Genomic DNA, 576,716 nt, shown 5'->3' on the forward strand with positions numbered 1-576,716 from the left:
TAACCAACTACTTGCGTGGTTAATTACTCGGGCACCTTGAAACATGGTGGGAAATTCCATCCTGCCTCCTGAAAGCAGGAAACCCCCGAAACACCATGCCCAGCGTGACACGGCAGACGATGTCGATGATGTCGTCACGAAGCCCCGCCCAACACCTCCCGTCCAGCAGCACACGTGGGAACACAGGTAAAAATGTCAAACGATCAGCTGAATTATAAAAAAAACAATAATCGGTGGAGTAATCGATGACTTTAATAATCGGTTAGCCCAGCTAAACTTGAAGGGAATATTTGACCATGTTGAAATAAGCGTGCCACAAACAGAAAATAGCTTGCAGCCAATATTTAAACAACTTCAACCTTAAACCATTTGGAAATATCAGATGAGGTATAGTAAACGGCGTCGACCTGAAATTAATGATAAACTTCATCAGCCATACTAAAATCAATTCTCCCCAAGCCATCGTCATCAGCATCTTGTGATTCAACAATTCAACTCACCACCACTGCCCATGAGCAAGAACCAAAAATACTCAAATTCACCGTACAAGCTCCCTTTCATGCGCGACCTCTACTCTCTGTAACCCTGAAGCTGTTGGTGAAATGTCCTCCTCCGTAATACACTGCCGTTCTCTCTGTCGCCCACACGCTCGGTCACTTGTTCCGCTGTGCGCGGATGAGTCTGCCGATGGAATGGCAGCCCAAAAGGGGTGAACACCATTGAGAAGAGGGTGACCATCGTGAAGATGGAGAGATGAGATCAGTTCGTGTGTGCGGAGTCTGCAGGATGGTGAAAAATGACCATGCCACAGAGAGGCCTTCATCCAGCAGTGGATATATCGTGGCTAATGAGGGTGATTATTGTAATTGCTGATGGTGAGGATGCTGCTGCAGCTGCAGGTTACGCTACACTTGCCACACGTATGTATGTTCAACTTCTTTCGCGCCGTACGTAGCCAACCATGCTAAATCACACGACACTACTCCGCACCTTCCTTGTATCCACGTTTGTGTGCGGATAAGAGGAGTCGCATGACAAACTCATCCTGTCATTCTGAATTAATTTCGCAGATTAAGATCAGTTCTTTTCTCAGTTAATAGGAGGCGATCTTCACTCAACGGCAATAGCTTTACTGTGATTATGAGCGAGGTCATGGTGACTCGTGAAAGTGATGCCACCACATATCATCATCATCACTCCCCTCTTTCTGATGAATCAGGCATGTGATTAATCATTAACTGAGTTCGCAATTGAGGCTGTTGGGAATCTGAATACCCATGCCAACAAACCTATACATGTGTAGTGAGCGACTTCCGAAACACGTCGTCTTATTTATTCTCACACTTTAAGCACAACAGTGGCGATACATCGATGTAACGTTCTACGTAGCTACACAAAGCCGACCCTTCTCCACAACCCCATCGGTCGGCGTCCAACTACACAGCGGTCTGATGAGCGCAGCGACGGCGACGATGAGAGCCTTGCAGAAGATCGGCCACGTGGCCGGCACGACGAAGAGAGAAACTGATGAAGACCACAATATAGTTCTTAATTTATTATTTTATCTTTATACGTGACTTTACCGAAAGAACCAAAGAATAATTCCTGCAGTCACGAAAGCTCCAAAATTAAGATTGAACCACAATATAGGCCGGTGGTTGCCCCAACTTTATATTCGTGATATTATTCTCTACTTAATAAAGTTCCTTTCATATTGAAGCGTATCAAATCGCTGTACATAAAAATAAAACTACACTCACGAGTATAGATACAATCCTAAGCAAAATAGAAACCTGATAATATCAACGACGACTCTCGAAATTCCAATAAAATGAAGAACTATGATAAAAGCAAATAATCATTGCAGAGTAATCCAATCATACAACAAAATATATTCATACTCTTTGGGTTTTTCGGTAAAGTCACGTAGGTAAAAAATAAAATAAATTAAAACTAAATTAAATCACGACGTTTCAAAGGCAACACAAGCTTCCGTCTTCAGGTGGAACCGTTACAGCCAGAGTGACTGATGAAAAGCTTCAAATCTAGAACAAAATATATTGTTTTTTAATCTTAGGTTACAGGGTAAGCCTGTACAAATAGGTGAGTTTTAAGACGTGATTTTAAAAGTGAAAGACTCTGAATCCCCAATCGACCGAGGAAGTGGATTCCACAATCCAGGATCCCTGGCTACAGAAGACTCCGTCTCCCATCGAACATCACAGCAATCTCGTATTTGGAATGATGAGTAGATCAGAGTCAGCTGATGTAAGTTTTCGTCGTGGTATATTAAACTTGAGCAGATCGGCGAGATATTTAGGGAGCCAGCCCATTCAAGGCCTTTAACGTGAGAATTGGAATTTTGAGGTCAACTCTGTATTTTACAGGAAGCCAAGTGCAGGGACGAAATAATAGGAGTGATATGGCCATACGATGTAGATCTGGTTAAAATCCGAGCAGCTGAGTTTTTTAAATATTGTAATCTATTTAAAACAATCTTGATTTGAAGCTTTCGTGACTGCAGGAATCCATACTCTTTGGTTCTTTCGGTAAAGTCACGTAGGTATAAAATAAAATAAATCACGACGTTTCGGGCACATGTGGGGGTCGCTAGCCCCCGAGATCCCTCCCTCGATAATGCTAACGGCCGGGCTAACATCATCAATCGCCCCCCCGCTGCTAAGCGAACCGCTGCTAGGTTCCTCACCCATGGTGTGGGAGCCGTCGCCCGAGGATTCCCCTCCACCGCGGGTCCGCGTAGCAGGCATGGTTAATTACGTACGCGCACACCCACACACAGCTCCACACGCGATACCCACTCTTGCGCCGCTATGCGCCGCGCTGGCCGCTCACGTTACGATCGCGCACCTGGGGTACGCCGATTACGCACGCCGAGAGCTTACGCAAGTAACGAGCACACGTAAGCGGGGCACACGCCGACACAACGACTCAGGTTGCCGCCGCCGTGCGCGCGAGACAAACTGTACAACAATGCGCAGCCGATTACGCGCTCGAGCCGCGGGGTTGGGGGTCAGGGGACCACCACCGCGCCGCACTTTACGCAAGTAACGAGCACACGCAAGCGGGGCACACGCCGACACAACGACTCAAGCCGCCGCCGCCATGCGCGGGAGACAAACCGTACAACAATGCGCAGCCGATTACGCGCTCGAGCCGCGGGGTTGGGGGTCAGGGGCCCACCACCGCGCCGCACTTTACGCAAGTAACGAGCACACGCAAGCGGGGCACACGCCGACACAACGACTCAAGCCGCCGCCGCCGTGCGCGCGAGACAAACCGTACAACAATGCGCAGCCGATTACGCGCTCGAGCCGCGGGGTTGGGGGTCAGGGGCCCACCACCGCGCCGCACTTTACGCAAGTAACGAGCACACGCAAGCTCGCACAAAGCTAACAGCTTCACTGCGCACCGCGGTTTCGCACACGCGAGCGGGGCGCACGCCGACACGACGACTCGTCCCCTCCCGCACTCGCGCGTGCACGTCAACACAAGTATCGTACAAGGACGATTCTCCTCTCACACGGCTGCGTAGGCACGCCAACACACAAAAGTGCTCTCCCCGGGCGTTAACACACACACCTCCGTACCCACACAATCGTACAGAGACCACGGCCTTTACGCATACAACGACCACACACCCGCGAATGCAGTGCACGCTAATACCACGTTCAAAAACACCCAACAACACGGTTTTGTTACTACGCTCGAGATTTTATTAGCCCTTGTTAACCCACCGAGCCACCCGTGTGTGTGTGCGGGCCAGCAAGGCGCTTCTAACCCACTCTCTGGTGGCGTGCAGCCCTATTCTATGCTGCGCTCTCTGTTAAACCGCTTTCCTACTCGTCCTTACCCCAAACTAACCCTCTGCTACGGATCCTACTCTCCGCTCTGAGGTGTTGTAAGGCGCGTAATACGATACCGTCTGTAGTTCTTGGTGACCTTGTGGCGCTCAGATCGCCCTGCAGACAATCTAGCGGCTCGCCCGATGACTCCCTCGTCGCTGACTCCGTGTCAAAACTCCAGAAGAAGAGACTTCCCTACTGCCCCTGCGTTTTCTTTTAAACTATTCACATCAAAGGCTAGGCGCCCCCGTCCCGACCGCCTTGGTCACTCGACCAATCCTGAGCCTAGGATTTCCCGCTCTTTTGCGATCCCGCCGGCCTTTGACCTTTCGACCAATCAGTCGCCCCGGGTCCTGATCCCAGCTATCTGCCCTGCTGACCCGTGTTTGTGTTTGTATGCGTTTCTAACTGCGGGGCTCTCTGAGCTCGCAGTGGTCGTGCGATCTCAAATCCGCCCACGGCGCCGCAGTGTTACTTGGCCTGGGAAGGGTCCTGTCCAATTCCCTGGCCCTGAGAAACCGTGGGGTAACCCCCCGAGGGGGCCCTCGGGTGAAAACTCAGGGTAGGTGACCCGACCACGAGGCCCTACGTGGGTGCGGGTGCGTGCTTATGTGGGGGGGGGGTGATGGGGGGCAGTGCGGTGGTGGAAGCCGGGCGGCTCCCTGGCTCGGCAGAGCGGCCCCGTCGCTGTGGCACCACACACAACACAAGCGTCCGTCATCAGGTGGGAAAGCTTTTAAAAATGCCAGCAGGCAAGGCATTAAGAGGAATCTAACATAGATTAAATAAAGGCATGCACCATCCTCTCTCGGCATCAGGAAGCGACAGCAAAAGTCTTAGTCGAGTTATGTTGCGTACATGAATAAACTCGATTTTGGTAATATTATGTACATGAGAGTAAGCTCAAATCCAACATTTTTTAAAAAGAAAATGTATTAAAACCCCCATAACAATGTTAATATATATGTTGAACTTATTCCGCACCGTACGTAGCCAACTGTGCTAGGGTGGGGGGGGTCGACAACGAAACACAAAAAGCAGTGCTAAAGAAATTCGGTTTCAATCTAAATTTAAAAGTGCATAGCTCCAGTGGTTTCCTAATATCGAAAGGAAGAGCGTTCCAGACGGCCGCAGAAGCGCATCTGAAGGCGCGCGACGCAGTGACCGCCTTTGTTTGATCCCGAGCCAAAAACCGCTGCTGGGAGGATGACCGGAGTCCACGTGATGGTTGATGCACAATAACAACAACACACAAATAGGTGCTGCTCACAAACAGCAGAAGTCACACCCCTCCCCTCTCCCTCCACCATCTACAATTGTGTCTTTGTATCACTGCTGCCTGAAGCGGACGGCTACACTTTCAACTCTTTTACTGGTAGGATCGAAGTGAACCAGCCTACAATAGATTATATCGTCCGTCCGTCCATCCGATGTCCGATTAGGTGTAGCAACATCGCCCCCTACTGCAAACACTTGGCAGGACCCTACAAAAACCTTTAGACTCAGTGAGGCTTTCCTGGTTAAACAAGTGTAACATTCCCTTATAATTCCCAGAGATAGTTTTTAATTAAAACATTTAAATTAATGAGGCTTTCCTGGCTAAACAAGTGTAACATTCCCTTATAATTCCCTGAGATAGTTTTTAATTAAAACATTTAAATTAAAAATTAACTCACAGCGGCCTAAAGCCTACAGCTAGGCCTAAAGCCTAGAACTAGGCCTCAAACTCTCCCTTCGTATCGTACCCCCGCCATTTCATTTTATTATAGCCATTCATTTGTTCGTTCCTACCAGCCCACCCCACAGGGACCTGTTTTAAGTTGGTGGTCTCAACAATAACACGACCAGGTGTTCAGCCCTCTTCTGAGTAAGGTGGTCTAGAAGAAGGCCGAGTGCATATTGTGCTGCATGTGGTGGACACGTGACACGCACGCAAATGTCTGAATGTGGGTCTCTTCTCTCTGCCGCGTGTGAGAGCAGCACCCCTCCTCCTCGCGTGGCGCTTGGCAGCTTCTCTTTCATTCTAGATTTGAAGCTTTCGTGACTGCAAGGATTCATACTCTTAGGTTTTTTCGGTAAAGTCCCGTAGGTAAAAATTAATAATAAAAATAATAGAAATAATAATAGAAATAAAATAATAAATCACGACGTTTCGGAGGTAACACAAGTCTCCGTCATCAGGTGGGACCGTCACAGCTAGATGTACTCTATCAAGTGAGGCAAAAATCCAAGAGACAAGCTCTTAAATACAATTTCGATTTAATGCTTTCGTGACTGCAGGGATTACTCTTATTGGTTCTTTCGGGGGGAGGGGGGGAGGAGCTTATCTGAATGTGGTAGCCAATCAATGGAACGTGTTGGGGGGGGTGGGCGGGGCTAAAAGAGAACAATCGGTGCACTCGACTTGGGGTTGTAACCGGTGTTGGCTGACAATCCAAATACACAAAAGCAGTACTGTTAAACGCTGGGGATGTCAACACTCGGTAAAGTATAATAGTACCTGTCAAATAAGATGGTACAAATATGTGTTAGTTAAATCTTTTTTACATGGTAAATAACATCTTTCCAATGATTACTCAGTTTGTACCCATGATCACGGTTGAGGTTATGTCTGTGTTGGTATATCTTCTCTTTGAGCGAAGTGTGTGGCGTCAACTCAAGGCGTTTAAATGGAAATCTCCTGCAACAGTGACACCAGCTGGCAGCGTTCTACGCTTCACCCAATTCGTCCTGGGGCTCTTATCTCTCGCGACGCCTGCTTTGCAGTCGTCATTCGCACGAGCAGTTAGTCTCAAGGACTCTCACCAGTGCCGGATTATCCTAGTAGCACAAGTAGCTACTACACGTGTAGTAGCTACATATGTAGTAGCTACGGGCCCCGCACTTTCAAGGGCTCCGCGCTAAATGCTTTTAAGCTATCATTTCCGGTTCAGTGATTCTGCACTTGCTCTATTACTATAGTACTATACTGCCTTCAACTTTATGAACGACTGGGTGTTTAAGGTTAGCGATTTGTCGTATTATCTGGCTGTATAGCAAATGAAAAAATACAATTACTTTACTATGCAAGTAAAAAATGTATGTGTTTTCATATTTACCTGGGGTTTTTTTTTATTTAGGGCCCCTTTATAACGTATGCTACAGGCCCCGCACGAGCTTAATCCGGCACTGACTCTCACATCCCAGGATCATGAGAGGTGGTTGACGGCCTTCATCCGCCAGTGGATTGACCACTGCTGGTCACAGTGATGGTGAGCCGGCCTTCACGCACTCAGCGAATATTTCGCGGGCAAGGCCGTGAATCTGGTTGGCTGCATGTGGATCTCTTTAAAAGCGTGCACTGCACACGACATATTACTTTCCAGCATTTGACCTTGGGAACTTATTTTTGGAATGTAATGCATTTCGCAGCTTCCAACTGACACGACATAAATTACTGTTGATATTGGAGACTGTCCATTGTAAACCGAGGAATTAAACTTGCCATCTGGTAAACCAGAAAATCCAACCACAGCTGCGCCGCAGTGGCAGTACAACCCTACTTTCAATACACTGCTGGATGAAGGTCTCCACATCATACCTGTCAACCCATAAGGTTTAACCGTATACAGGGAAATTGAGTTTTCAGGTACATACGGAGTACAGCCGTTTCAATACGGGCATTTTTTTTATTATACATTTTTATGTTTCCCCTTGTGATGTAATTAAGTAGAACGTGTTTTTTATTCTTTATTATTTTTTATTATTGTATTATTTCCCTTCTACGCGACTTTACCGAAAGAGCAAAGAATATGAATCCCTGCAGTCACGAAAGCTTTAAATCTAAATTTAGAACGTGTTGTTTATATTTATTTAAAGTTGCGCATTTTGATGTGACGTCACATTTCTCAAATCCCCCCCACCTCGTCACACATCGTCACAAATGTCTGACCCCCCCCCCTCCCCAGGTGCGTGACGTCATTTATGGACGGCCCCTAAGGGGTTGACAGGTATGCCACATTGCTCCGTGGGGGGTCATGGTGGCTGTTTGACCATACTTCATCACGCTGGTCGATGCGGCTTGGTGAAGGTGTGAAGCATAACGGTGGTACAGTACAACAGTAGGTTCTACTCCCCTGCCCATAATGTAGTCCCACAGGCTATCACACCTGTTGTGCATGGTGGCCACCCATTCAAGCACAATTCAGGCTAGAACTTTGCTTAGCTTCCAAGATCTGAAGAAATCGGACGTATTCAAAGTGATTTGTATGATTAAATATTTACGAAAAGGGGGAAACGCCTTCATAATGACAGTAGTTGTTTGATCGTCATTTAAACGCAGCCAATTAAACTTAAAGGTATTTTAACGCTGTGGCAACTTCTGATAAAGTGGAAAATTCCCATGGTGAATGCAGACCATGAAGTAACAACATGATAACACGAGGTATGAATGGGTTATACCATGCTATGTATTGAATCGTCTATTACTGGAAATTACCGCAATGATTACACGAAGCATCGACAATACTTTGTATATTTTAATGATTTCATGTCATACGATTAACACTTAGATGGTACAATCCTGAGTATGAGGCTGAAAGTTACAATAAAATATGTAATGATATTTAATTCTGGACACTTCTAAGCGCAAGTCATTTGTATAAATGTTGTAGTAAAAATAATACGTGGATCGTGGATGGGGCTATTTTGCTGACCGCAGAGGGCAGAGTAGCAAATCATGATGGTTGTCGTGTACTATCTCCCTTCATATATGATCTGCTTCGTCACCAACTCACACCCTCCAGAATGGTTACCTATGATCAAAACAACGCCCACGACCCACACGACGTAGGTAGTAGGCCCTCATCCAGCAATGGATTCACAAACGAGCTTTGCATGGACCTTTTATATCAATTTGTCGTGTAGCTAACTTGCTTTTACATGGCGAGACAAATTTCAACTTACTTGATTCGCATCAGCGAGATTCAACTATAGTTTGGTAGCAGGCACCGATAAACACCATGGGTCTCATTCCCATCTTCACGAATATTTGATGTACTCCCCAGGTTAAACCCACACAGATGGAAAAGCAATGTAAAACAAATCCGAACGTGCATATGTATTCATTCAGAATTGCAATTTGTTCTAAAGGACAAACTAATGGAAATAAGTAGTGCAGAACCCAGCGAGTTTGGTTGCCGTTCGGCTGAAAGCATCGATGGAGAGATTTCTGAATCACCTCTCTCCCTCACCATCACCAAGCTCCATTTGTGAAGTTTTGTTACACCATCCCCCACAATTAACATGGCCTTTAATCAGCAGCGGATTGACATAGGTGCTCGCATTTCAATTTTTTGCGAAGTGGTGGAGACAGCATCAATAAAAGTTAAAACAGTCACACATTGAGCGGGTGGTGGCGTGACTAACCTTGGAACATTTGCTCCAGCACAACCCTCTCTTGATTTGACCGTGGGACAGCGTATAACTTATAAACAAGTTTGATTTATTTTTTTCCACACGAGTTGGCACGTGACAATTGGAGAAATCTATTTACACACATCAGTTTAACCGAGGGAATGTCCTATAAAGGTTCAACATTAAATTCGCCCAAGCTGATCTGCTGCCAAAATGTGTTTCAGCGACTTTAAAATTATTAAGTATAAAAAAACGAAGCCATAGATGGTCCTTGGGCTCGCAAGGCCATATGTAGCAATAAAACCTTTTTCTCAGGGGGATAAGGGGGTGCAAACAGATTAAGTGAAGGATTCGATTTAAATCCCCTAAATTCACATCTCCATTAATCACCATACAGTGAAGGCTCCTCTTTATCCATGACTCTGTTTGTTGCCTGCGACTATTATCCGCAGCCCCAATACGATCGGGGAAATCTCCCGCTGTTCGTAAGTTTATTTATCCTGTTCACCATGAAATGTTTTATGCGCATTACATTCTTCATATGATCTGCATGGTTCACGAATAAGCGTTTGATGCATTTTGGGGAATGCCAATACGGTACGGTGACACAAAAAAGAAAAAAATCGTGGATACTTTCAAATTAAAGTTATTTACAAGCAAGATACAAAAACACCGATATTAAAGTCAGTATATATAATCTTGAGTTTAAGTATTCGTGAATGCAGCCAATATATACAGTATTTTTCAATCATAATATACTAAGTACCAGTCTAACACATCGGCTTTCGCGACCAATATCATCCATAATATAGTTTTGTTTTTGTTTTATCGCGGTCGAACCCCAACCCCCCCTCGACGACATTATGGACAGTAAGTGCCATTTATTTGTTTTTGAATACATCTAATTTCAATAAAGGTTTAACGTTTTTGTGTTGAGTCCATTTACTTGGTATGAGTACGTTGTGTTGTTGATGTTTGTATTTTAAACTTATTCGCTTTCAACTGTTTACTTAGTAATATAAAAATGTATTTTGGCCCATATTCTGCTTGTTTTCAATCCCAAATCCCTGTTTGATTCGTGTTTCAGTTTCTCTGGTCATGTCTCCTGCTTTTAAATAATTCTGGCATGTTTTGACTCCTGTTTCTATGGTTTCTCATCCCCCACAATCTCCTTTCCTTGGGTTTTAAAATTACGTGTATGTGTTTTTTATTGTCTCTATCCCATTCATTTTATTACCCGCGAGCAGAGGTGGGACAAAGTCATTGTTATGCAAGTCCAAGTCGAGTCGCAAGTCATCAAATTCATGACTCGAGTCTGACTCGAGTCCAAGTCACATGACTCGAGTCCACATCTCATAGGTGGGACAAAGTCATTGTTATGCAAGTCCAAGTCGAGTCGCAAGTCATCAAATTCATGACTCGAGTCTGACTCGAGTCCAAGTCACATGACTCGAGTCCACACCTCTGCCCGCGAGCATGGATAACTTTTAGTGCTCACCACAACCACCTCTGGATAACTCATCTTCATCTCTAAATCGGCTCAAACCTTCTTTAAACCAATCCCCCTAATCCCTCTCCTCTCCCCACCCACTGTTAAACACACACACTGCTTCGTGCAGCCTAGAGGCACTTACATTTTCTATCTTCCTGACCATTTGCTCCCCTTTCTCTGTTCCTTTGCCACAATTTTCCTCTTCTTGGTTCTTTCGGTAAAGTCACGTAGAAGGGAAATAATAAAAATATAACATAATAAAATACAATTCTCACGACGTTTCGGCCACAACGCAAGCAGCCGTCCTCAGGTGAAGAACAGGTCTGTCAGAAAGACAGCGTCTGAATGAGACAGCGTCTCATTGTCGCTTCCTGATGCTGAGAGACTGGTGCATGCCTTTATTAGATGTATGTTAGATTCCTCTTAATGCCTTGCCTGCTGGCATTTCTAAAAGCTTTCCCACCTGATGACGGACGCTTGTTGTCCCCGAAACGTCGTGATTTATTTTATTTTATACCCACGTGACTTTACCGAAAGAACCAAGAAGATGAATCCCTGCAGTCACGAAAGCTTTAAATCGAAACATAATTTTCCTCTTAATTCCCATTTTTTTTCTCTTCTCTTCCATTTTTATATTGCCATACATCATATCCTTCACTCTACTCCCCTTGCCGTGGTGTGTCACAGGTAAAACGTTGCTTGTGATGAACCAAATAAACACGAATAAGAAGTGGTGGTACGGAGATGCAGAAGTTAGTGCACTGCCTATAAGCTTTATTCCTGACCACGGCTAGCATCAGCGGCGAGCGATATCCATACGGTTCTGGGCCCACCTTTCGCCACCCACACTGAGTAGCATTGGTGAAGTATGGTCAATAAACCCCCATGCCTAACTTGGATTAACAAGCAATGGATTACCAGAGGGAAGATTATTATGAATTATGATCAACCTCCTGGATTAATAACCCTTATACCTATCGTGTTTGAGGCTGCATGTAACATGATCCACAGATAACAGAGTCGCGGATAAGAGTTTCACAGAATGTGAAATGAAATGCACCATGCAGGATTATCCTAGTAGCAAAAGTAGCTGCATATGCTACGGGCCTCGCACTTTCAAGGGCCCCGCGCTAAATGCTTACAAGCTATGAATTCCGGTTCAGTGATTCTGTACTTGCTCTATTACTATATTACTATACCGCCTTCAACTTTTATGAACGACCGGGTGTTTAAGGTTAGCGATTTGTCATGGTCCTCGACTTACGACTCAAGTTCGTAAGTCGGGGACCATCCAACCCCAGCACCGCCGCGGCTCAACCAGGAAGCAAACCGCAGGCCGACACCCACCGAACGACGCTGAATTTGGCGTATTCGCCGAATACGAGATTCTGATTCCAGACGGCTTCACATATTTTCATTAAAAAAAAAGTTATATCCTTGGAACGGGACACCACACCCCCCCCCCTTCTGCCCCCTAACCTCATCATCATCCCCCACCACTGCACGATTAATTATAACGACGCGAACTTCGGCCTGCGATGAGCGAATCAGCGCGCCGGGCGAATGAGCCGCCACGTTTCGCGTCGACGCCAGCGGCGCGTTCCACGGAGCGCCGATCGTCAATTTTCCGTCGTTTTCGGTCGTTTTTGGTCGTTTTCGGCCGTTTTTGGGCCGTTTTTGGTCGTTTTCTGTCGTTTTTGGTCGTTTTCGGTCGTTTTTGGTCGTTTTCGGTCGTTTTTGGTCGTTTTCGGTCGTTTCGGCCGTTTTCGGTCGTTTTGGGCCGTTTTTGGTAGTTTTTGGTCGTTTTTGGTCGTTTTCGGTCGTTTTCGGGCCGTTTTTGGTCGTTTTCGGTCGTTTTTGGGCCGTTTTTGGTCGTTTTCGGTCGTTTTTGGTCGTTTTCGGTCGTTTTTGGGCCGTTTTTGGTCGTTTTGGTCGTTTCGGCTGTTTTCGGTCGTTTTGGGCCGTTTTTGGTCGTTTTTGGTCGTTTTCGGTCGTTTTTGGGCCGTTTTTGGTCGTTTTCGGTCGTTTTTGGGCCGTTTTCGGTCGTTTTTGGTCGTTTTCGGTCGTTTTTGGTCGTTTTTGGGCCGTTTTTGGTCGTTTTGGTCGTTTTGGTCGTTTCGGCTGTTTTCGGTCGTTGTGGGCCGTTTTTGGTCGTTTTTGGTCGTTTTCGGTCGTTTTTGGGCCGTTTTTGGTCGTTTTCGGTCGTTTTTGGGCCGTTTTCGGTCGTTTTTGGTCGTTTTCGGTCGTTTTTGGTCGTTTTTGGGCCGTTTTTGGTCGTTTTGGTCGTTTTGGTCGTTTCGGCTGTTTTCGGTCGTTTTGGGCCGTTTTTGGTCGTTTTTGGTCGTTTTCGGTCGTTTTTGGGCCGTTTTCGGTCGTTTTCGGTCGTTTTTGGTCGTTTTCGGTCGTTTTTGGGCCGTTTTTGGTCGTTTTGGTCGTTTCGGCTGTTTTCGGTCGTTTTGGGCCGTTTTTGGTCGTTTTTGGTCGTTTTCGGTCGTTTTTGGGCCGTTTTTGGTCGTTTTCGGTCGTTTTTGGGCCGTTTTTGGTCGTTTTTGGTCGTTTTCGGTCGTTTTTGGTCGTTTTTGGGCCGTTTTTGGTCGTTTTGGTCGTTTTGGTCGTTTCGGCTGTTTTCGGTCGTTGTGGGTCGTTTTTGGTCGTTTTCGGTCGTTTTTGGGCCGTTTTTGGTCGTTTTCGGTCGTTTTTGGGCCGTTTTCGGTCGTTTTTGGTCGTTTTCGGTCGTTTTTGGGCCGTTTTTGGTCGTTTTGGTCGTTTTGGTCGTTTCGGCTGTTGTCGGTCGTTGTGGGCCGTTTTTGGTCGTTTTCGGTCGTTTTTGGGCCGTTTTTGGTCGTTTTCGGTCGTTTTTGGTCGTTTTCGGTCGTTTTTGGTCGTTTTTGGGCCGTTTTTGGTCGTTTTCGGGTCGTTTTTGGGCCGTCGTCGTCTTCGTTGTTTTTAGCCATCTGAACACTCCAAAAGGCGCTCGTTTGGCTGCACTCAATCGCCTTTTCAGGTACACTGCTGTGCTGGCAACGTACAGAGATCCCCTACGTGTAACAAGCCGTCGTGGCAAGCGCTGTGAGCGAGGAAACAATCTACAATGGTGGCCCACACACAACGCCACGAGGGAGACAAAGGCGGGTGTGTGTGTTGGTCACCCACCCGCTCGTGTGCCGTGCAGTGCCGACCTTCATAGGCTCCCACCACGCGCTAATAGCACTTGTCCCAGCATAATCTTATGTTTTTTCGGTTAAGTCACGTAGGTAAAAATAAATAATGGAAATGATAGAAATAAAATAATAAAACACGTTCCTTTCTAAGTGGGCAGGTACTACCTTACTCTTAGGTTTTTTCGGTAAAGTCACGTAGGTAAAAAATTCAAAACGTCGTGATTTTTATTTCATTTTTATTTTACATTTATTAATTTAAAATTTTTACCTACGTGAATTTAACGAAAAAACCTAAGAATATGGATCCTTGCAGTCACGAAAGCTTCAAATCTAGAATTAGGTACCACCCCCCCGCCGCCCCCCCCCGCCGCTTCCCCCCGCCGTCCCCCACCGCCGCCCCCCCCCGCCGCCCCCCACCGCCGCCCCCCACCGCCGCCCCCCCCCCCGCAGCCCCCGCAGCCCCCCCCCACCCCCCGCCGCCCCCCCCACCCCCCGCCGCCCCCCCCACCCCCCGCCGCCCCCCCCACCCCCCGCCGCCCCCCCCACCCCCCGCCGCCCCCCCCACCCCCCGCCGCCCAACCCCACCCCCCGCCGCCCCCCCCACCCCCCGCCGCCCCCCCCACCCCCCGCCGCCCCCCCCACCCCCCGCCGCCCCCCCCACCCCCCGCCACCCCCCCACCCCCCGCCGCCCCCCTGCCCCCGCCGCCCCCGCAGCCCCCCCCGCCGCCCTCGCCGCCTCCCACCGCCCCCGCCGCCGCCCCTGCCACCGCCCCACCCCCCGCCGCCGCCCCCCACCCCCGCCGCCCCCGCCCCACCCCCGCCGCCCCCGCCGCCCCCCCCGCAGCCCCTTCCGCCCCCCCCGCAGCCCCTTCCACTCCCCCCGCCGCCCCCACCCCCGCCACTCCCCTCCCCACCTTACCTTGCCAAAGCCTAAATACAAGCTCGGAGGTTGAATTGAAACAATTACGGGATCTAGCAGCAGGAGGAAGCAATCTGTCGTGGCGTTAACAACGATTGCCATGATGACCTCTTTATTTTACTTGAGGTATGTTCATTAATGAACTATAGCTACACTACGTACGAGCCCATATGTAATAGAACATTATAATCAGCATCTTCCTTTCCCTAAATTCTTGGCCAGTAAATCACGATCTTCATTTCCCATTGCAAGTCACTTTCATTCAGGTGCCCTCGGAATGTTTTCTTCACGAACTCTCCTATTTATCTCCCACACCGAACCCCAAGAACTCGGAGCCGCTACATGCATCGGAGAGCAGCCCGGGCTGGAGGAGGAGTTGGTGGGCACATGGACACAGAGCCACGGCCATGGCATCAGACACCACGAAAGCCCTGCAGGGAGCCTCAATCCTTGCCACCTACAATGTCCTCTTACAGGTGCGGGTGGCACGCTGGCGTTGCGGTTATTAATAGATGTGTTTGCGTTTGTTGTTGGCTGAGCGTCCCAAATGTGCTGTACGTCTCGAGGCACAGAACGTGGATTTTTGTTCCTCCATCTTAGATGCATCCACAGACGGTGCTGCAGTTCTTGCTTTGACGCCATACAGAAGTGATGTAGAGCAGTGGAGGAATATATATGGCCAGCGCACAGGATACGGCCCTGCGTGAACATATCGAATGGCCATACGAGGCTTATCACTTAGAAACGGCCCAACAATCATAGTCGATACTTCTAGCATATCGGCTGGACTAATCAGTTGCTAGAGATGAGTATTTCACACATCGGAGTTTCACATTTTTTTATCATGTCAATGCAAGGGCCTCTTGAATATCAGTCGACACATGCGTTATATTTGTCATTATTAGATAAAATGTGGCCTGTAAATATTTTCGGCCATCAGTATGGACCAGGTTCCCGACCACTGTTCTAGAGAATGTTGGTAGACAAGGCCTCTGCCTCACATTGTTCACGGTTCTAGGCTAGATTCCCATCTTGACGAAGCAGCTGAAATGCCGCTTTGTTGATAGGCATGCAACGATGCATTGATTAATCGATCAAAACCTATTTTATGCTCGCGATACATGCATAAAATCTTGCATGTAGATTTGTTCTATTTGTGCGCAATTTTATCATTTCACACGAACATGTGGCGAATGGTTGAACAAAGTAATGCAGCGTTGTCCCCTTGAGCTTCCATGCCCCCTGGTGTTGATCTGCAGCAATTTCAGCTACGACGCGATCAGGTCTCATCAGTACTTGGGTGGGTGACTATTACCGCAAGAAACACCAGTTCATTGTAACAGAGTGATACCATCCACTTGCAAGAAAGTATTTTTTTTATCTCAGAGCTTAATGATTTCACTATACAGTACGCCAGCTCAATGTGTTAGATTATTAAACGGTGTGGCTGGTTGTCTTGAAACCCCTGGTTTTCTGGGTTTATGTGTGACACTGCATATGTGCTGTGCTCTGTACAATTCTGCTTCTTATTTCTGTTGGCCCTTCAGGGTTCACTGTTATACTTGTGCAGAGGTGTGATGTCCGGTAATAAATAGTGAAGATAATAATTGTGGATGCTTTCGCTTGCTAGGTTCAGCAGTACTTTCTGTCTTTTCCGAATGCAGCTGGAGAAATGAATTCCCTGTGAACATTAAATACCTCGTGATACTCTTCAAAGATGACAGTTGCATCAAAAACCAGCATTATCATTTTTCTAAAAATGTATTTTGTTTCCCTAACGGGTCAGAGTAAAGTTTATTTTCTTAACCAGGTGAGAACTCAAGAGACCATGATAGTCTCATTTGCATGAGTGAGCTTGGTCGCCAAAGTAGCAAAACCAAACAAATTAAAAAAAGTACAGGCATTAAGCAAATGGAGTATTTGGCTGCTATACGTTTCCATGTGATAAGCCACTTCGTTGAGCTATAATTTGTGGCCAGGTCACTTTCTAAAAAGAGCTATCTAACTCAGTGGGCCTTACCTGGTAAAATAAAAATAGTTAATCGTTTATTATTTTGGAAAATTGTAATATTATTGCACAGACATAAATAATGATTAAATAGTACAGATGCTTTTTAGACTAATCGTCATACAATTTAAATTAAGTTACAAAAACATTAAGATATAGAGGGTGAATTTTGTACCTATATATAAACAGACAAGGATATATATATGGAGAATTCAAGTGAAATTATAGCAAATCCACAGTTTAAGCATGACATTGTCATTTAGATGGAAGAATAATTTGAAAGATTAAACATTGGTTGTTACTCGTGTCTCAGTGGTATTCATCTTAGTCGACCCAACTTGGATCCTATGTGACTGGAAATACAATAACAAACATTACACTTGTTTCCATTGTGCTGTGCACACGGTGTCAGTGTATTAGTGGTCATTGCATAGTTATTGTCAGCCATGTTTTAGAGGTAGTAATTTGAAAGGTGGCTAATTTAATATTTTCTAATACATGAGTATCTAGGTCAGTGAGACTACACAAGTCTCATTCTGATTCTGTGATTGAGGAAATAGACAAAATGCTAAATGTATGTGTGCACAGTGCGGCGCTTTATACGAACACCCTGTTCGCAGCAGACACCGTGAGTGAAATGACGCAACATAAATGGAGCAAAACCTGCCAGTGATTCAGTTTGGAGTTATAATTTGTCCTCGATGTCACTTCTAGTCAATTGCAAGCTCATTGTTGGCCAATCAGGAAGCGAGTAAGCAGGCCTGGTGCTGTCTGAGATCGTGGCTGCTGTTCTTTTGGCAGAAGTTTGAGCAAGCTCAGACTTTGCTTTATCTGTAGATTCATCAGTGTGTCAAATTCTGTTATGGGAGGTGAATTGGCAGATACTGGAGCCACGTGCTCTTGCCTAAAGGGCAAACAAGTCGAGGCATGATGCTGTGCTCCACGTTAGCGGTGGCTGCTCGCATTGACAAAAGCGTTCAAACAGGAAACGTCAGGCACCGTGACGGGAACAGTTGTTGTGCCCCTTTCCCAGTTGGCTATTTCACAATACCTAAATCATGATGCACAGTGCTAATTTATCACCGCCAATCTCAAATAATTAGGAAATATCTGCAGGGTACGAGCTGTGTCGCCTTTATGAATGCGCAACATGTACGTAGGACCCCCATTTCATGAAGAGGAACCCCAACATTCTCTGTCTATATTGGTCTCTATCTCTCTCTCCTCTTCATCTCGTGTCTCTGTTTCACTTTGTCACTCTCTGTGTCTGTGCTTCTTTCTTTGTCTCTGTTCGTGTTTATGTCGGCGTGTTTCTCTCTCTGTCTGTCTCTGTCACTTTCTGTCTCTCTGCTTCTTTCTTTGTCTCTTTTCGTGTTTATGTCGGCATGTCTCTCTGTCTGTCTGTCTTTTGGACGATCTGCACAGTTCTGAGTAATGACTGCTTCTCGTTATACGTTGAGGGACTGTTATTCCATTGTTCATACTGGCACGTTTATGGGTAAGATAACTGTGATTTTATTAGGGAATGATTGCACACATGGAAATTAGAAACCATATTTGTCGGTACGATTCTATGAAAGCCCCTGTCAGTATAATTCCATTGTGTGCTGTTAAAAGTAAAACAATATCCTGTGGTTTAACTATTAAAGAATACATCTAATGACTTATATTACTCACGGTGGGGTGGTGTTGTACTCGTATGAGTGTTAAAACTATTGGCATAGGTATTTGGAGAGTGCCTACACGATGAGTATTTTATTCAGATCACTGAGTAACCTTTGCTGTCATTCAGAGTTCTAATCTGGATTTAAACCGCCTGTGGTTAAACCAGGCTCTGAAGTATAGCGAGTTTGATAGTTTCAGCCTCGTCGCCAATGCTAGCATTGGTTACTAGGTTGAGACTAAATTGGGATAACTTCCAGCTTTGAGAAATAATAATAATACCATACCTGTTTGACTATTATTCAACAAACACCAATCTCATAGCAGTAGTGTGTATAGATCAAACTGCAGGTTGGATAGTTTTTGAGAATAAGTTCTGGGAAAATCTCTTGCATCACCATTCTCTGACTCTCGGGGCTGCACTGCTCAGTGGTAATTCTGAACGGATTCTTTATTCTTCTGACAATGCCGAGCATCGCATTCGGAACAATAATCAAAGCAATATCAAAATAACAAAAAAACCATGGCGTATTGCGATGGCTAAATGGTTTAGGTGCCCGATGCGCTTGCTGCTGTACTGAGTGACCACTGCGGGTAAAAAGATTCCGATTAAAATAACGTTTGATGGTACCTGGCTCTTATTGTGGTCATCGGCAGTTGCTCAAAAACTGCAGAGTAAAACCCCATCAGGAAAGTATTTTGTTGGCAATCTGATCCAAAATCTATTTAATTCAGGGAACATGGTAAGCTGTGGTGTATGTTTCAGGTCAATTAGTTTAGGGGTTTTGTAGAAATTATAACACCTGTGAAGTATCCTCAGATGAATGAATAACATTTCCCAGGCATGGCATTAAGTATCATCTTGGTTCCTTAATGTTTTTTTACAGATGGTTGGGTGGTAGCAGACATTACTGTTTGTTGCAAAGAAAGTGGGAATGTTCTGCCCTCTACTTTGTGGAGCGGAGTTTCACTTGAAGGGATTTCAGAGGTAGTTCTGTGGTGTCTGCTTTCGTGAGCAGTTCCCTAACACAAAGGGTCGCTCTCCTCTGCAACGGATATACAAATGACTTCTTCTCATCACGTGACACATGTAGAGCATTTATGATAAAATTGGGAAAAAGGACAAAAACTAATAAAGTAGTATGTCGAAAGTCTCAACGAGGCTTGTGCGTCTGTGTCTTTGTCTATACAGAGGCGCTCACTCACGGCACTTGCCCCAGCAGTCTGTTAAAGGCTATATGGGGGACCTTTGTCTTTTGCAGGTGTCCTTCCGTGTCATCACATTCGTGCTTAACGCTTTCATCCTGCGACACCTCTCCAAGGAGGTGCTGGGGGTCGTCAATGTCAGGTGACCTTGCTCACTTGCTCACTTGCTCATCCTGGCTTTGCAGCGATCTACCACGATGCTTTATTGGGTTTCGCACACACGATGCTGCTTGGTCAGAGTGCGAATATGTGTGCGCCGAAGAGGTGGCTACCTACTACCAAAGTGGGCTGCTTGGCAGGTAATCGGCTGACAATTCAGAGGTCGGTTTGAATTGGTCATGGTGGCTGCTCAGAATAACTTAGCGCAGCAGTTATTGTGTTTGGCTGATATGTGTCTGAGCCCTGGCTGAAACTGGAGTACCATTGGTTTCAACACTTGCTTTTACACCCCTTTTAACAGAGTCAACAAGCGGGGGCTTTTTAACGGCACGTGCTCTCTTTTCTGAGAAGCCACGCACTGAGAATAATCAAAAGATTTATGGCACAGATGGTTTTGTTCAATCCATTCACGTAAACATATTTTGAGCCACGTCAACATGTGTGCTGTGTCAGCGTGCCTTGCTGCATATTTAACTTCAGTCCTTAAACTTGCACAGTGGCAGTCTGCTGAAATCATACTATATTAGAAAAACAAGTTGGCTGGCTGTATTTCTGCCTGGATTCCTGGCTGGCCCGTAGCCAAGTGCTCGCTGTGAACTGAGGGAGAGATGTAGAGGAGGGAGGTGAGGGAGGGAGATAGAGGAGGCACATATAGGAACGAGTATGAGACGGAGAGGAATGTTGAGGAGAGACGGGGGGTGGGGGAGAGAATGAAAGGGCGTGAAATGGAGAGGATAGGGAGAGCAAAACAGAAAGAGGCGAGCGAGGGAAAGCGACAAGCAGTCGGAGGAAGGGTTATGGAGAGGCAAGAAAGATTGAGATTGGAAATGTAGAGGTGGGAATAAGGAGATCAAGGGTGAGAGAGAGAAACAGGTTGAGAGATGGGGGGGGGGGGAAGTGTGTGAGATACGGTGGAGGGAGGAGAGGAATATTAGAGGATAGGAGAGGTAGAAGAGGAGACAGAGAAATAGAGACAAATAGAAACAGATGAGAGGGAAATCGAGATACATTGGATACTGTAGAAAGAAGGCAAGAGAAAGGTAGAGAGATACAGGGCTCTATATAAGATAACAACGTCTTCTTAGTTCTTTCGGTAAAGTCACGTAGAAGGGAAATAATAAAATAATAAAAATAAAACATTATAAAATAATTATCACGACGTTTAGGCCACAACGCAAGCAGCCGTCCTCAGGTGAAGAACAGGTCTGTCGGGAAGACAGTTGTGGCCGAAACGTCGTGAGAATCATTTTATTATGTTTTATTTTTACTATTTTATTATTTCCCTTCTACGTGACTTTACCGAAAGAACCAAGAAGATGAATCCCTGCAGTCACGAAAGCTTTAAATCGAAGGATAAAAACTTTTGCTAGCTGGCTTTCTTGCTGTGAGGGACAGACAGATGCAGGCTGCTGGGATATTTAACTAAAATGTTTCGCGATGGTGAAATGGTGCCTGGACGTATGGCCTGCCTCATGCGATGGTCGCCACCCTGCGAACACAGAACCCATGGATAATTTAACTGCTTTTGATTGGCTCGTGGGGTATTGGTCTATTCTGCTGGATGATAAGATCCAACCGTTCATGAAAAATTTCCCAAAAAACTTCAAACTTGAAAATATTTTCAGGAGGTTTCTCCATTTGGGATATTCTTGATAAATAATTAAAATCATAATAAACCTATGCTGTTAAATAAAATTCACAGTTCTTTGTCAATCTACCACTGGATGAGGGCCTCCCATATATGTCGCAGGGATTGTTCGATCATACTTCACTATACTAGTCACAGCAGCTCGGTGTAGAGGGGGCCCAAGACTTATTCAGCTATCTCCACCAATGTTAGCTGTGATCGGGAATCTAAATCAAGTTGCCAGGTTCACAGCGTCCTAATAATTGTGCCATTGCTCCATCCATGCTGTAAATTATTCACTTAAACATATTCGCCAATATAAAATATTTCATCCACTGTTGCCTAAATATGTACGGTATGTATGTTGAACTTCGCACCGTACGTAGCCAAACGTGCTAATCGCAGGTGCGGTTATGATCTTGAGTCATCGATGCAAGAAGTATCTCATTGCCGTTCAAGACAAGCGGATGTGTTGATCGCTAGGCAAAGCAGCAGGTCGTCAATCTCAAATCGACTTTCGCCCTTCTTTAGCGAGAACCATAGCGATAGACTTGCGCCCGCGTGTGTTGCTCCTGCGGTTGCCTACACAGGCTCACATTGCTCTACTCCACCACCGTGTTCCTGGCGAGGGAGGCGTTCCGGCGTGCCTGCCTGAGCCGGGCATCTACCGCCGACTGGCGTTGCGTCATCAACCTCCTGTGGATGACGTGAGTTCCCTTTTCCACGACACCGTGGCTCCCATTCCGCACACACTCCTCTTCCACTGGCACATTAAAGCCAGTGTGGTGCTTTCACTGTACGGGTTGATTTAAAGTCGCCATTTGTCGTGCTATGCCAGAAGCAAAGCATGATACGCCGGCCTTACAAGAAATTTGAATCCAAGCAGGGCCAGGAATGTGGTTAGGCAGCGTCACTGCATCATCTGCGCACGTCTCGACTCGTTAATTGAGTGTGATGTCACCGGCATGGCTTGGCTTCTGTAATGAAAAAGAAACCTGTGGCCTATTGAGCCACACTGGGCTGGCTGGGCACGGCTCTCGATTAGAAGAATCTTGGTTTTCTTTGCCGTGCCACAGCCTTCTTTAATTCCAAATAATTGTTGCTACTAATATACAAAGCACATGTTGGAATCAGTTTAACACGTAGGCTTTCGCGCCCAATATTATTCATAATCAACGTTTTTGGGTTAGATCGCGTTATTTATAAATGTGTCGTAACCCTCAAACCACCCGACAAGGCCAATCAGTAAAAAAGTGTCACGTTGACAAACGCAAATAGTTCACTACTTTAGCCCACCGGTATGTTAAAGAGTGAATCCACATTTACAATTTTCAACTCAAAAATGGTAAATGTTGTGGTTTCACGCTTCAACACACCGGTGGGCTAAAGCAGTGAACTATTTGTCTTTTGTCAACGTGACACTTTTTTGCTGATTGGCCATGTCGGGTGGTGGAGGGTTACGACACATTTATAAATAACGCGATCTAACCCAAAAACGTTTATTATGCACATGTTGGATTACTGATGCCATGTCTGCGGTGAAGCACTCAGTTCTTACCTACCTCGCTGTATTTAATATGATTCAATATAAAGCAGTCTGGCTGATTGATGATCCAGCACTCACTGATTCACTACAGCCACTGTCTGACCGGTGGTTAGTCACATCCTTATCAATAAAAAAAATTAACCCGTAAAAACAAAGTTTTTCACTATAAATCCTTTATATGCGTGTTCAATGGGCCACAACCCAGCCCACATTGGTCTTTGAAACGGGCGACTAGAGTCCTCTCGTCCTCTGGCTTGAGATGGCTGCCACCTATGGGTCAGATGATTGCCTGCCACCATTAAGCAATTGGTAATTAAATATAAAAAAAAATTCCTAAAAAGTGTAAAATTTTGGAAAAAAAATTTCACGAACAGAAATTGTCACGCACAACGAGTCTGTGTGCAAAATGTCAGCTCGATTGGATCACGGGAAGTGGGTTAAAAAACGACCGAAAGATTTGCACGGTCGTAAGCGCGCAAGCAAGCAAGTGAACTTAATATAAAGGATTTAATAACTACCATGGTTACTTCCTGTGAATGTCACTCATTGATTCTTTCACCCTGTGGGTCATATCAACATATTTACCAACACACCCACCCACCTACCTGGTCACTCACCCAAGCGCTAAAACTGACTGTTTAATCTCATCCATACTGTGTTCACTCAGCACACTGCAGGTCACAACACTTTTCTGCTTCTTCTCTCACACTTGGGACATTTCCTCCCATGGTCTCTTTCACCCAAGTTCTTCTAATAACTTTGCTCAATTCAAAGAACATGCTCTGCTCTTATCCATTACATCGCCGATGGATGCACCACACGTGTGTGTGTGTGTGTGATCGTCGTCGCTTGCGTGCTGACTAACCGCATGGAGGGTTCCCCGTCCGGTGTGGTCAGGGTGCCGCTGGGGGCGGTATGCGCCGGAGCGCTGGGCTACGTGTGGACCAGATGGCTTGAGGCCCCGGACGTGGAGCACGTACCCGCCTACCCGGCCGCCGTGTGGGTGTTTGCGGTCTCGGCCGTTGTGGAGCTGCTGTCAGAGCCGCTCTGGGTGCTCGCCCAGGCGCACATGTTCGTGCGACTACGGGTAAGTGCCTAGCCACTCCGACCCAGGCACACACGCTCGTGCTACTACGGGTCAGTGCCTAGCCACTCTGACCCAGGCACACATGCTCGTACGACTGCGGGTTGGTGACTAGCCACTCCGACCCAGGCACACACACTCGTGCAACTGCGGGTCAGTGCCTAGCCACTCTGACCCAGGCACACATGCTCGTGCTACTACGGGTCAGTGCCTAGCCACTCTGACCCAGGCACACATGCTCGTGCGACTGCGGGTTGGTGCCTAGCCACTCCAACCCAGGCACACACACTCGTGCGACTGCGGGTCGGTGCCTAGCCACTCCGACCCAGACACACACACTCGTGCGACTGCGGGTTGGTGCCTAGCCACTCTGACCCAGACACACACACTCGTGCAACTGGGGCTCAGTGCCTAGCCACTCCGACCCAGGCACACACACTCGTGCAACTGCGGGTTGGTGCCCAGCCGCTCTGACTCAGGGTCGGGAGCGGATTTGTTCCTTGATGCCTGCACTTCGAGGAGAGGTTATCAGTGAAAGTAGCACGTTGGCGGAACAGTTCTCATTTTAGTAGTTTGTTACAGCTCTCTCAAGATTCCCTGAAACACCATTGCCACGATACAATTGAGATGTGTATGTAAAAACCTGCCAACCTTCTTAATTGACAAACCTGCAAAGTCCCCTGTTTTAAGAAATATCAAAAGCCCAGCATGTAAAATGCCCTAATACATTTTTACATACAAAGCAATCCAAGCCCTTTATGTATGTATGTTGAACTGCTTTCGCACCGTACGTAGCCAACCATGCTAATCGGATGTGCGGGGGACGGACGAAAAACCTAACAAGAGAAACCCTTTTTTTTTTTAACAGAGTCAACAAAGCTCCTTATTTGCAGCAGCCCCCAGACCTCTTACTTTAAAGAATCCCTCCTAATTCGCAAATGGGCCTTGACCTGAAACGCCTTCCCCTCTCCCCATACCTTGTGAGTCACAGGTGTCTGCGGAGAGCCTGGCGTTGGGCAGCAGGAGCATCCTCACCGTGGCGTTGGTGTTCCTCAGGCCGGACTGGGGCCTCTGGGTTTTCGCTTTTTCACAGGTGCCCACATCAGACACAATACAGGACACCTTGACAACGCTGGGAAATTCAGCATGATACGATAAGGCCACTTTAAAGGTATTAGAGATGCACCATAAGGAGCGTGGCTGTACTGAATCCTGATGCTAATGTTAAACAGCCCTTATGAGAGTCACGGGGCCAGCACCACTGACATTCTGAATTTGATTGAAGATTGTCGAGTTTATTCTTGTAGATTAGTTCCTTAATTGCTATTAATAATGATTATGCTTGTTTACCTTAGAAAGCCTCACCGAGTCTCGTGACTCTTTCACAGGAGGCTCCTTCCAGGTTTTTGGAGCCGGGGGCGATGATTGCCATGTATGATCCCAATTAATTTATTTGTGGGAAAGTTTTCAAATTTGTCAAATTTTGACCCTGACGCCGGCACACGTTTGCCTACGTCAAGGGATCTTTAACATCCGCAGTGCAGCAACGACGAGCATTCTTACGGTTAATACACCTGACTTAAAAACCAGCGCACCTGCTGGTTTCCAACCATGAACCTTTGTAACAAGCGGCGAACACGCCATCGCTAGGCCATGTCACTGCACCAAGTTAATCATCATCAGCCACGATCAAGCCACTGCCAGATGCAGGCCACCCCAAGCTGCTGTCACCTACCAAGATCATGCAACAATCCATTCGGCACCTGCATGCCATTATTGTCATCGCTCCACCACCCAGGGATGAAACATAGACATTAGTTTCCTCGCTGAAAATTCCTGTGGAAAAGAGGGAAGAGACGATGAGATACTTGGGTGCAGAAGTGCATCTCATGAATATTGATCTCCTCTCGACAGTGCTCCCATTTGTAGCTCTCATCTTTGTTTCTCCTTCATCTCAGTTATCCGCATCTCTTTGTCTCGGCGAACCACATCTCTCGGAGGGCCATAACTCTGCAAGACCCTCCACGAGTCTTCGTTTGTCACTTCTAGCCCACCAGCTAGCAGCTGAGCAACCCTGTGCCAGACCATCTGTGTAGCCCTGCAGCATTGCATATTAACTGTGGAACCCCGTGCTGTGTGCAGCTGATGTATGCAGTTGTCCTGTCCTTCTGCTACTACCGCTACTTCACCCGCTACATCGGCTCTACAGCCGCCAAGGATAGCCACTTTCCCATCACCTCTGTCCGCCAGATGTTCTTCACTTGGGGCACTCAGGTGAGGCCACACTCTGCACTGCTTGCACCCACATGTATGGCACGTTAAGCAGCCAACGACGACAGCGTTTCACTATGTACTTACGTATGTTGAACTTCTTTCGCACAGTACGTAGCCAACCTCGCTAATCGGAGGTCCACATCAAAATCACTGAGCCGTTCGCTCAGCGTTATGGCCTGTCTATGTTAAACAATCGGTTGCGCAACTGATTGCAACTGGTTGCAGAGGATGTCCACATGTAAACGATTTAGGTGCACGCAACCAAGTTGCACAACTGATTCCCCGGGTGTGGATCCTTTTGAAAATTGCAATTTAATCTCAAGACGCTAGAAAATTTCAACAAATATACTACATCAGGATGGAATAGGACAGGGAAATGAATGAGAGAGGGGAGAGAGTATCACAGCAGCACAGCCTCGGACCAAGCATTTGAGGCCCAGCAGCAATAATTATAAGTTATTGGGGTTTTGTGCCTGTGAATGGGGATGCTTGTTTTGCCTTTAGCTATCGGCAGATTTTTTGCTGGATCACCACAAGTGGAGCTTCGCACACAAACCATGGTTGATTTGCCTTCTGACTCTGTTCAGTCTGTTAAGAACATGGCCCATTGCCCCAAGCGTTAGTTTATGAGCACTGTATTTACATATAAGCCAGTGTCGTTAATCACCAATCGTGGCGAATTTATGTTAGCCTGTGCATTTTATTAAGTCTCCAGAAGTTACTGGGAGACGTGATAATTACACTGGTCAACAAAAAAAACCCTTTTTTTTCTGGCCTGGACTATTGCAGCTGTTTTAGACTAATTTCAGGGTGCTGATTCCAAATCTGATCTCAGATTTGCTCTATCACATCTCATTTTTATGCTATCGGCATACCCCATTTTCATTGATTTTATCCGAAATTAACTCTGTCACTTATGATTGCAAGTTGTTGCGAATCAGTGACTGCTTTAGTGTTAAAATATGGTGCTGTATTTTTAGGTTAGTGTGTTTATAATATAATTTTATGTAGATATCCACATTTATTTAATATTTTTCTTCTGCAGTTTATGGAAAATGTAATATTTGATATCTTAAAAACCTGATGTGATAGACACAAAACTGATGCCAGATTTGGAATCAGCACCCCAAAATTACCCTAAAACCGTTGGAATACCTTATGCCATAAAATGTGTGTTGACCAGTGTAATCGATGTTTTGAATCTGTGCAAGCTAGCCAAATGGAAAACATGATGACCATTCTATTTGACTGGCAGATCACCTTGACATATGCTCTATCTCAGGGTTCAGCAACCAACATAAAATTAATAGCCATTTTTGTTTGTTTATTTTGTAAAAAAACAACAACCTCAATGCTCCAAGAGCCAGCAATGCATGTGTAATGACGACTTGACACACTTCTCTTGAGATGGCACTTTATTGAAGACACGTTCACTTGACATCAGGCGGAGACCCCCACTGCAACAGCCCCGAGTCTCCCGCGCATCTCCCTTTTATATACCAACTGAGGCCACGCCCCCCTTCTTGATCCTTCTCGCTGACTGGACGCTCGCTCTACCGTCCTCTTCCATCACCTGATCACGCTCCCTTCTCGAACATTCCCGTAGCCACCAGTCCCTTCTTACTCACAACTGACTCCCCTGTCATTACATCCCGTGGCCACTAGTCTCTTCACACTCACAGCTGATACCCCTGTCATTACCTCCCATGGCCACGAGTTCCTTCACACTGCAGACTGACTCCCCCGTCATTACCTCCCGTAGCCACCAGTCCCTTCTCACTCACAACTGATACCCCTGTCATTACCTCCCATGGCCACGAGTTCCTTCACACTGCAGACTGACTCCCCCGTCATTACCTCCCGTAGCCACCAGTCCCTTCTCACTCACAACTGATACCCCTGTCATTATCTCCCATGGCCACGAGTTCCTTCATACTGCAGACTGACTCCCCCGTCATTACCTCCCGTAGCCACCAGTCCCTTCTCACTCACAACTGATACCCCTGTCATTACCTCCCGTAGCCACCAGTCCCTTCACACTCACAACTGATATCCCTGTCATTACCTCCCATGGCCACGAGTGTATTCGAACTGTAGGCTGATTTCCCTGTCATTACCTCCCGTGGCCACTAGTCCCCTCGCACCGCATGCAGGCTCTATTGTCATTACACACGTAAATAATGCCACAAAGCAGTCCTTAAAGAGCCGCATGCAACTCCGGAGCCTCGGGTTGCCGACCCCAGCTCTATCTTCATCATCATTGTCTTCATTATTACAAATGGAGAACCTTTTCCTGGAAGCACTGGACCACGGGTGTCTGTCTCACCCGCGTAGCCTGTGCGACTGGCCTGTGAATGGCCCGTGTGATGTGCCCACTATAACCGCGTGTTTGTGCTGTGCAGCCATTTGATTGGGCGCTCGTCTCTTTGACTCGGAGCTTCATGATGCAGTCCTTCCTGAAGCAACTTCTCACTGAAGGTTCCCTTGCCCGTGTTTATCCTCTCGCACAAAACACATGTATTAAATAGTACGTTTTACATGTTTTAAAGTGTGGGGCCTTTTTGTGTAGATTTTATTTCATATAAAGCAAGCTGAGAAACCTTTATTGATGTGAGGTGTGAAAAAAATGTGAAATGTATTGATTATTACACATACAGCCCTTGTGTCAATGAGGGCCTCCACAAACCTTATAGGTCATGGGAGTTATTTGACCATATTTCGATTTAAAGCTTTCGTGACTGCAGGGATTCATCTTCTTGGTTCTTTCGGTAAAGTCACGTAGAATGGAAATAATAAAATAATAAAAATAAAACATAATAAAATAATTCTCACGACGTTTCGGCCACAACGCAAGTAGCCGTCCTCAGGTGGAGAACAGGTCTGTCGTTGTGGCCGAAACGTCGTAAGAATTATTTTATAATGTTTTATTTTTATTATTTTATTATTTCCATTCTACGTGACTTTACCGAAAGAACCAAGAAGTTATTTGACCATACTTCACCACAGCAGTGAGTGGTCCACGAACCCTTGCCTCAAACACGAAGGCTTACAGGCGTGTGTCACCACACCGAGTGAAGATACAGTCAATGTCAATTGTCTGATGATAGAGCCCAATAGAGGCAACTACAGACACAGTTCTGTAATATCATCTTCTGGAAGTGCGTTGATGCACTGCTCGCTGTGAATGCTTGTGATGCCTGTTCATTTATCCCTGGGAATTGAAATGCCATATGCATACAATGTTGTGTTTTGTTCAATTATGTATGGCCAGACTAAGACACCTAGCTTCACTCCTCAAAAGAACCTGGTTTAATCGCAGGTGGCTGTTTGGATTCAGCATGAGGGTCTCGTCATTGCTGGCTCATTGGAAGGGTCCATAAGCCTTTGCCTCCTTAACCATCGAGTCACATGACCAAGTGTGTGTGTGTTTGCCTTGTTTCTCTGCTAGGGGAGAAATACATCATGACTTTCTTCAATGTCCTCAACTTTGGAGATCAAGGTTGAATGCTGATTTTTTTTTTACTTATATGTAACGTACTGCGAGTGGTTGGGGCATGTTGTGATGTCGCGGTGTGCTGCGGTCCACTGCGGGTTGTTTTGGGAAGTTGTGACATGTTGAAAGACGCTGCACGTTGTTGTGAGGTCTCGAGGCGCGACGAGAGACGTTATTAAGCATCGTAGTAGCAGTGCTAGTGAACGATTATTTCACCAACAATCTGTTAAGATGACATGAAACAAACTCCGATCTGCTGTGGTGCCCAGGGTTAAATGATCATTTTTACGTCAAAATTATTCAGGTTAAACAAAGCATAAGTAACACATCTGAACAGCAAAACTAGCAACTAATGTGAAATTGTACATTAACTTACGAATTGTTATAAATCTAACCATGAATTAAACCAGATGTTATATTTGTCATCAAATATAAAAAAACAATACGGATGATGCTGTGGTGTAATCATGAGCAAACTGGATTTACCATCCAGAGGCCACAGGTCCAGTTAAATCACCTGGCGTGGTCGTTCAAACAACACATTCCTGCGGAGGGAGCTGGTAGGAACGTTGGGTTGCTCGGTCAATGGCCAGGGTCAACGGCGGCGTGGTGTATTCCGCAAATATGGCCGACTGTGAGGGCGGGCACAAGCCGGCGTGAGTAGGTTAAACGTTGAGTTTTATAAGGGCACCACGGGGTGACCATCCCCTCCCCACCCAGCCCCACCCCTCCCACCCCCCACCCAGCCCCACCCTCCCTCCCCACCCAGCCCCTCCCCACCCTCCCCACCCAGCCCCTCTCCACCCTCCCCTCCCCACCCAGCCCCTCCCTCCCCACCCAGCCCCTCCCTGCATGACGGACGGACAGACACAATAATCCCCTGTGGGCTGGTGTAACCAGGAGGTTCCTACCAGTAATAGTTGACATTTATTAAATCCCCTACCTCTGTCCGTCCCTGCAGAAATATAAATGGGCACGCCACAGTTAGACGATCGGCATGGTGGGGTAAAGTGTAGGTACTCCCACTGTGTCTGGCCAGCAATGAAGAGTAGGCCAAGCGCCCTCTAGCGGGGCTCTGTAGAGCTCTCTCTCTTGGACGCGCTTCTGCGAGAGGAACTGGTGCCAGGGAGCAATTGCGGAGCTGTGCCTTTGTCATCTTTGAGTCGAGTCACGTTAATTTTTGTCTCCTGGTGCTCCAGTTTTTCCCTCCACATTTAAAAACATGCATTTAGAGTATTTGGCTGCTATAAATTTCCACATGAGAAGCCACTTTGTTGAGCGATCATCTGTGGCCAGCTCGCTTCTGAAAAAAAGCAAAGTAGCTCAGTGGGCCTAACCTGGAAAAAAAAAATAGTTTATTTTATTTTCATTTACATATGTGTTGCACCTTTCTGGCACAAACCTAACCACTCAAAGCGCCACCATCACGTTTACAACAATACGCGATGCGCTGTGGAGTGCTCCAAAGCGCCGCGAGGCTGTGAGAGTTGCCGGCTCGTGCTGAGATGAAGCGGCGGTCTGCGCAGGCATCTACGACGTGGTGAACAACCTGGGCTCCATGGTGCCGCGCTTTGTCTTCATGCCCATTGAGGACAGCTTCTACGTCTTCTTCGCTCGCTCGCTCAGCCGTGGAAAGATTGCCATGGAGCAGAACGAGGTGTGGATCGGACTGCGCATTTCGCCTCCCGAGTTCATGTACACACGATTCTGCGCGTGATGTCGGTGTGGGGAGCGGTAGTGTAGTGGGTTAGCACACTACGCGATGAAGCCGACAACCCCGCTCACCGGTGATGATTATCTGCATTGGTCCTGGGCCTCCCCAAGGTCGGCTCAGCCTCAAATGAGTACCTGGTGCGGTGTATAAAAACATCGCCACTGGGGAGACTGGCCGTTAGACGTGGTGCTGGCCACCCACTCCCTCGTGTAGTGTGCCGGACTTCATAGGTGCTCGCTAACAGCACTTGCCCCAACAGTCTGTTAAGGCTATACTGGGGATCTTTGTCTTTGTAGGCTTGTAATGATTTTCCGATTCAATTGTTTATGATGTCACGCGTAGATTTGCACGAGGAAGAATAAGTCATTGGCAATGAATGCAATTTTTTTTGTAAATGGTGCCTGTAGGCTATGGCGGAGCAGAGGAAGTGGAGACAAACATGATACCAAAACAGATCTCAAAATCGAGAAGATACCGATAAGACACGTTTACTTTGAATCGAGTTGTGATCCTCAATTGTCACAAATCAATAGGTTTGGGGAGGTTTGGGGGGGGTGGGGTTGGTGTATTGTTCCTTGGCTGCTAGGGTAGTGACTAAATTATGGCCCCAGTGAAACAGATTTTAATTTAGGACATGCGCAGCACCAGTGGTCATTTATATTTTTATGTAGCCTACGTACAATTGGCCTAAGTTGAGTATCCGGTGCAGTGGTCTGGTCAACATCAGTACTAGGGGGTAACAAAGGCAATCGTACGTGTGTGTTGCTGAACTATTGACCCCTTCGCGTGCTATGTAAGCCTTGATAAGCTCTTACAGCACTTGCACCAACAGTCAAATATAGATACGTGGGAAACTGTTTTGTTTTTGTGGTGATTGACTTGCTGTGCTGTCCACCCTTTTTTCTGTATTCCTCATCATACACAACACCAGGGACAATTGTAATCTGGAACCTGGCCTAGACCTCTAAGTCAGCTCAGCAGAACAAAACAAAGTAACTGCTGTAGTGTGTGAACAGCAGCACTGGGGAGACATAACGCTGGCGGTGATGCTGGCCCCTCAGCCGGCGCGCGTGCCTCCTCTGCCCTCAATAGGCACTCGCTAACAGCACCCTTCCCCGTGCGGCTTTGCTGGCAGGATGACATCGCCATCGTGGCCAAGGTGCTGCAGTCGCTGCTCAAGCTGGTGCTGCTCATCGGAGTCACCGTCCTCACGTTCGGCTTCTCGTACTCGTACCTGGCGCTCGACTTGTACGGGGGATCGCTGCTCAGCTCCAGCGGCGGTAACCAGCAACGTCTTTGCCGTGTTTCCGATCCGTCATTCGGCTTTACTTAATTAAAGGGTGCTGTGGTGGCAGACTAATGCCCCTAGTAACTCTTGCAAATGAAACTCTCCTGGTCTCTTTGAGTACATACGTGGTGAAAAAGAAAACTTGGAATTATCTGAACAGGGTCACGTGGCCATCATGGCAACATCGCAGCATTTTTGTGGCGTTAACAAGCCCACGCTAGCGCATTTGCCGCATGTTGTAGCATTTGGAGGCGCACCGCTTTGCACCTCTGATTAGTGCCTCCGATTAGCACGGTTGGCTACGTACGGTGCGACAGACGTTCAACATACATTGTTGCAGAGGTTCATAGTTTGAATCTGCTTATGGGTGTATGAAACGTAAATAAGTATAACCCGTAAAAACAAAGTTTTTCACTATAAATCCTTTATATGCGTGGCGGCTAGAGTCCTCTCGTCCTCTGGTTTGAGATGGCTGCCACCTATGGTCAGATGATTGCATTGCACCATTAAGCAATTGGTAATTAAATATAATATTTTTGTCCTAAAAAGTGTAACATTTTGGAAAAAAAATTTCATGAACATTAATTGTCACGCACAACGAGTCTGTGTGGAAAATGTCAGCTCGATTGGATCACGGGAAGTGGGTTAAAAAACGACCGAAAGATTTGCACGGTTCTAAGCAAGCAAGCGAACTTAATATAAAGGATTTAAAAATACACGCCTTCACATTGGACGTTAATGATCCCATCACGTCAGTCGCATTGTGTGCTGGCATCATGGTCCAAATAAAAAAAAAATGGCCACAAATTACAAAATTGAAATTTCTACACAGCAATCGTCACCCCCTACTGCGAAAACTTGGCAGAACCCTCCTGCAAAAAGTTGTGAGACTCGGCGAGATATTCCTGCGTAAACAATCAAAATAATTATACAAACGCACGGGATGGTTTAAAAAGTGAAGAGGCCACCGACTGAGATATTCAAAAAATATTATCATGTACAGTAGTCCCTTGAAGAAAGACATCATCGGCGCAGTCCACAGCATGGGAGATGGGGCTGCGTTTCTTTCATGTAAAAACTCATCAGCCGGCCATTAGCGGCAATGACCACGCGGCTGAGCCATGTGTAGTAGCTGTATGGTGTCGTGTCATTTTGTACATTCTGACCTGAGTGGTGAATTCTCTTGAGCAGGGCCGGTGTTACTGCGCTGGTACTCCGCTTACGTGCTGTTCTTGGCGCTGAATGGCATCACAGAGTGCTTCGTGTTTGCTGCCATGAAGCAGAGCGAAGTGGACAGGTGAGAGACCTGCTGGACTTGGTTGTTCTTGGCCAAGGTCAAGCACTCGTGGCGAGCGCTCTTGGCGGCAAGCAACACACCTCGCCATTGCTTCTCTTCCTTCTGCTCCGACCCATAGCTGTAACTACATAGGCACCTAACCAGTCTTTTTGGTTCTTTCGGTAAAGTCACGTAGAAGGGAAATAATAAAATAATAAAAATACAACATTATAAAATACAATTCTCACAGTAGTGAGAATTCTCATAGTGAGAATTGTATTTTATTATTTCCCTTCTACGTGACTTTACCGAAAGAACCAAGAAGATGAATCCCTGCAGTCACGAAAGCTTTAAATCGAAATTTAACTAACCAGTTGTAAAGTTAATTATAATTACGATACAGAAGCGTTTTTATAGTTGAAATTCCAGTTATATTATAACTGAGATTTATTGTGATTACAGTACCTTACACGTAATATTCCGCCTTTGACATGTGAAATCAATGATTGAATTGATCAAAATACTGTGCGGGTTGCCAAATCATTTAATCTTGCTAGCCATATAAATAAATCTGCTCTCAAGATTTGCTACCTTAGGTGGTACCAATTACTGCTCTGACTCAAGGATTATAGATGGAGCCTCGGTGCTGTGATAAGATAATAGCCCCCTCTAAGCTACGTGCCCACTTCAATGTGTAATATGATTTAAATTTTTATGACGAGGCATGTGTGTCATAACTTATATATTTACTGAAATGTTTTTCTCTTGAGAAATTCCAAACAAAATCGCTCTCAATTCAACCTTTAGGAGTGACCAGAAGTCTGTCCAGCCACTACAGTTCTTAAAAACATCTTAGAATATCTATTTATGCTGGAGGAATCCGATGAGCTATGTAGCTCTTCTTCACCACACATGCCCAGTTGTGTTGTTCTAACCTTGTGTTGCTAGTGGCTTTGTTCCGCTTGGCCCTGAAATGTTAATACTGATGCGGGCAACTACGCAGCAAGGTTACTCCGCAGCAAATAACATCGTGATACCGTTTCCACGCGTGTTCATGTTCGCGCACACGTACACGCAGGTACAACATGAAGCTCCTGGTCCTCTCGGTGGTGTTCCTGGTGCTGTCGTACGCGCTGACGCGAGCATTCGGCTCCGTGGGCTTCGTGCTCGCTAACTGTCTCAACATGGCCCTGCGCCTGTACTCCAGCCTGAACTTCATCGTCGACTACTTCCGCGACACGCCGCACGAGCCGCTCGCCGCGCTGCGCCCCAACCTCGTCCTCGCGTTCACATTCTTCTGCAGTTGGGTCATCACCGCCACCTCCGAGGTAGCACGGCTTCACCATCGCCGTCATCGTCAATGCCATCAAAGGGCCGTGACCTGGTCCAGCTATAGCACATTCGCCGCTTGTCGTAGCGGTTCACGGTTCGATTCCCGCGGCCACCCTGATCTTATTCTGCGGGCGTAATACCCGTAATTATACACTTCATACTGGACATTAAATGTCCTGTGACATTCATTCGAGTAGACTGTTGCTTACCGGCATCACGGTCAAAAGTTGAAAGACTAGAAATTTGGCGGCATGTGGCCGCTCTATTCTTATTCTAGCTCCTGCGGAGAGCTTCTCAGCGTTTTGCACCTCGCCCCTCTCCCCCTCTGATCACTGATGTCCTCTTCTCCCCACCCCCCCAATGTGTGCAAATACTACTGACTATTGTATGATGGGTGGGTAGACATATATGCCTACAAAAGACATTATTTTTGTGGGGTGGGGTGGGAGAGTGCATTTTTATTTTGGTGGTGGGGGGGGTCGACAATTGTTGGAAACCTGTTGGATAAACTTTTACCCACACATCTAGTGGGGGGGAGATCCACTTTCGATAACTTTTAGATTCAGGCCTTCTGAAAGGCTCTCATAATTTAGTTGATGGACAAACGTAACGCGGGCTTTTCTAATAGATTACCCGCAGATTACTCAATTGGGATTACACGCAGCAACCATTGCCCCCTCATTTGTAAAAAAAACTCGCTGAGGCTTTCTTGGGTAAACAAGCGTAAACAAATATATTGTTACTAGCTGAAAAGCATCTCCTGGTTTCCCTCTTGTAGATGCATTCCAAAGAAAAAAGGGCGCACAAAGCGAAACCGCACGAGACGGCTGCCTGCCGAGTAGCGCACACAGCACACGTCCGAAAGCATAGCCGCATGTGAATGAATTCAAACAGCGTATAACAGAATTGCGTTGTATCTACACAAATAATGTACTCCTCAGAGTAAATTTCGGGAGTGTGTTTGCCTCTTCGGAGCGTATTATAGTCCAGACAACACGGTAACAAAAATACGTTTTAGGCCATCAGCCTTTTTGGCTTTTCAGACCAACATTATCCAGCAGCATTTGTCTAAGCAAGTAAACTCTCCACTGGTTTCGACCTCCTAGGTCTCATCAGCAGAGTCGGGCTTGTTTAACAAATACTGTTGGATTATCAGATGTTATTTACAAGTGCATGACATATAATCTGTAGGACCCTGTTCAACTCAAAAGCAATACCGTACTCACAAACGCATTATGAGTTTCCGTGGAGCATTGTGGGTAAAACCATGCTTTCCCCAGTTGTGCTGCATAGAGTCTGATGTAGATTCTGATTTTACTGCGTGTTCTTTGCATGATGTCCGATGTTTCGCTCCACGTGCAAGGATCTTCTCCAGGAACTGAAAATTACGAGGTGCAACCCGAGAACGCATCAGAGATCTTCATTACTCTTTGGTTCTTTCGGTAAAGTCCCGTAGGTATAAAATAAAATAGATCACGACGTTTCGGGCGCAACACAAGCGTCCGTCATCAGGTGGGAAAGCATGGTCTGCTGCTGAGGCAGACTGTTTTTAAAAGGGTTGAAATGGGTGTAGTTCAAGGGTCATAAAGAAGCGGGCAGGGCTAGTGATGTTAATGTGAGAAATTAGCATGTTAATGTAAAAACGAAGAGTATTGCAATCCAAAGGCATGATGGCACAATCCAAAGGACATGAGAGTGCAATCCAAAGGCATGAGAGTGCAATGCAAAGGACATGTGAGCATGAGAGATCTAAGAGAGAGGCATAGAGAGAGAGACACACACACAGAGAGTCGGAAATATCAGCTGACATCGGCAGGTAGGATGGAAACATAACAGTCAGTTAAGACTTTACCTGGTTAATAACGTCCTTCCAATGATAGCTCAGTTTGTACCCATCTTCTCGATTGAAGTTGTGTCTGTGTTTATATATCTGGATGGCTTCATGAACAAATCTCTGAAGGTAGCTAGTTGGTTTTCAGATCTTCATTGTTGTTATATCCATTGCAATTACAGTTCCTTTGTCATAATGATCACCACTATCATCGTCACTGAGTTTGGTAATCGTCACAGATCCACTTTAATATTGCTCTGTTGAGCGAAGCCGCACAACGCACTGGGTACAGGATTGGTTAACGTTTTGTAAATTTACAGAATTATTTTCAAGTTTGTTTGATCGTACCTTTCCAGGGCTGAAGAATGCCTTTTGTAAATCTTCCAAAAGTCTGCCAACTGACATTTACCACTTGACATCCTTAAATTTCACGACCGTTAAATGATCATCCTATGCAGAGACTGACCCTGCCATATCAATTTGACGTTTATACCATTGGCTCAGGGTCACCATTGGAGATGAGTTTGTGTGAGCAGGAATGTTGCGGGGACGCTCGTGCTCATCATCTTGGTCTCGTCGCGTCTCTTCTCTCTGCAGTGGGTGCTGTGCTGTGACCACGGCAAGGCCCCACGCCTGCTTCATGTCACCCTGGGAGCCGCGTGCCTGTCGGCCGTCGGCATCGTGACTCACCGCACCGAACGTGAGCTCGTCTCGTTTGTATGGCATCAGTTCCTACCCGAGTTTTTCAAAAAGAAGCAGAGCTGACTCTCAACCACCATCTCTCTCGCATATATATGGAGTTTTTTATTTTGAGTTTGCTTGGCTTTCTCACAATGGTCGTGTGGCTTTTTCTCCGGATCCTCCAGTTTTTCCCTCCAGATTTGGAATCAACATGCATTTAGAGTATTTGGCTGCTATACATTTCCATGTGCTAAGCCACTTCATTGAGCTATCATTTGTGGCCAGGACGCTTCCAAAAAAGAGCTGCATAGCTAATTGGGCCTTACCTGGTAAAATAAACACAGTTAATAGTTAGTCTCCCACTTCGATCCTCAGGGCCCGGTTACAAGAAATTAAATGGGTTTCCCTTTTCAATTCCCATCTATTTTGCAACTTGATGCCCTGTGGACCTCTTTGTGCCTATGGGCCCCAGTTCTAGTTGCACTGGCTGCACACGCAGTAGCTAAAATGCTAGCTCCAGTTTAGCAATTGGGGGGAAATACAGTTGAACCCGAGCAAGCAACAAAGCGTTCACAATGTCAAAGGTGAGACGTGATTGAGATTCGTCATTGCTTTTGCAAGTGAGACCATTGCGGCACTGGTTAAATATGATGGGGTTTTTGGTGTTTTTCTTTTTATTCAAATTCACCCTTGGCCACTGGCACACCGTGGCCTATTGCAGCATGTTCTTGTGACCTCTTTAAAGACCCAGTTACTGTGCAAGCCATCCACCGCTGCTGACATTGTGAACCCGGTTTGCAGTTGCCGTGTTACTTTACTGCCACGTATTTTTTCCGAACGTTGACATTTTTAAAACTGGTCGCCAGAACAGGCTGCCTTTTGTTAATGTAAGCTTTCTGTTAGAATACTTTCAGGCTGTGGTGGCATTGTTGCTTTGTGCATTATTTTGCGATGCTCTGCACACATTTTACCAGCTCATGGCAGGTGAGGGTGTGGGCCTGCATTGAAACGCATTTAGGCAGTGCCAATTCCTCTGCCTATCGAGTGGGGTTGTTAAATTCCATTTTATTTGTTGCATGACCGGTAACCGTATGAACAAAAATACGGTTACCTGTTTGCGCTGCACAAATAAAAATGCCTCGCAAATAAACTGAACGTGTCCACCTTTTTAACTGAGAAATGTAAGGAGCTGCCAGAGTAGTTGTAACAATTGAGTAACCCGTCCCCCCCCTCCCCCCTCCCCCCGCTGCCTCTGTCCATCCAACAGTATAAATGGATTTTGATTTAAAGCTTTCGTGACTGCAGGGATTCATCTTGGTTCTTTCGGTAAAGTCACGTAGAAGGGAAGTAATAAAATAATAAAAATAAAACATAATTATTTTATTATCAACTGTGGTGAATCCATTTATACTTCTTCTTGGTTCTTTCGGTAAAGTCACGTAGAAGGGAATAATGAAAATAAAACATAATAATTATTTTATTATGTTTTATTTTTATTATTTTATTACTTCCCTTCTACGTGACTTTAAAACATAATAATTATTTTATTATGTTTTATTTTTATTATTTTATTACTTCCCTTCTACGTGACTTTACCAAAAGAACCAAGAAGAAGTATAAATGGATTCACCACAGTTGATTGGCCGGTCACTTGTGGTGTGGGTAATGTGTAGGTACACTTCCAAGACGTCTGGTTAGCATGCAAGATGAGACCACATACACCTCGCGTGCACAAGCGAGAGCAATCGCAATTGTCGCTTAGGCCACGATGCCATTTGTACATTCACTTGTGTGCCAGTCAGTGCATTCGCTCCTCACATTATTTTGGAAGCGGTTACCATTTGCCAACTTTCAGAACCGCTAATCGATTCAGTTCTTACTGGCTTTCGTTTAACAACCCAACCTAAAGAGGCATCAAAACGGATGTTTATAAAAACAGCTCTGGGTGCAATTGTGGCATTAGAGTAGCAAGGCTATACTGTACTGAAGATCCCTAAAAAGGGTGAAACCGTTTTGCAGATGCCGTGTTACTTAGCTACCACCAGAATTTTAAAGACCAAAATTTTCCACCACTGATGTCCACTGGCTCGGTTGGACTGCTGTGCACTCGTAGCAGTGTTCTCTAGTGAGCTCACAAGGCATTGTTGGGGGCTTTCCCATAATGCAGTACAGCCTAACTATGGCCACAGTTCTAACTTTTGTGTCAATTGGTGGTTTAAAACAATGCTGTGTGCTTTACACACACAACTCTTGTTTAATGCCACCTGGAATGCAACACACGATTCATGCTATGGCCCAGTTGTGCTATTTACTGACTAAATTACTTTTTGCATGAATACTCTTGTATTTTCTCGCCTCCAAACACTTTTCTGTCTAATAAGTTTCTTGTCATCGACAGAAAGCGCTAGAATTTGTTTAATTATTTTGCTGTGTTTGTGCGTGTTACGCAATGATCTAATCTTTGCAGTACTACTTGTGATTAATTCACGGATTTAAACAAGTAAAATTCATTCCACAGTGATTACTTCACAGCTTTCAATCGGCATTTTGTTTTGTTTATTGTGATGTTTTATTTGTTTGCGGTGAGAGCAGCAGTTACAGCGTCCCAGTTTAAACACACACGCAGGGAAGCCAAGGTGGTGGGCGTGTAAAGTGATGAACGTACAATAATAACACCAAACACTTTCATCCGTTGTCACGGACGTCTTCAAAATGCAAATCAAGAGAGAAGATTTTGCGCCAGCGCATAAAAATGCACCTTGCATCACGTGCACACAAAATAAACGCCATACAGTTTTCACCCCCTCGATTAAAGTGCCCGTTTGCAATCATGGTTGAGGAAGCAAACGTTGATTTCTTTAAAACGTACTAAGGTTTTATTAATTTTTCATATTTTTACACCTTGTTCTCGTTTCGTTGTACAACACACCCTCCATTGTTCCAAAGTCTCCCTTGCAAGAATAATGTTGTCTCATTGGGCTCTCACCTGCGCGGAATAAAGAAAATATATGTACAGTTGTGTGAAAATAGTTTGGTAAGTAGCGATTGATTATGGGAGTGTGTAGAGTTGCTTGATGGCGCATTGGGGGCTTGCGGGTCTTGATAGCCACCCGTTTGATATCGAATAATTAAATGTATACACCTTACATTTATTTGCAACTTGATATTGAAGGACAAATCTATTTGTATTAAATATTTCTCATGAAATGAAAATAGCATAGAAAGAAAATTGTGGCCAAGTGGCTTTGTGGTCAGAGTTCCAATCGGCGCAGCCACCCATGATTATAAACCCACTTCTCGGCTGAAGTGAGTACATGGCCTTGGCATATCCAGAAACGACTGCTTGATTTGGCAAAATTCAACTCTCCAATGCGATGGACATCTCTCTCTATAGCAGGGGGCGAGGGGGAGTACAGCGCCCCTCGTGTGAAGTCCCTTGCAGGAATCTCAGAAGTAGTTCTATGATATAAACTTCTCCCCGTGCTATCCTATATTCTTAGGTTTTTTTCGGTAAAGTCACGTAGGTCAAAAATTAAAATTAATAAAAATAAAATAAAAATCACGACGTTTCGGAGGCAACACAAGCTTCCGTCTTCAGGTGGAACCGTCACAGCCACGACAGCTGTATCAAGTATATATAATATACGGAGTGGTAGCTCTTGTAATCTCTCATTTACTTGATACAGCTGTCGTGGCTGTGACGGTTCCACATGAAGACGGAAGCTTGTGTTGCCTCCAAAACGTCGTGATTTTTTATTTTATTTTACTTTTATTAATTTTAATTTTTTTTACCTACGTGACTTTACCGAAAAAACCTAAGAATATGAATCCTTGCAGTCACGAAAGCTTCAAATCTAGGGCTATCCTATCTAAAAAAGGGTGATACACTGCTGTGTGAAATTTTCGAATGGACATTCCTTTATGTCACGATGTAGATAACGCAGTTTGAATACAATTCCTTAAAATAAATATTTAATCGCTAGAAAAGCTTTTTTTCAGTTGGGGTGGAATTGTTTTCCGCAAAATGATTGGCAGGCTGTAGTGTGAGCTTTGTTGACTGATGGTTTCTTAAAACAAATCCATAATATTTATATGTTTATATCGAATGTTGTTATAAGCTTTCATGCGGTTTGTGTAGGTGATGTACGCCACTAGGCCTTGCCGCACAAGCTGTACTGTTACACACCTAGGCTTTGTGTCGCCGTTGTATCTTGTATACCAGGAGAACGACGCGATTGTGGTTAGAGCACTCAACTATGGTTACTGTGCGCAAGATTTATTCCTGGCTGCACCATCGGCACTCTGAACCTGTCGTGTGTGCCTTTAGGTCCGCATAACATAAAATATGCGTTTCAAACATCGTGTCGATATCAGCATTGGAGAGACAAAGGTGGCGGGGCAAATGCCTTTTGCTGTGGCAGCCGTAAAACAGCTGTTCGCCAACATCACTTTTCCCATCAGACTATGTATAAATTATACACGTAAAAATATATATTTCTTAAATGCTTAAGCCAAGCTATTTACAGCTCATTTACAGGAACCCACCAAACCAGATCACAAGATTACAATGGTGTGGTATGGTTGGAGTGGGGTAGAAAACCGATCGGCAGCCCAGGTAAGATGGGGTTGGTGTCATGTTATATTATAGTTTGTCAAAAATTAATTGAAACAGAATAGGCCGTGACTAAAAACAATGTAACAATCTGCTGGCTCTGACAAAATGCAAACGACTTTGTAAGCTTGTAAACTGAAGCAAAAGCAGTCTTCGGTTAAACGCTGTAAAGGTGAAAAGCTGCTCAATAAAATGCTTAATATTGACTTAAACGGGCATCATTGAGTAATTTGTGTAGATATTAGGCTGTACATGCAAATAACCATTGTAGTTTAAATGCAGGTTTTTAATCCTACATCACTGTATACTAGATGCTTTGACTTTGATGGTAAAAACTATCCCAATGTATAAAAATACATTTATTTTGTTATTAATGTTCCCCACGATGGCACTAACGATTACTTTGAGTTACGTAATACCAATGTAGACTACTAATCGGGATGGCCAGCTCTGTATACCCGGTAAGCTTTTATTATTCATAACCTTTATCTAAAACTCGAGTACCCAGCTGACGCAGCCCCCATCATCATCAGCTGCATCGTTGCTGCAGGGGTGATAAAAAGAGTACCGCCTGGTGGTGGTTGCACCATTTCATGCAAAGTAAGCAGTGGTTGTATTGAGAAACTGGTGCCCACCACAGTAATGTGGCCAACGTGGCATTTTTTTTACCGCTGCTTCAATTACTGAAGGTGGAAAAATACGTTGGAGTCATTAACATTGATTCTGAAGAACCCAATACACGCATTAAATCACGTGCGTAAAGGTTGACGTATTTTTATTCGTTATACGTTGTGTGCAATGGGTTCGTCACTTCTGCAGCCGTTATAAGCGCTGCTATTCAATGACTATCGAAACAAATCTCAACTCTGAATCTCCAGGTGGTGGTTATGAATCTCACCACCCCGACTCAATACCAGCACAGGCATGCGCTGCTTGCAGGTCGGTGGATGAATGTGAACCGGACTTCAGTAAAATGATGCAAAACAATACAACATACTGCTGGATTATAAAACTCAGGGGTAGAGCCCTGGCACAGTCGTTATAAAACTGCATACTATGCACCCGGTTTTCTTTGTACAATTCCTGACCGTGGCAAACATCAGTGGCGAGTGATATCTGAACCTGTCCTGGGCACCTCTACCCACCAACCCACACCGACCAACATGGTGAAATGTGGTCAAACATCTCCCAACGACGGACAAGGCGTCAGGAAGGCCTTCATCCAGCAGTGCATTGACAAAGGGCTGTAAATTAATGTCGCGATTATTAAAACCGGACAAGGATGGTGGCTGGAACTTAATTACAGAGAGGCCTCTGGTCAATCATCACCAGGCTCAGGTGATATGTAAAGTAGGGCTATATATATATAGCCTTGCAGGTTCCATTTGGTCAGCAGCTTTTCGAGGTGGCGGTGTTGTGTTATGCTGATCCAGAGATTTGTATTACAGATGCGTCACTGGCAAAACGTGGGCTAATACGTGGAAAACTGTACGGGCTCAAATTTGATCTGCACTGGGTTTACGTTTCACAGACCATGTCACAGGATCTGCCATTGTTCTGTGCAAACACAATCCACGTACTATAAATATATAGTATAAAAAAAGCCCGTGTATTATTCTGCATGTGTCTTAATGGATGCCTCAAAACAAATTTTAATTCGTTACATAATTATAATCGCAGCATGAGCCTGACTTGGTGCCTTCAATTATTCGCACAACAGTGACGAGCGCTGTCTAAACATCTGACCCAGTCCTGCGCCCCCCCACCTCCAATTTCATCGACCCGCGCCCGCCAACGCGGTAAGGAATGGTCACACGACCCCCATGACTGACATAGCATGGGAAAGCCTTCATCCAGCAGTGGATTGAAAAAAGGATGTACATTATACTTTACAGGGAATACATACTCTGGTTCTTTCGGTAAAGTCACGTAGGTATAAAATAAAATGTTCTTTTAGGTATGAAATAAAAATTTCTTTTATATAAAATATATTATTTTATACCTAAAATACAAATTTATTTTAGAGTATGGATTCCTGCAGTCACGAAAGCTTAAAATCAAGATTTTACAGGGAATACTTTCTGATAGGAAGACCTCAAACTTACACACACGTACACATGAAAAACACAGTTCTGGCATGGGAACCACAAGAGCAGGTGTCCCACATTTAGTAAATATATATCAAAGGCTTATGTTGAGCCCTTAATTAAAAAAAAACACTGTTATATGCTTCCTACTATAGTAAGCACCAGAGGTGTGGACTCGAGTCATGTGACTTGGACTCGAGTCAGACTCGAGTCATGAATTTGATGACTTGCGACTCGACTTGGACTTGCATAACAATGACTTTGTCCCACCTATGAGATGTGGACTCGAGTCATGTGACTTGGACTCGAGTCAGACTCGAGTCATGAATTTGATGACTTGCGACTCGACTTGGACTTGCATAACAATGCCTTTGTCCCACCTCTGGTAAGCACCGTCACAGCAACAAGTAGGGCTTTGAAGAAAGTGATGCAATGCACAAGGACAATTGAAATTAGTTATTTTTCATATGACAACTATTGCTTTGTGGAAGTTTGGTTTATGTCCATCATCAATGCCATAAATCAGCATTAGAAACATAACAGTTTAACGATTATATTCTTGGTTCTTTCGATAAAGTCACGTAGAAGGGAAATAATACAATAATAAAAATATAACACAATAAAAATTCTCATGACGTTTCGACTGCAACACAAGCAATCATCATCATCATCAGGTGTGAAATCCACCGCCGTCGGCGCCCAACTTTTTTCAAATTTTCTTTCTGTGGATTTCACACCTGATGACGATTGCTTGTGTTGCAGTCGAAACGTCGTGAGAATTTTTATTGTGTTATATTTTTATTATTGTATTATTTCCCTTCTACGTGACTTTACCGAAATAACCCAAGAATATGAATCCCTGCAGTCACGAAAGCTTTAAATCAAAGTTTAACGATTGTTTACAATGATAATTTATTTTTTAAGATGGCCATGTGCAGGAGTCGCATGGATTGTGGCATCCCAAAACTGAGGGACGGCGGCGACACGGGGACACCTTCACCCAGCGGTAGATCGCGATAACCGACGATGATGACCCCGCAATTATTTTATGACCAGAGCTTCCAGTGCTTAATCCACGCCAGCCTCTGCAACCCACGTGCTTTTGACGCGGCACTAGGTCTTGGAAGAGGATACAACGCGCGCGAGCGATAAGACCGGACGGTGTGGAACATCGCTCTTGCTGGTGCGGGTCGTTCACACGCGGCTGTCTGGCTTGAGTTTGGCACCGTTTCCAGGACAAGACATGAGCGGTTCTTTCCCACCGGCCGCGCCAACGTCACCCCCATCGCTGCTGTCAGCCGTTCCTTCGGTGGCCGCTAGTGGAATGGTGCCGTCGGCCTCCGTCCCACCATCGCCGCCCAACCGGCGGCTCTCGACGGCGCGGTGCGCTGCCATGGCTGCGTACACACAGCCGTAGCCCGCCGCCGCAGCCATCATGACGCAGAGGAGCCCGCACACCACTCCCGCCACCACCACAGTGGTTAGGGCGTAGCGCACGCTGGGCTGGCGTGCGCGTACGCGGTGGTGGAACATGCACGCGTCGTTGATGCCGCGCTGCACCGAGCGCGGGGACAGCGTGCCGGGCTGTTCCATGGCGAGTGCCATGGGACCCCCCGCAGACAGATGAGCCGGAGCCCGGCGCTGCGCCGGAGGCAGCAACTCCTGCACCGATAATGCCAAGGGTTCTTTGGCGGACAAAGACTGGGGCATCTGCGCCGGCATGAACAGAGGTGGTGGCTCCTTTGCCGAGAAGGGCGAATGTTGCTCCTCTGAAGGTGGCGGCGGTGAGCGTTGTGCCGAGGACGGTACGGTCTCTTCTGCTGAAGGTGGTGGGGGTTTGTGTTCAGAGGACATGAAAGGGTGTCCTTCACGCTGATCGTCCTGCCTCCCCTCTGCCTCGAAAAGCAAGGACTCGGAGAGCCTCTGTGCCCCGTCGGATGTGTTGCTGTGGGTTTCGCGCACAGATGATTGGCACCAGGAGAACATATCGGAGGACAGTTGCTGGAGTGGCCTGTTCCTGAGCTCCCTCGGTGCAGAGCACGACAACCTGTCCACCTCCCCGCCTGCACAACCACACACACAAGGCAAGCGTATAAGCCTTGCTGAACAGTTACTCGTGTCGTACCAAGGTAGATTGATTTGTCAAAAATAAAGACAAACGTCATTTTCACTCTGGTCTTGATTTTGTTGAATGTCTAAAATATCTGGATTGTGTTTAGAGATGTAAAAAGCTTCCCCGAATAAAGGTAATTAAAAATACGGGAGTATTATCAACTAACGCTCGGTGATGGTATATTAGGAGTCGGTGTATTATTTGACTTGTGTGCTTAGATCATGCAGTGTTAATTAATATTATTGGGTCTTTCGGTAAAGTAACGTAGATAGGTTTGTGTTGCGATCGAAACGTCGTAGTTTTTATTTTCAATTTTCTTTGAACCTATCTACGTGACTTTACCGAAAGACCCAAGAATATGAATTCCTGCAGTCACGAAAGCGTTACGTCAAGATTTAGTGTTAAGTAATGTTAGCTTTAACACGTAGGCTTTCACAACCAATATTCATGATAACGTTTTTTGGGTTAGATCGCGTATATGTAAATGTGTCTTATACCCACCTCCACCCGACAGTTAATTAGGTTTGTCACGTGAACAAAACGAGCCAATTTGTTACTGCATTAGCACACCCCGGTGTGTTAGAGAGAAAATCCACAACATTTACAATTAAGTAGGACGTTTCGCTGGCGATTACAACCAGCATCAACCGGAACCCAAAAAACCTGATAAATAAAGTTTTACTTATTTGACAATTTCATGATAAGTCAAACGAAGGCACCCTAACGAGAGACGTCCTGTACTGTGTTGCATGGAACAGTGGCTTGTGACGGAGGTTTATATAATATCAATCTTCCCAGTGTTCACCACCAATAAAATGCAACTATTTAAGTCCATCAGCATATGGCAGCATTTGTTAAATCGGACAAACTGTAGACTGGCTTCTACTTAATATGCCTCATCAACAAGTTTGTGGCCAGTTTAACTATGCTTGCTGGGTTACCTGATGTTGTCGGCAGGAGCTTTCCATGAACAATTTGGAACCCGTTCAGTGCAGTGCAGCTAAATTGTACAAAATTATGCACGTTGTGGGTAATGATAAATAAAACAGTTGATTTATTTCACCATTGATTAAATTATGTTTTGTTGGTGATAGAAACCATTTCGTTCTATTAGCCAGCAACATGCATTTAATAAGTGAAACTCTGGACTGGCTCCGACTTTCTGGGTATCAGCACCAGTGTGCCGCCCTCTTCTGCAAATGTGAGACGGTGGTCTGTTGAAAAAACCCATCTCGCACGCCCTGGGTGGTCATGCGATGCAAACCTCGAAACGTGAGCCATTCCAGCCACAGCCTCAGCCCCCACAGGGAACAGTCGCACTCCCAGGGGTTGTACTCGAGCTGCAGCCACGCCAGACGGCCCAGCGGTCCCAGCAATCCGCTGGGGATGCTCGCCAGACGATTAGCGCGCAGGTCCAGCTTCTCGAGGGCGGTGGTGCCTCCGAACAAACCCTCGGGCAGCCGGGAGAGCTGATTCCAGGCGAGGTCGAGAAAGCGCAACTCCCGCGAGCGTTGGAACAGCTCTTCGCTCAGCTCCTCCAGGCGGTTGTGCGATGCCCGCAGCGTCACCAGGCCCGGAAACGCCGAGAGCGTGACAGGTGACATCTCCACGATGCGATTGTAGGACACGTCCAGGTGACGCAGGTGCGGAAGCGGCCGTGGGGGGTTCGCCCGCCCGGCACGGAACCCGTCCAGCTGGCGGAGGGCGTTGTGACTCACGTTGAGCGTCGAGAGGGAGCTCAGGCGCTGCAGAAGATCGAAGAGGCCGGACCCACGGATTCTGTTGTGGGACAGGTCGAGGAGGCGGAGGGAGGGCAGGCGGTGTAACGCGTGCTCCCGCACGCCGCGCAGCGCGTTGTGGCTCAGGTTGAGCGAGAGCAGCGCCGGGCAGCCGGAGAAAGCGTCCGGTGGGAGGATGGAGATGCCGGTATGGGACACGTCCAGGGCTTGCAGCGAGCGCAGGCGGAGGGCGTCGAGCACCAGCGGGGCAGGGAGGTGGCCCAGCAAGAGCAGGGCTTGGGTACCCGGCGGCAGTGCGCTCGAGTTGACGTGCCCGCTGCAGGCGAGGGTGCCCGGGGATGGGCACGTGCAGCCCTTGGGGCACGGCGAGGCCGGCGACGCGTTGGAGCACAGGGCTACGAGAGCCACGATCGTCGTGGAAACATCTGGCGGTGGGAGAAAACGACGAAGAACAGCGGCCGCTCACCTTGAGCGGTTTCGCGTACAAGCCGGCAACGAGCTCGTGAGAGTGTCACTTTTTTGCACTCAAATGAGACAAGATTTCGGTGGGAATTTGGTAATATAAGATCACTGTCACCATTTACAAACGCTACTTAAGACAAAATAAAGTTTGCAAATCAAATAGAGCGAATGCATTACAATGACAGCTGGGAGCAAAGTGCAGCCTTGCCAATGTAATTTGTTCATTTTCACTACTTTCTATTGGAGCCGAAACGCAAATTCCACATGTGCATGCATTCGTGCAAACATGACACACAGTAGCACACAACACATGCATTCCTATGTACATCACGCATATAATGGATATTCACGGGTATGTTATACATTCGCTAACGCATACAACGACGAAAACGTGCGTGCGAGGGTTTATCTCACCGATTCGCAACATAATTCGGTGTCGAGTAGACACTTGGAGCTGTGTCCCGGTGCGCGTCTTCCTCTGCTCCCTCGTGTGTGGCGCTTGCGACGCGTGCTCCTGACAGTGGTCGGTGTCAGTGCGCGCACAAAGACAACGCACACGCACGAGCGCGCACACACAGACAACGTAGTTAATCCCACAAGCCAACGCGAGCAACTCTCAGCCCGCCCCCCCCCCCCCAAAAAACACCCTCCCGTCAACTTTAATGCGAGTAGCCCCCCTTTCAATGCTCTCTGTGAAACGCTGGGCCAGTCTGGCGTCAAGCCAACACCACGGGTTCTCTCCTCTGAGCTGTTTAGGCCCAATTGTGGTGATGTAACTTCCCACGTCTCTCCAGTCTTCTCAGTTCTCACGCGGTTGGTTTTGCCAACAGAATGTTGTGTGCATAGACGTCTATTTGGGAATTTAGGCCAGATGTTTTTCAAGCTTCATCGGTTTTTTTTTGTCCAGGTGCTGGCACATGCCAAACTCTCACAGATGGAATTTAGCCACATTTCCAAATGCAATCCACTGCTCTTAGTGAATCTACGCCTTTCATTCATGGGGTTGTTTTACCATACTTCATGCTGGTCAGAGTGGTTTGATGAAGGAAGGTCAAGGACTGGTTCAAATATCACTCATCACTAATGTTCGCGATGGCCAGGCTTTTGTACTTTTGTCCCCGGGTTTACAGTGGAGTATGATAACATTGGCTCTTAAAGCTACACCCATGGATTACTGCAGGGTATTATTAATATGGGTATTAAAAACAAACAGGTCACATTTAGTAGCTCTGCACTCGATTATCTATGATTGGACTCTACCCAAGAGCAATACTGGTATTCTGAATGTAAACACCAATTGAAATTTAAATTGATTCAATGCCAGAGTACATCTTCTGGTCGTCACAAGTAGCTCCAGAACTTTCATATATTTACGTTTGTAGTAATTTGAAAAGCGTCTCAATGATGGCTGCAAAGGATGCACTCAGTGTCATGCATTTTCGTTTGCAGAGATATCCTGATGTTAAAATTGGGCTTTAAATATCGACTGCTGTATACACAGTGCTATTTCGGGACACCTTGACCAGATCACAAGTCTTATTGCTCTGCGAACTGGAATTTCTCGTCAAAATCAAAGTGTATCCCCATATTCTTTGGGTCTTTCGGTAAAGTCACGTAGATAGGTTAAAAGAAAATAACAAAAAATGTTATAAATTGTTACTTTTGCTATTTTATTTGAAACTATCTACGTGACTTTACCGAAAGACCCAAAGAATATAAATTACTCCAGTCACGAAAGCTTTACGTCAAGAATTGTATCCCCATACTCAAATAGTAACAACAATAGGACCGTGATCACGACTATTGGCAGTATTGATCCAACGGAGGAAATACCATGCAACATTATCTCCACAGGAAAGCCAAAAGACATCAGAAAATCGTGAATTCTAAGCTGGATATAAGCACACCTTATAAATACATTTCTCATAGGCATCACATCCTTACAATGCACTGGTGCGGAGAAGGCAATTGGCAGCTTCTGATACAAGCACACGTGGCCTTTCTCCCAAGGGGTTTGCTTATGTCCACATTCTGCTGTTTTAATTTTTGATATTTTGAATTCCTCCCTGCCCTGATGGAAGAGCTCTTTGATGTGTTTTTGGGGTTGTACCACAAGCTGTTCAGCAAGACGTGTGACGTTGGACCCCACGTGTTGGGAACCAACCCGCACGCGTGCACGCGCTTAAGCGGCAGTCATGCCATCGAATGCCTACAGAGTAGACTGGACATGAGCATGAAATTTTAATCTATGGAGTGGAACTCAATAACAGAATGTTTCTGGATCAAATACGGGACCTCTGCATATCTGATCGCTCTCGTCAAAAGCCTCCTGTTGATTAATCCCTGTATGCAACAAGCGCCGTGCGCCGTGTATAATCCAACCCAAATCCCGCCACGTGGTGCACTCAATTCGATTAATACGTCAACCCTCTCAGCTGATCCCCCTGCAGCTATATGTGAGGATTTGTTTGTATTCGACATTAAAATATATATTGTTGACCAGGTGTTGTCACAAATATGCGCCTATTGCACTCAAGTTAATGTAAAGAGTCGATTTAAAGCTTTCGTGACTGCAGGGATTCATCTTCTTGGTTCTTTCGGTGGCCGAAACGTCGTGAGAATTTTTTTATTATGTTTTATTTTTATTATTTTATTACTTCCCTTCTACGTGACTTTACCGAAAGAACCAAGAAGATTAATGTAAAGAGGTCAAGTTTCAGCCCTGCAATTACTTGCCCATCCCACTGCTGGAGGATAGATCACCACGGCTTAGAGGGAGCTCTGGAGAGCCGATCTAGTCGTGGATATTTAATCTCTTTACTCGTGCTGGACAAAACCTCTTTGAATAGGTGGCAGTACCCCCACTGTACTCCACCACACCCGACCGACTAATCAACTGTGTTGTAATTCTAGATTTGTGTTGCACGCATTTAGGGCCGTCCATAGATGACGTCACGCGATTTTGGACGATTTTTGCCCCCCCCTAGTCACACGGCGTTACAAAAAGTCAGACCCCCCCCCCCCTTAAATATGACGTCAAAAGCTCTGCCCCCCCTCCCCCAAAATAAAACATGCTTCAAATCGCTTTAAACTATTGTCATTGTAGTGCGTATTTAATGTGGCGCTGCACTCTGATGTTGTAGGAGAAAACATTTATTAAAAAGTCTAATTAATTAATTAGAACGTGTTGTCTATATTTATTTAAAGTTGCGCATTTTGATGTGACGTCACATTTCTCACCCCCCCCCCTCCCCTCGTCACACATCGTCACAAATGTCTGACCCCCCCTAGGTGCGTGACGTCATTTATGGACGGCCCCTTTATACTGCTGGGTGGACGGAAGAAAGGGGATTTAATAAACTTGCCCCACTGTGTGCCATGCTGGAAGAACAAATTGAACTAGTGCCCTCTGGGTTGCAAGTCCAGTGCGCTAACCACGACACCAAAGTAGCATCCCTTAAAACTAACGTATTAAGGATAAATATCACGCCAACCGGAAATTAATTCTAGGGATACATTTCAGAGTTCAACGCTATCGAATGTTATTAATACAACTAAAGTAATGTATACTGAACACCTCAACAATGTGATTCTCCTGTGTGTATTTTGTTGATGGAAATGTTCTAAATCAGCCCGAATACGGAAAACACACGTAATACGTTATTAACCATATGTGTGATGTCCATATCAAGTAATCAGTTAAACAGCATTTTATATAATACATGTTTTGAATGTATTTGTAGATTTTAAATCCACATGCTGCATGCACAGTTAAAAGTGCAAACACAAAATTAGGCTGTACCATGATGTTTCATAAACGCCCTTACACTTAGAAATACCACACATCTATATTTTACTTGACTGTGTACTTCATAATCTATTTTTTGGGTCAGATCGTGTGAGTTAAATCTGTGTTGTACATCCTCTTCCACCCGACAGTCAGTTAATAAAGTTTCCACGTGAACAAAGGTGCCAATTTATGACAGCTTCAGTACACCCTTATGTTGGAGAGCAATGCATCACCTACTTGCTGATGTTTGCATCTCATAAAGTATGATTATTATTTGCTTTGAATGCATTTATATGTATCCATATATTGTATGTCCACGTTGCTGTTATTTTCCACATATGCAAGGATGACCTTTGCTGGATAACAATCTGGCATTATATTTCATCACCCGTCTTATTTCTCTATGACGGTCTTGCCAATTTTTTTTAAAGAGTTTTCAACATTTATAAACAAAATGATCCCGTTGTACGTACCTTGATGCCGTTTGCAATTTACCTCAGTACAATAGATTAGATAGTGAATAAAAAAAAAATTATCACACTAAATAATCCATCGTATTTGAACTCGCATTCTCTTAATACAGAACACAGGCTGTAAAGTAATAAGTACCTAATGTTTGGATTGTATGAGGCTTGGAAGCGCTAAATTGTAAAACATTGACGACATAGTTGCTGGAATAAACCCAGCTGATACAAGGCACGCTGCTTCGGAAACAATAATTTACAGCAGCAATGCTGGACAACCACACTTCACGAGGCAGACTGGCACAACAATACTGGACGTCTGTGAAAAAGAGCTTCATCCCTCATCGGATTCCTCCAGTCGAAATGAAGATTCTTTAAATGTATTTGGTTGGGTAAATGTGAGTACTTCGTGCTCGTTTAAAGCATCTCGTTTTAAACAGGAGGCTCTTCCTGCAGCTCAATACATGAAGCAACACACTGTTAAAAATATTTTCACGAAGCATTTCATTTGATAGACAGACTCGCACATTTCCAGGGCAGTACCGCATTGGAAGAAGCACCACTGATGGTGCATTGTCTTTGAGTTGTGCGCCTTTTGGCGTCATCTGGTCCAACACCATGTGAGACTAGGCTCTAAGGAAAGCTGTCTCGGGTGTGGACCAATCAACTTCAAGGACAGTGCATACATTATCAGAGTTATGTTTTTTGTTTGCATTATGACTGCAGGTATTGTGGTCTATGCAAACATGACTCCTCGTAAAAAGGTGTCAGTTTTTTGCCAGATAAAAGGGTAAAAAACATCATCTTGGATCTTTCGAAAGAACCAAGAAGATGAATCCCTGCAGTCACGAAAGCTTTAAATGGTAAAAAAACAGTTATCACAAGCACCACTTACTTGCGTCACCGTCGCTGTCTTGTCCTTTGCACTGCTTTGTTGTTCTGGCTGGTGCGGTCTTCACACCTGTCCGGGGGTGATTGCCTCACATCTTTGTGCGTGCCCACTTCCTACAACGATCCCACCCTGACAAACACTCAGGGGCAGCTTTCTTCCTCTACACCAACCCACCGACTCGCACACGCAAACCCACACAGACCTCGGGGCTTGCCCATGAGCATACGCCTACCTGAAACTAACCCATGTTGCTGTACCCCTTAATATTTCATGATGGAGCCAGGGCAATCTTGTGGCTGACACTATACACCAGCGTCCAGTTATAATTCGTGGTGTGGCAGGGAGGTTGTGGGAAGGGGGGGAGGGGGATTGATGTGCTATGCCCCTTCGGGAAAACGCTTTTACTGCACATTCACCTGTGTGTGTGTGTGTTACCTGCTCTTTGCTGGCGCCTGGCAGATGGGGATGGGGTGATGTGAGTGGGCACATGCGGGGCGAGATTATAGCGGCCCTCATCTTTAAATATTTAGCGACTATATGAAACCGGCAGCAGCAGCAGCAAACACAGTTTTGCTTTCCACCATATGTGAAAAATTTGATATACGGGGCGGTATATTTATGTATCTCGCACACCGTGGTACGGTGATTAGTGGCTCATAGAACAAACTGAGTGATAGCCGCTGCTCTCGATGTGTTTGTGGCTGCTATTTAACCTACCGGAGGCTCATCTCCGTTTATAAATGCGAGTATTATTACCCAGGGTCTGTTATGGCTGCCATTGGCCTCTAAGTGATTCCTTTACATTTAATATTGTACAACGCCACGTGTGTCGACAAGAGGGCCTTTCGCGGCCACTTTGAGATGACTTGTACGTACTCATTAATTTTCCTATATTTCGCGATGAAGCTATGACATTGGATTTAGGGAATCGGAATATGAATAAGTGTCACAACGTATTATTATCGACAATTATTGGCATTAAACAAACACATTCCTGCGGAGGGAGCTGGTAGGAACGTTGGGTTGCTCGGTCAATGGCCAGGGTCAACGGCGGCGTGGTGTATTCCGCAAATATGCCCGACTATGAGGGCGGGCACAAGCCGGCGTGTGTAGGTTAAACATTGAGTTTTATAAGGGCACCACGGGGTGACCAACCCCTCCCCACCCAGCCCCACCCCTCCCATCCCCCACCCAGCCCCACCCTCCCCACCCAGCCCCTCCACACCCTCCCCACCCAGCCCCTCCCCACCCTCCCCAACCAGGCCCACCCTCCCCTCCCAGCCCCTCCCCACCCAGCCCCACCCCTCCCACCCCCCCACTTCCCCACCCAGCTCCTCCCCACCCTCCCCACCCAGCCACTTTCCACCCTCCCCTCCCAGCCCCACACTCCCCACCCAGCCCCTCCCCACCCTCTTCTACCCACCCAGCCCCTCCCTCCCCACCCAGCCCATCCCTGCACGACGGACACAATAATCCCCTGTGGGCTGGTGTAACCAGGAGGTTCCTACCAGTAATAGTAGTAGTGATAGGTGGGGCGATAATAACGAAGTAGTTGCAGTGATAGGTGGGGCAATGATAACGTAATAGTTGTAGTTATAAGTTAGGGCAGTATTTACATAGTAGTAGTAGTGATAGGTGGGACAATATTAACATAGTAGTTTTAGTGATAGGTGGGGCAATAGTAACGTAGTAGTTGTAGTGATAGGTGGGGCAATGATAATGTAGTAATAGTGTGATAGGTGGGGCAATGATAATGTAGTAATAGTAGTGATAGGTGGGGCAATGATAATGTAGTAATAGTAGTGATAGGTGGGACAATGATAATGTAGTAATAGTAGTGATAGGTGGGGCAATGATAATGAAGTAATAGTAGTGATAGGTGGGGCAATGATAATGAAGTAATAGTAGTGATAGGTGGGGCAATGATAATGTAGTAATAGTAGTGATAGGTGGGGCAATGATAATGTAGTAATAGTAGTGATAGGTGGGGCAATGATAATGTAGTAATAGTAGTGATAGGTGGGGCAATGATAATGAAGTAATAGTAGTGATAGGTGGGGCAATGATAATGTAGTAATAGTAGTGATAGGTGGGGCAATGATAATGTAGTAATAGTAGTGATAGGTGGGGCAATGATAATGAAGTAATAGTAGTGATAGGTGGGGCAATGATAATGTAGTAATAGTAGTGATAGGTGGGGCAATGATAATGTAGTAATAGTAGTGATAGGTGGGGCAATGATAATGTAGTAATAGTAGTGATAGGTGGGGCAATGATAATGAAGTAATAGTAGTGATAGGTGGGGCAATGATAATGTAGTAATAGTAGTGATAGGTGGGGCAATGATAATGTAGTAATAGTAGTGATAGGTGGGGCAATGATAATGTAGTAATAGTAGTGATAGGTGGGGCAATGATAATGTAGTAATAGTAGTGATAGGTGGGGCAATGATAATGTAGTAATAGTAGTGATAGGTGGGGCAATGATAATGTAGTAATAGTAGTGATAGGTGGGGCAATAATAATGTAGTAATAGTAGTGATAGGTGGGGCAATGATAATGTAGTAATAGTAGTGATAGGTGGGGCATGTCGATGGAGGAAATCTTATCCAAGCAGAGCAGTGACATCTGAAAGTCGCTTTGTTAATAATAATAATTGGAGGGGGTGGTGGAGGGGGTGGTGGGGGGGTGGTGGTGGAGGGGGTGGTGGGGGGGGGGGTGGTAGTGGACGGGGTGGTGGTGGTGGAGGGGGTGGTGGGAGGGTTGGTGGTGGAGGGGGTTGTGGGGGGGTGGTGGTGGAGGGGGTGGTGGGGGGGTTGGTGGTGGAGGGGGGTGGCGGGGGGGTGGTGGTGGAGGGGGTGGCGGGGGGGTGGTGGTGGAGGGGGTGGTGGGGGGGTGGTGGTGGAGGGGGTGGTGGGGGGGTGGTGGTGGAGGGGGTGGTGGAGGGGGTGGTGGAGGGGGTGGTGGGGGGGGGGGTGGTGGAGGGGGTGGTGGGGGGGGTGGTGGTGGAGGGGGTGGTGGGGGGGGTGGTGGTGGAGGGGGTGGTGGGGGGGTGGTGGTGGAGGGGGGTGGTGGGGGGGTGGTGGTGGATGGGGTGGTGGGGGGGTGGTGGTGGATGGGGTGGTGGGGGGGTGGTGGTGGATGGGTGGGTGGTGGGGGGGTTGGTGGTGGAGGGGGTGGTGGGGAGTGGTGGTGGGGGGGGTGGTAGTGGTGGAGGGGGGTGGTGGTGGGGGGGTAGTGGGGAGTGGTGGTGGGGGGTGGTGGGTGGGTGGTGGAGGTAGTGCTGGTAGGGGGTGTGGTCCTCTTTTTGGCGCGAAACTCCTCCGGATGCCATTCTCCGACTGCGCGCCCGAGCCTCTCCTCGCTCCCCATTGGCCGCGGTGCGCGCGCGCTGCCTTCGCCTCGTGCGCCCATTGGTTGGAAGGGAGAGGGCGCCAGCCAATGGCGAGGCTCTGAGCGGTGGCGCCGCGCTTGTGCGGACTGGTAAATGTAGCAGGGCCCCTCGTCAAAGGTTGGTTGGCGGTGGCTTTAACGATTCGCGCTTTAATTTTTGTGTTTTTTTAAATCTTAAAAAGTATTAAGTTTCAAACGTACGATTAGTTAACGTGCCAGTGTAAAGATGGTAATTCCAAGTATTTGATTAATACGTGTGTGTGCGTTGTTTTAAATTGTGGGTTGTGTACAGTGGTTCGCGCGGTACATTGCATTGTGGTCAAAGTTGTTTGTAAATAATTTTGTTTAAATCTTTTGTTGATATTTTTTAAAACTCTTGTTTGAGAATTGTTACTGGGTGGGATAAGAGCTACACTTCGTGGTGGTCGTGATGCTGTGTTGGATTATAAAGAACTTTAAATGTGTTATAACGTCTTACAGTCGTAAGCAATTAATTACAATGAAGTTTAATTAAGTAGCGAATCGCTACTTCGTACATTACATAATGTTGCATATTCCTGGTATATGTTGCTTCAGGAGTAGAAGTTCATTCTTGTGACCTGGGTCACTCGCAAATGAGGACTCATCTTGGTCTCTCTGAGTTCTAATCTGGTTAAAATACTCCTAAAATAACAGAACTGCATACTATGTATACAGTGTAATTTAGAGTAATGCAGTCATTGGAAGTACTACTCATTTTATAATCTATACAAAATACCCGTATGGTTTGGCCATGGACATAATATAAGTTATAATTCGTCTAAAGGTGTGGTGTCGTGGACTACTGTGTACAGTACACTGCTACAAGTATACATACAATTCACACATTAAAGGTATATTATAATATATGCTGGATATTTATGCACCTTTTAATTTATAAGCAGCCTCAAACTTGCAGGTCAGTCAAGTATGAATTGTGCACTTCAAAGGTGTCGTGTTGAAGTAATCATAAATTCATATAGTTAATTTGCATGTTTGTTTTAAAGCTTCGCAAATGAATAATGCAATGTTTAATTTCCTTACACTTCATTTCTTTCCAACACGCAGTGTTTAAGTGCAGTTGCTGCATTGTGGAGTGAACTGGACAAGCGGCGTTGACTGCCATAAACATGGAAGGTATGTTTAATTCCTATGTAGTTCTCTCGTATTATAATTGTTTTTTTTTACCCTTCTATCTGGCAACAAAACTGACACCTTTTTTACAAGGAGTCATGTTTACATAGACCACAATACCTGCAGTCATAATGCAAACAAAAAACATAACTCTAATAATGTGCACTGTCCTTGAAGTTGATTGGTCTACACCCGAGACAGCTTTCCTTAGAGCCTAGTCTCACATGGGTTGGACCAGATGACGCCAAAAGGCGCACATCTCAAAGACAATGCACCATCAGAGTATGAGAGCTCGGGGTAAGCATTTTACACCATTGGAACTCTATTAAAATGTCCCATCTTTCTCAGGGCCACACTGTAAAGTGTGACCACCAACTAAAATCAATTTACTTTGCCTCTTTTCTGAAGAAGGGCCATTGCACAAAATGTCAGCCCTCTATATTTGATATTGAAATTCAGTATTAACGATAAATGTGATATATTTGTTTACGTCTTGCTCTTAAATGCAGAAGGTTTCTTGTATACCATGCACTGCACAGACGTTTAGCATGAGGACTGTATTCTTTCAGGTACAAGTTAATACATAATTTTCTACTTGGTAATCAAAGTCCAGATGGTCAGAAGGTTAAGGGAAATGCAGCAGTGTGTAGCGAAAGACCAGATTTAATTAAATACCCCTCTCAATAAAGTAATTTCTTTATAAATAAGGTGCATGCATGTCAATCATTTCACCAATGTAACCTTAAAACATATACATAAGAGCAAAGCTGCTATCGTGTAACAATGGGCAGGTGTCTTAAATCACTTCACCTCTGTCCACCCGTAGAAGTAGACCATATACTTTCTAGAGGGACTCTAATGGAAACCCTTTTGCTAGGAGTGCCGTAAGCAAGCAATTGCAGAGCTGCACCTTCACCATTTACCGTTCTGTATACATAAGCACAATATTTAAACGTCATGTGAATCCACGGCCAAGCCACCTCTGACAGCGGGTGTCCTCGCAGACAACGAAGGGGATCTGGATGTCCTGACTTCGCTGCTGGAAGAGGGGTCTCCGCTTTCCAATGACGTGGACGGAGGTGACACCCGGGTCAACGGAGACGATCTCCACGATGATGGAGATGACGCTCAGCACAGCGGAGGGCCCCATCCACCATGCAGTGACAACAATGGCACTGAGGCTGAACTGAGCGCCCTGTTTGATGCCGAAGACAATGATGCGGAGGACAGCGATGCTTTGGTCATTGACATTGGTGAACCCGAGGAGTGTGGAGATGACATCCGTAAAGCTGATGGTGATGTTCCTGCTCCATGCCGGTCTGCGGTTTCAACTCCGCGCTGTGATGACGGCAAAGAGAACGTGCGGCTAGAGGAGAAGAGCAAGGAAGAGTTGGCTGGTACGTGCATTGTTCTAATTATCATTATTAACATCAAAATAATCTACAGCAGTCACGAACTACAAAATGTGAGCATATTAAATATTTTCCAAGAAATGTTGGGAGAAATTCTTTGCTATTTTTTTTATTGATGTGTGTGAGTGCAGATTTTTACACGAAGGAGCGATGATGCTGTGTCAACTGCACCTTTATTCCCATGTGTTTGTTTCGGTAGAGGAGCTGCGTGTGATGCAGGAGAAAGTGCTGAGACTTCAGCAGCAACTGCAGGAGACATCCCCACCAGGTGCTTCCAAACGGCTCTTATTTATGACCAATGCACATTCATGTAAAAATTAATCTTGGTTTTTTAAACATGTTTGCATTCATATCTGTAATCCAGTTGTGGTATTTAAGGTTAAGCAAAGATATGTGGCAGCAATTATGGAAACTTTACAAACATAAGCCATTATTAATTTTGGACCTGTAATTTAGTTATAAGTAACTTTGTGTTATTTAACACATGCAACATTGCCTACTATAGCCAATAATTTCAGTCTTTAACATCCATGTTAACATTAGATGGTGCACTTTGGCAATTCTGTGGCTAGCGGAATATAATCGGCTCATCATTGTGAACGAGTTAAATTGCTGATGTTGCCTACTACATGTTTTTTTGTGATGAAATATACTCGTCTTTTTATCGTAGTGGCATCAAGTGGAGTTTCATCCCAGCGGAAAGTCGGTGTCAAAAAAACAGAAGCTGCCAAGACTGCGCATGTCAAAACTAAGTCCCGGCTCGCACATCAGCCTAAGAGCGGAGGTCAGCATGGGATATGGCACTGGTCACTCACAAGAGACAGGTCAACCTGACCACACCAGTATTAAAAGTTAAATACTATCATCATAATTGTAATGTTGGTCACCTGTTGCAAAGCTTTTTCTTTCGCAAGGAAGACCTTGTTAAAAAAAATTCAATAAGAGCAGGTTTCATTTCTTGAAAATATAGTTGTGAGAACTTTGCAATGTTGTTAATTGTGCTGTGACACCAGCATAAAAAAGTCTATTCGCAAGTGTTTGCATGGTATGGCGATACTACGAGCTGTTGTACAATATAAGGTTCACGATAATATGATTGTCCGATATTGCAAAGTATTATATTGTAATTATGCTTAGTCGTTTGTTTTGGAAATATATCCTGACAAAATAGTAATTAAATAAATGAATAATTTGCACTTAATAAGCACCTTTCATTTTTTTCCAAGGTGCCAATTATACTTCTCAATGCATAGAAATTACCTGTTCAAAATTATTGCTTTTTAAAAGAAAAATTCTACCTGACATTCATGGCAAGTGTTATTCAGACAGGTTTTGGCCCTTCCAACTTCAGCATAATGAAATAGTGAAACAACCCCCATGACCAACACAGCCTTCACTTAGCAGTCGATTGGTAAAGGGCTGTATATGTTTTTGTTATAAATAAGCAGTGTGGGCAGTCATAGTGTACCATCATGCCGTATTTATTCTGACATGATGGATTTAACGCGGGGTTCTGCATTCAAACGAGGTCGCTGTTGCCTAATACCTACGATGTGATGGCCAGGGAGCTCTACTGCCTCCAAGGACCATACAAAGACACCAACTGCAAGTCAAGCAGGCACTTGTCCGCAGAGCCCGATGTCAGTGACCGCCAGCACCAGCGCTGCAGGTGGTGCGACTGCAGGGAAACGGAAGGCCCCGACCACCCTGAGTCCACCTACCACTGCCAGCAGCAGCAGCAGCAGCGGGATGCAGGAAAACACGGAGGTGGAGAAATACTCCGGGTACCGGATTAGGTGAGTGTTCACTGTGGATGCCAACGCTGGGTAACAAACGTATAGATTTCTGTCAGACATTTGACAATAACCAGGTGCTGCTGAGAGAATGCTGATATGACGCTTTCTGGCTACCAAGTTTTGAGATTTAGCGGAAGAATCTTGAGTGCTGGTACAGTGGCCAGAAAGTCAAATGGTAGCACGGTGTGAGCAGGATCTGTTGGTCGATTGACTGATTCATACAGCTCTCAATTCAGTTCCAGTGGTTTACTCATCTACTTTCCCTCTATTTTACTCAGAAGAGACACAATATGAAGTCATATTTTGTAATACGTGGTGGCAGAGGCATAATGATTCTCCACCCTCCCATTTTAGTTGTGATTCAATTCTAAAAGTGTTTTTTTTTACACATTGCTGCACCATAAGCCTCTCGTGGCTTTAGAGGTCGTGTCAACCATTACATATAATATTTAAGAATATATCGTTTATTGTGTGATTTGATGCACGTCTTGTGAACTGTCTGCCCTTGTAGTTTGGAGCTCCCTTACCCTGGCCATTCTTTTTTAACAACCCTAGTTTGGCATGGCACAGTGTACCAACCGTAATACTGAAACTTAATGATGCAACATACTTATCACATTACCTTACAATTCACATCTCAGTATTTGAGAACCTCGTTTCATATCTCCAGGCCGGCTCGATTCATTTCCTGAAACTTTGTGGTGCCATTGCTGTGATGATTATTATGATGATTTGAAAGTTAAAGTAGTTTCACTGTTGTTTTTTTTAGGAGGCCTCTTATCTCGTCTGTGGACATGGATAGGAGGATGGCCGGCCGGCGTATGATTCGCCTCTCTCAGCTGCCAGACAAAATCACACGCGATAGCTTGGATAACATTGACTGGGTGACCATCGGCGTGATCGTACACAAGCACACTCCGCAGAGCGTGAGCAGCGTGAGTCCACGCCACCACATGCACCGCTTGAGAGAACATACGAATGGGGTGGCTTCCGTGGGGCTAATGCTGATGCCCATGTCAGAGCACTGATGATGCATTTACATGAACACTGCAAACTGGGCTCTGTCAGCCCAGAAGTAGCCTCCATGCTCTGATCCACAAGGCTCCCTAAGCTTGGCCCCGACACTAACAAGGCGGAAGAATTTAAACACATTTTCCTATTGTTTCCTCTTGCCAGGAGATCAAATCGAACCAGCAATTGCTGTATTGCAAGTTATTTGTGCTAACCACATCGCACCACAGCAGCAGTCTTACTTGTAAAAAACATGCCATATGTTGTTGCACCCAGTTTACAGATGAAAAGGGCTACCTGCATTTCAGCCTACACACACGTTAATGGCTATATAGCACTTGGTGAACTCTAACTTGGTTTAAAATAACACACTCGAGCTGTTTTTTGCCTGGCCTTGAAGGGAGTGAACTTGACTCCTCGTTGATGATGCGCAGGGCAAGACATTCAGCGTGTGGCGTCTGATGGACCTGAAGAACATGGAGGTGTCTGTGTCACTGCTGCTTTTTGGAGAAGTCCACAAGCAGCACTGGAAGACGGACCAGGGTTCTGTTGTGGGCCTCCTGAACCCCACCCTCATGAAGCCCAAGGAAGGATACAATGAGGTGTGTGGCTAACGCATATTTTATTTTTGTACAATGGAAAGCTAAGATTCACGTGATGTTTATGTGTCTGTTGGCTTCTATTCCTGCAGATGTGATTGTATTGGACGCAGAATGACTTGCATACTTGCCTACATGACTGTTATAACCACGTGGGTCATTGAATCAAACTTTTTTTTTACAGGGGAAATCTGGAAGGTTAAAAAACAAATTCTACGAAATTCATGCAGATAAAAAGAACACATTATAGTTAATGTTATTTATTTCAGCAGGTAGGGCCCGATATTCTGTTAGGCTCTATTTCATAGGTGTCATGTGAGGGTATAGATGTTTTACATTACAGTTCTTCGGTACAATCACGGTTACATAGGCCGTGTTATAAACGGCAAGTATCGGTACGTACTTTACATGTTACAGGAAAAGGGAATTGGTGGAAAATGTAAACAAATAATGTTGGAATGGTTTGTCAAAGGTGATGACCAGTCCATGGATGTTACTGGACCCACCACACCGAGACCTTAATTTATGCTCCTGTTAATGGAGCTTATGCCAACATTTAATCTAGACTCAGAGCATTTTTAGCATTACATACATGCAGTAGGGAGGAGTGATGTAGGAATGCACTGATATGATCTTAGTGACCGATAAAAATGTCAAACTTCTAAGCAATATAACGATCTCATTTGTGGTATTTTGATAGTTTACTTAATAAGTATTGGTTATAAATAACTCTCCTTTTGTTTATGGGAGTGTAGATGGTCATGTAAGCATGTTACCAACCCAACATATAGATGAATTGTCACAGTTTTATTGAATAATTGATTCTCTTCACCATTTTTGTGAATGTATTACCTCTAGTTGGCTCTCGGTCACAAAAAACAGTTACTTTCAACATACAGTATATGAATCTAAAATAACGATACAATACAAATGATTGGATGAATGTATCATGAGCAAATCAATGCATCACTACGCGCCTAGTTCCAATGTTGTGTTTATGCTGGCAACATTTAGTTTGGGTTTTTCCTGTCACTGCTACAAGCATATTCTGCCGTTTTGAGCTCTGAATATTCTGCTGGAGCTTTCTTTCCTTCTTGTGCTAATGTTGTCAATTTTCCCTTTGCAAATTAATGTTTGAAATGAGCATGTCTTGTGTGTGTGTGTAGCTGTCCATCTCTGTGGACCATCCCCAGAAGGTGATGCTAATGGGGGAGGCGAAGGACTTGGGCACATGTCGCGCAGCCAAACGCAACGGGGACCCCTGCACTCAGCTCATTAACCTGGTGCGGACCCTCGCACTCGTCACCTTCCATTAAATTAACATTGGGACTTTGAGCCGCATTGATTTGCAGGTTAACCATTTGAAATCTTAAAAAAATGTAAATCTTACCTTAATTTGTCATCGTTTACTATTTATACTGTTACCCCTACCCCTGCAGTACATCTTGATTTCTGGATGTGCATCACAAGCAGAAATCGAACTTGGGTCACTACATTTTAGAGCGGCTCGCTATAACAAAGTGCTGTTAACCTCCACTGCCTATTCATACGCAACTTCACATGTGTGCGCGTGCTTGTACGGGCATTAACCGCCGTATCCCCTGCCTGCAGATGGAGGGCGAGTTCTGCCAGTTCCACGTGCAGTCGCAGTACCGCAAAATGAGCTCGCGTCGCTCCGAGCTGCAGGCAGGCTTCACGGGCCGGGAGCCCACGATGCTACGGGGCCGAGGGCGCGGGGCCCTGGGGCTCAAGGAGAGGATCTGCCAGCAGGGGTTCCACTACGGGGGAGTCTCGTCCCCCGCTTACGCTGCCAGCGTGTGAGTAACAGCGTGCGGGGACACGTCTCGTCCCACCCTACCCTCAGTATGTCCACACGTGCGCATAAAACGTGTACCTGTACAGCCGTTTTGTCACTCCACTTACGGAATGAGGGAGTTCCCAGCATGCTTTGTGAGTCGTGGAGATTATTTGACAATACTTTTCCACCCTGGTCATTGCGAGTTGGTGAAGGTCGGATGTCTACAATGCCAGCAATATTTTTTTCTGAACCGCCCTCGGACAACGTTGCCCCGCAGCAGTCTTTGACCCCTGCTTTGTGCATTGGTGGCCAACGATTCAAGCAATATCCAGGCTCGGTTCTGCTTAGCTGCTGAGTCATAATGAAATTGGGTACTTTGCAGGTGAATTGGTCAAAGGCAATCTGTATATACACAGACACGAATCAGTATCCTTTCTTTATTATTATAGGATGTTATTAAACATCTATAATGGAAACTAGGAGATGGTATGGCCAGCACCACACGATACCTCCTGTGTCTCCCCAGTGCTGATGTTTGCACATGGCAATAGATACTCATCTGAGGTTGCTTAAATCTGGGTGAGTTTCAGAATAGGATCTTATCCATTGATGGGGATTGAACCCAGGTTCTTGAGATCCACAGTACAATGCTCGGACTATAACACTCATAAGAACGGAACACGTAGGGTGTTGCTTATCTGTGTTGGTCGCCCGATGTCTGTGGTACGCATTCTACATTCCCATGATTAGAGAATTTTTGCGAATGAATGACCAATTTCATTTTCACAGTCATTTATTTTATCGAGCATAGATGGTTGATCTGTTGAATTGTCCCTTGAAGAGGATTTGAACTTGAATCCTTCAGATTGTGAGTTGCACTCTAACCATAGTGCGGAATTCAAAGTGATTTCCTGAACAAATAAGTATTGAAGCAGCGCTCATTTTGTTTACATTGGCTTACATATCTATTGTGGGGCAGTTTTCTCCATTGGACAACCAATACTGAATCTTGACTTAAAGCTTTCGTGACTGCAGGAATTCATATTCTTTGGGTCTTTCGGTAAAGTCACGTAGATAGGTGGAACGTTCAACCTATCTAGGTATTTAGGAAAACCAATACTGACTTTCCCACAATTGGTACTCATGATATCAACTCCAGAGATATTATGGCCTAAATCGCCCCTCAGCCATATGAGCGTGCAAGCTTCCGATTACCACTGAGCTACCAGGCCAGTTTCACGTAAAACCAAATAAAAACTGTTTCTGTACTCAATTTGACAAGGCATGTGGGTGTTTTCTAAAAATCATTCTGGCGCAAAGATAGATTTGAAGGTGTAAGGACACACACTTTTGTTAATTAAATTAAAATCTTCCCTAAAATCTAATACTCACTAAATAGTCGTGAAAGTTTAGGTTAAGTAAAGTTTATCAATTTTAAGTCGCCCTTGTAAACGCTACATTAATGTAATTACCTTCCGGTGTGATGTTGTCTTCCTCGTCTGGTATGCAGGAGGTCGGGGGTTCGATCCCGACCTTGCACATTGAGAAACATGCGTTTAGAAGACTTGGCTGCTATATATTTCCATGTGATAGTCACTTCGTTGAGCTTTCATTTGTGGCTGGGTCACTTCTGAAAAGAAGCTAATAGCTCAATGGGCTTTCCCTGGTAACATAAAAATATTTTAGTTTGTTTATTTTTTAGCGATTTGTATGTATTTATGTTGAACTTTCGTACTGTATGGAGCCAACTGCACGGTGCCTTTACTTTCCTATATGTTGTACTCCTATATTCTTTTTGTATTATTTGTTTTTGTAATGTTCTGACCCACGCCGAGTGGACATCTTTGAAGAAGAAGAGCTTTATAGCTCATCGGTTTTCTCCAGTATAAATAAATATTCTGATTCTGTATTTACCTCCTGCAGTGCATCTTCCACACCTTCCAAAGGCAGCAAAAGCACACAGATGTCACTGTCTGGGTTCGTGGTGCGAGGCGCAGATGCTGTGCTGCTGCAGGCAAAGCAGAACTTGGGTTAGTATCTGTCAAGCATGGATAATAACTGCTCGCTCTGTAGGTTATTTAACTTCCATAACGCATACTAAAACAGACACTTCTCAGTGCTATTCATGGATTATGCTGCAATTGGGGGAAAAACTCAGTTGAAAAAATACATTTGGGCACTTGAAAGTTTAAAATAGTGAATGGCAAAGCTTTTTAACTTTTTATTCTGTGTGGTTAGAAATGCTGATGTTGTAGACTTACAGCTAATTTAGCAGTTTCCTTTCTGCTTACATATTAAAAAACTATCCTAGCAATATTTTCTGTTCTACACCATTCTATTAATTTTGAACATATATTTAACACCTCCTTAAATTTAACGAGGCTTGTGTTCATGCTTCCAGACCATTTATTGTCCTTATTTGTATTACTGTAAATTGTTTCCTAAGTATTAATCTAATTACACTTCATTATCTTAGTTTAAACAAGTGAGACACCATTGCTATTCATGACCTGTTACAATAAAGAACTTGGAAAATGTATTTACATAGAACAAGATGGTAAGTTATTGAAATGTATTTGCTGACATTTCAAATATAGTTTTTTTTATATGGCAGTGGTTTTGTTTTGCAGATCATATCATTTTAATGTCCACTTTAAAAGACAAACTTTAGGAAAAAATATCAATTGACAGGTTAAAGAGAAGCCATTTTCTTCAAATAACATTGTTCATTACTTAGCTACTCAGCTGCCTGTAATATAATTGAGAGTCGTATGACTATTTACTTTGTGTCTCACTTGAGTGATTTTATGATATGTGATTGTATGTATGTATCTTAAACTTCTTTCAAATTGTACGTAGGCAACCGTGTTAGTTGGAGGTGCGGGGGAAGGACAACAAACTAAACGCAAAAAGCAATTCTAAGGAAATTAGTTTTCAATTTAGATTTACAAGTTGCATAGCTGCAGTGGCTTCCTAATATCAGAAGGAAGCTTGTTCCAGATGGTCGCAGAAGCGGATCTAAAAGCATGCGATGCAGTGATGGTCTTTGGTAGATGGTTAGCAGAAATCCGCTGCGATGATGACCGGGGTTCGCGTGATGGTTTATGCTCTTTGACGAGATGAGCGAGGTATTGTGGCTCATTTGTGGCACGCATTGCGTGTGTTTTTGACTGGGCATCTAGGTATGGTTCCTTCCAGTGGCAGCGTGACTGGTTGTTCAGAAGATTTTCAGGGCCTATTAAAGGCTCCCACACCTGGGGCACTCAATCTGAAGAAGCATCTGGTACAGACCTCCACCACAGGTGAATAAAACACAGCCCATACTGTAATATTTAAACAAACAAAGAAACACACACGTCTCACAGTACTTGCCCTCTAAATTTAACGATGCTTGCTTGCTTACAAAGGTCTCTGCAGGCATATATTTGTATTAAAATGTATATTGCATACACACTGAAACACAAAGGATGATGAAAACAATGTTGATAGTGAGATGCAGGAAAGTGTACTACCAACCTAAGATTGTGCTAATGTTGGAACCGCAACCTTAGTGGGTTAGAGGTCAGACAGCTGAGCTGGCACTGCTGAGTTCCTGGGTGTGAATCCAGACAGCTGCCTGCTATTAATCTGGGTTCTCGAAATGTTGTGAGTTGATGGTCTCCGTCCAGTCATCAGTGACTGCACAAACAAATTATCACATTACATTTGAGTGTACATAATTTGACTAAATGTCAACTATGAGATTTAAACGAATCAGTTTAACTGTCACGCATCAAACATTACTGTCGGTGGCAGGACAAGTGGGAAAATGCTGCCCCCTATTGGTGGAACCAAAGGCTGCCTGAAAATATCTCAGCTCTGATATTTACTTTAGTGGGCAATTCTCTCACAAAGGTTTGCTCTGCTCAAGATGTCGGAATTGATACTGCGACACATAACATGAAGCCAATCACACAATCGGGATACATTTCGGGAAAAAGACAAATATTAGAATTCAGTCGCTAGCAAGGGTTACTAGAAACATAAAATACAGTGTATGAGCTATTTTTTATATTATATTCTTGTTATATCTGTACATTTTCTCTTGCATAATACATGCACATTTTATACACACGTGCCATACAGTATCATTTTACGCACACACACAACACGGCAGTTGTATATTTTGAGTGCGTAATGTTCGGCCGTTTGCAGCTGTGTTCACACACGTGTGCTGTTCGTATGTGCGGAGCAAGGTGCTGACGGGAAGCCGAGAGCCAACGTGCAGTCAATATCTGCAGCCGAGCTGATTAGGCAGCAGAAGAGGGGACTGCAGGATGCCCGTCGCAAGCGCAGCGAGGACCGAGAAGCCAAGTGCGTCCAAAGCCACACAGCCATGTCTTCTCTTCCTAACAATGCATTAATTCCTCGTGCTTAGTCAGCGTATGACCTCTTGCGACAGAAATCGCATGAACTGCTCTTGCTGCCATACTATGTGGTTTTGAGTGATTTGTTTGATCCACGTATCACCTAGGGCGACCACAGGAACGGTGCCATTCCTTTGAGGGTCACAGTACACTTCGAACATGAACCACCAAACCGAAGTGCGCAATTATTTTAAATAAAATGGCTTTTTTAAAAAGTAATTGGTTTAAAACTAACAGGACCCTGCGGGGTGGGCTGGTAGGAATAATACTAATACCGGTACAGGGATATCGACCGCACACACACGCGCGCACACACACACGCACATACGCGCACACACGCGCACACACGCACATACACGTACACACGCACACACACGCACACACACCGCACGCACACACACACACGTACACACACATGCACGCACGCACACGTAATGAAGTTGTGTTGCTACGCTTCCAGTTCGCCGTGAATAACGATCTGAAGCCCAATAGCGCCCATTCATCACGCCGCTCGAGTGGGCCGGACACGCACACACGCACGCACACACACGCACACAGTCACACATATACACACACGCACGCACACACGCACACACAGACACGCACACACACACGCATACACACGCACACACACGCACGCAAACACACACGCACACGCGCATACACACGCACACGCACACACATACACACACGCGCACACACGCGCACACACACGCACCTCTCACCTGCAAGGCAGCGGTCGCCGCTTCTCCTCCCACATCTCTCGTCGCGGCAGCTGTAACGATGGTGCAAGTTTGTTTTTATCATCAATTTCTCCTCCACCCCTCCCCGCCACTGTTCACCCACCAGAATAAATGAGTTCGCCCATAGTCAGTCGATCAAAAAGTTTCGCCGTGAGGCGCCGGAAGCGACGGCCATCTTGTTTAATTCACAGATCGCAGGGGGAGCGGGCGGCCATCTTGTCGGACAGGGTCATGCCAAGTGTTTGCAGTAGGGGGCGATGTTGATACACGGACAGACGGACGGACGGACGGACGATATAATCTATTGGTGGTCTGGTCCACTTCGTTCCTACCAGTAAAATTTTCCTTGAGGTTAACCGCACATTTATCAATGGGATTTAGCTAGGCAGCAGGGACATAAGCTTTTTTATTTGTCCAGGAAAGCCTCAGTGAGCATCAAGACTTAAAAAGGAGGATGCTGTATTAGGATGTTGGGCCTTTTCCCTTTATTCATGTTTTTGGATAAAATATCAGTATAGGTTTGCAAAAAAAACCGACAGCTATAGAAAAGTTTATTCTTTTATTATTATTTAAGCCTACCTATATAGACTATTTTAAGTAGACATTTATGAAATAGATTTTTAAATATGTATAAGGAATTGTATGGTAAAGACCTATCCAGAACTCTCACATAAAGCAGATTATTGCTGCATGAACATTGAGCCCAGTGAAAATGACGGAGACACATACCCAGCATCGGGGCTTCAACCTCCAATGTCTCTGTAGCTGACATGAGTATTATGAGTCCCTTGAGAGAGAGAGAGACTCGAGGTTTGAATGCAGGATCGCAATGGTACCAGTTTGGCACTTTGGCACGGTCATTATAAAGCTTATTAAACTGGCTAACAATCACTATATTTATTAATTATTCACAAAATATATATTTTTTTCTTACGTGTACAGGCTTCTTCAGATCGCAGATGCCCCTTCTGCTTCGCGCCCCGAAGCAAACCCAGCGACTCCGACGGGCACGACGGAGAGGCCAGTCAGACCCGAGCCAGGTGGCAGCATATCCTCTTCACCGATCCCCTCGCCATCCACCTCGGTCAGGACTCCGCGCATCGGCAGCGGACTCCGAGATGGGGACGAGGTTTTCTTGTTTGACTCGCCTCCACAACCGAACAAGCGAGCGTCAAACGCCGATAGGAAAAAGGTGAGGACCCCCCCCCCCCCCCCGCCAAACTCTTGACGGCACTGGTCATGCATTTTAAAAAAAAACGTACTCGCCGTCAGTTCCAGTGGAAAACGCCGGGTGGTGACACACCAGTATTGCGGCGCATTGCGGGCGTGGTTTGTGCATCGGGGAATGTCATTTTTGGCTGTGATATTTCCAACTTGCAAGGCTATGGGGTGGTCAGTAGATAACATATCTCCCTGGACATTTGGGTGTTGGTCGACTTTATTACAACATTACAACAATGTTTAGTTCTCTACTTCAGGCAAACACTGTTTTTGAAGGAATTTGCCAAATGTCCTCATGCAAAACCTTTTTAAAAACAGTGTCCTGAGATTATTTGAGGCTTTGCTGAATATATAAAGGGAATTCAATTGGCAAGTAAGTGGTGATTTTTCTTACCAATAAATGGGAGAAACTACACAATTCTTCCAACAATTGCATCGGGTATCAGTTCAACCTCAAATGGCCCAAATCTCTTATTAGAAATGGTGGAGATGTGGTCTTATGTTCACAGCTGCTGCTGGATTGTTTTTATCAGTTAAGATGAATAATGAGCACACGTGCTGGTCGCAGCTGGCTGCTGTGCATAAGCTGCGGGCCAATGGCAAGCAACTGGAAAAGCAGAACCCCAACGCTGTGAAGCGGAAGGTGGCCGGGGAGACTGTGCGAGCCGTCCTGCAGCGCACGGAGGAGGACACCGCCTCCTCCCCAGGTACTGAAGAGTAACCGTGCGAAAGATTCTCCAAATAATAATAATATGCATTTTCCCCCCCTATATGTTAAGGCTAAAGTTGGGGCAGGTTGGGGAGTGGAATATGTTGCCTTCCGGAAGAAGGGTTTTAATCTAGTTATCCAGCATAATTTTCCAGAAGACGTGTTTCTCCCCATTTTAAAGCCGTGCATGCGTAATCTTCCAGGCATCAGCTCTCCCATAGCACCCATAATCTCTCGATTAATACAATTTTCCTTTTTTAAAAAAAATGTCCCGAAAGTTTTAGGCGCGACTTACTTTCCAGAACTTGCTTATAATCTGAAGCATATATGGTATAACCCCACCTGGACTTTGAGACCCACATGAATGGGGTGTTTTGGTCAGCTGATGGAAAATTAACTCGTTGCGCACGTCAAATCCACTTAGCTTCAACCATTTGTGGCACCGCTTGGCTCAACTCAAGTCTCTCTTTTCCCCCCGTGGCTGTTGTTTCTCAGAAGAGCAAAGCGGTCAGGAACCGGCTTCCAAGCGAGCACGGCGGAACTCGGAGCTCTTTAACTCACCCGAGTTCCAGCAGTTGCTGGCGGCGCGGTCCAAGCACTCGGATAAAGTGCGGCAGGTGCGTGGGTGGCTGCGACGCCGTCGCTGCGTGATCGGTGTGCACGCGGTGCCGCTACGGACCCAGTTGTCTTTTGAGTTTTTCATGATGACCCCATGGGTGTGTGGGCGGCTGTTGGTGTCTCATTTGTTGTGGTCGCCTTAAATAGGATGCTATAAAAAGTTAATATGTATGTATGTCAAACTTCTTTCGCACCGTACATAGCCAACCGTGCTAATTGGAGGTGCATCTTAATTAGTAGTAATTAAGTTATTTAACAAGGCGGCAGCCTGCCAGTTCATGGCACAGGCCACCATATTGCTGTAAACGTTATTGCAAATTAATAGAGAATATAATTTGTTTATCCCGTAGATCATCTGTGTAGTCACTTGCCAATGATATCCAAGCAAAATAAATTCACGTGCCCTTTTGCCTCAATATCACTCCTGTACTTGTGTACGTGTCTATATGCCTGTTAATTAGTATAGCCGTGTAGTTTTGTGGAAGTCCCTTGATACCTTTTCACCTGAATATAAGTCCAGGGTGCTTCAAAAAAATTGTTAACACTTATATAGGACTATCGTTTTTAATGGAAAAAGAACGGATAATACACTGTAACATGTTAACAAATGTATATTAATCGCTTCAAAAAGTCAAAAGAGTCGCCACTTGTTCACCATCATTGTCGACACATGCCTGGAATCTTCTTCAGGTGGCCTCCAGAGCCCGGAGGCACATTTCTTGTTGTTACAAATTCTCAGAAGTGTTAACATTTTCTTTGAAGCACCCTTGCATCTCCTTTCCCTGTATTGCTGTAGCCCCATTTGTCATTGTCACCGTATCTGCTTGCCTGTCATAATAATTGCCATCGTCCTCGTTTGAATAAGCGTCTTCCACGGTGTTTTGCCTATTTGGCGGTATGTTTATCCACACCCATAGGCAGAGGATGACCTACAAGAGCAGTACTTCAACGTTCGGGAGAAGAAGGAGCAGATGGAAGAGAAGATGAAGAACTTGAAGGAACAAAAGTGCCGTGTTGTGAGCTGCAAGCAGGTGTAGAATCATCAAAAAAAATTTTTACAAAAGTTTTTTAATTACAATTGCATTTCTATTCTTAGGTTTTTTCGGTAAAGTCACGTACCTACGTGACTTTACCGAAAAAACCTAAGAATATGAATCCTTGCAGTCACGAAAGCTTCAAATCTAGAATACAATTGCATTTTAATTGAGCATTGTGTTACAGCTTAGGCCACCAACTCACTACACTTGAAAATGTATATTAATTACTGGCAACTGTATTTGAACCCAGGATCTCCTTGCTGCCAACTCAGTTATTTGCTACTGTGTTAGCCACTTCATTGAATGACATATTTACGAGCTCCGCAAACTGTATTTAAACCTAATCTTCCTTGTGTCCCCTGTCGTCCCTGTCCCCTCTCGCCACAGTGCAAGTACACGCACTACAAGGCGCTGGAGACGTGCGTGCAGCAGATGCACACGCTGTCATGGCACGACGGCGTCAAGCGATTCTTCCGCTGTGGCCAGTGCAGCCACCGCACCGTGTCGCTCGACAGGCTGCCCCAGAAACACTGCAAGTACGTGCCTGGTGGCCCGTGTGCTGGCTGTGACTTCCCCCAGTGCTCTGTGAACACTATGCCACTGCTGGTGTGTGTGTGTGTGCTCACCCTTCCAGGGCTGTGTGTGTGCACTTTACTGTTCCAGTGCTGTTTGTTTTCTTGAGCTGTTTTTCCTGGTGCTGTGTGTACTATGGCTTGTCCCAGTTCTGCATATGCTGTAACTTGATATAGTATGTGGTTGTGTCGATTGTGGTTTATTCCAGTGTTCCGTGTGCACTTCAGTGTGTTCCATTCCCTGTGTGTTTATGTACCATGTGTGCTGCACTCTCTGCAGTGTTTGTGCTGTGGTTTTTTTCCAGTGCTACGAGTGTTTAATGTGGGTACTTTAATCACTGTGTATGCTGTGGCTTTTATGCCAGATTTATTGTTTCATTTTGTACTTGTACGAACATTTTAATTCAAATATTAATCAAGTGAAAATGTGCTGTCATCTTGCAGAAACTGTGGGCAGTTCAAATGGGAAAGGGACTCAATGTTGAAGGTTTGTGAATGAGAATGCATGAGACACCCACACAATTAAGACTTCTCTTTGATTTGACAGGTTGATTGCCCTACTTTATATAAAAAAATAAACAACTCGTTTTTAGTGTTTCGATAGTATTGCTGTCTTGATGGTTTATTAAGTAAACTCTTACCTCCATTTGATAAAAATCGTAGGTGAGTGAACATTTTCAGATTATCATTAATTTTGTTGATATAGCCTCCCAGTAATTTTTGAACCTCAAGTGTCTACTGTTTTTTCTCAACTGCCAATTTGCGGTAATAGGATTTCGAACGAAAGGTTAGCAACAACATTTGGAGGATTGACAACAGTTGTTGCATTACTAGTTTGAGATGTTTTCCTTCAAACACATTTGAAACGTTCTTGGTGGCTGAATACCTGCCGCAAATCAGTACTTTGATGGTGGTGGTTCATCCTACTTGAATGTTTGTTTCTCATGTAATCCATCAATTAGAATTATTCTCCCCCGGCACTTCTTGCTTGCTATATTGGTCTCCGTGGGCATGTACCAGACAGTGACTGTGATTTCGTGTGTCTGCCGCACAGGAGAGGAAGGGGCCGAAGATCGGAGCCGAGACCTTGTTGCCACGTGGCGAAGAGCAGGCAAAGTTTCTCAACAGCTTGGCCTGAGTGTTTGCAGGGATAATTTCCAAGATGGGATGATACACTTTGACATCAATGATGTTCTCCCGGCAAGTGTTCAATACCGTTGAACTTTTAGTTCGGTGTGTGGCTATCGAGTGTGGAGACAGTGCTTCTGTACTGAGCCTCAAGGGTTGGAGGGGGCTCAAGTGCTGGGCTACAAAGATGGTAACGATTGAACAGGGGCGGCCCCCATTTCATTCCTTTTATCAGGGCCACTGTCAACCACTGGTGGTTGCATGCATTTCCACACTGCACTGTATTGACATCAGCCATCGGGAGTGAAAAGCAGCTGAGTGTGCGGGTGCTGGTCCCACCGTCCCATCTGGTGTGTTGTGCCTGCCCAAATAGGTGCACAATCATGATGCTTGTCATAGGAATTCCACCGTGCTATGAAGCTAACAATGTGTATCTGTTACTCTTTTTTATGATGTAAGCCATCATTTTACCAAAAGTGTAGCGTGTGAAGCTTCCGCTGTATGAAAGGCCCGGTAAAAAACTTATAAATACTTGGCGGGAGCATTGTAATTGTAAATAATAGCTTTACTATCCTTGGAAGTAACATGTTTGTGTTTATGTAGTGTCTTAAGTACTGTAATTTTAAAACAATTAGGATTTTTTATGTGGGAAAACCCATAACATTTATTTGGATTTGAAAATGTGAAAAATTATCAAACTCCCCAAATAATTTTCCCATTGACTTTTATATTAGTATTTTTGTATGTATACATTCTAAAAATGTTTGCATGGCTACCGATTAATTAAATCATTGCTCTCTTAAAACCATGTATTGGTCACCATCTTATTATACATCATGCTGGTTGTACCTCTATTTGATTAATAATTGCAATGTGTTTTATTGGTACATTCCAGTGTGTGCTGTAATGCAATTTCTGTGGATAAAGCCGCTTGATATTTTGGTTGGAACGTAGCAAATATTGGAGCTTGGTTTTTTATCGTTGAAGTAAGCATTTAATTGCCAATGCATTGAAAGTTACTTTTAAGATGTCTTTGACCCTGATTTCCAGATTTTAGGCATGCGGTGTAAGTCAACATTTTTATTGGGTGCAGGTCACTGGTGGTGTTTGTACTTTAATGAATAAATGTTCTAAAGTTAACCAATACGTATTTCATAGGTTTTGTTTTATCATACTTTAGCTGTTAAATGCAGGTGTTTCTTTCAGGGCTAACATTTCCAGAAATTAATTTTGGTAAGTTAACGTAATTATATTGTCTGTTATCTAACTACAGACCATTGGCTATATGAACTAGTTTAGGTTTAAAATTTACTCAGCCTTAAGTGACCTTGCGCAGTGAGATACACACATCCAGACAGTAGCAGCACCACTGCCTCAACTGGCTGTGCCAGTTGTAATAGCTGCTCGCCACTAGCATTGCCCCATCAGTTTAAGCAGCCTTGACAAGGGGCTCTTTATCACCTTCACATGTTGAGCACACGGTGTTTCGTGTGCCACTGTGGTGTAGAATTTGCCAATGTAGTGTGGAATTTTAAGGATCAAATTTGCTAAACTCGCATGTGTATGGGCACAGTAAAAACTGGTGAAATGTTAAAAAAATGCGAGTATTTTAACGTTCCAAAAAAAGATTTATTCACGTTTTGTAACTAAAGTATCACACTAAAGCAGGAAGCAATTCAAATATGAAAATTGACGATGCAACATTTTATGCTGAGACAAGCTTTTAAGAAAAACTGAATTTAACATACAAGCAAAAACAGGCTTGCTGATATTTGTTGCAAAAATGTATACCATTTAGACAAAAAACTTGTGTTGGTAGTTCTGGATGGATAATTGTGGTCGTATTTAGTTATGAACATTACAACAGAAACATGTTTTGTGCAAAGCTATCAATATCAATTTGTGTAAAAGGTGCACTTAAAGGGACCTATTTCTGCAAGCTCTTGGGTCTGTAGGTGTGGCTATTTTAGACCAACAAAATATTTCGCATCCAGTTCGTGAGTCATTTGCACCATCACTCATCTGTGAGTTTAAATAGGATAACGGTTGCGTATTATGTTTGATCACTTTTGGATTTGACCCAATATATAAAATCCAATATAGTGGGTACACGCTAGGCCACGATTTAATAATCACAAATTTAAACTTCGTAACTGGACTGATTTTGATGGGAAGTAGATTATTTAAAAGCTATCATCCAACCAGAAATGGCCATGTGTATCCTACCACAAGTATGCAGGTTTTGTTGAATGTGTTAAACTGCAAATAATGCGTCCATTGAACATTAATATTGCATGCTCATGCGTTGATTACTTTGTGCACGGTTTATTGATATTAATCATCTGTTTAGACTCAGCAGTTGGCAGCATATCTTGGGCTCCGCTGGTGATGTGCATAGCACATTGTTGTCGAGTGCCTCAGCGGATTTCTGCTGGCTCTTGCGTCCTCTTGGTGTGGCTCAGTAGGGAATGTGGCGGTTTAAGCGGTAGGAAGGGTAGAGTCCGTCGTAGTGGTATTCTCTCCACGACTCGGTCGCCTCCCGGGTCTGCTCGTACGTCTCTGCGGAGGACAAACAGCGCAACTGAGTGACGGACTATAAACCTAACTGCCACGGCATTAAGCTAAAAGTTTGTTTAACAACACGTGGCTTACAGCAGTAATACTTTTGCCATATTGATGCTTCATGCGAAATGCGATATTTCAAGTTGACAAACAACTCTGTAGTGGCCACCGTTGACGTCAGTTTTATTTTGCACTTTCTTGGCACAGCAACGAGTTAACGTGTAAATGGTTGCAATGATACCAACTTTGCTCCACAGCAAAAAAACACCAGCGTATGACTACCACAAGGATGGAGCAATGAGGTCAGCTCGTGCACAGGAGTGAGATGGATTATGACATCACGACGAGGAATGGCATTGCCACGTCTATCAGTGAATAGATCAGCATGACGATTGTCTCAACTCTAGAAGCACAAAATAACTGCATTTCAAATATATAAATAAAACAAATCAGGCTATGATACTTTGATAACTTGAAAACACCACCACTAATAATCCTGTCCATTAAGCTACCATATTTCTGCAGTTTTGAAATGTGAGAGCAATGTGATCCAGATGAAGATATGTCTGTGGGTTGTGACTGGCCACTCCTTACCAGATCGTTCTTCCTCAGCAAAGTTCTCCCGTGCTTTGATCTGCTCCTCACGGTATTCCGTGCGGCGCTTGTCCGCCAAGAGGCTCTGCGTCTGTTCCGCTGTCCCACACGCGTGCGCATCATCAATGTGACCTCGAACCGAACGGTCACGAAGCCCTGGACCTCCGCCGATGCACATTTAAAAACGAAACTGCAGCGCTTTGTTTGCAGGCTGCTGCTGGAGCGAGGGTTATGATGGGCCACAGGGCTCACTCGCTCGCTCACTCACTCACCGATTATCTCACGCTGCAGCTTGACCGAGCGGCGTGGACGGAGGAAGCTGGCTGCTGTCTCCTCTTGCACAAACACCGCACTCGGATCTGCAAGCAGGTGGATAAAAACCATAGTGCAGGCAGTCCCCGAGATACGAACACACCGACTTTCGAACAAAATGCCGTGAGATATTATTTTGACCATCCAATTTGTGAGCGTTTGGTTGTGCTTTTGAGTCCCAGAATCCCATGTGATGCACAAGTGAAAATAACATTTATATTTTATTTTCGTGTTTATTTTATGTTTTACTGGATTTACTATACAGTAGTATAGTATTACATGCAAATGTATATTTATTAATGTAACAATGCTTCCATTTTTTTGTTGAACCGTATCACATTTCATAACACTAACTGTACAAATAAATATTGAGTTCCGAGATAGGAAAAAATAGACTTACGATTGGGCCTAAGGAACGTAACCCGTTCTTAAGTCGAGGACAGCTTGAATAGTCATAACGCAATTTATTTATACAGGACAATCTCGTTGAGTAAATACATTTTTCTGAAGAGTACTGAATTGGGATGTTTGACTAGTTACATTAAGGAGCTTGGCTTTTAATGACATTGTATTATACATTAAGCATGTGCCCATACTCAGGTGAAAGCCTAATAAAGTATGCATTTTCTCTTGCATAAAGAATACCTATATATTGATAGTAGTGTTAGTTGCTGATAACCTTCATGTCCGACGTTTGAGTCTGGCACCCAGTAACTTTTAGCATTGATGTAATGGTTTGTCATCTAGCCATTTGTCAGCAAATCGTAGATATTGGGACCATTGACTACAACCAAATCAGTGCATCCTTTGTGTCCATACCCAGGGCATGTGCTCAGTCTAAACAGGTTCTCTTTCTGTGCACTTCTTGAAACTGGCCCCTCTAATAGTGACATCTTTTACCCGTTTTTGTATTGTGTTCACGAGTTTAACTCGCGTGTTGTTAAAGAGTGAAGCATTCCTGTTGGATTCCCCGAATTGATAATTCTAGGACACCATGAGATGCGTGTTCTTGTGTCTCACGCTTAAGTTGTGGAGACACGCGCGTGTGTGTGTGTCTGGGTAATGTAATCCATTTCTGACCCCAAGACATTTGGAGGCCCGTCTTTCCGGAGCATCCCTTAATACGGAGAACAGGGAAATTCACTGAGTTGCTACCTCGGCTGTGAGGGTTTTTGTAAGTGTCTGGTGTTCAGGTCACGGTGGTGGTGGTGCTACAAGTTGCGTTACCTTGAATTGCCTTCATGAGTGTAGCTGCTCTGCCCTCCTGGATGCCTGTTAAGTAAAACCGTGGCATATTTTAAGCAGTGTCGGGTGAATGCAACAATAACCTGAGTGGATTCACTCAAAAACAAGGAATGATGAACACACACATACACCGAAGCAAACCCTTTCACCTATAGCATATGACATTTATTTGAATTACAACCTTTGCCCATCCACTGCTGGATGAAGGGCTCCATACACAGTGTCACTCTTGAGTGTTTGATTAATGATACTTTGCCGCGGTGGTCATTGCAAGTTGGTGAAAGGGAGGAGTGCCTATGACCGGGTCAGGAATCACATTTTCAGGTTGCCGAGTTCGTAGTGCAGTGAACGAAGCAGTTGGATAATCGTCATCAACTATGATTCATTCACCGCTGGATTAAAGTCTTCCCCAAGGTGCTGCCATCATCCCACGTGGGGTTCTGCGATGTGACAATCCACCCGGGACTTGTGCCCACACGAGCCGATGTCATCCCTCACTTGAATACAATTAAAAAGAAACATGACCCATGTTATTGCAACACTATATTGCAAGTATGTATATTATTATAAACAACTACATTTTAATTAAATGTGTAAAAAACGTATTAAAACATTTAATGCATTTACAATATTGCAAGGCGAGATCTGAAAAATATGCTTAACAAAAATGCATGTTTATTTGTAATTACATCATTTATAACCATAAGAAAATGCTCATGATATACGGAAATGTACTGACTATTGAACTGTACTCATTGTAACACCAAACCCATGGGCTTTCCTTAGAAGATTTTTTTTCATCACGATGAGCGTCCTCTGAGACGTATTCTCCTCTTGTCTGCCACCCCATTGTTAATCTCAACCATCGAGCATCCTCCAGTCTTGCGATGATAACCTGCTCTAGCCCACTTTTCTCAAGAGTCAATATGAAGTCTCTAGCTTCCAGTATACGGCTTCCAATGTATGGGTTCCTCTCCCAATACAATTCTAAGAATGCTTCTCTTCTTGATTTGTGCACCGTTCCATTTTCTTTGTCCATGTCCACGTTTATGAAGCACGTGTCAGAGCGGATAATATTGACTGATGATATATTATAATTGTATTCCTTAGGCACATTGCTTTTCATCATCAAGCTTTCCAAAGCACTCCAGCCCACAGTTGTCCACCTGATTATGAAATCAGTTTCATCTCTGTCCACTTTGAATAACTGACCTACGTTTAGCAGCCGTCTCCGTCTGAGAGTTGTTGATCAACAGTTGATGAACGCAACTCATTTACCTTGAGCTCAACTTTTCAGCCTTCTTTTAAGCTCCTTAACAATTTCTGCAGTTAATTCCCATTGGATATTGTACCGACTCATAGGCGTATATAAATGCACGCCTTCGCTTCTCAGATACAATTTACGAAAACATCTTGTGTTGCTGTAAATACTCAGAATACACAAAGTACCAACATAAGTATTAAACGACAAGGTGTGACGTGCTTTCCCACAGGAAGAAAGGATATTAGTTATCCATTATTTCGCCCAATTTTGCATTTAGACAGTAATATTGCAGTAATGACATTTGAGTTAAGTTTAAGACTTTTTTCTTTAAAATCGCATGCCAATTTGCCCAGATGACAGTTTACAGTGAAATTGTCATCACACCATTGGCTCTGTTGTAGGTGGCTGCTGTGCCCCATCCGATACAGAACCCACGTTAGGGAGCCTTAAAATAGGCATGACTGAGTGCCATCTGGTCCATTGAGTTCAATCATGAATTACACATTCTAAATAAAGCAAATGTACCTCCTAGACATCTGTGAAAAAGCTTTATAGCTCATCGGATTCCTCCAGTCTAAATATTCTGATATCTCAACACAAATAATATGTAAAGAATATTGTCAGTGAGAAAAAAAATCACGATATGACAGCTGGTCAACTAATTGTATAATTGAGCTTTATACAAATATCGGGTTTAGGGTAGTTCAGCTTTTTTACGTAACATTTTTTACTCATTGAATTTAAATGAATTGTCAATGTATGAATACTGTGTGATAACGCTATCACTCGTAAAATAATACAAACTACTCACTATACACAGCACTATTTTATTTATTTGAATACAATTAAAAATAAACATGACCCATGTTATTGCAACACTATATTGTAAATATGTATCTTATTATAAACAACATTTTAATTAAATGTGTAAAAAACATATTAAAACATTTCATGCATTTACAATAGTGCAAGCCGAGATCTGAAAAATATGCATAAACAAAAATGCATGTTTATTTGTAATTACATCATTTATAACCACAAGCAAATGCTCATGATATACGGAAATGTACTGACGATTGAACTGGACTCACCAAGCCCATAGGCTTTCCTTAGAAGCTTTTCCTTCATCTACAGCTCAACTCAGACCTGTCGGCATGCGTAGCTCACATTCATATTAAGTTCACCAATAAACGGACAATGTAAAACTAAACTACTGTATTTTTAGTTTACCAGATAAGGCCCACTGAGCTATGAAGCTCATTTTCACAAGCGACCTGGCCACAAGTGATAGCTCAATGAAGTGGCTTATCACGTGGGAATTTATAGCAGCCAAATACTCTAAAAACGCACGTTTCTAAATGTGGATGAAAAAGCCGGAGGATCCGGATAAAAATCCACGCGACAACGGGGAGAGAGAGAGAAACATGCAAACTCCAAATATACAGGCATCAGGGTCTGGATCGAGCCCTTCCAACTCCTGTATACCAGGCAAGGTAGTTAACGTCTCGCCACCGTGGCACCAACGTGGCGCCCCAATGTGGCACTTGAGCTGCAGGGGTGAGTGGTGCTGGGCCTCCGTGAGAGGACGACTTACAGAAGAGCGCAAGGACGAGCAGAGAGAGCGCTGTGCGAGTCATGGCTCCTGCTGGTCCCTCCAAACCAGCCGAATGTGTGCTCATCTAGGCTACACGCCTCTCAAGGTGCGTGTGTGTGTGTCTGTGTGCGTGTGTCTGGCATGCAGATTATATGGCGACTTGGCCAAGCAGTGAGAAGCACAGATTGGCCATGATCCCAGTAGTTGCCGATGAAAGTTTTGCTCAAGTTTTAGAGAATGAATTTTTTTCATACAAGTAGCTCACATCTTCACCTTTTATGAAAAAATTCTAAGATTTATACATGTGCCGAAGAGCCCAATGGTCAGATTATTCACAATTTGATCACTTTGCTGTGTGATCTAGCACACTTCAATGAGGAATTACGACAGCACACTACCATCAGTAATATTACTTAAATATCCTGGGTCAACATCTTTCAATGTGATAACTCAAATCTCGCGTTGTGTTAATGATTTGCAACTCAATTTTAACAATGTTACGTATCCATTTGATGACATGGTATACTCGGTCAATAAAACAAAACGAAATACAGTTATGAATTTAAACACTTTATTAAAAATAATTTCCAACTCCTTTATAGTTAGGTATTGCATCTTTTAGAACTCAAATCTACATTTACGTTTTACAATTAACAGCATTTGCTTTATATGCAGAAAACATATCATTGCAAAATCAAAACCAAGAAAGTGTCAAGTTTTAACCCCTTATTGTCCAGAGGAAACCTTGCTCAAAAGTGCTGGAACAGTCCCCATCATCGTTCAACAAGATAAACATTCGAGATGAAACTCATTTATGGTTTTACCTCAGAAATTACGCACCTCAAATGTCAAATAAAATAATAATGCTCTTCCATAAGTTTGAATGGTTATTTTTTTTTTACTTTTTGCTTGCTAAAACATCTAATGTGAAATGCGCTAGTCACAACAGCCAACAGAATCAGAAACTCATGGAAGCATTAACGAATTACTTAAAACATGTGAAAACATTTCAGAACACAAAGGCATTGCAGACCAGAATATCAGCTTATGTAGTGGCTTTACGAAAGAGTTCTTCACCTGTCGACCCATATGGCCTGCAGAGAGATATGGCTCGCCAAGACGGAGAAACACGGATCTGAGAGATGCACGAGAGATAATATAGCTGCAGACAAAAGATAAAGATTAGTGATATTATAGCATGAGAAGCAAGGTAGAAGTGAGACCTGGAGAAAAGAGGTCCAGATTAGTTGTTACATGTACAGACGTTTTGAGGACGCCACGTGACGTCAGATGAGGAGACCTGGTTCGCCAGCATTTGCATAAAATTTTTACCACTCCTCATGTGAGGTTTGCATTACTTCCAAGTACTTCTGTTCTGCTTGAAGATGGGATATCCAGTGTGCATGTCATCAGTGATTGACCCCAAATATTGACTAGGATGGTGCAGCCAATGGCTTTAATAACTGCTGCTTTATGACTATTGGGTCTGAAATAGAAGATCCATTTAAGGCATATTAAAGGGGACACAAATTATTGGGTGGCAGGGATTCTAAGTGGTGTGAAGGCACATGGCGGAGCCCCCTCACAGCTGCAGCCTCTCTCCATTCACGAGCCGTCCCTTGATGCGCCACACGTCCTGTGTGCAGTCAACGCGGGCACCGTCAATCTCACAACTCCTCAACCAAATGTATAAAATAGTGCAGAGGTAGTGGTTATGCACTGAACAACTGTGAAATACATTCATGTTTTCGCGTATCATTATTATTTTGGTATATTGCGGTGATGATGGGCAATCCTGAACTAGTTAGTGAGCCACATGAGCAGCCCTTCACCTCAACGGGCCGCACAAGTTTGACATAGTGCTTGCGCACTCATCATGACCCAGCATAAAAGCCTAAAAACACTTGAATCTGAAGCTGGTCTCCCCTAGATCAACTCAGTCTAAAGAGAGTCTTTGGTGCAGGATGCCAGCATCAGCAATCGGGGAGACAAATGCAGCCATGTGCATGTAGCCTGACCAAATGATCCATACTAACTGCAGGTCTCAGCAAAACGCAGCGACATGGAGAATCTTTGTCCTTATTCCGAGTGCTAATGTTGACACATTGCACCAAGGTTCTATTTTAAACTGCATTAACCTCAGGGCGACTACGTCCAGGTTCAAAAAGCAATCAGCAATGGTGTTACCTACCACACCCAGGAATAAAACATGGGCTATTAGGGTCGTAGTGCAGTCTGTTGACCACTTTGAAAACAAATATTCCCCATGTAGCTTTACAAACTGTGTGGGCAAGTGCTGTTAGTTAGCGAGCGCCTATAAAGGTTGGCACAGCACACGAGGGGGTGTCGTGGCAAGAACCACACCCGGCCGCCTTTGTCTCCCCCGGTGCTGATATTTACACATTTACACATCAGCACCAGATACAGATTGAAGGCTGGGTCAACCTAGCGGAGGCTCGGTAGAGGTTCAGATATCACTCCCCACTGACATTAGGTGGCCGGGTTTGTAGTGCAGCGCCTTAACTACGACACCAATGCTCAGAAAAGCGTTCAAAACAGAGTTGCGTACCGAGAAGTCGAGCTCCGTGATGCCGTGGCGTTTCCGAACAATGTCCTTCACCTCATTCTCAATGTTCTCCTGGCTCGTGCCCTTCACCTCGATGTAGTTGCACTCACTGCTCGCGTAGTGGCAGGAGATGGACTGCGCAGATTGAGGAAACAAAAAGGATGTTATTTATTTATCCAAGAAAGTTGTATCCGAGTCTCACGAGACTAACTTATAGATGATCCTGCATTGTGATGCTTGACCGATTTCTGAATGGGTAGTGTAAATATTAACTAGAGAATACACGAAATGAGGGGATAACGTGACATTAAAAAATCCCTACTGATAGGTCAGCCACCTATTTTCTGTATTTACATTTAATATTCACCTTCCAGCTCTACCAAAGTCTCAAAAACGATTATTTACGTGATTAACCCATCCATTAAATACCTGCTTGCATATGTTTTTAGTACCCCAACACACCACCATCCTACTACCTGCCCACACCAACTGTAGTCAGTTTTATTCAAGCATGAAATAGAAATAAAAATGTCACCCATTGGCAATTAACTCAGCCGTTTACAGTGGTTTTCCTTTGGAAACCCTGGCCCTTTTATGCAGGATGCCCAATTTCCTCCACTGGACCATGGCCACCAATGGCGATGAGCAACGGCCAACTTGACTTGAGACATGAATAGAGTGCAGCGCTTTCGTGACTGCAGCAATTCATATTCTTTGGGTCTTTCGGTAAAGTCACGTCGATAGGCTCATCTGATCCTCCTGATGACGAGTTTTTTGTTATTTTCTTTCAACCTATCTACGTGACTTTACCGAAAGACCCAAAGAATATAAAAAAAAAACTTGTTTCAGTGCAGATGACGGTAGTGGTGGAAGTGGCCCCACCTTGCGGAAACCATCAGTGTTGTTCATGCCGGATCCGTGGATGAGCAGGGGATGGAAGAACACGGTGTCACCCTCCTCCATGTCCAGGTGAACGCGCGGCATCGTCGGGTCATAGTCCCGCACGCCGTGATACATCTTGTTCACGCCGCCCTGCGTGCATGCACACAAAGATCCTTTAACTCACTGCTGGGGCAAGCGCTGTCAGTAAGCACCTATGAAGGCCGGCACGGCAAACGAGGGGGTGGGTGCTGATGTTTACACACCACACCAAATACGAATTTAAGGCTGAGTTGACCTAGGGGAGGACCAGGACCGGTTCAGATATTTGTCGCCACTGTTGGCCATAAGCAGGAACTGAATTCATGCTGCTGAGTTCATAGTTCAGTGCACTAACCACGACAAAGATCCCCTGTATCGCCTCAACAGACTTTTGGGGCAAGTCCTGTTAGCGAGCATCTATGCAGGCCGGCACCACACCTGGCTGGCTTTCTGCCTCATGGCGATATTCACACATTGCACCAGATACTACTCATTTGAGGCGGATTTGACCTCGGGGAGGCCTCGGACCAGTTCAGATAATAATCGTCAGTGATGTTGGCCATGAGCGGGAATCTTACTCGGGTCACTAGGTTCGTAGCGCAGCACGCTGCACTCCCACACACACGCATGAGGATGCCCATTTGCTGAGTGCACAAGTCATCTGACTGGCTGCATGAGTCCACCAAACCAGCGATATGAGAATAAACAATTTACGAACATTACAATTTGCTGATGAGGGGTAATGAAGTGAAAATGTGTAAATTTACAAGAGGCTTTTATTTTATTTAAATGTGACCCTGAACCACCATAATTTTTAAAATTGTTGCTGTGGATAAATCGTTACATGCCTCATGCGGGAGATAGACTCATTGGTTAAGCTCGCCAATGAAATCTGCTCCATTATTGTCAAACACACACTTTGATGCGTGTATTACAAGTGAAACAATCGATTTGAATCCATGAATGGATACACAGTTACGTAGCGGTGACACACGAGCGAATGCACAAGGGAACGGGAGGTGGTGCTTTGTGCGACTATCGCGAGTGTTGCCGCTTATTGGCGAGGAGGCTGCTTGCCCTTGCCGCACTCACCTCCCACTCGGGGTAGTCGTGCTGCTTGAGCTCCCCCTTGTGAGTGCCGGGCAGCACCACCAGGCAGCCGTTCTGCCGGTTGATGGTCTGCATGGCGGTCCACGAGCACACAATGCGGTCGGCCGGACGGAAAGGGAAGTAGTGCAGGTCTTGGTGCATCGGGTGGCGTGACGTCTTGGAGCCTGGGAGGGTTGTGTGGATGGGTGGATTTGGAGGTCAAAATTCTCAGAAAAAGTTTATAACCTGAGTAAATAACCCTTTGGGGTCTACACAGTTATTTTCAAGGGTCATGTCGCATTCTTCCTATCTGTATCACTTGTATGAATGCGTAGCAACTTTAATATTAAAACTGTCTCTTTGAACGCAACATAGTAAGTAGTAACCAATGAAAGGTTCTGCTTTCTATCGGCTTAAGTGTCACACTTCACATGAGCCAAATTACATGGTTCAGTAATGATCGGGATCATATATTCTATCGAAAGTATAATTGCCGATTTGGATTTAGTACCAGTAAAAACCTGCATCAACAAACTTTTGTAGAGTTTGGGTTCAAACTTTTTTGTCCAAAAATGTTGAGTTAATAAAATATTGGTGATTGGAATAGTTTTTAGTTTTAAGCATTGACTCCACTGTATTAATGCCAAATTACAGATTTCTATCCCATCTAGAACATTCTATTAAATATAAAGAGGCCGGTAGCATCAGTGGTCATGTGCTCTGATAAAATCTCAGTGATCTAGTTTGGATTCCAGGCCACGGGCACTAATAGTAATTATTGTTGTTGATGCAGCTGGCTCAGGCCTCCTGTAGTCGATTAAACATTAAAAAAATGTTGATAGTAATTAATATTTATAAGTCCACAGACATTTGTATATCAGAGGTGAGTTTATCTGGCGATTATTGTAATTTAACACTTCATCAAAGTATTACATTTATACCCTTGCAATGCAGCAGTTATATTTAATGACATTAATAGTGCAATATTTAAATCTACCTATTGCACAAGTTTGTTATTTTTGTGAAGTGCAGTTTCAGAACTGGAACAAGTTTCTCTTTAAATCAGGAACTGACATCTTTAAAATGTCCAAAGGGTCTTAACATATGATCCAACAATTTAAACACATGCAAATTAAAAGCAGTCCTAAAATGTGAGCAAATGAAGGGAGGATGAATTATTACCAGGGTCAGGAGGTTTGTTGATGAGCATCGTGTGCATGGCCATAATGTTGGATCCTGTGAAAGCTTCCACATACTGGACGACCTGCCAGTTAATAAACATTCAACTTTAGTCACGAAATAAACACTTTGCACATGTTTTAAGGTAAAAATCTATTTCATTAGCTGTCCTGAAAATGAAGAGTAAAGTGGTTTCACTTGGAACAGAACTCTTGCCGACTTTTCACAAGTGTCTCAATGATTAATTCATGTCAGGCTACGTTTTCAAGTCAAGGCAATGCACAATGAGTGGTAACAAATGTGAGCGGTTTAAAAAAGTCTTATGGTATTCTCTGGTAAGCACAGCTTGACCTGGTAGCAGAAAACCCCCACTCAATAAATGAGATGTAAAAGCTGGATAATATGAGCTCCATTGACCCAGCATTGTGTTTGCGGTGGTGTTTTTTGTATCTGTGCTGTGTCAACAAGAGGCAGGCACATGCCTTTGGATGCTCGCAGTACTCGAACAGAACAGGATCATTCTGGAAATCTTGGACCTTGGTGATAGCTTTTTGGTCCGGGACAAACTCGGATTTGGCTATGGCAATGTCTCGCATGACCACCATGCCCGGTACGGTCACCTCCAGACGGCAAATCTTTTCAAACTGGTTCCTGTGTGTGTAGAGGGCACTGCTTTAGTAGGGCAAGTGAACAATAAGCCTTTTAAAAAGTGCAGCTTAAAATTGGATGCACAACACTGGCAGAGCACTTCTTAGGACACTTTTACAAAACAAAGCAAGCTGAGATTCAGTAATGTTCAGAGACTGCTTGTGCTGCTTGGATGGTAATAAAATGTGTCTGGAGTGTTGTGGGTAATGCAGGAGTGATAAAGACCAGGCTGCATGTGGTGAAAGTTTCATGTATGCAAGCCAAAATGTATAAAAGCACATCATTTGTTTAAATTAATAACCTGTATTTATCCAGATCCGTCTTCGGAACCAGCCCTTTGATGACGATAAAGCCATTCTCTTCGTAGAATTCTCTCTGTTTCGGTGTCAGAATTCCATTGTCCAAAGAGTATCTGGGAAGGAGGGTAAAGGTGATTATTATTACATCAACAAGCTCCGATTTAATTTGTCTTGCCTTAACAATTGCATGCAGTGTTATTACTTGAAATCAAACAAGTGTCATGAGTTGTACTTTTAATACGTACCTGAATTTGAGTGGGATGTTGGGTTGGTGCATTGCCTGAGTAGCTCCAACATGATTGGGGCTCTCATAACCAACTTAAGGAAAATCCACATTAATAAATATTAAACTACAACTTAATGGACTATCACTATATATTCACATCTTGTATTAAGCATGCTGTTCATACAAAGTATATGGTATAACTCTACTCTTAGGTCATTAAGTGTATCAAGATTCTGTCTCAACACCCTATGTTGTCTCTCAGAATAAGGTATCCATGCCAACCGAGATTCCTGATAACAGCCCAGTCACTGATAAATGCGCAAAAAAAACACTTTAAATTTGTACTGCCACAAAACATAGCTACATACATTTTTGAAGGTCCAATGACATCAGAGAAAAACTTAAATTATTGCCACTGCAGATCGGATAATTTCAGGCAAATGACACTGATGCAAGTTTTGTTGCCCGTGGTGTTGTGAAGCAGGGCTGTGCACTGCTGTATGTGACCGACCCTACAAGAAGTACTGATAACAAAATGGCAAGAATAGTCAAAGATAAAGATACAGCCCTGTAACTGCATGGTCACGCCAATACTGGCGAAAGGGGTCACCGTTAGAGGGAGCTCTAGAGAGTTCCCTTGATGGCATCTGGCATACCCTTCCATGATGAGCTCTTGTCTTGGAAGAAGTGATAGTACCTACGTTTTACCCCACCACACATGATCTGCCGGTCGACGGTGGTGTATCCATTTATACTGCTGGGTGGGAACAGAGGCGGTGGGATTTAAGAATCTTGCATTGTTTAAACTTCTGCGCCGGGAAAATGAACCAGCGATCTCTGGATCACAAGTCCAATGTACTAACGAATATTTCATGACATGCCAAAAAATAACTTATATTTAGGACGTTTTTCAAGGGTCTACATGACCTATGATGAGCTTATGAAAGAATGGCCAAAGTTCTGTAGGTGGATAGGCACTGAGAGCGGCACTAGTTTATAATCTGTCAGCCTTTGGACCCATGATGTCGTGCAATGCACTGTGCTCTGCATGCGGTTTTTGAAAAGTTGTATTACTTTTATTGAAAACAATGGAAGTTAAATTATGCAATTATATACATATCTGGATAAAACACAAAGTAATGTGGTCAAATTAAGCACACATTTAAAATGAGAGGTTTGGCATTTACTATTGATAATACGTTTTACCCATACCATGTGTCAAATATGATGTAACCATAATACTAATGCTAATTAATTACCCATAAAAAAGTGTCACTGACCCTCAAAGCTCTTGTTCATGAGGGTCCTGCACAGGGATATTTGACCAATTCCATAAATAAGTATTTGGCATATGATGGGGAAACCAGAGAACCCATGGAAAATCCACAAACGCAAAGGTAGCATTCAACACTGCCAAATCCTGGCCACCTCGCAGTCTAATGCCTACAACACCTGGCAAGCCCCGGTAGCCACCCATCCAAGTACAAACCAGGTTCAACCCTGCATAGCGTCCGAGACCAGATGACATTAGTCGAAATTAGAGTAGAGTACTTTGGTTAATAACTAAACACTATATACATACAACTAATGTTGTTGCATGGTCTTAATAAAATAACCACATTCTTTCCAAAGGTTGTATTTTAACCAGTACCGGGCCTCCTGATATTTAATGCATGCAAAGCACTTTGTTAATCAACTCCTGGATGAAGGCCTCCGCACAAAATGCAGGTCGTGGGGTTTATTAGACCATACTTCACCACGCTCGTCAGTGCGGGTTGAAGGCAGGACGCATAGAAGCTCAGTACAACAATGGCTTGTCCTCATCTCTGCTGCCAACCATGCAGAAGACCCTTTAACAATCTGTGTGTGCATAGTGGTCGCTCATTTGAACACTATCCAGGCTCAAAGCCTGCTTAGCTTTAGAGGTGTGCTCATGACATCTGTAGCATTACGGCTAATTTGGTGTTAACTGGTTATAAAAATGTTAAAATTGAGACAGCATCCACACACAGCCGTTGTGGCCGAAAAGTCGTGAGAATTATTTTATTATGTTTTATTTTCATTATTTTATTATTTCCCTTCTACGTGACTTTACCGAAAGAACCATGCGTTGTGGCCGAAACGTCGTGAGAATTATTTTATTATGTTCTATTTTCATTATTTTATTATTTCTCTTCTACGTGACTTTACCGAAAGAACCAAGAAGATGAATCCCTGCAGTCACGAAAGCTTTAAATCGAAAAATTGTAAAAGTAGGTTTAAACATCTTGATTTGAAGCTTTCGTGACTGCAGGAATCCATACTCAACATCACTAAGTGCAGTTACAGTGACAAGCATCAACCAACTTGCGCTTATTTACAAGGTGTCAAATAATGTGGAGTTTAAAAGTACTCCTGAATTAAAACACTTGTTTGTGCAGTGTCTCTTCTCCCGCAGCTGTTCCCCCAACAAATGCAATCCCGATAATAATAACATCAATCGCATTCCACACGACTCCATATGACCCACGTGTAACAACAACAAGACGCGAACTTTATCCCGAGCCGCTGAGCGTGACCGCCCCAGTTCAAGTTCATGTATTAGGTGTAGCCCTGTGAGCCATTCGGCTCTTAAATCGGGTGCAACCGCAACAAACAAAAAAATGAACAAAAAACATCTTAAAGTGAATATGTGACTAAGTGCAAACAGAAAATCCAAGAAAAGACAGCAAAATATTGCAGAAAAAAACACCGTACACCAACGCTGTGTGCAAAAATCCCAGTGGGATGCAAGTCAAACAACAACAAGCACAAGACAACTTAGATTAAGGCCATCAGTCTAACTCTGTACTACAACAAACAAACATCACCAAAATAAAGCCATGAAAGCAATGAAAAAACAATCATAGGAACTGTGACGGAATTTTCACAATAAATGGCATAAACAACATGTACTACCAAAACCTTGCAGCCATAGCTGGCTGCATGAGCCATTCCAGTAGTTGCACACACACACACACAGCGGTAACCACGAGGCGACGTCGCGAGCAATGGGTGAAGGATACGAGGGACAGCGTGGACTGTGGACGTCCCTTCAGGTGTCCGAGGTGAATCAGCAGCCGGGAACTCGCAGCGGCCATCATCGCTCGTTCACAAGCTCGTCTCTACACCCCTACTACCGCCCCAATGTTACGCTCCCCGCTGATTGGTCGCGGCGCGTTCACCACGTGCCGCGCGTCGACCAATCGCGTGACAGAGCTGACGTGACTCACAAAGGGGGCGGGGGGGGGGAGAAGAGGAAATAAATGGCGGCCGAGCAAAATAGCCGGCGCCATCTTGGTAAGGGAATGGAGTTTTAATGTTTATATGGAAGATAAAGTATATGTATAGCAAACACACTCACATGAACCTTTTCTTATGATAGTTGAGCGAAAATTTCGTTTGCTCGAAAGATTAGTCACTAACGCGGCTCTTGCGCGAATTTTTATTTATTTTTTCATGTGCAGGTACCTTGTGCTTGAAGATTCTCAACAGACAGAGATGATGGTCGACGTATGAAGGCAACGTTATCACAGTTAGCATGGAAAGTTGGGGGCAACCTTGGTCCAACGGTTCAATGACATGTCAACGTTGTCATAACCTTGAGCCAACGTTGGAATGACGTTGAACCATCGTTGGTAATTGTGCCAACATTGAGCGAGCCAACATTGGCAAAATTACGCATTGTTAGGTAATAAAGTTCGAAAGAAGTTCAACATTCAACATACACAGAATAACAGTGCTCTGTTTTACCGACGCAGGAAGGGACGGCCACACTTTTAACTATTTTGAATTGGTGGTCTCAACAATATGGCCAAGTGTTCACCTCGTTGTGTGCTCTATGCAAGGCTGAGAGCATTCGTTGTACATGCAATGTGTTGGCCATGACCTGCACGCAAGGCATGATGGGAGTCGTGCCTTCCTGCTGTTTGTAAGCAGCACATCTTTAGGTGTTATTTATATCTCGGAAACTCAGCAGGATTGAGCCTGAATAGTATTTGGATGAGTGGCCACCTTGCGCAATAAGTTATTTTAGTGTGTCGGGCTACATGGTGGGCAGCAGAGGGCAGTGCAGCAGAATCCAGTTTTGTATTGTACTTCTATGCTCCCATGTTTCAGCTCCCTGCATTTCCCACCCGCATTGACCAATGTATTGACAAACATGGCTGTAGATGTTCATATACGAGGTGCAGGGTTGTTGATCGAATGCCATTGTACATAGTTTTCATGATATCACATTATTGCTTGTTTGAAATGATTGGTTTATGAGTGATTTGTCTGCCCAGTACGGCAGATTGTGATCTTCGTGAGCTGTCGTGGGACAGCAGCAGTGAAGATAATCGAGGTTTTGTTGTGAGACGTTGGTTCTTAAAGTCGAGGGATAAATCCATGTGGGAGGATTAATTGAGAGGAGAGTAGCGAGAGGGATGGAGTGTGCGTCTGTAGAAAATGCTACTTAGGGAGATTACTACACACCGAGATATTGAAAAGTGCACAGCTGCGTGTGGGGAGGCTTGGACACGTGTGTGTGTCATGCAGGGTAGGCTTGAATCTTACAGGGTAGGCTCGTACACCCCTAGCTGCCACTGCTATTCAGTGGCCTAAAATACAATGTTTCGCTCCGGATGATCGCTGCAAAGTATGATCTGTGTTTTGATATAGTGTGCTGATCTTAAAGGTCCATTGAAAAATGTTGATACTCCGACTGATGGCTCCTGCTGTTGTGGAGTGACTCATGCAGCCAGCTATGGCTGCAGAGTTTGGTAGTACATGTTGTTGACGTCGTTTATTGTGAAAATTCGGCCACAGTTCCTATGGTCACTGTTTCATTGCTTTTAAGGCTTTATTTTGGTGATTTTCGAAAAGTTTTTTGGTTTGGCCATGTTTGTTTGTTGTAGTACAGAGTTAGACTGATGTCCTTAATCTAAGTTGTCTTGTGGTTGTTGTTGTTTGACTTGCATCCCACTGGGATTTTTGCACACAGCGTTGGTGTACAGTGCTTTTTCTGAAAAATTTGGCTGTCTTTTCTTGGATTTTCTGTTTGCACATAGTCACTTTAAGATGTTTTCTTGTTCATGTTTTTGTTTGTTGCGGTTGCACCCGATTCAAGAGCCGAATGGCTCACAGGGCTATACCAAATAAATTAAACTTGAAAACTTGAGTAGTACAGGGTAGGCTTGAATCATACAGGGTAGGCTTGAGTCATATAGGGTAGGCTTAAATCATATAGGTTAGACTTGAATCATATAGGGTAGGCTTGACTCATATAGGGTTGGCTTGAATCATATAGGGTAGACTTGAGTCATACAGGGTAGGCTTGACTCATGCAGGGTAGGTTTGAGTCATACAGGGTAGGCTTGAATTATATAGGGTAGGCTTGACTCATGCAGGGTAGGCTTGAATCATATAGGGTAGGCTTGAATCATACAGGGTAGGCTTGAATCATACAGGGTAGGCTTGAGTCATATAGAGTAGGCTTGAGTCATATAGGGTAGGCTTGAGTCATATAGGGTAGGCTTGAATCATACAGGGTAGGCTTGACTCATACACGGTAGGCTTGACTCATACAGGGTAGATTTGACTCATGCAGGGTAGGCTTGACTCATGCAGGGTAGGCTTGAATCATACAGGGTCGGCTTGAGTCATGCAGGTCAGGGCGCCATAGTGGCGAGATGTTAAATACCTCTCCTGGTATATAGGAGGTCGTGGGTTCGATCCCGATCCTGATGCCTGCTGTATATTTGTAGTTTGCATGTTCTCACCGTAGTCGTGTGGATTTTCTCCGGTTCCTCCGGGGTTTCCCTCCACGTTTAGAAACATACATTTAGAGTATTTGGCTGCTATACATTTCCACACGATAGGTCACTTCGTTGAGCTATCAATTGTGGCCATGTCGTTTCTAAAAAAGAGCGATGTAGCTCAGTGAGCCTTACCTGGTAAAATAGAAATAGTTTAGTTTAGGGCCTCGATTAAAAACTAATTTGTTAAGAACTGCTTTTTCTGTTTAGTTTGTAATCCTCCCCCGTGTCTCCGATGAGCACGGTTGACTACGTACGGTGCTAAAGAAGTTCAACATACGAGTCTGTCAATGTCACCCTACACAAGACCTCCCTCCCCGACTCACATCCACACAGCATGTAAAGACCTCTGATCAAATATGGGACCTTTCTAAAGTCACAGACGATTACACGCGTTATTTTCAAAGTGGTATCCGTGGTATCGATATCGTTAAAAATGTATTTGTACGGTTGGCTCTGAATCACTGGGGCTTTAGAAAGCTTCGGTCCACAACACTTAGCCTTTATTTAGTAGTGTCCAGCAGAGGGCGCCTATAAGGCATGATTGAAAAAATCGGTCATGAGACCCAGCTGACGTGTCTGTTAAACTTGTTTTAAAATCATCATCATCATCATCGATATATAAAAGGGATATGTGTGTCTGTTCGAAATGTTTAGCATACTTCCCGACATGCAACAAACTTGAAATTTGGCATGTGGGTAGCTTCCAGACTGTACACAATGCTAAAAGTATAAAAATAGACTTTTATAATTTGGGAGGGGGGACGGGGGGCGCAATAATGCATATATTTTACACGGCAAGTGAGCGGTGACATCACATCTGTCACATCTGTGACGTCACATCTGTGATGTAACCCGCATGCGGAGCGTCACGCAGTGTGCCTGATGACGTCACGCATTCCCCCCCCCCCCCACCCTCCGTACGCATATGAAATCCAGACCTTTGAAGACAGGAAACTCAACACACTCGTCAATAACACTGCGGCCTTGAATTGCTAAATATGTATAATAGGCAATTACCATTTTTCATAGCAAAACAACTCTTGTTATAAAAAAACAACTATTGTTATAAACATTTATAATAGGCTATTACTATTTTTCATAGCAAAACAACTCTTGTTATTGACGAATGTTTTGTTGTTGTGTGGTTGTGCACTCCTGTCGAGGCAGCATCCCCAAATACAGGCAGACCTCGCTTAGCGCTCAAGATGCGTTCCTGGAGAAGTGAGCGCTAATCAGCACTAATTGGTGTCATTATGCCATTATACACTGTTACTTGTTGAACGTTGAAGTCAAAGAGTTGGTTGATCACGCAGATTTGGGATGGGGGAACATTTACCACAAGATGGCAGCACAGCAATGTTTCCTGGAGAATTGAGTGAGGCTTTCTTCCCGGTTAAGTAACATTCAGCCTTCAGTTTTTTTTTACAAGAATTACCCGCAAATGACGTTGGTGAAAGAAGGGAAGTTACAGCAGCGAATAAATCATCACGTTGCAGACACTGAGTAGCAAACACACTGGAGAAAAACAACCTTCAAGTAGTGCATGCACCATTCAAGTAACACCAGCAGGTAACACACACGTGCAAGAAAAAAAGGGAGATCTTAAATCAAGGGTGACGTTTAAAAAGGTCAGGGATTAAAGCCAAAGCCACGACATCTGCTAGCCACGAGTGGGCTTCAGGAGAGAGTTCATGTGATTTGCTCGTCCTCCGTTGTGGCACATGTGAGTGGTGTACTACGTGGTGCATCGTCTGGGTTTCGTGGCTACAATCGTACTTGTGTGTGGTTTGTCTACAATGTATACTCAAGGGTATCCTATGCATCTCTATGTGTTATGAAGAAGGGTCACTGCCCAAAACGTCACATATATTTTTTCAGGTCAGTGTTAATCTATCCTATTATTAGTGTGTGAGCCTCTATATTGGGTGTACTTTTCGGTCAATAATTTGATGTGCATGGCCACATTCAACATTGTGGGCTTGTCTTTAATCTTACATTAATACGGTGGTGTTTTTGGAAAACCGTTGGGCTTGGCTGACTGAACAACATTTTTTCCCCCACACCCGATGTCAGGACGCAGGATGGAGCTGCATCTTATAATTTACAGGCGTCACAAGTAGGCAGTCAACGCGTGCTCCCTTCCTGCCTTAAGCAACCGTGGGGTTGACTTCTGACCACCGCATGAGTCACCCCGCTGACGTCACGCCCAGTGACGTCACGCCTCGCCGGGTGTCACCAAATTTGGCCCGATTGCATTCCCCACCGCGGATAAGGCGCGCCGCGTCCCGGCGAACCAATCACAGCCGCGCTCGCTTCCCCCGCCGCCGCCGCCAACCCCCCCACCCACCCCCACTGCCTGTCACGCGCTCTCCAGCCAATGGGCTTGCGAGTGCCCGGTGAGTTATCGGCGCATCCGTGTTATGAAATCTAAAAGGCGCGCCCCATATAAGAAAAAAAACTTTAAATTGGCTGTTAGGAGCGGTGGGTGGTGGGTTGGGTTGGTGCGCTGTGGCTGAGCTGCAGGAGGACGGAGCTCACGCAGCCTATCGATTGATCGATATAAAAAAAAGAAGCAGTTGCCGCGTACCGTAAATAAAGAAGGCGGGAAATTAGCCAGGGCTAATTTGTTGTTTGCCAAGTGCGGTGGTTTAAGTTTTTATTGCTGCGGGTTTCGAGTGGCCGTGTGGGAGGGTTACGGTTCTAACCCAGCCACGCCGCAGCACCACCACCGCCTTGTGGCGAACATTAATTAGCAACGCGTTGTCTGCTGCTGTGTGTTGGGGGGTAGGGGGTTGCCATCCTTATTAGTTTTTTTTCATTTTCCCGTTTTTTTTCAAAAAAAATCAAGAAGTCCGTCCTCACACCCACGACAATGTCTTCGGACGTGAAGGAAGGCTTCTGTCGGCAGGAGTTGAACAAGACCGTGTGGGAGGTGCCGCGCAGATACGTGAACCTCATTTCGGTGGGCTCCGGAGCTTACGGATCGGTGTGGTAAGTGTTGTTATTATTAATAATCAACGTTGTTATCATCTTCGTCGTCGTCGTCGTCAGATTCCATTCCGATGGACGTGTTAGCGGCCCTAATGCACGGCTCGTTGACGCGTCCCTGTTGTGGTCACCACCGTTATGATGCGGACGCGTTGCAAGTTGCACTGTACGTGGTGGTGGTGGCGTCTTGGTGGTGGTGGTGGCATCTTGGTGGTGGTGGTGGCATCTTGGTGGTGGTGGTGGCATCTTGGTGGTGGTGGTGGCATCTTGGTGGTGGTGGTGGCATCTTGGTGGTGGTGGTGGCATCTTGGTGGTGGTGGTGGCATCTTGGTGGTGGTGGCATCTTGGTGGTGGTGGCATCTTGGTGGTGGTGGTGGCATCTTGTTGCTGGGCCGCTGTGCACCACGTGGAGGAGGAGACTTGAAGCCATGCAAGTTTGCAAAAATTGGCACTCACTCGGTGCATTTTCTGCTGTTTTCGTAAAATCGAAGTGCAGTGTGTTAATGTGCCGTTGTGTTTGTGCGAGTAATTTGGGGTTTTTGGACTAGGCCCTGCCATGAGAATGTGGACAAGTGCCACTTGTTTTGCTGTGTGAAGATGAGCAATCGCTCCCACACCCCGTTTGGGCTTTGAGTCATGTTTAATTTGACTGGAGCGTATGCAACGTTTAGCTTGCAAAGGGGACACTTAATCGTAGAAGTATTCATTGAAAAAACAGTTGTGAGTCAGTGTCATTACCTGTCATTAATGCATTTCAGTATTGCAATACAGTACTGGTATTACTATCATATTGTTCAGATGTACAGTCGTCCCAAATGCTTGTCGATCGCATCATCCACGGGCCAAACTTATTATCATCAACTTTCATTATTTTAATTAGTATCATTGCACTACGATTGCAATATGGTTATCAAACTGTTTTGGCGCGTTCCCTATGGTATGGTGCCACGATTCTTTGGCCAAACTGCTGCGAGCAAATGTTTCGAATTTGTGTAATTGAGTTTCCACGAATATTCGTACGTAGATAATTAATCTTGTTTTATGTTTTTTTTTCCTCTGTGCTAATTGAAAATCTGCAAAGTTATGTTGCCAAATAAGTCTTTGCATCAAACTAGAGGAAGCCAATGTTCGGCATTTGCCCATGTTATGCCTTTGTTGTTGATCGAATTGTCGAGTTTATTTAACCAGGCGAGAACGCATGTGGCCAGGAGGGTAGTCTCATTTACAAAGGTTATCTGGGAATACATTATATGGCTTGCCATATTACATTAATTACTGTTGCATTACTATGTCATTGGTTGGCGTCCGGTTCCATCAACTTGCAGTGTTTGGGAGTCGCACCAAAGCTTGTGCCTAATGCGGTGCTTTGTTTTGATAACTTCCTGGTGTCCTCACGCCTCTATAAACTACTCTCGCGAGCCATACTCTTTGGTTCTTTCGGTAAAGTAACGTAGGTATAAAATATAAATCACGACGTTTCGGGCCCAACACAAGCGTCCATCATCAGGTGGAAAAGCATGGTCTGTTGCTGATGCAGACTGTTTTTAAAAAAGTTTAAATGAGTGTAGCTCAAGGGTCATAAAGAATTGGCCGGAGCGAGTGATGTTAATGTGAGAAATTATCATGTTTCTGACTTTTCATAAACCTTATCAAGCATCCTACCCCTCCTCACCCAACCCACACTGACCAGCCGTGACGAAGTTGGGGTCAATCGGTCGTCGCCCAGCAGTGGGATGACACGGGATTGGATTTCATTCTTTTATAATGGGTCATAGATTTGCGTTACGTAACTCATTTCTGCGGCGATTGTCTCTTGCCTACATTCAGTAGACCGTCTCATTGCTAGGCAGCCACAGACGTATCGCATCAAACTGCATGAATGCCATTGTTTGGGATTTTCACGACTCTTTGTTCATATACAGTGGCATTGTTGCCACTTTTTTGTGTCCTTGCACGCGTAAAGTTGCCCATTGTCGTTTCCATTTTTAAACGGCAGGGATAGGCAAATCATGGGCAGGGGGTTCTGACTCTGGCCATCTTTGCACATCAGTCAGCAGATGCACGTGCAAGACACGGGGACAGATTTAAACAAGTGAATGGACCTGCAATATAATCTCACCTGCGTGCACTCGGGACATTTTAATAGGAGCTCTGCTTTGGGCAAATTTATATTTGATTAAGCTTGGCAGTCAACGCTCGTGCCCATGAACTTGGTGGAGGCTGAAATACCCCCGAAAACGAGATGCGTGCATCGCTGGTTACGTTAACACAACGAAGCACATTGTAACAGAACGCCTTTTGTTCCTAGGGAGGTCCACGAAAATGAAAGGCACATGCAGCACACTACAATAGTGACGATCGTAAAATGAAAGAACGCGCATGTCACCGTGTGTCCAAAATTATTCGGGTACATGCACGGAGTGATTGGTGCATATACAACATCGGTGATGATGCAAGGGAAGTATGACTTGCATCGAGCATAATTGAGTGCTCTAGGTAATCTAATCGCTTGAAGATAAAAGGGAGAAATGTTATTGTGCCAAAGCAAGGCTTGATACTGCGACTTTGATTTCAGCATTGTTGTGAATGAACGTAGTCAATACTATAATTGAGATAGTTACAGTAGCACTTCATTTGAGATTGCCAGCTGTAAAAAATCACGTCTCTGACTGCTGAGCCAATGTGCTTTAGTAAAGTGCATTGTTAACATTTAGTCCGCACATGTCCATTGTCTTGAGTGCATTTTAGCTTCCATTGTATGATACTTGCATATTTGGTAAGGTGAGTACTGTATTGGGTGTTTGTTTGTCAACACATTTCAGTTTAATTCTGCAACTTGTTTCCATTCCGCGATGAGTGTGCATCACGTGCGTGTTCGTGGCTTTTTGAGCAAGATGGGAGCATTTCATTTCTATTTAGGCCACATAGGGTTTAGGAGCTTTGGGGGGGAGTGAGTAATTTATTCACTTCGTGGCCACCGCTTTGCAATGATTCATTAAGCATGTGGGCGACGAGGAATGATGCACTTTTGTCGCGAGAGAGCGCACATGCGCGCGTCTCGTCAACAGCAAACGGGAGAGAGATCTTAAAAGGACAAACGACGTAGTTGTCGTAGCATATGCCCCCACGTTGCAGGGCTTGCGCCCTCCTGTGTTATGTAAATGTGCCGAGCTCGTGGAGTGAACGCTAGCAACAGGAACACACTGTCCTGTCTGCGGCCCCCTCCTCCCCTGTGCGCCAGTCCTCCTCCTCCTCCCCCCCAGCTCGTTTAGACTGAAATAACCTTGATGGGGCTGCACAAGTGGCCCTCCGGAAAATGCATTCGTTGGTTATTGCACCGATGCTTTGTGTGGTTTTTTTTTTAAAGTGGTCCCATTTTTGTGACGTTTCGGAGTTGCCAGCCTTGCTCTGTTGCGTTAGAAGTCTTGGGGAGGCGTGGGGGCCCCATTGCAAACGACGATGTCAACTCTTAAGCGTTCTTTTTTGGTGTTTTTTTTTAGTTCTGTTCCGTGAAATCGTTTGCACAACGTGTCCTGTCATAATTTAGAAACTGCAGAGAACTGCAATCCCTCTCCACCATTTCCTAAAGAGCTTGGGTTTTTTTTCTTCATGTTTATTTAAAACAGCGCTTTACTGTTGTGCGCGCTTGAGGGTTGCACAAGGCTCCAACTTTGTTGTACAGTACAGTGGCACTTGGTTGTTGCTGTTACTAATTAAGAGTATATGTTGCATTCTGTGCTGTGTGCAAAGGAGGCATGGAATATTTATGTCGCAGCCATTCTCAATGTCCTTTTGTGCTTGCCGGGAACACTTCAAGTGCACATTGATTTTACGCATTTGTGGATAAAGATGCATGAACCTGCATCAGAACTTTATTGACTGAATACACAGCTCCCTCTTGACTTGCCATCAAAGTAACTATCTTATCAAATTTGCCCTAAGTTATGCTTAAAGCGGTGCGTTTCTTAAACCTCTCTTTAGCATTGTTTGCATAATGAGTAGCACAGCGAGCTCGTGACGTAATACAGTACAATTATTGACCTTGCTCGGCTTGTATTTGTAAAGTGTTCACGACATTTATCGAGTCAAAACTCTTAGAGTGCACCAACTTCACGCAAATTCAACATTCTAACATCCTTTTTTTTGTAAATTTTCATCTGCTGGAGTAATTCTTCCTTTGTTGGAAACCACCTGCTCTTCTAGCCTTTTGTAGCTGCAGTTTTCACTTCCACGTGCACTCCGATTTCATCAGTGCTTCTCGCCCACATTCCACATCCCTTTTGCGCACGGTTACCTCTCAAGGTTGCTGGTGTGTCCACTGGTTTTGTTCCTAAGTTGCCATGCTCTCCAGAATCTTACACTGCCAAAGGCTATTAATTTTATTTTATGAAAGGCTTGTCATCCAATCCATGTTCTGACTATTAGCTCGTTGCCATAACCATTGAATCCAAACATCCCTTGTCATTTGTAGCGAGTCAACTTCGTTGAAATCTTTCTAAATTGCTTCGACACTTTACCACCAGTGCACCGATATTAATAGTCTTACAAGTATACTGCCATTTTGAGTACGATTCATCATACGCTTATTTCTTCCTTAATATTGGCTTCTGTTAAGCTGTCTGAAGATATTTTTGCTTGGCGATTGATTTTCTCATTACTCGTGGTTTTTATTTTAATTCCAAAATCAATTAAATGGTTGGAGATGCTTTTAGACTAATGACTTGAAAGTTTCCCTTGAATTAGTAAATTCCCCAGCTCACGTTGATTGTTTTCTACCACTCTCATTCAATTAGCAGTTGCAGCACCTCTTGTGTATATATATACAGCAAGGTGTATACAGCATTAAGAGCATGATATATTAAACACTGTTAATTTGTCATTGACATCACAACGCAGACAACTTAGCCATGCAGCTGACAGAGCTTGCCGAGATGAGATTAGTGCTGGGGTGGTGCAAATGTTCAAGATAACTTGCTCCAGAGCTTAAGCCACTTAACTAGAGTGTGTTTGTGCCCTTGTTCAATACAAATATCACAACTTGGTTACTCAATCGTGGCAACATGTTTTCATTGGATTGAACAAGCTGGAGGACAGGAAGGATGCAATTGAAAAAAGTGCTTTCTCCGGTGCCATTGGAGGCGCGCGTGACGACCGAGACTGCTGTGGTTCCTTTGCCGTGGCAGCTCATCGCTCGACACCAAGACGAGCATGAAGGTGGCCGTGAAGAAGCTCTCGCGACCTTTCCAGTCCGTCATCCACGCCAAGCGGACGTACCGCGAGCTGCGACTGCTCAAGCACATGAAGCATGAGAACGTGAGCCTTGCTTGCCCGAGAGACGATGGCGTTAACGTCGAGTGGTGGACGTATGAGGACGCCAAGTAGTCGCGCGGACCTCAATGAAAGTTTAATTTATTAATATTACTATTTCCAAATGACTCAATGCTATGGATTTGCCGGTTCGTTGTTTCCGAGGCCCCTTGGGTGCGGCGTGCCCAGTCAGGTATTATCTGTCCAGAGTGACCCAACCCTTCCATTGGATTCCATTATCCTGTGCCTTAAATTGTATTCATTTGAAAGGGTTTAGGAAATATATTTATTTATTTACATAATACATTTGCTGGTGAATGCTTTGTATATTGCACGTCTTATTTATTTGCAGATGATGGGATGCAGGGGGTCGGTAAAAAGCTTGCTTTTTACATGAGATTCTCTGCAAACATTTAAAGAATGTAATGGTTACAAAATATACACATTTTCACTCATTGCTTTTTGACGAAATAATATTGCGTTCGTTATATTTTTGGAAAAATAATATTGCGTTCATCATATTATGCAACTGCTAGAGTCCATCAATATCGGTCTGCTATGCTTTGCTTTTATGTTTACGCAAAGTGCAGTTTAGAATATTTTTCCACAAGACCGCTTTTTATTTTTATTAAAAAAGCAAACGGTCTTCCTTGCAAGCAAACCACAAGTAATGCTGCCTTGCTATCAGATGTCCTCAGGGCACCTTGATTTGATATTTAGCGCTCAGGCGTGTCAATTATCCAAGCGTCAACCTAGAGACGGCTTATCTACCCTGTCCGTTGTTGTTATTCTACAGCCAGACGCTGTCGAGCATTGCGTTGCACAAGGGACGTGCAGTGTGGGATATGCATGTGTGCCCTTTTCAAAACAAAACGCCTTCGCTCTGAGTTTCGCTGTAGGATGCGTCGCGTAACAACACTTCCGTGCTGGTTTGCATGGATATGCAATGCACAATTTAAACACATTCCTGCAGAGGGAGCTGGTAGGAATGTTGGGTTGCTCGGCCAACGGCCAGGGTCAAAGGCGGCGTGGTGTATTCTGCAAATATGGCCGACTGTGAGGGCGGGCACAAGCCGGCGTGAGTAGGTTAAACGTTGAGTTTTATAAGGGCACCACGGGATGACCAGCCCCTCCCCACCCAGCCCCACCCCTCCCACCCCACACCCATCCCCACCCTCCCCACCCAGCCCCTCCCCACCCTCCCCTCTCCACCCAGCCCCACCCCTCCCATTTTTGGATGCAGACGGACACAATAATCCCCTGTGGGTTGGTGTAACCAGGAGGTTCCTACCAATAATATATATCCTTGGACGCTCTGGTGGTTGATGAAGGTTCTCTGGTGCTCATGTGCGAACGTTGCCAAAGGGCAAGGGTGCGGCGGCAGTGGTAGAAACGTGTTTATGTTGCGGATGAAAGAACTGTGCCTTGCCTGTCTGCCATTTGGAGTTCTGCTCGTGTGGCAGTAGTGATGCTGCTTTTTATTTTCCTGCAGGTCATTGGTCTAATGGATGTGTTCACCCCAAACTCGTCGCTGGAGGAGTTTGACGACCTGTAAGTGGATGCGAGAGCGAGGGCCGTGACGATTTTAACAAGGCGTTGCGTGAATGTCGCCCCTGCTGACATGCAATAAACTCATATCTGATCAATTGTCCCACCTTGACGTCACACCGTTGTAGCCTGAAAACATTAGAAAACATTGTTTACCTGTGGACGTTTGCTTTTTTTCTGCTACAGACAGCTGTGTTTTGGCTTCTGAGCTACAGTTCATGATGATTTCCCTGTATATCTGCTCTGGGGATGCTTGAAACTCAAAATATATATTGCTTATTTTCCATGCTGCTTTGCAACATAAATAATATTGTCCATAGTATATGTTTACACGTGTTGCTCTATATTTCTTCCCAAAAGATTGTTATTCTAAGAATCTGTAGGTTTGTAAGCTACTTTTAACGTGCGGTCGTGTAGAAGAAATTATCAGCGGCTCATTCTTGCATAGCTAGATTGCAGCTATGCTTGAGCAGGCTGCTCCAAGACCACAACTGTTTAAATGAGTGGATATGAGTACGGTAATGAACTCTGGTGCTTACTGTAAGCAGCCCGCCAACTTCCATGCCGAGATTCAGACCTTTGCACAAATTTATGTTCTGAGGATGTTCGACTTGGTAATTTTCACCTGCATTTTATTTGTTATATATAGGCATTTTCAGAATGAGATTTGAGTAAATTGCATGAATGAGCTTCTATCACGTTGAATCAACACTGCCATTCACATTTCACTGCAACATAATGATCTTCAGTCTTTCGGCGGTCCAGGTCATTTTAACATTCACTCGATAAATCTAATTTGTATCACATTCAATCCAGCACTGCCATCATCATCATCCGTAGATAAATGTAATATCTCCCGAGTTCTTTACACTAACTGGGTAATTTTATCTTCGTTTTACTTAGTATTTTGTTTCCCAGGCCACCTATTCTTAATCGGTAATTCTCAAATGTTTTGTCTAGCTTAGTACTTCAAACCTTGTTTTTGTCTGCCCCACATAAGCAGTTGCTTATTCACGCATGCAGCGCCTGTCCCAGCTTTTCGCTGCAAGTGGGTGTGTGCCATCCCTGGCCAGCATGCGTGTTGGCACGTCCCATTTAATGATAGGGGGGGACGCACTGTGTGCCAGACTCCGTAACGTGGCTTCATGGCACGTTCCGTCCTGTGAGGGCTCTACTTTGCCCGTCTCGGTTAACAGCGTGCGTCCATAAGTTTGTTGCAGTCAACAAAATTACCGCAGTCTTTCCAAGCCCCTGTTCAAATGGCCCGCTGGTCATTACCTACTTGCGCATCCCTGTCAGTCAGCCTTCAGCCACTTTCTGCATGTTATATACGTTAGGTCTCAATCCATGACCCTTTTGTCCGCATCACAGATGCTCAGTTGGGTCCCATTATAAGACATTCAGCACAGCAAAACTGTAGCAAATTCATCACAAACATATGGTATTTGTTGTTGTGCTGTCATACTAAACAAACCCAAAAACCAGGACTGGTGCCGCTGTCCATGAATTTCACAATCTCTAAGAATGTGCAAGTTGGTCAGAACACTCGGTAGAGATAAACATGATGTGAATGGCAGCACATGTGTCAATATGATATCAGCGTCAAAACTGCTGCAAAAATAATCGTCTAGATTAGAAACTGGATACTGACAGTGCATTCAAATGGCAAGATGAAAGTTCCAACTTTACATCAATTTAAATTATGAAAACGGTAAAATTGAATAACATGAAACTTTTAAGCCTCGTGCTTTTAAAGAAAAGAAAATGTGGTGTGTATACACTGGTACTGGTGGGAATAAAGTGGTCTGGCGTGGTCAGCACCACGCCACTCTTATCTTGTAACATTCCAGCCTCAACAGGTGCTGGCTTTTACAGTATTTACGGTTGGCAGTCGTCGATTAAAGAGCTTGGGGGATATTTGTCTCTTTTATGCGTGCATTATGTAGGTATCTTGTGACAGATCTGATGGGCGCTGACCTCAACAACATCGTGAAATGTCAGAAACTTACAGATGACCACGTGCAGTTCCTGGTTTATCAGATCCTTCGGGGGCTCAAGGTGCGTTTACAATTACTCACAGGTTTCTCAGTTTAAAATGTCATTACGCTGTTACTTAACAGCTTGTCCTGATGATCTAGCCCCACTTAGGAAGGTTTACTATTAATGCTGTCAATGTTATGATGTCCCTTTCATGACAGTTTCAGCTTTCTCCTGATTGTATTGCACTTCGCAGACCACATTTTTATCTTTGAAATTTATCTTTTGATCGGCTCATTTCAAGGTTATGTGTCTGATTTAAATGTTGATACCCCTGGATGTGCCAAAACTTCATGTATCTACCAGAAACCCCCCCACGATGTATAAACACTCCTTTGTTAAACACACGAGCACATTATAGGCTGCACACATTAAGTGGATGCAAAGATCATGTTTTGGAAAATGTGTTTGAGATAAGCTGCACTCTTGGAGTTTGTGAATGTTCATGCTCGTTCCAATACAAAGCTGGTCTCTACGTGCCACTGTTAAAATGCATGCTTTGAGAGTGCAGTCGGCTGTGAAGCTGCTCATTACACGTTATCTCATGTGCATCGGTTGAGATTCACATTTTTGGGCGCAGTGCAAAAGAGTCGCTCTAAAGTTACAACACTGAAATAGCACTCTCGACAGAAGGGGGTTCCATAGGCTAACTGCCTCGGTGAGATCGTAACAATGCATGATAAGGATCTTGAAAACATGAAGGAACTTAACATTGTAATTTATTTCCCATTATTGTTGTGGCTATTGTTTTAATGGCATTTGTATTGTTCTCTTGTAATCCCCTGTGCAGTACATTCACTCAGCTGGGATCATTCACAGGGTAAATCTTTTATTTATTGCCTCTTTGTTTGTAATTTTTCTATATGATTGTATTTTAACATGATTGTATTACATTTCTTGTGTGTTAGTCTTGCTGATGTGCAGTATTCTCATTTTTTTATTTTTCAGGACCTGAAACCCAGCAATTTGGCAGTGAATGAAGACTGCGAGCTAAAAGTATGATTGCTTCTGATGCAAAAAGTCCTGCACGCACATTCCTAGAGATTTACATACATTTATTGCAGAGTAGGCGGAAGGCTTGTGTTTTTGAAGGCCTCCACCTTACAACAGCAACCTTATGCATATTTAGACAAATGTGTTTTTTCCCCTAACATATAATATAGATTACCACAACCAATTAGTAGATTTCCTTATCACAATGAGGGCTGCCGTGTATATCTCTGGGCTTTTTTTTTATTAACATGCATGTCTTCAAAACTAGAATAATTGTGCTGAGACATGGAAAAATGCTCGTGGCTGTATAAACAGCCTGTGCATTAATGTATGTAGCTGTTAATGAGCAATTAGTGTGAAGTAGACTAAAATGTCATACAAAAGCTCACTGCAAACAACCTAATCATACTCGGCCAGCCAAATTGTAACTGCACTTAATTATATATCCATTCAAAAGTGTCAGATCTGCAGAAAATACACGCACATGTCTCATTGTAAAAGCCCCAAACCCTATCATGAAAATTATATACGTGTAAAAAAAAAACCAGTCTATACTTTACTGCTGTTCTCAAGGTTGAACTCATGACAAATATAAAATTATTTTTACAGTTTTGCATTGCTAAAGCGCATGCGCCACGTTTCCGTTTGAGTAATTCTGCATTTTTGCGGAATTTACTGGTCAATAACCCCTTAAACCGTTGCAAGGGCTCAATGTCTGCACACCATTTTCACCCTCCACTCCCGTACCCTTAACAGATCCTTGACTTTGGGCTGGCGCGGCACGCGGACGATGAAATGACGGGCTACGTCGCCACCCGCTGGTACCGTGCGCCCGAGATCATGCTCAACTGGATGCACTACAACCAGACAGGTGCTCGATAAGATGGCTCGGACACCCACGTTCTTGGGAACATGCAGCTCACTTGCCTCGAAATACCAGTAGTTTCACAATGTTTTTCTTCCTATTTGAAGATTGTTTTCTAATTTGCATTTAAAATGACACTGTAATCTGTTCAGTGTATTGTTTCGCAATGCAGTTTTGGGGGCATATGGTTAATTTGTAACTGCATTCTTGACTAACAAATTCAGCATGCTTTCATTTGTAAGTATATTTGACGATCTTGATGTTACTAATGTGGTACATTTCTGATGGCATAATAATTAACGTCCGTGTGACCCAATGGCAAACTTAGAGTTGTGCTTTAAAAAAGATGAAGTTTACTCATGCTAGGTGTGGTTGGAAGCTCAAAAAGTTAAATTTTCTTCCTGATCGAATACTAAACCAGGCACCGCTGGGGATCCTCTAATTGAATCTCACGCTCCAAACTATTATTAAACAGGTCTCTTTTGTTACTGCCTGTTTTGTGTTTGGGACATACAGGACTATCAGAATATTGTTAATTAAGTTTATGAACATTCTATCCTCATCCAACATGCCAACGGTTGTTAAATGCTTCTATTTGCTCTGTTCCAGTCGACATTTGGTCTGTGGGCTGCATCATGGCTGAATTATTGACGGGAAGGACGCTCTTCCCTGGCACAGATCGTATCCTTTCTGGTGATTGGTGACAAAGCTTAAATTTTAAACGCATTCATCTACGCTGGTAAGGTATGGGTGTTTTATGTCGGTAGAGCTTTTCAATTGGAAATTTCTATTGAAGGTAACTGAATTGGAAATTTATTACATAAAATAAGGATTTCAGTTATTACTGAAATTCTAACAGGATTAAAACGTAGTTTTTTTTACGTTCTTTGTTATGTTGTGAACTTGATTTTTACATGTACAACCTTGAGAGCATTGCTAACATAGGAACTGTTTTACATGTTTTATGCTTGTGTAATTTTCATTATTGTATTTTGGGCTGTGATACGCACGCTAGCATATTCTTGTGAATGGTGATGACATCACGTGCAATTTATGCAGCAGGTTAAAGCAGATGGTATCGTTATGGTGATTTCCAAGAACATATCTGGCTAGTTGTAAGCATTGAACCACAGAATATGCAGCTATCTAGCACTGCTCGTATCGTTTGTTTTTGAGCCATAGGCATTGTCATTGTTCATACTTTCCACACAACTTCCTGTGGCTCACTCTTTTTTGGATTCTAATTCAAACGGGTGTAACCATTGTGCCAAGGGAGAATTACCCTTAAACTCTTTGCAATTGGCACCATGACTCATCCCTATGTCTTGGAGGGGAATATCTGAACATGACTCACATGTTGACATCCTACTGAGCCACTGTGGAGACGGGGGTCATTTGACTGTCTTGAAAAAGGTAATATGAAACTTTGGGAATTCTTTGGGTCGCCTTACTTTGTGTACATTAATCCATTAGTCTTGTGAGACACGTGCTTCATAAAAGGTTTTGTAACAGTCATAACTTTCCAGCAGTATGCCTTGCCCAGTTGAGGTTAGAAATGTGTAACCAATCAAACTTCCTTCGGCATTTATTTCATATTTGTGGTTGTGATGGAAAAAAAAGGCAAGCGAGGGTGGTGAGGCTTGGGCGTCGGTCATGTTGCAAAATGTGACCGGGAGGCATTCATTGAACAGAAAATGAACAGCGAACACTATTCGAGAAAGATGATGCCGTCTTGTTTTTTTTCTTTCTATACTGAATGATTAACAGTTTTTCATTTAACTTTCCCCACTGGAAAGAGCCACGATTTTATTACCAACCTAAACAGTAGTGGTTTTTACTTGTGCGTGTATTTCTCTGCGTGAATGTTTACGATTGTATTTCACTGGGAACCTTCATAATTTACAGTACGTGAATGCTGGCGATGGAAATTTAAACAGTCTTGTAAATTTAAGGGATTTATCAACAACACATTGTAGAAGATGGCAACAGTTATATTCGTGAATTAATTCTTGTAGATTTATTATTGAAATTTATAGACCTGTCTGAATATTTTGAGCGTTATCTCTTTGCACGTGTGGAATATGTGCTGCTGTTGACTTCCACAAGCAACAAAATCCCCAACAGGGAGTTTACCACACCTTTTAAAAATAATCTTGAAACGCCCTGAGCAGTTCGTGTTTGAACAAAGTAAAACATTTTTTAACAATAATAACGGCATGTGTAATAGCAGAAGTCATTGCAAGTGTGAGTTGGTGGTGGAAAGAATGCGGCTGAATTCTATGTAGGTCACCGGTCATTTTCAATTTCATCTCTTTATGAAGAGCTAGCACGGAACGAGGGATGATGATGCTTGACATGCCGCATAGTGCCGGGATGCTGTTTTGATGTGTTTTATTGCATGAATGGGTTTGAATTTGTGAGGTTGGTTTCTCCAATGTGCAATGTCATTGTGACCCAATTTTTTACGGCGTTCCATGCCCTGCTGTGTTGTGTTTGCCAGAGGGAGAGCATTAAGCAGCTACAGGAATCGTTATTAAAAGATAATTATCTCTTTGATATGCGATTACATCATCTATGATTTATCCACTGCTGGATGAAGGCCTCCCTAGGTTATTGCCCTTCATGGTCCTGCGATGCCACAATCTATTTAGCTTCCATGCATGACCTGATCTCATCGATTCATCTCCACGGTGGTCATCCTCTTGAGCATTCCTGCCATTCATTCACCAGTTTTGTCCATCTGCTGTCATCCCACTTGGCAATATATTTTTAACAAACTCCCTTTTCATAACAGTCAATATGATGTCTAATTTGCGTTTTTTATCTACGAGCTATGTGTTTCTTGTTATGTCTCTCGGTGTAATTTCCAGCATGCATCTCTCCATGCTACTTTATGCACTTTTCAGATTTTGTCCTATGTTCAGAGTCCACATTTTTTTTCGCAGATAATATTCATTGATGGAAAACTTTTTTCTTTAACCACATTGGCATATTGCTTTTCATTATAACATTTTTTTTCAAAAGCACCCAATCCTGATCTCGCTGACCTCTTTATTTAATTATTTCGATATCAGTCTGCCTTCAATATATTGTAAATCTCTACTTTAATGCTTACTTTAGAAAAGACCATGTGCTTTGGTAAACGTTCATAAAAATGACCAGGAATCAACCTGTGATGTAAAAAAAATGTGCGGCTATGAAAATGCTGACCTCTGGGGCACGTGAATTGCTTCATCTGTGTTCAAAACGTAGCCTGTGGAGTGATGTTCCTTGTAAGTGTGTTAAAAAGAGCAACTTTGACGACAAGTAAAATCCTTGTCGTGTCTTTGTTGGGAGTTGCATCATCATCAGGTAAACCGGGTACAGTGGCACACGTCTTTAATCTAGAACTTTGGAGGAAAACAAGTTGGGGGGGGGAAACTAAAATCGTGCATACTTGTGGATTATGTCACTTTCCAATGTGCGTTTTGTTATCATATTTAAATAGCAGTACAGAAGCCGATGATGGGTTGATATTCGGGGGAGGAAAATATTTTGGTGTCTCCAAGTTTTAGGCAACTCTTGGATCAATTTGCCCATTTAAGTTCTTGATAACGACACTACATTATACTTACATTTTGTTTATTTTGGATTATCTTTATGAGTTATAGTGCCCCCCCCCCCCGGACCCCCTTTGCAGATGGACAGACGGGGCTAACTCATAAAGCGTTTAACCTTAGTTTGAAATAATTTAAAAAGGGTTTGCAGATCACATAAATGATGGTGTGTTATCCCCTCTTATTTGTATGTTTCTCCAAGCACTCCAGTTTCCTCCAACATGGAAAACACAATCTTAAAAAAAAAGACTTCACCAAACATCCCAATGCACGACCCACTTGACAAGAGTCTTGATATTTAGTCTGGAGTTCCTGGATTAAAACATTTTTAAGGTAAAGAGGTAAAAGTGCCCTGCTGTCAGCTTGGGTGACCTCTGGTGGTGGGAGCGCATATTGTTCTGCAATGGGAATCACTCGTGCGATTTGACACGTGTAAGTGGCAAAAGAACAAAGCAACTGGAGGATTCGTAGCAGCTGGAGGAAGACCCCAGGCAGGGCTCTCTCCGAGTCTTCCTTCATGCTGCTCAACCCACACTAGACATCGATCAGCTCAAGCTCATTATGCAGCTGGTCGGCACTCCATCCCCGGGGCTGATGCAGAAAATCTCGTCCGAGTCTGTGAGTGGGCCTTTTCTGGCAGCATCGGGCATCCGTTTGAATAGTTTCTTGCTGCGGATGTATTGATGTTGAGAACAAAAAATCAATCCCAGGGTGTCACGTTGCATGGTCTATTAGCATTTGCTAGCTGCTTTTTGGGTAAGCTTGTTATGTTAAGCAAGCAGCCCTGAGGACATGTTAGAATAACACTGCTTGTCTCCTTATAATACAAGCAGTCTTATTCTTGCAGATACACTAAGTATAGGTGTCCACAGGTATATAACACGACTTGTGCTCAAATGCACATACCTTTGACCTGCTTGTATCTAGACAATACAAGTGGATAGGCAAACATACCAACAGAGGCCCACCGTGGCTGGGCAATGAATGGCACCGGGTCTGTGGTTTCCATTTGTCGCGGTGTGAAAACACTAACAAATATTTTTTTCCTTAGTAAGTGTTATTTCCCATTTGCTTATGCCTCAAAAGTACAGAAAATGGCTATTATTCCCCACAAACTTTGCTTTTGTGACCAGGACAGTGATATTTTGAAATTTACTATTTTACAGAACATTCCAGATATATTCAGTGCTGAGTAAACTTGGAGTAACTTCTAGAACATTCTATAACTTTCCAGTAATATAAATAGTAGTGTAATTACGGGAGCCTTAAGTCCACAACTTTATTTTCAGCTGCCTAAGTGGATACATATCTGCATTTTTCTGAGATGGCATCAAGAGGCTGCAAGCATCCGGCAGACGCATTTTGCGATGTCTGCAGCCAATTTATCAAGACGAGCTAAAAAGTACTCTGTGGAAGCATCTGCTAAGATGTGTGAGGCCTACAAGGCGTATTTCGGCATGCCTGTCGGGGATCAAAACAAACCCTGGGCACCTCATTTCATCTGCGAGCATTGCAAAATAACTTTGGAAAGTAAGATGGACAATTGTTGCTCGGAATTTAATGTTAAAAAATGTGTTAATTTTTAAAATTGTTAAAGTTTTTAATAACAAAAAATGGTTTACAATTTTCAATCTTATTGACAAAATATATCGTATGAAAAATGTTGCGAGAATCACTTACACATTAGGATGGTACAGAGGGGAAAAGAGAGCTATGAAGTTCGCTATCCCAAGAATTTGGCAGGAAACCCCCACTGACCACTCAAGCAACTGCTACTTCTGCATGGTGGACCCTTCCAAACGTCGTACTGGCAAGAATGCATATAATAGCCATTTTCTATACTTTTTAGGCATAAGCAATTATGAAATAACACTACCCAAGAACAAAAATTGTGTTTACATAGTGAAATCTGTGCACGTTACAAATTCTACACCGTTTTGAGATGCAATATTCACGAAGAAAGCTGGATAAAAATACAAAAATTTCTTGCAAACACCTGCATGCATGCAGATGTTTGCAAATATAAGATCGCTTGTAGTTAAGTCATAATCATTATTGATATAATACAAGCACTCGTACTTGCTGACACCTACATGGGTAGTGTATCATTTGATATAGATATGTTTTTGAGCTATATCCTGTACATATATATGTATATATGGCATTCAATCAAAACACTTAAGGTATGATTTCTGGTTCTTGTCCGTTCGATGTTGATTCCGAGAAGATGCTGATTTGCATGTGAAAAATCTTTGTGTGCAAGCTTAACAGAATGGCTTTGTTGGACCTACGCATTCTTGCCGTGTTGAGAGTGTGCACATTTTGCATAGCCAATTTTGACTCTGTGAAAATGATCAATGATGTTTACTGGATGTTGCTATTTGTTTCTTCAACCAATCCAATTTTATGATCTCTTGCACAATGATCAATCCATTTTGACTGCCACTCATTTCATATTACAGTGCTACATTTAGAAACATAATGAGCCCAGCATCCAGTTTTTTCAAACGTTCGCTGCTATAATGATTTCCAGTCAAAGATACTTTTAAAGGTATTTGAAATCGACTGGTTTTCATAGAACACCCTTACTGGCACCTTTTGTTCCTTATTTCTGCATTTAAACTGAAGATCCATATCTTCTGCCAAGTTGGAGAGTGCACTGAATAGGCCAGACACCTGTGCATCCTCGGTATTGTGACTGTGACTTGCGCATATAAGAGCAGTACCTGTGCGTCTTGAAATGGCAGCAGATGCGCATTTGATTTCACATTTCAATGAGAATGGCTTTTTTTTTGTAACACGTGGCTTCATTAATCTGTAATTTAAACCACTACGCATCGAATCGTTCATAATCTCCACCGATGCCGCCGTGTGTGTCACTTGGTTTTATGGCTCCTTAACACTTCCCCCCCCTTCCCCTCCACGCGTGGCCTAGACATTAACCAGCTGGTAAAAATCCTGCAGCTCACGGGCACCCCACCCCAGTATCTGATTGACCGCATGCAGAGCAAAGAGGTGAGGATGTCCCCCTACTGTCCAACATGAGCACCGGCGTCTTCGGGAAGAAGAATAATACGGCCAGTGACTCATCTTCTTGGTTTTTTCGGTAAAGTCACGTAGAATGGAAATAATCAAATAATAAAAATAAAACATAATAAAATAATTCTCACGACGTCCTCAGGTGGAGAACAGATCTGTCGAGGAGACAGTCTGAATGAAATAAGACTCTGTCTCCTCGACAGACCGAAACGTAAGAATTATTTTATTATGTTTTATTATTTTATTATTTCCATTCTACGTGACTTTACCGAAAGAACCACGAAGATGAATCCCTGCAGTCACGAAAGCTTTAAATCGAAATTTAACGGCCAGTGACTGTTTTGATGCTCTCATCTGCGTCTAGAGAAGCAGGTGAAGTGATATGCTGTCCATGTCATTTAAACCTTTTCATTTGATGAATTATTGTTATGCTGGCTACCACCTATGGCCATATCTCCCAGAGAGCTAATCTCTTATCAGATTTCAGAAGCTAAGAAGGGTCGAGGGCCAGATTGGCCTTTGGATTGGTGACCCCAGTGCACACAACAGTCCGCAGGGCTACGTTGTGGGCAGCATAGGGCAGTTCGGCAAAACCCATTATCCTGTACTAAACTACCACGTTTATGCTGCCCGCCTTCGCTAACCCGTACTGACAGCGGGATGAAGTACTGATCAATTAACCCCATCGACCGACGTTGCGTGAGGAGGCCCTCATCCAGCAGTGGACTGAGAACATATCTATGGATGTATATACCTGCTACATGCTTCAGTTGTGAGCTGAGCTAGCTTTTAGCATTGGTGGCAAGTGGTGTTTTACTTAGGATTAAATATTTCTCTCATGCTCTTTGCCAATTATATTAAAACAGATGTGGATGTAGCCATAAGTCTTAATTTACAGCTTGCTCTCATGGAAGCAAAATATTGTGGTTGATGACAAATCAAAGCACTAAAATCATTACTTAAGATTAACATGCCTTGCACTTGCATGACAACTAACATGTTCATATTCCCATTCCTTGCTCTTTCGTTTGCCCCCCCCCCCCCCCCTCTTGATGTGAATTTCTGCTTGGAGGGAGCCATTTGTCTTTTTCTTGTTTCAGGCCAGAAACTACATCCAGTCTTTGCCTTATACGCAAAAAAGGGACTTCAAGGATGTGTTCCTGGGAGCCAACCCACTCGGTGGGTGTTCACCACTAATCCTGGGGAAGCACACTTAACTCACGAGACCACATGTTCTTCAGTGATTGGCTTATTCAGCTCCTAGAGCAAGGGTTCATCAACTGCATTGTCTGGCAGGTCACGTTATAAAATTGCAATTATGTGCTGTGAGACCATGTGAGGTTCTGCCGTCAGAGTATTTGGTTGCTATACATTTCCACATGACCAGCCACTTTAACGAACTATCATTTGTGGCCAGGTCACTTCTCAAAAAGAGCTAGAAAGCTCGGTGTGCCTTGGTAAAATAATAAAATAAATAGTTTATAGTTGTATACCATCTGTGTGAGATAACTAATCTATAACTAGTCTCCAGGTCTCATATCTCTTGTAGGTCTCTCCTTCATCTCACAAATATTGATAGTGTTAATGGTGGTAATGTTATTGCTACTAACTGCTGATGAAGTTCAAGACTTTGCGAATGTAATTACGATTCTTGAGGTAGTTATATCACAGCGCCGAGTTGGGACTGCTGAGGTCCTGAGTTAGAATTGAGATAGCCGCCCGCGATTTAAATGGATTCTAAAGTGTTGCAAATTTATGGTCTCGGCCCAGTCACCCATGATAACATGAAAAACTATATCGGTTTATAATAATAGGGTTTTTCCACTTTTTTCTGGCAACAAAACTGAAACCTTTTTACAAGGATTCATGTCTGCATTAACCACAATACTTGCAGTCAAATGCAAACAAAAAACACACTGATAATATATGCATTGTCTCGATTTAAAGCTTTCGTGACTGCAGGGATTCATCTTCTTGGTTCTTTCGGTAAAGTCACGTAGAAGGGAAGTAATAAAATAATAAAAATTAAACATAATAAAATAATATAATATTATTATTATTTTTATTACTTCCCTTCTACGTGACTTTACCGAAAGAACCAAGAAGATATGCATTGTCCTTGAAACTGATTGGTCCACACCAAGGGACGGCTTTCTTTTGAGCCTCGAACCAATTGGTGCTCGACCAGATGACGCCAAAAGGCGTACAGCTCAAAGACAATACACTATCAAGGTAATGAGGGCTCGGGGTGAGCATCTACATCATTGGACCTCTTTTGCCAGTACCAAAATATAATAATAGGGGAAAAACCCTATTATATTTTGGTACTGGCAAAGGAGGTCCAATGATATAACGGTTTATCTTGCAATTAACATCGAAGTCATATGGCAGAGCGCGTGGTGAGATGCTGCCCTCTACTGTTGAACAGGTCACCTTTGAAAGCTGCTTCTGTGGACCTTCCTAATGCAAACGTTTGCACTCCATTGCAAGAGATCCGAATGGATACTTAGTCTCATGACAATGACATTAGGACTAATAGGGCTAAAATTGGAGTAACATGACACTTTTCTCAATTGATGCATGCGTCAAAGTTAGTGTGTAAATATGAATGCTTTCCGATTCATATTTGGTTATACAAATGATACCACGATACATTGCGTAGATTGATGACAGCATTACGACAATTTTATTTATGAAGCATCTAAATACAACCATTCATTAAGATGCTGATTTGAGATAAACGTTGAAATACGGTGCAGCGGAGCCAGGGTAGAGGGAGCGTGGCCTGCACCAGTTGAGTCCAAAGCAGGCGCCAGGAGTTGGGGATCACCGAGGAGGAATTCGTTGAGTGCTGGTGCTGACGGAGTCCGGAAGGGACAATTAAACAGTTGATCCCAAACAGTAAATTGAAGACATTGGGCATGTAAATGTGCATCGCTTAATGGATTAAAATGGATTCTTGGACTCGATACTTGCCCAAGCATATGGGAATCAATTCATGATTCGATTAATCTAAACCCTGCAGCCACTAGAGGCATTAAATTCCCCACAATGGCAAAAAAAATATTAATCATATCGTGTCCCTAAACTGTGACTATTGGGGGAGTTAATCTCTGCATATATTCCGAGATTCACCCGCTTTGATTCAATAAGCGTTCAGTTTGTCTCCATTTCATGATCAATACTTTAGTCTTTATTTTACAATATTTGAATTATCTTCTCCATTGTACAGTTTTGTTCACTTAATTAGCCTAAATGTAACATTACAATTTGCATAAATACTAAACGATCAATTCTTCACACAATCAGATGCATGTATCATGAGCATTACACTTTACTTCAACAATAAATCGATACAGCATTGACTTGTTTATTAAACCCAGTCCTAAGTGGATGCTGGCGAAATGATCCATCCACTGAAGGTGCATCGCTTAGTGCGGAGAAAAAACAACTAGTTCATCTACGAATCGAAGCATCAACCTTAAACTTCGGAACGGATGCATTCTTTTATGGCCCATGATGTAAGTGAAATTTGTCGAATTGACCATGTACGTAAGTTGAACTTCTTTCGTACCGTACGTAGCCAACCGCGCTCCTCGCAGGTGATGTCAATGATCATGCAGCACAAAGCACGCTGCTATTGGGGCTTCTCTTACCTCGTGTCTCTCACGTGGCCCCTGCAGTGGTGGACCTGCTGGAGCGCATGCTGGTGCTGGACACGGACCAGCGCATCACGGCGGCGGAGGCCCTCGTGCACCAGTACTTTGCTCAGTACCACGACCCCGACGACGAGCCCGAGGCCGAGCCCTACGACCAGTCGTTCGAGAACCAGGAGTTTCCCGTAGAGGAGTGGCGGAGTAAGTGATCGCCCCCCCCCCCTACACCCCTGCTGTACCTCCCTACCAGCGTATTCTTTTGTTTACAGATTTAGTTTTTCAGTTTTTCCCTTCAATTATATTACAGCTGTACTATTGGTGTCCTGATGTGCGACAAAGACATTAATTCTATATAACTCGACACTGACAGCTATCGGTGTATCAGCCACTGTCAAATAACAGCCTCCAGAATTTTGTCAAAGAACAATTTCAGAAGTCCCTTTTTAATCGACTTCTTCAGCAACACTTGGGGTACACATCTAATATGCCCTGCAGGTGAATTAAACATCGTTTACTTTTTAATTCTCAGAATTAGGAATAAGCCAAATCAATATATATTATGTAGGCATTGGTGCCGGAGCTGACACCATCAACTTGCTACACTTGAGAAGTCAGTTTCATCACATGCTTGCCCGAATTTGAATCTTAGTGGTGCTGGGGACATTAAGTTTTTAGCTGGGAAGTGTCAATGAGGAGGCTCGGTGGGACTTTGTAGAAGACTGGTAGAGGAGTTTGATACATTTCGCAAATAATTACGAAACCTAACAGAGGGCCTTAATGAAAATCCTAATTAAAGGCAGCCTCGTACAATGTTTATATCGGGACATTTCTTAATGAAGCTGCATTATGAAGTTTTATTGAAAAGGTGCATTGAGAACAAGACATGTAAAGAGTTTCATCAAGAATTTTCATAAACGAAACCCCAGCGATAAATCTTTGCGCGGTATATATGTTTGTGTGTTGAACTTCTTTCGCACCGTACGTAGCCAACCGTGCTAATCGGAGGTGCCATTGAGCATGCACTCCTAACGAGTCTGGGAGTGCACACTTAGGTTTTGTTGAGCATGTGTGCCTGGACGTGCGTGACTAGAAGCTAACACAGCCCACAAGAGGGCAGTACATACCAGCTTGTGCGTAAAACACCAAACAGTGCTGTTAATCAAGAATCCTTGCCATGTAAGCAGTAGTTTAATGGTGCAGTCAGTCTGCTTACTTGCCTATTTTTGCGTGCTCTTGTACTGCCTTGCAGCTTTCTTCACTATGCAGAACTGCATGTGCAGAGAAACGTATTACTCCTAAATTGGCATTTAGAAATGAGAGGAACATCTTGACCTAATAATTTTAAAAATTATGGTGAAAACTCATTTTGTCGATGACGGTTTGTAAAGGCTATTAGCCCTTTTGTGTTTGTCCACGGCGTTTAAAGCAACATCTCGGGTAAAATCGATGTAGTTCTTTTATACTTTTTACCAGATGTGCAAAAAATAGTCTGCACAGAAATGGGACTTTTTTTTTTACTTTGCCACTGAATTGATAGGACACGGTTCTATAAGCAAAATGTTCCTTTTTGCGCCCCCTCTGGGATTTGCCCCGGATTGACCATGACTTTGAATGGGGGGCCAAAAATGGGGAATAAGATGTTAAAGTGAGTCACCATGTTTAAGGGCACAACATCAAAAATAGAAATGTGGGTGCATATCCGACTGGCCACAAATGAGTAATAACTACAAAACACCACGTGTCAGCACAGACAGCTGTGTAGCCTGTGGCAGTAAAATCCAGTTAAGATTTGAAAGTTTTCATCCATTGAAGGGAGGTTATGGCTTGAGTGCTATTACAGGTTTCTCTCGCGTCAAGCCGTAAATGTGTTACGAAAAAGGGCGCACAAAGCGGCTACTATTTTAACTATTTTAATTTTACCAGGTAAGGCGACCTGGCCACAAATGGTAGCTCAATGAAGTGGCTTATCTTGTGGAAATTTCTAGCAGGCAAATACTATGAACTAAATGTGGAGGAAAAAACTGGAGGACCCGGAGAAAAATCCACACGACTACAGGGAGAACATGCAAACTTTCTATACAGGCATCAGGGTTGGGATCAAACACAACTTCCTGTATACCAGGCGAGATAGTTACCATCTTCGCCACCGCGGTCCCTTCGCATCTCCGCCACGAAGCGAAACCGCACGAGACGGCTGCCTGCCAAGTAGCACATGCAGTACAAACTATTTCATGCGTCCAACCGCATATGAGTGAATTTAAACCGCATGTAGCATATGTTGAGGAGAAATTGGTTCGCCGAATAAATGCAAAATCACACAAACTGAAACCGCATAAAGCAAGGGAAACCTGCATTTTGAGACTATTGTGAAGACATTTAAATTTTGTGTTACACTTGCTGGATTCAATTCACTTGAATGTTGTCCTTGATTTAACCCTTCGATGCAAGGGAGCAGAGATGAGAAAATGATTGTCAAACTTTTTTTGGAGAGAGGAATGAAAAACATCTACGGTAATCGTTTCAAGCCAACAGGGACATGAATATAATGAACACATTTTTCAAAAAGGAGTTTTAGATTCAGATGCAAGAGACCAAATTAAGAAATTAGATTGCCTTGATTCACATGGGGAAAGCCACATAATGCCAAAGATGTATCTGTCTTCAGAATATTCAACACATGAAGTCACAGCCTTGTGCAATGCAAGTTAGATTTCAACATAGCCAGTGAGAGCATAAAGTTTATCAGCCAAAGTAAGATGCATTCTGACCACAAGTATTGTGGTTAATGCAGACATGATTCCTTCTAAAAGGTGTTTTTTTGTTGCTAGAAAAAAGGGGAAATAACCTATTCTCATATTTTGGTACTGGCAAAGGAGGTCCCATTATGTAGATGCTCATCCAGAGCTCTCATTACTCTGATAGTGCATTGTTTTGTGCTGTACGCCTTTTGGCGTCCTCTGGTCTAACACCGTTTGAGACAAGGCTCAAAAGAAAGCTGTCTCTGGTGTGGACCCATAGGTTTCAAAGACAATACATATATTATCAGAGTGTTTTTTTGCAGTTTGACTACAAGTATTGTGGTTAATGCAGACATGATTCCTTGTAAAAGGTGTTTTTTTGTTGCCAGAAAAAAGGGAAAAAAACCTATTCCCAAAAGTAAGATTGTTAATGTAAAAAAATCCAGTTCATGAGGTAAGATAATTATAGACTGATTATTCTATGGTTCTTTCGGTAAAGTCACGTAAATAGAAAAAATAATAACAATAAAATAAAAAATTTAAATAAAGTTAATAAAAAATAATAAAACATCACGACATTTCGATCGCAACACAAGCGGCCGTCATCAGGAACAGGGAGGTGAGCCTGAGGGCAAGCTGTTTATAAAGGTTTAGAGATGGGCGGGTCATCTAAAGGGGCAGCTAATGCTAATGTGGGAGAAGGCTCATCACCGGCAATACCCACATTGACATTAGCTGACCCGCCCATCTCTAAACCTTTATAAACAGCTTGCCCTCAGGCTCACCTCCCTGTTCCTGATGACGACCGCTTGTGTTGCGATCGAAACGTCGTGATATTTTTATTGTTTTTTTATTAGCTTTATTTTTATTATTTTATTGTTATTATTTTTTCTATCTATGTGACTTTATCGAAAGAGCCATAGCATATGAATTCCTGCAGTCACGAAAGTTTTAAGTCAAAAATTTTCGACTGATTATAACCAACAGATTAAAATCCGCTATGGAAGAAAATGAATATCACTACAATAATAATGTAATGGACAGTGGCAAAGAAAGAAAAAACCTATTTAAAATGTACGATTTGCGCAGAATGTTGCAGCAAAATTGCAGCGCATTGCAGATTACGGGATCCACACAAACCCGTCAACATGTTACCGTGGAATTTGAGCACTACTGTAAGTGATTAAAAAGTATAAATCAGAAGAAAAATCAAGCAAGAAGACAGATTATTTGTAACAACAGAGAATGTATGTTTCAAAGACTATAGGATAACTAAAAGCATGATCAAAAACAAATAGTTGTATCCATCTCATGTATGTCACCCGCCGTGACGTGGATCAGAAGCACAGCGATTGACACAATGCAACAAAGTCTGAACGGAATGCAAATAAGCGTGGAGAGGTGAATACTGGAAATCACACAGATGTAAAGAGGAACATGGTTTAGAGAGTATATGCAAATTTGAGACCTCATAGTGACTGTTAAAGAAGGATTGGCCAGGACAAATCACTAGAAGCAATTTAGCATTCGAGATTGGTAACGGAATGGCAGAAAAAAAATTGCGTGCCTGAGAGGTTCACCGCATAGATGGAGCAATAAAATCGGCTCCTGCAGCAATAAAATGGAATGTAACATTGCATATCAGTCATCGCTCACGGCCTTGACAGAGGTCTTCATCCAGCAGAGAATTGACAACGGCTGATGATTTTCCTGGAACGGTTAATCGAATGTACCGCTTTTAAATATCTGTAATGTACTAATTGTTAATGTAACTTAATAGCAGGCAATTTAGAATAATATTTGGGGTATTACAACTGTACTGAATAGACAACTTTCCATTGATCACGTGCATTTCACAGCAGCCTCAGTGAGTCTGGTCGGTTACAAGTACTTTCCTCTTTCTACCGTCTTGCCTTTTTTTTGGAGAGGAGATGGACTTGGGGAGGAAAGTATTATAGAATGGCTCTCCTTTAGATGAGCTGTTTTACTTTCTACTTTCGCCACGAGAAAACGGTTTGGTTTGGAATACTGCACACTCAGGTCAGGAGAGATTGTATCTGAGAGGGTGCAAAGTATGCAGTCTGACCAGTTTTAACGGAATTCATTTAGCCTATGGCCCTGCAAGTGTTTTATTATTATTATGTCTATTTAGCCAGCAAGAGAAGGATCACATATAAGCACAATGCACCCTTAATCCTCTTGCAAGTGGCCCACTAAGGATTACTAAATAAGGGATTTGAATTTAGCTTTGTGCCCTTTTTCCGGGCGATTCTAAGAGCATTACAAATATTTTACTAAACTTCTGGGGATAAACTACTCACCTTAGTGAAAAAGGAAAAGCCGACTCCTGGACCACCAGGACAAGATTGAACAAGCAGGGCACCACAGAAAACTTTGTCGTTAAAATAAACACAACCTTAAGAGCCCCTGTAATAGAGTAGCTAAAAAAGATAACACAACTTTTATCATGTACTTGGAGGATTTTGAAGTAATAAGTAGGATTGTGTGAAGTGGGGCAGGTTCTTGAGGAGTTTGTATTGTCTCTAGTCCTGCGGGTTTTGTCCAATAATTTCGTTTAAACCACGAATATCATCTAAATGAAATCGTCTCATTCTTTTATTGTCACTCAGCAATAATATTTCACTTTTGGGGACTACACACAGTTTCAGCTTCTTATTTGGAAAGTTTATATTTTCCCAAAAAGTAATAACTTGTTAAAGTTGGGTCATTGTAAGTAAACTGATTTTTTTTGCCAACAATGGTGTTGTATGATGTACAGTTTGTGCCCCTTTATGATTTGTAGGTTTTTTTACGTTGCAGTGAAGTTAGCTGGTGTAAAGAGAAAATAAGGCACCTGAATGCAACATTGCCAGATTAGCTGCTGTGTAGCCACATGTATAGTGTGGGTTAATAGTTCAGATACCATTTATATGCTAAACTTTATTCTTAACTACAAAAGAATTGACGTATTAACGAATGCGACTCCAGTTGTACTGTGTGTGTGCGTGTTGTAAATAGTATAAATGACCACAGGTTACCTTTGATCATCTGCCGCCCACAAGCCAGTACACAATAGAGGTGCTACTTGACCACTGGCTCGGCATACTCGAAGCTTTGAGACCCACTTGTATATTAGGGTTGCGTTTTGTGTGTTTTTAGGTTGTGCACAGCATATTTGATAAGAGCGTGAGGAAGGTGGTAACCCCATTGGAAAGGGAGAGACTTTACCAAAGGGCATCTTGGCCATAATCTCAGTGGTTACTCATTAGCCGTGTTTTATGCTTGCCTGCCATGTCTTGATTCTCGCTCTTGTCTGCTTCACGCAGGACTTACCTACGAGGAGGTCATCAGCTTCGTGCCACCAGACCTTGAAGACCTCGACATGATGGATGCGTGACAGCAAATCCGCAAACATGCACACACAGGCTCACGCACACTCTCACGTGCGCTCGTAAGCATGCACAGCATTCTATCAAAACGGTCCTTCATCCCGATGCAGCAGTTGGGTGGCATCATAACGACGGTGTCTCTTTAAGAATAGGCTCCCTCAAAGCCCGGATGCACATACGCAGCGAGAAGGGTTACAGGGTATGGTGGTGTGTGGTAGTTTTAAATATGCACTGACAGTTAAAACTTAACCATGGAGCAGACTTCCGTTTGGGAAAGTAAAGAGACTACGTGGTACGCTAATGTCTCACGTTCGGGATTTAAAGGGACATGTCCTGTGCAGTCCATTTGTCGGCCAGAGCAGTGGTAATTCGTGCTGCCTTCACCCTTTGCTGCTGGCAATTGCATTCAGAATAAAGGACATTTTTTTGAACGGGCAAGTTTCAGTATCCTTAATAGAAGCGCCCAGTTCGGCTTTACGGGGGAGCATTAAAAACTAAGAGTTTGCCCTTAATTTACAGCCGTGATGAGTGTTGCCTCACCGGCAGGGATTGACTCGCTGCGGGTAACCACCTTGGCCAAACCACGCCACCCCCTTGCTACAAGACATGCACAGAGAGTACTGAATACAGTGCATCATCCATATGTTTGCCATTGAGCGCGGCGCTACCTGTACCAAAATGGACATGCACTTTCACGCAACAAGCCGTGGCTGCAGCAGAAAGTATGCTCAAACTCAAGTACACACTCACACGCACGGTGTTCTCACTGGTATTACTCGTGTCAACGTTACAGACAATCACAAAACCGTTTCCGCAGGCTGCAACTAACCTTGAGTCATCCTGAATTTCACATATATGTAAAAACCGAGATGTTGTAAGAACATGCCACTGAACATGTGTACACTGGCTTACATGTTTCGCAATATATGAATGGTATCCTCGAACACCAGTGCATATTTTTATGACATTAGTATTTGGAGATGGGCTTGAAAAGTAAGCCTAGCAATAGGATTGTGTGACTTCTGTCTTTTTGAAAGTTTTGACAATTGCTCATGTGTGTGAAACTTCAGGTAATTGCGAAAAATGTTAAAACGAAAACACAACTTTAACTGGTCGAATTTCCAGTCGACTGGTAAAAGCGGTTTGGGTTTGTTCAAGCTCTGCGTGTTCCTTGACACCAGGGTATATATGTTGAACTCCTTTTGCACCGTACTTAGCCAATCGTGCTAATCGGAGGTGCGGTTGTACAAACACCGTTCCTCAATTGTATCTAACATTCAAGTTGTCTTGTAGTTCTCCTGTTAATGACTCCCATCCCCCTTTTTCCTCTTTGGCCACCTGATCCTCGGAGAAAACAAAGTCGTAATAAGGAATGCAGATCACCATGCGGCTGGCTTGCAGGTTGCCAGACAAGAACGTGTTCAATTTGCTGGAAATGGGGTGTCAGAATTCTACTGCACCCTCAATTTACAAACACTCTTGTGTCCTTTTGTCGTGGGAGTAATGAGCATGCTTGTTCCATGCCTTTTGACGAGCTTACAGGGACGGCTGTCAAAAACACCCACCTATAATCCCAGGATGCTTTGCTTTATATACCACATCACAAGTGCCTCTCTTTCCTGTAGACGGTGTCACGGCCAGTGTGTTGCCACTTTGATGAGCCATGTTTCGTCCTATTTTATCACAAAGCAGTGTTGCTTCAGTTTACATAATATTGCTAGTTTCCAGCCCAATGCGCCACAGCAATATGCCATCACTCAGCGTTTGTCACCCGTCTTAGGCTTTTTTTGTGTATTTATTTGACTTCCAAGCAGTGGGTAACACTGCTATGTCTTACCAATAGGCCATATATCACAGCATGTATTGGGCCATCTCCAGTTTGCTGCAGCCTGCTATCTATTCACTCCTGGCCTTCCATTCAGTGGAAAGGCAGGCAACAAGTAAAAGCTGTCGCATGCAGAATTATTTATGTTTAAAAATGGTCTCCACCCTTAAAGTGTATAACACTTTGCTACTTTGGGGTAGACGTTAATGCATACTCGTGCAAATGGGTTTATTGTTTTATCAGTAGTAGTTCATGGATATGTGTGGGTTTTCGATTTTTGCATGTGAAGTTAATTCCTTTTCGTGCAGCATGCTACAATCAAGTTGTGTGTGTACTTCATAGCTTGCAGTGAAGGAGCCTCGTCTCGCCGCTCTCGCATCTCACTGCAGCGGCCTTCATTTGTGTTGCGCCCGAGAAAGAAAGTGTGCGCTCTGTGATACAACGGGCAGCAATTACATTTCTGGAAATGTACTGATCATTTATTATTCGGGCTATATAAGCGCGCGTGTGTGTGTGTGTAGTTGCAGAAGCTGTGCAAGTGTACATATACACAAGTATGAAAAAGAAACCACAGAATTGTCAGGATAAAATTCTTAATGCAAATGATGAATGTATGGCCTTTTATTCTGACCGCTCTCTGTTGGTTTTATTTTTTCCGCTTTTGCGTCAAAGACCTGTCAAGTGTAATACTAGATGCATACACTGCACTGTATACACACCGGGTCTGAGCTATGTTGACAGAATCCTTTCAGTGGTTTTATTGGGGGGGGAGGGTTTACATCGCCAATGTCCCCTTCAACTAACAATAGGGGAAAATACCATGGCAGTGTTTGGGCCGTTCAATCAATACGTTAATCAGACTCGTAACGTTGTGCAGTTTACAATATCGCGTGTGTCACAGGTTTCGGAAAGTCCACAAACAGTATTAATTTGATTTTCAAATGAAACGCACTGCATTTGTGTGGAGTTGTGAACATCAAGAACATGAAAAGTCAAAACTTGTATGTGTTGAAAGTCTGTTGCCCCTGTTAGAACGAAGTTGTCACGTCTCGTGCGCTCAGATGTCTTGCGTATGTATAAACTGCGCCAAGCATCAGTCTCGCTATACAGTATGCAAAATGCGTTTGTATATGTATATACACGTACGTTTAACGTTGATTTTAGTGATCTATTTGACTTCTTTAGTTTCGGTTTAAATGCGTCATTTATTTGCTCAGAATCGTTGGCCGTTCGCCACTTGTATCCGCCACTGCTTACACGAGTATCGCTACGAGCAGACTTGTTTTTGGGGGTACATGTCACTGAGGCCCCAAAACCCGAAAGAAGAAGTAAGCAAAGCTCGCATCCTCTCTGATCTCCAGGGAAAGGGGAACCCCCCCCCTATCAACTGAAACAATGACTTCGGAGTACAGCATTTGCATTTTGTTCTGCTCCCATTGGTTTGGTCCGAAGGTGGTGCCCTTTAGTGCTGCCTCCAGTAAGCCACTTCCGACCATATTTTGTTGAGTTTACCACGTGGCAGGCTTTCGCGACCAATATCCATAAGAGTTTTTTTTGGGTTAGATCGTGTAAAAATATAAATGTGTCGTTGAACCCGCCACCACCCGACGCAGGCAACGAGTAAGGGTTGTCACGTAAACAGAACGTCGCCAATTCGTCACTAGTACAGCACCACCGGTGTGTTGGAGAGCCAAGTCACAACATTTACAATCTGAGTACGACGTTTCGCCAATAATTTCAACTAGCTTCATCGAGCTAGTTTTAATTACTGGCGAAACGTACTCCGATTGTAAATGTTGTGGCTTTGCTCTCCAACACACCGGTGTGTTGTACTAGTGACGAATTGGCACGTTCTGTTTCACGTGACATCCCTTACTATTTGGCTGTGTCGCGTGGTGGCGGGTTTAACGACACATTTATATATTTACACGATATAACCCTAAAAAAAACTATTTTGTGGAGTTCTTGCCCATTCAAAACGTGCACATGTATTTTCCACTATTGCAAGCTATCGCCTCTACGCGTTACCTACCACAAGGCATATTCACTCCCCCCGTTGAATCCATTTAACAAATGAGCTCTTCGGCAGCGTACACGTCGTCGCAGAGCCCATGCGAAGTACATGTACTCGTATATCTTGTTCTAGTGTGTTTGTTCAGGCGTTAGCGCCACCAGCAACAACACGCGCACATCTAATTGCATGCGTTCTGCTTATGTTGATTGAAAATCCCCTCCGTTCATTGCTTGCCAATACCGAGTGTTGCACTGCGTTATTGAGTGTCTGCCAGTATACGACGAGAGAAAGGACTGTATTTATATGCAATAATATCGCCGTCTCCTGCCTTCCGTTTATATATAATCTGTGTGAATTTTATTTAAATATTTGTTCTCCCCCCCTCCTCCTCCCCATGTCATATCCACGCTTCTATATTGTTTAGTTGATCAGCCATTACTTAAAAAAAAAGTTTCACTCTGTGATGTATATTTTTTATTTCATAGCAGAGGTTAATCTTTGCGTGTGATTAACGAATAAAGTGGCTGGTGCTTTTATGTTGCGCAGTCTTATTGTTGTACGCTTGTGTTTTTGACTCGTTTTCTGTAAGGGTGCCTACATTCTAAATTGTGTTTTTTTTCTGTCGCATCGATACATGAGGGTGACGTTACGAACAATAATGTATCGATACGTAACAGCTGAATGGTTAAATCAGATACTTCTTTTTTAATCATCAAGGTTTGAAGTCCAGATCGTGCTTGGATCGTTGGCCACCACGCACAGATTATTACGGAAACGATTTGACGATGCTGCGTTGGCTGCCAGTGATGCCCTAACCACAATGAACACAAACTCCCCAACACATTTGGTCAATAACACTGGCCCAATGGTCATAAGCTCATAGATGTGATGTGAAGGGGTCATTGCTCAAAACGTTACCTATTTTATATGCTTCCTTGTAAGGCCACAGTGTTATTGACTGATGATTATTCTAGGATTTTCGGAGCTATGTTAGGACTAGCAGAGGGCATCGCATCAATAATCCGTTGTACTGTAGTTCTAGACTGCCACATCTATGCCTCTCGCCTTCCCCAACCCCACACTGACCAGCGTGGTGATGTTTGGTCAATCTGCACGGCGTTAGGTGACCTTCGTATCCAGCGGTGGATTGACAAAATACATTTTATAGAGGTAACGGAGTTTAAAGAGAACGAGGAAACTGGACCACGGAGTGTTAAGGTCGTTTCAGACAATTTGCGGTAATTATTTTATTTTTTAAAAAGCTATACATTCGCACGATACAAGCCACACATAACTCGCTCCTCCTTGCTGCAACGAACCGCGGTCGCGGACAAATGCAGAAGTATATTTAAACAGTGTCGGGAAATCCAGCGTCCGCCCCCCACTGTGGTCTAAGTTTGGAGTAAAAGCGAAAGAGGAATTTCGTTATTTGGCAAATTATTCCACTCGTCCGAACAGCCGCGGCTAACGGCACGGGGTAAGCGAACACGTATTTACGGTAAGAGCGGAACGGTTTCGGGGCAGTGTTTGTAAATAAGAGGTTTGTTTTTGGGTTAGATTGTGTATTTATAATATAACACGCGTCGTTAAAGCCGACGCAGCCAATTTGTAGGGGTTTTCGCGTTAACAAAACGTGGCAAATTCGTTGCAAGTCCAGCACACCGGTGTGTTGGAGAGTAAAGCCACAGCATTGTGACCATTCGAGTTACTGTGACGTTTCGCCGGTAATTGCAACCAGCCTCATCAGGCGATGGCCAGAGTTGTGGATACATAATCCTGTTTGTACACAATACGGTATTGATGCCGCACGTTCGTTCATTCACTGCGAGAGATGCGTCCGTACACCTCCACCAACGCATATTGCATACAAACACTCACATAACCATGACATTCACGCGGGAATTATTTATTTTCGAATTAATGCATTCGGAACGTAGTGAACAAATAGACATGTTTTTAGTGATTGAATACTCGTGTTGTCTCTATTTTAATTGGAAATACGGTGATGTACACAGTCGTTGGCATAAAAGACAATACAATACGGCGTACAAACCTCAAAGTAAACATATAACCACATTAGTCACAGACGTGTAAGTACAGCACACAACAAATATAGCTCACACGACCACACCTATACACAAAGACAAAATATCTCAGCCTCAACAGACCTTTGGGGGCAAGTGCTCTTCGGGGTACCGATGGAGGCAGGGCACCACGCCCGCCTGCCTCGTGGTGACATTTACACATCCGCACCACGTACTCGACCACCACCACCACATCTACTCTCATTTGAGGCCGAGTCGACCTGTGGGGAGACCCAGGACCGGTTCAGATCGTCGTCAGGGAGTTGAACTCGCCGGTCGCCAGATTCGTAGCTCAGCGCACTAACCACTGCGCCACCACTCCCCCCCCACCGATATCCACACAGGTACAGAGCCACACACCGTCACCACCACCACCCACCTGCGTCTCTCTTCCATTGGCTGTTCCATGACGTCTTCACCTGTTGAATAATTTAAGTGTCGGCACATGCGGTAGGGCGCGGGCGGGGCGTGAAGTGTTCCTCCAACCATTGCACCTCAAGACACACGACCACCTTGTACACTCACGCACTCGTCCACTTTATTCACTCATCCAACTCACCCCACTCGTCCACCCCACCCACTCATCCACTCACCCCACACGTCCACCCCACCCACTCACCCACACGTCCACCCCACCCACTCACCCACACGTCCACCCCACCCACTCACCCACACGTCCACCCCACACCACTCATCCACTCACCCACACGTCCACCCCACCCACTCACCCACACTCCACCCCACCCACTCATCCACTCACCCACACGTCCACCCCACCCACTCATCCAACTCACCCCACACGTCCACCCTGCTCGTGTTTACCCAGCGCGATAACCACTGCGCCACCGCCGCTCCTGTAAACACCGTCGACGCAGGAGGGTGTCTTTCGTCTTCTCACCATCATCATCACCACCACCACCATCATCCTACCTGCGCCTGCAGGTACAGGGTGACCCATCTGGGCCGTGAGAGATGGCGCAAGCGTCGTCCCGCAGAGGCTTCTACCGCATCGAGATCAACAAGATGGTGTGGGAGGTGCCCAAGAGATACAGCCAACTCTTCACTGTCGGATCGGGAGCCTACGGGACTGTGTGGTGAGCGAGCGCCGACTAGCAGCAGCACACACTGACTAGGCAGCAGCACACACTGACTAGGCAGCAGCACACACTGACTAGCAGCAGCACACACTGACTGGCAGCAGCACACACTGACTAGGCAGCAGCACACACTGACTGGCAGCAGCACACACTGACTAGGCAGCAGCACACACTGACTAGCAGCAGCACACACTGACTAGGCAGCAGCACACACTGACTGGCAGCAGCACACACTGACTAGGCAGCAGCACACGCTGACTGGCAGCAGCACACACTGACTAGGCAGCAGCACACACTGACTGGCAGCAGCACACGCTGACTAAGCAGCAGCACACACTGACTAGGCAGCAGCACACACTGACTAGGCAGCAGCACACACTGACTAGCAGTAGCACACACTGACTAGGCAGCAGCACACACTGACTAGGCAGCAGCACACGCTGACTAGCAGTAGCACACACTGACTAGGCAGCAGCACACACTGACTAGGCAGCAGCACACACTGACTAAGCAGCAGCACACACTGACTAGGCAGCAGCACACACTGACTAGGCAGCAGCACACGCTGACTAGGCAGCAGCACACGCTGACTAGGCAGCAGCACACGCTGACTAGGCAGCAGCACACACTGACTAGGCAGCAGCACACGCTGACTAGGCAGCAGCACACACTGACTAGGCAGCAGCACACGCTGACTAGGCAGCAGCACACGCTGACTAGGCAGCAGCACACACTGACTAGCAGTAGCACACACTGACTAGCAGCAGCACACGCTGACTAGGCAGCAGCACACGCTGACTAGCAGTAGCACACACTGACTAGGCAGCAGCACACACTGACTAGGCAGCAGCACACACTGACTAGCAGTAGCACACGCTGACTAGGCAGCAGCACACACTGACTAGCAGTAGCACACGCTGACTAGGCAGCAGCACACGCTGACTAGGCAGCAGCACACACTGACTAGCAGTAGCACACACTGACTAGGCAGCAGCACACGCTGACTAGCAGTAGCACACACTGACTAGGCAGCAGCACACACTGACTAGGCAGCAGCACACACTGACTAGCAGTAGCACACACTGACTAGGCAGCAGCACACACTGACTAGGCAGCAGCACACGCTGACTAGGCAGCAGCACACACTGACTAGCAGTAGCACACACTGACTAGGCAGCAGCACACACTGACTAGGCAGCAGCACACGCTGACTAGGCAGCAGCACACACTGACTAGGCAGCAGCACACGCTGACTAGGCAGCAGCACACACTGACTAGGCAGCAGCACACGCTGACTAGGCAGCAGCACACACTGACTAGGCAGCAGCACACGCTGACTAGGCAGCAGCACACACTGACTAGCAGCAGCACACGCTGACTAGGCAGCAGCACACACTGACTAGGCAGCAGCACACACTGACTAGGCAGCAGCACACACTGACTAGGCAGCAGCACACGCTGACTAGGCAGCAGCACACGCTGACTAGGCAGCAGCACACACTGACTAGGCAGCAGCACACACTGACTAGGCAGCAGCACACACTGACTAGGCAGCAGCACACGCTGACTAGGCAGCAGCACACGCTGACTAGCAGCAGCACACACTGACTAGCAGAAGCACACACTGACTAGGCAGCAGCACACACTGACTAGGCAGCAGCACACACTGACTAGGCAGCAGCACACACTGACTGGCAGCAGCACACACTGACTGGCAGCAGCACACACTGACTAGGCAGCAGCACACACTGACTAGGCAGCAGCACACACTGACTAGGCAGCAGCACACACTGACTAGGCAGCAGCACACACTGACGAGCCAGCAGGTGAGTGCTTCAATACGCGGCAGTACAAGCAAGCTGTGTGCGGACCTGTTTTGACATTGTTTCATCAGCAGCAGTCGGGCTTGCGATAACCAATGCAGGTGACCTGCCATATGTTAATAGGCAAGGACTCCTATACATCAAAAAATGGATTCTAGGTGTGAATGAGCAATGAACATTGGTGCATCGGTAGCAACGATTGCTTTTGTTCCGATACATCGATGTTTTAATGTTCACCTGTGTTTTGCTTTCCATGTTGAGTTTTTACTGCCACAACTTTTTTTTAAAGCACTGATACAGATACAAACTGGACTGTTATATTCTTATTCTTAGGTTTTTTCGGTAAAGTCACGTAGGTAAAAGATCAAATTAATGAAAACAACTAAATTTATTTTTTTTACCTACGTGACTTTACCGAAAAAAACCTAAGAGTATGAATCCTTGCAGTCACGAAAGCTTCAAATCTAGAACATGCCTTAATTTTTCATTCAACATTTTCCGGAATGCTTCTAGGCCGGCCCAGAATAGGGAATATTGGCACAAGGCACTACTACCACTAGCGTACAAGGTGTGCATATCCCCGGTAATCTTATAAGAATGTCCCCCCGTGTTCCTATTGTCCTTTGAGATCGAAATAAATATAATTCGGGCAAAATGAGGCAAGATGGATGTGGCGTGCCAAAATAATGAAAACCGTGTTTCAAACATCAGCAATGGTCATTCCACCGCTGCATGAATGCCTCCCCCACTGGGGTTACACGGATAGTATTGTGGATTAAACGGCCGTTTATAAATTTCTGTAATTAAAACTCACGAGGCAGAGGATATCCACCGAGAAGATGGAGCGATGAAATCGGATGGCCAGGGTTTTGGTGTGGATGGCAGGATCATGAGAGATGGCGGCAGCTTGCGAAGGCCTTCTGTGATGTGTCATCATCTGCCTAGCCACCTGCACATGAGGCTGATCTCCTAGCGGCCTAGCCCCATCATGCTTGGTGGACGTAATCTCAAGCACGTTCCATCCCTCGGTTGCCAACCGTGGTAATCGGAGGTGCGGGGGAAGGGCAACAAACTGAACACACAAAGAAGTTCGAAAGAAGTGAGTTTTCAATCTATTTTAAAAGTGCATAGACCCCAGTGGCTTCCTAGTATCGGCAGTAAGAACGTTCCAGACGGCCGCAGAGGCGCATCTGAAAGCGCGCGATGCAGTGACCGTCATTGTTCGATGGCGAGTGAAAAGCCGCTACTACGAGGATACCAAAAAAGCGACCGTCATCTCGATGTGTCCGCTTGCTTAAGTTTGAATGATGTCATGAATGCGTGTTTGTTATCTTTTTCACGTCTTCCGCTTTCTGTCTCGCAGTTTAATTCCAAGCGTGAATTACCCCCTCCTTCTTTGCACATGTCGTAGGTAGAATAGGTTTGTGAGTGATTGATGATTGGAAACTTTCTCACTGTGGATGCGTGCATGCATAGAGCCTGTAATTTTATATCACTGTGTTATCACAGCAGGACGTATAGTATTTGAACGGGGAAATGAATTAGTAAGCATGAAAAATGTATCCTCCACGTGGGTCATGAGGACTGGAGTTTGGAAAAGCCTTGTAGAGCCAATGGAACGTTTTCCATTGAAAGCATCTACACATTCCAATATGTGCAGCCGATGTGTAGGGCATTGTGTGAACAAAGCTATTATTGTACATAAGTAGACCGTGTTATGAGTGGTTTAGTCTGTAGCACCAGGCCTTTGCACGTATACAGCACAGTGCAAGTGGCCTCTGCTATTTTCTAGCCATCTATGTTGACCTTTGTAGCACGTGACTTGCACTAGAGTACAGTTGTTAAACATCTATTGTATGTATTACATTGTGCGGTTTGTGTCGTAATCTTTATTTATTCAAAATATTTACTGTGGAGCAGTTTGACCAATGAAGAGCCCATACACTTAACTCACAAAATCAGTAATGGACAGACAGCATTATTATTTTGCTGCAAATGTAGTACCATATTGCTGGCTAATTTGCTTTTAATCGCAAACTCAGAGCCATCAAGGGCACATATTGACCTGCAGTCATACGTGTCAGTCTCTAAGGTCCACTTTTACATGCACATTTTGTAAAAGCAAACGGATGGCAATGGTATGACTTTTAAGATACACTATATTGTTTAACTTTTAAGTTCCATTACAAGTTGTGATTGTCTTTTTCATGTATCTGACTTTCTAACCCAGGTTGTCAAGACTTGAAGAAAGTACTTTTACTCTCGATGGGTTTTCACGTGTCTATAATGCAGCAGTGGGTTAACACAATCCTGACACGTTATTTGTACTCTACAATGCAGCCTGTAAATCGATTTGTAAGTTGACAGGAGGAGTGGCATAATGGTTAATATGCTGTGCTATCAATCTGGCTACCTGTGTTCGATTCCTGACTACGGCTAACATCAAGTGACAAGTCGCATCAGACCATTGTCATGGGTCTCCCTTTCATTGACTTGGTCTTTAATGAATACCTATTGCAGCGTGTGAACACTAGCATTGGGGAGACAAATGTGGCCGACCACTGTGCTGCTTACACCACCCCTGGGTGTGCTCTATATATTTCCTCGCTCAGTGGCATGGCTATCGAGTGTGCACAGGTGGTGCAACTGCACAGGGCCTAAGGGCCAGAGTAGCCCGAAGAAGAGGAACATCGGGCATCGTTTACCGTGTCGGACACCGTGCACCAAGGCCCACGCCAACGAGGCGACGCCACGGCGCTTACGAACAGCACTCGCTTGCCCCAGTGCTCCGTCCGCTTACAGACCGCACTTTCGTTTTGCGCGCGCGCAGTTCGTCCATGGACTTGGTGACCGGCAGCAAGGTGGCCGTGAAGAAGCTGTACCGACCCTTCCAGTCGCGTGTGTTCGCCAAGCGGGCCTACCGCGAGCTGCGGCTGCTCAAGCACATGAAGCACGAGAACGTGAGTGGCAGCTGCGTGGGGTCATGCGTTTGAGCTGGAGAGTGTTAGCGTGGGTAAAGGTATCGTTCGTGGGTAAAGTTCAAAGTTCATTTATTAGGTATAGCCCTGTGAGCCATTCGGCTCTTGAATCGGGTGCAACCGCAATAAACAAAAAACATGAACAAGAAAACAGCTTAAAGTGACTAAGTGCAAACAGAAAATCCAAGAAAAGACAGCAAAATATTGCAGAAAAAATCACCGTACACCAACCCTGCGCAAATATCTTGATTTGGCATTCTTGATTTGAAGCTTTCGTGACTGCAGGAATCCATACTTTTTGGTTCTTTCGGTAAAGTCACGGAGGTAGAAAATAAAATAAATCACGACGTTTCGGGCGCAACACAAGCGTCCATCATCAGGTGGGAAAGCATGGTCTGCTGCTGAGGCAGACTGTTTTAAATACATTTTAAAATACCTTTTTAAAACAGTCTGCCTCAGCAGCAGATCATGCTTTCCCACCTGATGATGGATGCTTGTGTTGCGCCTGAAACGTCGTGATTTATTTTATTTTATACCTACGTGACTTTACCGAAAGAACCAAAGAGTCTGTAAAGGCATTGTTCACAGAATCGGCCGAGCAAAGACGCCGCCTCGGGCGTTATTATATTGGGCAATATCTAAATTACTCTATTCATTACGCTTTGTAAGGAGGAATTACGTTTTTATTTTAAACAATCAATGATAGCGATTGGTCCATGTGGAGAAAAGTTACTACTGAGATTTGCCGTTCCCTAGCCAGGAGTTTGATTACAGTGTTGTAATAATAGTGTGATGATAGCAATTTACAGCCCTTTGACAATAAACTGCTCAATGAAGGACTCCAAAAGTGTTTCGGTCTTGGGGGCATGTTGGATCGTACTTCACCACGCTGGTCAGTGCGATTTGGTACGGAGGGGACCCAGAACCGGTTCACAAATCACTCCCCACTGAAGTTATCCGTGGCCAGCCATTATTATTGTCATGATTAGGCTACAAATATAAAAATGATCACCACCCAACTTCTCAGACACGTTTAACTTGACGGTTCTATTGAGCATCTTCTGAAGGATGTTTTAATGTTGTTGTCCCATTATGAGTAATGTGTTGCTCACGCGGTGCCGACTCAACACCACTTGCCCTTGAACAGTGGAGCTGAAAGGGGGCTTCTGTCTTCGTGTTTATGTTTTATTGCAGGTGATTGGCCTGGTGGATGTGTTTACTCCGAATGAAACACTGGACCAATTTCAAGATTTGTGAGTTGTGACCACACACTAATTGTGCAATGCAACCTCTCATCAATGTATATTTAAAATTACATGTTCATAAGTCCTATACACACACACACACATATGTATTTAAGACTAATAAAGTGCATGTGCGGTGTCGAATACACCATGTAATCATTTCAGGACATGTTAACCTAAGGGAGGAACATACCAGTTTCAGACACCGAATTGCCAGAAATTTCCCCGTAATGTACGGTGACGTTACTCTGTGAGTTCACGTGAACGATAACGTACGGAGCAGCAACAGATGAGTCGTGATAAGGGGGCGACTGTGAACACCAGTGAGCGTGTGGCTGGAGTGAATGGGTGACCGCGTGTTGCTTAAACGTTCAATTCTCTCTCTCGGACTGTGTGCAGCGAGTTGGGGGAAGGAGTAGCCCCACCCCAGATATGACAACAGTGTGTCGCCCTCGGCTTCAATTGTGCCTTGTGCAGTCACAGTAATAATTGTTCTGAGTTGTACACCTTCATTAGTGCTGTAAGTTGCTGGGCACTTGGCGTTTTGGGCCTTGGGGTCTGTGCTCAGAAACTATAAAAAAAATATTAATGGAAATAATCGCAACCCCTCTCGTAGATGGTGATGTGATGTTGGGGGCGCTATTGCAGGTTAACCGGTGCGAGGTTACTCCTGTTATCTGCAGGGCTATCAACAGATGAAGCGGTGTAATAGGATGAATTTGCCTTCCAACTCGGGCGACTCGTTTTATTCACAAATAATGGCAGATAAGAGGGGGAACTTAGCGCTTCCGGGAGACCACTTTTGGGTGACTCATCCATGGATAAGTATGGATAATGGGAAGAGTTATCCACCAACTCTGGGCTACTCCTCTTAACCACGGATAAGTGTGGGTAACAGTAAGAATCAATCCGTGGGTTATAGGATTTTCCATCGATAAAAGGGGCACGGATACGATTCACTGCTCCGTATATCTCTACCCACGCAAAGCATGCAATCCTACTTCTAAACAGTCTGTGCGTTAATCCCACGTGAAGCACAGGTCAGTAGAGCCGGGGCACTTGCGTTTGCCTGTCAATGGCACATGCTGTACTTGAGCATAGCGGTAGGACAGTGGGGTAGTGTGTGCGGAGTGCGCAAGAGTGGGGGAGGGCTGGGGTCAGACTACAAAGGAGGGGAGGTCAACTCTGCCCCAAGCAAGTCTCTAGGCACTGGCAAAAACCAAGCGTCTTATCGCCGGCAGAGCGGACGCGATGTGAGCTGTCCTCCAGCCCTACCGGCATCACGTCTCTCACCTCCCCCGACATTCCATCGCCCCCCCCCAAGTCCCTGCCCTTTTACTCTAAACAAGTACTGTACGTGTAAAGTTATTTTGTCAGTCCACTGGTCGATGAGCGAACCCCAATGCTGTGCAGGCCATGGGGTTTCTTCTTTACCGTGCCACACTGATCGGTGCGGGCTGGTGAAGGCGAGAAGCATAGACTTTGGAGCGTAGCACAGGTACAATGGGATTTTCTGCGCTGTCCCCCGCTGACAATGCAGTGTCGCAGCCCTACAATGCCTGTCTTCATGCATGGTGGTCACCCATCCAGACTTGATTCAGGCTCATCCCCGCTTAGCTTCTGACTAGATTGGGCGCCATTCCAGGTAACGTGGACAAAGGCACCAGGCTAACACTGTGCTGTCATTCAGAATCGGAATCTTGTATTTATCCTGGAAGAATCCGATGAGCTGTGAAGCTCTTTTTCACAGATGGTCCAGTAGTGGCGGGTCTGCAAGTTACAACAACAATACAAACAACGGTCGGAGTGCAAAGTAGAGAAAAGGCAAGCAAGTCTCTGTAAATAAATACTCTATATATAGTGGACTAGCTTTCCTACCCGGCTTCACCCGCCCGGCCGCCTTTGTCTCCCCAGTGGCGATGTTCACACACTACAGCAGTGACTCGTTTGAGGCTGATTCGACCTAGGGGAGGCCCAGGAGTGGTTCAAATAATCGTCAACGGTGGTGGCCGTGAGCGGGAATCGAACTTGGGTCGCCGGGTTCGAAGCACAGCGCGCTATCCGCTACACTACAATGCGTTACGCTTCCACATGCGTGGGTCACGTGACAGATTTGATGTCACAGCTCACTTGCCGTGCAAAAAATATATGCATTATTGAGCTCCCCCCCCCCAAAAAAACTAAAGTTTATTTTGATAATGTTTGCATGGTGTACAGTCTGGAAAGTACCCACATGGCAAATTTCAAGTTTGTTGCATGTCGGGAAGTACGCTCAACATTTTGAACAGACACACATAATCACAATTTGCCTTTTATATATATGGAGAAAGTATAAATTGCAGAAGTACATACACTCCTACCGATTTTTCAAAAGGTGATGGGCAGTTGTAGTGCTCAGGCTCTGCACTTCACACATCTGGGAGAGAACACCTTTCAATGTAGACCAACATGTGTTGCATTACAATGTTATTAATTATCCAGTTTCTCGACTGGCGAACCTGGGAGACTTGTTGATGTCGAAGGTTAGATTGTGTCTGGCCCATGTTTTTTTAATTAATAACAATGGTTATAATAATAATTTACACTTCTGAAGCGCATTTGGCCTGAAGGTCACAGGGCTCTGTAATACAGGAATTTTTCACTCTTGATTTTTTTTACACACATTTTTTTCCCCACAATTTTATTCCAATTGTGCCGTCTGCATCACGTGATGGAAAAAAATCCATTCAGACCTCTCTCAGAGCAGTGCAAACCTTTCGTGTCAGAAAACGGCCCACAGAAGTGGTTACAACAGAGCTACCTCTGAAATCCCTTTGAGTGACCTGGTCCACCCAGTAGAGGAAAGCACTTTCCCACCCACTCGTCCACATGAGTGATGTTTGTGATCGTTGAGCATGACAGTCAAACCTAAATAATTCTCAGAGATGTGCAGAGTACAAAACATTGATCACTACACTTTAGAAGCCAGTTTAATCACAGCCTGCTGCTCCAATATCAACACAGGATCACAGTGATGCCAGCTGTGATACTAACATCTGAGCCACCCAGCCATAGCTTCCCAACCCAGTATTAAGCTGTAACTTATTCTTTGGTTCTTTTGGTAAAGTCACGTTGGTATAAAATAAAATCACGACCTGATGACGGACGCTTGTGTTGCGCCCGAAACGTCGTGATTTATTTTATTTTATACCTACGTGAACCAAAGAGTATGGATTCCTGCAGTCACGAAAGCTTCAAATCGAGCTGTAACTTTATACGTGTGAGCCAGTAGAGTGTATAACTTGTTTTATTGAGAAGATGTATCACCACTGATAAAGCAATCCTGGAGGTAAATTAACTTCTTCACTGTTATCTTAATTGTACACAGCACGTGGCACGTTACTCATTGACATAAAGAGTGCGTACGAACATTTTTTGAGTGCAGAAGTCATAAAAGAATACTTTAATAGACGAGCCTTGTGCTCACTGTTATTGCCAGAAGATTCCCTCCGGCAGAATTTGTGGAATGTGACCTCAAATTCCGCGCAGGGCCCCTTGTGGACTAGAAGACCGAATATTTAGCAAATGAGAGCGTTCATGCAGCAACGCAAAGAAAATCAAAGTGCAGCATGAATAAACACACTCCCTACATCATCATCGCCCTTTTGTGCACACTGCAAAATGATTATAAGGTTGTCTTCATAAGCTCCGGTTGAAGTAATTTATGCATGAGGTCTCTCTCCGTCTGTTTGTAATGGCGGCGGGGGGTGGGCACTATAGCTTGTGAACATGATCCAATATGAATGAGACTTTAGTGTGATGTTGCGTTGTTATTAGGGACTCGCCCTATTGAAAACTGGCAAAATTGATCAAAGGGTTGCTCAGAAACAGAGAAATACAAACCAATTTTTGACAGCTACCCATCAGCTTCCATACTGCGAATTAAATATTTACGAGAACAAACGCTTGTTGCAGAATCCATGGTTTTTCCCCCTAATTTTTTCTTTTCTACAGCAGCCTTGCCAGCCACTGTCGTGGAAACAATGGCACCGTAAACAAACAAGCGATATAATATAAAACATAGCGATGATTGGTTGTATAGACTGTTACTAATTTTTGTACCAAAGCCGGAGGACCCAGATAAAAATCTACGCGACCACGGGAGAACATGCAAACTTCAAATATACATGTGTCACGGTCGAGATCGAACCCACAGCCACCAGGCGAGGTAGTTAACATCTTGCCACCGTGGTGCCCAAGGACAAGTGACGGTTCAAAGATGTTATGTAATCAGTTTACCGTGGCGGAGATCCAGGCCACGGCTTAATATCGCTTGTCACTGATGAGCATAGGCACGAATATTACCTGGGTCGCTAATGCTAACCATTCTGTCAGTGCTCCACACAAATTAAGACCTTAAGACCGCAGCAATACATTCAATTGTACCGTGTTTTTTTTACGACTCAAGCAAATGCAATGACCTTGAAATAATAACATCAGAATGGTCGCTAACGTGAGGGGTCCATTCATTTAACTCATTTACCTGTCTGTTTAAGGTTATGCCTTTTGGATAGTTTTTGTCCTTTTCAGTGTTATTTGTACAAGGGCTGGGTTATTTTATGTAAAGGTCTGTAAATGGCACTGTATAAAATCTAGTTTTTTTTGTTTGGGCAGGACACTAAATAAGAGGGATGACAGCCAGAAACCGGTGCCGACAATTGGCCAAGCTCAGTGATCTTCCAGTAGGGGGGGGACACACAATTGAGTAATTTGCGGGGAATTTTTTAATGTTGGCACATTTGGAACCATACGCGAGCGTGCAATGACCTACTCTTGCAAAATATGCCACAGGGTCTTTAACGCCCGCTGTGAAACAGACACCGCGTATTTTTTAATCCTTTATATTAAGTTCACTTGCTTGCTTGTTTAGGACCGTGCAAATCTTTCGGTCGTTTTTTAACCCACTTCCCGTGATCCAATCGAGCTGACATTTTCCACACAGACTCGTTGTGCGTGACAATTAATGTTCGTGTAAATTTTCCCCCAAAATTTTACACTTTTTAGAACAAAAATATTATATTTAATTACCAATTGCTTAATGCTGCCATGCAATCATCTGACCTATAGGTGGCAGCCATCTCAAGCCAGAGGACGAGCGGACTCTAGCCACCACGCATATAAAGGATTTATAGTGAAAAACTTTGTTTTTACGGGTTATACTTGTTACATATACATCCGCAGTATTAATTATAGCGGCCGCTGGAGTCGATCCGTGAAACCTCTGCAACCAGCGGCAAATGCTCTACCGTTAGGCCACGTCACCGGCTGAGGCGTTGCAGTATCAAGGCCAATATGCCACCCATGTGGAAATGTATTAGTCTGGAATTCAAGGCCTGGACCCATGAGGTTGAGGCCTGAGCCACAAGGCCAAGCTAAGGCCAATGCCTTTCAGGTCGAGGCCCATGTTGAGGCCAGTCAAGGGCAGATCCTCTAGGCGAGTGTTCTTTACTAATTTTTAGAGGGGAGCACTTTCGGTGTGAGGGCCGCCACACATTTGAAGCCACCAGGTTTGACAGCACAGTGGGGGTGTTTTCACATTTGTGTATTGTCGGGGGCCACACGCATGGCCACCAGGGGCCGCCGGTGGCTTGCAGGCCGTGCATTGAAGAACGCTGCTCTAGGTTGACGACAGCATCAAGTTCGGGGCTTCTAAGGCAAGCCCTGGACTGTGGCAACAGTCCCGATGCCAAGGTGAAGGACTAACGCCGGCCTCCTGGCCAAGGACTGGTGTCTCAAGAGCCAAGACTGCAATGCATTAACGACAACTCATTGTAAACGAATGCTTCCCACAGCTACCTGGTCATGCCCTTCATGGGAACGGACCTGAGCAAGATCATGAAGCATGGGAAGCAGTCGGACGACAAGGTTCAGTACCTGATCTATCAGATTCTCAAGGGACTTAAGGTGAGACAATGCACACCACAAATCCCCCCTGACCTGACAGCCACATTGTGAATGAATGGTTGATTCACCGCAGCCAACCAGATTAAGTGGCGTGCTATTAAAGCCAACGAGATGGCTCCATGAGCACAGCAGCTGGCAATGGGGCCATAGTCCCGGAATTGTGGGTTCGGTTCAAATGTTACAGCAGCTCTTTTGCCCACTTCAGCATTCGTTTCTTGCTGTGGTTGTCCCACCTGATGACGGTTGCTTGTGTTGCACCCGAAACGTCGTGATTTATTATTTTATTATTATTATTATCGATATCATTTTATTATTTATTTGTATTATTTATTTTTACCTACGTGACTTTACCGAAAAAAAAACCTAAGAGTATCAGTTCAAATGGTTGTAATTCCCCTGGGTGTCGGGAATTCTGCCGTGGTGCAGTGGTTTGTGCTCTGGACTTCGATCTCCTGTCGGGGAAGTTGAAACAAAGGTTGCAAGTTTCTTAAAATCCCCTCACCTCTGTCGACCCAGCAGTGTAAATGGGTTCAGGGTGCTTGTGTTGGGGTCAACCTTCTCCAGACGTCTGGCCATTGTGGAAGAGTAGGCCAAATACAATCTAGAGGTGTGCTCTAGAGAGCTCCCTCCAGCGGAGGACCCTTTGGCCAGTAGTGACGTAAGCAAGTAATTCCAGTTGCTGCACCTTTATCTTTACCCTGGGTGTCAGTAGTACAGTTACAAGAAACGCCACCTTATGAGGCTGGGTCACTTTGGTGGGAAGTTGACGATGGTTAAAATAATAAAAATAAAACATAATAAAATAATTTATTTTTATTATTTTATTATTTCCCTTCTATGTGACTTTACCGAAAGAACCAAGAAGATGAATCCCTGCAGTCACGAAAGCTTTAAATCTTTGACGATGGTTGTCATACGAGAAGCTTGTCCCGTAACACACAAATTAGGATATTACGTCCCTGGCGTAGGACTGCCGAAAGAGATGGCTACCATCCAGCACTCGAAAGGTCATGAAAACACTCGTGAACTTTTTCAAAGAGCCAAAGTTATCGCACCAGTGTGAACTTGGCAGCAACATTCCGGCCGCGCTGCCACCTGCCCCTGCAAACATTAGAGTGCTTCTCTGCCCGGTAGGAGCGGCAGGGTTGCCAAGTCGACATTCGTGCAATGTCGAACTGCCACATCGAGAACAAAAGCCGAGAGACGGAACCGCATAGCGGGCAATCGCCTGGCACTGCAAGGGGTTTGAAGTGTTTTACCCTAGCAGGCACGTTCGGATTGAAACTGAAATGTCAATAGAACACCTTCACCGGCAGGCTCCCTTGCTAGGCAACGGGGCAGCCTTTGTGAGTGTTTGACAACGTCTCATGCCCACACACAATCACCCGCCAGGGGATATCAATCGTCTGGCTTTGGTTATTTGCTTTCGTCTGGAAACTGTTTGCGCTACATTAGGTTCCCTCCAGCCTTATTAATTGGGATAGCAGCTCTTTGAAACCTGTGAATTTCACAGATCGGTGATCGTTCATTAGATATTAATTAAACTTGTGTAACTAGGGTTCAATTGGTGATAATTAGCAAATGCTACTTTTAGCACAGATAGCATTGCTGGTGTTACAAGGGTCCTCGAGTGATTTGCTTTTGTTATAATTGACTGGTAGGGTATTCCTGAGAGTCGAAGCCGCGAGGTTTATCGCTTTCACTTTTTCTTTACTGATACAATACCAAAAAAAAACTGTGCATGTTTCAACACTTCCCAGGTCATCTGAGTTGAAACCCCATGGAGACGAGCATAAATAAATGTTGATCAGCTACATACATTCAAACAGTGCATTTACAAAAGGGCCAGCCTTTGAATATTAAGGAATTTGCTGTCAAGGGATTGTCTGTATCACACGCACCTTAGTTATTTGCCAGAAAGGCCAATTACACAGCTATCCAAAATGACCTGGCTTCATAATTTATGACTGCGTTTGCAATACATAGTTATGCTGCATAATAGATGTGAGCTGCTTGCATCTCATTTATAGACAGTGCTAACCCCTCTACAAAGCAGCGGCCGTCTATTGCATGAATTAGTCATATCACATAAAATGGGCCAGGTCAGAGATCCCATGATTAATTTATGATCGGCTTTTAGGAGGAACGCTGTGACGGTATAACTGTTTCTATTAACACCGGCCGCCACGGGACCTTTAATGTGTCCAAGGTAGATGGGAACCTTTAGATTTCTAATCCGGAATTCTTTTAATCGCTTTCCAAACGAAGGTTGAAAGCGTCGGCGCATTAGCGCCATCCGTCCGACCTTCCGTCCGTCTGTCCGCGCCTCTGTCTGTAATTGAATAGGGGGGGGAGTACAATAACTCTCATGAGGATGATTGAATATGAACCCAACTGTGGTGAAGGGCTGTGTTCCTATTATGGACTGACACTGAACACAACTGGACACATTGAGCAAAGCGTGGCCCGTGCCCTCCCTGGCAGAGCCGTTACCGGAGCCCCCCGTTGTATGTACGTTGAACTTCTTTTGCACCGTACGTAGCCAAACGTGCTAATCGGAGTTGCCGGGGATGGACAACAAATCACGGCCTACAGATTCCGTGCCGCTTCCTGAGCACCTGACACGAACTCTGCCATTATTATCATTATTGATCACTATTATTGATAATCATTGTTATTGCTAATTACATCATTTGGATAAATGCCTGTCAGGTAAAGTGTATGAAAGATTTTTTTCCCCCTTGTTTAAAAAATCGAGTCAACTCTCAATTATCCAGGATAATGCGTGGTGAGGGGGGGGGAGTGCCCGTATAAAACGGAAACGTAGATATCACCAAATCATATCCACATTAGGCAATACCAACGTACTCATTGTTTACCTACCTGGCATGATGGGGGGGGGGGGGGTGAACGCAGGATGTGTAATATACGTTTACTGTTCGTGAAAGTAAACGCTCCCTTGCTAACGCGTTCACAGTCCCGTCGACGCAGAGTCACCGGCTCTCGGACAACGATTGGGGGACAACTCGTAATTAAACCGGCGTGCGCTTAGATGTGTGTTTTTTTTTAGCACGTACTCGGTTTTCGCAGCCAGTCTTGTGATTCACGATAGATGTTTGGGTAAGGCCACGGAGCGATCTAACCAAATTTGTGTGGTTTAGACCCCTCCAGCACCCGACGTGGCCAAATAAATAAAAGTCGCGTGCAGCAAGCGTTTAACAACACGGCATTCTTACGTCCAAAGTTAGCAATGATATACTTTTGGAACTCGTCATTGGGTTAGTGAGTTGGAACGATAATAATTTGGCGTGTTGTCAAATGCTTGCACACCACGTGACAATTGAATTCGTTTGGCTGTACTGGGTGGTGGGTGGTGGATGGGTTCTTTATTGTAGATGTTTGGCCAGATCATGATGTGGCCTAACCCAAACATCAATTATGAATCAAAGATGTTTTTTGTTCACAAGCACAGTTAATCTGTAGCAAAGAATCATCTGCTCACAGGTAATAGGGAGTTCACTGTAAATATGAGTGACCGTGGCTTGCTTTTTTGATGTCCCGTGTACATTAATAACTAACAAATCAGACGTAACTTTGTGAATGCTTTTGGTATTCAATAATAAACATCCATAGGTGACTTACAAATGTATCATTTGATATTTTTTTAGTGCATCATTCTTGAAAAGATTAATGAAACAAGCATACACAATGTGCACATTTTTTACCCTATTAATAGTATAAATATACAGTACTGTAAACTTGCTGCAGAGTGTATCTAAATGTATGGTTTTTTTTTATTTATTGATACATCACGTATTTTCTGTTTTGTTTTTAACATACAGTACATTCATTCTTCTGGCATCATCCATCGGGTAAGTAGCGCATACAAACTGCCGCTTGTATGTGGAAATGCGTTCACGTAAAAAACAACTTGGTGCTGAAACCATGGGAATCTGATGATTGCCGTTATATAAAAAACGACGATGCCTTCCGGGCGAGTCCAAATTGATCGTCAAAGTTAAAGTGATTTAGTGATAGGTTTTTACCCTTTCAACTGGTACAAAAACTGACACCTTTATACAAGGCATCATGTTTGCAATAACCACAACAACACAAGCAGTCAAAATGCAAACAAAAAGAAACAACTCTGATAATGATAATGATATGCACTGTCCTTGAAGTTGATTGGTCCACACCCGAGACAGCTTTTCTTAGAGCCTAGTCTCCATTGGTGTTGGACCAGATGACGACAAAAGTTGAAAGGGTAAAAACCTATCTCTATATTTTGCCACTGGTAAAGGAGGTCTCATAGTGTTAAAGTGATTTGTTTAACACGTAGGTTTTCGCGACCAATATTATCCATAATAACGTTTTTTTTGGGGGGTTAGATCGTGTAAATATAAATGTGTCGTTAAACCCGCCATCACCCGACACGGCCAACGAATGAGGTTTGTCACGTAAACACAACGTGCCAATTAGTTACTACATCAGCACACCGGCGTGTTGGAGAGCAAAGCCACAACATTTAAAATTTGAGTTTGAAGTTTCTATGGTGATTACAACCAGCTTCATCAGGCGATTAGCCATAATTGTGAAGAAGTCTTCTCGTTTCTTCAGTCTTAAATATGAATGAAACAAGTGATTTTCCGCCGACATGGGCAGGGATGTCCTGCCGAAGCGGTGCGTGGCTTCTCTCACCTCCCCCACCGCCACAATGCTATGGGCTGCTGTGATTTCACTTACAGGAGTTGGCCATTGTGTTCTGGCGTCAGGGTCCAAAATTCGGCCCACTTTGAAACTTGACCTATGAAGTAGTGAACGAATGCAGCATTTATGAATTGCCGAACGGACGCTGAGGTTGCTGTTGGCGTGGTTTAGCTACGTCATCAAAATGTGTCGGTGGGAAATAATTACAAATTTCCCTTCCTGCACCGTGTCTCGCTGTGTGTAACCCTAGGATCTCAAACCGGGGAATCTCGCTGTAAATGAAGACTGTGAGCTCAAGGTACCGTGACACTTTATGGCCAAGACTTAACGTTTTAAGCAGTAAACTTGGTCATTTACATGCTTTTAACATCATCACAGTTTTGGTAATGCAAGTTGGCAAACATACTCCTTTCTTCTTGCCGTTGATCATTGACTAATTTTAGAGTTCGCTTTGTTATTTCATATTTGGCAATTGCTTGAAAGACATTTTTCCCATACGGCCTGCATAGGCTGTTGGGGCAAGTGCTATTGGAGAATATCTGTTAAGGCTGGAATGGTGCAAGAGGGGGTGATGTGGCTTGCATCATCCCCGGACACCTTTGTCTCCCCAGTGCTCATTAATGGTTGAATCGACCTAGGGGAGGTCCAAGACCGTTTCGGATATCACTCGATACTGCTGTTAATCAGGACTAGGAACCACACTCGGCCTACCGGGTTCGTAGTTCAGCGTGCTACAAACACACACGAATACCAGATATCTGAGTACCAATCCAGAACCCTGAATGTTATTTGGTTTTTAGTCTCCAATTGGTCCACTGACCCTAAAGATAAGTGTGCCTGGGGAAGTGCGTCACCATCATCACTGGGCATGGGGGGGGGGGGCGTGTGGTGTCAGTGTCACACCGCCGTTACATGTGGCAGAGTTTCACTGTTTTAGGAAAAACCCACGATGCACTGCAGGTTCCACTCATCCATGTGTCTTTCCGGCAGAAATAATGCGGTTTTGTTGGTTCTTGCGAGTTCATTGTAGAGACTGCTGGCTACATCAAGCCCTGTACAGTAATTAATGTGTGTGTGTGTGGAGTGGCAGGGTAGCGTTTAGCGCGCTGTTCTACGAATCCAGCTACCCGAGTTGGATTCCCACTCACGGCCAACACCAGTGACAATTATCTAATCGGTTTCTGGGCCTCCCCTAGGTCTACTCAGCCTCAAATGAGTTCCTGATGCGGTGTGTAAATATTGCCACTAGGGAGAAGAAGGTGGCCTGGCGTGGTGCTGGCCACCCACCCCCTCGTGTGCCGTGCCGGCCTTCAGAGGTGCTCGCTAACAGCACTTGCCCCAACAGTCTGTTGAGGCTATACGGGGGATATTTTTCTCACTACATGTGCATGCTCCTCAAAGTGCACCTAGCCTCGCTCGGGCTTCGTGGCGACATCACCGACACTTGGTGGTAAACGACAGCTGCTGTTTGTTGTCATCGTTGTTGCACCCGTCTTAGATTCTGGACTTTGGGCTGGCTCGCCACGCCGACCAGGAGATGACGGGCTACGTGGTGACACGCTGGTACCGCGCGCCCGAGGTCATCCTCAACTGGATGCACTACACGCAAACCGGTAGGGTTAGCGGGGGACACTCTGCAACCACTCGCAACCACTCGCAACCACTCGCAACCACTCGCAACCACTCGCAACCACTCGCAACCACTCGCAACCACTCGCAACCACTCGCAACCACTCGCAACCACTCAACATCTGGGACCGGGCACATCCATCATGTTGGCGGCATTTATAGCATTTGTGTAAGGCGTAATGGTGGTCCAGTGTTAGCACTTGTGCCTCACTGCAAGAAGTGTCAGGGTTCAATTCCCTGATCGTGTGCCGTGCTGTGTGGAGTTTCTATGCCTTCCCCTCTTCTGCATGTTTTTTTTTATCTGGGTTCTCCAATTTCCCCCAAAGTTGAAAAAAACATACCATGTGATTGGCATTGACCAAACAGTTCAATGCCGAACCACTCCTCCACTGCCCTGCAAATGACTCCATTGGGATTACACGTAGCAACTTCGCCCCCTACTGAGACTCAGTGAGGCTTTCCTTGGCAAACAAGTAAAAGAATAATAGCATAGATATGGGAAAATACACAGGGAATGTCTCTTGTGTTGCTGCGACCCTCACCACACAGCATGCGACCCTCACCACTCACCACGTGACCCTCACCACCCACCACGTGACCCTCACCACCCACCACGTGACCCTCACCACCCACCAGTTTGTGTGTTAGCCTGATGTGATTGGATGTCTCTCCCCGGCCTCACAAACAGCTCTTTCCAATATCGCACTTCTGTCTATTTGTGGTATGATTTTGAAACGCGGTTGTGAGGCTTGCATGATTTGCCAGGCTATTGTAAATCGTAGATAAGATCAACAGCGCCAAGGGTCAATACGATGAAATTACCGGGCCATAGGTAAAACAATTTTCTCAATTTCAGTCTCGTTTGCATGAACGAAATGTCATCGGCTTTCAAATCAGTATACCTGATTGGCTGAAATTGGTGCAACAGTTTAGGAAGAGTTATCTGGGCAAGTATACATACATATTAAAATACATGTAGCAAATCAACCACTTATATATTGATAACACAGACAACAAGGCCACATGCTTTATTCGTAAAACAGCCAAATCTGTGGGCATGTATTTCAGTGAATTCGTAGCTAGGTAAGGAAATACTGAAATGCAAAAATCCGCACATTTTCCTCCACTAACCGAATTAATGTTTTTATTTTAATAGGATGACACTATTAATTTTTAATCATTATGGTTACCGAACTGTATCATGGATGCAACTCCCCCTCTGCCAATTCCCATGGCTCTCACTGCACCTCTCACGCACACGCGCATTGTCCACGCTCATTAAATGCGTCGCTGCACCACCACACCTTTTGAGATTGTTTCACGCCCAAGCTCGGCTAAACCGTCAAATGAATTGTGCGCCGCTCTCCCCGCATCCCACCGATGCCACTTGTGTCCCCGCTTCAAACTCTGTTGAGTGCCTTGCGATGCCTGCCTCTTGAGGCCTGGATCGCAAAAGCCAGATTAATTGCAGTGTCGTGTAAATGAACAGCCCTTTGTCGATCCCGAGCCTTGCTTCCACTCCGCGCTGACGTGGGAGTTATTTGGCCTTACTTCACCCACACTGGCTCACCGTGGGTTGGCGAAGGTGTGTAGCACATAGAAGTACAGTGCAGAAATTGATTTTGTCTTCTTCTGCTGCCCACCACGTATGACCACAACCTATAAACTACGATTAAACTATTTTTTATTTTACCAGGTAAGGCCCACTGGACCATATAGCTATTGGTTCTTTCGGTAAAGTCACGTAGAAGGGAAATAATAAAATATTAAAAATAAAACTATAAAATTCTCACGACGTTTCGATTGCAACACATCACTTTACCGAAAGAACCAATAATATGAATCCCTGCAGTCACGAAAGCTTTACATCGAAATATATAGCTCTTTTTCAGAAGCAACCTGCCACAAATGATAGGTCAACGAAGTGGCTTATCAAGTGGAAATTTATAGCAGCCAAATACTCTAAAGTATGCTAATTCTAAATGTGGAGGGAAAACTGGAGGAGCCGGAGAAAAATCCACGCGACCACGGTAAGAACACGCAAACTCCAAATATACGGGCGTCAGAGCTGGGATCGAACCCACGACTTCCTATAAACCAGGCAAGGCAGTTAACACCTCGCCACCGCCTGCGACTTGCTGTGCATGGTGCTCGCCCATCCGAGCTTCATGCGGGGCTCTCTCTGCTGAGCGCTGGAGATGGAACGTCGCTGTGCACCACGTGCCGGGTGAATTGGTCGAAGCGTCTTGCGGCGTGTGCTGTGTTGAGCCTGTCCCCTGTGCTCTGCAGTGGACATCTGGTCGGTGGGATGCATCATGGCGGAGATGATCACCGGAAAGCCTCTGTTTCCTGGGAATGACCGTATCCTTTGGAGACCTTTACCGAGCGGTGGAGAGTGGTGGGACAGCGGTTGGGAGGAGAGAGTTTTGTCCAACCTGTACATGTACAGCACATGTGTTTTTTTGTTAATCCACTACTGGATGAGGGTGTCCCAATGTCATGCGGGTTTTTTTTTGTTTGACCACACTGGTCCAATACCACTTGGTGATGATGGGGGAGGGCAAACCTACAATGGATTTTCTGCACTGCCCTCTGCTGCCCGCAAGGCCCATTGCACCTCTGCTTTGCGTAAGGTGGCAGTCACTCATCCAAGCAATATCCAGGCTCAAGCCTGCTTAGCTTCCGAGATCTGATTTAGATCAGGAACATTCCGGGACATTTTTCTACAGGTGTTGACTAACAAGCGTTGTTTTTCATATTAGTTCAATTTTTACCCTAAAATTTGTTGCAAGAACCCTTCATGTCTGCTGTAGTTTCTGTTCATATTCAAATTGTACTGATTGACCCCCTCTGCTTTTAATCAGTGTCAGTTTTGTAACGGTCACAGTTTTTATCGAATCAATGCAGACGTTTCACAATTATTGGGGTCATTTAACCACACGTTCACCTGCAACATGGCATCACTCATCATCGTAGTATCATCATCAGCCGTGATCTATCCACTGCTGGATGAACGCTTCGCCAAAAATGGAAAATTGTCATCAAAGAAATGGGACCGGTCGCTTGAAAATGTTTTATCTGACCAAATGGCTGTGCCTCTGCCTCGTGTGTGTTTTGTTGCGTCATTGCCGCCCGTACAACTCAAAAGCACTTCGGACATTTACGCAGCACAACCGCGAAAGCCTACGCAATGGTGAATACAATGTTTACACGCACATGAAATACCTCATTCGTGGAATGATGTCTCAATTACAGTGCTGTATAATCTCATTATTTTCGGAAATCTCTCATAGCTCCTGCTGCCCTCTCTATTCTCAAGCCCACACTATTTCTGTCTCTCTCACTTCCCCAAACCTCCCCCCTCTCTCAGCTGCCTGCCAATCAGACAGTGATTATAGTTTTCTCCTTCTCCCTCCTGCTGTTCCTGCTGTCTAAATTGGTAATCCGCTTTGCTGTCTGCACGTACGACAGCCCCCCTCGCTTGACGTCTCAAAACATTAGTCTCGGATTTTTACATTATTTTTACATAAATGGACATATACCATGTGTTACATTCTTTACTTACAACGTACAACACCGTCGACGTGTGTTTGTATAATTTTTTTTATAATGTCTTAATCACATACTATGTGATGTCTAATCAAGTCTCCCCTCTAAACGGTTCTTAGGAGTACTGTATTTTTATTTTTACCCCGTGTATAATCCGACTCTTTTGTACAACGTCTCTTCTGTCTCAAGAATATGCCGACGTCGAGCCCTTGGTTGGTCCACGGCTGGGTGGGGTCTCCTCTTGCTGTGCGGGCTGTGCGGGTTTATTTGACCACACTTCACCATGCTGGTCAGTGCGGATAGTGAAGCTATGGAGCACAGATGCGGGAGCATAGAACAGTACAACAATTAATGTTATTGCACTGCCCTCTGCTGCCCACTACGTAGCCCTGCAGTAGCCTCTAGAAACCTGTTGGGGATGTTGGTCACCCATCCAGACTCAATCCAGGCTTAAGTCTGCTTAGCTTTTAAGATCTGACAGGTGATTTGGTCACAGGCCTCACGATCCTCATTATTCCCAAAGTATTTATCAGTAAGGTCCATTCTACTGCATTTGGCTTGGGACATTTGGAAAATTTCTTATTGAATATTTTGTATTGATCTCCTGTGAATATGGTTACCAACTCTGACTGAAGCTATTCCCAGAGATTTTTAAACTAAATTTATTTTCTTTATAAAAATACCCTATTATTGTTAACATCTCCTGCATTGCGTTCAATAGTCACCAAGAGATCGATGCCTTTTTCCAGTAGAAACTCCCGGACAATCCGGGACGGTTAGCAACCCTGCCTGTCAACAAAAGTGTATACCGAGTTGTAGTGTTTTTGTCAATGACAACGGCCTTGACGAGGGCAACCAGACATGGACCAGCTGATGCTGATCCTGAAGCTGACGGGAACGCCTCCAAAGTACCTCGTCGACAGAATGGACGAGAATGTGAGCTGCCTCTTGCACTTCATTACCCGGGGTCCTCGCACTTGCCACTGGCTCCAGATCACGTTCTACGGTGCTGCGGGTGTCTTGAGCAAAGCCTCCAGGTCCAATAATTATTAATGCGGTACTGGAGCTGGGCTAATCAATCATTCATTGTCGATTAGTGCACAGGTTATCGGTTCGATTTCTCGACACAGTTGGATTACAAAGATGGTCACTGCATCGCACACTTTCAGTTGCGCTTCTGTGGACGTCTAAAATGCTCTTGCTTCCGATATTAGGAAGCCACTGCACTTTTAAATCTGAATAGAAAATTAATTTATTTCAAACTGCTTTTTGTGTTTAGTTTGTCGTCCTTCCCCCGCACTTCTGATTCGCACGATTGACTACGTACTTTGCGAACATACATACGTACAACACAGATATAATTGGAGAAACAAAGTCTCACTTCTGTTTACATATGTGCCGCTGGAAGGGAGGTGATGGGCGGAGTTTTGTGATGTCATCACCATTGTTAGCTGCGTCATCGCACTGAGCATGACTTGTAGGGGGTTTTCTGCCTTTGTGAGGCAGGATGTTGGGGTAACGTTCGTTTTTAAATGGGCTCGAGTAATTAACCAAAAAAAAGTAGTTGAAAACAATGATGAGTCAATTCAAGGACCTAATTGACTCTGTCCCAGCTCTAATAAATACCCTAGAGGGTGCATCACTCAGGGTTGAAAACAGGAAATGACAATTATACACACACTCGCATCAATTTTCAATGCTATAGCCGTCAGCACGAGTATGCTAATGTTTTGCGTGATTTATAGGCAGGCATGGGCATCCCAAATGAAACTTACATCTTGGTACCTTGAAAACATTTCTACAAATGCAGAACAAATTATTTGTTGGTGACACTGCTGCTGCGTTGGCAGTGGTGCACAGGGAGAATTAAGAAGAAGAAAATCTCAACGCATTTGTCAATAACACGGTGGCCTTAAAAGAGAAAAGATGTAGAGTCGGCGAAGATTTGGGCAATGCCACATTATTCGTAGCACAAAGCCATTGATTTCACGTGTTTGTATTCAGGTTTTTTCGGTAAAGTCACGTAGGTAAAAGTACATAAAAATAAAGAAGTAATAAAAAATTTATAATAAAAATAATAGAAAAAAATTCTAGAAATAAAATAATAAATCACGACGCTTCGGAGGCAACACAAGTCTCCGTCATCAGGTGGGACCGTCACAGTTTAATTTACTGTATTATCTATTTATTTATTATTATTTATTTTTACCTACGTGACTTTACCGAAATAACCTAAGAGTATGAATCATTGCAGTCACGAAAGCTTCAAATCTAGAATTCACGTGTTAGATTTGTATGTAAAACCATTGAAGTGTCGAGTTTTATTTGTACACAAATGCCGAAGTGTGCTAACATCTCTGTGCGTCGAGAGCGAGCAGTTGGCTCTAAACGCCGATTCGAAGTGGGCGATTGGTGCTGCACGGATTTGATGGAACTGTCACTCGTGTTTGTGGTAGAAGTGGCTCGTGACGTGACGGTGGAAGTGTTTGTCTGTTTTACACGAATGCCTCTTCGTCATTGTAACCCCGAGTGCTTAATGCTGTTGTCACTTTCTTGTTGGGTTTGTTGTTGTTGTTGTTGCAGGCAGCCAAGTACATAAAGACGCTGCCCAAGATGGAGAAGAGACGGATTTCCACCCTGCTCCCAAACGCCAACCCAATAGGTCGGTCGCTGTTTACTTGACAACTTGTACAACAGCCACGCGGTTGGCGAGTTGAGCTGAGTTGCGTTGTTGTGGTGTAATTCCCAGGAGCTGCGTGCAATATTTCAGGATGTGACCAAAATTATTTTTTTTTAAACATTGTTAACCCTAGGATGCAGCAGCAAATATGATGTCTTTGATATACTTGTTAGCAGAGGTGTGGACTCGAGTCATGCGACTTGGACTCGAGTCAGACTCGAGTCATGATTTTGATGACTTCAGACTCGACTTGGACTTGCCTCATCTTTGACTCGACTTGACTCGGGACTCGAGAGCAAAGACTTGAGACTTACTTGTGACTTGCACAACAATGACTTTGTCCCACCTCAGAGGTGTGGACTCGAGTCATGCGACTTGGACTCGAGTCAGACTCGAGTCATGATTTTGATGACTTCAGACTCGACTTGGACTTGCCTCATCTTTGACTCGACTTGACTCGGGACTCGAGAGCAAAGACTTGAGACTTACTTGTGACTTGCACAACAATGACTTTGTCCCACCTCAGAGGTGTGGACTCGAGTCATGCGACTTGGACTCGAGTCAGACTCGAGTCATGATTTTGATGACTTCAGACTCGACTTGGACTTGCCTCATCTTTGACTCGACTTGACTCGGGACTCAAGAGCAAAGACTTGAGACTTACTTGTGACTTGCACAACAATGACTTTGTCCCACCTCAGAGGTGTGGACTCGAGTCATGCGACTTGGACTCGAGTCAGACTCGAGTCATGATTTTGATGACTTCAGACTCGACTTGGACTTGCCTCATCTTTGACTCGACTTGACTCGGGACTCGAGAGCAAAGACTTGAGACTTACTTGTGACTTGCACAACAATGACTTTGTCCCACCTCAGAGGTGTGGACTCGAGTCATGCGACTTGGACTCGAGTCAGACTCGAGTCATGATTTTGATGACTTCAGACTCGACTTGGACTTGCCTCATCTTTGACTCGACTTGACTCGGGACTCGAGAGCAAAGACTTGAGACTTACTTGTGACTTGCACAACAATGACTTTGTCCCACCTCAGAGGTGTGGACTCGAGTCATGCGACTTGGACTCGAGTCAGACTCGAGTCATGATTTTGATGACTTCAGACTCGACTTGGACTTGCCTCATCTTTGACTCGACTTGACTCGGGACTCGAGAGCAAAGACTTGAGACTTACTTGTGACTTGCACAACAATGACTTTGTCCCACCTCAGAGGTGTGGACTCGAGTCATGCGACTTGGACTCGAGTCAGACTCGAGTCATGATTTTGATGACTTCTGACTCGACTTGGACTTGCCTCATCTTTGACTCGACTTGACTCGGGACTCGAGAGCAAAGACTTGAGACTTACTTGTGACTTGCATAACAATGACTTTGTCCCACCTCAGAGGTGTGGACTCGAGTCATGCGACTTGGACTCGAGTCAGACTCGAGTCATGATTTTGATGACTTCTGACTCGACTTGGACTTGCCTCATCTTTGACTCGACTTGACTCGGGACTCGAGAGCAAAGACTTGAGACTTACTTGTGACTTGCACAACAATGACTTTGTCCCACCTCAGAGGTGTGGACTCGAGTCATGCGACTTGGACTCGAGTCAGACTCGAGTCATGATTTTGATGACTTCAGACTCGACTTGGACTTGCCTCATCTTTGACTCGACTTGACTCGGGACTCGAGAGCAAAGACTTGAGACTTACTTGTGACTTGCACAACAATGACTTTGTCCCACCTCAGAGGTGTGGACTCGAGTCATGCGACTTGGACTCGAGTCAGACTCGAGTCATGATTTTGATGACTTCAGACTCGACTTGGACTTGCCTCATCTTTGACTCGACTTGACTCGGGACTCGAGAGCAAAGACTTGAGACTTACTTGTGACTTGCACAACAATGACTTTGTCCCACCTCAGAGGTGTGGACTCGAGTCATGCGACTTGGACTCGAGTCAGACTCGAGTCATGATTTTGATGACTTCTGACTCGACTTGGACTTGCCTCATCTTTGACTCGACTTGACTCGGGACTCGAGAGCAAAGACTTGAGACTTACTTGTGACTTGCACAACAATGACTTTGTCCCACCTCAGAGGTGTGGACTCGAGTCATGCGACTTGGACTCGAGTCAGACTCGAGTCATGATTTTGATGACTTCTGACTCGACTTGGACTTGCCTCATCTTTGACTCGACTTGACTCGGGACTCGAGAGCAAAGACTTGAGACTTACTTGTGACTTGCATAACAATGACTTTGTCCCACCTCTGCTTGTTACAGGCTCTTTCACAACACATTGTTACATGTGCGGGAACACCCGTAGATGCTTTCTCACGTCACTGTTGGTGGAAGGGCCTTTACTCGAGGGAGCTTTTGAGAGCTCCCCTTGAGGGTACTTGGTCTACTCTTCCCCAACTGGCCAGATGTCTTGTTAGAGTGTTCTGCATTTCAGGGCTGCCTGCTCGGGCGAGGAGGCTTGTAGCTGCAAGCATGTTTCTGTGTTGCATAATGTTGTCTTTCTGATTACCTTGTGTAGCTGTTGTTTAAGCACGTGCTGAAAAAATCGACGTATTTTTTTGGTTAAATCTTAAGTTTCATTTATGGGTAGTAACCACCTGGGCTTGCTTGGCAGGGCATGTGGTCGGATTGCTTTCGTTTCTGAGGGGGTCACTGTTTTGTCAACTGATTTTTCGATCGGATTCAAATTACAGGACTAGGTTACCGCTGTAATGGTCCGCTTCCTGCTGTGCTTCGCTAGACTCAATACCAATGAACTTCATACAGATGGATGAATGTATGAACACATTTTTCCTTGCGTTCTTCCTTCTAGGGTTGCCACAATTAGGGCCAGATTAACGCAGGGCCTTTATGGGCTGCAGCTCAGGGCCTCTGATTATCAGAAGCCATCCACAAATATATATACACACACAGCTTCATAATATTTGGAATGCACTACTACAGCACTCTGATACATCCTGTGGTGTAAGTTGTTATTTTTCAGCCTGTAGCGTCACTGTGTACATTGCTACCAGTTATAGGCCAACATTTAAATTGTCTAGTTCGTTTTAACTTTGACCTGGCTGTCCGATTCGTACATCATATTTAAAAACTTTTACAATCTGAGTAAGACATTTCACTCGTAATTGCAACTAGCATCATCAGGCGACAGCCACAACATTTACTCAGATTGTAAATCTTGTGGCTTTGCTCTCCAACACACAGGTGTGCTGTACTAGTAACGAATTGGCGTGTTTTGTTTACGTGACAAACCTTACTAATTGGCTGTGTCGGGTGGTGGTGGGTTTAATGGCACATTTATATATTTAAGCGATCTGACCCAAACAACCTCTTATGGATGATATTGCGCGTGAAAGCCTACGTGTTAAACCAGAGTAAGGATAATAATAACAAATTAACGGTGCAATTGACACCACCAGTTGCCTCTCCACCTTCCCGTCTCCCGTGCAGCCATCGACCTTCTGGAAAAGATGCTGGCGCTGGACCCCGAGCAGCGGCCCACGGCCTCGGAGGCGCTGCAGCACCCCTTCTTCTCGGAGACGCGCGAGCCGCTCGAAGAGACCGAGGCCGAGCCGTACGACCAGACGTTCGAGGGCGTCGAGCTGGAGACGAGCGAATGGAAAAGTAACGGCTGAGAGAGAGAGAGAGCGAAGGGTTCGCTCTCTCTCTGTCCGCTCCTCCCGTCTGCGTCTCCTCCGCTGCCTGCTCCTCTCTGCTCCAGCTCCGGCTCCTCCTTGACCCCCCCCCCCCCCCTCCGAGTTCGTCTCTGCTCCCCCCAAAAAACCACCGCTTCTCCTGACCTTGCGTCGCGGCGCAACGCTTGGGCTTAGAACGGTTGAGCTCCGTGTGTGGGCACAGCCACGTGCAGGCGGTAGTTCAAGCTCCTGTTGTTTAGCCAGGCGAGAATGCAGGAGACCAGGATGAGTCTCATTTACAAGAGTCACTCGGGGTATTAGTCTGCCAGTAGGGAGCGATGATTGCTAATGTAGGATTCTACATTGAGTCGTTTGCGGGTCATTTTCTAGTTTGACATATTCGAACCCTGACACTGGCACCCAACGGCCCACTCTTGTGAATTATGTCAGGGGATCTTTAACGTCCACTGTGAAGCGCATAGCTTGTGTAATTATTATGATCGCTACTACAATATTTACACCCGCAGTATTAACCAGGGCGGCCGCTGGATTCGAACCGTGAACCTCTGCAACAAGCGGCAAACGCGCTTCTGCTGGGCCGTGGGATCCATTCTGATAACAAAAATGTGATTTTTTTACGCTGTTAAAAGACCAAATCACCCTGAATGTACCCGACCTCAACAGATTTCACAAGCTTGGTAGTTCTGCGCCTGGTTAGCCCTCGAATGAGGGCCACGAGGTGGCCAAGGTATGGCAGTACAAGAAGAGACTTTTAAATCTATCTGTGCATTTTTTTGGTTCTTTCGGTAAAGTCACGTAGAAGGGAAATAATAAAATAATAAAAATAAAACATAATAAAATAATTCTCACGACGTTTCGGCCACAACGCAAGCAGCCGTCCTCAGGTGAAGAACAGGTCTGTCGGAAAGACAGCGTCTGAATGAATAGGTTCATTCAGACGCTGTCCTCAGGTGAAGAACAGGTCTGTCTGTCGGAAAGACAGCGTCTGAATGAACCTATTCTTTGAGACGCTGTCTTTCCGACAGACCTGTTCTTCACCTGAGGACGGCTGCTTGCGTTGTGGCCGAAACGTCGTGAGAATTATTTAATGTTTTATTTGTATTATTTTATTATTTTATTATTTCCCTTCTACGTGACTTTACCGAAAGAACCAAGAAGACGAATCCCTGCAGTCACGAAAGCTTTAAATCGAAATCTATCCGTGCATTGTTTTGAGCGTAACGCCCCCTCGTATGCGTGGGGTTTCTTCGAGTATTGTGGCTTCCTCCCACGTGAACCCGAGCGAGCGCTCGTTCACGGAGCTTCTGACCAAATATCCCAAAGTCGTGAGACTCGCTGACACTTCCGTGGGTAGATAAAGGGAATTATTTTTTATTACTAAATTGCAATATTTTACATTTGGTGTGATAATAGGTGCTCTTCCTTTCATTCGTTTGGCGCCGATCAAAGAATTTCACCTTGAACGGCACAAAACGAACGCCCCCAAGCCTCCATTATGAAAACCAACAAAACAGAACAGAGGGGAGCGGGAGTGCAGTGGTTAGCACACTGCACTACGAGCCCAGCGACTCGAGTTCGATTCCCACTCACAACCAATAACAGTGACGAATATCTCAGCCAGTTCTGGGCCTCCTCTAGGTCGACTCGGCCTCGAATGAGCACCTGGTGTGGTGTGTAATCATCACCAATGGGGATTCAAAGGTGGCCGGGTATAGTGCTGGCCACCCACCCCCTTTGTGTGCCGTGCCAGCCTTCATAGGTGCTCGCTGACAGCACTTGCCCCAACAATCTGTGAAAGACTATATGGGGGTTCATTGTGTGTGTGTGTGCGTGTGTGCAGGTCTGATCCATGTCGAGATAACGACCTTTGATCCAAAAAACCCGCACCAGCTGGCAACATAGAGCCTGGCTTGGCCCGGCACGAGCGTTCACCCTCCGACGTCCACTCGCGGCCACCAGCGAACACCCGGGGTTCATCGACACAGCAGACGCTTCGTGATTGTCAGTTTCGCACACACAAACATTTTGTTGATTAAACGAGTATACTTCAGGTGCGGCGAATAATGTAACAGCTTTGAGCTCTCGCAAAAACGGATTTCCTTTGCCTCATCGGCATGCCAGGTTTTTAATGAACTGCATCGCTGACATAACACATTCTCTCCAATTCAATTACAGTTCAAATGTGTGGTGTACAACACAGAATACCATGTCAACAGTTGCAGGCAAATATGCATCATACATATATCTACACACACACTTATATGCAACTTAATTTGTCAGTCTGTTAGCATGTCTGTCTGTCGCAGCATTTTCTCGTGTAATTATCTTCTTACATGAGTCGGTAAGGATACATTCTGACTGGAAGAAACCAGGAACCTATGTGTACTGAACGTCACCTATGTTTGAGCCGTGACCTTTGACCCGGGTGAAAAAAATGCATGCTAATTGAAATGAGTGGTGTGCTTTCTACTGGACAAAGCGTGCTATTGCAATAGTCGTGTCATCGATACGGTACTATATGACACTTTACTTGTCATAGTCGACTGGTGAGTTTCTGATGAGTGCAATTGGTGAGTGACTGGTTAGTGGTGAGTGTGTCAGGTGAGCGGTGAGTAAGGGTTGCCACCTTTGCTAGTTTTTCCAGGATCGTCCTCTCTTCGAGGTATCTACTGCCCTGGGAAATCTGTACGTCTTCCCGGGTAAAATAAAAGTCCCGTTTCTTAAAAATCAGTTGCATAGAGATGGATCGTTCGAGACTATGCATTTACATGTAGTCCTCCACACTCGTGATTGTGAGATATACATCTTTCCATGATATGTCCCCGTTTCTTGTACCTCAGAGGTGGCTGTCCTTCCGCTGAGAGGTGAGCTATCCACCCTGCCTGTAGGGTGGCCTGCCCTCTCGTTATATACATTTACACGACACAGTATCATTGGAAATCCATGCCTTGCATACCCTCTCTCTCTGTTGACTGTGAATCGGAAATTAGGCTTTGTCTCGTGAAGCCGGCGGCAATTTAGTTTTTTTTATATTCTTTGGGTCTTTCGGTAAAGTCACGTAGATGGGTTCAAAAACAATAAAAAAAATGAACAAAAAGCTACGACGTTTTGATCGCAACACAAGTGACCGTAATCAGGTGGACGGTTGCTTGTGTTGCGATCGAAACGTCGTAGTTTTTTTATATTTTATTTTTGAACCTATCTACGTGACTTTACCAAAAGACCCGAAGAATATTAATTCCTGCAAGCTTCAAGTCAAGATTGAGCAATTCAGTTGTTTGTCATTGCATTCCGGTCAATTATTGCCTCTGCAGATGTCTCCAACACTCCCATTGAACGTTCCAATTGAACAAAAAAGCACATAGTCTGCCGTTTTGCTAATCTGCAGGGTGAGGGGTTTTATACGTACGGCATAACCCCGTATAAATAATAAAGTAGGCGATTGCATCGTGACCTGGCCCAGCATTCCTGTGGTGTTCTGCAGAACACCTTAGCTCTCGGTATATTGTCTTAATTTCACAGGGGTATTTTCAGTGAACAAACGAAGTAGTGATTATTTACAAAGAGGAGCTGTGCACTGTTTCTCCTGTACAGGTTTAATATCTCTATGAGCGTCGGTCATTGTTTGTTACTCGAGTAGGGTGGTGGAAAGGGTGTAAACACCATCACATCGAACAGGGTCATCAACGCTTAAAACTCACGAAAGACCTTGTTGGAATTTAATCGTAACCCGCGTTAAAGAAAATTCCGAAGCGGTCTCCAATGAATCATCATCTTTTTTAAAACGTAACAGGACCTCTGTTTTGTTCTACATCAAACCAGTTCGAATCTCGCCTTGCCATCTTCGCCCTCCATCACCCGCGTGCCCCCAGCATACACACCGTGGCTCGCACGGTGACAATTTAACGCGTGAGCTCGGAGGGTGATGCATCTAATATTGATGAGGCCAATGCCGAACACAAGAGATTGCATTGCCGTTATCTCGCAAGCGCCGTTTCCCATTTGTACGTCTCCATGTCGTGTACACTGACGTTTCATTACTTTTTAATGATACGCGAAGCCATTTTGTTAAAAATAAATAAAACGTGAAACTCTTTAATTAAATGTTCTCTATGAATTTTTTTTGTTTTGTTACGGGTGTTGAGCGGATGTATCGAATCGTGTACGTTGCATTGAAGTTAAAGCCACTTTGTTATTTTGTCTGAGCAACTGAAAAAGTCTTGATATTATTGTACCCAAAACACGGAGTGTTGATGTAGCGACGAAAACCAGCTTGTGTGCAGGTACAAGGTGTATCGTGAGAGATGGTGGCAGCTTGCGGGGGCCTTCATCCAGCAGTGGATCGATCAAGGTTGACGATGATGAATGCATTTTTTCCCCCTTCACAAAATATCGTTTTGTCCTTTCTGGGTGCCATATTTATCGGATGAGAAGCTACCTGTGCTGACATAGGCAGGAATGAGAATGAGCAAAAGTTCACGGAGGAAATATTTCCAAGCAGAGTTCTGGCTATAAAAATGCATTCATATATTAAAGGTGTCACATGCCGTGCATTAATAAAACCATAACTTACTGGCTACCACTCCAAGGTCATTGAGCCATTGCGATACAAGGGCCGCTGTGTTTTTACGGAGTCTCGCGTGTGCTATTTGCGGCTGAGTTATGCCCATAACATCGATAGCAGACACGACTACGTGAGACGGGCATATTTCTTTGCTAGGTGGGTCTGGTGGTGCCCTTGAGGGGGCTCTCTCTCTCCACGCTGCCGTGCTCGTGCCAGATTTATCAAGATGATTTGGAATGGCCATCCAGTGCAAGGGGATTACTTAACGAGAAAGAGAGAGAAACGACAGAGCCCATAAACAGTATTCGGGCATAATAGTCTCCCAACCTCTTGGGAGCCACTGCTTATTTTAAAAGTAACAAAAGACCGGGTTGAGTGCTATTTACACAACACTGTGTGTGTGGGGGGTGGGAAAGTTAAACGAAAATAGAGAAACTGACGGGGGAATTCGAAGGACAAAGGAAAGTGTGCTACTGGTTTGAAGCTTTGCTTCTCTGAATCGCACACGGGGTGAGCCGTGAGTTGTGTCGCACACCCGCAACGCGCCAGATATTTCACTTGCGGTGCCACTTGCGGTGGCATGGATTTGATGGATCCAATTTCCTTTTGTGGCCAATAACAGTGAAGTGCGTGATCACCGTTTGCAATGAATGGGTCATGAAATACAGTAAATCCCTCTTTTGCGATATAAATACATTAGCACATCGGTACTACAGTTTTGCTGCCATAGGCAATAACAATGTATGCCCTGGCCCATAAACAAGAATTCAAAACTGTGAAGGCAAGGCTTGGTGGATCACACTGATCTGCGAAGCTCCAAAACCCACTGAGCTGTAAGATGATCATGACGTGAAACGATACGGCCCTGAAATGACTTGCTTACTCCACTGCTGAACTAAATAAATTCATAATTTGCTGTCCCAGGTAAATCCCATTGAGCGATTCGCTTTTTTTTTCAGAGGTGACCTGGCCACACACAAAAGCTCATCGAAGTGGCTTATATCATATGTGGGATTTTCTAATCGCCAAATACTCTAAACGCATGTTTCTAAATAAGGAGGGCAAAACTGGGGTGCCCGGACAAAACATAACACGGCACTATGGGGAGAGCCAACACATGGACTCCAAATGTACAGGCGTCAGGGTCAAGAACGAACTGACGACTTCCTGCATACCAAGTCAGGGAAATAATATCTCCACCATCTCGTCACTGCTGGTGGAAGGGCCTCCACTAGAAAGTCCTCTAGAGGGTATTTCGTCGACTGTGATTACCCACACTTTGCCCAACCGCATTGCGCTGTGGTGTACCCATTTAGATTTTTTGGGTGGGATTTGAAACTCTCGCATTGTTTTAACTGCCGCGCAGTTCGAATTGGACCGGCAGCCTCTGGATTGCAAGTCCAGCGTTATATATGTGAGAGCACGGGGCAGCGCTCATGACATGGTGGCAGTGCTTCATAATCAGCCTGAAACAGTCTGGAAGACTGTTCCAGGACTAATTTTGGCACACCACTGTGAAGGCAGCAAGGGTTGGTGGCTTGCCGCACAACATGTTGTGAAACTATTTACACCATTGGAACCTCATTTGCCAGTAAAAAATATGATAGTTGGTTTTTTACCCTTCTATCTGGCAAGAAAACTGACACCTTTTTTACAAGGAGTCATGTTTGCATAGACCACAACACCTGCAGCCATAATGCAAACAAAAAACATAACTCTGATAATATATGCACTGTCCTTGAAGTTGATTGGTCCACACCCGAGACAGCTTTCCTTAGAGCCTTGTCTCACATGGGTTGGACCAGATGACGCCAAAAGGCGCACAACTCAAAGACAATGCACCATCAGAGTATGAGAGCTCGGGGCAAGCATCTACACTATGGGAACCTCATTTGCCAGTAAAAATATGATAATTGGTTTTTTACCCTTCTATCTGGCAACAAAACTGACACCTTTTTTACAAGGAGTCATGTTTGCATAGACCGCAATACCTGCAGTCATAATACAAACAAAAGAACATAACTCTGATAATGTGCACTGTCCTTGAAGTTGATTGGTCCACACCCGAGACAGCTTTCCTTAGAGCCTAGTCTCACATGGGTTGGACCAGATGACGCCAAAAGGCGCACAACTCAAAGACAATGCACCATCAGAGTATGAGATAGAAGGGTAAAAAAACAATTATCATGTTGTGAAACTCCCTTCCCGTGGGTGTCGAGGCGGTGCCATCCGCTGGCTCACCAGGAGAAAGAAGTACAACAAGTGGACTAATCGCCATCTGATTCCATCTTTACAGAGGATTTGTGTTTCTCCCTCATGCGCATGGGTTTTGCTTCAGTTTTCTTCCACTTGTAGGATAAATAAGTACATTACTAATTATAAACTCCTGATGGTAGTACAGAAAATGGGTTCTTGGTTGCATCAGCACAGATGTTTAAGTGTTAACCCCTGCTAAGTGAGGGTTTGCTCTGGGTACTTAGTTTTTTCCACTTGCAAAACACTTCCCAAAATGTTTCTCATTGTGCTGTACGGCTCCTCTGAAAACAATATATTGAGACTTGGTGGTATTTGACTCGATAGAAAATAGAAGGAAAAGGTGCAGCCCTGCAATTCCTTGCTCACGCCACTGCGGGTGGAAGGGCCTCTAGAGAAGCCTACCTAGAGGCTATTTTGCCTACTCTTACACGCTGGCCAGACGTTTGAAGAGGTGGGAGTAGACTAACTTCCTTCACTCTACCGCTGATTGACTCTCTGTCGCGTATCAATTTATTCTTCTGGATGGACAAAAATGTGGATATTTAGGATGCTTGCCCATTGTTTAAACAGCAGCTACCGGACCTCCGGTAGATCAAATCGAACCAGCAAGCTCTGCATTGCAATTTCAACGTGCTAACCTACAGAAACTCCATTCTTGGATAAATGGTATTATTATTAAATAAAATGAGTGGTGTGGCTGAGTGCATTGCCACATGGTAGAACTGAAATATAAGTATGCAATTTCTGTACGTAATGTATTTATTTATTTTCATATACCATTATCTGTCCACCGTTAGGTCGCGGCTCCCCACGTTAGGAGCACAGCCTTGAATGCTACCTACATGGTTACACTAAACTGCTGGCATGAATACAGCACACGTTGGTGTGGCGTTTTCATTCCATCGCTGCTTGGGTTGTGTCCTATGAAAGATTAAAATGTAAATTTCTAAACCAGGTCAGAAGCTTTCGAAATCACGTTCTAATTTACAAGTTGAGACTTGTGAAATTGATTGGATGGGGTTGACAATGCATGCTTGAAGTCCTACGTATTTTAGTTGAGATTGCTGGATCGCTGACAGATGGAGGTAATGAGTTGCGATACAGTCCTGCAAGCCAACGGAGTTGCTTCAGATGGCAGTACAGCAAATTCGTTTTCTGACCTGCGAGACGTTCCACGAAAAAAAAACTATACAAATGTATTTCCAGGCATTCTAAAACAGGAATTAACAAAATGGCCTGTGTATTCAAGGAGGATTTAATGAGTAAACGTACTGGGCTGATACATTACTTATATTTTATAATGGTTTACACAAATGTGACATTGCAAAAAGAAATCTGTTTTTGACCACATCAACAAGAATTTGCATGACCTCAACTAATCTGGGAAGCCAACCAGGTTTGAGCCTCGATAGGTGCTTGGATTGGGTGACCCACCATACCCACACAGGTTACGATATTCCGTCGTGGGCAGCAGAGGGCAGTGCAGTAAACTATATTGTAGTGCTGTTATTCTCACAGGTCTGTGTTCCCCCGTCTGCGTTCCCCCAACCCAGCGTGGTGAAGTATGGTCGAATATGGGAGGCCTTCATCCAGCTATGTGTGGGTTAAACGGTACATGCACAAAAGAAAACGCACGTTGCGAAGAAGACTTACACCAAACATCTCCTTTTTTTGTTCAGCACTGTCCACCAACCTGCTACCAGATAGGGGTAAAAATAGCACCTTTATGTGCTGTGAAGAAGGGCCATTGACCGAAACGTCGCCCATTACATATTTTGTTATTTTAAGGGAGTGTTGTTGACGAGTGTGTTGAGTCTTGTCCGTGCATCGCTGCCCACGCAGGCTCAGCAAGCAGCAGCAAGCAGCAGCATCATCACCACCAAATCACGCGTTACCACGTGGGGGCAGGCAAGGTCTGCCCGTGGTGATCTGATGCATTGTGGGTAAAATGATCATCCGTATGAAAGGGATGAATAGGGAGGGGAGGAGGAGGAGGTTCAGTGGAGAGACAGAGAGGGGCAGAGCAGGCGGGAGCAAGCAGAGCAAAAAATCGCATCACCACCGACACCACCACCTCCACCAACAATATCACCACCACCACCACCATCAACCACCGCGGAGGCGGGCAGATACATCATCAGTTGGGAGATCTTCTGCTCACTTTCTCTGAGATGTACACATGAAGAGGGAATTCGACAGCTCCACTTAAACTGCGCTCGCATGGAGAGGTATTGGACCCGTGGATCGTATGCGTGCGTGTGCCTTCCGTCCCGTGGACTTGCGCGTGTGTCTGTGACCCATGGATGTGTTTTTCGGGCTTGGCTATTCGGCACGCAAAGTGGTTCAAACATTCTCGACACTGCGATGCATTCCATCCGGCCGGGACGTTGAGGATGATGCGATGATGTTACCCCCCCCCCATCCCTCGGTTCTAAAACAATTGTGTCGGCTTTAAGGAGCGGCGTGAGTGAGTGAGTGTGCGCGGGGCACCTCTCTGTGTGTGTGTGCTCCCGATGATGCCGCTCGAACAGTGCCTATTGTTGCACTTGGAGACTGCCAGATGGCCAGGCTCGGTGCACAACAACCGAGGCAGCGGAGGACAATCGTAGCAGCGCATTCTCCTGCTGGTGATGTTCATCGTTCCACGTGAACTTTTAGCGGACGCCCGCAATGTTTTCGACGGCAGCATTCGGCAACACTTAACGCGAATTGGCGGAGTTCGATGCGGTCGATGGATATTTACAGCGGGTATAGGTTTCTTTTGTGTTTTTTTTTGTTTGTGTAGTTTTGGGTTGGCCGTACGTACGGTGCGAAAGAAGTTAAACATCCGTCACGCTCGTCGTCATTTTCATCAGCCCATGCTTCATCCACTGCTTGATCAAGGGGGCATTATTTCCATCCCTTTCCACCAAGTAGCCGTCTCTCGCAATCCCACGATGTTAATCATTATCCACCCGAGCACCTGCACAACGACTTTAGCTGGTTTCGTTGCTCCATCTCTTCGGATAGAACTCCTCGATGCTTCTTCCATTGTGTTAGACAACGGGGAACAATGGCACGTGCAATACGGTATACGAGCACACGATATCGTAGTTTCACATCGCTGTATGGATATACCCTTGATGTTTTCTTCTTTTGCTTAGAGTGCATTCAGTGTACAAGGAATTCGTGTGATCCCCATTGTTTAATAGAGATAATGTTTATCACGTGTGGACTACAATACTATGTTGTGTGTGGACTGTGTTATGTATAGACCGTATTTGTTCCGGTTGTACCTGTACAAGAAATACCGTGATGCCCTTCATACTGACTTGTTTGTTCTTAATGAACATCATAGTGTTGTATCAATTGTTAATTTTCATTCACATGAGCAGGACCCTAAAGAAATTCTGTGTTGGTAGCAAGCGGGGAAAGCCACTTTAACGAACGTTAATGATTCTCCTCTGACGTTATTGAGACGTACAGACCTACCTGGGTAACTGTGTACACACACGCACGTTATTTTCGGCTGTTAAAACAATTACCTATGTCGGAAAGTCATTGAGACGAAGCAAATTTCACGTTTACAGACAATAAAACGGTGGTGGGAAATTCCACATTCCCAAGACGGGGACCAGTATGTCCGTGTAACAACCACATGCAAGAGTCGTTACACATGATATTGGAGACGCGGGGTGGCTCTGCTGTTAGCGCACTGAACCCGGCCACACCTGAGTTTGATTCGCGGTCACGGCTACCGGCAGTGGCGAATGTTGTCCGTTGCCCCCCCCCTCCCAAACCAGCACTGAGCAGCGTGGTGAAGTATGGTCAAACATCTTCTTGGTTCTTTCGGTAAAGTCACGTAGAATGGAAATAATAAAATAATAAAAATAAAACATTAAATAATTCTCACGACGTTTCGGGCACAACGCAAGAGGACGGCTGCTTGCGTTGTGGCCGAAGCGTCGTGAGAATTATTTTATTATGTTTTATTTTTATTATTTTATTATTTCCATTCTACGTGACTTTACCGAAAGAACCAAGAAGATGAATCCCTGCAGTCACGAAAGCTTTAAATCGAAATATGGTCAACCCCCCCCCCTCCCGCGACCCAACACTGCGTGGGGGAATCTACATCCAGCAGTGGATTGACGAAGGGCTTGTGACACGTGCGTTGTGAGGACGAGGTAATCTTGCAAGACATCGGTATTAGTCGAGACAATTTTTTTTTTGGCTTTACACGCGTGGCGCCCGTCCGGCACAAATAAGCCATTCGAAGCGTCATCGATACACCCGTGATCGAGTGTGTGTGCATGTGTCTGATTTTTTTCTAGAGAAAAAAAAAGCTGGACATTTAATTGTCAATGATTTGCGAAGACGCGGCGTGTTTTGTTGGCCAGCTGCCCCTGTTCAAAAATTAATGTTTTCCGCTGGATTGATGGACTGTGGACAACAACACGCACGGAACCGTGTGTGTGTAATTCTGCACCGTACATATGTTGCGGCAGTAAAAAAAAACACATACTTTGGCTATACTAGATGTATGCAATTTCCTGAAAGGCTTTCCCATTAGTAGGTGGCAGACAAAGACAAAGATCCCCCGTATAGCCTTAACAGACTGTTGTGGCAAGTGCTGTTAGCGAGCACTAAATAAAGACAAAGATCCCCCGTATGGATTTAACAGACTGTTGGGGCAAGTGCTGTTAGCGAGCACCTATGAAGGCCGGAATGGCACACGAGAGGGTGGGTGGCAAGCACCACGCCCGGCCGCCTTTGTCTCCCTAGTGGCAATGTTCTTGTGCACCTCACCAGGTACTCATTTGAGGCTGAGTCGACCTAGGGGAGGTCCAGGACCGATTCGGATAATCGTCACCGGTCTTGGCCGTGAGCGGGAATCAAACTCGGGTGGCCAGGTTGGTAGCGCAGCGCGCGAACCGCTACACTACCGCTCCCCACAGACAATACACCTACACACAGCAGTACCTGCCGCGAGTGTGTGAAAGACGTCTTCTAAAATAAAATTCAGGTGCTTCCGAAAGTGGGAAGTGTGAGAAGCTGGGAACGCAATCCACCAACAGCAAGGTCAGCGTTGACGATCATTCGTTATGGGTAACGGTGCAGCCCTGCAAGTTGCTTGCCTCAAGCTCCTGCTACAGGAAGGGCTTCCACTACAGGCGGAGCTCTCGAGAGCCCTCCTACAGAGGATGGCTTCTGCCTTACTCTTCCACGCTGGTTAGACGTCTTAGGATAGATGGGAGTACCCACACTTTACCCCACCACATTACGAGCTGCCGATAAACTTTGCAGTGGTGTACCCATTTATTATTCTCGGTGGACATAGGGGCGATGGGAGTGGGGGTGGTGGTTGAGCATTTAAGAAGCTTGCTCAATTGTTTTAGCTGCCGTGCCGGGAGATCGAATCAAACCGGGGTGACCTCTGCTAACCACACAGCCTTGGGTTACTGCCGTCCTAAATTTAGGCAACGCACGCGAAACACTTTTGGCATCCGCTCATTTTCGCCCAAGCTTTGGTGTCAGACGACAATGACGGAGAGTGAGAAAATGACACCTTTTGTGTGTTTTTTTTTGCAGACGCTCGTATTTATGGCTGCGTGATGACTGAATGGCTTAAGCTGTTTGCAAAGTGGTCTTTGGCTGACCTGCTTCTGCCACCCCCTGTCACTGTTGACGTTGTTGTGCCACGTATTTATCACCGAGTGATGCATTGCTGAGATAATGCTGGCTTTCCGCACCTATTTATTTGAGCAATGAGCAACGAGCTGGACTTTGAAGACCACTCTGTTCCGTTCAATAAGGTTTCGTATCATCCAAATGCGGCGTGTGTGTGTGTGTGCAACAATGCGGGGTGGGGGGGCTGCTGTGGCGTGGGTAATTTGAGCGATCTTGTACGGGCGTCTGTGTCGCATCACTTTTTCGATTCGCGTTCGATTAAAACGAAAATGGAGCAAAACTGCGAGGTGCGAATTAAGCACCCAAGGGAGGTGCTTGCTTGGAATTAGATTGACGGGGAAGAGAAACGCACGGATCGTAGAAAAAATGCAAGTCGGAGACGTCGCGTTAACTGTTCAAGAAAGTAAAGTGGGCTTGGAGGATGACGCATCTGCTAGAACGGGGGGGTCTGCAACCAAAATAACAAGAAGAGCCCTTTTTCGAATTCGGTACAGAACTCAACATTTCTCGAGCTTGCAAAGCATGTGAATGTATACACAGACGTGCATTACGTCTCGGAAGCGCTCCGTGAAGAGCCGCCGTGCGGCTACGGAGCTGCAGGTTTCCCCGACCAACCTGCACCAGAAGGAACGATGGCGGATAGACGAGACTGGTGATGGAATGGTGGTCCAAGGAGGGGGACGCTCCTGAGAGGGGAGGATGCCCATTGCAAATGGAGCGACGAGATTTGTTCGTATGAAAGAGGGGCGAGTGAGATGGGTTTTGGCATCGCAGGGTCCGGGAGGATTGGTGACGGCGTGGGGAAATGTCTTCATCCGGCAGTGGTTTGAACATGCCTGATGATATTGCACCTATCTGTTTAATGCTGCGGGTGTAATGAACCTAAATTGCGCGCCGTCTGCTTCACCGTGGAGGTTAAACATTCCCTGGCGTCATTCGAAACGAGTGGGCCTTTGTGTGCAAGCGTCGGGGGTCCAAATTTCCCAAATTCAGAAAACGATCGGCAAATTTCTAATGGGACCCTTTTTTTCCCCAATACTGTATCAAGATGCTCACCTTTTGGTTGGCCTTTGGTTTCGAGCACTGATGAGACAACGCTATAAAAGGCCATTCAGTTTCAAGGACAATGCATGCATTATCAAATCATATTTTGTGTGCATGTTTTACCGCCAAGCATGTGTCGTGGTTAATGCGGATTTGGTGCCTTGCAATAGGTTTTTGGCATCTTAACACCACCTGTGTTTATGCCAGAAAGGGTAAAGCCTTTTTTATGATCTGCAAATAACTCGATTGGGTTTATACACAGCAGCAATCATCGCCCCCCTACGAACATGGAAATGCCCGTTTTCAGGCCTGCTGCTGAGTGACCTTGTGCCCACAGGGACAGCTGCCACCTCGGGGGGCCCTTTAACATGTTTGAGATGTGATGTGGAGCACTCTTGAGATGCCATGGTGTAAAGGGCGAAAAAAAACAATTGGTGTTATTATTTGTGTTATCTGTAATGGTATAGTCACTTATAAATGTTATTAACACTTTTTTTATTGTATATACCGTACAGGACTATGCATGTAGGTCTTTTACAGCATTTACTTTCTTCATAGAACATCAGAGTTGCCAAGTAGAGCACAAGTGCTATGAACGGTTCCACTAGGGTGGTCAACGCTGCCTACTCTTCAAAGTTTTTTTCAAAAAATATTGTTCTGAATTAACAAAACTTGCTGTTTCAAAAATAAAAACATCAGTCGGTCCCCTTGGTGAACAATTGTGAATAATTTGCCTACGCAATATGGGCATGACAAAAGAGCTCATTTTTATACGTGCGAGTCACTTCTAATTATGGTGATCACGGAGACGCTGCAGCATGCGAATGGAATTTGATAAATAAACCGTCAGGACATGGCACAGTGGGGTGACTGGGCGCTATGCTGGTGTTGTGGCTATCGCGGATGTGGTTAAGTGGTGTGGTGGTTTAAAGTGGTGGGTGGCGTGGGTTGCCTTTGTGTGTGTGTGTGATTAATCGGGCAGCCCTTTCTGCCCTTGACGAGTTCGTCCTTAAGTATATGCATATTGCAGGGCTTAATTTCTCATGGAAATATATTCCACACCTCAGCTCCGGACAGTTGAAGTCTACACACATGCAGCCCTTTTGTTCATCAACTGCTGGGTCGTCGGAGGTTTTTGGACCGTGTCACTGCGAGTTGATGAAGCCATTCATTGCATCTTAAATCCATAGGTTTCGTTAACCGTTTTGCTATAGACTGAATAACGATAAGAATAGGGTTTATACCCTTCCTGGCAGTAAAACGGGTGATATAGATGTTCGAACACCAAATGGATAAACCTTTTGCAAGGCATCAAGGCTGCATGAGCCATGCACACTTGTGGCAAAACATGCAAACAAACATTGCTCTGATATAATTCGATACGGCATTTTCTTTTAAACCGATTGGCCTACACCAGAGACGGCCTTGTCTCTATGGCTTTGTCTCATCAGTGTTAGACCAGAGAACGCCGAAGGGCGAACGGTACAAAGACAATTAAAGTATCGGAGCACTTACAGCCCGGGTCAAACAAAAAGTGTCCCATAGACATGTGTATAACGAATGAATACAATTGTTATGTCTATGCTGACAAGACGGGTCTGTTTGAACTTCTGGTTGATATCGTTTTGGAGTTAAAATGCCAAAATATATTTATGACTATATATTATCCGCTTTGTAGAAACATTTTAAAAATACCTCTGTTTTGACAGTATATATACACACGCGGTAACAACGACACTTGGCACAGTAATTTGCATGTCCTCGGCAAGATAAGAATGAGTAAGATTCCGTCTGTTTTTCAACAAAAATGTTTTCCCCGCTTTCATTTTAATTTTGGGTTTTTCTTCTAGTACCCGCTGGGCCTGATGATTTACGTCGTTGAGCGCGATGCTGTGAACTAAAGTGAACGGTAATTGAATGATTAAATGCTGAATCGCATACGCTCCTACTTGTACCTTGGGGCAGATCTGTGCTCATTGTGCGTGCTCCATTCACGAGCCCACTAAATGTCACAAAAACAATTTGTGCCAACAGGACACACTGTTTACAATGTCGGCACGTTATGAACAGCTTCCTGCCCAAGCAATAAGCCCTTAAGCACAAGTGTTTAGTCTATTACAGCATCTGTGAATTAATTTATATGCGAGTTTGTGTGTGCGTGGGGAGCGGTAGTCTAGTGGTTAGCACGCTACGCTTTGAACCCGATGAACAGAACTCTATTCCTGCTCACTGCCAACATCGGTGACAAATATATGAACTGGTCCAGCGGCTCCTCTAGGTCGACTCGGCCTCAAATGAGTACCTGTTGTGGTGTGTAAACATCGCCACTTGGGAGACGAAGGCGGTCAGGCGTTGTGCTGGCCACCCATCCCCTCGTGTGCCATGTTGGCCTTCATAGGTGCTCGCTAACATAACTTGCGCCAAAAGTCTGTTAAGGCTACACGGGGGATCTTTGTCTTTTGTTGTATGGATCGAGTGGAGTGGTTATGACACTGGTGAACCCTGCAGACACCTGAGATTTGATTTCTGCTCGTGGCCAACATCGGTGGCGAATGTCTGAAGCGGTCCAAGGTTTCCCAGAGATGCTTCCAATGAAGAAGGTGCCACAGTGGTGAGATGTTAACTACCTCGCCTGCTATACAGGAAAGCGTGGGTTCGATCCCAACCCTTGACGCCTGTATATTTGGAGTTTGTGTGTCTCTCCCCATGGTCGTGTGGATTTTTCTCTGGGTCCTCTGATTTTTCCGGTTTTTCCCTCCACATTTAGAAACGTGCGTTTATTGTGTTTGGCTGTTATACATTTCCACTTGACAAGCCACTTCGTTGAGCTATCATTTGTGGCCAGGTCGCTTCTGAAAAACAGCTATCTAGCTCGGCGAGCCTTACCTGGTAAAATAAAAATAGTTGGTATAGTTGACTTGGTGCGGTGCTTGAATATCCCCACTGGGGAGACGACGGTGGCAGGGGGAGTGGTGCTAGTGACAGCACCCTCCACGATGTGCCGTGCAGACTCGCGCAGGTGCTCGCTAACATCCCTTGTCCCAACAGCCTCTGTCGCCCGGGGGGTGGGGGGGGGGATCTGTGTCCTTTTTGTCTTTCCTTGTTGGTAGGTAAATAACACGTTGCTGTGTACGACTGCTCTGACACCTTAGCCAGCACAGTTGGTTTGTTGATCCAAAATTAATAATGCAAATTATTATTTTTTCAATGAAACCGTACATGGAAATACAGAACGTATTTTTACTTGTAAAAATTACCGTATGAATGGCTTTCGCCAACATATTAATTCGCTCATAATAGCAAGTCCCAAGCATTGATGCTCTCAAGCCATTGATTAAATTTCACATTCCTGTGGCTGGAGCCAAAATATCCATCCAAACATCAATGTTGACTTATGTGCTGTTAACAATTCTATGAAGATGTAATTTATTGCTTGAATACAGAAAAGGTTACTAGCCTATCCCAGTGACTTATTTCCACATGACAGCCTCCGTTTTAACTTTGGCCGAGACTCAAGTTTACGTGGTAAGGTTTGCTTAATTGTGACAGTTATTAAAGCTATGTTACGTCTCAGGCTCTCTATATTCTTTATCTACATATGTCTGAAATCTGATAATTTTTTACCCTCTTTTTGATCTGTTTATTATTTATCCTGTTTGCAGTAAGTTCCGACGTCTGTTTACTGTCAATACGTTTTGTTTTTACCTCTTGTTAGTTTGCACGCTCCCACCCTGCTGCCACTGCCAGGAGTCTTGGGTTGAGGTCCTCCTTGTAACAGAGCCGATGAGCTCAATTGGGCTTACCAGCTGAAATAAAGTCTGCGCTTAGGAGTCTCTATTTAACTCTGTAACTCTACGGCATTGCCACGTCCTGCAGCTGCCACCGCTGCTGACGGTTTTGGGCAGTGGTCGTACTTGTAGCGGAGCTGCTGATCTCCGTGGGCCTAATCACCAGCTGTAATAATAAGAGTCCGAGCGAGTCTGAATTGGTTGAGTGAATGTGTAATACGTAAATTTTAAGACGGCATGCGGAGTTCTATTTAATGCAAGCCAGGAAACGATTTTCAGAGCGTGCGTGGGTTTTTTCATGCCGTGCGGAGGAGGTGTCTTGCGCTATCGGTATTCGGCCATAAGCGCTCATTACTGAACACTCTCCCAAGAGCGGGTCTCGCGAGTTTACGTATTTACTTTACGGTGCGATCACGTAAAAATGTGCGTGACATTAAATGAACGGCAGTTCGTTGTTGGCCGATACTGCATAAACGCACGCACATCGCGAGTGTTTTATTTGTTGTTCTGAAGCGTCGCAATCGGCGCGTCCTGCGCTGGTCAGGCTGCGTGCCGTTCGTTTTGTTCCGTTGTGGTCGACACAAGACACCTACACTGCGTGGTTGTCTCCCCGCCGTCTGTATTTTAAAGGAGTCTGTTTTTCACAAATCAGAATGGGAGGCTCCAGTTGTGACCACCTTTGCTTTTGTCAAAATCTATTTGTTGATCCGTCCTCCAGCAAGCCCGAGGCTGGCCAGGGTGGCCCTCGGTCACCCTTCGCTCAGTTTGTAGTTGCTTATTTTCCTGCAATGCCCTCATTGTCTGGAACTCCCACCAGCCATCTGTGCTGTCGGCTGCTTACCCCCTGTTTCAAGTCAAGGCCCAGGACCTTCCTTTGTTTCTCTGCCTATGACTTTTCATTAATTTTATTTTACCAGGCAAAGCCCACTGAGCTATTGGGACTTTTTCAGAAGCGACCTGGTCACGAAGGATAGCTCAACGAGGTGGCTTATTGCGTGGAAATGTATAGCAGCCAAATACTCTAAACGCATGTTGATTCCAAATGTGGAGGGGGAAATAGTGTTGGACCTGGAGAAAAATCCACAAGGCCACGGAGAGAACATGCAAACTACAAATAAACAGGCATTCCCGGTCTAGATCGAACCCATGACCTCCTGCATACCAGGCGAGGGAGTTAACATCTCACCACCACGACGGCCTAACTGACTGCAACTAACTGCTTTTCTCTAAAATAAGTCTGCCCGCTTTTACTGTTCCGTGTCTTGAGACACGGCTACATGTAGGCCAGCGCCTTTCAACCGTCTGGAACCACTCGCGTCACTGTCAACCCTCCAAAAAAACGTTGCACGCCACCAAACACGAATAACATAATTTTCTAAATTAAAGCTACCTCTATAAGTGCTGTGAAATTATCATTAAAAAGGCACAAATCATTTTACTGGCATTTTATTAACTCTTCTAAATAGTTGTGCAGATGTTTTGTGAAAAAAGAAAATCCGCGGTTGGGAACTGCTGATTTAGTTGCTGTATATATCCCAATTGTAATTGGTATGCCACAGGACTATATTGTAATCCGTTAAGTTATAACGTTTATTGGGTGTTGATGTCTATAATCTGCATTCCTCTGAGATGTCCAGCCTTAGTGGCTCAGCGGTCGCGCGAGCTGCTCCCGATCGGAAGGTCACGAGTTCAAATCCTGGTTTGGGGGGGGGGGGTGACTATTATCCCTACAGGGTCATTAAAATAGGTACCATTTTATAGAGAAGGCAACAAAAGTTATCCTCTAAATATACATACAGTACTAACCCCTGCCATGGGAATGTGGAATATCCACCACTGGTTTAGGGATGTAAACATTCTCGATGCTCATTTGAGCAGGAAATATGTTTTGATCAGGCGATTATACACGGCACCATGCAATACGGTCCACATCAATATTGGGGAGATGAAGGCAGCTGGCATGACTGATACTGGCCCCACCACCCTCAAGAGGAAGAGGCATTCGCTGATGTCACTCAGCCCAACAGCCTATTTAGAATATCTGAACTGAGCAACCTGTCTCTTTGTATGTCTCCGTGTGGTGGAGCAGTGAGGAATCAATTGCGCTACAAACACAGCGACCCGAGTTTGGGTCTCACTCATGGCCAACAGCAACGATGAATATCGGAACCGGTCCTGGGTTTCCTCTCTTTCGACTCGGCCTTAAATTATTACCTGGTGCGGTGTGTAAACATAGCCACTTGGGAGCCAAAGGTGACCCAGTGTGGTTCCATATATGCTCTCACCTATACACAGACTAACAGTCGAACAGAGGCTGTTAGTCTGTGCATTTAGGGTTTGCGTGGGATCTCTGTTTTGGTTTGTGTGTGTGTATATACACACTGTATGTATTCAGTGTGTGATGTGAAAATGTGCTTGTTAATCCATATGTATACATATACACACTTTGTTCATTTGCATAACCATAGTGGTCATACTCCAATTACATTTCAAACACACTTTGTACAGAGGATGGTTGAAATATACACGTTTGTTTTTATGTAAGAGCAGGGATGTGTGTGTTGGGGGTGGTGTTTGATGGTGCAGTGGTTAGCACATTCTGTTGCGAAACCCTGTGACCTGAGTGGAATTCCTGGCCACAGCTATCGGTGATGACGTTGCATCTGAAACTTTCCAGGTCTTCTCCAACATTGACTATTAAACCTTAAGCAAGTATTGTAATAATAATGTTCTGTGTGCAAACATCAGCACCGGGTAGACAAAGACGGCGGCATGCGGTGCTGGCCATAATACCTGTGCTGCTCCTTGTGCACTGTCGTCCTTAATAGGTGCTCGCTGAGGGCTACATGCGGTTATCCCTTTTGTGGTTATGTATGCATTGTGCCATCGCACCACGTCTTCAGGAGGGTCTGTTCGCACCCGCCAAAGGTAGCGAATTTCCGGGAGGCTCTACAACCTGGACACGCGACGAGCGGTCAGCCCCCTCGCGCCATCCAGCCTCGCCCAACTAGACATAGCCACGCCCAACTAGACATAGCCACGCCCATTCACTCGCTAGTACGTTCACTCAACCAGTGCCCTTGGTTCTAGATTTGAAGCTTTCGTGACTGCAAGGATTCATATTCTTAGGTTTTTTCGGTAAAGTCACGTAGGTAAAAAATTTAAATTAATAAAAGTTAAATAAACAAAATAAAAAATCAGGACTTGATACAGCAATCGTGCTGTGACGGTTCCACCTGAAAACGGAAGCTTGTGTTGCCTCCGAAACGTCGTGATTTTTATTTTATTTTTTATTTTACTTTTATTAATTAGAATTTTTTTACCTACGTGACTTCACCGAAAAAACCTAAGAATACAGTGCCCTTGGGTCTATCTGACTTTGACCCCGCCTACAACTTATTACTCTGCAAGCCGTGCCCACGACTGCGGTAGCCCTGCGCTTTGCACATATCGTGAGCACGGGACAAAATCCTTAATTTCTCTCGTGCTTTGGGACGACGGCGCAGCTTTTGTGAACCGCTGGGGCACGTGGGGGACGCGTGGGTATCTTTACGGCAGCTAGGTGACAGCTGTTTTTATTTACGTTTGAACGTCCGCCCTTGGGGGCAGGGAGTGGAGGCGCTGTGGATTCCGCGAGTTCTGAACACATGGGATGGGCTGCGGGGGGAAAGGGGTTGTGGCTCCGTCTCATCCATGAGCTCACCTGTGCAAAGTGCACCTGCATTCGCTGGTGATTTGCTGTGCCCGCACATTTCTGTCGATCTCGTCACCCGCTTGTTTAATTCCAGCGGGCACTTTGCCGAGGTATCGCTCCGAATTCATATCGTGACCGTGTGGTGACCGGCTCGGTGAAGTGTCATGCCCGACCGCCAGCCTGTTCGTGCCTTTGTGAAGCCACCACGTACGTAACCTCCTTCCTGGCTCAGGGCGTGTACCGTAGTCTTATGCGAGTTGTGAGTCGCATCAGTACCCCCCCTCCTTGGCGTTTAACATCCGTTACGTCTCATTCGCCTGTGACCAAACCACGAGGAATGCGCCTGCTGATTTAATCGGATCCATGGAGGCCAAGCAGGGTGTGGAGCCTGCTTGAATGTACGACCACCTTTGCACAAAACCGTTGTTTTATATCTGTAGCTGTTTTTACACCACAGCGCTGTACATGAATGTGTATATAAATAATGTGCAGACCTTTCTAGATCCACTGCCGGATGAAGGCCTTCCCATGTCGTCTCGATCATGGTTGGAGGGTAGTGGGGGGGTTTGACTATAATTGATCACTTTGTTGAATGTGGTTTGGGTGCAGGAGCAGTTGTTATCCCAAGGGTTGGTTTAGACGTCACTCATCGCTGTTGTTGGCGATGGCTGGGAACCGGACCCAAGAGGCTGGTTTCAAAGCTCCACCCATAATCACGCGACATTATTGTGCTTTTAATTCTTCTGTCAATTAATCACAAAGGTAAATGGCACTAATGTGTGTAACCACTGGCGTTTTGGACCCTAACGAATGATGATGGGCTGTATTGTTTGACATAAAAGAGGATGGGTAATCTCTGTGCACACATTGCTCGGGTTCACAAGTGACTGGGTCGGTTTTTTTTTTGTTGCGGTGGTTGTTGTCGCCACGCGAAGCTCTCCGACGTGCCCGTCGGGTCGTCCTCCACGTGGTTCGGCAATCGCGTCCGACTTTTCGCTTCCAGGTGCTGGAGAAGCTCCCAGCGCCCGGGAGTGAAACGTCTGACGTCGCGTCGAAACGACGCGTGGCACAAAGCCGACCACGCGCTGTGTTCATTCGAAATCGGTCTTGACGCTTCTCTTCTTGCAAATGCCTCGGTTTCTGCTGGCGTTTATCAAAGTGTGTTGGCTCGAACGTTGGCATGGAACGCTCTGATGTATTGGGATGAGCGTGGGTGAAACCTTGTGCAGTATTTGAAAATTGCCCACAAGTAAATTGTGTCATTATCGACTCTATAATTGCGGGCATTAGCCAAACTAATTGGTTCCCTTAGTGTGGATGAGGGCACCCCATACACACGGTTCCCAGAGGCAGACTTTAGGGCAGTGAGCATCGGTGATGGCCACTGTGCTGATGATTATTATTGATTATTATTGATTATTATTGAGGACAAGACCGATCCACAGTTGTCTATCACTGCATCGCTGCTGCTCATCACTTGGTTTCATTTTCACAAATTAATTTTGATGATGACCTATGACAGAAAAAAATCCACAATGCACTTTTTCGGAAAGTTCTGATGTTTTTTTTCAAAATGCACGCAAAGGCTGTGCGATTTTGACACATTCTCACGTGTTGTTTGAAAGTGTACAATCGTAGCAGGATATACAGATAATATTTGGCAACTCTTTGCCAATCCACCACTGAATAGAAGAAGGCCTCCCCACACTGTGTCGATCATGGGGGTTGTTTGATGATACTTCACAGAATCAGAATATGTACTTATACTGGAGGAATCCACTGAGCTGTAAAGCTCTTTTTTTCACTGTGCAGGTTGGCGTGAGGGAGGGGGCCCAGAACTGGCTCGGATATCTCTCCGCCACTGGTGTTAACCGTTGACGGAAACCAAACCACCAGGCCAAACGGCTCGTAGTTCAGTGCACTAGCCACTGCACCGCCGCTCCCCTGCAACAATAGCGCTGGGTAGCTATACGATGTCTCCCCACAAAGGCGACGGCAAATCTCGGAGTGCACTCACCTGGTTGATAATAACGCGAATGGGTGCGTGTGTGGGAGAACTGTGTGAATGCGTGTTCATTTAACAGTTTCTCCCCACATGGTGGCTTTTTATGCATTGAACCCTGACCTCAATTCGAGAGAGTGCTTCTCGTCTCTCTGCGTGTAGCCCATGTGGTGAGCGCAAACAGCTACAGCTTTTGGACTCCTTGCGAGGGCTGATGAGAGCACATTCCTGCTGGAGCGAGCCATGTGGTGCTTGTTGTAAAGGGCCCCGGCTCACGACCCCTAAACCCCGTGGCTGTGACACTTAAATTGGTGTCGGGGTGACTCGAGAGACGAAAACTGAAGAGGAGGGGAACAAAAACGAGGAAACATCGTCGAGGAGAACTGCTCCTATCCTCAAATTTTACCCACAATGCCTCCCACCAGCAGTTGATGTAAGGTTCGTGCAAACAACACCTATTATTTGCGGCCTTATTCCTGTCAACTGCGTTTTTTTCTCACCCATCCTGCATTGTGGAGCTTCATAATTATCCACAACATCTTTCTGGATAAAGAGGCGCGGATAAGTGGAGTGACCTTTGCAGCTAACCCCGTGGATAATAGGATCTGCGGTATTGATATCCCACATGGTTATGGACAAGTGGAGTGCTTCCATAACCAAAATTTTAGGAATTTGAATATCCGTTCGTTTGGTGTTCGACAGATTTGGTGTTGGGCCATTTTCCTTCTGTGATAAAACGGTTCGCACAACAACAAAAAAACCCGCCCTCGAAAGATTGATATGAGATGATAACACAACAAAGGCAAACAAATGTTTTCGAGAGACACAAGACATTTTTTTTCAGCGTTTGCTTCGGCGAAAAAAAGAAAGAAATCGACATGAGTTATCGGAGCTTTGCGTGCACGGCGCATGCAGCTGTTTGCTGTCATGCTTGTTTATGTTGCGTCTGCACTGCGCGGAGTCCGCGCATGAGAATGTGTGCTATGGGCATGCTGTGCTGTTTTGCGCGTCTGCTGAGAGGGAAAATAACGTCCTGGCTCCGGCTGAACATCACGATGGCAGGAAATGGCGTGGGGGGAGGGAGAGCATAAGGAAGGCGAGTGGGGGATGGAAAAGAGTGGAGAAAGCAGGAGTAGGGCGGCGAAAGACGCGGAGAGGCGGCGAGAAGCCAAGGGATTGAGAGAGAGCGGAAATGGAATGGAGCAATGGAATTGGTGTCAGTTCCGGTACGCGGAGGGGGATATCGAGTCGGAGTAGCGCTGCAGCAAATACCATTTCCTTAGGGGACCCGGGCAATGTAGAGAAGCCAAAAAAGATACCGGTTTTGGCACTCGAAAAGTTTTTCTGCCGAAAATTACGACTTTTTTTGGTTTCCAGTTGTTTACCAGCGTTTTTTTTGCTGTCGCAAAATTGATGAACGTGGTTTTCTTTCTGCATTTGACCCCCCGTAGTCAAACTTATGGTTTACACTCCTGGGACTTGTGTCCGCTGATCGCATCGACACAAACTCTTCAAGAGGCAGCCGGAACATTTTGTTAGCTCGAGTCGGGGGCCCTACAAATGTTTGAAGGCAGTCTTGGGATGATACGAGACCCAGAGACCAAAGTTAGAGAGAGCGGGCGAGAGGTGGGGGGGGGGATGTTTATAGTTTAGGAGTGTGTGGGGGGAGGTCAAACTGCAACAGAGGTAGCTGCTTATTGGATCAGTTGCTTAAGAGATGAAGGCAAGAGGAGGTGGAACAAGCCACATGGTAGGCAAATCATGGATCCAGAGAGGAAAACACAATTCAAGGGGGACTGCAGTTGAGGAGAGATGGCGAAAGAATGAGGAATGGGGGTGAGCAGTGCTTTGCCGCCTCTGGCAGACAAGTGGGGATTTTCGATTTTGTTCTCACAGTGCAGATGTTCGTATTTTTTTAATGTTTTTTTTAATACAGACGTGCCTTGGCTTGTCAGTCCCCGGGGCTCCATTGTGGGGGCTGGAAAGAGACTGCTGTGGGCTGCGGTGAAGGATAGTCGATGGACTGGTTCATGAAGCCGCCCCCCCACCCTCCACACATGCTTGAAGGGATGGCAAAAGCCTCGTCGTTCTAATGACACGGCAGCGTTGCCAATCACCGCGAGCCTGCTCATCAAAGTAATCCAGGCGCACGAAGTGTGACCGCCCTGCCACTGATGTGAAGCAAGGCTTTTCGCGTTCTCTCCTTTGAACCTCGTTTTCGCAGGGCTTCTCTCACGAGACGGATCGTGGTGTTGAAACGAGGGCGAAGCGCCAATTTTTTATCTTGTCTTATTTGGCTCCAGCAAGCGCTACTTAATTAGAGTCGTGATTTCCACCCAGGGTTAAATGGGGGCCCTTGGATCAGCGGTGTCTGTGGGAGTGTGTTACTTACCGTGTTATTTTCTTTACTTGGCATTTCTAAAGAACATAATCTCCTTTTGTGCATTCGCTTGGGAGCAAGCCACAATTTTGTTCCGCAGATATCCTGTTATAAATCGTATTATTGTTTGTGAACATACAAAGACGAAGCGTGTCCACCGTATACCCCCCCGTAGCCATATACAGGCTGTGTCGGCACCTAACGAGCGGCACTGCATGGCGCACACAAGGGGTGGGGTCGTCAAAACCACACCCGGCCACCTTTCTATCCCCATTGGCAGAGTTGACTGCACCAGGTGCTGCACCTATAAGACAGGAGTCGGACCAAGGGAGGCCCACGAAAATGTCTCCCTCCATTGTCACCGACGCTGGCTTTGGACGGGTTTCCTGGTCTGTAGTACAGGGTGCAAACCACTACTCCCCCTGAATGAATGTATGGTACACACAAATACAGCGTTATGTACACGGTACAATATATATAATCTATTACCCACTTGTTGGATATGAAGCGAGTGTAAATGCTGCTGCCTTTCGTGCACGAGTTATCTTTGGACACCCAGATTTCCTCCCACATTTGCAAGGGCTAAGATGCCGTGTTATATACAAAAATAAAGTTTTTTATGGCATTGAGAAGAAGATATTGTACAACAACTCAACACATTAGTCAATAACGCTCTGGCCTTAATTTTTTATTATATATAAAATAGGCGACATTTCAGGCAAGGGCCATTCTCCATAGCACATGAATCACAGTCCTGTATTTTTGTACTCGACGGGTTGTTTCCCAGTAAACTAATATTATATTTGCAGACGTTGTTGTGAAATCAATGGCATAATATCAAACTCCATTTAGGTTTGCAGTGACTTGGCAATTTTTGATTATTGTTTTTTTACCCTTCTGTCTGGCAACAAAACTGACACCTTTTTTTACAAGGAGTCATGTTTGCATAGACCACAATACCTGCAGCCATGGTTGGCAATTTTTGTTAAATCAAAATTTTCCCATTTGTGTCATTTGTGTGACCAGATGAATAAACGTCCATTTGCAACTATCGCAATGAGCAGTGCACTACCTTGTGACGATTCCGATGGTTCACAGAGTGCGACGTTACGAGGTGCGAAATGCGAGCGGGATCTTCCTGTCTTTTAACGAAAAAAACTTCACCGCTCGTGATCTTGGAGCGTTTATTTTTTTATGAGAGAGGCGCCTGAATACTATGATTAGTTAAACGCACATGCAGTAGAATCGAGACTCCATTTGGTCTCGGCAAAAGCACAAATCTCTTCGTCCATAATCCTGATTGGCTTTCCAGACTCCAAGATTATCAAGCAGCATTTGTTTAAGCAAGCAAACTCTGGACCGGTTTTCACCCTCTGGGTTTCGTCGGCAAAATCGGGCTTGTTAAACAAATGCCGCTGGGATTACAAGATGTTATTGGCAAGAGCACTCCATTGAAATATTTAGTTTTGATTCTTGATATTAACTGAGCAGAGGAGGCGCCCCGGCTGACGGAGAACAACATTCTGACGTGGAGATAGAGCCACCCACGTGTTTCGCGCAGGATTTCCTGGAAGGTCATCCCGAGTGCTGCTTGCCACTTTCCATGACTTAATCGTGAAATGCTCCTTGGCATGGCTACGCTTTCCGTCCGCGAGTCTTCTGCAGGCTATCGGTCTCTGTCGAATGTGCACCGCCTGCTCTAACTTGGCGCTGTGTGTGTGCGTGCGTGCGTCGAGCGAATGCATCGACTTATGCTGGGAGCGGTCTCAGTACTGTACAGTACAGCGTCGCATATCCGCCCGTCTTGTATCCGCCCTGACCAATTAACCGCCCACACCGAGTGCAGTATTCGTGCTTGGCATAACGGTCGTTTTCTACAGACATTCACGAGCCTCAACTTTTCCACGTATGCTATTTTTGCTCAAATCCACTTCAAAAGCGAGGCGAAGCATCTTAATTCAGCAGTGAATTGACAAAAAGTCCGTAAATAAAATAAGATCAGCGGCGCTATTATGTGACTTCCGCTCATTGTGTTAAAACATAACGCATTCGTCAATAACGCCGTCATGAAAGGGAAACATTTAAATAGTAAGCATTAACGTGTCGGGCAGTGGCCCTGTTTTATAGTGCATAGATGGATCTGTGGTGGAGACATTTCCACCCAGATGGATCGGCGTGATTGCGTTGAGAGACGGCCGGTGTTGCATCTTTGTTCTTTGTGCGGCGTATGCACCACTGCCAGCGTGTGGCATCGCAAACATTTCTTACGTTTGTGCCTCTCGGGCCCCAACTCCCGATTGTGTCGATCGCTCGGTTCCGCTGTCGTGTTTATCTGCAGAGTGGGTCTCCATTCACGGACGCTGGGGAGCCATGAAGGCTTTTAGAGCTATTGGGGCCAGAGCGCAAGTCTCAATACCACGATCCCAAGTGACCCATCCCAAACTGGCCGATCCATTAACGATAGAATCTTTCCATTGAAGTTAATTGCTCCTTTTCCACTCTGAATCCATGCTTGCATTGATCACTGCGCCAGCACACAACTTGATCTGCCTTTGTAGTCCTGTAGTAGAAATATTAGACCATCGATTATATCACTGGATAAGAGCTTTGTGAAGGTTTCATCCAACAGTAGATTGACAAGGGGATGTAAATGATCGTTGTTATATTAAAGCCCATTGTAGGAGGTGGAGTGCTGGTGAAATGGATACTCACTGCACTATGAACCAAGCGACCTGAGTTTGATTCTGGCCTATGGCTTAATATCCATGGTAAGTGATAACCGAAATGCTTCTTGGTCTCTCCGACATGCTGTGACTAGCTTGGTGAAGTGCGGTTAAACCCCCCTATAACTCACATGATCGGGGGAGGCCTCCATCCAGCAGTGGATTGGCAAAGTGACCTTACATTATTGCTGTATTGAGCCAATTGGGACCAGGAAATAATTTGTTTTTAAGGGTGACCAAGGTGAAAGCAAGTACCAGAATATTAAAATAGCAAATTCGAAATCTATATATGCATACACACACAAACACCATCTGGAAATTCCAATGAAATTCAGATCTAATAGCATGCAGAAAGTAAAAAAGAATTAAAGGGCAAAATGTGCATTTAATTTTAACTTCATCATTTGCATCCATGCTTGGCTGAAGGAAATATAAAATTATATATGTAAACATTCTTTTCACCCTATTGGCAATCCGCTGCTGGATGATGCCGTGTCGGTCACGGGGGTTGTTTGACCACACTTCCCCACACTGGTCGGTACGGGCTGGTGAAGGGTGGGTTTGGGGGTGGTAGGGGTGAGGACAGGACTCGTTGACGACCGATCTTGGAATCAAACTCAGGTTCGCCATGCTTATAGCAGAGTGTGCTAACCACTGTGCCACCCCCACCCATCTCAAATGAGGTGTAATAGTTGCTAAATATCGCAGAGATGTAATGTAACGGACGACTCGTTGACGACGATACTTACCAAGGTTATACAAGGTGGCCTCTGAAATAATTTTTTTTTTTACAGACGAAGAGGCTGGTGTTGGTCAGCATGCGAATCACTGAGCCAGTTTCCACAGAGCCGACAGGTCAATTAATTCCACAGAGCCAACAGCCACCCCACTTATTCCTGCTGGGAATTGCCAAGGAGCTTCATCCGTTATAACTCGGACGTTAATGTCTCTGTGATATCACCCTTCGATGATGTAGGCCATCCATACTCGAGCGTCGTAACCCAAACCCCAGAGTGGAACATTTCTCAGAAATACATTGCAATTAAAAGAAATTGCCTCCTTGTAACTGCGATTGCCCCGGTAACTGTTTTTTTTTCCTGTGAAGGGGATAATGAATCTCGGTGGGATCTCACCTCGTTAAATAAGCTAGCTGACTTATTTAATTAAAGTACAGTCTGTGATTAAAAAAAGAATAATACAAAACTGTCGGCTTCTAAATACACACGAGACGTTGCTGAAACACGCCAAGAGAAGACAGACGGATTGGAGAAGGCCTCTAACTACAACCTGTAGTAGAGCGATCCCTGTAACAAAACAATTATTGTTCCTGGGTAAAAAGTGTTACGTCCTAATTGCTTATGCCTCAAAAGTACAGAAAATGGCTTATTCCCCACAAACTTTGCTTTTGTGACCAGGACAGTGATATTTTGAAATGTACCTATTTTCAATGAGAAAACGTGGTGTGCATCTGTGTCTTTGGTTCACATAAAGTCCTGGTCACAAAAGCAAAGTTTGTGGGGAATAATAGCCATTTTCTATACTTTATAGGCATGAGCATTTAAAACAATAACACTTAGTACCCAGGAACAAAAATTGTGTTACAGAGTGTTACGAGTTCAAATTCTGGTTGAGGTTTGAATCGGCCCATTGGCCCTTGGCGGTCGACAAAATTGGCGCCCCGCTTCGTGACGAGGTCAACAGTGGTCACTCTATTTAACAGACTCGCCCCTGCCAAAGGAATGTGGACATTACACCACTGGCTCGGGGTTGGTAAACCGGAGCTGACCGTAGCTAGCCTCTGTGCTCATTTGCGCAGAAACATCGCTTTGACTTCACCTTATTTGTAACCAGGTAAATAGTCCTGCGTGACCACGAGTCTCTCGTACGAGAGGTGTCTATCACCGCCACGCAAGCACTCGCAATGTGCGGCACGGCCTGCGATTCAACGCCGCCTCCAGCGAGTTGTGCGCGCAAAGCGGCGTGAGTAAAATGCGCGGTATTGTTTCGGGCGAACATCGGTGCGCGATTGTGCCGAGAACAGTGGCTGACGGACGTGTGTGTCCCCATTGATCGGCCACGGCTCTCCCATCATGCGCTCTGGGTCGGAGGCAAAGGAGCTCGACGCCGCTGCGTTTTAAAATCGTTGTTTTTCCACGCCCGCGCGCCGTGCCAGCAGCTCGTGTTATCGGGCGACGCACGCACCCCGCGCCGGCGCTCGCGATGGGGCCCTGCCCTTGGGAAGAAACTGTTTTACAGGGTTTGTTTTGAAACGTTCGAGTGTTTTCTGTCTCGTTCGAGCCCGCAGTGGATGTTCTCGGTGTTCGAAACGCGCACGCGTGCGTGTGTACGTGCTTTAATCATAAGACAAAGATCACCAGTATAGCCTTGACGGACTGTTGGGGCTAGCGGGTTGGCACGCTGAGCTACGAACCCAGCAACCCGGGTTGGATACCCGCTCACGGCCAACACCAGTGACTATTATCTTAACTGGTTCTGGGCTTCCCCTAGGTCGACTCGGCCTCAAATTAGTACCTGGTGCGGTGTGTAAACATCGCCATTCGGGAGACAAATACGGGCGGGCGTGGTGTTGGCCAGCCACCTCCCCGTGCACCGTGCCGGCCTTCAGAGGTGCTCACAAACAGCACCTTGCCCCAACATAGGCTTAAGCTTCTACGGGGGATCTTGATTTTAGTTTTACTGTAATCATAGGGAGCGGTTGGGGGGGGGGTTAGCTGTGACTACGTTCTGAACCCGGCACCCCGAGTTCCATTCTCGGCCACGGCTAACATCACTCACGGCAAGTCAAATTGATTTTGCTGCTCGAATGGCGCATCGAGGCGGTGCTCAATTTCCATTTACAGCCCTGAACAAATGATGGATATTTTAACATTCCTCTATCCGTAGGACAACCAACTGTGACTGTCTCACAGAGTGGCGCTCGTTTTCCGTAGAGATGATGGGCTGAGTCGACACCCCCAACCCAGGATTTGAACTTGCAATTTGCGAGCCGCTCGCTCTGCCGCTGAGCCACGTTGGTGGTGATTTTCTACGCCAGGCTTTGGCTTTTCCAAAGCCGACAGGCCTTGATTGAGTTACCCCGGTGTGGTCTGTCAACATCGGCTCTGGGGAGTCGAAGGGCGGCCGAGCGTGGTGCTGGCCACGTCGCCTCGTGCACCACGCTGGCTTTTGTAGGCGCCTGCTAATCGAACTTTCCCCAGTAGCCTTAAAAGGTTTATACGGGGGATATTCTCCTTTTGGTTTTGTTGTTTCTTTGTTTACCGTGCGGAGATGCAATGAGTCTCACGGCCAAAGTCGAAGGTCGTACTTGGGATGCTTGCCATGTTTCTTATTTGTAAAAAATGTTTATGTGGATCAAAGCCAAAGTGCCTCGAGAGAATGTGCACATACAATGGGCTGTAATTCTGTTAATTAACAATTTAACATTTGCGGTTATATTCATAATATTTTTGTAGGTTGCCTTGGGATAACTTTTCTGTGAAAGGCACAGCAATTATCTTCATTGTTTTACATGTACAAGGTGGTAACATCGGTAAAGGTACAGTCCTGCAATTGCTTTTTAATGCCGTTACTGACAGAGAAGGGCCTTCAATGGAGGCAGCTGTAGAGAGCATGGACGAGTAGGCCAATATACCCTGCAGAGAGGTTCTCTCTCTCTCTAGCAGAGTGTTTCAGCTTGCCCTTCCATGCTAGCCCTTTCATCCTGGAAGAGTGAGATGGATTGAGGCTGGCGACACATTTGAGATGTAGACACACCATCAGTACGTGCCATGGCAAGTGAGAGTGCGCGTGTGAGGTCGCTTTGAGTGTGAATATGGACATGGGAATAGAAAAGCCCAAGTGGCCGTGCTTGTGGAGAACGCAGGATCCACTCGGCGTTTAGTCCAAGGCGGCCTCTGAAAATTTCCGTTACCTGCGGCAGATTGCAATGTAAACTCACTGCTCTACACCAGTTCAACAAGTGCCTGCAGAACAACTTTTTGCACGCAACAATTTTTTCCGTGTCATGAAATGTTATTGATAGTTTAATGTTTTCCGAGTTTGGTGCATTAAGAAATTAAAACTGTTTTTTAAAAAGCTCTTGACTTTTTTTAGTTTCGGTCAATAGATCATTTAAGTTGAGTTTTTTTTATCACTTAAACTGTAAGCAATAACTGTATTCTGTAATCCGTTTACAGTATCTGTAAACGTCTCACTGGCTCTCAACTCTTCTTTCGGAGGGTCCTGCTTGAGACCCAATTTCTGGCCTTGCGCCGAGCTAATGGCATTTACGAGTTCAATCTGACGCGAGATCCTCACACAGCCTCGCGCTAACCCAGTGCACTGTCACCGTCGACACTCGAGAGACCGAGGCATCTCCACTTCTACGGCGAAGTCCCAACCCAAGCACCCTCGTGTGGCCGTGCCAACTTGAATTGATTCGTGCTTATACTTGAATGTGCATGCGCAGCCCGTGTGCCGAGCCACTGCTGGTTGCGGGTGTCGTTTGACCCGCACTGAACCACGCGGGCCCGTGCGAGCTGGTGAAGGTGTATAACACAGGCTTGAGAGTGTGGAAGTACCGTGAAGCATCACAGTGGATGATGCTACCCCACCACCACCATTCTGGCTGTCCACCAAGAAGCTCCACGGCCTATAAAACAACCTGTTGCTTGTGATGGCTGCACATCCAAGCACTACCCAGGCTCCGCTTGGCTTCCCAGCGTTGATGGATTCTGGCTCGTTCCGGGCGATTTGGTCATCGGCCGATCTTCGTAGTGTCCTCTCTTGATAGCCCTCAACCCCGACAGTCTGTTGAAGGACAGTTGTTGCTCGTTCCACGCATATGTTGTGTGTGTTCTCAAAATGTGAAATTTGCGTTCGAAAAGGAGAGGGTGCTGTAGGTGCTGGTATTTTGGATGAAATTGGGCAATTATGTGCCGTCGACTAAATTGCCAGGTTGCCGCTTCCTGAATGCTTGCCGAGCCAAACAGCCGCTGTAATACTAAGCTAGCAAAGCGATTCGCAATCTATACTTGGCGTACGCACAACGTTAATAGTAATAATAACACGGCAATTACTACCCCCAACACTGCTGTCATGATAACGGTCTCAGTGGGAGGGGCTCTGCCCACGAGTCATTGTGATGGTTACGACCCCAGTCTCAGTGGGAGCAGCTGCCGAGTGAATGCAATGCATTGTTGGCAGATCTTGGAGATAAAAAAAACCTTTTGAGACCATTATATAGAAATGTCTGCATTTCGCGAACAAGCATTGACCGGCATGGTGAAGTATGGTCAAGCAACCCCCATGACTGACGCGGCGTGTCGAAGCCTTAATCCAGCAGTGGATTGACAAAGACACGTGAAGCATTGGGATGGACAATGAAAAGACCAATGAGCCTACATTCAGCCATGCAAAACAAGGCATTGTTGCTACCCTTGTTTGCTCAGAGAGACTCACTAAAGTTCACCTCTTAAAAATTTTTTGCCCTAAGGGCAAATGGAGTGGCTCAGAGGTCAGATCGCTGAGTACCGCGGTTCGAAGGCAGGCAGCGGGGAGATGAACGACTCACAATTGACCCCATCACATGGGACCTATACCCATCTATATTGGTAGGTGGAACAGAGGCGAGGGGGTGGGGGTTATTTAAGAAAACCTGCCTGTTGTTTTAATCCGCGTGTTTGGCGGGATATCAAAATTGTGAACCGGCCATCGCTGGGTCGCATCTCCAGTGCGGCTAAAACCGCTGGTTCGTGCTGCGCCACAATTGCAGTGGAGAATGCGTTCCCGTGAACACACGTGTGGCATTTCTAGATTTGAAGCTTTCGTGACTGCAAGGATTCATACTCTTAGTTCTTTCGGTAAAGTCACGTAGGTAAAAAATGAAATTAAAATTAATAATATTATTGTTTTATTTTTATTAATTTTAATTTCATTTTTTACCTACGTGACTTTACCGAAAGAACTAAGAGTACACGTGTGGCAGCCGTTCAAGAGAGAGCGGGGCCACGTGATGGCTTTCTGGGAAGCTGTGTGCAGTCCTTAGAGATGCCTCGTTCCGGGTAGTTTTCAGAGAAAAAAAAGTATTTAAAAAAATCCCCCCAGCATATTGCAGCTGAGCAGCTGGGCTTCAGACTACGCAGTGGTAACCGGAGCTGTGTGTGTGTGTGCACACTCGCTCGCTTATAAAACCATTGTTTTCAAACGGAACTGCAGACCATGCTTTTGTCACTCAGTCTGTCCATGCCACAGTCCCGGAGATGATGTTAACCATGGTGGCTATGCCTTGTTATTAAGGCTGGCCTGTCCGATTTACGGTCTTCAAGTAATCGATTACTCTACCGATTATAATTGGTTTGATTGCTTTATTTAATCGGCGTGCGTGGATATAGTGGCAAAACAAAGTCTCGTCTGTCTTCCACCATGTGCTGCTGGACGGGAGGTCATGGGCGTTGTTTGTCGGGGGTTTCCTGCTTTCGGGAGGCGGTAGGGTGTTGGGGACGGCGGCCGCCACCTTTCATGGGTTGCCGAGTGGACGTACTACAAGAAAGTCGTTGATTTTAATGTTTTGTATTTGATCGACTTAATTGACCAATAGACCAGCCCGGGCTGTAATGACATTGATGGTGGTGGTAATTCCTGTGACTCAGGTTGTTACTCAAGTACACTATGGTACACGATTGTAAACTGTATCAGTATTGCTCACCCCCCCGCCCCCACTCATGGACTTGGGATCATATTTCGATTTAAGAGTTGATTATCTCATCAAATGTATTGGGGTGACTTAAACACGCCCTGTGTCTGCATGGGTGACATCAGCATGGGTTACATCAGCCCGTTACCATACAGTACTTCCGCCGTGTATGTAGTATTAATATCATCACAATGCATGTATTGTGAGCGTAAGAATTGCTATTGATGGATGCATGTATTGTTGAACTTCTTTCGCACTGCACATAGCCAACCGTGCTAATCGGAGGTGCGGGATGGATGCATCGGTGCATGCTCGGTGAGTTCTGCTTTTATTATTACGATACAGTCGTACCCTTTAGATGAACCATCCAAATTTAGTGAGATTTGAGTGGGGGTATAGAGGGGGGGGGAAGGACCATTGAAGCGTTAGTATGCAGCTATTTTTATACTTCCCAAAGGCACAATCTGTCTTTAGGATAATGAATGAACCAGTGTTCTAATAACCGCTATAATTAATGATGCAAACAAACTTGCCATTCCGGATCCATACGTTCCATGCCAGGATTTGTGACGAGCCTTGCTTGCTTGGGTGTGGCCACGTTTTGTGAGAATCCACGTAAATTCCAATGCATTTGACATTGAGCCTGACAGCCACTCCTGACATTGTGTTGGGGATTTGGAAAAAACCGGTGCAGCTCATTGGACCGGAAATATTGCAATGAACGTAATTCGTTGCCGTGGCTTTCGGTGTTTAAACGGGCAAACAGCTGTACGTGTAATTTTGTATACTGAGAGACGAAATGCGTGGAGCGACGGACAGAGGAACAACATGGATGAGAGAGCATCCGCAAGCCGACGGCATCATCCAAACTACTTGGAGAAGTAAAATGGGACTTGGGCAAGACACGTGACGAAGCGGGATGCGGGGACGATGGTCACGCCGATACTACCGGAGTGCCACCCAGCAGGACGTCCACCAAGGAGACGGAGCAACGAGATCAGCTCGTGTGCAGGTGCGCTGTGGATTATACAGCGTAGATGTGGTGGTGGCTTGGTGGGGGGGGGGGGGGCCTGCATCCAGCAGTGGATTGACCCATGGCTGATGATGATGATGAGCAGGTAATCGTGTACACGCCTGGACTCTTATTTTCTCCCTCTGGACTGCATATTTATTTATACATTTTAGGAGCCGGAAAGCATTAATGGAGGCTCACGTTGTGCTCATTTAACATTGGCGATTGGACGCAAGCAACTCTCTTTTTGCCGTTCTCCGGTGGGTTTAGTTTTTTTGTTGCTGTTCAGGCAGAGCCTTACAAATGCGGCGTTGTGCTCGGAGCCAGTCGCATAAATGTTCTCCTTCATCGCAGTCGCATTCATTGCTTCAGATCTGTTTACGTAGCCGCCAGTGGAGCGCCTAAATGTGTAAAATATTGTTGATTGTAAAAAAAAATTTGGAAGCAATGGTAAAAATGGAACTGCGGTTGGGAGACATTCTAAGTTCATGTAAAACAGCACGCGGACACGAAAATGACAACCAGAACCGAAGAGTTTTGTTTCAGCGTCCGTGAAGCTGGAAGCAAGGGTCATCGTTGGCTCTCAAAGTGATAAATCATTGAAGGGGGGGGGGGGGCTGGTGTCTTGGAGGTCGAAAGCGCTGAGCTGTGGCACCAACTGGATTCGAATCCAGACAGCCGCTTGTGATTGAATCGGGTTTTTAAAGTGTCACGAGTTTATAGTTTTCAGCCCAGTTACCGACGACAAGCGCAATATTATGCTGCGATTTTTCGCTTGAATTGGAAAAAATATTTTTCTGAAGAGTACGCGTCTCGATTTTAATGCCACGCAATAAGAATGTACATGGCAGGGCATGTGCGAAAACGCTTTGGCGCCAGTGTCATTTAAGGAGGTCACTTTTGAAGGAATCTCAAAAGTAGCTTCGTAATGTGTCCCCTTCGACTGGCTGCTCTGAAAGATGTTCAAACACCAAATAAACACGCCTATTGCAAGCCGTCATCAAGTCTGCATTGACCGCACGTACTTGTGGGGGAACGTGCAAACACACGTGCTCTGATAGAATATCAGCAGTGTCTTTGAAGCCGATTGGCCGACACCAGAGGCAGCCTTATTTATGGCCTTGTCTCACTACCGGTGTTAGACCAGAAAATGCTAAAAGCGAACGGTACAAAGGCAATGCCACTATCAAGGCATTCGGAACTCTGAACATCTTCTTGGTTCTTTCGGTAAAGTCACGTAGAAGGGAAGTAATAAAATAATAAAAATAAAACGTAATAAAATTATTCTCACGACGTTTCAGCCACAACGCAAGCAGCCGTCCTCAGGTGAAGACCAGGTCTGTCGGGCAGACAGCGTCTGAATGAAACACCCCAGGCTTGGAACCAAGAAGATGAATCCCTGCAGTCACGAAAGCTTTAAATCAGACTCTGCCTCTCTCAACTTACGTGTCCACCTGCTGCTCATCTGAAAACGTATTTCTTAAAGACATTTCTCATGGTTACTGGGCGTGGTGGTAGCGTGTCCACATAGTCAAGTGAGTTTGAGGTAGGGTTGGTGGATTATGTAGAGATGTAACCCCTGAGACACCCTATCTGCAGGGCCAGTGTGAGGCAGGAGACAGTAAGTGGGTTTTGAACAGGCTGTCTGTGTTCAGTTTCAGTCCTCTCAAAGCGTGAGTGGGTTTTCTCTAACATGTACGTTTTCTCTCACAATAATAAAAATATGTTATCAGAACATTCCGAAGCAGAACTCTCCTGGAAATGAGTCGAGACTCCCTGTGATTTTATTTATTTGATGAACACAAAAGTTAATTGATTCCCAATGAAACCGGACTTTGCTATCATTTTTTCACAACTCGTGTACATGCATGGGCACTTTATTCTACTGCTGGATGAGTTTCTCCCGTTACCTCGCGAGTGGTAGGGATTATTTGACCGAAAAATGGCTGGCGCAACACGACTTCATAATTGCGAGTGAAATATTTGGTATGCCGTGCAGTCCAGTGGCTCTGTCGAACTCAAACGCGACTGTAAACTGCCGGTTCTCCTCTCTCTCCCTCTCCACCGATGCCTCAACTATGGCGGAGGGGTCATCATCCCGTGCTTATCTCCCCACGTGCCTTTCCCTAATTACACAATAACGGCTCATTGTGCGAGGCACTGCTGGCATGTACTGGTTGCCCTTAATAATGATGTCACTCTGGAAGGAAATGTCTGCTTGTGATGCAGAGAAGACGGTGGCCTTGGGGGGAACACGCGCAAGTAGTTGCTCGCAAGAGTTTGAAAGAAACAACGGCGGATGAGTCTGCGCGTCTCTCCTCTCTCTTAGGTCCTTGCTGTGTGTTGGTGAAGTTACCCACAGTGGTTTTTTTGGGGGGCTTTGACAACAAACAGCGGGAGTTAATTTGAGCCGGGATAGTCTGAAAAACGATCTTCCGGGAATTACGGTGGCACGCCACGTCCATCTCGTCTTATTTCGTCCTCGTGTTATTGCGGTGGTCTGTGCGGTGGTATGCAAAACGTGCACGTGGATAGTGCTCAGGAATACCAGATGTCTTCACGGGCACCACGAGGATTATTGTGAATGCTAGGACCCCATATTATGAAATAGTGGGTCATGGCCTGTAAGATCACCAGTTCACCAGCATTGATTCAAGCAAGCCTCACTCTTATGGTGAGAAGATACCAGCGCGCACCGTTTGCTTGTCTTGAAACACTGCTGCTGACATGCACTCCCAGAAGTCCGTGCAGCTGATGGATTGTGCAAGTGATTTTATTCGTTTGTGGACAGACGGATATGTGCAGGTGGTGCATTCTCTGCTGATATACAGTATTTAGGATTATTATGGATCGGCATACAGTACTTTGTACTCTAGTGATAGTGCCTTATGCCACTAATTCCACTCCCAAGCCAGCCCATGCCTCATTTAGGAATCTCTCGAGTGAGAAATGCTCATAACGATGCACGCGGTCGGGCTGCATTGTCAATGGCCACTCGCTTCAACAGTTTTTTGCATGCGGCGCCGCATGGGCATCGAACATCAAATCTGGTCACGACTCTGCTGCCTTTTGTCTTCGTGCCCAACGGGCGCTGCACAGAGGCCAAGTGGCGCGGGGCAATTGATCTCGACGGGCAAGGGTTTGGCTTCTCGCTGCCCCCTGTTGTGTGGAGCACGGAGGCTCGTGCTGGAATGCGGAGTTGACGTTAACTCAAACAAGGGACGACGTAGAGGCGGCTGACGTAATTTTTCCGTACGCAGGATAAAATGTCTCCAAGTGACGCAAAGCACGCGTTATTAATGTAACCGTGTAAAAGTATTTTTGGGGGGTTTTTTTTGACGTCCGGTATGAAGCAAATTGCGCTCGTCTGTCGCTGTGAGAATATTAAAACGTCCTGTGTAAAAAAAAAAATTACACGTTGTGCGGAATTTGAGGAATCGAGGAGAAAAACATTTCAGACGCATGCTTGTTTTGTCAAAATTCGAGCACATAAAGTTGCCTTTTACAAAATTTGAAGTGGATTTTTTTTCTTCTTTATTCTATAATCGGGCAAAAAAAAGGCCTTTCACCACGAACAAGCCAAGGCTCCCCGTGTGTTCTTCATTGGAAACACGATATTCGTAATACGTTCGCACGTGTGGCTGCCCATAACTTTACAAAACAATTGCCACCCGTTCCGTCAACCCCACACACACGCGCACACGCGCGTGCGCCCACTGACTGCGGTGCCGTTTTTTTTTCGTTCGCCCCGTTTGGAAACATCTTCAGATATGGGCACGCACGCTCTTGAGGTGGCCACTTGCCCGCGCGTTGGGAGGGCGGAGAGGGGGGGAGAGGACGTTGCGCAGACTAAGACGAAGCATGCGTGGAACGCCGTGCCGATTTCTCACGGTTAAACGCCGGCTCGGCTTGGCCCAGGCCGGCCGGTTTCTGGGGGGAAAAAAAAATCAACGCTGCGGTGGCACCACCGGTGGCCCACACCACCTTTCTCCTACTGCTCCATTCCTCTCGCAAACTCCTCCGCAAGTCTTTGCCACAGCAAGTCTTGTCGGCAGCAAGTCCTGTCCGCACAACCAGCGCAGCCGCGACTGCCCGCACACCAACTGCTGCTGCACGAACATCCATTTAGGATCAACATCACGTGTTTTGGAGTATTTGGCTGCTATGCATTTTCACGCGATGATAAGCCACTTCGTTGAGCTATCATTTGTGGCCAGGTCGCTTCTGAAAAATAGCTACATAGCTCGGTGAGTCTTGCCTGGTAAAATGAAAAATAGTTTATAGTTTGTATAGTTTGCTGCTCATGCGTATACGGCGTAGGAAGTGTGAGTGTAGCGGTTAACACGGTACGCTATGAACCCGGCGACCCGAGTTCGTATCCCGCTCACGGCCAATACCACTTATGATTATCTGAACCGGTTCTGGGCCTTCGCTTAGGTAGAGCACCTGGTGTGGTGTGTAAACATCACCACTGGGGAGACGCAGGCTTCTGGGCATGGTGCTGGCCACCTATCCCCTCGTGTGCTCTACCGGCATGCGTGGGTGCTCCCTAATAGCACTTGCCCCAACAGTCTGTTAAGGCTATACAGGGGATCTTTGTGTGTGTATGCGGGGCGGGGTGCGTTGGCTCATCAGCAGTGCATTGGGCTCGGCTTTTGAAAGCTGTCACCGGCTACCCTCATTACAGCTTTTGTTATGCACGATGCAGCATAATGCTGTGATTAATACGGTTCATTTAAAATTCCACTTGGGGGTATTTATAGTTAAGCGCATGTGAGAAATGCTTTTTTCCTTTGCTGGATGGCCCAGTTCGTACACCATAGGATTTGTGATAATAAAGTTGTGAGTTCAAGGCCGGTCTTGGATGTCATCATCCTCTGCCGGGTCAGTAAAATTAGCACTACCTTGGAAGGATGCAGCATGGGAAGGAGGAGTGGACGGTAGTTGTTTTGGTACGGATAGGAATGTGGAATTTACTTCACTGGTTTAGGACACTGAATGTTCGTAACTTTAATTGTTTGTCTGTATCTTGGACGTGCATAAAAGTTAATGCAGTACGTTGGGTGTAGTTTATGTTCCGTATAAAATACGTATGATTGAGTTGGCGTCTGATTTATGCATGGTGTACAGTGGATGCGTAATGAATATTTTTACATGTATCGTTAAGTAGCTGCAGTGTGTGCTGAGGATATAAGCATTCAGTGTTGCATGCTTGAAATTAAATTTGACAGAGGGAACACATGGATCAGAAAACATGCGCAAGTTGGAGACATTGTATAGACCGCCAAGTAAAACAAGTTGACTTGGGCCAGACATGTTGCTGTGAAGGGATGGTGGCTGGTGGTCAAGACTAATGATGCAGTGGCAGCCAAAGGTGGGATCACGCCTGGGGAGATGGAGCGATGAAATACGCTCGTGTGCAAGTCTGTGGTGGAATGTTGCATCGTGACACCATGAGAGAGTTGGTGGTGACTTAGGCGGGGGGGGGGGGCTTTATCAGTGGATTCATCACAGCCGGTGATGATGACAAACTCATTTTTGTCGGGCTCGTAGAAGGGAGCATATTTGAAGCCGTCCGGTATTTAGAGCTGCGGTTTATTTTCATGGTTGATGAAAATGACGCCGTTTGCATACCATGGATGTGTGCGCAATAGACAAACACATACAAGGTATTTGCACCGAATTCCTGTCCTGTTCGGACTGCGCTTAGCTACGCTAATGCAATCTGTAGGCCAAACTGCCTCCAAGGCAAGACTTGGCAACGTGGATGGCGGTAATGACAATGATTACTTTAATGTGCGCACGCACGCACGCACGCTTTACGCAGCATTGAGCCATTGCCAGCGGCAGCGCAGTGACTGATCCAGAGGGACACGGGCAGGCCTGGTCACTCGGCACTGGGGCACCGATGTAAACATGGGCCACGCGGCGTACGCGGCGAGGTGTATGGGGCAGGATGTACGCATGCACGCAAGGCCGTATCGGGTGCGTTTGAGATGCTCCGTTATGATTTGCTGGCGTCCAGCGCGCACGAGGTACCGCAGGTGCACGTGCACTGACGGATCGTTGCCTCGGAGTGGAGAGCCGTAGGTGCTGTCACTGCGTGGGTTTTCGTGGTTGAGCTGTCGAGCTCTGCGATGTGTTTTTGGGATGTTCCGCGCGCCGGATAGATGACAAAATGGGAGAGGGACGGACGGGACATATGCTATGAACGAGGCTTGCATGGTTTTCATAATTATGCATTTTAAAACATGATCACTCGGGGTGTCAGGGGGGACGTGGGGTCGTGAATTCTTCCACGCATTTCATTGTCTCCATTCGACACCCCGTTTTTAAGTCTCGTTTCAAACGTAAGTTTGCTTTTCTATCAACTCTTATTGTCCACGAGTTGCTTGCAAATTGCTGCCGTCAACATTATTTGTGGCATTATTCCACAAACAAACGCGTGAAATAATCTCACCGCCCTCGTCTGACTGAGACGGCATCCCCCCCCCCCCTTCCTTGTACTTGTATTAATCTGTGGAGAAGCCTGCAACAGGTTTCGGACGCAAGTTTGAAGTCAAACGCTTGGCACGGCTTAGCGTGATGTGCTCGCCGGGTGCTGCGCGCACTCGGGGTTAACGACGTTCGATGTCGGTGACATTTCCCCTCCGCCGAGGGCACCTTTGCTGACACGTGCACCTGGTGGCTCAACTGCGGACGGAGCTTTTCATTTTGAGGCCTCGGGCGGTGGAAAGGGGGTGTGGGGGACGTTCTGTGCGCTGAGTGAAAACCGCTCGTGCAAAAGTTCAAGTGTGACGGCCCCGAATCTTCGCACTGCCAAAGAGACGGGTCGTCACGAGCGGGCATCCCGCGCCCCGCTTACATGACGGCGGAGGCAACCGACGGAGCTGAATGTTGAGTGCACGCTGCTGGGGGTGTTGTTGAGCAGTGGCGCAGTGGTTAGCGCACTGCGCTATGAAGCCAGTGACCTGAGTTTGCTGGCTGTGGTTAGCATCGGTGGTGAGCGATGTGTGTGGTGTGTGTGTATATACATATGAATTAACTGATCCTGGGTTTTACCCCCCCCCCCTCCTGCACCCACCCAACACTGACTTGTGAGGTGAAGCATTGTTAACTAGCCCCCCAATAAAGGACACTGTATAGGGAGGCCTTCATCTAGCAGTGGATTGATTAAAGCATATGTGATTAATTACTATGTAAAATAAAGAAGGTCCTTCATAAGTCTGTGAATTGAAAGTATGATACAGCGATTCACGGGGGTTGGTCCCATTTAATTTGCTTTTTGAACACGTGTGTGTGCCACCGATGGTTTTTACATGTCGGAAGAGGTAGCGTTTTGTTCATTGTTTGCTGATTTAAAACTATTTTAGTTGGACCGAGGCAGTGGCACACGATGTCCTACCCTGAAGAATGCTTGCAACGCCGATCTGTGGGCATCGGCTTGATAGCAGACGGTGTGTTTGAGTCAACGAGCATTCTTTGGTGAATGAACCTCAAGCTGCTGTGCACACACACGGAGCAATACTCCTGAGTGTGGCACTTTTCCAGTGTGCAAGCTAGCACGGGGTAACGTTGAACGCCTTTCATCCTATGCAGCAACTGGGGCCCCTACGATGGGAATGTGATTGTGTCACTTTTAACCTAACCTGGTTATCGTTAGGTAAATGTTTAATGTGCAATGTAATTGAGGGACTGTGTGTGTTGCGTGTGTTGCCTTGGTGTGTGGTCTGGGACTGTTTTTGTTGCTGTTGTTGTGCTGCCTTTGCCCAAGCTTGCATTTGGTGTTGATAAATCGTCAGGCATTAATGTACGTGTGCAATTTGTACATTTCGATTTAAAGTTTTCGTGACTGCAGGGATTCATATTCTTGGTTCTTTCGGTAAAGTCACGTAGAAGGGAAATAATAAAATACAAATATAAAACAATAAAAATGTTCACGACGTTTCGATTCCAACACAAGCAATCATCAGGTGTGAAATCCACAGCACGAACATTTTTATTGTTTTATATTTGTATTTTATTATTTCCCTTCTACGTGACTTTACCGAAAGAACCAAGAATATCAATTTGTACATCTTTACTTTATATGTATGTAGAGTCACTTGTTTACCTTTTCCCCGTCTTCCACTCGTAACGTCTTTTGTATTATTTTGCCTCTAACCAGAGGTGTGGACTCGAGTCATGTGACTTGGACTCGAGTCATGAATTTGATGACTTGCGACTCGACTTGGACTTGCATAACAATGACTTTGTCCCACCTATGAGATGTGGACTCGAGTCATGTGACTTGGACTCGAGTCAGACTCGAGTCATGAATTTGATGACTTGCGACTCGACTTGGACTTGCATAACAATGACTTTGTCCCACCTCTGCCTCTAACTGGCTGACCCGCCCCTACCAGACAACCGTGAAAAATAGCATCATAGCTCATCGGATTCTTCCAGGATAAATAAAGATTCTCATTCTCATGGCTAATTTCCATCACTCGCTTGGGAGGGAGGGGGGGCGCAATCGGAGATATAAACGCGACCGCATTGCTCGCTTAACTCCCGAGCCATCTTTGAAGTTTGGCTTTGAGTTAGAAAGTCACGAGCTACGATAAAAAGGACACCGCCTGCTTTGTATCCGATTTAAAAAAAAGATACGCAGGAGACACGGGTCCTTCAAGTTAGGAAATCTTAGCAAATCTCTCTGCTTAGGACAAAGGATGAGGTCAGTCCTGCGCACGAAGAGCGCTCCTCAGATGACACGTGATATTTGTAGGGCATGGGGGGGGGGAAAAGGGGGACCCGAAAAAAATTACCCCAATGATTATAATCATTGGGGTGTTAATTATCAGTGGTTAGAGCGGGTGCACTCGATGGTAATACAGAACTTCCATTACGCCATGCAGACTTGTGACACGGACGTACAATTAGAGTAGAACAGCGCTATAGATTAGCGGGGAGAGTGGTATTGCAGCGACGGAGATGAGGAAAGGAATTGGCGGCACCACGCAAAACCCGCTTTCTTGATTCTCTCATCAGTGAGCAAAGCAATGGGGGAATTGGCTTCGAGGGAGCTTTTGAAACGGCTCGCGGCGAGACGAGGTGGAGGAAGCTAATTAGCGTTGAGTAACTACAGTAATGATGTCTTTCGCACGCGTGGGAAAGTCTTAAATTAGTGAGTACTGATGGAGGGGGAGTGAAGCTCGCGATGCTCTATGGCCATGCTACTTAAAGGCAATTTAAGGATTAACCCATGAGGTTTCAACGTTGCTTAGCGCCATTGCTTCACGTACGTTTAAAAAGGTACTTTTTGATGGTATCGTTTTAACGGGACCGAACTTTGCCGAGCAAAGCGCTGCTCGTACGCAAACGTGAGGGTACCGGAACCTCTACGTTTCACGACCTGGGTAAAAATAAAAACAATTTTCTCGTGCACATTTCACCGCAAGTTTAAAACATGGTGGCCTACGCTTACCAAATGCTTCCTGGCTTCTTTGTGACCACGGTTCGTCTGACAAATTTTTTATCGTTGTACGCAGTCGGCAAAGAGCTGTGTCCAGTGAAGCCCTTCGATATGATCTTGACTTGTTCTGCGTGCTCTTCGACATGCGTGTCCCACAGTTCCTGAAGAAGCTTCCAGGACGTGGAGTGAAACGTCGGATGACCCAAATGGAAAGCACATGGGGGGGAGAGTGATACGGCACAACCGTGAAAACCTACGCAGTTGCTTCTTAGCTCTTAAAATGCGGGTCCAAACCGCACCGCGGACCGGAAAAACCTGGTTTTAGGGAGAGCTCCACACTTTCTGAGCCCTCTGACCACTGCAGAGAGCCGGCCACCCACTCCCATGCCACTCCTTCCTCTCAACTCCTCCGAGTTCTCGGCGCAAGCGGTGACCCCCCCCCCACTTCTCGAGTTGCTACGACCTTAAAAGAAACGCGCTACAGGCCCAGTTGCAAACCCGACGTTTTGAATCACGTGGTGTCATTAATTGTGACGCCAGAATTAACTGCACGCGCAAGTGTCACAGCGGGACGGACGTTTGTGCGTCTCCCCTCGGTCACGTGCGTCGTTTCGCCTGGCCGGGAAGCTTGGTAATGTGTCCCTCCATTAATTCTTATTATTTTGTCTCTAAGCCGACGTGAACGGTTGTCTTGGCAGGATGTGGGTGAATGCGCCGATATACGATAAGCCAGCACTGTAAAAGGCAAGGGGGAACAGCATTTTTGTCTTACGATCGCACCATCGCGCCCGGCGTTTATCGTCGCCGATGATAATCGCGTCGTGAAACCCAGCATTGTTTACATATATTGCTGCCCTGGTTGAGGGCGCAAAAGGAAAACAAGAACGGTACATTTTATCCCTCGAGCTTGGGACACTGACGGTTGTACGTATGTACGTTGAACTTTTTTCGCGCCGTACATAGCCAACCGGTGTGCACAGGAGTGGCGCTGTGTGTTTGCTCTACGTAAGGGTGGTCTGGTGGTGCAGTGGTTGTGAGTCTTGTGACCTGAAACCAGTCACCAGAGTTCAATTCCCCGGCCAAGTCGAACATCGGTCGCGAGTTGGGTTATTTAATGAGAACCGATAAACCTGGTACCAGTTTCTTAGAGTTGCTCGTTTGCAATTGTACAGTACATACAGTAATTGGTTAACTTAAGGAAATGCTTGTGACACTTTGCGTGGGACTTATCTAAAAATCATATTCCAGCACTTGTCATGAGCCAACTAAGGCAGTTGGCAAATTGAATCAAACTCGAGCTGCGCTGGGTGATGTAGAAATTGTACGTGTCAAATTATTGGAAGCCATTAAGTATTTTTCATTTACAACTGTCATTACATTTTATATATAAAAAAAACCTTAACCTTCCGAGACATTCGTGAGCAAACTGCACTGACATGCCAGCGCTCCGTCTAAACGTTTGTAAAAAGCACAGCGTTGATGGAAGGGGTCTACGATGCTCTCATGATTGGCAGCTGCCTTTTGTTACCGAGCACGTCTGGGTTTGAAAAGCTTCTGAGAATCGTTCAATTGCCGTGTTTCTGAATAGACCAAAAAAAAAAAAATCTTGAAAACCGAGGCAAACGTATTACCCATCGAGGCGGTGAGCACCAACATTCGCGAGCGGATGTTTGGGGCGCGCATTTATTGTGTCAGATTCGAGGAATGCGTCGCTGCCGTAAAAAAAAACAACACATCCGGCTGCTGATAGAACCTGGCAATCTGTGCTGTGTGCCATGCAGCTCGCCATACATTTAGCGGCCAGGCCGTGTCAGTTTCGCGTTGTGAATTCGTTAAACGCCCTGGTTTCAACGTCTCGCAGCAAGAGAAAGGGTGGTGACACTGAAATGAGTTAAAGTGACAGAGTGACACACAGTATATTGATATTGCATTATTGTTGAGAGCATAACCAGAGGGTGATGGGAACCTGAATGGGTATTGGGCAGCTCCCAAATACATTCACTTGTAAGCCCTCAATGATTGGTGTGCACATCTCACCATGATTAGCCATGATAAATCCACTGCTGAATGAAGCCCTCTTTCAGCAACCGCCACCTTTCACTGTGCTGCGATGTAAGAATCGGCCCTACACTAGCACGTGAGCTGGTTTTGATTGCTTCCTCTCAGTGGTTGGACATCCTCTGAAGGCGTGTTCCCTTATTTTGCTGCCACCGTTATAGTTTACACCTCGGTCATCGTCCCTGCTCGTTGCATCTGCCTCCAGGTACTGTACAGTTACAGGAGGGGTGTCATTAATTCACCCCCCCCCCACATCCGGCGATTGGATAATTTTAAGCGATTTGGGAATGTGATTTGATTCTAGAATGTACATGTTTTTAACACGCTGGTAAGTGTAGCGGCCTCTCGTGGCGGCGGGGGTGACATGAACCCATTACAGCATATACGTATCGAAAAACGTCACTTTTTGTGTCAATTTGATGGATGTATCATGAACCTATAAAAATCAATTTTAACCCATGAATGGATGCGTCATTGCATGCCCTGGTTACGTTGGTGTCTACCAGCGAGATTGGCTTAAAAACAGCTCACCTGGTAGACCAGCAGGGTGTTCCCAGTTATGAGACAGTGAATTCAAATCTGGGCCAGGGCTAACCTAACCCATTTATATCTGTCGTGTTTTTTTAAATGAGTACCACAAGATAAACAACCACTTCTTAGGAACGCTATTGGTGATTGTTCTACGGAGAGGCTGGCCGCACCATAGAAATGTGGAATTGACACCACTGGCAGAGGATCATCACTGGAGATGAGCACTGGGGCTTGGAGGTAAAAAAAAAACTTTTTAAAACAAGAGCGAGTTTTTTTTTTAATATATGGTGATGAGTATATTACTTTACTCTTGTCACGGTTTGCCTGTTAATCGTTTGTGTGTGTTCTCCACGCATACACACTGCAACATTGCGTGTGTTTGAATTCCTGCTGAGGGTGTAATGTGCGAGAGCCGTGACATTGGCTGCACGAGGAGGTGCGTTCAAACAAGATGTGATCCTCGTCAGGATTTCCATCGGCTTGAAGCATACCTCCAGCTAAATACTTTACAATGCGGACAGGAAATTTGTGACGGTGCTCCCAGTCAAGGGCAGGAAAAGGGTCCTCTTCCCCATCCATTCCCCCCCCACCCCTTCCATCAGCTTTCTGTACTAACCACCACCACTAACAACCACCCCACCCCCATCGCAGGCAGGCCCCCCTCCCTGCTTGCTCGTTTGGCCTCTAGATTTTGTCTACAGCTGCCGTCGGGGCTGCCGGGTCGCCGCTGTCGCTCCCCGTGTGTGCTCGTCCGTGGCTGAGCGAATGTGTAAATAGGGCGGGGGGGGGGGAGCATCGCAGCTCACATTTGAAATGCCACGACACCGCAACAACAAAGGCAGCGTGTGCCGTGCCCGATGCGGTGCGCGGCAGCTTAAAGATCTCCGGCCAAGGAACGCAGGGGGGCCCCCTTCTACGTCGGCGTTTCGTCTCCCGAACGCGCCGGGTTGTTTAAGCGCCTGCCGCGCTGTAGCTGTCGACGAGGTAGGTCCGCTGCTTGAATTCTCATCTTGGTCGTGAACATTTACCTATTTAATGTTATGAAACTGTAGAAGTGGAGACTGTGATTTTCAAATATGGTTTTTGATTTGTTACTTAAAAAAAGAGAAAACCGGGTCGCTGTGTTGGCAGGTTGTGTGGAAGCTGACCCGACGGTCTTGGTGGTGGTTGGGAACTGTCTGGCCTCTCGGTGGTTAATTTCCGCGGTGGCAGATTGAGCACTGGCGAATTCATCTTGATCCATTGCGTGAGCCGCGCTTCAACGCCAAGGTCACACGGTGGTGGCGCAGCGCCGACCGAAATAGAAAATTAAGTGGAATCTGATGACAATTTTTTTTTCCACCTCTGACAATGACCGAGTACCATATTAGGGTGTTGTCTGGATTCTCACAAGTGGCTTTACCTGGTTTTGGACAACAAAAGTTACCGCGCTTTACTCGTATTATATACGTTACGTAACGATGCATCGACTTGGAGTTAGATTGTTGGGCATTTACCGTCTGCGAGTGCCTATTGTTGATGCCAATGTGGCCAAAGGTCATTTGCATTAAAAAATTGTCATGTTTTGTTTAGGTGAGTGCCACTAATAAAACTGAGACAGAAGAAACAAACAAGAAGCAAACGTTATGAACGAGATTGTGAAAATATGGCAACATTACAAAAAAAATCTGGAATTGAACTGTGCGACCCTTATTGTCTGACGGTTCATCAAAGACTCGTAGGTGAAGTTAATTGTTACATAGCTAATGTGTGCTGTGTATTTTACTTAATCTGTGGGTCATCCAACGCCACAACTCGAAAGCCAATTGAAATCTCACACTTGGCCTCTGGTCCTCCCTTAGATCAACTCCGCTTAAAATGTCTGAGTACCCGATAAAGAGTGTAAACATGAGCATTGGGGAGAGAAACGTGGATTCGTGTCAACGAGCACTGTGTAGGCCCACACTACGATCTGGTTCTCCCTGTTAAATCACGTTTATTTGTTTAACTAGGGGACAACTCAAGAGACCAGGATAGTCCTAAGAGTTTAACTCTAATCCTAGGATGTATAATGTATGTTGAACTTCTTTCACACCGTACATGGTAATGGTAAAGGTGTGCAGCCCTGCAATTTCTCACTCGCGGCACTGCACTGCAGACTGAAGGGTCTCCACGTGAGTGAGCTCTGGAGAGCCCCAAAAGAAGGGGGCATTTTGACCTTGGGTAGAGGGTGGAGTACCCACACTTTACCCCACCACACACAGGCTGCTGTTCGACTCACTGGAGTGCAACCACTTATGCATAATCAGAATCTTTATATATACTGGAGGAATCCGATGATCCATGAAGCTCTCTTTCACAGATGTCCGCTGTACTAACGGTTAAACTGCGGCAAAATAATGCTGTATACAGTACCATTGTACATTTGTGAAATGCAGCAGTGAGTACCAATGGGTTAAATAATGGGATTGTTTTCACGTGGGTTTAAGTAATTCTTTTTTTTTCTTGGCTAATTGTGGTACTTGTTGAGCAGAATTGAACGGTCTAAATTCCCGACTTCATCTCTGTGGCGTCTGACCCTGGGAGTGTGGAATTCGGCCCAGATGTCACTGGCTCGGTTCCGTGGGAGTGTTTCCACTCCCCGAGATGTTTTAATGTTCCCTCAACTTTGAATGCTTAACGTGGCTATTTTCGTTTATTTTGCTTCCGCTTGAAAAAGGTCCCTCCGTACCCATCTCGTGACTGGCTTCGCTTTATGCAGCTTTTTAAAAAACTTTTGTGTGGAATGCTGCGGCTGTTTTGCTGCTGCTACCCATGCATATCGAGTGGCAGAGATGAGACGCTGGTGCGCGTGTGGGTTGTCCAAAATGCACACCGCTCAAGTGAGCATTCGTTTAGGGGTCTCCGTTGGCCTCTGCTCAGCCTCAAATAAGTAACCTCCTGAAGCTTCCCATGAAGAAATCATCGCTGCGGCTGAACATGGTGCCATCTGTTGAGCATCGTGTGCCGTGTAGAGTTGAAATATAATCCGTGTATCATAAATATTGTAATATACATACCCTCACTGCTGGGGTGCCACGGTGGTGAGATGTTAACGCCCTCGCATGCTATACAGGAGGTCGTGGGTTTGATCCCGACCCTTGACGCCTGTATATTTGGAGTTTGCATGTTCTTCTCACCGTGGTCGTATGAATATTTATCTCGGTCCTCTGTTTTTCCCTTCACGTTTAGAGACACGCATTTAGAGTATTTGGCTGCTATATATTTCCACATGATATACCACTTCGTTGATCTATCATGTGGCCAGGTCGCTTCTAAAAAATAACCATATCGTTCAGTGGGCTTTACCTGGTAAAAATGTTTAGTTTAGTTTTAATAGTTGATAGGATGAAGGCCTATCCATGTTGTTCATCATGGGGGTAGTATAACCGGACATAAACACCCTATTCATTGCGAGTTTAAGTGCGTGGGGACCAGGCCTAGTTCGTTGAGACGTCACTTGCCACTGATGCTAGCCGTGGTCTGGCATCAATCTTAGATTGCCAGGTTCTCAGCGCGGCGCGCTAACCACCGTACCGCCACTCTGCACACTCTATCATTTTGGTACCATCACCACCACCACCATTAATCGCCGCCCTTTTATTCTCAGTGATTCATTAACAGTACAGTATTTGTCCATTTATTAATGTTGGCCTTCCCAACTGTGCAGGAACGCTAACAGACACACTGTCCTAAAAATGTCCCATATTTGCCAACTCTAAACCACAGTTGGCTTGTTCAATGAAAGACAGTGCGGTGCTTATAACGTAAAGGGTTTAGGAGCCCAGCGTTGCTTGTTTTTCCTTTAGAGAGAAAATAAGCAAAGCCATTGACAAAGGATCTCTCTTTGCAAGGAGAATCGTGGAAAATGCATATTGGATACTTTTATATGAACAGCACGGTATGTTGTGTATGAATGTATGCACATGTACTGATCAGCTAAGGACTTGCCACATTGACTTTACATTTAAATATATATTATATGACTTAAATGCATGCTCTGATTCGTGTTCTAAACATAGTAGTACTGTATTTATAAACAGGCACACCACACTGATATGCGTAATAGGGACAGCTGTCACCGGGGGAACCCTGTCAAATGTTTGACACGGGATACGATGTAATTCGCTTTACAGATGCCCCAGCGTATAGGGAAGCGTTATGTCAAACACAAATCGGTTGTTTTTAAAGCACACTCGCATACACGGTTAACGATTTTAAATTACAATCTGAAGTTATAACTTGCACGTTATAACTTATAAAAGTGAAAGTTTTTTTGTACATGCAACACTCCAATTGGATGTTCAAGCTCTTATCCGATTGGCTCCCCATATTCGGTAACCTCCTCGTTGGCGGAGGCAGTGAATGCACGTGGCAGCTGGAAGCACTTATTGTGTTCGACTGAATCTCACCGCCCCAGATGTTCACACCTCAGCAACATTCTCAGCCGACCATGTGACTGCGTTTCAGTTGGTCAGCCGTGTTCCCTCTGAAGCCCGGCCTTAATAAATCAGGTGACCTCCTCCTCCTCCTTGGCAGCACGGCGTGTGGCAGGGGGCAAGAATTCACGTTTGGTGCGGTGTTGAGTGACTCTCGGCGGGCAATTATGACTCCGCCATTAACCCGGTGTTGAATAGCATGCCCCCACACTCGCCATTCCCACCAGCCAGACACCGTCACTGGCTGGCCAGTGACATTTCTCATCGTAGTCGTTGCTGCTGCTCCTGGTGTCAGTCTCTAGCTTGCCACTGTTGGGCAAAGTTTCCTCCTTTTTTTTGTCGCTGCTGTCCACCGGTCTGCCTCTCCGGGCTCTTTGACGTCGGCTCGCCATCTCTTCCGCCGTCCTTCGCCGCTTCTTTTCCATTTTGACGTTCGAAGAGAGACTGTGACCTGCCCATGACCTTTTGTAATTGTGAGTTGTGACGCGCAAAGTTCAGGCGCCGAACGCAGTGAATTTGTGCCTCTTGTGCGGAATCCAATTCCTTTTGTACTTGTTGGAAACTTGGTGGCTTTAAGATGGGACAATCGGTGGGTGGCACATCGTGTATTGGAGTGTGTGTAGTGTTTGGTTAAAATCAGCCACTTGGTGACAACGTTAACAATTATGGGTATAACAATTCATTCCTCCGTTCTCCCCCCCCCCACACACCGCATCGGAAAAACGATTTAATTGTCGCGAATCGATTGAGCAATTTTCTTTTTTACATTGCGGTGAATGTAGCAGCATCTAGTGGCTGCAGGTGTCACTTAAGGCCGCTTACATACAACATATATCAATGGAAAATATCGATTCTTACACACACAATGACATGTATATCTTGAGTCTTAATCTATATGAATCGGTGCATTGTTACACTTCTACCATGGATGCAAAGTAGCCTCGTATTCGATTAAATGTTGAGTAGTATACACCTGCACTGCCAGGAATTTGCCAATGTTGGAAATTCCACATTTCTCTGGCGGCGGGAGGGGGCGGGGGGCAGCGTATTAATATAAGATTGTCGACTTCCCACGTTTATACATCTTACACGATCAATGTCCAACCTTGTGACGGTATCTTCATCACGGATGTTATCAATCTTTAATTGTCGTGCCTGCGTCTATGCTGATGGCGAGTCTCGCGTGTGCAGCACTAGCCTGCCCCGTGTCCCCTGCACCATTCTGCGCAGCATCATCCCCACCCACGGGATTTTGTGCCACAAAACCGGCCATGAGGCGGCGGGTGGGGGGCGGTTGCCTTCAGGGAGAGTGAACCCCCGTCACGGTAAGTGGCACGAGCTGGCTCCATCCCACAGCCGCACACCTTGGCACTTTTTAGCTTAAGTCTGATCGAATGATCGCGCTCGCCCACCGTGTGCTGTTGTTGTTGTGTTGTAGCGGATTCTTGCGCGTGGCTGGTTTTTTGACGTCGTTCACATGTCGTCGATCGCGGGGACGTGCGTCCGTGCCTTGGTGGCAAATGTGCAGGAGTGATTACCTGGCTCACCTCCCCGAAAGGCGGACACGTGCCACGCGTGCACGCCGCTGCCGTCGTCCGAGCGGGTTGTGCCACGACTTTTATTTGCGGACCGTTAATTTTGATGTCACACTTTTGGTGGAGAAAGGACGCGGCTGTTTATCATTTGACACCACGCGATGTTAATTCGTTGGCATTGCCTCCTTTTTGCAATTGCCTCAAGTCAAATTTAGATACACAGCGGGTTCTTTTTTTTATATATACCTGGACACTGTTTTAAGGCTGGCCCTGTGTGCATTACAGCTGTTATGGCCAGCTGTATACAGTATGTCATGCAGATCACCTTAACCATTAAGGTCTGTTAAAGTCCCCAGTGTGTATAGGTACTGTAGGTGTTGCTAAGCACCTCCATGCAGATGAACGCACCTAAACACAACGGTTGTTAAAACAAAACCATTGTTTGAGGTAACGAATAACCCGGGCAACATTGTTTATTGTAAGGGGATATAGGAGAAGGTGTCCCGACATTTGCCTGTTGTGAGATTCTTCTCTCTGTGGTATTTAAACAAAAAAGAGTCGCGAGGAAGGGCTCCGCTCACATTGGGGGGGCAGATAAGATACGAGTCAAAGTTAAAGTCTCGAACCCAAACAATTTTAGTTTCAAATGGGAAAGCTAACGAATGCGGCGGGGGTGAACATCGCTATGTATTTTTTTTTACAGCTAATCGCAATGTTGACAGATGTTTACATGTTTTGTAAACCGCTGATGCACATGGAGGCTTTGTGACATTGCTGCGTCGGCTAACTCTCGAGTCCGATCAGGCTCGAGGTCTTGGGAATAATATCTTGATTGCAAGATGGCAGATGACCAATATTACTCGGACTAATTCTAGGGTTCAACACGCACGGTTGACTTTGCAGCAGCTGAATGTCACGAACAATTAGCACGTGCGCCCAATTAACACTGAATCGTTGTGGCAGACGCATCAAGCGGCACTTTGCTTCCCGGCTTGTGACTCTGATCTAAGTCTGTGCGATACGTGTATCCAAACAACACTTCTTTAGCTCCGCATATTTGCCAATAACAGCGTGACGTTGAAAAGAAAATGAAATTTAAAATACTTTTGTTTGAAAATGGCCCTTCCTTACAGCGCATAGAGATTGTTGTAGAGAGGTGGTCGCCGCCTCTGTCTGCTGTGAAGGAGGGTCATGGCCCAAAATGTTGCCTCGAGTGTTCTTCCTTTTAAGGTCACGAGAGTTCTTGACAAACGTGAGTTTGTATGTTATTTAGGCTTTTTGCACCACTGCGCTAATGCTGTACTGTATCGCCAAATGATTTGGTCTCCAGCTCAGATCATTCACAACATATTTGGGGGGGGCTCTGCTCTGCTTTCACTGACCCAGATAATGACACAAAGCCCTACTGACATGAGCTGCCAGCCCCTGTAAGGAGATCATCGGTTTATTTTGTTCTCGCACCAAAGTACTTCCGTTTTGAAATCGTCTTGATGTTGCCCTCCTCGCAACAATGGACATTGTAACTGAAGTACAATACGTGATGTTCTTTTTCTGATTCTCTTAAACCCGGGGCGGGGCAGGCCGGGTGTATTTCCCGGGTGTTGGTTCGTATTGTGCCATCGGACACGCCGAGAAAGGGCCCCTGTTGGCACGTAGTCCGTGACGATGAGTGAAGGGGACTGATCCGATGGCTTCAGATTTCTCGCCCGCAAGGTGCGGCATCGCCGTGAGAGGCTAAAGCAGGAGCACTGCTGCTGCTCCGTCTCTGCACTTCGACTGAATCGTGTGGGGTTTTTTTTAACGTCCCCAGTTTTTTTTTTGCTGCAACACTGCACGCATGTTTTTTTTACCAAAGGCTACATGAGTCACTTCCACAGTCTGGGAGCTTGGTGTGTGGGGGTGGTGATATAGCGGTGATGGGGAGGGAAGGGGGGAGGGGTGATGTGGCAATGGGGATACATTTTAAGGTTTGACCCTTGACAGGAAAGTGCACAAACAAAACACTTGCGGTTGAAAAAAAACCATGCACGTGATCTAATCCCGTGAGTCCGAGGCGGAGTGACGTTGCTTGTCGACGACTGAGTTCAGATTTTCGGTCCGCCGCTGGATTGTGAAGGCTTCCATATGTCTGCCGCCATACATCTGTTTCTTTGTGGCAGCTTCCAAGCGCACGCTTATTTAATTGTTCCAGCTCTCTCTCCTTTGGTCCTCCGCTCGTGTTCTTCTGTGCCTGTCTCTCCATCAATAGATTACTGTGCCGCATTAGTTGTTCACATTCTTCAGGGCTCTTTGATCCATGTCTCTGTCAGCTTGACTCCTTGAAGCAACTCTGTGAATACATACTGCGGTACATATACGGAACCATTTTCTTTCCGGTATAAATACTCTATTTGGCGTTGTGTTTTTACGCATTAAAGCCATGTCCAGCCATTCTCAATCTACCATTGGATGAAGGCCTCTCCCCGCCGAATCCAGTGATGTGGGGGCTTTATTTTACCATACTTCACGCTGGTCAGTGTGGGTTGGTGGAGGAGGGAGTGCAACACCGGTTCTGAAATAATTTGCCACTGATATTCGTCAGGGCCGGGAATTTGACTTGGGTCACTGGGTTCATAGTGCAGCTTGCTAACCATTATACCACGAACCCACCACACGAAGCAATACATGAACCTTCAATTTCGCGAGTGAGAGGGGTACTAGAAGCATACGTACGGTCTTTTTGCCATAGTGACATGTACATTAAAAAATAATAATCCAGAATGCAAATGTCTAAAGGACTGGCAAATTGCAATTCTGAAAGGCGAGGAAACAAAAGCTGCTGCGTTGTTGCTTGTTGGTCTGATCACATTTCAAGCAGCAGCAGCAGCCTTGTACAGCCACCCATTTTAAAGTGAATTCATCTTGACATGACACCTTATGAGGCGAAGTCTTCGTAAGTGAGAGCTGCACGTGTTGTTAGACAACCAAGATGGGAAGGCGGTGGCAGTACAGTAAGTATGTGCATGAGCCCATCTGCCGCTTTTGATGTTATCCCCCCCCCACTGTGGTCTGATTTTGTCCTGCATGCAAACACTCCTTGACTAAACATCTCCATGGGGCCTTCCTCCTGAAAATGCCCTGAGGCTCAGCGAGACTGCTAGCTATCACCTCAATCATCTCTGCCTCCTGTCGTCTGCTCTGTCTGTTTATCTACATCCCTTAATTGATTTGTGGAAATCGCTAAAATTCATCCTCCTATACACACTAATCCATGCATAAGTAGTCCCCAGAAGTGGTCTCCCAGAAGTGCCAATGCCATTACATTTTCTGCATTTTATACCCCATACACACTGATATCCACGTGGATAACAGAAGTAATTTCCATGAACGAAAGGCGGATATATAGAATGTCAATATCGCTCCCAAATCACTACAGATAAGAAGAGTTTAGCTGTATTAATATTTTACAGGCCCTTGGCAATCTACTGGCTTCTTTGCACCTTGTCGGTCATGGGGGTTGTTTGACCATACTTCACCAAGCTGGTCACTGCGGGTTGGGGAAGGGGCAGACAATTGGACCGGTTCAGATCTCGCTCACTGCTGACTTGAACTCGACTCACTAGATTTAACCGCTGTGCCATCGCTCCCCATTTTATATATCATCGCCCGTTAATGAAATACAAGCAAGAACAACAATCTTGCGTGTGTATTGATCCCGTAAACTCTTCCAAGCATGCGTTTTGTCCTCGGAGGTGTTTTTGTTCGTATCTTCACGAGAATCGTTGCCCGCGTAGGCCCACATTGGGACAACAGCGAAGGGCTTCTGGATGGTGGCTCTGTCGCCTTGCAGGGCGTGTGCCCAACTCGGCTGGCAGGGCCTGGAATGCCAAGACAGGTCCCCCCCCCTCTGCTCTGGTTTTTGTCTCCACGTTTTTGGCAACCTTGTAATCGATTCCGGCCGCATTTTCCATGGGATGATTCTCAAAAAGCAACACAACTTTCGAACAGAAGTTGTGTTCAATGGGATCACGTGCTCGAGTCATGCGCGCTGTGTCCACATTCTAGACTGACGAAGCTAATGGATACACGCGATCCACATTCGTCGGCAGGGGGTTTTCTTCCAAAGATCGTGCATTTTACATTCGTCCCACTGTTCTTATGTTCAGACTTTGTTATGCAACTCCAGCAGTAGTTTTAGGAAGGGCTTCACTGGTTAATGCTTGCAAAATGTTGTCCCACCTCCCCCGTAGGCCTGCGGCACGGTATTCTCTCAAATGTGAAATTAAGTGTGGGCTCCCTTTTATAAATATTGCGGTAATTATGGGATGCGTTTGGGAGGGGACTTTCTTCCCGTGAGCACAAAGTTCAGATCTCATCTGGGGGGGTGGGGAGGTATGGTTATCTGCGAACGTTCACGGGGCTAGTTGGTTTGCGGTTTTTCATTATTGTGTGTTTTGTTGTTTATTAACTGAATGGCATGGTGTCCATCAAGGGTGCGTTTTTATCAAAGCAATTTGTCGGACCAGTCGCAACAATGTGTAGATGGAACCCTTATCGAAATGCAAGGCTAAACCCCTCCATTATGTCAATATTGGGAGAGCTCCGTGCTGTTTAGGAAAGTTTCGTGAGATATAATTTACCCTCCCAGCCCAATAACGCCTGGTGTATACATATTTGCCTTATCAGGATCAACGTGACGCAAAATGGTTTCTATCGCACACATTCCCCACTCCCGTTCCCTGCCTCCCCCATATGAAGCATCGTGTCGCGCTCGCGAAGGAGGTCCCATAGCGTGACAGCACTCAGAGTTGATTCATCGGTTGAAATGTATTCTTATGCTTGTGATACACGACATAGAATCGTGTGTGCGTGTGGGGAGCGGTAGTGTGTAGCGGTTAACGCGCTGCGCTACGAACCTAGCGACCCGGGTTTGATTCCCACTCACGGCCAACACCAGTGACGATTATCTGAACCGGTCCTGGGCCTCCCCTAGGTCGACTCGGCCTCAAATGAGTACCTGGTGCGATGTGTCAACACGCCACTGGGGAGACAAAGGCGGCCGGGCGTGGTGTTGGCCACCCACCCACTCGTGTGCTGTGCCGGCCTTCATAGGTGCTCGCTAACAGCACTTGCCCCTGCAGTCTGTTAAGGCTACATGGGGGGTCTTTGTTGTGTGTCACAGCTGCTCTGTTCTAATTTAAACCATCATCACCATCGTCGGCCATGGACGACTATTCGCTGCTGAATGAAGGCTCTCGCCAGGCCGTTGCCATCTCTCTCTGCCTTGCGATGTCGCAATTTTCAGAGCTCCTGTGCTCCATCTCTACGGTGGACGTCGTCTCGGGTGTGGCTGCCACTCGGCTGTTTAGTCTCAACCACGCACCCCCCGATTAGCACAGTTTGGCGACGGTCGGTGCGAAAGAAGTTTAGCATGCATACCACCACCAGCCACATCGGCTGACGAAAGAGTCAATCTAATAGCAATGTAAATTAACTATGGCATTTGATTAACATACCGTAGTGAATTTAATTAATTCACGTGAACCCTCGTGTGAATAGAGGCCCAACATTCCATACATTGGCAAAAAAAACAAAGAATCGATTTTTTTAAATTGAACTGTTACGCCCAAATTCAGAAAATTATTGAAACTTGAAATGGAGGAGAATCGTTTCACGGAATACTGATGACGTGACTAGGCCTCTATGACAACAACTGCATGGAATAGTCTCCCCGACCTCGCCTCCCCCCCACATTAATGTCTCATTCGTGTTCTTATTGGCCTTTTTGTAGTGATAAGCCAAACAGCTGTAGATACAAAAGCAGAGACGGAGTAGATGGCTTTGATTGTGCAGCCCATTGGTGACCAGGCCTGGACCATAAAACTCAAAGCACATGAGAAGAACCTGGTTCATCTCGAGTGACCGCCTGGCGCTTGAACTCTGAACCGCTGCGGTGTTGGCTCCGGCCTCCTACACAGGCAATTACCTCCTGATCTACCCGACCACCCAGGGCCTTGTTAATTAGCATATTGTGTTACCTCGTGCAACTGGCTCAAGTGTCACATGAGCTGGGAAAGTTACTTTTTGCTTATTTTCGAAAGAAATATTTAAGCTTGCTTTTTTTAACTAAAGAGAGTTAACTTCATCCAGACTATGCGAGTCACCCATTTTATATGTGGTCATCTGTGTGATGTCCCTAAACAAGACACCTCTTAGAGTTCCCCACCTATCTAGAACATCACATGGGTGGTGCAGCCACCTCCTCCTCCACAAGTGGGGAATTGGGAGGTGACAATTGTGACTGTCGTGTCGTTCATTCCACCTCGTATCACGTTGTATGTTCTTGCACGTGGGCCTACGGGTCTCTCTGTGCGAGTCCGTGGTTCTCGATACGAGTCTACGTGTGTCCAATCGTGACTGCGGTGAAGTGCGCAACCCCATCGCTCACATCACCCATCATTGTCCAATCTTGCACACTTTTCCAGGCCGTACAAATGGAATTCCCCCTGCAAACCTCAGACAACCATCGAATGGCTGTCCCAAAGCGGCATAACGCTTATAAACCCGTCCATTGCTTTTCCAATGCCACACAAAAGAAGGACTGCTTATTTGTACCAGCAGCAAAGCAATAACAAGGCTTTGTGCCAAAATACAAAGACACTCCTTTGAAGTGTGGTTCCGTGGAGGTGGTGGCTGGTTCATGCACTGTATTTGAAAAGCCGCCTTTCTTCACAGTGCGTGTGTGCACCAATCGCCTAGTTGTATTAAACCCACCGCCAGCTTTCTCGACATGAATTATGTACGCAGAAAGCAGAGCTGCGCGTGCATAAAACATGACCGCAGCTAAGGTGGTGGTGGGGGGGGGACAACGACTTGAAGTGACCTTAATACAAGGAAGTGCAGGTAAGCTAAAAAAATTTGACCACTGGAAAGGCCCCTCCGAATACTGGGACGGGGGTGGCTTTCTCATCGCTCTGCATTGTGGCGCTTTGTTTGGTGGGGTTTTTGTTGTTGTTGGCGAGCACCGACGCAGCAAATCGGCATTTATTTAGCGTTGTCAGTTTTGGGGAATGTCATCTTTGGCAGATCAACGTTCATATGAGGCTGGCTTCACGCAGGGCTGGGTTTTAAAGAAATAAAAGGTTTTTCATTCTTCCTGGACTACTGTATGGCCACGGGGTATATGTGTGTGTGTGTGCCGTTTTAGGGGCTTGCCAACAGCGTTTCACCCAACTGTCTGAAAGTGTACACTGGGGTATCTGAGTGTGTGTGTGTATTGCGTTTGTGGAGAGCAGTAATGTAATGGTTTGTGTGCTGCGCTACGAACCCGGCGACCCGAGTTCGATTCCCGCTCACAGCCAAACCATTGTGGATTATCTGAAATGGTCCTGTGCCTCCCCTAGGTCAACTCGGCCTCAAATGAGTACCTGGTGCGGTGTGCAAACATCGCCACTCAGGAGATAAATGTGGCCGAGCGTGGTTCTGGCCACACTCACCCCACTTGTGTGTCCGTTGTTGGCCTTCGTAGGTGTTCGCTAACAGCACTTGCCCCAAAAGTGTGAGGCTATATGGGGGTCTTTGTGTTTTGTGAGGTGCAGTGGTTTGTTCACTGCGCTAAAATCTCCGTGGGTTTAATTCCCGGTGATGCACGACATTGGTGGCAAGCGGCATCCCAACCTGTCTTGAGCCTCACCTTAGGTTTGCTCAGCCTTAGTTGACTGTCTTGGGGAGACAAAGGTGGTCGGACATGATGCCATGGCTCCCGCGTGTGCAGTGCGGTGGGTGCTAGCTAACAACGCTTGCCCCTGTGGTGGTGTGTGTGAGGGTTAATGGGGATCTTTGGCTGCAGATTTTCCTATGTTTAGAAGTACAAAATGTGCTCTGTAATGTAAACAAAATGACTCTATGAACTGTCTCCGACTCGTATATTTTCAGGGTTTAATGCATCTGAAGCTGTCCTGGTCTCAGCTCTGGCAAGAATCTCTTCCTGCCCACACTCCGTCAATGTTGGGGAAGGCTTCGGGGGGTGGGGTGGCATGCTGAAACATATTCAACGAGAAATTGAGCCCCCGTGTGTGCATTGTTATTGACAATGCAGCATACAGCTAAGGTGACGTGCACTACTACCGAGCCACACTACACTATTCGGTGATGACAATAGCAGCTCGGCCGATGCATCGTCTTTGCGCAGTCGGGACACATTAGCTTTGCTCATGGATTGTTAACCAGTTCCATTCAATTCATAACAGTTAATCCATTATGAGTCATGTGAGCCCAGCCTTGCTTTATACGGCGTGCCCCCCCGTGTCCCATGGCGTTCGCTTTCAGCGAACGGGGAAGTTTAAATTGTGCAATGAACTGCGCTGGAGGCAGCTGCAGAATTAATTTAGCCAACACTTCAAGAGTCTTAGTTCTTGTTAAAAAATAACCTTTGGAATCTGTGAAGGCTTAGTCATTGGACGTCTTCCGTTCTAAGTCTGACTGTCCTGACTAAAATTCCCGTTTGTCGTTGACTGAACTTGGACTAAATAGACTAAATTGCTGACTAAATAAGCATTGCTTGACAGCTGCTTGTGGCAGGGCCCCCCTGTGAAGTTGCCTGTTGGTTCTTGAGCCACTGGCCCTTAAAGGGATCATTGGTACTAACACTCACAACAACGTGGGGATGGTAAATTATAACCGCTGTTTTCTTGGAGCATTTTATCTCTCGATGTATAATAGCACGGTCACTAGGGTTGCTTCTTTGGGGAAAAAATGTAATTAAAGAATGGTATTGATAGAAGTGTTGACGGTGAATATCACTAAAAAATAACGAACGTAATTATAAAACATCTAGGGAATGTGAAAATAAATAGCACGTGTCCCATAAAACAGACAAAGTATTTTCGCAGTCTTCTGCCCGTCAATGGTGCAACCTGGTTGCGTTTATTCCACCCCAGGTGTTACCTCGCCAACCCGGGGGGTGGGGGACCGCCTTGCACGCCCATGTGGACTGTGTTGTGTTCGACGAGCTTGTGTTGCTGCCACAAACACGTGGCTTTGTGACCGTCGCCGGAAAGGCTAATGGATGTCGGCGCTGCTGCCAGGGCCTGGCACTTCACGAGCCCCCCCCCAGCACTCCTGACCCAGGGAGCCGCACCCAAGGGGGGGGGGGGGTACCCCTTTGCGTTATCTTCGCGCGAACGTGCTCTGTTTACACAAATGCCGCGGAAGTTATTTACATTCGATGAAATTGCTTCTTTTTCACATTAAAATTAAATTATCGTAAAAAATTTTTAAAACTAAACAAAAAGGAATTTGTTCAGTATACTCTTACTGTACTCGGTAACGAGTGGTGGATGGAAAGCTTTGAGATTAGTTTATTAAAATGTTAAATTAAAAAAAAAAGTACAACTAAACATTTGCTATGTTTTTTTACATGACGTCCATTTACTTGTAATCTACAAACTTGGAGGCCAGGTTGCTGGATTACACTGGGATGCAACCCACGTGAGACGCTCTGCTGATATGCCTGTACGAAGGCAGTACAACAAGTTGTATTTAGACTTGGAGTCCAGATTTGCTTTAAAAGCTGTGCACATTATTTCTCCGAATTATGGACATGTTTCTAAGAACTTACAAAAGTACAAATAATTAAAAGCCCTCTTCATTCCAAAGCAGGACCATCTTAAAAAAGTGTCTGAGATTCTGTAGCCTTCCTGGGTGATCGCATTGTTGTTGTGGTTTAATACATCGCTGTGTGAATAACACATGCACACAGCCCTTATGTCAATCCACTGCTGAATGAGGGCCTCTCCGTGCTGTGTGGATCGAGCGGTGACTACAGTTCACCACGCTGGTCGCTGCAGGTTCGTGAAAGCAGGTAGCATAGATGTGGGATCATAGAGAGTCAAGTACAACAATAGATGTACTTTGCTGCTCTGCCCCTTGCTGCAGACCACAGCTTCGCAGTAACCTGATGTACATGGTGGGTGCCCATCCAAGCACTGTCTATTCTCGACATGCTCATTTTCTGAGACCTGGCGGGATATCGGGTACATTCCGTGTTATCTGGTCATCAGCATGAATGACACAGCGGTGGAAATTCAAAACGAAATCAACATTGTGCGTGGTGTGTCTTTTTATATTTCTGGGGCGCAGCGGTGACGAGATGTTAACTACCTCGCCTGGTATACAGGGGGCCATGGGTTCGATCCCAACCTCTGACGCCAGCATATTTGGAGTTTGCATGTTCTCCCTGTGGTCGCGTGGATTTTTATCCGGGTCCTCCGTTCTTTCCCTCCACATTTAAAAACACGCGTTTAGAGTATTTGGCCGCTATAAATTTCCACGCAATTAGCCAATTCGTTGAGCTTTCATTTGTGGCCAGGTCGCTCGTCTAAAAGAGATGTAAACCTCAGTGGGCCTTACCTGGTAAAATAAAATGTTTAGTTTTAGTTTAAATGTTTTAAATGTTTTAAACTGCCCCTGAGATTGTTTTTGGTTCTCTTTAAGGCTTTGCCTTTTTTATTTTGTCGTGGGAATTTTCAGTCCCCGCTCTGAAATTATATGTTTAAATATTCACCACTGTGATGTCAGAGTCACGCGCAATCACTTCCTCTTTTGTCAACAGTGATGCACATTCCTTTTGCTTTAAGGTTACACGCTTCGCGCTGAACGATCTATCCAATGAAAACTAAGACTAACCAAACCTGGCGTGACTTTAACCTCTGTGTGTGTCGCCCCTTTATATGAGACAAGATGCTTCCCGTTGTGTAGCGGTGAGCACAAGTGCTTGCAATCCCGAGGCTATTGCCGGTTCCATCTCCTGGCACGGCAGTTGAAACCATGGTCAAGTTTCTTGAATCCCTCTGTCTCTGTCCATGAAGCAGTATAAACTAAACTATCAATTGTTTGACCAGGTAAGGCCCACTGAGCTGTATAGCTCTCATCAGAAGCGACCTGGGCACAAATGATAGGTGAACGAAATGGCTTTTAATTAGAAAGTTTATTGCACACACATAATCTCACCGCATGTTGATTCTAAATGTGGATGACCCGGAGAAAAATCCACACGACCACGTCGGGGAACATGCAAACTCCAAATATACAGGCGTCAGGGTCGGGATAGAACTCGCGATCTCTTGTATACCAGGAGAGTTATTTAACATCTCACCACTGTGGAGACCAGTATAGCTCTTGGGTGCAACACAGTTAGTCGATTGGCAGGTCACGTGGCGTGGACCCTCTGAATCTCCCTCGAGAAGAAGTCCTTCTGCCAGCAGTGGCGTGAGAAAAGCGATAGCAGAGGCTCCACCTCCTTTCTGTAGGTAAGTATAAACAAACATTTATGGGTCATGAAAAGGTCAACTGGCTAAGCCAATTTAGATTTTCTTTTTTACTAAGAAGGCACATAATGGACTGCTTTTTACAAAAATGGTGTCATGGGGTTTAGCAGTCACTTAGCAGCAGATTGGCACTTTGGGAAATTCCCCACAAGAAATAGCAAGAGCGGCGTTAGTGGGAATCGAACCTTCACTTGCATGCACACACTGCCTCAGGGACGAGCGCACTAACAGCCGAGCCATTCTTCCATTCAAGGTTTTTCTACATCCATAAAAAAAATCATTTTCAGGAATGATGAACAGGGTAATTAAACATAACAACAGGCTTTATTTTTACTGTTACTGAGAGGAAAGAAGGGTTATCGATATTTCAGTTTAATGGCCATTATGGAATATTGACTGAAAGCGAGAGAATTCAATGATTAAGCTTCAAAAACTATATTTAAAGCCAATTGGCTGAAACATGTTGATATTTGTCTCCCTTTGGTGTCGGCTAAAAACAACCGCATTATTATCTTTAATGTTCAATGCTGAAGAATTTAAGGCCATCTCGCCGTGCACCTACATCTCCTTGAGAAGGCCAAACTGTCAAGTTGTCTCTCCTTTTGCTGATGGGGAAAAATATATCTATCAAATCTGTGTTGGTGTAAATTAACCTTTTATTGCGTAAGCGCTCTGAGGCAGCAACTTTATACGTTTTAGGAACGGTGGTCGATTAATCTACCACCCCTTGTACAAATAAATGTTTCTCCCTCTCTCCTTCCCTGAAAGTTGTCCTTGGAAACTTAAACAGTCTGCAGCCTTGGCGTCTCATTCTTGCTGATAAGTTTCACGTGAAGAGCCGAGTTGCCCGACAAGTATTGTTGTTTGCTCATATTCATGTTCAGTTGACTGCTGTTCAATTTTTTTCACGAAGGTTTTCCCATGTTGCGAGTCTCTGTTGTTGCCTGATTTGTTGTATTAATCTTGCTGGGACTCGACATTTAGTTGAGTTTAAATAGTTTTAGTCTTACTCGGTGTTATCAAAACTGTCACGGAACTTTTACGGCGTTCACAAGAATTTCAATCGTCTGGATCGTGAACTTAACCCCCTTTTCCCACATTTTCTGTTTTGAAATGACGAGATGCAATACCCATGACTTCAACATGTTTTCTAATTCCGGACGAGGACATTGCAATGGGTGGGGGGGGGCATGGAGAAACAGGTTGGCGAGACTTGGAATTGGAGACGCTGCGATGTTATATTTTTTTCGTTCCGCAACATTCCTTTTCGATCCTCGGAAGAATGGAACCAGTGATGAAGTGTCGTGGCATCAGTCGTGATGACCTCGTAACGGTAATTGCAAGGACGTTGCTGTGTGCACTCCCCGTGAATGTATTGAGCCGTCAATGATTTCAGAGCTTGGGTCAGCGCAGCGTGAAACGTGGCGTGTGTAGACAGCCCGGTGTCCCTTGGCAATCGGCCACCACTCCCCAGACTTATTAGCGGTGCAAGGAAAGGAAATATAAATTCTGGGCCCCGACAAAATGTTTTGAAAGAATCCATACCGCCAAACACAATGGGAACCCGTGCGCTTAATCGGCAGATTTTGAAAAAACAAAAACAGTCGGCACTTTATTTTATTAACACAAGCACGGAGAAACTTTTAAGTCATTAGAGGTCGGCACGGTGGTATTATTACATTGAAATGCACGCTATCTGCGAGGCTTTGACCCAGTTCACACTTGGTGCCTAAAGCTAAGTAGAGTGGTGTGAAATCTAACACCGCTTGGTTGATTGCTGACGGACATTGATTTTATTGACAAATTCGTCTCCTCCCGGGCATGTATCTGCATTGTCCGTCCTGTCGGTCCCCATCGATCCAATTTAGCGCCGCTTTCATCGCGCGGAAGCCGATGAATGGGCGGTGAAAGGAAATGAAATGCATTTTATAATCGTGCTCCGTGTGGCCGGCTTTACGTGCGGCGCTTGCTCGCAATTTCTACGCTCTGATGCGGAGAATTTTTGCCGTCCCGGATTGTGAAGCTCCGCACTTCTGCTGCGGAACGGCGCTGCAACAAAAAAAAACCCCATCAATCTTAAAAAAAAAAGAATCCCTCTCTTAAAACTAATGTGGTTTTCGTGCGGTATACGCGGCGAGGTATTCATCCCTACTACAAACGATCACCCTCTACCTACAAATGCAGCCGCTGTCGACGTGGCTTCATGTCGCGGTATTTCACGAGGCCGTGACGACGCGCCCACGATATGCGCCGACGTGCCGCTAAGGCTGGCGAGACAACTTAAGCCGTTGCAGGCTTGGGTAAGGAGTCCCTTGGGTATCGCTCTGCGGCTGGTAATGCGTGCCCGCATGTTACGTGTATGGCGCGAATGCAACGTGTGTGAATATCCTTGAAAATGCCAGCGCGTGGGTGCGTATGTGCGTCTGTGCGCATCTGTGTGCGTGTGTGTGCGTGCGCGTGTTCTCGCACGTGTGCACAGCTGGGCCAGGCTGGGTTACGTGAACTTCGTGGGAAAGTTGTTAATTTGATTTTTACTCGCCCAGGGAATGTTGCTAAATCTGCAGGGTCAGTTTGAGAGAGGGCAGAGTGGGGCGGGGGATGGGCGGCAGGGGCGGGGGGTGCGGGGATATGTGAGGGTGTCTACAAGAGGGACGGAGGAAACTCGGCGGTGGCACCGGGGGTGGCTTCGTTCCATCAAAATTAATTACCGAGTGCACTTGCACATTCATACGAGCTGGACATTGAACAGACTTCCTGTGTTGGGCAGGCGGGTGTGCGTTCATTCGCTTGTTTAAAGAGCCAGGAACTTAGAAATGACATTACCGAAATGTAACAAACAACTCTTTGTGGGCATTTCACAAGGGGGACGCTGCAAAAACAACAACTCCCACCCAAATCACGCTCGTGGCTTTGAATTTAATGACGCGCTTGTCTTACCTCTTAATAATTTGTGGTTATTATTCTAGAAACAACACCCCCATACCATGACAGTTTTTTTTTAAATAACTATACTTCACCTCGCTTGTTTGTGAGCTTTCAGTGAAGGGGTGTTGGGTAGGGCTCGTTCGGACATCATTTGCCACCAATGTTAGCCTGGGTTCAGGAATTCAACTCGGGTCACTTGAGCTGATAGCGCGGTGCGCCAACTCCATCGCTACCATTTCACCCCACGAGGGAAATACTTTCGGTAAAATTGCACGAACGTGGGACGAATTGGCTTGAATCACCTCTTAAAAAAAAAACCCGGTGAAATGATGCAGCCCAGAGTTTACTTAGGCCTCATGTATTTCTGCCCTGTTGCGCAATGATTCCGTCATGCAAATGCAGTCGCACAGACGCCTGATGTTCATTCTTACCGATCAATTGCATTCGTCATCCCAAATGATTGGTGGGGGGGGGGGGCGGCACCGTACAAACAACTAGGATCGCAATGTCGACACGTTGGGCTTATTGAATAGACAGCATTGACTATTAATGTGCGCGTGCTGCAAAGCCTGATAGTCTGGGGCACATTCCTGGCACACGGGCAAGATCAGCGAGCGGTAAGCGGTACAATATCTGAACCCTCCTCTAAAAGCAATGGATGTCCTCTGCGTGTGTAAACATGAGGACTGAGAAGGAAATCGAAAGGCATTGGGTCAAGACATCAGCTAGCCCCACGCCCCCCCCCCTCACCGTGTGTCCCGACAGCTGTAATAGTTTCTCGCTGAACAGCACTCGTCTATCCTGTCTCTGTGTGGCTCAGGGAGGGAATCTTTGTGTTGGGGGGGGGGGCTGAATAATGTTGTATCCTGCTGGTCCGTATTGGGCTCGCGCGAGTAATTGTGCACAGCTCGTAATATGCAGGTGGCGTGGAATATATTATTTGGCTTGTGCGCAGCTGGAGATTCATTCTCGCAAATATGTGCCTGTCAAGTACGTTATATACGCACACGGCTGTGAAATATTGCTTTGTATTAATAATTGATGTTGACCCGCGCACACATTCTTTCCGTCTGATGAGATTCTTATCGGCTGAGAAGGAAGTTAACTTACTTAACCTGTACACGTGGCTGATCTGGCAGATGCACTCTCGCTGTTCCTTTACGTGTAAAGATAACGCGTGTCGTTGTAAGTGGGGTGTTATCATCGCACCTGTAGTCTGCCGTATTTACGTATCTATTTTTAACGAGCTACCCTTGTGGCAGCCAAAGCAGTGGTGTAAATGTATTAAATCCCCCCCCCCCACACACACACACACACCGTGCCCACCGTCACATTTGTCCACCCAGCAGTTTAAATGTGTTCACCACAGTTGGTCGATTGGCAAGTCAAGTGTGGTTGGGTAAAATGTAGATACTGTCACCTCCTTGCAAGACATCAGCTCGTCATGGAAGAGTAGGCCCCATACCGTCTAAGGGGGTTGGCGGGTGGCGTTCTCTAGAGCTCCCTCTTAACGGAGGCCCCTTTCACCAGTTGGTCGATCTGCGTAAAGGTGTGTGGGTATTCCTACTTCTTCCGAGGCGTCTAGCCAGCGTGGAAGAGGAGCCTAGCATCCCCTGATGGGAGTGGCTTCTCTTAGAGGGCCTTCCAGTCGAGGCCCCATTTCCAATAGCAGTGGGAGGCCCCATCTGCCAGCAGTGGCTTGAGCAAGCAATTGCAGGGCTGCGCACATTTTGCCTTTCACAGAGAGGCTGCAGGGATCGCCCACAAGAATGTCGACGGGTCTGTCTGCGTTGTCGTTGCACCCTTTATCTGCTCATACGTTTCCTGTGGCTTTTAGTCAACTATTTCTCTCCCACACCCCCCCCACCCCCCAAAACAAATTAATAAGTGATCGTTTTCAGAGAAGGAGAGCTTTTTTTGTACTAATCTCTGTTATTATTACATGCCCTGAATCGTACAAGAAGGGCTTTTAAGGATGGTAATCTTCCAGATGGCGTGCGCACACCCGCGCGTGCACGTTAGTACGGACGCGTGTGTGTGTGTATGTATGAATGAGTGCGCGTGTGCGTGCAGCAGCCGTCCATCTGTTTAAATATTTCATATTGTCCCATTTTTAACTAAAGAGGTGCCAATGGGGATTGCCTGCCACCCAGCAGACTCTACGTCGTTAACAGTCACATTTATGACACCCTATGCACTCGTCAGATGAGAGCGTGTTGGTGTAACTGCCAGGATTGGCACGCATACAAAACCCATGCCCGATGCAAGACATTCACGCATGAACTTAACACACACACACACAGGGTTGCATGACAATTCTCTTGTTAAGATAGAAAAAAGTGTACGGGACTACGTTGGTATTCATGTGCAAGAACATTTAGAAAAATCATGCGTACACACGTGGATCAAGTAACGCTTTTCCAACGTGTTTGCCATTGGAAGTATTTAATTAGCAGCCTGAAGCTGACGGGTAGCTGTCCGTGCATGAATCCGTTTGTACATTTCTATAAATTATTTGTGATATGGTTTGTGTCAAAGCGTTTCGGGCAACTCTTTGATAAAATTGGCTGATTTTTTTTAATAATTCTGAATAGCAAGACATATATACTGTGGGTTCGTTAATATTGGAGCATCTTTATATCGTGACCCCCCCCCATCGCCCCGCCATTAATGACTGCTGGACGAACGAACAGATGGCATAAAGGCTTTCGATCTTTCAGTTTGAGAACGTTAACTCGGCACCTTCGTCAAGGTGCTAAGGGTTTTTAAAAAAGAAAAAGTATATCCGGCTCGTGCCTGGACGGAGAAGTTGCAGCACATAGACAGACTATGGACGAGCGATTCTTTTTTACATTACATAACGGAACTGGTTGACCTAGTTACGTGTTATCGGCGGTTAATTCCGCTAGAGCGAGTAGGATAACGTATACAACTTTGGATGGAGAGCGAAAAAAGAACAATGTGCCCGCCGGCTTGTCGGTGCCAGTCCTGCTGCTGCCACTCATTGGACGTCACGTGAGCGGTGAATTCGATGGGTCTGCGCAACATCGCCGTGGCGGGTGGGGATGGCCCGGGTTTTGGTGCTGGTTCCCGCTCGGGTTGCCGTGGATATGGCAATACCACGCCGTTTACACCACGCCGTTCGCCCCTCCGATTAAGCACGGTTGGCCTACGGGTGGTTCGCAAAGAAGTTCAACATGAATGCATATTTGTATCACGTTGCATAGTTCCTTTCAATTTTTTGGTATAACTTGACGAATTACTGTACTTGTGGAATCGCACACAATGATTACGGGTCTAAAAAATGGCTATATACGGCATTACCCATGAAACACGCTTGCCTTGCTGCATCTCAACATGAAGTAAGCCTCGACTTTTGTAGCGCTGTTAATTTAATGATTTTCTTTTCTTGTGTAACTGACAACTTAACGATTGGAAGTTGCATATAATTATAAAGCTTGAGTGAACTGCAGTTCAAGAATGTGCAAGTAATCTTTGTCCATACTGGCATTACGGAAAAGCACTAAAACCACACGATAATAATTTAAGTACAATATGATATATCGCGATAATCGACGTGTGAGAATTGTTATCGTGGCCAGTTGCAAAATAAAGCCACCTCTGCTGTCAATGATTTTGAACAGAGACATTTACCTGACCCAGGGGTCATGGTTACAAGCGACGCAGTGGAATAAGCGAGGCTCAAGAGTGGCTGCTGCCAGCAGGCAGTTTGCGGAGGCCGGGTGGTTGGTGGCATTGACTACATTGGCAGGGTTTGGTGAGGTTTTGTGGGAATGGCGTCGTTGGTGGGTTTGGCAATGTTGGTGGGTTTGGGTTGCAGGAAGAAGCCAGGGAGGGCTGGGGAGGAGGGGGCGGAGAGTGGGCGCCAGGTTTCCCACGACCTGGGAGCACACGTCAGGGTTATCGCCTCGTGCTTTCCTCGGGCACACAATGGGCGGCAGACGGCGACCCTGAGAGACCCACGCTCGCCACCCCCCCCCCCGTCTCACTTCCGTCCTTGCCCGGCCTCAGGGCTTTCCTTTTAATCTTCCCGGCGAGATGACAAACCTCTTAATTTGCTGGGGCGTTCGTTTATTCAATCGGCGCTTTCAGCCGGAGCGGCGGTTTTTAACGGATGAACATGCAAGATTTGTCCACGTACGTGTGAACACTGCCCGGAGTCAAGCCGGCGCTGGATGAGGAGCGCTCTCCATGCTGCGTGAGTCACAGGGGGGCTGTTTGACTATACGCCACTAAGCTGGTCGCAACGGATTGGTGACGGTGGGGAGGATGGTTGTGTGGGACCATAGAAGTACGGTACAACAATGGATTTTGCTGCACTGAACCTCAGTCGTCCAAAATACAGCCACGTAACCTATAACACATGTTAGGCACGTGGTCTCCCATCCAGGAACTGTTGAGGCTCCACCCCCCTGCTTGCAAGATCTGATGAGATCTGGGTGCATTATATTTATAGATATTGTGTAGATTTATGATATAATCATGATTTTCATGAATTTTGTCGATTTGAAGTCCTATATTTGGTGGTTGGAGGGCAAACAAGTTGAACATTTTATTTTGAGCCTGCTCACATTTTACACACAACTCTCTGATGTCTCCGGCACACGTAACATACACGTTTGTTTGTATAGTAGATACAGCGCACATGTGTAGCATAACACGCCCGCATGCCTCCTGCAAGCCTGCACTCTGAAAAGGCACGAACACACAAACACACACACACGGCATGCACAACTATCGCTCGAGTAATGAGCGAATTCCACCGGGGCCCCCAGCTGCCAATGTCCATCTTGTCATCGCGATGGGGGCCAGATGTGGTCGTTTAGCTGTGGGAGGTGCTTGCTGATAGCACTCAATGGGGCTGCGTACGTGTGTCTGTGTTTGGTGAGGGGTAAGTGTGAGATGTTATTGCGCTGCACTACGAACCCAGTCGTCCGAGTTCGAATCCTGGCCACGGCTGACATCCGTGGCGAGCATTTAAACGGTTTGTGGGCTTTTTTGTGGGTCTACTCGGCCTCAAATGGGTACTTGGTGCGGTGCGTAAGCATCACCACTGGGAAGACAAAGGCGGCCGTGCGTGGTGTCGACCACACCACCCTCTCGTGCGCGGTGCCGGCCTTCAAATGCCCTGCTCGCTATCCCCACTTGCTCCAACAGTCTGTTAAGGCTACACGGGGCGTCTTTGTGTGCATGTGCTCGCGGTTGAAGCGGTGTGGGGGGGGGAGGTCTGGATCTGGATCCAGTGGGAGCCAGGAGACTGTGTCCCTGGCTCGCGGTTTGCTGTGCTGTGCTGTCCCGTCGTGAGTGAGTTTGGGCCAGAGGAGTGGGGATTAGTTGGGGGGGGGTCACAGGAAGCGTTGTGCAGACGCGGCGGAAGCCTTCTCTCCACAGAACAATCGCCCCCCGTGTTTATATCTCAGCGAGCAGAGCTCGTGCAGCCCCCGCCCGCCCGTCCGCGATGCAGCCCCCCGGTGCGCAGAGACGCGGGGGATCGCACGCACACAACTCGCATGGGGAGACGCGTGCGCGCACGGAAAAGCGCAGGCACATACTCGCGCGCCGACACGTACCACGTCCTCCGGACACGGGCCACGTACGAAGATCCCCGTTGTCGCCTAAACAGGACTGTTGGAGCATGCGTGCTGTCAGCGAGCGCTCTAATTCAAGTTGGCACGGTCCACGCGAGGGTGTTGTGGCCGAATCGCCACGGTGTGTCCATCCCCGTCTCCCACTGGGCAGCTGTGAAAACGAGCTTCATAGCTCATCGGATTCCTCCAGGATGAATAGATATTCTGATTCGGTGTCCCACGTGCCGATATCCACACACAGCACAAGGGGCTCGTATTAACTTGAGCTGGGGGGAGGCCCAGGAAAGTTTCAGATGTCACTCGCCACTGATGTTCGCCGTGGCTGTAAATCAAATGCAGGTTGCCGGGTTCGCAGTGCGTTTGTGCACTGACCATTGCACCACCACTTTCACTTCGGGCGCACGCACTCGCTCATGCGCCAGCCATGTACACGCACGCACAGACGTACTGACACACACACAAAGGCAGGGGGGGTATACCCACTCGCGACTCGTACGCAGACACCGAACGCGCGCAGATGCTTGCAAAGAGTGTGACGCCTCTAGACTTGTACAACGTCCATCCATCCATCAGTGTCGGCTGCAGGTTCGGAGGTTGATGGTCAATGTATGCCAGCACTTCCTGACCGCAGCAGCTCTTGTGCTGCTGCCCGTACAACATTCATTCACTTTCAACATGCGTAATGAGTAACAGTTGCATAATGGAATGTTTGCGTAGACGGCCTCGTTTTTATGCCTTATGATACAGTGTTAAAACATTTTCAGCATCTGGATAGGCTGTGCATTAGCCTCTGAGACAAACTTAACAGGTAAATGTTTCGCGCGGATTAATAAGCACGCGATACCCACTGTCACATGGGTGGTGCATTTCGAAGGCTTGCAAGTTCACATTCTGCCATTCATCGCTCTGGAGTCCATCAGATGTGTAACTGCTTTGTGGGAAGTCGCCACTTGCAGTAGTCGCATCCATCGACTCGTCCCCAGCAGAGAGCAATGGGGAGTTTCCACCCGTGGCTGAGGATTTTTCAGATCTGAGAACTGCCCCCCAGTTTTTCGAGGAGGAAACCAACACTTTGACTTTTGACTGCGAGTAGTAGTAACGCCATAGCAGCGACGATGATAACAACAAAAAAATATCGCCCGCTTGGTCAATCCATCGCCAGATGTGGCCTCCCCATGCCGTGTAAGTAATGTCGGGTTGTTTGACTTTACTTCACCACCCCGGGCAGTGCAGGGTGGTATAGGAGAGGGTGCCAGGTCGCATCACTCGCCACCGATGCCGGCTGTTGCTGGCAATCGGTACGTTAACCACTGCCACCGTCCTACCACAGTGATAAAGTGCGACAGTCATAATTGGAGCGTGCATTTCCGTGTGCTGCCTTGCAGGCGTAGGGCCATGCAGCTGTCAGCGCTGCTGCTGCGGCTGCTGCTGCTGCTGCTGCCGCTGCCGGCTCCGGCGCGTCCGTCGCACTCGCCGCTGCCGCGCTCCTTCCCCGACGCCCGCCCGCTCACTCACCTCGCGTACAGCCCCGACACGGGCGACGTCTACGTGGGCGGCACCAACCGCCTGCTGCAGCTGACGGCGCTGCTCGCCGACAAGGCGGAGGCGGTGACGGGGCCCGTGCCCGACAGCCTCGAGTGCCTGCCGCCCTTCCCGGACGTGTGCGAGGTGCGCGAGGCGGACGACGCCGTCGTGCTGCTGGCGCTGGACGCGGCGCGGGGCCGCGTGGTGGCGTGCGGCAGCGTGCACCACGGCACCTGCACGGAGCGCGACGCGGCCAACGTCAGCCGCGTGCTGTACCGTGCCGACGCGCCCACCTCGCTGCAGGCCGTCGTGTCGGGCGCCGAGGCCGCGGTGGGCTTCGTGGCGCGCGCCGGCGAGCGCGACATGCTCTTCGTGGGCACCGCGGGAGGCCGGCAGAAGCTGAAGCCGCTTTCCATCCGCTTCCTGCCGCCGGCGGGGGGCGCGGGCGCGGGCCCCGGCGTGGGCGACCCGTTCACTCACGACGACGAGTACTACCTGCGCGGGGAGTACTCGCAGTTCGACCACAGCTTCGTGGCGGCGTTCGAGGCCGGCCAGTTCGCCTACTTCGTGTTCCAGCGCAAGGAGCCGCGGTTCGCGCGCGGGGACCCGCGCACGTTCGTGGGCCGCTTCTGCAAGAGGGACCTCAACTTCCTGTCGTACGTGGAGGTGCCGCTGGCGTGCGACGCCTCCGGCCCGCCCGGCGAGCCCGGCTCCGGGCGGCAGCACGTGCTCGCTCGCGCGGCGTCGCTCGGCCGCCTGGGCTCGGAGATCGCGTCCGGGGCGTCCGGGGCGGCCGGCGAGCAGGCGCTGTTCGTGGCATTCGCCGAGGAGGCGGCGGCGTCGGCGGGCGCCGCGACGGCGTCGTCGCTGTGCGCGTTCGCCGTGCCGCGCATCAACGAGGCCGTGGAGAAGGCGCGCGAGGCGTGCTACCGCGGGGAGGACGCCTCGGCCTACGTGGAATACGTCAGCTCGCTCGTGTGCACCAACAGTCACGTCTCGGTGCGTAGCCGCTTCGTTCTTGTCGCCGGTTACGCCTCGCTCTCTCGGCTGTTGTTGTCTTGGCGCTGTTGGGCAACAAGTCTCGTCCTCCCTGTTTCTTCGGTGCCATCGCTTCCTCTCCCAAGATGCTCTCCAGCGGCAGCCTCCAAACTCTTTGGTTTCACCTCGCCGTCTCTTTTTCCGTCTTTTATTTTGCTTCTTTCACCACCTTTTCTCGGACTCCATTCTGTAGTTGATTCTTTCAGTTACTCATTAGTTGTTCTCATGACTTGTCTTTCCCGTTTCCCCCTGATAGCTTTTTGTTTTGATAGCAGCATTGGTGGTGGCACCTGTTCTTGTCCCTACTCCTTCATTCCTTAACCTATCTCTTTGCCTTGCTCCAAACATTACTACAGTATCATAACATACTTATTTTGTATTTACCTTTCGGGTTATGTGCATGTAGTGATCTTCGCTAAAGATGCCAAAGATCGCCACGTGAAAATAACCGTAATTTGCCAACGGTGCATCAAGTTGTCTTTTTGTGCAGCCCCATTGGCAACTCGAAGGAGACCAATTCTCAGCACTTGAGAACCTGGTTTGATCACAGGTGGCTGACACCCAGACTCGAGCTCAGAATCTAACGGTGCTGTCCTGGATTTGGCACAGCTGTTGCCAGCTCCCTGGCAACCAAGCTGGCTCTCTGTCTGCCTGTCTCTTTGTTTGCCTCCGTGATCTATTTGTGTTTCTGCCAGTATGATCCTCTTCTACCAGGGCTGATCGAATTGTAGCCAGCAGGTCCAAATCTGACCACCACCCCCCCACCCCCCGAGCTCTTTAAGATTGCCCTCAACATGACCTGACCCTTCCCCGCTACAAACGACCCTGCACTGCTTTGAAATATAATTAATTGAGCTCGCGTCATTAACGCGAACAAATGTGTAGCGTGATGAACTCGACTGCCCGACTCGGCAATCCCCCACATTGTCGTCGCCGCTCGACGTGCAGCGGAGGTGGGGTGGTCGGCAGAGTTTAGGGGTCTGGTGGGGGTGGTGGTGAGAATGTCCGCTTTGCATCGCGTCTCCGCGTCTCCATGTCATCTCGCTCTTCTGAATTGCATCTCCCTCCTGTCGTCGCTTTCCTCGACCTCGGCTTTGTAAGTCTACGCACGTAGCCAACCGTGCTAATCGGAGGTGCGGGAAATTTGGCGGTGTGATCTCATTGTTTTCTGTTGCTACATCTGTCATCTGCATCTCTTCTCACCCATCCCCACTGCATCTCTATCTCTCATCTGTATGTTCTCTACTCTCCTACGTCTATGCTCTTTGTCCACACATCTTTCTATTGCTGCATCCTCAGCCTCTTGTCTGTGTCTCTTGTGTCTTTTGTGTCATCGCAATACGTCTTGGTTTCTTGTCTTTGTTCTCTCATTTCACTGCACGTCCGCCGAATTGTCTGCATCTCTTTTGTCGTCCTCTGTGTCGCTTATTTGTCTTGTGTCATCTCGTGTTCGAGAAATGGCTTGACACTTTCTGTGAGTTCGGTCTTGTTATTTTAACCTTTTATATAGCCTTTCACATTTTAACAATGTATAATTGGAAGATAAAGAGCAATCTCATCAATATTCCATGCTGTAAATGGAATGAATGTGGCCTTCGTTAAAATGACAGGACCTTTTGATATCGGTGTCACGGCCGGACTGGATGTCAGGATTTTTATTTTTTTTAAAAGCCTAATACAGGTATCCCTGGGTTTACGAAATTTAGCATTCACGCAATTGACAAATAAATTACGGACACTTTTCGATTCGCGGAATAACATTTTTTGCGTTCGTGAAATTTCACACGGCACGTGCCGCACTGCGCCCGCTGAGCATTTTGGTTTCTCTCGTCGCTCGTCGCCAGAGTGGGCAAGCGGCGGAGTGCGGCGTCGACCACCTGCCCAACCCCATCGTGGGTCGCCAGACGCTGGTGTCGCCGGCGCTGGCCGTGTTCCCCGACGTCCACCTCACGGCCGTCGCCACCACCCTTGTCGAGCAGCGGTGGACGATCGCCTTCGTGGGAGACTCCGCGGGGCGACTCGTGAAGGTGCGACAAGCAGCCCCCCGCCCCCACGTGCCATCGCGGGGCTCGCGGTGGAGGCTAACCCCTGCCCGCCCGCCTGCTCGCTTGGCACGGCGTGGAGGCCAACTCCCCGGAAACACTGAAACAGATTAATTGTGCTTGAAACTGTCCACACATTTGTGGCGAAATGTTTATTTATTTTTGTGGGGCGGGTGGGGTGATGTGGCTGAGCGGTAGCCCGTTTGCTGCATGTTGCAGAGGTCTATGGTTCGAGCCCAGCGGCCACCCTGGTCAATACTGCGGGTGGCTTGAGAAACGTGCGTTTAGAGCAGTGGTTCTTAACCTGGGGTGCACGCACCCCCTGGAGGGTGCGAGATGTCCTTTTTTGGGGGTGCGAGAGACATGCTAGATATTTTTAGAAGGTAAATCATCAACACAAATTAAACACGGGCACGTAAGTACAACTGCTTAATTTCATCAAACCTATGTATTTATTGACGCTATGCATTTTTTTACGATTGAGAACCGAAGGGGTGCACGGCTGCAGTAAAAGTATTTGGCTGCTATAAATTTACACGCGATAAGCCACTTTGTTGAGCTATCATTTGTGGCCAAGGTCGCTTCTGAATAAAAGCTGTATCGTTCAGGTGGGCTTCACCTGGTTGAAAAATATTAATAGTTCATAGGATGAAGGCCTATCCATATTGTTCATCATGGGTGTTCTTTAACCGGACATCACCACTCTGGTCAGTGCGGGTTGAAGTGCGTGGGGACCAGGCCTAGTTCGTTCAGATCGGAGATATATAGCTGAGTGGGCTCTTACCTGATAAAATAAACATCAGTTTTTAATTTTAGTCATAAATGCGCGCCGTCTGCCTTCACAGTGGACGTTAAAGATCACGTGGTGCTAATCGAAAAAGGGTTGGCCACGTGTGCTGGTGTCACACCCTGGCCGACCTCTATACGCGTCTGTGAAACACAGCAGGACCTGTGTGATAACCCTGCACTATAAGAATTTTGCAAGTACAAACTGTAGGGACTTCTTATTATTTGTTTCCTAATTTGGCCGAAAGTTTTGCATTCCCCTGAGGGTTACGTTCGCAATGGTGATGCGTAGGCAGAGTGGAACACCAGCGACTGAGGCTGCAGTCTTGTGACGGTGCAAGATGGATACTTAAAGGCCTTTCGGAATTTCTGGGTCATCACACAGCTTAGATCATCTACTGTCTAAATCTCAGGAGCACAATAAGAATGTGACTGATGATGAAAATGCTATTTTAGTGTAGATATTTTAATCGCAGTGCTCAAGTGTGGAATTTTAACCAAAGGAAGATTAATTTGATGCATTGGCAACCTGAGGAACCAGGTGGGAATCGTTATTTTCTTTTTATTAAGTACAATTAAAAATTGTTACTTTTCAAAGATTTGGCTGCAGTTATAACGTTGACATTTTTAACTGCTCTACACAGTCAACTTGCTAAACCAAAACCCCAAAAAATTGGAAACCGAAACGAAAAGTGCAAAACAGCGCAAGACTCTCCACTGCCTGCTGGCAGGGCGCCATTCCTGAAATAAACATTCGCCCGTTTTGTGCCTAGCAGTGGCTGTAAACGTGTCGCTACGGTAACAGCGAAAAAACTATCTGGCCATAATTACAGTCCGTCTGTCTTTCAGCAACACCCGCCCCATTAACCAAAGGCAAATAAACGTCCTTCCTTCGCCGATTTTTTTGTTTTAATCTGACAATGCGCGACACGTAAGGATCTTTTCAAATGGAACGCCGTGCCGTGTGGCCGGCGTGTCTTTGTGGCCATTGCTGTCTGGATCCGGCGTCAATGCCAGACACGGGGCCTAACACGGCGTGGGCTTTCTGCCACCGCTCCACCACCACCGCCGCCGCCGCCGCCCATGATTTACTCCTCGGCGGGGGGGAGAGGGGAACGGTGGCGAGGGTAACGGGACCCCACCGTCCCAGAATGGGCGATTTTTTTTTTTTACCGTCGCCGCCGCTGCTGGTGGCACGATGAACGCGCGTTGCTGGGTGGCGTCTTGCGTTCGTGCGCACGCACCGCAAGACGCCACCGCTCTGTTGCGCCAACGATGTCGGCGTTGTGACAGACGTTCCCAAGGCTATGGGTTGGTGTGGGTGGCTCGGAGGCAACACTTCGATCGTGAGCGACTCGGAGCTCAGACACTCGAGACAAGGCCGGGTGCTCGTGTCCCAGGCCGAGAGTCTTGTTCCTCTTATTTGACGATGACCCCTTCTGATTCCACACTGTTTGATTTTTGAAATAGAATTTTCTTAAAGGTTGTTCGAGCCACCGGCGTGTTTACCTGAAAGGTAACAGTAGAGGTTATTTGCCCATGTCGGTGGAAACATTGTCATTTTTCGTGCCCTCGGTAACATGTCTGTGTGTCTGTGTGTATTTGTGTGTGTACTTGTTTTGTCTGTCCTTGATGTTGTGTGTTAATCACATGGAACAGCAATAGAGCAATAGTTGTCAAACTGCATGCACATCTATAGCAACTGATTATTGTACAGAATGGGCCACCACTGTATCTTCTAATGCATATGTAGTTCTGGGAAGATGACTTCTGGGCATATGTATTCCTGGCCACACTACTACATTTTATATTTGCCTCACTGACTGTATGTATTTGGTAACAACACATGCCCTGCACAGTATTCTATAGAGGCTAAACAAGGAAATCTTTGTCCTTGTGTTTATATTTTTACTTGCAAATCGTGCACATGTGAATGCGTGCGTGTGTATGGATGTGGGTATGCAGGCACTTTCATTTCTGTGCATGTCTATGTGTGTGTGTGGGGAGCAGTGATAGATTAATTACCGACTGCACCACATTAACCTGGATTTGATTCGCAGCCGTGAACAACAACATTGGCATGAAGTCCTTGAGCTTGGATTCTGCGGCTCTTCTCCTAGTTTGGTGCAGGCAAGGCGAGAGGCGCCTGTGACCAAATCTCGGAATGCGTCAAATTGTGTCGGATTTCAGAACCCAAGCTCGGTTGACCCCAGTGGACAGTTCTTGGGTGGTGGATCATCAGCGGGACAGAAAAATGTTGTGTTGTACTGTACTTCCATGCACCTACACCGATACACCCCCTGCCCCCGCCTTCACCAACCTGCACTGACCAGCCTGGTTTAGTGTCGTCAAACAACCTCCACAGCCTGGACGGTGTGGGGAGGCCCTCATCCAATATTGTGTTGAAAATAAAGATGTACGTGATAGAGGTGTGTGTGTGCGTGCATTTGCGAATACATTCGTATTGCTTTTGGACTGCCCCTTGCATTTATCTAATCACGAGCGTAAAATGTGTATATTTGTAAAATGTGTTTAGCATATGATATATGTATGTATATGTGTGTGTACTAGGTGTGGTGTTTGGGCATGGGCATGGAAAATGCCAAATGTGGCTTGGCGTTGTGCTTCTGGCCCATAGCACCCTCGCGCATTCTAATCCAGCCTTGGCAGATCTACGCTCATCAACAGCACTTACTCACTTGGCCTATAAGGCTACTAAACAGGGACCTTTCTGTGTGTGTGTGTGTTCAGGCGTTTCATGTGAGGATTGGTGGCACAGCGGTTAGCGCACTGCGCTACGAACCCAGCAACCAGAATTAGATGCCTGCTTACGGCCAATACGAGTGCCGATTGACTGAACCGGTCCTGGGCCTCCCCTAGGTCAACTCGGCCTCAAATGAGTACCTGGTGCGGTGTGTAAACATTTCCACTTGAAAGACAAAGGCGGCCGGGCGTGGTGCTGGCCACCCACCTCCTCGGGTGCCGTGCCGGCCTTCATAGGTGCTCGCTAACCCCACTTGCTCCAACAGTCTGTTAAGGCTACATGGGGTGGTCTTTGTCTCTATTTTTCAGGCATTTCTACGCGGAGCCGACAAACCCCTTGGCAACTGGACTCTTCACCAGGCCGAGTCGGCCATTAACAGAGACCTGGTGTTCGATGGGACACAAGAAAACCTCTACGTCATGTCTGAGAGCCAGGTGACAACTCCACCCCCCACTCCCCGGCTGCAGAGAAGCTCCACACGTTCTCGATAAGTGCTCAAGGACGAGAGGCAGTCGTGTCCAATGATTTCGATGCAGCCCACGCGTCGTAAATCTCGTCCTACCTTCTGACAGATCCAGCGGTGGTTGTTTTGTCGACAGCCTGCTGCTCACCCAGGGTCTACTCTTGCAGTCTCATCATTGAAAGCATCTCTGGCTTTGGGACTTTCGTTTGGTCATGGTCCTCCTTCGTCTTGAATTTATTTGTAGCGTACAAATCGCGGTTGGTGACTGACCACAGGCCCGAAGAGCCAGTATGCAAAACGGCCAGCAGCACTGTTGCATGTGTAGTGGACAAGAGTTCAAACGTTTCTTGCATTGAGCACGGTTGGTCAGAAGTTTAGATACAATTTAGTTGGTTATTAAATTCGTGGTTGGTATGTATCTTTTGTTTGTAGCACAGCATTATTATTACCATCACTCCTGCTTGCAGATTTGAAATGCTTGCCCATATGTGTATCGGTATTCAATTCAGATAAATTCCCTTCACTTAAATGTCTGAGAACCCGATAATAACAATATGCAGTTGTTTTGCGCGATCGTTAAGCGCATTTGCGCGGCTGTTTCAGCTTTCAAATTTTAAATCGATGCGCTAGTGTTCCGTGTAAAAACGGGGATGGACAGCAAGCTTTACAGGCGTCCATAAATCCCATCAGATAATTGTGAGTGGCCATTGCAACGGTAACAATAGCATGTTTAAATTAAAAACTCAACGCATAAACAACGTGAAATCAATTAAATCAGCCTCCCCTGACTCTCTTCACAGAGACAAATAGCCACGCAAAATAAATGTTTAAGTGAAACACAGTAATCCTGTTTGATTCAGCCCAGCCAAACACTGGAACATTTATTCGAAAACGAGATTTAACGGCGATCTATTTACACAGTTGATGAGAACGTTCTGATGGAAGCACGTGTAGGTTTACTCAAGGATTTCTGCGAATTGCCAAGGACGTTGTCTTCCCTAACACCCCTCCCCCCCCATGCACCACCACCACAATCTGCCTTTACACGTTGACCAATCTTCAACGACGTCCAAATGAACACGTCGCACGATAACCCCATCCCCCGGTGATCGGCGAGAGTGGGAAGCCTTCCGCAAGACAGTGTGTGGAGGACCCTGGGTTTTAACCCATCCTTCCTCCGTGGCGGTAAATTCCGAAACGGATTAAAGCAACACATAACCCGAAAAAAAAAAAACTGCTCACATCTCGTGCCAATGCAACCGGGGGTCGTGCACCGCCGAGCGCCATCCCGCCCGCCGGCCGCCCCCCTGTGCACGTGTGAAGCTTCGGTTATGAGAGGCGAGGCTTTAAAATCACGGTTGCCCGCGTGCTGCCGTAGTCCGTTTCCTACGTCGAAGCCGCCGTGTGTGCAGGAGGTCTCGAGTGACCATCACCCCATTGGCGTGTTTTTTTTACGAACGTTGCATTGGAGCAGTGTCGCGGTGATGCTCATTCGCGTGTGCTAGCGTCGTTGCGGCCTGCCCGTCAAGTTTGAGTGTCTCCTCGTTCACGGAGCGTAAAAGGTGCGTCGGATCTTCTTCATTCCCGCGTTCTCGTCAACTGTTGGGCACGACTTCACAATGCGCGTGACTACAAAGACGGTGGTCCTCGATAAAAAACGTCACGAAGCCGCGTGCGGCTTCCCGGAGCCGCAGGTTTGCCAAACCCCTTTGGGGCTAGCGTCTACGTACGAGGAGCGCGCTCCTCGCCGCAGCATTAACCCGCGACCGGCAGCTCACCGAGGCTATCGACCGGCGAGTGGGGCAGCGCGGGGTGACCTTCGCGCTTGTTGCCGTCTTTGCGCCGCAGGTGGCGAGGGTCCCAGTCTCGGACTGCGGCCGTCACAAATCGTGCGCCGGGTGCGTCTCTACCGGAGATCCGTACTGCGGGTGGTGCGTGCTGCTCGGGAAGTGAGTCTCGCAGGGAAGGGGTGGGGGTCACCAAGGTCATCGTTTTATATTTGTGCCGCGTGTGCCCCCCTCCCACCCAACCCTGCCCCCCCCCACCTCTCCTCTGCCGCATCTCATTATAAGACGTTGAGCCGTGACATTGGGGGTCGTGCAGCTTGGGCCGTATAATGCAGAGCGTGTCTGCAAAGGACGCTTAAAAACCGCACGCTGTGATTGCCTGTCGGAGATGGAAGTGCGGTGTTAAAAGGTTTATGCAGCCTAAGTGTTCTTATTTCCATGAGTGATTAATTCATTACAGTTAATGTGTTTCATTAAGGCATTGATTGTTATCTTTAATAATTATAATTTTTTCATTTACCAATCCACTTCTAGGTGAAGGCCCTCCCCACACTGTTGGTCGTTGTGGTTTATTTTTTGGCCATTCTTCACCACACTGGTTAGTGTGGGTTGGTGTAGTGGGGGCCCAGAATCCGTTCATATATCGCCCTACACTGATATTGGCAAATGGTTAGGAATTAAACTCGCTGGGTTCATAGCACAGTGCACTAATCACTGCACCACTGTTGCCCTCGATTTTACTTTGGAGCAATATACATCATGTTGGCACCTGCTTTAACCATCACTGATGGTAATATTTCTTGGCTGTATTCCCTGGCAAGAGCAGCTGCCTGTAGAGAGACCTTCACTTTTGAGTTATAAAATACGAATCCTTATTGCACAGTGGACTGCGACTCTTTCCCGTAAGGGCGAAAATTCCACATTAGATTCGGCATGCTCCGTAAAATCGAGCCAGTTTGAATGTTGAGCCTAGGATTCCGCATAAATTCCTCTCTGAGCCCTGAGCATTCCACTTGAATCCAAACATTTCTACAAATCCGACACGTCACCTTGCAAAGTCGAGCGCGAGGCCAAGCTGTAGGCAGCCGGGGGCATTTAAGGCCATGGCATTTCCAATTATCACTGCCCGTGAAAGACGTTAGAACTGTGCGTTTCATTCCGCACGGTGCCGAAAATGAAGGCGGAGCCGGAGCAGGAGAAGATAAAGAAACCATTTATCGCGAGCACATTTGAGAGCTGTAGGCTTGACGAGAGTTATCTTGAGTTGTTGCCGATTGCAATTATAATAAAGATTATAATTTAAAACCGAAGTTAATCATGGAAGTGAGACTTCACCGAGTGTGGAGTGCACAGCTGTTAGCAGTCGTTTTTTTTTCCCCAACAGTTATTTCGCATGACACAATTTTTGCAGGGTTGTAAATTGGTATGTAATGAAAGGATGGACACGTTTTCAATGTTTCCACTCTAAAGTGGCTGGCACGTCGACGGTCGCGAGGTGCGCAGCAAAATCCCCCCCCGTGCAATCGCCTCGGGGGGGGGGAAAGCTCGCGCCAGCCAGGCAACCTAAAATCCCCGCAAAGACCGGCAGCGCCAACCGTGTTCCGCGAAACCGCACGCGCGCGCCGTCGGCCCTCGCTAGAGAGCGAGCTGCGAGCCAAAGCCGCCACGCGTCGCCCACCGCCCTCCGCCGGCGCCCCGATAACTCGTTCCCGCCGGGTGGCCGCGCCAGGTGCACCAGGCGTGCGGAGTGCCCCGAGGCGGACGTGCAGGACGCGTGGCTGTGGAGCCCCCGCGGGGAGTGCCCGGCCGTGAGCGGCGTGTCGCCCCACAGCGTGAGCCGCCAGCATCCCCAGCAGGTTCGTGCATAATGCGGTTGTGTGTTTGTACGTGCGGTGTGTGTGTGTGTGCGCAGTGTGGTGTGTAGACTGACGTGTATGTATGCGTGTGCGTGCGCTGACCACTGATGGCATTATGGTAGTGTGGGGGTTAGCGTGCTGCGCTGTGAACCCGGAGACCCAAGGTCTGTTCCCGCTCATTGCCAACATCAACGATGCATATCTACACTGGTCCTAGGCATCCCCTTGGTCAACTCTGCCTCATATGAGTAGCTGGTGCTGTGTATAAAGATCGCCACGAGGAATTACCACGGTTGGCTGCGTACGGTACGAAATAAGTTCAACAAACATGCAAAGGTGGCTAGGAAGATTACTGGCCACCCACCCCCCTCGTGTGCCGTTCCAGCCTTCATATGTGCTCGCTAACAGCATTTTCCCCCTGGCAAGTGCTGTTAAGGCTACACGGGGGATCTTTGTCTTCGTTTGTATAGAGCGGTGACGCAGCATCGATTCACATGGACCCTGATATAAGGAATGAAGTTTGGCCCTCAGTTCGATTCCCCCCCCCTCCCCCCCTCTTCATAGTCTGATGTCTTGGCCCCCTCTGGTCTGTGGGCCCCAGTGCCCTTGGCCCCGCCTGGACACTCGACACAGTTCCGCCACCAGCGGCATAGACCCACACTGTGCCGTGTGCAGATCCCGTTCTGCTGCGGAGCTGTAGCGCCGACGATTAGCACGGTCGGCTACGTAGGGTGCGAAAGAAGTTGGAGCATACATACACGTCTGTGTAATGTATTGTCTGTCAGGTGTGTGTTTGTGTGTGTTGGGGGGGGGGAGCAGGTGCATGATGGTGGTTTGCACAGTCCCATTGACCCAGGTTCGATTGCTGCCCATGAGTGGCACCAGTGGTAATTAACGAGCGCACCCGCTGTAAGCTTCCCCTTGGGTGGACTCGGCCTATAATGAGCACCTGGTGCTGTCTGTGGTCGGCATCAGTGATGGGGAAACAAAAGGCGGCCTGGGCATGGTGTTGACCACAGCAAATCCGGAGTGTGCTGTGCTTGGCTTACCTGGTGCTCCATAACAGCCCGTTTGCCTCTTGCTTGGAACATGCCAGCCTTCATAGGGGCTCGCTAACAGCACTTGCCCCAACAGCCTGTTAAGGCTATATGGGGGTCTTTGTCTTGTTTGTATATGTAGAGCCCTTTACTTATCCACTTGTGTGTATGTGTATGTTGTAGCCAACCGTGCTAATTGGAGGTGCGGGTTACAGGGACCATTTAACTTCACCATGCTGGCCACTGTGGTTTGGTGAAGGCAGGCAGTGTAGACTTAGATGTAAAGTACAATAGTGGATGTGTTTGCTTTAGTTCCCTCTGCTGCCAACCACATATCCCCCTCGGCCTATAACAACCTGTTGTGCATGGTGGTCACCCATCCCAGCACTATCTGGGCTTAAACCTGCTTAGCTTTCAACATCTAACAATATTTAAAGAGTTAGGGCTCATTCTGTGCGATTTGGTCATTGGCGTGTGTTTGAATGAGAATGCAATTATCTTATCAAGTACTGTGGAGATGTCTGCCACAAGCGTTTTCCTCTTTCGTTTGGTTTCGAGCCGTTCGTTCGCTGTCGGTCCCCGCTGTGCCCAGGTGACGCTGACGGTCGCCCACCTGGTGGAGGTGACCAACTCCGAATCTCTGCGCTGCCAAACCGCGGGCCACTCCACCCCGGCCACGATCGCCGGGAATCTTGTGCGCTGCCAGAGTCCGTCTCCCGACCTCCTGCCGTGGAACGGGAAAGGTATCGTTCTTCAAGCCTACGCGACAGTGGCACAAGGCTTTCGAGTGTGCGGGTGGTGGCACAACTGTCCTGCGGCCCCGCGGGTCGAAGGGGGATGGTGGGGTGGCAGAGCCATAAATATTCCGCTCTCTCCCCATCTCTCCCCATTGGGTCCCAAGATAGCGCGGTTGAAATATCTCGGAAAACTTTCCGCTGCGTCGGCAAAATCTCAGAGAAATAAATTAAGAAGGGAAATGTTTATCTTGTCTTGGAAAGAGTTGGCTGGGTGATCCAGCAGTCGGCGGTTATACGATGGCTCGTAAAATGTGGAACTATCCCAAGTGACTCGTATGCAATGCCAGAACTTGTGTGGGTCACGGCAACGGTTGGTATTTGAACCTGGCCTGAGACTTCCCCAAGTCGGTTTGTTTCTCTTTTTCCAACCCGACTTATTAAAATTGTGCCATCTTTGTGCTATCGGCGTCGTGTGATGAGATGGCAAATCATTGATACGTGTCGGGGAGCGTCTGCAGAAGTTTTTTACACAGAATTTCTCCTAACAGCCCTGCAAAAGCGGCCTTTATTCTTTACATAGCAGGTGTCGCACTTCCCTCAACACTCTGCTGTGAGATTGTGGCGTGACATAAAGACCGTATCTACACATAAGAGTTGGAATGCATTCAAGTTAAGTCCGAACCAAATTACACGTGGTGGGTTTTTCATGCATCAACGATGACTTTGCTCGGACGTGAACTTGCACACAACTGGGAAGCAGGGTTAATCACGGTCGGCTAAAACCCAGATTTGAACCCATTATTATCTGTCGTGCTGGCTCCGCACTAACTAATAAGCCACCCAGCCACCCCTAGCTATCCTATTAGAGTATTTGGCTGCTATAAATTTCCACGTGATAAGTTACTTCGTTGAGCCATCATTCGTGGTGAGGTCGCTTCTGAATAAGAGATTTATAGCTCAGTGTGGGCCTTACCTGGTAAAATAAAAAGTTTAGTTTCGTGTATCCTTACATGTTATCTGTTGTGGTGTGTCTTCTTGGTTCTTTCGGTAAAGTCACGTAGAAGGGAAATAACAAAAAATAAAACATAATAAAAGAATTCTCACGACGTTTCGGCCACAACGCAAGCAGCCGTCCTCAGGTGAAGAACAGGTATGTCGGAAAGACAGTGTCTGAATGAACACCACTACGCTTGGCAGCGTATATTTAAGCTGGGTTGGAGGGGGAAGAGCGCCTTGACAAGGTTGTGGTGTGGTTCCATCATTGCCAGCACTGGCAGTCTTTACTTGATATATAACTTGTCAGTATCTAGTTTACTGGACTGGATGGCTTAGGAATCGTATGTCGCACCACTGAGATAGCCTGGCTTGGAATCCAGAAGCCAGCTGTGAACACATCCGGTTCTATAACGTAGTGGGTTAATAGTCGCACCGATGACTGCACAGGTACATTTAAGTGTAGTTTTCCACTTAACTAGGCGAAATAATTAATACAATTATGGTTTCATTGCCATGGGACAAGTATGTCTGTATAGCAGGGTGTGTGGGAAAGTTAGTGTGACTAATGTTGGATAAGAGGTCACCTGAAGTGATCGTTGTAGTACTTGTGAGATTTCCATCCTCGAGAGATGCCTGGCCAGAGTTCGGCATGGACGCTGTCTCCTGGCACAATGCGGGCAGCACAATTGGAATAAAATTGATGAAAGATGGATGGAAACCCCCCCACTAAATTAACTCATAATACAATAAAGCACTTTGAAATTGCTTTCACTTGTTTATTTAGACATGTATACCATATTAAGAAATGTGTACTGGTAAAATGATGACACCACACGTGGTACCCATTTCATTTCTTGGCCCACGGACGATGGGGAAACGAAAGTGGCCGGGTGTGCTTGCTGCTGGCCCCCACCAACTGTGCCAGCCTTATTTGGCACATGGCAATGCAACAGTAATAGTAATATACACTCTCTGTTTATACAGGAAAGCATCATTGAATCTCAAGATCCTTTTTTAGGAGGGTCCTGAATTTGGAATGTTTGGCCATTTCCATTCATAATGAGTGGCATTTTTCGATTTAAAGCTTTCGTGACTGCAGGGATTCATCTTCTTGGTTCTTTCGGTAAAGTCACGTAGAAGGGAAATAATAAAATAATAAAAATAAAACATAATAAAATAATTCTCACGACGTTTTGGCTACGCATTTCACAAGTAGTACTAATCACATACCTGAATTTCCCATAAATATGCTAAATTCCTCTTGATATGCAAATTATTTTGTCAAGGCGCCCTTCCCCCCTTCCAACCCAGCTTAAATATACGCTCCAAGCGTGGTGGTGTTTCATTCAGACGCTGTCTCCCCGACAGACCTGGTCTTCACCTGAGGACGGCTGCTTGCGTTGTGGCCGAAACGTCGTGAGAATGATTTTATTATGTTTTATTTTATTATTTTATTATTTCCATTCTACGTGACTTTACCGAAAGAACCAAGAAGATGAGTGGCATGTGAGAGGAATATCAGAGAGCATGCGCACGTAACAGAGGGTATCGCTGAAAGCTCCACAACGGGGAGATTGAATAGTCCAATGCCGTACTACCATCTCCTTCCGACCTCGCAGACCAAGCCTAGACCACCGAGTATTCCCTGTCACCCATCCAAGTACCAACCAGGCTCAAATCTCTGCTTGGCATTCCAAGCTTTGACGAGATCTGGCACATTCAGGTTGATTTGGTCACAAGCAGTAGCCCGCCACTTTAAACGGAGGACCTCTCTATCTCTTCCCCACTGTGTACAACCGAGCCATGCCAGGTTTTTTCTCTCATTTAAGTACCCCCCCGCCCCCCTGCTCCCTCTACTCCCTTACATAAGTTGTTCTTCCCTCGCCTACCCCTCCCCACATGAAAACACAAATACCCCGCTCGCGGTCCCCACTCGGTGGGGCAACGAGCCCAATCTCCTCCCTCCTCTAAATCCAGGAGCACAGGGTTTTTGGACTTATGTCCCGCGGAGTTTCTGTGCCCCCCCCCTCCTCCTCACCCCCACGTCGCGGCTTGTTGTGCACTTTACTGCGCTCCTACTGACGTATAATGAAAACATTTTTTTAAAAACCCGAGCCGTACTGCTGACTTCGCACACCACAAACAAGCATGACGAGAGTCATTCTCCGAGCCACCTGGCCCTGCTTGGCCCCGAGCCAGATTGAGACGTTTATTGCGAGGCCGGAATTTCACGGTTTGGTTCTGGCTCGGCCCCGGCAAATTGCCAGTGGGAAAAGCCACACCGGCATTGCGAGGTCCCAGTGCTGTTGCGGCTCCTATGTGCCAGTGGAAAGCGAGTAGGAAGTAAACACTGTTGATGGCAATGCCCGTGGTTGTTGGTGCTTGTGGCCGCGCTATGAATCAGGCGACCCGAGTTCGATTCCTGCTCACGGCCAACACCAGTGACGGTTATCTGAACCGGTCATGGGCCTCCCCTAGGTCGACTTGGCCTCAAATGAGTACCTGGTGCGGTGTGTAAGCATCGCCACAGGGGGGATGTAAATGGCCCGGCGTGGTATTGGCCACCCAGCCCCGCTTGTTGGCCTTCCTAGGTGCTCGCTAACAGCACTTGCCCCAACAGTCTGTTACAAGCTATACGGGGGATCTTCGTCTTTGTTTTGTGCGCAGACCACGTGGAGGTGGAGGTTGCCGTGCGGCATGGAGACATCACGTTGGTGACGGCTCGGCTGCTCGTGTTTGACTGCTCGGCCCTGGCGCGGCTCAACCCCCGAGCACCGTAAGTTGGGAGTCCGTGAGCCCAGCCCAGCTGGCCGTAGCCTCCTCACCGCCTCTGCCCCCCCCCCCGCCTCTGAGTGATCGCTCTCGTCAAAATATAACAGTTGGTTCCCTAATTGTGGTTGGTTTTCTCATGAGAGGACAATCGTCTTTGTTTTCGTAAACACCCTGCCCTTCCACTTACTGTACGTCGTGCTTGTATTTATCCGGTGAGATGACAATATGGTGAGAGTTCTCGACTCTTGACGCACAGTTAAGAAATTAAGCCCGCACCTCCGATTGGCACGGTTGACTAAATACCGCGCGAAAGAAATTAATCGTACACATACATACATACAACATGCGTACAACGCACAATCGTTTTCAAATTTGGGCGGGCGCGGTTGCTCCAACCAATCATCCTGTTAGGGGCATAAAACAAAAAACGAGGACCGCTTCATGGGAAATCGCGGTGGGTTGTGTTACGTATGGACTGGCCACCTCCAAGGGAAAGGTGGAATATCCAGAGATGGTGTTCCGGTGGTGATGAGCAACCCACCCCTTTGTTGTTTGTGCAAGGAGACGGACACGCTGACCTTGTTCTTTGTCGGTGTTAGCGGCGTGCGAGTCAGCCGATACTCATTACTCATCGCATATTCCCTGCAGTAACGACTGCCGCTGCAAAGAAGGCAAAGACAATGATCCCCCACGCGTAGCTTTTAATAGACTGTTGGGACAAGTGCTGTTAGCGAGCACCTATGAAGGACGGCACGGCACACGGGGGGGTGGGTGACCAGCACCACGCCCGACCGCCTTTATCTCCCCAGTGGCGATGTTTACACAGGACGATAACTGCTCCACTACCGCAGAGAAGAATCCACTGAAACACAAACGCCTCTACTGCTAGTCACACGGTTGCTTCTTTGGGCTGGGAGATATTTTGACTTTGTCACTTTCATCATCTGCCATGATCCATTCACTGCTGGATGAATATCTCAGCAGGTCGCCACCATCTTTTACGGTCTCAGGGTGCAACAGTCCATCTTGGTCGTGCACACAACCCGATCGCTTTATCTCCACGGTGGACGTACACTCAGCAGAGGTCGCAAACGGGTTTTGATTCCTTACCCGTAACCGTACCCGGCCGCATCAGGGTCGCAAATGGGTACCCGTACCCGGCCGGGTATGGGTACCCGTACGCTACCCGTACCCTACCCGAAATGAGTGACAAACGGTTACTCACCGGTGACTCACGGCCTACCCGTACCCGGCCGCACCAGGGTCGCAAACGGGTACGGGTAGCCGGGTATCGGGTAGGGTATGGGTATCGGGTACCCGGTTGCGACCTCTGACACTCAGCCTGTTCTCCCCATTGGTCGCCGCTGTCATTAGTCTCGACCACAGGCCGTCATCCTGTCCAGCCAGGTGTGCTTTGCCGAAGCCCTTTTCATCGCAATGAATTCGATGTCTTGAACTTGCATATGTCCTTTAGTCCAAGTGTTCCTCTCCCTGAGTTCCATGCGTGCATCTTTTTGCTTGCACTTTTCATCTTTTCCATTTTTATTGTTATCATCCACGTTTCTGACCTTTATGCCCGTAGCAGGTAAAATTCACTGATTGGCTAAGTATAAATAGCTGATTTTAAGAAACAGCAGAATATTTATTTCCAGAAGAAGCTCCCAGCACGCAGAGAGAAACGTAGGGGCATCGTGCCGACCAACAGACGCCCATCTGATCGCCGCTTTCCAGCATGTCCGCAAAACCCTACGCAGTTGTGCACTTTCGTCTTTGGGCACACGTTGCTGGAGAGTGTTCATATTTGTTCACTGTATTTGGACGGATATATAGACTGCTTTCCTCCAATCCAACACCCGCCCCCCCGCCTCCTTCCCACCCACCCGGCACCCGCACACCCTTCCCCCCGGTGACGGTGTGAGGAAGCTGTGGCCTGCCGTACCCGCTCACAAACTGCGTACTTTCCTTGGCGCGGCGATGATGAGTTCATGGAAATTTGTCCTGGAGCACTCGGCCGCTGTCTGGGCTTGTACGGGAAGAATGCGCGTGTGTGCACGCGTTGTGTGCCGAGCTCTCACTGCCCCAGAGACCCACACCCAACGGAGCCCAAGGGGCCGCTGACTGCCAGACGCCATGGAACATTGGTGACCAGAATTTATTAGCAGATTATTACAAAAAAGTGTTTTTAATCATCACGGTTGCGGAGGGAGTCCTGTGCCCAAAATTCTCAAACGACCAGCAACAAAAGGCGGCATTGAGAGGCGTCAATAGGTTCTAATTGGTACGCTTATTTTGACTTGAGCGAGGTTACATGGACTTGGGAAAACTGACTGCGGGAGAGAATTCTAAATTGGCGCGGTGTGAGGGGACACAGTGGAAAGAGAAGCGTTTTTAGGGGGACGAGATTGAGGATGCGCTCATCCAATACACGCACGTGGGAGCGCCTGATTGGCTTGGGTTTCTGTTCAGACGTTGGAAAAACGTAGCGTAAATACTGCCAACCAAATTAATTTCTCATATTTTCCTATAGTAATAGCCAGCATGGTAGTGAAATTATATGGAGCATGTCATTGTATACAGTGCTACGGGTGCTGGCTGGATGCCTATACTGGACATGAATGTCTAATTTGAATACCATTTGAACCCTACGTTTATGTTATTTAGGTCACTACCCCTTGATTATCAATTGTATGGGAACGATTTTGATGAGTAGAATGGATAAGGTTTTTCATAAATGTTTATTTTATGAAATCAAGATTATTTGCAATTCCTTGTGATGAGTAATTTTATGGTCAATTAAGCAACTGTAAATTAAAGTAAAGTAGTTTTTTTTAGATGCGGTGGTTAGAGCGCGTGAATTTTGGGCTGCGTGTTTTCTCTGCACGTTCACGCTGTTCGCGTTCTGAGCTGCCGATTGAGAGACATTTCAGTTCCTCCTTGAATCTTGACTCAAAGCTTTCGTGACTGCAGGAATTCATATTCTTTTGGTCTTTCGGTAAAGTCACGTGCATAGGTTCAAAGAAAATAACAGGCAGGACAGTAAGTTGACCCAAAGAATATTTCTCCTTGAACTCGAACAAATGCGCGGCGGACGTGTTTTTGATGCGACGACAGCTTTACCGCTTGTCCGGTGGCCAGATGGAGAACCAGCCCGTAAAAGTTGAGACTGGTTTGTGAATCGGGCGGTGAGCATGTGCAACTGGTGGTCCTGAGCCAGTGGAGGGAAATTCCCAGTCGCATGGCACGGAACCGGGCAGCGGTGGCACGCACGCCTGTAATCCAGCGCTGTGGAGACGAGCGAGGGTTTGTGGGTCACACAAATGTTGTGAAACTCCATTCCCGTGGGCGTCGGAGAGGCGCGCCATACCCTGGCTCGCCACGCGAAGGCAGGACAGTAAGTTGACTAATCGCCATCTGTTTTCCATCTGTGGGTTTTCTCCGGTTTCTTCCCACATGTACAATCATTTATTAATTAGCTGAAAACATCTTAAAGAAAAACCCAATGCAGGACCCTCCTGACAATCGAGTCCCGTGATTCAGTGTGGCTTTTTATTATAAATAAATAAAGCAAGGGACCAAGCTCATGAAGATAAACTTCTGGATGTTCTTACTCAACCATCCCTGGAAGATTATGTGATAGGTTTGACCCCGCACTGTGATTTTTAATCTTAATTTTGGAGCTTTCGTGACTGCAGGAATTATTCTTTGGTTCTTTCGGTAAAGTCACGTATAAAGATAAAATAATAAATTAAATAATAGCATACGACGTTTCGATCGCAACACAAGCAATCATCATCAGGTATAATGAAATAGCGACATAAAATCTAACCAGAAAACTATAGACAGACATATAAGCAGACAGATATCACCAAGATACATAGAGCGAGCAACACAGGTACAGAGATTGTGATTTTTAAGTCACAATCTCACAATTGGGAGAAGCCATCACCACCGGAACACAGCAGGGCAGTGAGCCGGCACTGCCGAGGTCTGTGGATGCACTGGGTTCTCAAGTGCAGCAAGTTGAAGGTCTTAACCCAATCCGTGATCGCTGCACCAACAAACCCCTGTCACATTGAATAGAACATTTTTTTTGTTTAAGTTGGTCAAATTACATGTTTGGGAAATTATTAAATGTCACTTTTTTACTTTCGTGCGATGAACATTTCACTGTGGCAGTGTGTGGGAAAGTGGACTGCCTCGCGTGTGGATACTAAAAAGGTGACTTGAAGGGATCTGTGAAGCGGCTATCGGCTCTCGCCTTTGACGGGGGCATTCTGTAACATGTGGTGCGCACGACTGTGAGAATCCGATGGTTACTTTGTCTTGAGACATGACACCAATGGCGCTATTTTTCATTTAAATGTGAATAGAATAAAACAAAATTGCTAGTGTCATGGGACCTTCTTTGCCAGTACCAAAACATACTAATAGGGTTTTCCCCTTTTTTCTGGCAACAAAACTGACACCTTTTGCCAGTTTTGTTGCCAGAAAAAAGGGGAAAAACCCTATTAGTATATGTTGGTACTGGCAAAGGAGGTCCCATAATGTAGCTGCTCACCCCGAGCTCTCATTACTCTGGTAGTGCGTTGTCTTTGAACTGTGCGCCTTTTGGCCTCATCTGGTCGAACACCATATGAGACTAGGCTCTAAAGAAAGCCGTCTCTGGTGTGGACCAATCGGTTTAAAAGACAAAACATAATTTATCAGAGTATTGTTTTTTGTTTGCATTTGACTGCAAGTATTGTGGTTAACGTAAGCATGATTCCTTGCAAAAGGTGTCAGTTTTGTTGCCAGAAAAAAGGGGAAAAACCCTATTAGTAAACATTGCTAGTGGTTCTGTTCGTGGAATAAAATGATTTTGTTTTCATTTCTTGGTTATGGTCAGAGCTTGAACACTGGGGTTCAATACCTGGGCCCTTCCATGAAAGTATCATTTGCAGGAGCACTGTGCTGTGCACACTGTGTTTGTGTCCCACTCTATGCTTTGTGGCCCTGGAACCAAGATTTTCGTTCGAGTAACCCCGCAGAGACTGATGAGCGGGGATCGCTGTGTCCTTGTGCAGTTGTGCTGCATGCTCTGGGAGCCCCTGGCCATGCAACTGGTGCGTGGAGGAACAGACGTGCACCAGCGGAGCTTGCAGCCAAGGAGATATGATTGGCAATGTAAGCATGCAACCCACTTAATATTTAGTGCGTATCATTAAGGACGTCTGTATTTTGCTTTATTTTTTTTAAATCTGTTTAACCTTTTACAATCTCTTTTTTTTTTATCTACCACCACTTTTAAAACTCAATTCTACCTTTTGATCTGTTATATCTATATTTTTTTATCTCCAGTGTGTGCTACTTTTGTTTTTTCTTATTAAACTTTCTCTCTTTTCTAAAAAAAAAAAACCTATGTGGGGTTGATAATTGGTTCTTTACCCTTCTATCTGGCAACAAAACTGACACCTTTTTACAAGGAGTCATATTTGCATAGACGCAATACCTGCAGTCATAATACAAATAAAAGACATAACTCTGATAATATATGCACTGTCCTTGAAGTTGATTGGTCCACACCCGAGACAGCTTTTCTTAGAGCCTAGTCTCACATGGGTTGGACCAGATGACGCCAAAAGGCGCACTTGCCAGATAGAAGGGTAAAAAACCAATTATCATATTTTTACTGGCAAATGAGGTTCCCATAGTGTAGTCTATGTGGGGTTATCGCTCAGACTACCACCCTTGCCTCGGTCCTTCAGCCAGTGGCTTGAAGGTGCAGCATCAATTCTGTAACGCTTGCGATGTTCAGAAAGTTTCTCATTTTGCTCGACCACACAGACCATCGTCTGATGCAATGATTGATTGAAGGCTTGCAGGCAGGAGATCACCAGACAAATCCAGGTGTTACAGGCAATGCCTGCTGCAGTGGTTGTTTGTATTTGATGACAGCCCCATAGCATGACCTTGTTTAAAGGAGGTGGGGGTGGCGGGGGATATAAAAACTTAAGATTGTGGGAGGACACGACACTGTTAATGTAAACAAACTTTGAACAAATGCTAAACGCTAAACAGAGTGAGTAACGATGCAATTTCCCCTTTGCCTGTCGTGCATTCTGCGCTCAGCTCTCCCCGCCTATGTAAATACTGTATTGTACCAACATATTTGACCTGACCCGAAGCTTTTAGAAATGGGGGTAGCTGAACTTTTGGCAGAGGGGGGGCTCAGTCTTCTCAGCCCCCCCACCCCGCTACAGGACCGAATGATGATGATGACGCACCAAGTATTGTATTTGTGTTTGCCATGCCATGTGGAGCGTAACTGCAGTGGCTGGTTAGATGTGGTGGGTTGCTGTGTCGCGCGGTGTCCTTTGTCATGAGCTGGGAAGCGTGCCAGCATCCCCCTCTGTGAGTCACGCATCACCTGCCCGTGCATTATGAGATTATCATGCGGTGGCATGAGACTGTAGCAGGACAAAAGTCTCTCTCCTGTTCTAGCCAGAAGCTGGGATGGCACCAAATTGCGCAGAGCAATGAAACATAATCCTGAGAAAACAAATTAAAAATAGAAATGATAGAAAAAAATATTATTAGGTTTCTGCAAAACCAGAAAATCCAGTTTTTGGAAACTGGGATTCGTTTCAGATCAAAGTTATTATGACAACATCCATCTCTACGCACTTGTGGTTAGAACCACATGCGGGTTCTTCTGTACTCTGGAAGTCATCTGAAATGTACACATTCATCCATTGAGCAATGAAAAAACCCCATTAACGACTGCATTTCTGTATGTCCCTTTACTGTTGCGTAACCAGCAGCGTGAGAGCAGTGATTCTGATCTGGACATGAAAGGCCCGCAAGCCTGCCCTCGCCTCGAGGCGCTGGTGAAGCCTTCCCTGGTCCTGGCGGGGCGGCCGTGGAAGCTCTCTCTCCTCGCCAAGCGACTGGGCCTCCTCAAGGTAGCGATGGCCAGGACAGTCTAGTGGTTTCTGAAAAGGGCTGTCCATTGGTGCCCTGAAGCTTTCGTGAAAATCATTTTATTCCGGGTTTTTAAATGTGTTGTGGCCACATCGATCAATCCGTCAATCTTTACGTGTCAATATTGCCCTCAATAAAATAGCATCGGTGCACATTACAACAGAACAGGAACCGCACAGGAGTATAGAACAACAGCAATGAACAAACTCGTCACGACCTCCAGCGGCTACATGATATGGGGGAAAAGGTGGAGTCAGCTGAGTAGTGGGTGGGGCCAGCTCAGTAGTGGTGGGGCTAGCTGCGTAGTGGGCGGGGCTAGCAGAGTAGTGGGCAGGGCTAGTAGAGTAGTGGGCGGGGCTAACCGAGTAGTGGGCGGGGCCAGTGGAGTAGTGGGCGGGGCTAACATAGTAGTGGGCGGGGCCAGTGGAGTCGTGTGTTGGGGCTAGCAAAGTAGTTTGCGGGGCTAGCTAAATAGTGCGTGGGGTTGAAACGGGGAGTAGGTGCAGCCTATCAGCACTAGGCAGTGCCAGTTTCAGCAAAGATTAAGCCATTCACTGTGGGCATGAGTAGGGATTGAGTGGGTGTGGCGGTATGTAAATGTGTCTCGGTTATTTTTGATTTGCAGGTTTTATTTGAAGGGTTAATGCGACCCTCTGCAGCCACTAAAGATACAACAGTCACCACACTGTAAAACATTTAAAGTCAAATCGCTGATACAATAAGATGCCTGTAATCCACGCGTCTCTTGTTGGCCAATCCTATGCAAATCTACTGCATTTGTTTTTGTGTCGTGTATTCTTGAGCACTGTTCAAGAGCTTGATGGTCTGCCTGCAGTATGACGAGTACTCCATATAGGGCAAACAATGGCCACAATCTACTGCATAGGTCCATGTCTGTTGTGCCATCTCGGTCTCCGACGTGTATACAGGTTATATTGCTCGGCGGTATATCCGACATTTCTCTCGATGAGCTGAACTTCATATCCCGAAGAAGCTCCCAGCCTTGTGCAGTGAAAACGTCCAGACACCGTGCTGAATAGCACGTGGTACAACCCGACCAAAACACGCCGTGAGAGCTAATTAATACGATCGCCATTTACTGCCGCTTGTGTTTTACTGCCGCTTGTGTCTGCCCGCAGGCGGCGACCTACGAGTGTGCCGTAGCCACCGACCTGGGAGTCGTCGTTTCGCCGGCCTTGGTGGAGAATGTGGAAAAGGACACGTGGGCTTTGAGCTGCTCGGGAACGGTGAGGCCTGGCCGGAGAGCCGGCGACAGACTTTCACCGGCATGCGCACGCCCAAGCCCGCTGTTCGGTCGGAGAGGTCGGCCCCATCCATCAGCGCCTGGACGCGGTCTCTGCGCACCGATTCTCCCCCTCGCCCTGCATCGTTGTCCAGCTGCCTCACCGCAGGACGAAGCATTTGTCTTCCAGTTCTCTAACTCGCACAGCTTGGCCCTCCTGGAGCTCGCTCCTTCCATCTGTCTTTCCATCTGTCTGTAGCCGTACTCGATTGAGGAGGCTCGTCAACCCTCGCCACCATTTTCGCGAGAGTCTGCTCTCCCGATGGTTGCTTGAGGTTACAAAGTCTAGGGCTTCTGCTTAGCAACTGCAATAAAAAAAAAATGTGAGAACCTGGCGGGCAATGTGCTCTCGCCGCTGGGTCAATTTGCGCGGTGTCAATAGGCCGTCCCCAACAGCTGCCCTGGTGATTTCTGTAGAGAATTACGAAAGAGTGACGGCGCCATAAATTAAAACGGCCCCGTAGAATTATCGGTCGGAAGGCATGTTAATTGTGTTCTTGTACCATGGCACGAGTCCCATTGTTTAATTTTCAGAAATACGTGTACATTATTTTCCTCGTGTAAATCAATTTTGTTAGCCTCGTGATTTTCCCAAGAGAGAGTCTCACATGTGGCTTACCAAGTTAAACACAGGGAAACCAGTGTCATCATCCGTGAGCAGTTTGTGCTTCTGATGAAAGCGCCGAGAATGCACCAAATATCATCAGACCTTCGAAGGTAAGCAAGTTTGAGCCCTGGATAGTGCGTGGAAGGGGGGTGACCTCCATGTGCAAAAGACAGGTTCGGTAGGCGTTTTGGGCAGTAGAGGGCAGTGCGACAAAATCGATTGTTCTGCACTTCCGGTCACCTTCAACAGCCCACGCTGAGCAGCGTGGTGAAGTATGGTCATGTATCCCTCAAGACGTGGAGAGGCCCTCGGTCAGCGGTGTACTGACAAAACGGGCCGTACATGTACGCAAGAAATTGGCATCGGGGTTATAATGGACTTTGATTCAATCAAGCCATATCCATTTATTCAACCTTTAAAGAGTATTGCAATAATGCACCTATTTGCAGCACTCTTCATTGCTCCCCCAGCAAACATGGTTCTGCTAATTTCCCAGCACATCAAAGTCTCATGTAGGAAAAACTTTCTGGAATATAAGTTGCACTGGACCCCGGACCTGATGCGGTTTACTTGAAAAATTCATTGAAGACAAGGCAAACACTGAAATGCATTCACGCTCTGGGGGCAACCATGATATATCTTGGCATCAGGATGTTTGGGAGGGGGGGGGTAAAATCATAAATCGCAAGGCTGTGCAAGCTTCCCACACTATTTGCAAACTCTGTAAAATAACGTGAAAAATACAAACACAATGGTCCCGCCAAGCCAAGACGAAGAGCTGTGCGTAAATCTAGCACAGATGTGCGCGCGTACGTGCTTGTGGGCGCATGCTTGTGGGTGCCCTGAGGACACGACGAGGCGAGGACGGGGAATCATTCCTCTATCTGTGTCCCTCGAGAGAAGACCCATGCGTCTTCTGACAAACGTACACTGTGCTGGTTGGCCACACGGCCAAATACTGCTGATGCTAGAACAAAAGCCGTTGCTTCATCAGCAGCGGCTTTTGGGGGTTGTTCACGCACCAAATTGCATCTCGGCGTGCTCGCTCACTCCCAGGCTCTTCTGAACTGATCGAATGCGTCCTGCAGCGGGAAATCACGTTGCACAACTAACTGCTAAGGATAATGGCGTTAAAACAATCAAATCAATAATTCGGGCAATGCTCTTTGCTCAGCCAGGTGAGGACTGATTGAGATGTACTGCCTCTCTTGTCAGCGGGACATCAGGCTCACTAGTCACGTAGGTTTGATCCGTTGTGCATTCGATGTGAGTTTTAAACATGCAAAATTGTACCTAGAAACATCACTTCGATGCCTATCCTACTAAGAGTACCATCACGGGACATCATTTTGATGTCTTGTGATGTTGCTTTTGCTTAAAAAGAACATTTGAATCATCATCATCATTTGAATCTTTACGTTAATTTAAAATTTTTACTAATGGAACTTTCTGTAACAAAAAATATATTTAAGTGATTAATATTTAAAATTACCAAAGTGATTCAATTCGGTGCACAAACGGTGAACGCTCTTAACATGTAATATGTTTAAGTCTGAAAATACTAAAATACGGAATAGAATCTGAAAATCTCATTTCCAAAACACCACAATCGGAAACTAATCCCGAATTTGAATGTGTGCATGCCTGTATTGCTAATGCTTTTGCGTGGACTTATGCCAAGACAATCTGCCTTTCAGTTCGACTATGGCAGTGATTCCGAGGAGCTGGAGGCACCCATCTCTGTGCGGTGGTCAAGCGACCCGCAGAAGTCCATCGATGCCCTCGCCAACCGTAAGCATGGCGCTTGCGATTAAGTAAACTTAGTAAAGCTACACGTGCCAGATTCACGTGATGCTGAATGTTTAATTTAATCCATTGTTTGTCGATAAGATACTAATGTCTCCATCACTAGCCTTTTGGTAACACATCAAGGGGTGAGTTTTTGGTTGTCTTGTCAAGTTGTGATTCTGCCCACGAATGTGTTTTGTTTCTGCTTGTGTTGTGGTTATTGCACACATGATGCCTTGTATAAAGGTGTCAGTTTTTGTACCAGTTGAAAGGGTAAAAATCTATCACTGTGTTTGTTTCTGTTGCGATCAATCATTGGGGGGGGGAGGGGGGTGCACGTATCCTGTTTACAGCCCTGAGCCAGTGATGTAAATTCTACATTCCAGTCGTGAGAATGAGTCTGTCCATAGGGGAACAACAACCATTGTTGAGTTCCCACAAAAGTGGCACTTGTTCTATTTTCCCGGAAATATGATGCGCCGAGTCAATCCCCGAGAGGGATTTGAACTCGAAGATTTCCGATTGTGAGCACTGTGCTCGCTCTAACCACTGCCACCACCCAACTGGTCAAATCTAACCCAAGCAGATGAAGGAAATAAAAATATACTGGCTGCATAATCCGAAATGAAGAGGGGTAAAAGGAATCATCGCGCAGTGACTAAACCTCCTCTTTCTCTCTCTCTCTTCTCACAAACTGTTCCCTGCCATTCGCCTGGCCCCGTAGTGACGCTGTACAAGTGCGGGGTTGGCAGGAGCGACTGCAGCCTGTGCCAGGCGGTGGCGCAGGAGCGTGCGTGCGTGTGGTGCGGGGAGCCGGCCGCCTGCACCTTCAAGGATGACTGCGGCTCTCCCTCGCAGGATGTGTGCCCGGCCCCCACCATCACACGCGTGAGGCCCCCCTCCCCACCCCCCACCTCCACCACTCCTGCGGCCTCCAGCTCCGCATCCGTAGCCACCTCTACCTGCATGATATGACACCACTAAGTGGCTGTGAAGTCACCACGGCGCCTGTGCCATGCTAGGTGCACTTTGAGTCCACGTGAAGTGTCGAAGGCCCGCGGGCAGTAGATTTTAATAAAAATCTTAACATTTTAAGGATCTCAAACAAAAAAAAAAACTCGCGTCACAGATCCGCTCCACACATTCAGGACACGCTGCACTATTTACCACGAGCAAACGGTGATTGCTTGCGCTTTTTGCACAGCAGCTTGATGACCCTCTCCGATCGCGCGTTGGGTTTGTTACCCTGGACCCAGGTGGAGCCAACCTCGGGCCCACGGGAAGGAGGGACGCGGGTGACCATCTCCGGGGTCAACCTGGGAAAGGACGTCTCCGACGTGGAGGCTGTGAGCGTCGGTGGCGCTGCCTGCACCATCCTGCCCCAGCTCTACCAGGTGTCCGTCAGGTAAAGGCGCCGCTGTCGCCTAATCCACCCCGCCAGCTGCCTGAGATTTGCAACCGTGTTGGTATTCAACCGACAAAGCCTCATTGATTCTCAATAGACTTCTTTTCTCTCAACGAGAGCGATGTTCGGCCAATTCGTTTTTAATTAGCGTTTTTAATTATTGGTTTTAATGAGATTTATCCTTTAATTATGAAGCTTGGTGTCAATGCATGCCGCGCTGTGCTTGATGGCCTTACAATTATGAGGTGGCATTCTGATGAAAGCCACTGGTGGCACAGTGTGTGTCAAATCTTGTCATGCAGCCAAATATTGACACTCGTTAACTATATTAACTGAAGCATTTAATTTATTCATTTGACTCCATTACTGTCGGTTAACATACTTGCTTAATGTACACAGGTCAACATGTAAATTGTCAAACCATATACTTTGATAATTTTGCAAAAATAAAGTGGCAATATGAAATGTGTTTCAACCGAAAGACATCGCTGCGGATTAATCAAACCTCATTAATAAATTACGGGAAATCGCACTGCAGCACACGTTCGGCCAAATGTTTCCGCGGGTGAAATGTTACGAGGCTTCTCCTGTGCACTGCGTGTTCACTGCGAGAGAGACCTCACTCTTGTGTACCGTGGGGTTGTTGTGCAGGATCGTGTGCGAGACAGGCCCTCTGCCGGACTTGGGGCCCGTTGACGTTGGGGTGACGGTGAAGGGCAAGGAGGCCGCGTCACTCCCACAGGCCTTCACGTATACGGTGCGCACCGTGGCCTGTCTGTCCATCTGTCCGTCCGCTCATCTGTATGTATGTACGTTGATATTCTTTCGCGCCGTACATAGCTAACCTTGCCAATCGGAGGTGCGGGGGAAGGACAACGCACACCAAACACAAAAAGCAGTTTTAAAGAAATTATTTTCTAGATTTAAAAATGCATAGCTCCTGATATCGGAAGGAAGAGCGTTCCAGATGGCCGCAGAAGCGCATCTGAAAGCACACGGTGCAGTGAACATCTTTGTTCGATGGCCAGCCGAAAGCCTCTGCGAGGATGAAAGGTGTGTGGTGTCTGCCTATATAATTGTTTGTGAGTCTCTCCATTTGACTGGCCGGCTATACCGGCCAGAACAGCTACTCGTCTGTTCATGTGCACGTCTAGCCATCCATCTGTTCGTGTGTGTCTTGTCTGTCTATTATCCTGTCGGTCTCGCTGGCTGCCTGTATGTGAGCATACTAACAGTAACAAAAAGTGTATCATTTGTGTGACGTTTGTACCTGATGGGATTTAATTAGTCACCCATTCCCTCAAAAGGCAATGACAGGGCAGTGCAGTCAGTAGAACTGTGGACTCACAATCCTAAGATTATTAATTCAAATTCTGGCAATGTTCAACTTAGCCAATCATCCCTCTGTGGCCGATAATTAATGTAAGAACCAGTCTGTGACGGAAGCTTGCATTGGTAGCATTAAGCATAGATGGCTTCCTACCATCGCGTTTATACCACTAGCTCACAACTGGCCACAGATGGGGCCCTGCCAAACGCTGAAAAAGGAGCGTGGGGACGCCGAATTGTTTCCTTTTTGTTATCGCCGAGTGTTTATTTTATTTGCGCGCTCGTTGAATTTCCTTTGCGTATTTTCAGGACCCACAGCTGAGCGAAATGAGCCCTGCATGGGGCCCCGTGTCTGGAGGAACGAGAGTCACCATTCATGGGCAGCACTTGGACACCGGCCACGAAGTCGATGTGTTTCTGGGAACCACTCCCTGCAGGTGATGGCAAGAATCGTCAGATAGACGTCACCCCCGGTGACATATGTTACTCCGGTGGCAGTTTGGCCTGGATCCATCGACTCTCAGCTTAGCACCAGGATGTGTCTTGTCTCAAGTACCCAGGATTCCTCATTACTGGATTGGCTGGTCATTCAGAGGGCTTTTACTATGTTCAAACACTCTGGAATCGGAATTTTTTTTTATCATGGAGAAATGCGATGAGCTATGAAACTGTTTTTGCAGATGTCCAGAGTGCTGAGCCAGCGCCGTTTAAATGCCTGTTCTCAAGTATCAAAAAATTGTTACTTTCAATCCGCTCAACAAATTTTGCGTAAAAGGGGTTTATTCCAGCACTGAGAATTCAGGGCCATGTTAAAGTAGTGTCCCGAGTGTTGATAAAGTCGTAATTGAAGTTACTTCAGAAAGAGTTGTATGACTTCATTTGCAGGGTCGTTCCCCGACACATGTTGGTACACTGCTCACTGTGACCGTTATTGAGTATAATTTTTTTGAACCTCATTAAATGGCTCCAAATAACACAACCGGAATACAATTGTAAACAATAGGAATCAATGCCTGTTACTTTTCCAGTCCGATTGGGAAAAAATGTTTGGTTGCACGTGTTTTGTGCCGAGAGGAGTGGTGGCGCAGTGGTTGGCGTACTGCGGTACGAACCCAGTGACCTGAGTTTGATTCCCACTCATAGCCAACATCGGTGACGAGTACAGTATCTGAACTATACTCTTAGTTCTTTCGGTAAAGTCACGTAGGTAAAAAATGAAATAAAAATTAATACAAATAAAATAATAAAAAATCATGACGTTTCGGAGGCAACACAAGTCTCCGTCATCAGGTGGGACCGTCACAGCCAGATTTGCTGTATCAAGCTTCAAATCTAGAAGTATCTTAACTGGTCGTGGGCCTCGCCTCGGTCGAATAAGCCATAAAAAAAGTGCCTGGTGCGGTCTGGAAAAAATCGGCACTGAGTAGACAAATGCGGCCGAGCGTGGAGCTGGCCACACAAACCCCTCGTGTGCCGTGTTGACCTTCTTAGGTGCTCGCTAACAGCACTTGCCCCGACAATCTGTTAAAGGCTATACGGGGGATATTTGTCTTTTTGTGCACACGTCTGTGCGCGTGCAAACGTGCGCATGATTGCATGCACGTGTGGATTTGTATCCTCTGGGACACGAGCTCAACTTCTTACAAATTTCCCGCTCAACACCTGCACCAGTGTAGCCTGCCCATCCCCCTGGGTTCTGTAACTACGTTGAGGCCACAGTTTTTAACATCAGGAAATGTGGACGAGGCTTGCGCACTCTTTTCAATGGGAAATGTGCGCAAGTGTTCCTCCCCCCCCACCCCCCACCCACCAAGGAACAAATAGTATTTTATTTTCAAACATAAAGTACATTTTGCAGATTTAGAGTTCAACGTTTTTTTTGACACCTCACTAGAAGCATCGTGGAATGGCGAGAGCAGGGGGGGGCGGGTGGTGGTGGTTTAGCTGTGGGGGTGTGTGGAGAGGCGGCGGGGGGGGGGTGCATTGTTAAAATTCCAGAACATGCTGCGGGGAAACGTGCAACACAGATTCGGAGACGAGGCTTCCAGTTCCAGCCCTGCCTCGACTCATCCGTCGGACGTAGCTAGGGGAGCTTTAGGGAGTGGGGGAGCGTGGGGGATTGTGGGAGGGGTCAGGCAGCAGGATGCTGAAGCGAATGTGAAACACATGTTGGGGAGGAGAGAGCGCCCGGAGGAAAGTTGCTCTTGAGAGCTCAACCCGAACGCCACATGCGTAGACGGGCAGGGAGCGGGGGGGGGCAGGGGGTAGTGAGCACTTTCTAGAGGCAACCAGCGAGGTAACTGGGTGTCTGGAACCGCCAGAGATGATGATGCCGAGATGCCTTTTTAAGAGTAAAAATACTCAGAAACGTGAATTCGCAAACGGAAGTAAGGGACAATCGTTGGAACAATGATGGATCGGTCCCCTCCTCCCCCACCTTGCCGAGCGCTCCGAGTGACATCATCGGCCATGCTGCGCTCACCTCGTGTGCGGTGCTGTCAGAGCATCGATTTTAGACCACCACCAACTCAAAAAGCTAAAGTTGTGGCCAGTAGAATTTGTGATGGCTGCGGGACAACGGGGGACGGTTGTATGCTGGGTTTTATTCCTCTCGGGAATCGTCGGTGCAATAATAGCCATCGTTGCCTCCTGCTGCTGCCTTGTGCCGCTGCAAGGCGGGGGGGGGGACTCTGTGTGGGACTAACCCTCCCTGATCGCTGAGAACTTTTTTAGCGCGATTGGTTTTCGAGTGCAGTTGTTTCTGTACCAATTGGATCCCACGCTGAGGCGCAATTGAGTGTGGTGTATTTTGCTGTTATATTGCGTTTTGGAGGTGTAGAGTCGGGGACGAACTCTCATATTTAATTTTTTTCAGTTTCATTATCACGTGATGTGCTTTGTATATTATGGGCGAATTAATTGGTTTAGGTATAAAATTAGTACATCATTGATACAATGAACATAATTACATGATGAGGACACCTTTGACCAACTCAATTATCAGTTTAGTTGGTGAGCAGACGGATAACAACAAACGTTTAATTCAGTCTCTTTATTTATTTAACCAGGCGAAAATCCACTGGGATTCGTTATCATGTTGGCAAGGGACTGGTTGTAGGCCACTTATATTTAGAAAACATTTTGAATATTTGCAACAACGGTGTGTTGTTTAGCTTTTTTGAATCTGCGACTGGATCGTTGCAAGGGGCATGGTAATGGTTCCTCACCCGCCACTGCGATGCCACGAATTGTCACAATCCCAGGCCGTCGTTCAAGTCAAGAGTTGAATATATTTGTCTGATTTTTATTTGTTTGTAATGGTTGTGTGAAGTCTGTACATTCTCGTTTCCTCCACATACCGATCATTCTAAATGCAACTTGAGCATTTAAATCCCCTTCTGATTTGCACTCATGCTAAATGACTGGTTCTTGGGGACACGGTTTGAGAGATGTTTGTTGTCCGTAAAAAAAATATTTGAATTGATGCATCATTACGTTCCCGATAATTATACCAACACAAAAATATCCTTCTCTTGCTTTTGACGTTGCACCTTCTCGAGCATCCACTTCAAAGGAGATGGCACACTTTGGGAAATTCCCCATGGAAATTGATTCAGTGGTCAACTTTATAGAGAACTGGCTTTTTTTTTTACCCCTCACAACTCGTGATGTGGCCGTGAACGATGTGAGATTTACCACGGCGTGAGTAAAAATTCGCGAAATCTCTGCCATTTATGACGCGCTCGCACACGTGATAACCCAACCGCTGGCCCCTTACCCCCGCGTGGACTGTGCGTTCCCGTCTGTTGCAGGCTGGAGAGGTGGCAGGGCGGGCAGCTCGTGTGCGTGACGGGCGCAGCCCCGGATCCGGGTCGGGTTATGGTGCGCGTTGAGTTTGGTCCCATGGCGGAGAGGACGCTGCTGGAGCCGTTTCAGTACTGGCCGAATCCCGTCATCGTGTCCTTGTCTCCACTGGAGAGCTTCTACAGGTCCTGGCATAGAACGCCCGCCGCCGCAAACACAGCAGCCAGCTTCAGCCTCACCGTTACCGAGAACGCCACCACCAATTTCAGCAGAAGCAGTTTAGCCATCGCCACGATGCCGTCAGCAGCACAGCAACCACCATCACTGCCACAACAACCACCGGCTTCATGAGTGCCGTCCCCACAACCATGGGGTGTCATCGGCACTACCGCCAGCAACATAAGCATGATCAGCACCACCACCATTACAACTAAAATCAGCACCACAATCGTCGAAATTGGCAATGGCATCATCGTGTTACTTTTGTATTGTTATTAGTGACAACCTGATGAATCATCATCGATCATCACAGTCGTCATTGGACATGATGATCACTATCACAACTATCACCACAAAGACAAAGATCTCCCATATACCGCCTTACCAGACTGTTGGGGCAAGCGCTGCTAGCGAGCACCTACTGTCACCACACTCGCGCGCACACACGCACACACACACACTCGCACTCACCTCCCGTTATGTTCGTTGTTGTGCCGACAGTGGTGGCCGCAATATCACGGTGTTGGGGGAGCGGCTGGACTCGGTGCAGAGCGCGCGTATGTTGGTGCGCGTGCGTGGGTCCGGCGCCTCCTCGGCCTACGGCGTCCCCGCGGCCCGCGTGCGACGAGCCCTGCCCGCCACGCACGCCCAGCCCGCCCAGCCCGCCCAGCCCGCCAGCGTGAGAACCCCCGGCCACCTTCTTCAGCGCTCTCGCGCAGCTTCGCCAATATGGCGACTTCGGTTGAAATCTCGAATTCTCGCGGATAAGGATTTTGTATTCGTTGGCCGCTTAAATACCCCAGCGTCACAGAGCACCATGCGTCGCCAACATCTTGTCGTCATCATCACCATCCGTGTTCAATCCACTGCTAGATGAAGGCCTCTCCAAGCGGCCACCAACCACCTTGCACAAATCCCACGATGGGATAATCCACCTAGCACGTGCACACGAGCTGATTTAATCGCTCTCGATGCAATACACTCCCGAAATGCGTCTTGGGACTTGGCGAGGCATTTTTGGGCAAATGATTGACATTAATTTGATACCCATGAACTCATGGTCTCGCCGGTGCTGAATCACCAAGACATCGGTGCACGGTCCTGCCACTATTGGCATGGCTGCAGGTGGTGCCTGACGTGCACCTTGGCCCCCTGCCTGATTTATTTTCCTCCAAGTGACTTCTGAGTGAATTTAAATTGGTAATTAAATATGTTCGTTGTTAGAGCATGCCCGGTACTCAACCATGTTGCATGTGGTCCCCCACAATGTTAAGTCGGGGTTTGTATCAGAGGGAAATTAGCAAAGTGCTCTTTACTACGAGGTGGACGTCATAATTTCTGCCGCATTATTGTCTGCAAGAGTAAACGGTGGTTTACCATTCTTCATCATTATCGTCATCAGCCATGGTCAATCCACTGGAGGCTCCTAAAGCCGTCCACAACTCACGATCTCGGGATCAAACAGTCCGTCCAGCACCTGCGCGCGCACAAGCTGATTTTACCGCTCCAGTTCCACGGTGGACATCCTCCCGGGAGACGGACCCCTCCTTTGGCGACCACCCCGTCCGTCGTTAGCCTCGACCGCTGATCGCCATACCCACCTCGGCGACGGGTCCTGCCCAAGCTCATTTGCTTTTAGAGTTTTTTTTTGTATGTGTCACGTCTAACTCATCCGATATTTATACGTTTTTTCCCGCACCTGTGATGTAAGCATATACACGTTCCAGGAGGGTCTCCACATCTCTCTTGTGAAACTGATCACGTGCCTCAGTGGGCTGTCGAGGGTACCGTACACGTCCTTGTGGTGATAGAGGGTACATACAACCGGTGTTTCTCGCGGGCAGTAAGCTCTTGGCATTTATTTATTTATTGCAAGCAAGTGAGAGCCCTCCCTGAGACAAAAAATATCACTTCATTGGGACACCTGGATTAAACTCAATTACAGCAAAATACTGTACAACGTTCGAAGCAATTGCGTCGTAGAACATAATGCTATTATTATTGTTTACGTTTACAATAGGGGGGTAGCAACAGCGGTTGAAACGGGGCCGGTATCCGACAGTATAGCCAATCCCGGCACTTCTCAGAACGCCAAATGTGTAAACCAACACCTTTCAGAACAGTGCCTATTCCTGTACTACGAGGTTTCCGCAGAGGGGAGACGATGGTGGACATTTACATAGCAAGGAGATCTTTTATTGCCAAGTCCGGGGAATATTGTTCTTCTGCGGTCTGTCTGTTTGCTTCTGAGGAACCTTTCGCATGCAGATTCCGAAGCCTCTTAAGTTGATGCATGTGGGGGCGTGTTGTGGCTGTGGATCAATTATTGATCACCTTCCAGGCTCTCAATCCTCTTTGTTAGATGAGTGTATAAAGCCACGTGTAATGTTAGCTTTTGGGTTTTACAGGTTTCTCTCCATCCCCCCCCCCCAAACTTCCACCCTGTACTTGGCAGAACACAATTAGCGAGAACTCTCACTCGCACTGGACCGTGGCCAAAATTGAAAAATGTTCAACCCTGCCACCCTGTGGCTCCAACATCCGGCGGGTTAAAGGTTTTTTTTTTGGGTTTGCCGCTAATGAAAGGCAGATGCGTTGTTCTTATGGGACAAAATAAATAGCAAAGAAATTGTTGGATTGTAGTGATAAGCAAAATGAAACAATAACGATTAATTCTCTTCTGCTGAGCGAGTGAATTTGTATTCCTCTGCACGTCAAAACATCGGTTATGTATCGGATGTCAGGATTTGCAAAAATAAGTTTGTGACGGGGGGGGGGAAACTTGAGATGGGAAAATAGTTGGAGAAAGTCAGAGGGAGGCACTGTCATGAATAATTCAACAAATGTGTTCGAGCAACATTTGTGAATTTATTTCATACAAGACTCCCACGTTGTAACTTTCCACACGTCCATGTTTAAACACGGCTCTGCTCGGGTAAACTACTTAAGTCCTCCGGCATGCGCTAACTTTCCATTCAAGACAATTTGATGGACGTTCATTTATGTAACGCCGTGGTAATTTGACTGGACAGGCAAGTTGAAATCCAACACTTTTAATCCGCAATCGTGTTATTGTACAAGTAGTTGCTGATAATTGGCATGTTTTACAGGCATTAAGCAGTTCACATATAAAAACACTATAAAACATTGTTAGTAACGTTACAAATAGTCATCGGTTGGACTATGAACAGTCCCAAAGAATTTTGTTAAGCAACTTTGCAGCCTGTTTTGGCCATTGACCAGTGAACCGAACGTGAAGTTTAACAGGACTGGCGTCGTCCCCACAGAGTGCTTGCTTATCTTGTGTTTTTTTTTTAAATCGACTCTCTAAAACCACGCGTTATGTCGATTTTTACTTTTGTTATTCTCACGTTACATGTCTGCGCCCACGTATGCGTTGGTAGAGACGCAAAATGCCCGCAGCATTCGGCAATCGATGCATCATTGCGCCCATATAGTGTCTATACTCTTAGTTTTTTCGGTAAAGTCACGTAGGTAAAAAAATGAAATTAAAATTAATAAAAATAAAATAATAATAAATCACGACGTTTCGGAGGCAACACAAGTCTCCGTCAGCAGGTGGGACCGTCACAGCCAGATTTGCTGTATCAAGTGAGGCAGGGATTCCAAGATGCAAGTTCTTAAATACAAGTTAAGGGGGAGGAGAAGGGTGGGGGAGCTTATCAGAATGTGGTAGCCAATGAATGGACCGTATCGGGAGGGGGGCGGGGCTAAAAGAGTGTCTATTAAATTGCTCGTTTCTGATTGGCTGGGATGGCAGCACGATGTCTTCACTTGTATGCCACGGCTCCTGGCACTTTGCCACCCTCTCCCGGTTTTCCCAGGATCGTTCTCCTTCTGCAGGTAGCCGTCCCGGGACATCTGTGAATCTACCCGCGACATTAAAAGTCCCGTTTTTTGACCGTTACCAAAAAGACAGCATACCACTCGAGGCGATGCTTATTCTTTCTCCCCTCTTCTGGTATTGTGAGATGTTCTTCTCCTTTCCGTGATATTTTGTTGTACCTCGGAGGTGGCAAAGTTACCTGGCGACAAGTCTCAAGCCTCTCTGCTGATGACCAGTCCTGCTGCCTAACGGACCCTAACGGAGTGTAAAAGTTGGGCTTGCACCCGAGCGATCGGCTGTGCAACGTGAAATTCAATACGTTCGTCAATAACTCGGAGGGCTTAAAACGAAAATGTATAGCAGGTGACGTTTCGGGCAATGGCCCTTTGTCAAATTAATAGAGAGGCAAGAGAGATAAAGTGGACGAGAGTTACAGACTGCACTTTACACCGTGGGGCCTGATGAGAAGTCGTTGCATGCATCTGAGTCGCTTATATGTGGACGTATCTGCAATCGGTTGCGAGCATTTGCTCAACCAGATTACTCATGGTGGAGACAGACTCTGTCACTCGATCCGCTCTGCGGTCCGTAGCGTCGTTTGCGCAACTCCGCTCATAACGCGAACAAAGCAGTTGCGGGGCGACCTTTTAAGTTGTGCGCTTTGAAGAGCGCGACTCGATCTCGCATCCGACGGCGTTTCGTTCGCGGACGCCCGCAGCTTACCTGAGCATCGGTGATGATCGCAGGAGCCCCCGTACGGCCGCTGCACGGTGCAGGCCGAGAACCGCATGCTGTGCCTCTCCCCGGACGTCCGGGCCGCCCTGACAGCCGTTGGCGGCGGCAACGCGGGCCACGCGACCTCCGCACCCGCGAAGCTGCAGGCCGACGTGTTCATCCGCATGGACGCGCTGGAGCTCGCCCCGGACGACGGGAAGCCCTTCCATTACTTCCCCGACGCCGAGATCTTCCCGCTGAACCGAGACAGCCCCAACTCGCCGTTCCGCCACAAACCGGGCAGCCTCATCACCGTGGAGGTGAGCGCGCCGTGGACGTTGTCGCGAACGGTGGTCTTTCGCGCCGATCGCCGTCGTCGCTATCGCACAGCTGAGCTTCGCTCCCACCCCCCCCCTCCTTTTCCCCCCACCAGCTCCCCTAATGGTGGCTGAGAGGAAGTGTGTTATCGTCAAACACCGTCAGTTTGTTATTTTATAAACCTTAGGTTAGGGTTCGGGGCAGAAAAACAGAGCGTTGAGGTTATGGTTGTCATCAGAGTGCAGTGCAGCAGTACCATTGATGTATTATACTGTGCTCCAATGTCTGTGCGCCCTGTCTTCACCAACCTGCACTGACCAGTGTGGTGAAGTATGGGTAAACAATTCCCATGATATGCACGGCATGATGAGACCCATTCCCCGATGTGGATTGGCAAAAAATCTGTCCGTGTACAATTTGTGATTGAGTCCAGACCTTTAAACTCGCCAAACAACATCTATTTTTATCTCTGCAGAGAGCTTGGGGTTTGCACTGAAGTTCTCAGCGGTGCTGTTATCGTGTTGTGCCACAAGCACACCATGAATCCCAGGCCTTGTGGCCCCCTTACTTGCACTGCCGTGCAATCATTGGTTTCTATTCTGAAGAACTCAACTCAATTCAGATGAAAACCTAATGTAAAATTGGGTGTCTGAGTAGGAATGCAATTCAGGATCTTAATCCTATTCTATTAACAAAAAGAAATACCAAAAAAAAATCGTCATTTCACATGGCCGCCTGACCACCTGATTAATATTGTAAAACAAACATGTCCTAAAATGTATCGCGATCGTCACGAATTGCGAATGTCCACACGAATCTCCCTCCACCCCCACCGTGCACGCATTGACGGCGAGCAGGGACATGAACTGGACCGGGCGTTGGGCCAGGGCGAGGTGAGGGCCTTCCTCGGTTCGGCCGAGTGCGTCATCAAGACCCTGTCTATGCAGCACCTCTACTGCCAGCCGCCAGCTCAGCCACCCGACGGACAGGAGCCCGCTCAGTTCCGGGTGAGCTGGCGAGACACCGACCCAACACGTTCTATCTTTTTTTGCTTCTACGCGTTCTTTTAGTCAACAGTTTTTTAAGCCCTCTTCTTTTTTTTTCCTTTGCTTCCAGAGGTCACCAAAGACCCACGTCGTACGAGTTCTGTAATGCGTTTAAATGGCTGGGCAATTAATCAAATTCGCCAAATGTGTGAACCCTGCCCCTACCCTGTGGCCCGACCTTGCCGCTGGCGGTGGTGCCGCAGGTGGTGATGGGAAACCGCGAGTACCACCTGGGCGCCGTGGAGTACGAGACGGACTCGGGCGTCGTCTTCCCACTCGAGGCGCAGATCGCGGCGGGCGCCGGCTCGGGGGTCGTGGCCCTGCTCGTCGTCATCGTCATTGTCGTCTACAGGTGGAGGAGACCGGGATGACCTCTGACCTCCTTCTGTGGCCACCCTGATTGGCTCGCCTCCTTCCTTCAATACCCACCACTACGTGTGGCATAGCTGTTCCATTTTCTCCTCCCAGCCAAATGAATGTACTCGTCGTTGTCGGCATCTAAATGATGTGAGTCTAAGCCAGGGGTCGGCTAGCAAAATAACAAGAGGAGCCATTTATTTTCAAATTCTGTAAAAAAACAACTCGCTATTTCAAGAGCCGCAATGCATGTGAATACGAGACGAGCCTCAATATACGACGTGTCACGAAGCGGTCTTTAAAGAGCCGCACGCGGATCCAGAGCTGGCCCCTGATCTGAGCAAACTCTTCAGGGGTGGCCGGATGCCTCGGTGAGAGGCGCAAGGAGGGTATTGGATGAGTTGGCGTTGGATCCTCTTGCACGTGGGTTGGCTTCGCTTGATTGGTCACAGTCCCCTGAGATGCATCCGCTGTGCCCCCCCCTCTCCGTGGACCCATCAGGAGGAAGAGCAAGAAGGCTCTGCGTGACTACAGGAAGGTGCAGAACCAGCTGGAGGACCTGGAGATCAGTGTGCGCGATCAGTGCAAGAAGCAGTTCTCCGGTACGGCCCACACTTATTCTCAAGGCTCGCACACCACGTTAATTTCGTTTGTGTGCATCAACTTGACTACTGTGTTACAAGATGAAATTAAATTTCGATTTAAAGCTTTCGTGACTGCAGGGATTCATCTTCTTGGTTCTTTCGGTAAAGTCACGTAGAAGAAAAAAAATAAAATAATAAAAAGAAAACATAATAAAATAATTCTCACGACGTTTTGGCCACAACGCAAGCAGCCGAAACGTCGTGAGAATTATTTTATTATGTTTTATTTTTATTATATTCCTTCTACATGACTTTACCGAAAGAACCAAGAAGAAGATTAAATTATTATATCTTGAGGAATATAACCCCACCGTGACCCTCATGTAGATAAAGGGGCCGATTTAAGTAGTTGCTTAAGTAGTTCCGTGACGGATTCGAGACACGGCTTACCTACAAGTGTTCAAAATGAAATTGTTTTCTTGTTACACGGCAATTCTGATACAATTCGGGGGGGAAAAATCGGCAAATATAAATCTCTCCACGTATTGCTGCAATTGCACTGCAACCCTCCTCACCTGTACGCTCTTACCCACAATGCCCCGCTGCCCCCCCCCCCCCCCAGACCTGATGACGGACATGGAAGACATGTCGAGCGACCTGGTGGTGACAGGCATCCCGTTCCTCGAGTACCGCACCTATCGCGAGCGCATCTTCTTCCCGGGCCAGGAGGCGCCCCTGGCGAAGAGTCTGTCCGTGGCGGATTCACGCCGAGCCACCATGGAGCAGGGCCTCTTCCACCTCTCGAACCTCCTCAACAGCAAGCTCTTCCTCACCACGGTGAGTGGCCCCAGCAGAGCTGCTCACGCAAGCGAGGGTGGCAGCGTTGCCGAGATTGGTCGCATACCGGGCGAAGATTTTATTTATTTATTTTTACTACCAGGTAAGGCCCACTGAGCTATTTCATTCTTTTTTTCAGAAGTGACCGGACTATCACAAATGATAGCTCAATAAAAAGTGGCTTATCGTCATGTGGAAAATTGTAGCAGCCAATTACTTTCAACGCTTGATTTTAATTGTGGAGGGAAAAACTGGAGGACCAGGAGAAAAATCCATGCGACCACGGGGAGAACATGTAAACTCCAAATGTCACAGACGTCAGGGTCGGAATCGAACCCACAACCTCTTGTATACCAGGCGAGGGAGTTAACATCTGGTCATAGGCCAGCTGTTACACACGCACACCGGGCTAATAGGGACGGCATACCTCTAATGTACATGGAACGATCAGTGATTATAGAGTGTAGCTCACCCAATGGACAGCACGGTTTTCTTCTGAACTCGTTTGATTTAACTGGGCACAATGTAAATTGCCCGACGTGGGAACGTCTTGGCCAGGACTTCTGGCGGTGTAGACATAGGTTGTCATGACATAATTTTTCACAATTCAATACGATATCAACTTTCACCGTGTGACTGACCGCAATATCAGTGCCCCATGTATTTGTAATTGTATTGTTATTGTGCTTTGTTGTACTCCCAGTACAAATTAAGATTCCTTGAAAGTTATTCAGCTGCATTTGCCTCAACAAAAATCTGTCGTAAGGCTCCTTATCATTGCGATGGATAATGCATTTACTGTCGGTAAGACAACTAATTAATTTAATTTATGTATGTTGAATTCATTTCGCACAGTATGTAGCCAACCGTGTTAATCAGAGGTGCAGGGGGAAGGACAACAACATTAATAACATTTACATGGTAAATGATGATGTAGTATCATTGCCATGCTCGCAACCACTGCGGAAATTTATTTACAAACCGTTAGTTTGATTTATGACAGCCAGTAATTGACAACTTAAATCTTTGCACGTGTTATTTTTTAAACGTGAAATGCAATACTTAAGAAAAGTAATATGAGCAATGACAATCACGATATAAGGATATTTATCTAAACGGACGGCACCATTATCCTGGATCTTCTTATACTCTGCGATACATCGTAGTATCGCCGTACCCACAGCAAGCCTCGTTCATGAAGCCATTCACTGCCATCCATCGTGAACACTGCTTTGTAACAGAAGAACAGATGTTGAGCCAACGTTTTAGGTGAAGGTCCTTCTTCAGGGCAGTGATAGGGCATCTGGAAAATTGTGGTGTAGATGGTGACCGAATTTAACAATTTGGTGTGCACTGATTTTGACCATTGCCTGAAATGCATGGCTTGGTTGTGTGATCGCTATTTATGCGCCGTTGTTTGTTTATGATAATGCTGGTGGAGTATTTTTAGCCAGTGTTCCTATTCCCCTGTTGATGTTCTCCTTGAATTTTATTTTAAGTTTTACGACTGCATTCTCATGTGAATGTCCCACGAACAAACCACCCAGAGGCAGGTCTCATGAGAGAAGGCTCTCCAGACAGATTCGCTGACATAGATTAATAACAAATAATAATACAACAAAATTCCTTCAATATATCTGGATATGCCTCACTGAGTATGGAAGACTCATATTTTTAGGAGGATCATGCAGTGGGATGTTTGGCCAGTTTCACCAATAAGTGGTTTGCATTTGGCCGGAAGCCCATACACATATGGAGATAAAACTTTAAACTCTGCACAGTTAGATTCAATACATTGCTGTACTGCCATTACCTGGCCACATTTTGAAGGCCATGCTAAAAACACCTAGTAGTGCCAAGCATTCCTCTCATTCAATTAATAACTGACCGGGCTTTTACATCTGCTTGGCTTCTGAGGTCTGCCGAGCTTGCATATTTATAGTGATTTGATGGCAGGCATAAAAACAGAAATTAATTTACAGATTTACAGTTTTTCATTTACAAGCACATCACTAAATTACATTTAATACTTGGAGGCTTGGGGCTAAGTCAGTGGTTGTCACTGGGACCTCTAAAACCCTGATCCCGTTTTTCCTTCTCGCGGAGAAGTCAGCCCGCCCTGACCGGGGCGATACTCGGGTTTGACACGCGATGCGAGGTCCACAATGATCGTACCGTCCGTTTTTCAAAACATCGTTATCGTGATTGTCTTTGCTCATTTCATTATTCAAAAAATAAACGACTTCCTGACTGAATATTTATGGCATAAGAAACTCAACGGGAGGTCCGTAATTAAAGTTGTAAATAAATTGTGATAGTCCGTTTTTATAATGAGTGATTGACTGCATGGCGATTATTTGACACCATCTCTTTCTCGTAGGTCATTGAGTTGTTTAATTATTCTTTACTGGACAGCATGTGCATTTTTCATTCAGAAGTTGCAATTACGCTCATAATTACGACAGGATATCTATGGGACCTTTTAGGCCAATTGCCTATTCTTATTTTTTCATCATAATTCTGACAAGGTTATGCGTTTGAATAAATTAAGTTGCCTTCAATCTTACTGGATGCACAGCAAAGCAAATCCATAAATTCAACCACAGAGTTATGGGGAGCTGATATCATGACATTCCTCACATCTTAAAATTTTATTGGTATTTTAAATATAGACAGTTTATTACGTTTGCTACTGTATTTGCTCCATGCTTATAGGGCAAGGCTATCACGAAAGAAGGCGCTACGCTTCAGACACGATCTGCAGCTTCACAGACACGATCTGCAGCAGCTTCACAACGTTGCTCTGTTTAATCCCAACTGAGTAATTTGTGGCGCGTATTTCCTCGGCTAATTACTCCCGCATTAGTAACCGTGGGCGGCCTGCCGGATTCGTACCGCAAACCAGAGGTCGCAAACGGGTTTTGAGTCCTTACCCGTACCCGTACCCGGCCGCACCAGGGTCGCAAACGGGTACCCGTACCCGGCCGTACCCGTACCGGGTACCTGATTGCGACCTCTGGGATGAAGCCATGTTGCAGGCGCGGGTGGGTTGATTCTAGGAACTTGAATTGTGAGAAGAGACAAGACGTTGGGAAATGAGTGAAATGAGTGACAAACAGTGAGTCACCAGTGACTCACAGTCTACCCGTACCCGGCCGCACCAGGGTCGCAAACGGGTGCCCGTACCCGGCCGGGTACGGGTAGCCGGGTATCGGGTAGGGGGTACGGGTATCGGGTACCCGGTTGCGACCTCTGCCGCAAACCTTTGCAACGAGCGGCGAACGCGCTCCCGCTGAGGCTTGCCACTGCCCCCGTAGTGTGAAGTGTCACATCGCGGCAACCGTAATCGGGACCACCCCACTCCCCCGGGTTCCCTTCCGGACTCGGATCGTCAACCCTGCAGATGATCCACACGCTGGAGGGACAACCCAAGTTCTCGGCACGGGACCGTGGCTGCGTGGCGTCGCTGCTGACGGTGGCGCTGCAGGACAAGCTGGAGTACTACACGGACATCCTCAAGACGCTGCTGGGAGACCTGGTGGGGCAGTACGTGGCCAAGAACCCCAAGCTCATGCTGCGCAGGTGAGCGCCTCGCCGTTCGGACGGCCTCCTCGCCCGATCGTTCATCAGCCCCCCCCCCCTCTCCTCCCCCATCGTTCATCAGCCCCCCCCCCCTCTCCTCCCTTATCGTTCATCAGCCCCGCTCCCCAGTCGCCTGCCAGTAACGCGAGCCCATCAGTCTGCTCATAAATTCACTAACCGAGGAGGTTTTTTTTTTTGGCGGTTAATTAATTTCCATCTCTTACAATTTCTCAGTGAGCACACCCATTCATTTAATCAGCGCTTAATTTGCAACTTAAGCAATCGTTTATTTAAGCACCCATCCGTTTATTAGACTGTTCATTCGTTTTCACACCTGTTGATTAACTTGTCGCTATTCATCATGCGCGCAGCCGTCGAATCTAAGCCTTCCTTGAATTTTGCCCTCAAATTTGTTCATTCACCCACTCATCCCACTCGCCCACGAGTCAAATCATTAATTCACACAACCGTTTCCACACTCATCACACCTGCCCATTGGGGAACTCCACGCGTTCACACGTGCGTGTGCGCACCCCCCTGTGCCGTGTGGCAGGACGGAGACGGTGGCAGAGAAGATGTTGACAAACTGGATGTCTGTGTGCCTCTACAAATTCCTCAAGGTGAGGCGCTTCCAAAGGTCCCCACGGAGCAGTGATCCAAGAAATAATACGAGGATAGTAATTGAACTAATGATGTACAAGCCCAATGTCAACCCACTTTGCTGAAGGCCTCATGGGGTTCTTTGCTCTATAGAATCAAAATCCTTATACAGGCTGGAGGAATCCGATGAGCGATAAAGCTCTTTCTCACAGATGGGCAGATCAACAAGATCCAAGTTGCAACAGCAAACAATCAAAAAAATTAACGGAGTGCAAAATAGAGAAAATGGCAAGCAAAGTCACTTAATAAATTTTTTTTTTTTAATGAATTAATTATTTAAGTCCGATGTTTTTTTTTTTAAGGTTGGACAAGGCAGCAAAACAACAACAAAACAGCACCACACCAAACCAAGATAACGCCACACAGCAGCAGTCCCTCACTAAAGTGGCACGTTCACATTGAACTATCGATACACAGTTAATGATTATAATTACAAATCACATTTGCAAATGTGACTGGCTCAGGGCTGTAAACAGGAGATCAGCACTGTCTCAATGTTCACTTTAGTATTTTATATAAATACTCTTTGGTTCTTTACATAAATATACATGCAAATTTTAATCCTTTAGCCTTTCCCGAACACCCCTGCAAATTCCCATACAGCCAACATAAGCGAGGCTATAAGCACACATTGTTTAACTTCACAGAATGGGGTAAAGGCGTAGAATGTGCCGCATCATCGGTTTATTTTGTTTCTCTTAAAGAAGGCGGTTTATTTTCCGACCATGTTTGTGGTCCCTAGGGAGCTGGGCCGCCTGCCTTTGCGTGCAACTGGCGTTATCGTCCGTCCGAGGTCTACTTTAGATAGTTTCCATGTCGCTGACACCACAATGAGGCAACAACATTCCGGGGGGCGGGGGGGGGGAGAGGAGACAAAATAATAGGGCCAAAAAAACGAGTCAAAATAGCTCTAGCAGCAAGCTCACGCTTGCAATATACCACAGTTATCTTGTTGAACAGCTATTGAATTCATTTTATCGCACGCAGGATTAATCTGCAATCCGGATAATCCCACCATGGATCATCGGCGTATTTGTGACATTTTTTTACTTTTCCTAAACCATTCCGGAAGGAACCCCCCTCCTCCATTAAACTTTCCATTGACGCCCCCGCACCGCTGGCTCGCGGGCCACCGTTGACCATTGTGTGGCGTCGGTCGTGTTTTGTTCCGCACGCGTGCCACCACAGGACACGGCGGGCGAGCCCCTGTTCATGCTGTTCCGCGCCATCAAGCAGCAGGTGGAGAAGGGCCCCGTGGATGGCGTCCTGCGCAAGGCCAAGTACTCGCTGAACGACACCCGCCTACTCGGCGAGGACGTCGACTACCAGAGTCTGGTGGGCCCATGGGCGACGCGTGGGCGGGGATGAAGCCGCCGTTGCCATGATTGTCTCTACGCGATCTCCCACGTCCAATTACAGGGACGCGGTGAATTGAATCCATGCTCTGGGTGATATCGTGGATGTCATGCTCCAGAGCGCAGCATTTTAACGTCTCGCACTGGCTGGTATAAACTATCAAGCGACATTTCTTGTACTATTCCACGTTTGTAGGATATTGATGTTTTGCGTTGTGTAGTAATTTCCCCTCGCCCGAAGGGTTGACTGCATTTCACGTAGTTTATCGTACGATTATACCACCGTGATAACGTGTTGACTCTGTGTTTATTGATGAAATGTTTTCATTCGGAAATCTGCAGCTATAGTAGGACTGCAGGTTTGGGTGAGAATAATAACCCGCAACAAGCATGCTAGAAGTCAAATCCTTAATATTTTTTTCCACGCTAATTAAAATTCGTGAACTATAGCCATCGTGCCACTTGTCCAGATCCATACCATAGATTCGAACAAAGCGATTTTCCAGTCACGGAAAATCTTTATGGAAATTCCATTTCATACACGTTGATAATTAATCATTGTCTCTTCAGCCTGTCCGAATCATTATCTCTGCAACTGATGGTGCGTGGGTTCGAGACGTTTTATTAACTTCATAAAAGTAAGTGGGCTCGGGCAGCATGTGTCCCTAGACAGAATTCACAGCTGGTGATCAAAACTAGTGAATGTCCACCGCCCGGGATTAAGCGATCAAATCGGCTTGTGCACAGATCTCGGTTTGATTGTTAAAGCTGCAGGAATATGAGAGCTGGCGACACCTTGGGGGAGGTCGTTATCATGGCTCAATGGTGAGGGGTTGAGTTTAGTTTTGGGATTGAGCCGGTGTCTCCATTGCTGACCGACTGGCAGGTGATTAACGCGACGGTGGAGAACTCGGGGGAGGAGGGTCCCGTCCTCGTGCGGGTTCTGGACTGCGACTCCATCGGCCAGGTGAAGGACAAGATCCTGGACCAGGTGTACCGCAACGTGCCGTACTCGCAGCGGCCCAGCGTCGACACCGTGGAGCTCGGTACGTCACCACGATCACGCTCACCGCTGCCGTCACCACCACCGGCACAAGTCTGTGCAGTAGAGGCCCCTTGAGGGAGGCCCTTCAGCCAGCAGTGGCATGAGCAAGCAATTGCAGGGCTGTGCCTTGGCCTTGTGCATGCTAAACGACTCTTCACGGATGCGCGTGCCGTCGGCAGAGTGGCGGAGCACGTTCGCCGGGCAGTTCACGCTGTCGGATGAGGACCTGACGTCGGTGGTGCAGGGACGCTGGCTGCGCATCAACACCCTGCGGCACTACCGGGTGAGCGGCCCCAGTCAGGGTATCCCCCCCCCCCCCCCGACCTCCCCCACCACCCGGCCGGGTACGGGTACCCGTTTGCGACCCTGGTGCGGCCGGGTACGGGTAGGCCGTGAGTCACTGGTGAGTCACCGTTTGTCACTCATTTCCCAACGTCTTGTCTCTTCTCACAATTCAAGTTCCTAGAATCAACCCACCCGCGCCTGCAACATGGCTTCATCCCAGAGGTCGCAATCGGGTACCCGTACCCTACCCGATACCCGGCCGGGTACGGGTAGCCGGGTATCGGGTAGGGTATGGGTACAGGTACCCGTTTGCGACCCTGGTGCGGCTGGGTACGGGTAAGGAATCAAAACCCGTTTGCGACCTCTGCCCACCGCTCACTCCGACAGATGCAACCGACCAATCAAGGGGGTCCTGCTCCCGATCCCGGGGTTTCCAGGGTGGGCCGCTTCGCGTTTTTAAACCGATCCCCTAATGCAGCCGGTGCGTGGTGGTCTTTAGTGCCTGCAGTCCATGCTAATCGGGGATGGGGGGTGGGGGGGAAAGGCTGGTGGCTCACACGGACATGGAGCTGTGATTTATGCGAGTTGTCCACCTGCTGGGAAACAGGGTAACTGAGATACAGTACAGCAAGTAGGTTTATTGGTAGACGTGGACTGAATCACTTCCACAGCCCGCCGCCACCACACACCCCCAAAAGATTCGAAGAAGTGTTACAATGACACATATAATTTGCACGAGCTATGAGTACTTGACTCTTGCCCACCAGGTTCGAAGCGTGCATCATGAGTGTAACAATTTAAATTGCTGCATTGTTGCATCATTGCACAATTATGTAGAGTGTGGAGTTTGAATATTCTCCTCGGAACACTGCCAAAGTGGATGGAACAAAATTATTTTTCAGAGAACCAACACGTGTGTGTGTGTGTGCATATAGCCTTAGGGTTTCAATGTCTCCAGTGTACATATTTGTCCTTGCTTCCATCATCGGTTATGCCCCTGCTCGGGAGAATATTTCGACGCATCTACATTTTGTGATGCTCATTAGCGGGAGCTCCTTTAGTAAAGGCCGGATATTTATAACTTCAGGTCACAGTCCTTCTCACTGCTGATTGGAGACCTCCCCTCGTGGGGGTTGTTGAGCCATATTTTACCAGGGCTGGTCGGTGCACGCTGAAGGTGGAGGTTGCGGGGTCAACGAGGATTGGCTTTGTTATCCCACCCCACCGCTCATGTTCGCCTTGGTTGGGATCAAACTCGTACATCCGGGTTCATGGCGCGGGGCACTAACCGCTGTGCCAACCTCGCCACAAAGAGACGAGTATATGGATTCCCTCGCTCCGAGTGTTGCTGCATCTCAACTCTCACGGTTCTCCATCTCCCCTGATCCTCTCCTCCAGATCCAGGAGGGAGCGCGCATGTTCCTCGTCCCACGCTCGCTGGAAAACCGGGCTTGCCCACAGCCTCACCGCGACCTCACAGCTGGCGCACGTGAGCCTCACACACGCACAAAGACCGGACATCGAGCCCCCTTGTAGCCTTAGCAGACTTTTAGGGCAAGTGCTGTTTGCGAGTACCTAGAAAGGCCAGCACGGTACGAGAGGGTGGGTGGCCAGCAGGTCGTCTGCCCGCCTTTGTCTTCTGAGTGGCGATGTTTACACATCGCACCGGGTATTCATTTGAGAGCGAGTCAACTTAGGGGAGTCCCAAGACCGGTTCGGATAATTGTCACTGGTGTTGATTGTAAGATTAGAACTTAGGTCACCGGGTTTGACAGAGATTCCCCAAGTAGCTTTTACACAGGCTAGCGAGTACCTATTAAATCTACCAAAGTGCACGCTGGGGTGTGGTGTGGCTAGCATCATGCTAGGCCACCTTTGTTATTCCAGTGCTGATGTTTACACACCGCACCAGCTACTTAACTAAGGTCGAAGTTGACCTAGGACAGGCCCAGGGCTGATTCAGTTTATCGCCACTTATGTCAGCCGCAGCTGGAAACCAATCGCAGGGCGGGCGGATACTTGGAAAGTGATGGCAGTGGCTTCATCAGAGCCCCCTTTATTGCACAACAGCTTTGTAAAATCCATGCTGTTTTCCAGGTGAACTTATCTGGTAACAGCTTATAGAGTATTGTGTTGTATTTGCATTGCATTTCTAAATTTAAAATTTGTACGTCTAATAATGGAAAGCAGGATATGAGGTTATGTAGTATTTTATTCATGCGTATGGAAATATATTCAGGAGCTAAATGCCACTGTCGAGGTCTTCTAGCCACGCGGAGAGAGTTTGTGTAGTTTTGCTATTCTTCCTCAGTTGAAAGAGCACAGACTCCAGTGGTTTACTGCACTGTCCATAGTTTGAGTTGCATGGCCACAATCGCACTAATATGGCTCATCACCTGCAAAAGAGATGATTTGAATGAGCGTGCGTGTCCCTGTGTGTGCGTGCTGGCGTTTGTGTGCGTGTCCCCGTTTCCTCGTGTGTTTTATCCCTGCGTGTGCGTGCGTGCGCGTTTGTATGTCCCTGTGTGCATGCGTGCGCGTTTGTATGTCCCTGTGTGCGTGCGTGCGCGTTTGTATGTCCCTGTGTGTGCATGCTGGCGTTTGTGTGCGTGTCCCTGTTTCCTCGTGTGTTTTATCCCTGCGTGTGCGTGCGTGCGCATTTGTATGTCCCTGTGTGTGCGTGCTGGCGTTTGTGTGCGTGTCCCCGTTTCCTCGTGTGTTTTATCCCTGCGTGTGCGTGCGTGCGCGTTTGTATGTCCCTGTGTGCGTGCGTGCGTCCGCGTGCAGGCTCGAGCTGCCCGTCGGATCGAGACGACGAGGACGGCGTGAGGAGGTGGCACCTCGTCAAGGCCACCGAGGAGCCCGAGATCCATGCCGGGCGACGCAAGGGCAGCATCCGTGACCGCGCGCAGACCAAGGTCATCCCAGAGATCTATCTGATGCGGCTTCTCTCCATGAAGGTTTGTCTCATCCCCGAGTGTTGCCCTGTGCATGGAAGATACTTCCCATTTTTATATATGTAATAAAGGACTCTTTAGGCGATGTAGGTCTCCATTTGTCCTTTATTGGGTTCTTGTCTCGCACCCCGCGATGTCCGCGTTCTGGACCCGCGCCTCTTCTGTCGTGCGCCCCGCGCACGCGTCGTGTGCTCCGCACACCCCGCAGCCACACCGCTGCTCCGTGTGCCCCGCACACTCTTCTATCTCCTCACACGCCGCTAGCTCCACACACTCCGCTAGCTACTGCTACCCCACGTGCACCGCTGGCCGACGGTGCCATGACTCCGACCACGTGGCAAATGGCGCCACTCTTCCGCCACCACCCAGCGTGGCTCTCCCCTATTTCTACTCTCTCCCGACTCCCAGATCTCTTCCGGCTCTCACCCTATATCCTCCTTCTCACGTGACCCTGACTCCTCCTTCCCGCACTGCCCCTGTCTCCGCCCCCACTCACCCCGACTCCCATTGGAGCCGAGGTGAGCAGTGGCTCCTCCCACACGCCCCGTCGACCAGGCTCCGCCTCCCCAATACTCCGGCCCGTGTGAGTGGTGCGGAGGCAGCGCCCACCCTGTCCTTGCTCGCATTACATATATGTGTGTGTATATGATATTTTCCATTGGCAAAGTGGTACAGTTCAATTGTGTGTGTTTTGGTGTATTGCAACGGTGGGGAGTGGTAGCACAGAGGTTGGCGCGCTGCGCTGGTGCAATGTGTAAACATCGCCACGAGGGAGACAAAAACGGACAGGCATGGCAATGGCCACCCACCCTCTCGTGTGCCGTGCCGGCCTTCATAGCTGCTCACTAACAGCACTTGCTCTTACAGTCTGTTAACGCTATACACGGGATCTTTGTCTTTATTTTTTTGTATACATACGCATACGGTGCACATTAAATCAGGGATGCCACCGGTTCGATCCTTCGGCGTGGCAGTTGAAACAAAATAGGCACATTTATAAATCCCTCTCTCGTCTCGGTTTAAGTCTAATACTTTGTCGCAAAGACGCGAACACGTCGCGTGGAACGGTGCGCGCGGTACAACCCGAAAAAAGCACACCTGCGAGCCGCCGTCTCCGACACTTGGCTCACGCCGCGTCCGGTCTCGACCGCTCGTGTGTGTTGCGTGCGCAGAGCATCCTGCAGAACTTTGTGGACGACCTCTTCACGGTGGTGCTGAGCGCACGGGGCGCCGTCCCTGTCGCCGTCAAGTACTTCTTCGACTTCCTTGACGAGCAGGCGGAGAGGCACGGCATCACCGACGCCGAGACCCTGCACATCTGGAAGACGAACAGGTGCGAGAGCCGCCCTCCGTACATCTTTCTCTCCCTATAATAAATGAGTTGCATTCGATGCGCAAAGCTGTCGTGAAGGAGCTATGTTTCACAGATGTTGTCAGTAAGGCTTGATGTTGCTGTGATATTTATCTCCTCTGCGCGAGTTGGTAGTCACCGTGTCTTCTCTACGCGAGTTGGTAGTCACCGTGTCTTCTCTACGCGAGTTGGTAGTCACCGTGTCTTCTCTACGCGAGTTGGTTGTGACTCTTGTCTCCGTGCCCGCAGCCTCCCGCTGAGGTTCTGGGTGAACATCCTGAAGAACCCTCAGTTCGTGTTCGACGTGCACGTGTCGGACATCACGGACTCGGCGCTCACCGTGATCGCCCAGACCTTCATGGATTCGTGCACGACCGTCGAGCAGAAGCTTGGAAGGGTGAGGGATGTGGTGAAGGGGGGGGGGGGGCAGGGTGGGGGGCAGTGGGCAGCGCGCATCGGGGGGGAAGTTACCACATAATTCAGCCCGAGGCACTCAGAGCCAACGTGGAAAAAAATCGGAGACAGCTGACGAACGCTCTGCCTTTGTGCCAATGACTCCTCGTGTGACCCAGGGAGCCGACGGGCAATCACAAGTGTGCCAGTTTGATTTGTTTATTGGTTGGCGATACCAAGGGCAAGCTGCTGTGGTAATTTCTATGGTCCAAATGCTTCCAGCAGATATTGTGGTAAAGTCGGCAGAATGAAAGATCAAGAAATCCTTGTGCTCTTGTCAAAAGTTTTTAGGTGGGTGCAGTGTTGGTCGTATGATTTTTTTTGGCTTGTTTTTTTAGGTTAAACATTGGACCGGAGATATATAACGAATTAGGGTTAGAATATAAGTAGGACATATTTCCCCGTGATTCCACCCCATCGTGATGTAGGAAACTAGAAGGGGAGCTCAGCTGCCAAGCAGGAGTGTGTGGGGAGCAGGGAAGAAGCCAGGGGGTAAGAGGAAAAGGAGATGGATGTCCAGCAAAGCGAACAAAGTGGAGAAAGGACTGGGATTGTGTGGATCACAACAAGAGGGGACCAGAAGTCAATCTCCCTTGCTTTAATTATTTTTACGCTTCAGCTCAAAGGCTTGTTTTCCCATGACATTAATGGATGGCAGAGAATACTGATGGAACAGCCAGTAGTGGTTTTAGATGAGGATTTTACACCTGTAAAATTCAATAATTTTTTCAGAATCCCAGACTGATAAAAACAGGAGCTGACCATTCGATAACACTTAACTCCAAAACGTGTGAGGTTTCATAAATTTTTTTATCGGAGTTCCTTTTGCTCTTTAAAACCAGTATGTTAGCAAGTTATCCTGAATTAGTGCAGATGTTATATTTCGGGGAGGGGGGGGGGAATGTGTGTTGCTGTGTGAGAACAGAATGTGAATGGGCAGTGTTCGAATGAAATTTGTTTGATGTGTCTACAATTGCTGGTAATGGTTAAGGTTATGCGAATGCTGATGTGTGACCCTGTCTCCAGGATTCGCCAATCAACAAGCTGCTGTACGCAAGGGAAATCCCACGGTACAAGAAGATGGTGGAAAAGTAAGTGTGTATTAGCATGTGTGCGTACGTGTGTATGATGTGTGTGTGCTCTGGGGAGGGGAGCGGTTGTACAGTTATATCGGTAAGCGTGTCATGCTACGAACTAGGTGGCCCGAGTTTGACTCCTGGCCATGGCTGACATCCGTGTTGATTAATTATATGACTCGATCCTAAGCCTCCCCTAGGTTGTTTCAACCTTAAATAGAGTACCTGTTGTGATGTGTAAACATCAGCACTCGGGGAGATAAAGGCGTCCTCGGCAAGGCACCGGCCACACCACCCCTCCTCATGTTCCGTGCCGGCACTAATAGGTGCTCGCTAACCAGAACTTGCCCCAACAGCTTGTTTCGGCTACATGGGGGTATTTGTCTTGTTGTTGTCTTTGTGTTAAGGGAGCATGTGTCACGATGGGTAGCATGCTGTGCGGAAAATCTGGCTTGAGAAACAAAAGGCGCTGTGGCTCTATGCCTGCTGCCCCCCCCCACTCCTTTGTATATAAATGCCATTCCTAATAGATTCTCTCCAACAATATTTTCTCTGGCAGTCTATCGTGGTAAACGAGATTAAAATGTATTCATTTATGAAAGGTGTTTTCGAGTTGTTCAGCGCAATGTTTCTAGGAATAAAACACGATTGTCCCGCTGAGTAACACAACTGTTCATCATGCTGACAGTTTGTGCGCGCTATACGAATGGTGTGGACTCGCATGGTCTATCTAAGGCTCGTGCTCGTATGTGCAGTGTAGCAAGTAGGCATGGAATGTCTCACGGGGAACCTCCCTCCTTCCCTTCCATGCAATTCGATGGATTGTTACAATTCATGGTCGGGATTTGATTCAATAATCTATCATTTTTTTTTATATATTTGTATTGTTTCTGGTTTTATCTTTAATATTTGGACAATGTTCAGGTTCAGTTACATTTCTTTTTATGCTTTAATCACCCAAAAGTAATAATTTGCATTATAATGGAATCGTATGATTCAACGCATTCATACCGGACATGAGGGCGCATCCATTCTTATCGATGCATACATCACTCGTATATGCCTAAATAATAGAGATATGTAAAGCATAAACATCTCATTTACATTCGAATGGAGGAACGCTGTGGAAGGGTGGACAGATGGACCGTGGGGAGGTGTGGGGCGCCTGGGTTTAGGAGCGGGTTGCGCTGCAGGGCGCGATGACGGACGCGGAGGTTGCGAGCGAGGCTCACGAGGGAGCCGCGTCTGGCTCTGACACCCTTGACGAGGCCCCTTGGGGGGCCCCCTTGTCTCTGGCACACAGGTACTATGCCGACGTGCGGCAGATGTCCCCCGTCAGCGATCAGGAAATGAACGCTTTCCTCGCTGAGGAGTCGAGGGTACGTTTCCTTCAATGTCGATTTTGTCCGTCTTTGTTCGTCTGCGTTTCTTTTTAATTGCCAAATAAAATTCCCAGTGCCAGTTAAATATTAAAGCTGCATAGTGCACTGCTGGAAATGCCCTGTCTTATGACATCAGATTAGTTATTCATAACGATCGGGAACGACTGCGAAGATGTTTGTTCCGATGTAGTCTACACCCATGAAATGTTTGTGTTCACCACGTGCTGATAATGCATGTATACAAAGCACTCGGTGTGTACATTGCATTTGCGCTAGATTTTACACGTACATTCATGCATCTGCATGTACGTCCATGCACCTGCATACATGTAGACATGAATGTGTTAAAGCTTGGATGATTTATGATGTTTGCTGATTTTCAGTCAAATTAAATGTTTTTTTTAGACAATTCCCTTTCGCGATTGGCAAACTGAACTCATATTTCAATTAGACCTCTACAGAGACGGTGTATTTATCGACTAGCGTTATATAATAAAGTAAACACGCAGACAGTACATCTTCTTCACACATTCGTCCCTCTGCACTAAAAATAAAAGTAGCGTTCACTTTCCATCAGCCACAAGGCCTTCTTGGTTTAATCGATTTTTTTTGTTTTGACGCCAACCCGGACTTGTGCAGAACAACGGAGGAGAGCTGAACACAATGGTGGCCTTGCACGAGCTGTACAAGTACATCATCAAGTACTACGACCAGGTGAGCTGCGGCCTACGTCCACGGGAACGAACGCCCGTCCCATGAGCGGTTCACGCGCTGGCAGCCACTCGGTTGCAGAACTTGACATGGCCGCTCCGCCTGTCCCAACAATCTGCCACCTTCCGAGGCCAATGCCTATGGCCAGTGCTCGCCCCCTGCCTTTCTCCCTCTTCGTAACCCAGTCGTCTTAGCCCTCTGGCTTGTGGGTCCCAGTGCTGTTGCACCGCCTGTACACTCATTTTCTACGCCATGCGAGTTAATCGATGCGTCGTCGCATTTTTATTGCACTGCCTCGTTGTAATGTATCGCGCGACTTAACGAGCCCGCCCCCCTGCCGCACCCAGCTCATCACGGCGCTGGAGGAGGACCCCGTCGCGCAGAAGATGCAGCTGTCCTACCGTCTGCAGCAGGTGGCAGCTGCCCTGGAGAACAAGGTCACAGATCTGTGAGCCCCACGGCAATCGTGCAGACTGCGACCCTTGACCCGGGGTCTCTGGGGCTCAACGTTGCTAACCCTCGCCACGACAAGTGGACCTGGACCACCCTTGTCGCTCGTGTTCTACACATCCCAAGATCGTCGATGAAATCGGCGGTTTTGCCGTCGACCCGTGCGCAAAAGCTCTGTCGGCCGTGGAAAAAAACTCGCCTAATGTGGAGCGGAGGGAAGCTGTGTACAAGTAACAGTACTGTGATTGTCCAAGTGTGAAGTGTGTGTATCGTGTGTGTGTAATGCTGTGTAGATATGTCTTAGTTTACAGAGTAATTCATTAGTTTATATTGTGTGTGCGTGTGTGGGCCCACGTGTGTGGTGTGATTAGGAAGTGGTGTCGTTGTGGTTAGCGCACTGCAGCATTTCCAGTGTTCCAGGTTCAATTTCAAGCTATGAACAACACAAGTTGGAAGTGGGAATTGAACCTGGATTTGTCCTCCCCTAGGTTAGCTGAGCCTAAAATGAGTACCTGGAGCAGTGTAATCAATAGCACTAGGGGAACAATTGAGGCTGGGAGTGCTGCTAGCTTTGCCGTCCTTAATATGTGCTCGCTAACAGCACTTGCCCCAACAGTCTAAAAGGCTAAATGGGGGATCTAGCTTGTGTGTGTGTATATGTATATATATTTAGCACCGAGGGGGTTATATATTGTGTACTTAGTGTATGTGTACCACATGCATTATATATACATATTTAAGTATATACAGTACGAGCATTCTATATACACTTCCAATTACTTTAGCAATAAATGTGCGTGTGTGTGACACTGAAACTTAATGCATTTATGTACATATGTCCTCCAAAACAGTAAGGCATAGTGCTGCAAACACACCCTTCCCTTCACCAAATACAAACGTCACTTAAGGCTGTGCTTCCACATAATGTAGGGTCCTGGCAGAAATAGCGTAAGTTAGATCTATGATTGTTCAGTATAATGCATTCCATGTTGTTGAACTACAGGAATATTCCTTTTTCCACTGGCACATCCGAGACCGCGCCATACAGAGCCAGCCTAGCACGGGTCAGGAGGCAGGCTTTTCCACTGCAGAAGCCGAGCCATGCCACTGACATGGCACGCAGTGTGTAACATGGAGACGGATGACACGCCGTGTTTGAGTTGACTTGCGCGCAGATATACATACATGCACACTGTTCAACGCTCCAAGGCTTTCGACTGCTGGATGCTATTTTATTGATTTTCTTTAAGTGGTGATGTTAGATGCATTGCACATGTCATTAGCACTGCCACCTGTGAGGGCCCTGCACTGGCTCGGCTCAGATTTGCCAGTGTAAAAGGGGTACAAGTGGTCAATCAAAACTGGGTACTAGGGCGCTTCCTCGGTTTAAGATGCTTTCTCGCAAGAATCCGAGCTTGTATTGCTGCTCATGTGTTGGATGCAATGCAGTGTAGGCACCGATGAAGAATCATAAAGCAAAATCAAAGCTTGCAGGGAGAAACTAAACGGAGATGCAATGCTGACTAAATTGCCTTATTTTTGTTGTATGATTTTAATATTCTTTTTATGGGATTTAATAAATGTTTTAAATGGTGGGACGACAGTATCGAGTTATGAAAGCAATTATAATGGAGTGGATTGCAGATGTGCAGAACTTAAGGAGGTTTAAATACCCAGCAGTAAATGGTAACGGCTGGCAATAACCAATTTAAAAATAAGCACAACCCTTTACAGGGACTCTGTCTAAACAGATGAGAACTCGAAGGCTCATTTATTATAGATAGCTAAGTATAGGGTTAAGTTTTGGATTTAAACAAAATGGTATTCGTAGTTGAGGATAATTTGTATTTCAGTAATAATTTAATGTATCTTCATGCAAAGGTGATGTTACCTAATGCTACGTAACACCACTTTGGTGGAAAATTACGTAATTTTACATTTTGGATAAAAAAAATAATTAGATCAGAACTTTTATATCTAGGCTCGATTTTGGTATTTTCCTGATTCATCCAAGATAATCTCTAGTCCAGTGAATCACGCTTGTGACTGGGCAAATTTGGCCAACGTGGCTGCCATCTCCTGGTGATTTTTAAAGGGATTTCAGGACAAACTCTCTCCGTCCTAAAACAGATAACTTTAAAGACCTTGAGCATTAATTCGCAGATTATCGTAGAATAAAAGTTAAATTTGAAAATTACCGATATCTTAATTACAAACACTCCTGTAGATGAAGCCGTGGTATCCATGTCTCCTGTGTAAAAGATACATTTGAATGGGCATTCAGGTAAAGATCAGTCATATTTCAGCCCTGCAACGTTGAGACCTCAAAACTCTATCAAAAGATTGGTAATATTGGGTTTTCAGGATTTTTTTTTCTTCTTTTGGTAAAACACTACCACTTATCCAAGTGCCTTCGCTGGTGGATTCTTTTTCAGGGCTGGTTAGGCAAAGTTAATTCTGCAATAATTAGTTTCATAAGAGAAAAACATATATATCACGTTGCTTGGAGCATTAATTGCATGCGTTTACCTCTCCAACCAACAGTAGACAAGTGGGTATGCCAGTTTGGTCAAATACGCAGACCGCTTGTGGTGGGGAGTCTGTTGTGGGTACCCCCACCTCTTCCAAGATGCCTGTCGAGTATAGAAGAGTCGGCCAAAATGGACCCATTGGCGTGGAGCTCTGGAGCATTCTCTGGTGGAGGTCCTTCTGCAAGTTGTGGTGTGAGCAAGGAATTGCGGGGCTGCACCTTTAACATTCACCCCCTTTTATAGACTCGACTATTTAGGAAAAACTCCGCATACCGCGATGTCTTCCTGCAACTGCTGTGTACGATGACCTGAAGGAAACTACATGGCAGGATCGGCACATTTCCTTCAGTGAAACCCTAAGAGGGGTGGTGGGGGGGGTGGGCAGCACACATTGGAGTTGGGGCCACTGGGAATGATTGTGGCCACGCTAATCGTCGAATCACAATCCGTTGTCTGCCTTTTCGGGTACCAACGTAATATTTACCCCTCTAGCTTGTGGTGTGTTGTAGCTTAAAGTAAAAACGCTGCTTCCAATACATATATATTCACGTTTATGTTTCCGTGTTGTGGTGTACGCAACGTACAGTCCTGTACACTCAACCCATGCCACTGCCGAGGTGGCTGGAGACTGTTTGGAAAGGGGGGCTAGTGCGGCAAAAGTCAACACATGCAGGTTCTCAAATGAAAGCGTTAGGAGGGCTACGGTGACGAAACCTTGCGTATGAGCGCAGCCCCTTTACACAGCCCCGTGGTACTGCCCTAAGTGACCAATTAAAGCACTAGGTTTGTGTACGTGTTGCACTATGCAGTCTCCCTCTATTTATGCCGCCAACTTGGTTGAAGAAACCAAGAAAGGGATTTATAGCGAAGTTAACCTTTCCCTGCGCAACATTCAGGTAAGAATACCTATTCAGGCAAGAAAGCCTAGGCTAGCAATGTTGACGAGTCCCTTATGTTTTCTTTTTTAAACCAGGATGTTTCCAATATAATAAACAATATTAAGTTCCATTCTTTTTTCTTTTGCATACGGTGTTTATTAGCAATGCTGAATGCAGTCATTTTCATCTCTGAAATATTTTTGTACATATATTTTGTATTTAAAGTAAATTGAAATTGTTTTGTTTTTATATATAATGATTTGTACAGAGAGAATAGATCCAGATAAATAAAAACGTTTTATGAGCTTTGTGAACATATAGATCCAAAGTGTCCAATAAACACATTTTGCGGCAATTCTGAAATTGTTACCGTGTGATGTTTTGATGCTTTTCAAAACCTGCATCCTCTTTCATTCGAAGATTGTATCAAGTGGTCGAGAGTTTTAAACACTTAACATTGTTGAACCTCAATGTCAATGTGTTAAACAATTTCCATATTGAGTAAACTACTTAAGTTAAAGCAATTAAGGATACGTGCCTGCTGCTAAGAGATATTGTGAGGTCCTTAGTTTATCCGAAAAAAATAAATGCCGATTGAAATATTCCTGCTGTAATTCTTCTTACTTGTGCATTTCCAGGATGCTGATAGGAACCTCTTGGAATATGGTACAGATTTGTCAGTTTTTGTTAAGGTCATTAAATACAAGTTAACTTTAATTTCTCACATTATACCCTTCACTGCAAGGTTGTATCAACAGCATTGAGACAATTGTACTTAGATGACTAATAAAGACTGAGTGGTAGCAAAAGGATGGAACCCATCAGAGCACTTCTACCAAGGAGATGGAGTAATGAATACAGCTTGTCCAGGTTCTAAGTAGATTATTACTGGACGGTGAGGTCTTTATCCAGCAATGGCTTGATATGGCTGATGATGATCTAGCTTAAAAGCCATAACTATAAGACTATCATACAAGCATTAAAAGGCTCCTCAGAGGAATCATTGCTTTCCATTATGTATTACTCATGTCCCATAACCAGGGTCCTAATTTTAAATAATTTAAATAAACGAAATACCCTTAGGTGTAGTGTGAAATTCACAAACATGTTCCACTTAAGAATGAGTGCTACACATTAGTCTTGTTCAGCATTCACCACCCGGGTTCACCAACGGAACCACACGAAAGCAAGGCGGCCACAGTATCTTGCATGGCAGTGCACTCACAAGGCAGTCCCCATCCTTCGCGAGCCACTAGGCATTGGCGGGGAGGTTTGTCCTCAGGCCCAGCAGAATCTTGACGGTGCGGGGCGACAGCTTGTAGATGCCCATCTCGTTGAGCGACTTGAAAGCCGTGTGCTGGCTCTGCTCGCCGTCGCTGAGGTCGTCGTCCTTGCCGCCCTCGTTCGCCCACGAGTTCAGCACCTCGCGAAGCAGCAGCGCGGGTCCCACGCCCAGGGTCAGCACCAGGCACGCCTCCTTCACGCTGATGGCCCCACGCAGCACGGACGAGAAACAGAAAGTTGGCATAGGGCAGAATAGATACGATTCCTCACAGATAGATTTTCTGTGATGGGCTGGCTGGCACAGTGTGGATCTCCTCAACCTTCCATTTGTGAGTCGAGTGCTCTGGTACACTGGGCCTGTGAGGCTCTGATGCACCTCTCCATAACGTATTTATAGATGTTCAAGTGACAAGCATGCGAGATGTGTTATTACCTCGCTTACATTTTTATGGGATCTTGTGAACGACGGTAAGGTGAGCTGATGCCCAAGGAGAAGGGTGATGGCTAGGCATGTTACACTGCAATGATTCTTCGACTATAAACAATACAGCTCATAATACATATCCAAAAGTGGGAATGTTAGAATTGATGATGTGCAATTTATGCAATTGATATGTTACATTTAGGCTAACTGAACAAAACTGTACAAAATAATATGGTCAAAACAACATATTTTGAATGGTATGGTGACAATTGAATCGGTGAGGGTGGTAAATTGTCACATCTAGTGGGAAATCACCTGTACGTCACAACTAGTGGGAAATCAGCTGTATGTCACAACCGTGGGAACCAGTAAAGGTTCTCATGTCACTCACTGCTTGAAGTAGTTCTCTGGCCGCTTGCAGTACTGGGCGAACAATGGGAAGAGGTTCCGCATCATGTCGAATTGCAGCTGGGCTGCTCCACCTTCGTTGAAATGGTTCGCCAAAATCACCTGCGGGGAAATGTTACGTGAAAATAAATAGTAATGAAGTCCTCAAGGCAGGCTTCGGTGAATTTTGAGAGACCCCCTTCAGGAGGGCTCTTGCCTTGCGAGAGGTTTGTTTACTTATTTGTATGTAAGATCAAACACTCAAATCCCACAAAAGGTCAGGAACCTACTTGCCATGCTCAGATTCTAGCTTCACAGATTTGATGAGGATCTACCCATCAAGGTTTTTAAGTGCTTTACCACAGGCTGGCTAATTACACTATTAGCCTGTGTATAAGACAGCCATTCATGTTCTTGAAAATGAAGGGGCCAGCTGAATGATTTCTTTATTTCGGTATTTTCCTGATTGATTCCAATTGTACTATTTATAGGCATGTCATGAGACACCCAATGTGTGAAAGAGGTGCATAATATTTCACAAGACTTCATCTAAAATATACTTCAGTTGACCCCGTATCCTGTAGACAGTTGGAGGTCACACACTACCATTAGTTTAGCTATAAGACCGTTGCATAACAACTAAACCGATAGTTTTAATTATTTAACCAGCTTAAGTCCAAAACCAAACTTCATGTTTTTTTGCGTGGTCATTAATGACCGGCTGAAACCAATTGGCTACGCTTGAGAAACCAATTTAATCAAATGTGGTTGAAACCTGGATGTGATCCCAAAATCTCAGTAGTGCCAGCTGAGTGCTGAGCCACCTGGCCACCTTAGAGGCCAAGCATTCTAAAATGCACTCTTCTCGTAGACTTTTTTTAATAACCCATTATTCTTATGATTATTAATTATTATGGTTTTGCTTTACATAAAGTCCTTCATGCAAATTGTATCTCACATTTGTTGAGGACCGACAACAGAGAAGCTGGAAAGGCAGTTGGGCGGTGAGCCAGCACCAACAATTGCCCAAGCTCTGCAGTCCCCTTCATACTATGATTCTATTGAGACCAGGTGACCAGAGTTTAAACGAGCGCAGCAAGGCAAGATGTTCGTCGTGGGCTGTGCGGACCTCCTCGTACAAGAAGATGTCGAGCTTTTCGGCCACAGCGACCCAGAGGGTGGCGAAGAGCTCCGCAGACAGCTGGCGCTCCATCTGCAGCAGGCGGTCGCGCAGGGCGACCACAAAGGGGCACGCTGTGCTCGACAGCGACATGGTCACCTGCTCCACCTGGGCCGGTAGGCTCAGCCACCTGCAGGATTGGTGATACAGCAAGTGAGACTGTGTACAACCGTGAGTCAATGATAGTGTACATGGCCAGGTTAAATCTATACAACTGTGAGGAAATTATAGGGTATTATGGACAGGTTAACCTATTCAACCATGACTGAATGATAGTGTATATGGCCAAGTTAATCTATACAACAGTGAGTGAACAAGAGGGCATATGGCCAATTTAAATTATACAGGAGTGAGCGAATGATAGGTTGTATATGGCCAGGTGCATGTATAAAACAATGAGTGAATCATCGTGAAAATGCATGGTCAATGGTGTGTCAAAAATAATTGCGAGAGCATGATTGGGTGTGTATATTAAACAGTAAGCAAAAAATATAATTAAAGACTGGATAGGGTATATGTTGTGCGTTTAGTGAGAGGTCAATACAATTCGTGTACAGCAAGGCATATATGCGAGCGGGCAATACAGTGAAGGCACACACACAGGTTTCCATGTACAATAAGGAGTGAATAGTGTGAATGACCAAGTGGTTATGTATACACTATCTTCTTGGTTCTTTCGGTAAAGTCACGTAGAAGGGAAGTAATAAAATAATAAAAATAAAACATAATAAAACAATTCTCACGACGTTTCGGCCACAACGCAAGCAGCCATCCTCAGGCGAAGAATGAAACACCCCAAGCTTGGAGCGTATATTTAAGCTGGGTTAGAGGGGGGGGAGGTGGGAAGAAGAGCGCCTAAACAAAATAATTTGCATATCAAGAGGAATTCAGCATATGGAAAATGCGTAGGAGGTGGGCGGGGGGGGTTCCAAATCAATACTATGCCCGTGCATTATGCAGGATTAGCAGCATCAAAGGGGGGGGGGGGGAAGGGGGGGAGCATTAACAAAGGAAAGGAATGTTAATAGTATGTAGCTGTAGTTACTAAACAACCACGTAAAAAACTACAGTATAAACTGCATGACAAACTAAAGTATAAACTACATAGCATCATCAGTAAACTTACTATACTCTACAATAAGCTGAGTTACTAACAGTAAGTAATACATGAAAAATTCTACGTTGTAAAAAATTATATAATATGCTTCCATCTAAACTTTATTCTCTTACATCACACGCGTCTATACCGTACTATATACTTCCATAGGCAAAACCAACATTAAATTACATACTGTATTGCTATAAACCACCCTATACCTTATACATTTTTAATATAACACTATGTATTATTCTACCCACCCTAATGTGTATCAAAATGGTTTATTACGTCCTTCCAGTGATTCCAGAATCCATCTTCTCGGTTAAAATTGTCTCTGTGTTTGTAAATGTGGATCGCCTCATGTACGAATCTCTCATGATAGCCAGATGGCTTGCAGAGAACCTCTGTCTTGGAGAAGTCAATGTCATGTGAGCCCACTGAGTTGTAACAGTGATCTGCCACGGCTGAGGTGTTTGTCCTACAGTGTTTCAGGTCAGCTTTATGTTCACGGATGCGGTCCGAGACATGTCGTTTGGTTTCCCCAATGTAACTGCTACCACAGAGGCAACTTAGTTTGTAGACACCAGGGTGTCTACAAACTAAGTTGCCTACATCTACTCGAGCAATTATATCATTAACTGGTATGTGTCTAGGTGTGACTGCAAAGTTTAGTCCTTTAGCTAAAACGGATTTCAAACCTTCAGAAATAGGACTGTTACTGCGATTAATTACGACTTTGTTAACATCTAGCTTTTCAATGTGTGGGTCCGGTTTCTTGTTTGAGAGGCGGTTGAATTTGGAAATCAAGTTGTCCTTACATTTAGTCGACATAGCGGCAGCTGAAGAGGCAGTCATTTTTTCCACATGTTCCCAATCCGATGTGGACATTGTTGCACTCAAGGATAAGTGTGATTTGTAGAGTGTCTTGTCTAACTGATCTAGTTCGGTGCGCGTAAGTCTGATTTTCTCTGAGATAAGAGCTAAGCTAGTTCTAGACAGAATTCGTTTCGCATTAGAAGAAGTTACAGCAGCAGATGTTAGTGTAAATGCGTTCGGTATTACCTTAGAGTCGCGGCATCTCTTCAGAAAGGTGAGACTCGATTAGCTGAGCCTTCTTGTCCCGGAGCTTGTTGAAGGATCTCAAAGTTATGTGGAAACCCTCCCCGTAGAGGCGGTTAAATTTCGATTTAAAGCTTTCGTGACTGCAGGGATTCATCTTCTTGGTTCTTTCGGTAAAGTCACGTAGAAGGGAAGTAATAAAATAAAATAATGAAGGTCCCCCCCTGGTGAGACACTGCTTAACCAATACATACTTCACCTGGAATGGAACCTTCTACAAGCAAATTGAGGGCACCCCAATGGGCTCCCCCTTATCTCCGGTTGTAGCCAACATCTTCATGGAGAAATTTGAGACGGACGCCATCCAGACTGCGACTCTACGCCCGACCTTATGGAAGAGGTACGTAGACGACACTTTTGTCATCTGGCCACATGGCCGGCCTGCTCTAGACCAATTTCTCGACCATATCAATTCCATACACCCAGCCATCAGATTCACCATGGAAGTCGAAAATGATGGCAAGCTACCCTTTTTGGATGTCCTAATCAAAAGGAGACCTGATGGTTCAATGAGCCACTCTGTCTACAGGAAAGCCACCCACACGGATGCTTATCTAAAACCGGATTCCCACCACCATCCATCCCAGAAGAATTCTCTCATCAAGACTCTATATCATAGAGCCCAATGCATCTCCGACCATGAACACATTTCCAGTGAACTCAAACACGTACGCCAAGCTCTTAAGGCTAATGGTTACTCCGACTACACAATCCGCAAAGCCATCACTCCAACCACCAAGAAAGATCCTGTTGAGGAGCCTTTCAAGACCATCACCTTACCCTACATTGCTGGGGTCACAAAAAAGATCTCCAAAATCCTGATTAAACACAAGATCCAGGTCCGATTCAACACAGTACATAAAATCCGTGATCTGGTACCGTCTGTAAAAGATGTGGTTCCAGACATACAGTACCCTGGTGTCTACAAACTAAGTTGCCTCTGTGGTAGCAGTTACATTGGGGAAACCAAACGACATGTCTCGGACCGCATCCGTGAACATAAAGCTGACCTGAAACACTGTAGGACAAACACCTCAGCCGTGGCAGATCACTGTTACAACTCAGTGGGCTCACATGACATTGACTTCTCCAAGACAGAGGTTCTCTGCAAGCCATCTGGCTATCATGAGAGATTCGTACATGAGGCGATCCACATTTACAAACACAGAGACAATTTTAACCGAGAAGATGGATTCTGGCTTAGCAATCACTGGAAGGACGTAATAAACCATTTTGATACACATTAGGGTGGGTAGAATAATACATAGTGTTATATTAAAAATGTATAAGGTATAGGGTGGTTTATAGCAATACAGTATGTAATTTAATGTTGGTTTTGCCTATGGAAGTATATAGTACGGTATAGACGCGTGTGATGTAAGAGAATAAAGTTTAGATGGAAGCATATTATATAATTTTTTACAACGTAGAATTTTTCATGTATTACTTACTGTTAGTAACTCAGCTTATTGTAGAGTATAGTAAGTTTACTGATGATGCTATGTAGTTTATACTTTAGTTTGTCATGCAGTTTATACTGTAGTTTTTTACGTGGTTGTTTAGTAACTACAGCTACATACTATTAACATTCCTTTCCTTTGTTAATGCTCCCCCCCTTCCCCCCCCCCCCTTTGATGCTGCTAATCCTGCATAATGCACGGGCATAGTATTGATTTGGAACCCCCCCCCGCCCACCTCCTACGCATTTTCCATATGCTGAATTCCTCTTGATATGCAAATTATTTTGTTTAGGCGCTCTTCTTCCCACCTCCCCCCCCTCTAACCCAGCTTAAATATACGCTCCAAGCTTGGGGTGTTTCATTCTTCGCCTGAGGATGGCTGCTTGCGTTGTGGCCGAAACGTCGTGAGAATTGTTTTATTATGTTTTATTTTTATTATTTTATTACTTCCCTTCTACGTGACTTTACCGAAAGAACCAAGAAGATGAATCCCTGCAGTCACGAAAGCTTTAAATCGAAATGTATACACTAGTCAACAATTGTGTCAGTGCATGATGAGGAATGTGTATAAAAATCAATGGCAATATCACCAAGAAAATGGCTTTAAATGTACTTTCTTATGCTTTTCTGTATTTTAATCAGCTGTTATTGTTAGTCGAGTGTGAAAACAATACTGAAGAGGCAAATCGGTTTAAATCCAGTGCAGCATTAAATAAAATACGTTGAAACCAAGCTTCGGCGCTCACCTCTCCCTCTTGTACAGCTGCGCTTTCTCCTTCACTTCCTTGAACATGCAGTCGCCCACCTTGGACAGCATCTCCTGCTGCAGCCGGTGCAGCAGGCGCACCGTGTCGTCGAACACGGACGCCTCCAGCGACGCCAGCTGGCCCAGCTGCAGCTCCGACATGCGTCCCCGCGCCGTCGCCCTGTCGCCCGCCTCCCTCGACACCTCCTCCAGGTAGGCCTGCTGCATCTGTAGGAAAAACTGCACGCCCCCCCCGCATCCCCGGGGGAGACCAGAACCAAAAAGCCACGGACACACGCAAAAGCGGTGAAGGGTCAACGACAAAGTGTCTCCCTGCTTCAGCACGCTAAAAACGGCACTCTTGGGCTCGGTACTGGCGGTGGCGTTATGGTTAATGCTGAAAGGGGAGGAGACGATGGGACGCACCACGTTGTCGGACCAGTCGGAGAGCACACTGGTGACGTAGGCGGCGGCGTTTAGCACGGCGCAGTAGCGCGTGCCCAGCGGAGAGTGCGCTTCTTCCTTCATGACCTGGGTCAGGCGGATGCGGAAGTCGTCCAGGAGGTCCATCTGCAGCTCGAGAAACTTGAGTTTGTGCCACATCTGGGGCAACCACTTGTAGCGGTCTGCAGAGGACAATGTGCGCCACATGGTTCCCAATGGGGTGGGAGAGTACAGAGAGGTTTAGGAAGACAGGTGGAGCGATTATCATTTGCTGCCATCTAGAAATTCACTACACCTACTGGCTCTGATTCTGATATAGAAATCCAAAATGTGCTGCACATGCTATGAGATTTGATGAAGCATGTAACAAAGCTGTAACAATGAGTTAGAATTGAACTCAACAAGGTGCACAGATAGAGTTGTGCAATTGCGATCGATTATTTACATTGCATGCAAATGATAAGCTAAAATATGTTCAGGTTTAATTTAGACAGCACAAGGGATAAAAAAGCAGACAGGAAAACAAAATGAGACAGGAAAATTAGATAAAGAACCAATACTTGAATCTGAGTGCATCCCTGAATTGTGATGTTTCATCGAATTGCAGTGGATTTGTGGAAAGGGGGTTAATCATTGTTTCACACAACTAAAACTCCTTAAATCAGGTCTTTCCGACCGATACAAGTGGGCGAGTCGGGAGTGAGATCTAGGAGCAACGTTGCAGGTGGTGACCCTGAGCCCCCCCGTCCCACCGGTTGTCACTCACCCGTGATGACCTGCAGCAAGGTCATGAACATCTCGGCACAGTCGGGCACATGTGCCTCCTCCAGCTCCCCCACGTCCTGGTACTGGCAGCTCCACGCCGCCTCCGACGACAGCATGGAGTCCACCTTCTCCAACGAGACTGCCGGCACACGGGACAACAATCACCCATGTTAAAGTGGTACGTTCCATATCCTTCAAGTAGTTGGGGGGAGTGGGCAGTGTTTCATTTTGGGGTATACCATTTTGTGGACATTACTCGTATTATCTTACATTGCTCGTCAATTTCAACTATTTAACCAACGGTTAAAAAAGCAATACTGAAACAATGTTTTTAAATATCTTTGAGTATATTATTAAGATAAAAGTTAAACTAATGTAAAAAGTTATCATTCTATTATACGATTTACTTTTATATCATTAAATAGAACCAGGAATTACTATTTTGATGACTTCTCAAGTCTAAAGCAATGCTACGTGTAACACAATAGCAAATACAAATTACATGCATGGTATGAAACTTACTACATATAAAACTCACTGAGATATTTCCAGTGCAGTGCGCCCGCCCCCCCACATTTCAATGCCACATCTCGGCACCATCGATAACTGACTGGGGCGGTGACATGACCCAGTGGGAGCACGTTCGCCACTTCATGCAAAGGTTCTCGGTTCGAATCAGGCAGACTGACCTAGTTATTACTGTGGGTGTGTTAACCATAAAAACACACCGTCTGTTTCACAGTAAATATTAAAGATCCTCCGATATCATTCAAAATGAGTAGGCCATTGTGTGCTGGTATTATCGCCCAAATCTGAAAATGTTTATAAATCATCCACAAATTACTCAATTGGAATGTCCCATGTAATATCACCCCCGACTGCAAAAGTACTGCAGACTGTCTGTGAAACATAGTGCTTTTGCAATAGCCTTGCGATATAAGAATGGCGCGATTACCAAATGTTCTAAATTATAATTCTTTCCAAATGTTTGGCTGAAATTGTGCATCTACACACACACACGGCAGTGCTATCTGCATGTAAAAACGACGCGGGTGTTTGCCACGCGACGATGGCACGTTCGTGTCTGCGTTACATTTGCGCTCAACGGCGAGCCACTTCTGGAAGCAGGCCTCCTGCGAGAGCACGTGCAGCACGCCGGGCAGCGCGGCCGGGTAGCCGTGCGCGGCGCGCACCTCCCGCTCAAACAGCAGCAGCTCGTCCACCAGGTGACAGAAGAGGGTGTCGTCGAACAGCAGGCGAGGCACGTCATGCGCCGCCTTCTCCATCACCAGCAGCATGAGCCCGCGGATGAACTCCAGCTGTGGAAGGGAGAGGAGCGTGATGTTGGCGGCTCGTGGTTCCAGTTTGGAGACAATTACAAACTCTGCGCCAGGTTTCCCTCACCTCAGCCAACTCGCGATAGATTATGACAACTTCCAACGTTTGCTTTCTCTACCACGGCGTTTCTTAAATTCGAGTCGTTGCGCCCCAACGCACAGTGTAGCTTTTGAATATTACCATCAGGTGCAAACAATGTGTAGCCGCTTCATCTGTATATTAATGATACATATTTTATTCAGAGAAACTGCACCGTGGTCGGATGGAGAATAAACAAGAACTCTGTTGATAACAAAGTGTTAATAGCAAATGAGGTGATTTTTATAACATTGGCGTGATTGCCATAAAATAGTTTGAAAGCCTCGCCACTGGAGTTTATCTATGGGACCATTTTTTAAGAATAAAAATTATGAAAGTTTTGTAGTTCCCATAACCAGCTAAAACCAAGCCAGCATGGTTCACAAACTAGGTAAGTAGGTTCGGAATGGATTCCTAACAGCGACATGACTGGGCCAAACCAGCACCAACAGGGGCATGTGACCTACTTTTAACGAGACATGTGGCATGCTTTGCAAATGGAACTAAACGTTTTTGGCAGGGCTGCCCCCGGAAGTAGTCATGACATCATGGGGTCAAATGTGAAAGACACACATGCTCAATGGTATCAATTTCAGGTCCATGTTTTTTTTTAAAGAAGATTAAAACAGGTCAGCAAACTACAAAAACATAATTGTTGTTGATAGCATAACCTAGCAGAAGAGAGGTGCAGATACGTATTTAAGACCAATCATCGTATTTCAGGGCGTGGTGGTGCACATCTGTAATCTAGTGGTGCTCTGGAAAGCGGGTTAGTGAATCACACAAACAACACTGTGAAACCTGCAGTGGCTGTGCTGTGACCAGGATAAGGGCAGTGCAATACACATTAGAAGAGGCACTAAGCAAAATGAGTAAACGACATCACATACATAAGTATATTGTTTTAAATGAGAGTACGACCCCAGAACATTGTGATAACAAATGTGATGTGGCCTAATAAGCCTGCACAATCCGTGACAAATATTGTAAAGGACAGGCAAACGTGGAGGGAGTTAACAGCCGAGCCAACAAGTGTTGCCCCAATGACCATTGCAGTTAATGGAGAGATGACGATGAGAAAATAAAGTACCGTTTTCAAGGGTCACTGCCAGAAAAGTTATCCTATTATATAGATATTTGCCATTACAAGTAAGTTCTATTCTATTCTTCCATGTGTTAATATGTTCAGGAGTTTAATGCCAATGGCGAGGTCTGATAGCCACAAGAGGGCTTCAGGAGAGAATTTGTGTAGTTTTGCTATTCCTCCATTGACGGAGCGCAGACTACAGTGGTTGACTATACGGTCCATAATTCGAGTTGCATGGCCACGGCCGCAATGTGGCTTGTCTCATGAAGGGGATGTGGCACATTGGTCTGTTCATCGATGTTCCGATGCAGTTGATGGCAGACCAGTGTCTTCAAGGAATGTCGAAGCCAGAAGGAACGATGTTTTGGTCTCAAATGAGGAGTTTAATCTGGACGTCCGCATAGTTCCACTCTGTTGATAACGAATTGCTAATAAGTGTTAATAGCAATTGAGGTGATGTTTATAACGCTGGCGTGATGGAATTAAAATGCTTTGAAAGCCTCGCCATGTGAAATATGTCATTAGTAACATATTTAATCAATGTGTAGCTGGTTTAAACTGGCCACCAGTGAAATACAAACACATGAGCATGTGCACCTTTGCATCGAGAGGGGAGTTTGCCTTGAAGAGGACGTCCTGGATGGTGGTCTCCAGGAAGTCGCTGTGGTGCGATATCCACGTCAGCACCTGTGTGAGGTACCACTCGGGCTACGTCGTCCACAACGACAACCGCAGGAAGAAAACAAAATGGCATTGGGATTAAATAATGACCGATTACTGCCTGGTTATTATATGGTATGAAGTAATGCATTGTACACATGTTAATTGTATTGTGGCAGTCTGGTGACATACAATGCACTGGTTTTATTGGGTTGCTAGTTCAGGTTTGTGGGTTCGTAGTTCTAGTTTATGGGTTCTAGTCCAAGTGTGAGGATCTCGAATCTGGTTTTGAGGTAATGTGTTTCTGCGTGTAGGGTGTTCATGGTGCAGCGTGCTGATCGACGTTGTGTTCACGTGGAGTGGACCATGAACGGCAGCTGATAAGGAAGGTGTTTTGTGATTTTTTTAAAATCAGGCTAAATATGAATTTTATAATCTGTTGAATATTTTGAACTGAGTATACATTTTATTGTTTTGTGTAACTCACATTTTATTTATGTAATGTTCACTTGTGAAGCGTGCGATATTAAATAAAGTTTGAAAAATAAAAAATACTATTAATCTGTCTAAATTTAGTTAAATGACGTAACATTCAACTTATGCTATGTAAATGTACAGCCCTATTATAAATCCGTTGCTGGATGAAGGTCTCCCCATGCTGCATGGGTTATTGGAGTTAATTTTCATACATCACCATACTTTACACAAAATAATCATTAGAATTGTTATATTGAAACCAGTCTAGAGTTTGCTTGTACAAAACCAATGCTGTTGAAATTATGCACTCAAAGGCGGCCATGGGACTGATGATTGTGTTAAAATGACTTTTATATTTTGTATGTGAAGAGACATATATAAATGAGTCATTGTCTGTTTATCTGTGACCTTGCTGGTCAGAGCAAGTTGGTGAAGGCAGGGAGAATAGATGTGGGAGCATAGATATACAGTACAAGTGGATTTTGCTGCACTGCCATCTGGAAACCACCATTCTGCCTTTAACACTGGCAAATACGAAAAGGATTGGTTTAACTGTTCAACTGACAGCAAATAGCATATTTTTATAACACCAAGCAGTATTACCATTTACCAGTTGACAACAACATTTCTGTTTCATATTAATTGTCTCTTCTGTGGCAATGGTGACACCTGTTAAGACGATTCCACATACCAATTTGGTATGACATAAGCACAAGCATTGTTTACAATGCATTCCGCGAAAGCTAAACAATCACAAATAAATGTTTTGACAAGGTAAAGATGAAACCTTTCTATTGCAACAGCATGGTGTGATTATCTTCCAATAATTGTAATACAAACTAAAACATTTCCTTTCAAAAATATTTCGTCTGTTCCTTCGTGTTTATATATATGATGTGAAGGCGTGCAAAGTAATTTACCTTGCTCAAGTCGTTGGTCTGCTTGTTGCCTTGGAAATGGTATCTAAAACGCTTCTCCAAGGGCGTGAGCATGAGCTGGAAGGGCAGGGCGATGGGTGGTATCTCTGGGAGTGCGTACTCTTCTGGCAGGCGCCTTGGCCTCGATATAACCTCGTCCCTGTGTCGGGAACATGCACAGTAGTATCAGGGGAAAGGTCGACAACGATTTCATGAAGATACGATCTGAAACATAAGAGACTTCACCTAGCGCGTGCATCCCTGGTTTATCCAAGACCAGTTTGAAGCTAAGTTAAGAGGGAAAACAAGATTTTTAAATAACTCTGAATCATGCTGCCATAACCCACTGCATTGACGTATTCTATTTATAGGCATGGTAAGGCCACTAGGGTTCTCGAGTCACTCACCCAACCGCAACCATAATATCTATATCTTATTACTGAAGCTTAAAAACCATGTCTGACAGTACAGGCCATAACCTCGGTACATAACTACAAATTACAGCTATATAGTTTTTGTATTACTTATACTGGTAATCACACCAGCTGGTAGGTCAACATAAAATCAGGCACATGGACTTATTAGCTGGCAGACATGGAGAAACCAAAAAGGCAAAAAATAATAATAACAGGTATCTACGCCCATAGATATTTAAGCAGTAAAGCGAACCAGTTGGTTAGGCATAAGATCATGCACCCATAGAAGTTAAGGCATGTGTGAATGCAGTCATGGCCATCGGTATACATAAAATTGGAGCCTTACTTTTAGACATAAGCAATTGCAAATGTAAATAAAAAGAGATAGTATGAAAGGAACACAGACGTATACATAATATGGCAAAGGAATTTTCTTCTGTGATGCAGGACACTTGAAATGTAATGTGGCGACGCTATAATTACGGGATGTGCAGCTGCAGGAGGTGACAGAAGAACGTCTCGAGGTTAGCGTGCAGCTCCTGTGTGTTGGCCCCGGGCGTGAGCGGGGTCACGAGTCCTTGGTGGGTGCTGATGAAGGGCCACTGCAGCTGCTTTAGCACCTCCTCGAAGTCACTGTGCAAAGCGCATTGAGAAACGCTCGTATAAGTTATGGGTACAGCAATGCAGATTGACATCCTCTATTAAGGCTCGCGATACTTGCACTGGATTACACACCAACATATCATTTATGGAAATTATATGTAGTTACATTTAGGCTAATGGGGCAAACAAGAAATGAGGGACAATAAAATTAGACAAATGCAAAACTAATGCTTGTATGGAATCGAGGCCTTGAATTATAAAATTCCTGGGTGAGGAAGGTAATATTGTTACACTCATAGAATACATTATCATTAAAACCCCTGAGTTGTATCATGCTTCACAATTACTGGACTGGTGCAATATCTGCAATACAATTTCATGGAAAATAATAATATAATACAATGTAATTTGACCATCTCTTTTAGCAAACGGTATAGTGGCTTAGGCCTGCGATCCAGCATTCTGTAGGCAAGGGTTGATGGATCACCCAGGTTTCTGAACCTCTCAAACCTGAGGTGCCAAAAAAATGGCAGGACAGCAAGTATTAATCTGTGTCAATATTTTAGAATTATCCTTTCCATATGCATGGCATTTATCTGGGTACAACGACTTTATTACACATACAAAACTCCAAAAAATTACAGAATATCCTAATCAAGGACCCTTGGTGAAGACAATATCCTGATAAAAAGTGAGAACATTATCATACCAAAGAACATCTAAATAGTCGAATGTATGTACAGCAGGTTCAAATTACCTACACAGGTATGACTATGTAGATCCTCATTATATACAAAGGCTGGTGAGTTATATCATGCAGCAAAGTGAACCATGACATTGATTCAATTATATAATAGCTCTGCCTCTCACTTGGTGAGCTTCTCGCGGAGGATCTTATGCCAAAAGACGAGCGTGGATCGCACGAAGCGGCGCAGGTGAGTGCAGGACGAAGGCTGCAGCACCCGGTCCAGTTCAGACATAGACACCAGTTTCTCCAGCGCCTCCCCAATGCTGTTGGTCATCAGGTGCTGCTGTATCGAGTCACTGTGCGTGTCGGCCACAATGCCATTGGCCGCAGTCAGTGTAAAAATGCACAAGCACACACATGAACAAGTCATTAATAGAACGATTTCAGTATTAGCAAGATATTTTTGTAGCTATAGATCCTGAACAGAGGCCTCATAGTTAAATTCTAGCAGAGCAGCCAGCAACTAAGAGCATATATGATTGTATATCAGATATTAACCTTTTTTTATAATCGGCAAAGCTTATAGTAACTCAGAAAAATGTTATGGGAGAGGGGTCCAATTTCAAGCACTGTGAGAAAAGAGTATGGATGAGAGGAAACCGTCATTCTGGTAGAAGTTCTGCACAATGGTCAAGACATCAAGGGGTAAAGTTCATGAGAATCAATGACTGTGGCTAACATCAGTTGTGAATGTATAATTGAACTTATAGTCGGCTCTCTACATGAACGTCGTATATGTGGTTACAAAACCCACGTCAAAGATGACATGGGGAGAATATTCATCCAGTAATGGATTGACAAGGACCGGACAAAACAATATTCTTATCACTATAGTACGTGATCTAGTGTGGTTTATTGATTGACAACACATCAGCGGCTCATCACCTAAGCTCCTCGATCTGCGAGATCCACTTGAGGTAGGACAGGTAACCCTCCAACTCGTCCACCTGCCCGATGAGCCGTGCGATTGGCTCGGCACACGGCGCAGTCTCCTCCACGTGTCGCTCCACTTCATGGGCCAGCCGCTCCCTCCGTTCTCGGAGGGCCTCCAACTCTCCCACCGCCGCCTCGGCCTCGTGCAGGGCCCGCTCCAACCGGCGTGGCACCTCCGAGCGCGCCGTCGCCACCTGCGCCAACATCCCGCACACGTTATTGATTGATCGACGGTGGGCCTACCGTGTGCAATCGTCGTCGTCATCATCAGCCACGATCGTTTTTCACTGCTGCATGAAGACCTGCTGAAAGCCGCCACCACCTGCAGAAGCATTCCACGCGGGTACACAACATTTATTGTGGTCGACAGTTGCCCAACCATGCCCCATACTTCCACATGGCACGGTTGGCTACGTACGGTGCGAAAAAAGTTCAACATACATGCATACGTGTCCGATCATTCATAGATTTGAATGCTTCCTGGGCTGTTTGACCCGAATTATAATTTTTGGGACTGAGAGAATCAAAAATAGGCTATGGTCAGCCGTCACAGCACTCGTGCTGTCAAAGCAGTGTCAATGTCAATACATTGACACTGCTGTTCGACAATGAAGTCTCCAAAACGCTATAACGGCCCAGGTGACCCAAACTTTACCGTCTTTTCTATCATCAACAAAACGTCTAACTTCTACTAACTCACACCGGACATTGTCCTGTTTACCTCACCGTGTAATACAGGACCTCATTTCGGAATCACGGTATAATGAGCACCCTGTGCCCGCTATTCTATTCGTGCGTACGATGGCAAATAAGTTTCAGTAGCAAGGTGCCAAATGTTGAGATCTGCTGCTAGCCGCGACGGAGACGGCATCAGAGACGAGAGTTCAAAGTTAATTTATTAATAGCCCTGTGAGCCATTCGGCTCTTGAATCGGGTGCAACCGCAACAAACAAAAAAATGAACAAAAAACATCTTAAAGTGAATATGTGACTAAGTGCAAACAGAAAATCCGGGTACCCGATACCCGTACCCCCTACCCGATACCCGGCTACCCGTACCCGGCCGGGTACGGGTACCCGTTTGCGACCGTGGTGCGGCCGGGTACGGGTAGACCGTGAGTCACTGGTGAGTAACCGTTTGTCACTCATTTCCCAACGTCTTGTCTCTTCTCGCAATTCAAGTTCCTAGAATCAACCCACCCGCGCCTGCAACATGGCTTCATCCCAGAGGTCGCAATCAGGTACCCGATACCCGTACCCGGCCGGGTACGGTACGGGTACGGCCGGGTACGGGTACCCGTTTGCGACCCTGGTGCGGCCGGGTACGGGTAAGGATTCAAAACCCGTTTGCGACCTCTGTGATGATGGTAGTGGGGGTTTGTCATGATTTGGCCAACCTGCTCCATGAGCTGAGCCCTCTGCGAGCCCAGGCCGCCCAGCATCTCGCCCAGGCGCTTCAGCTTCTTGGTGTCGGCGCCGAACTCGCTGTCCACAAACGCGGCGACGTGGGCGGGCATCGTGAGGCCCGAGACGGACACCAGGTCCAGGTCACGCGTCTGCTGCTCCGTAGTTACTTGGTCTCTTCCCGCCTCCACCACCACCGCCGCTGCTGCCGCCGCCTGCGTCTCAGCCATTGCCGCCGGAGTACGACCCCACGAAGGGTGACGTGTTGGTGAAGGAATCGATTCTTACGTTTAAAACGGAAACGGAATCGATTCCAATGCGGACCATGAAGGGTATATGGAGTGTCGTGGTGGAATCTAATCGTGTATGGTTGCTAATATAATCGATTCTCAACGCGCGGTTGGGCACTTGGAGATGTTTTTTTCTCACAAAGCCACGTTTTTACAAATTGAATTAGCGAATAATTTTGAATGAATGTATTGTTTTTCTCTAACGACAGGAATCAAAACGTTTGAATATCGACCAAAGCAATACACTAACCCGATGTTTCTCTGACGTATTAAACAAACCAGTTGACATGTGTGTAATTCAATGGATGTTTTTTCACTGTTTAAATAAACGCTTTAGATGCACATATCCCACATTTAAATGCTATAACCCTCTTTGTTAAGTAGTGAAAGTAACAAATGGTGATGGAAAGCCTGCTTAATTGCATTTTGAAGGCTGTTATTGTATTATTTGCTGGAGCTTTATGCAATGCATTAGAATTTGACCGTTAGAGGGCAGTATTTAGCTATTTTGTTGTGTTACTTTCAGTAGTTTTAATTTTATGTAACTATTTTTAAAATTTATTGTGGGTTTTTTGCTTTATTTTCTTTTCATTATTTTCATTGTATTATTTTTTTTCTATCTACGTGACTTTACCGTAAGAACCAAGTATATACAGTTTTGTTCTTGCGTAATGAAAGATATTCAGGAGCTAAATTCCAATGTTGAGAGGTCTGCTCGCCACGAGAGGGCTTCGCGAGCGTTCTTGCAGTTCAGCGATTGCTCCACTAACACTTGTTTACCAATATGCTGTGAAGGACCATAGCCCGAAACGTCGCATATTCTATATTCTTAAGGCAGTGTTATTGACAAATGTTTTTGTTATTTGTGCATCACTGCCAGCACACTAAGACACAATGTATACAATTAAAGGGCAGTTTGTTTTTTTGGTAAATTTAACCTCTGACTGTGCTAAATATGCTCACGATTTTGTAGTGCCTTCAAATGTGATTGCATTTAGATGCTAAGCCAAGCGAAATTTGAATGGCCATGCATTTCCATTGAGCATCGTAATTGTTTTTACATCTTGTTTACCAATGAACTGGTAATGGATTCGTCCAATGTGATTCAAATACCATCTCACTGATACATCATTGGGCTCTTAAGACTACAGTTATACTGCCAGTTTAAATTATACATAAAAAATATCGAACATTTTACACGATTTGTTTGTCAAATGTCTATTACAAAACAGCCTTGTCTCAACTGGCACTTTATTGAGTTTTCACGTTTCAATAGTTCAAGCTATGCACATGACCAAAATGCAAACACACACCTGTGCTCATGAGTCATGATTTTTAAGCGTCAACAAAGCCGTAAAGCAACACGCGAGCCAAACAACTCAAGCCGCACAAACAACAAACACGTCGTGCACTGGGCCAAGTCAAAAAGGCACGAGCCGGCCACGTGGCCACGTGGAGCCGGGAGGCCGTCGAACAGCCCCCGTGCAGTTGCCGTGACGTCACGCGGTGGGCGGGGCCTCCCGCTTCTCCCAATGCGTGACGTCACCCGAGCACACGCCCGGCACGCGGACCGTACCACATCGAGCAGGCGAGAGGGGGGCGGGGGGTGTTGTTGCGATAACGGCGCGTACCACTTTAAATATATCTCTTAAAAATTATTTTTAAAAAATTGCTAATTGGCCCGAACAAATTAGTTAACGCCGTTTATAAACGTTCGATTTTTTTTAAACTTTATTTTTGCCTTTGTTTGCTTTAATCCGGTTTGCGTTTGACCGCAGTTTAACGTGTGGACGGGGTTGGGGGGTCCGGTGAACACGTGCGCGCCACGTGCACGTGCGTTACGGTGCCAAGAGCAGGAGTTGCGCCGCACGTGCACCGACGGTTGCCCGCTCGACCAGCCCTAGCAGCCCACCCCGTCTCCTCCACGTGGGTGCCGGGCGTCCGCACATCCTAAAGGGGGCCCTTGGGACATGCCCCTTCCACTCCCCCATCCGGTCGCTTTCTCGCTCGCTCGCTCGCCCTATAAATTGTCCACCGGCACAAGAGGCGACAGCAGTGGTTAAGCCAGACTCGAGCGGTAACTGAGCGAGAGACAACGGCAGCAACAACAGCAGGGTCTTAAATACGCGAGCACGCATTTTTCTTATTCGCGGGGGTGTATGGCCACGTAGGCCTCTCTCTCTTTTTTTTTTGGTGCGCTCTTCACAACGAGTCGTCGAGGCTGTAAGGAAGGACATATCAGATTGTTTTAGTGGAAGGGTTAGAGAGAGATAGAGCTTCTTCATTTTAGCTTGACAATGCCGCGCGAGTTGACGCAGACGAGGCTACAGAAGATTTGGGTGCCATGTGGCAGCGACGCGCCGGCCAAGGAACCAATACGCCGGGGCAAGAGCGGTGAGTGCGTGCACACATTACCGCACGTGTCATTAGGCGATCCCCCCCCACAGTCTGTTAAAAGGCTATAAGGTGGGGCGATCTTTGTATCATCCACCATCTGTTCACGTGTCCATCACGAGCCACTTCTTCCATGCGCCACGTGTCCATTAATAGGCCATCGTTAACGTGCGTGATATTTCAGTCGGTGTCCCGTACGTTCATAAATTCATGATTCAATTTGTCCGTGTGTTTATTCCGATCATTTACACCATGCGGTCGTGTTCATAAGTCGTGTGTCATAAGCATTGTCGACGCGTATCGTAGCCCAATTTACTGTGTGACATCTTCATAATGCGTAATGTATCCCTCGTATTCGTGTACTCGTAATGATCCATAATCTAATCCGGATCAAGTGTTCGTTCCAAAGTTATGTATCCGTCTTAACCCCACGTGTTGTACATTCATTATCCAATTAACAATGTGCTGAATGCACAAAGTAGAGCCTTGTCCTCTTGATCACCCCTCCCGTGTGCCCACCACGATCCAGTCAACGGTGCTTCTTGTGGATTAATCAATAAGTGACGTTGTCAATCATGATCGTCATCATTGTTATGCACGTGTCATGTGATCCAGTCCTTCTTGTCCTACCGATTGATCATGCACAAGGCCTAGAGTATATCGGTTCCTGAATTATTGTTACTGTATCCATCGTGATACAATTAAGCATGTTATCGTTATCCATGCGCCCAGGTATTAATCGTCCCAGACCATCATCGGCCAAAGGATAACGTACGGTACTTTAGTCACGGTATAAGTGGTATATTTGGCTAGAAAAAGATTCCTTTCATACACGCTACACACTCTACCCACCATCAATCAATGAATTATAAAATAAATATAATGGCCATCTGTACTTGAGAGCGATTTCAAGACCTGCATTTTAACATGTATGTTCCACATCAATGGGCTACCATCTGCTTTAACAATGCCCATTATTTCATCACTCACAGCTTTCTCTGCAGGGTCTACATTGATCCAAACACACTTTCGGGAAAATGGCATCGTGGCAATTGGCTTTTAGTCACAGTATTGAGCATACTTTGCCTAATGTGGCTGTATATCATCATCCTTGTCACAAATGGCAGCATCGTTAGCCATTAATCCACTGCCAGATAAAAGTCATCCCATGCTCCACCACCAGCCAAGCCACCTCTTCCCCGCAGTGCTGCTGAAATCTAATTAAGCCCACGTCACTTAATACCGTAAGCAATACCGCAGTGTGTATCCATGTGCAATCTCGTGTATGTATATATACACAGTACACTTGTACCAGGTTTATTTTAACAGTTCATTGAGGAAAGTCTTTTGAAAACTAGGTATGAGAAATTATCACTGCCCATGCCTTCTGCACCCACCTATGACATATGCCATTAATTACCCACCCAGCCCCTTGCCTCTTGTTTCAGAACTTTTAATCAGCATCTGTCTCTTCCATCAGCTCATTAGCGATATAGCTGATGAATTTCCACCATGGTTCTCTTTAGCCAGCACATTAGCACCGCTTTACAGGTCTGCAAGCGACACTACAGGCAACACAGCCCTGCTGCTTTGGATAGAACGGGATGTACAGTAATGCTCTCTTGATGTGCCCTTCAATGAGCCTTGACGCAGGGTGAAGCCGTTCATGTGTCTGCAGTGGGCTGAGCGAATGTTTTCATTCTCACCACGACGCAGAAATTACGGGAAGAAGCGGCGGCGTGCAGATGTAAGCGCGCACTGCGTTACGAACCTGGCAACCTAAGTTAGATTCCTAGCCATGGCTAGCATCAGTGGTGAGTGACACCTGAACCGTTCCTGGGTGCCTGCTTCCATCAAACCGCACTGACCAGCGCAGCTTGGATGAAGTATTGTCACAAAACGCCCAATAAATGACAGAGCATTGGGAGGTCTTCGTCTAGCAGTGGATTGCCAAAGAGCTGTGCATTTATGCATGTGTGTTGAACTTATTTTGCGGCGTATGTAGCCAACCGTGCTAACTACATAAATGTGAGAAGCGCAATGATCGCAGGACCTCCAGAAGTTTGGGCACAGAGTGTTCAAAAGCTGGGTTCACACCACCCCTGCCGTACCTAAATGTTTCAGTACAGTTTTAAAATACTTGACTGCCATCCTCAATGTATTTTTAGTCTGTGCTTGCGAATCACTGCCAACGGGAGCCCTTAAATTTTATTTTAATTTGGACGTGACGTTATTTGATCTCTGCGCAGGTGCCGTTCATCGCCCTTAGTCAGCAAATTAAATTGGCTCAGAATGGCACCAGCAGTTCCAAACACATTCGGCACTGGTCTTAACACGCGATGCAACAGTTTCTGGTTTGATCTCCCGTCATGGCAGCCAAAACAAATGATCAAGTTTATAAAATCCAGCTGGCAATGCTTTAGATAAACATAAGCCATGCACACCATCCTTCATAGGGGTTTGTAGTCATCTGCTGACGTCTGTGGACATAAGAGATCCCATGACACAGGCTGGAAAGAACCATTGTGCAGATGCCTAAGCCAGTTTTGTCTGGGAAATCACACTGAGATTAAATTGGTATTGCTCCCCCACCAGAGTGCGTGGTGCAGCGGTTGATGCGCTGTGCCAGAGGTCGCAACCGGGTACCCGATACCCGGCTACCCGTACCCAGCCGGGTACGGGTAGCCGGGTAGCCGGGTACCGGGTACGGGTAGCCGTTTGCGACCCTGGTGCGGCCGGGTACGGGTAGGCCGTGAGTCACTGGTGAGTAACCGTTTGTCACTCATTTCGGGTAGGGTATGGGTACGGGTAGGGAACGGGAACCCGTACCCGGCCGGGTACGGGTACCCATTTGCGACCCTGGTGCGGCCGGGTACGGGTAAGGAATCAAAACCCGTTTGCGACCTCTGGCCATGAGTGAGATTCCCAGTCGTGGCCAACATCAGTGGCGAGTGATATCGGAATCTTTCTTGTGCTCTTCCTTGAAGCTGCACTGACTAGTTTGGTGAAGTAACGCTTAAGCATTCCCCGTGACTGACACGGCATGGGGGAGGCCTTCATCTAGCAGTGCATTGACAAAGGGCTGAGCATTGTAAAATATATCTATTACCCTACTATTATGGTATTTGTGCTAGTCCGCAGTGAAACTGTTTAAAAAATATGTAACACACCTATGTACTCTCACCTGGCTATAAATGAGGTTCATCATGCTAACATGCTACTTTTGTTCGGGGACGACCAGGGGCGCGTGTTTCTGCTCGGAGCGTTGGTTTTAGGTCTTTATTTGGTGCTGCTGAGGTCTCGAGGTGTACGGTGTCCTGAAGTAGCACGCAAGAGCATCCGTCGAGACGTTCAGAGTAAAGACAACAACACAAACGCGTATCGTGGGCTGTGTGACTCGACACCACGCTGAACACTCGGTTTCTGGAGATCGCTTTCTGTGCCCTACTCTTCAATGTCATCATGCAGTCTCTCCATATGAAGTCTCAAGTCCATTAGGTTTACAGTACAGTATTTATAGAGCTGAGCCACAATGCAGAAGAATACGTGTGGCACCAATGTACTGTATAGGAATGGTAGCACCGTCCACAAATATATTCTTCGTGTGTGAGCATGATTTTGTTTACTGGGGATGTTAACCAGGGATGGATTCACAGATTGATTATCTCTTTGCCATTATGATGCACGAATAATGTGTGGTATCATAACACGTATGAGTTCATAATGTCAACAAATACCAATTATATGTTCACAGCAAGTCCTCACCGAGTCGTACGATTTTATTATTTATTGTGAGTGTCCAGCATTGGGATGTTTGTCAAATTCCATTGCTAGTGTTTGGCATGTGGTAGAAAACCCAGGGCAAATGGAGAAGGCCCGTGTGTGCAAAGACATAACACTCAAACCTGTGCACATGGACAAACCTCAGCAATTCACCTACAATGCAGGGTATGCATTGGTGGTCACCCATCCAAGCACTAACCACGAACCAGGGCCCAGCCTTCCTTAGCTTCTGTGTTTGAGCGTAGTCGGGCTGAAGGTAGATTCGATCGTAGGCACAAGGTGATGTGTCCATAAAAGCGCACACATCTATTTTAATAGGTGGGCTAGTAACATTCCGATGTTACTGATTAGAGCAGGTTTGCCAGATATCACTTGCCTAATTGGTAACCCGGTCACAGTGTGTTTCGGTCACTTTCCTTGGCATTGATTTAATGCCTCGTGAACCGTTTAAAATGTTTTGTATTGTACACCGTGTACCACGTAACGGCGTTCCTTCCTCACCACCCTTCACCTGGGAGGGACTCTCTTGTTACAAAGTTTCCCCGCCGGTAATTCGGCACCAATTCTTGCCTATAAATCCTTTATATGCGTGGCATCGGTTTTATTTTGTTATTCATTTCTGTTTTTCTTGAGTAAGAGTTTCATTTTTATCACATTGGTATTTTAAATTAAATATGACATTTTTTTTTTCCTAAAAAGTGGAAATTTTTGGGAAAAAATTTTCACGAAAATAAATTGTCACGCACAACGAGTCTGTGTGCAAAATGTCAGCTCGATTGGATCACGGGAAGTGGGTTAAAAAACGACCGAAATATTTGCACGGTCGTAAGCGCGCAAGCAAGCAAGCGAACTTAATATAAAGGATTTAAAAATAGCGTTCAACGTCGAGTGGATCGATGAGCCAGCACTCGCTTGCTCACCGGTGGTCCGTTGTCTCTGTATCAACTCTTCTATCGCTACTACCTTCTTTGCTCTTTGGTTATTTTTTATTTTATATTATACCTACGTGACGTTACCGAAAGAACCTAAGAGTATGGATTCCTGCAGTCACGAAAGCTTCAAATCAAGACTACTACCTTCTTAATACAGATTTACATGGCGCCTCATTCCAAGGGGATTGACAACCATTATAAAATGGTATGTAAGATGATAGTGGTTAAAATGAAGGGTGGAGGTTAGTCAAATCTGGTGGTGTAGTTATTGTGATAGAGAATAAGGAGGTGTTGTGGTAGGCCTGGTCGTAGCCGGGTGGCAGGGGCAAGGAGTAGTGGGAGCATGGGCTAGGGAGAAGATTTGTGTTTTAAGGGAGGAAAGGAAACGGGCTTTTGAAGAAGATGGTTACAGTTCACATCAACTTAATTTATTGATTCCTCTTCCCCCTGTTGAGGATTTGGTCTACGCAGCTCCGTTTGGCATGGTTGGCTACGAATGGTGCACGATAAGTTCTGCATACATACTACCAGGCTGAATGTTTCACCCCACACATTGTGTACATCTATCACACTCCTGGTTACAACACTTCTCTTTCTGCTTATTCCCTCACACTGCTCAACATTATAGTTTCCTTCCCATCATATAGTTTTTCCAAGTTCTTATATACAACGTTTCTTAATTAAAAAACATTAACTTTTACACCTTCAGATGTGCTTTTTTGTTGCTGGCCACTTGGCATTTGGGCCTTTGGGTCTGTGTTCAACTGAGATAATAAAACATGTAAAAAAAACTAAGATATCGGTGAACTGTGAACTTTGGCATATGTAGATTTTTTAAGAGCTCAGAGTACCAGGCTTGGGCACCACAATATTAACGCATCTTTGAAATAATTGGCACAAGATGTTATCAAATGCCGATTTAGATTGCGACAGGTAAGATTCGGGGAATGTCCCAAATTGACCGAGATCGCTGCATTATCTGTACCCTGTCACCTATGCCCCAGTGCTCGTGCAACGTCACAGGGTCTTGATGAGTGACTGGAAAGGTGCGAACGTCTGCAGAGTGCCCATTCAGTGCACAGCACTTTGTTAATCCACTGCTGGATGAGGGCCTTCCCATGCCGTGTCGGTCACCATGCTGTTCAGCGCAGGTTCAGTTTCTCTTTGCATCATTGTAATACTGTATTTCGATTCAGACGCTGTCTTTCCGACAGACCTGTTCTTCACCTGAGGACGGCTGCTTTGTGTTGTGGCCGAAACGTCGTGAGAATTGTATTTTATTATGTTTTATTTTTATTATTTTATTATTTCCCTTCTACGTGACTTTATCAAAAGAACCAAGAAGATGTAATACTGTACTTCTTCTTGGGTATTGCTTGGTGAATAGCAACTCAAAGATCTATATCCCCAGTTTGAAATCCACGTGATGGCTCCAGGTGAGACTGAATGCTGGCAGTGGTTCACAATGTGCGCTACCGTTCGGTCAAATTGCTGTACAATGCTGATTATATTTGATTTACTTTTATCAATTTGGTGACCAAGGTCACTCTTGCAATTAATATGATCCTGTTTTCTTGAGTTTTTAGCTGGTTAAACAAATACACTTGAAGGGATGGCCCAAGATCGGCTGAGACATCACTCGCCCCTGATGTTAGCCATGGCCGGGGAATCGAACTCGGGTGGCAGAGTTCATGTCGCAATGCCCAACCACAGCGGCACTACGCAGTCCTCTCTGGAAAATGAGTCTTGACTCGGTAAGGCTTTCCTTGGTAAATACTGCACATTACTACGAGTAAATTACATTATCAATATGTTGATAGTTCAGCATGTGCTGTAGCAGTCTCCCAAGTGTCTTATTTTTTGGACAGCCTTGTGTAACTCAGCATTAGTCAATCGGACTCTTATTAGCCCACCTAACCTCCCAACACTCGGGCCTGTTGACTCTACTGAGCTGATTCAGCCCTTTGTGTAGCCCTTCCGTTTGTTTCCAGTCTCCGCTTACAACGTGCACTCCAGATTGATTGTGTTTTGAGCTTGGCCAGCGGGTACAGAAGATGATCAAATTGAGTGACTTGAACTCGATTGACACTTGCTCCACTGACGTGTGCAGCAATTGATTTGTGTGATCGATTAGGGAGTAACTGGGTCAAGTTATATGCAATTAGTACTTGGCAATTCAGAGCTTCACAAACTGTTGGGGCAATTGCTGTTAGTGAGCACCTACGAAGGCCGACACGACACACAAAGGCGTGGTGTGGCCAGGAACACGTCCGGCCTCCTTTGTCTCCCCAGTGCTGTTTACACACTGTGCCATGTTCCTAGTTTATGGTTGAATTGACCTTGGGGGGGAGGCCCGGGCCGGTCAGATAATCGGTACTGATTTTATCCATTGTCACAAATTCAACTTTGTACATCAGGTTCATAGTGCAGTGTGCTAACCACTATGCTGCCACTTCTTCTTCGTGTGTGTCCTTTGTTACCATGGGACACACACACACACCACACATTCTGTCTGAATTTAAACAATCCTCTGTAGCACGGGACATGTTCAGTAACCAGTTTAACATGTAGGCGTCTCTAGCTGTCGCCTGATGAGGCTGGTTGTAATTACCAGCGAAACCTCGTACTCGAATTGTAAATGTTGTGCGTTTACTCTCCAACACACCGGTGTGCTGTACTAGTGTAGTGACATCGTTGGATGTCACTGTGTGAAGCCGGCCTGGGAGAGGCACGGCGCGTGATGTATCGACATCGCAGACACCACTGAAGGTGGATGCAGCACCGGCCCTAGCGGGGCTCGGTGAGCACTGACTGACATTGACGGATGGCACCACGCTCTGCGTGCAGTGCCAGCCCTTACAGGATAGAGGGCGAGAGTGCCGAGCACGGTACGGGGTTACAAGGGGGCCATGGAACTATGGTTGAATCCGGAGGACACGTGACCGGAGGTATCTACCCGGGGACCCCCCAAAGGGGGGCTGGGGTGATCACGTGTCCAGGTGGAGATCCTTCTCGAGATTTTGGAGAAGGTGGGCGTGGTTAGGGGCGGAGCGAGCCCCGCCACACGGGTGATAAGCCGGAGCCCTCAGCAGCACCGGCTGCTGCTGTCGGCCTGAAGAATCGATGTTCCACGTCCAATGTCCAAGAAGAATCCTCAACACGTGGACCTGGACCCAAGCTGGGGTCCCGTCCATTGTAGCTACTCCGAGTGTAATTAGTGTAGTTAGCCTGGTGGACCACCACCATGGGTTGTTATCTGGTGAAGGGGCAGTTACCCCTTCGTGTTCGTGTGTGTTGGTACTAATAAATGTGTTGCCTCCAAGAGTCCGTTTGAACCCACTCCACTAGTAACGAATTGGCATTTTTTGTTTACGTGATAAACTTTACTAATTGGCTGTGTCTGGTGGTGGCTGGTGTAATGACATTTATATTTACGCGATCTAACCCAAAAGCACCTGTTATGGATGTTGAGTAACCATTAGGGTCATCGGACAACGTTATTTGTATTCGGAAAGGGGGTGAATTGGTTCTCTCGGCAACACAGTTCGCTCGTCCGGTGGGTCACGAGGAACAGAGTTGTGAGATGCTCAACTGTGGAGGACAATATGCACTGCTCTCTCGAGACCGCTTTCTGTTCCGTTAGACGTTGCGTCGCTCGCACTTGACTTTGCCGTTCAGCTGCGTCTGGCCCCAGCAGAAGACGGGTCGGACAGATCCAGATTCCACAAGCCCCTCTCGGGTTTCCTGTTTTTACTCACTGGAGGGTTCGTCGCATGGCCAGTGGGCGTTTATAGAACAGCCCTTCGGTAAAGCAGCCTGCTATGTGCCTGTGATCGGGTTGCAGTGTCCCCTTAGGTAATGAAGGGAACATCCGTCTTGCTGGGTGGCATTACCGGTTACAGCCTGTGGCTGGCATTCCCAAGGTCGCAAGTTCAAATTCTGTCCGGGGGTCAACTCCATCTTCTCGCCAGAGCTGATAAAATGAGTACGGTGTCAATGACAAGCGTTGTAGGCAATGGCCGAGTGGCCCTTATTAAGGCACAGCAGAGAGAGATAGATACCTGCGCTGTGAAGAAGGACCACTGCTCAAAACGTTGCCTATTCGTTCTGTTTAATGCAGTGTGATTGACGAATTCGTTTGTTATTGTCATCTGTGCTTGTGCATCACTGCCAAACAGTATCGCCAAGTAATTTGTTTTAAGTAACAAAATAGATAAGCAGACGTCTCTTTCCTTTATACATTGCTCACTGCATCTGATTTCCAGATAATATGAATGTGTTATACTGTTCATTAACTGCAGTGTATTGGACGGATTTCACATCTCAGTGAACATGTGAATGTGTTTTTATTATTCAAACAGCAGCATTTCTTTATAGCTGAGGCCAGACACTCTGCCAGGATTAATGAATTGTCCTGCTGTGGTTGAATGTCAGAAATTCTTAATGAATGTGCCAGTAAAGCCTTTTGTCATTCCGCTGCTGAATGAGGACCTCCCCACGCCGTGGGGGTTGTGGGTTATTTTGACCGTAGTTCACTATGCTGGTCAGTGAGGTTGGGTGGACGCCGGGGACAGACACGTGGGAGCATAGAGGTACAGTACAACAATTTGTATTGCTACACTGCCCTGTGCTACCCACAACAGTGGACACATCACCGCAATGCTTAATAGGTGTTAGGCACTAGCCAGGCTCAACGCTGATTAGTTTACGAGATATGCTAAAATCGGATGCATTCTGCGCGATTTGGTCACGCGCTTTATTTAATAAAATGGGTTAAATCGCTTTGGAAAGTTCATTTTTTTAAAGAAAACTAAGCGACCACATTGATTCCTTTGCGCACTCGTTTTTTGGATAGACTGGTGGTTAAGCAGGCACAGTGTTGCATTGTCGTCTTTATTTTTCCAACTGCTGAGCAGTGAGTAGTCATTCGTTGTCCTATTGGTCGGTGATGAGTGCCAGTACAGGAGATCAGTGGCATCGTCTGGTTGGCATGGACGTCTGGTTGGCATGGACGTTGGTACAAGGAATAAAAAGAGGGTTGGGGTGGGCTGTATCCAATTCCTCCCCTACCTCCCCTCCCCTGCTCTTCGTAGTCTGGTGTCTCGACCCCGCTGAACCCGTGAGGCCTGGTGCAATTGCACCACCTGTGTACCTGATGGTTACGTGGCTGGCATGAGTGTAGATGTTATGCAACTTGAGCGTGAATGTGCCAGCTCTTCAGTAATTGGAATGGCATAATGAGCGTGAAGTTCAATCTGGTGCCATAAATGATAATGCATGCATGTTGTTTGCGTTCCATTTTATTTTTACACGCTTTTATTCAACTCGCTGTCTGTTGTCGTATCCTCAAATCTTGTAACTCAATTTTAACCCACTTCCCAATGTGGTATCGACTGCAAACTTGGTATACTTATGTCATACTGATGACAACACTATATTCTATCATAAAAAAAAATAAAAGAAAAATATTTGTAAACGATATTTTTTATATGTTATGTTTCGGCTTGGGTCTGATTGTCCACGCTCAACTCACGTTGGCTGTAATTGGCCACGGTCCCTTACGTTATGGCAAGCTTCGGGGCCACTTCATGGAGTCGTTGTAGTTCTACCATTACTAGTAGGGTACATTTAATTAAAGCGTGTTTATAAAAAAGTTTTTAAATATTACTTATTTCCAATTGTATTTGTGTGCCAGAGTATACAGAACTGTGTACACCAGGTTTGAGTAGATTAGGCAAACACTGCTTATTATTACGCGTGATTAAAACGGCATGAAGCTAATTAGTTATCCGACGTTAGCCCAATGTCTCAATGACGTCACAGCGTCTCGCTATGCGCCCAAAAGAAATTTGGCCAAGATCGCAACTGAATGGAATGTCCGATAGACCTGTTGGAACGAGTTTTTTTTTGTAGCCGACCGACCGAGTAAGTCGAGCAAGATTAGAGACACGATGATAAGACATCTTGACTTTCATTCAAGCGTAGTTGAAGATATTGTCTTCAAAAGTCTGACCTTGCTAATCATCACAGTTGTTTTATGTAATCTAGACAAGCGTTTCTTGCTTAAGTCATCTGTGTGACAGTGCAGGCTACTTGTGTGTATGTCCTCTACACTGATTATGACACAAAGACCAACTTAACAAGTGTGTGTTAACATTAGCCACTGGTTTCCCCACGCTATTGATAATGGTTGAGATGAGACTCAGCTACTTGGGAAATTGTATTTTGCATGATCCTGGTTTGCACAATTTGTCCAATGATTGAAAGAGGGAAAATTAAAGTCCTTGAGGGGTATGGTGGTAGCCCCAGTGCGGTTATAAATTGTTGCTGCTCACAGCGCTAGTGTGTATTTTGTAGTGTGCAGTCCCCTCTTCATCCTCCACCGGGCTGAATATCATTGTCTGTTAATGTCCTGCACATGTATTTATGCCCTGTTATCATTTATTCATGTCCTCAAAAAAGACTGATAAATCAAACATACGGAAGGTACCTTTTTTAAGATAACCAGTGCTGACTTCATCGGAACACAATAATGTAATATTGTAGATCATCATCTCCCCACTGGTGGCCACGCGGTGAACGTAAAAAGTGAACTGGTTTTGTCAACCGAGTATGCCGACTCTCAACAAAAGCCTACTTTATGGACAGTGAGATTTTGTGGGTTATCAGGTTTTTATTTCAAGGACGCCCCTCAATTTTGCCAACCCGCACAGGCCAGCATGGTGAGGTGTGGTCCAAAAAAGACACCACAATCATAATATGTATTTATATACTGCAGGAATCGGTGAGCTTTGAAGCTGTTTTTCACAGATGTCCAGGAGGAGCGGGTCAGAATGTTACAACAACAAACGCTGAACAAAAATATGATAGGAGTGCAAATTATAGAAAAGGTAAACAAATCACTAAAAATATACAATTAAAACTGACCATTTTTTAAAATGAAACATTGTATAGGGAGGCCTCCCAAACGACTGTAGATATGTATTAGTATTATCGTCTTCATAAATGGATAAAGGCGAAGGATCTGCTGCTGTGAAAAATTGTGAAGCCCAAAGGTCTGCATCTTCCCAACGGAACCTGTGATGTAATCGAACGTAACAGTGGTGAATATTCTTGTCCATGGGCTAGGGTGGAGGGGGGCTCTCGAGGAGAGGGTACTGTGGCGTCAACAGGGGTTGAAATAAAGAAACCAGAGATTGCCCTGGTGCGTTCCAAACCTGTCCAGTCCGGTCTTCATTTATCATGAGGCCAGGACATTCTGTGGGTTTCTCCGAAGGGAGCAAGGCGCTGCCCTTTCTGCAGGCTGTTTACAAGCATGAGCGATCGGCAGCCTCGCACTAAACTTAAGTGAACTCCCCGGCACCCGTATGTTTTCCCTACACACTGAGATCTCCTTTATCCTTGGTAATCATCATTGTCTTCATAATTGGCAACCCTTTACATATTAGCCGTTTAAGTATTTTGGTGGCGCAGAGTTTTTGTGACTTGCTGAACAACACGCATTGAACAATGACGGTAAAAACATCTACACATAGCTTTATGCTGTCAACGTTCAATGGTCTGTTGCCAAAAACCAAACTTATATTTTTTATTAACAATTAACTTTATGTAAGCAGCAGCTTGATACACAACACATTGAACACAGCCTTTATCCGTTAACCTTAAGGTGCAGCAGCCCTTAAATACTGTACACCGTTCCAGTCGTGTCGTGTGAAAGTCCCGTATAATCGGTGACATACGGTATACTTTACTTGCTTGTGAAAAATTACTTATTGGTTCCTTTTCTTTGCATGTGTTGCTGTTGTAACTTGCTGACCTGCCTATACTGGACATTTGTGAAAAAAGAGCTTCATAGCTCATCGGATTCCTCCAGCCTAAATAAAGATTCTGATGTATCGTGGTATTAAATGTTTCGTGTGAGGTCGTGTGAGAGCACTGTAACATGTAAACCAGAGATATTGTGCCTGGGTCTTTTTGAGCCCAGCCTGCATTCTTAGGGTTAAATTAATTTGTTAATCATTTTATTTGACAGTTTCCGGGACAAAAGCAAGAGCTGTTTGGAATAGACGTCGCCCCGTATTCGGGACTGTAAAAGTAAAATGGTCTCTGTGCCATTCTGTGTCGGTTGAAAAGCTGCGTTTGAATCATTGTGTTTTTGCTGTCTCTCTTTGCTTGGCACCACCATCATCATTATCAGCACCACCATCATCAATACCATCATGATCACCACTACCATCATCAGCATCACTGTCAGCATCACCAGCACCATCGTCGTCATCATCATCAATATTATCGCCCTGTATTCGAGGCTGTAAAAGTAAAATGGTCTCTCTATGCCTTTGTGTCCATTGAAAATCTGAATTTGAATCGTTGTGTTTTTTGTCTCTCTTTGCTTGGCAGCGTGCGTTCCACGCCTCACAAACTCCCCGACCGTGATAGTCATGGTTGGGCTGCCTGCCCGTGGCAAGACCTACATGTCCAAGAAGCTGTCGCGCTACCTCAACTGGGTTGGCATTCCCACCAAAGGTATGATTGAGGCCCTCTTGGCTTGAGATCTTCCGCACAGGCCGTGGGAACATTGACATTGGGCTGTGCTACACAGGGGCTTTTGTGGCTAAAACATAGTATGCAGTGTAATTAAATAAAAAGGCACACTCGGCAACATACAAAAAATACTTTTCTAAATGACAAATTGTATTATTTGGGAGCGGTAATTGAATCTAAGTTTTGTTGTGTAATTATTTAAAATGAATGCATGAATTGTATTAATTTAAAGGTTTAGCTTATGACATTTTTTGTAATTTTCATATTCTAGTGGAATATTGCGAAGCTAAGCAGGTATTTGAGCCTGGATAGTGCTTGGATGGGCGACCACCGTCAGAGGTCGCAAACGGGTTTTGATTCCTTACCCGTACCCGGCCGCACCAGGGTCGCAAACGGGTACGGGTATCGGGTACCTGATTGCGACCTCTGGGATGAAGCCATGTTGCAGGCGTGGGTGGGTTGATTCTAGGAACTTGAATTGTGAGAAGAGACAAGACGTTGGGAAATGAGTGACAAACAGTTACCAGTGACTCACGGCCTACCCGTACCCGGACCCGGCCGCACCAGGGTCGCAAACGGATACCCGTATCTGGGTATCGGGTAGGGTACGGGTATCGGGTACCCGGTTGCGACCTCTGACCACCGTGCATACAGCAGCAGTTGTAAGCTGCTGCTGGGCTACTTTGTCAACAGAGAGCAGTGCAGCAAACTCCATAGTTGTGCTGTGCTATGCTCCAACATCTCTATTTCCCACCTCCAACCTGCACTGACCTACGTGGTGAAGTCTGGTCAAATAACCTCTACACAAAACGTACGGCATGGGGAGACCCTCATCCAGCAGTAGATTGACAAAAGGAATGTACATGTACACATTGGAATATGTAGAGTGAGGTTCTAGGTTAAAGGTGAATCACACTGAAATTAAATGTGGAATTGATGTAGGTATATGTGCACATACTAATCCATTCTCAATGTCTTGCCGTTATGTTTTTTAATGATGAGTAAAACACACGTGCATTTGTTTTGGACTTGGACAATTCACACTGCCAAGTGCAATAAGTTAAATCACATTAACTTTTAATGTTGATTTGTTGTTTTGCATACAATGCAAACTGGATATTTGTAAAATAAAAACAACTGACTTGCCCAATAAACCTTTGGTAGGTTCAAACGTGTGCCATATGCACCATTCGGTGCATATTAGGATGCTTGTTTACCCAAGAAAGCCTCGCTGACTATCACAAATCTTTTTCAATCGAGTAATTTGCGGGTACATTTTCTAATTTGCACTACAACGCAGGCACACATTGACATCACGGGATCTCTGACGTCCACTGTGAAGCCCACGGGGTGCATGTTTTTGGTTAATGCACTCGCAGCATTAAGTACGTGCGTGTGTGTGCGCGTGACTTTGTTTTTTAGCGTTCAATGTTGGGCAGTACCGCAGGGAAGCCACGCAGCTCTACAAATCGTACCAGTTCTTCCGGCCAGACAATGAGGAAGCCATGAAGATCAGAAAGTAAGTGACTAGACTGTTCGCTATGAGTCACGGTGGAGAAGTGACCCTTTGGCCTTAATCTTACGGGAAAAAATTTGCTCTGTGGCGCAGGCAGAGATTATTACGAAAAGCACATGATATCGGTGCTTTAAATTAACAGAAGTGCTCTTGAGAATTGGGTTTTCTGGTTAACACGGCATGTGTATTTATTATAAAATGTCGCGTATCGTGGTTTCATTTTGGGTCACTACATCATTGGTGGCTTCATCCGATGAGCACGGTTGGCATATGTACGGTGCTAAAGGAGTTCAACATACATCTTGTCAAAATCCAACAGGCAATCTATGTAGTATTACATAAAAAATAAATTGCGAACCACTAGAATATATCAGTTGTTAATGTGTCTATATTAACTGATTTTGCTACGTTTAACAGACGTGGCTTTTGATTGGATAATATGAACTAGGGTGGACAGTGACGTGGTCTGTGGTTATCGCACTGCGCCTTGCACCTGAGTTTGATTGCCTGCCACGTCTGTAACATTAGCCATGTTCGTGAGTGACAGTTGTTATTGATATGTGACCCTAAAGGCCAGTTTGTTAACATTGATTGTTATGCTCATGACGTATGCATCGCATTGTGTGTATGTAATAATTTGGCAATTTTTTGGGTTATATTTGGTGTAGGTAATGGGTTCATGTGACCCCTACAGCCACTAGAGGTGCTAAATTCACCCCAATTGATTCTTCTTCAATTATACATGAGCTTTACTTAAAACACGCTTTTATGAAATGTACATAGCAGCCATCCACCAGCAATCGATCCTCACATCGTAAACATGAATGTACTGGAGTAATGGAAGAACTCCACGGCTCCAGGAAGTGGCCCCGAAGCTTTCCATAACGTAAGGGAGCATGGGCAATTACAGCCAACGTGAGTTAACCGTAGACAATTAGACCAAAGCTGAAACATAACATATAAAAAAGAATGTTATAAAAAAAAAATGTTTTGTTATGATAGAATATAGTATTGTCATCAGTATGACATAAGTATACCAAGTTTGCAGTCGATACCACATTGGGAAGTGGGTTAAAATTGAGTTACAAGATTTGAGGATACAACAACAACAACAGACGGAGTGAGTTAAATGAAAGCGTGTAAAATAGTCAGGTTGAATTGAGGCAATTCGTCTAATTTAAGGACTGCTTAATCGTCAAATATTTAACATGCCTATGAAATAAAGTTGACTTTGTTTTGACCAGGTGAGATCTCGAGAGACCCAGGTTAGTAATATGCGCAAGAGCCATCTGGGTCACCAAAGTGAGAAAAGCAAAACAAAATAATGCACAGCAATGAAGAAAATAGAAATCGCATTGTGCCCACAGTGCACTGTGCGTTTTAAAATCAGCACTGGTGAGACAAAGGTGGCCGAGAAAACAGTGCCACTATATCCCCCATGCTTGTCAACCGGTTTGCCTGCCTTAATGGGATCTCGCTAACAGCACCTGTCCAGCAGTCTTATCAGGCAAGAACGTTGGATCAAATTGGCGAGGCCTCTCTCAGTGAAGTATTGTGTTTCTTCGCACAGACATTGTGCCCTAGTTGCCTTGGAAGACCTCCACAAGTATCTGAAGGACGAAGGCGGGCAAGTTGCGGTGAGTGCACGCAATCTCGTGGCCAAACCCAAAGGATCATTCGCCAGAGCACATTAACCCTTTGACATTCTCGGTGTAGTCTGTTTGTCTAATTTTTCATACGTAGTTAATTCCTTGTATTGTGGAACAGTAGGCCCAGAATATTACTGGGTTCCGCTTCACTGCCTGTGTCGACCTCCTGATAACGGGTGCCCACCCATAATCGCATCTACAATACCCTCTTGCCATGTTCTATTCTGAACTTCCAAGTTGTGTAATCTGTAGTTCCAATAATGTCATATTATCTTCGATGTGTTCAAAGAGAGACGATTTTTTTAAATTTACTTTGTTAAAATGCATCTCCTTGATGTATACTTCATAATCCATTATTGGTGCCTCATTCGCCGATAAAAACATTAAAGTTGACCTCCCTGCTCACCAAAATAGGTTCGTGTTGTTCATCAAAACTTCATCAAAACCCTACTCTGCTCCATGCAATACTTCTGACATCCTTGGCCTCCTTAAAGTTGCTTTGTACAATTGTTGTATCATATCTGTAACAAATATATACAATCTACTGCTGGATTAGGGGCCCCTCCCCACGCAGTGCAGGTCGTGGGGGTTATTTAACCATACTTCACCATCTTGGTCGGTCCGTGCTGGTTCCGTGAAGCGGGCAGGATGCATAGAAGTCTGATCGTGGAAGTACATTGCAAAAATTCACATCCCTCTGCTGCCCACAATCCCATAGCATGTATAGACACGAGGTGCTTCATCGCAGCGTTATTCCAGCTAGGGCCCAAACCTTGCTTTGCTTCCAAGGCCTGCTTTGGTCACAGACGACAAATGTGCGGGTATGAAGTATCTGAAATGACACGAGGGGAATGAAAGTGGACAAGCAATGCGAGCCTCTCGCGTGTGCACCCTTTGTGTTCTGGCCCCGCAGGTGTTCGACGCCACAAATACGACACGTGAGCGCAGAGAGCTCATCACCAACTTTTGCAACGAGAACTGCTACAAGGTACGGCCAGACCGTGGAGCCCCTTCGGCAGTGCTTGCAAGATTCTCGCACCAGTGCGGAAGCTAACAATAACGATAACTAGTTCTTTCGGTAAAGTCACGTAGGTAAAAAATGAAATTATAATTTATAAAAAATAAAATAATAATAATTTTAATTTCATTTTTTTCCTACGTGACTTTACCGAAAGAACTAAGAGTATAAATCCTTGCAGTCACGAAAGCTTCAAATCTAGAAATAACGATAACAACACCCTTTATCATACTGGGAGGGTCGGATGAATGGATGGTCACATCTAAAGGACATGCAGGCTTCTATCCTACTATCATACTATATTTAAAAAAGGTGTTCTGGCTGGGCTGAAGGGAGGAATGGGTGGATGGCCATGTCCAAATGACGGTGTGGGTTGTTAGTTTTACCGTAAAAAGCCTTTCTGAGTCTCAAGGTCCATGTTCCGGATGGTCCAAATTTGGACTGTTTGACCAATGAATTTGATCACTGGCATGTGTGCGGAGCCCCGATGCAGAATAATCTCATGCATGCGAGGGAGGTAATAACATACCTGTTGTTGGATTCACAAATGCGTTGCTGAGGCGAGGCAGGTTGGCTCAGAGTGAGGAGCACTGATTAAGTGCAGGACGTCGATGTTCTCAGCCTTGTCACCAATGACTGAACAAAACCAATCGTGTTACATTTGCTTTTGTACTTTACTTGGCTGCAATTACACCTCGTACAGGGCACATTGGCAGGGTTTTGCGTGATTAAATGCATGCGGCTGGTTAACTTAAGTTCGGATGGCCAGTGGGTCGATGGACTGAAATACGTGATGTATTTACATGGAGATGCAGTGACGGTTTTTTAGCCTCGCGTCCCAAAATGTTCCGCTACAGAACTCATCAATGGTCTCCATAATAAAATGGTATTACAATAGCATTGTATTGGTTTTTACGCCAAAATCAAGCGCTTGAACTTATCACACGTGTCAATGCATTTAATGCACCGAATGCTTATCTATTACGGTGATGATTATTTTGTAATGACGGTAGAAATAAACCTCTTTACAGCCACCACTTTTAAGAGATTAAATCAGCCAAAAATCCTGCCCGGCTTGTCTTACCGCTAGACAAACGCATTGGGTGGTGGTTCTTTTTTGGTTGATTGGCAGGATTACCGCCCTTGGGGGGGGACATAGGGCAGGGAAGGGCGTAATTCATTAAGATTGGATACAATAACAAGAATTCGCCATTTAAACAACTCGGCCACCCGAAGCTGGAAATCCCAGGATTATGTAAATCGCCCCGGGCTCGGGGAAAACGACAGGAATCCTAGCTGCGTGGAAATTAAGTCGTGAACGCTTTAAACGCAAATCAAATTGGCCAGCTCCGCATGTCACAGAGTGTTCCTGTCCTTTTAAGGACGGTGTGGATTTGCATTTGCACCAGGGGCAACACCCCAAGAGGTCGAGTCGTGGTTTCCTTCAAATAATTGCTTCACTTACGTAACAAAAATACAATACGTGTGTGACGAAATTGGATTTTTTGTTTTTGTTCATCTTTGTTGTTGCGACGTAATTGTAAACTGCAAGCAGGCATGGCTGGCTAATCTGGGTTGCATTCAACGTAATCCTTCCTCTCCGGTTATAGTCCATTGTTGCTAATCTGAATTAGTTCATTCAGAATTTGCTTTGACTGTGGGCCTCTGATTTGTACAGTACGATTGCATTATTACAAAAAATATTTATTTCTGAGCGTTGGGCATTAATAAGTACTAGTTTGGTCAGCATTTGTTATGAAAGTAATTCTCACAGTCTACGTGACCTAAAGCAATAAAGCATGTAGTCCACGTTTACTTACTAAATGTTGGGGTAATGGTGAAACAATTATTACCCCTCCACCAAATATTATCAAGTCAGCCAGTAAGTGAACTCCATCTTCTTGGTTCTTTCGGTAAAGTCATGTAGAATGGAAATAATAGAATAATAAAAAATCTGTCTTATCGACAGACCTGTTCTTCACCTGAGGACGGCTGCTTGCATTGTGGCCGAAACGTCGTGAGAATTATTTTATTATGTTTTTTATTATTTTATTATTTTCCTTCTACGTGACTTTACCGAAAGAACCAAGAAGATGAATCCCTGCAGTCACGAAAGCTTTAAATCGAAAAATTGAACTCAATCTTTGTATATAAATAAATATAGCCAATTACCATGTTTGGTCTTCCTCAGTGCACAGCGGTCTCTAATAACTTTACTAAATTATCTCAGTCTGTGTCTTCATTCAAACTCATTAAATTTGTCTCGTCATAGTCACTCGTGTTTGGGTGTTGGTGTGAAAAGGCGTCCTTGTCTTCATGCTTGGTTGATGTCCATCCTCTCATAGTCATTGTTGACGAATACAAATCAAACCCTTTGCTGAAGAATGTTTTTATCACTAATCTCATAAACCCTAATATTGGTCTATTGGTAGCGCGTTCTCCGCACATTGCAGAGGTTCACGGTTTCGAATTCAGAGGCCGCCCTGGTTAATACTGTGGGTGTAATGGCAAAAAAATGTGTGTCTTATGCGTTGCAGTTGACGTTAAACTATTCGGCAATGTCATTCGCCAGAGTAGGCCATTGTGTGCTGGCATCGTGGTACAAATTTTCCAAATTTGAATAAAATACCCGCAATTATTCACTTGTAATAATATTTAGCAATCATGGCTCCCTCCTGCAAAATCTTGGCAGGACCCTCCTGAGGCTCTCTTGGGTAAATAAGTATAATTGTCATAATAATACCCGTGGTGTTGCATATATATCAACGTATATATTTTTAGCTGTGTCATGTATGATTGTACATTTCAGGTGTTCTTCGTGGAGTCCCTATGTGACGACCCTGACGTCATTGCCACCAGCATCACCGTACGTGAACTAAATCGAACGCAATCTGACAATATTTTATGACTTGCATACAAGCATCTCTACACCCGTCTTACCTGCCGACGAAGGAATGAATGAAGTCCATATTTCCTGTGACTCGACACCCTCCTTGCAGGAGGTGAAGGTGAGCAGCCCCGACTACAAGGACTGCAACAAGGACGACGCCACCGTGGACTTCCTGAAGCGTATCGAGTGCTACAAGGAGACGTACCAGCCTCTGGACGATACCTGGGATAGGTAGGTCATCACTGCTCCAAGCTTCCCCCCTCCCCATGCCCTCTCTAGCCTCCTGCGTCACTCGTCTGGCCAGGCAGCGATTTGCGGCTCACTTGACCCAGACGCTGGCCTTCAGTCGCAGCAGCTGGAGAAATAATCTCTCTTAATAATAGTAAAATATCATGATGTCATGATGGACCAAGGCCTAAGCCGTCGATGCCTCCACACCTCGTCGCCAACAACGCTTTCTACCCTTCGTCAGGTCTCGGCAGTTACTGCACAGGAGACGCTTGACCTCCCAGGTGTGTGCTGCTGACAGTCTCCCACCATCTGCTCTTAGGTCCTTGACCTTGGTCGCCGGACACGTGGAGAGTAATTATGTCATTGGTGTTATGTTCAGGTTGTTTTGTGATTTTATTTTTTTATTGTGATAGTGATGAGGGGCGTTTATAAACGTTACGCAAAATAATCAGTGGGTTCTTATATGACTGAACAATAAAGGCTGATATTAATTTGTCTTCCACATCATATGGGCTAAAAATTCACGACCAATTTTAGTTTTCGACATAATATTGAAGAAGCTAATTTTTCGGGCACTCGCATTCAAGAACAGAGAGTGACTTAACGCCGAATACAATTGGCAATGTGCCTACATCACGTTATGCCTCTTCAGCCCCAACAGACAAATTACTTATTAACCCGGAAACTTGCAAAACCCAGAGACGGTTGAAAGCCACGTTTTGTAGAGGGACTTGAGGATGGACGGCGGATGCTGAAGTTCAAACTCGTAAAATATTCCGCCTGTCAGACAACCCAACACAGTGTCGGGGGGGGGGCGGGTGTGCATCGTTGCGATGTTCAACTTTCCTTGACGTTGCCCCTGCCGTGTGTCCTCAGGGAGATGTCGTACATCAAGATTTTCAACGTGGGCCGAGGCTTCCTGGTGAACCACGTGCAGGACCACGTGCAGAGCCGCATCGTCTACTACCTGATGAACATCCACGTGCAGCCGCGCTCCATCTACCTGTGTCGGCACGGGGAGTCCGAGCTCAACCTCAAGGGCCGCATCGGGGGCGACCTGGGACTGGCCGATCGCGGCAAGCAGGTGGGCACCGTCGTCGACGATGACTTTGTCACCATCGCCACTTGAAATATCATCGCTATCGTTTTCATCATGATAATGGGGTGGTAATGCTTACCATCACAATCGTTTACACCATTGCCATTGTTTTTTTGTTGTTGCATTTTGCAGTCACAAAAACTTCAAATCTAGAAAGAACCTAGCTTGCTTATCTACTTCCAACATCTACATCACAACGCACCAGTTTCGGCTTTTGCCTCCCAGCGCATCCTTGGTGTCGCAGCTTTGCCTCCCAGCCCACACCCTGCCCCCACACTTACCATGGCCTCCCCTCCCTCCAGGCCCCGTGACTATATAATCCCTCGTCACAGCCATTTTTGAGACACACTTAAGCGTTTGTGTTTTCGCTACGTTGTCCCCACATGAAGAAGGACGCTTGTGTTGCGCCCGAAATGTCGCAATTAAATTTATTTTAATTAGTTTATTTTAATTTTTGACCTACGTGACTTTACCGAAAAAAACAAAGATCCTTGCAGTCACGAAAACTTAAAATCTAGAATGCTACATTTCAGTTGGAGCTCTGTATGGAGCACAAAACGCGACGTTGGGCACGGGGTACAGAAACTCCACGGACATAAGTCCGAAACGCGGTGCACCTGAGTTTAGAGAAGGCGGGAGATTGGGCTCGCAGCCTCATCATAGCCATTGTTATTACCCCAATGAAAACCGTCTTTGTCATGCCAATTGTCATCATCATAGGCAAAGGCATCATCCTCAACACCACCAGACTTGATATCCCAATTTATATGTCTTCAATTTCACTGTAATTGTGCTTGCCACTATCATCATTGTGGTCATTCTCACCATCATCTTCGTCACCATTGTCATCACTTTGACTGCCTTCATCTGCACCATCGTCATCATCGTCATCGTCGTCAGCTTCACTGTCTCATTACAGTTGTCTTCCTGTGTGCCATCCTACTCGTGATTTTTATGATCCGCCCTTTGCTATTGCATTGCACTGTAAGTAAAACAATGACAGAAAACATGCTACCGTCTCTCTTGGTCTCCTCATCTCCACAGTTCGCCCATGCGCTGTGCTCCTTCCTTTCGGAACAAAACATCAAGGACTTGAAGGTGTGGACGAGCCAAATGAAGAGGACCATCCAGACAGCCGAGGCACTGAACACCACGTATGAGCAGTGGAAAGCCCTCAATGAGATTGACGCCGTAAGCTCTCCACGGATAAAACCATTTAGAAATGGGGGGTGGGGGGGGGGAGAGACATGTTTATGCGTTTCCAGGTTGTACCGCGTGACGTCCAACACGTGCTGGGAGCTTCTGGAAATGAAGCTTCTGGAACGGAAGCTCCCCAGCACGTGGGATGAAACGTCAGACATCGCGCTGAACTTGACGCGCCGTACATATCCATGTATGGATGTTGAAGTTCTTTCGCACCGTACGTCGCCAGTCCTGCTCATCGGAGGTGCGGAGGCAGGACAACAAACTAAGCTCGAAAAGCAGTTGTAAAGAAATTAGTTTTCGGTCTAAGATTTGAAAGTGCATAGCTCCAGTGGCTTCCTAATATCGGAGGGAAAGATCCTTCCAGACGGCTGCAGAAGCACTTTTGAAAGCGCGCTCATCGGACCGCCATGGAGCACAACTGCGAAAACTTACGCAGTGGTTTGACATGTACGCTTTCGCGACCAATATTATTCATATTAAAGGTTTTTTGGGTATAAATGTGTTTTTTTTACATTTTGTTTGTGTTGCTTGTTCTCTCTTCCAGTTTAACACTTTTGTTGGCTCAGTTTTTTAACAACACATACTTACACAATCTAACTAAAAAAAAAACCTTGATTATGAATACGCAGCGGCGTTTGTGGCCATTTCACATTCTGCTTCGCGTTTAACAGCAGCTGTTGTTGTTGCTTTTTCCTCCCGCACGGTTTGTGGGGCAGGGAGTGTGCGAGGAGATGACATACGAGGAGATTCAGTCATCGCATCCCGACGAATTCGCGATGCGTGACCAGGACAAGTTCCACTACCGCTACCCCAAGGGGGAGGTGGGTGTATTTGCGTGGGCGGGGACGGTAGCGTCAGAAGTGGTGGTGAGCACATTGCACGATGAATTGTGGTCAGGAATCGACAAGAGTTTGATTCCCAACCTAGGCTAACATCAGTGGCGAGTGATATATCTCGGCCATAAGGTTGAGGAAAAAGACAAAAATCTGATAAAAAGGAAAACATAAATCAAAGAGTAATGGGTTTTTTTTTTAACACAGTTGATGATCACATGCCCAAAGACCCAAAACATGTGGCCAGCCAACACAGCACGATAAAAGTTATAATTGACAACAGTTAACCCGTTTCTTGAATTGAGCTGGGTTATCATGAGAGCTTGGAAAGAGAGGCTGTAGGATGGAATTGTAAAGTGAAGTAATGCGAGGGACGAAGCAGACGGAGAATTGTTTCGACCCGCAGGTTGAACGCAGTGTGTACAAAACCACAACCTGATAGGGTCGCTTACGTACGTTTACTTATCCAGTCGTGCATGTGTGTGGGCGCTCGTGCCACAGTCGTATCAGGATGTGGTCCACCGGCTGGAGCCGGTCATCATGGAGCTGGAGCGGCAGGAGAACGTGCTGGTCGTGTGCCACCAGGCCGTGATGCGCTGCCTGCTCGCGTACTTCCTCGACAAGTCCTCCGGTACCAGTCGCGCCTCCCTCCCCCTCCCCTCAACCTCCCGCCCCCTCCCTCCCATCTTGTCTCGTGTTCCAATTTTGTTTGTGTTGCTTGTTCTCTCTTCCAGTTGAACACTTTTGTTGGCTCGGTTAATCGAATTGACATTAGCAGATCACTTGCGTAACAGTTGGCATACTTTCTTAATTATTATTACACGCACAATGGCGTGCATGTCTTTTAAGTGTAGGAACTATTTCTTAACAGAGAATGGTACATTGGTACATGTGTATTTAAATACCTTTCTATACTTTGGTCTGTTTTAACTGTCACCACCATGAGATGCTAGCCAGTTGATCGCCTTGAACTAACTCTCCTATGTGTACCTCCGATTAACACGGTTGGCTACGTACGGTGCGAAAGAAGTTCAACATACATTCGTACAGGACTGGCTGTCCTATATCCGGACTGGCTGTCCTATGGAGATAGTTCCTCCCAAAGATAACGGTTGCCAACAATACTGTCTTCGCCAACTACAATGGGGATCTCAATCTTTCCATAAGTATGCGTATACTGAAAATCAAAACAAAAATATACGCAAATTGCGTATTAAATGCATTGGAATTGGTTATTTTAATAGTGTATATCTTCACGCTTTTTCTCCACAGCTGAGCTTCCTTACCTGGAGTGTCCACTCCACACTGTGCTCAAGCTGACGCCAATAGCCTACGGTAGGGCACACCACACTTAACGTTTAAATTGTTTGTGCTCACCAAATGCATTAAATTGTGCTTTTAAGGTCACCGATATGTCCTTTTGATATGTGTCTATAATATTGCAGTTTATATAAGTTAATAATGGAATGGAAACTGAAAAATGAGTTGAATTGGATTGCAGGTCCTTGGGTTATCTTGAATGGTTAAGATATTTTGACTTAAAGCTTTCGTGACTGCAGGAATTCATATTCTTTGGTTCTTTCAGTAAAGTCACGTAGATTGAAAAATAAAAATAAAGTGAATAAAAATAAAAACACTAATGTAGATTGTAGCCTGGTTCTTAATCGGAGTGAGTACTGGCAATCTAATGTAGACTGTAGCCTGGTTATTAAGCTGGGTGAGTGTACTGGCAGTATATAATGTACAGTCTACATTATAGACTGCCAGTACACTCCCCAAACTTAATAACCAGGCTACAGTCTACATTATAGACTGCCAGTACACTCCCCAAACTTAATAACCAGGCTACAGTCTACATTATAGACTGCCAGTACACTCACCGAGGTTAAGAACCAGGCTACAGTCTACATTATAGACTGCCAGTACACTCACCCAGCTTAATAACAATTGCTACAGTCTACATTAGACTGCCAGTAGTACACTCACTCTGATTAAGAACCAGGCTACAGTCTACATTTAATTTAAATTTTTTATTAATTTTTTTAACTCACTTTATTTTTATTCTTATTTATCTATCTACGCGACTACCGAAAGAACCAAAGAATATGGTTAAGATACGCTCCCACAAGCGATTTAACTCGCCCCCTGCTGGCCACTCTCTGCACGGCACTTAAAAGTTCAGACTTACAAACGTTTTAAGTTTTGGACGTTCAGGTTTTTAATACCCCGATACATTCATTGAATTGTGAAAATGTAACAGGAATTGTAGGTGGGAGTGAAAATTATCAATCGTCCAAACATCATAGCATCTTTTCTATTGTCAGTGTTTTGTGTTTCTAAACGTGGAACTCCGATAAACACTCAGACTGATTATTCAACGACAGGTCATTGTTTATTGAATCTGTGCCTGCATATTGGCGCATTTCCCCTCTTCTCAGGTTGTCGAGTGGAGTCGTTTTTTCTCAACGTGGAGGCTGTGAACACGCACAGGGAAAGACCAGAGGTGAGGTCCCCCACCTCCACATTGCCGAGCCCGGGGTCTAGCCTCTCCAATCAGCCATCGTCATCCAACTTACTCGCACCACTTGGGTACAAATCCCCAAAACGTTTATTATTTAACACATTCCTGCGGAGGGAGCTGGTAGTAACGTTGGTTTGCTCTGTCAATAGCCAGGGTCAACAGCGGCGTGGTGTATTCCACAAATATGCCCGACTGTGAGGGCGGGCACAAGCCGGCGCGAGTAGGTTATATAAGGGCACCACGGGGTGACCAGCCCCTCCCCACCTAGCCCCTCCCCTCTCCACTCAGCCCCACCCCTCCCATTTTTTGATGCACGACGGACGGACAGAATAATCCCCTGTGGGCTGGTGTAACCAGGAGGTTACTACCAGTATCATCAGCCATGATTTAACCACTACTGGATGGCAACGACTCGGGGAGGCGTTCCACCGTTGCCGTCCCTCGTGATCTCACGATGCAGCAATCCACTTGGGCCCCCTACACAGGAGCCGATTGTATTGCTCCATCATCACAGTGCTCTTTTCAAGCACCGTTGGGCTGCCATTCAATCGTTAGTTTTGACCGTCGGCCATCGTCCCTTCCAGAAGCGCGTTCTGCCCAGGCCAACTTAGAATGTTTTGATAAAGTAATCGTTCCGTGCTTATTACTTGGACGTCGGCAACGAAAATAAAACAAAAGCTGAAAGGTGCTGCAAAGAAGCATTGGGGAGTGGAAGCTTGGAACTATACTGGGAGATGGAAGTGGAATTTGTGGGTCAAACAACAATCTCAATTCGAGACCTCACACTGACTCTTATGATGTGTAATACGGTAGGATAAAACATTTCATTTTGTATACATTGCAGGTGTATGGTCAAGTTTCAAGTTTATTTTAACCAGGTGAGAACTCAAGAGACCAGGATGGTCAAATTTGCAAGAGCGATCTTGGGCATTAGTTTGCCAGTCGGTGGCGATGATTGATATGTATAATCCCAGTTGAGTATTTGCGGGTAATTTTTTAAATTAGTCAATTTGAATCCTGACGCCGGCACAGAGCGGCCTATTTTTGTGAATGACGTCAGGGCATCTTTAACATTCACTGTAAAGCAGACGGCATTTTATTGTGGTTATTACACCCGCATAAAAAAAATCGGGACAGCCACCTGGATTCGAACCATGAACCTCTGCCTCTACAATAGGTGGTAAACGCACTACCGCTGGGCCATGTCACTACCCTTAATCTGTAGATGTCTTAAGTTAATGTATAGATGACTAAACCTGGGCCGGAGTCAAGTCACCTTCATATGACATCGCTCAATACCCATCAACAGGTCCTCTGTATAGATGTAAAATGTATTTTCTAAGAGCTCCATTGCTGGCTTTTAGTGACCTTCATCTCATGTCATGTCCACCAGAGGCCGTAGCGGTTGACCAACCGTGCATTTAACGTCCCACGATTTTAATGAATTCTATTCACTCCCACCCGACCGATTGCGCAGAACGTGAGTGTCTCACGCAAGTCAGCGGAGGCTCTCAAGACAGTGCCGGCGCACGAATGAGGGAGCGGCCCACTGCCTCCCTCCCTCCCCCAGCAGCAGCCGCCCCTCCCGCCAGCTGGATCCTGCTGTCCATCTCGCCCGCCGTCTCTTTCGCCTTCTCAAAAGTGCCGTTCTCTTTTGTCCAGCTGTGGACCGCAGCCATGGGGCGTCGCAGCCAGATTTGAACGTCGTGCGAGGACTTAATTTACAACGCTCATAAAGGGTTCTTGAGTCTTCATTAAAAAGCCACTTATGTGTTTTTATTAATACTTTTATACCACTGGAAAGAAATTACTTTTGCACATGATTAAGAACAAATTTTTGTTTTGGTCCGCGTTGAAATATGGCACAGATTAAATTAGATGTTTTGTTTTAATCGTGTTAGAGTTCACTATTGTTTTACACAATGTGTGAGTGTATATAGGGTCTATGTGGGTAATTATTTTCATTGTCTTAGACTACTTTGCCAGTACGTGTGGCCACATGTTCACAGCCAAATTGAACATGTGATTGTGCCATTTCCAGGGTAGAAGTGTGAGAGGTGTGTGGATTTCATCCAGTGTTGCTCCCGTGACATTTCATTGATCATGGGGTTTTGTGGTTGCTAGTGCTCAAGATAAAGACATTTTGGAACCGTATTCCTCGCCATTAATTCTTGAAGCTGGTACAGGGTCTCCTGCCAAGTCTAAATTTGTGTCATGATCAATACATACTCACACATACTATAATGCATAGTCTTGTATCAATCCATTGGGGAATTAAATCCTCCCCATGCAATTCGGCAGTAATGGGGGTTGTTGTTTGATTGTACTTCACGCTGGTCAGTGCGGAATTGGTGAAGGTGGGTGTTCAGGATCGGTTCAGATATCGCTCGTCACTGGTATTAGCCATGGCTGGGAATTGAACTCGGGTTTCTTATGAATGCTCTTATATGTCGGCATGATTGGTGTGCCTACTCTCCCTAGTCATGACGTCTATCTCTGTGTAGGATTTTGCACGTGGCCCTTCAAAATGCCAGTGACTGTTTAGCCAGAGGGCTTCCGGATTAAGTAGATTTGAGTTTGTTGGATTGGTTAGGTCTTGTACCAGAAAAAATAGTTTATGCCTCATGAGTTGGTCCCAAATCTGGCAACTGTTTATCTAAAAAAACTATATAATATTATGAGTACTTGCATGCATGGTGATTTGACAGCGATTATATATATTTTTTTCAAAGATCCTGCGGTTTATGTTCTGGTGCTGCTGGCTGCACTGAAGTTTATGTTGTGACAGGGGATAGAGGCGGAAGGCAGGGAACATTTCATTTCTGCTTCAAAACTACTCATCTATGCGCACAAGTCATTAAATGACCAATGCCCTAAAAAAACACATCTGCAAATTTGCGTGAAATAGTGTTTATACAATGTGCTGAATGAGATATACTGCACAGCATACAATTAATTTTCAATATACATACACGGGTGTATGTATGAGTATAAGCGGCCATTATCACCTGTGGACATTCTCAATCCACTACAGTTGTCCCATAATGCTAGATTTAAACTAATGTTAATTGTAATCTACAGCACTTTCTCAATTGCCCGCTGGATGAAGGCCTCCCCATGCCGTATCGGTTCATTGCCGTTTTGTTTGACCATACTTCTTCAGACTGACCACGCTGCTGGTTAGTGTGAGTTGGTGTGTTGGGGGGAGAGGTCCAGGACCAGTTCAGATGTCGGTCGCCACTCACGTTAGTTGCGGCCGGGAATGGAACGCGCGTCGCCAGCTTCAGAACGCAGTGCGCTAAACCACTGCGCCCACACAGTTGACATTATCTGATGCGAAATACGCCTGTTGACTTTTGACAAAAATCGGCGACATGGGTACAGTTGATGGTTACTATTCACTCTTTCCTTTAATGTGAAACTACACAGAACGTTTGTCAGATTTCATTGGCATTTTCACAAGTGGAATGTCACTGTGGCGTTGAGCCGTGACATTGCTGTTGTACCTTACGATATTGTGATACAATGCCGCTATCGCCCAACGCTGATCAAGGCAGGCTTGTGGTTATACATAAAATAATGTATGACGTTTGAATTTCAGGGTTTCTGTGCAACAGAATTTATATATATATAAGCTAAGGTTAGTCTAGAGCGGGTTATTTGTAGTTCTAGATTTGAAGCTTTCGTGACTGCAAGGAATCATCTTCTTAGGTTTTTTCGGTAAAGTCACGTAGGTAAAACATCAAAATGAATGAAAATAAAATAAAATAAAAAATCACTGATTTTTTATTTTATTTTCATTCATTTTCATAAAATCAAAAATCACTGATTTTTGATTTTATTTTATTTTCATTCATTTTGATGTTTTACCTACGTGACTTTACCGAAAAAACCTAAGAAGATTATTTGTAGTTGTCTATTGCATAGCCTTCGTGTTTGGTATACAAAATGTGATAATTGAGTCTGTAAATTGAGTTTAAGTGATGTGATTTTACTTTAAATCAGCTGTTAATATGCGTATCATTAGTGCTGGGAAAGGAAATTGTGGTGTAAATTGTCAAAAATTTTCATAGAAAATAAGGCTTTCGAGTTGACCGCATTACAAATATTTTTGAGACGGTCCGTGTAAGAATGACGCAGGCAAACGTAACATTACATTGAAGACTGCAAATATGGGCTGCCTTCAGAAAACCATTGTGCCCATGCGTATTTTGTGAGGTTGTTTTTTTTAACAGCTTCACAGTGCCTGCTGCATTCGCATATATAACTTGCTTGATGTCATCGTAATCCACAACCAAAATCTGTTTCTTGCAGGGTTGGGGTGTGCGTTTTGAGGCCACGCTGTGCGAGTGATTGTATGCGAAATGAAATTCTTCTGTTTAGTTAAAATTATTTGCGAAATGCTTATTTGGATATTTGGGATAAAAAGTCATCCCTGGATGGTAGTGGACATCTTGGTTGAAAGTCGAGGTTGGTTGTTGAACTTTAATCGAACTACCTCTTCTGTAATGTAAGAAGCAATAACATGAAGATAAATACTTGTCAATTGTGTTAGGAATCTTGAGTGATTTGAAACGGACATCTGTCGCTGCAGGATAAGATCATTTCATCTTGCGTTGGAAAGTCTAGCAAACTGTTAAGTTTGTATGGTTAGGCTCCAACAGCTGTAACACATGGAGAAAACCAATTCCTTAAATTGATTCAATTGATGTGTGTCCATTGTACAAGTCATATCCACGTGCAGATTACACCATTGGTAGAAATGAGGTTTAGTTTTTTTTCTAAGGGGTTGGTAAAAAGTATTGGGAAATCGGAGAAGGGAAATGTGGTGTACATTGGATTTTAATTCTTAACGCTTGGGCTTGTAAGAAGAAAGTGGTGAATTTTATGTTTCAATCTAACTTAAGTGTAGCATTTATTGTAATAACTAACCAGGTCATTAATCTTCATGTTTTTAAACCACTTCCCAAAACAGCTGAATGTAGAATATAACGTTATTTATAAACAGACACATTTGGCAAAAAAATCCGTGAAGACAAATTACTGAAACCTTTTCCTTGACATTTATTTTGGGAAAAACACAACTCCAAATAAAAACCTAACAAATCCTGTGGATATTATTAAGATGAAACCCATTTTAAGAGGTGATTGTGTAGTGCTTTAGGCATACATAGGCAGGATATTGCACCGTTGATACGCACAGTAAGCAGGTTGCCTTAGCGAATTGGCTGGTGCTACATCCAGCAAATATATAACTGTTGAAATGCAAATCTGTATTGTTGTAAAGGATTTTCTTGCATCGGGGCCATCCATTGAGTAGGTACGCAAAAATCTGTCAACTTGTCCCTTCCCTGTACGCACGCATACTTTTTACACCCCCCCCACCTGCCTACGTACGCCAAACGCACCCCCCCCCCATCCTATAGAACGGCCGATATTTAATCCATGCAGAAACGATGAAGGATTAATAATATTAACGTGTTTTAAGCAAACAGTCCACCGCCGGCTGCATTCAAGAATTAAGTTGCGCACCTTTAAAACGTTTGTCTGGTGTCTGCTCGGTTCAAACGCCGACTGAATCCAGTCGGACAGGTGACGCATTATAGGGGTTTCGTCAACATGTCGGTGTCAGGCTGAAGCACAGCAGCGTGATAGCTGCAGTCTGCTGGGCCGTCGTCTCAAGATCCACAGCGTCGCTGGCGTGATGATCATCATCATCATCCAGCGTTTGATTGTTCTCAAGGTCAGAAGACTCAGGAGTGTGACTGCGCTAGTGTTGTTTTACAGCGGCCTGCGGCAGCTAAAACCTTGAGCCAGCGGCAGTGCAGCGAGGGCAGATTGCAGGATGTGTGACCCATGGGGCAGGCTGCCAGACTGTCAGACTCACTGCTGAGCTGCGTGATGGCTGCAGTCAGGGGCACGGTGACATGCAAGTGACACCTCTCCCACAGTCCCACGTCTCCCGGCAGTACTTGTTGTCTGACAGCTGAAGAAACTGAACTGTGGCTCATTTGAAGGCCAATGTAGACAAATTATTATCGAGGCTTCACTCACCCCCCCCCCCCCCGTTTCCTATGCGTACGTACTAAATGGATGGCCTCATACTGGCTTGAAATTACACTTATTTAGTGTTTTTTAACACAAACGTGGATAATGCAGCCTTATCGCTTAAGGGAATCACAATGGGTATATCAATGCATTGACTGCGAGCGATTGTTAAGCTCGCGATACCGCCAACAAATAGCGCGTGTAATGGATGCTTTTAAATGTGTATGTGTCTGTGCCTGGTTAATATTACCGCTGCAGCCACAAAACATTTAGTCCACCCAGTAATGTAAATGGGATACACCTGTCGATTGGCGATTCACATGGGGTGGTGTAAAGTGATGTCTGGTCAACGTGGGAGACTGACGATTGCTGTTTATAGGGGGCCCTCTGGAGAGCTCCCTCTTGTGTAGACCCTTCCACCAGCAGTGGCATGAGCAAGACTTTGCAGGGCTGCACCTTTTTCAAACGAGCTTGCGTTCGATGTGGCTTTGGTGTAACGCAGCGGCCTTGCTCGTGCCACTGGCAGGAGGCAGGGATTCGGCCACCCACTTCCCTGCTGAGCAGCTGTATTGGAGGCGGAAATATCCAAACGGTCCCACCCAGACCTATTTTAATCCACTTGGTAACTGTTTGGAGATGTCATAGTTGTGCAATGTATACAAGAATGCCATATGTACCACTTTTTTGTATGCATATTTTAAGTTATGCTGTGCGTGGCACAATGTGTTTTTAGAAGCTTTACGGGAACGTCTGCCAACAATGGTTGATGTAATGCTGCCGGGAATTGTGAAATTCATCACAACCGGACCTTGAACGTTGGAATGCTCGTGGCCGGGTGCATTTTTATAATCCTGTTTGTTTGCTGCACTCTTGGTTGGGGAGCAAGTGCTGGAGTTCGACTGCTTGTATGGGTCATGTCTCGGATGCATGGACTTGCAATGTCTAAAAGCAATTAACGCAACATACATTTTTACTGATTTATTAATGGTGCAATAAACTTCTTTTTTTCAAATACACAAGCATAGCGATGTGTTTTCATTTATGATTAAACTTACGTCAAACATTTTTGCCATTACATGAAAATATTTTGCAAGTAAATGTCCCGTGTTTGGAAATAAATGAGAATGTATTGGCATTTTTTAAATTACATTGGCATCCCGTCATTTCACTGGAATGAAGGCCTCCTCAAGCTGCGGCCATCTCACATGATCCTGCAATGTAATCCAATATATAGTTAAAATCCAATATATTTAAAATCTAATTACATCATGTTTTTTATCCAAATAAATGTTTCGCTGTCTAGTTTGTGGAGAGGCAGCCAAGAAATGGAACACGTTCCAGAGTCCACCCACAAAGGAGATGGAGCAATGAAATCCACACAAAGCAATGAAATCCACTTGTGTGCAGGTGCTCGCGAGATGGGATTGTTACATCACGGAAACCATGAGGTGGCAACGGCTTGGGGAGGCCTACATTCAGCAGTGGATTAATCATGGCTAGTGATGTGTAGCAATGCCGAGACCATAACAGCTCGGCAGAGAAAGATAACTAAGGTAAGATCATGTTTTTATTTGCTACATTGGAATTAAACTTGAAGGTGTGCAGTGACAGCTGGTTACTCGGGGTTTGAGTTCATTTTTAAGGTGCGTTATGATGGAATGGCTAACTCCCTGATGTGTGGAACCCAATTTGGCATTGGAAGGAGCCCCCAGCACTTTTAAGTAGATATGCCGAACAACACAGGCACAACCACAAAAAACCTACGCAGTGGTATGATGGAATACTTGGAATGCAATGTAATTGACTCCCATCCGTGCACCTAAGGTCAATCAATGCAATATGTGCAGATTCCCTGCATGACTGGTTTGCCAGACAGGCAGTGGGGTAGCATCAGTGCAGAATAAAAAAAACTAATTAGGATTGGAATGAATTCCAGTTGTTCACCCACCTGCCTGCCACTCGCCCAACTGAATCGAAGGCAGGGCTGATTACCTTCTTCAACTGGAGTCACAATGTGCCGGTGTTTGCTTCTACGAAACGTTTTTCTGTTGCAGAATGATTTTAGATATAGGAACATTCACCTGTTTATATTTATATCAATGTAACCTAGGCGAATTACTGCACGTGCATGCATCTATTCAAATCAACGGGGATATTTGTGTTTGCTTTACAATACGGGCAGATACGTTTGGTATTTGAGCCATTCTCTGAACGGAGATGTGCTTAGGTGCTATGTGCTTACTGTTTGTACAAGCTTGACAGAACATTTCTAACTTGAGTTTCGTTACGCATGACACAATGCACTCCCTGTCCCCCCCCCCCAGTGATTTGATGGATCGGTATCACCGTTAAGATTTTTATTCGAGTTGCAATAAGATACAAAAGATTGATTTAATCTCATGATTACAAGTTCACTACTCATTTGTAATTTTGTGTAACGCATGTGCCTATGATCGCACACTTTTCATGACTTACATAATCAGTTATCGCGCGGGTGATTTGACAGAGGTATCATACGAGTGTAAAAATGGAATCGATCCATCGTTAGGTGTGCAATTCTCATCAACATCCAGATGACTGAGGGCGCATATCGATACAAACTAGTCATTATTGTCACCGGTTTCACGGCCACTGTAAGTGCCTTTGCACTGCCTTCCAATGAAACCTTCTGTTTGACACCAGGCCGAACCAATTTGCAAGAAACATAATTGCACTCACGGCTAACGATGTGCTTCTACGAAATGAGCAATGTTTGCCGTGTTGGCGAAACTGTTCTAATTTGGCTGTGAAGCTCGCAAAAACACATGAGAATGTATGCTCGTTTCCGAGGTCGTTATTGTAATACTGTACTGTACATAAATTCTACGGCTGCACTTTCGGCTGCTGGAAGGTGTGAATTGACCCTCGTTGGAGCATCACTGCTGCCGCACTGCATTACACACGGCAGTCGCTCAAGCGCGGGTGGAGGCAAATGAAAAAACATTCACAATCTCACACGAGGCTACAGGTAATGCAAGTATCTGTTTCAACACTGTTTTCAGATGTATTTCTTGTATATAATGTAAATTTGATACAAATAAAAACAAGTTATACGACAATTGTTTTCCGTAATTTAAATCTAAAATCAATTCTACACCACTTTGCTTTGTGTTCCGTAACAGTGAAGACATTGACATTTATTTGGATGTGCAAGCTAAGACAACGTTAATACAGTGCACTGGTCTTAAAATCCATACATTTGTTGTGATGCACTGTTGAAAGTGGTGCACGAGCACAAATAACAAAATCTCAACACTTCTGTCAATAACACCGCCATGGACCACAAGGACATTATAATAGGCGACGTTTTTGAGCAATGGACCTTCTACGTAACGTCGCCGATTATATATTTTTTCCTCTTTAAGGGCAGCGTTAGTGACGAATGTTGCCTGTTAAAAAATCCCATCGGAGTTTTAAAAAATAGACTTTAGTATTATTTTGTGACAATTGAGAAATCACGATGGGGTAACTCACTCAGGAGCACCTCAAGACAAAATATTCAAGGTGACAAGGTCAAGAGTTAAAATCCCACTCAAGGTTCCTGCAATGTTGCTCAGCCACTGTTATTCCATTGGGATTTTTTGTTGTAATCGGCCCTAACAATGATCACCATTCCACCATGACCTATCAATCTATACAAGAGGCTTTCTATCCCCCGAATCTGGAGAAAGCCTCACACTGGCACACCAAGCATTCACAGATGTCATCGTCAAAACGATAGACAGGCCGATGAACCATTTGTAAGAAAGTCAACAGTGGACGCATTACTCAGATGTTGGGGCTCCGACCACAGCAATGGTGAAATTTTCACCACTAGTTATGGATCACGGTGAGGTCGTGTAAGATGGGAGGTCAACAATGGATTCTTGAATACATTACTGGAGTCTTGAATCCATTGCTGAGAAGCTGGGAGTGTTACCTCCTGGCATGCCTGGGTTTTCAACAGATAATCTGGTTTCCTCCCACGTGACACTGATTAATTATTAATTGAAAAATTGGCCAAACATCCCAATGCAGGACCCTGCTGAAAACCTTGAGAATCAGTAAGGGAATAAACAAAATAAAAATGGAATGTAAGAAAATAAAAATTGGATTTGCACTCTGGGTATTGCTAATTAGCTCAAGACAAGATGTGACTATTTTTGGCAAAGGCATCATGAAGATGTCCAAATAAAAGCTATGCTCTGCTATACAAGATCTCAAATATCCAACCATGAGTCTGGTGCCCCTTGATCAGATCAATAAATAGGACATCACCAGCTCATGTAGCCAAGAAAGCAAGCACCATGGGAATTCGTAGCTAAACCTCAGTCTACTGGAAAAGAAGAGGTGAGGTATAGGTGACGAAAGGACAAAGACTATTTTGAAATCACCACACTTAAAAGGAACCAACCAACCAAAGCACACATACAAAGGTCCCCCATAGAGCCCACACAGGCTGTTGGGGCAAGTACTGTTAGCTATCACCTAATAAAGGCTGGCACAGCACAGGAGAGGGTGGTTGCGTGGCCAGCACCACACCCAGCTGCCTTTGTCTCCCCAGTGCTGATTTTTACACGTCGCACATGGTACTCATTTACTGTTGCGTCCACTTTGAGGCTCAGGACCGGTTCAGATAATCACCACTGATGTTAGTTGCTGCCGGAAACCAAACTAAGGTTACCAGGTTCATAGCGCAATGCGCAAATTACTATACTACCACATAACAAGGAATTATTCCCCCTATAGCCTTCACAGGCTGTTGGGGCAAGTGCTGCGAACGACTATCTATGAAGGCAGGCATGGCTAACAAGGCTAGCATCACGTCCGGCCACCGTTGTCTTCCTAGCAGTGATGTTTACACACTGCACCAGGTACCCATTTCAGGCTGAGTCGACTTAGAAGAGGGCCCCTAGGTTGCCAAATTTCGTAGTGCAGTACGCTAACCCCTGCAGTACCGCTCCCCAAACAAAGACGCGTACACACGCACACACACACCCACTCTACTTTCACGACAGCCTTGGCATGGCGTCGCATTGTGTAAAAATCCCACGCGATCTGGTAGGTGTTCGCCGCATGGTATTTTTGGTGTCCCCATCTGGTCGGTCAGATGGTATTCCCTGTTTTCGATGTCCTATGCCTTGAGCAGTGGCAGCAGGTTGGGCTTGGCCGTTGCTTGGGCGAGAGCCATTGCGTAGATATGGACCTGGGCATCGATCACCATCCCCTTGTTGGACATCTCTGCGTGGAGGAACCAGGAACGAGGCAGGCATTGTACCTTTAGGAACATTATTAGCAGTCTCTCACTGCCCAGGTTTATGTTTTGCTGTGGAGGATTGCTATAATTAATGTTGGGGCTGGGTCAGTGTGATCGTTAACTGTTGTCTAGGTTTAGGTAAGTGCCAGACTTCCCTCCCCACCCCCCTCACAATGTATTCCAATTGTGCTAGAGTGTTATGGGATTAATCCATTCAGAAATGTCGCAGAACAGTGCACGTTCGAGATATGTTGTGGCAGAGGTGGTTGGCCCACAGCACTTTGAACTTGGCAACCAGAGTTAGCTTCCATCCACGACTAAAGCCAGATGAGCGTTATCTGGACCGGTCCTGACCACCCTCCCCCACTTCACAAAGCCACACTGCCTGGCATGGTTAAGTATGGTAAAACAACCCCCAAGACCAACACGGCATGAGGAGGCTGTCACCTAAAAGTCAATTAAACAATGGGCGATACACTCTATTACGAACAGCGTAAAAAGGGTTAAAACCACTCTCAACATCTACTTTCAAAATGTAAGCAGCAACAGTCTTAATTGCATAGTTCACTCTCTGCCAGAGAAAATCTCCAGTAACTCATGCACTTGCCATTAATAAAGCAGGAGCAAAAACTCCAAGCCAATGCCTCTACTTCCTTCCTGAATAACTGCGCACTTTGCAACGCAGACAGGGCATTATTGCACTGGCAGATAGACGCGTGAGTTGAAAAAGGGGAGAAAGCATATTTTGAGGCTCTGAGCATATAAATAATTACCCCCAGCATAAACACACACTCACCTGTCAGCTTTTGCAGAAGCTCATTGACTGGCACCAACAGAACCTCAATAAATTCTGGGAAAACAGAAAGGACAAACGGATAAAGAACACACCAGTAGCATTGTTTCACTGTTACCAATTAACCTTCCGTAGTATAAACGAATTGGTGAGAAAACGTGACTAGTGTCAGTGATGAAGCTGCTGCCTTATTATACCTGAACAATACACAGTGTGAGCTCCTGTATTTTATATATTTTTTCAATAAATAATGAAGAGTATGAAATGGAGCCTCGTAAAAACAGGCCTACGTGCACAAGCTTCTCAACTTAACTCTGGGTTGAATGTCTTGTTTGGCAAACCTCCGTGTATATCGGGGCTTTATACAACAATTACATTTATCAACACTCGATTGTATAATTTTTCCGATGCTTTTAAGTCTGTGCCTGGTAGATTTGTAGTTTTATTAGGCTATGTTAAATATATTTAGTGGAAATATTAAAATACTTAGTTTGCAATAGGTATTGGGTAATGAAGGACACATACCTCCTTCATCTGAAAAAGAAGGAAAGAAATTTACATTACAGAGGATGTTTAAAGGGCAGAACAGCAAAGTCCATTAATGTACCATACTATGCTTCCTTGTACATGCTCCCTGCCTTCAGAAAGCTTCACTGACCAGCATGGTAAAGTATAGTCAAATAATCCCCATGACCCACGTGGCATGGGGTGGGGGGGCTCATCCAGGAGTGGATTGACAAAATGGTTGTACATGTCAAAATGTCCCTGTCCTCCAGCTATATTCGTTATCAAAGTGCACCATCTGCTTAAAAGTGGATGGAAAATACCCTGTGACATCCTCATTGTTAGGAGTGGACAGATGTGTACTAAAGCCATATCTCAAATGCAATACTTTAAAGATTGCCCCAACTTAGCCAGGTGGCTCAGGTCAGAGTTGAGCTGGCACCGATGAGATCGTGGATTTGAGTATGGACGGCTGCCCAAGATTCAACTCCTGTTGTATGGGGACAGTGAGATTGTCTCAACCCAGTCACAAATGACTGCACAACAAAAACATTATTGAGATTTGCACTGAATTTGCCTATATTTCAGCTCTGAGAATTAAAGAGTATCGGTCTGATTGCAATGCGATGAACAACTCTGTCTATAGCACACGAATGGCAAAGTGCTGCCCCCTATCATGGCTTCGAGGTAACAGATTTTATAAGCAGTGTGTTGTGAGATCTTCATTGGACCGTGTTCTCATATGGGGTGATGCGCTGCACTCTGAGCGTTCCAAATGGATTTTTCTTCCCGTGGCATGATGCCAAGAGCACAATCAGGATACAATTGCAGGGTAAAAAAAATGAAGAAATGTTTTCCCCATGTATCTTACAAAATAGTCTCTCGACTTGATCAGTCAGCAAAGTCTCCCTTGTGAGAGATTAATAATTTCATTGAGCTCTCACTAAAATGTAGTGTAAGGCACCAAATAAAAATACAACATTATCATTACTCGGACCAAGATGCATTATGATGAGCATCTCCAGGATGCCCAGAGGGTAAAGCAAAAGTGACAATTCGCCCTGAGCCTAACACAAAAGAGGGTGCCACAACAGACCTGCATTTTCGTTTTAAAGGAATGAGGGGGTTTCAAGTGGCATTCTGCCCTCAGCCTCTAGCCCCCAGACCTCCAGGAACCTATGGACAGCCCTGACTGCTATCACTATCGTTCCACCAGAATCCATGTTAACATCGTCATCACTACTTCAATCAGCCATTAAAATCATCAACTAGGCGTGGTGAGACACGCCTGTGATCCAGCATTTTGAACGCAAGGTTTGGTGAATCACACTGGCTTGTGAAATGTGCTGGGCTGCAAGGTGGCCAGAAGATTGCAGTAGAGCAAGTGTGTTCATGAACCCATGTGTCTGGATCTTTGAATGTTATCCTCTCTCATTGGTGGATTTTCTCTCTACTCCAATTTCCTCAAATAATAAATACACTTCTGGACCATATATTTTCCAAACATTCCAATAAGAATGAGTCTTCAGATACAGTTAACTACTGTTTTCCCGAGTAAATCAATATAACGATTTATTTATTTACTCATAATCAACGTTTACCTTAACATTCATCAACAACAAGTTACAGTCAACTTCCGATCATCCATGGATGGATTACACTGGTCAACACACTTTTTCTGGCATAAGGTATTCCAACGGTTTCAAGGTAATTTTGGGGTGCTGATTGCAAATCTGCCATCAGTTTTTGTCCATCACATCAGGTTTTTGAGATATCAAATATTGTATTTTCAATTAGAAACTGCAGAAGATAAAATATGAAATAAATGTGTATATCTACATAAAATGATTTTTTTTTTGTTGACCAGTGTTATCCAGCTTGCGGATTAACCGTGCTTGTGAAAAAATAAGGAGCGAGCGGTGGGGACGACTCACCAAGCTCCTGTTGAGGCCTCCGGTTTTCAGGGTCGTCCCCGTTGATGACGGCAGAGACGAGCAGCTCGGTGCAGTTGGAAATGCCCGGGTCGAGGCACAGAACTGCATTGCAGGACAATGGCAATGCTTCATTCACAAACTGCACTCCCGATGCAAAGAGCCAATGCCTCGTTCACAAACTGCATCCTAGATGCACTGAGAAAATGCCTCAATCATTTACTACCATAACCCCGGAGTTATATGAAGCTATGGAAAGTAAGATGTACTCTGAACTCGTGACTGGTGTCAGTAAGGTTATACAACTCTGGTCACGCACATACACACACCTACTAGATTATGAACTTACATTTTAAAATAGAGGAAAAAAAGCATGTCTTATAACCTGGAGAATACGGTACAACCCAGACGTGCCAAAGGAGGCAGGGATCAGCTCATTTTCCATGCCTGGTTATTATGTGGTAGCAGAGCACACACCTTGTCAGCTAAACACACATACATCACTTTCATATGGCATCCTTCAAGGTTCTATCTCAAAAAATACTCCAGTCTGATAATTGTTTTTTTACCCTTTTATCTGGCAACAAAACTGACACCTTTTTTTACAAGGAGTCATGTTTGCATAGACCACAATACCTGCAGTTATAATGCAAACAAAAAAACATAACTCTGTTTGCATTATGACTGCAGGTATTGTGGTCTATGCAAACATGACTCCTTGTAAAAAAAAAAGGTGTCAGTTTTGTTTGCCAGATAGAAGGGTAAAAAAACAATTATCATATTTTTTACTGGCAAATGAGGTTCCAATGGTGTAAATACTCCAGTCTGTTTTTCAGTTTTGCAGATGAGAGCGGTGCATTGTACAGCCCTACCAAAAAGGCAAAGCGATGCGCACATGTTGACAAATGTTTTTATACTCGATGGTGTTCAAGCTAACAACTCTCCACGTGAAGTCCAGATATCAGAGGTGCCAGCTGTATAGCAATAACCTCCTGAGTGGCTTCGCTACTCATTCATTGACCGACTGTTCAGTTGCAAATTGATTGAAGAAATCCATTCCATAATTACAAAAGGTTTTCACCTTGGCCAAAAAAAATAATATTTCTTAATATGGTTTTAGCATTTTTTTCACTAAGTGTATTTCAATTGAAGACCTGCAATGCAGAGAGTCACCCACTGAAAATTATCTTGCAAATGCAAGTGTCTTGATCCTGCACACAACAAGTAGGTGGAAATGCTGCACCAGTAAAACGTGCAGCTATTCTTGAAACGTCTTGCTGCATTTACGGAGGCAAAATTAAATGACTTTTTAGAAGTAGCTGCCAGTCGGATATGCAGACCTGGAGATACGCCAGTGATCTCAGCGTGATAGCCGGTCTCCTCCTGTAGCTCCCGTAGAGCAGCTTCCTGCACCGTCTCCCCGCTGTCAACCAGGCCTGCACCGCACATCCCATACACACCGCACACACCAAGTCAGCGTCTTAACACAGAACTCTCCTTTCCTGCGTGAGTGAGCACAGCACTCGTACACACACCCTCATGAAACCCCAGAACACTAAGATATACATCGACACAGCGAGAGCTAGGGTGCAAGGGATGGAAAGTTTCAAGTTTATTTTCAAAAGACCAGGATAGTTATTTTTTGCAAGGGTGACCTGGGGCATACGTCTGCCAGTAGGGAGGGATGATTACTATGTATAATACCAATTGTGCAATGTGTGTTATAATTTGGCATATTTTTACTCCAAAAACGGTACACAATAGCCTAATGTTGCAAATGATGGCAAGGGATCTCTAATGTCCAATGTGAAGCAGACGGCATGTTTTATCATGGTTAGTAATAATAAACATCAGGGCGGTCGCTGGATTAGAACCGTAAACGATTGCAACAAGTGGAGAACGAGTTACTGCTAGGCTGTCACCGCCTTTAGATACACATCTCCCTTAGCACCTCCCCCGTGATGGCACAGGAGAGGGTGGAAAATGTCTTTTGGATGGGAAGGGAAGGCTTAAAGAAATCGGTATTTTTCTTCCCTGCACCCCCTGTCCCAGGCAATGTTGACTCTTTAGGACTAATGGTTTAAACAAGCCCGAGTGCCTTACACGTGCAGTGTAGTGGTCATGAAATGTGCAATGCTTGATGGGAGGACTGGGCCAATGATCAAGATCACCCATTTATTTCCAGCTCGCATGCACTCTTCTGCCCAACAGGTTTCTCGTCATTTACAGAAAGGGTGATGATCAGAATTTGAGGATTTGCATTTAAATGGCTCTTAAATGCCTAAGTAACTCAATCTCATCTCAACCATTCCAAGGCCCTGCTGCAGTCTTGCCAAAGGGACCCCTGGTGGCAGCTTTCCCTATGGTGCTCTAGGTGTATGCATAGCCGACCTGCACATGGGAATGTGTCCTATTTGCAAATCATGTGTCAACCAGAAGTAGGGCAATATTGCTGTGGTTTTTTTCTTCCCAATTAAGTCATTTACAGGTAATTGTTCAAAATTTGCAAGAAGAAATGTTAGAATTAGTGGTGTTCATGGTCAAACGACTAACTCACCGGCGGGCAGCTCTATCGTGTAGCAGCCCATGGGCGGCCGGAATTGCTTCACCAGCAGCAGGCAGTCGTGGTGCAGTGTTCGCTTGAGGATGGCCATGATGGTTACACCTGTACGTGGGAGGGGGGGGGGGGTGTGCGGGGTGGTGTAGAATGAGCTGCAACGCAACAGCTAAACATATATATTTCCTTTAGGCTCAATTGCACTCACCATTGCCTATTTTACAAAAACCTGTTAAATTCCCCCGGGCGTGCCGGTGTTGACTTGTCGCTGCGTGGCCACTGGTTGTTTTTGTCGGACAACATGCATAGTGCAAGTGAGTATCCATGACAGCCAGCCCCGCATAGTGAGCAACAGTTGTAAGGGACTTGGCTTTATCGTTGGGTTATCATGCATTTAAGCCAACAAAATCATTGTCTACAGTGCAATGAAAACACACTGTTCTAATTGAAAGCAATCCTATCTTTGCTTGTAAAATAAAGTTTTCATGTTTTAGGGTCCCTGAAAATGCCAACTGAGATACGTTAGATTGTCAGTGTGCATCTATGCAGAGTGTTTGCGTTTCATGATTTGTTTTGACATGGAACACGATGTATTTGTATTTTGCAATCTGACAGTGTGTTTACTCACAAAGCATTTGCTATCTCGTGTTTGACGACATTTGTGCTGATAACACAAAGTTACGAAATATTAGTGAACTGAAAGTGAACAAAACACCACTAGATAGACAAATTTGGGTAATTGCTCAAAATTAACTAAAATTACCAGACAGCTCTTCTTTGAAAAGGTCGTTAAACTGAAGATGGAAGGGCCCCTGTGAGATGTCATTGCAAGGGGTGGCCGGCAAAGACGGCACGGGTAAAAGCGGCACAGTAAAGACATCACAGTAAAATGTCACGAGTAAAAACGGCACAGGTGAAAACTAGAAAAAAATGGCACAACAAATAATCATCGAGGTTTAGGGATAATCATCTCTTTAATTCAGATCTGAATATAACTGTGAGCACTGTACTAACAAGTTATAAGTAGTCCTGTTTGATAGTGACATTTTTTTAAGTTTTTACCTGTGCCATTTTTTCCTGCACTTTTCTCCTGAGCCATTTTTTTTCCTACGACAGTTTTCCTCGTGCCATTTTTGCCGACGATTAATTACGAGGCGACGCTTTGCGCAACGGGAGACGCCAGTGGCGGTCCTCACCGTCACTGCCGCAGCTCGCCAACCTTGTTGTCCTTTTCACGGTCTCCCAGGTCCTGCAGAGAAACCCGTTCATGAGATTCACCGTACAATTTCACATCTGACTCTGAAATAGGTGCACATATATATTTAAAATTACTCTCCCCCCATTGAAATATGGTGAAATTGTCAATGTTCGGGGTCAAGATTCAATGCAACAATAATTTACCTACTGGCCACGGTGGAGAATGCAGCGCTTCTAGTAGCTGCAAAGGGTCTTACGTGAACCAATTGCAACTTCGTCAACCAATCATATACAACATATATGGATGGGTATTAAGAGATTCTTACGCACACAATTCTACGTAAGTATCGTGAACGTAAGAATCGATTTTAATCGATGGATCTTTACACATTTACTAAACACACATAGTGCTGCTGATATAGGCATTAAGGCAGAGAGAAAAGTACTCATCCCAAAATGGGCCCCTACAGAGGGAAATAACATTGGAAGAGATACTGTATAGGTTAATAGTATTTTTACTATAGCAACCGGTGCTGAGCATAATACCAGGATTATACATATTCATGTAGTATTTTTTAATCTACGGCCCACTGTCAATCCACTGCTGGATGAACGTCCTCCCCATGCATGTGTCAGTCATGGGGGTTGTTTGACCATACTTCACCGCGCTAGTCAGTACGGTTTTGGTAAAGAGGCCCAGGACCAGTTTAGACAGTAATAATGTTAGCAATAGGCAGGAATCCAACTCAAGTAGCTTGGTTCGTAGTGTCGTGCGTGAGCCGCTGGGCTACAACTCCAGTATTAACCATATTATTTTACAGTAATGCAAAGGAATTCTTAAAATATAAATGTAAAAGAACAAAAATCAAGACTTTGAAAAAGACCTTATTTGTCCTTTTGGATCCGAGTATGTTGTCTGTTCCACTTTAAGCCATTTTCCAGTCCAGAGAGCCTACGATGAGATTAGAGGAAGGTGTTTCTGGATGCCATTCAAAATTCTTGCAATCCTTTGTGAAATTAAACATTGTGATGCTGGAATTACCGATTCAGAAACTGACTCACCTCTTCCTTAACCACCTTTGACTTAGCAGCATGAGGACCATCTTTTTTCTCCATTCTCTTCCTTAAACTGAAATTTAAAAAATACTGTTGTCATTATCTTATACCCATAGGTGATCACCATTGAGCAACTGATGTAAAGTTGAATAATATTCAAGAAAGGCCACATTTTCCAATTTTGGCCCTCTACATTTATGGTCCAGAGGTTTATTGGTTTCACTCGTTGGCCTGGGATAGTCTAATATTCTGATTTGAATGAAGTCTCACACCAAACACGTAAATGTATGCAAATCGTCATCTTCAGTGAACAAAGTAATTCAACTTCCATGGAATGTGACACTATGTCTGACAGAAAACAGGCAAGACTTGCTGCGGTTACTTTAATGCTGCAATACACGTACATTTTCCATTTACAATAAAGTGCACCGCGTATCCATCCGACTGTTGCAAATACACCCTGACCATGTAGCCACCCACACTTCGTGCAGTATGTGGGTGGGGTAACTGTCATCTTTGCAGACGTTCACAAAATCCGACCTTTTCACAAGCTTCAAATAGAGATTTTCACAGAAAGTTTGAATGTATGTATGTATGTTTCAAATTGCTCTTACACACTATACGTAGCCAACAGTAATGGATTGTTAACCACGCAAACATTCGCTTACTGCCAAAGCATCGAGCACTGCCCCATGTTTAAAGCAGTTTTCGCAATATTGTACAGTAACCTATTTGTACGTGGCGTAACTGAAATTTTCCATAGATGTTCTCATATCCCACCTTTTGAAATATCTGCCAGAACTTCGGTTTCCAGCGGGGAAGATATGCAATGTTGTACTGTATTAATAGCAGGTACATTGGAAGTCCTGTATCTCAATATAGGACATAGGTAAACATAGTATACAAACGTGGTTTTGATGGGGGTAAGTTATCTAATTCTAAATCCCTCTTTTGTCACTCCAACGCTGGATGAGAGCCCCCCCCCCCACAAACCACGTAGGTCATGATTTCACGAAACTTCACCATGCTGGCCAGTGCAAGGTTGGTGAAGCAACTCTTCTACTGTGTACTGGTCAACATGAAAAATGTCAATGTGGCATTTGGCAGGAATACCCTAATGCGTTCCAGCTGTAACTGGCATTTTATATCAATGTACTTTAGTGCTTTCTTTGGGATTTGATACCATTCAAACCGCTGAAAACACAACAAAATCGTATTACAAAATATATGTATGTGCACACGGTTTGACAGTGGTTAAATACATTGAATAATAATAATATTTGAACTTTCCATCCGTTTCACCCTCGTGACACACGTGTATTTACGTTCATCTATCAAAGCTTTGCCCAACCAACAATACTTTTGCCACTGAAAAAACTAACTTTCACCTGTCAGATGCAATCATCAACACGTAGAACGTTGCACATCCGACATGCCCACATCTTTGGGAAAGACGGGTTACACCCAACGTACACAGATCCTGCATTGGGTGTAGTAGCTTCATTGATCAGGGCGTAATATGCAGTGTTGCACCCGAACACCCCATTCTGAGTGTTTACATTTGAAAACAAGACGAGAGGGGTTACGCCTCTCATTAGCACGAGCTGGTTCGTGGTGAAAGGCAACAATGCATGCCCAAACATTACTCAATGTCACGCATTACAACTGTATAAAGGTGCCTATACACGAAACAACAACGTATAATGTACATGAATTAACAGGTCCATTAACAAGTGCAAACAAATAATACGGTTACTGTCAATGAGTGAAGTAAACATCGTGACGTTTCGGCCCACTGCCCTTCACCAGGAAATCAGCATTTTGTGTCACGGTGCGGCTTTTGAAACCCTGGCCAAGTGTCTTAAGTCGTAATCTTTGGTTATTTTGGTAAAGTCACGTCGGTAAGAACCAAAAAGTATGGATTCTTGCAGTCACGAAAGCTTCAAATCAAGATTGTCTTAAATCGTGCCGCAGGTCGCCATGTCCATGTGGCGTGTGGTGGGGTAAAATGTGAATAATCCCTCTACGAGACGACGTCGTCTGGCAGGCGTGGACGAGAAGGCCAAATACCCTCTAGACCTCCCCACTCAGACAGAGATATTTCTCAGTGGGGAGGAACCCTCGGGCGGTGTGAGCCACCCATTGCGAGAGGGCTGCACCTTAGCCTGGGGTGTCAATAACTCCACGTGACACATAAGGGTGGCGTGGGGCTTAGTAATATTAATATAACAAGAGGGTGACTTCGCCTGCCTCGATGTTTCAGCACCACAGGACAGGGTGGTCCATATGTCTTGTGACCCCCCCTTCCCTCATCAAATTCATTCTCAAAAAGGTTTTATTTAAAACAGAAATTAACATGCAAAAATGTGTGGGGGGGGGGGAAGATGTTGGCGTCAATTAATTAGGGGTCACAAAACATCTGGACCACATTGCGTATAGCCATTACTCGAATTAACAGCACTTTCGTGCCAAATAGGCCATCTAAGTCCTCCAGGCTAATCAACTGAAATCCGTGATTATTAAACGATGCATAATCAAAGAATACGCACCGTGCTTACGGTGTCACAATGTTTGCTTGTGATATAGCCAAGCTAATTAACACGACGTCGTGTTAATTAGCTTGGCTCAGTAAACCCAATAACAGGAGGGCAGTGCGAACACAAACAACACACTCGACGTTCTTCGCAGTCGCACACGCAGATATCGCATTAGTAACGCGTGAACACGGGGGTAGCTTACGCCGCAGCTCACGGGGTTGTTGTTGTGACGAGGAGGGACGGTGGAGAGGCCGAGGTAGACGCGGAGTGAACACAGAAAGGCGGCAGGAGGAGGAGGTGGAGGGGGTGGAGGAGGAGGGTCACTGGTCAGCCTCTGCTGCCGGGTCACTCGCACGGCGCGCGCTGTGACACCACGTGACGTAGCCAGAGCCGGAAACACCCCCCAATCGTCCTCGGCTGCCCCCCCCCCCGGCCTCAGCTGCCCCCCCCCACCCTCAGCTGCCCCCCCCCACCCTCAGCTACCCCCCCACCCTCAACTGCCCACCCTCAGCTGCCCCTCCCACCCTCAGCTACCCCCCCCCCCACCCTCAGCTACCCCCCCCCATCATCAACCACCCTCAACCCCCCCCTCAACCACCCTCCAACCCCCCACCCTCAACCACCCTCCAACCCCCCCCCACCCTCCAACCCCCCCCTCCCTCCAACCCCCCCCTCCCTCCAACCCCCCCCTCCCTCCAACCCCCCCCTCCCACCATCAACCACCCTCAACCCCCCCCACCATCAACCAGTCTCCAACCCCCCACCCTCAACCACCCTCCAACCCCCCCCACCATCAACCACCCTCAACCCCCCCCCACCATCAACCACTCTCCAACCCCCCACCCTTCAACCCCCCACCCTCACCCCCCCCCCCACCATCAACCACTCTCCAACCCCCCACCCTCAACCACCCCCCTCCAACCCCCCCTCCCACCATCAACCACCCTCAACCCCCCACCCTCAACCACCCTCCAACCCCTACCCTCCTACCCCCCCACCATCCTCCACCTCTCAACCCCCCCCCACCATCAACCACTCTCCAACCCCCCCCACCCTCAACCCCCCTCCAACCCCCACTCATCCCTCCCCCCACCACCCGCTACATCCGGGTTCTGCATGCGCCGCGTCACTTCCCGTGCCCCCAGCTCCTCACTGTACCTCACTTACCTCACTGTACCACGGCGCGCCTCTCAACCCAAACTCATGATTTGGGCTACTTCGCCGATCTGCTGTCGTCTTATAATTCCACTGCGACAACGGATATCTTGCTGGCACGCTCGTTGTGATTCCAAAGACCGGACTTTATTCTATACGAGACAAAGCTTTTCGCAGCCAGTTTCCGCTATTGTGGAATGAACTTCCTCGGGTCATTCGGGAATCCGCGCCTTGTTACATTTGTGTTTTTTTTACTTTTACACGCGTCTTAAAAGTCACCTGGGAAGAACACGAAGGTGTCTGGCCTCACTGCCCGCGACTACCGATCGGAGGGAACATTTTTTTTTACAGAAGGGAGGGGGAGAGTCTAATGTAACCAAACACAACTTAAAATAATAACATACACGCGCCGACTGTATTTAACATTCTTACAGTTCAAGTTCATTTATTAGGTAAAGCCGTGAGCCATTCGGCTCTTGAATCGGGTGCAACCGCAACAAACAAAAACATGAACAAGAACACATCTTAAAGTGAATATGTGACTAAGTGCAAACAGAAAATCCAAGAAAAGACAGCAAAATATTGTAGAAAAAGCACCGTACACCAACGCTGTGTGCAAAAATCCCAGTGGGATGTAAGTCAAACAACAACAACCACAAGACAACTTAGATTAAGGCCATCAGTCTTACTCCGTACTACAACAAACGTGGCCAAACCAGTAAACTTTTCGAAATCACCAAAATAAAGCAATGACACAGCGATCATACAGATCCACAGGAGCAACGGTGACCAATGTGTTTACAGATAAAGTGTGGTGTCAATAGTCCATCCCATCCCCCATGTACCTGTCTGCTCACGTTGGGTTTAGTAGAAACGGGGACTAAGCTCTCACCTGGTTCTAACAGGCTTCCTCCACCGCTTAGGCGTCGTGTAAAACGCGTTGAGGCTTTGTGCGACATGCGAGTTTGTTATTACACTACAGTATGTTCATTCCGCGGCATGGTGAACCAAATCATTTCAACCGCGAATACGAAACCAATGGAGAGATGATGTGGGGAGGGTGGTGGATCGGCCACTGAACGGCACGGAAAGTTCTCGTCTGCCCCAGCTTGCGAACAGTGAAAGGTTCTTTCCTTCTAGATTTGAAGCTTTCGTGACTGCAAGGATTCATACTCGTATGTTTTTTCGGTAAAGTCACGTAGGTAAAAATAAATAATAGAAATACAATTATAAATCACGACGTTTCGGAGGCAACACAAGTCTCCCGTCATCAGGTGGGACCGTCACAGCTAGATTTACTGTATCAAGTGAGGAAAAATTCCAAGAGACAAACTCTTAAATACAAGTAAAGGGGGAGGGGGGGAGGGGCTTATCTGAATGTGGTAGCCAATCAATGGAACGTATTGGGGGGGGGGGGCGGAGCTAAAAGAGAACACTCGGTGCACTCGACTTGGGGTTGTAACCGGTGTTGGCTGACAATCCAAATACACAAAAGCAGCACTGTTAAACGCTGGGGATGTCAACACTGGGTAAAGTAGAATAGTGCCTGTCAAATAAAATGGTACAAATATGTGTAGTTAAATCTTTTTTACACGGTTCTCCCCTTGCCCTTTATCCCCAAATGATGCGGCACCACTTGTGATTTTGCCATGAGTACATGTCAAACCGGTTGTGAAACACTGCAGTAGAACAGCACGTTCTGTGTTGTGTAAACCCAAAGTCAAATATTTAATTACTCTACACTGCTATCTTGACAGTATGTTGACATCTGTTCAAGCCTCGTGTAAATCACGTTGAATCCCTAGCCATCTATATCTACATTAGCTCAAGGTTCGCGTACATAAACAATTGCAATTATTTATATACGCGAGCCTTGAGCTATAATAATTACAACAATAACACAAGCACTGCAGCTCGCTTTATATATATGTGAAGATGTTGTCGGTCAATGAATGAGTGTTTATATGCGAGAAGAAACCGGAGCACCCGGGGAAACCCCACTCGTGCAAGGGGGAAACACTCTATCCCATCCAGACTGAATTCGTGGACCCCACGTGTTCGCTAAGCTGCATTCTCCTGGCGAGCCAGGGTATAGCAGCTCGCCCAGGGGAAGGGAAGTTGCACAACGTGTGTCACAGTGCTGGATAATTATAGGCGTGCACCATCACACGTATGTAAGTTGAATTTCTTTCGCACCGTACGTGCCCAGCAGTGCTAATCGGAGGTGGGAGAGGGGGGAGGACAAACTAAACACAAAATGCACAAATTTCGATTTAAAGCTTTCGTGACTGCAGGGATTCATCTTCTTGGTTCTTTCGGTAAAGTCACGTAAAATGGAAATAATAAAAATTAAACATAATAAAATAATTCTCACGACGTTTCGACCACAACGCAAGTAGCCATTTTACGTGACTTTACCGAAAGAACCAAGAAGACAAAATGCACACTTCACACTTGCCAGGAGGGTTGAAGACTTCTGTGTGGCCATCTCCACCAAATCTCTTCCCTCTCCTCTCCCCGCCCCCTGTGAAAACACACGCTGCTCGTCCCCCTCTCTGCCACCCCCGATATTTTGACCAGGTGATTCCTAAATTGAGCAGCAGGAATTCTGGAGCGCTGGACAGGTGATTCCTACTCCTGTCCAGCGCTCCAGAATTCCTGCTGCTCAATTTAGCCGTGCCCTCTTTGTCTGCCTTGGGCAACAGCAGTGTCAAGATCGGTCTCTGTGGAGAAGTTCATGAAGAATGCTGCTGGAGAGTTGGAGGCTGTCGCCCTCCAGGAGCAACGGAGGGGCAGACGAGGGACGCTCACAAACAACGAGCAGAGCGCCGTGCGGATAAAGCGCGGAGACTTGGCACAGTGGGGACCACAGTTGGTGCATCTGCCAGTCATCTCAGGCAGTCAACCCATAGTACCTGGGGCTATTTCGTGACCTGTCAACGGGCCTCAAAGTGCACCTAGCATGGCACAAGCGCCGTGGTGATGTAACCGCCACTTTGTGGTGAACTGCGGTTATTGTATTGCAGTACACCATGAGAGCCTTTAATAAATCCAATGCTGGATCGTGGTGGCGGGGGGTTGTTATTTGACCTGACTTCCCACTTGCCAGGAGGGTTGAAGACAATTACCGTACATGTACAGTACTTCATGGGAAAGCCAAGCTCCGTAATGAAGCATAGCTTGTACAACAGCATCATTAGACCTCCTTTGCCAGTACCAAATCATAATAATAGGGTTTCCCCCCCTTTTTTTCTGGCAACAAAACTGAAACCTTTTTACAAGGATTCATGTCTGCATTAACCACAATACTTGCAGTCAAATGCAAACACAAAATACACTGATAATATATGCATTGTCCTTGAAACTGATTGGTCCACACTAAGGGACGTGTTTTTTGTTTGCATTTGACTGCAAGTATTGTGGTTAATGTAGACATGAATCCTTGTAAAAAGGTGTCAGTTTTGTTGCCAGAAAAAAGGGGAAACACCCTATTATGTGTACAACAGCAGTATGCAATGTATCCAATAGAGGGCGGACGCGACACGTCTAAGACGGATGAACGACTTGTGTCAACCTCACTTGATAGTAAATTGTTGCACTCAATTCATTCGTTCTCTGGCAGTCATATACAAAGCCGGGGTCAATTACGGTTGTAATTTTGTGATTCGTAATGAACTGCAATCACAAATGTAAGTGTAAAATTTCGATTTAAAGCTTTCGTGACTGCAGGGATTCATCTTCTTGGTTCTTTCGGTAAAGTCACGTAGAAGGGAAGTAATAAAATAATAAAAATAAAACATAATAAAACAATTCTCACGTTTCTCAGGTGAGGACGGCTGCTTGCGTTGTGGCCGAAACGTCGTGAGAATTGTTTTATTATGTTTTATTTTTATTCTTTTATTACTTCCCTTCTACGTGACTTTACCGAAAGAACCAAGAAGATAAATGTAAGTGTAATTTCAGCTAACAACGCGGCTGGAATTGTAATGTCAGTTGACCCCAGGTCTGGTTTTGTGCGCCCGCAGTCAGGGATGTGCATCCGATTAGACAAACTCGCCATACAAGTGGTGGAGAATCTGCGACTTCATTTAATACGACCCGTGGCCATATGAGACCACTTCAAAACGACATTAAATCAAGTACAGTCCCCGACTTACGATCATAATTGGTTCCGTTTCTGAGACCCGTTCATTAGTAACATTTTTCATAAGTCGGAACACGATACATATATGTATTCACGGCAGACACATTAGCCGCACGAATTGGGCACGAGAGGGGATTATTTGCGACCTGGTAAAATTATTTAAACACTGCACCGCTGAAGCTGTTAGTCGGTCATGTTTGCTAAAATCTAGTATTGATGGTGACCTAAGACAACCACGATTCATTTATTTAGGAAATGCTAATGGTGTTTGCATATGCGTGAGTGCTGTGTGCTGTTAACAAATTGTGTGTGTTCTTTAAAAGTCTCACGCCTGACATGCAGAGATTTAAAAAAATGAGACTCCGGTGACCAAAAGACCAACACCTACATCATAAAGCAGTTAATCTTTAATCAGGTATTGGCGCCACCCTTAGATCTGGAACCAGTTGTTACGTTGCTCTATTGGGAAGCAGAGGTCATGTTTTAAGATCATTAACGAGCAATGGCCATTTCCCTCAATGTAGGCGCATACCAGGGTGCATTTGCGTGTTTTATGAGGCTCCGCTTTTGGGCTTACAACATCGAGCATGCGGTTGAAAACAATGCCTTGTTTTGCAAGGACATACCAATAACCAATTTGTCAATCCAATTTCTGGATGCGAGCCTCCTACGCCGTGATGGCCGTGGGGATTTGTTTGACCATACTTCGCCACTGGTTATAACCCTATTGAAATACCACTTTGAATCGGCAAGAATTTAGTCAGCGATGCAATGTCCATATGGAGGTAGAATGGGATATATTTATCTTCTGGATAAAGATTATGATTTTGTATATAGACTCAGAACAGATTTTAGACAGAGACGCAGTCTGGCCCGTCTATTGGACAATATTCATGTGTACAGCACTATATTACTAGTGCATGACGATGCATCGACTCATTGCATTGATGTTCAAAGCTCACGTGAGTAATATAAATGTTTTTAAATTATTGACTGATATGTTGTTACATTTCCATTGCATAGCGCAAATAAAAACTCGACAGAAAAAACGAGTCGATTTATTTTGGGTAAGAGTTCAGAAGCGCGTTTTTAAGAGGGGCCCAATAAGAAAAACGAGATGGCAACACGAGATAACAATAATCGAATCTTGTTTTCATCTAATCGCGACCATGAATCGTAACAGTTCATCAAATCTACGGGAAGGTGAAAGCGGTCATCCTTCAGCTGTGTCGGTTCGTGGCTCCAGGTTGAGAAGGCAACATAATCCACCTAGGGGGTTTCCAGTCGCAGGTGACAGACAACAGCGTACGTGTGTACTTACTGTAAATTGATCACTGGAACACAAAGTCAACGTTGTGGTTATAATGATGAAGCCACCGGTGCTGGGATCCCAGCAGCCAGCTTTCTCCTGGGAACCTGCAAAGCCACTGTCGAATGAGTCTCTATGTGAATCTGTGAGTGTGCGGTTGTCTGTGTGAGTTTAAGGGTGTCTATTTGAGAGAGCTCTGATGATGATGAAGCCACTGGCAGCGCATTCCAGTTTCTCTGTGGGTTTTGGTTTCCGACCCCTGGTCTAAGTGATGCGAATCGATGAGTGTCTGAGATTTTGTGTCTACGAGCGAGCGAGCTCGATGGAGCCACTCCTTAGCATATTTCAATTTTATCAGCGAATCCACCTGAACGCATTATCACCTCCGATCAGCTCGGTGGTCTACGTACGGTGCTAAAGAAGTTCAACATACACGCCTGAGACCAGAAAATCCGAGGTGGACTTTGTGGAGTCATTACAACCCCCGCTGACCCTCGTGTATGTACAATTTGGTCCTGCATGACGTACATTGAAAAGGTTAACTTGAGCCTGTTCTGGACAAGGTTCATGGGTGTCAATAAACAAATATAGAGCACGTACAGCCATGTTGTTAATCCACTGCTGGATGAGGGCCTCCTTATGTCGTGGGGGGGGGGGGGGGACGTCGAGGTTGTTTGACCATACTTCACCACGCTGGTCAGTGCGGGTTTGCTGAAGGTGGGGGGCACATAGACGTGGGAGCATAGAAGCACAGTGCAACGCAATGTTTTCAATATGTAACGAATTACAATTTTATATTCTTTGGGTCTTTCGGTAAAGCCACGTAGATAGAACAAATAATACAAATAATATCACGACATTTCGATCGCAACACAAGCAATCGTCATCAGGTGAAAATATAGCGGGTGAGCTGTTGGGGCTGTTGGAGGGAGCGCTGCTAAGGCAGAGAGTTATAAAGGTTTGAGATGGGATTAGCCCAAGGGTCATTGGGCGGGGCTAGAGATGAAATTTGCATGTCAATGTAAGATCGGATAAATCTTTACAAACGAAGCTGTGGGGGTGGCCATTGTATTGTGAGAGATTAGCATGTCAATGTAAGAAATTTGCTTGTAAATGTAAGCTCGGAGAGAGCTCGGAAAGAGCCATCGCCACATGGAGGTGGAAATAGATGGCAAGCCGCCATTTACTCTATAAGTCAATATTATTTAAATGATATAAAACACGATTATGGGAATACAGTATTAATGGATCGCTCGTTGTCAAGCCACTGTTGGATGAAGCCTTCTCCACGCCGAGGCAGTTATGGGGGATTTGACCATACTTCACCACGGGAGTCCGTGCGGGTTGTTGGTGGGGGCCCCAGGACCAGTTCAGATATCACTCACTATTCGATGTTATAGCCGTGGTCGAGAATTTAACGCAGGTTGGCTGGGTTCATAGGTCAGTGCGCTAGCCACTGCGCCACCGCTCCCCTCCTATACGCCACTGTATTAAGGAAAGCCAAGGTTGACACACACATATGAACCTTATGGCTCTCGCATAATGTCCGTGATGCAGTCAATTTTAGCCTGTTGACGGTCGGCGATGCGGCTATCGACTCATCTCGATGAGCTGTACACGATGCACCACTACAATGCGTACGAACGTTGAGGGTTTCAGCGCAATCGTCCTCGCTGCGTTTCGACATCGCGGAGTGGCACCGATTTCGGATCGATTGGTATCCCAGTCGCGGAGTTAAGTAACACCCCTGGAAAAAAATTGTGTCCTAGAAATAATCCATTTAATTGCCTCGGCTACTCTGTATTCTTTGGTACCCCGGTGTACCGCCATAATGATTATATGACTTTACATAACAGGGGAGATGCACAGGACACCTCCTCATTGTGTAATCTATCACGACATCTATTCCCAAAGTCAACCATTCGCGATGATGCAAATCACGGCGCAGTCGTTTTGCTTGGTGTGTGCATGTTATTTGCGGAGAGAGAACAAAAACCGAGTGAAGCATTTGTCCCTCGGTATTTGCAAATGATATGCTTCGTAAGCTATATGCAATTATATATAAACACACACAGTGCTGAGATTGTATCATTAAAAGCCTTGACATGCCTGTATGCCCGCGTGCATGCAAATGCGTTTCACACACACAAATACACCTTCGACTCGAGTACTGTAACCCACAAAAAAATTTCATCATCCTGATAATACTCACAAAGTCTGACATCGCTGCGAATAAACGCACATGTTAATAGCGGCCCTGTTGTCGAACCACTGCTGGATGAAGGCCTGCCCACGGCATGCGAATCGCGGGGGTTTATTTGACTACATCACGTAGAAATAAAATAGAATAAATAATAGAATACACGACGTTTCGATTGCACCACAAGCAACCGTCATCAGGTGTGAAAGAATGCAAGTTCGGAGAGAGACACACATACAGAGAGAGAGACAAACACAGACACGGAAAGAGACACATACACAGAGAGACACAGAGACACACATGTGTGTCCCTGTGTCTCTCTCTCTGTGTTTGTCTTTCTCTGTGTTTGTCCTTCTCTCTCTGTGTCTCTCTCTGTGTCTCTTTCCGTGTCTGTGTTTGTCTCTCTGTATGTGTGTCTCTCTCCGAGCTTGCATTCTTTCACACCTGATGACGGTTGCGTGTGTTGCAATCGAAACGTCGTCTATTCTATTATTATTTTATGTCTACGTGACTTTACCGAAAGAACCAAAGAGTAATTCCTGCAGTCACGAAAGCTTCAAATCAAGTTTGACTACATCACTTTAGCGGACCATCTTCTTGGTTCTTTCGGTAAAGTCACGTAGAAGGGAAATAATAAAATAATAAAAATAAAACATAATAAAATCATTCTCACGACGCTGTCTTCCCGACAAACCTGTTCTTCACCTGAGGACGGCTGCTTGCGTTGTGGCCGAAACGTCGTGAGAATTATTTTATCATGTTTTATTTGTATTATTTTATTATTTCCCTTCTACATGACTTTACCGAAAGAACCAAGAAGATGAATCCCTGCAGTCACGAAAGTTTTAAATCGAAATTTAGCGGACCAGTCGTAATGTGCGTCGGTCAGCATGATTGGGTTTCCCCATCTGCACGCAACGTGCGTGTCCACGTGTTTACAGCAGCGTTCGCTGCGCGTCTGCCGCTCTATATGTGAGCGCATACGTGCACGTTAATGACACTTGTTCCCACACCCTATGTGTATGCAGTGGTGGTACAAAGGCCACTTGGGGTCACGAAAGCAGAACTTTCCTTGGGATGCTGCGTCACCCGTCACAGATTGTATTCTGGACACCCGACGTTTTCCTTCATGATACGAGAGTTATAATAATAGGGTTTTCCCCCTTTTTTCTGGCAACAAAACTGAAACCTTTGTACGAGGATGCATGTTTGCATTAACCACAATACCTGCAGTCAAATGCAAACAAAAAACACACTGATAATATATGCATTGTCCTTGAAACTGATTGGTCCACACCAAGGGACGGCTTTCTTTTGAGCCTCGACCCAATTGGTGCTCGACCAGAGGACGCCAAAAGGCGTACAGATCAAAGACAATGCACTATCAAAGTAATGAGGGCTCGGGGTGAGCATCTACATCATTGGGGGAAAACCCTATTATTATATTTTGGTACTGGCAAAGGAGGTCCAATAATGGAGATACGAGAGTTGTTTGAACGAATTAAAGGCAACGCACTCTATTAGCAAATAGCATAACACGTATGTGTTATAGCGTCGTTAGAATAATGATACATGAAAACAACTAGATTAATTTAGTTGTTTTCATTTTTATTATTTTTTTACCTACGTGACTTTACCAAAAAAACCAAAGAGTATGGATCCTTGCAGTCACGAAAACTTCAAATCTAGAAATACTGAGACATATACAGGACGTGTACTTATTTTTAGAATCAAGAGTTAAGGGCTGATATTTGGTGGTGCACCATTGTTTAGGTATCAATCCCATCACCCCCTTGAATTATTTGAGACCCAAAGTGTTTGGCTTCGCCCGCGTATGTCGAAGTGCTACCGATTGCCCGTGTCCGTGTGTGGGGAGCGGTAATGTAGCGGTTACCAACCCACTGACGATCATCTGAACCGGTCCTGAGCTTCCTCCCCGAGGTCGACTCAGCCTCAAATAAGTATCCGGTGTGGTGTGGCGTAAAACATCGCCATACAGGGGAGACAAGGGCGGTCGGGCACGGTGTTTGGCCACCCACCCACCTCGTATGCCCTGCCGACCTTCATAAGCACTTGCCCCAACATTCTGTGTTCAGGCTATACGTGGTGGGTGGTGGGAGGAGGAGTGAATCTTTGCCATTTTTCAGGCTATACGTGGTGGGTGGTGGGAGGAGGAGTGAATCTTTGCCATTCGTGGTCACATACTCTTAGGTTTTTTCGGTAAAGTCACGTAGGTAAAAAAAATAATAAAATGTATCACTTGATGCAGTAAATTTAGCTGTGACGGTCCCACCTGATGACGGAGACTTGTGTTGCCACCGAAACGTCGTGATTTATAAATGTATTTCTATTATTATTTATATATTTTTTATTTTTTATTATTATTTATTTTTACCTACGTGACTTTTACCGAAAAAAAACAAAGAATCCTTGCAGTCACGAAAGCTTCAAATCTAGAATTCGTGGCCGCACCAATTGAAAGAACGTGCCACCACTGCATCACAAAGGGCATCTCTACTCCGCCCAGCAATGGGCGGTGCCTTCTCCCGCATCAATGGGGGGGTGGGGGCGTGTTGAGAGATCTGATCATGACAACCAGACTCGCTTTGCTCGCTACATCCACCAGGGCAGCAAGCCGTGGCACACGCGCTAAAGCCAGCCAGCCAGCCACACCAGTGTAGCCCGGGCTCACGCGGCTACCTGAATGTGTTGTGGCTGGCGCGTTGGGAGGATCGAGGCTGTTTGAGCAGGGGGTGGGTGGATGGGAACGGGGTCATTCTTGCGCGCAGTCGGCGGTGTCGCAGCCTCTTCAAAGCGAAAAAGAATCCAACGTTTAAACCTCTGGCCGCAACTCGGAACAGGTGTAGTAGGGTAGATGAGGCTCACCTGTGAAGCCCCCCCCCCCACCCCCTCGTCTGTGTTCTACCCGGCGAGATTCTCGTGTGCTGCAGCCAGGTGTCGTGACGATGGTGGCAATGGCGTGATTCAACAACGTAAGCTGCGGATGAATTGATCGCAGGGATTGATCGATCAGTGAATGAATGGTTGCTGATCTGCGAAGAGGCATCGGGTGCTTGTGCGATCGGTCTTATGAAGTCGGCACTGATATTCAGTAGTTTATCAATTAGGTAGCAATCGACACGCAAGTAATAAGATTGCGAACAACCGAAAACAATACTGTCAACGTAATTGTATTTTTTTCTGCTTATGTATTAATGATAGGCTAAAGACTCATGCAGCCTCGAGACACGAGTCTGTCAGCAGTTGGAGTTGTATCAGATTGAGAATTCCAGCTGTATCCAGAGGTGTAGGAGGATATCCGCAGACTCCATAATCATCATCATCAGCAGCAGCAGCAATATCAACATCGCCCCGAAGAGCAGAATCGGAAGCGTTATTCAACAGCATAACCTGCAGCAGCGAAATCATCATCATCATCAGCAACAACAGCGGCTTCACCACACTGGTCTCTCAAGGCTCGAGCGATGAACATTGAGCATCACCAGGAGCTGACTCTGCTCTACCCGGCCATGAGGGTGAAGGGGGCCTTCTCGCCCTTCCGCCGCAAGAAGGTGCTGCACCGACACGTGAGGACCATCTTCGACAGCACCGGCAGCGACCCGAGGTTGCGGGAGGAGAAGGGAGAAGGCCACGAGTTCCGACCCTACACCAATCCGCAGTTCTGCGACCTCTGCGGCGAGTTCATCTGGGGGGTCTACAAGCAGTCGCTACGCTGCCGGAGTGAGTAGTGGTTGAGTGTCCGTGTGTGTGTCCGTGTGTGTGTGTCGTGTGAGAGAGAGAACGTGTGAGAAAGTGTGTGCGTTGGTAATTGTGTGAGCGAGAGTGTGAGTGAATGAGAGGATGTGTGAATGTGTGCATGTGATTGAGTATAAATGAGAGAGTGAGTGAATGAGATGGTGTGTGTGTGAATGTGTACATGTGATTGAGTATAAATGAGAGAGTGAGTGAATGAGATGGTGTGTGTGTGAATGTGTACATGTGATTGAGTATAAATGAGAGAGTGAGTGAATGAGATGGTGTGTGTGTGAATGTGTACATGTGATTGAGTATAAATGAGAGAGAGAGTGAATGAGGGTGTGTGTGTGAATGTGTACATGTGATTGAGTATAAATGAGAGAGTGAGTGAATGAGATGGTGTGTGTGTGAATGTGTACATGTGATTGAGTATAAATGAGAGAGAGAGTAGTGATTGAGTTTGTATGTGTCCGTGTGTGAGAGAGAGAGAACGTGTGAGAAAGTGTGAGTTGATAATTGTGTGAGCGAGTGTTAGTGAATGAGAGTGAGTGTGTGAATGTGTACATGTGATCGAGTATAAATTAGAGAGTGAGTAGTGATTGAGTTTGTGTGTGTCAGTGTGTGAGAGAGAGAACGTGTGAGAAAGTATGTGCGTTGGTAATTGTGAGCGAGAGTGTGAGTGGATGAGAGAGTGTGTGAATGTGTACATGTGATTGAGTATAAATTAGAGAGAGTGTGAGTGAATGAGAGGGTGTGTGTGTGAATGTGTACATGTGATTGAGTATAGATTAGAGAGAGTGTGAGTGAATGAGAGGGTGTGTGTGTGAATGTGTACATGTGATTGAGTATAAATGAGAGAGAGAGAGAGATTGTGAGTGAATGAGGGTGTGTGTGTGAATGTGTACATGTGATTGAGTATAAATTGGAGAGTGAGTGAATGAGAGGGTCAGTGTGTGAATGTTTACATGTGATTGAGTATAGATGAGAGAGTGAGTGAATGAGAGGGTGTGTATGTGTGAATGTGTGCATGTGATTGAGTATTAATGAAAGAGTGAGTGAATGAGACGGTGTGTGTGTGTGAATGTGTACATGTGATTGAGTATAAATTAGGGTGAGTAGTGGTTGAGTTTGTGTGTCCGTCCGTGTGTGTGAGAGAACGTGTGCGAAAGTGTGAGTTGGTAATTGTATGAGCGAGAGTGTGAGTGAATGAGAGTGTGTGAATGTGTGCATGTGATTGAGTATAAATGAGAGAGTGAGTGAGTGAATGAGAGGGTGTGTGAGTGAGTGTATGTATGACAAAGAGTGTGAGTGATCGAATGTGTGTGTAACTGTGTAAGTGAATGTATGTTTGAATGAACGCATCTGTTGGTGTGTGAATGAGTAGACGTGTGAGTGAATTAATGTGAGTGTACGTGTGGAACTCCGTATCAGCCAGTTTGTGCGAGTCAATGTGAGGCTGCGTGAGTTGTGTGTGAGTGAATTAATATTTGCTTTCTAACAGCACTTACCCTAACCGTCTGTTAATAATATACGGGGGATCTTTATCGTCGTGTGTCTAGTTTATGTGTTACACATTTGTACTTGCATATGCAGTGCAGCATGTTGTGTTCTATGGGTGTACCTGTGAATGCGTCACAAAGTGTTCAACTGCATATGTAAATGAGTGTTGGCTTAATATTTACAATGAATAATACAGGTGTGTGGAATTAATCTCTTGCTTCATCGCTGTGATTATACAGATCAGTGACGTGCGGTCAGGTCAATGGCTGGGGAGGCACTGGCTCGTGTCAGAGCCAGATTCACACACTGAGGGGGGCGTGTCCTCACGGAGGGGGCGTGGCATCACTGAGGGGGCGTGTCCTCGCTGATGGGGGCGTGTTAGACACGTCCCCCTCAGTGAGGCAGATGTGATAGCTGCCTCCCCTGGTGCTTTTTCATGACGAGACCAGCGAGCCTAAATATCTTTGTACACATACGTGAAATAAGTTACCTGGAGTATGGAAGGCGAGGACATGAAATGAAGGGGTCTACAAACATTACATTGTTGACATACTGAGATAGTAACAGGCACGCGCGTATTGCCCGCGCTCCATCCAGTTACTGAGGGGTTGCGCAATCAGAGGGGAGGCTGAGCTCGTCGCTGCCTCACCTCTAGTCTATAAAAATGATTGGAATCGTACAGAAATAATCTTTTTCTAGCACAGATCAGTGGAAAAATCTTAATATTTATTTGATTTGATTTTTTTTTACTTTTCGTAACAGATATTTTCATTGAAGTATTACAGGTGAGGCTCTGCCTCCCCTGCCTCCCCTGCCTCCCCTGCCTCCCCTGACCGCACGTCCCTGATGCAGTGTCCAATTAAAATCACATTTGGACCTGTGCTTTTTGCACCATTTAACTCCATCCATTATTGCAAACGGCGCTTGTGTTTTTATCAATAACACCATCAACCAATAGGCACATGGCTGATACGGTACAATACAAACCTGCCGTATATTACGGGGAAACTCGTTTTATCCAATGTGATAGGAAGCTGATGGGGGGAGGGGGGCTGCATCCTACTTTATGTGCTTATCATAAACACAGATAATGTTACATTTACCACCACATCCTAAACACAGATAATAGGTTACATTTACCACCACCTTCGGCTCACTCCTGTCCGTGGCGTAGATTGGTTGGCGTGGGACCAGGTGCAAGGAGAGTAGTGGAGCCCTCCTCTATTAAATTATCCAACCTCCCCTTCTGTATAACTCAGCACCTGGGTCTTCCTAGCCCGTGGGCCTCAGTGCAGTTGCACCGCCTGCACACTCGATAGCTGATTGCACATGCTCCTGTTTTCCGTGCGATGGCTTGGTTCATACGAAGCGTGCGACGCAGAGGTGACGGGAAGAAGGTACGTGGATCACTCGGGCTCTGCGGATGAATAGGGACGCTCGTATAAGAGGGCATCGGAAATGAGGAGTATCAACCTCGTTGCAATTGCACACCACACAGCGCTTGGCCCTTCACTTGCGAGGCGTGTTTTGCAATCCCCGTGGGCGCTTGGGCGATTCCAACACTGCCGTGTACCCTTTAATTTAAGGCTGTCAGTTACAGATGGCATTTCTGAAAATGAAAAGGCCAAGAAGTGTTAATGCTGAGCTGCAAGAAGTCAGTGGGTAGATATGTCACAGTGAAGTCAATACACCCAGACAAGTATTTTTCATAACTTTGTTTTGTCGGCCCTACCAATGAATCGCTTTGAAGCACACTCATTCGTTCTTTAAGCCACGTGGAAGGCAGTCTGTATGATTCTGAAGAGGGCGATCCCTCACTTATAATAATAATATTACCCTTTGCCCAGAAAATACTTACAGAGTCCTTAGGACTATGCATGAGAATCCTGCATTGAAATGTATGGCCAATTCGGGTGGTGGCGGGTTTTAATGACACATTTATATATTTACGCGATCTAACCGAAAAATACCTCTATTATGGATGATATTGGTCGCGAAAGCCTACGTGTTAAACTCCATGAATGACACAAGGGAATAAACTAAAGTACCTGGAGAGAAGATAGATTCAAGAATCCATTGTTCTACTGGCCACCTTGAAAACCAAACCTATTACACCTGGTATGGTCAGGCGCGCTCTCCCCAATATAGCTGGCTCCTCCTCACACGTCAGTCGCTCTCTCTCTCTCATCGAGAGGGAGCGAATACTGTGCACGTGAGAATTTGAAATAATTACTGTATGATTAATAACCGGCCTGAAAGCCGCTTAGCTTCCGAAATATGATGAGATTGGGCATGCTCGGGTGATTGGATCATTGGACAAATGTAGTGTGCACATGTAGCCCATCGTAATCATGAACCGTTCTCTATCCACTGCTGAATGGAAGCAAGGCTTCCTACACTGGAGAGGCTTTGTGCTGGTGAATGGGTGGCATGGTACCCAAAGGTCCTTATTTTTCACCTTGAATGCAGAGTTGTACATGTCCAGTGGCTCAGTTCCGACAGTCACCTGGTATTTGTTTGGTGCATTACAGCTATTACCATATTCTTAGGTTTTTTCGGTAAAGTCACGTAGGTAAAACATTAACATTAATAAAAGTAAAATAAAATAAAAATCACGACGTTTCGGAGGCAACACAAGCTTCCGTTTGGACTGCTTTCTGTAGTTACTGGCCTTTGTCAAGTTGGATGAAGGCCTCCGCATGCCATATCAGTTATGGGGACTGTTTGAATATACTTCATCATACTGCTGGTGAGCGTAGATTGGTGATGGGAAAGGTGCAAGATCGATGCAGATATCACTCACGACTATTCCGAGTCATGGCTGGGAATCAAACCCAGGTTTCCGGGTTCATAGGCGAGTGCATTGACCATCACTCTCCCCTGCCTTCTGTATACCCATGTATATGTACACCCCTTTTGTTGATCCACTGCTGGATGAGGGCCTCCCCATTCCCTCTGGGTTAGGCAGTGGATATTAAATACCCTGATTCATTGTTCGCAGCTATAGGCCATTTTTTTAGCAGTGTAATGAAGTCTCAATGCAATTCTCCAGTGAGACCCCCCCCTTCTTGTATAATGTACCATCATGGATTGAAATCAATACAGAAAATCATTAATAATCTATTAAGCCATTGAATGATTTAGTTTTATATTATGATTCATGTTTCAAGAGTACAGACCACAGCTGAATTCGCAAAAGCCCTCCCATCAACAGCAATTATACCCAGGCCCATCAAAGTCATTAGCTAATGCATTTATCCATATTTTGTTTGTGTGTGTTTGAAAAAATATTTTTTAAAATTTGCAGTCCCTTGTCAATCCGCTGCTGGATGAAGGCTTCTCCTGCCATTTTGGATATTGGGGTTGTTTGAATATACCTCGCCCCGATGGTCAGTGCAGGGTTGGTGAAGGCTGGGGGCCCAAGACCGGTTCACATATCCCTTGCACCTGATGTTAGCCACGGCTGGGAATTTAGCTTGGGTTACAAGGTTTATACCACAGCGTGCTAATCTATGTGCCACTACTGCACCACCACCTCCTCGTGTATATGGCATATGATAATATTGTGTTAAAACAATTTTGTAATTTTTTTTATTTTACCAGGTAAGGCCCACTAAGCTATATTTTTATTTTTTAGAAGCGAGACCTGGCCATAAATGATAGCTCAATGAAGTGGCTTATCATGTGGAAATTTATAGCAGCCAAATATTATATACATGTTCATTTTGAATGTGGAGGGAAAAACCAGAGGATCCGGAGAAAAAAATCCACGCCACCACAGGGAGAACATGCAAACTCCTAATATTCAGGCGTCAGGGTTGGGATCGAATCAACGACCTCCTATATACCAGGCGTGGCAAATAACATCCCATTATCTTCTTGGTTCTTTCGGTAAAGTCACGTAGAATGGAAATAATAAAATAATACAAATAAAACATAATAAAATAATTCTCACGACGTTTCGGCCACAACGCAAGCAGCCGTCCTCAGGTGGAGAGCAGGTCTGTCGGGGAGACAGCGTCAGACGTTGTCTCCCCGACTTTACCGAAAGAACCAAGAAGATGAATCCCTGCAGTCACGAAAGCTTTAAATCGAAATTTTACATCCCATTAGGGTACTAAGAAGGTATGTGTAGGACTGTCCTACCCCCTATTTTTTCCCTGGGTACCTCGAACATGGCCCAAATAAACACAGCATGATCATAGGTTCATCATACGGGTCCTCCCTTCCGACAACGCTCTCCATCTCCCCAAACAATTATAGGTCATCCTTCCTGTTTAACAATACGCTTTCTGCAAATCCAACACTTGGATCCACACATCCAGTGGAACAGACAGTGATGCATATAACATTACATGCAACGGTTATACTCTGCATTCAAATTGAATGTATTATAAAAGGGTCAACCATTTATTTTCATAATTGTGTGTCATTATTCCTGCGGTGTTGACTGACGTAAACTCAATTATTGATACACGGTATTAATTTCCATGGCCTGTAGAGAAAGCCAGGCTGTACACGTAAATATATTGAACCAGGTATCATCATCATCATGTGGATGTTCGCTGTATCTGATAAATACGTGCAGTGCAGTATGGTACAGTATTAGCATTCATTCGTAGACACAAAGGATAGCGACATTTACACGCCAGACATGCTTCTGTAATCAGTGCCAGTTCTATTGGTCAGTACAGGGCTTAGGATACTAATGGATTAATTCAGGGCTTGGTAAACGATAGAATGCATGCGTGTACATTTTTCGTGACAGTCTGAGTTCAAAGGCACATCCTTGGTGACCCACGAGTGTGTACCCATTCTCCACCCGATGCAGCGTGTATTTGTAGGCATGTTTATTTCAATGCAGAGAACACCCATTGGAGACTGGTCTCTCTGTATGGTTAAATAATTTAATGACGTGTCAGTTTTCATCTTCCCCCGAACGGAGAGAGGCTGCGGCTCCAGTCTTTGAGTTGTTTTATTTCGACTTAGAGTTCACTGGGGGAAAACCCAATGTACCAAAGACATTTTTCCCCCACTGAAATGAAACTTTCGCTCAATTCATTCGTTTGTTCATTTTCCTTAAGGCAAAAAACCCCTCAGCTTTGGAAGTTAATGTTTTACCTCCGAAACATTAACTTCCTCATCTTCAGACCCCAGGTTACTGTTTGCCAATACCGTACAGTCCAGAAATACAACGTGATTGTCATACTCAACATACTTTCTCAGTCACAGACAAATTGGTATGGCAATGAAAACACTCATTAAGCATTTGGTCAAATATCAATATGCAGGATACTACTGAAGCGTATTTCAACTCCATGACATTGATTATTATTAATAATACAGGATATTTTACAACGTACAGTCTAGTGTGCAAATGCAATTATTTGATGTATCAGCAAGTCACTGACATTGGCCTTGTACTGCGCGATCGTCTGTATAATGTGGTGGATTTAACATGAGTTTACATTCATGCAAAGCAAGGTCATTGATGATAAACCACCTTGAAAATTGTAATTAATGTTGTAGCTGAGAGACGGGTGGAGTGGTGGTGCAGTGGTTAGTGGACTACCATATGAACCCGCGGACCCAACCACGACTAACATCAGTGACGAGGGAGATCTGAAATCATCATGGGCCCCCACTTTACCAAATCGTAGTGACCAGTACCAGGAAGTATGGTCAAACAACCCCAGCGTGTGGAGACCGTCATTCAACAGTGGATTTGGATGGTTGTAAATTACAATTACTGTATACACTTTAGATAAACAGCCTTTTAAAAAGGCTTGCCAATTGCTTGCATTTTCCTGTCTCAGCATTATTTTAGCGGTCATACCATGTGTGTTATTTTACAATTACGAAATGCTGACACGGTAAATATAAATTCCATTATGGAATATATATATACTGCTTAAAGCAAGGGACATACATCTCTGAAGCAGCAAAGTGACATTGGGAGATTACCTTCCTTTTCGTTTTACTCTGAGCAGTAAATAGAAGATGGGAAAATGTATGAAGATTGCAGTCGTTCAATATCAAAGCAATGAATCCATTAAAAAAAACACAGTAAGTCATTTCACCCATGTCCTATAAATTCATACAGGAATCGGTCTACACAAGCCTTAAATCTGAATAAGAACCTGCAGTGCAGGTTTGTAAATTGTCAATTAAATAATGCACTTTTTTCATTTGATGTATAATGTAAAAGCTATACCAGTGTAAGAACATTGGTGTGGAGTGGTTAGCACACTGCACTATGGACCAGACACTTAACGCGAGTTGGATTTCATTGGTGATGAGAGATGTCAGAACCAGTTCTGCCATTCTGCCAAACCCCTTGACCAACCCGCACTGACCAGTATGGTGAAATATGGTAGGATATCATTAAACCATTGAATTGAGAATGGCTGGAATTCATTATAATTTCAATCTATAATCCAGACACTTCATATTTTTAGATTATTGTTCACATTAAAATCGGATTATTTATGAATAAGCACTGCATGGGGTTACAACACTGGACCAGATTGTGCAGCTTAATTAGATCGTGCGTTCTTAAGCCGTTGATGAACAAGACAAGGCCTTGGCCGTTTTGCTTGTTTGACACCACTGCCTTCTGTCTTGCTTACAAGTTAATGTTGAACAGATTTGGAGGCAAGACGGCTGCGTCTCTCGCGAGCCAGCATGCACTGTACAGAGACACACACGTGGCCAAATGTCAATTTCAGTATGACAGCTGAACTTTCCGGAAAGTCGACAATGGTTATTGTATAACGCGACTCTTCCCGACCATATGAATGTGGAATGTCCACCATGGACTCGGAGTCTCCAGTGGACATGTATGCTAACCTAATTCCTGTTTGACCAGGAAGACAATGCTTTATGTTGGCTCGACTCCAAATCATGTTTCTGGTTGTTACCGGCTGTACTGCATGTTGATGTACATGATACCTGACGTTGTTTCTCCGTGCTGGGAGCTTTCAGCTGACGAAGAAGCTCTCGGCACCTGGAGTAAAACGTCGGACATCGTGCCAAACATCATGCGGTACAACCCGCATACACGGGACAGAGTTATAAAGCACAACTGCGAAAACCTACGTACATAGTAGCATAATGTTACTGTGTTGATTTATAGAAAAAAATATTTGTCGTTCCGCTTATAGCTGACAAGCCAGAAGTATGGCAGAACAAGGATAACTCGAAACGCAATAGTATGGTAGTACACAGATGAGAAATATCACCAAAAATGTAGATTTTTCAAAAAGCAAAACAAAAAATTCCGGTGTGACCTGACCTGCAGAGCACAAAAAAAAAGTTTGACGAAGTGAGAGGTTGTTTGTGATTTGATGGAATACCTAAAACATGACAATACCTTTCAAATCATTAAATGACCATTCATTCATCATCACAATCATATATACTATTAACGACTCTGATCCGTGATTCCACTCTTAAACTCAAGAAACAAAAGTAGGGCAAGAACATTGCCCCATTTGCGTACACAACAGTGGTGGCGATACTGCGTCTCAAGCTGCCACTTCTGCAGCTGCCACCACGAAAGTAAAGCCGTGCAGTTTCATCGGATGTTTTACTCGTGTGAGTATAAAGAGAGAGATGGCTTCATTCTACCCCATTCAGATAAAATTACCGTCGGTAATTTTTTGCACAAAGGTAATTTTCGTACGAACAAAACGCAGGTTGACCCATTTAAACATAACCCACGAATTTAAACTAAAACTTATAAACTATTTTTTTTATTTTACCGGGTAAAGCCCACTGAGCTATATAGCTATTTTTCAAAAACGACCCAGCCATAAATCATAGCTCCATGAAGTAGCGTATCACGTGGAAATTTAGAGCAGCAAACGACTCTAAACGCATGTTGATTCTAAATGTGGAGGGAAAAACCGGAGGACCTGCAGAAAAAAATCCACACTACCACGGGGAGAGACATGCAAACTCCAAATATACAGCAGACGTCAGGGTCAGGATCGAACTCACGACCTCCGCTATACCAGGCAAGGTCGTTAACATCTCGCTACCGCGGCGCAGAGGGCTAAAATATCCAAAATTGGATGTTTAAAATAGCCGGATGCTGTTCAACCATAGTGCAAAACGATCTCTCACAGATAGGCAACACGCGATAGCTGAGAACATGTATAGACAACGAGCCCATAAAAGACAAGCGTAGTTGAGATAATCCTTTTTGTACAAATGCCTGAACTACGTTTCGGAGCCCGCATTCAAAGATACCTAGATATGCGCACAGTTCGTCTCAAACCCAAGATGTTTTGCACTGCAAGATAGTAAAGCCGCAGCACATAGCTGAGAATAAGCAGATGCATTGCGTAAAGTTCCCCACGTGAAACTGAAGCCAGTGCAAACCTGCCGTGGCTCAAAACCGAAACGTAATATCTGCTTACCGAGTGTACAATGCACATTGTGCTCGTTGAAGGCGCCAGGCTGCACGTGGTGGACCTTAATTGCCCATGCATCTCCAATAAGGATCATTGTTTTGTCCACTTGACTTCCACGTCTTTCATATTGAAGGGATTAGAGGCGGCCATGCACACTGGAGCGGGTGTTAATGCAGGTGGGGGGAGGAGGGGGGGCGTTTGACCCTCATTTCCCCATTGCGTCCCTCGCTAACAAAATACAAAGCGTTGAAATGAAAAGCGATCGGATGGAGCACTGCGTAGATGTTCGCGGCGTCTGTGCTGTACACATGTGTTTTCGAGTCGTACCGCGTGATTTATTAAGCACGATGTTCGATGATTTCGCCCCACGTGCTGGGAGCTTGTTTCAAGGTCTGATAGCTCCCGACGTGTCGAGCAAAACATCAGGCCATACGTACGACAACATGCGGTACAATCCGAAATGACATCGGAGATAAGATCAGCTGTTTTGTGGCTTCAAAATGCCCAGTTTGGGACGTCTGATTAGGGGCTCTTGGTTTAACAACTTGCCTGCTACCACGGAACAATTTTATTTTACTGCACATTTGATAGAGCTTGTCGAATAAGTAGTGCTTTTTTTCTTGTTGGCAATAATTGACAACGATAATATTGCCAACAATGCCATGATGTGCCATAGCTTGTGGTTGCGTGTTTGTTCTACAGGTCACTGAACAAAACCTACACTGCCGTTGTTATGAATGATGGTAAATAATGTATTGGCCTTTGTCAATCCATTGCCGGATGGTAATGGAGGCTTTTTTGACCATACTTGATTGACCACGTTTGTCAGTGAGGGTTGGTGAAGCAGGGGGCGTGGGATCGGTTCACCGTTGATTTTAGCAGTGACAGCGAATTTAACTTAGGTCACTAAGTTAGTGAGCTAACCACTGCACCACCACTATCCCTCCACCTTCTGTAAACATGTACATTTGCAACCGTTTTGTCAATCTACTGCTGAACGAGGGCCTCCCCATGCAGTGCGCTAACCACTGCACCACCGCTCCACTCCCATAATGTGTAATATAATTTAAAAGTCTATTGATCAACGCGCCTTATATCGAGCAACATTTCCCAGAAGTTGTTTTTTTACAAAGGTGAACTATCGACTGATTTTGTCTGGGAATAAAACTGTTTGCCAAGTTTGTAGTTCAGTGTGCAAACCACTGGGTCAAATGCACTTTACTTCAGCAATTAGTTCTGCAGCACACACTCATTCAAGCTGGTCCAGCTTTCCTCATTCATCTCTATCAGCTGTATGGGTAACGCTCAGCACGTCTGCTGCTGCTGCTCAATCAGTTTCAATGCGGTCAATAGTTTCACTTCTCCCGGCATCCCCCTTATGTTGCAGCGGATTGCAACCTGATGTAAAGCAGACGTTGCAGACGGCCTGACATTTTTGTGCTGTGGTCCGAACTTCAGAAATGTATGTTTATATGTTGAATTTATTTCGCACCGTACGTAGCCAACCATGCTAATTGGATTTGCGGGCAAGGGCAACAAATGAAACACAAAAACAGTTCTTAAAATTGAGTTTTAAATTTAGATGTAAAAGTGCATTGCTCCAGTCGTTTCCTAATATCGGAAGGAAGAGCTTTCCAGATGGCCACAGAAGCGCATCTAACAGCTCGCGGTGCCTTTAGTAAATATCCTCACCATCATCCAACCACTGCTGGATGAAGTCCTCGCCAAGCTACCACCATCTCTCATGATCCTGCGATTACCTTCAGTTACTATAGAGATTGATAAAATAGAACTGCTTTCCCCAATGGGAAATGGATTTTAATCAACGTTTATGATACAGTTTGGTAGATGTATCTATTGTAATGAAGATGCATGCATTGGCTTCCTTTCAACTCTCCACATAGTGGACTTGCAGACCAAAAGTATCCAGCGAGATTTATTTGAGCAAAGCAAACGTTGGGCCAGATTTGACCTTTGGGGTCCCATTGTGAGAGTCAGGCTTATTGAATAAATGCTCCTCTACCAAACCAGATGTGCTTGGCAAGAGCACTCCACCTTCACGATGGGGTCCTGTTCAGTGCGAAAAGCACTATTTATACGTGGAGAAACAAATGGAAGTCTGTAGTAAATTTGCGTTATTACTCCTAATGACCCACAACAAGCACACAATGAGTCGTTATGCATTGTGAATAGCATATATTTGGCGGAAATAATAAACCAAAACAAGAAATGTTTATTATCCGCTTCCTATGAACGTGAAGCAGTCGCTGCTGGAAAGCATGCGCCTTGTGAGCGTCGTGATGCCAGTTTATTTTTCGACATTATCCCCTCTGCTCACCCACAGTCCGGCCATTCACGGTCGCCGACAGTCACCGTAATTGCGTTCCGAAAAAACAACACACAATATGATTTGTATGATTTTGTCCGCCGGTGAAAATGCAAACCCGGACTCGAGTTGTAATCCGTGGGACTGGACTTTGAGGAACACTCGTTCAGTGGGCATTCCGAATTGCTGCAGCCTCATAGGTTCGAAGACTCAAGGGGGATACTCATACTCTTTGGTTCTTTCGGTAAAGTCACGTAGATGAAAATGAAAAAAATTCATAAAATGAAAATAACTCAATTAAATCACGACGTTTCGTCATGATGACGGAAATTCGTGTTGCCTCCGAAACGTCGTGATTTAATTGAGTTATTTTCATTTTATTATTTTTATTTTTCATCTACGTGACTTTACCGAAAGAACCAAAGAGTATGGATCCTTGCAGTCACGAAAAACTTCCAATCTAGACTCAAGGGGGAGTTCCCCGTGCATTTCGGCAACTATAGGGGATACTTCAATATTGTCCACGGCGCATGGACGTGTTGCTTGTGGTGCTTTACAAGGTAATAGCACATACACACAGAGAACAAATGATCGGGTGATGCTGCTGCTGTGGAGTTGGCAGTGGTGCATAAGCACCACAAATAAAAATCAACATATTCATCAGTAACACGACGGTACCTTTAAATAAACAAACATATATATAATTGGTGACATTTCGCGCAATGTCAGTTATGTGTTATGATGAAGGGCCAATTGCCAAAAATGTCACCTGTTATATCTTATTTATTTTAAGGCCACAGTGTTATTAATGAATGTGCTTAGTTTCTATCTACATATATAAGCAGAACTATGATTTGTCTCATAATACTTTATATATTACTTTTATATATTGTCAAGGCGCCCCTTCCCTGTCCAACCCAGCTTAAATATACGCTGCCAAGCATGGTGGTGCCCATTCAGACGCTGTCTTCTCGACAGACCTGTTCTTCACCTGAGGACGGCTGCTTGCGTTGTGGCCGAAACGTCGTGAGAATTATTTTAGAATGTTTTATTTTTATTATTTTATTATTTCCCTTCTACGTGATGACTTTACCGAAAGAACCAAGGAGATATTAAAATATGCTTAAGTCCGTCGCCTATTGGGCTTTCCACACAGATATTATCCAGCAGCCTTTTTATTTATATTTGGAGATGCAGAACGGAGTTCTGCTTATAATTGCTATTCCCTATAATGCTCAAAGTAGCGGGTACTGAGTTTGTGTACAAGATTGCTCTTAGCATTAAACATGGCCCCATAGATTTTGATTTAAAGCTTTCGTGACTGCAGGGATTCATATTCTTGGTTCTTTCGGTAAAGTCATGTAGAAAGGAAATAATAAAATAATACAAATATAAAACAATAAAAAAATGTATTGCTGTGGATTTCACACCTGATGATGATTGCTTGTGTTTCAGTCGAAACGTCGTGAGAATTTTTATTGTTTTATATTTGTATTATTTTATTATTTCCCTTCTACGTGACTTTACCGAAAGAACCAAGAATATGGCCCCATAGCTTAGATGGAGTACTTTTGTCAATACTGTAACATCTAGTAACCCAGCAACATTTGTTTGGCAAATCTTACGCTGCTGATGAGACCCAGAACGTGAAAACTGGTCCAATAGATTTCCTGCTTAAACAAATGCTGCTCGATAATATTGGTTTGAAAATCCCAATAGGCCTTTGGGCTAGAGCTTTTATTTATTTATATGTAGAGACAGAACATAGTTATACTAATACTTACATGATTTCCAACTTCCAAAAATAAATACCACGTGTCTACTGCAGCCATAGATCTTTGCTGTCAAGAGCTATCTGCACTAACCTGCTTGACTAGGAAACTGTTAATAGCGTGCGTACATCCATGCAAGGTTTTGCTTTGCATAAGCAAACGCCTGGATATGCAAAGCATTTCTGCCCACATTGCTGCATTATCCCCAAGCAAGGTAATTCAATCTGGGTCATAATGTCTTGGTCACAGGTCACCTGCTACGCTCATATACATTGCCAATGGCGTTTCAAGGAAGGTTGACTCTTGCATTAACAGTGTCTGAAAATGTTTCAGAGCTGGTGCCATAGTAACCTGGCTGAATGTTTTAACAAATGAAAACAACAGACAGAACTGTTGGGCGAGTTCTTAACGTGCCAAAGAAAAAAGTTGGAATTTGCGCAGTGGTGCACAAGCATACCCCCCCCCATCACATCTCATCCAGAGCACTAGCGAACCATAAATACTTTTTACTAGAGTAACGTTTTGGCCAATTGCTCTCCCTTATTCATGATAGAGAGAGCAGAGAGATGGACTGACTTATGGCTTGAGATTGCTATTTCCACTCTGGCTTGAAGAAAAACGTAGATATTCTAAGATAGGTTAAATTTTGATTTGAGATTTGAACAGTTTTCCATTGGAGCGGTAGGTGTTGAGTGTCACGCAAACCTCCCCCGGAAATCAACAATATATACGACTAAACTTATTTACTGGACACTTAACATGCCTGTCAACACGTACGGTTTAGCCCGTATTCTTGTCCAGGGAAATTGAGTCTTCAGGCCCATACGGCGTACAGCCGCTTCCATACGGGGGCAATGGAAATATTGTTTTGCTTATTTGTTTGTGTTTCTCCCTTGTGATGGCACTTTGGGATTTAATAAGGGGCACGGGGTGACCAATAAGGTCTGAATTGGTCTGTAATAAGGTTGGCACTGATAAGGGGTTGTTGACAGGTATTATCAAATATCGCTGCATAACTGCATGATGAGAAGAACCACACTGACACAGGGCTCGTCGTTGCGATAAACGAGCCGTGCCCTGCATCGTCACATTTGCCGCTGTCGTTTGAAATAAGTATGTGAATGTGTCCGAGGCTTAAACGTAAACGTCATCCACTTATGTATTACCGTACTTCTAGATTTGAAGCTTTCGTGACTGCAAGGATTCATATTTACTTGATACAGCTGTCGTGGCTGTGACGGTTCCACCTGAAGATGGAAGCTTGTGTTGCCTCCGAAACGTCGTGATTTTTATTTTACTTTTATTAATTTTAATGTTTTACCTACGTGACTTTACCGAAAAAAAACTAAGAATATTACCGTACTGTAGCCCCACGAACATACGTGGTATAGACCTCACAGACGCGTACACACGTAAGCCTGTGGCCCCAATTGCTCAAGCGGAGACGATGACTAACACTGGCGCGTTCCCATTACCGCCGTGCACGTCAGAAGAGACCTCATGTGATAAACCGTTAACGACAATTTGTATAATGATGGAGCCTCCTCTCGCCGTATGTGTGGATACATATTAGTAGTGCAGTTCGGCTGGTTAAGTGTGCTTCTATTGACATGGGGCCTCACATAAAATATCTAGTAAGGCGTAATGCCACTTTAACTGCTTTATTTAAGAGCCTAATTTACTTGTCGTGGTTTAAGGCAATTTCAGGCGATACAAGGAGCAGACGACGTGTGTGTGTGTGCATGTGAAATAGTTGTACCGATGATGAACACTATATAACCCTCTTATGTGGCCAATAAAGATCAAATTAAATTAGTCGATATCCACACCGGCAATGCCATGGTTTCAATGTCGCTCTGGGGGGTGTTTTCGGGACGTGTCGCTTTGTTGTTCGGCACGACGTCTGACGTTTATCTGCCACTAAAACACACGGAACAATCTGAAAAATCATCTGAGGCTTGTACAGCACAATCCTGAAAACGCTTGCGTATACGTAGTCGAAACGTGTGATAACTTTTAAATTAATCCACAATGGCCAACTTGTAACTAGAATATCTTCCCTGCGATGTTATGGTGTCCCTCTGCATGATATCTTGGTGGCTCGAAATGAACAATTTTAACATTCTAGATTTGAAGCTTTCGTGACTGCAAGGATTCATATTTTCAGGTTTTTTCGGTAAAGTCACGTAGGTAAAAAAAATAAATAAAATTAGTAAAAGTAAAATATTTTATTAAAAAAATTTTAAAATTAATAAAAGTAAAATATTTTAATTTTACTTTTATTAATTAACATTTTTTTACCTACGTGACTTTACCGAAAAAACCTAAGAATATGAATTTTAACAATGTTTGAAAAGTAATTTTCTCTACTGCCGATTCCAAACACTTTATACCTGCAGCAGTGTTGTTGTCGGGGTGGTTTTATGTCCCAGATAATTTTCCATCATTGTTTTGGCATCATATGATTTTAAACCTGAATAACTTGGTCGATATTTAGATTTCACTGTAAATATACTTTTGAGGATCCCACATATATATACGCCTACCTTATTACAGACCAATTCAGACCTTATTGGTCACCTCGTGCCTTTATACATCTCAACGTTCATCCTACAACGTCCCATCACAAGGGAAAAACACAAACAAATAGACAAAAAAACACTTTTTGCTCTTATTGAAACGACTGCATGCCGTATGGACCTGAAAACTAAATTTCCCAGTACAACAATACGGGTAAACCGTATGGGTTGACAGCTATGTATATGCCAGGTACCATTGGCAATTTTCAGTGAAGATTTCCAGTTCAATGATCTAGAAGAATCAACTTTACATGTGCACACTGCAAGGGATGGGTATTTGTTGCAGGTTTGCTTAAACATAGGCTGGCTGAGATGGTGACGAATACCAGAGGTGTGGACTCGAGTCATGTGACTTGGACTCGAGTCAGACTCGAGTCATGAATTTGATGACTTGCGACTCGACTTGGACTTGCATAACAATGACTTTGTCCCACCTATGAGATGTGGACTCGAGTCATGTGACTTGGACTCGAGTCAGACTCGAGTCATGAATTTGATGACTTGCGACTCGACTTGGACTTGCATAACAATGACTTTGTCCCACCTATGAGATGTGGACTCGAGTCATGTGACTTGGACTCGAGTCAGACTCGAGTCATGAATTTGATGACTTGCGACTCGACTTGGACGTGCATAACAATGACTTTGTCCCACCTATGAGATGTGGACTCGAGTCATGTGACTTGGACTCGAGTCAGACTCGAGTCATGAATTTGATGACTTGCGACTCGACTTGGACTTGCATAACAATGACTTTGTCTCACCTCTGACGAATATTCTTTGGTTCTTTCGGTAAAAGTCTCGTAGAAAAATACTAATAGATCACGACGTTTCGATCGCCACACAAGCGGTCAGGTGGAAGGACGTACCGCTTGTGTGTTGATCGAAACGTCGTGATCTATTATTGTTATTATTATTTTTATTATTTTTCTTCTACGTTTCTTTACCGAAAGAACCAAAGAGTATGGATTCCTGCAGTCACGAAAGCTTCAAATCAAGATGGTGACGAATGTTATGGTTTAGAGCCACCTTGTCGGGTTCAGTTTTGAAGCTGGCTAGGCTATAGGCGTCACACATAAGCTTGCACAATGCTTTAGTCTCACAATAGCCGGAATGATGGCATACTTTAATGCAGGTGAGCATTCCTCACCGGCAGCCGTGTTGGATTCGGGTCACTGCCGACTTAGCACCGCACGTACTGTACACGAGCATTCTTGTAATGAGCGTCTTTCTACTTGCACGGTTTATGTTGTTGGGAACAGTGTTCCTAAGTCTCTTGTGGCTATTCATATATTAAAGTGTGCATATTTTTTTAAAATAATAAGTTTCTAACATTTAGTGAGCCAGTGCCGGGGCATGGTATTTTGTGATTTGTTTTTATTTCTTCGCCGATTAAATATAAATCCGATTATCTTATCGGAGCCATGTTAAAAGGGTGAAAAAAACCCCATTATTCTGGAGCTACCTCTGGCGACAAAGCATCACATGATGCTTGGGAAACTCCCTTGAAGTTTATGCTACACGATCACCGTTGGAGTCACATCTGTAGACGTACGGCTAACACGCATATGTCGGCCTAACTTAACACTTAGATTTCCACAGGCCATGTTGTGATTCGCAGTGCAATTCAGGGTTAGCCCACGTAAATGATGTGGCCAATCTTCTTTCGTAAGACCCTCCACCACCAGACACACAGCCCATCAAGTTATATTATCACGTGTGACAAGCATTTAATAAAAAAAAGTAGAGGAAGTAATTCAGAGGAAGTAATTCAGACGGTCAATGGTACAGTGTATAATAACAAATAGTATAACATTTATATGCTTAATACAATGTACAAAGTAATATATAGTATCGTAATTGTTTAGTAAACATATAGCAGTGTGATACACATTAGGGTGGGTAGAATAATACATAGTGTTATATTCAAATGTATAAGGTGGTTTATAGCAATACAGTATATAATTTAATGTTGGGTTTGTCTATGGCAGTATATAGTACGGTGTAGACTCGTGTGATATAAGAGAATAAAGTTTAGATGGAAGCATATTATATCATTTTTACGACGTAGAATTGTAATGTATTACTTACTGTTAGTAACTCAGCTTATTGTAGAGTATAGTAAGTATACTGATGATGCTATGTAGTTTATACTTTAGTTGTTTATGTAGTTTATACTTTAGTTTTTTACGTGGTTGTTTAGTAACTGCAGCTACATACTATTAACATTCCTTTCCTTTGTTAATGCTACCCCCCTTCCCCCTCCCTTTGATGCTGCTAATCCTGCATAATGCACGGGCATAATATTAATTTGAAACTCCCGCCGCCCACCTCCTACGCATTTTCCATATGCTAAATTCCTCTTGATATGCAAATTATTTTGTCAAGGCGCTCTTCTTCACACCTCCCCCACTCCAACCCAGCTTAAATATACGCTCCAAGCTTGGTGGTGTTTCATTCTTCACCTGAGGACGGCTGCTTGCGTTGTGGCCGAAACGTCATGAGAATTATTTTATTATGTTTTATTTTTATTATTTTATTACTTCCCTTCTATGTGACTTTACCGAAAGAAACAAGAAGATGAATTCAGATTTCGTGGATGTTACTCTGACTTCCTGGATCTTCGTCCTGAAAATGTTTGGCATACTCTCAAGCGGAATCTCATCTCTATAATTGGTAAATTCGCTTAAATGCTTGTACGTCACATGACAGTTTAATTTGTTTGGCAATGTCGAGTGGTGCAGGGTCTTATGACATAAATTTGGCCAGAGCACTATGTGCCCTAGCGTAAAACAATATATATATTGCCTTCTTTTACAATAATAGCCGTATGCTCAACACATTAAAACACAGCTATATATCCGGTATTATGCCACATCTACATGCTGTATTATTTTCGTTTAAATAAAACTAGCAACCCAGCCAGCAAACCTTTTAATCTTACTCCACTTTTCTCTCACTTTCTCTGTGCTGTACATCCAAAATGTTCACGATTTCTGGCTTTGTCCGTTTCTATCTGTGTCTCTATTCCTCTGTCCTCTCTGATACCTCCCCCCCCCCCCTGTATTCCTCTCCTTCATCTCTTCCCCTTCCCTCCCTCCTATATCTCACCCTGTTACTCTCTCCCCTTTCCTCGCCCTCCACTCGCCAAATTCCCATCTCTCCCTGTCCCATCTCAATCTCTCTTCATACCCTTCCCTAATCCGCTCTCCCACTTCTGTATGCAATTGTACAAACTTACTCTACATGCACAAACTAAGATTTGTCAGTCCACTCCTAACTGAGGACATCCGAATATCTTGCGGGCCATTCAGGGATATTTGACCATATTTCACCACAGCGGTCATTGCGGGTTGTTGAATGTGGCGGGAGTGCAGAACGGCACTGAATTTGGCTGCACTGCCCTACGCTGCCCACAACGCACACTCCACCTGTCGTATGTGCATGGTGATTACTCACCAGGTCCCACCCTGCTTAGCTTCCTAGATCTGACGAGATCGGTCGATATGCGACGATGTTTAAATCAATAACGCTGGGCGTGTAATTGGTGAGCCCAGGCCAGATGTTTTATATGTCGGTACCACTTGAGGTGGTATATCTTTAGTGGTTACAATTTCTTGATGTGCCCACCAATAGCGATGTATGTGGTAACCGTTGGAAATGAGTGGGTTATTCTAACATTCACTCTTATTCACCAAATAAATAAATTGGTACGACTAAAGTTCTCTGGTACATAAGACGGTACCAATTTCTGATTTGGTAACTCTCCCCCCACCACCGCAGCCATGAAATATTCGCGGTCATCGTTTAATTCACAAATTGGTTCTTATTTGTCTCGTTTGTATCGTCTTATACTTTTTATTTATCTTCTGTCGTATTTTTGTACAGTTGTCTTTGTTCCATTTGCCTCAACGAGTCGTCAACATATAATTTGCAAAAGTCGTAAGCAATCAATTCTTCCGCGCGCAATCCGACGCATGCACCATGAGCTCAACTTTCAGTTTCAACGGATGCATCGTTACACGTCCAGCTAATCCGCACATCACAAACCAGCTTCGCGGACTCGTTTAAACTTGTGTTTGGAAAGCACCCGTGTACCCGGTGCTTTCCTAAAATAAAAATAGAATTTCCGAATTGCTGCGGGGGCATTCGGCTGCGATTGAACTGCGGGTACCACAATCATTCACGCGCCCTCTGCATGGCTACACAGGTGTGGAGCACTTGCCACTTGGAGGGGCCCATCGCAATGACGAGATGTCAACTACCTCGCCTGGTATGCAGGAGGTCGTGGGTTCGAGCCCGACGTTTATGTCTGTATATTTGGAGTCGCGTGGATTTCTGTCCCGGTACTCCGGTTTTTCCCTTCCACATTTAGAATCATGCGTTTAGAGTATTTGGCTGCTATACATTTCCACGTGATAAGCCACTTCGTTGAGCTGTCATTTGTGACCAGGTCGCATCTGAAAAAGAAGCTAAGAGCTCAATGGGCCTTACCTGCTAAAATAAAAACAACTCGATCCTAAATAGCCAAAACACCATCAGCTGGCCTCTCTGTCTAAATAGACACCTGCCCTCCTTCATCCACTTATAACGTGTCCCTTGGTCTCCTCTGGGCTTTGGAATGGCCTGAGACTTTAATGAGGTCTCCTGCGAGCATTCGCTTAGATTCCGACAGATTTAAATGACTGGGATCCCGCTATCCCTGCCACATTCACGAATGGAAGCTAAAAATACTGCTCGAATGAGATTGACCACCTGCTGAAGCAGTGAATTATTTTCCAATTTCAGTGAGATATGAATGGATGAGTGGGCACGTGTCTGTGCGTATTCTAGGAAGTGTGTTCGTGTGCGCGTTCCTCGGTCCGTGGCTTATACTCAGCATGTGTTTCTGTATGCGTTGTCTGTGAATCCAGTTTCATTGCATTGATTATTTCACGTCTTTTCATACAAACTCTAATCTGTCTGTGCGTGCGCGTATCAGTGCGTCTGTGCATTCTAGTGTTTTATGTGCATTTTTGTGAGCCTCTTATATATCAATTAATAAGTTAATAAGACTGTGTGCCTGTGGATCTGTGCGTTACATAGGTGTTCACTGCTACTAGTACTTGTACCAACAATTTTCAAAGGTAAGCAGGAGTTATTTCTGCCTGTGGATGTTACATTAGTGAGTGTATGTGGGAGCGCGATTGTGGATCCAGTGACAATGAAGTTCTGATCACGGCTGACCTTGGTGAAAAGTGGTGTCTGAACCGGTCCACAGGACCTCCCCTATGTTTACTTAACCTTAAAAGAGTACCTGGTGAAGTCTGTGAACACTGACACGGGGGCTATGAAGGCGGCCTGGCTCGGTGCTGGTCACACCAACTCGCTTATGCGCCGTCGGCTTTAATGATGTAAATTTTTAACACGTAGGCTTTCGCGACCAATATTATTCATAATATACGTTTTTGGGTCAGATCGCGTTATTTATAAATGTGTCGTAACCCTCCACCACCCGACACGGCCAAACAGTAAAAAATGTGTCACGTTTTTCAAAGGACAAAATCATTCACTTCTTTAGCCCACCGGTGTGCTGAAGAGAGAATCAACAGCATTTTAAAATTTGCGTAGCACGACGTTTCGCTGATAATTACAATCAGCTTCATCGGGCAAGAATGGTGAAGCTCTCCTGTTGCTTCCGGTCTTAAATAGAGCAGCATCAGGGTGACGTCATCATTTAATTCAATTCAATCTGGTGCACTGATTCGAGGCAAGGAGGGGGAGGGTCTTCTTGGTTCTTTCGGTAAAGTCACGTAGAAGGGAAGTAATAAAAATGTTTATAAAAAATAAAACATAATAAAATATTAAGTCACGTAGAAGGGAAATAATAAAATAATAAAAATAAAACATAATAAAATATTAAAACTTAATAAAAGATTATGTTTTATTTTTATTATTTTATTATTTCCCTTCTACGTGACTTTACCGAAATAACCAAGAAGATGAATTCCTGCGGTCACGAAAGCTTTAAATCGAGGGGGAGGGTATTGTAATTATATAGATTGGTAATCATTCAATTGTTATTCATTGCTATTTGTTTCCCTTATAAGGAATTGTAATTGTATTTAATAATGTAAATAATGTCGGCCTTGCTCACGCCAACAGTCCATTGAGCTGTAAGGCGCACGCATCTTTGTCTTCGCTTATCACTGCAATGCAAATAACGTCGTCTTTACACAACGAGAGCAGGAATGCGTTTATGGCTGGAGCCGCTGTGGGGTTTGCATCACCACGACACACAATGTCATCTTCATTCAAGCGACGAGACAATGCAGTTTGAGCGTTGAGTTTATTTGATTTGTCACGCGGATGATCCCGTTTAGCTCGTCCGCCCCGGGCTATATAATACGGGGCGGCGGGGGGATCCGTGGTGCGTGAGCATAACAAAAACAACAACAATAACACTATGGGAACCTCATTTGCCAGTAAAAATATGATAATTGGTTCTTTACCCTTCTATCTGGCAACAAAACTGATGACGCCAAAAGGTGCGCCTTTTGGCGTCATCTGGTCCAACCCATATGAGACTAGGCTCTAAGGAAAGCTGTCTCGGGTGTGGATCAATCAACTTTAAGGACAGTGCACATTATCAGAGTTATGTTCTTTTGTTTGTATTATGACTGCAGGTATTGTGGTCTATGCAAACATGACTCCTTGTAAAAAAGGGGTCAGTTTTGTTGCCAGATAGAAGGGTAAAGAACCAATTAACAACAATAACGTCAATATTGCAGAAAGCGAGTAAAGTCGTGCCTTCAAGGGAACATTGCACCGCTTGCTACATGTGGATGGATACCGCGTCTGTGCGAGCGTCTCCAGCGCGTCTCGCGGCTGTGTTTGGCGCCAGAGACTTTAACGAGATCTCCCGCAAGAGTTCGTCTCGATTTACTCAACTTAAAACGACCGAGGGGGTCCCAAGAGCCCCGGGAGAGTGCCGTGAATTAAATTTGGATTCACGAAGCGTGCGAGTGCTTAGTTAGCCAAGTACGGTGAGCCATTGAGAACTAATTATTTCCGACTTATTTTATTTGTTGACCAATCACACCTCAAAAGCATCCATGTAAAACGTTCATGCATTAAATCATAAACAGGGCAATGTCTAAATTTCAATTTAAAGCTTTCGTGACTGCAGGGATTCATCCTCTTGGTTCTTTCGGTAAAGTCACGTAGAATGGAAATAATAAAATAATAAAAATAAAACATAATAAAATAATTCTCACGACGTTTCGGCCACAACGCAAGCAGCCGTCCTCAGGTGAAGAACAGGTCTGTCGAGACGACAGAGTCTCAAATGTCTCTTTTTCGACAAGAATAATAAAAAGAAAAAAATTATTTCATTGACCCTGCAGCATTTTTTTTTGACCCGCGTTTCCCAGCAACATTTGTGGAAGCAGCTAAACTCTCGATTGTTTAAGCAGGTGAACTTTCAATTGTTTAAGCAGGTGAACTTTCAATTGTTTAAGCAGGTGAACTTTCAATTGTTGAAGCAGCTTAACGCTCACCGGCGGGCACCATGCTGATACGTAAGTTGAAACCGATCCAGAGTGTTTCTGCTTCGGCAAATACTACAAAAACACTTTTCAGAGACCCAATAGCAGAACTTAAAATGTTTCTTTATTTTATTTTCACGAGGTGAAACACTCCCGTGTGTTTTTTGTTACGTTGCCCACAATCCACCACGACAGCACATCGTGAGTTTAGCTCGAAATCATTACATTCATCATCATCATAATCAGCCACGCTCAATCCAATTACCAAGCTGCATCGTGTACAACATTCTTTGACATGCGTCGTCACGGGCTACAGCAAGATCCGACCATGACTATCCAGTGCTCGCTGAGCTGCATTGGCTTCTGGATGCCGAACGAATACATTGTAAGGTCGCACTCATTACGCACAAAAGTGTTTGCCACAAATGAACCACAGTACCTTGTTGATATCCTCAAGGAGCATCATAAACCATCACGCAAGCAGCGGCTCTTGGCTAACCATCGAACAAAGATGGTCACTGTATCGCGCGCTGTCAGATGTGCTTCCGTGGCCGTCTGGAACGCTCTTCCGTCCGATATTATGAAGCCACTGAGCTGTGCACTTTTAAATCATCTAGATTGAAAACGAATTTGCTTACAACTGCTTTTTGTGTTTAGTTTGTTGTCCTTCCCCCGCACCTCCGATGAGCACGTTTGGCTACGTACGGCGTAGAAGAAGTTCAACACACATACATACACTGCTGGATGAAGGCCTCCTCCACGTTGCCGTCATCTCTCTCATGATCCTGCGACGTCACCATCCACCCGGCACCTTCCTTGGTGGACGTCCCATCCCCTTGGCTGCCACTCCGTTGTTATTCTTGACCATAGACCCCGTCGTCTCTTCTAGCGGCTTGTGTCCTGCCTGAGCCCACTTACTTTTCTCTTTATTTATTAATCGTTAGTGTACTCTTCGGACTATGAGGCTAGCTTACAGCGAAGGTGCATCATAATGTCGTCTGTGTGACGAGATTTGTAAGACGCTGGGCACAAAGTTTGGGGTGCGTCTTGTAATCTGGAGAATTTGGTAGATTTATGTATTTCACCTGCACATCTTGTCTCGTCCACGCGTTTATCTCTCCGTCTCTCTACGTAATTCCAAGCATCTAATTCCATATTTTCCCGTTCCCTACATTAATTTTAAGCGTTTTTTCTCTCTCTCTTCATTTATATCGGCCATTTATCTTCCGTTAGCTCCGTTGGATGATTCCAGGGCCAGCCAGCTCTCGGCAAGCCAGTTTCAGCGTTCTCGTTCTGATACCTCATCTTGAGTGTACATGGGCTCACATCTGCTTGCTCAAGGTCACTAAATAATAGTGCGATGCACGTCCCAACAGTGGGCCATTGTGGTACGGTCCCATGGGTCATAGACCAGACGCAAGGAAAAACCCTAACCCACGTGCAGGTACACTCTGAAATAAAAGACCGTGCGGAGCCACTGGAAGCAAGCAGCGAGTGAGTTTAAAAGAAGTTCCATTGTGGTCCCCAAACAGATGTAATTGACATATATTGTGAGCAAATGAGTTACTGGTCACATAATACCAAGGTGGCAAAGTTAAAGACACAGCCCTCCAATGACTTGCTCAGACAACTGCTGACGAAAGGGGAATCCGCTAAAGGAGAGAGCCTCCTCTTTCCAGCTGGCCAGAAATCTCGATATACCAACTCTTTAACCCACTCCTTGCAACCTGCCGATCTATAGTAATAAAGTAGCAATGTTCAGACCTCTATCGATCCTCCCCATTCCGGGTCAACTGTGGGAGTTGTTTGACCGTACTTCATTTTTTAAAAAATCCTTTATATTAAGTTCGCTTGCTTGCTTGCTTGCGTGCTTGCTTGCTTGCGTGCTTGCTTGCTTAGGACCGTGCAAATCTTTTGCTCGTTTTTTAACCCACTTCCCGTGATCCAATCGAGCTGACATTTTCCACACAGACTCGTTGTGCGAGACAATTAATGTTCGTTAAAAATGTTTTTTAAAAATTTACACTTTTTAGGCAAAAAAAAACGATTTTACATTTATTAAAATACAACTCATTAATGGCTTTGGCTGAACGTCACAGTGTAGGAGCCCAGAGCGTAACCCCTCCACAGGCCGTGGCGGAGTAGCGCAATTGGTAGCGCCCTCGCTTCCCATGCCAAAGGTCGCGGGATCGATCCCCGCGTCCTCCACAGGCGAATATATTTTTTAAATCCTTTATATTAAGTTCGCTTGCTTGCTTGCTTGCGTGCTTGCTTGCTTGCGTGCTTGCTTACGACAGTGCAAATCTTTCGGTCGTTTTTTAACCCACTTCCCTTGATCCAATCGAGCTGACATTTTCCACACAGACTCGTTGTGCGAGACAATTAATGTTTGTGAAAAAAAATTCCCAAAATGTTACACTTTTTAGGCAAAAACATTTTATTTTACATATATTCAAATAGAACTCATTCACAGTATAAGAGCCCAGAGCGTAACCCCTCCACAGGCCGTGGCGGAGTAGCGCAGTTGGTAGCGCCCTCGCTTCCCATGCCAAAGGTCGCGGGATCGATCCCCGCGTCCTCCACAGGCGAATGTATTTTTAAATCCTTTATATTAAGTTCGCTGCCACGCATATAAAGAATTTATAGTGAAAAACTTTGTTTTTACGGGTTAATTTTTTAAATCCTTTATATTAAGTTCGCTTGCTTGCTTAGGACCGTGCAAATCTTTCGCTCGTTTTTTAACCCACTTCCCGTGATCCAATCGAGCTGACATTTTCCACACAGACTCGTTGTGTGTGACAATTAATTTTCGTGAAAACATTTTTCCAAAATTTTACACTGTTTAGGGAAAACAAATTAAATATTGAATTACCAATTGCTTAATACTGGCAGACAATCATCTGACCCATAGGTGGCAGCCATCTCAAGCCAGAGGACGAGAAGACTCTAGCCGCCACACATATAAAGGATTTATAGTGAAAAACTTAGTTTTTACGGGTTATACTTGTTTACTTTTATTAATTTTTTACCTACGTGACTTTACCGAAAAAAACCTAAGAATACGTACTTCACTACGCTCGTTATAACGAGTTGGTCAAAGTGGGGAACGTGCTAACCACTGCACCACCACGGCACCCCGGTTAAAAACATATCACCGATGGAATAAAATGTGTGAGATTGTGTACGTAGTGTGCATATTATGGGTGTAGTGATTGATCACTGGTGATTCGATTAATTAATGTGGCATGGGGGTCATCATTCGATCCAAGAAATGTTTTTATTCTTTAATATTAAGGTCACTGCAATGGTCATGTAAACAAACACCCATCATACGAAACACACGTGATTAGAAAATATTGATTCTTACACATTGTACTTGGATAGGAGTACCTATTGTGAGGGTAAGACTTGATAGTAATCATCGATGAATGTGTGCATCGTCACTCTGCTATTGAACAGCACGGTATGAGCAGTGCGTGTGCACGTGAGTCCACACGCTGTATACGTGACCTACTTGTGCAATGCTGCTTCATTATGATCATGTGCAAATACAATTTTGTGGTTGTTACCTAAACATTCATTTCCAACGATGAGGTCGTGAAATTGTGTTGATAAAATAAGACGTTGCATTACAGCCAATGGTTGCGCAATAGCGTATAGCGTGTGCACAGTTGGCAGGAATAATATTGCACCTTCAATTATGCTGGCAAATCAAAACGTTTGGTAGGAAGTACATATAGGCTCCACGGTTGCGAGACGTTAACTACCTCGCCTGGTATACAGGAGTGCGTGGGTTCGATCCCGACCCTGACGCATGTATATTTGGAGTTTGCATATTCTCCCCGTGGTCACGTGGATTTTTCTTCAGGTCTCCTGGTTTCCCTCATTTATAATCAACATTCAAGCATTTGGCTGCAATATAAATGTCCACATGATAAGCCACTTTGTGGAGCTATCATTTATGGCCAGGTCGCTTGGTTGAGTCCGTTCTGGCTAGAGTTCATAGAGTATTTACCGCGTACGGGAGTTGTGAAGCGGTGTCAATGTGGTTGGCACGCTGCGCTTTAAAAGCTTGTGACCTGTGTTTGAGTCCTGGCTTTGGATAAAATCCGTGTCTGTTAATATCTGGACCCATCCTGGGTGCCTCCCCTTCACGACTAACCCGCACGAGGCAGCGATATAAAGTACGGTCAAAATTCCGCACGACCAAAAGAGGCAGGATAATACTTCATGCTGCAGTGACTGAGGCTGTGAATATTATGGGAGACCAATGGTTAAAAACCAGAGGTCGTTGGTTCGATCTCTTGGCGTGGCAGTTGAAACAATGGTGCAAGTTTCTTAGATCCCCCCCCCCCCAATGTCTCTCTCCACCCAGCAGTATGAGTGTCAGCACTGCAGTCGATTGGCAAGGTTGTGTGTGGTGGGGTAATAAAGAGTGGGTACTCCCAGCCCTTCCATGACGTTTGGCCATCGTGGAAGAGTAGGCCAAATACCCATCAAGAGGGGCTCTCGAGAGCTCCCTCTGGTGGAGTCCCTTCCCTGGAGCAGCGGCGTGAGCAAATAATTGCAGCGCTGCACCTTGACCTTACACTGATTAAATATGCCACTGTGGGATGGTGGCATTGGGGATGTTCAGCAGAGGACTCTATTCCCCTCTGATCCATCCATCACGGTAGTTCTCGTGGGCATTGTGCCGTAGAAGGCGATGTCTTTTAGATGAGACGTCAAGCTAAGCTGTCCTGTGCACATTAAAGGTATTGCGTCTTCTTCTTTGTTCTTTCGGTAAAGTGACGTAGAATGGAAATAATAAAATAAAATAAATAAAATAAAAATATTTTAATAATATAATAAAATAATATATATATATTTTTTATTATTTCCATTCTACGTGACTTTACCGAAAGAACCAAGAAGATGAATCCCTGCAGTCACGAAAGCTTTAAATCGGTATTGCGTCTGTCTGATAGATCAGGTGTTGTCCCATGGCTAAAATCCCTCCTTGTCTCGTTAATATTTGTGGGGCTGCCGAGATTGAGCGTACGTACGCTATGCCGCAATAACGAAGATGGATGTATCGCACTGAAGACTTAATTGCGTACTTGTAAATGTGCATAGGGGGTGGTGACGCAGTGGAGTGGTGACGCAGTGGTTAGCAAACTGCTCTATAAAGCAGGCAACCTCGGTTCGATTCCCAGCGATGGTTAACACGAGTGGCAGGTGACATCTGAACCAATGGTGGTTCCCACTGATCACGTGTTGACAAATGGGCAGACAACCCCCATGGCCAATTTGGCATTGGGGAGGCCTTCATCCAGCAGTGGATTTACAAAGGGCTTTGAAATTTATAAATGTATTTAATGTCCAGATGTTTTTAAATGTATATTTACAAGGCATTTACAAACTGTCATACGTAATGTAGTGTGTCTGCATATACTTCACATATTTTGTAAGATACTAAATTAAACATGATAGCAATGCAGCAATTGCGATTCAAGGGAAAGTACAGTATTATCACTTTCTTGAAAGCACCTTAAACGCACGCAAAAAGACACACGCACTTTAAGAGCGTTTTAATATGCTTTGAGTATGACCTACTGTGTTTGGCAACCACCGTAACAGTATTTAGAAAGCTTCAGAGCTTCGCCAGACCAGTTTATGGCGGCTAAGAGCCGGTCGTTTAAATTCTATAGACAATGACAAATTCGAAAGCCACCAAAAATGATGGATTTGAGACAAACCCGCGCCTCTCGCCTGGACGAGCCTGCACACGGAGCAGGGTGCGGTGCAACCACCAGCCAGGCACTTCCTGCAGGTAAACCCACGTCTGTTCAGAAATCTGCGGAAGCCAGAAATCTGCGGAAGCCTGAAATCAACCAAAGCGCAAACGTCTGCATCGTTTTGGCATAGTTACGACTGAAATTCGGAGTTAAATTCTGCAATCGTAACGAAGGTGGGGGGTTTTTCTTTAAAGGTTTGTTTAAAAAAATGTTTTACAGCAAAGGTGTGATTGACAAAAAAAAACTGCGATGCTCTAGTTTTCCATGCCGGCCCCAATTAAAAATAAATACATTCTCCCCCTTACAACGAAATCCGTCTCGCTGAACCCTGGTTACGTGTACACAATGCGAAGTTGACCCCCAACATTGCATGCCACACACACTGTACACAGCCAAGATGTGGAGTGTGAATGTTTGGAGCAGTGAGCGTAGGAGTTGTGATAAAAAAAATGTTTTTTATATCTTGTGGCCGAGGGAGTGCCCAAGCTGTACAGCTCTCTTTGCCCGGAGTAAAATGGGTTCGTACGCCTACTACTTTTGGAATCGACATGGATCAGATGTAAGACAACGTTGTACATATATAAAAAAAGACCAGTCTCTCAAACTGTCCGGTATTCGTGAGTCGTGATCTACAGCCCCTTTGTCAATCCACTGCTGGATGAAGGGCCTCCCCATGTCGTGTGTTGAACCATACTTCACCACGCCGGTCAGCGTGGCTTTGTGATGGTGGGGGGGCAGCAGCGGCTGAAACGTCACTCACTCAGTGCTGATCTGAGCCACGGCCACCAATTGAACTTAGGTAGCCAGGTCTATAGCACAGTGCAGGAACCACACATTGCACCAGTACTCCTCCACAACAGGCGCATCAGATAATTTTAATAATAGGAAAAATAAACGTGTTTTAACGTATGATTTGTAACTTATGCGTTTGACCTTCGCAAACCAACATTCAACACGACGTTTTTTTGGGGGGTCTGTGACAACCCAATACAACTGTTTCAAATGTCATTAAAAGTCGCTCGAATTATTCGGTTCTCAGCAAATGGTCTGTTGCGCGGCAGCAGCAGCAGCAGCAGAGACAATATTTTGCCTTGGCGTGCCCCGCGTAATTTCCTTAATCTCCCCGTGTTATTGAAGTGACAAGGTGTAACTACTCTCACGTGACGCCGCCCGTTCCAAGCAAAACACTCGCGCCGGCCGTGCCCCGCGCGTCAATCGAACGCTGCGAGAGACAACATTTCACACCCGGTCAGGAAGGTATTTATTCGACGGGGTCTCGCCGACACAATGGCTATGTGCAACTCCCGCTGTCTCGTCGTGGGGCGTTGTCAGTCCACTGGTGGACGAAGGCCCCCCGTCCCCACGCCGTAGCCATCCGTCTCGCTCGGCGGCGCTGCGATGCGATGGACAAATGTCGTTCATCTCGGAACGTCGTCCGTCTGGGGGCAAAGGCTCTCTCTCTCTCCTTTGCCTGCCTTTCCGTCAGGATCAGAATATTTATTTATACTGCGGGTGGAATCCGATGAGCTATAAAGCTCTTTGTCGCAGATGTCCAGTAAGGGGGGGGGGGGGGGCACGGTGGTAAGAACGTTACAGCAACAAACAATACGAAAACACGACAGTAGTGTGTGAAGTATAAAAAAGGTAAACAAATCACGCAAACACAAACAAATACAACACTCAACCATTCCCAATCCGACCAGGCAAAGCCCACTGAGGTATCAACTTATACTGGTAGGAACCTCCTGGTTACACCAGCCCACAGGGGATTATTGTGTTCGTCCGTCGTGCATCCAAAAATGGGAGGGGTGGGGCTGGGTGGAGAGGGGAGGGTGGGGAGGGGCTGGGTGGGGCTGGGTGGGGAGGGTAGGGAGGGTGGGGCTGGGTGGGGGGGGCTGGGTGGGGAGGGGCAGGTCACCCCGTGGTGCCCTTATAAAACTCAACGTTTAACCTACTCACGCCGGCTTGTGCCCGCCCTCACAGTCGGGCATATTTGCGGAATACACCACGCCGCCGTTGACCCTGGCCATTGACCGAGCAACCCAACGTTCCTACCAGCTCCCTCCGCAGGAATGTGTTTCTTCACAAGCGACCTGGCCACACGTGATAGCTCAACAAAGTGACCCATCATTATTTGGACATTTATAGCAGCAAACTAATCTAAATAGTCTCAACGCACGTTTATAATCGTCGCTCGTGTATCAGCCAACCCTCCTGCGTCTCGTGCCGGAATAGGCCACCATATACAGGAGAATGGCACCAGCGATAATCATGTGTGCAGCATTTCATAGTCGTATGACACATGAATGCACGCACGTACATACAGGAATGCAACACCAGACGCGCACGACCGTCCAAGTCTCGGCGTCTTTACGAGCTCAAAAGGAGAGCCCCGTGTGTGGGATACGATCCCGTGCTCTTCTTCACATCCCTCAGCACTCTTCTCACCCGTGAATTGATGTTCCACGCACGTGCACACAGACACACGCACGTGCACACAGACACACGCACGTGCACACAGACACACGCACGTGCACACAGACACACGCACGCGCACACAGACACACGCACGTGCACACAGACACACGCACGCGCGCACAGACACACGCACGCGCGCACAGACACACGCACGTGCGCACAGACACACGCACGCGCGCACAGACACACGCACGCGCGCACAGACACACGCACGCGCGCACAGACACACGCACGCGCGCACAGACACACGCACGCGCGCACAGACACACGCACGCGCGCACAGACACACGCACGCGCGCACAGACACACGCACGCGCGCACAGACACACGCACGCGCGCACAGACACACGCACGCGCGCACAGACACACGCACGCGCGCACAGACACACGCACGCGCGCACAGACACACGCACGCGCGCACAGACACACGCACGCGCGCACAGACACACGCACGCGCGCACAGACACACGCACGCGCGCACAGACACACGCACGCGCGCACAGACACACGCACGCGCGCACAGACACACGCACGCGCACACAGACACACGCACGTGCACACAGACACACGCACGCGCACTTGCACACACGGTTGATATTTGTGTGGAGGCACTGAAGCATCCCAAACAATGCTCGCAGCAAAAGATGTGACAGCCTTCAAAAAATAAATATCGAGTCGTGTGAGCCCTGTATCTTTTCATTTCACGGTTATTGACCCGGCTTTGTAGAGGTCTCAGACGCATCGATTATGGGGACTCGGCATTGATAGATCAGTGTGGGAGGCTGGCACAGTGGGTAACGCCTGTGCCTCACAGCAATAATTCTCTGCGTTCAATTCCCGACTCGGGTGCCTTTCTGTGTGGATTCTGCTTGTTCTACGCCTGTTCTGCATGGGTTTGCTCAGGGTTTTCCAATTTTTCTTCCATATCTGAATGTTTTGTTTCAATGTAACCGGTATTGGCAAATAATCCCAATGCTGGAAAATAACTGAATCAACAAATTTAATAACAAAAGATTAATCTCCATTCTAATAGCAACTTATCCTGCCAAAACAATCAGTAACACAGCGAATAAGTATTTATGCATGTACTGTACTGTACTGTATGGTAAAACTCGGTGAATGTGGACAATTGCAGTGTCCAGTATACAAGATTGTAAGGTTGAGACAAAGGTAAAAGTGCAGCCCTGAGTTTCACTGCTACACGCAACTGTGCTTGTCACAAATGAACCACACTACCTTGCTGACCTCGTTAAGGAGCATAAACCATCACACGAACTCCGGTCATCCTCTCAGCAGTGGCTTTTGGCTAGACATCGAACAAAAACGGTCATTGCATCGCATGCTTTCATATGGCGGCCGTCTGGAACGCTCTTCCTCCCAATATGAGGAAGCCACTGTCCTTCCATCGTACCTTAGATTAGCACGGTTGGCTACGCAAAGTGTGAAAGAAGTTCAACATACCTACCAAGTTCAACATACATACCAAGTTCAACATACCTACAGTACATACGACTGGCTACAAAACCACACAGTGACCTCATGAGGTGTTGTGGACAATCGGTCATCTCCCGGGGTTTTCGGAGTGCACACACACACACACTATTTTTTGCCACCCTCTCTCTCTTCTTCAACCTTCAAGCTTACCGAGGTGACGTGCTTCATTATTTGCGCATTCTCGACACGTTTGATGATTTTTCTGCAGCGTTGATGGATTTTTTTCTCTCTCTCTCTCTCGAGGAATGCCAACAATGGAATGCGCACAGCGGTGCCGGACTTGAAAATCGTTGCTGGTCATGTGATCATGAAATTGTTTTGTGCGTGTTTTTTGGCGAGTGATTGACTGGCTGTGAATCGTAAGTTAATTGTGTTTCTCAGTGTAAAGTAGGCCAATCAGCAAAATGCAAGATTTCACGTTGAAATTTCACAATTGAAAGCACATTTTTGCACTCAGGATGGAAAATAATGATAATAATTATTAATTGCAGCGCTTTGTCAAGACACTGTTGGATGAAGGCCTTCCTAAGCCACGCCTGTTATGGGGTTCGCTTGACCATACTTCACCACACTGCTCAGTGTGGATTGGTGAAAGGGGAACACAGGACCAGGTGAGATATCACTTGCCCCTGGTAGTGGCTAGGCCCAGGAATCCATCTCAAGTTTTTGATGTCGCAGCACAGGGCAATAATCACTGCGCATTGCTGCACATTCTTACGTAAGCCATTCAAAAGGATATGTTTAATTCAACATAACGTGCGTTACATCGTGTATAATGTAACCCGTGTAATACATTTGACCCCGTGTACGCACCGATAAGCATATGGAAGTAATTAAGCCGATGCCACAACACAGCTGTGAGCTGCGAGTTTAATTAAATAGGTTTGTGGAACAAAACAGAAAATTACAGTATTACGCTATGCAACGTCGATGGGTGTTTGTATGTAGCGTGGAATGACGGAATGCTAAATACCATTGCAGTTTACGCAGCGTATGCTGTGAAAGCAGGTAAGAACCCAATGAGCTACAGAGTGGAATATTGTTTATTGTGCTGACATGGGCCCTGACGTTTAGAGGGAATGCTCTTGGCAAGAACATCTGGTAAACCGGCGCTATTTGTTTAGCAAGCCAGACTCTGCTGATGAGGTCCAGAAGGTCAAAACTAGTCCAGATCTTGCTTGCTTTGGCAAATGTTGCCAGTCAGCATAAGTGGAGAAGGCAAATAGGCTGATAGACTAAACAAATGTTTTATTTTTAATGTTGAAATACAGAACGGAGGTAGATTTATTAATTGTATTTCCATTTAGATAAAATATCTCCTACCCAAGAAAATCGGCTCTATTTCAACAATATTATAAATATAATAGCAATCGGTATTAAATATTAATCATGGTATCAGTTATCTACCAACTTTCGCACCTCCGATGACCACGGTTGACTACGTACGGTGTGAAATAAGTTCACCAAACGTACAGACATAATCCCCAACAGAACGTGAACCCAATGCAATATTTAGCGTAAGGAATTCTGACTTTGCGGCCCTTGGCACGGCAGCCCCGCATTCATCTCTTCCCCTGTGGCTCCTGCGCAAAAAGCGTGGCGGCAGTGTGCGTGCCGCCCGCCTCTGTCACAGACGGGCCTGGCTGCCGTGCGGCTATTTAGGGAGACACAGCCCCCCACCCCACCACCGCCCCCCCCTCCAGCATTCCCGTGCCCTGCACGCGCTGTTTTGACTGCCAAGGGGCGGCCTCCTCCTGGAGGGAGGTTCAGAGGTCGCAACCGGGTACCCGATACCCGTACCCTACCCGATACCCGGACAGGTACGGGTACCCGTTTGCGACCCTGGTGCGGCCGGGTACGGGTAGGCCGTGAGTCACTGGTGAGTAACCGTTTGTCACTCATTTCGGGTAGGGTACGGGTACCCATTTGCGACCCTGGTGTGGCCCGGCACGGGTACGGGTAAGGAATCAAAACCCGTTTGCGACCTCTGGGGAGGTTCGATCTGCGATAGCGGGTGTGCATGCGGGAATTATGGATTCCCCTGTGGCCAAAATAGGGCAACTCTCAGGGAGATGTGCCATTGCCATCATTATCGTCATCATCATCGTCGTCATCTGTGGGGCGGCAAGGTGGCGGATGCAGTAGTAACACTCGGGCCTCGCAGCAAAGGGGGGCCTGGGTTCGATTCCCGACTCGGATGCACTTGTGTGTGGAGTTTGTATGTTCTCCCCCTGTTCTGCATGGGTTTCTTCCGGGTCCTCTCATTTCCTTTCATAGCTAAAACAATATATATGCGATGTAACTGGTTTTGGTCAAACAAATCAATGCTGAAAATTACCTCCTACAATTCGTGATCTGATCCCAGCTGTGAAGGATGTGATCCCTGACATGCAATACCCCGGCTTCTACAAACTAAGCTGTGTCTGCGGCAGTAGTTACACCGGGGAAACTAAGCGACATGTCTCGGACCGTGTTCATGAATATAAGGCAAATCTGAAACACGGTAGGACCAATACCTCGGCCGTGGCTGATCATTGTTTTAATGCGGTGGGCTCACACGAAATTGATTTCTCTAAGACGAAGGTACTTTGAAAACCCACTGGCTATCAGCAAAGATTCGTTCATGAAGCCATCCACATATACAGACACAGACACAACTTCGATCGAGGAGATGGGTATAAACTGAGCAATCGTTGGAAGGACATTATCAACCAGTTTAAGTGATAACTGGCTGTGATGTTCCCATCCTACCACCATCCGATGTTAGTTGTTATTTTCGGCTCTTTGATTTTACATGAACAGGTTAAGTTTCCCACACCAACACAGCCGCCACCTCGCTCGCCGAGCTCGACGTTGCTGCTCGGCATGTTCCATCAACATGCTCATCTTTCACATTAACATCACTAGCCCCACCCATTCCGTTGGGTTACACCCATTTTAAACCTTTAAAACAGGCTGCCTCAGCAGCTTACCCCCTCTCTATTTTCTTCCCGATGACGAAAGTTTGTGTTGCGTTAGAAACGGCGTAGTTTTTAAAAAATATTTTTTTGGCTATTTTCTTTGAACCTACCTACGTGACTTTACCGAAAGACCCAAAGAATATGATTTCCTGCAGTCACGAAAGCTTAAAGTCAAGATTTAAGTGTAATCAAATAAACGACGCAATTTTATCTGTCTGGCGAGTGTCAAGAGGGTTGGATGCCGTGGTCGTGCTGTGATGAACAGCGTTAAGAGATGTGTCACGTCCACTGCGTGTCACCTACTCAAGCGGCAGAGTACAGGGTAGACTTTCTTTTTCTTCACCGTTAACATCCCATTCCCCGGGCAACGTCATCCCTCTCGATGTCCCCCACTCGTCACGGTCTCTTGCCGCCTTCATCCAATGGGCTCCTCCAATTTGTCTCATTTCATTCTGCCATCAGCGAGCCACACAGTGCACACTGATTGTCTAATTTGCATGTATTTGTTATAAAGAAGAGCCATCGCCCAAAATGTTGCCTCGTATGTATATATTTTTTCATTTTAAGGCCACAGTGTCATTCATGAAAGTATTGAGTAATTTCCATTTAGATGCCGAAGGCTTTTTTGTTTGCCGGATTGTATGTGAAAATTGTGCACCAGAGTCAGACAAGCATAAATTATGCTTTAATGCTGTGATGTCCTCGTGGATCATACGGTGAAATGTAACCACATCACAGTGTCAGATTGGTCGACAGGAAATGTTTCGTCTCTTTTATCTTCATTCAGAAAAAAAATACTGTGATATATTTATACTGTATCTCCATGTATAAAAGCTCTCAGATACCGAATTATTCAAATGTCCCTGCAGATGCATATTCTTAACTGGCCTGGCAAGCACTAAATTCTAGATTGTCATCCATGCGAAGCATTCTGCTGATGCCTTCAAAAATCAAACTCAATTCGGACTACAAGAGTGGCTCACAGCTCGCTGCCATGGAACAGGGCTTCAGCCGAGTGATGCCGAATAAGTGGCCTTGTGTTCCCATAGATTTAAAAATGGTAATTGTGCCCAAGAATCCTAAGCATGACGAGGGTTGCGGTACATGTCCCACCATCTGCCGTCATAACAAGCAGGCGCACGTGACAGTTAAAACGGGAATGCCAGTCATTAAGGCACAGGGCTGATGATAAGCAGACACCCTCTCCAACCGCCCACTGGTTTGGTGCCACACAGACCTGCCAATCTTAACACGATAGCAGTTTTCAACGTGTAGTCATCGTGCCCTCCTCACTCTGTACGTTATTTTTTTTTATTAAAAAAAAAATGCTTTGTCTCTTTTCTTTGACGCTATTCCAATGTGTGCTCCTGGGATCAGGAGATAAAATATTAATTTTAAACTCTCGCAGAGCAGTACATTTCCTGTGTGTGGCAGAGTGAATGGGCCCTGGAAGCAGATTTCAAACGACCCATATATATCTGCTAAAGTAGACGAGCAGACAATGTCTCCTTCACAAAGCTGTCTCCCCACATAAAACATAATTTTTAACACAACCTAGCAGCCCCACAACCTTCTGGGAGTGCATAATTTCAACAGAATTTAACCAATGAATGCTGGTGAACTGCGAGATATAATAGGTATCTTCATTTAGATACAGCTGTACAAGCAAATCCTGGACTGGTTTTCTCATTGTCTCAGCAGAAAAAAAAATCCATTCAGGTTGTGTACATTTTTTTGTGTGGAGAGGCTGGTACGTTACGTGAAGACGACGTATTTTGCACGCTTATCTATTTTTTTTAATTCATATTCTCCACAACGATGCTAATGATCATATTGTGTGATTTATGCACGAGCTTGCTTCACATGCTCCCGACAATGGAATGTGCACGTGCGTGTGCAAATAATAATCGGAAGCAGCTATAGGAATTGTGAACTGTGTGCAGGTTGACTCAGCGGGGAGTTCGCTAACCATCCGCTGCTTTCTGATTCAAAGAGATGCAATTTTTTTAAACCCAAGAAAACATGTTACAAAGCGAAGCAACACAAAAAATATCGGGTGTTGGGAGAGAAGGGGAGGGAGGATCATTACTCCTAATTGGGGCCTTCACCAGCAGCGGAAGCTTCACACTTTCCCTAGAGGGCAGCTTTGAATACCAAGATACAGCATTGTTTACATTTGAAAATGGTCCTTGCAAAACATGGAACAACTGTTGTATGAAAAATAAGAATACGTTTTACCCTTTATGGCAATAAAACAGGTGTTAAGATTGCAACACAAGCAATCATCATCAGGTATAAATGAAATAGAAAGACAAATCTAGTATACTTATGCAAGTATTTAATTTATTATTTTCTCTTTATACGTGACTTTACCAAAAGAACCAAAGGTGTTAAGATGTTCAAACACCAAATAGATACCTTTTGCCAGGGATCATGTCTACATGTGCCACGCGTACTTGTGGTGAGCATGCAAGAAAACGTTCACTGATAATAACAATATCTGCATTGTCTCTGAAACGGATTGGCCTACACCAGAGACAGCAGCCTTCTGCATGGCCTCGTCTCACCAGTGGCACACTAGAGAACCCCAAAAGGGTAGAATCGATTCTTATTTTTCATACTTTGATACTGCCAAAAAAGGTCCGATGATATAACTGTTGTATTTTTAAACATAAAATATATATTAAGATTTTTTAAAACTAATTGCACATACCCCCTCGAACTCCTAATTATTTACACCTCATATCTTGGCGGGAGGGATGTTGCCACAGTGGTGTGATGGTTAGCACATTCAACTTGCAATCCAGAGATCAGTTTAACACGTAGGCTTTCGCGACCAATATTATTCATAATCAACGTTTTTGGGTTTAGATCGCGTTATTTATACATGTGTCGTAACCCTCCACCACCCGACACGGCCAATCAGTAAAAAAGTGTCACGTTGACAAAAGACAAATAGTTCACTGCTTTAGCCCACCGGTGTGTTGAAGCGTGAAACCACAACATTTACAATTTGAGTACGACGTTTTGCTGGTAATTGCATCCAGCATCATCGGGCAATTCGCCAGAATGATTGGCCGTGTCGGGTGGTGGAGGGTTACGACACATTTATAAATAACGCGATCTAAACCCAAAAACGTTGATTATGAATCCAGAGATCGCTGGTTCTGTTTTATCTCCTGCCGTGGCAGCTGAATCAATGGTGCACGTTCCTTCATTTCCACCTCCCCTCTTGTGCATCCAGCAGTGTAACTGGGTACAGCACGGCGAGTCGTGGTGGGGTAAAGTGTTGGGTATGCCCACCCTCTACCAGGCGACCTTCCATCAGCAGTGGTGTGAGCAAACATTAGCAGGGCTGCTCCTTTTGCTTTCACTTCAGTGGGGCAATTTAAAGATTATCTGATAATCTGAAGCCAAACGAACATCCCAGGTAACACATTTTCGAGTTGTCTCATCTTACGGCTGTAAAAAAATATTCTACGGGATGAATTTGCATGAAGAGTTCTGCATTCAGATTGCTGCAGAGTTATCACGCTATGGAGTTGTTTTTTTCTAAATGCAGCAGTCCGTCACCTCCCTATCTGAGTTGTTGGCAGTTACAGTTTCCAGATTCAAATTTACCACTTCTCTCACCGTCAATTTACAAATGTCCTGTCTGTTTTCGTAATGGCATATTCATACTTTAACGGGTTTCTTTAATGGAAATTGCAGGCCATTGTGATTTACAGGCTTGTGTGTACCTTGCTTTAAAGCGGTTGTATAAATTGTAAAAAAAAGGAAATCACCTCTATCAGGGATGTCTCCGCAGTGTGAAGGCTGTAAAAAAAGAAGTGAATGAAAGTACATTGTCATTATTTATCCTATTTACCGGAAAGGTGACCTTGACGCCTGCTGCAGTAGCAGCAGCCGATTTGCCGGGCGCTGTGTTTTGATGCGATCAGCGGATTCGCCTGAAGCCACGAAGGGCACCGTTGTGAACGCTTCCATGGCTGCGCAACGAACGGCAGAAAATTGGGCTCCCGATGTATATATAAATATAAATAAATAAAAAGTGAAAACGCGTTCCCACAAGGAAAAAAACACCGAGACTGCTCTCCTTGAAGGAATTGCAGCGATTAATTAATTCCGCCAAAATTAACCGCTCCGTTTGCAAATGGGATGACCTTCAACGACGTTTTAATACGTTCCGGGTGTAATGCGAGGGCAACGCTGCCGGAGGCGCGTCACCGTCAACGCACCGGGCTTGCAACCCAGTGGGCTCTCCGGTTCCATCTCCCGGTGGCGTGATCGTTGAAACAACGATGCAATTTCTTTGTTTAAATCTCCCACCCCCCAAACTGTGGTGTGCCTCTCTGGGCACACCACAGTGAGTCGATCAGCAAGTCGCTTATGGTGGGGTTCAGGTGTGGGGGTCCTGCCACATCTTCCAAGGTGCCTGCTAGTGCGGAAGAGTAGGCCCTTCCGCCAGTTGTGGCTTGAACAAGTTGTGGCTTGAACAAGTAATTTCAGGGCTGCACCCTTTGCCACCTTTATCTTTATTAGAACATGTGTGCTTCTTGTGTTTATATACAGTGATGCTACAATACACACCCGTTTTGCCTTAGGGGCCATCCATTTAGTACGTACGCATGGAGGGGGGTTAACCCAAATGTGTACGCTTGCGTATGGGGGCTCTACTCACAATGTACGTACGCATAGGAAACGGGGGGGGGGGCGGTGAAGCCTCGATAATAATTTGTCTACATTGGCCTTCAAATGAGCCACAGCTCAGTTTCTTCAGCTGTCACACAACAAGTACTGCCGGGAGAAGTGGGACTGTGGGAGAGGCGTCACTTGCATGTCACCGTGCCCCTGACTGCAGCCATCACGCAGCTCAGCGGTGACTTTAACATAGTGTGGCAGCCTGCCCCATGGGTCACACATCCTGCAATCTGGCCTCGCTGCAGACTGCCGCTGGCTCAGGGTTTTAGCTGCCGCAGGCCAGTGTCAAACAACACTAGCGCAGTCACACTAATGAGTCTTCTGACAGTGAGAACAATCAAATGCTGGATGATGATGATGATGATCACGCCAGCGACGCTGTGGATCTTGAGACGACGGCCCAGCAGACTGCAGCTATCACGCTGCTGTGCTTCAGCCTGACACTGACATGCTGACGAAACCCCTATAACGCGTCACCTGTCCGACTGGATTCAGTCGGCGTTTGAACCGAGCGGACACCAGACAAACGTTTTAAAGGTGCGCAAATTAATTCTTGAATGCAGCCGGCGGTGGACTGTTTGCTTAAACACGTTAATAGTATTAATCCTTGATCGTTTCTGCGTGGATTAAATATTGGCTGTTCTATAGGATTCGGGGGAGGGGGGGGGGGTCAGGCGTACGTACGCAGGTGGGGGGGGGGGTGTCAAGTTTCGACAGATTTTTGCGTACCTACTCAATGGATGGGCCCTTATTATATGATAATTTAATTTGTACATCTCCGTTCGAAGGATTGTAGGAATGTAGAGTAGAATGACACTCTACAGGATTATTCTAGTTCGGCATACCTGGTATTCTAGCGACGGTGCCTTATGCCGACAAATCCCTGCTCGAAGCCAGGCTCTGAGTGTTCCGAAAAATATCGCGTGGGATATTGAATACTCTTCATTCTAGAGTTGAAGCTTTCGTGACTGCAAGGATTCATACTCTTAGGTTTTTTCGGTAAAGTCACGTAGGTAAAAAAATAAAATAGTAAATGAAAATAGCTAAATTAATCTTCTTGGTTCTTTCGGTAAAGTCACGTAGAAGGGAAGTAATAAAATAATAAAAATAAAACATAATAAAATAAAATAATTCTCACGACGTTTCGGCTACAACGCAAGCAGCCGTCTTCAGGTGAAGAATGAGATATTACTTCCCTTCTACGTGACTTTACCGAAAGAACCAAGAAGATGAATCCCTGCAGTCACGAAAGCTTTAAATCGAAATTTAACTAAATTAAATCACGACGTTTCGGAGGCAACACAAGTCTCCCTCTTCAGGTGGGATCGTCACAGCCAAATTTACTGTATCAAGTGATGTTGAATCCCAAATTACACTTCAGGGATGGGGGTCGTGGCTGTTCCTGGCATGCACATTGGGCGAGAGCCAGAGTAGAACGCACGATGGATAATTGAAGGCGCTGTCATTACTCACTCGCCTTTTGCCCGTCCATGGATGGGTGTATTGCAGTCAATCTGAAACTTGCAAGCGAAAACCAGACCGCGACGTGATATCCACTGCATCAATGCGAGTGCAATTTGTCGGGGTGCGGTGACACAGACCCATTTCATTTTAAGGTTACAATCCCTTCTTTTAGTTGTTTTCATTTATTTAATTTTATTGATCGTTTTACCCACGTGACTTTACCGATAAAAACCCCAAAGAGTATGAATCCTTGCAGTCACGAAAGCTTCAAATCTAGAATCCCTTCTTCATCATGACGTCCTTTTTACTTTGATGTCTCAACAGCGTTACGGAGATCGCGTGATGACGTGAGGGTTCTGCCTTTGTAGTGAGAGTTGAGTTGACGCCGAGGAGGGGGGGGGGCGCCTCGCCCCCCCCATGTGGAGTGACGTCAGCCGCTAATTATTATTAATGAGGGGGGGGGTGTCCATTTGGAGGACGTCACCTTATAATGATTATTAATGAGGGGGGCTGTTCGATGTGGAGTGACGTCACCTGCTAATGATTATTAACGAGGGGGGGGGGGGGGTCCATGTGGAGGACGTCACCTGTTCATGATTATTAATGAGGGGGGCTGACCGACGTGGATTGACATCACGCGCGGGACACACGGACATGCTTGGCTCATATAGTAGGTACTGTAATTCTGTTCAGGGTTTAAATGTTGTTCATCATTGATTGTGTCACGACCACCCCCTACCACACCGCCCCGTCCCTTTAAGCCAACTCGCACTGCAGAGGCGCATCCATGCAACACACAGAGAGAGAGAGAGAGGCTGCTTCTCTCATCCTCTCAGACAATTCCAGTCCAGTGGCAGCACAACGACTGCGCTAGCTGTCAGCTCCGCAGGCTTTTACCGATGCAGGTGCATCTGCTGCTGCTGCGGTAAGCCTTGTGTCACGCACGCAGGAATTGCAGACTCCCCAGTATCGATGCGGCACCACCCCCCACGTACTCGCTGTCCTTACGCCTGACAATCTCAATGAGTTATTACCACGAGGTTAGCCGCTTGTAGAACGACGGCATCCAAAATAAGAATAAAAAAATGACACGGTTTGTTTGCGAGCAATTTCACTGCGGTTCCACGCCATTTAGCCTTCTCCTGCTGCCGGCGGCGGCGGCGGCTCGAGGCTATCGAGCGTGGCACTGCCGTCTCGCGGCGGTGCCCCCACCCCCTCCCGTGTGGTGGCCTGGCAGTGCACCAGGGCGAAGGGCAGGGGCTGGTCGGTAGCCAACTTCGTAGCCCCCCCTCCCCCCCCCCCCAGAAATACCTCGTGGGGCAAAAGCAGGTGTACGATACGAGCTCACACCTGCGCTCGCGCGTGTGTGTGTTGTGTGTTCGTGTGCGTCTTTGTTGTAGGGAGCTGGTGAGTGTCGTGGTGGTGAGCTTCGTGGCGCAGATACATTCGGGGCTCTTTGACTTAGATTCTCAGCCACGGCTTGCGTCAGTAGGCGATTGTCTGAACCGATTATTGGCCTCCCATAGGTCGACTCGGTCACAAAAGGTAAATATCAAAAACTGCAGAGACAACGGCGGCCTGTTGTGGTACTGGCCTCACCAACCCCTCAAGTGACATGCTGGCCGAACAAAACAGCACTTGCCCCAATAGCCTACGTGGGCTACACGGGGGATATTTGTCTTTGTGCGTGTGCGCGTGTGCGCGCGCGCGCCACTGGGCTGGTTTGACCGGTCCCCCCCCCCCGCTCATTGAAATACGCAAATAACGTGATAAAAATCTCTTCCAAAAACAAAAGAGAAATTCCCAGTTTCTATGTTGAGGTCGAAAGTTCCTCTTATTTTCGAAACTTCCTCTGAATCACGATTGCAGCATCTTTCACTTCAAACTTTAAATATCACTTTCGTAGTGACTTAATCTGCAAATGTTTATTGTTTTAACTTTACAGATCCACACCAATCACAATTTACATTAACGTGCATTTTATGTTATTCCGTGAATTACATCGTTTTAAAGTTTAACTTAGATTTACAGTGTTCAGTACACGATTATTCTCATAATTTTACATGTCCTCTGGTATTGGCTTAAAATAATATTTTTTACAGCCCTTTTTAAATCCACTGCTGGATGAGGCCTCCTCCACGTACTGTGTCCGATTGTGGGGGTTATTTTACCATACTTCACACCCGCTGGTCAGTGGGGATTGGCGAATGGGCGACGACCGACCAGCAACGGTTTAAATATCACTCACCATCGGTTTAAATACCACTCTCCATCGGTTTAATATCACTGACCACTGGTTTAAATATCACTCACCATCGGTTTAAATATCACTCACCATGGGTTTAAATATCACTCACCATCGGTTTAAATACCACTCTCCATCGGTTTAATATCACTGACCACTGGTTTAAATATCACTCAACTCCGGTTTAAATATCACTCACCATCGATGTTAGCCGGGGGAATGAAAATTAAATGAAGTCGCCACCGAGTTGATGGTGCAGTGCGCTAACCACCACACCACCTCTCCGCCTCTGTATTCGTTTATCAAGATGCAGTACAAACATAATCCATTGCTGTGTGAACAACATCATCGTCGTCACGATCGTGTTAGCACATGTCCGAGTCGTTGCCCTTGTCTTCTGCAGAATAGCTGTGTGTCCTCTAGTTTCTCGACAGTGAAAATGATAACAGCGGCATCATTCTTGCCCGTGCAGGTCTTGGTGAAACGATTGTAGCCCTGTGACACCAAGTGAGCACGAAGCCCCCTTTTACAATGCCACACGGTAGACCTCTGCGTGATGCGGCCATGGTGCTGCATAATGGTGAGCTGGTGAGCATACTGGACCCGGCAATCCGGAGATCACCGGTTCATTCTCCTGCTGCGGAAATTGAAACACTGGTGCATATATATATTTTTTAATCCCACACAGCCTCTGTCCACTCAAAGTGTGAATGGGTCAGGTCAACCACAGATCAGGCAACCGTCATGTTACGTGGGGTGGGATGTATAATTCATCAAATCACCAGGGGTGATTCTTTACACCCCGACGGCTGCTGTTGCTGCGACTGATATCACTGCTATTTATGCTGCTGCTACTGCTGCTGCTACTGCTGCTAATGACGACGACGATATTACCACTTTTGATAATCCAGTCACGATAATAAAGTGGATTTCAAAATATAGCTGAGCCATGGGAACGTGCACCGACTTTAGGAGTCAGACCTTTCACGAAACATCGCATGCCGTTATTGCCCCCTAGTGGAAAAACATCATTGGCCCATCGTGAACCGCTTGGTGTCACACTCCACTTAAGATATTCAACTAAAGTTTTTTGTTTGTTATTTTACCAGGCAAGGCTCACTGAGATGTGTAGCTGTTTTCAGAAGCGACCTAGCCACAAATGACAGCTCAACGAAGTGGCTTATCATGTAGAAATGTATAGCAGCCAAATACTCTAAACGCGTGACGTTGATTCTAAATGTAGAGGGGAAAACCGGAGGACCCGGAAAAAAAATGCACACGACCACGGGAAGAGAGACACGCAAACTCTAAATATTATGGCGTCGGGGTCGGGATTTAACCCACGACCTCTTGTATACCAGGCGAGGTAGTTAACATCTTGCAACCGGGGTGCCCTTTAAGGTACTGGCAGTCTTACAGAGAAGACTGTTATAAATGTGCAAATGTATCACATCTTACAGCTTACATAAAAATAATCCATAATTATTTACTGGCTTTTTCACTTTAGGCAAATATTTAAATTTGCCGTGCTAAATAGAAAAAATAAAAGCCCTAATATCATAGTACAACATCGTGTTTTAATGTTATTGCGTAAACGATTATTCGAATGTGAATTGATAGAAAAAATACAGTACTGCGTTAGTTGGATAGCTGGTTGGGCAATGACGACCATAATACTCCAGTCAATGCCGGATTAAACTGGTGCGGGGCCTGTAGCATTATGTTATAAAGGGGCCCTAAATATAAGAAAACATTCATATTAAAACACACAAATGTTTTACTTGCATAGTAAAGTAATTGTATTTTTTAATTTGCTATACAGCCAGATAATATTTGAAATCGTTAACCGTAAACACCCAGTCGTTCATAAAAGTTGAAGGCAGTATAGTACTATCGTAATAGAGCAGTGCAGAATCACTGAACCGGAATTGATAGCTTGAAAGCATTTCGCGTGGGGCCCTTGAAAGTGCAGGACCTGTAGCAAATGTAGCTACTTTTGCTACTAGGATAATCCGGCACTGACTCCAGTTTAATGAAGATGCGGCTGAGCCAGAGAACGGCGGATTTGTTGATCGGGCAAGAGGGAGCAATGGACCACCCCATTGACCAGAGTAATAACAATTTGGCCACGAGAGGGAGTCAAATGACTGACAAAGCATTAACAGGGCCAAACTAGTGTGGCGATGACAATGATGCTGGAACCTCTCTGCATTCTAAATTACCTCGCAATTGCCGAGCAGAGTTGCCACTTGTCCTGGCTTTCCCATCTGCCTTGGTTTTTTTTATTGAGTGTCCCCTGTTTAGGGTAGCTGTCCTAGAACATCTGAAATAAAAGCTCCACTTTTCGTCTGTGGCATAATAACTCATTTGTATAATAGTCCACTCAAGACAGTGCGGTCACATGTAGATCTCCCCTCTTCAGGGGTTGTGAGATATTCTTCTTCTCATTATGTCCTGGTTTTTTTATTCAATCAATTACGATTAGAACGTTTGGCTACGTACGGTGCGAAGGAAGTTGAACATACAGTCGGTGGCATCACTAGGGTTTGTGTCACCCAGTATGGTAACCAGAGGTGTGGACTCGAGTCATGTGACTTGGACTCGAGTCAGACTCGAGTCATGAATTTGATGACTTGCGACTCGACTTGGACTTGCATAACAATGACTTTGTCCCACCTCTGAGATGTGGACTCGAGTCATGTGACTTGGACTCGAGTCAGACTCGAGTCATGAATTTGATGACTTGCGACTCGACTTGGACTTGCATAACAATGACTTTGTCCCACCTATGAGATGTGGACTCGAGTCATGTGACTTGGACTCGAGTCAGACTCGAGTCATGAATTTGATGACTTGCGACTCGACTTGGACTTGCATAACAATGACTTTGTCCCACCTCTGATGGTAACTCGTGGTGTCAACCCCCAAGGACCTCCTCCCGTACCAGACCATACAGAATCCTTAGTAATGCTTGTTGTACTAATGTTACTCGTAAATCGTAATTCCCCTATATCACTGAATGTAATGGCAATAGTAGTGGAGAATAATAGCCATGTTCTGTACTTTTGAGGCATAAGCAATTAGGAAATAACACTTGCTACCAAGGAACACAAATTTTTTTGTGACACAGTAATTATTATTGTTATTATATAATTTTGTATTGAACAAGGGCCAATATCTTAAGGAGAATGGGTGCTTGCCTGCAACGTCTGGCAGCCTGACTGTTGATGAGACACTGCATTCTAGATTTGAAGCTTTCGTGACTGCAAGTATTCATACTCTTAGGTTTTTTCGGTAAAGTCACGTAGGTAAAAATTTAAATTAATCAAAGTAAAATAAAAATTACGACGTTTCGGAGGCAACACAAGCTTCCGTCTTCAGGTGGAACCGTCACAGCACGATTGCTGTATCTTACTTGATACAGCAATCGTGCTGTGACGGTTCCACTTGATTTTACCGAAAAAAAACCTAAGAGAATGAGACACTGCGCCGCTTCTCGGTGGCAGCCCCAACAGTCTGGAACGATATTCCTCTGTACATTCGCAGCATCACCTCAATCGCCTCCTTCAAGAGAGACTTAAAAACTCACCTCTACAATCATGCTTTCCAGCGACTCTGAGCTTGGCTCCGCACCTCTGAGTTGCGTCCACTACGTCTGCAAATTTGCGCGCGTTACAAATTGAACTATTATTATTATTGTACCGCATCAATACTGCTGCAATTATTGAATCTCAGAAGGCCGTAGGTCCGGGTGGGTGGTGTCATGGATACTTTTACATTTGATGCACCGGAGACGACACTGTCGTCTCATACTAAATGTGAATGCGCGTGCTGTCGCCCTCGCTCGTGAGTGCAGTCTGCAAGTTCACGTGCCACCACCGCTGCCGCGAGCTCATCCGACTGGACTGCCAGAGGCAGCGCTCCCAGCTGGGCAGCACCTCCGAGCAGGAACTCGACGAGGTGAGAGAACCGGGCCGTGGGGGAAATGCTGCGGCAGGCATCGCCGGAGCAAGGGGGTGGTTGGAGGTCACGTGGGGTGGTTGGAGGTCACGCGGGGTGGTTCTACCCTGTGACCCTTTCCTCTTAATGCGTCGGCCGTTTTTCTACAGGCCTCCTGGGCTATAACAATAGGTTTTACCCTTTCTGGCAATAACACAGGAGGTGTCAAGATAACAATAACACAGGAGGTGTCAAGGAGGTCTCATAGTGTAAATGCTTTTACCCCGAGCTCTCAATACTCTGATAGTGTGCTGTCTTTGAGTTGTACGCCTTTTGGCGTCATCTGGTCCAACACCATTGGAGACTAGGCTCTAAGAAAAGCTGTCTCGGGTGTGGACCAATCAACTTCAAGGACAGTGCATATCATTATCATTATCAGAGTTGTTTCTTTTTGTTTGCATTTTGACTGCTTGTGTTGTGGTTATTGCAAACATGATGCCTTGTATAAAGGTGTCAGTTTTTGTACCAGTGTCAAGGGTAAAAACCTACTACTATAGGTGTCAAGATGTTAATACACCAAACAGAATTCTCATTCAAGGAATGCTGTCTGCATTAGCCACACGTACTTGTGGTGAACATGCAAACAAAAAAACATGCTCTGATAATTATATATAGCATTGTCTTTGAAACTGATTGGTCCACGCCAGAGACAGCTTTCTTTAGAGCCTAGTCTCAAACAGTGTTAGACCAGAGGGCGCCAAAAGGCGAACAGCACAAAGACAATGCACTATCAGAGGGGGCATTTATATCTTGGGGCGAGCAGCTACAATATGGGACCTTTCCTGGGGCTAGTTTTTAGCTGTCGAGCGAGCGCCGGCGTTCACGGCAGGCTTGCCGAACGGCGCCACCGCCACATCAGCCTCGAGCGTGGAGCGAGCGACGTGGTTTCACGCTCCTCCTTGCTCGCTCCTCCTCGCTCTCCGTATAACCCGCTCGCTCCTCGTGTTCCTCACGCCCACTGTTCCTCACTCCACCTCACTCCACCTTGGCCGCCACCTCCTCATCACCGCCCCCTCCTCCCCTCCCCCCCCCCTTCATTACCTGAGACTTGGCAACTGTGGACTAAAGCAAGTTGTTACGAGTGGCAGCGTGATTGGGGAGTGGTGGATGTCGTGTGCCGTGTTGGCCTTCACGGGTGCTACTTGCTAACAGCACTTTCCCCAAAATACTGTAATACTCTACATATCAAAACAAGCTAAATCATTGTTCCTCACTCGTTTTCAGAGTGGGGGGGGGGGGGGGCCCACTTTCGCCGATAAGACATCGGTGTGAGGGCCGCGACACCGCTTGCAAGGGGGAGGGGTGTTGTCACATGTTGTGCATTGCCAGGGGCTGTACGTCAGGGGCCGCATTAAAGGCCACCACCAGGGGCTCACAGTGGCCCGGCCGTGTCATGAAGAACACTGTGGTAGGAGAACCGGGCGGTGGGAAATGCCGAGGCAGACATCACTGGAGTGGCCTTGGGGGGGGGGGGGGCACAGCCACGCTCTGGAGGTTGGGGTGGGGGTGTCCGACTCACGAAGGGTTCCCGCTGGTTATTGGTTACATTGCGGATCGGATCGGTTACTTGATAGTTTCCTTTCATTGGTTCAGTATCCATACGAACATTTTCGATCACATATTCTGAACGTACACCAGAACACACAATGGACGCGTGCGTGCAGTGAAGGGCGGGTGCGATCATTAATCTGGAGAAAAGCAACAAGTGTGCACACGATTGCCACGGTTTGGCTATGCACCGTGCGAAAGAAGTTGAACACATGTACGCACACAAACATTGGTGGGTCAGCCAAAAGCAATCACAGGCGTTAAGGACAACAATGAAAATGCAACTTTCGTGGCGACGACTTTTAAAGGAGGCGGAAAGGGCAGGGCGCACTGGGGAGTGGTGGCTGTGTGGGCAGGGGGCAGCTTGTAAAGGGCAGGGGGCCACAGAGACTGTGAAGTGGTGCAAGGATGGGAAGGAGGAGTTGAATAATTCAGGAGAATTGTCGAGGCAGTGCCTCCCACACCACCCACCCACCCACCGTGTGTTTCATTGCTTTGCTCTGATCACTGCGCTGGCTCTTGGTGTTAAGAGGCACCTCGCCGGTTTATAGATTTTACAGCGACACGGTGCTTGTAATGGCCTTTGGCCAGGCACGACAGTGTTTGAATCACAGAGGGTCAGGTCTCCTTAAAAGGATGACATAACAAGGTACTGCGAGCCATCCAAAGCCCCAGGTTTTCATTTTAATAGTGATTTTATGGGCTGAGACTTCCCTGGTCGTCGCAAAACTTGGCTGTGGGAAAACACGACCAAATGGAAAGGTTATTTTGTCAAGAAATGTATGTTTTTTTACATTTATATATTATTGTTCCGTAACAAATACAATACGTTCTTTAACCCGCCCAGCTTTCTGTGAAAATGGATGTCAAATTATGTACAGTATAAATATTTTTTGTTATGGCACAGTCCCAGCGTCTTGCGGTAAACTAAAACTACACGCGAGACATTGTGCGGCCACGTAATGCTACGTGTCAGTGAAAATTGTCGCCGCAGTCTCCGAGGGATATCAAGAGGGAGAAGGGGGGGGGGCAACAACAAAAAATCTGAAACAGTTAACAAAACAAACATCCAGCGGCTTTCCTGCCGCAGCGTTATAATTGTGGGAAATTTTGCATCCACGGGACAGGATGCAGATAGCTTGTGGTGCTTGGCTGCAGATTTGCCGATTCTGTCACTCTTGAGATGAGGAGAGGCCTCGGTGCTGAGTGGTGGGGGCCTCCTGCACAGTTCAGCAAGGAACTCCAAATTTCACAGCAGGCGATAGACAGAGGAAGAGGCCCACGAGTGATGGTGTGTCTTAGTTAAAGCCAACTCATTGCATCATCAATGCCAGTGGCAGCAGCAGCAGCAATGGAATCACCATCATTGTCACTGTCGGTAGCAGCAGCAGCAGCATCGTCAACTGATAATTAATTAGTTGAAATAAATAAATGTTACCTGGCTCTTCATTAACCATCATCATCAGCCATGGTCAACCCACTGCTGCATGAAGGCTTCCCCAAGCCGCCGCTGCCGCCACCCCTCGTGATTCTGCGATGTAATAATCAACCTGGCACCTGCACACGAACTGATTTCATGGCTGCATCTCCCCAGTTGACGCGTTCCATTCTTTGTCTGCTACTGTTGCAATTCTTTCCCATCGGCCATCATCATTCTGTATAGTGTCAGTGTCTTGTAAAAGTGATAATGAATCTCAGTGTGCTTTCATCTGCGGAAATAAATGACATCCATCAATCAACAACCACAATCGCACAGGTGTCTCTCGTAAAAGCGATCGGTTGTCTCAACGGGTGCTGCCACCTGGTTCAATAACGCAAACGTAATTACGTTGAGTTAAGGTGACTTTACTCGTAAAGAAGACGTAAAAAAGGACCAGACAGAAACGAACAAAGACCGGTCAAAAAAAATTGTCAGGGCCTAAAAAAAAAATGTATAGAGGCGTGCGACACCTTAGAGCAATGTTCCGACACCGAAACATTTTCAGGATATTTTCTCAAGGCTACACCTACCTGCAGATTTCCGCTCTTCCTGTGTTAATGCCATGCGATTGACGTCCCAAGGCTGCGGCTTCTGCTACGTTTGCAAGACCCCCCCCGCCTCCTGGCCCTTGTCACCCCCAGGGGGGTTGGCTCACCAGAAGGGGGGAGGGGGGGGCAGCACTGGGCGATAAAAACGGATGGGGCTCTCAGGCAGGGATGGACGTTGTTTTTTTTACGCGCAGTGTGAACACTTCTCTTTTTTTTCATTTCCTTCCCCAACCTCCCAGGGCAAGCCAAGCCCGGCTACCGCAACCAGATTTTGTTTGAGTAGGAAAAAAAAAATCCCAGCAAAAGGAACTCTTGCGCACGCTCTATGGGAGTGGTCCTTTGTTAAACTCATCCCTGTTTGTGTTGCCCATCCATCGCTAACTTGAAACTCGTGCGTGCCGGAATCCTCACGCATGGAAACACGTATGAGCCGAGCTTCAATTCTGATTCATGTTCAAAGTGAAATATTGTTCTGGAAAGCCGAGGGGCTGATTTAACTACTACACGTATATTTTATTCATACGTGACGGTACAGGACACGGCATTCTGCCGTATACATGAAATATGCAGAAGCACGGTTTATTGCAGTTTCTGCATTTATTTGTGTTTGGGGTTGACCACAGCGTTCCTGTCAATGTCGGTGTTTTTGCACCTTTGTTTTTGCGTCAAATCATGCTTTGTTGCATGGCTATTGGGTCATGACTTTTGAGGAGTTGTGTTTAAGGCATGGGTTGCAGTAGAAACGGAGCCAAACAAACATTGTTTATTTAGAGATTGTTTTCACAATACGAGCTTAGTTTACTTCTCGCATGCCATTAAGCAAGGACCTGTGTCCATAATATCATTTCTTTTCTGTTAAAAGGAAAGGTTCTGAAAATAGGGGTGGGAAAAAAATCACACTTACACTCGTGCGAGAAAGCATTTGGTTAAGTTGTTATGTCAAGATAAATGAAACTTCATTCATTCCTGTGATGTCCCCCTTACCAACGTGGTGTGACCAGTCAATACGCACGCACCAGCAACGGTGCTTAGACGGTCAGCTGTGCACGGCTCCGAAACCACCGCATGAGCACTGGAACTGCTCACCAGAGTCTGAGTTGATCTGCGCGAATGAAAGAGACGAACATTTACCCCTTGGCTGTGCGCGCATGGCTGATGTGATTACAGTGTTGTGTAGGAGTTCCCGATAGCCACATCTGTCCTGCCACCTGTTGTGCATGATGTCATCCGCTATGGCGTAACAATCTACTGCCAAATATAGCGCTCAGCGGTGACGTATTCTGAAACTGGATTGCATCAACTGCGTTGCACAATTGACTTTGCTCAGGTTTTCAAGGCTGAATTCGAGAACACGTACGCGACTTGAAGACGACATCGCGTTGACTGTTAAGCAAAGTTAGTGGGCTTGGGCAACACGTTCTTCTCAGGGATGGTGACCGGTGCTAGTGGTAAAGTCTAATGATGGAGTGGCAGGCAAAGGAGGGAACGAATCCAAGCGGGTGTAAACCATGCAGATGGGGTTGATGAATTTAGATAATTTCCAGGGGCTGTATGGATTTTTGTAATGCGACACCAAGGCAGATGCCAAAAGGCTTCCGGAGGCCTTCATTCAGCAGTCCATAGATCATTGCTGATATTGATTTGAGATTACATTCTATTAGTGTCACTGATGAAATACGATAAGTGTCTTTTCACTTATATGTATAAGTCTGAAGAGCCATTTAAGCATTTATTACAAGTATGGGGAATACACACAAAATGTGGGAATCGTGGCATTAACATTGGGCTAAGATTGATTATTGTTTATCGACACGGCATCCTTGATACGAGTTCCTCATAGGTTACAGTAAAATAAATTCCACTGCCAAAATAAAAAATAATTGCTTATTTATTTAACTAAGGAACACTGAGCCCCATTCTGTACTTTTGCATGCTACAGTTTTGGCATGGATGAGAGAAAGGCAAAGCTAACTTCTTCATTTTACCATAACTGATCATGGCAAAAATATCACCGTGTGAAAATCCACCAAAACCATTAATAGTATCTATAATTAAGTTATTAGCACATACACACATGTTTTGCACGAACTGTAAATGCATGCGATACGACACATTTTTAAATATGCTACAGCAGTACACTGTGTATCAAAAAATAGTCCCGAGTTCCTTATCAAATGAGAATAGAAGCTGCGCTTATCTTCTGTGTACAGCTCTGAGCCAGTGGTAAAAAAAAAATGTCACGTGTGTTGAACTTCTTCCGCACCGTACGAAGCCGACCGTGCAAACCCGATGGTGGGAGTGAATCTATCCACAGCACAACCACTGTTAGCTTCCCCGCAAAGTGGTGTACTGATTTTGTTTCAACCCGAGGGGTATGATGGGCTGCGTCAACCACCAACCAGAATTTGAACTCGTAACCTCACCACTGCTGAGCCGCTTGGGGCCTTCCATAAATGACGTCACGCGATTTTGCACGATTTTTGACACCCGCCCCCCCTCGTCACAGGGCGTCACAAAAAGTCAGACCCCCCCCCCTCAAATATGACGTCACAAAGCTCTGCCCCCCCCCAAACCATATTTCCATTTTGAAAATAAAACATGCTTCAAATCGCTTTAAACTATTGTCATTGTAGTGCGTATTTAATGTGGCGCTGTACTCTGATGTTGTAGGAGTGTTGTTATGACAATTAGTGTTGTTATAACAATTCTATATTTATTTAAAGTTGCGCATTTTGATGTGACGTCATATTTCTCAACCCCCCCCCCCTCGTCACACATCGTCACAAATGTCTGACCCCCCCCCCCCCTAGGTGTGTGACGTCATTTATGGCCGGCCCCTTGCTCTGTAGATGATCCACCTGGCCAGCGGTAGGGCTGGTCATCATGTACATTGTACACAATCAACATGAAGGGGAGTTGTGGTGTCGTGTTTGACTCACTGCCCTACAAATCCAGTGACCTGAGTTCATTTCCCGGCCTTGGCTGACATCAGCGGCCACATCTGAACTCGTCCTGCCCCTCCTTGATTTTGACAACCTTTGTTGTTGAGTGTGGTGAAGTATGCTCTATATACATATAGTATGTATGTATATGATTGTATAATATACTACGTATATGATGACTGATATTAGTGTTTACAACCCTTTGTCGATCGCGGATTTCGTTTGGCCATAGTTCACTAGGCTGTCAGTGCCAGATTATGATGGGGGGAGGGAATCTAAAAGCCCATGGTGACTCGGTGAAGCTTATCAGGTTTAATGTTGCAAATGACAAGCTTATTAATGTACAGTAACTCGAAACGGCCAATGGACTAATTGAGATTGATTAATTCATCTTATTTATTGTACTACCCAGCGTGCCTTGCAACAGCACGTAATTATATTTTTGTTGTGACAAAAATGAAGGGCAGTTCCTGTAGTTCCCGTAAGCACGGCAACCATTTACATTTGTTTTTCCATTTTCCTATGCGTGGGGGAGGGGGGGGGTGACCATTGTCATTGTCACCATAAGGCGATCATTGTCCGGTAAGAGCTAAAGGCGCAGCCCTGAAATGCCTTACTCACGCCACTGCCGGCAGAAGGACCTCCACTCGAGAGAGCTCTGGAGAGGGAGGGGGGGGTATCTTTTGGCCTACTCTTCACGAGGTGACCAGCCCCTCCCCACCCAGCCATTTTTGGATGCACGACGGACGGACGGACACAATTATCCCCTGTGGGCTGGTTTAACCAGGAGGTTCCTACCAGTATATATATTCATTTTATTAAGTCAAAGAATGTCAAGTGCTACAATGAGCACGATTTTTGGGACTGCAATGGAAAAACCCCTTTCGCAAGGCAAATCGGTTACAGACTGCAGACCTCAACTGGTGGCAAGTCGCATTCCTTGGCTGCCACTTGGCAGCTCATTTGGTCATGAGATCATCGCTCGCTCGCCACATTCCACGGAGCAGTCGCGAGCGGACAGCAAAGGGAATGATGCAATCGCGGGGAAAGCACCGGGCACGGCTACTGCAACCTCGTTTTTTTTAAAAATGTACGCACGTTTGTTGAACTTGCCTGCTTATATTCGTTCAAGTCTTTGACGATTAACTCGACACGGGGTAGCGTTTTTTGTTCTAGATTTGAAGCTTTCGTGACTGCAAGGATTCATATTCTTAGGTTTTGTTCGGTAAAGTCACGTAGGTAAAATGTTTTAATTAATCAAAGTAAAATAAAAAATAAAAAATCACGACGTTTCGGAGGCAACACAAGCTTCCGTCTTCAGGTGGAACCGTCACAGCACGATTGCTGTATTGATACAGCTATCGTATTGATACAGCAATCGTGCTGCGACGGTTCCACCTGAAGACGGAAGCTTGTGTTGCCACCGAAACGTCGTGATTTTTACGAATTTTTTTTATTTTACTTTGATTAATTAAATTTTTTTACCTACGTGCCTTTACCGAAAAAACCTAAAAATAGCGTTTTTGTTGTTTACAGTCGTTTTGGGCCACGTCAGTCAACGCGATAACCTGTGCACTGACTCATCCATTCACTCAGCCATGAATTCATTCACAGGCGTCATTTCCCTGTCCTTTACAAGGGCAAGACTCGGAGCCGTTGTTGGTTGGGGGTCTCCTGCACCTTATAAAAACGTTAAAAGAATAACTATTGGACGATGTGTTAATAGATACATTATTGGAGAGATTTTTAGAAGTATATTTCTTTTATTAATTTGAATGAAAGATATAAAAACAACAACCTTTAATGATATTCGAGTACAGTAATTATAATGATTTATCGCCCTTCTTTCAATCCACTGCTGGATGAAGGTGAACCCACGTCACGTATGATGTCATTGTGGCTATTTGACCGTATTTCACCACTTTTATCAATGAGGTGGAAATGGGGATCATAGACGTGGGAGCATAGAAGTACAGTACGACGATGAAGTTTGCTGCACTGTCTTGGGCTTGGTGTTTGCCGATCCAGGCACTGTAAGTGGCTTAACCCTGCTTCGTTGGCGACATCTGACAAGATTGGGCACATTCCGTGTGTTTTGGTCATTGGCAATCATTCATAACTACTGTAGTTTCTCTCATGTTCACACATACACACCCACCACTGTGCATTGCAAGCTACCCTACACATACACCCAAGAGGGGTGGCCTCCGAATTGCTGATGGGATGTGTAAAAGATACTTGCATATTTTACGTGCAGGAAACATTTGTCTTATGTATATGTTCTCCACAGCGATGCTCATGATTGTTTCGTGTTTTGTATAATATAATTTACGTGTCGAACTAGGACCCATATCTGGCAGGTCCTTGCCTATAATATCTAATAGTTCACCAGCGTTGGTTCGAGCACGCCTGCCTCTGCTGAGGATACACTGCATGTCGAAAGCGGTCCGGAGATTTACTTGTGTTGAAACGATGCTTTCTGAAATTATGCATTCCAAGAAGGCCGTGTGGCTGATGGGATTTTAAACAAATGTATGTGAAGGTACAGATATGTGAAAGAGACACATTGACAAACGTTTTTATCACAGTCAGTCCTCCCACGTGACAGCACCACTCTGCGTGTGTAATGCATGCATGTATGTTGAACTTCTTTTGCACCGTACGTAACCAACCGTGCTCATGGGAGGTGTGGCGGGGGCAACAAACAAAACGCAACACGCGCATAACCTTGTGTTAGATGACCAAGTTTCAAGGTCTTGGCCATGTTATTGTAGATTGCGCTTGGAAAATTAAGACAACTACACACCGGGTTCATCTTTGTTCGGAATCATCAGTACGGTTTATCGGGACAAGTCCTCCCTGATCACTGTGCGGGCGAAAAAAAACTAAAAATATTCTTGAATAACATTGCATTCTAAAATGGAAAATATAAAATCGCCAACTTTTCAGGCAATGGGGCTTGTTCATAGATTATGATTTATGTGCTATTAACAAGGGCCATTGCCCGAAACGTTACCTACTATATATATTTGATGATATTATATATGTACATATATTTATTTATAATAAAAATATGCTTCTAGCTTTGAAGGCTGTCCTATTGACGAATGTGATGTTTGTGTTATTTATGCTTGTGCACTGCTGTCAACGGCAGTATCACCAAATTATTTGTTGAACGGTGGGGACGGCTCGCATCTTCTTTCTGGATGGAAATAAATTTACGAATACTAACATTTTTTTTCGATTTAAAGCTTTCATGACTGCAGGGATTCATCTTCTTGGTTCTTTCGGTAAAGTCACGTAGAAGGGAAGTAATAAAATAATAAAAATAAAACATAATAAAATAATTCTCACGACGTTTCGGCCACAACGCAAGCAGCCGTCCTCAGGTGAAGTCTGAATGACAACCCCAGACTTGGAGCGTCTATTTAAGCTGGGTTGGAAGGGGGGAAGAGCGCCTTGACAAAATATTTTGCATATCAAGAGGAATTTAGCATATATACAAGCTTATATATATGCTAAATTCCTCTTCATATGCAAATTATTTTGTCAAGGTGCTCTTCCCCCCCTCCAACCCAGCTTAAATAGACGCTCCAAGTCTGGGGTTGTCATTCAGACTCTATCTTCTCGACAGACCTGTTCTTTACCTGAGGACGGCTGCTTGCGTTGTGGCCGAAACGTCGTGAGAATTATTTTATTATGTTTTATTTTTATTATTTTATTACTTCCCTTCTACGTGACTTTACCGAAAGAACCAAGAAGACTAAGAACATGAGCAGCTGGTGATTTGTGGACGGTAAAAAATGCAAGGTCTAAAAATCTAACAATTTACAGAAATTGATGTAATTGGTTTGGTTGTCACTCGACTGCAGTCGGGAGGCCTACGGTGTCATCGCTTGTGACCTCCTGCACCCACCAGGCCCCCTCTAGCATAGAGCCTCGTGAGTAGGGGTCAACCATAGAGAATTGAGTCACATGAGGTTCAAGAGCTTTTTTTCTTTCTTCAAATCAATAAAAAAAAGTTTTAGTTGTTTTATAATAACGTGGCTGATTTTAATCACATTTTTATTTAAAGTCGTGATTGTTAATGAGCCATGATCTATACAATGCTGGATAAATCCTCACGTATTTACACGGAAAATCGCTTGTTACACATTGCTTCAAATAACAGTGCCACTGTGGAAATGATCACGGTTGCACTGTGTAGCTCTGATAAGAGTTTTCGGGTATGTACTGCGTGCTCTTTGGCACGATGTCCGACGTTTTGCTTCACGTGCTGGACGCTTCTTTACGAAATCGAATTCTTCAGGAACTGAACAATGAGCCGACCAGCCAGATCATACAAAAAAGTGCCCATCACGTGTGGCAAAACGTTGAGCTCTTGCTTACAGGTTACAATGCTAATAATCAGTTACACATTCTAGAAAAAACCCAGTGACCAATTAATGTCCCCGCGTGCCGAACATTGCATTGGCCTTGTGCACTGGATAGTGAGATTAATTATTAATGTGCCCAATCACTGCCCGGAAACCATAGCCATTGGAGGAGGGCTCCCTCTTTGTCCCAGAAGAATTCTGGCTTATCCTGGAGCTGTGCATTCTGCGTGCATTTGCATTGGTTATTAATGAATTAATGTACGGGTGGGTTTCCTGTTTTTCTTGCAATCAGCTTTGTGTTCCAGTTTTACTAATTCATGGAAATATAGGAATCGATGATGAACAGATGTTTTTTTTGGGATCGGCAGAAGGTTTTCTTATCAAAATTTAAACAAAAAAACCACGGAAATTCTGCATGTGTGGAACTAAAGTGGTTTGGCGTTAATGTACTGAGATAAAAGCGTATACAAAAAGTACGCCTATATATTGATATGACATACTGTATCCATGCAATGCATTACATTGAGCAGGACAAAGGAGGGTCGGTTACACAAACACACTGGCAACCGAGGGATGGACCTAAGAGCAGTTGGCGGGAATCTTCTGACAGATCGCGGAGATTGTTGTGTGTCTATTGTGCAGCAGTTTCGGGATCTGGTGGAGGGCAGAAAGCGTTGGTGAGGAGGTGTGGTCACAACACCGGCTTTAGGCCACAATGACTTCTTGACCTTAATTAGAACATTTGCTAAGTACAGTACAGTATGGCCTTGTTGCATTTTGTCCAAGATGTAACATCTGCCTGTTTGGTACAGGGCCCTATTACCTAACTACTCAATCGAGAAGCAAATTCTGCTCATGTTTCCTAGTAAATTTAAAACCGGTGGTCCGAGTGGTGGGTCTGGGTTGATATTCTTAGGTTTTTTCGGTAAAGTCACGTAGGTAAAAAATTAAAATTAATAAAAGTAAAATAAAATAAAAATCACGACGTTTCGGAGGCAACACAATCTTCCGTCTTCAGGTGAAAGACGGAAGCTTGTGTTGCCTCCGAAACGTCGTGATTTTTAAATTTTTTTTTAAATTTTACTTTGATTAATTTTAATTTTTTACTTAAGTGACTTTTCCGAAAAAACTTAAGAATATGAATCCTTGCAGTCACGAAAGCTTCAAATCAAGGGTCTGGGTTGTTTAATGCATTGCGCTTAGAACCTGGCGACCCAAGTGTGGTTGCACGGCTACCATCAGTGGCAGGTGACATCTGAACCAAGCGTTCTGGTCCAGGCCTTTGCCAACAACACTTACTGATCAGCGTGGGGTATGGTCACATAGACTTGTGGAGGCCTTCATCCAGCAGTGGACTGACAAAGCACTGTAAATTATAATTGTCTTTTGCATTTGCGACCTCGACATTGGTACGCGAGTGGCTTTTGTCTGCACTTTCATGTCGAGAAGCTCTTTTATGTTTATGTTGTCACACGCGTCTATGAACTCTGCCAAGATGACTGTGTGCCTCTGTCAAAAGAACCTATTGACCCTGAGCAAACCGACTCGATGCGGAGCGACAGACTGCCGCTCCGTTATCCAGGCACCCAAATTAACTTTCATTAACCTCAACTTCTGCCGAACGACCCTTCGGCAGGCGCTCATTGTTACGCGAATAACAGCAGCGCGGCTGAGTTTGGCGACGGCGTTCTCCTTGCCTTGGCCAGAGACGCGTGTGGCGCCCATTTGAAGAAGACGAAAAAAAAATCTCAAACGTTGAGAAGCTTCAGAAGGAGAGTAAAACAGAGCCCCGTATTGTTGCTTAGTGCTCTGAGCTCAGAACTCAGACCCATGTGACAAATGTTAACTCGGTGCCACAGGGAGAGCGTTACAATCTGGTTTCGTGGCCCCAGGCTTGGCCATGGTAAAGAGTGATGGCCAGGCTCTGAATGTGGACGTTTGTGTGAGCATGGGGAAGCATGACCGAGCTGCGTGGTGTAGGAATGTTGATAGTCCTTTGTCAATCCACTGCTGGATGAAGGCACCCCCCCCCATAAATGTTGGTCAGGGAGTTGTTTGACCATACTTCACCACTCTGGTAAGTGGTGGTTGGTGAAGGGGGAGGTCTATTGGGTCATGTCACTATCCACTGATGTTCGCATAACGGGTAGCGCAGTGGTATATTAATCATGGGTTGTGAAATACAATATCGCATTGCATTCATAGACTATCTGAGCAGATTATACACGGTATATTTTAAAAGTTTGTCAAAGAGAGTTTAGTAATACTTATTGTATAATCAGTGTTTGGTGTTTGTGTAAAACGATATACTGTCCAAATGGAGAAGCGTAAGTCCTGGACAGCAGGCATATTCCCTTTTCATTGTTAATTGTATGTACGTCAAACTCATATGTTTACACATGCAAATGTTGTATGGGAGTATACAAGCAACTGAATACTCCAGTGCACGGTACTGTACATGGGCATTACTTGAGGGTGGGTGGTGGTGCATTGGTGAGCTCAGCAGCGGTCTATTCCTGGCCACAGCTAACATTGAAGTGAAATCCCAACCGGTTGTTGGCCTCCACTTTCACCAAAGTGTCCTGCCGACACGGCATTCGTACGTCCCAGCGACCTTTACGATTGACAGGATGGGGGAAGCCTTCATCGAGGAGTGGATTTACAGAAAGCTTCACTCAGTGTAAACCGAGAGATGAATTAATCCAATCGGGTCACGTGAAACATTACATATTTCTTGCAAACGCGACCTGGGTTATACAGTAATAAGAATTAAAACAGTAAATGTTCTAACGGCACTGCGCGGGACTAGAATCTGTCGTGACATTTTTCATGAAAAACTAAAAAAAACGACCTCAGCCCTTGCACCAAAGTGACGCCAACAGACTCGTGTTATTTTTCAAAAACATGATTACAAGTCGTCCAAGCTCTCGTCGCATTTCCATGGGTGGGGGTAAGGAGGGGGCAACGGATAGGAAAACCGTTTGGTCATCGGCAATACCGCAGTTGGCGGGTTGGCTGTCGTCTCGCCAATTACAATTTAACTCGTGCACGCCCAGGATATACAACTACTGCCAGTGACTCCGTCAATCCACACGGGCTGACGAAGCCAATGCGTAGGCAGGGGAGGGGGGGATGTGCGAGTTGAGTGGGTGTGGGGAGTTGGCCATGGGGTGGGAAAAGTGGGGGCGGATGACCATGATTGGTCGTTTCCCTTCAATCCCATTGGCCGCGGCGAAATGCGAGAAGGAGGTGACCTCATTGAGGATTTTATTCATTTATTTCTGCTCTGCCCGGGCGTGGGGCCACAGAGCCACGAGTTTGTTCGCTACCCCTCCTCCCTCTCTCTGTCTCTACCCCCCACCGGCTTTTGAGTCAACGCGTGGCAGTCGTGGCAGGAAGTTCACAAAACGACAAGAGGCGTTCGGAGCAACGTTTAACAGATTTTCGCAGTTTTTTTGGGAGGTTCTCGTCTTCACCGCGGTTCTTTCAAGTTTAGACGTGGTGTGAAGAATTGTTGTGAGCGAGAGAGGGATTTAGAAGTTTGTTGGTTGTCATCTAAGTGTGCGCGTTTTTCTTTGGTCTTAACGCCATAAAAAAACCGGTTTCAGAGAACACGATTCGGTGTTTTGGAGCATTGACGTCAATTATTGCAAGGCACACATAAGGTTGGCTCTCTAAACAAGGGGCTTTATCAGTGGTCTCGCAGGAGTGAATACACACAGTTGGGAGTATTTTTTTTTTAAACCACAAACGTCTAGGTATACAATTAAACGTGAGCTGGAGGAGGAAATCAAAAAAGCCGGCATGTCTTGGAGCAGCACCATGAGCAGTGGCTACTCCAGCCTTGACGAGGACTCTGAGTTTGAGCAGTTCTATACGGCACGCACCTCCTTCCTCTGGAAACCCAAGCGAAAGCCTCATCCGCACAAGGTGAGAGAGGGTCACGATCTGGCCCCAAGTCGGGAGCTGGTGGAGAGGGCCCCGGACGAAGTTTTGTGCCCATTCACGGGGTTCTCGCTTTTTTTTAATGTGTTCGTCTGGCTGCCTTCTCGATGTACAGGGGGTCAAGCGGTGGAGATATGTTAATGACCTCGCCTGGTATACAGGAGGTTGTGGGTTCAATCCCAAGCCTGATGCCAGTTGTATGTTTGGAGTTTGCACGTTCTCTGCATGGTCGCATGGATTTTTCACCGTCTCCGGGTTTTCTTTGCACATTTAGAAACATGCGTTTCGAGTACTGTACTTGGCTGCTATACATTTCCACGTGATAAGCCATTTAATTGAGCTGTCATTTGTGACCAGGTCGCTTCTAAAAAAAGATCTGTATAGCTCAGTGAGCCTTACCTGGTAAAATAAAAATAGTTTAGAAGTTTTAGTTTAATTTCGCGGGTTATGTTTAAACGGGTCAACCTGTGTTTTGTGAAAATGTTTTGGCTGTTTAAAAAAAATTCTGAAAGTTTGAGACGTGGGAACTGTGTGCGATTGGCATTTATGTATGTTGTTTTGTTCTAACTTTGTACATTAGGCTTGCATTGTCTGTCCTTCACTTGTTGACCCATGGTACCCATGGTACTCTTAGTAGAGAATTTAAGTCTAAGTGCGCTCTCACCTAGTAAAATAAAGTCGATAAATCATCTCTCAGCACGATAGACGTATGCTCCATTGGACATATGTTTTTTGCTGTAACCAAATTTGGTCGTAATTTTCTCCTGCCAATGAAATGTATTTAATCCGCCAAAAGACTCTTGGCATTTGACTTGTAGGTGGGAAAAAATAATGAATTCTGCTTCTTGTTAAAAAAAATTACTACCAGGATTTGAGTCGGGGTCATGTCCCTATCTGTGATTTAATAGCTTAAATGGTGGAATAAAATATTACCTGCACTTCGATGAAAAGGTTAAACAGAAGGGGTATTCCAATGCTTATAATATTTTATGAAAACCATTTCTCAAGAAAAGTTAGTGCTTGTTTCTTCTCGGAATTAAATGAAGGTTCTTACGTGGCAGAATACCTGTGTGCTTTTTAAACTGGTGAATGAGTTTGGAATATCCAAGTGACCGGAAACGGGTATGGGTTTAGTCTTTCATGAAAATTCTTTTAGAAACATGCATTTAGAGTATTTGGCTGTTGTATATTGCCACATGATAAGCCACTTAATTGAACTATCATGTGTGGCCAGGCCGCAAATGAAATATAGAGCTATATAGCTCAGTGGGCCTTAATTGGTAAAATAAAAACATTTTTTTTAATAGCTTGGTGGGGATATCACCAGTGACGTCGCTCATCAACAGTAATTGTAACGCGGGTGTAGCGTGGTAAGCGTGGGGCCCGGTGCAATGAGTGGATTGAGCCCCCCATTGGGGGGCTGGCCGCAGTTGCACCGCCTGGCCACTCCATCGCGATGTGACACTTTTAACACAAAGGCTGACGGATTGAGTCTTGTGCATCCGCGCGAGTATCATCACTGAGTCACATGAACCAATGTTGTATTAAGGCTGCCGCAGCTGCCAATGAAAAACAACCACCATTGCGTAGTGGTGGCGATGGGAAACGCCGCAGACAATTGGCACTGAAATTACAGTACTCAACTTCCGTCGTAATAAAGAAGCACGCTGTTTACTGTCGTGTAGTGTACATCAATAAAATACCGTATATGGACAGTGATCCTTTAATCTTGTGTTACGCTTTTCAAGAATGACGCAGAACCAACTTCCACAGGCTAATGAAACATTGGCCGGCATATTGACGTGCTCCACTGCATTCCCCAGCTGTGATCTAAGCATTGAGGAGATAAGTTTACAAGCGATGGGGAGGGGTGGTTCGGAGGGAAAGAGATGTTAGAATGAGAACAAGTAAAATGAGCAGCATAGAGGATGTCTGGTGTGATGATTCACGTGGTGAGAGCAGTGGTCGTTCTTAAAGACAACAGTCGAGAAGGCCAAATGTCATTAAATTGGCCGCAGTTATTTTAACACTGGAGTGTGTCATAATGTTTCGTTTCTGGCTTCCCATTGAGCGTAACAATCACGACGATCGTGACCACATGTCTACTCAATTGCGAATCTCTTCAGAATATTTGTGAATGGGCTCATTCGTCAATTTGGTTACGTTTGGATCGTTTTGCCTGGTGGCTGGGTCCTCTACATCACAAACGGAGTTTTGTTTTTCAGCCAGTGTCACGAATGTAATTACAGTGACACTTATATAATTTTGTGCAAATTAATACTACATTGCAGAATCCGGTTTAATTACAACTGGTTAAAGTACACCACTGAATCATTACTACTTAGCATAGGAACATTTTCAAGGATTTTTTTAATGGGATCAGATGTAAACCACAAGTATCAGAGCAAACGGTAACTCTCCAATAGTACACAAGTAATTCAAACATGCTATTGTGTAACAAGATGTGCAGTGCTCTAGAAATAGTAGCATCAAAACTAAACTTAAAAAAAACCTACCATAGCCCCTCTGATAACACTGGTCAACACACTTTTTCTGGCATAAGGTATTTCAACGGTTTTAAGGTAATTTTGGGGTGCTGATTCCAAATTTGGCATCAGTTTTTGTCTATCACATCAGGTTTTTGAGATATCAAATAAAGCATTTTCAATGAAAAATGCAGAAGAAAAATATTAAATAAATGTGGGTATCTACATAAAATTATATTATAAACATACTATCCTAAAAATACAGCACCATATTTTAACACTAAAGCAGTCACTGACTCGCAACAACTTGCAATCATAAGTGACAGAGTTAATTTCGGGTAAAATCAATGAAAATGGGGTATACCGATAGCATAAAAATGAGATATGATAGAGCAAATCTGAGATCAGATTTGGAATCAGCACCCTGAAATTAGTCTAAAACAGCTGCAAAAGTCCAGGCCAGAAAAAAACGTTTTTGTTGTTGTTGACCAGTGTAATGTGCACACTGCCCAAGACAACGATGAGTGGACTCTTCCAAAGGGAGTTAACCTCATCGGGATGTGTGTATGTTGAACTTCTTTCGCATTGTACGTCGTAGCCAGCAGTCCTTATCGAAGCATGCTTATAGCATGAGACACATGTTGAAGGATGAGCGTGCAAATCATGTTAACTACCTCGCCTGGTATACAGGATTTTGTGCATGTTCTCCCCGTGGTCGCATGCATTTTTCTCCGGGTCATCCGCTTTTTCCCCACCACATTTTGAATCGACATGAGTTTAGAGCATTTGGCTGCTATACATTTCCACGTGATGATCTGCTTCGCTGAGTTCTCATTTGTGATAGCAAGGTCGCTTCTGAAAAAGAGCTACATAGCTCAGTGGGGCCTTACCTGCTACAATAAATAAAGTAGTTTCGTTTTAGTTTTAAATCAGGAGTCCTTGCACCCAGCAGCCATGTCCCCCTAAATCATGCGCAGCATTCCATGTAGAGCGAGAGGACCCCTCTGCGGTTGGTGGGGGGGGAGGTGCAAAGTTTTTCCCCGATCTGTACTATTTCCTTTTCGTGTAAGTGTGGCATGTACAGTCCAGCTAGCCGAGGATCCCATGCTTTTTGCGCCAGCAATTTACGAATCGTGCCCAGTAAACCCGTGGTGGTGTCTCCCTTTCGATTCGATTGAACTTTTCCCCAAAAGATGCCCAAAAAGCGGCCGGTCCCCTCTTTGATAACGGCTCAATGTTCCTGTTTTTTGCGCCGTATCCCAGGAGGCCAAGCGAGTGTGTACTTGAGCCGGGTTCTATTTTTCGAGTCACGCATTCCATGAGGACATTTTTTTTAAACGTGGAGCGGCTGGCTCGATGGTAGCCCTTTGGCGCGTCCGCTCACCAAGGAGTTGATGGCTTCATGCCCACAGGCGCGTCTGTAAGAAATTGCTAATGCACACGCTGCGTTCGCAAAGTGGACATTGCGACATAGTTCGTGAAAAAATAATCGTTGATTGGGTTTTGTCTCCTATTCCGTACCCCAGCGGTGAAATATTTCATTCAGTAAGTTTGAAACATATTCTGATGTGTCCTGTTGTAGCTGATGGGTCTTTTTCAGATTTACTTGAATTGTACTTTAGAGTTTTGCCATGAGATGAAAACATCCTTTTGGAAATCTCACAAAGCGGCATCCTTCCACGTGTCCAATTAATGGCCGCAAAAGGCATCCCTCATAGAACTGCAGTCTGTGCAAATTCGCTTTGTTCTCGTCTTTTTCTTCAGTTGTAATTGTGCTGTTGGAATCATGTCACCGAAGATTCCATTCGGAAATTTCTCAGAGCAGCGCATGGAAAGGGTGGGGGGGGCTATTCCACAGAACTTCTCCCCAAACATCCTTCAATTGGTCCTGTTCTCCTCTACATAGTAGGGGGCTACACTCTCCCACACGTTCTGCCAAATGAGTGTTTGAAACATGACGGTCAACGCGATGTTTAAACATTCTCGAAGCTGAAATTTAGCCACATTAAGTGCGGTCATCGGTGACCAGGCTCTTCCCGTCAACTCACTGCGCTTGAGAATCCGCTTTAAGCACGTGTGGCTGAAACACAGATTTGAACCCAGAATCACAGTGGTGCCAACTTGTGTGACTATACCGTATGGATTTTAAATAGCGACTCCTGAATTAGTGTGGTTAAATAGCGTTTTTTCAGACATTCATCATTTTCTACCCTTGATTCTCACTAAACTGAACAATACTCCTGAATTACTGTGGTTAAATAGCATTTTTTCAGACATTAATCATTTCCTACCCTTGATCCTCACTAAACTGAACAATATGCTGATGGAAGAATCAATAGTCCAGATGTATCCATTCTCAGTTAGCTGTACAAAGTAGAATAATAATTAAACTCTGTTAAACAAGTTTTCAAAGTCCTCTGAGTGAAAACGGCACCGAGTACACATGTCTATTTACCATGGGTGTTAATTGCCATTGTGTAGGCATTAATGAGTTTCTCTTCCACATTAAATATGCGTTAACAAATGAGCGATAATAAAATCTGTCCCGAGTTAAATTCGAGGCAAACAAATCCACCAGCGAACAACGCACAGACCAATGAAATTAATTAAAAAGGCTTACTCCCAAGCTTCCGTGGGAAAACGACTGGATGCCCTTAACATCCTGATGAGACTGGAGGCCCTTGCCAGCTTTAAGCTGTAAATGAAACGCCGACATCCCTTTCACGATGTGATTAAAGGCTGCGACACAATGCAAACTGTTATTGGCTGCCATCCGGATGATCTCAGATGTTGTCTCATTCGTTTGACGAACAAAAAGCTGCCCACTGGCTGTGACTCAGGTGTGAACAGAGTTTGGGATATGGCACGGAAGTATGTACAGTCCATGCCCCACGTGGAGTGAAACACAGTTTTTGGTTGGTTTGTGCAGAGAGAATGCAGCTCTTTTGATGACTTCCTTTCACCCACAATGCCTCATGGGTAACGAATAATGTATTTTTGGTATCCGAGTGTTGCTCTTTGCATTGAAGGGGATTTCATTTTTATGTGGAGTGCTCTTGCCAGGGACATCTGATAATTCAGCAGCATTTGTTCAACAAGCCTGACTACTGATTAAACCCACAATGAGGCTCACCAGTCCTCATTTTGTTTTGCTTAAACAAATGGCGTTTGATAATGGTCTGGAAAACCAATAGGCCGATGGATTAAAATCTATATATTTTATTTATGTGCGCCTGTGGTATATGGAGACAGAATCAAGTTTTTTTACATTTGCTTTAATGTGTCCTGCTGTCTTTGAGTGTGGCCCCATCAATAATTGAACTTCTATTTTCCCCCAGAGGCCAGTAACCGTGTCGCTAATATGTTTGCACGTTTGGCAGATATTTGGGTGTAGGCTTGCATTGGCCGTGCACTGTTTACATTGGTGTGAATTTACCGAGGTGGTTATTGGCTCGGAGTGAATAAACAAGACCATGATGTACGTTATTGCTTTCAGGAAGCAGCGGATTGAAATATACACGCGCACACGTACTGCCGCTGCGCGCGTTCGCAGATGTTACGATTTGCCTTGAATTAGCACTTACATCGAAATCGTTGCTTTTGGTCACGATTCAAGGGAGGGCCTAGTGTTGCCACCTCGGACACATCAGGGGAAGAATATCTCACAACACGAGAAGAGGGGAGAATCGCATGTAAATGCATTCTCTTCAGTGGTGTTGTTATGAATGCAATTGGCAAAAACCGGGACTTTTAATGTCCCAAGAAGGTTTGCAGATTTCCCAGGACAATAACCTCATGATGTAGGACCATTGCCTGGAACGTTGCTATTATATATTCCTTTCGTCTTAGGGCTGTGTTATTGATGAATGTGAGTTTTTTTGTTGTTATTTGTGTTCATGCATCACTTGCCACCCCAGTATCACATCAAAAGGTTTATCCCAAAAGAGTGATGATCCTCGTGAAAACCCGGGCAGGTGGCGAGACTCTAAGAGAGTCTACGGCGGATCGACACTTTGTACGGAGGGTGGTTGTGCTCATTGCAAGCCACTTTCCCCGTCATTGCAAGCCACCTCCCGGATGTCGAGTCATCGTAAAATACGCGGGGGACATGGTTTATTTCACGCTGTGCTCTCTTTGCCCGCATAAAACGGCGAGTCGGATGTTGGTCTCCAGCACGTGCGCCGCATATGCCGCCAACACAGACAGATCGGTTTCTAAGAGCCCGCGACTAGCCAAGCTTGCATTTATGTAGACGGCCTGAAAAACAAAAAAGGCGACGTTTTGGGCAATGTGAAGAAAGGTTATTGACGAATGTGTTGAGTTTGTTATTGTTATTTGTGGCATGTGCACCACTACCGACTCAGCCGCGGTGTCACAACGTGTAATTTGTTACATTTAAAGTTTTTTTTTTCAGTTGAGCACGTGTGCTTTTCTTGTTCTGGCAGATAAAGGGATTAGGTGTGCTTTTTTGTTTAAGGTAATTTTGGTGTTGATCTTATCATCGTTGGAATCTTGGCTTAAAAGGCCCCAGATTATACTTGTCAGGGTGTGGTGGTGGTGGTGCTTGCCTGAAATCTTGTTCTTGAAATCGGAGGTGGTGTTTGTGGCACACAAAGGGGCGTCGCCTGTGACAGAGACGCTTGCTTGCAGTGCAAACAAGGTGGTGGTGTCTGAAGTTGGCAGTATACCCAAGTAGGTTTATGACGGGGCAGAGTTTGGGTGTGTTTCCCTTTGTATCTTTGCAGGCTCGCTCCAGGGTATTCGCATATGTACAAATAATCAATAAAAATAACTGACCACATATAATCCCAAACAGGGCCCATTTGGACGACTTATAAAAATAAAAATACATTTCTCTTGAGCATGAATGAGTGAAGAGATAACAGAGACATCTTGTTAAGCCCCCCACCCTACAGAATCCTACTCTCTTTAATAATCCTTAATGTCATGGCCATTTAGTGAATACCTCTCCATAACTCAACTGTAAAAACTCCAAAAGTCAAAACTTGAGACTCGCCCAACCCATCGGCGGCAGTGGCCGACCCAAGGAATGGCTCCAAGTTTACATTATCCGGCCACTGCCCATCATCGTCACCCGCCACCGCCATCATCCCCGGGACACATTCTGTCACCACTTGGTCAAAGCCACCACCCGATACATCCACCCCCACTCCTTCCCAAAAACAGCTCCGGTCCCAGGCGCCCACACGCTCCCAATCGCGCTTGAGCGCACCTCATGCCTCGGCCTTGTTTGGAAGGCAGTGCTTTCAAGAAGTTCCAGGCGAGTATTTATAGAAGCGAGGGAACACGACCGAAGGCAGTCGCTTTAATGTTGTGCGCGTTGTGCCTTTCAAGCTTGCGGAGACGGGGCTGGGTTTATTGCGACGAATGGTAAATTCACCTTTGGCCGCGTTCTTTTACAGTCTTTGCTGATGTAATGGAATTGACGCGCGTGTGTGTATTTGTCTGTAATTAAGAGAAGTTTTAAAATGAATAACAGTGGCGTAGTGGTTAGTGCACTTGGCTGTGAGCCCGGCAATTTGAGTCTGATTCTGGGCCACGGTTAACATCAGTGGTGAGTGATATCTGAACCAGTACCCCCCCCAACACATAACATGCACTTCACCAGCGTGGTGATGTATGGTCAAACAACCACCACGATGGGCTGTAATTCATCATCATCCTTGTTTTTATTTTCATTGAAGTATTCACAGAAACAGGTTTGTTTTGCATAAAAACAACCACCTCGTGGCATCTTAGGCAACGCTGTGTTTTTTCATATCCTACGTAAACGTTATGCGATTAAAACATAAAATTGCAATCGCATTTTTTTATTCCAACAGTGGAATAACTACGTAGGCTAAATAAAGTGTCTTTCCAGATCACGGACAGCTTTCATACCATGCACCTAAATGCATTCTTGTTAAGTAGTAAGTACCCTTATTAATCATTGCTTTATTATCCTTTCTCCCAATGTGTATGTGTGTGAATATATCTATAAAAAAAGCCAATGAAACTGCTGCCAGTGCTGATAAGTTTATAAGGTTTGTTAAGTCGTGTTGTTGCTTCCTTTAGACGGGCAGAATCGTGGCGGCGACGGACCTTTCTCACAGCCGCCCAGTAAATTGCCTCATTAAAGCATACGCCCGCCGTGAACGAGAAATTATGACAAGGACTCTTCATAATCTTCTAAAGCAGATCATTGTTTTTCATCGTCTGAGCCCAAAATGACAAAATGTACGTTTGTACGCACTGTGAAACTACCGGTCCAAATAATAACCTCGGAGCTGCCATGGATATTATTTGGGATGCCCCCCCCCCACCTCACCACTTCACCGATCTGCACTGACGAACGTGGCGAAATATAGTCACGCAATCCCTATTACCAATAGGGCATGGGCAGTAATGGATTTATCAAGTCCTGCAAATGATAATTACTGCATTATAATTATTAAACCAGATAACTGGCTTTGAAGATGAACTCTGACAATCTAAACTGGGGACCCTGACCTGGTAAATAGCTTCAATTTTAACATTTATATTCAATAAGCCTTTTTTCTCGGGCGTGCTGTGTGCTTGGGCGAACATATTTATTTGTGGGTGTGTGAGCTGAGCATGTTGTTTGTAATTGTGAACAGCCCTTCCGCCGGTCGCGGTGTATATTACAAAGTGATCGCTTCATTGTTTTCAGAGCGAGGGCCCTCCTTTTGTCAAAGGGGCCTGGCATACGGAAGCATCTGCTTCCCGCTTCCAGGAGGATATGAGAGCGAAATATGAGGCTGCTGGGAGCTGGGTTATTGGGTTCTGAAACCAGATGCTCGCAGCCATGTGGCTCACGTCTGGGAGAGAGCCAGAATCACATTAATATTACATGACTAAAATAATGACAAGGTGGGGGGGAATACAAAAAAAGTGTTTCTCTTGTGTTTATGTCTCGTGTCTGGTCTGCGGCATTACATTAAGAAGGAACCGAGAGCTGAAACAAACTTCAAGTATACATTGAGGCAGGGCAGCTGTTCTCAGTGGTGCATGCGTGTACAGTGCTCATGTAAGGGTACGGGGCTCGAGGGCACGTGGTTAAATAGCTGACTGTTTAGCAGTTCTGTCCTACGTGTCGCTCAGAAGCAACAACGAATTTGAAGTGGCTTCCATTCATGGGTGTTGGCTCCTGCCCTGTTTACAGTGATGCAGATTCCACATTCCCATGCCAAGGCTGAGATAACCCACGGGACAACCATCATTGACGTCACACAAAGTGGTGCTCATTTTCTTGACCCTGAAGAGGGGGGTCAGCCGATCTCCAGCTGGAAATTAAGCTCGGCAAATGTGTTTTTTTTTTACTATACTTCACCGTATTAGTCGGTGCAAGTTGTTGGAAAAGGGGAGCCTAAGACCAGTTCATAAATCGCTTGCCACTGCTGACCACAGACCGGATTAGAACTCAGGTGGCCAGCCAGGTTCGTGACTTCCTGTGCTAACCACTGTGCCACAACTTCTCCCAGAGAGCAGTTAATAAGTACAGCACTCGGCATATTTACTGAATGAAACTTTATACCTTTTTTGACCAACATTTCTCTCAATACTAAATTTAAAAAAACACACACACACACTCACCTCTGTGTACAAAGTTAAGTCGCACAACTTTTATTTAGGATGGTGTACCGGATACATTTCATAAGTATTTTTTTTTATTTCAGTCAATGCTTGTGAAAAAGTTGTGTGTGTGCATTATTAATGGCAGGTTAATTACAAGAGCTCATCTCATGTGTGATTCCAGGAGTTAACACAAGTTGTTCCAAGCAGGAAGAGAGTAAATTTTAGAGCGAAACTGATGAAAGGCAATACCTAACACACTATTGATTTTCCATACATATTGCATGTACATGCCGGACACTATAGTGGGGCATTACGAGTGGGTATTGACTAACATTAGAGGCCAATGTATGTCTTTATTATTACATCGAATAAGAGTGGGTGTTATTTGATCCCGTGATCCGCACGGCAAGGGGTAACACTCATTCAGTAGGGGGTGATGAAGGGCTGTACATGTTGTGATGTAATTGAGTTCGTCATAAAAAAAAATACGAGCAACTTGCAATCCTGACGAACATCAGTAATTTGTATTATATTAAATGTGCAGAAAATATGCCGAGTGATTGCTGCGTGCCTTCAAAACGAGTGCATTCACATCTTGATACAGTAAATTTTAGCTGTGACGGTCCCACCTGATGACGGAGACTTGTGTTGCCTCCGAAACGTCGTGATTTATTATTTTATTTCTATTATTATTTCTATTATTAATTATTATTTATTTTTATTTTTACCTACGTGACTTTACCGAAAAACCTAAGAGTTTGCATTCACATCGGCGTTTCAACTTTTGATCGTTTCTCATTTTAAAATATTCCAACCCGGTTTACGATATCAAATAATAATACTAATCTTCGTACATTGACATTTGAAAGCCTACTTAAAAAAAATCCACCAGTATTTCTCATCAGAGCTGCATGCAAACAATTGCCAATAAAATAATAATAACAACATGCTATCAGGTCTTCAGAGGGGGACCCGCCTTGTCCCCTAGCGGCGAGGCACATCTGTTTCCAGGTAACACGAAATTTTTTTTTTGGCTCGTGCTCACTCGCTCGCTCCCCACCGGTTGTGGGCAGCTACCGGAGCCCTCGCCGGTGCCACTCAAACGAGGGCTCCGCCACTCAAACGAGGGCTTCGCCACCGCCCCGCCGATTCCCGTCGCGTGTCACCGCCACGGCGCTGACGTCAACGGCTCCCCCGAGCGTCGCCCTCACCGCAGCCGCCAGCGCACGCCAGTCACGCACCGCTCTGCACCCCCTCCCAACAGATTTACAGAACACGACGTGCTCCGGTGCCTCACCCCTCCTGGAGCCTCGCCCCTCCTGAATCCTCACCCGTGTGTGTGATGGATCTCTCGGGGCTGTGTAATTTATTTTCTGGCTTCAAAACCCCACCGGCTTGTGCAGCGCCTTGTTTAAGACGGCTTAACATTGCACTGGGGGTTTGGGAGGAGGGGCGTATATGTGGGCCGTGTTGGTTTCTCCGGGAAAGTTTCAACAACGGGCGTTCACAGTCACGGCACAATGCACCTCTATTCCCCAAGTCTGATGTCCTCCAGGCCACGCGGCTAAGAGCGACAGTGCCATTGGCGGAAGGGAGGAAATAAAAAGAAGAAAATGGGTCAGTGGGCGATCGGTTTTGTAGAAACTCTATGGAATTTAGCATTTAGCTCCGTGCACAAAGCATTTAATGTGGTAAATCGGTCAACCTTAAACAGGCGAGTAATTTGCTGGTATTTTAATGTCACAATCCCGGTCGCCTTTTGTGAAGCGCATATTTTGGGCGGCGCAAACATCAAGCGTTTAAAATGAGCTTCGTTCATGCTCTAGGAGGGATTTAGTGAACCTTTGAAAAGCCAGTGGGTTTGGCAAACGTTACAGAAATGTTGAGATGGTTCAACTATGAAAACCGCAAACTCGGTTGTCATGCCACACACATACGTGCTGTTGGCTCATTTCTATTCTTGTGTGGACCCGCTCACAGATGGGAGCCGACCATTTCGGTGTTGCCTCAAGGTGGCCGTTATTTCTCGGTGCGTGCTGCCGTTGAATTCATGTTCAGTAGATTTACGATCAGAAGTCGCCTCCCTGCTTTTGTTCCCAGGTTTGGCTTTTGGCTGGGCCCGGAATATATAACGTAAATAAATTACGATTATATTAACAAAAACAATCGCTTTTGCTAGATATTGAGCATAATAATTACGTTACAGGTGTCGCTGTTATGACTTACACTTGCCGTATCAATATCTTATGAGTGCTGTAAGATAAACGTGCAGCCTTGTAATATCTTGCTCATGCACTGCTGGTGGGAAGGGCCTCCAATAGAAGGAGCTCTAGAGAGATCCCCTCTTGAAGAGTTTCTGTCCTACTTCCACGCAGGGCAAATATTTTGGAAGAGGTGGAAGTACCTATACGCGATGCGACCTGCAGATAGACTTAAGCGTGGTGCGCCCATTTATTCTGCTGAGTGGACAGAGGTGCGTGCATTTTAAGAAACTTTCCCACGCCGGAATCTCGAACCGGCGACCTGGATTGCAAGTTCCATGTGCAAACCGTAACACCATGGCAGCATTCCTTCTGCCAAAGCACATTGCACGGTTAGCGTGATTTAAATGATCGGCGTTGACATCGGTGATGAAATACGCAATTAATGAAAGCCATTCTAGATTTGAAGCTTTCGTGACTGCCAGGATTCATATTCTTAAGTTTTTTCGGTAAAGTCACGTAGGTAAAAAAAATTAAATTATTAAAAGTAAAATAAAAATAAAATAAAAATCACGACGTTTCGGAGGCAACACAAGCTTCCGTCTTCAGGTGGAACCGTCACAGCACGATAGCTGTATCAAGTAAGAGAAATTCCAAGAAAACAGTCCTTGTATATACTGGTTGAGGGTGGGAAAGCGATGGGTATTACCTTGTTATCTCGGCATCTCTTGAGGAAGGCCAGCGTCTCGAGAAGCTGTGACTTCTTGTCTCGTTTTAATTTTAATTTTTTACCTACGTGACTTTACCGAAAAAACCTAAGAATAATGAAAGCCAACTTGCGATTGCAACCCGAGCCACGAATCGAGCCCACACTGTGCCACCCCCCCCGGCCCCCACCGCCGCCCCCCTTGTGCCAGCCCGTCCAAGGCTGCCAGCGAGCGTGTGGCCACCAATGACAATGCCACTTCTCCTCCCCCCTACAGGATGGCAAGGTGGAGCAGGTGCAGAGCCAGGTGCTGTCGCGGGAGGAGATCGAGCAGAAGATCAAGCTGTACAACGTGCGCAGCAGCAGCAAGACCAGCATGGTGCAGGTGAGATGAGGCCTTGCACCTGTCCCGACAGCCCCCCCCCCCACACACGTGCGCGCGATCCAAGCACCACGCCGCGTTTATTTGCGAACGGCCCGCAGCCATGGTGCATGGTTACAAGGCAATAACTTCACCGTGGGGTGTTTTTAATGTTTATGTCTCGCATGTGGGTCGTCTCCCATGCTTCGCACGTCGTCCACCGTGTGTTTCACATCAGAAGTACTGATTCAAAATCAGAATCTTTATTTATACTGGAGGAATCCGATGAGCCATAAAGATTCTCACGTATTTCGCTGCCATGTGAGAATTGGTTCTTTTATAGGACACAGCAAGACCTCCCAGATACTGCTCTCGTACAATTGTTTTTTTTAAACACAAAGATTCCTCCAAATCAATGCGCACATACAACCACGAGGAAAACATTAACACGGCGTATCATTACCACCTCCACTCATCCGTCGGTCTCGCGCTGCCACTAAGCAATCTTCGACCACCGTTCGGCCAGTCATATTTTATCGACCTGCTAACTTAGGAACTCTGGTGTTGAGGCACAAGGCTGGGTCCCTTGTGAGCTCGTACCCAGGGTAACATCCAGAGTGAGGACTTAAGTTTGCATCCAAAATCCCTTCCTATGATTCCCGAGATGAAAAAAAGTACAGTCATCAATGTATGATCTTAACCCGGTCATCAATGTGAACATACACAAAAAGCCGTATCATTTTATAATATTTTTCCATGTTATTTTCTCTGGCTCGAAGTTGACACGAAAAAAAGACCGTATGCGCAATAATATATTTAAGCTCTGTGAACACTTATTAAATATTCAGAGTTATCCTGCTATCAGCAGCAACTCTGCTCATAATTGCCGTAATAAATATTCGCCAGTGACATTATGCCACGCACGCTAAAGCGGGGAAAGGTGCAAGGTTTTAACAAAAGATAATTGAACGGCGTTTGCAGTCACGGCACCATCATTACAAGCTACAACCAACAATAATCACATAATTACGTGATCTCATCGGAGTGTTTGCTTGAAATGTTAAATTGCTTTCCCTATAAATTGGGATAGTTAATTACTATTTTCTAATCATTCGAATAGTTAAGCAAAACAGCCCTTTGTCAAGTCCTCGCTGGATGTGGATTGAAGGGAGTTTCCAGCCTTCGCGAGGAGGGATATCATTCATTGGAACCGTAATTTTTAAAGGGGGTTGAGTAATTGACCACACACAAGTACAAACAAAAATGTGATAGGGAACATTTTTGGCAATGGCCCTTTAGCAGTCTTATTGCCATGTTGAGTTTTGTGTTATTGATACTTTTGTGCACTGCTGTCAATGCCAATGTAGACCCTGACAGCTGTATATTTAGAGTTTGCATGTTCTCCCCATGGTCACGTGGATTTTTTTTCCGAGTCCTCTGGTTTTTCCCTCCACATTTAGAATAAATGTGCGTTTAGAGTAATTGGCTGCTATACATTTCCACATGGTAAGCCACTTAGTTGAGCTATCGTTTGTGGCCAGGTCACTTATGTGAAAGAGCTAATATTTCAGTAGAGTTACCTGGGGGAAAAATATAGTTTAGTATCACAAGAAAAGTGTAAATTTTGAAGACAAAGTAATCAAATGCAATATTTCATCAATTAATTGACTTTTTTTAAAGGTTGTCTTACCGACCTTCTCTCCGTTGCACCCGATTCAGCGGTTGCACCCGATTCAAGAGCCGAATGGCTCACAGGGCTATACCTAATAAATTAACTTTGAACTTTGAACTCTCCGTTGGCATGTTGCGCCCGCCCGCAGCAGGAGAACGGGACGTTCACGGGCTTCATCAAGGTGCAGCTCAACCTGCAGAGGCCCGTCTCCGTGGCGGACGACGGGCGGGCCCACAATGCATTGCTGCAGCCCGTGGCGGCGCCCGGCCCGGCGGGGGGGGGGTGGCGGCAGCGGCACGTGCGAGAGCACGGCGCGACGCACGACCTTCTACCTGCCACGCGGCACCGAGAAGCAGGTGCACTTGAGCAGCACCAACACGGCGCGCGAGGTGATCGAGGCGCTGCTCCGCAAGTTCCAGGTGATGGACAACCCACGCAAGTTCGCCCTGTTCCAGCACTCGGGGCCAGACGGGCAGGGTAAGTGGTCGGTCGGTCGGTCGGGAGACTTTGTTTTGTCGAAAGTGCGGGGAATTTAATAGAAACGAGTATTTGGCCGATTTAAATTTGCACGTGATAAGCCACGTGGTTGAGCTGTCATTTGTGACCAGGTTGCTTCTGAAAAATAACAACTATATGTCCTCGGTCGGCCTTAGCTGGTAAAATATAAATAGTTTATGGAATTTGTTTTACAGGGTGTCCGCAATGTGCTGTTTGCTACCCCCAGTTGTGTAAATAAGTAACTTTTGGTTGAATAGATGTTGACTGAACGTAAATTGGTTGAACCAAGTTAATATTAAGACAGATTGTGATGGGTCACACAAAGTTGTCAACAGCACAGCATTCACCGCCTTCACTTTTAGCTATCACTTATCTCGTGCCACCATCATTCTAATGATGGATACTAATTCTAAACCACATTCTCTGTGATATTTCTCTTGTAGCTGCCATTTATATCACATTGTAACAACACAAAATAATTGCAAAGTAATTTCAAGCCATGTCTGCAATGGGGGTTGTTTGACGAAACTTTACCACGATGGTCAGTGCTAGCTTGTGAAGATGGGGGGGAGGAGACCAGGTTAGATTCAGATATCTCTCGCCACTAATGTAAAAGCTGTGGTCAGGAATAAAACTTATGTCACGGAGTTCATAGCGTCATGTGCTCACGCCGCGCCCATACATAGTTAAACCAAACATCAATGTAGGGGTCACCTAGCGGCAACAGCATTGAAAAGCACCCTGTACATTGTTTAAGGCCTGTGTAATCAAACGGTTAGAAATCATTAAGGTTTGACCACCAGGTTGAATTACTAATGGCGTTTAAAGTAATAACATGACCGCTATAAAAGCAATTATATTTTACAGGCTGCAAGGAAATTTGATATACTTATACTTATATATTTTAATATATACTTAAAACATTTAATTGGTTAAACTTCACAGCCAGTGAATGTTATCGAACCTGCAAATGTTCACAAACTGTTGAAGCCAAGCCTGTTATTAACATCATGTGACTGCAGCCGGGTTGTGTAACGGCTCTAGGAGGGGGACTGACGTTGAGCTTGCTACCGAATCGGCACCATGGATAGGAATTTTGCAAGGGCACGATTAGTGTACATGTCGGCTTCTAAAATTAGTTCATCGTGTCTCAAGAACATTTCTAACTGTGGTGCTGGATCATTCGGTGATAATTTCCCCATTGTTGTTTGTGCTTGGGTTAGAGCATTGCCTGGTTCTTGGCTTACTCCTTACCCAGGTGGCTGTTCTCAAGTATTTCTCCGGATATTTTCTCGAGTCTAACTTTTCTGTCGACAATTACTTTTACGTCTTTCATGCAAATTGGAGTGAGCCGGCACCAACAATTGCTCTGCAGTTCTCTGTTCGAATGTTTTCAGTCAATTAGTGAGTGTTTTATACTCTGGGAGTAAACCGGAGCACCCAGAGAAAACCCACACGTGCGAGGGGGCAACACTCGATCCCATACAGATGATATCAGTCCACACTTCGTTGTACTGAATTCTGCCACCAAGTCGGGGTATTGCACCTGAATGTCCACGGGAAGGGAGTCTCGCAACATTTTGTCATGTGTGCGGTGATCCACCAACACTCGCCCCTCCACAGTGCAGGATCACAGGCCACGTGCATAGCCACCACCGCCCGGCTCTCATGCAGTCACGTGATCTTAATATGTTGCACCCTCCCCGTATTTACCATCCTAGGTAATCGCCTCATTACCCCCACTGCGTTAAAAGCGGGATAAATATATATCCAACTCGCAAACGTAAATGCCCCTGGTTTTGAAAAATATGCAAGATCAGTTTGTAAAATACATGTCTTGCAAAGGGGATGATAATGTATCCAAATAGGGATTGCCAGATGCATTTGGAAATACACATCCATCTTGCATTGGGCACTGCACAAACCAGTTGATACACATTCTCCGTATTGGAAAGGAGATGATGTGTTGACACCCAATAAAATACAGGAATCTCCTTTACAAGATGCGGACGCTTATTCGCACACCTCCCACAGCAATGCTTTTTAATGGGTACAACAGGACTCCTTTTGTTGATTCATCTCGATAGATATTGCGAGGCGTATCTGTTGGTACACACGTGTTGCCTTGCAGAAGAGGTACGATCGTGATGTGAAGCGTGGCGGCGGGGGGGCGCTGGGTTTGGGGAGCCGGTCGATTGCACGCGGTTCGACGCGGGGCTCCACGCGCGGCAGTCTCACGTGGTCTCTTTCTCCGTTGTCCGCGCCGCCACAGTGTCCAAGCGCAAGCTGAGCGACGAGGAAAACCCCCTGCACCTGCGCCTGCTGAACGGACCCGACCAGACGGCAATGCGCTTCGTCATGCAGGAGAACGAGACCGGCGAGGTCATTGTAAGTCATCGGCCGCCGTGACGAGATGTAAATTACCTCGCCTGGTATGCAGGAGGTCGTGGGTTCGATCCTGACCCTGACGCCTGCTGCTGTATATTTGGAGTTTGAATGATCTGCCCCGTGGTCGCGTGGATATTTCTACGGATTCTCCAGTTTTGCCCTGCGCATTTAGAATCGACGTGCGTGTTTGGAGGATTTGGCTGCTATAAATTTCCACGTGATAAGCCACTTCGTTGAGCTATCACTTGTGGCCAGGTCGCTTCTGAAAAATAGCTACATAGATCAGTGGGCCCTAGTTGGTAAAATAAAAAAAATACACGAGACGCGGGGATGTCTCGTGCACGACCACGCCGCTGTAACCAGCCGGCCACCTTTGTCTCCCTGGTGCCGGTATTTACACGCTTCATCAGGTATTTATTTAAAATCTCAAGACTAAGTCGAGGAGGCCAAGACAGGCCCAGGCATTGCTTATTATCGCTGCGGCTAGGAATTTGAACTTGGGTCACCGGGTTTGCAGGAAATTGCACTCACCATTACATGACCAAATTTCACACACAAAATAAGCACAAAGACCCTCTAGTCATGGAGTCTGTTAGGGTCCAGTGCTGTTGGCGAGCACCTATCCACGCACCAAGTTCTCCAATATATTCTTGTATCTTTTATTTGTAAATGGTTTTGTTAGGGAGCACTGTTAGGCTAGCATGGCGCATGGGGGGATGTTGGAGTGAGCACCACGCCTAGCCGCCTTTGTATCTCTCACGCTGATGTTGACGTGCCACTCAAAGAGGTACCCATTTGAGACTGAATTGACCTAGGGGAGCCACAATTCTGGTTCATGTCCCATTTGACATCTGCATTGTACTCGATCGAACTTGGGTGCAAATCAGAATGGTAGAGCAGTTTAGTAATTCCTACGCCACCACTGTCGCTGATGTGCGTACACGCGTACGCACTCGCACTGTTGATATAGTTTGTTATGAATGGCCCTGTGCCCTTGTGTTCCCATTGAGTGGCTCTTTGACCCGATGTGCCGTGTCTCTCCTGTTACAGTGGGAAGCCTTCACCGTCCCAGAGCTGCAGAATTTCCTGCGGATTTTGAAACGGGAAGAGGATGCGTACGTGCTCAAGGTCCAGGAAAAGTACGGCGGCTATCGCCAGAAGCTGGTGGAGGCTCTGGCCACACGCAAGCCCGGCTGAGCCTCCGCCCGACCGCAGCGGAGCCTCGCGAGGTGTCGTCTCGCCAGCGTCGCCACGGGAAAGTGGTGGAAAACGTCGGTGAAGAGAAAACCCGCTGGGAAGAAAAGTCACGACGACGACGACAACGACGACGACCTGCACCCAATTCTGAATTTTAACGTGACGTGGTGGTGTGTGGGGGGATTGGGTGTGGGGTTTGAGAGGAATGTATATAACATCGGGGGGAGGTGTTGTGGTCTGTAAGGTCATGTGATGTAACGCGTGTGTAGGAAGCGCGGAAGATCAATGGTGTGCGGTGTTTGGAATATGTATGTATGTATCTTGAGCTTATTTCGCGCCGCACGTAGCCAACCGTGCTCATGGGAGGCGCAAATAGTGTCGGTGTGAGATGCGGGTGGCGTGGGTATGCACTGAAGGGCGAGAGTGCGAGTGCGAACAGGCTAGCGCTTGATTGAGGAGGTGCACCCTTGTGGGCCATGTCCTGCCAATTTGCTCTCTCCGCAAGCGAGATCAAGAGAAGCACAAAAGGCCGAGGGATGGGGTTCGGTGGCCGAGGTTAGGGGTGATGCGAGGTGCAAAACTAGTCGTCTGCGCTGCGGAAACTGAGCTGAATGAAAGTCATTTCTATGAAATTGCCAAGGCTGGGAATTTTTCACGCGAAAAAGTTGGTAAAGTGGATTCCTTAAGAATCTGTGTGGAGTTGAGTGAGTTTTAAGCAAAAAAAAAGGTCAATGTATAATTGCAGGGAATGTTTATGTTTAAATGTCTGTGAACTGTGTGCTGTACTGTTTATTATATGAACCCCCCCCTCCCCCATTCCCTAGAAAATTTACATTTAAATACTGCATTAAGAAACAGAAAAAAAGACAGATTCAATACTTCACGTTTTGTTAAAAAATGTATCTATGGGATGTGGGCGTTGCTGGTATACCAGCATTTACTGCCCATCCCTAGTTGCAATGCGCAAGGAGGTGGTAGTGCCGTGGATTTGTCCGTGCCCTGCTCCAGTCGTAGCAGCCGGGCTGCCCTCTTCCCCCCGACGCTGTTCAATAGGAGTTTCAGGATTCAGGTCCGGCGTTGATGAACGAGCGGTGGCAATAAATATCCTGGGGTCGGGGGTGACGTGTGGGGTGGCATTCCCACCACACAGGTCGCAAGTTTGGGAGGTGCTGCTGGAGCTGCTTTGGTGCAGTGCATTCTGGAGACCGTGCGCGCACTGCAGCTGCAGGACGCCCCCCAGGGATGGCAGGGGTAGATATTTATACTGGCGAGGTGCCAATAGAGTGTATCGTTGTCCTGGATGGTGGCGAGCTTCTTACGTGTCATCGGAGTTGCGCTCATCCAGGCAAGCGTAGCGTACTCCATGACACCCCTGCCTTGTCCCTTGTAGAGGAGCGGAGAGGCTTTGGGGAGAAAGTAGTTGGGGCCGCTTGCTGCAAGATAGCCAGCCCTCTGACCTGCTGTTGTGGCCATGGTGTTTATGTGGCTGGTCCAATTGAGTTATTTTTTTGATAATGGTGACCTCCAAAATGTTGATGGCGTGGGACTCTGCGATGGTAATTCCATTGAATGTCAAGGGAAGGTGCTTGGGCTGTGTTATTGGCCACTTTTCAGCCCAAGCCTGGATGTTAACCTGGCCCTGTCAATTGCTAAATTGTTCACCATTCTTGGCTGGGTGTGGTAGGATTGCAGAGCTTTAACTTTGTTGGTTGTGGGATCCCTTATCTCTGTTTATAGCATGGTTTTATTGTCGAGCAAGCAGGTAAAATTGTGTTGAAGCGTCTCCAGGTTTAGGTATGTTGCTGCTGTTGGCATTGCCCTTCTCTATACTCCTCGTTGAACCGGGGTTGGTCACCTGGCAAGATGGTCATGGAGGAGTGAGGAATATGTTGGGTTATGAGGTTCAATATCTTGGTGGTATACGATCCTGTCGCTGATGATGCTCCACATCGCCTCATGGATGCCCCAGTCTCTCGAGCTACTAGATCTGCTCGCAATTTGTCCCCGCTTAGCACGGTGGTGGTGCCGCACGAGACACGATGCTACGTGTCCTCGGTGCAACAACGTGACCTGGTGTCCACCACAAGGTCTGTGCGGTGGTCACTCCTACCGATGCTGATGGGCAGATGCATCTGCGAGAGGTAGATTCGTGAGGACAAAGGTCAGGTTAGTCACTCCCCTCGTGTTGGTTCTCAAACCGCCTGCCACAAGTCCCGGTCTGGCAGTTGTGTCCTTCTAGACTTGGTCAGTGGTGGTGGTGGTGGAGGACATTGAAGTCCCCCCACCCAGAGGACATTCTGTGCCCTTGCTGCTCTTAGTGCTTCCTCCAAGTGATGTGCAATATGGAGGAATAGTGACTCTCATCAGCGTAGGGGAGGGGACGGTAGGTGGTAATCGGTAGAATGTTTCCTTGCCCTTGTTTATCTTGGAGCCATGGAACTCCGTGGGGGTGCAAATGTGACGTTGAAGACCCTTCGAGATTATTCCCGTGTGCGGCTTTAGACCCAACTTCTCGTGGGTCTCCTGCCTGGCTGGTGGCAGAAAGTTTTGTGCTAAAAGTGGCTATAAGTGGGATTGTAGAAAAATATGAACAGATTATATAAACAAAAGGAATGTTATGGATGTGCAATACGACAAGGTGTTCTACGCTGGTTCTGATGAACTCATTTGCGTGGCAGGTTTCGAGACTGCTTAGATTAAGTCGGTAGGAAAAAATTTAGGTCTTAGAAGTGAGGAGTGGAAGGGCTTGGGGAGGGACCAGCCTGCTAGATCACAAGGGCTATTGACGACACTACTGGGGTTGGAACGAGTGTTGTCTCTGCCATAGACAAGCGCACGCACACACGCGGTAGCCGGGAGGTTTATTCACCTTAATCTTGCATGCGCGAGGGGAATTCTTCTCCCCGTAGGTCGATATAAGTTAATATGGTATTTAAATAAGTAATACAGTTCAGTAAACGGATACAACTGTAAATGAGAAGTAAATACGAGTAGTTTTGGTAATAGGCTGTTTTATAAGCAGCAACTATTGGGCTGTTAGTGAATTTAATTCTGCTTTAAGTGCCAAGCCACTTTGCAATCAATTGAAAATGTAACTTGAGTTTTTGAAATATGTTCTGAAAATGTGCATGTCCGTGTTGGGTGTTCCACATTTTCAGCTTTTGAGTGGCTAAACAACAATTGTTGAAAAATGATTCGCTAAGAAAGCTTGACCCGATGCGTGACAACGATTGCCCAAATTGGAGTAAGCGTTGCCAAAATCTGAACAGGTGGAACTCTGTGCACAGTGAATGTCAATGCCTGTTCTGTCTGTCTCGTGCTCTTCGTGTATCGTATGGCAAGGCTTGAGCAGCAATGTTTATACATGTTCACGTCGAGGTTGGCGAGCGAGCAAGTGGACGGGCGGCTGTCGGGGAGTGGCCTGGTGAATGTCTGAAATGCCCCCCCTAACCCCCCCATGTTCGTACAGTTGTTAAAGGCTCTGGGGAATGGAATAATGTTTTATTTTACTTTACGAACGCGCCGCGTGGGCGTTCACCTGTCAAGCTGACAGCCGCCGCGGTTAATGTTACGTCGGAGCCCCCGTTGCAAGCTGACCAACCTTGACACGTGGCGATGCGGCGAATGAGGTTTTAAACGCGACCATTTAAGCTGTTGCCAGCAGCAGTTTTATCATTAATCACGGGGATTAGAAATCTGCGGCAGCGCCAATGTTGTTCATCGTCATTGGTTATGACCATCATCGGCCACGATCCATCCACTACTGGATGATGGCCTCCCCCACATAGCGGTGTGGATCGTTTGACCATACTTCACCACGCCGGACAGTGCAGAGTTATGTGAAGGTGGGCGGAGTACAGAACAGCAATGGACGTTTGCTGTACTGCCTCCTGTGGCCCACACAAACCTGCTCTCCATGGGCACGGTGATCACCTATCTGACGAGCAGTTGCCGCCACATCGTGCTCTAACAAACGAAACCGATGAAGAAAATCGAGTGAACAAAAACTCGCAGAAACAAAATTCGTGGGTGGCGGTGGCCGCAGCGGCAGCCCCCCAGTGTCGTTTTGTGTCTCTCACAAACTTGAGTGACTCAAAGGATGGAGGCGTTTTTTGTTGCTTGTGTGTTGTCGTCTGGACGTTTGGTTCATTCAAGGCGGCAATACTTGCGATGCATTGAAGGCTCTCTCGTAGGCTCTTCCCTGGGGGAGGGTGGGGGGTTACAGATGATTAATTGCACATGTATTTATCAGCATTAGCTGCGAACGGTGGGAAGGAGTCGTGGCTGGTGATAATGTGAGGGTTAATGAGGGGTCGACACGAGGGGTAATTGAGATCTTGGTGTTTAATTGGCCTGGAAATTACATTATCCGCATCTAACGTTCTTAGGTTCTTTATTCATTAGGCATTACATTGGTGCAGACACCCATTAGAATGTATGGTCATGTTACAATAACACAAAAAATCCTGTTTGATCTTTTAGGCATGTAAGTATGTTGAACTTCTTTTGAACCATATGTAGCCAACCATACTAATTGGAGGTGCGATCTCTATGTAGGCATTCTGATAGCCGATTCCTACAAAAATATTGAGATTGATCATTGTTTATAAGCCTAATTCGTGACAGTTCACCCACGCTAATATTTAGCAAAATTATCGAGATTCATTTTTGCAAGGAGACCAATCAAACTTTATAGGGCGCGGTAGCATGCAGGGTGTGAATAATGTGTTCGGCACAGTCTATACATAAATATCCAGTAATGTATGCAATGCGTTACATAGGTGAATATTATTTATAGGGTGTTGGTTTATAGTAACGTAGCATGATTTTTGTTTTGTTGTAGCAAATGGGCACATCCCCGCTGTAGAAAGAATTGCAATCAAAAGTGACGCCTTAATTCTCTGGCTCTCCTATTCACCGCGTCTCTAAGCAAATATTATATTTAAAGTAAAAACATTTACACGAATGTTTTACGAAGACCCACATTTACAATTCTCGATTTTAAGTGCACGAGTTGTCAGAGAGCAAAGGCTACGACTATTGAGTGAATTATAAAAGAATAGCTCGTCAGAAAAAATAAGTGGGGGGAGAATGTGGCAACACATTGCCTGAATTTAGTAATGCTGAGAAACGCGATTTAAACTCGTACAGTTGTGTACAATTATCATTTTTCTGACAAATCAATAAGTGTTTTTTCGGTAAAATATGCCAGCGTTCGGTTCACTTGGGTGTTTAAAAGCTCCAGGGCCAATTAAATCAATCAAACTGTCAAGAGCCAACACCCTTTCATTCAATTTGCAAACGAAGTTGCGTCCATTAGTCCGCAGTTCTCGGAAGCAGGAGGCAAGTGCGGTCATGGCATAGTTGGTGGGGGGGGAGTGGACTCTGAGCAGCATTCGGTGCCCAATTTCAATGCATTCTCTCTTAAAGAGAGGCCCCACGGCTTGCACTGCTTGCCAAGCCGTACAGAGGTGGCTTTCACGTCGTTTTTGGCTTGGGGCCCATGTGAGAGGGGACACGTGGAGGCGAGGCCGGCGGGGGGGGGGGTTGACAGCTGGGCAGCAATGCACGGCAGTGAGTGGGGGGGGGCCCATGCAAGAAGCCCCACTCCAGTGCCTTATATGTACATGCAATAAGTCACCGCGTGGAAGGCAAAGGCTTATTTGGGCAAAGTCGGTGTTGGGCAGCTTGGCCGCGTGCGTTGCACTTATCTGTTCCGTGGCAGGCATTTGATGGCCGCGACGCAAATAACACGTGGCCATCCCAGCAGCGACCATATTATTATCATCCCTGACGTTGAGTGCTGCATGCCACGGCGTGACGTTTGGGATATAAGGCTCCGCTAATCTCCGTTATATGGGTGGGGGTCCCAGGTTCCTGGGCCCATGTCCCATCGAGCAGTGGGTGTAGGGGCCCATGTGGTGTTTCACGAATATTTGGTGATTCTCCACATATTCATAGGTTTTTTCGTTCGGTAAAGTCACGTAGGTAAAAAATTAATAAAAGTAAAATACATGTGACCGTGACGCCGGCCTGCAATGGCTCTCTCCAGCAAACGTTGATGTTGTTTAGACTTGAGTGAAACTGCGGGCGGGCGATCATTCTTCTAAAAATGAACATAACACTGTACTTTAAATTACAACATTTTGGCTACCACAGTCTTCTTGCAGATGTTGCCAGTTACAATTTCCTGATTGCACTGGTGTATTTTTTGTTGTAAACAAAGTGGTAAACAAGAGTTGCACTGTTTTAACTTTGGCTTTAAGTGACGCCGCAGTTGGTGCCACTTTAAAATAAAGTGGTGGCCGTGTTGGAGGGGCGTGTGGCCAATCACATGCGAGTGTTATTCATTAAATTGGAATGATTTTAAGTGAATACATTGAGATTATAAATGACGACTTGAGAGGTGACCCTTCGCAACCATGAATCGTTTGGAATTCACGTCGGTCTCGCTTTTACACTCGCATGGATTTGGTTTTTACGATGGCCCTTAATTGAACCTGTCATTGCTGCATCCAAGTTAACATATATCGAGCGTGTATATAGAGCGATTAAAATAATCCCCGTAGGTAATGTTTACTGTTGAACAGTATATATAAATAAATGGTACTAGATGGAAAAAAAAATCTTTAAACGTAGAGGCAATTGGGGAACAATGTTATTGCTGTTTCCAAGGAATTCTATATTGGTATTATTTTGTAATAAGTTACTGTATTTGTATATGTTTGTCCCTTGTTCTTTCTGTTGCTCACAAATGCGTCTCACCCCCCCGACCCCCTCCTTGACCAAAGCCTATTTATAACGAAGGAAGTGCGTTTTTTTTGTATTGAACTTGCGTTGTTGAGAAGTGTATGGCACGCGCACTAAAGGACAAACTTTTAACGGTGCCACCTGTGAAAATAAAGCGTGCAGCAGGCCTTTGCACTGTTTCTAATAAAACGCAATAAAAATGTTTTGCAAAGAAAAACGAGCGTTGCGGTATTTGTTTAGCGTGTGCCTGAACGTGCTTGGAATACGACAAAATCGCCCATCACAGATTTGCCCATGTATGGTACTGTGGATTGTTCATCGCGATTAAATTGTATGGATTCTGCTCCAGTCGACACAATAAAACAAACATAAAAAATACCGGGTTGATTGTAATTTGCGGGCTAATCGCTCGGTGGCTTGAGCAATGATGTGACAACCTTCCCCCGCTTCATTTGATTGGCTAATATCAGCAAGATCGGTGATTCCGTCGCCGTCCGCTTTCATTGTGACCACTGCTGCAATGGTTGTCAGCACGCTGGACTTGCAATCCAGAGGTTGCCCGTCCCACTTCCCGCTCTGGAAGTTGAAACAGCGGCGCGTTTCTTAAATCTCCCACCGCCTCTGTCCACCCAACAGTGTGAGGACATCACAGTTTTGCCAAACGGAACACTTTGTTATTTTACCAGCTAAGGCCAAACTGAGCTATGTAGCTCTTTTTCAGAAACGACCTGGCCACAAGTGAAAGCTCAACCAAGTGGCTTATCGCCTGGGCATTTATAGCAACCAAATACTCTAATAAACGCATGTTGATTTTAAATTTGAAGGGAAAAACCGGAGAACATGCAAACTCTAAAATATACAGCAGGCGGCAGGGTAGGGATCGAACCCACGACCTCCTGTATACCAGGCGAGGTAGTTAACATCTCGCCACCGTGGCCCCTGTCAGTTCTCTTCTTAGGTTTTTTCGGTAAAGTCACGTAGAAAGTAAAATAAAATAAAAACAAAATAAAAACAAAAATCACGACGTTTCGGGGGCAACACAAGTCTCCGTCATCAGGTGGGACCGTCACAGCCAGATTAGCTGTATCAAGTGTTGATACAGCTAATCTGGCTGTGACGGTCCCACCTGATGACGGAGACTTGTGTTGCCCCCGAAACGTCGTGATTTTTGTTTTTATTTTATTTTACTTTCTACGTGACTTTACCGAAAAAACCTAAGAAGATGATTCCTTGCAGTCACGAAAGCTTCAAATCTAGAACCCTGTCAGTTCATTGGCAGGTCGCGTGCGGTGGGGTAAAGTTATGGGATTCTACCGGCGTGGAAGAGTAGGCCAAGTACCATCTGAAGGAGCACTCTAGAGCCAACCTGGTAAAGACATCTGTCAGCTGATGGCACGAGCAAATAATTAACTGCAGGGCTACAGTTTCACTTTCACCTACATGCCAACCAAACGATTGTACGTGCGATAGTGCAGTAACAATTAGGCAACATATACACAGTTCAGCGTGTTTTATGCCATTCAGTAATGTAGAATGAGAGACCTGTTTTCCCAAAAGGGTGTTCGTGGTTTCTTCCATTGGTGGAATATGGAACACGTGCAACCCAAGGTCTTTCATGTCCGGATCTCTTTCAGCCTTTGAGACAACATTAAACGGCGTGGAGACAATGGAAAAAACAGAGGCCCTGCTTGAATGACAAGCATCCACATTTGTGAAAGGAGTATAGGGGTGAGCGTGGAATAGACATTCTGAAGAGGGAATGCCCTTTGGAAGGGATTTTTTTTAATGTTATGGCGAGAGCACACGTGTTAACACTTGTTTAAACTTAGAGGCATGTGCGATGCGAAGTCTGTTAACATTACAATTGCAGGGGTGTTCAGGAAATTAGCGAGTGTCTACTTTAGCACGAGGACGCAAGCAGCCAGCAAATGGTGTGCGCGTTCAGAATACGTGTGTGATTAAACGTCACGGGCGCCTAATAGGCAATTCAAACTGGGGTTACCCCTGATGGAATCAATTTAAGCGAGTGCGTTGATTCCTCAAGAGGACTTTTCGCAACTTCTGAGGTTTAATGTGTCAAATTAAAAGCTCCCCATGATTACATTTCCTATATAAATGACGTCGAATATCCGGACGTCATTAATCCACACGAACCAATTAACCGCCCAAAAATTAGGGCGGTTGGCAACCAAAATAACAAGAGCAGGCATTTTTATTTTTTAACTCGGTAAAAAAAGAAAAGCCACCCTCAATATTTAAAGAGCCGCAATGCACGTGGTGAATCCGAGACGAAGCTCCTTAACCCGAATTAATAACGCCACGAAGCCAGTGCGTTTAAAGGGCCGCATGCGGGGCTCTGGAACCCTTGGCCCAGACCAAGCGCAGTTTGTGTGCTCGGTGTAGCCGTCAATGTTTATGCAGTAGATGTTTACATTTCACAGTTACGTGCATTATTAATCTCATGTACGCTCCCTTTCTATAGCACAGTGAGGCACGTTCTCGTGGTTTAAAACAGGCTGCACACTTGTTTTGTTGTCCAGTAACCTATTTGTGCATGGTGGTATAACTACCGGCGAAACGTCGTACTATGAATCGAATTGTAAATGTGGGTTTACTCTCCAACACACCGGTGTGCTGAAATAGTAACGGATTGGCGTGTTTTGTTTACGTGGCAAACCTTACTAACCGTAACCGGCTGTGTCGGGTGGTGGTGGGTTTAACGACACATTTATATTTACGTAAATCTAACCCAAAATTACCTATATTATCGATATTGGTGGCGAAATCCTACGGGTTAAACTGGTGTAACTTATTTACTCGACAGGGTTTTACCAGATGTCCTGTGACCCCCCAAATAATTGACCCCTGACATTTTAAAATCCTTTATATTAAGTTCACTTGCTTGCTTGCGCGCTTACGACCGTGCAAATCTTTCGGTCGTTTTTTTACCCACTTCCCGTGATCCAATCGAGCTGGCATTTTGCACACAGACTCGTTGTGCGTGACAATTGATTTTCGTGAAAAAAAATTCCAAAATTTTACACTTTTTAGGATTTTTTTTTTATATGTAATTACCAATTGCTTAATGGTGGCAAACAATCATCTGACCCATAGGTGGCAGCCATCTCAAGCCAGAGGACGAGAGGACTCTAGCCGCCACGCATATAAAGGATTTATAGTGAAAAACTTTGTTTTTACGGGTTAATTTATTACTTTTGCTTATTCATTTCTGTTTCCACACCCGTTGGCATACAGCAACAGTATTAGCGTTTAGAGAATTAAATGGGGGTCCCAAGACATCTGGGTCACCGTGCCGATGTTCACATACCCGCCCAGACCTCAGTCCCCAGTGGGTCACGGAAGCGAAATTACACCGCACTGTCCTGCTAATGACAATTTCCTGGTAAAATACAATCGGCATTCGAGTTTTGTTTTGACAAACGTCTTCCCCACACCAACTCCACCACAGAATGTTTCGTGCGCAAGCAGGATTTCCTAATTTACTGAAAATCAAAGAAGATGGTTTTGATTTTGTTCATCAGTGTACCAGCAATGCCAAGAAAAACTCGTCTGGTCGGCGTCATATTTGTATTTCCCCAGGGCAGATTTAATTGCTGCTTGTTTTCATTTGCATGGGAATGCAGGATGAGACGTACATTAGGCACAGCCTGCCACTATAAATATAAGTTTGTTTTGTTCTGTAAGCACAAGGGCACAGTGAAAACAGCCGACAAACAAAAACACTTTGGGCAAAGTTTACAGGTTTCTTGCACGCTACACTAATGATAAGGTCACTGCTGTACATGCGTCGAACATTGTACAATGTATGCACAATTCAACGACGATCCAATTGTGTATAAGCTTTGAATTGTTGTATTTGACAGCGAGTGCGTGTCTGTGAACTGTGCTTCTGTCCTGTCGATGTGCCTATTCTCGTGAATAGTTCAACACTGACCTTAGGAGAGGAAAATTGAAGTGACCCATCAGCTCCAATAAGCCGGCTCAATGGTGAACATTCTGGTCATCTGAATATCCAGCCACCTAAAGACTAATTGCCAGATGAAACAAACGTATGCTGCTGCTCTTACAGCTCTTTGTAATTCCACTGCTCGATGAAGGCATCCCCATGTGATGTCAGCCATGGGGCATTATGTATATAATTGGATGGTAACTCGGTGATAGAGTTAAATACTAATCTATGGCTCTCAAATCTTCTAGGTACATAATACAATAAACTGCAGAATCAGAAAAGCACTTTCTTTGTTGTCTACTCTAGCATTCAAAAAAATTAAACGTAACCTTATAATTCGTTACAGATGGTCTCCCACTATATTCCAACGTAATCTATTTTGTTCATTGGCCACTGGGTGTGGTTACATATACACACGTTCATTTCTATGAATTGAGTTTGTTGTAACAAGGCTCCAATTGTACGATTTAGCAGCAGTCATATACACTGGAGTGTAGTTAAATGTGAAATTTATACATTTAATCTAAAACACACAAACAGTCATTGTAAACGATCACATTTACAACAGAATGAACACAAAACAGTTTATTCTTAAAATTAATACATTACCCCACCTACAGCACAAAGAATAAAGCAGTACAACACAATTGTATTTGTATTTCTCAGTTTTGCGGCTATTACCATTACAATTTAAGTCTAGATAATTTAATAAGTACATCAAGTCACCCTGTTCATACATAAAACATATGATTCAAGGAGTTAAGGTCCCTCGCAATTTGGGACAGCTTACGTTACAAACTTCACACATATACCGCATGTAAACGCACGCGCATGAACACGCGTGTGCACAAATACAACGCACAAATGCAGGCGCCGAGATTGTGAAAGCTTTGTTACTCTATGTTGAACTTTCTTCACACCGTACGCAGCCAACCGTGTTAATCGGAGGTGCGGGGGAAGGAGGAAAAAAAACAAGACGCAAAAAGCAGTTCTAGAGAAATAATTTTTCAATTTAGAAACGTCTTTGATGAGGTGAGCGGAAGTGCTCAAGTTGCCAAAATAAGGATTGCCTCCACTGTTTAAAACGGAACGATTGACCCGACTGGCTAACCTTTGAATGCAGCAGCTTATGAAACTCTTAAAACTAGCTTGGTCAATATGCACAATTTTACTTAGCGAACACACGTTAAATGAAGATGGCCGAACAAAACTGAGCTTTACCATAATATGGCACAGCAAAGTAGGCATAGTACAGCTGAAGTTGACTGGATTGTCTTGTGAATAATTGCCACTAAATAAAAAATACATTACCACAATAACCTGCACACCGTACAATTTAAAGGACTCTCACAGCCCAGGTCTCAGGCAGATAACTCTTGAATAATACACTTCTCACAAAAAAATATAGAAATTGGGTGACCTCATTTTCGTGGGAGCCTTTGTTAACATCACTGTCGCTGAGCACACGGCCAAAACGTTTAGCAGCCAGCAACAAAGAGCACTCGTGAAGGTGTGATAAGAGTTTAATACACATTGTGTTTAAGTGGGAAAGGGGAGCATTACATCACCAAAAGGCAACCCGTTTGCCCCAACAGTGCCCACCCAGGGAAGAATGTTAACTGGCTTACAAAAACCTTTTGTATCCAATCCAGTGTTTCTGTATGGAAATTAAACTAAACTGTTGTGTTCTGGAAAAATGTGCCAAATGTTAACCAGCCCAAAGGAATTTAAATTTCTCTGGCGAAAATTTAAATATGGTTTAGCGTACTCTGCAAGTACATTTAAATACATTTCCTAGATAATACCTCTGTACTGTACTTTTATCATTTAGGCGTATGCAAGTTAGGCTCAAAAGAGACGCATGTGGCTGAAGTGTTGGTGTGAAGGCTTCGTTGGTCCACAACACCCTCCCGTGAAACTGGGCAGCGATGGGTGACTTTAGAGTATGCGGCTCGACAACTTGGTGTGGTTGAATTAACATTCACGTCAGTTAAGAAATCTCAGAAAAGAAAATTTTAGAAACTAAAGCCAAATGGGGAGTATCCTATAAGAGTCCTAACTATATCAATTGGCTATCTGGAAAAGTAAAACGCCAATTATACAACTGCAGAATGGTATCATTTTATACTCCGACACCAATGGAATCCAGTTGAAATATTGGTCGGTTTGTATGTCAGCCCATTGTGGCAATCGACTCCCGGATTTATCGTGTGGGTCGTAGGGGTTATATGACCATACTTCAGCACGTTCGTCATTGGGGGTTGGCGAAGGCGAGGAGCACAGAAGTGGGAGCATAGAAGTACGGTAGAACAATTGATTTTGCCCACAATGTAGCCTCGCGGCCAGTGAAATTTGTTTTTGCGCATGGGTGTCTCCCATTCCAGCACAATCCAGGTTCAACCCTCCTTCACTGCTGAGATGCCACAAGATGGGGTGCATTTCCGGATCAATTGGTTATTGGCATTGGTCATTTTACCTGCTCGACTCAATATTGCAGTCTTGCCGTTCATAAGTGACAAAACTAAAATTACGAAAATATGGACTAATTACTTAAGATATTCACGGCGCCGGAGCTGTAGCAATCAAACTGCGAGTGATCAAGGCTCACAGTGGCCCACCGTCTGCAAGTGTTACATTTTACAAGGCGGAAAAGCTTTTCACAGATACAAAAACACAGAGTGACTCCCTTTAATCCAGTAGCAATAGTAAAAAGAAACAGATATCTCAACATTGTTGACGCATGTTGGATTTTTTAAAGCAAAGTTAATTCGTTGCATGTGGTTCCAAAACAAATTGTGTTGGATTCATACAACAGGGGGACCTTTGCTTGAAAACAGTCCTTCCCATAAACTTTCAAATATGAAGCTTTGCCAATAGCTGGTAACATTAGTTCAGGAATAGACCGCTCACTTTAACGTAGGCCACATTAAAGTGGCCGAATGCCACACTTCGAGTTATCGGAGAAAATAAATAATTTAGACAATGTCTAAAGTAAGTGCAACTTCCAAACCTACAATAAATACATGTTTTTCACTCAAGGTTTCCATCCGCTCTATATCCCTGTCAAAGGGGGCATGGGTATATAGGATTGACTTAGAAAAACATATTAACTGCTTTGAATTTAGTTTCAAGCAATTAAAAACAATTGGGATTTCTAGTTACAATACCCGTATTCATATTGTGAATGTCAAGATCTTTCACGTGTAATGCAAAGACAGCGGCATAATTCGATATTCCACTGATATTAACGCCAGGGCAACGGGAAATTAATCAATTTGTTGACGTCTTGTGCATTGCCTAAGTGGTGTTATCGAACACGAAGCTAACCGACCTGCTAAAACCATTTAACATATCTCCCTAGTGCCATGTATCTCCCTTCACTCTTATGCTCTGCTTAAAGTATAACAAACTGTACACCATATTGCAGAGTGGACACAATTTTCACTGCTCGTCAACACTTACTACGTATATGCATTTAACCTTGCGATGTTATGAACTGAAATAATGGTACAACAGCGCCCTCTGCCTGCAAAACACCTGGATGTCACACCGACATCGCAGGCGATCACATTCGAGTGGCGGGAACACTAAATAGTGCATCAACGCTCGCCACGACCATCATAATCGAATGCATTAACTATTCTGCACTGATCACATGAGAGCAAGGGCAATCTTTCATAGCATTTCCATAACATATACCACGACTATGCTTCACCACAGACTGCATTTTGAATGCATGTTTTCTACCACCTGTACACGCAAAGTTAAGCAAGACGACACAGTAACACCGATGGCCCTGTAATCCATCTGGGGAATCTGCACGAGAAGTTGGCACGAGTACCACCCTAGAGTAGATGACTGTCAAAATTCAGGTGGGTGCGGCCAGTACCTTTACCCCCTGCCATACGTCTGTATGTTGAACTTCTTTCGCATCGAATGTAGCCAACTTCGCGTTTGGCAGATATATATGCACACTAGTTCGCCTTCACACCTGCAAGTTGTGTCTACTCTCTGGTTCATCTGCGTTTGCTTGGGGTAGACCTCTCTCAATTTCTGAAAGGGATACAAAGGGTAGGCTATATGTGTCACCAAGTGGCTGGGACTCACTTCCTTTTACTCGCTCCGCGATGATGAAATGGCCTGAACGTTCTGATGTATGGCGGCAGGGCATCAAGGTGGCTGAATCACGTGGAAAGTGATGCAAAAGCCACTCCACAGCCGTAGGTTTCAGTTAAAAGGACGCATTGGCATGCTCCCTTAAAGTTGTGAAAACATTTGCTATGTGACTATTATGAAAGTGACACATTGCAATTTCCAGTAAGATTATACGTGCCTTGCAACAAACTATTCAAGACCACTTATCTATGCTCTTGACCGCACAGAGTGTCTTTGTTTAGTTGTGATAATAGTTATGACTGGAAAATTAATCTAAAGTTAGACGTTTTGTAAATAAAATATCCTAAAATGTCATGTTAACTGAATCCCAGGCATGGTGGCCTCAAATGAATGGCTTGTGTTGTAATGCCACGTCCTTTAGTCTCCTCTTTGGTTACAATCGGGGCGGGCATCACAAATCACCACTGGGAAGTCCACATGGATGCGTGGGTGATCCAACCGCACCATGCCCTGTCAGAAAGTGCACGTGTTTCACACAAACATACACAGACACACGCACACAGCAGAGCTTGCATTATGAAAAGGCGTGACCAAAATAGAGTACTTTGCCAAACGCAATTACATTTGTTTAATCAAGGCAAGAGCCCATTCATTATCCCTCTTCAAAAGAACCATCATTTATCTCATTTAACAATAAAGGTTATTTTTGTAGGGTATGTAGAGACAGTTTCCAAGTCAAGGGTTGGACTTACAACAATAACAATGATTTTTTCTTGCAAATTATCACCTACTCGATTTTTAATGTACTTACTTCAAGTATGTGCGCTTTGATTGTAACATTATATAGAAAAATAAATAGAACAGGTAAAAATGTATACAGCTATCCAAAATAAGTATTCCACTCACAAACTCAATAATAGTTGTTAGCTCTTCATAGTTTTGCCAAAATGTATTTACTATGCGGTGAATGACGAGATATAGGTTACACGTGACAAATTCCATCCAGCCACAGACTGCTCAAATCAGGATGCTTATATGAAAAACAAACACAGGACAGTGTTGGTCGTGGGCTGTTGAGAAATAATTTTGCTTTGGAGAACAGGAAGTAACTCACCAAATAAAAATGTACACAATCGTCATTAAAATATGTTTAATTATTTATTTTGCTTTTTAATCGAAACTCTGTTACTAACTTGGCTGTTTCTTTAATGTCCAACTTTAACAAGACAACATTCTATTGAAGGCCAGCTGAAAGTACTATCCAGATGCTGGAATTGAACTACTCATCTCATGAACGCTGATTCAGTGGCGATCGCATTGTGTACGAGGTTACCCAGGTACTTGAAGAGTGTTAGGAGTACTAATCCGATTATGTGTGGGATTAAATGTCTTGTTATTTTTAAAATTAATTTTATCCATGTCATGAGATGTATTAAAGATCTCAAGTGACTTCTGGTTCACGCAGTAGAGGGCAGTTCATTCCCACCCACTCTGCATATGAGAGTTGTATGCCAGACCAATATTTTATTTCTTAGAGCTGGAACTTAGCCAAATTATTTGCAGAACAAAATATTACGTGATGGGTATTTGCTTTTTGCAATCATTGGTGACCGAGTTGAGATCATCAACACGCTACTATTGCTCAAGATCTTGGTTTAATCACAGGCAGCTGCCTGGATTCAAAGCCAAGATTTCAGTGGTAACAGCTCAACGATTTGACCTCCGAGTCACCGGGTGCACCTGTGAGGGATTTATAGGCACAAGCTTGACTTGATGGGCCAGTCATTCTGCTCACCTGCGGAATGAGATTTTGGCACAGCCGGAGCAACTTGGCTCTGCGCTTCCCATTGCTGTTCACCAACTTCTCCTCGTAAAACTCATGTGCCAGGTCTCCATCCTCATCAAAGTACATCGAGCTGAGTGGTTACACAACAGCACACCGGTGGTCAATGGCAAATGAGTACAATTTTAAGACGGGCATTAAAGCTACATTGCATTGCTATCTGGTGTGAGCTTTGAATGCTGATATACATTTTAACAAGAGTGTAATGAAGACAGTCCAAACAAGTGTTATGAGACTGGCTCGATTCGTGAGTAAGTAAATTAGTGTATGTAAAGCATGGGTGTGTGGCTGGATTAGGTAAACCTGCTATATTACTGTACACATAGCACAGTAACTACATTGTCACTTTAGGGGCCATTTTTATGATGGAAGTAACACAACACAGAAGATCGCATCCATTTCAAAATGTCCATAAGGTTCTTGAGGCTGGAATGATTAAGTTCCAAAGCAGTGAATTACAGGATCTCCTTAGAAAAAGTGTAAACAGCAGGAAGTGAGAAGCAATGCAACAAAAGCTGATGTCAGGAGGTATTGCTGGGCCATAGCAACGACAGCCGAGGTGAAGTGTGTGTATGTTGAACTTCTTTAGCATAGTACGTAGCCAATTGTGCTAATCGGAGGCGCGGAGGGTGTTGAGCCTACAAAAGACTTTAACAGCAGACTTGAATACTGTAGCTAGAGGCATAATTTCCTTGTCAACAAGATATAGTCTTTCATACAGTGCATTTGAAGAGCTCTTGATTCCAGAGGGATGACAATGGGCCAAATCCAAACCCGACTCGGATTTTAATGAACGATCTTTAAATTAATTGAGTTTACTTATTTAACCATTACTTTCACATGGCAACATTGCGGTAGTGATACTACTACACGTGTACATTGTAGTACTGTATCGCCGTCTTTAGCAGGGCCATTTCCACGAAGAGCTATTATCTTAAGCAGCATGTATTCGGTACTACTGGTGGCCTTAATGATGACAAGGTTGAGGTCAAGAGGTCATCATTGCCAAACCTTGCCATCACTTTCTTCCCTGTGCCGGGACCTTGCAGTTGTTAACACGACCTCCAAGATCTCCCCTTACTGTATTCGACATGTTGCTGTGTTTCCATCTGGCATTCAATGCCCTGTAACATGTCCTCCTCCATTCTATGCATGTCCCACCCAACTTAATTTCCTCTCTCGTGATTACATCCACACAGCGGAGATGGCAGTCCTACTCATATGTTAAAAGCCATTGTGGACTCAGAACAGAGGCAATGTATAAGAATTGCTTTTACCCTTTCTGGCAATAAAACAGGTGTGCTAAGACGTTAAAACACGAAACAGAAACCTTTTGCAAGGAATCATGTCTGCATTAACTACACATTGTGGTGAACAGGCAAACAAAAACATGATCTGGTAATAAATTTGCATTGTCTTTGAAACTGATTAGTCCACACGATAGACAGCTTTATTTCAAAGACAATGCATAGATTATTACCAGAGCATCTTTTTTATCAGCATGTTCACCACAAGTATGTGTGGGTAATGCAGACATGATTCCTTGCAAAAGGTTTGTTTGGTATTTTAACACCTGTCTTTATTGCAAGAAAGGGTAAAACCAATTCTTATATTTTGATGCTGGCAAGGAAGGTCCCAGGAAGTGACTTGTCACATTCTGATTTTCTGAACCTCCAAGTTTTGTTTTACTCCATTTTGCCATAACATGCACAGAACCCTCTGCTAAGGAGCTGCACACGAAGGCTTCGAGACAAACAATCGACCCCTCGTCAGTAATTCGCACACTCGCTGTCAACACGCATCATCGAATATTTCATGTCACGCGTCTCTCTCACGTCCCTCCGTACGTGTCTCTTTGCCTCTCTCCTAACCCGCCCAAGTTGCTTGCCCACATCCTTCGCTCAAACTCACATCACCTTCCACTAACTACCACCTGTAACCGAACGCCCGCAGGCCAACAACTCGATAGAGAATCTAACAAAACCTTAAAGCGTCATTCACTCGGGTCCAGTACTATATGACGGTAACCATTTAATTCAGAAACGTCCAAAGTTGTTTACCATTTCCCTTCAACCAGATTCACACCATCCACCATCACCTACAGTCCTACACACATGTAACAACATGTATCCTATCCTTCCACAGAATTCACTGTGTTCGCAGCTGTACTCTAAACACCTTGTCATTGTGGCACTGTAACGCTGGCGTTGAAACAGGGCATTACAGCTCCCTTTCTCTGCACACTTAAAACAAACACACCATTATCACGCCCGTGGCCCAGTTGCAATCCGAAACGAATGTCCCCACCGCTAACACCTCAAGTGAACGTCACACATCCATCACTTAAGCTACAAGCCTCACACCCCCCCCCCGCCTTCCTCACCTTCGCCTCGTGAGCACCAAACGCGGCCTAGCCGAGCATCGGACCCCGGCCTGGGCCACGCTCCTCCCGGGGCTCTGCGACGCCTCGGCCCGGCAGGTCGAGCAGCCCGAGCAGCCTCGGCCCCCGGGGCTGCATCGCTGCGTCTTGCGAGTGCCGTTCGGGGGGGCCGCGTCCACGCCGCCATCGGAGCGCCTCTTGGGGCCCCGTGAACTGCTCCTCCACAGGCGCGAATTCTCGCCGCCCATGGAGGACCCCCGTGGGTTTTAATTTGGCTGGCGGTGGTGATGTGGATGGTGGTGGTGGTGGTATGGCTGGCTGGCTGGCCCGGTGGGTGGGTGGCGATGGCGTGGATGGGTTTGGTGGGGGTTGTTGATGATGATGATGGGCTTGGTGGTGGTTGTTGTTGAGGGCTTTGGCAGATCGTGGCGACGGTGGCGGTGGTTGTTGTTGGCGTGGTGGTCGTGACGTTGCCTTGACCAATGGGAGCGCTTTCCAGGACGCTCCGCCCACAGAGGGCGTGGTCTGTGTGTGGTGGGGGAGTGGTGGTACAGCGGTTAGCGCGCTGCGCACATGAGACCCGAGACCAGAGTTCGATTCCCGCTCACGACCACCGATGACGATTATCTTGAACCGGTCCCTGGGGCTCACCCTGGGTCCGGTCCCTGGGGCTCACCCTGACACGTGGCCGGTCGTCTCCTTGACACACTCCTATGTCGCTACTGCAACAAAAGCTGCTTCCGTGGTCGCCACTCATACGTTATGCATCCGTTGTATTGAGGCAAGGCCGTAGCCATGTAGTCAACATTAGGGGGGGACCAAATCTTCCAGAGGGTCTGGGGGTCCCCCTCCCCCCCAGAAAAAAAATGTAAATTTTAAAACGAATTTCCTGTCTAAAATATAAAAAAATCACTATCACATAGGATGGACTTTTTTTTTTTACAATAATGTCTAATAGTGTATTGTATTACATTGCTCTGTTTTTTCTTTTTTTTTTATCTTTTCTTGTTTCACTGTATGTAATGGCAGACAGTGATTAATAAAGTACAACCATAACCACAATCATATAAACAGAAATCTATTGTATAGCAATATATTGGGGGGGAAATTTTGAGCATATTTGAATATATATTATAATTACGGCCTTGTATTGAGGGACCACTGCTGTGTGATTGTTATCTTGGTGTGGTCAGGGACTGTTTCGTTGTTTTTGCTGCCTTGCCCAATCTTCATAAATCGGACTTGCATAAATAATGTGTTATTTATAGGAGTGCAAAATAGATCAAATGTAAACCACGTCACGAAATATACATACGTAATAATGCATGATGTATGTATATTTCGTGACCTGCTTTTCATTTGATCTATTTTGCACTCCCATAGTTTTTATAATATTTTTGCCGTTGTAATTGGCTGACCCGCCCATACTGAACATCTGCTAAAAAGAGCTTGTTAGCTCATTGGATTCCTCCAGTCTAAATAAAGATTCTGATTCTGATCCACCCACGTGGAGGACTTGGTCTGCCAGGATGACTGTTTGATACTCTCCTAGCCATACTCACCCATCCCCCTCACCTACTCACCAGGCTGTGTCATCTCATCCATACTGTGTTCAACCATCACACTGCCGGCCAAAACGCGTCTCTCTCTCTCTCTCCTTCCCTCGCACTGCGAGACTTAGCAATTCTCCGCCATAGTTTTTCAACGTTATATTTAGTGCTGTTTGTTGCTGTCCACTTGGCTGTTTTGACCATGGAGCCTGTGTTCAGCAACCGTGATAATCAGTGGTTCTCAATTATTCTGGTATGGCGGCCCCTGATCAAGACCAGTGGTCCCAGCACCTCCTGCCAGGTCACCAAAGCTGCAATACACAGAGAGGTCACATGTCCACGCCTCTAGTCAATGCGGTGTTAGTAAAGGTATTTGTTTTGTGTTGCGTATTCGTGTGTTTTGTCGCCGCATTGCCGCTGACGTTTCCTGCGGACATTGCAAAATTACCTTGCACGGTATCCATGCCACAGCCTGTCACCCACCCCCTGAAAAGGTGCGACCCACGGATTGAGCACCGCTGTTTAAAAGGCTTATAAGCTTAAACCAGGGATGGGAACCCTACAAGGCATGCTCTTCCGATGAGACTCAGAAAATTTAAATCTGCACACGGTTCACCGCGTAAAAAAACTGCCGTTGCTTTACTAGATCTTAAAATTCGTGTTGGATTCTGTAATTTTTCACTTGGAAACTGATTTTATTGTGTTTTCTAATTCATGTTTTCATGTTCTCAATTTGTATTGCTCTAATTTTCATCCATATATACACGTTTGAATAGTTTGTCTTTAATTTTTAAAATAAGTATTATTCAAGGCCCCAGAACCCCAAAGATATATGTCATTGTTTTCTCTTGGCTCCATTCATTTTGACTCGTGTCTTATTTTTAAGGGACTTTTGCCTCGTCAATCCACTGCTGGATGAAGGCCTCCCCACATCACATTGATTGTGGAGTTTTATATGTCACCATGCTGGTCAGTGTGGGTTGGTAAAGTGGGGGGGGGGGGGGGAGTTCAAATATCCCTCGTTACCAATGTTAGCCGTGGACAGCAATCAAACTCTGGTCGCCGCCCCTACAGTGATCCATTACCCAATGGACTTCCCCCAATGGATAACCGAGACACCACATCCAGTATAACTTTTGTTGTTGGTGTGGCTACTAGTCACGTGTCTAGTCAAGTCTATCAGTGACCTGGAACATATTCAATGAGAAATTAAGCTCTGGAAAATATTGCATGTTTTTATTTTCGGAGAATTCGGAGAATTGCACGTGTTTGATAAATTAAATACAATAATTGTTGGAGGGACTCGACTGGAAAACACATGTAGGCCTTTTCCTAGGGCAATACTTATCAAAGCTCGATAATACAAATGTTGATATAAAAAAGGCAAACAAGCAGAAGATAACGTGCTTTTGGAAAACTGAATTTGATAATGAAAATTTAAAAAACCAATGTGCCTGAAGGTGAACGTTTTATATCAGTGCATATTACCCACTGACATGGATCAAACATGGATGCTGAAAGAGAAAATTTATCAAAATCTGGGCGGTGCACAATAGAGCATGAAGAGATAACGTGCTTCGAAATTAAATGAGATACATAAAGAAGAACATGCAATTTAAAATAACAATGACGTTTAAGGTAAGTAAATGGGCTTGTGTAGAACACATCTTTTGAAGGGATGATGGGCAATGTAAAAGTCCAATCATGGACTTTCAGTCAAAAAACAGGAATGTATCTAAGAGGACGACCACTGCAGAGAAAGAGTGTGCAGTAGTGAGATGGATTGTGGGATTGCCGTTTCGTGAAGCATTCTATGGCGTGGGGAGGCTTTCATGTAGCAGTGGATGCACAATGGCTGGTGATGATGAACTTAAAAAAGTTATATTTTGTTGCCATAAAATGGTGTTGCACTGGCTGGTCTATTCATAAGTTTAGCACAGTTCACAGAGTATTCGATTTTATTTTACTGTTTAATCCCTCAGCATACAACAGCTTTTTCTATTTCTACCATGTGAGACCATAGATATAGATTTTTGCAGTTTTAAAAGTCAGTGTCACCTTCAAATATAGTGGTGTGGCAATGCACAATTGTCTCAGAAACGAATGCTTTCAGGGCAGCACAGCCTGGGTTGACCTCTTATTTTACCCGTTCGATCATGTTCAACAGGAAGTCAAAACAATCGGCTATTTACAAAGTGAGCATACTTGCTAAACTGCCATGGCCACATGAAAATGACAACACACTTGTTTAAATAAAGTAGCCCCATGTCAAAAGTGTGGGTATGCATGAAATTACGATATTAGTTTTATGGATAATGTTGATGTAAGATACAAAGGGGTAATGTGAAATTTGGGAAGGGGTTTTCAAAAACAATTGCATGTTTTTTTTTTGTAATTTTAACAAGTTGGTTAATAACATGACTCAATATTTCGGTAAAGTCACTTAGATATGTTCAAATAAATAACAAAAATAACAAAAAACTACGACGTTTCGATCTCAACACAACTGCTTGTGTTGTTATTTTCGTTATTTATTTGAACCTATCTACGTGACTTTACCGAAAGACCCAAATAATATTAATTCCTGCAGTCACGAAAGCTTTAAGTCAACATTACTTAATTTTCAAAGTGTCCTGATAAGGAACAGATTCCTAACCATCTTCCCTTTGTGTTTTTTGGGTTGTAACGTGTATTCGGTGGTATAGGGGGCCGTCCATAAATGACGTCACGCACCTGGGGGGGGGGTCAGACATTTGTGACGATGTGTGACGAGGGGGGGGGGGTGTTTGAGAAATGTGACGTCACATCAAAATGCGCAACTTTAAATAAATATAGAATTGTTATAACAACACTAATTGTTATAACAACACTCCTACGACATCAGAGTGCAGCACCACATTAAATACGCACTACAATGACAATAGTTTAAAGCGATTTGGAGCATGTTTTATTTTCAAAATGGAAATATGGTTTTGGGGGGGGGGGCAGAGCTTTGTGACGTCATATTTGAGGGGGGTCTGACTTTTTTTGACGCCGTGTGACGAGGAGGGGGGGGGGGTAAAAATCGTCCAAAAATCGCGTGACGTCATTTATGGACGGCCCCTAATCTCAAAACACAACAGAGACTTCTGCAGTGGATTCCTAATCAGGGTTTCATAGTAATTACCTAAACTCTTAAAGGATTTAAATAATTTAACACATTTGGAATATGTAAATCTTCAAGAAAAAAATACAGCCTATATGTCTTCTTTGTACAGTTTAATTAACCAACATGCTCATGATGACAGTCAAACATCACGTCAGAGACATGGAACTAAGCCGAAATAGTTATTCGTGTATTTATTTGATCCAAAAAATTGGTGCAAAGATGTCTTGCCATGACCCACCGATCTCATTATATAGTGCATTATATTCTGAGTAAGTTAAACAGGTATGACACATCTTTATATAAGCATCACTGATACTTGATATGCTGTGCCATATGCTTTACATGCTTTGGAATTTGTGAATATTTTACTTAATCGAGTTTCTCTCTTTGGACCTGCATTTGGTTTGCACGTTAGGTTTAAGCTGCACTGTTCCCACATGTTAAGAGCCAGGCCACCCTTTTAAAAGATACTTGATGTCTCAGTCAAATAAAGTTACTGATGATAATAATATTTATATGCAAAGTGACAGAGGTTAAACAGAATAATAAAGTACATTGTTATATGCACCATTGCAAAATGTGTCTTTACCTACAGTTGTGATGTATTTCAGGCATCTCTGTCTGTGATCCCTGTTTGTTACGCTCCCAACCATGGAAAATCTGCCAGGAAGAACATGAAAGCAATGAAACTTCCTTGCCAGTCCACTGGAGGGCAGGCATGGGATGCCATTCACTGGAGCCCTGAAAAGTGAATACGTATTTTCTGCTTCAAAGATCCTATGCTTCAGCTGCTTAAGAGCTCAGGCTGCTTGCATTATTGGCAGAATTCATGAAGAGAAGAAATATATCCCTTCCACACTTGTGGCTTAATGATTGGCACTCGGTGGGTTTTACAGAGACTTAAGATTTATGCACCAAATCCTGTGGGCAGATACCATCATGAAATGTTATACAAAGCATAATATTATTATTTCTCAAGGCTGGAATTCAACATACTTCTCCAAAGCGACCACAGCCACTCACATTTAAACTTTAAAACAAATCAACACTTACATCTCTGTGGGAGCAAACTGGTAGCTCTAAAAAAAATGTTCGATAATGGGGAATTGAAATAAAAAATAATGCCCTTTATTCATCATTATAATAATCCTCTTTTTTACCCAGGGAATTCTAAGTCTCTGGACTATTTTTTCAGACAGGTCCGTATTTGGATGTTTGTTCAATTCCAATTCCGTGAGAATGAGTGTTTAGCATGTGGAATAAAACCAGAATACCAGGAAAAAACCCATACATATGGGGGGGGGGGGGGGGTATAACAGTCTAAGCTTAGCATTGATAGATTCAATTCACTGCTGTACTGCGAATTCCTGGCCACCTTGCAGCCCAGAACATGTTTATTCCCAAGCAGTATGCCATCCACGCACGAACCAGGCTCAAGCCTACTTACGTTAAAGATCTGACGGAAATTGGTGCGTTTAGGGTGTTTTTGGTCAAAGGCATGGATCATAAATTGCTCAAATTGTCATTCAGGCCATCGTGTGATAAATAAAGCAACCTCGCGAATAAATTAACGGAAAGATGAAACAAACTCTCTTTTTTTGTGTTAAATGTGTGTATGTTGAACTTATTTCGCACTGTACGTAGCCAACCGTGCAAATCGTAGTTATATCAACGATCTTTCACTTAATTAAGAGGACACTTATAAATGTGTGCACTATATGTTAATAAATGCTGTGCATTTGTGTACTGCATTTCTAAACTACGTATAAGTGAGGCGATGCAGACTGTCACTTTACCATAATTATTTTGAAGCGTGATTGTATACACAAAATAAATAGAGCGTTTGTGTTGGTGATTAATTCAGTGTATTCAAAACTATAGGACTGAGTTTGAGTTTTAATATCTGCCCTTTCACTACTGTACTCTGAAATAGAGCATTTTCCCAACACGTTAGCCGAAATATGCAATGCACAATGTATTTGCTGTAATAAAGTGTGCACAATGAATGTGGTGAGTTTAACATGAAACATATTTTTTGTTACATATCCATCAATAAAGATCATCAGTCACGGTCTATCCCAGTGTTGAATGAAAGCCTGCAAAAACGCCGTCTCTCACGGTCTTCTTGCGATTCCTCAATCCATCTCACTTCTGCACATGATATGATCTAATCGCTCAATCGCCACGCTGGTCATTCACTTGGGGGAGGGGGGGGGGTCCCTCTCCTTTAGCTGTCATTCCGTCACTGGTCTCGTCAATCAACCATCATCCCTGCTAGGGAGGCCAGTTATCATGCCCCTCCAAATCAACCCATCACTGACACACGCTGACATCACAGGCAACGGCACATGGCCCACGCTGTCTGATGGTTACGCGTTGCACGCTCGGCTATATTTCACCACCATAGGATGTGTAGCGATGCATCCATTCTCACGTCCACTGCACGTATGTGATTAACGAAAGGCCGCTGAAACACCATGAAAACTTAAGAACGATGCTGACAGCACGCACATCTCATTTTTACTCGAAAATCAATAGGAGTTACACTGCAAGTAAGAGTTTGGAGAGAACACTGTTTGTTTTATAGCAATTGCTTTGTACAAATATGTGTGTGTGTGTGTTTTTATTACTGCATACACTATTGAAGAAGTGAGCAAACATTGACCTAAAAAGAAGAGGTTTTATGACTATGGCAGCCACCGTCGTGTTATGGTACAGAGAAGATGGCGCATAGCCACCGCATAAGTGCGAGCTGGGCGAAAAATGTAACAGAATAAATCATTGAAAAAAATATAATATCTCAACTTTACCTTTTACATAGATTAAATAGATTACGTTTGCATATATCGCATTTCAAAGCACACTCTTATTTACAAAAAAATTACTTGATTTTCTTTTGCTGTAGTACTGGTATTGAATGGATACGAGAAGGCTTTAGGTCAATCCTAATACTGTGTAGGTATTCCTCTTTTGAGGCACCACGCTGTCCAGATATGTTTGGTACTCGTAGATTCAAATATTGCCTAGGGTATTCTCTTCGTACCAAGCAGTGAGTGAGTGTACTTAACAAGCATAATAACATTATTGTGGTGACAACAGATAGGACAACAAGCTATGTATGCATGCATAAGGGACAACTATGATGACTAAGATGTTAATGAAGAAGTGAGCGTACAATGTTTCAGCCAATATGCTTTACTCACGATAATCATGTGTGATTCAAATCAAACAAACGAGAGTTCGACAGCGCTCACATGATTTATTCCACACAATGATAAAAAAAAATAACCAGCAATGTTTTAAAAGTTCACTGAACATGAGCAAAGCAGTCCATATATGCTGAAAAGTATACTCACAAATGGATATTTATGTTTATGACGTTAGTGCATTAAATGAATAAGTCGTGTATTTTTTTAAATAGCTCCAAAGAGAACCTTACACGCCCATGGAGAGCCGGGAGCCTGAAAGACTATGGATTTGGCAGGGATATGCTCTCGCAGCGAATCTCGGGGATTAAACGATTTTCTAAGGCAGAAAAATAAACAGCCTCTTTCCTCCCCATTCCCAGGCTGAGAAAGTAAGACGTCAAAGGCGGGATTAGTGTAGGAGACATCAGAAATGTAAATTAGCCACTACGCTCTTGTTTGCCGTGCGCCTGAAGAAGTGCAATAGTGTGCATGTGCGCGTAAATGTGTGGCTGCAAGCGAATTTGGGAATTTTTCTAAGGGCTTGAAAAAGTGTGCAGAAGGGCTAATGGGATAATAGAGATGGGGCCCAATCTGGTGTCTTTTTGTGCCACCTTGAGGCCATCAAGGTGCCCACAGACAATCGGTTTAGGCCACCCAAAGTTTACCGATCTCTGACCACCGCAGTAGATTGTGAGCTCGTGGCTTCACTTTACTTCCACAGCACCTCTTCGATCATCGAGCAGTACGACACAAGCGATCCAACACATGCATTACACGGAGCGCAGAACATTACAAGTGGATGCGACGAGAATCGAACGATGTTGCTTCCACAAAGACGTATTGCGTTTGTGCAAGTATATTATGATTTGGAGCAGATGGTGATCGCTGCTATTTTTAGACAACTCAGTGTCCATGAGGATGGCAAGGGTCGGTGTGTCCTGCTTGGCAAAGTGCTGCTTGACCTGCTATCAGACCAACACATCTCATGAATCAGCTGATAATGAATCACGACGGGCACAAAGTGTACGTGCCTTTTTCTGATTGGACCCACCTCTTCTAAGAAAAGTATTCACTCTAATACACTCTAATTAACTGACAAAAAGGCATGGCTGATGTTATCAGCAGCCAACGAGCAAAACAGTGAACACGTAAGCCACGCCAGGTTGAAATGCATACTTAGGCAATGGCCGCTAGGAGGCACTGTTGGAAAGGCAACTTAGTCTTCCACGCGCGGGAGTGAGTGATGCAGCCTCTTACTGGATGCGATTTAGATACAGGATGTCGTGGGGCGAGTGAGTTCTACAGGGGGCTCCGAATCTGGCTGAGAGCCCCCCCCCCATTGATATACACTCAAATGTAATAACCAAAGGAATTTACCAATGTTTGACTCATGTGCTTGTATTTCTCACAGGTGCAAAGCGTTTATCGCTTGAAACATCAAGCCTCTTATGGTGTCTGAAAAGTGAATTTGAGACTTGTGCTCGGAATGTTTCTGGTTTCCTTTCCTCGCCCCATCATTGAATAATTGTGTTAAATGTGGTTGTGTTCATTGCATTGATCTGCAAATACATTAGTTGAAGAATTGTGCTTTTATAATTGTGTTGTAATTTCGGTATCAATCATGAAATTGTAATACGACATTAGACTGCATTTACTACATAAATCATGAGATCGTGTGTAATGAGTAAATAATTAAACGGTTATTGCTGTAATGATCATTAAGTTGTATTCACTCGATTCATCACAAGATTATAAGCACATCATTAAGCATCATATAATTTATTGATTAATAGACAATGGAAAAAAAGTGCTTGGGCCAAATATCGGAATAACAATAATACTTTGAAAAAATCGTAATTTTATTCCATGTTCCTATCCACATTTTTTTCAAATTAATGTATAACCTTTGTCTCCTCAGTTAGTAAGTGAGCACTGACCTAAACATTTGGAGATGCTTATCCTTTGCAACTACCCAGGCTTATAACAATGAGAATTAAGGCTTACAGAGCCATTGATCCATCCCATAAAAGCATTCGATTTTTTTCACGTTTTACTGCCCTTTGTCAACCCAGTGCTGGATGAAGGCTTCCCCCCATGCTGTGTCGGTTGTGTGGGGTTGTTTAACCATACTTCACCACGCTGGTCAGGGTGAAGGGACGGGGGGGGGGACAGCGAAGTGGTGAAACATTTACAATGCAAATGCATTTTCTGAAGAAAAAAAACATTCTTATATATACACACATTTGACGTATATGTGTTAGAATTGATGACATTCGAGAACTGTTAATTTAATTAGCGCAATGAGTTTATGTCATCCGGGAACAAGGGTTGCAGTTATATTGTCAAACAGAATCGATCACATTTCTTCCAGAGTGCAAGTCTTATGTGTCCGCTTCCAGTGAATGGGGGCTATGCAAAAGCTTTCCCTGGCTCAAGATTTTCATTTTATTTGACAAACTTTTAATTGTCTCGAAACACTTTTTGACCTTTCATCGTCAAAGAAAACAATACGAATGTTCTTCACATTTACACATGTTGACAGGGCAGTCCAAAAGTTTTCATAATAGGATATTAAATGCGTGGACTCATATTTCTATATTTGAAAAAAATACCGGTCAATAAAAAAAATCAGTTTGATGGAGCAGCAGGCTTCTAATCTGTCAAAACCCTCAGTCAATCTTTGCTCACATTACCTGGAATTTCCTTCCTCTGGCCATCCACCCTGCTGAGACCTTTTGCCAATTCAAGCCCAGGCTCGATACTTTCTTCTTCAATTTTGCTTGTCTGTGTAAAATGTCTGCATTCACACATCTACCAAAATGTCTTCTCGAGTCCTTTTCTAGCATGGTTCCCTCCTCTAAACCCCCCACCTTCTTCGTCTTCAAACTCGTGATGCTCAAATTTATCCTACCGTTTTTGTGTTATGAGATGTGGGCTGCATTGAGTTCACTTGCAAATTCAAATTGTGTTGGATTTGATCAGATTGTGAGTTTGTATCACAGTTACTGGGTACCACCAAGTGAGCACCTTTTCTTGGGAAGTCAAAAGTGGCTTTCTTAAGGAGAGTCTGATCCATAGCATATGAATGCAACCTTTCCATCATGCGCACAGGTGCATCAATTACAATGAACAACGCCCAATTCAAAATTTAGTACGACACAAAGACGTGTATGTAATATAAAGTATATCATTACAACTGCACCTCAAGATGCAGTACAAAGTGGGGGATGTGTGTCATAGGAATAAAGAGGTTATACATGCCGTGTGTATAATAAGAGGATACATGGTGAGCAATAGACATACGAGGAAAGTATTGAGCATGAATTTGGACGAGTGGTGTATATAGTTTGGATGGTCAATGGGAGAAAATGCATTCATTTGAATGCATATTTTTGTTAAGTTTAATTTAATTTAATGCTTCATTACCACAAACATGTCACCATATACCCATGATTAGCTCGGTGGAATTTTGGCATGACATTTTTTTCAAATATTTCCACTACTCATACATACTTCATATGCTGTGTAATATAATTTTCAAGGTACGAGGCAATCATTGCAACCAATCATTTCAAGGTTTACATTTTCCAAGAAACTACAGTATAAATTATAATTAGCGTTGTCAAGGACCACAAGGGAAAGGGTGCCCATAAGCACTTGCTTCGTATCCGTCTTGTGAGGCAGTGGTCAGGTTCAAGTGTGGCCTGGCACTTGGAGTCGGTCCTTGGAAATGTCAGCGTTGTGGAGCACATGAAGTAATTAAAACATTCACCCTTCTCCACTGTTAATGGTAGCACTTTTAATTGCCTTCCTGTTTAATAATCAGAGAAAACATGTACTGTTGACCTCCACAATGATGATTCTGCTATGATGAGTTTTTTTGTTTGTTTAACATTAGCAGGATGTGTCAACTGTTCACCAAAAATAAATACGAAAAAGATATATACGTTCAAAAAATGTACGCTATTGTATATTTATCATGATTATACTTACATTTAATGACCCATCACTTACACTTGAGCCAAGCAAGAAATGCATTAATGAATGCCCCTCAAGCCAATTTCTGCACTCAGTTACTGGTTACACTGATTACAATCAAAGTGGTGCAAACAATACGATTCCGCAAGCCTTCATTTGTGCTTAAGCAATCACGTTCCTGTTTTGGTCCTCACACACACAAAGGAAAATCAACATGACTGGCTTGGTAATGGAGGGTAGGGCGTTAATATTGCTCGCCCAATTGAAAACTGTATCTCCTCTTGAAAAGGAAAGGCATCAAGGTGTCCGAAAGGATAATCACAAGGTTCGACGTTTGACACTGCTGCTCTTAAATCAAGAGATTGCTCAATCTCGCAGACGGGTCTGTGCGAAGAGCTCCAATGGGGAGGGGGGTAGGGGTGATGTTGCTGGTGATGCTGCTGCTGGTGTGAAATCTGTGATCCCGGCCAAAACGCGTAAAACGTCCGCATGCAGTCCCACTGTCAGTAGCAGCTAAAATGTGGCAACACATTGAAGCGAATAGCCGCCCAAATGAATCGTCCTCATTCTCTCTCTGCTTCTTCTTCTCGTGCCAGCCGTGCGGCAGCCTCACAGCGTGTGGTGTCGGCCGTCTCACTGAGCCACCCCCCACCCCCAACTCTCTCAACGGGCTCATGGGAGACACCACGCTGGGTTCGCTTTGGGGCACAGCACTCCCCTGTGGGGGGGGGGGGGCATTACTGAAAACAAACATTTAACGATTCAACGAGTCCGACTGTACACAACACTTTGTGCGAGTCATAACAAAAGGCGGCCTTCTTTGCCCGCGAGCAGGGAAGAGGATTGCGTGCGAAACTCCACTGACTTCACCGCCGCTGATAAATTATGAATTTGCTGTTGCGCGCGGGAAGATATGCGTGCCGCATGTAACGGGATGTCGTATTTCATCGACGTCAGTCTCCTGCTGTAAACTTAAAGCTTATCAGCTGGAGCGTGAAAATATTTCATAAAAAGGATGATGCAGTTATAAAAATGTCACGTGTCCATCAGGTTGCATTACGCCGTAATAAAAACTGTATGTAACATTTTATTGCGTGCTGACAAGTCAGGGCAGATGAAAACTTTACCGTACCATTGTTTAACCACGATAAAAGATGGGCTGCTCACAATCTTATCCAACGTCTTTTTTTTTTATCACGAAAAACACCTCAAGGACATTGCGATAACCGATTTCTCATTTTAGCGGAGGATTTTATTTTCGGGTAATTTTTGTTTCCCAGGATTGTTGAGCCTTTGGGTGCAGTGGCTCTTGCCAATGTCGTGGTTCTAATGGGAAGCCAGCACTTCACTCATTTGTTCTCCTACAAACGAAGGCTATAAAAGTAACCAATGGGCCTCTTGAATTAGCTCAATGCTGGAAAAAGCACACGCCACCACTTGCACTGCCACTGTGTAAGTATGGCTATGTGTGGAACGCATTCAAAATTGTCCATAATAAATATTTTTGGGTTAGATCGTGTTCATATATTCATGCGATCTAACCCAAAAACCTCCATTATGAACAATATTGGTCGCGAAAGCCAACGTGAAAAAAATACTGTATCACATTTTAGTTTGTGTGTGCTTTGCGCTGTTGATGCGTGGTACTGAAGATGCCGTCTTACGGACTTTGTCAGCCTTAATAAGTCCTTATCGCACAAGTCCTTCAAATATTAAGAATCTTTGGTGACTCTTCCATGCGTGTGTAAATGGGAGCTGCAAAAACAAAGGGTTAATAACACGAATCATGTGGCATGAGTAGATATATTCAAAATGGCATATGCTGTGTGCACGTCATACAAATGACGAGAGATTTGCTTACTCGCATATGCAAATGTAATGGCATGCTGTGGGGATACCTTTATCACGAGAGATTAAGTCCTTGAAATTTTTTAATTTTAATTATCCTGTCCTTGGTATGTTTCAGTAACACTTTCACGTGTTCTATTGAGATATGACAATGGACATTGATTTCCCATGGCCACAGAGAGTGCATTTATTGAGGTTAGAACAGGACACCCCATACAGGGATTGTGGGACTAACAATTTCTGAAATGACCTCATACTGAGTTTTGAAGTAATAACGCTTGGAAATGAAAATTGATCAAAGACATGGATCAATGATTTGTAAATTAGAAGATCATAATATCATGAGTTATCCTTCATATTTGTGTTTTTCATTGTAGCGACGTATTTTTGTTATATTGCAACCATTATTACTAGTCTTAAATAAACAATGACTATACATGCATTTTTAAGATTGGTTATACCCAATGTCAATTAAATAATATCAACATTTTGCAATGAAATAAACCGATATCTGCAAATACAAATGCAAAGATCCCCCGTATAGCCTTAACAGACTGTTGGGACAAGTGCTGTTAGCGAGCACCGATTTCTGCTCCCTTATCCACGCAAGCGTAAAATACTTTTTTTGGCCATCACCCCATGTCCTTTCCAGAGCAATGCGATATGCAGACCACATCTGTATTGTACTATTCCACTGAGTAATTGCTGGCTTAATTTTAAAATAATCCTTTTTCATTTCAGCTACATACAAGGCACATGTATAGCCATTTATTTTTTGTCTAATCCATTGCTGGATGAGGGCTTCCCCACAAATGTGTGGATCATGGGGGTTACTTCACCATATTTCACTATGCGGCTCAGTGTGGTTTGGTCAAGTCGGGCAGCATAGACACGGGGGAATAGACGTACGGTACACGAATGGGTTTTGCTGTACTTAACACATTCCTGCGGAGGGAGCTGGTAGGAACGTTGGGTTGCTCGGTCAACGGCGGCGTGGTGTATTCCGCAAATATGCCCGGCTGTGAGGGCGGGCACAAGCCGTCGTCCGAGAGCATATCCACTGAAGAGATGGAGCAATGAAATCGGCACGTGTGGATGCTGGGTGGATTGTTACATCTTGGGCTGAAGGACGAACGGAAGTGGCTTGGAGAGGCCTTCATCCAGCAGTGGATTAACCATGGTTGCTGCTGCTGTTGATGATGAAAACCAAAACAAATGAAGACCCTACACACTCGGCAAATAATCCACATTTGAGGAATAATATGTGTGATGCTCAAGTAGATTTTCACTCCAGTCACTCACTCACTTGTGGTCAGTCACCTCAGAAGGGGCCGTCCATAAATGACGTCACGCGATTTTGGACGATTTTTGACCCCCCCCCCCGTCGTCATAGGGCGTCACAAAAAGTCAGACCCCCCTCAAATATGACGCCACAAAGCTCTGCCCCCCCTCCCCCCCAAAAAATAAAACATGCTTCAAATCGCTTTAAACTATTGGCGTTGTAGTGCGTATTTAATGTGGCACTGCACTCTGATGTTGTAGGAGAAAACATTGATTAAAAAGGCTATTTAATTAAGTAGAACGTGTTGTCAATATTTATTTAAAGTTGCGCATTTTGATGTGACGTCACATTTCTCAAACCCTCACACATCGTCACAAATGTCTGACCCCTCCCCTAGGTGCGTGACGTCATTTATGGACGGCCCCTAATCACTTTTTAAATCCTTTATATTAAGTACCACTTGCTTGCTTGCGTGCTTACGACCGTGCAAATCTTTCGGTCGTTTTTTAACCCACTTCCCGTGATCCAATCGAGCTGACATTTTGCACACAGACTCGTTGTGCGTGACAATTTATTTTCGTTAAAAAAAAATTCCAAAATTTTACATTTTTTAGGAATTTTTTTTTATATTTAATTACCAATTGCTTAATGGTGGCAGGCAATCATCTGACCCATAGGTGGCAGCCATCTCAAGCCAGAGGACGAGAGGACTCTAGCCGCCACGCATATAAAGGATTTATAGTGAAAAACTTTGTTTTTACGGGTCAATTTTTCTATCGCTCCTGCCATGGTTGCTGTTCACGTGACCTTCATTCCTCCACGCCTGTTGTGGACTCGGTCGACCAGACTGACAGTACCGACTCATCCATACTGCATTCAACCACCGCACTGCAGGTCACAGCACATCTGTCTGCTTCTTCACACAGCTCGACTTTGGAATTACCTCCAATCATCTATTTTTCCCAAGCTCGTATACCCTTGCACAATCTAAGAGACGTATAAACTCGTATCTATTACAACGTCCACGACAGTGCTGTTCGTTGTTGGCCTCTTTACCTTTTGGTCCTTTGGGGTCTGGGCTTAGCAAGTGTGTTAAAAAAAATTAACCCGTAAAAACAAAGTTTTTCACTATAAATCCTTTATATGCGTGGCGGCTAGAGTCCTCTCGTCCTCTGGCTTGAGATGGCTGCCACCTATGGGTCAGATGATTGTCTGCCAGCATTAAGCAATTGGTAATTAAATATTTAATTTTTTTTCCCTAAACAGTGTACAATTTTGGAAAAAAATTGTTCACGAAAATTAATTGTCACGCACAACGAGTCTGTGTGGAAAATGTCAGCTCGATTGGATCACGGGAAGTGGGTAAAAAAAACGACCGAAAGATTTGCACGGTCGTAAGCAAGCAAGCAAGCACGCAAGCACGCAAGCAAGCAAGCGAACTTAATACAAGTAAACCCGTAAAAAGAAAGTTTTTCACTCTAAATCCTTTATATGCGTGGCGGCTAGAGTCCTCTCGTCCTCTGGCTTGAGATGGCTGCAAACTATGGGTCAGATGATTGTCTGCCAGTATTAAGCAATTGGTAATTAAATATTTAATTTGTTTTCCCTAAACAGTGTAACATTTTGGAAAAAAATTTTCACAAAAATTAATTGTCACACACAACGAGTCTGTGTGGAAAATGTCAGCTCGATTGGATCACGGGAAGTGGGTTAAAAAACGAGCGAAAGATTTACACGGTCCTAAGCAAGCAAGCGAACTTAATATAAAGGATTTAAAATATATTCGCCTGTGGAGGACGCGGGGATCGATCCCGCGACCTTTGGCATGGGAAGCGAGGGCGCTACCAACTGCGCTACTCCGCCACGGCCTGTGGAGGGGTTACGCTCTGGGCTCTTATACTGTGACGTTCAGCCAAAGCCAAGAATGAGTTCTATTTGAATATATGTAAAATATTTTTTTTGCCTAAAAAGTGTAAAATTTTGGGAATTTTTTTTCACGAACATTAATTGTCTGTCACATCGAGTCTGTGTGGAAAATGTCAGCTCGATTGGATCACGGGAAGTGGGTTAAAAAACGACCGAAAGATTTGCACGGTCCTAAGCAAGCAAGCAAGCACGCAAGCAAGCAAGCAAGCACGCGAACTTAATATAAAGGATTTAATAAAGGATTTTAAAAGAAGGTGGTTCATTCAGAACGGTCGCCTCTCCCATAAAAGTCGAAAGTATACAGTGTCGCTGTTTAATTTTACAGCGGCAGACAATGCTTAGGTCAGGAGGGAAAGAGGAATGGACACTGTGGCTCACTCTCAGAACAAAGCAATCAACCAGCCACACAGTTCTGCTCTTGGCATGGTCAATACTGAAATTAATGATTGGCTACTGGTCAGCTGTCTGCAAAGTGGGGATTTTTGGTCATGTTAGGGTAGATTAGAGTAAAAATATATTGCACAATTATGCCGCACATTACCCGTGCATGATCTGTCTTTTTCGGTATTCATTAAATAGGCAATACAACTCATTGTACATTCCTGTATTCAATTTCAATTACTGTATGTCATTTTCATATGAATGTGTAATGTGCGCCACTCAAAGAATTGTTGAGCTAAAATTACCAAAGTTTAACGCACGGTCACACAAAGCAACATTACCATTTTAATAACTGTAGATATACAGTGCATGCAAAACAAAACTAATATAATCTATGCTGTATGCAATATTTAGTATTTCCCAGGTATACCATTACCGATTATTTTGTGACACAGCACTCACTGTGAAATAACGGGTAAGTTTGGTCTGCGCCTTTTTTACTACACGCTTTTATTTATTATTAACTCACTCTGTTGTTGTTGTTGTTGTTGTCGTATCCTCAAATCTTGCAACTCAATTTTAACCCACTTCCCAATGTGATATCGACTGCAAACTTGGTATACTTATGTCTTACTGATGACAATACTACATTCTATCATAAAAAATAAAATATATATTTTTAAACAATCTTTTAAACACGCTTTCTATTAACTCACTCTGTCTGTTGTTGTTGTCGTATCCTCAAATGTTGTAACTCAATGTTAACCCACTTCCCAATGTGGTATCGACTGCAAACTTCGTATACTTATGTCTTACTGATGACAATACTATATTCTATCACTTAAAATAAAATTGATTTTAAACAATCTTTTTATATGTTGTGTTTCGCCTTGGGTCTAATTATCCACAATCAACTGACGTTGGCTGTAAATGGGTCGTTCCAGTCTCGGAGTGAGCCACAGTAAGAATTAGAAATTGCCCCACCACAGCCCAAAAGCCTTCAATGGATTTGTCCCCCCCCCCCTCGTGTCAGTTCAAGAATGTTCTTTTGTTGAACAATTGACAAAATGTTGTAAATTGGTGCCTGGTGTACTTTCGCATAGCAAGGCAAAGCAAGACGGTGCACGGTGCGTGTCGCTACGCCAGTGCGAATGACAAAACAAATTATTTTCCAGTCCCCGCAATTTTCACGGCACAGCTTGACCTTTCAATTTAATGTGGGTCAAAGGCAACTTTTGTCATGGGATTTGAATGTGTTGCGCACTCGTCACTCTAATATTCCCGCAAATGGACATGCGATGAGGATTTACGTGACACCCAGTGAAAGTACATTGGAGTGTGTGTATGTGAAAGAGGCAATGTTATAGTACCCGCATTGATTCAAGCAAGCCTGACTCTGCTGATAAGACACTGTTATGTCAGAACCGGTCCGGAGTTGAAATTATGCACTCCTAGAAGGCCGTGCGGCTGATGGGTGTGTACAACATACTGTACCTTTATTTTTTCATGTGAAGACGGATATGTGTAGGAGACATATTTTATGATAATTAATTTGGATGTTTTTATTTTCCACAGTAATGCAAACGACTATTTTGAGTCATTTATAATTTATTATATTACAGGATATAAGATCTACAATGATTGTACGGTCCATTTTTCTAAATATTGCAATGTTATTGGTCATTTTAGTTTCCTGAAATATGACACTTTCTGACAAAATATGTTTGCAATAACAATTTGAATAAACAAATTTGCTAAATGAATAGCTATTGTCCTTTAAATCTGTGGTTTGCAAAATGTTTTGTTGGTGTAAACGACGACATGGAAATTTCGATTTAAAGCTTTCGTGACTGCAGTGATTCATCTTCTTGGTTTTTTCGGTAAAGTCACGTAGAAGGGAAATAATAAAAGAATAATAATAAAACATAATAAAATACAATTCTCACGACGTTTCGGCCACAACGCAAGCAGCCGGCCTCATGTGAAGAACAGGTCTGTCATTCAGATGCTGTCTTTCCAACAGACCTTTTCTTCACCTGAGGACGGCTGCTTGCGTTGTGGCCGAAACGTCGTGAGAATTGTATTTTATTATGTTTTATTTTTATTATTTTACTATTTCCCTTCTACGTGACTTCACCAAAGAACCAAGAAGACGACATGGAAATTATATGATGTTATAATTTTCGTAAGTCATTTAATTATTTAAGTAGTCTTCCATCATAATTAGTCTTACAGCATAACTGTGAGAAGTGTTTTACTGTTGTAATCTTGCTATTGTTAGACAACGTTTGGCAGACTTACGTTGAAATTTACTTCGTGCAGGTTTATGTTGTCGGGCTTCAAAGTGAACTGGAGGTAATACGTAACTTTTAAATTCATCTTTATTGATATTAGGAGAATAACAAGGCACAAAACAATAAAAGTTGAAAATACAATTACAAAGCTATGAGAACGTGAAATTGTCGTAATCGTTGAATGTTATATTGTATCGTATTGCATTGTGAAAACCCTAGTTCATGCGTTCCAATCCCCGTTAACCCCATTCAATTCCCTGACGTGTGCATTAGTGGCACTTGGGCCTCACTTTACGTAAGCATTTCATAATATAGGTAGAAACAAACACACTCGTAAATAACACTGTGGCCTTAAAAGGAAAAATACTGTCTAAAATAGGTGACATTTAAAGGCAACGCCGCTTCTTCTTAACGCACAAATAACGTGTGCACCTGCTGCAGTGTGGCCAAGATCAGAATCTTTACTTAGACTGGAGGAGGAATCCCATGATCTATGAAGCTCTTTTTTTACAGATGTCCAGTAGGCGAGCATTAGCAAGTTCAAGTTTATTTATTAGGTATAGCCCTGTGAGCCATTCGGCTCTTGAATCGGGTGCAACCGCAACAAACAAAAAACAAAAACATGAACAAAAAAACATCTTAAAGTGAATATGTGACTGAGTGCAAACAGAAAATCAAATTAAAGACAGCTAAATATTGCAGAAAAAACACCGTACACCAAGGCTGTGTGCAAAAATCCCAGTGGGATGCAAGTCAAACAACCAACAACAACCACAAGACAACTTAGATTAAGGCCATCAGTCTAACAATCAAGACCAAGTGTGAGTGAGGCTGGGTCCTATGCCTCGATTTCCATGCCACAATGTGTATAGCAGGTGCTCGCAAACGACACTTGCTCAAGACGACCTAGTTTTATGTGTGCAACGCATGTTGTAATATAACATGGGATCATTCTGGATTTTTCATCTTCTTAGGTTGAGCCCCAATAAGCACAGACCATCGCATTGCTTCACCAGGGATAGTTCATCAGACTGTTAAATAAATCTTGATTAGAACTTAACTATAATTCGATATTGACATTGGGAGGATTTAAATACACCAATTTCTATATTAACAACTAACGTCTTCCCAGCTGACACCCATTTGCTAATTCCACCGTTGAGCACACGTAAAACAAACTGTGAAAATACCCAAATTCCCCTGTTTATTGAGCGTACGCATCCATCACTAGTTGAGCTAATGGTATCACACTTAATTCGCACGAAAACCTATGTGAGCTACAAGGCTGTTAACGCATCATTCATTCTTTGCTTACGGTAATTACCACTTAATGCGTGGGATTAACAGATGGTTTGGATGGTGTTGTAGGCAACATAGGTTCTAAAGTGTAATGTTCATCGTACATTAAGTGAATGTGCGTTGCAATAATACAAATAAACATTACTTATTATCATATTAGAATAAATATCCATGCAGAACGAAAAAAGGCAAATTGAACACAAATTAACTGCATTATTGATTTAAGACTTTGTTGCAAGGGGAATGCTGCCGTGGTGTGACAATTGGCACACTCGATTTGCAATCCTGAGGCCACTGGTTCAATCTCCCGGCGCTGCAGTTGAAACAATAGGTACATAGGTTAAAATCTAGATTAATAGGTGCATTGCGTTACCCCTCCTCGCCTCTGTCCGCTCAGCAGTATAAATGGACACGCCACAGTTAGTCGAGAGACAGGATCCATGTAGTGGGGTAAAGCGTGGGTACTCCCAAGATGTCTGATCAATGTGGTCGAGTAGGTCAACATATCCTCTCGAGGGCTTTCACTAGACTTGTGCAAAGCTTAATCTAGTGGAGGCCATTCCATCATTGTGGCATGAGCAAGTAATTGCAGGGTTGCACCTTTTACCTTGTTTTATGTTTGCATCTTAGGGAACGGCAAGCGTAGGGAACTGCATGCCAATGTAATAGCTCATGCAGGGCGAATCTGAGCAAACACCAGAATTATTAAGAAAAGGGGAATCCATGATTTTACTGCCAGGTTGAGAAGCCTCTGTGTTGACAAAGGCTGTTCATTTTTTTGGACATATCCTCCACAGAAAATAATTGGCATACAGATGATGAATGAATCCATGAACTCGAGGATGGATCCACAAATTCAAAGCCTTGCCAGTGCTAATTCAGGAGTCTGACACGAAGGGCTCCGCACACCATTAAATTCAGCCGCTACGATCTGTTTTAGTGCACAATGGGTCCATATTAAAATAAAATACAATGTGATGCATTAAAATGCATCAGGTCCTACGCACAAAGACCTAACTGTTGAACACAAGGATGTTCAAACAAAAAAAATATATACATTCAAAGACTGCAATCTACTCACAGTCAATAAAATGTGCAGTCGCAGAGTTTGTTTTTATTGTCTCTCAACCACATTCGAAGAAATTACATTTCACATCAATTTGACAGCTGCTTCATTGAATATTCTGTTCTTTAACCAATGCATATTTTCTAGACATTCAGAGCAAAAAAATAAATGGATCGTAATGAAAAATAATTGAAAGCACTTTGTTTCCACATTTGTATCTGTCTTTAATAGTGGGGTCAATGGCAAAGTGCAACAATGTAAATACTATCATTTGGTGCCTTAAAATAGCGCATTTGTCAATATGTATTTGTCAATATTATTCGCTAAACATCGAAAGCAGGATCCACTTGCAAGAGTCTTGTAACTCAGTTGGGACCTCTTTGGGTAAATACAGGATTAACATGACCATTCAGGCACTCTGGCCAGCATGGAATGCTCGGCCGAATACTCCCTCGAAGCATCTTCCACCAGAAGTGGTCCGAGCAAGCAATTGCAGGTCTGCACCTTTAACCTTTCGAGGTGGTATGGCGAAGTTGCACCAGTGCCAATTATACTGGTCAATAAAAAAAACATTTTTTTCTGGCCTGGACTTTTGCAGCTGTTTTAGACTAACAGGGTGCTGATTCCAAAATTGTTCTCAGATTTGCTCTATCACATCTCATTTTTATGATATCGGCATACCCCATTTTCATTGATTTTACCCGAAATTAACTCTGTCACTTATGCTTGCAAGTTGTTGCGAGTCAGTGACTGCTTTAGTGTTAAAATATGGTGCTGCATTTTTAGGATAATATGTTTATAATATAATTTTATGTAGATATCCACATTTATTTAATATTTTTCTTCTGCAGTTTTTATTCAAAATGCAATATTTCATATCACAAAAACCTGATGTGGTAGACAAAAACTGATGCCAGATTTGGAATCAGCACCCCAAAATTACATTAACACCGTTGGAATACATTATGCCAGAAAAAGTGTGTTGACCAGTAATCGCAGGAATAAAGAGAGTCACGAGTTAAGAGTCGCAGCCTAAAGAGGCACAGTCTGCTTTATGCACTGAAGCGGTCGGAAAAATCCTGCGGTGTCGCTCCATTGGGGGGTTGCTCCAGCCCACAGTTGCTCCGCTGTTTGACAGGTTCTCAACGATTGAAGGATTGCACCGTGGTAGTTCACTACCGCAGTTGGTTACATTCATGTGTGTGTGAATGCATTGGGATTGCTGATGTGTTCGGGCAATACACGGACCAAAATAGCATTGCATTGCCTGTAAACGAAACACTCTGACAGCAGCCATGGGCTTTTCAGGTGTTTTAGGTGTGGGAGCTGTATGCGTGACGGGTTTGTCAGGAGGTGCAGGGAAGGACAACAACACTAAACACTAAAATCAGTTCTAAAGAAATGCGTTTTCAATCTGGATGATGTGGTTTCCTAATATCGGAAGGAAGAGCGTTCCAGACGGCCACAGAAGCGCATCTGAAAGCGCCCGATGCGATGACCGTCTTTGTTCGATGGCCAGCAAAAAGCCCCTGCGAGATCAGCAAGGTATTGTGGTTCATTTGTGGCAAGCACTGTGTGTGTAATAAGTGCAACCTTATGATGTATTCTTTCGGCGAGCACTGGACGGACAGGGTCCAATCTTGTAGTACCCGCCACGACAAGTGCCAGATTTATTTTTGTAAACACCGCAGTTTGGAAATGTTTTTTGCCAGACGTCTCATAGAGTGGTGAGTCGCAATCATCAAAATTGGCCAAATATCTCTTGTGAAAAAGAAATAGCCTTTGGAACACGTAAAGTTTGTCTGGGCAAACAATTGCCATTAAACGTGCACACGTCCAGGCCTTGTGTCAGAAGGCTGCTGGATGAGGCCCTTCCAACGCCATGCTGGACATGGGGGCTATTTGACCAGACTTAAAAAGGCTGATCAGTGTGGGTTTGTGAAGGTGGCGTGTATTTACTGTATATATTGTTTAACACGTAGGCTTTCGCGACCAATGTTATTCATAATCAACGTTTTTGGGTTTAGATCGCGTTATTTATAAATGTGTCGTAACCCTCCACCACCCGACACGGCCAATCAGTAAAAATGTGTCACGTTGACAAAAGACAAATAGTTCACTGCTTTAGCCCACCGGTGTGTTGAAGCCACAACATTTACAATTTGAGTACGACGTTTCGCTGGTAATTGCATCCAGCATCATCGGGCAATTCGCCAGAATGGTGAGGCTCTGCTGTGTCAACGTGACACATTTTTACTGATTGGCCGTGTCGGGTGGTGGAGGGTTACGACACATTTATAAATAACGCGATCTAAACCCAAAAACGTTGATTATGAATTACTGTATATATGTCAGTTTATGTAAATGTTAACCCATAACGCCTTTGTCCCGTAACCTCCTGCCTTCGAGCCTCTGACACAACATGTGGCCTCAAAGTGCACCTAGCCTGGCACAGGGGTTGTGTTGATGTCAACATGACGTATTGACGAACGGTGGCTGCTGCTGTTATTATTATTACGTGTACTTATCTGTTTATACGTTTGTATACATGTTTGTGTGTATGTATGTACAAAAATATTTGCTCGGAAATATTCGTTTACATTTTCTATACCCATTATCAGTACCAATATGTAAAACAACAATTCTAGGGCTCTGATATGAAACTATTTGCATGCATTATTCTGCTGAGTATATTCGCAATTTTATGAAGACACGTCTCGTTGTCTATTTCAGTGAGAGCGGGGTATTTCTCGATTTATGTTGTAAGGAAGCCTATTGGGTGTCTACACTAATTGTGGAATCCCATCGCATTAAAGCCGCATGGTGCCAGCCGTGTAATAAGAGGTAATTGCACATCTCCTTTCAGTCTTAGGGTGAACCTGTGCATGATTAATGAAAGGATATATTGCAAAACAATGGGAAACCCTCCACTGTCACACTGCTCTCAGTAATGAATTGTGATATATAGACCGAAATAAAATAAAATATCGCTACTCATTTCGTCAGTTTAAAATTTTAAATACACATGTGCAAGGTGTTGTTATAACCTAATTCCCAAACACTGTTCGGCTGAGATGTATCAAATTGTAAGTGCCTTGTGATAATCTGCTCAACGTTAGTGTCACATTTTGGTTATAAAGTCACACACAACACTCCATGGATAGCACCATCTCGTGTCTTAATGACAGCGTCAAAAGGTAGGGAAGCTACAGTAATAAATCTGCCGTAAAAAAAACAACTCAACAACTCGTGAAAGGGGATTCGAATTAAGATGCATGATGCCGTTCCCTGCTTTCAAGTAAACGTATGTATCTATGTAGAACTTCTTTCGCACCACACATAGCCAACAGTGCCAATCAGAGGCGCGGGGGAAGGACAACAAACTAAATCATTATACTTACACAACATGACTACAGGTTCACACAGCGATAGCCTAGCTCTGTTTTCGTAGTCATATTTAATGTTCAGGTATTCGACTCCAGTGGAATCTGATGCAGTCACCCAAAAACTCCCACACGCAAAATGAACGATGTTCATTGCATTAAGAGCTCAAACATTGTTGCATGTAGTATTACGGGAAACATACAAATGTCATACATCTGGGCATTTTTAATACATTAAGGTGATCATATAATCATGGAGATGTGCTTATCCAGCATTAATATTGTAGCTAAGTTTAGATACATGGGTGTGTGTACACTATGCACATTGAAGGACTTTGGACTAATTGAAAAGTTGAACACATTGCCAATTAAGTCCACATAGTGAACAGATGGCATTTGTGTACGTTTAGCCATTGGTTTAAATGTTGGTTCTTTTCAAGCTGTCAACATTATATAACGTACGCTCCAGACTATAAGACACCCCGGAAAGGAAGATGCATCCACAAACTTGTACCTGGTTCCAATAAATAGCGTCACACATACCTACAAGATTATCGGATGCACTCCCAAGTGTCGTTTTAAAATAGAGGGAGAAGTTGATTTTTACCGTTGGCACAATACGGTCATAGCCACCATCTGCTATGGGTAAAGGGTTGTGGTTATGATGCGAGGAAATAGGGTTGTGGTTACCAGACACAATTTGAAATCACATGTAGGCATTAAGTGAAAGGGCAAAAAGACAGGCATTTATCTCAAATAGTTTATTTTAAACAGCAAACGTATTTCCACTTTGGCAATATCACATGCTTTGGAAATACTTTTTGACGCCATTAAGAATTTGTATTAGTCAGATTCGTATCTACATTGCACTTAAACCAGTGGCCAAATCCCATTCGCAGAGCCTTCCCAAGGACAAGCAGTGGCATGGCAACGGTGCTACTTTGTGAAATGTTGGCCGTTCGGTTTACGATGATATCAGACTCACTTAGCATCACAATACTCGCTTTCCATTTCCATTACTGTATTGTTTGCCTGCATCTCTTTGCAAGGATTTACGGAACGTCAAAATGGGCAATGAATCTGTCATTTTACCCGTCCCGCTTTAGCTTTTTTTTACAGCGTAGAACTAAACCCTAAGTTACTACATATCAGTCTTATTGTGAAACCGTGTTGTAATAGGCTCACACCATAAGGCATGGCCATGATAGGCAAGTCGCTAGGAGAAAGAAAAAACAAACGAGTTATTGATGAACTGGGTGATTAAAGAGGTGTGACACGTATCCCTTCTACTGCTGTGCAGTCTATCCACATTTCTTAAAGTTGATTTTTTTCTTTCCAAAGGCCTAAAAAAAACCTGTCTCTGCAATTATTACTTTGAACTCTGTTCACATCTGCAGACATTTCCACATCATATATACAGCATACATATAACATTTATTGAGTGTGAAATTTAAAAAGGCGAACAGACATGAGGTTCCGTGCAACTTATTTTTCTTTCGGTGATTAGCTGCCTCAAGCTTCAATTCAAATCTTGACTTAAACAGATTTCTTCCTGCCTCAGCAGTCCACCTGCTGTAGTTTTTCACCTGAAGACGATTGCTTGTGTTGCGATCGAAACGTCGTGAGTTTATTATTTTATTATTTTTCTATCTACGTGACTTCACCGAAAGACCCAAAAAGCTTAAATTCAAAATTAAGGCCAAAAGTGAACAAATAGCACATGCAAGATTTGAAGCTTTCGTGACTGCAAGGATTCATATTCTTAAGTTTTTCGGTAAAGTCACTTAGGTAAAAAATTAAAATTAATAAAAGTAAAATAAAAATAAAATAAAAAATGATTTTTATTTTACTTTTATTAATTTAAATTAAAAAAAATAACCTACGTGACTTTACCGAAAAAACCCTAAGAATATAAATAGCACACGCGGTGAATGGTTGCATTGCCACGAACCCACGGTGTACAGCATAGCATCAAGCCCTTGCTTTATTTTCTCAAGCTACACCAAAGGGAAGGTGTGCCTCCTACATTTTTTACCCTGCGAACCACACGGGGATATGATGGAACGTTTCAATTCGGCTCTACAGTACTTTACTCTTTGGTCGTTTCGGTAAAGTCACGTTGGTATAAAAGAAAAGAAAATAAATTAAATCACGACGTCTCGATTGCAACACAAGCAATCATCATCAGGTGGGAAAACCACAGCAAGAACATTTTTTGCTGAAGTGAGAGAGAGAGAGAGTTGCCGTGGTAAGAGGTTATATAGGTAAGAAAGGGGGAGAAGCAAAGGGAAGAGGGAGGGGTGAGGGTGTGGGGTAGGGGGAGGGCGAGCGCTGCGTGGTGTCGTAGTACCCTACTTCAGCAAAACTTTTTCTTGCTGTGGTTTTCCCACCTGATGACGATTGCTTGTGTTGCAATCGAAACGTCGTGATTTAATTTATTTCAATTTATACCAACGTGACTTTACCGAAAGAACCAAAGAGTATGGATCCTCGCAGTCACGAAAACTTCAAATCTAGATTCTACAGTACTTTGTTTAAACGTATTTCAGCGCGGCAGCTCCCACCTGCCCCGCAGCTATATTATTATTATAATAATAAAAAAAATACGTGACAAAATGACAGCACTTTAACATGCAAATTAATTGATTTTGAAGAAATCTGATAGGCTCTGTGAGCACCAATGTGCATCTGTCACCCTTAATTGGGACTAATGCACATATGTTCAAAGCCATCAAAATACAATCAACTTACGAATATGGGGGGCATCCGTTTTGTTAATTTGTTTCAGCTAATTTAGACTTTCATCAAGCAAGGCTGATAAGACAACTTCCGTGCAACAACACGAATAAACTAACGTTTAAGTCTGGTTGGAATTTTGGTGTAAATGAATGAGACTGATAAAAATATCGATGTTTTAGAAATTAATGCAAATGTATTTACATTGTGAATGAGTCCCACTTTATACCAGGTGATCCGTTTTTATGGCCTATGACTAAAGCAACTGGATTGTGCCCGATCTCATGAGCCTGGATAGTTGTTGTTGTTGTTATGGGTTTACCACTGTGAGCAACAGTTGCTGTTGGCCACCGTGCTATACAGTGGGCCCCAGCGGGTAGGGCTGCAGAAACCCATTGTTGTACTATAATTCTGTGCTCCCCTGTCTATGCTTTCACTGACCGGCATGGTGGAGTATGGTGAGGTGTTTACACCATTGGAACCTCATTTGCTAGTGAAAAATATGATAATTGGTTTTTTACCCTTCTATCTGGTAACAAAACTGACACCTTTTTTTACAAGGAGTGATGTTTGCATAGACCACAATACCTGCAGTCATAATGCAAACAAAAAACATAACTCTGATAATATATGCACTGTCCTTGAAGTTGATTGGTCCACACCCAAGACAGCTTTCCTTAGAGCCTAGTCTGACATGGGTTGGGCCTTTTGGCGTCATCTGGTCCAACCCATGTGAGACTAGGCTCTAAGGAAAGCTGTCTTGGGTGTGGACCAATCAACTTCAAGGACAGTGCATATATTATCAGAGTTATGTTTTTTGTTTGCATTATGGCTGCAGGTATTGTGGTCTATGCAAACATGACTCCTTGTAGAAAAGGTGTCAGTTTTGTTGCCAGATAGAAGGGTAAAAAACCAATTATCATATGGTGAGGTGATCGAATGTAGCCCGCATAGCTTGAGGCAGAGGGGCTCTATGTCAGCAGTGGATCGTAGGTTGCCGGGCTATGTAGTGGGAAGTAGCGGGTAGGGTCGTACATCATGTCTGTCAGTGACTGTCCTGTGAACCTGCTGAGCTGCATGATGTGAATGTGGAATTTTCACTGCTGGCTCGGGGTCAACAGTGAAAATGCATGCCGGGCCACATTTGTTTGGGCAGTGAGGCAGGCTGGCTTGTTGAACTCCCCTATGTTAACAAGTGCTTGCGCAGACACTCTCAAATTGTTGGCATACGACACTTAGTGTTAAGTTTTTATTTTGTAACAGAAGTCAAGGGCTGAACTATTTTTCCAATGGCAAGTGAGAGGATGGATATCTCGTTTTGCCTCTGTGCGTGATCTTCAGGGTAGTTAATTTTGATGCACGTTGCGTGCAGGAGGATAATTTAGCTAATGGGAAATAAAGGAGGGGCTTTAATATAATTCAGCAATCAAAACACACACACACATACAGCCATCACCACACAGGTTTACGAGCAATTACCGTAGAATGATGTCAATTACCACGCAACAATGGTAGATATCGAATTAGACGTGGTTTTTATAAGCAAAGTGACATTTGTTGTAGGCACTCAGAATACAGATATCGTTAATACGAATCTAATTTCTAATGGTTTGAAAAATCCAACAGTGCATGGAGTAAATGCCACATATATATCATACGTATGAATAAAATAAAATAATTGTGTTTCTCCTATCACCATGTTGTTAATTGCCATCTGTTTGCGACGCTGGGGCTATTTTTCAAGCTGCTCGTCTGGAAAGTGCTGACACTGTTAAACACGACTTGAACACCACAGTGAACTGCTGGCAGTACATTACTCTGCTGTAAAAATGCCTCTCATTTCCCAAGCCAGCTGTTTGCACAGTTAAGTTGGCACTGGCACATTCGGACACACACGTTTGATGAAGTGTAATGGGCAAAAAACGAGATTTGTTCTACACGGCAATATTATCTGCCGTTCACCCCCCTTGTAACCCAAGCACCTGCCAACATCTGAACGAAATTCAGCGGGAATCTGAACTATGATTTAACTAGTTCAGGCCCTAGGGCACATCCGTATATAACGTGAACTATTCATCGGTACTCGTGAAAAGAAAGGCCTCTTTGAAAAATTACAAAATTACCGACCTTAAACATTTTCTTGTCCCCCCCCCCCAGAATTGTCTTATTTTTGAGGAAGCTCTCCAGGGACATCTGTGAATCTTCCTGGGTTTGCAGGTGGTAGTGACGCACTCAGAGACACTAGTAGTAAGTAGGAGGTACTCTCGTGACTGCAAGGATTCATCCTCTTAGTTCTTTCGGTAAAGTCACGTAGGTAAAAAATGAAATTAAAATTAATAAAAAAGAAAAAACAATAAAATCACGACGTTTCGGAGGCAACACAAGCTTCCGTCTTCAGATGAAACTGTCACGAAAGAACTAAGAGTAGGAGGTACTCTATTATCAGCCTCCATAGGTTACAAGGGATGACTACAACTCTCAGTCAGGACAGCTGGCAGACTGCCCCTGAGGACGCCGAGAAGGTGAAGACGTTGACGAAGACTCCAGCAGCCCGACGGGATTCCACTCCAAGCAACAGCCCCCTCTATCACCTTTCCCCTATGTCCCTCTCTCACTTATCACGTGACCTGCTGACACACTGAGCTGCTGCAAGTGCAGGTCCCCTTCACTGCCAGCAACCCGCGCGATGCGGCGTAGTGACCCATTCGATGTCTCTTTGGTTCTTTCGGTAAAGTCACGTATAAAGATAAAATAATAAATAAAATACTAGCATACGACGTATGTCACTGCATATGTACGTGCAGTATGTTGAACTTTTTTCTCACCATGCGTAGCCAACCATGCTAGTCGGAGGTGGACAACAAACTGAACGCAACGAGCAGTTGTAAAGAAATTAGTTTTCAATTTAGATTTGAAAGTGCATAAAAGTTGTGTACTATTACACCAATCAAGGCAATGCATTTACATGCAGTTCTGTCTTCCAGAATTGTGAGATATTCTCTTTCTACCCACGCTATTCCCTGTATTGTGTACCTCGAAGGTGGCAGGCATAACTGTGCTATCAAAATCTAAAGCGTCATCATGCTCATTTGAGTTGTAAGGTAGTGCTCATTTCCTTTGGGGACCCTGAGCAAGTAGACGTTTAACCTTCCTTAGTCAGGGGCCAGGATAGTATTATAGTTCCATAATATGCATTGCATGGTTGATCACAAATGTGATCGGACTTCTCTGGTGTCTGTGCTTGTCCATCCACTGTCAATATGTGGTCTATCCACTGCTGCATGAGGGCCTCCTCCGCATGCATCAGCACACAGTGCAAGGTCGTGGGAGTTATTTGACCATACTTCACCACACTGGTCAGTCCGGATTGGCGATGGCAGGGATCAGCATGGAACAGCACAACCATGGGTGTTTCCGTAATGCCCTCCGCTGACAACGTAGCCCCGCAGAAGACGATGCCACTCTGTTTTAATCATCATGGTGGGCACCCGTCCAAGCACTGTCCGGATTCGGGCACATTCCCTGCGATTTGTTCGCAGGCATGGTCCACGTCCGTAGGGAGTTCCATCGTGACGTTACTTTTTGAGGCTTGCCTTTCACACCACACTATAGGGGTATACTTTGAAATAAAAAAAATGGTATACGAAGTATAAACGTATTACTGTATATGAATTAAATGAAATACATTAAGTTTATTTTCATAGGAATCGTCAAGAAATGTTCGTCTTTGGTGAAATGTATAGTAGGCTGCAGCCATGCATGATTTTGTGCTCAACGGTCCATTTAAATGAAAGTCCTACCCTACCAGCATTGATTGGTTTAGCTTCAGTATCAACATGGGAACTTCTCTCTGTAGAACCCTAACGACGTCACTGAGTGGGGAAATGCGTGCTGTCACCACACAGCCACATTTAACGTCGCTATTAAAAGTGACAATGTTTAAATCAAACAGGACGTGTTACGTACGAACAAACCCTGGCCACCCTAATAAGGCTCCACTGTGCAAAGATTTTCCAACCATAATACCCAGCTGCGGCAACATTAAGATGCACTGTGGATTCACAACAAACCGATTGCAAAAAAAAATATGTGTTATGTTTACAAATCTCGGAAAGAAGATTTGTTTCCTCGGAGTAATTTGCCTGGTACTGTACAACCTTAAAATATGACTCGGCGAGTGACAGGGTTAATATGTGGAATGTTGCGCGCAATTTGATTTTGGAGGGAAAAAAACAGGTTTCGGTTTTTTGCACAAATTGTAAAGGACATTTCAATTTGAAATATTTCTGATTGAACTATTTCACCTACGGGACTAATTTTCATTTCTTAACTGCCATCTGTAATAAGATGCCAAAATAAGATTCCGTATTAGCATGTTGGGGCTTGTGGCTTTCGCAATAATTTTAGCTGCGATGTGAGGCTATTTGCTGCGAAATTATTCAACAGCTGCAAGGTGTAATAGCTATAAAATAAGATGAAAACAACCTAAATATTTTGTATACACTAGTGTGGATACTCTCGCTCTTTCAAGTCATCTGGCCAGCTTGGAAGAGTAGGCCAAAATACCCTCTTCCAGCAGTGGTCTCCCACCTGTGATCCACGGGCCACTTGCGGCTGTCTTGGCCTTGTGAATTAATCGAAATAACTCTTAGAGGTGTGCTTTTTTTTCTCCACCAAACACATTTATTTTTTACTGCAAAATTTATTTGAGGTTTGACAGTGGTCCACATTTCTAGGAAAATCTCTCTAGTAGAGGCCCTTCTGCCAGTAGTTGTGCCTTAACCTCTTAATTTTCAACCAGGCTTGTGACCTGGAATCCAATTATTTCATTGGGATAATTGTACAAACAGTAAGCCATAACGGGGAGCATATTACAGCAGCTATTGTTGATCACTGCAACTTTTAAGTTGCTGCTAAAAACACTTTTTAAATTGCGCGCAATCTTTCAGTAATGAACCATTTGGAGTCATATATATATATGTTTGCAGCTCACGCACGTGCAGTGTTATTACAAAACCATCTTGAGTGTTGGCCAGCCTTCACTCTAAATGGTAATTTTTTAAATTAAGGCTTTTTGTAAGGTTACCAGAAATTTGATTTCAGTGGTGGCATGAGCCAGAGTCACTTGGCACATTTTTGGTGTCAGTAGCTTGTACAGTTAACAGGAAAACTTTGGAATAAAAAAAAGTAAACGGACATTCACATGCAAACAAAACTAGCACTGAAAGCTTCACCTCTCTTTAAAGGAGAAGGATGACGTATAATATGCCATCCACGGTAGTCCTAAACGGCCTGGGTGGATTGGTGTTTGCCCAAATGAAAGTCGAACTATAGTCAGCTCTCCAGGAAAATCTTTGCAACCTCAAATTTGTGGCACCCCCATGGTTCGTGATATCTCCGGTAATCCGCAGGAGCAGAAGATCCCGAAATCAGATTTTTCCCACAGATAAACCGAGTCCGCGTGGCTAAAAAGGACAAAATCCGCGAAATACTGTGGTGGCGTGAATGTTTTAGGAGTGGATTTTAGGATTATCCCCCTGCGGTGCACCACAGATGAGAGGATTCTTGAGTAGGTCCCCACACATCACTGTGGATTACTGGAGGCTCTTCTACCAACAATGGCATGAGCAAGCCACTGGAAGTGGTAAGACACAAATTACAAAGTCTCTCTCCAAGGTTGAAGTGGTAACGGTGAAGCCCTGACATTGCTTGCTCATATCGCTGTTTTCCACGATGTTCAGACGTATTAGAAGAGATAGCAGTTCCTACACCTTACTCCCACCACACACTTGCCGATCGACTGTGCTGTACCCGTTTCTACTGTTGGGTGGAGAGAGTCAGGTGCTACTTCGGAATCGTGCCAATTGTTAAATCCTTTATATTAAGTTCACTTGCTTGCTTGTGCGCTTACGACCGTGCAAATCTTTCGGTCGTTTTTAACCCACTTCCCGTGATCCAATCGAGCTGACATTTTGCACACAGACTCGTTGTGCGTGACAATTTATTTTCGTGAAAATTTTTGTTCCAAAATTTTACACTTTTTAGGATTTTTTAAAAATATTTAATTACCAATTGCTTAATGGTGGCAGGCAATCATCTGACCCATAGGTGGCAGCCATCTCAAGCCAGAGGACGAGAGGACTCTTGCCGCCACGCATATAAAGGATTTATAGTGAAAAATATTGTTTTTACAGGTTAATTTTTGACAACTCCTGTGCCTGACGGTGGAATCGAACTGGTGGCCTCTGGACTGCAAATCCAATGTGTTCATTGTGACACCACTGCATCATGGCCAGGCTACAAATGGCCCCGTATTAATAATTAAGAAATTTTAAGTTAAATCTAAAAACGTCCTTTTTAAAACCTGCTTTTACTTAATTTGATTATTCTCTAGTGTTATTTTCTTTATATGCTTTCGCTAGCAATGTATTATAAGGCAATTTTGTTTTGTTTGGAAATTGCTTTCATTGATCTTGTGATTTAGTCTTTTAACAATGTTTTATTTTTACCTCTAAAGCACTTTCAATTGCATCTGTTGCACGAAATAGTGGCGTAGAAATAAAGACTTGATTGATTGAAGAAGGAGGGCCATTGCCCAAAACGTTGCCTCTTCGGTATTATTTTCTTTTCGAAGGCCACAGTGTTATCGACGAACGAGTTGGCTTTTTTGTTTTAATAAGATTGATAATTGTTTTTTTACCCTTCTATCTGGCAACAAAACTGACACCTTTTTACAAGGAGTCATGTTTGCATAGACCACAATACCTGCAGCCATAATGCAAACAAAAAACATAACTCTGATAATATATGCACTGTCCTTGAAGTTGATTGGTCCACACACGAGACAGCTGTGGACCAATCAACTTTAAGGACAGTGCATATATTATCAGAGTTATGCTTTTTGTTTGCATTATGGCTGCAGGTATTGTGGTCTATGCAAACATGACTCCTTGTAAAAAGGTGTCAGTTTTGTTGCCAGATAGAAGGGTAAAAAACCAAGTATCATATTTTTTACTGGCAAATGAGGTTCCAATGGTGTTAATGAGATGGAGTTTAACGAGAGTTCCTGATCACCCCTCTTTGACATGGCTTGCAATTGGCTGCGAATTCATCCGGTATTGACGATTGTCAAACTTGACGAGACTCATTTCTTATGGCGTCTTGGTTGTATGCAACTGGTTTGGTACAATGTAATACATTTGTGGTTTAATTGCGGTCGTGCGCTTGCAGTGTTATCAGGGTATGAAGAAATTGCACACTGTACATGTGACAAATGTAAAGATGTTATATGTAAATGAATACATATATTCAAAGAGTTGTAAAATTTACTGAGATCATCAAAACCCATTTATGTATGACTATGAAGTAAAACAAAAAAAACATGATTTAGAATGATAATTTATCAGACATGTCAATCCACTGCTGGATGAAGGCCTTTGCAATCCGCCACCATATCTCACTATCCCGTAATATAATAATCCACCTAGCACCTGCACACGAGCAGATTTCATCGCTCCATCTCCTTCACAGACATACTCTCCAATACTCTGTATTCCTTGGTTGCTGCTCCATCGCTATTTTTGACCATCGGTCTTGCAACGTGTCTGGTCCAAGCCTAGCGACGTGTCCTGTCCAAGTGTGAACGATGTCAAACGCACGTGTTCACCTTTCTGTTTCGCAATGTAAATGCAATCACGCATATTTTCTATACGTTTTTTTTGCACTTTTCAAGTTAGGATCAAACTTTTTTTGATTAATGACGATGTTTAAAAAAAAAAGACATATTGAATACAATTGAGACGTAATTCAACAAACATCATACACATTTTTTTTTTTAAATGGAGGCACGCAACGACACATTCACATCTCAAGTAATGGAACCCCTCCTACCCGAACAAATATGGGTAAAACAATGCTTTTATGTCTGTAATAAAACACCAAAAGTGAAATACAGAAGCCAATATTGAGCCGACACTGTCCTTGGCTTGAGCATGAGGGAGGGAGAGAGAACCCTCCCGTAGCTTTAAAGAATGATGGACGACACAATTGTCCACTTTATTAGGTGTTGCGACGTTTGGTCTCCGCGATAACGGAGCGCGTAGCTCCAGATTACGTGCGCTCCGGCCCAACGTTAATGACGCGCGCGAGAGACGCATCAAAACCACCTCCTCCGTCTTCCGTGCTTGGTTTGAGAATGCACGCACGTGCGCACGATGACGTCAGAGTGTTACACACGCGAAATCGTCGTCCGCGTATGTGTACGTGTGCGTTAGAGTCACACCAACTACCCAATGCAAGTGGGTATGTGTGTGTGTGTGCATAACGAGGGGATGTGTTCACGATTTTTCACAATAATCCGTTAAAATTAGAAAATTGGGGCCTTAATATGAAACTTCAGATGATTCGCATTTAGTTTGTTTGGAATAAATCCGAAAATGCGACTTCACAGGACGTGACCGTTTGCTTAAAGTGTTAAAATAAATTGCACTGAACTTTAATTATGAAAAGGTTAAAACGTTTCAATTCAATGTATTGCTTTACTCATGGAACCCCATGTTAATAACTAAAATTAAATCCGAAACGCGTGCCTAAAATGTGGCCACACTCATAAGAAGGACAAAGATCACCTGCTTGTCACGAGTGCTGTCTGCAAGGCGGGTAGGTAATCTGAATTTACGACCAGGTGAGTGCCAATTGAAGGCGACCTGGGTAGCAAAGGCATCATCAGCCATGATCAGTCCACTGCTGGATGAAGGCCTCCGCAAGCCAAACCACATGCATACACTTGAGATTTAAATCAGCGCATATAAGGTTGCAATACTCACCAATTAAGAAAAGATGTCTAAATTATATGTAACGCTGGCCAAAAACAGGCTGTCTTTATCTCCAAGCACTGATGTTTAAAACCCTGCTAGGCACTAATTGTAGGCTGAATTTATCTGAAGGAGGCCCAGTACTGGTTCAGATTCCACTTGTGCATGCCACGTTTAATGAACCTAGGGCATTTGTATTGGAGTAAAAGGAAATGTGCAGCCCTGCAGTGTATTGCTCATGCCACTGCTCCCAAGTGGGCTAAGAGCTTCCTCTATAGGGAGCTCTAGGGAGGGCATTTTGTCCCACTCTTCCACACTATAATAGAGTTTTTTTGGGTTAGATTGCGTAAATATATAAATGTGTCGTTTAAACCCGCCACCACCCGACACAGCCAACTAGTAAGGTTTGTCACGTAAACAGAACGTCGCCAATTCGTCACTAGTACGGCACACCGGTGTGGTGGAGAGCCAAGCCACAACATTTACAATCTCAGTACGACATTTCGCCAGTAATTACAACTAGCTTCATCAGGCGACAGCCAGATTTGACACATTTATAAATACGCAATCTAACCCAAAAAAACCCTCTTATGGATGATATTGATCGCGAAAGCCGACGTGTTAAACTCTTCCAGACTAGCCAAACATCTTGTAAGAGGCAAAAGAATCTGCACTTCACTCCCTCCCGATCGTTTAACTGTGCTGGAACCATTTAGACTGCTGGGTTGACAGAGGCGGGCGGGATTTAAGAAACTGCTTCTACTTTGCCAACTGCTTCAACTTCCCGTCAGGAAGATTGGAGAGACGACCTCTGCATTGGACCTCCGGTGTGGTAACCGTGAGACCACGGCAGCAACTACTGGTTTGCAGTGTCGTGTATGCAGTACTCTGTTACTGCTCCCCACACACAACGACAACTATTACCCTTATAGCCTTAACAGACTGTAGGGGCAAGTGCTGTTAGCGAGCACGTCTGCAGGCCCGGAACGGTACACGAGGAGGTGGGTGGCCAGCACCATTCCTGTCCGCCTTTGTCTCCCTAATGGCAATGTTCATACACCGCACCAGATACTCATTTGAGGCTGAGTTGCCCTGCGGGAGGCCCAGGACCGGTTCTGATAATCGTGACTGGTGTTGGCCACGAGCCGAATCGAACTTGGGTCACCAGGTTCGTAGGGCATCGCGCTAACCGCTACACTACTGCACACACACACACATATGGACATGCGAGCACATAAAGTCACATATGTACATGCAATCAGATCTGAAGAGACTAATGTATATTACAAACGCACGCACACGGTGCATGGTGCACCTAATTTATTAACCTTTTCTCTGTCATTCTCTTGCCAATTACAGAGAGATAAATTCAATTTTTAGAGGCCGACCAAGATTTCCCACAGCAGAATCCGTCATGCGATGGACAGCTCATGGATCAAACTGCACGCTTCCTTACCGACACATTAGCATATGAAAAAATAATCACATACAAATAACAAGGACATTCAGTTCCTACATCAACCCTGTCTGCTCAGCTCTCAGACGCCAAGACCCTCTCTGGTCAATACGCGTGTAACATGTAAACAGCCCTTGTGTCAATTCACTGCTGGATTGGAGGGGTCCTTACGAATTGTGCGGTTCATGGAGGCTTTTCGATAATATTGCACCAAGCTGGTCAATACAGGTTGGTGAACGTATGGGGGAATAGATGTGGAAGAATATAAGTACAGTGCCAACAACGGGATGTTCTGCACTGCTCTCAACTGCCCACCACTTAGCCTCCTCGCCAGGCATATGGCACCGTCTTTATGGAAGGCGGTACATTGTTTAAGGACCATGCAAAGCTTAACATCCGTTTAGCTTCTGAGATCTGATGACATCGGGTGCAATCCCGGTGGTTTGAAAAATCTATGAATTTGACATTTTAAATACACGCACATAAACATGGCATGTAAAATACAATCAATCGAGGCCCACTTGGTTTGTTTAAGAAATTTATTTATTTAACTGTTTTAAAAAAATTGTAGCTCTGAATTAATAACAATACTTTAGCAATGAAACAAATATAATATTAAGATATTTATCAATAATTTCACTTCATTCAACCGGGTAACACTTCTCTAAGCTGCATTATCCATTTATTACTGAATAGTCATCATCAGCCATGATCAATCCACTGCTGGATGAAGGTCTTCCCAGACTATTGCCATAATCCTGCAATGTAATCATGCACCTATCACCTGCACACACGCTCACTCTACTGCTTTATTTCCTGAGTGGATGCATTCCAGTCATTGGCTGCCACTCCGTGACTATTCTTGACCATTAATCGAATAAAAGGTGGTTTTAAATGTGGAACTTGGTGTACAGCACTGAAACAGGATGACCTGCCATTAAAGGCACTGCCCCAGGGTTTGAAATGTCCAATTTACACAAGCCAATAGCACTCGAGAAATCACCGGCTGGCCACAGGAAGTGATCGTTTTGTCGTGGCTGGTACTTACTGGACTGTGTAGAGTGCCGTAAGGAGCATATATCTTGCCGTGACTGTGTATCTAAATCGAGCGAATTAATCTCAGGACAATACTTGATGCGCAGATGATGTTAATGATGGATAGAAACGGAACAACACCGATGAAGCCATGCTGTAGGTGTCTAATAAGGTGTCTAATACGGTGTATAATACGGTGTATAATACGGTGTCTAATACCCCCGATGATTTATCACGGTGCATTTTGCAACCTTAAAAAAAACCACACACACACACACCCCGTCTTGCAACGATGTGACCTAACTTTTGCACGTCTTGGTTGAAGAGCGCTTCATCGGAGCCCCTTCTCACAGAGAAGGAGAAATAGCCAGCATATGTCCACACGGACGGCGCTCTTTCTTAGCCACTTTTCATAGCCGATACGCCTAAGAAAGGGGGGGAGGGGGGGGTGGTAAATGTAATGGCTTTGCAATATGCTGCAAAAGTGAGGAAAAGAAAAGAGGTTTCTAAATACGGTTCCGAAGGCACACCACTTTTTGTGCAGCAGGTGTGATTAAAAAGGCACAGGAAAGGATTAAGAGCTTTTACAGAGTGGTTTAATTCAGTGCGGTCCACATGCGGCCCAGTGTATCTCTAACCTTTTCCATCTCCGCAGCTTTTTTTGGGGTTTTTTTTTCCCTCGGCCCGTCCCCACTCCATCCCTCACGGACAATGGGGATTACGGGAAAGCATTGAGGAGAAGTCGCCACCATTGGCTGAGACCGTCTGCAAGGAGACTAGGGGGAGGGGGTGGCTGAAGGGGGGGGGGGGCACATTTCACGCTCGAGCGAGCGAAATCCCCACGCTCCTCGGGGTGGCCCGGGCTGAGGGGTCAGTGCAGGAGAGAGACAGAGAGACCGCGGGAGGGTTTATCCCCACAGCAAGCCGTCATCCTTGCCCTGCGTAGAGCCACAAGGTCATACACGTAATTATACATTTATACAGAGGACGACGAATAATTGGCCCGGCCTGAATGACCATTGAAACTGTTGATTAATAAAATAAACTTTTGTTGCTGTTTAATTAATAACCTCAAGAAAAGGCATTCGGGACAAATAACTTCGGCCTGCCAAAACGTTGATTCATTTGTTCCGTGTTGAGTCATTTAATTTATGTTGCAAGTTTGGTTTATCAGCACGAAAGTACTCTTAACACTTTCCAAGGTTATAATTAATAATACAATGTTCATTTTATATAGCGCTATTCATGCTAATAGCATCCCCCACCACTGTACATTAATTATATAAAAGGACCACATCCCATATACAGCGTCTGCCAACCAAATGAAAACCCTACAATCAATCAAAATCTAAAATGAATAAACAAACAAATAAATGGCACCAAAACAAAAATCACGATCTGAAAGTGTTTGAAAGACCCATTCACATCTCGATTTAAAGCTTTCGTGACTGCAGGGATTCATCTTCTTAGTTCTTTCTGACTTTACCGAAAGAACCAAGAAGACTCATTCACATGTTACACCTGCTGTAAAACTCAATTTAATGGCGTGTGGTGGGGTAAAAGCGGGAGTGATCCCACCTTTTACAAAAATGTCCAGCTATCAGAGAGGAGTAGGTCGATTATCTCCCCCCCAGAGGGTCCCCCGCTAGAGGGTGAGCAAGCAAATGCAGGACTGCGCTTTTATCTATTTGTTTTATTTTACGATAGCCCTGCTCTGTGAGCAGTTAGGTCCAACTTGAATCGTATCGGGACACTCCGTGGAAGATTTGTGGACACTTGCTCCATAAGTGGAAAATTAACGAGAGTCCAGTTTGTGACTGTGAGGGTTGATGCGACATCTCAGGCAGAGCAAACATTTCGTAAACGACTGCCCAATCCGATCATTCAACGGCGATATGAAACAAATCTACACGGCTACTCCTGAAGCAGTTGAATACATATCAAATCTCGACGTGAAATTGTAATCTGTTGCAATCCTCAAAATGCCATACGGAAGAAGAAGTTAGGGTGCCAGACAGTCACAGCCCGCTGTGATTGTAGAGACACGGGCTGCTGCTCACATGTCCACACAAGTCAATGTTTTGTCTCTGTGTATTTCTAGTCACTGATAGTTTGTCATGACACAGAGTACACCTCGGGGTCAAATTGCAACGCAAAATATATATTTTTAGTAACGCTGAGAAGGTAAACAAACATGACAATTATTTTGATAATGATGATTCTTTCCTGATTGTTTTGATGAGAATGATTATGAAAACTGATTTGATAATGCCAAATTGGTTATTTTTTTCAGGATCCTTCATTGGGCTGATTGTACAATAACATTAATGAGTGTTTGGTTTCATTTGGAAGGAAACCGGAGTGCCCAGAGCGAATACCCCCACATGAGGGGGTGACATTCACTGTCCTATCTTGGCCACCTCATAGCCAGAAGTCGCAACCGGGTACCCGATACCCGTACCCTACCCGATACCCGGCTACCCGTACTCGGCCGGGTACGGGTACCCGTTTGCGACCCTGGTGCGGCCGGGTACGGGTAGGCCGTGAGTCACTGGTGAGTAACCGTTTGTCACTCATTTCCCAACGTCTTGTCTCTTCTCACAATTCAAGTTCCTAGAATGAACCCACCCGCGCCTGCAACATGGCTTCATCCCAGAGGTCGCAATCAGGTACCCGATACCCATACCCTACCCGTACCCGGCCGGGTACGGCCGGGTACGGGTACGGGTACCCGTTTGCGACCCTGGTGCGGCCGGGTACGGGTACGGGTAAGGAATCAAAACCCGTTTGCGACCTCTGCTCATAGCCCACACAGGTTCACGCAGGCAACACCAGGGAAGCCCTGGTGGTCACCCATTGCATCTCCTAGCCTGGCTCAACCCCACCTGCTTACTTTCCAGGATCTGATGAGATCAGGTGCATTTAGTCGTGTCAACGAATGGCTAAGAAACTCAAAGAATCAATAATTTTTTTTTACCAATATGATGTGTCACAGTAAAACGTGATTTAAGTGAAAAGTTGTTTTGTTAAGGTCCTTGTAACGTGTAGCAAATGTATCTCTATTGAAACATGTTTAGGCATTCCCTTGCCAAGGACATGGAACAATGTAAAAAATGGTCAAATGTCATGCGTCTGTAGGGGTGTCAGCGGAAGGATTCCCACCAATAGGAGGGTTAGTGGGAGGGGTAATCGAGTAAATATAAGGGGAGAATGGGCGGGAAGAATGGGCCTTTGGCGGGAACAAGATTGGGACGGCTGGGGACAGGTGTGGTTGGGAGAAAATGATTAAAAGACGAACCCCCTACAATCTTGTGTCAGCTCTCCTTTACACGTCTATGGTGACGTCTCTGCTATGTTATACGAGAGTGCCAAGGTTGTATTCTGGTCTGAAACCAAATGACCTGGATTGTACCAGAGCTTGTCAGATCTCAGAAGCTAATCAGGTTTGAGCCTGGATAGTGCTTGGATTGGCGGCGATGTATTAAACAGGTGCTATCGGCTGCTGTTTTGTCAGCAGAAGAATAAATCAGTATACTCCTTTGTTGTACTACGCTATGTCGCAACCTGCACAGGCAGGCATGGCAACGTATGGTGACGTTTAAAATGTAAGCTTCACGTTTATTTTAATGACACTGCAAGATTGACATTGGGTAAAAGTCTGCCAGCAGGGGGCCCGGTGATAGCTGTGTATAGTCATCTCACCACGGTGGCGGGATGTTAACTACCTTGCCTACTATACAGGTGGCCATGGGTTTGATCCCAATCCTGATGCCTGCATATTTGGAATTTGCGTGTTTCTCTCCCCGTGGTCGCATGGATTTTTCTCCGAGTCCTCCGGTTTTTCCCTTCACATTTAGAATTAACATCACGTGTTTAGAGTATTTGGCTGGAGTAAATTTCAACATGATAAGACATGTTTGGCCAGGTCGCTTCTGAAAAAGAGCTATACAGCTCAGTGGGTCTTGCATGCTGGAATAAAAATAATCTAGCTTAGTAATACCGATTGAATATGTACGCAGTTACTTTTCAAGCTCAACAAATTTGACACGGGCACACAAATTACGTACTCTTGTGAATTACGTCGCTGGATCTTTAACGTCTGCTGTGAAGCGGACGGCGCATAGTATTGTTTTGTGTGGTTATTACACACCGCAGTATTAATTCTAGATTTGAAGCTTTCGTGACTGCAAGGATTCATATTCTTAGGTTTTTTCGGTAAAGTCACGTAGGTAAAAAATTAAAATTAATAAAAGTAAAATAAAAATAAAATAAAAATCACGACGTTTCGGAGGCAACACAAGCTTCCGTCTTCAGATGGAACCGTCACAGCACGATCGCTGTAATTTTTAACCTACGTGACTTTACCGAAAAAACCGCAGTATTAATCAGGGCGGTCGCTGAAATCGAACCGCGAACCTTTGCAACGAGCGGCGAACGCGCCTCCGCTAAGCCGCGTCACAGCCCAAGCAACTCCTCCGACCCACGTGGTGTTAGGAAGCCCTCAGCCAGGAGTGGACTGACACGTCTACAAGGTTGTATTCTAAGCCCTGAATGCAATTCGTGGAAGTGAACTTGGGAAGCCATGGGCCACCAAATATGAGTGCATTCTACCATTGAAATGAAATGCAAATGAAGGCTTAGATACCACTCATATATTTCAGTGCAATGCAGCACGCACTGACTTGATGATGACTGTACACATTAGCAGATGCTTTGAAACGTCGGTAGCTTGTAAGCCTTATAATTTGATTTTTTTTACATCAAAACGCTCTGTATTGAAAACTGCCACCATAGTTATCACAGATAGGTTTAAGATAATTACATTGACCAGAAGCCCTGATTTAACATTAGCTTCCATAAGTTCGGCATCACATCAATTTGAATGCGCACAAAATTATCATAACATCGTTACGGGTGCACGATGAATTCCCAACGATGGTGCGGAATATTTAGCGGGAGAGTTTTGCAATAATAATTAGACCCCAAAAAAATCGTTTCATGAATAATTTTCCTTCGCATAATTCTGTTTGGTCCCTGCAGTGCATATCCTTACAGTACAGGGTGCAACTTGTCCAAGCGCGTGCCATTTATGTCATGCACGAAAATTCGGGCCTGTGACCGCCGACATTCTCGCTCCTGCGGAGGGCTTCTAAGCGCCACGCGCCTCGCCCGTCAGCCCCACATATCCTCCCCCCCAATGTGTACAGATACTACTGACTCTATTGCATGTACTGTAGTGTGTCGGCATATATGTGGGGGGGGGGGAGTGAATATTTTTTTATGGGGGGGTTCCACTTTCTATAACATTGTGATTGAGGCCTTCTGAAAGGCTCTTATAATATATTTGAAGGACCAACGGACTGATGGGTTTTAATAATAGATTTGTATTTCAAGTATCCATGTATTTTCAACTGTGTTGCCATACCATTTATGTTTGATCACGTGCAACGTTGCACTTAAGACATCTCCCACAAAAGATAGGCTTTAAATATACAGCGTTGCGTATTGGTCGGCAAACAGGGAGTGTTCATAATCCTGTACAGAAAGCACGCGCAACTTTACCTTGAGTCCGTTGAGGTAAACATTGCTGCAGAGAAACCTGGAAGCAAGCTTGCTTTGTTGCTGTCTCTATGGAAACAAAACCAATCCATCCACGTGCATTTTCGCCAACATGTCTGTAACTTGAATGAATATTACACCATCAGTCAACATTTGAATAATATATATTGTATTCTGTTTACGTGACAACCCTTACTAATTGGTTGTGTCGGGTGGTGGCGGGTTTAACGACACATTTATATTTACGCGATCTAACCCCAAACAAAAACTGTATTATGTATATATTTTTAAATTGGTGTGATAAATTTGTGTATGTTCTCTTAACAAACTTTACAGCATATTTTCATTAATATAATCATCGACCATGTTTTATCCACTGCTGGATGACAGTCTTCCTGCACCATCGCTATGTGGGACTACTTTCTGGATTGAAATTAGCATAATTGTTTACCAATTGTTCACACACAGATGAAATACTCCCCATTGACGAAATGATGCCTCCCTCGTTGTTCTGTTTAAAAAGAGAAGCAAATCAGATTTGAAGAATTACAGACCCATTATCCTCTTGGTTCACATACATAAACTGTTCACAGGGTTTATGGAGACATCAATACTGCTCAATTAAGGGGCCATCCAACCGTGACTGAAATCTGATTTATTAAGAAACGTTATTTCAACCGTCGACCACGTCCATGCTCGCAATCAGATTATAGAAAATACAAAAGCAAACTTTTTAAAAATCCTTTATATTAAGTTCACTTGCTTGCTTGCTTGCGCGCTTATGACCGTGCAAATCTTTCGATCGTTTTTTAACCCACTTCCCGTGATCCAATCGAGCTGACATTTTGCACACAGACTCGTTGTGCGTGACAATTTATTTTCGTGAAATTTTTTTTCCAAAATTTTCCACTTTTTAGGGAATTTTTTTTTTCATATTTAATTTTAAATACCAATGTGATAAAAATGAAACTCTTACTCAAGAAAAACAGAAATGAATAATCAAATAAAACCGATGCCACGCATATAAAGGATTTATAGTGAAAAACTTTGTTTTTACGGGTTAATTTTTATTCAGTAGAAATTCATGTAGCCATGCAAAGTTTCACACGCCAAAAGTCGAAATCATGTGTAAACATGGGGCAGATACATTGTACATGCATATATATATACATACACTCGTACAAAACAAAACATGTTTTTGCAAATACACACACTCACTCACATTTGGACGGAAATGGGAAAATTAACATGTGAGAATAAGCTGACATGCGCCACCTCTGAATTCGAGTGGCATTAAACTCGAGAAACAATCTGTATGCTCGCGTGTAATTTCTGAGAGTGTGAGCTACAGGGAGATGAGCTTGAGTTGACATTCCACTGCTCCGTTTTTCCCACGCGCCTGGTACAGAGAGCACACCACAATGACCGCCGTGACATTTTTTGTCATCTGTATTGTGCCGTGGTTTCTGCTCCGCGCTAACGGCGGAGGAAATTTGAGTGTGATGACTCTCAGAAGGCGAGCCCGCAAGTGCCGAGGCATTTCATCGTGGGAAGGATCACAGGAACTTTTAATGCTACAGGGCATTTGTTAATCAGTTGTATATGCTGGCGACCTTTATTTTATATGTCATGTTTCTGCGGTGTTAACCCTTTACCTTATCGACGGACTTTACTTTCAATACATAAGCCTACGATCGATTGCTTGTGTAAATTAAAAATAAAAATGGTTAATGTTTACATCTCCAGTATAAGTTTGGTTAATATTTTTACATATCATACATATATGGTTTGTGTTGTAATCACGAATGTCTTACATTCTATTGAATGAAAAAACTCGTTAAAAATGCAGTGCAATAAATTAACTTTAATTCCAGAGTTCAAGGTGTGTTTGGATAAGCGATTTACATATTTCTAAAGATGCTCTTTCCAGGGCAAAATGTCATACGTAATTAAATCCTGTATTGAAATGCAAAACAGATCCATATTTAGATCAAGACACCAAGAAATGCCATGCCATGAGAGCCACTCTGACACAAAAACACTTTTACACCTCTATTGAGACTTTAAAGTATGCTTAATCCACTATCAAGAGCAATATAATGTTTTTTGCTAAAACAATTAAAGTCACTTGTCAAGATTCGGAGGAGTTATTGCAATGCATGGGACAATTTACGAAAAAATTGCATAAAAACGACGAAAATGTGTTGTGGGTTTAGAATAACTATGTTAGTAGATACGTCTAGTGACATCCAACATGATTTTGTATGATTTGCTGTTGCTGAATGGGAGGAAAAAACTCATTATGAGGAGATTGATGAATCTAAAAATACATTTTTGAGCTAATTTTGATTCTTTACAACGGGGCATTCGAATCAGCCACTGTTCATGATAAATCAATACCTATTAATTTGTAGGAATTAGCAGTGGGAGAAAATTGAGCCAAATCATGGATTTGTATTGAGCTGCTTGGGATTTTAGGTCAGATGGCAGGGGTTAACAGGTTCACTGTTTATTGACGGACAGTATTGAACTTTTGCTTTCGTCAGAATGTACACAATTTAATTTTAATGCCTCAATTAAGTTTAACTAATGAGCAAATTCGCCTTTATGCGTGGGATTGTTGGTCGTAAGTTTACATGTACATGATAAAATAAATTTCAGTATCAAGAGTAAAATTAGTGTTTTGGCAATGATGCACAACCGCAAAACAACAACTTACTGATTAATGCGTTGGGGATTTTTGGATAGATTACAAAAAATTATTGAGCCATATCACGCAAGATGTTGTTCTGTGCTTTGAAATCTGAGCATCGTATGTTGTATGTATCTTGTACATATGTATGTTGATCTTCTTTCGCACCGTACCTGGCGGGGGAAGGACAACAAACTAAACACAAAAAGCAGTTTTAAATCAATTAGTTTTCAATCTAGATGATGTCAAAGTGCATAGCTCCAGTGGCTTCCTAATATCGGAAGGAAGAGCGTTCCAGACGGCCGCAGAAGCGCATCTGCAAGCACCCGATGCGGTGATCGTCTTTGTCCGTCATCATGCTGAATTAGGCCTTTAAATGCAACATGTTACATCGTGCAGAGACCTAATTTATGTAAGGGAACTTTCTCCATTAATGGTAAATACTTAATACACTCAATCATGAGGCAAATTCCAATTGTGTTAAGTGCAGTATGGAAACTGTTGTGATTCACCCATAATGGGGTGGGGGGGGCAATGAAAAGCGTTCCTTGAGCTGGATTAGAGGAAGCCACAAAGGGTATTTACATTTGTGACTAAGCCGAGGATCACTATAGAGATTATGAAGTTGCAAAAGTAAATAAAGAATTAACAATGCAGGGCTTTCCTGTGGCTCTGTGGGCAGTAACCACCCCCCTCCCTCAAACAGCATCGTTTGTGTTTGTGTCAGCAGGGAGCGATCGGCGTGTGGAGGAGAAGCGTCTCGTATCCATTGTGGTTTATTTATTGTCCGCACCAGCTACGTCTAATTTAGTCTCGGGTAGGAAAAAAAACAGTGGAATGCATTCAGTCTTCAGACGCCCTAATGAAGTCGTGGGTTATACATAAAACATCGAGCAGTAACAGGAGTGGGAATCGTTTGCTTACCGCTGGTCCGTCCCTCCATGCGCAGTGTATCAGTGTTTGTGCTCGTGCTCCCTGTGTACATGTGCCTGGATTGTCCAGGCGCGCCTGGTCTATGTGAAAACTCATGTTTCTTCAGTTATATATGTATGTGCATGTGCGTGTGTGTGTATGTACGATAGTGGGGAGCGGTGGTGGAGTGGTTAGCGCGCTGCGCTCAAGGCCAACACCAGCGACGGTTATCTGAACCGGTCCTGGGCCTCCCCTAGGTCGACTCAGCCTCAAATTAGTACCTGGTACGGTGGGTAAACATCGCCACTGGGGAGACAAAGGCAGTCGGATGTGTTGCTGGCCACCCACCCCCTCGTGTACCGTTCCAGCCTTCATAGGTGCTTGCTAACAGCACTTGTCCCTACAGTCTGTTAAGTCTATAAGGGAGATCTTTGTTTTTGTATGTATGTATGGGCACATTCCCTGGGTCATGTAGCCCGCATGCTCAGCCATCGCATGCCCAAGCAGCTTCTGTTTGGCCGCATAGAGGGGGGCTAAACGGACACGACACGGGCTCGAGAAGAGATGGACGAGACGATGTGGAGCTGAGTGGATTTGCCGAAGACTGGTACCAGCGGTGTCACGATTGACCTCTATGGAGGAGGCTCGTGCAGGACGCTACTTGGGTAGTTGGGAGGCAGTCGCCCTCCAACAATACGTGAGGGCAGAGGAGCGACGCTCACAACGACTGGAGCACCCCGCGGCTGAAATGCAGCAAGTTGACAGGGTAGGGGGTACGGTGGTGCATTTACCGGTCATCTCAGTCAGCCAACGCATGGCACCTGTTGGGTCTGTCCCGTGACCTCCTCCTGTCAGCGAGCCTTCGACACGTCACGTGGCCTCAAAGTGCACCTGGCCTGGCACAGGCGCCGTTGTGACGTCACCGTCACTTAGTGGCGAATTTGCGGGCAATGGTGGGGGGGGGGGGGGGGTGTGCGGTCGTGTAGCGGTTAGCGCACTGCGCTACGATATTGTCGAAGCGAGTTCGTACAATAACAGTGGGCCTCGCCTAAATCGAATGAGCCTTGAATGAGTAAGTAAACATCTGATGCGGTGTGTAAACATCAACACCGGCAGACATAGTGGCCTAAATAGGTGCTCGCTAACGTCACTTTCCCCAACCGGCCGTTAAAGGCTATACAGGGTGATCTTTGCATTCCTACGTGTGTATGTGAGGCATTCAAAACATCAACTGGATCATGGATTTTAGCTTCGCAGTTCCATCTCACCCATCAATCCTCTTAGTGAAAAGTTGAAACACACAAAGGTTAGAGAGGCCAAAAGATTAACCTAATTTTTTGGTGACAAACATTCTGAAGACGACATGGCAGATGCTGCCAGCAATTTACCCACGGTTAAACCAAAACACTGATAGTTGCATAAACACATTTTCAAAGCATTTTATATACAAGGGATATTCATTTGATCTGGAAAACTACTGCACACATTAATTTATACACCTCAATTTCTCGACTTAAAAACGAAATATATATTGTTGACGTCAATAAAATATACTTCTGGATAACGTTAACCTGGAAGGCCCATGAGCTGATGGAATAAAAATAATAATTTAATCTTGAGAGATGAACATAAATCGGTGATCAAATGTTATATTTATTTTACACATGATGCTTGGTGTAACAGTGATTAGTTAGCATGTAATGCGATAACCCCCCCTTCACCCCTCACTGACCAGTGTGGTGAAGTATGGTCGAAAAGTCACCATGATTGAAATGGCGTGGGAAGGCCTTCATCCACCGGTGGACTTAGAATGTTCATAATAATTAAATTTGCATCTGATCTTGTAAATGTAAATGTGTCCAAAACCCACCTCCACCCGACACAGTCAATTGGTAAGGGTTGTCACGTGAACAAAACGTGCTAAATAATTACTACTTCAGCACACCGGTGTGTTGGAAAGTAAACCGACAACGTTTTCAATTTGAGCTAACGATGTTTAGCTGGTAATTACAACCAGTTTCATCAGGCGATTCCCAGAAATGTGAAGTCTTCCTGTTTCCGGTCATAAATAGATAGTAAGGTGATGTTATCACCGTACTCCTACAAGTGCAAAGAATCCATGGGGGGGGGGGGGGGGGGGGTAATGTAATGTATTTATGTAAATTATAATGGGTTTAAATTTCGATTTAAAGCTTTCGTGACTGCAGGGATTCATCTTCTTGGTTCTTTCGGTAAAGTCACGTAGAAGGGAAGTAATAAAATAATAAAAATAAAACATAATAAAATAATTCTCACGACGTTTCGGCCACAACGCAAGCAGCCGTCCTCAGGTGAAGAACAGGTCTGTCGATAAGACAGAGTCTAAATGACACGTCTTAGGCTTGGAGCGTCTATTTAAGCTGTGAGGGAGGAGGAAGAGAGCCTTGACAAAAGAATTTGCATTTGAAGAGGAATTTAGCATATTTATGGGAAATGCAGGAATGCGAATAGTGCTATTTGTGAAATGCGTTTGGTTCATATTAAATTGTAGAATACATGTTACCGGTTGGGTTAATCACAGTTAATCAATATCATGACATATTGAAATTTATAGGATTGGTCGCGAAAGCCTACGTGTTAAATGGAATCAGAATGGTTGTAATTTAAATTTGTTATTTCTAATGCTCTACAAGAACGCATAGTGAGTTAAAATGAATAAATGCTAAAGCTTTAAATGAGTGAATTCACTCATTGATGTTTGCATTTGTCTTTTTATAGCAACGTCACATTTTATAGAAAGAATACAGGACAATTTCTTAACTTAACGACCATCACTATTTCACATGTGATCTGCGATGTTTGTTTGTCGTGTGGCCTTGTGCATTTGGAGGAAACTTGCTGACAATAATCGCGATGATGACAACACGATTGCATAACGGTGCAAAGAAACCACGACACAAAGAAATATTATAAATAAATATCACTTGATAGTTGTGGTTTGAAGTGAAAGTGTTTGGACATTTCGAGTCGGAGACAAGAACACAATTCTACAAAGGCTGTCAAACTGTATTCAGATAAACGTAGTTGAATCTCAAAATAATGTAGCTATGACTTACAACCGAATGTTCTTTCATATAGTAATTTCGGGTTCTATTAAGAGGCACGCAGCTTATTTTTTCCCCAGTCACTCCCCGAGGATAATTTAAAAGGAAATGAAAAAAATTAAGCATTTTTACCATGACACATGGTGTCCTGGTCTTTCGTGAAGTGCTTCCCGAGATATTTTATCGCGTGGAATCGGGCTGAACGGCAATGCCTAATGCCCCCTCTGCGGGCGTCTTGCTTGATTATAATAATTATTATTTTCGCAGCAGTGGTGGTGCCGGACCATTGTGGGCCCTAAACAGAACATTTCTTTGGGGCCCTCGCTTTCAGTTCATGAACTCCTCGTGAGATGACGGAAGAGATATAATAGACAGGAGACAGTGAGGTAGTGAGATGAGATAAATGTCGACAAAAGTATTGATGTAGCGAGGTAAGAGAAGCGATACGGATGACAAGATAGAGATGAGACAGATCATCTCTATCTTTTTATGTTTATTAGGATCTGAATTTTTTCTGCTATTTCGTCTACCCTCTAGCTTTTCATGAATCCGGAGCCTCTTGAGATCATCAAGGCCCTAAACGTTTGCTTCGATTGCGAATGCCTATCACTGCAGCATCAAGTGGCCCCAAACGAGAGCTGCAATCAACAATCCCCATAGCTTTGCTCAGGCTGCAAACAACATTTAAACAACGTTAAATGTATTCGCGTTTATTAAATCTGGTGTACGTACAAGAGAGTATCGCATTATCCCCTGATAGTTGTACTTCCACCCACCGAGGAGATGGAGCAATGAGCTCAGCTGTTTTGTAGGAGCTACATTTTATTGTTTGGCTTGGGGAGGTTTCCACCCAGCAGCGGATAGATCACGGTGGCTGATGAAAAACAATTAATTTTAATTCACTCTGAATGCCTCTCAGCCAATCATATGCAGTAACGTGTGTAGCCATTGGCAGACAGGTTCTGTCTCGCTGCAGTCACGACGAGACGAGACGCGTCACTGTGTCTAGCCCATGGACAATGTTACTGGCCAAGACTCCACAGAACTGGTGAATTCCATTCCACGAGACCAACACAACCTCATTAAAATCCGACATCCCATTCCTACTCTATGGCTTTCCGTCCGTGCGCAACTACTTGTCTATGCCAATTCATTTTCCACCCCCCTCGCACTTGTCAGATAACGAATGTATTCTCTGCATGTTTTTCTTCTTATTGTTATTCGAATATGCTGTTGTTTCCGATGGAGTTTTTCTTGATTTTGATTGTTGGTGGTTGATGTATTTTTTGTTTGCGCGGGTCCCTATGCAACTGATGGATGGAACAGAATTTGTAAAACATTTCCGTAAAATAGAATAAAAAAAATTTGTTCACGTAAAAAAAAACCCATTCATTTAACCTGTTATTCATACCACATTATTGTTCGATATCGCCAATAATTTATCTAGAGACATTTTTGAAATGAAAAAAAAATCCATCAAAAGCAACGTGGGATTTTCCGAGTAAATGTTAAAATTCCACCATTGTTTAACATGTCGAAGGTCAGAGCATAGGAGTCTACGGGGTGATGTGTGTGGCATAATTAGGCATGACACGTGCTCGCCGAAAATAATTAGCACACTTCACGGGGTCGGTGCCTAATAATGACACGACGCTTGAAAACCCATAACCCGAGGACATTGAAGTTCCTCCGGGGGCTGACATTAATGATCAATTTCAAATAATTCCCATGCGAAGTGAACAGAGATAAAACCTTCAGTGTTGCAAAGTGAAATATATGCAAAAAAGGACAATAGATTAGACTGGCCGGGCAGCGTTGCATGCGGCATATTTGGGAAAATCTCTTCTTAGTTGATTTACTATACATCATTATTTGTGGAAAGACTGAATGTATGGGCGGTGCATTATTCAAAAATAACTACATATTTAGCACCGTCTGCTCATCTTTCTGGGTATTTTCATGCAAGGCCATTAGTTCTTTCGTTTATCTGACATTTCGGAGTGTCTGCAAGGGTAGCCTTATTGGTGTGAGTGCTCCCAGCATACATACAGACTGAGTGCCAGACGTTTTATAGTTTTTATTTTTTGAGATCATAAACTTCCTTTTAGTCTAATCTGCCAGCTTGCCATTGATGAAATGTAGTGCTCTTTTCGTGTATATATTATGAGAAGCATATTAACGAATTGTCATTGTTACCCGTCATACTAAAAATAAAAAAAACACCTCTTCTTAAAAATAAGCTCTGAATGAACACTTAGTTGAAGCTGTGTATCATTTCTGCCATACTCTGTCAGCCTTGGTTGAATGTGTTATAAATGACCTTCCATGCATGGCACGCCACTCATATACAACAAACATTTTAAGGATCACAATGTGCTTGTTGTTGTCTAAAATTGACAGCTGTCCGTCTGGCCTCGGGGAAACCCGATAACAAAAACTTTTTAAATCCCATACCCGGGGCAAGAAGTATTGATGCATGCATATGTGTGCCTCTGTTTCCAAAATTCTCTTTTTCTTTAGAACCAGAAGGTCCCTGGCATAGTTTGTGAGAAACCTCGATACCTAGGGCAGAATGCATTGACATGTTTATGCTTTCCAAATGAGCTATTGAACTGGATGACCCAGAGTGGACTTTTCCAATATAATCCTGTGGCCACTGTGCACGAGAGAAACACAGCTTGCATGAGCCACACCTGGGGTCAAATCCTGCAGATGCTCTCTCTAAGCCACACCAGTCCAATCTGGCCCTGGGCTATCTTCTTTGGCAGGGGGCCTCAAATCTGCACAGACACAGACTTTCTAAAACACAGGCTTTTCCACCATGAATTTTAAAGCAAGGAATACTAATGCCAGGGGCTCCTTTCACCCACACACTGACGCCTCATGCCGGTTCATTATTGCGAATTAAATGTGGAGAAAGAAATAGGAATATACCGTGCCCCTTTCAAATTATTTTACGTCTACGATTGGTTATGCGTCCAGCCTGAATGATTGTGTGCACTAGGGCAGGCGAATAAAAGGCACACACGCGAGCATTCGCTCGCACGCACACCAATGTGCATACATGCGCACACAAAGCCAAAGATCCCCCGTACAGCCTCTAACATACTGTTGGGGCAAGTGCTGTCAGCGAGCACATATGAAGGCAAGTACGGTGCACGAGGAGGTGGGTGGCCAGCACCACGCCCGACCGCCTTTGTCTCCCCAGTGGCGATATTTACACACCGCACCAGGTACTTATTTAAGGCTGAGTCGACCTAGGGGAGGCCCAGGACCGGTTCAGATAATCGTCACTGGTGTTGGCCGTGAGCGGGAATCGAACTCGGGTCGCCAGGATCATAGCGCAGCGCGCTAACCACTACACTACCGCTCCCCAAAAGGACACACACACACATATATTAATATACATACACAAGGACACACACACACACGTAAATAGACACACAAGCAAGCCAGGCATTGTACGGCATCTTTGCGTAATGCTGCGTTTTTACGTCATTCTGAAGCTTACAAAGAGGTGGAAGAACTGCTTGAGGCAAACCGAGAGAAACTGTTTCATACAAAAAAAAAATATCAAAACAAACTGGGCTGTGTGTTGAGTGCTTCTCCAGATGACTTAGAGCTGATAAACGGGGTGGCGCGTGGCTTGGTGATGACACTTTTCTCAAGCGATGGATCACACAGAGACAACAGTGTAAGGAGGACGGTTGATTGGTGGCTTGTTGGGCAACCATATAATTTATATTATAGACAGCGTTTCAATATAGACTGCTGTGCACGCCAACGTACAGTGTGTAAATGATACCAATAGCGATTGAAATTTGTGTCGGGGTTTTTATTTTTTGAGCGGTGTTTGGGTTTCGATGATTAGGAATACTAAACAGACGTTAATGAGGTTTGTCACTCAAAAGCCAGTTCCTCTGGCTCGAACACATCTTGCATATTGGACCGACCACCGGTGTTGATTGCCCACAAAGTGGTGCTCATCTTATTAGCCCCGGAGTCGTGTAGCGACGAGTCAACCTCTGCCCGGGAATTTGAGAGTGCAATTTCCTCATTACGATCCCAGCGCTCTTGAGCTTCGTGCGACGCAGCCAGATGGCCAGGTGACCGTGCAGCAGTAAAGAAGAGAAAATGGCTTCCGCACAGACAATGATGTAATTTCATTACTCTTTGGTTCTTTCGGTAAAGTCACGTAGTTCTAAAATAAAATAATTAGAAAATAAAATAAATTACTCTAGAAAATAAAATAAAATAATTTATTTTATTTTCTAAAATAATTTATTTTATTTTCTAAAATAATTTATTTTATTTTCTAAAATAATTTAGTTAGAAAATAAAAGAATTTATTTTATTTTCTAAAATAATTTATTTTATTTTCTAACTACGCGAAAGTCACGAAGTTAGAAAATAAACTACGTGAAAGTCACGTAGTTAGAAAATAAAATAAAAGAATTATAAATAAAAAAATATTTTATTTACAAATTTATTTTATTTTCGAATTTATTTTATTTTCTAACTACGTGACTTTACTGAAAGAACCAAAGAGTATGGATTCCTGCAGTCACGAAAGCTTCAAATCAAGATTGTAATTTCAGCCACTGATGGCTAAGCCCTGTACAAACACAAGGCCTCGGCATACAGACGATAAATGGCCGAATGATCGGGCATTCTTATTGCACCGAGGTCATATCGAAGAGCCAAGCCTAGGAGACCTCACTTGAGTAAGATATACAGGATAGCGGTTCTCATTTGAGATTGGTTAAATCCGAAAAGGAGCTAATCACTCCCCTCTTTTTTTCCTTCAGCCAAACCACACACGCACACATATTGCTTTTGGGCTTTAGTTACCCGGCTGAAAGAATATGGTTTTGTCTCGTTCGTCCTGGATTTGAAATAGTATTAAATTCATGCAGTCCCTTATTTATTTTATTCCTCTGCTCATTATTGTAATGTATGAATACATTATACATTCATACATGTAAATGTTGGCAGATAAAGGATATATCAGGTATGAGATATGTTGGCTGTGATGGTTCGCTCCACGTTCGTACGGATTAACTGCTTGTGAGTGGGCACATACTGAGAGAGGAATTTTCTCAAATGTTAATAATAACATGTTGACTTAAAGTTTTCGTGACTGCAGTAATTCATATTCTTTGGGTCTTTCGGTAAAGCCACATAGATAGAAAAAAATGACAAAAAAATGTATCACGACGTTTCGATCGCAACATAAGCAATCGTCTTCAGGTAAAAAAAAACCCAATTGCTTGTGTTGCAATCGAAACGTCCTGATTTTAATTTTTGTTATTTTTTCTATCTACGTGGCTTCACCGAAAGACCTAAAGAATAATAACATGTTAACATGAGAATGTAAAATAAATGATAATAAAACTAATATTTACGTTCACCCGCCTCTCCCTCAATACATTGTAAGAACACCTGCAATTGGTGAAGATTCCCATGGTTTAAATACTCGCATTGCTACATCCCATACGTTCGGTGGTAGTCAATGGCACCTGGTGAAAAATATGAAATGGGTCACCCCATCTAATTTCCACTCTTTGTAACGGAGCAGCCGGATCACACCGTGGTGCAATTGCACCGCCTGTACACTCCGGTTGTAGCGAGGGAATACATCAGTCATATATTTATGCTTCTGAAACACTGCGCTGTGCATCAGTGTTGATCCGGCTGCTCAAGGTGCTAAGTGGTATAACACCCAGTCCCAATTAATCAATCTGGAAGTATTCAGAACATTGCGTTCATATTTCAGGAAGTTATCAGTACAGCTATGTATTTTAAAAAGTAGGAATTATGAGAAAAAAACAAGTTATCCTTTTTAATTGACGATAAGAGCCGCAGAGATTTTAAGTAAAAGCTATATATGAATGTGCTGTTGTTGTTGTAAAGTATTTATAATCCAGCTGGGTCGTTCAGCGGTAGAGTGCACGACTTGCATTCCAAAAGGTTAAAGTTCAAATCTATGCTGGTAGTTGAGTAGTACCACTTTGTGGTGGAGTCAATAGTGGCTCTCCTATGGAACGGCTCATCCCTGCCATAGGGATGTGGAATTTCCATCACTGGCTCAGGGCTGTAAACATGAGATGAGGGCTACTCCATGCTCACTTAAGGGCAAAACCACGTTAACTCTACGTACGTATTATGAAATATAAGAATGTAAAATCATTGAGTTGAGTTATATGTGCTCATTAAAATGTTATTGACATGTTCAATAATTTTGAAGACTTTTTGTCGATCCCCTAACTGGATGAAGGCATTTTCACCCCATCAAAGTCATGGGGGTTGTTTGACCATACTTCACCACGCTGGCCACTGCGGGATAGTGGAGGGTGGGAGCCCAGGACGAGTTCGTACATCGCTAGCCACTGATGTCAGCTGCTGCCCGGAATTGAACTTCGGTCACCAGAACCATAGCACAGCAGCATGCTAACTCATCATGAAGGCCAATACCTTTCTCAAATAGAGCCAATGGACATTTGCATATACCACTGTTTTTCACAATCTAGGAACAGTAAAGGCAAATTAAATTGAATCAAAACGAGAAGTACACTTCCAATATGAGCACTGCTATTTGAGCCCAGGCACAGCCAGATAATTCATAATTGTAGAAGATATTTTAATAAATCTATATTAGATTAGGCATATCAGAATCAAATTTGGTTAATCCAGCGTGGCAAATCAATCGTGTAAAGATAGACGGGCTACGGATGACTGTGCCCCATTTTTCAAATAGCTGAAGGTTTCATGCCTTGTTTTTTGAGTCGATGCACCGCCCAAGGTCACCCTGAGCGATGCGACTGTTGATAGTCAACGGAACATTTCTCCTGCACATTGCGGCCGATTGTTCTCTGCTGCTTCTGGACTATTTGTACGGAAAAAAAAGTTCACATTGTTGCTGTTAGATGTCTCCGTCATGTGGCTCCATGTCAAAAAATGCCTTTCCGCTTGCTATCATTCAGTGGCATTCGCATATTTTTTTGGGCTTTTAATCACATTGCCCAATGTTTTTTTCCCCACATCTGAATAGTTTTTTTTGTGTTGTTTTACCAAATGCGATATGCCAATGGTCTTTGTGGAGGAAAAGCTTTCGTTAGATGTCTGGGAAATTCGTGATGATGGCGGAGTGGCTCAAGACGGCCACAGTGGCTCTCAGTCTCTCGTTCATGCAGACTCTCCTGCCCTATCGCTGTGCAGCAGGTCAACATTCAAAATACCGCCTTGGCCACAGTGATCATCATGAGCCTTGTTCTAGCCACTGCTGGATGAATGCCCCACAGATCGTCGCCATGCCTCAAGGCCTTACGGTTCAACAATCCCTCTGCAATTGGCTGATCCCATCGCTCCATCTCTGCGGTGGTTCTAACATCGAGCGTGGTCTCTCCTTTGACTACCATTCCATCGCCTGACTCATCTATTGGGTATCATTTCTTCTTGTCATGTGTCCTGTCCAAGGGCAATTACCTTATTTTTGTAACAGTCAATATGATGCCACTGATCCGCATTCATTCTCCGATCTATATGTAGTGTCAACGGTTTAGAGACAGAGTTTCTAGGAGGCACTTTCTTTATTAACAACTTTCACGCTCTCGTCCACACACTCTCCACAGCAGCTCAGCCTAGCACGTACACAACACGAGCCGTCTAACGCTGACGGCGCTGACTGAGATAGCCAACTACTATCTTGTAGCACAATATCTATCAGAGACGTTCAGCGGCGACAGCAATGACGAGACGAGTCCACTCCCAGAACCGGCAGCCCTGAGCCACCCACTCTTGGCTCCTTTTATGCTCCCAGCGCGGCCCTGGCTCCGCCCTGACCGCGCCTCCCTTCTCGAACCCGTTAGCAGGTTCAGGGCCCTCCAGATGGGGTCCTCTGTGACCCTTGCCCTAGTCCCTCTGCTCTGCCCACACACAGCCGTGCACACGCTCACCGACGTGTGTACCGTCTGTCCCCCACAGCTGCCAGCGCTGTCCACCAGCCGGCGCTATGACACTACACATGTGTTCTTCCGTCTGTTTCTAAGTGTAATTCCCACCATGCATCTCGCAAGAATATAAATTATAATTTCAACTTGTAACATGCATAGTGTTCGCTCACATCTTGTAAAGAAAGAACGACTCAGAGGTGCGAGGAACCACAGACACGTAGGGAGTCGGCCACATGATGAGCCGGTGCCAACAATTTCCAAAGCCCTGCGGTCCTATTTCGATTTAAAGCTTTCGTGACTGCAGGGATTCATCTTCTTGGTTCTTTCGGTAAAGTCACGTAGAATGGAAATAATAAAATAATAAAAATAAAACATGATACAATTATTCTCACGACGTTTCGGCCACAACGCAAGCAGCCGTCCTCAGGTGAAGAACAGGTCTGTCGAGAAGACAGAGTCCTCTATATATAAAAGCACTATTGGCCAATCAATTAGAGAAAACCCACAAGTGCGAGGGGGAAACGCTCTATTCCATACAGAGGGAACTTGTGGAGTCCACATTTTTGTTGTTCCGCCTTCTCCTGACTAGTCAGGTTGTGGCACCTCCTCAACGCCCACAGGAAGAGAGTTTCACAACATTTGTGCGATCCACCAACCTTCGCCTCCACAGTTCTGAATTATAGGCCACGCTTGCCACCAGCTTGCATTCTATGTCCTCTGTCGGAGTCAATGATTTAATTCCACATGCCATGCACTGGTTGAAAACTTTCTTTATTCGGCACATTCAGATGTTGCGTTTCATTGTTAAATTACATTTTCCAACGACACCCCATCCTGATTTCGCTCACCTCCTTATAAATTATTTTTGACACCAGTCCACCTTAAACAGTTGCCCTAGACATGCAAATAATGTTGGATTTTCCAGTTGTGTCACTCGCACAATCATTTCCTTTTTTTTGCCAACTAATCATATATGGCTTTTGCTTTGCTCACAGCACAGTTTTGCTTTTTTTTATGACTGTAGTCATAAATCGTGAAAATATTCACCATTTCTCTTCACGCCTTTATCCCTTCCAATCCAATATGAGCAAAAAAATCTGACAGTAAGTTCAAATAAATTACATGTATCAGTACCAATTTAGGACGGGTGAATTTTGGGGAACGGTACTCGACATACCTTATGCATAAGAAGAGGATTTTAGGGGCAGGCGAGGCTACCGAGCCAGCAGAATGCATGGGAAAGTGTACCCCCTACCTAATGTGTTAAGGAAAAATAAACCCAACACTTTTAGGATTTTTGGTAGGAGTCCTGTGAAAAACCTCCTGCAACACACAGATCATTCACTCCTTGCCTTGATGCCGATACTACACCACTTGCTCAGTCCACACTTGATATTATTGTATTAAATATTCATATATTCATTTATTTCACAACTCTTATATTGAGGCTTAGTTGTGTTGTTAAGGGAAAAATCAGGAATGTCATCAATTCCATTTTTAATATTTATTTGAACAATTTTTACCTGATGATTTACATAATCACGTAGCACTCTTGTTTGTCGCGCTATGTCCCTTGCGGAATATATTTTTGTGGGGAGCTACTTGATGTTGGCGATGAAGATGATCATCCATAATACCTTTTTATGCACTCCGGTACATGTCTCTGTAAATGACTAAATCAACAAGTTTGATTAAACCACTTCTGGAAGTAGACCAGCGAGTATTTTCGGCTTTTATTTTCTTTCATCACAATATTTCATTAAATATTAATGGGACATGGAGAGGAAAATTGACATTTAACTGGGGAATATTGATATTAACAATTGAATTACTGGCATGAAGAATGGCTAGTGCACAATAAAAGCTTGACGTTAAGATTGGTGCTGAATATTTAATATCAGGAATTTACACGGTCATCTGAAGATGGAGCATAATAATTACAGAAGTCACCTCAGCTCCTGAATCACTTATAACAAGTGTTAAGTAGTTTCCACAATCACATTAAGAATTAAGCTTGTTTTACTTTCTTTGTAAACAGCTCATTGCAATCAATTACGTATTATCAATCGTTACTTATAAGCAAGTGAAAATATTTTAACGTAAATTATATATGTTATAATTGTTTTTATATTACCAGGTAAGGCCCACTGAAATATCTAGCCTTTTTAAATCAGAAGCGACCTGGCCACAAATGATAGCTCAACGAAGTGGCTCATCACGTGGACATTTATAGCAGCCAAATACTCTAAACGCATGATTCTCAATGTAGGGGGAAAAACTGGAGGACCAGGAGAAAAATACACATGGCCACGGGAAGAAATACATGCACACTCCAAATATACAGGATCGGGATCGAACCCACGACCTCCTCCATACCAGTTGAGGAAGTTAACATCTCTCCACTGTGGAACCCATAAAGATGGCCAAACTTGCCCTTTACAAATGATGATTTCCAATACGAGATGCAAGAGATCGACACAGTGGCTAACGGATTGCATCCATGAACATGACGATCTGGCTTTGAATTTCGATTTAAAGCTTTCGTGACTGCAGTGATTCATCTTCTTGGTTTTTTCGGTAAAGTCACATAGAAGGGAAATAATACAATTATAAAAATAAAACATAATAAAATAAAATTCTCACGACGTTTCAGCCACAACGCAAGCAGCCGTCCTCAGGTGAAGAACAGGGCTGTCGGAAAGACAGCGTCTGAATTCAGAATTCAGACACTGTCTTTCCGACAGACCTGTTCTTTCAGAATTCAGACGGTGTCTATCCGACAGCCCTGTTCTTCACCTGAGGACGGCTGCTTGCGTTGTGGCCGAAACGTCGTGAGAATTTTATTTTATAATGTTTTATTTTTATTATTTTATTATTTCCCTTCTATGTGACTTTACCGAAAGAACCAGGAAGATGGATCTGGCTTTGCTTCCTGGTCATGTTTAACAGGAGAGGGGCGAGTGATTTCTGAATCGGTACTGAGTTCTGCAGTTCACCAACCCACGCTGATCAACGTGGTGAAGAATGGTCAAGAAACTTCCAATGACTGACACAGCATGGGGAGGCCTTCATCCAGTGGTCGATTACAGTCCACAATACAATTAGCATTCGCTTGACATCTAAAAACAGACCCCATCTCAGGACACTGTACAGGAAAATGGGACCTCTGCATCGTGTATTGAAACAGTGAGAACAATAATTATTTTATTTTAAAATATATAAATCGGCATAAACGTGTCATCTCGAATATTTGAAAGGGCACCCCCAGTGTCAGCTGTCCCTGTGTATACAACGCGATGCAGCGCGTGGCCTCCACACGGGCATAAGTCTGCCAGTAGGGGGCAATGAATACTAAATGTAGAATCCTAAATGTGCTCAATGTGCGGTTCATTTTCGAATTTGGCAAATTTGTTCGATTTTGGTCAGCACACAATGCTTTCCTCTTGCGAATGAGGTCGGGGGGATCTTTAACGTCCACTGTCAAGCAGTCGGTGCACAGTATTACGGTTATTACAACCGCAAATTATTACGGTTATTACACCCGCTGGGCTGTAAATGATTACTTTATGAATTTTAAATGCATCATATACACTGGATGCTTTCTGTGGTGTAATGGGTAGCTTACTGTGCCTGCAATCCAGAGGATGCCAGTTCGATTCAATCTCCTGGCGTGGCAGTTGAAACAACGGTGCGAGCTCTCAATGTCCTCATAGTGGCATTGTCTTTGTGCTGTTCGCCTTTTGGCGTCCTCTGGTCTAACACCGTTTGAGACGAGGCTCTAAAGAAAGCGGTCTCTGGTGTGGACCAATCAGTTTCAAAGACAATTCATATACTACCACAGCGTGTTTTTTTGTTTGCATGTTCACCACAAGTATATGTGGTTAATGCAGACATGATTCCTTGCAAAGGTTTCAGTTTGGTGTTTTAACATCTTAACACCTGTTTTGTTGCCAGAAAGAGAAAAACCCTATCATCAATGGTGTGAGTTATTTAACCCCCCCCCCCCCCCACTCTGTCCACCAATCAGGATACATGGGTTAGTTGACTGACAACTCGCATGCGGTGGGATAGAGTGTGAGCACGTCCACCTCTTCGTACGGAAACTTGCCAATGTGGAAGAGTAGGCCAAATACAATTTAGAGGAGCTCTCCAGAGGCTCTTCCACCACCAGTGGGGTGAGCAGGTAATTGCATGGCAGCGATATCTACATTATGAAAACAAACGAATTACATTCATTTTCATGATATATCGATACATATCAAATTACTGTGTAAGTGGAAATGTTAATCATGTTGTAGTATCATGTTTTTTTGTGCACTAGCACACTAATTCATTATGCATGGTCATTCACATTACTATGAACCACTTTGCTAAAATATCTTCTGCATATGTTATCAAGTTGTATTTTAACATATCTTCACCAAATACTACACTTATTCTTACGATTATATTATTAATCAGTGGTCAATAATTATAGTGATGGATTTCCACATGTTTTCCTTGGATTCAGGCCTAAACTAATGACTCATAGCTTTGTCCGTTGCATCTGCAGTATTTTCCATAAAAAAAATCTAGGCATATTCATTTGCATTCCATGTACAATACGTAAAATAACCACCCGTGTAGCCATAGGTCTGGCACCAAGAACACAGCGAAAATATGCAATGATTTCCTAAACACAGCAATGACACGCATTCCCATATAGCAACGTTCCAAATTAAGCAGAATTAGCTTGGTTTACATATTTTTTTTTCTCTTGTCACCGCTTGGTTTTCCATGGCGGATCATTTGAAAACTAAAAGCAGTCTGTTGTTGAATCTGACCTATACGACAATCACCGTCAAAACGTTAAACAAATAATAATAATAAGAGACGAACAAGCACACAACACAAGAGAATGATACTCCGACGACAGAAACAACAGCAGCAGCAACAATTTCAGTGAATAAAATAGAATGCTTAGTTATCACAATGACCGATTACATAAACAAGGGGGGAGGTCTAATATTCCACGACTTGCTAATGAGCGCAGGCATATTTCCATGTAATTTTTTATCCACGCGAGCTAAGTAGGCTGCACTTATTTCATTTTTATTAAAAAGTGTCAGAAAAGCTAAACAGTGATTTGAAAGATGTTCCAATTTGAAATATGTCTCCTTTCTCTGACACTGTTCGTGAAATCCCGTTCGCATCATTAGCACTCGTGGCTTTATCTCTTCTCGGAGATGATGGTGTGAGATCTGAGGATTGACTCTTTCGTTGCTCATTGGTGAATGAAATGCGGTTGCTGCATGAAACATACCCTTTGACTTGCAGCGGTGATTGCGAGCGGTGGCGTCTCAGGCATGGTCGGCTTAACTCACCAAACCACAATTCCAATTCGACTTTTTAGAATTGTTACAATTCAACGCAGACGCTGACTGCAGAATTAAATCTCTCGATTTAAGACGTTTATCTTGTGTCCCCTAAATTTTCAGCCACACACTGATGAATGCATTTACTCCAGCTCCGCATAAGTACTCATGCCATGTATGTGCATATTATATGTTTGTGGAACAATTTCAGATGTAGGAATACGTGTCATAAATAGTATCCAATATTTCCATATACACATATACATGTCGATATTGGATGCTGTCGCGGTGTGATGGTTAGCGCAATTAACTTGCAAAGCCAGAGGTCACTGATATTGTCTGACCCGCCCCTCCTGGACATCTGTGAAAAAGAGCTTCATAGCTCATCAGATTTCTACCAGGATAAATAAATATTCCGAGTGTGATTCTGATCTCCTGGCGTGCAAGTTGAAACAACAGGCAGGCGACCTAAATCCCAGATCCTTTGTCCACCCAGCAGTATGAGCACGCCACAAAGCCAGTCGGTGGGCAGATTGTGTCTGGTGATTTAACGTGTGAGTAGTTAAACATCTTCCAAGGTGTAGTGATAGGATTTTACCCTTTCAACTGGTACAAAACTAGGCTCTAAGAAAAGCTGTCTCGGGTGTGGACCAATCAACTTCAAGGACAGTGCATATCATTATCATCAGAGTTGTATATTTTTGTTTGCATTTTGACTGCTTGTGTTGTGGTTATTGCAAACATGATGTCTTGTATAAAGGTGTCAGTTTTTGTACCAGTTGAAAGGGTAAAAACCTATCACTGTATTTTGCCACTGGTAAAGGAGGTCTCATAGTGTAAATCTTCCAAGGTGTTTGGCCACCTCCGATTAACACGGTTGGCTACGTACGGTGCAAAATGAATTCAACATACATTAGTGTCGTGAGCAAACAAGTGCAGGGGCTGCACCTCTGTCTTTACATTTAATGCAGAGACACACAAGTAATCATGTCTAAACTCCGGAAGATCACTCAGCAGGGTATTAATGGAGACCACAAGTGGTCCATTTTCACACAAGGTCCCCCGGTGGCATCCTGGGAGAGAGCTGAGATTGAACACGCCATCCTAAAGCGTGCACTTAAGGGTACGCGGACACATTTATATTCACACGGGCAGCACACGAGTTTTTAGCATGGGCATGAAATTGTACCCTAATTAAACATGCAAACAGTCAGAAATTGATACAAAAATGTATTTCTGCCAAAACAATAGGTACAGCGCAAACTCCCATACTGTAGGTGTGTATGCTTACTGTGCTCGCATTATAAAGATGATCATTAAATTGCACTGTGTAATTTAGTCAAAATGCCGATTTAAAATCAGCAGAAAATAGTATGGTTTAATCGGGACAGTGGTGTCTGTTGACTGCGCTTAGTATTTATTAAAAGTTCCACTGATATTATGCGACGATCTATGCAGTTGCTCATATTTACCACATATGTACCATTGGGCATATGAATTGCATTGTATTATTATGTAATATAAGCATGTACCATTGCGCATACCAATTGCATTATATTATTATGTAATATAAGCACTGGCAAACAGGAATGTAATATTTTCAGATTAACTACATGAGTGGGACTCTGCTTCATGCACAGGACAATAGAACACACTCAGTCAAAATGTTCCACAATGCATTCGAATTCACATTCAACTAATTCCTTTGGGCCAATATAGTCCGAGGCAGCAGAGGTAGGCCCAGAAATAATTTCTTGAACCTATTACATCCGAAGTCTGTCTGAGCCATTCATCCCTGAAACATAAATTCCTATTACAACGTTTTATTTAGCTCCACTCTTCAATCGTTGTCAGTCAAATGGTATTTCTATACTTTTTTTTTACAAAATAGCACTTGGAGTTTAAAGACGGCGTTTTCAAATCTGGCTTCTGAATTCATGCTTGTCAGAAAGATCCTTTTGCTAAGAAACGGAATTTATGTACAAGTGCTTGCTGGATTAACATTTAAATGTGATATTAAATTAAAATCATGTCAAACATAGATGCTAAGAAAGTGCACGTGTCTGTATATATATATTATTTTCTGTTTATTTATGAAACATTTTACGAATGTTTTCCCCTTAGCCACAAAAGTCTGTGTCCCAGGACTTTTTCACGAGGGTCTTGCATTAAAAAATGTGGCCATGGCCGTGACTGAGAGTGTGCATTTGGAAGGCACCTGGTGTAACCAGAGACAACTCATTAATATGAGAGGGTAATGTTACATTTTACGCAAAGATAGATTCAATAATCTATTGCTGTCATGTCATCTCCTGCCCACCTTGTAGTGTATCTATAGAGATGTGTATATGTTGTGCTGTTCATATCAACACATAATGCATTGTATTACTGCATGTTATTTCTACCAGCCATTCATTGCTCTTAGGGTCTAACAAAGCTAACCAGGGTGAGGGTATTTGTCTTTGTATTACTGCATTACCTGAATATATGATTTCACCACACATACCTGTGCCGATTGACATTTTACTTGACATGGCTCCCGGCTCGGTTTACTCGGTATAAATAAGTGCGTGTGTGTCCTGCAGACAAAACCTCGTACACTGCACCACCAGCCTCACGGGGTGGACGCTAATAGCACTTGCACTCTGTTGTCTACCCATACATGGACAGCTATTTTTGTCAATCCACTGCTGGATGAGCGCCTCTCCATATAGGTTGCAAGGGCTATTTAAAACTACAACTATAAACGAAACTATTGTTATGTTATCAGGTAAGGCCCACTGACCTATATAGCTGTTTCTCAGAAGAGACCCGGTCCACAAATGATAACTCAAATAAGTGGCTGAAAATGTGGAAATGTATCGCTGTCAAATGCTCTAAACGCATGTTTGTAAATGGGGAGGGAAAAACCGAAGGACCTGGATAAAAATCCACGTGACCACGGGGAGAGGGAGAGAGAGAGACATGCAAACTCCGAATATACAGGTGTCAGAGTCGTGATCGAACCCACGACCTCGTGTACACCAGACGAGGGAGATAACGTCTCACCACAACCCTTCTCGTTCTAGAGAGACCCCTGTAAAGGCCATTTAGCCAAACTCTTCCATCTTGGCCAGACGTCTTGGAAGAGGTGGGAGTACACACACTTTATACCCACCTCTCATGCAAGCTGTTGATCGACCATTTATACTGCTGCATGGACAGATGTGGGGGAATACAAAAAAAACTCGCACCATTGTTTCAACTGCCGCCGTCAGGAGATCGAACCGACGACCTCTGGATTGCAAGTGCAGTGTGCCGATCCATTACACCATGACAGTAGCCCCCTGTTGTAGCTGTTGTCTATCCATGCTAAAGTGGGCTCCGTGTATACGTGTGTTTTTGGACGCATGAAAGGAACACCGTGAAGTCAAGTGGGGGAGCAGGCACACAGGCCAGCAGACCACCAATTCCATAGATGCACATAAGCAGACAGACAGATGAATTTTCTAATTTGCTGCACGCACAGGGAGCAGCTTCATGTCCTTTGCAGCAAGGGTGCGAAGGTTTGGGCACGCACGCGCGCTCACACACACACACAATACCAGCAACGCTATTAATAAACACGGCGAATCCATTAAATGTTGGTTTATTATGATTTATTGTCCTTTCCAGGCTCCGTGAAATGTGATGCCTTCGTCAGGATTTGTTACCTAATTTAATCCCATAGCTTTAAGCAGATGCCGTTGCATTGCCTGCATTAATAATGGGAATAATTTGTTCACCGGGGAAAGCCTCACTGAGTCGTGAGAATATTAAGATGGGTGCTGCTTAGGATTGGTGTGTCTGGGAGAAAAACTAACACCACAACACAATAGCACTCCAAACTTTGTACAGTTTTAAGCAAATTTAATTTAACCAAGTCAATTTCTCAAGAAGCCAGTGTAAGATAATTTGCACGAGTGACCGGGTCATCAACATAATGTAAAGTAAAACAAATAGGATGAAGTGCAGTAATGAGGTAAATACAAACAATGCAAATAGAAATCAAAACAAAGGTAAACACACAGGTAAGTTAGCAATATACTTGCTGTCCTGTCTAGTGGTAAAAAAACAACAACATTGAGGTTGATTGCCTGTAGCAAATAAATAAAGTAGTCCACCACGTAATCCCATTCAGTAATAATTAACATGTATAAAGCATACTTAATTTGGAGCTTTCGTGACTGCAGAAATTACCCTTTGGTTCTTTCGGTAAAGTCACGTATCAAGAGAAAATAATGAATTAAATACTAGCATACGACGTTTCGATTGCAACACAAGCAATCATCATCAGGTATAAATGAAATAGAAACACAAATCTAGTATACTTAGAAATGTAATGTAATACAGCAGAGAGTCGGATAACATAACAGTCAACACAGAACCTGTCTATATGTCTCTGGTTCTGTGTTTTATCTCTCTCTCAAATTTAGCATTCTCAGGAAGAATGTAATCAACCAGGTAGGGTTTTGACTGTTATGTTATCCGACTCTCTGTTGTATTACATTGCATTTCTAAGTATACTAGATTTGTGTTTACATTTCATTTATACCTGATGATGATTGCTTGTGTTGCAATCGAAACGTCGTATGCTAGTATTTAATTTATTATTTTCTCTTGATACGTGACTTTACCGAAATAACCAAAATGTATAAAGTAATCGTTCTCAGGGAGTTAGTTAATACTAAACAATAACTTACAGTTTGTTATGTTTGTCATGGGTGCTGCTTAACCATACTTCACCATGCTGGTCAGTGCAGGTTGTTGAATGGAGAACACAGGACGGATTCAGATATCCCTTGCTACTGATGCACAGGCCTCTGCACTGATACCACTACGCCACCGCTGTAGTTACAAATTATTATTCGTTCAAATATTGTTTAAGGGTAATTTTTAAATATTCGCTATAGATAATGACACTTGGTTTCTGTAACAGTTAGACTGATACCTAAGCTTTCAATTCATCTATGTTATTACATTCATGCCTTAACCAATGGAACTGTCCACATTATGTCCCTGCACAATGTAAGAAAACGAACATAACATGCAATTAGAAGTTTGATGTAAAAATTAAGTGACCTATTTATAGAAAAAAAACAAGTCTTATTTGTCAAATCGTAGCCACAACTTACATTTCCTGTGCTCAAAACCCACGTGCTGTGCACTCTGAACGTTTCAGTGGACACAGTTGAACGTGAGCAATAGCTCGATGCCATCAGATTGCCGGGACAGATGTGGCTTAATCAAGCATGGGGAATGTGTCGCATGCTCCTGGATTTATTTAGGCAGTAATGATTTCAGACTCGGCAAAGATTGTTATTTTTTTGGCTCCATCAGAATTCTAACGATGTCACGCTAAACACAGAAATTGTGAAAAGTAATTATGGGTCCCACTTTTACTACTTTGCAAAAAGCGCCATTTAGAAAGTCAAATTTGGTTCTGGCAAACTTCCCTACTTTGCAAAAAGCACAATTTCGCGGAAATTGCATTCACACATCTATTATCCTTAAGACAAATATTGCCTTTTGGAAAGGGGGAATTGAAAAAAGGCATGCCTAGCTTCACCTGTCCCTCATATATGAAGGGTTTTCCCTTCCTCTAGCAGCACAATCATCAACAAACATCTTAACTCGGAGTTATTCCACTCATTGTCCGACAGATTAACAACGGATTCACAGCTAATTATGACCGCTCATATCAGTGACAATTAAGCCACAAACAGCGTCCTTGTGCATCAAGTGCCGCTTCTCTTAATCTCCACTTCCACAGGATAAGTCACAGCAAATCACGTAATTTAGATGATGTTTCTTCTCCAAAAAACTTAATTGAATCTCAGTGGGTTATTGCTTTATTAAATAAAGAACGACGAATTAGCGATTCTAATAGAGTGACTATATTATCTTACCATAGCTTTGTAAGATGTTGTACCCCTTTTGAATACCCTTACACGTCTCGCAGTGCTTATATTTGTAAACTCAATGAGCTCTCCTTCCACTTAAATAACCTCTCTCATCTGCCTCCACTAAAAATTAACAATGCATCAAAAAGGAACATATTTGTAAGCATTACTTTCAAACAATGCTGAAAAAAAATTAACACGATTATTCGTTTCGTAATAATAATACAAAAATCAACACACATTGAATTTAAAAAGGACATTCAGAGGTGTGGGGGAATACATTTCAGAAAGAGAGCAGTTTTCATATTCTAAACTACTAAACCATTAAAACTTTTATTTTTATTTTAGCAGGTTTGGCCCATTGAGCTTTAAAGCTGGCCACAATTGATAGCTCAACGAAGTGGCTTATCATGTAGAAATCTACATCATTTCTATATCAGCCAAATATTCTAAACACATGATTCTAAATGTGGAGGGAAAAACCGGAGGGCCCAGGCAATATCCACACGACCACGGTGAGAGAGACACACAAAACTTCAAATATACAGGTGTCAGGGTCATGGATCTAACTCCTGCATACCAGGCGAGGTAGTTGACATCGCACCATCGTACCACTATATTCTGACAGAAGGATGGCACTCGACGCGGATGTGTGGCGCAATTCCTTCCGATAGTAGGAAGCCACAAGATATATGCACTTTAAATCCAGATGGAAAACTCAATTCTTGAGAACTAATTTTTGTGTTTAGTTTGTTTCCCTCCCCTCGTTAGCAACAACAACCGCCATTAGCTACTATGTGGCGGTGACGTCACCACGGCGCTTGTGCCAGGCCGTGTGCACGTTGAGGCCACGTGAAGTGTCGAACGCCCGCTGGCAGGAGGTCACGGGGCAGACCCAGGTGCCATGGGTCGAATGACTGAGATGACTGGCCGATGCACCACCTGTGCCCCTTACTGTGCCTGCGATTAGCACACACACACACACGCGCGCGCATACCGACAGTGAGAGAAGAGGAAGGGAATTCCAGACTTTGTAGCCGCGACAGAGCAGCGACGCTCACCTCGTCTGGAGACTCGGGGGTTGACACGGAGGAGGAGGAGGCCGCTTGATGCCGATCGGGGATTGTGAGATGGAACGGAAGCTAAGCAGACCGGTTGGCCCAGCGTGTGTGCTTTGTAACAGAGGACGGTGACTTTGTACAGGAGGCGATGTTGAAGCGGAAGCCAGTGAAGATGATTTGGAAGGTCTGAGGAATGGACGAAGAAGGGTCGCGTCATGAAGTGTGGTTGAGGCAGTTTTGAATGCAGCACACAATCTATAATTCCGTAAAGGACAAAGGCTTGGGTCACAGTAGGTTCAATCCCACAGGTTTTACCCATTAGTCTCCTTGCCTTTTGTCCTCAATCCCTGAACCTTTTCATTTTAACACTGCCACGGTCAAGGGACATCACCCGGTGATTTCTGAAACAAGCGAGACTGTGCCAATAAAGGCACGGGCATGTTGTGGCCTATATGAATTAATCATGGCAATCTAGTTTAGGGGCCTGATGGCAGCTTCACCATCACGATCAGGCAGCACTTTGGGTGACTGCTTGCAAAGGCATCATTATCCACATAGCTCAATTAATTGATTCACATATTTAAAACCTGGGTACCAATGTCACAGTTAACATCAGCCGCGAGTGATATTTCAACCAGTCAGTGCCGCCCTTTAAGTCACCTGCACTGACCGGTGTGATGAAGTATGGTCAAACAACCACCATTATCAACATGGCTTGGGGAGGTTTTTTTACCCAGCAGTAGATAAATATAGAGCTGGAAAATATTATTATAATCATCATCATTATATAACAATGCATTGAGAATTGAGATGCAATATTAGCTTCCAAGTCCTGAATGACTAGACAACACACCTGTATGAATATTATACTGGTTGGAACCTCCTGGTTACACCAGCCCACAGGGGATTATTGTGTCCGTCCGTCGTGCAGGGAGGGGCTGGGTGGGGAGGGTGGGGAGGGGCTGGGTGGGGAGGGTGGGACTGAGTGGGGGGTGGGAAGGATGGGGCTGGGTGGGGAGGGAAGGGCTGGGTGGGGAGGGTGGGGAGGGGCTGGGTGGGGAGGGCGGGGCTGGGTGGGGGGTGGGAGGGATGGGGCTGGGTGGGGAGGGGCTGGTCACCCCGTGGTGCCCTTATATAACTCAACGTTTAACCTACTCACGCCGGCTTGTGCCCGCCCTCGCAGTCGGGCATATTTGCGGAATACACCACGCCGCCGTTGACCGTGGCCATTGACCGAGCAACCCAACGTTCCTACCAGCTCCCTCCGCAGGAATGTGTTTCTCCTAAACTGGATGCCACAGCAGAACCATTCTTTAAACCAAGAGCAGTGGATCACACCTATAATCCAACCTTTCGGAGGCAGGGGTTAGTGGCTCGCAGTGATTTTGTAAACCCCCTAAATTCACTCGGCTGTGAAGTGACGAAATGATCACAAGGAAGCCAATCCTCTCTTGAATCCTTCTATGGAATGCCATTCCCTAATATGGTCGTTCTTTTAATCTGTCAACTCCAATTTCCTCCCACGTGCAAAATACACGTGGATGGACTTGGTAAATCACAGCTTGACACTGTCAGGCTTTATTTGGTGGATGTTGAACTTCTTTCGCACCATACGTTGCCAATCATGCTCATCAGAGGTGCGGGGGAGGGGAATTATTTTGATCACAATGGTAAAGCAGACTGACTTAGAATCAATGTTTCTCTATAACTGCTCATTTTAACGGTGCAATAGAAACAAAATGAATGATGATGAAGATAATGGTGAATTTTAATAGGAGCTTCATTCTACATTTTCATGACCACATCTGCAAAAAAAAAAGTTTGAGAAAGGCCAATTATTAATCACACAGTCACAAAACAATGGCTGAAGGCTTGACGCAAGTTAGCAAACTATGTCTTGTGACTCTGGTCCAATTTGAAATTGGAGCATTTCTCCTGGGTCTCACTCCTCAGCTATTGTCCATCTCAACATCCACAGTCAATTTATGAAACGCTCATATCAATCCCAACAGCCGAGCCAAAGTCCACAATGCTCGCTCAGAAAGGTTATCCCCATTGAGATGCGGTGCACAACTCCAAGTGGAGAAGACAAATGAAAACAAATAATTCGTCCGTGCAATTTGTTCCTCAAAGCCAGGTGGACTTAATGCCGCAGGGCAGTTCAGTCGGGGGGGGGGGGGGTATATAGGCTAACGCTGCATGTCCCTGATGGGCCACATGTAAGTATGTATGTTGAACTTCTCTCGCACCGTACGTAGCTATCCATGCACATAGGAGGTGCGGAACATGTTTCCTTAGCTTACCGCAACGCATTTCCTCGTCGCATCTAGCAACATGTTTCCTCAACTCGTAGTGTGGAGCGGCAGCTGCTGATCAATTGGATGTCCCCCAGCCACCATCCCCCGTAATGCAAAACCGCAGCCAGCATGGCACCCAATAACAGCATGCGCTCGTATAACCTTCCTCCCCATGTGCTCGCCGGAGAAGCTTTAAGTGAAGACCCATACGCCGTGTCAAGCCACAGGGATGAACTGTGTTGTCATATGATATACCGGGGTGCATCATGCAATGACAAGTGCTATTCCAGGTAAAGGTTACACGTCGGGTCATATACCGCTGCTCTAAGATTCTATTCACCTGCACGAATCACCCAATTTGTGATGCGCTGTTGTTAACACAAGGCGTCTGGAACGGAGGTGATGGCTGATCGCTTGTGAATATGAGGACGAATGCCGACTCGTGTTGTTAACCTTGGTCTGGCAGAAAAGGTCACGTGCTTTAATGCCTTGCCTCACAAGTCTCTCCTATTACATCCAGAGGGCATAGATCTCAATAGGAGATCTGTCCCATGTTGGGCATATTTTCTCATTGCATATAGTGTAAATGAGACATTCTTATACATTACAATATTACAATAAGACCATTGTATGTATGCTGAACGTCTTTCTGATCGTACGTAGCCAGCTATGCTAATGATGTTACAATAAGACATATTCGTAAAATATACACCTATAGGTCAATTTAATGTATTTTACTGCTATATCTCACTAAGCTGGGCATCTTATGATTAAGTTCGTTTTGCTTGGGAATTCCTGTAATACACGAGGTGTGCATTACAATGGTAATTGCGGATATAACTACTTCATACAAAAATAACTACATTCCCAAGTAAATTGTGAAAATGTTTGACTTTGTTGTAGACCGCATCAAAGGGCAAGGCGCAGCCCTGCAGCAGCTTTCTCGTGCCACTGCTGGCGAAAGGGTCTCCGCTCAGGGGAGCTCTAGAGGGCATTTTAGTCTACTCTTCCTCGCTGTCCAGACGTACTGGAGGAGGTGGCACTGCACACACTTTACTCCACCACCTGCTGATCAAACTTACTGTGGCGTACCCACCCATATTTTATACTGCCAGGTGGAGAAAGGGCATTTAGATTTGATAAACTTGCCCAGTGCTCCAACCGTCGCGCCGGCATGTCGAATCGAACCGCCAATCGACTAACTTATATGCAGCACATCAATGTAAACAAATATACCGTACATATAAAATGAGGGGGCAATTAGCGTGTTGCTGAAGTCTTAACATTTGAATGATAGTACGATATGTGTACGTTTGGATTGCAAGGGGAAATCCATTACATTGAAACTTTTAACCTTGATGCACTCAGTTTCCCAGCGTGTCATTGCAGCAGCTCACGTTATCTCGAACGGTGGCTAATCCTCTCTGAAGACATATCCGAACAGATGCAGCAGGCAGCCAAGCTCGCTGTATGACCACACAGCCAGTATCCAGTGTTCGCACATCAAGCGAACGTGCAGCTGATCCATGGCGATTTAATTTTCATCTAATCAGCTCAATTTTAATCTACCGCTGAAAGTAGAAACTACCCGTTCAATTAACCTCACCACCTCTCAATATTGAAACAACTGCAGCAGAAAGACTTTGCAGGGAGCAGTGAGGACATTCAATTCCCAACGGGACAGGCTTACCCATCCAGAAAATGTCTAATTTCCAAAATGAATCAAGCGTTATTGCTCTTTGCCCGAGACAAACAATGACCGTTGTGCAGAAAATACATCTACTTAAGTGTAGGAAGACGGGGCATTAAAGTTTTAAGGAGCGTCGGCGTTTGGCACGCGATGTAAGCGACGAGTGAGTGTTTGCTAATTACGTCTGCCATTTAAATGCACGGCATTAGCGGTGGCGATGCGGCAAAGTGAAAAAAAAGAAGCATGAAGTGTATCTGTTGATTCGCAGAAGCCCATGGGTCAGTGCCAATTTTCATAGCCATAATGAACAAAATTAAAGCTAATGCACTTTAATACTAGGGCAGGTGCAAATGCAGCATGATTGTCAACTGAGTCATATAGTTACTGGCTTGGAGATTCAGTGGCAGGCGTGGTGGTGGATGATAGGAAACTCATCACAAAGTTTGAATGCACTGTTCAGGTTGGTGTCCCATTGTTGTGTGCCGTGTGGATGGAGAGCATTGCAGTCAACAAGGTTGCCTCCGAGCCACGTTGCATGACGCTCATGATTCAATTGCTCCATCTGCCCATTAATTCCTGCAGAGCATTACTTGAAACAAGTTGCACGCTGTTAATTAGACGTTAATGTGACATAATTTACAAAATTTGGACAACGTGTATTGGTATCATAAGCCCAAGTTACAAAATAACTAAAGTACAAATAAATATATAAACCAAGCATAAGTGTTTTCAAGAGATGCTGAATCCCAATTGACTCTCGCCGGGTAAATTATGTCCGTGAAAAAATCAATTTTAAAATTGGTCCGGCTTTTAAAAAATATAGACGCATTTTTCTTACAATAGCTCCTTTAAAAAACATGTTGTTCAAATTATTAACGAACCCTGTAGGGTGATAACACTTATGCAGCGGCCAAACACATTTTTTTTCGCAGCAGAGGTGACATTGTGTTGCTTGCAAAGGCAATCACCTGCGCTGCAGACACATTTGCTATAGCGTGGGTGAACACAGCACATCATGATGATTTAAAATATCAATCGCATCAATTCTATGGACCAGTGGTTGCAGATGGGCAAAAATAAACTGCCATGTATTTTTTTTTAAATAGCAGCATCGAATGTGGTCATTTTTTTCGAGGTAACAAACTGCAGAACAACTGTAGACCATATTTCCAAGAAGTTTCTACAAGTAGTTGTAAGAAATATTTTTTCTACTCGTGAACGTAGGCTCTGCTGAGCATGTCTGCGCCACTGTAATATGAAGGTGATAAATAATTGAGATAAAAAACTATCTGCCGTAGCATCTATGAGTGACTTGTTGATGAAATGCACCTTTGCTTGCATCTCCCCTCCATCTCTTCCCCTTGCACCAACTCTCTTATTTGTCTTTTAAATAAAGTGAACGATTTCACAAAAATTGCTATTCGAGAGTACAGTGCTGTTTTGACAACAAAAAAACGGATGTGAAAACTTAAATTGTGAACAAGAACGTATAGAGCAGATGGCGTGGACACTGCAAGCACATGGAACGATGGCCAATTCATCTGTGCCTATTCTTTGGGTCTTTCGCTAAAGTCGTGAGAATTATTTTGTTATGTTTTATTTTTATTATTTTATTATTTCCCTTCTACGTGACTTTACCGAAAGAACCAAGAAGATGAATCCCTGCAGTCACGAAAGCTTTAAATCACGTAGATAAGTTAAAAGAAAATAACAAAAAACTACGACGTTTCCATCGCAACACAAGCAGTCGTCATCAGGAAAAGGGGGTTAGCTTCTAAAGGCAAACTGTTTATAAAGGTTTAAAATGGGCGAAGCCCAAATGTCAGCAGCATGGGCGGGTCAGCTAATGTTAATGTAAGTGATGGGCAGCGACCGCGATTGGCGGTGGGTTTCCACCAATTAAAGGGCTGCCAGGTAAAAATTAACATGTTAATGTAAGATCGGTGAGCGGCCTCCACGGCGAGCGCCCTGAGGTGGCTATGTTAATGTGAGAGATTAGCATGTTTATGTAATTTTGCAGAGCCACCGCTACGTCGAGGTACGGCGCGCAAACGTGGCTGTGTTGGTGTGAGAAATGTAACCTGTTAATGTAAAATCGGAGAGCGGAAAATAACAACTAACATCAGAAGGTGGCAGGATGGGAACATCACAGCCAGTTATGACTTAAACTTGTTTATAACCTTCTTCCAACGATTGCTAAGTTTGTACCCATCTTCTCGGTTGAAATTGTATCTTTGTCTGTATGTATGGATAGCTTCATGAACGAATCTTTGTTGATAGCCAGTGGGTTTGCAAAGTACTTTCGTCTTAGAGAAATCAACATCGTGTGTGCCCACCACGTTAAAACAATGATCAGCCACGGCCGAGGTATTGGTCCTACCGTGTTTCAGATCTGCCTTGTGTTCACGAATACGGTCCGAGACATGTCGCTTAGTTTCCCCAATGTAACTACTGCCACAGACACAGCTTAGTTTGTAGACGCCGGGGTATTGCATGTCAGGGATCACATCCTTCACAGATGGAATATAAATTGGTGGAAAACCACCGCCAATCGCAGTCGCTGCCCATCACCTACATTAACATTAGTTGCTGCTGACATTTGGGCTACGCTCATTTTAAACCTTTATAAACAGTTTGCCTTTAGAAGCTAACCCCCTTTTCCTGATGACAACCACTTGTGTTGTGATCGAAACGTCGTAGTTTTTTGTTATTTTCTTTGAACCTGTCAACGTGACTTTACCGAAAGACCAAAAGAATATTAATTCATGCAGTCACGAAAGCTTTTAGTCAAGATTTCACCTGTGCCTCGTTTGATCACCTTGCAGCTGCTGGTCACTCGATCGCTTACGTGTTTGAGTTTCCAATTTTCAGAAAGGTAATGGCTGTCAAAATACGGAATCCTTTGTTAAAATAAAATCGCTTTAAAAGATCTATTTAGAAATGTTCTTCAAACTCCGTCATAAGGAAGATTGATCTGTGAGTTAACCGTGACATATTTTTTTCTCGGTCGAGTTTCTGCCGCTGATGAATTTGTATTGAACATGTATGAAAAAAACAACAACATTCCACGGTTATATCCGTGGTACAATTTGGGAATTAATTGTAAAAGTCCTATGATAGCAGTCAAGGAAATATGTAATTTTTTTCTGTTTAAAATCATGTCAGGTTTGAATTATGTTTGCCATGTGCAGTTGCTCATTAACATAAATGAGTTAGTATAATTGGTATGTTACTGCACTATGATCATTGCGGCTTAAATGATTATTACACCATAATTGCAATGCATTTGCATATTACTGTAATATGTCAAAAGGACACTAATTGTCTTTTTTGTATGTATGAGAGGTGATTTAACAGTCTGTGGCCTGACATAGATGGAGTGAAGCCAGTACAAAGGGTGAATAAATAATTAAAGTATCATTATATTTACATATCACTTTTACAGAAGTTTTAAATCATCTTGTTTGTGCGCTAACTAATTAAAGGTAGAATTCTGTATAAAAAGAGACGAGAAAAAAAACCAGAACGAAATCCAGACACATTTATAAAATCCTCCATATTCGCCAGACCTGTCTCTGAGTGCCTTACACACGTTTCCATAGTTTCAAACAAATCACAAGCAAATCTGACATGTTCTAGTGACAAGGAAGTGTTGTGTACTGTTGTAGGAATAACCCGATTCTAGTAGCAAATTTGGCTGTCACTTTACCAATTTTTGGTGAAATTGATGGCCGATTTAAAACACAATCAGAAAAAACTAAAATCCATATTTTGTAATTCACAAAGGGTGTAGAGGGTCACCCAGGACCAGTTCACTTATCACTCGACGATAGCAGTGTGCTAACCACTGTGCCACCGCTCCAGCGTTTTACTGCACCAGAGCACGGGTTTGTCGAGCATTGTGCGGATGTCTTGCACGGTGACTTTACAAAGCATTGAATTCTTCCTGATTAGATTTTGACAGGATGAAATTACGTGGGTGACTAATACGTTTCAGTTGCTTTCACCATCATTACACAACAAGAGATCAGCCCGCGTGTGCGACTGCGGTGTTTAATTAGCGTGGGCTCCGCAACCCTTTTCAATGGAACTCTACCCAAGAGGGCTTTTTGCATGCTCACAAAGGACCTCTGCAGGTACATTAGCACACACCCCGAGTCGAGTGAATGGCACCTTGCTGAGCACGTGTTATTATGCTGGTGGAGAAAGAGAGAGCTTATCTGTGTTTGTTTTATTTCATTTTTGCTGTTATTGATTTACATCGTCACGACGTGCTATCTCACTGGTGCATTATAATGGCTTAAGGTGGTGTACAAAATGTACCTCGCTTCTGTCCAATGGACATCGGGTGTACAATTCATTCACAGGTAATGCCTCCCTTTCGCTGATGAAGGAAGATGAGAAAGACTTGCACCACAGCGCATGTAAAGTGCATTACATTAAAACAAGCCTGCTTAATTCCTGTCTTCATGTCAATCTCTGGTCCTAGCTAGCTTCCAGTTTTTACCAACAATCACACGCCTGCAGTGTGCATCCATTGAGTTCTGAATGTGAATTGTACTAAAATACGCCTGTGTTTAGGAAATATACAGATCGATATTGCAATGCATTGTATCGTATCGTCAATGATAGAATCACCGTGAACGCACCTGACCTTTGTCAGATCTCAGTAGCAAGTTAACCACCACCACCAGGGCTTGCCAGGTGCTGTAGGCATAGGGCTGCGAGGTGGCCAGGAGATGGTGGTGCCGAGTGGCACCACCATCTCCTGGCCGTGCAGGGCTTCATTGGCTCCTCCACTTTCCAGAGGTCGCAACCAGGTACCCGATACCCGTACCCTACCCGATACCCGGCTACCCGTACCCGACCGGGTATGGGTACGGGTAGACGTTTGCGACCCTGGTGCGGCCGGGTACGGGTACGGGTAGGGAATCAAAACCCGTTTGCGACCTCTGCCACTTTCCTACCGCGAGAAGCCAAACGCCCTTCCGTGAAATCAGCCATCCTGAGTGAATGATAGTCTTGAGAGTAAGGGAAGTTGTTATATCTAAATCATTGGCATTGCCAGTACACGTACAGCCGTTTTGTCAATCCGCTGCTGGATGAGGGCCTCCCTACTCCGTGTTGGTCGTGGGGGTTATATGACCATACTTCACCATGCTGGTCAGTCTGGGTTGGTTACTGCGGGGAGAAAAGATGTGGGAGCATGAAACTACAATACGACAGTGAATTTGGTGCACTGCCCGAATGCACAATGTAGACCCGCTAGTTATATAACAACTTACTACGTGAATGATTAAGCGACTGACTTTACTTATTTATCCAGGAAAACCACGCTGAGCCACAGCCATCTTCTTTAAGCAGGATCCTGCATTGGGTGTTTATTTTAAGATTTTTTTTCAGCCAATTATCGATGACTGTTCATACATCTGTTGGAGGAAAACCGGAGTGCCTGGAGAAAACCCGCACGTGCACGAGAGAAAAACACTATCCCCATATAGATGGAAACAGATGGCGATTAATCAACTTGCTGTACCGTCTTCTCCTGGAGAGCCAAGGTAAGGGACTTCATTGACACCCACGAGAAGGGAGTTTCACAACATATGTGTGAGATCCACCAAGCTTTGCGTCTACAATGCTACATTACAGACATCCGTAGCCACTACCGCCCAGCTAAATGAAACATAAAATGAACAAAACAATGAAACATTTTCCACATAACTGGTAGTGGTGACGCTATGGCTCAAATGACAAAATTCTATTCTAGGATCTATCATCGTGCCACAGTATTGCATTTCAATCATTATAGAGGAGGATATGGGATTTTGAGGGACCTCAAAATCCAAAGTTCTGTGCTGCTGCCTGCAAAGCCCCTGCAAGTATCCGGTTCTGCCTGTGTACACTCAACTACAGCACATCAATATTCTAAATTCCTCTTGAGATGCAAATTCTTCTGTCAAGGCGCTCTTCCCCCTCCAACCCAGCTTAAATATACGCTCCAAGCCTGGGGTGTTTCATTCAGACACTGTCTTCCCGACAGACCTGTTCTTCACCTGAGGACGGCTGCTTGCGTTGTGGTCGAAACGTCGTGAGAATTATTTCATTATGTTTCATTTTTATTATTTTATTATTTCCATTCTACGTGACTTTACCGAAAGAACCAAGAAGATGTAGTACAGTGGATTGTTGAACTCATCTGCGTGGACATGTGAGTGTTACGTTGTGGGGCTTTGTCCAAGTATGTTTTTTTAAAATTAATAGCAACAATGATGTATTATTTCTGGTAAATATCAACTAATACCAAGTTCAGTGCTCGCAAGCGGGGCAGCCTCATGACCCCCAACCATCATGGATCTGTCACTGTGCGAAACGCCCCTTTAAAGGAATTGGCCAACCATCCCAATGCAGACACTCCCTGAAGGATCCCCGTATTAATACACGTTATTTGTTTGCTAATTTATGAATTCATAACAAAAACCTCGTGAATAAAATGGCGAAGATCAATAAAAATTGTGGCAGAGCAACCAAAGTTTAAACCAAAATCGATCACTTTTATAATAAATTAAGAAAATAGATCCGTAGTCTTGTTGTACAAAACGGGAAATTCTAGATTTGAAGCTTTCGTGACTGCAAGGATTCATACTCTTAGATTTTTTCGGTAAAGTCACATAGGTAAATTTAGCTGTGACGGTCCTACCTGATGACTGAGACTTGTGTTGCCTCCGAAACGTCGTGATTTTTTATTTTATTTCTATTTTTATTTCTATTATTTTTATTTTTTATTTTTTACCTACGTGACTTTACCGAAAAAACCTAAAAAAACTGGAAATATTTGGAATGATACAGGAGGTGCAAGGCAACGTGTGGCTTTGCAATGAAAGTGGAATTTGATCAAGAATTAAATAATAACGATTCATCCCTCTGCGCAAGCATGCCACACAAAGTAAAACAAGATAAACTAATCTTCTTGGTTCTTTCGGTAAAGTCACGTAGAATAAAAAATAATACAATAATAAAAATAAAACATAATAAAATAATTTTCACGACGTTTCGGCCACAACGCAAGCAGCCGTCCTCAGGTGAAGAACAGGTCTGACTCTGTCTTCTCGACAGACCTGTTCTTCACCTGAGGACGGCTGCTTGCGTTGTGGCCGAAACGTCGTGAGAATTATTTTATTATGTTTTATTTTTATTATTTTATTATTTCCATTCTACGTGACTTTACCGAAAGAACCAAGAAGATGAATCCCTGCAGTCACGAAAGCTTTAAATCGAAAAGAGCAATTAAAGCAAATTTTATATTTCTTGAAAGTTAAATGATGGTTTAGGCCAAGGGGTCGGCAACCTGTTGCTCCAGAGCCGCATGCGTCTCTTTAACGACTGCTTCGTGGCGTTATTGATTGAGAACCACCGTCTTGTATTCACCACTAGAAATATCGAGCTTTTTCTTTTATACAGAATTTGAAAAAAATAATGGCGCTTCTTGTTATTTTGGTTGCTGACCGCTGGCGTAGGCAATAATAACACAGCCCTGCAATTGTTTTTAGCTCGCGCTACTGCAGGAGAAAGGGCCTCCTCCACTCGAAGGAGTGCTGCAGGACCCCTCTATAGGATATTTTGGCCTACTCTTTAATGCTCGACAGACGTCTTGCAAGAGGTGGGAGTGCACACACACGTTTTACCCCACCACACTTTCGCACCGTACGTAGCCAACCGTGCTAATGGGAGGCGCGGGGGAAGGACAGTTGATTGATACTGGTGGTGTATTCGTTCGTGCTGCTGAGTGGACAGAGGTGGGGTGGATTTAAGAAACTTGGTCTTTATTTCAACTGCTACGCTTGGAGGTTGAATCGGTGACCTCGAGATTGCAAGTCTAACGTGCTAACCATCGCACCACGGCAGCATCACTGATATGAAACATGCGCACATTTCACATACACAAACCTCCTCCGTGACGGCCAATTTAAGGGGAACAAACAACGTGTGAGAAATTTCAGCGATCATTTCTAAAACAGAGTCAGCCTAATCTTAATTTTGGAGCTTTCGTGACTGCAGGAATTATTCTTTGGTTCTTTCGGTTAAGTCACGTCTAAAGATAAAATAATAAATTAAAATAATAGCATATTACGACGTTTCGATTGCAACACAAGCAATCATCATCAGGCATAAAAAAAATAGCAACAAAAATCTAACTAGAAAACTATAGACAGACATACAAGCAGACAGACATCACAAGGGCACACAGAGAGAGGACACATATCGGCACAAAGAGAGGGGTCGTTTCTGTGACGGTCCCTTAAATATAGAGAGGGGGGGCGGGGACGGAGAGAGGGAGGGGGCACAGAAAATTAGCATATCAATGAGTGGACGGCAACGTGCTGCTGCTGCAAGTAAGATGACGACGTGGCACGGGCACGCAAGCTTGAAAATTAGGAGAAAGGCACACTAAAATTAAATAACCTAGCAAAATATCGAAAAGTGATGTAATGCAACACAGAGAGTCGGTCAACACACAATTAACGCATAGCCTGGTTGATTCCGTATTTCAAAGATTGCTAAGTTAAAATTTTAAGTGTGAAAATTCCAAAGAGAGGACACAGGCAGAGAGAACAAATAGCCAGAGGGAGAAAAAAGGATAAGCTTAAAACTTCCCCGTAGAAGTGGTTCAATCTTAATTTTGGAGCTTTCGTGACTGCAGGAATTATTCTTTGGTTCTTTCGGTTAAGTCACGTCTAAAGATAAAATAATAAATTAAAATAATAGCATATTACGACGTTTCGATTGCAACACAAGCAATCATCATCAGGCATAAAAGAAATAGCAACAAAAATCTAACTAGAAAACAGAGTCAGCCTAAGCGGATAAATAGCAGTGACAACATTTTCAAGTGACACCTTCATGCGTCATATTTACGGCATGTGTGCAACAATCATTGCGATGTATAGGTAATTACCGCTAAAGCACAATGTGGTTAATTAGCTAGCAATTTGCAAACTCCCTTTAATGGCAGTCGGTGATATTTACATGTATTCTAGATGTGAAGCTTTCGGGACTGCAATGATTCATACTCTTAGTTTTTTCGGTAAAGTCACGTAGGTAAAAACATGAAATTAAAATGAATAAAAATGAAATGCAGTGCCTTTAATTCATACAGCAAATCTGGCTGTGATTGTCCCACCTGATGACGGAGACTTGTGTTGACTCCGAAACGTCGTTATTTTTATTATTTTATTTGTATTAATTTTATTTTACATTTTTTAACCTACGTGACTTTACCGAAAAAACTAAGAGTATTTACATGTATGTTAATAAATTGTTTTACCAGCCATTACCAACCCAAGGTGCTGTGTGGTAGCTGGAGCGGGGGTATGAGTGAGTGAATGACTTCAACATTGAAGATGCGTCATATAATTTCCCATGAATGTGAAATTGCAGTTTCAATTTACAGCATTACTAATATTACAAGTGGAGCAGTTGCACCGCGGTTAACGAATTACACCATGAACCCCCAAGACCTGAGTTTGATTCCGCTGTACTGGTTTCTCTGAATTAAAGGCACTGCATGCCAATGTTGGGCACATTGATGAGTACTCTTAGTTTTTTCGGTAAAGTCACGTAGGTAAAAAATGAAATTTAAATTAATAAAAATAAAATAATAAAAATCAGCCAGATTTACTGTATCAAGTGAGCCTCACTTGATACAGTAAATCTGGCTGTGACGGTCCCACCTGATGACGGAGGCTTGTGTTGCCTCCGAAACGTCGTGATTTTTATTTTTTTAAATTTTTTTATTAATTTTAATCTCATTTTTTACCTACGTGACTTTACCGAAAAAACTAAAAGTATGAATTCTTGCAGTCACGAAAGCTTCAAATCTAGAAACATTGATGAGTGCCGCGCTATTTGCATTCTCCAGCTCTTGGATGAGTGGGGGGAAGTGGCACAGTGATTTGTGTTCTCTACGATGAACCAGGCGACCTGTTTTTTTTTTATTTGCCAGCGTTCGTTCATATTAGTGGTGAGTGATTTCTGAAGTAGTTCTGAGTTCCCTCTTTACACACCCTACTGACCAGTGTGGTGAAGTATGGTCAAACAGCCTCCATGAATGATATGGCTTGGGTGACCCTCTATCCATCGGATACTTATTGAGATTCATATTACATGTGATTGTTAGAATTATTATTAGTTTTCTGTAGAGTTTGAATAGTACTGAGATTTGTTTTTTTTTATTCCTGTTGAAGTCGCTTTGCAATTTTTGGGGAAAATGTCCACAGTGTGCATTTTGCTGTTAAGTAGATGTTAAAAACCATGACACCATCATTCATTATAAGAATACTTTTTTTTTAAAATGGAACTACAGTATAACCAAACTAATAAAGGTCCCAATAACACGTTACTAAATCAGTGGCATATGGTTAAAAAGCAGGGTCATTAACAAAACAATGGAGCGGACACTGGTAGTGTGCCGATAATCGTGGAGAGGTGCACACTTGAAGTGACGTTGCGAGACAGAAAGAGACGCGAACAAATGGATTAAAGGATCAACATGGAGTGAGGACATCATTCAAACTGTTAAGGAAACTCATTTGGCTTGGGCAGGACGCATTGCTGGAAGGAACTATGGCCGGTGGTCAAGAATACTCATGTATCTTCTTGGTTCTTTCGGTAAAGTCACGTAGAAGGGAAATAATAAAATAATACAAATAAAACATAATAAAATACAATTCTCACGACGTTTCGGCCACAACGCAAGCAGCCATCCTCAGGTGAAGAACAGGTCTGTCGGAAAGACAACGTCTTTAAATATTTTAATTATTTTATTATTTCCCTTCTACGTGACTTTACCGAAAGAACCAAGAAGACGAATCCCTGCAGTCACGAAAGAAGCTTTAAATCGAAATATTCATGGAATGGCAGCCAAGGGACGGAGCTCGTCCAACAAAATCAACCGAGGAGATGGAGCGATACAAATAAGCTCGTGTTCAGGTGTAGATTTTTGCATCTCAGTATCGTGAGAGATGACAGTGGCTTGGGGAGACCTACATCCGGTGGTGGATTAACCAAGGCCGCTGCTGCTTATTACAATATTACTCAACTGCATGTAAAAGGTATGAAGGTCCCTATGTAGCTATGAGAACCCAGGCCTACCTTGCAAAGTAAATAACGTGTCGGAACTTGCGCTCTCCCACGATTAGGTAAGGGGATATAAATAGAAATGAATCTTCCTGAATTATGCAAGCTCATGAATGAGAATGGTAACGTACATCTGTCTCGGTTTCTGAAAACGTGAAATTTGTCACAGATGGGGGGGGGGGCGGGGTGGTTTGGTGTCGTGGGAACACCTCTGGCGTTTGATGTTCATTGCAGACGGTGGCCCAGGCATGTATGAAACCGTGCTAATAAGGACCAAGGCAATTGATGACTTAATGCATGTGCTCAAAACATGCAGTAGCTTGAGATGGTGCGAGAAACCTGTTCTAATTAAAATATCTGCTTATTTGAAACCTGTTAGGATATATATAGTTTAATGGATTACTGTGACATGCAGACATTTTATTTTATTTTAGACCAAATGATCGGAGGTACATTACATTTTTTTAAACTAGATTGGTTTGATAATAAGAATTTAGATATTACAGTGATCCCTCGTTTATCGCGGTTAATGGGGACCGGAACCCCTCGTGATAGGTGAAAATCCGCGAAGTAGGATTGGCCCCCTAGGAATTTCCGTATATGTGTGTGTGGGTACCAGAATGTTTAAAATATGTATATTTATACTTTATATATATATTTTACTTAAATCTATTTATTTATAAAACCTTAATATTATACATTCACTCTCTCTCTCATACGATACGTATTATGGTGTTCTACACTCACCAATGACAGTAGTATCTTGAGACTTGACTCCAGTAATGACGACGATGACACTGACGATGACAATGACGACGATGACAGACCTGTGCAGTTCGATGAATGTGATGATGAATGATGATGATGATGATGGTGTTACTGCACAGGTATAATGAGGCCTTTAAATCAATTCGAAAAATCCGCGATGCACTGAGGCCGCGAAACTTGAACCGCGAAGTGGCGAGGGATTACTGTAATCTCTTATTTAAAACCAGACGAGAAGCTGCTGAGACTGAAGTATATTTTATTGGAGTGACCTCCGATGAAGAGGAAATGTGGAGCATTACCAAACACAATCAGTCATAGCATCACTGTTGGTCACATCATAACAACACTTAAAATCATGTAAAGGTGCATCCCAGAATACAAGCAATAACATTAGATTGCCCGATGAATTTCTGCATCGCAGTACTGTGAGCCTTCATCCAGCAGTGCCTAGATAATAGCTGCTGATTATATATATTTTTTCAAACACACCCGCAGATAAAATAACAAATGCCAATATACTGCTCGAGTGTTTGGATTAGTTGGGCTTTACCAAGCTCATGCACGAATTGGCATCTTCCAGTAATTAGTGCTGCTTTATTCACTTACTCCTCTTCATCTCCTATGGGACATGCGGCTGCAATGAGCCCTCTCGATCTCTTCCTGTCATTGGCTCCATGCTGTGCCTATCCCCACCAGAGGTTCATCTGGAGAAGTTTTTCGGTGACGGTTCTTCTCTGGGTGATTTTTGGCCTCCCCGCTTTTCTCAGGGCAATTTTAGGGTGCGGTTCTGTTCCATTCCTAGGACATGCCCCCCCTAGACATTGCAGTCTTCGTTGTTTTATCTCCTTTGTGATGTTCTGGCTTCGGGTCCTCAAGTACAATTAACGATTGAAAATTATTGCTGCTACCTTATGGGATGAGGATCAGCACCTCCAAATCTGATGTCATGGTTCACTCCCGGGAGACAGTGGATTGTTCTCTCCGGGAACAGCTGCCCTTAGCGGAGGAGTTTAAGAACCTCGGGGTCTCTTTCACGAGTGATGGTAAGTGGGAGCGGGACATCGGCCAGCGGATTGGTGCGGCTTCCGCAGTGTTGCGGGCACCGTATCGTTCCGTGGTCCTGAAGTGGGAGCTGCGTTCTGGAACAAAGCTCTCGGTTTACAGGTCGATCTACATTACCACGCTCACCTATGGTCATGAGCATTGGGTAATGACCAAAGAGTTGACATCGCACGTACAAGGGGCTGAAATGAGGTTACTCTGCAGGGTTGCCGGGCTCACTCTCCGTGATCGGGTGAGGTGCTCGGTAATCCGTGAGGAGTCTCAGAGTCGAGCCGCTGCTCCTCCGGTTCAAGAGGAGCCAGTTGAGGTGATTTGGGCACCTGGTAAGGATGCCCCCGGTAGACTCCACCTGGAACACGACCGTGCACGTCCCACTGGGCGAAGACCTCAGGCCTGGTCCAGGACACGCTGCTGGTGGGACTTTCACACTCGGCTGGCCTGTGAACGCCTGGGAATTACCCCAGGAAGAGCTAGAGTCTATGTATAGTAGTGCATAGTGGTGTAGTGTATAGTAGTGTATAGTAGTTTATAGTTGTGTATATTGTAGTTGTGTGTAGTGTATAGTGTAGTAGTATATAGTAGTGTAGTGTATAGTAGTGTATAGTGTACAAGTGCTGGAGTCTGTCGCCAGTGAAGGGGAGGTCTGGACCGACACTACTCAACTTGCTGCCGCCGCGACCCTCACCAGGACAAGCGGATTGAGAAACAAACGAACAAACGTTATGTTTAATGCGTGTCACTGATTTACACGGTAACTCTTGCGGGGGTGCTGCGATGGCGAGATGTTAACCACCTCGCCTGGTATGCAGGAGGTCGTGAGTTCAATGCTGACCCTGACGCCTGTGTAATGTGTGTCTGCATGCTCTCCCCGTGGTCGCGTGGATTTTTTTCCCAGGTCCTCTAGTTTTTCCCTCCGCATTTAGGATCAACATGTTTTTTTAAAAAGTATTTGGCTGCAATTAATTTCCAACACGATAAGCCACGCCGTCGACCTATCATTTGCGGTCAGGTGGCTTCTGAAAAACATCTATATAGCTCGGTGGGCCTTACCTGGTCAAATAGAAACTAGTTTCGTTTTAGGGAGTGGCACGGTCGTAGGCCTCTGATCCCGCGTGAAGCTACACGTTCATGGCCAAATGCACGCTATTGATGGCTGTTGGGTGGTAACCCCCATCCTGAGGTTACTAGTCGTAAAGCAGATTTAGAGGAGACCCCTAAAGTGAGTTACACTTAAGTGGCAGAGCGGGAGGGGGGTGGGACGCTCCCATTTGTCTCGGTGACAACATTAGGCTCATCATAACCCTCCGTAAACAGAAGGCAATGGGCTGGCTGCACAGCAGTGCCAGAACCACGAGGGGAGCATCTTGACCTTTTTTTTTTGTCGGAAATATCTGGGCTGGTTATACGTCAGTCGACTGAGGAATAGCTTTCTTTCTTTCTTCGTAATTTAGATTTGTGAAAGGGCTAAAGTAGCATTCGAAGGGGTTGTTTTCCACACTTACAGATATGTTGCCGACAGTAAAAATTAAGTGCAGGTTGGATTCAGTGCTTCGCTATTCTCCTTTAATCACTTGCGGGGTGGTGGGTGGGGAGTGCTGTGGCAGTGGTTAGAAGACGACGCTATAAACCTGGTGACCTCAGTTTGATTCATGGCCACAACTAACATCGGTGACCAGTGGTATCTGACTCAATGCTGCCTGCTTGCTCACCCGTCCCCTGCCCCCCGCCCCCACCTGCCTGCCCCCCCCCCCCTCTCTCTCTTCACCAACCCATATTGACCTGCGAGGTGGAGGATGCTCAAACAAAGCTCAAAAAGGAGGCCTTTATCCAGCAGTGGCTCAAAAAGGGCTGGGGGGGAAGAAAAAAAACATCACAAAGAGTGCTTCATCGTCATGATCATCCTCATCACACACTGCGTAACGAGGTTCATTATACCATTGGAACCTCATTTGCCAGTAAAAATATGATAATTGTTTTTTTACCCTTCTATCTGGCAACAAAACTGACACATTTTTTTTACAAGGAGTCATGTTTTTTGTTTGCATTATGACTGCAGGTATTGTGGTCTATGTAAACATGACTCCTTGTAAAAAAGGTGTCAGTTTTGTTGCCAGATAGAAGGGTAAACAAACTATTATCGAGGTTCATTATGACAACCGGTACATTCATGAGGAGTAGTTGACGTTCTTTTCTTCTTCTCTCTCATTCATTGCAGAATTGCGATACACGGAGAGACCCCTGCAGAAAAAGGCAAAAACATTAATTAAAGCAAATAAACCGTCACGTCAGCATCACGAAAGGCTGAATGCTACTCGTCTGCGAGCTTGTTTACTTGAAGGTATTCAGCCAAAATCAAGGTTGTGCTATAGCTAATGGAAACATCTAAACTTTATAGGTAAGATGGCAACGGGTAATCACGATCTCCTTTCTGTATTTTAGAAGATTTACAATTTTTTTTAAATCAAGCAACGATTTGCGGCGACCGCTCAGCTGTACAACGTCACTAGTGTATCGTGATGTTGCGATATAAGCACACGGTATGTCAGCATGTCGCATCAAACGCCTTCACAGTTCAGCTTCACGCACAATTAGTGCTTTTGCAATCACACAACTTCAAATATTAAGTTGCCGGGGACAGTAATTGAATATTTCAATTTTGTGCATTCATTAAACTTTCCGCGTGGGTGGGGAGGGAGGTTTTTTTGGGGGGGTGGTGGGGGGGGGGTTCTTTCCTTCCCCACCGCCCGTAGTTTTTTTTTCTATGAATTTGCACGGTCAAGTAACCCAGGTCTGAGCCGAATCCTTGAGATTTCCGCGTGGAACGTAATCAAGCTTGCTCTTTCAAGTGGCTGCTCGCACATTCAGGGGTTTACACACGCGCACACATCTCTGCTCCAAAACTGCGGAATTGTATCTATGCCACGGTGAGAGCGGCTAAGAGGAGGCAGCAAGGGATTTTAAAGCTTTTTTTTTCTTGCCAAGAGTTTAATTCACTCCGGGTCGCCTGCTGCCCGGTGTATCTGTAACCTTTCCCATCTCCCTCTCTCCCCCCCATCCACACGCCCGCCCGCTCACCCGTGCATCTGTGAACATCACACGGCTGTGCCCGGTTGGCTGGTGACACCTGCGGACAATGGGGATTACGGGAGAAGAGGGGAGGGATGCGGCGATTGGCTCAGGGCAGTCGGATGAACAGAGGGAGAGAGGCCGCCGAATTTAATGCTTCAACGAGTGCAATCCCTGCTCTCCAGAGAGGCGGCCGTGGCAGAAAGGATGGTTGAGAGAGAGAGAGAAAAAAAAGAGCCGGGCATAAAGGAAGTGCTTGGAAGGATATACATTTATAAAAAAAAAACTAAAAGGGACATTCACATGTTTTCCCAATCTGTTTCAATATTCACACGCATTCGACAGTAGCTGCGCGATTTTTGCATGACAATGAGGACAGGCAGCTTCCCTTTAGTGTAAACTTGTTTACGGGAAAAAAAAACCCCACGTGAGTGAGTTGCGTTTCTGAAGTTAAACATTATGAATAAATATTAGAGACAGCTTCATAATACAAAAGAAAAAAATTGCGGAGCAGCACTGAAACTGGCTCTCGAACAAATGCCCCACACGCTGACGCTCGCCAAACATTGCTCACATGCCATGTTCGCGTGCCATGGTCGCTTATCAGAGCGATATATGGAGAGAAAGAAACACACACACAAAAGCGATGCGGGTAATTTTATGAAGGACACCAAGCCCTGCCAAGATATGACAGAGCCCCTTTTTTGTAAATGTATGTTTTTGTGATCTCGTGATCGGGAGCAATTTTAAAGGAGTCGCAGCTCGCTTTGTTCTGCTCCAGTGGGCAGGATTGCGTGCGAATCGAGACGGGCTTATACCTCACTGCTTAATAATACATCCACTCCGTTCCACGCGGGCCTCTTTCGCACAACGGAATGTCAATATTTATTCATCTGCGGCGCATGAGGCTTGTTAAAATTACATGAGCGAGCAAATTCTTTTGACAGTGTATTACTCGCTGCTTAATATTTTCCAGCAAAACAACACTGTCACCGCCAATAGACTGCTCAACAAGTTAACATTGACGGATTTATCTCATTTATTGAGCTGCCCATGATAATGTTGCTTTGTCTAAATAACAAAAAAAAGTAATTCCATTGAATGTAATATTTTCCAGTGTAATACAAACATAGTAATAGTTTGCATTCCCTTCATCCGCTTTGCCATTCAAATTGAACAACTATAGGCGAAACGATGGCAATCATTCACAATATACATGGGTATGGATTTATATAAATACACGCACACATATACTGTATAGACATGGCTAGGTGGCACCGCACTTAGTCCATGGTGCCATAAACTCGGCGATCTGAGTTCATATCCCAGCCATGGTTAACATCAGTGGCAAATAATATCTGAAATATTTCTGGGTCCCATGATCACCAACCCGTTCTGACCAGCGTTGGGAAGTATGGCAAAACAACCCACACAACCTACATGTCGCGGGGAGGCCTTCATCCAGCGGTGAATTCACAAACAGCCTAGAAATTCTAATTTCATTATTATTACTATTTTACATATACAGGATGTCCGAAAATGAATATACAAAAAAATACGTTGAGGTGTTTTATTGTGATTTGCGATACTGACGTAATTTTAATATCACTTTTACGTTTTTTATGGTATTGATTATATATTCTCGAATTATTAAAAACAACTTCTACATGTGGTCCATCGTTCGCTATAACCAATCATTTACGATAGCCAATCTAATTCGACGTTCAAACTCTGAGAAAACATTTTCCAACACAGCTGTAGAGATGGATAACGACACAGCAGCATCAACAACAACACCACGATTTAAGGTCCCTTGGTTTGCTAGTGTAAGACTTTGCTTATAAAAAACCCAGAGATAAAAATCTAATGGTGTTAAGTTGGGTGAGCGGGCAGACTTATTGTATCAGAAAATTGGGTTTCTCCTGAAACAGAAAGTAGCAAGCAATATTCACAAAAAACTAAAACTTATAAGTCGAGTGCATACATTCATATCAAATTCATGGCAGTATCTTGAATAACAATAAAACTATTCAAATGATTTGGGTCTTTCGGTAAAGTCACGTAGATAGGTTCAAAGAAAATAACAAAAAATTATATATTTTTTTGTTATTTTCTATTATTAATATTATTATTATTTTATACTTTTTGGGTCTTTCGGTAAAGTCACGTAGATTTTGTAAAAATTTTCTTCTATCTACGTGGCTTTACCGAAATACCCAAAGAATAATAATTCCTGAAGTCACGAAAGCTTTAAGTCAAGATTAAAATAATTCAACTTTAGTTTTGGTATATTCATTTTCGGACACCTTGTATAATACTGTATATTCACAATGCACACATCTGAATTTACATACACAAACACATTAACTAGGATTCGTTCCATCTAAAATGTAAACGGAGACCAGGATTTATGCTATGCCAACTTATTATTGTTTACCCACGTGCATCAATCATCACATGACAATCCTAATTAGCAACGTAAAGAAGACAAGTCACTGGTTGAATACATTTATCCAAGAAAGTACAATAGCCCAGAATAAATCTAATGACCACAACGTTAAGGACCATACTGCCACTTTAAAATATGCAGTTACTCTCTTTTTGCGGCAAGAGAACCAACAATATGATACGTTATGTGGGTGGAAGGTTTCAAACGGCCACGAATTAAGGTACATTAATTTTGCATGCTGTCAATGTTTTTATTAATGCTACAAACACTCTGTACTCTCTGTACAACAAGTTAATGAGGGTTATTCCCAGGGCAATTCAGAACACCATTCGTGCAGTGCTGATTCTATATAATGACTATTCAGCAGCTTTCTTTTTTTGTCCCAACCAAGAACTTGAGTGCCCCTTGTGGATACATCACATACATACTTTACATAAACAGCAGCAGAGTTCAAGAACATCAGCGTCTGCGCTGCAATGCCTTGAAAATAAAACTTACTTAACAAAAATATACATAGCTTCGCTGGCTTGTCCACAATTAATGATACACATAGGGACACTAATATATCATCGCCCTTTGTAGAGCAACCGCTGAATGAAGGTTTCCCCACGCCGATGTCAACTCATACGACTTGGCCCGTATTTTTGTGCAGGCAAATTGAGTTTTCAGGTCCATACGGCGTACAGCCGTTTCAATACGGGCAAACTTTTCGTCTATTTGTTTGTGTTTCTCCCTTGTGATGGATGAACGTTGAGATTCATAAGGGGCACGGGTGACCAATACGGTCTGAATTGGTCTGTAATAAGGTAGCGCAACTGATAAGGGATTGGCAAGTTTGCGTGTACGTCAGCGGGGATTTTGTTGTTGTTGTTGTTGTTGCGATGCTCTACGGCGCTGGCCTGTGTCAGTTGCTGTAGGGGGACCCTGAGACCGTTTCAGATGTCACTCAAGACTGATGGTGGCCGTGGCTGGGAAGTAAAAATCAGGACGCCGGCTCACAGTGCTCTAAGGGGCCGTCCATAAATGATGTCACGCACCTAGGGGGGGGGGGGGGGGAGTCAGACATTTCTGACGATATGTGACGATGGGGGAGGGGGGGTGAGAAATGTGACGTCACATCAAAATGCGCACTTTAAATAAATATAGACAACACGTTCTACTTCATTAAATAGACTTTTTAATAAATGTTTTCTCCTTCATCAGAGTGCAGCGCCACATTAAATACGCACTACAATGACAATAGTTTAAAGCGATTTGAAGCATGTTTTCTATGGGGGGTGGGGCAGAGCTTTGGGACATCATATTTGAGGGGGGGTCTGACTTTTTGTGACGCCGTGTGACGAAGGGGGGAGGGGGGGTCAAAAATCGTCCAAAATCGCGTGACGTAATTTATGGACGGCCTCTAAGCATCCCTCTACTCTGTTTTACATTTACTAATGGGAATATACTATCTTTGGTGGTTCATCAGCCAAAATGTGTTTAATAACCATGGGTGATTAAACAGAAAATTATGTATAGCAACAAAATAATTAGGCACATACTAATTCCACGATCAAGTGAATCCATTACGGCAGAAACAAATAGATGGGCTCTTATCTTGTTAAGACGTTAAATGCATTTTATGTTGACTGAAAGGATTTTCACGTGATGATCAATTTAACTTCACAAAATGAGCCGTCTACTTATTTTCATGAAGCAGACTTTACATTTTGGTGGAATTCCCTAGCATGCACTATAAATAGGGGCACGCTATTATATAATTTCACATATCAGAATAAAATGTGCCCATTATCATCAGCCATTTTCTTTCCACTGATAAATTAAATGCACCCCCACATCATCAACATTAACCCTGCGATGCCACAATCCAGCTAGTGGCGTCTGCTCCGTCACCAGTCTCGCTTATCATTGACAATCCATCTGTAGTAGCTGTTAAGCCTTGCCTAGCCCACCTACTCAACACGTCTCTCATTTGTGGTTTGTTGTTGTGGTTGTTCTTCTCTTTCAGTGCAGTACCCAGCAATCATCTCTGCCACGCTGCTTTGTACACTTTCGCATTTTGTTTTGAATTCTTCGTCATGTGACATTTGAGCCACGTGTCATGGCAGGTGATATGCACTCATTGAACACGCTCTACTTTAGGCATTGTTGTCGCTTTTGATATTTAATTTAAATCCACTGCATTCTGCTCTTGCGCCCATATTTATGTCACTATTTTTTAATCCCTACCTGACTTTCATATGGAATGAGTTGATGAGCAACGTGCATATGTTCATGTGAAGGTTTGTGAGTGAGCCAGGGAACGGTTTGAGAAGCAGCCTGGGGAATAT

The 576,716-nt window shown here is 45.0% G+C and overlaps 13 protein-coding genes and 2 long non-coding RNA genes across 44 annotated transcripts in view; 7 read left to right on the forward strand and 8 right to left on the reverse strand.

Annotated features, from left to right (window-relative positions):
* Positions 1-13,646: 13,646 nt before the first annotated feature.
* LOC144721247 (man(5)GlcNAc(2)-PP-dolichol translocation protein RFT1-like) lies at positions 13,647-42,834 on the forward strand. 11 transcript variants are annotated; one of them, XR_013585870.1, is made up of 16 exons: positions 13,647-13,753; positions 15,156-15,305; positions 19,762-19,847; positions 22,082-22,198; positions 23,935-24,124; positions 25,113-25,214; positions 26,264-26,395; positions 28,798-28,873; positions 29,844-29,894; positions 31,415-31,545; positions 32,738-32,882; positions 34,082-34,187; positions 35,245-35,494; positions 36,862-36,940; positions 37,927-38,029; positions 40,603-42,834. XR_013585870.1 is itself a non-coding variant. In XM_078598716.1 (16 exons), exons 2-15 carry the CDS (start codon positions 15,237-15,239, stop codon positions 38,012-38,014), a joined length of 1,572 nt encoding a protein of 523 aa, XP_078454842.1. In that variant the 5' UTR covers positions 13,647-13,753; positions 15,156-15,236; the 3' UTR covers positions 38,015-38,029; positions 40,603-42,834. The 11 variants fall into 11 exon arrangements, 9 of the variants coding, with proteins under 9 accessions (XP_078454842.1, XP_078454841.1, XP_078454843.1 ...); XM_078598716.1 differs by having other exon boundaries at positions 36,862-36,890; XM_078598715.1 differs by having other exon boundaries at positions 36,862-36,890; positions 37,927-42,834.
* A 2,656-nt stretch (positions 42,835-45,490) lies between these two features.
* LOC144721431 (uncharacterized) lies at positions 45,491-49,450 on the reverse strand. The gene is made up of 3 exons (XM_078599043.1): positions 49,438-49,450; positions 47,999-48,986; positions 45,491-46,654 (listed from the first exon to the last, which is right to left on the reverse strand). Exons 1-3 carry the CDS (start codon positions 49,448-49,450, stop codon positions 45,904-45,906), a joined length of 1,752 nt encoding a protein of 583 aa, XP_078455169.1. The 3' UTR covers positions 45,491-45,903.
* An 8,147-nt stretch (positions 49,451-57,597) lies between these two features.
* MCM10 (minichromosome maintenance 10 replication initiation factor) lies at positions 57,598-76,903 on the forward strand. 2 transcript variants are annotated; one of them, XM_078598720.1, is made up of 20 exons: positions 57,598-57,679; positions 58,648-58,716; positions 59,718-60,110; positions 60,325-60,393; positions 60,796-60,909; positions 61,690-61,921; positions 62,691-62,856; positions 63,367-63,534; positions 64,698-64,814; positions 65,143-65,348; positions 67,253-67,359; positions 68,512-68,631; positions 69,565-69,682; positions 71,421-71,670; positions 72,268-72,406; positions 72,904-73,025; positions 73,944-74,057; positions 74,451-74,599; positions 75,080-75,122; positions 75,690-76,903. In XM_078598720.1, the coding sequence occupies exons 2-20, from the start codon at positions 58,710-58,712 to the stop codon at positions 75,771-75,773; spliced, it is 2,718 nt and encodes a 905-aa protein (XP_078454846.1). In that variant the 5' UTR covers positions 57,598-57,679; positions 58,648-58,709; the 3' UTR covers positions 75,774-76,903. The 2 variants fall into 2 exon arrangements, with proteins under 2 accessions (XP_078454846.1, XP_078454847.1); XM_078598721.1 differs by lacking the exon at positions 57,598-57,679 and adding an exon at positions 57,687-57,790.
* A 467-nt stretch (positions 76,904-77,370) lies between these two features.
* Positions 77,371-83,529, reverse strand: UCMA (upper zone of growth plate and cartilage matrix associated). 2 transcript variants are annotated; one of them, XM_078598725.1, is made up of 5 exons: positions 83,335-83,529; positions 80,459-80,503; positions 79,192-79,278; positions 78,920-79,018; positions 77,371-78,322 (listed from the first exon to the last, which is right to left on the reverse strand). In XM_078598725.1, the coding sequence occupies exons 1-5, from the start codon at positions 83,417-83,419 to the stop codon at positions 78,222-78,224; spliced, it is 417 nt and encodes a 138-aa protein (XP_078454851.1). In that variant the 5' UTR covers positions 83,420-83,529; the 3' UTR covers positions 77,371-78,221. The 2 variants fall into 2 exon arrangements, with proteins under 2 accessions (XP_078454851.1, XP_078454852.1); XM_078598726.1 differs by lacking the exon at positions 83,335-83,529 and adding an exon at positions 80,867-80,955.
* A 359-nt stretch (positions 83,530-83,888) lies between these two features.
* On the reverse strand, positions 83,889-93,463 carry PHYH (phytanoyl-CoA 2-hydroxylase). The gene is made up of 9 exons (XM_078598724.1): positions 93,307-93,463; positions 90,282-90,343; positions 90,039-90,149; positions 89,572-89,740; positions 89,093-89,174; positions 87,914-88,095; positions 86,783-86,932; positions 85,904-86,035; positions 83,889-84,970 (listed from the first exon to the last, which is right to left on the reverse strand). Exons 1-9 carry the CDS (start codon positions 93,382-93,384, stop codon positions 84,917-84,919), a joined length of 1,020 nt encoding a protein of 339 aa, XP_078454850.1. The 5' UTR covers positions 93,385-93,463; the 3' UTR covers positions 83,889-84,916.
* A 5,092-nt stretch (positions 93,464-98,555) lies between these two features.
* LOC144721251 (mitogen-activated protein kinase 14-like) lies at positions 98,556-130,635 on the forward strand. Of its 2 annotated transcripts, none has more exons than XM_078598728.1 (12): positions 98,556-99,072; positions 104,253-104,382; positions 105,869-105,927; positions 107,871-107,982; positions 108,752-108,781; positions 108,910-108,957; positions 109,711-109,825; positions 110,429-110,500; positions 113,954-114,033; positions 117,555-117,633; positions 120,138-120,311; positions 126,175-130,635. In XM_078598728.1, exons 1-12 carry the CDS (start codon positions 98,954-98,956, stop codon positions 126,243-126,245), a joined length of 1,089 nt encoding a protein of 362 aa, XP_078454854.1. In that variant the 5' UTR covers positions 98,556-98,953; the 3' UTR covers positions 126,246-130,635. The 2 variants fall into 2 exon arrangements, with proteins under 2 accessions (XP_078454854.1, XP_078454853.1); XM_078598727.1 differs by lacking the exon at positions 113,954-114,033 and adding an exon at positions 116,351-116,430.
* An 868-nt stretch (positions 130,636-131,503) lies between these two features.
* Positions 131,504-165,589, forward strand: LOC144721252 (mitogen-activated protein kinase 12-like). Of its 4 annotated transcripts, none has more exons than XM_078598731.1 (13): positions 131,504-131,553; positions 133,103-133,254; positions 137,911-138,040; positions 139,253-139,311; positions 145,134-145,245; positions 149,088-149,117; positions 150,203-150,250; positions 151,451-151,565; positions 153,871-153,942; positions 155,990-156,066; positions 157,714-157,792; positions 161,285-161,458; positions 163,331-165,589. In XM_078598731.1, exons 2-13 carry the CDS (start codon positions 133,133-133,135, stop codon positions 163,390-163,392), a joined length of 1,080 nt encoding a protein of 359 aa, XP_078454857.1. In that variant the 5' UTR covers positions 131,504-131,553; positions 133,103-133,132; the 3' UTR covers positions 163,393-165,589. The 4 variants fall into 4 exon arrangements, with proteins under 4 accessions (XP_078454857.1, XP_078454855.1, XP_078454856.1 ...); XM_078598729.1 differs by having other exon boundaries at positions 131,508-131,574; XM_078598730.1 differs by lacking the exon at positions 131,504-131,553 and adding an exon at positions 132,519-132,610.
* Positions 165,590-170,352: 4,763 nt separating this feature from the next.
* LOC144721253 (plexin-B1-like) lies at positions 170,353-297,183 on the forward strand. 2 transcript variants are annotated; one of them, XM_078598734.1, is made up of 36 exons: positions 170,353-170,538; positions 236,578-237,715; positions 239,599-239,781; positions 243,655-243,780; positions 245,658-245,758; positions 247,326-247,452; positions 249,082-249,232; positions 252,890-252,998; positions 258,058-258,157; positions 259,792-259,935; positions 261,094-261,201; positions 263,562-263,655; positions 264,377-264,540; positions 264,909-265,057; positions 265,709-265,814; positions 266,696-266,823; positions 270,199-270,375; positions 270,911-271,088; positions 275,003-275,290; positions 276,146-276,295; positions 276,538-276,686; positions 277,193-277,293; positions 277,898-278,112; positions 281,516-281,694; positions 282,248-282,314; positions 283,543-283,689; positions 284,596-284,755; positions 284,934-285,037; positions 286,438-286,528; positions 287,827-287,999; positions 289,169-289,329; positions 289,597-289,744; positions 290,827-290,891; positions 292,180-292,255; positions 292,898-292,972; positions 293,317-297,183. In XM_078598734.1, the coding sequence occupies exons 1-36, from the start codon at positions 170,531-170,533 to the stop codon at positions 293,419-293,421; spliced, it is 5,745 nt and encodes a 1,914-aa protein (XP_078454860.1). In that variant the 5' UTR covers positions 170,353-170,530; the 3' UTR covers positions 293,422-297,183. The 2 variants fall into 2 exon arrangements, with proteins under 2 accessions (XP_078454860.1, XP_078454861.1); XM_078598735.1 differs by having other exon boundaries at positions 259,795-259,935.
* RINT1 (RAD50 interactor 1) lies at positions 296,962-314,690 on the reverse strand. Of its 2 annotated transcripts, XM_078598736.1 has the most exons (13): positions 314,389-314,690; positions 312,945-313,186; positions 312,182-312,355; positions 311,192-311,341; positions 310,296-310,452; positions 308,836-308,946; positions 306,829-307,054; positions 305,737-305,874; positions 304,953-305,152; positions 304,528-304,766; positions 300,053-300,233; positions 298,928-299,046; positions 296,962-298,312 (listed from the first exon to the last, which is right to left on the reverse strand). In XM_078598736.1, exons 1-13 carry the CDS (start codon positions 314,623-314,625, stop codon positions 298,081-298,083), a joined length of 2,406 nt encoding a protein of 801 aa, XP_078454862.1. In that variant the 5' UTR covers positions 314,626-314,690; the 3' UTR covers positions 296,962-298,080. The 2 variants fall into 2 exon arrangements, with proteins under 2 accessions (XP_078454862.1, XP_078454863.1); XM_078598737.1 differs by lacking the exon at positions 296,962-298,312 and having other exon boundaries at positions 298,929-299,046; positions 300,063-300,233.
* Positions 314,691-315,266: 576 nt separating this feature from the next.
* Positions 315,267-350,365, forward strand: LOC144721255 (6-phosphofructo-2-kinase/fructose-2,6-bisphosphatase-like). Of its 4 annotated transcripts, XM_078598740.1 has the most exons (15): positions 315,267-317,079; positions 330,195-330,320; positions 331,761-331,857; positions 333,425-333,491; positions 334,417-334,491; positions 337,331-337,387; positions 337,521-337,642; positions 338,519-338,726; positions 339,786-339,932; positions 340,664-340,768; positions 341,282-341,411; positions 342,053-342,115; positions 343,219-343,283; positions 344,146-344,179; positions 344,779-350,365. In XM_078598740.1, exons 1-14 carry the CDS (start codon positions 316,983-316,985, stop codon positions 344,173-344,175), a joined length of 1,389 nt encoding a protein of 462 aa, XP_078454866.1. In that variant the 5' UTR covers positions 315,267-316,982; the 3' UTR covers positions 344,176-344,179; positions 344,779-350,365. The 4 variants fall into 4 exon arrangements, 3 of the variants coding, with proteins under 3 accessions (XP_078454866.1, XP_078454865.1, XP_078454864.1); XR_013585871.1 differs by having other exon boundaries at positions 343,219-344,179; XM_078598739.1 differs by lacking the exon at positions 344,146-344,179.
* A 1,326-nt stretch (positions 350,366-351,691) lies between these two features.
* NUDT5 (nudix hydrolase 5) lies at positions 351,692-367,643 on the reverse strand. 7 transcript variants are annotated; one of them, XM_078598743.1, is made up of 9 exons: positions 367,200-367,640; positions 362,669-362,735; positions 362,491-362,558; positions 361,606-361,658; positions 360,410-360,517; positions 359,193-359,288; positions 357,856-357,957; positions 355,421-355,474; positions 351,692-354,608 (listed from the first exon to the last, which is right to left on the reverse strand). In XM_078598743.1, exons 2-9 carry the CDS (start codon positions 362,720-362,722, stop codon positions 354,502-354,504), a joined length of 642 nt encoding a protein of 213 aa, XP_078454869.1. In that variant the 5' UTR covers positions 362,723-362,735; positions 367,200-367,640; the 3' UTR covers positions 351,692-354,501. The 7 variants fall into 7 exon arrangements, with proteins under 7 accessions (XP_078454869.1, XP_078454867.1, XP_078454868.1 ...); XM_078598741.1 differs by lacking the exon at positions 367,200-367,640 and adding an exon at positions 365,402-365,567; XM_078598742.1 differs by lacking the exon at positions 367,200-367,640 and adding an exon at positions 365,414-365,563.
* Positions 367,644-376,617: 8,974 nt separating this feature from the next.
* Positions 376,618-461,062, forward strand: LOC144721258 (ras association domain-containing protein 1-like). The gene is given in 7 exon segments (XM_078598749.1): positions 376,618-377,748; positions 426,859-426,962; positions 455,107-455,214; positions 457,011-457,091; positions 457,093-457,339; positions 459,633-459,748; positions 460,799-461,062. Coding segments are annotated over 7 exon segments (1,059 nt in total). The 5' UTR covers positions 376,618-377,492; the 3' UTR covers positions 460,946-461,062.
* Positions 455,438-463,477, reverse strand: LOC144721260 (uncharacterized). Its single transcript, XR_013585872.1, has 2 exons — positions 460,868-463,477; positions 455,438-459,682 (listed from the first exon to the last, which is right to left on the reverse strand). It is a non-coding gene; the product is annotated as an uncharacterized LOC144721260 (long non-coding RNA).
* Positions 463,478-463,485: 8 nt separating this feature from the next.
* TUSC2 (tumor suppressor 2, mitochondrial calcium regulator) lies at positions 463,486-480,697 on the reverse strand. Of its 3 annotated transcripts, XM_078598751.1 has the most exons (4): positions 480,008-480,681; positions 477,577-477,697; positions 469,238-469,330; positions 463,486-465,146 (listed from the first exon to the last, which is right to left on the reverse strand). In XM_078598751.1, the coding sequence occupies exons 1-4, from the start codon at positions 480,250-480,252 to the stop codon at positions 465,096-465,098; spliced, it is 510 nt and encodes a 169-aa protein (XP_078454877.1). In that variant the 5' UTR covers positions 480,253-480,681; the 3' UTR covers positions 463,486-465,095. The 3 variants fall into 3 exon arrangements, with proteins under 3 accessions (XP_078454877.1, XP_078454876.1, XP_078454878.1); XM_078598750.1 differs by lacking the exon at positions 463,486-465,146 and having other exon boundaries at positions 468,961-469,330; positions 480,008-480,697; XM_078598752.1 differs by lacking the exons at positions 463,486-465,146; positions 469,238-469,330 and adding an exon at positions 472,236-476,291 and having other exon boundaries at positions 480,008-480,528.
* An 89,958-nt stretch (positions 480,698-570,655) lies between these two features.
* The window catches only part of LOC144721418 (uncharacterized), a 12,235-nt gene continuing 6,174 nt past the window's right edge, over positions 570,656-576,716 (reverse strand). Inside the window, exons 2-3 of the long non-coding RNA XR_013585906.1 lie at positions 571,947-571,995; positions 570,656-571,109 (exon numbers count right to left, since the gene is read on the reverse strand). This is a non-coding gene — a long non-coding RNA (uncharacterized LOC144721418). The remainder of the gene's footprint in view (positions 571,110-571,946; positions 571,996-576,716) is intronic.

Source organism: Lampetra planeri, chromosome 11, assembly GCF_965212315.1.
Source record: "Lampetra planeri chromosome 11, kcLamPlan1.2.h2, whole genome shotgun sequence".
NCBI classification, from domain to species: Eukaryota; Metazoa; Chordata; class Hyperoartia; order Petromyzontiformes; family Petromyzontidae; genus Lampetra; species Lampetra planeri.

Coding starts and splice junctions, on each gene's coding strand:
- LOC144721431 (XM_078599043.1), bottom strand. Junction 46,655..47,998: donor CAGAAGAGGGCGGCACACTG/GTGCTGATACCC, acceptor CGAAACCCACAG/CAACACATCCGACGGGGCAC.
- NUDT5 (XM_078598743.1), bottom strand. CDS start 362,722: ATGGAGAAAAAAGATGGTCCTCATGCTGCTAAGTCAAAGGTGGTTAAG. Junction 355,475..357,855: donor GAGGCCTCAACAGGAGCTTG/GTGAGTCGTCCC, acceptor CTGTTTTCCCAG/AATTTATTGAGGTTCTGTTG. Junction 354,609..355,420: donor GCTTCTGCAAAAGCTGACAG/GTGAGTGTGTGT, acceptor TCCTCCACGCAG/AGATGTCCAACAAGGGGATG.
- LOC144721253 (XM_078598734.1), top strand. Junction 249,233..252,889: donor CCTGCCGTGGAACGGGAAAG/GTATCGTTCTTC, acceptor TTTTGTGCGCAG/ACCACGTGGAGGTGGAGGTT. Junction 258,158..259,791: donor AAGGAGATATGATTGGCAAT/GTAAGCATGCAA, acceptor TTGCGTAACCAG/CAGCGTGAGAGCAGTGATTC.
- LOC144721251 (XM_078598728.1), top strand. CDS start 98,954: ATGTCTTCGGACGTGAAGGAAGGCTTCTGTCGGCAGGAGTTGAACAAG. Junction 107,983..108,751: donor AGATCCTTCGGGGGCTCAAG/GTGCGTTTACAA, acceptor TCCCCTGTGCAG/TACATTCACTCAGCTGGGAT. Junction 117,634..120,137: donor CCTGGGAGCCAACCCACTCG/GTGGGTGTTCAC, acceptor TGGCCCCTGCAG/TGGTGGACCTGCTGGAGCGC.
- LOC144721252 (XM_078598731.1), top strand. CDS start 133,133: ATGGCGCAAGCGTCGTCCCGCAGAGGCTTCTACCGCATCGAGATCAAC. Junction 138,041..139,252: donor AGCACATGAAGCACGAGAAC/GTGAGTGGCAGC, acceptor GTTTTATTGCAG/GTGATTGGCCTGGTGGATGT. Junction 157,793..161,284: donor CCCAAACGCCAACCCAATAG/GTCGGTCGCTGT, acceptor TCTCCCGTGCAG/CCATCGACCTTCTGGAAAAG.
- LOC144721247 (XM_078598710.1), top strand. CDS start 15,237: ATGGCATCAGACACCACGAAAGCCCTGCAGGGAGCCTCAATCCTTGCC. Junction 15,306..19,761: donor CCTACAATGTCCTCTTACAG/GTGCGGGTGGCA, acceptor TGTCTTTTGCAG/GTGTCCTTCCGTGTCATCAC. Junction 29,895..31,414: donor CCTCAACTTTGGAGATCAAG/GTTGAATGCTGA, acceptor CGGTCTGCGCAG/GCATCTACGACGTGGTGAAC.
- UCMA (XM_078598725.1), bottom strand. CDS start 83,419: ATGAGCACACATTCGGCTGGTTTGGAGGGACCAGCAGGAGCCATGACT. Junction 79,019..79,191: donor GCTGCAGCGTGAGATAATCG/GTGAGTGAGTGA, acceptor CGTGTGGGACAG/CGGAACAGACGCAGAGCCTC. Junction 78,323..78,919: donor TGCTGAGGAAGAACGATCTG/GTAAGGAGTGGC, acceptor TGTCCTCCGCAG/AGACGTACGAGCAGACCCGG.
- RINT1 (XM_078598736.1), bottom strand. CDS start 314,625: ATGGCTGAGACGCAGGCGGCGGCAGCAGCGGCGGTGGTGGTGGAGGCG. Junction 304,767..304,952: donor CCGACTGGTCCGACAACGTG/GTGCGTCCCATC, acceptor GGGGGCGTGCAG/TTTTTCCTACAGATGCAGCA. Junction 298,313..298,927: donor CCAGAGAACTACTTCAAGCA/GTGAGTGACATG, acceptor TGGGGCCATCAG/CGTGAAGGAGGCGTGCCTGG.
- TUSC2 (XM_078598750.1), bottom strand. CDS start 480,252: ATGGGCGGCGAGAATTCGCGCCTGTGGAGGAGCAGTTCACGGGGCCCC. Junction 477,698..480,007: donor TTGGTGCTCACGAGGCGAAG/GTGAGGAAGGCG, acceptor GTAACCACTCAG/CTCGATGTACTTTGATGAGG. Junction 469,331..477,576: donor GCCAAAATCTCATTCCGCAG/GTGAGCAGAATG, acceptor GTTGTCTCAAAG/GCTGAAAGAGATCCGGACAT.
- LOC144721255 (XM_078598738.1), top strand. CDS start 316,983: ATGCCGCGCGAGTTGACGCAGACGAGGCTACAGAAGATTTGGGTGCCA. Junction 330,321..331,760: donor GGTTGGCATTCCCACCAAAG/GTATGATTGAGG, acceptor TTTGTTTTTTAG/CGTTCAATGTTGGGCAGTAC. Junction 341,412..342,052: donor CTTCCTCGACAAGTCCTCCG/GTACCAGTCGCG, acceptor TTTTCTCCACAG/CTGAGCTTCCTTACCTGGAG.
- PHYH (XM_078598724.1), bottom strand. CDS start 93,384: ATGATGGCCGCTGCGAGTTCCCGGCTGCTGATTCACCTCGGACACCTG. Junction 90,344..93,306: donor CACAGTCCACGCTGTCCCTC/GTATCCTTCACC, acceptor GTTGGTTATGAG/AGCCCCAATCATGTTGGAGC. Junction 88,096..89,092: donor CAACAAACCTCCTGACCCTG/GTAATAATTCAT, acceptor CAACCCTCCCAG/GCTCCAAGACGTCACGCCAC.
- MCM10 (XM_078598720.1), top strand. Junction 60,111..60,324: donor GAGCAAGGAAGAGTTGGCTG/GTACGTGCATTG, acceptor TTGTTTCGGTAG/AGGAGCTGCGTGTGATGCAG. Junction 61,922..62,690: donor TACTCCGGGTACCGGATTAG/GTGAGTGTTCAC, acceptor TGTTTTTTTTAG/GAGGCCTCTTATCTCGTCTG.